The sequence below is a fragment of the Patagioenas fasciata genome, chromosome 1, assembly GCF_037038585.1.
Source record: "Patagioenas fasciata isolate bPatFas1 chromosome 1, bPatFas1.hap1, whole genome shotgun sequence".
In the NCBI taxonomy this organism is placed as follows: domain Eukaryota; kingdom Metazoa; phylum Chordata; class Aves; order Columbiformes; family Columbidae; genus Patagioenas; species Patagioenas fasciata.
This window is the reverse complement of record NC_092520.1, coordinates 61,724,227-62,300,942: the sequence shown is the minus strand read 5'-3', so window position 1 is coordinate 62,300,942 and position 576,716 is coordinate 61,724,227. Positions and strand designations below refer to the sequence as shown.

Here is a 576,716-nt window from a genome sequence, read left to right as displayed (position 1 = left end):
TTGTTTAATCTGAATTGACAAGAACAGAACACTGTGTTCTAAGTGGAACCCTACCAGGGAAATGTATTATTCTCATCATTATCACTGTCTTAGACACAGAGAAAACCTGCCGCGAATGCTATTCTAGGGGCTTATTTAACTTCTTAGAGTCGGGAACAGAGAGGCACTCCCTTCCCTGACTGTCGAACCAAATTCTGTCTCACGGTTTCATCCAAAACCACATCTAGGTGCACGACTTTCTAATCCTTTATTTTCAAATGAATGATAGTTCAATTGTCTGCTGGTTTGAGTCAGTCTTATTAGCTCAAATGAACAGTTTTGCTGTGCTATAGGTCAATTTCTTCCAGGATTTCTCAATTTCTTAAGCAAACCTGTGTCTGTTTTGACTAAAAGGTGATCTAACTCCTAATTATTCATCAAATAATTTATGTGGACCCTGAAACTTACTACCATTTACTGACCAGTACAGATATTTATTACTTCAAATAGCACCCAATTTATTAATAATCATCTATGGCAAATAATTCCATTAACTTTCCTTATTTTACTGTGTTAACATCATACCATATTAAATGTGTTCTGACTGCTGAAAGACCCCCAAACACAGGGGACTCTATGGAAAACAGTAAAAAGGCTATTTATAACAGTGAGTTAAGAATAACTAAGAAGTTCTGAGACTCTGTACTAATGATTTCAGGTATTTAGCTAGGTATCTTGGACTAAAACCTTTACTTTTTTGTGCTTTGTTTTGGCACCAGTGCAATAAGATAATGAAATGCTGCCATTTCAATCCAGTTGCATTTTATCCTCCTTTCGCTGAGTTGTACATGATTCAGCAAAATGCAGATAATCTGGCCTCTGTACTTTTGCCATTGACCCTGATTTGCAGGTACTGCGGCAGGAGGACAGATACGTGTTTCTTCCTCCATGTGCAGTTAAAAACAAGTCTTTCTTTGAATACCGAAACCGACTCACTTCCAGACTTCTGAGACCTACTGTGAACTTAGCGTCTGTGGTGGGGAACTGAGCTGTCACAACACAAGAGGATAAGCCCCATCTGTGCTCCCTGAAGCCATCAGTTTCGAGTTGCTCTAAGTTAGTACATTTCTGCTTCCCTACTCTGGGAGTTGTCCAAGATATTGGATAAATGAGAATTGTGAGGTTGCATGTTTCTAGGGTTTTCTCGTTGGTCCACAACTACATTTATTATGTTTTCATTTCACTGAGGCTCTGTGACAATGCTTCCTGTTCTGTCCTGCATGAACCTCATCTCCCTTTGCCCTTTCGTGTGGATTTTCTGTATCTCACAAAGGAAGCCTAAGAAACATTGATTATTTGAAGATCTGTTCCCTACTCGCTCAGACTGTCATTCATTTTGGCCATCTCAGTGGTAAAACTTCCATTTCAGGATCATTTTCTCTCTTGATTTATGCTGCCTACTCACTTGGGTCTCTTGTTCTCTGTCTGCAAGGAAAAGGTGACAACAATATTTTTTTTCAATTTAGTTTCAGATGGGATCTGCAAAACCTACTTTAGCTACTACTTGATTCCCTGAAGGCAAAATTCTCATAACTCAAGAAAATGGATGAAATACCATTGAAATGCACAGCAGGTGACAAAATCCTGGGTGCAGGCCGTGCAGTAGCTTCAGGCTGGGTGCTGCAGTTAAAAAGATGTTTACTTATGTGTTATACAGAAGATCAGAAGGAGGAAAATGCATGTAAGCACACAAGAATTTTTATTAATGTTTAGCTGAAACACACTTACTCTCCAAGATATCACAACACTTTCTAGAAACAGAATAATATTCCCTTCAGTGTTGAGCACTGATATGAATGTGTGATAAGGTGTCATGACTTTCTGGAATCACTGCAGTGAGTTGTGAATTATTCATTAAATTAAAAATCCCAGCTAATTCACAGCATCAAACAGTTCTGGCAAGTGTCATATAACACTGGAAGAAAAATCATACACTACATATTAATCCAGAAAAACCTTTCTTATCCTTTAAATCACTGGACCCATACTGTTTTCCTCATGCTCAGACATGCTGGTACTTAAATCCTTTAGAAGTTATTTTTTTCACATATCAGGATTTAGATATTGTGATTCTGTGCTGTGAGTAGTTTACACTATAAATGTCTCAGAAACAAGCAACCAAAAATTCTTGGAGAAAAAAAAAATTAAAAAAAAGTGGTCCATAAAGATTCACACCTGTTTTTTTTTATATATATATATATTTTTTTAATGTAAATAAAGCACGGATACTTTTTTTTTCTTACTTTTGTAGTGAAAAAAGTGATAGTAGATTCAATGAAGGAGTAGGAAAATCCTGTAAACAGTTTGATCAGTAATCATGCATATTTTTCAGGAAAGTCCTTACTAAGATTCAGTTTCAAATCCCTCAAGCATAGAGAATACTGGCATTTGCTGCAAATTGCAAATGATTTCCACTTTTACATAGTTTTCATCTTCAAAGTGGATCATTTCCAGTAGAGGTGTGTCAGCTCTCAAGTTAAATCACTATAACTGATGTTTTTGACTTTGCAGGGATTTGCCGGCAGTTTACTGTTTTGTGAATGTGTGCTGAAATATGAAAATCCTGAAAGGTGAGAAACTAAGCTGGCAAAATGTTATGAAAACTATTCAAATCTCTACACAGCCCCTCTCTCTTAAAGGATGTATATGCTGCCATGTATAGTCCCTTGTGGATAATAAATAATAGATATTCTGGATCTGTTCCACAACCGTTTTACTCAAGGGTGTTAGCAAACGCTTGAAAATTCAACGGAGGTATGCTGTTGTAAAACCAGAGCTCTGCAGTGGGTAGTCAGGTTCGTTTTCTATATAACACATGAAAATCAGATATACAGATGTGTGCTTCCATTATATCAGATCTTTTTGTTCTTTATGAAAAAAAAGAACCACCATTATTCCAAATAAAATAACTGTTACATTTACTCAGTTACTCCTTTCCTCAGTTTTCTGAGCTCCCCAGGAACAAAAGCATCCTGAACACATCCTGAAATCTCCCTTTTGCAGCTCAGCACACTCTCTTTCATGTTATTTTTTCTTCTCTCAGTCTTTTCCTCCAGAAACAGGCACTTCTCTGGAGTAGCTCTTGTCTTTTCAACATTAGGACACTGGGCAAATGATGAGTGATACCTGATTTGCGGACAATGTCCTTACCAAAAGTCACACCTCTGAGAAGAGTTTCAGAAGGCTAATGCCAATTCTTGAACCTTCAAGGTTTGCTCTTTCAAGTGTCTTCATACTTGAGGGCGCTAAGTTTTGAGTAGAGATGGGGAAAAACTGCACCATGTACCAACTGGCAAAAAAAGTAAAGAACTCAGAAGGACTCACAGATAACAGGGTACAACTGCCAACTACTTTGCAGAAACCCCCTTTTTTTTTTTATTTTGGTATAATGCATTAATGAGTTCTCCTGTGCTTTGACCTAGGCTATTTTGGAAGCCCTAGGCTTCTGAGAACTTTTCATTCAGTCTTACCTGAGTCAGCGGGATCTGGATGCTGTTATATCAAAGCAAATCTAGATGCGGAAGCACCCCTGAGGCTAAACACTGCTTGAAAGGAAAGCAAGGGAAGGCTGGAAGAGTATTAGGAAAGAAGAGGCCAGAAAGGAAGCTCTGATAAGATGCTTGTTATAAGGAAATGGAGACCTTTATTTGGCAAAGGCTGACATCTGCACAGCAGAGTGCTGTGACAGGGACAGAGAGACTGGCCAGCACGCTATGCAAAATTCCTGCTTTCAACAAGGTGCCCAGAGCTTTCTCAAGGTTGTTTATTCAATATAGGGATCTAACAGGAGAGAATTTGCTGGGACAATAAAAAACTACATCTCCAGCAACTCTGGATGCTACACAAATATTGCATACAAGCAATCACACTCAACCCAGAATAGAGTTCTCCTTCTCCTTGCAGCTCAGTTTCCATGGCTTCATATTGGTCTTGCTTCTTTCATTCTCTTCTTCTAGAAGACTTCCATAACACAGCAGCTCTCACCCACCCCTTCAACAGTAGGCCACTGGACAAATGCTACCTGGCCCTGGTTTTCATGTAATGTGAACATGAATATTCAAATTTCTGTAGAAACTGTTGCAAAGGAAATCTTTGTACATTATTTATGTGCTATTTCACAGTATAACTGCAAGATAAACTATTTCTGTTAAGCAATCAGACTATTTTGGGGAGAGTTGAAATCTTGTTTGAATCTTTTAATGTTTCCTGGGTAATAAATATCTCCCTGCAGAAATACAACGTACGTGTTTATGTATGAAATTACTAACTTGTTGCTTCCCAACTATCTAATCTATCTAATATCAACAGAATTTCCCAAATGTTTAATCTGTCCTGGGAGAATTATTATGCAAACAATCACATCTGGAGTAGTAGGAAATGACATCCCAAACCTACAGAAATGAAAATGTCATCACAGCGAAAAGATGAGGGAGGTTCCTGCACCGGAGCAGCTCAAGTAACCAAATGCAGTCATGGCTGAGGGTGCGCGGTGCAGCAGGACAGAGCTCAGCTAAAAATCTCATCTGCACCCTGGCTAAAAGTCAGTCTCCTTCCTTCAGTGACTGCTGGCATGAAAAGTTTTGGTGAAATTGGTACCTGTGTTAGCTGCTTTCATGTGTATCTGTAAATGCATCTTCAAACTGTAATGCAAATGTTCTCTGGGAATTAGAACGGGTACTTCTTTTTCCAGTTTCCTTGCTATTTTACTTGTCATTCCTCAGCCAACGCAAGCGGAGAGTCATCACACCTCATACAATGGTCCTACAGGGTATCTATTTTACTATTTAGTACTTTTTTTTCCTCGTAGTCCTCCTATGCTTTAAACCTTGAATCCTGTTCTTGTTTAATTGTTCAGGATGGAACTGAGAAAGTGATATTTTAACTCTGCTTTTTGTTTGCAAAAAAAATCTGTTCTCAGCTGCCCTAAGTGCTCTATCCAGTTCTTAACAATGATTATGCTGATGATGACATTCAGCAGAGTGCTGTTTTCCACTGTGCTTTAGTAGTTCAGAAAATACATTGACAAAAATAATAGCAATTGGATAGTTTGTTAGCCTAACTTTCTACCTCAGATTTTGCATAATTTAGGTATCCATGCTACAGCTAATGGCAAGAAAAATCAGAGCAATTAGTTTTGGCAGAACCAAAAGCAAAGGCCTTGCAATTAAGCATCATCACAAAGCTTCACTGACACTGTGATTACCAAGGAAACTAGATTAAGTTAGTTAGCAAAGTGTAATGAGCATTTTATTAAATTTGAGCTGCCACACCTAGGTTGAAATAAATAGATCAGCATGATACTTCTGTGCAGATATCGCCTAAAATGTCAGAGGTACAAGGCAAAAGAAGACAGGAAAGATGCAGTGTTGGCAGCTTGAAAGAACACACAGTACTCCCCCTCCCCAGCGAATGTAGGCCTCCGTAGTAGTTAATGGCAACTTCTTGTCATCCTGGCACTCAACATCTTCTCTGATCCACAAATTTGATTTGACTTTAAAATAAATTCCAAAAATAATTTCATTTTCAAGTGCTGGAAGAAGAACATGCAAACTTTCTTACTATTTCATTTCCCAAACAACATCAACTTTTACCTTCACATTTGGTTTTTAGCAATCTCTTTATCTTCTGAAAATAAATGTTAACCCTGATCCAACTGAAACTACTCAATACGTTCTTTTCCTTTCAAGGCTTCACTTCTACTATAGATCAGTATAAGAAATTAACAGATGTAGGCTATGTAAATTAGAATTACTCTTTTTACACTCGTATTTTACTTTTCCCAGTGCAAAGATTGTTGTCTGTGATAGATGCAGTTAACCTTCTTGGCATGAACATGATATTATTCACCAGTGTGCACCAGTTTGAATTGACATGGTGTGTGACATACCCTGAACAGGACTGGGCTGTGTTTAACAGAAAGCAGATGTGGGCTACCATGATGTGCAATCTGCAGGTCTAATTTCTGCCATCAGCCAGACTGTTCACCAGGAAATCAAGCCATGCCATGGAAGCTATTTTCATTTAATTGGAGATATTTCAAGTACTTGTTGTTTGGGGAGATGTTAAAGGTGAGTATTTCATTAATTACTTCTCTTCTATCCTTGATTTATTAGAGCCAAAGTTACACCTGGAGGTTTTTAACTTTCTCCACCCCCCAGCCCCCCTTTAAAAACATGATTTTGGAAGGTAATCCGGTTCTGAGCAGGAATAGTCAGCATATTCCCTGAACCATAGGCTCAGACATTCTGCATTGACTGCTGTTTTGACTTGGATGGAAATCCATCGCTCAGAACTCAGACGTGATGCACATACTGGTTCTCTGGCATGCCTTTGCCTATGACCATCTGTTGGGGTGGCACTGTGCCCACTCAGAAAACTCTCTGCCAGTTTTAAGAGGGCATAGGTATCAACCAAATATAGATTTAGAAAGATTGCTAACAAAATGATGGAGATGTCATTTTAGCTGCACGACTATTCCTCTTGCTATTAGGCAATCCCAGACTGGGTCCATACATTTCAGAACAAACTTTGCAGGAACATTGTAAGCTTATTGCAGGCATTTCTGTTTATACACATGTATACAAAGGCAGACAAATATTATTAACTAGAACATGTCTGCATATTCATTTTTCTCTGAGAGACTGACACAGACTTGGCGAAAACTCCTTTTCAAAACCCAGTCATTGTAAACAAGGAAATAACTGTCTTTTTAAATAGATGTAGCTGTTTCTCATACCTATCTCACATATAAATTTAATGCATTGACATCAGACAGATACAGTAAAACAGGATTTGGGAATTATTACTTGTACAGCAATTAGGGATCCCTTGAAAGATATCTGTTGCTCTGTGCTCCGAGAAGCCACATTCTTTGGATGAATTTAGAACATAAAATGTTCATGACTAGTGAAACTTGAGTCAGACTGTTTATGAATCCAATTGTGGTTGGAACTTTGCAGAGCTATTATCAAATGGTAAGGTGCAATTTTAGGATGAAAACAGAAATTAAGATTTTCAAGGCTTGTAGAGCAAAAATTTTGATCATGAGCTAGTTTTATTTGAAGCTACAGGAGCTACTGGTGTTGCTAATGCAGAGACTTTGGTTCATGCAGGTGATGAATAAGTAACAGCTAGTGTTAATAAATATTTACACTGCTTACATCTCCATCTGTAAAGAGCAGTTTAAAACCAGAGGAAGATAACATTTCTGTCCACCTGAATGTAAAAAAAGTTATAGCACATGAGAAAATGATATGGATAAGCTGAAAAGCAGACTGGAAGGAAGCTAAGGAAAGGAAATAATGGCAAATGGAGAGAAAAAAGTAAAATCAGGTTTACCACAGGACAGAATGATGAATTCGTTTCTCTACCACTGGACAGAAGATGTGGTCTATAAAGCTCATGAAAGAGTAGAAGAATGCCAAATAGACTATCACAAAGAGAAAAATTATTTAAAATACTAGACACAACCCAACATGAGGGTCTGAAAGTTTCTTGCCTAACCAGGAAGTTCCCAAGAGAGTGAGAGTTTGCTCTTGTAAATCCAAATATTCAACAAAGAGGTGAGAACACTTCCAGTCAGCTACTGCAAACATGAAATTTAAAGATTACCTGAGGATTCCTTGAAGCAGCAGGCATCACACAGTCTGTGAGCTCTTCTCTGGAAACATTTACATGTGTTCCACCCTTTTATAACACTCTGCTAATTCTGTTGTCATCAATACCTGCTCTTACCTGTAGAATAGGCTTGTAAAAACCAAGGCCAGTTATGACCTGCTCTTTTAATTGGACTGTGCACCTCATTTTATGTACCTCTTTTTCCTCATGGACTAGTTTTGGACTTCCTTTCTTCAGTGCTGACTGCCCTTGACGCCATCCCTTCCGAAAGACTAGAGCAGCATATTGTCTGCATATTTGCTCTGAGGAAGGTCAATGGGACAATTAGTGCACTTGTCATTGAGACAATAAGTACTTTTCTATCACAACAGACTGTGCATATACAGGGTCCTATTATGGGCCAGGAATGTGTGGTGCTGAGATCCATACGAACACAGAACAAAGAGATGGCCCTTGTAGCACATCAATTAGAATCTAAATGCCTCTTAAAAGCATGTATGTATTCCAGCATTTCACTGATTTCTAAACTGGCATCTAATTCTGAGTTCTTGTGTTTTGCTTTTCTTGACAAGAGACTGAAAGCTGTCTTTGTCCATTGGGACGTTGCTTCCCTCTGATAGAGGCTTGGAAAAGAGGGTGAGTACTTGCTGCAACCTGTGAAGCACCTCATGTCTTTGAGTCAAGATTGTACACCCAAACCCAACACTTCTGGCTGATCTGAGCGCGGCAGGGTGTGGGAAAGGGTGCAATACCTTGGAAGGAGAAGATCATCTGGCTACAGAGGGGGATGACAGACAGAAGCCCCAGAAGGGCACTGTGTCTGTTGTCTGTGAGTTCAAGAATAAAGGTAATAAAGAGCTTTGGTAAAGCAGCAGGTGCAAGTGCTTATTGCTGTACTTACAGTTGTCCTACGGCACAGTCTTCACCGAGGGAAATATCAAGCAACAATGAAACAGTTCAATATTGACAAATGCTGACTCTTGTCTTCCCTTGAAAAGAATAACTAGGAATGTCTAGAATGTATAAGAGGTGATTAGTTTATCTTGATCCCTGAGAGGCAAACATAGAATTCATCTATGAAAATAGGTGCCATTAATCCAATATGATTTCTTTTTATAATCTATTTATCTTGACCTATCACATCTTCATAAACCCGTATTGAAATAAGTGTCTTTTTAAAAATCTCATTGGATATGTTTGACAAAAAGGTTTATCAAAAGGGAGAATTAAAAGCTGCAGTTGATCTGGAAAAAAAGGAGTGTATCAAAGTAAGAATGCATAACTTTTTCCTTTGATCATGTTTGAAAATGTTTATGAATAGATTTTCAGATTTTGGAAAGATTATTTCTTTGTAAAGAGTGTAGAGTCAATATGAATCCAGTAACATCCGCTTTAGAATGAGTATAAAGACAAAATGATTTATTAAAAAATATGTATATGTATTGATGCCCTTATCTATCTCTGGCATAGCTCTCCATAAAGGTACCTCTGATTTGCATAAATACATTTGATTGGCACGTGTTTCTAATTTATAATTTAAAGCAAAAAAAAGTTATATTTTATTAAATCTTGCATGGAAAAACACCCTTAAGGTGAAATTCTCTCTTTTTGAAAGATGAAACCGTTTTCCAGATAAAAAGGAAAGAAAAAGGAGAGTCAGTTTTGTCTCTAAATTACAGCTCTGTGTCTTCTAACAGCTGCAAAAATTCAATTCCAGTTTGTAACTTACAATTGTTTATTCTATCTTGAAAATAAAGTACTAGCTACAGCTCTAGAAACATGCTCTGACAAGGTTAGCAAGCTATAATTAATTCAATTCATTATGGTATTCCAATTTATAACAATGTATGTAGTTCAGTGTTTCATAGTGTTAGAACACTCAGTAGAGATTTTCAAGCCATGTGAGAGGGCCATAACCTTTTGCAATCTCGGTCCATTGAAGGCTGGGAAAAAACAGGATATAAAGTTCTCTCTAAATGAGAACTCTTATGTGTTACACAATCGTTCCTCAATGTTTAAAAACAACTCAGAAAGGCAGATCAAGAAAAAGTGGTTGCACTGCAAAGCAAGTGCAATTATAAAGCTCCGAAGTATTTCACGTGGGTATTTATGGTGGGCTCAGCACAATGGTGAGCTATACCTTAGGTCATGGGAACATGAAGAAGGATATATATTCCTATAATCATTATAAAATTTAAGAGCACTTGGACTCCTGCAGGAATGTTGTCAGGGAATGGTATGTTTCTTTACTAGAAGGTGGCTGCCAAGCAGGATCACTGAGTGCTTAATCACCCTTATATTAAAGCTGAGACACATGAACTGAAACAGTTATTATAGAGAATAATTAGAGATCAAATTAAAAGCATTAGAACTGGCAATAAGATCAAAGCAAAGTGTTCCCTGTGAGAAACGGACACGATGTTGCTCTGAACAGGTAGAAGTGAAGATTTGCAGTGAAGATTGTATTATTTAAAGTGAAAGTTCTTAAGAACAGTTAAGATTCAGCTAATGAAAATTGCTCACAGAGAGAGCTGGATAGCAAGTGCAAATACCTGTTTGCAGCAAATGTGAGGGCAGGTGCACAACACCGTCAGGGGAAGTGATTCCCTTTTCAATAAAATCTGAAATTTTGTAAAGCAAAAACCAGCAAAACCCAAGCAAACCTTGCAGACTCTTAATTTAAAAAAAGGAAAAGACATAGTAAATTACCAAAGAGCTATACACAGAATATCACGAAGATCATCAGTTTGAAGGCTTGTTGTCTGAAAGGAGAGACTCCCCACCCTCTGAGGAAAGTGGCTGCAAAAGTTAGTGGTGTGTGGACATCGGAATATCTGGACAAGTTAGTTGTCCTCTGTGCTAGAACTAATAGTTGTAGATCATCCAGACACAGTACTGGTTTTCAAAGACAGAGTAACTGGCAATCTATTAAGATAATACCTCTCTCAGCTGTAGCAAAAATAGGTGTTTAACTCCTGTGTATTCTCCTTTCATAGACATGATAATAAGAAGACAATGAAAAGATACCAAAGTTGAGAGTTTGTTTGTTGGTACTGTCCAGAATGCTATGAAAGCTCCTATGAAAGTCACACTTGCCTCCCCAGTTCCTGAGAAGGCAAAAGGACCTGAATAAATAACAAATGCAAGTCCAGTGGATGAATCCCCTGGCAGTAGTCAGACTGGGAAGGGGGGCATTTTCTGACAAAGACCAGAGGGGATCTGGGATTTTGAAACACTAGTTACCTGATGTGCCCTAGAAGAGGGAGAGAACACTTTTTGAGACTGTCAAGTTGTCTTCCCTGCATTATCAGGTTGCATTAACTGGCTGTATCAGGTGGTGATGAATATGTGATTTCCATTTGATTTTCAAAAATTCAGAGTCGTCAGTGTAGCAGTGGATGCTGACTGCTGACTGCCATGATACAGAACAAAGAAAAGCACAGGATTTGGTACCTCTGACCTATGTCATATGACTAGCTCAGGAATTAAAGACCAGTACATTGTGCTTGCATGTATCATGCCAACACCATAATGAGTGGCACCATTTAAATAGTAAAAATTTAATCAATGTATATATATTAGAGCAAATTATTTCAGGGAAACAATAACTGCAGTGGCACATATCATGCTCAATACCTAAATCAATGTTATTGAACTGAGCTAACAATAAATCAAACCTGCAGAACAAATTCCTGTACTGGAAATGAAATCATTAATGTTCAAATACAAAAGCATGTGCTATTTATAATATTTCTTTTGGTAATTTCTGTTTGGTTTTTTTTATTTTTCTTTTTTTTTTTTTTTTTTTTTGTGTGTGTGGGGGGGGGGGGTGGGGTTTTTTTTGTTTACTATAGGACATTCACTACCTTGTATTCACTGTCCCCTTATTTATGCTTAATGTGGTATGTGAACCAAAGTATTGTGAATGAGATGCATTCCATAACACTTCTGGAACAGATCATGTTGCTATTGTGTGGAACTGGGTTTAAGAACGATTAATAATGCTTTAGTATGTTTAGGACTTCTGGGGTCAGAACACATGACGGTGGAGTAGGCAAGAATAGTCCAAGAATTAACACTGAACTGAATGTAAATAAATAGGAAGGTTTTTGGGTGTTGAATTTTTTCCTGAAGTGTCATTTGTCATCTCTGCTTCACAGTTCTCTGCACAATGAAAGATGCGGTGCAGACAGCTCAGAGATGGGGAAGGTTTAGAAGGTGGCACAGAGGGATCTTCTCAGGATCCAGGCACAAAATCTATACGGTCAGGTACCCAATATTTATGGCAATACTGGAGAGAGAGAGGTATGAAGGAAGGTAGGGTCAAAACCAGATGGACAGCAAGAAAATAAGAACAGTAAACAACCCCTTGCACTTGCTGCACAGCCTTTTAGTCTGTGAAAAGTCTCTCTCCATCTGATTGCACTGCTCATGAGGGTAATGAACTGCCCTGGCTGCTCTCAAATATTTCTGGTAGGGACACACACAGAAAACTGATCATCTGTCATCACCTTCAAATCCCAGCATAACTTGGATGAAACATCCCATGTCAATCTTGTCATCTTCCAAACTGCCGTGATCCCCTTTTGGACTGCTGTTTTGTGCTGTGAGAGGATACGGAACACCAGGGTCAGATTTCGGGAGAAACTACTGTGTGTGGAACAGGTTGCCCAGGGAGGTTGTGGAGTCTCTCTCCCTGGAGACATTCAAAGCCCGCCTGGACACATTCCTGTGCGACCTCACCTAGGCGTTCCTGCTCCAGCAGGGGGATTGGACTAGATGATCTTTTGAGGTCCCTTCCAATCCCAAACATACTGTGATACTGTGTGTGATACTGTGTGTAGTCAAATATCTCTCGAATACAGGAGAACTTCATGGGACTTTTGCACATATATCTTCCCTGAAACTCTTTCTACAAAATCACTTATTTCTAATGAAATATATATATACATGAGTGGAAATATTGCAGTCAGATCCTGTGCAACCATCTTAAGTCAAAACCTTTCTTCAGAAAACAGCCTCCTCTTTCCTAAACTTGATTTGCAAAATGGCTATAGTGCCTCATTTTTATGAAGCGAGGGATCTCTTTTGGCCAACTAAAATTTTGGTTTGTAGTCTAGTAGAGACTCTTCTACTATTTTTGTAATCGATAGAGATGTAAATTGTCTCTTGGACATGCTTATTTTTCTTCATTGACAGTAAAGGGAGTTGATTCAACAAACTTAGATTAAATCTCTAGCTCTTAGATGGCTAAAATTAAGCTTTTTAAGCCACTTGACTATGAAGGTAGCAGAATTCACTGAAGAGTCCTGTGCTTCAGAGTTCCTAAAATAAATCACTAGCAGACATGGTCATACTTCTAAAACTGAACCAGTAAACATTGTCAGGTAAAAATAAATAGCTTGATTACAAAAATTAGTGTTAAAAAAAGTTAAAGAGATACTTAAGCTTAAAATTTACCTAACAGGAAAAAAAATAAAAAAAGAAAACTGTTCACCTCTTAGTTTTCTTTGCAACAAACAAGCTAAGGGGAGTTTTTCACTGTCAGCAGAAATAAAGCAATAAAATGAAAACATAAAATTGAGCAAAGAAAGAAAGGCTTAGTATGTTTTGTCTCATATACAACTGAAGACAAATTCAACACAAGCAAGAATTCAGAGGACTGTACGAAACCTAGCTGTATTAAGCCTAGCCTAAAATGATATACAAGAGCAACCTGCGGTAGGCAGCTCTGGATAACAGGCTGTAGGAGCTGCACGCTGCTGTCTTGAATTTATACACTGCAGCAGTCTTGACGCATAAGGTAGATAGATGGTCTGAGTGTGACTCCTGCAGCTTTTCCGGATGACACCCATATCTGCAATGCTGTTTGCTCCCAACTGTGCTTGACCTACTACACTTACTGCTTTTGGTCTTCACTCTAGAAAAGAACAAAAAGAAAACTAATTATTAAGACAGAGTTGCAATACAAGCCAAGACACAGGTATCAGGAAAAGTGCATTACCATTTCTGTTGTCTTTTTGCTAAGGGACAAGAGAAATGAAGGGCAGATGTGTAACTACCTGAGCAGGTGAATGAAGCTGGAAAAGCCTGCTATTGGGATACAAAATTAACTCTGTAGAGAACAAAGCAAGACATGCAGAGATACACATGCAGATTCTTTTCCTCTCTCCTTCTCCCCATGTCCCCCACCTGACTGTGTGTTGCTTTGGCCTCTCTCCAGCTGCAGTAGAAGGGAGCAGGAACAGGGGACTCCCAAACCAGCCTGGTAAGTCCACATCTGCTGAAACTGGTTGGACAAATTTTCTTGATTTTCAAGTGCCCTTTGAGCTCTAAAGCTGTAGACGCATGCAGGAAAAGTCAAACTGATGTGGGGATTGATGCTGCTGTTGCCTATTGTATGGTTTCTCCCCTGTAAGTGTCCCTGTCACAGCCGAGTCATCCTGTTCTTTGTCAGACAGTTGTCTCTGCAGAATGCTCTTGTCTCAGAAGTGATCCAGCTTGGATAACCGAAGAGTTTGAGCTTAAGAAAAAAAACTGACGTAGGAAGAGTAGAAAAACTTAAATAGAAACCCTCAAAATATTTCTGTTTCCATGCAAGTAACCTCTGGTAACAAAATAAAATAGGGGAGAAAATATGGAAAATATATACAAAAATGAATTACAGAAGAATGTATTAACATAAGTATTTCCAGAGACAGAATAAATCCCCGGTGAGCAAGCAGCAGAAAAAAAGGCTGCATAATTTAGCTATAACTTTCTGCCTGCATTCTTGGGATGTGGATGCCAAACACTTCCACCTGCCTGCCACAGAAGAGTCCTTCTGTCCTCCTCATTTAACACTATAGTCATTAAATGATGTTTGGTATCTATAGCTCTTTGCTGAATAAATTTAATGAATAAAAGTAGGCTAAGGCTTGTGTTGGAGCACAGGCCTTTTGAGCATCCAGATGGCTTCATTGTTAGCTCAACCCATGGCTCTGGTTTGGACCCCTCCAGCTCGCTCTCCCAACACAATAGTCACTATGCACTTCAAGGGTTGCTCAAAAAGTGCATTGTGGATCAGCTTGTCCCTCAACACCACCGCAGAAGTCTCAAATGACCCTATGTACCCTCCTGTTGCACCGTGGGTCATGCAACAACTATCCTGAACTTCATGCACCCTGGCAGGCTGCAACACAGCCCTCCCACCATTTTAGAAACCTTAGAATCAATAGGCACATCTAGAGTAATATTCATGCCTTAGGGTCTCAGGGACACCACTTAAGAGGTAGAAGGGATGCTGGACCAGTTACTGTGCATGTGGAGAAGGTCAGCCTGATAGGCGGAGAGCCTGACACAGCAAGGGCACAGCTCAACCCATGACATTTGGTGCTCATACTGTGGATTTCTCCCTTTCTTGGCAGCATGGACATAACCACAGAAGACAACTACCATTTCCTTTTTTTCCGGCCTGAAGCCTATTATTGACTCTTCTGTGCCCACATGATTTGAAAGAGTGATTTATCTGAGTCTTGTCATTAGAAGGGAGAAACAATCAGCAGGTTATATTAAGAGAAACCAGCACTGCAAACACGTAGCACAACCCTAATTCATGAAAGTGGTTGAGTACTTGCTTAAATTCATTCTTTCAAGGTGAATCCCTTAGGCTCTGTTGGAATGCTGAGGTGTTCCCTCAGTTCAGGTCCAAGGACACAAAAAGATGCAGGGTATTGTAGGTTATTGAAATACTTCACTTCCATCTCTACTGAAATCAGTAGATACTGGGAGTGGTCAACTTGACTGAAAAATCAAGGCTGCTTGCTGGTGAGCATACCTGCAGTTCTCCCAAACACACCAACCTCCTACGTAATATCCTCCTCCATCTCAAATTGCAGAAAGTACTGAAGAATTGGTGTTTATAATTTTTTTTTTTCCCCTAGATCAGAAACAAGAGCACATGAAAAATATACTCTTCCCAGGAAAGTTTTCGCCAATTTTCTAGCTTTTTTTTTTTTTTCGTTATTTTTAATGGTAGTAGAATGATTTATAGCTTGACATAGAATATTGTTTTGTCCTCTAGTATCACTGGTTGTATGGTTAATTCCTACATAATTCACCATGGTAAAATGAGGAATTCATCTCTTGCATTCATGTTACCCTGCTGCAGTAGCAGATGTCCAGTTACAGCTGTGTATCCTCTCTGCGTTCCCTCTTCAAAAACATCCCAAACCTTTCTGTTTCTGTTACACTTCTTTCCAAACAGAGCACCATCAAGAAACATGCATCAGTAGAAGCTTTGACAAAGATTTCTCTATAGTCAGCTGTGAAGGCTGTTACTGTGAGACAAGTTAGTGACAGCTCTCTAGTGAGTGTACCTTCAGGTTTATTGGTGTCAAAAGTGCTGGAAAATGAGAAAAGCAGTTAAATGCACTCATCTATTCTGGCTGTGCCAGCCTTTACATTCTGTCATACTTTAATAATCAGCAGTTTCCTGTAATATTTGAAATATTGCTCATTTTGAGTATTTGAAAATGATTTTGCAACTTTGTAGGCAAATTGATATGTTTCTGGAAGAAATATTGAAATGGGAATGTTAATTTATTTTGGTAGTTCAAGCAACTCCTGGTACCCAAGTTCCACCAAGGTGATCTCTTTGTATCTTCTTGAAATATATTTTTTACGTGTCAGTGAAACACAAGAAAATAATTTTTGATCTCTCTATCCATTGAAATCAACAAAAATGTTAATAGCTTTTAGAAGTGGGGTTTGAATATATTTAATCTATTGGCACTGATATGAAAAAACATTCATATCTAGGTGCAAACACTGTATTTCTTGTACAAAAAAAAGCTAAAGCAAAAATTCTGCAATCTAAATATCCATACATGCACATATTCTGTTACTTGTTCTGCTCATGTAAAACTAGAGTAATTCAATACGAGAGGCCAGAATTTGCTCTGTGCTGTGTTAATTCTTTGTCTACATGTGTTTGAAGCCTCACATAAAAGGCTCAACATTACTTGTAGCACGCACAGACCCCACTGAAATCAATAATTTGTGTTGGTCCACATCAGGTCTGAATCTGGATATCACAATCAACTTTTATTAGCCTCTTGACAGTGCATTTAGGTGATCCCATTGGTTAGTATGAAGACTAATGCATACAGTAGACACATTCCAAGCCACATGTGCTCTATTTACTGTACAGCACAAAATATGCAGTCTGGGATTGTACAATATAGATAATTTGAGCCACATGTAGCTCAGTGAATGTAAAGCTTAGAGTATTTGATCTCAAAACCCAATTAGAGCAGTTTGTTTGCTTTGATCTGTGTGGAATGCTGCAGTTTACACATTATAAAACTGACTTCCAAAAGTTATCGGGGTAATAAACACTAATAATATGAATATTTTGTATCCTTGAGTTGCAAAAAGAAATTGCACATAGGAGTTGCAATAGGTTATATAGACTGTGACTTTGAAAATTAACCTAATTCTCACAGAACCCCCTAAAGAGGGAAAGTGATCAGAGGGAGGGAGACATGAGCACCCACAACAGCGATGCCTTTGGAGACCAGCCTGCTACCCTTGGAATTCCTCTGTGACTGTCGGGATGTGCAGTCTGCAGTTTTGCTCCTTATTAATACACTTTATAAGAAGCTGGGTTCTGAGTCTATACGGACATAGAGCAATAAGGAGCTTGACCTTGAGGGTGTTAAAAAAGGGGAAACAGAGGTAGGCAGGTGGCTTAGTCAGGCTGACCTAGGAATCTACATCACTCATAAGTCTGGTTTGGGGGGTTGGACTGTAAGCCTACCTCTCCCTAAAAAGGAAGAAAGCTTCTTTTGCCTCTCAAAGAACAAGTTTGAATCACCAAAATACCTCCCAGAAACCACTGAAAAAGGTAAACCTCAGCTCCTTCCGGATTAAGCCATCTTTCAAGGCTGCTGCTGGTACTGCTCTAGCACAGAAAGATGACAACCTCCTGTCTCCTCACTTGGCCCAGGGACATAGCATGTTGTCTGGGTGGACTGAAAAAGATTCAGTGAAGCTGCTGTTTATGGTCTAATAGGCACCACCAGTCTCTCAAAATACGTAGATTCTTTCCTCAATTCTACTTTTATTAAAAAAAAAAAAATAAAGACGTCTCAAAACAACAACAACAAAAAACAAACAAACAAACAAAAAACCCAAAAGCTAACATACACATTTCTAGATGAAGCAGCAGCAGCTTGGGGAGCACAGATATAAGTGAGATGCAGATCTACTTAAAGTACTGTCATAAAAATGATGACAGTTAAACGTGACAACCTCCACAATTTTTGGAGGGTTGTCTCATGCAGAAGAAGATTTACAAATCCGTGTGGTACCAAGCACTCTTTGTATTTTTTTTTATAGCTGATTCATATACTACTTACACACCTGTGATATCTATATTATAAAAATGGTTCTGTGTATATGCTTGGCACTTACAAATCGTAATGGAAAAAAGATGATTAATTGCACAGCAGAACTCTTTGACAATTTGCTGAACCTGTGTATCACTGACATAAATCTTTCTCCCAAGTGTCCTGACTACCATTAACTTGAAAAATCAGTCAAGCAAAAACGTTTATGAGTGGGTTCATGGAAATAGAGACACATATTTTATAGCTATGATATGCAGCAGTCATCTGGGAACAGGAAGATACCTGCAGCAGGATACTATGCCTTGCATATTTTTCAGTAATTCTCCATTTCTTAGGACCGGTGTTTATCTGGACCCTTGTACTATACTTAGTGCATCTTGCTTAGTTGGGCTGTAGTGGTCTGTAATGCCGAATTTTTCTCTCTCATTTGAAAGTACCCTCAAATAAAGCAAATGAATTAATTTCCTTCTGTGGCCTCAAAGAGTCCTGTGCTCTCTCTGCTGCTCCTCAGGAATCCAGCATCCAAATGCTGCATTCACTTAACTACGATTCCATCTGAATAGCAAATGCTAATTGCATTTGTTTCTGGCCTTTTCCTCACTTGAGATCCTCTGTTACACAAGGGGTTGGGAACCTTCAGCTGGAGAGCTGAAATACACATTGAAGAATCTTGAAGGAGTGATTCTTCTTTTATGTTTCAAACCTCTGTAAGTGCCGTAATAGAACTTGTTCTCTAAAAAATGGCCAATTCAATAATGGATGGCTTAGTATTGAAAACCTGGGTTTATATTGGGCAGACTTGCCCGGGCCAAATCTGACTGAAATGAAAAGGACATTTGACATTGATAATCTTTGCATGAAAATTGACTAATTCAAATGAGCTAAATTATATTAATAATTCAGGTGAAAAAATCTACCTGCAATTGCAGTGTGTGCACCATTTAGAGACTCATAATATGGTTTATTCACTGTATTTTTCAGTTTTTTATATTCATTTGCAAGGACACTGGAATCCACTAGAATCATCTAAATCTTGATTCATTCGTGTTTTCATGTGTCCTCCTCCTGAACTACCTTACTTGAGAACAGAAAATAACTTTTGTAATAAAAGAAGTGGTTTGCTGAGATGTACAAGAGAAATCATAGCATGATTGAGATGTTCCAAGCATTTGAAGAAAATACTGACTTTTTTTTTTTTTGAAAGGCCTAAAATGAACTTTCATCCATGCTACTTGAGTTGAAAACTCAAAATTAGTAGCCAAATCTTCTTTTGGCATTGATCGATTGCTTGTTTACTTTTGATACAGCTCCATTAGTGCTCCTCTGTAACACCATATTTCCCTTTATTATGCTCAGATCAGTTTCTTGAGCAAAGATTACTCAGTCTACAGCTGCTTGTGGAAAGCAAACATGTGCACAAAGATCAATGAAAGTCCATTAAAATGGATACATATTTAGATGGAAGCCTAAAAACTCACAGGTTTTCCTTTTTCCATAAAAATCTCCTGGATTTGAGACCGCTTGCTTCCAGGGTAAGAGGAGACTGTCATTTAAAACAACCAGCATATGTGGCTAGTACAGAATGTCAAGATGATGTTACCAAGGCTTAAGAATGTCATTGTTTTCAGACAGCATCCTTCCATCAAGTACACAGCTCATTAAAAGGTGAGTGACTTCCAAGTCTGGGTATTGCAGAGTTTACTCCTCATATACGCTGAACAGTTGAGGTTTAGTTATTTTTATATTTATTGGTGTATCACAAGCAGAAACCTGGTAAAAGGGTTGAGTTTCATTTTTGTAATATGGAGCATTAAGTTATAAGGGGTATCTGATGGAAAAAAATAGAATTACTTCAATGAATTTCACTTTATAACAAGTGAGAGTTTAATTGCATGCTTTTATCTTTTATTAGGCATATTTCCTGCCACTATGAATTAGATTCAGAATTAAAATCAAATATAGTGGAACAGTATTATGAACATGAATACACTTTCATTATTTCCACTGAAATAATCTGTAAAACTAAAAAGTTCAGGCAACCGTACCCGTTTATCATCAGAGACAGTCATGTACCACAACTATCTCGGTGTAGACGCTATTTGACTTTTTAATCAAGATTCAGGTGGCAATTTTCTACTCTTTTTTCATCTGATCACAAACTGCGAACAAAAACTTACTTCGGTGTTCAGCCAGTTCCACTTACAAGTCCCTAGTTTGTAATCAGTAATAGACTTATTTTATAGTGAGAGGGGCCCTTTGTGTGGCTGTGTAGGCACGCAAGGATTGAAAACCTCCCATGGGAACCACCCTCCGAACCTTCTTTCTACTAGCCAGGGCCTATCATTTCCTGATCTGCAGTGTGAGCTTTACTTGCATTTGAGGTTGGTCTACTCTGAGCTTCAGAATCTCACTGCAGGTTAAAACATGCTCAGAGGTTGTAGTCACAAACTCACTATTTACTCTGTGGGATAAAATATTGAGACCTGTCAGACAAGTACTACTGCTGAGAGGCCATTACTAAAGGTTAGGTACAAACTCATGTGCATCTTCAAGGTCATAGCTAAGATATTTTAGAGCCAAGAAGATCTTGGCTTTTCTTCCCACCCGTTTTCTTACACCACAGACTAGAACCTCTTTCCAGTATGCAGTAGAGGACTTCTAGGTGACTTCATGCCCATGCACACAGAACATGGTGTCTAACAGAAGGGTGGGATGCGACACCAGCATTACCTTTTGATTTGGTTCCCTCTCCAGTGAGGCACCCTTTTCACCCCACCTGTCGTGTCTTGAGCTTTTGTGCCTATAAATTGCCTCTCAGCTTTGAGTCACCTTGTCTAAAGAAGTACTACACAGTAAAAGAGCATCTTGAGTGCAACTCATCTGACCAGAGGTAGATGCCAGTATCTGGTGAGAGGAATTGTGGCCTAGGGATGCCCACACAATTCACGGCATTTCATTGCATTGTCTAGCTCAGGTACAGCTGTTGGCAATGCAGAGTCTAAAGTTCCCCACCCGATGCAAGCACTAACAGAGGTGTTAAATGACAAGCCATATTTACTGAGGAAATCCAATAAGCTGAGATGCCTTTCTTTCCTCTAACCCCTTTAGTATCAACATCAATGTGTCACATACTCCTCTATCCATGTCTTAGACGGTGACACCTGGGCTGTGCCTGTATACAGTAACAGATAAAAAAAAAAATCCTCATTCCCCATCTGTGCTCCTGCCAGAGGCATATGCTTGTTCAGGAAAGCAAATTCCAAGCATATTCAAGCCTGCCTACTCTGATGGAGACAAGAAACATTTGGTTTACCCTTTGCTACTCATTCCCCTCCTCTGCCCATCTGAGAGTCTTATTTTGCTGCTGCTGAAACCAAGAACAGCATGTACAGCACAGTAGTTGCTACTGCACAGGGTGGCTGTAAGCAGCATCACCAGCACTCACTGCTTCCTTCCCTTTTCCCAACATGATTAGTGGAAAAAAAACCTTGCTTTTCAACAGTTTCCTCTGTCTCTTCATCCCTGTGACAGAAAGAAAACCCAAGCCTTCCCTCCAGTACACAAGCACATTGGAGCTGGCTGTCTATATGTGAAAAGTAGACATAGAAGGGAAAATGAAATTATTTCCCTGAGGACAGCCAGACTGCACTGCAACTGCTCATTCCCAAGTACAGCTTGCCATGTACAGATGTGTGTAGAAATCTAAACCTAAAAAATATTAAAGTATATACTTCAGGCACAGCAGTAGTTTCACTACTGTATATCCAGCCCTCAACAGGCCATAGTCTTAAGTTGGGTCTCTAAACATGTGACTGACTCGTGCACTGGGTGACCAAGAAAGTGTTCTGGTTTAATCCCAGGTGGCAACTAAGCCCCATACAGCTGTTTGTTCATTCCCCCAAAGTGGGATGGGAGAGAGAATCGGAAGAGTAAAAGGAAGGACACTCGTGGGTTGAGTTAATGACAGTTTAATAGGTAAAGCAAAAACCGCGCACTCAAGCAAAGCAAAATAAGGAATTCATTCACCATTTCCCATGGGCAGGCAGGTGTTCAGCCATCTCCAGGAAACAGGGCTTCATCACGCATCATGGTTACTTGGGAAGACAAACACCATCACTCAGAATATCACCCCATTCCTTCTTATTCCCCCAGCTCTATACACTGAGCATGATGTCATGTGGTATAGAATATCCCTTTGGTCAGTTGGGGTCAGCTGTCCCAGCTGTGTCCCCTCCCAAATTCTTGTGCACCCCCAGTCTACTCGCGGGTGTTAAGGGCAGAAAAGGCTTTGACTCTGTGTGAGCACCACTTATAAGTAACTGAAACATCACTGTGTTATCAACACTGTTTTCAGCACAAATCCAAAACATAAACCCATGGATCTACTGTGAAGAAAATTGACTCTATCCCAGCCAAAACATGCACAAAAAGGAAATAAACTCAAAGATGCTATTTGTTTTTGTGTTGTATTGGTTTAGGTATTCTAGAGCAATAGGAAATATTTTGGTTATGACATCTGCCTTTCCAACTTTGTGTCAGAAATGAAAGCTGAAATGCCTGTGTAGTCATTTGATTCCAGGAACTGAGACTTTGAGAAGAACATATGCTGTAAAGAAGCTTTTCTGTGTATTTGTGTGTATAAATACATGTGTGTGTTTGTGTGTGTACATCTGTATACAAAACATGAGATGGTGGTCAAGATGCCACGATTCATGTGGGGTTCCTCCTTCTTTACAGATAAAGCATAGTGTTATTTTCAGAAATTTCATTTCCTTAGTTATACATCTAAAGCTATGGTTTATGACCGTAAGAAAGGCTCTTGGAATTGCATTTTGTGGTGCATAAATAATTATGTGAATGATTATTTTTGATAAAATATCACCATCATACTATTGGACTCATCACAAAATAGATCCAGCAACCTGTCAGTGCTGGTTTACTAACAGCTGAAATAGAGGAGGTCAGCATTCATCTCTGTGTTTCTAACTCTTAGAAAAAAACAGAGAGAGAGAGACAAAAAGTACATAAAGAATAGAGAAAGAGTGAGCCTGATGGTTCTTTTGTTTTTAGGGATCAAGGAACATAGCCTAGAATATGCAAGAAGGTCTATTAAAAGCTATTGATTTTGGAAAGCACCTAGGACTTCAAGTGACTTCAAGCAGACAGATTTGGAGCAGCTGAGTTCAGGCGAGGAGGCAAATTTCAGGTTGCAGGAAACTGGAATTTCTTAAAAGAAGCAGCTGAATGTCTAGAGAAATTAGGCTTTTAATATGATGAAAAAAGTATATGATGAAGAAAATGCTTGAGTTTTTCTTTCCATAATAAAAATGTTCTCTTTAGAATGTTACACAGTTACCAAAGTAATGTTATTTGGAACTTATATACACAAACCCACACAAATATATATATATATATGCACACATATGAAATCCCTGTTTGACTAGAATACATTGGCATCTTGAAGAGTAAGTAATATACAAACCATTTACCCTTTGAAGTCCTTTATGACTTCAGAAAAGCAAATGTCTGAACAAGGTAGATGAATTAGAAAACAGAAAGCAATCTCGTTCTTTGATCTAAGCTACAATTTATTGACGGAAAAGCCTGTGGTAACCAAATAAAGCGGTTTGTTTCAATATACTTGATGCACAATACAAGTCCACTTTTAACACAGATAACTAGAAATAGATATTGTTATTGGCATCTGCACGTGTTCCAGCAAAAACATGGAAGAAGAAAGCATAAGGATGCTGCATGTTTAAGCTTGTGCTCCTCTTTACCCACGAAACAGGCTCGGCTAAACCTCACACAGTAGAGATCACATGCAATCACCATTGCTACACAGGGCAGAAAACACACTTTAAACAAAGATTTCCCTCTGTCTTTAGCATCCCCCTGCAAGTACCCTCAACACGTATGTGCATTTACCAGCTGGAGGTCATGCATGGCTCCGGAGTGGCCTGAGGCATCGTGTGCCAATTTAAGCTTTGTCAGTTCTCTGTAAAAAGTTCAAACACTTCCAACGCATGCTACTGTGTATCAGGTACAAAGGGCCTAATGTCCCAGGTAAATTATTAATCCTCATCTTTCATAAACAAAATTGTTCCGTATTTTTAGTAAACAGATCTGTAAAACACAGAGGTAGTAGGGTCAAAAGGCTTATGAACCCTTTGAACTTTGTCATCTTGGGTGTGGTATTTCCTCTCTCTGCCCAATGTCCTCTCGTGCAAAACAAAGGTAGTAATACTTAACATAATTAGTTAATGCTTCCACAATGTTTTGAGTATGGTAATCTCTGTGTAGGTGCTTATCTGCTACTGATATGTTGCAATTAAATAGTTCTTACTATGCAAAAGGTTTTTCTGTTTACTACAAATTTGTTATCTGGAGAATAAAAACTAGCCCTCTAACAGATCAGCATGCAGTTCCAGTGAGCAATCTGTGAAGCATAGCAAGAAACCTAGAATTATTTGAGTCACCTAAATCTGAAAGTAGATTTATAATAATTCCTTGAAATTTGGCCAGTAACTTTTTACTTTTTTTTTTTTTTTTTAATACTCTCTCTGAGTATTAATTACTTAAATAGAAGCAGTCCCCCTTTCTCCCAGCTCCCACTCTCTCATGGCTAGCTCATCTCCATAGTCCCCTGATCTTTCTGCTTTTCTCTGTTGCACATTTTATCCCCCCATTCTATTTTGTTTCCTTCCTTTCTCTCTCCACGCTAGTCCCTTCAAAGGAAAGGTGCCTCAAGTTTCTAGGGCACCAGTGGGTTTTATTTGGGACACTCACTATGGCAACAGTCATACAGCCTGTCTGTGTCCACCATCTTCTGTCTCTCAGTGTTGTCTGCTCCTGCTACCACAGGCACCCTGGGCCTGGACATCCCCCTGATATATAATGTGGTATATATAACCATTTCAGTGAAAGAGATTCTCCAACTCAGCTGTGTGTTTGCTTTTTTTTTGACTGATATGTTGAAGAGGTTTCCAGTGACCTTTTCATAGGCATACCTAGGTCTCTTCCTAGAGCAGTTCCCATTAAGTTCAGGTGCAAACACCTGAAGTTTGGGATTTTGCACATTCAGAACTTCCATTTGTTTCTCTCCTGAGGAGCAGCTCACAGATGGAACCATGAAGTTAGTTTCTGCTGAATTACAACTTCTCAGAAGTATTTTCTTTAACCTGTTTGGTTTTCCATTTGTAAAGGACTTGCAAAGCTAGGCCAAATAAAACCATTAATTAAGAGATGACAGGAAGAGAGTAAAAACATGGAAAAAGAATAAAAGCTGAGATCATTAGAATTGTTTCCTTGAAATAGTGCAAAATATGTCAGAGTTTAGAATCTCGTTTTCTCTTAACCGTGTTTAAAAGAAAATAAATTTAGTGCCAATTAAAACTGCTTCTTTGGCAATGTGGTGTATCATTCAGTGACTAACCAACTCAGCTAGGTATAAACCAGCAACCCAGCTGTCAAAGGATACATCTACCTCTCCTTGGTGATCATCTCTTCCAAACCTGTTTATTGTAAAGGCATAGGCTGTTTGCCTGGGAACTAGCGAATAGGTATTCCTTGCCAGTATAATATCTGCAAACAGAGGGCTTTCAGTTTCATAATTAAACGAGAAAGCTGAAAATACTCCACTGAAAGATAAATTACTTCACTTTTTGTGAAGGAGAGATTTCTAGAATGAATTATTCAATACTAAGAAAGTAGACTTTGAAAACAGGGTAATTTCCTAAAATGTCATGTGTATCTAAATCTGTCTCTACACACACACAGAAATATACACATACAGATGCAGATGCATAATGGCATATGCACACACACATCTACATGTTTCTGTAAATACATCTCATATATTACCTATTTTGGTTCTTTAAAAAATAAAGTGACCATTCTTAAGTGTATAACAAAAGGGAAAAATCTCTAAAACATTCAGCAAAATTCTGTTTAATCTTAACATGGCTTTTGACCTTTGCTTGGTATTTTCTTACGCTTCTTATGTTTTAAAATTTGTCAGCACGAGTGTGCAGGTAAATAGTAAATTTAAATGAATCTGCTTTGGCATTAAATATATAAACAAACTTGCACAAAGTAGTTATAAAGGACAAAATGATCTCCTCTGTTTCTAAAATGGAACAACATGCGTATGCAAAGTCATGCTGCAGAGAAAGATATTATCAGTTTTAATTAAAAATGGGTTAAGATGGCCAAGTTTTTCTTTGGTCGACTTCACTTGCCCTTTTCTTGCCAGAATCAAAGCCACCCCAGTTTTTCCTAGGATGCAGTATGGTTCGCTTTGCATTTTCCAACTCATTCTCATGTATTTGCTACAATTTCACATGAAAATAATGGTATCTTTCCCCTTTTTTCACCAGACAATCTGACCCTATTGTAAGATTTCAAGTAGAAAGACTTGCCAGCGAGCAGGCAGACAAATGACCAGAAGGACCACCCAGACCCTGGGGTCAGCAGAGGGTGTCTCTGTACTGTGGGGTGCTTGCAGAGTGAGCAGCAAGGGTGGGAGAGTCTGTGATGGCTCACCCAGAGAAGAAGCTGAGTGTTTCCCAAGTGGTGTGGGAGTGAGAGGAGGCAATAGGCACCTCCAAGGTCAGTTAAACCTGGCTTAAAGGAGGCAGATGACATCAAGAAAGAGTTTCTTGGGGAAGGGAAAGGGTAGGTAGTTGAGGGGGATTTTAGGGATGGAAGTGAAAAACAGAGAAGGGGGATATAGGAGACCTGGGGAAAGAAGTGAAGGATGATGATGGTGAATGGGTGGGAACCAGTATGAAAACTTCTGCAAGGGCAGCAAGAAAAAATTGTAAACTGTTCATGCTGTTTCCTTATATCAGGTCCTTGCTCTATTTTATCAGTATCTTACCATAAAATCAGAGCAAGACATAAAGTAGAGCCGTACCATCCTTTATGCTCTGGACCCAATCATCCTCTAACGTGAGGGCGGGCATTGCTCTTGAATTTGGAGCTTCAATTGCACCCACAGCCTGTACTGCTCCCGCTGTTTTAACCATCCTGCTTGTTTTTAAGCAGGTAACTGAGAAAGGACTTAAGACGCAGTTTGTCTAGTCTATTACCAATTTATCTGGCATAAGATACTTCTTCTGGATTCAGATCCTGACTTACCTTCAGGACCTGGGCAAATGACTTATCCTTTTATGTCATGGCTTTCACATCTTTTGAAATAGGGTTAATTATCCTTGCCTCCCTCATGGGAATATTGCAAGGATTAACTTGTACAGAGCTTTGAGAATGCGAAGCATGGTAGTTATATTCTTTTCATGAAATAAAAGCAAAGCAGAAACAAAGCCGTTTCCTTGCTACAATCCCATACTTGAAAGCACCACCCATCAACAAAGAGTGACTCACTAGCACCATGGACCAAGGATACGGTGTTTACTCCTACAGGTTTGTTTGCACAGAAAGAACAATCTATGCTTCCGAGTACGCCTGGTTAACCACCCTCTCAGTACAGCTGAGTGAGAAACGGCAGAGTCCAGAGGTGTGGCCCATGGCTGATAGGTGACCTATAGCGCATGAGTCCTTTCACTAGAGAGCAGAGCCCAGCAGGAAACTGAATCATAGCAAATCATAGCAGGCAATTGCAGCAATGCCATTTGGCAACCACCTTCAGTGAGCTGTGCTGAGGTTCAAGAGTCACAAAGAATACGATTTTTTAAGTCTTGAAAGTGAAATAATTATAGCTGACAGATGATGTACTTCAACTATTATACACACATGTATTGGTGGACTAGAGTAGAATCATAGAATGATTTGGGTTGGAAGAGAGCTTAATTATAATCTAGTTCCATCTCCCCTGCCATGGACAGGGACACCTTCCAGTAGATCAGGCTGCTCAGAGCCCCATCCAGCCTGGCCTTGGACACTTCCAGGGATGGGGCATCCATAACTTCCCTGGGCAACCTGTTCCAGTGCCCCACCACCCTCATGGTGAAGAATTTCTTCCTTATATCTAATCTACATCTACTCTCTTCCAGTTTAAAACCATTACTCATCATCCTGTCACTATGTGCAGTTATAAAAAGTGCCTCTCCAGCTTTCTTATAGGCCCCCTTAAGGTACTGGAAGGCTGCTCTAAAGTCTCCCCGGAGCCTTCTTTTGTCCAGGTTGAACAACCCCAACTCTCTCAGCCTATCTTCATAGGAGAAGTGCTTCAGCCTCCTGATCATTTTTGTGAGTGTGATCTGGACCCACTCTAACAGATCCATGTCCTCCTTATGTTGGAGGCCCCAGAGCTGGATACAGGACTCCAGATGGGGTCTCACCAGAGCGGAGTAGAGGGGCAGAATCACCTCTGTCTACCTACTGGTCACGCTTCTTTTGATGCAGCCCAGGATACAGTCAGGTTTCTGAACTGCAAGTGCACATTGCTGGCTCATGTTGAGCTTCTCATAAACCAACACCCTCAGGGTTGCTTTCAATCCATTCTCTGCCCAGCCTGTATTTGTGCTGTAGACATCAGAGAACCCAGATTACTGTTTGTAAACTAGACGAGAAGTTTCCAAACATCGTATGATGCAATCCTAGCAACCATGGTCTGGGCAAGCCTCATGACTGGCATGTCAGCGGGGTCAGCTACCACCAAGAGCGGTGGCAGTAGGGCAGGCCCTGTTTCTGCAATGATTGCTGGAGAAAGTGCTGCTGTCAGGGGCAGTGGCTGGGGAAAGGTGTTTGATTGCTGTAGCACCCTCATCTCTTTGCACAGGCTGTGTGCATATCCAGGCTTCCACCAAGTCTCTGACCGTGATCATAGACTCTCACACATAACCGGATCTTTGGCCTTGGGTCATCTGCCTCCTCTGTACCTGCCTACCTCTACAACTACAACTCCTAGTAATGAACTCCATACTGCTCATAAGAACTAGCAGCTCCACACCATTTATTCAACTACATAATAAGCTCCCTTAGCCCTCAGTACTCCATTCCTTTCCCTCATTTGCCCCATTTCTGAATACTGAGATGGTGCCAGAGCCTGTGTAGCTTTGGCTCAAGCATGCACTGGGAAGCAAGCACAAGAGCTAAGACCCCTATTATATTCAGCAAGACATTGCTATTGCATCTTTTCCAAATTCATGCCATCCAGATACAGAGGTACATATCTGCATATCTAGCACCAAAAAGCTTCCAGAAAGACTCCAAGCAGCTCCCCCTACATGCAGAAATGACAGCTGACACTGCTTGGTTCAGTGGTATGCATGCAGCCAGATGTGTTTGAACTAGAGGTTTGCTCTAATGTCCTTGGTCAAAATATTCCTACTGCATTCACATCCACATTAGTTTAGGCTTAAAGAAGTCAGCAAAATCATATGTTCTGGCGTCCTGCTTAATGCAGGTCATAGACACAGGCTGTTTTTTGTTGTTGTTGTTTGCTGATCCCTCAAAGAAATGGTGCCTACATGAGACGGGTCTGTTTTAGTAGCTAAATTCAAGCTGCTCAGTGGTTCTCACATGTCCTTGAGGAGCACAATGAGCTCTGATCTTGAGAGTCTGTCAAAGGTATAAGTCTCTACAAGAATGACATACTTTCTTTTCGTATTATAACCCAGACATACCAATACTATGCACAAAAAATTGCTACCACCAAAATATAGCGGCTAATCAAGTGGGGTTTGTTTGGTTGGTTTTTTGTTTGTTTATTTGGTTTTTGTTTGTTTGGTTTGGTTTTGTTGGTTTTTGTTTGTTTGTTTGTTTTTCCCCCAGCATAATACTACCCATTATGATAAAAGTTATATTCTTCTTCTGGAATATTATACACATATTTATGAATGTATCTTTTAGTAAACTTGTAGATTAAGATAACAAATACAAAAGATCAATAGTAATTTTTAATAAATACTCTCTGTTCTTAAATATCATTCAGTCAGGACACCAGAGGCAAGAGTCAGTGCCCTCACCCTGCTCTGCTACTAACAACCCTCTTCAACACATTGCTCATGCTTTCTAAACTGCTTACTCTTTAGTTTCTTCAGGCCCACAGATAGAAATACTTACGAAGATTCACATTATTTTTTTGAACTCATTAGTGTATGAGGACAACTTGATCATGCCTTTCACAGTAAAGGTGGTCATTGCAACTTCATCAACATATAGTAACAATAATGTTTTGCTTTGTTTGTTCTTAATTTATGACAAAAGAAAGTTTTTGTCTCCAGATGGAGAATTATTTAATTATCTATGGATATGCCCACTTTTCCCATTTGAAACCACATTTTCCACACTATTTCTACAGTTTTCCAACAAAACACAGGTAAGTTACAAAGCCTGGTCACTCTTGGACTGGTCTTTATTAGTTCTAAACCAATCTGATTGCCTTGAAAAGCAAAGCTGTGTTTGCTAGCAGGAGCCTTAATGCAGAGGTTGCACATCAGAAAGTTTCCTACAGTCTTCTTGTGTGCACATTTGCAGTACATGCGTGTGTGAATAGAAAACTCTGCATGCAGGTGTTTGATCTTAATACCTTTCTTTTGGTCCAAATCTCCTCTTATTTTAAATGAAAAACTAGTAAGAATGCCATATTTAATTTTAAGTGTCAAAATGTGATTTGTTAGTTAACCAAAACAGAGCATTTTGAAGACTTCTTCTATGTATACTATTGTATTTAACTTCTGTTTATATTGTGGGGTTGTTGTTGTTGTTTGTTTGTTTTGTAATTGAGCTGCAGCAGCAAAATCAGTCTATAATTATTTTATCTTATTCAGAAGTATAACATACAAAATACAAACTCCGCAGCTGACAGTACAGTTAGTGAAGTGATAAAAAGACCATTTAATGTAGACCAAGAAATGCACTGTGTCATAAGAGGACACATTGTTTTACTAGCAAAACAAAGTTAGTATAAGAGTTGGAATGGGTGTTTCTGCAACCTTAAATCTTACAGAAGTTCTATTTGGATGTTCTGTCCACATGTAAACATAAAAATATGCTCTCAAGGTCTGTTGTAATGTTATACTAGTTAATAGTATGACTCTAATGTGAGTTAAGCGTCAGTCTTGTCCTGTACAAACTGGCTATTTATAAATATGATTTGACTTTCAAATTAATGAAAAGAGGTGCTAATTATAGTTATTAAAGATCTGGGCTGTATAACATGTAATACAGTTATCCTTAGGAGAAAAAAGTAGCTGTAGGGAAACTGGCAAATCCTGGAGTTCTAGGAAAATAAGTTATTTTTCTGAGTACTCTTTCCTTGCTCCCTTCTGAGAATGAGAAGTAAAATGGGAGAACATGTACATGCTGCTCAATGGACTGTCCAGTGTCACTAGATAAACACTCAGTCTTCTAAAAAGGGGTGAGCTGGTGCACTGAAAATGGGTTATTTTTCACCCTTGCTATTTAAAAAGAGGGAAGTGCTTTCTAATTAAGGTTTGCACTGTGAAATGCACAAGGTCATAAATGGTGACAACAAAGTCAGAGGAGTGTGCTGCTTTGTAGCCTATGTTCAATAAAAGGAAGAAGAAAGACAATCCAGGCAGTCAAAACAATAGAAAAATTAAGAGAATGGCAAAAGGGGAAATAATAATAATAATGCTCTCCTAGCCGAGGGAAATATGAATGCAGAGGAAAGGGGGAAATAATAGGATCTTTCTTATGCATAAGAAAAGAGGATTTTATGTAGGTTACACAACCTGAGGACATTTGGTTGTGGTTAGCTGCTGCTCACAGTCAGCACATAGAACCATAGAATCATTTTGGTTGGAAAAGACCTTTAAGATCAAAGAGTCCAACCATAAACAAAATGTTGCCAAGTCCTACTAAACCATGTCCATAAGCACCACATCTACATGTCTTTTAAACACCTCTAGAAATGGTGACTCAACCACTTCCCTGGTCAGCCTGTTCCAGTGCTTGATAACCCTTTAAGTGAAGAAATTTTTCATGTCATCCAATATCCAATCTAAAATCAAGTTTCATATGATAGAATTTCAGCTTTACTTCTTTTTCCATTGAGGTTGTTCATTGCAGTCTGCGTATGCAACTCATCCTAAACTAAAACGTGTAGGCCACCTGTCATGAGGAGAGGACATTCACTGGAAATCATCAGACTCTTTATTTTTCAGGCCAGCCTCACATTCCTTTTCAGCAATATCTTTACCATTTTCCCCCTTGTCACTATCGCTAGTGACAAATACCACATGGGGAAAGGGTAATTTGCATTAATTCATTTGCAAAAAGGAAATTTTATCTTATCAGGTGTGGTAAAAAAAGACCACTGAAGAAAACAAAACAAAACAAAACAAAATGATTCTCCAAACTATACTGGTTATGCAGAGAACTGTTACTGAAGAATATCCTTTTAATTCTACCTATGCTGTGCTAAGGCTAGTCACTAGTTGAATAAGATGTTTTCCAATTTAAAAGTACATTTTCATTCAATAGGTGGCTATCAATCTTCAACAAAGCATAAAAAGTGACATCTCTGGTCTTCCAAAGACTAGTTGTTATCCATAAAGAATATATCATTTGCCAGGTGGTACTTTTTAGTGTTCTCTATCTGGACACAGCTGTTCTATGTCTAGTCAGTGATGTGTAACACATTTTTTAAAAAGGCTAGTAACACAGTTGTCAGTTGGGTGTAGATGGCTGTGTACTATTGTCTGCCAAGTCTCCCCACTCCCGCCCAATTAACTTCCTCATTAAGAAGATAAATACAGAAGCATTACGCAAAACATATTTTAGTATTTACCTGGAAGTATAGGGGCAGGTTGTTCTCAAAGATGGACGCAGTCCTAGAAACTAATAAAAATAATTAATTATGCAATGTCTCATGCAAACATGACACAGAGTAAGACCAGTGTTACAGCAATATCGTACACCCTCAAACAAAGAAGTTTTTTTGAAAACAGGTGGGAAGCAGGGTGTTTTTTAGAGGTAGTGTTTGCCAGTTCTTAGGAACCCTGTGTAAACAATATTAGCAACCTTCATTTGGAGTAGTGTCAAATACAACAGGAAGAAGGAAGACAAAATGGTTTTACATATTTAATGTTTATTGACTTTTTTTGTCGGATTGACTTTTAAGATGAATTGTTTCGAGAAGAACCTACAGACTTGAAAGAATTACGTGAGAACCCCACTTATGTCACTTTAGGCCCTACTTTTATCCATTGGGCTGTGTACCCCCTAATGTTAAACAAACGTCTGCAGAGCAACTTCATCTGAAACTAAAATGCCATAGATGTAGCTGATGCAGTAATGGGCAGATTTTTCATAAACAAACCTGGTTATCCACAAGTCTTTCTGGAAGAGATCTGAGGATCCAAGTGAATATAAAACCAAACAGCTTAGCTGTTGCTTTCTTTGGGCAAGTCTTTGTTTTTATTTAACATGAAAATACAAGGAACTACATTTTATTGATTTAGAATGGCAATCACCCCCTTTAGTTCAACATTACTATTTTTTCACAGAATGTGCTGTCTTTGATTATTTATTTGTTACTGGAAAATGACTGCAGATTTACCAAATGTAATCACTGCCTGGCTTCTTGGAATAGCATAATTTTTCCATGTACATTTAACACCTTCTTACATAACTGGGTTGGCTTTTGTCTGAATGGGAAGTTTCTCACAGACAGAGATTTTTTAAATCTCACAGAGCCTTCTTGTAACACGAGCAGACCATGTTCTGAACACTGGGGTCTGCTTCTGCCCACGCCGGTGCCCCGAGATGTCCCGCTGACCATCCCAGTTAACCTGAAATGCACCTTGGTGCCAAATGCAAAGTGATTTCTCTTTTATCATGAAGGAACCTGTGAGACAGTCAAGCCTGGTGGGTTTAAAAAGGGGCAATGAGACTCTATGATGAACTCGTAAAAAGAAGACGTGGATGTGAGAGGAGACAGGCCTTGCTAGCTCTTCCCTCAGGAAGGGGGCCAGGCCCATTGCACAAAGGGATGTTGTCTGAAGAAGATCACTCTTGATCGTCTTTGGATAAACATCCAGACATTTGAATACATATCTAAATTGAAAACAATGGCCAGAGAAGATGGGTTTGTGGTTAAATTCCAGACTGTGACTTAACAGATTTGCATCCCATCCCTGGCTCTTTGCCATAGACTTTCTTCATGGCCAGGTGTTAGTTATTTTCCATTTATGTAGCTTGATTTCCCATCTAGCAAATGTGAATAACAAAGCTTTTCAGTCATACCCTTTATTTTTCCTAGTGTATTTACTCTGTCAAAAGAGTACAGTAGTCAATATGTTCTCAACAAGTCTTTTAGCCTTTTCCTTTGGAGCAGCAAATACCCAAACACTCCCTGAAAGATGTTTGCCTAACTAGTCATTAAAATCAGAATAAGAGCTGTCTTTTCTGCAAGAGTCATAAATTTGATTTATGAATCACTTTCTTTTTCTTCATTTTGCAGCACGGCAATTAAACATATTACTTATTTTGGGTTTGTAAAATGGTGTTGTTTCCTCAGAGTAATTGGTACACTTGTATTTATTTAATTTCACCTAGCGATTTGAAGTAATTTCTGTAATTAATTTAGATCATTCAACTTCTGTTCCTCCAACTGCTTTGTAACTCTCACTTTTGAAAATATCTAAGAAAACTAGAAATGTAATAAATTTCATTATCAAAGGATTGAATCCAGCTTTCCTGGTTTAAACATCTGCAATTTTGGTGCTTAGTAAAGTTGTCCTCATAAAATAAGTGCCTATATTTCCACTAGCTAATCATGAAAAACAGCTGCCTTTGAAAGTATCTGATAGAAGGTCCTCAGTGCCTAACTGGCCAGTGTCTTGTTCTTGAGACTTTTCAAGAAGCTCACATATACTTTAGCACTAGTTTACTAGACAGTAAAAATGATGACATAAGAAACTCAGGCACCTGCCCAAAGCAGTACATTAAAATACTGAATGTTACTAGGCTCAGAACATGTAGAGGGAGGCATTATTTCCATTTCCTCCAGACAATTGTTAGACTAGATAGCAATTTGTAACTACTTGAAAGTCTGTTTTCTCCCTAAGCAGTGTACAGCAATCTTATGACATGGATTTAATCAAAGACATATATCCCAGTGTTTTTCACGTAGAGTAATTTGAAATTAAAGACAGGATAAATCACATATAGTGCCTTATCTAATTAATTCGGAATTATTTCCTTATCAAATAGGCCTGTTGTCCTGGTAAAGAAGAAAATTAGACTACTGTGTTACAGTTTGCACTGACAAATCAGTATTGGATTATCACTTGATTATTTTTCAGTCCCCATAAATAAACTGACCAATCACGTGTTCTGATATTTCAGAAGTATTAAAGCAATTTGACCCATTTTCCTCTAAATTCCTTTCTCTTTTCCTCAGGAGTTCATTGCCTTTCTTTAGTTCTTCAGAGTGTCTTTGCTCCCTGTGAATTCTTAAAGGACTTCTTAAAGAGATCACTTTGCTGGTTTCCTCGGCATTCTTAGGTAATTTCATCAGGCTCTGTCAACATGAATACGTCCAGTGTTTTTGTTAACTTGTTATTTCTCTCTTCCAGCCCCTGCTCCTATCCCTTCATTAAAATTGAATATTTTTGTTACTTGTTTACTATTTCACCTTTTTTTGTGTTAAAGGACGAAATCAGCTGCTATTTGCTCCATTAATGAAGTGGTGTGTTTCTCTGGCTACTCATGATTCAAATGGAAGTCTTTTTCCTTGTCACTTATATTTCCTGCTGCTTGCAGTTCCCTTGGGTTTAGTAAAGTCTTCTGTATATTTTACTTCTGTAGAAGTCCTCAAGGAGCTCAGTGCATCCCTAACAACATGTTATGTGACTTCATCTCAGATTTTCCTTCTTTAGGACAAGAAGCAATTCCCTTTGTGGGCTGCAATTTCTAGATGCTACCATAATCTAAACAACAATCGTGCGAAGTTTACTCATCTCTACCTGAGTCTTTGCCAAGAGAAACCAATTATTTTTTTCTTTTCAATCAAGATTCCTTCTACTTCACTGGAAGTATCATAAGGAATTTGCAATTTGGCAGGGTTCAACCCCTTTAATTTCCTAGTCTGGATTTCAGTCTTCTGTACATCCTCACGTTTTCCTGTACCCAGTCTGTTTGAGTGGATATTGCTCTTTAAAATGCTATGTGGCAGGGAAGAGAGCATAGACCCAAAGACATGGCAGAGAGAGAATGAATACAACAAAAGACCAATCTGGATTAAAGAAGGGTATACAGGTTTTCAGGATAATTTGATGCAAACCTGAGGCTTTCTTTACATAGTAGGTAGGAAACTGAAGGGAAACATGTTTAAACTTCTTTTGAAACTTTGGTAAGCTGTACAATCTCCTTAAACAAGAAGTCTTCAAGAAAAAAAAATTGAATTTCTGGCTTTTCTTATTCTTTTCCCTGAACCAACTCAAAGTTGTAGTCATGCTTTCAGTTCAGATCAGGTTTCAGGGTTTGAAAATAAAAACAAAACCCAAACAAACCCACAACACTTTCCCTCTGTTGCACAGTTTAATATTAAATTCAGATTCTAAACCTTCATTTATAGCAGACTGTGCTTCAGCATAGAGGACAGTTAACCTGAAAAGCCCCACTGAAAGATTGCCCAACCCTTCACTTACATATTTATGTGTGCATTTATTATATAGTTAAAAGGTGTAAACAAGGACATGCTGTGTGTGCAAGTTTCTGGAATCTCTTGTTTTCCTTCCATAGTGCACAAACAAGTCATTTAGATGAACAAAGTCTGAAAGTGAATCATAAACTTGTGGTGGTGTTGTTGTTTTTCTAAGAAAACTTTCTCTGGTGGCTGCAAGAACAGAGATTGCCTGTGTCAGGCCAAAGCACTGGCTTAGCCTCTAGAATTCAATGGTGTTTCAGACCTAGTTTTTGTGGACAGACTGAGAAAATTTTCTAGTAGCTCCATGCCAAGGATAATGATATTATGGCTTGGAGTATAGCAGAAAGCAACATTAGACTCTGTTTTCAGGGGCATAAGTAAACAGCTTTGTTTATCACTACATTAAGTAATTTGATATAAGCAAACACCTACACACTACATAAGAGCCATACCAGTGAAACCTCAGATAAACTGGTGGTTTGCCTTAACACAATCGAACTATTATGTTTCTAAAAATGTTTTTTTTCTTTAAAAATAAAAAAAGTGTGCTCATATTTCAATGATTAGATTGACACAGGCCAACTCCTTGAGAACTTTGTACTCTTCAGAGACAGTTCTTGGAGAACTTGAGTTTAGACACTCACCGCTACATTATTAGATCTGTATTACACCCCTCAGCTTGTGGGCCTAGTTGTGTGCCTCAGCCATGTTGTAAATGAGACTGAAGGAAAGAAAAGTCAGGCCAATGAGTCAGACTAGGCACTGCAGCATGCCCCACCTGGGGAGTCTAGACACAGCCCGTATGCCTAATGCCGCTAAGATGAAACTAGAAGATAAAAGGAGCCCTGTAATTGGAGCTGTTTTCATTCGGACTCAAACTTTGATTTGATGTTTAAAATATAATCTTCAAATAAGACTTCTTTTATGAGTCTGTGGAGTCATAGAGACCTGAAATCAATTCACCTTTCTGCCACAGAATTTCTGCATGGCCTTGGGCAAATCACTTACTCTCTCTGTCCCTATCTACAATTATTGAATGTTAGGCTGTCATCTTGCTCAGCATTTTTTTTCAACGAGAATAAAGAGAGGCAGAAAAAAGATGACAGCTTAGAACAGATACAGAAGAAAGGAAGATGAAGAAGGGAAGCAAATGGAAGAGACACAGGCATGTGCGGGCTATAGGAAGCTGACAGGGATGAAAGCAAACAGTAGGAAGAAGTGGACAGGCAGAGAACCTCAGAGGTGGCTAGTTCATTCTAAGCAGACATGGTTCTGCGAGTGATTTGAGAAGGCAAGTGGCAGATGCACTAGTTAACATTTGCTTGGAATAAACCTCGTGTGTGGGGGGCGGAATGTGGGAGAGTGGGAGGATGACCAGAGCCTCCTGAGAAAAACAACTCTCAAGTGATCAAAAGGTGTTGATTTTCTGGGAGTACAATGACCCTTTGAACTGTGACTCTTCCCATAGGTAACTGCTTGAATGGAGGATTGAGCAGCTAAAAGTGAATAAAGCGATAGAATGGCACAGCAGTGTCCTAAGGCTTGAGTCTGGAAAATCTAGATACAAATCTCCCATGTAAATTAATAGCAAAAGGAGGAATTTTGCCAAGGTAACCCAGAGACAAAAAAACAGTTGAGACCAAATGTGTATAAATGCAGTGCCTAAGTAACTTGTGATATTCAAAACTCTGGTTTTGAAAATAAGTGTTACTAATTATGTAAGTTAAAAATCATGAGTCACTCTTGCAAAAGTAATAGGGAGGATTAAATATCTTGAAATTTAAACAAATGAATGCCTTATTCTTTGCATTTCCTTCTGGTTTTGTAAGTCCTGAGAAGTAACATGGTTCCAATTTCACAATTTTTCTGTAATCATGATTTCTAGGAAGTCCCTTATTTAAAATGAAAGGAGAGATTCTTATGCATTCATATAATTCCCCATTCCAGCAGCTGGGACTTTGGAAAAAAAATGTCATTTACTGTGAACCTTGCAATAAAATATCCTGGGAGCCTCCGTGGAAAATTCCACCCAAAATCCATCAGTCTTCTCTAATTGCCACAGTCTAGATTTCTTACATATTGTGAAAACTGTGATGAAACCATGTCCCTAAAAAAGCAAGAAAAAGTTATTTCCATGTGGATTTCTAAGTTCAGTTGTTTGTGGTCATAAAAATTCTATAAGAGTCAATAAGAGCAGAAAGTAAGCTAGACTACTCGGTCATGTAAGAATCTTATTCAAATGATTCAAACATTGATCCTCACCCATATTTAAGCACAAGAATCACTTTAGCCTTGCAAATGGTCTGAAAGTTGAAATATCAAACTTTTTAATGAGATTTCCAGAACTTTGCTACATCTCCAGAGCACCATTGGTTGGACTGTAACTCCGTTGTACAAATTAACTGATAACAGCAATAAAACGTGGAACTGTTGAGAAGAAACAAGTGTGTATTAGCTTGTCAGGGCTTGACTTAAGGTAATAGAAATAAACATACAGCTAAACAAAAGTCAATGTCGTAAGACGTTGTCTAGGTATGGGAAGCACTGATAAACACCCTTTTCTGGAGTGTCATAGTCACTCTTCTGAGGATGATGACAATTCAGAAAGCCAGCTTCCACTTTCAAACAAGCAGTTCCTTGCCTCAGACCTTGTTGCTTTCCATTGCCTTTGAGTGTGTGAACATTAGCGTTCTTGGGACAAAGAATTACGCTAGTGCCTCATCCCTGAGATTGTCTCTTGCCATTGAGAGCATAACCTTTTATAAGTCTTCTGCTGCTTGGCAGTCCTCTGAATACCTCATGTTGTAAAAAGGTGCATTTGAGTTAGAACTCAGGAAAGTGGCATTGACTTATGTGCAAAATCCCACAAACATGAATTCTTTGGACTTCCATAAATCAGGTGCTAACCCTCTGTCTCTGGGGTCATGAAGCTTCTGGTGAATTCACAAAGGGCATGCTTTTTGAGGGAATATACAGAAAAGGCTAATAGAACTGCAAGAGCAGCAGATTTTGTTTTCTTTTGTTTTTTTTCATCTCAAAATCTTAGCTGATTGTCCTCCCACAAAAAAAAAAAAAAAAAAAAAAGAAATGACAAACAGAAGGGCTCAGAAAAACAGTTAATCAATCATATTCAAACTTAAGTGGATTCAGGAAACATTCAGTTATTTTATTGGTAGAATTTACCAACTTGACAGCTCTTTTGAATTTAATTTCCTATTTATCTGAAGACAAACTAATACTGTGGAGAAGTAAGTCAAATTTTCAGTGCTTCTATCTTATTATGTGTCAAGCTTGACTTGCAAATATCATCACTAGAAGATGGGAGAAAGGATGTAAGTTACCATATTCAAGAAGTCTTTAATCTAAAAAGTCCAGACATTTCCAAAAACAAACAGAAGCCATCTTTACTGATTTAAGTGCTGGCTTTTTTTCTTTGCTTATTCCTGGTTGTGTACACCAGGGATGCCTACAACAACAGAAAAACAACTGATGCCATTTGTTCTGAAAGTCAATGAGAGGCTAAGGGTAGACACAGCTTTGGTCCCAAGGCAATCTGAAGCTGTTCTGAAGGGGAGAAACCTGACTAGGAAACAAATCAAGTGATTTTAGAATGTAAGTGTAACATGAGACAGTGTTCATGGGGGATCACAGGCCCCTTACTTCCCTTCTCCTGGGAAATGCACGTTTGGGATCGTACAGATAAAATAGATTGAGATTGTGGGGAACTTGGTTGGACCGTCTGGTAGGTTACATCTGGTATTGTGTCCCAAACCACCATATGCAGAAGCTAATGAATATCTATAATACAAACAATTTTTTAAAAGATGTTTCTTATTCAGATCCAAGGCATTGATCAAGTTCTAATAGATTCTAATGATAGAATGGAAATGCCATTAACTGCAATAATGTTGTTTTACTGTCATCAGCTTTTCCAAAGCTTAGGGGGTGGTATGTGTATAAAGGATTCTAGTAGCATCAGAGAGGTGTATGATGCTTGCAAGTGCTTCTGGAGAATGGACCACTTTTTACATCTCATAACTGAAACAAGTGGAGCAATTTTAATCGCTCAGTGTGTGCCGTGGTTTCAAATATTATCTGCTTTTCATATGCGTGGAAATAATAGGAAACAGAACATCAACAAATTGGTGCATCTGTCATGTTGTCATGTTTGAACTCAGTTTTTTTTGAGAAAAATATAGAGGATTCATTTTTTAATTGAAATTTTCTATCTGAAATAAAAATGAATGTTCTGGGAAGATATACTCAGTGGTTTCTGTGTGTATGAATGAAGCTCTACAAGAGTTTATAAACCTGTGTGACATTTGAGCCACAGATGGATCACCAAATGAAGCATTCTTCCTCCTCTGTTGCCTCTAGGACATGAGGCAGATCATGTTTGTATGATATACTTCCCAAATGAACTTCATTCAAAGAAGCAGTACCATCATTGGATTCCCCATCTTACATGTTCTTTAGACTGCTAGCTTCATTCTCCAAACTGGGAGAGGAGTTTAAAATCTGTGGTGAAACTCTCAGAAGCAAAGTGTTGTCCCAGGTAGACACCTGTGACAGCCAGAAACACATTACAAATACTGTCGCTCTCGAAGAGTTTTAGGCACATGTGTTCTCACCACTCAGCTCTTGACATGAGTTAAGATATTTACCATAAAAATATGGCCATAGTTTCTTATCCTCCCTTGGTTCTGTCTGTTCACTTGTGACTTCCTTGTGGACCAGCTTGACCCCGTGAGCTTAACTGGTACCTCAATTAAAACCAGTTGGTCTTATTACAAAAAACTGCCCATTACTTTTTCTTTCCTGTTCAGTTTTGAACTTTGCTTTAGTTTTTGTCTCCCTCAGTGGATCTCTTAAATATCCTCATTTCAATAAGGAAAGAACTTCATTTTCCAAAGTTATTTCTCTCTCAGTAGGCCATCACTGAAGATTTAACATCCATCTTTCATTTCCAGTCTGTACTGTATGTGCTGGATCTCCATCAAAAATGTGGAAAGTGTGTAAAAGGAGGCAAAATTTCAGATCTACAACTCCACAACTCTCATTATCAGATCAAATTCTGAAATCACACTCACAGGTCCCTCAGTTGTCATACTTGATTCTTTTGCACGCTCTGTAAATGTAACACCCCTGCCATGATGTCTTGAAATACTGAGGCTAAGTCCTTTTTGTGGCTGTTGACTCTGTAAACTGTGTATTTGTTACCATATCATTAAAAAAAAAACAAACCAACAAACTACTTCTTACTGGCAAACTATGGCATACATAGTATAAACTGATCTGGAAACAGGGAATCAATCTAAATTGACTTGTCTATAAACTGAAAAGAAATTTGTCTTATAAAAGGGTACATTGATTTAAAATACTCAATTTATTTCCCTAATGTTTCTGTACACTCAGGTAATAAATTAAAAAGAAATATTTGAACAGGACTTTAAGAAAATAAGTTACCCTACAAAAATGCTTAACTGAAGCACCACACATATAGTGGTTTGTACTACTTGGTAATAAGTGTAAAATTGAGTCTTTTTGTTTTCTACAAATACAAGTTAAGGAGAATTCCTGATTACCAGTGAGTGATTTCTTAAAGTTTAAAACTTCAGAAAAGTAAATGATGTAAGGTCAGAGCCATTTCTGACTAACAGCAGTGCATTACCATGGGAATAACTTTATTGAAGTAAAGGGGGTTTGACTGTCAGCTCTTCTTATTATTCAATTTATTCCTTACATCACTAGCAATAGTGGGACCAAGATCTCCACCACAGCAAGGATGATGAGCTTTTCAGATTGCTACTCAAAAAAGAACGAAAATTTAAGGCATGAAGGTGGACACAGTGGGAAATTAAGAGAGGATCAACAGTCTAAGTGGGTGGCAGCATCATTACAGAAAAAAAAAACTACTTCAAGACCTAGTGCAGGTGGTGACTAAGTGTATGGCCTGCTACCTTGGGCAAGGGTGAAGAAACACATTTCAGACTATCTTCTTCCTTTGTGACTGGTCATTTACTGCACATATGATTTTGTGTTGTGGTTTGGTTTTGTTCTGGCTTTTTTTTTTTTTTTTTAATAGCACAGCGTGCTGGGTCTGGCTGGGATGAAGTTAGTTTTCCTCATAACTGCCTGTATGATGTTGTGTTTTGAATTTGTGACTAAAACGTCTGGATAACGCACCAGCATTTTACCTGTTGCACAGCATCGAGACTTCTTATTTTTCTCGCTCTGTCCCCTGCATCGAGTTGGCTGGGGATGAGCACAAATTGTGAGGGAACTCAGCCAGGGCAGCTGATCTGAACTGACCAAAATGATGCTCCATGATACATTACCTCATGCTTAGCAATAAAACCTGGGGAGAGGAGAGCTCCAGGTGTGGGACGCAGAGGTTGCTCAGAGACAGGCTGAGTGTCGATCTGCTTGGGGAAGGCAATGAGTGATTCCCTTTGCATCACATAATTTTTTTCCCCTCTTTCCTTCACTTACTTCTTCATCTCAATCCACAAGCTTTTTTTGCTTTTGTTCTTCCTGTTCTCTCTCTCATCGCACTGAGGAAGAGGAGGAGTGAACAAGCAGCTGTGTGTGGCTTAGCTGCCAGCTGTGGTCAACTCACCACAGAGTTTAAAAGTAGTCTTCATCTTGCACAGAGAGAAATCTCCTACCTATTTCTGTGACAGGTTTGCATTTACAAACATGTAGGGTACTAGATTTGTTACAAACTCTGTGCATATACAAGGAGTGATTCTCCATTGTAAGTCTCCATGGAGTCTGGTCATACCATGCAAGTGTTGTACCATCAGTCACCGTGGGTGGGCTCGGGTGTTGTTTGGCACCTTGAGATGGCTCTGAGCAGAAGGCCAGGCCAATAGTTGTGCTACAGCAATGACACAAGCTGAACTGACTTGTCACTCCTTCCCTTGCTGAAGCAGTAGATTTTTATGACATGGTAAATCTATTAATTTACAAAGGAAAGAGCTGTGAAGAAAATAGTGTCACATTTTCAAAAGCTGCTGGCTTTGACATGTGCACCAGGCCAGCTGAAATCATTGTGCTTAAGGGGAACCCAGGGATTGTGCTCACAGCTGACAGATGATGTTTCCATAACGTGTTAGTGCAAGCTTTGGTCCTGCACTTCTGTCACTGTCCATTTAATACAGATGTGCTACCAAGCTTAATGTCTTAGTGGAAAACCAGTACATAATCCATAGGAGAGCATGGTTAGAAAATTACTTTATCTTCTTGTCTTCAGGCTGACAAGGACTGTGATTTTTACGTGAATGATGTTGTTGGTAACCAGTGAGAGGTCAGAGCCTTGTGCTGCTGTTAAGCCTTCTTCAGATAATGTGAGAGGTAACAGAAAAATAAGGGAAGAATGCAGATGTCATGGATAGGGATGGTGGAGGGTAGACCTTAAAAACAATTCCTAGACTGTATTCCTTTGGGGTTGCTTCTCATCTGTTCATACGCGGTATTCTCCTGTGCATAGTAAGAGAGTATGTCACCGATGTTTGTTGTTTAAATGTAGAAAAGAGAAACATGAAAATACAGAATGCCTGTTTAGTGCTCCTTTAACCACATCTACTAGCAACAAAGACACCTATTCCGTCTCTGAGCTCAACAGAGAAAGCAATATATCACATCAATCAATGAACCCAAATCTGCTGTAAACTTCAATAGATGACAAATAACAGTAGCAGTAATCCTTACTCGATACACTTGTTGTGAAGTATCATCCATTAGTCTTCATAATGTTCACCGAGATCCTCAAATTTAAATGTCCTACATGCTGTGTGTGCAAAACATGATCAGCTTGGGCATGGCAGAAAAATGACAAATACAGCTGAAGTCCCACATATGTGCAAGCACTGTTCATTTGTTGGTCTGATTTTCATTTAATTTGTATTGCTTTTAATAAAAAATTACTTACATGGAGTCACAGAAGCTACAGTGCTGTGATATATGTGAAATTACAATTAAATGTGATACATTTTTTAATGTTTTAGATTTATAGTACCTATTTCAAGATGCTATAAATCTACAGCTAGTTCTTCTACAGGACATTTACGAATCTAATATAGACATAAGTCTGATCTTTCAACAGAATTATACCAACCAGCATAAGCTGAGGATCTGTCATGAAAGGAAATTGGGTACAGACTATAATGAGATTATTCATTGTGATATGGATAGAGACTGTGATGAGATATCATTACTATGTTTCATTCTGCTGAGAAAAGACTCAATCTATAAGAAAATTAATCTAGTGGAGTAATTACAATCAGCTTACCTATTCCCCTCCCCCATCAAAGCACTTTCAGCCTGGTTAGGAAACAAAAGAAGAAACCTGACGAGGGTGTGTCAAAAACTATTTCAAGAGCTTTAATTTTTTTAGAAAGAGATATGTATATTCTACCAGTTGCTTATTTACTTGACAACAATAAGTCAAAGTACAAGTAGCCAAATGAAAATCACACATTAAGTTCATGGTATTTTCTTTTTTGTTTCTCTAACTCTCTTTGCTTTTCTTTTTGTCTTCCTTCATTCTACTGATACCTCTTCTCTTTCATGCACAACTGCTGCTCTTGCTCATTTTTTCCCCTTCACAACATCGGCAGAAAGAGCAAGAGAATATCCTGGGAAGAGCGTGAGCAGGTTAGGGATTTTCTGGATAGAATGACCCCGCGCTTGAATCTATGCTGTTTAAGCCTGCAAAATGTTCCCATTGACCAAGAGAGCAGAAGCAACCATCCTAGAAAAAGCAGACAGGGTCTCTGTTTCCATAAGTCTGTGTATTACTCTGTTTTCTGTTTTGAAAAAAGGATTTAATGAACACAAGTGGCTGGCATATCTAATTCATTGAAGACCACAGGGAAGTCACCCTGAAGATTTAATCACCAAAACATGTCCTGTCTGGAGAGTGAGTCCAGCAGATGATGCTCCCTTAGAAATCTGAGCATCGTTTACTGAGATCAGACTAAACATTCTATTTTCAAAGTTAACTACCAAATACTTGGCAAAATACACTGGTTTCATTGACTAGATGTTCCTCTCCAAAACAATTTGTACAGGTCTGGGAAATCATTAAGTCTGTTTTCTGCAAGTACAAACAGTGAATGTGTTGTAAGAACACCTAGAAATGAACGTGTGACAGAAATTTAATGAACAGACATCTAAATCCTGGTGGTTTGAAATACAAAATAGGTGTTGGTAACACATTTTATTTCTATCTTTTTCTTCAGATATGAGCTTCAACCTTACATGATTTTTTTTGTCCCCAGTGTATAATTGAAAAGACTTTTGTCTGAACTTTTGGATTTAAATGACTTTATAAGTAACTGAACAATGCTATTGTTTGGCTCATGCTTCATGCTTGACCTTTACTGTATAGGTGTTGGTGTTCAAAGCAGAAAGCTTTTTTTCCACGTAAGAGAGACAAAATAGATTCCACTTAATTTGCTTTCTGTTCCATAGGCCAAAACATTTGATTTCTTTCCTATCTAATTGTCTTACTAATCATAAGAAGACAGTGATTCCATGAGCGAATACCTAATCAGCCTGAGAAAATATGACTATGTTGATATTTACTGATGTTTTCGGGTAATCTTGCACAAAACACTGGAAAAATATATTGAATATTTACCTTCAAAACATATCAAAACATTGATCTGTAAGTTAGAAAGAAAATGCATGTAACTTCTGGCCTTACGTGTTCATCTTTGAATACTGTTTTGTTTTCCAACAGAATCAGCAGACAGAGTTTACATATCACACTAAATATCTAATTACATGCAGATATGTATAATAACTAATTACCTCCCCTTTAATTTCTTTTCCCTAGGGCAACTGAGATAATAATAGCAATTTTTTGGTATACTTTTTCAAGCTTTGTTGAGAGTTGAAAGGCCCTTGGGGTACATGAAAATTAGAGAATTACATTAATTTATTTCTGTCAAATTAGGAGCGTTTGAAGAGACCTAATCATGACACTTAAGATCACCCTCACTATATCTTTATTTTAATAAATGAGAGCTTAGCTTGTCCTCCCTCATGAAATACATTAAAAAGTTTATAATAGTGTCATATATCTCCTGGGATACAGCTGTGAAAGCTTATGATTCTCAACTGATTTTTTTTTGTAAGAGGGACAAGACCTTCCTCACCAGTGGGTGAAGACAGACAGCAACCACTTTCAGTTTCTTTATGGAGGGAAATGGTTGGTCCATTGTCTTTGTTTCCAGAAGGAAAAGAGAAATTGCTGCTTTGGAAAAACCTTTGGAAGTAAACCAACATGGCAAATCAGGAGGTCTGTGAAAGTGCTTCTGCCGTCTAAGTATGATCTGTGTGGTTTCCTATACAGTGATTGGCATGTGCAGAGATGAAAGAAACAAAAATATTCCTTTCTCTCTGCAGTCTAAATCATTCTATCACATGCTAGATGAAAGATGAGTCTAAAACCAAGCAGGTCTTTCACCAAGGCCTCAGCATATTGTCACGAATTACAATTCTCAGGCATCAATATAGGTGTCTAGTTCAAACTGCACATCTCCTATGTGTTCTTTCTCATGGGAAAATCAGTTCTTTCTGGTGTCCTAAGTAAGTTTATATTCCTTAGAAACTGATGAATAATACCTCAAAATGTTAATGGACTTTTCCAGATCAAAGTGAAAACAACAAATTCATTTTGCCCATCACTTCTGTTTCCTGAGCAGCTGTAGTGGATGGTGCCATTGTTTTGGAGCTGGGGGAAAGGAGCGTGGTTGGGGTAGTGTGATCCTGACTGTGTGCTCTCTTCCTTCAGTCAGAGAACTGTGGTCTGAACTTGTTCCTGCTCTATTAAGTCACTGGTTTACTAGCTGGGAATGGAGAACACCACCACATTGCAGCTCTGAAAAACAGAAGTCCAAGGCTTTCACCTTCATTACATCTGAGTTTATGGAGAGAGAAGAATAAGCCATACATGAAAAATAGTTTCCTCTGTTAATAGCTTATCAGTACTGAAAAGTCCTGTTCCACTCATGAGAATGCTGATGTTGAGAAACATGTGCAATATTGTCTGGACAAGCACATATTTGTAGGTAAGACTAATAAAGTCAGGATCAATTCTGTCTTCTAGGAAAGTGGGTAGCAATACTTCCATTAACATAGGCTTGTGCCCCATGTGCTTTTTTTATCAACTGAGTTCAGCATGTTCAAACACATATTACAATAATCTAATTGCAGTGTAACTCCTTCCAACCACCAAGTGTTACTTTAATTGCATAGCTCATATTTACCGTATGCTACAAGGCCTTAATTTACTTTAGATCTGTGACTTTCAGAGTGACAAGGCTATTGTTTTGGTGTGCCGGTACATCTACCAGGAGAGAAACGGTCCTTTTAATTTCCAGCAAAATGGCAATGCTTTTCCAAACCAACTATTTGAAAGAAAAATTGTAAGATGGCACAAGAGCTGTTGGCATGTATTCTTGTTTAAGGAAAATTAATATCTCTATTCTGATTTGGGAGACGTTGGCTTAACAAACAGCTTGAAATAGCAAAACTCCATTCGCTGCTGATCCTAGCAGATGAAAGCAATAAAACTACTGAAAATAAACCAAGCACTCAATCTCTAGAAATAACCTTTTGTGTTCAAAGATAAAAGCTTAAGGAACTGGCTAGTTACCAAACAAAAAACCAGAACTGCAGCTGAAAATGTATATACTCCTTTCAAGCTCTGTAGTCAGGGTCATACCATTAATTATAGATGACAGCATGAGGTTTAAGAACAAATGGCTTCAACCTCACCTTTAGGCTGAAAAGAAGCAAATGTTTTATTCTCAGGGAGCACTACTCTGGCATGCTCTAGAAGGATTAAAACAACAAAAAAACTGAAAGCAGGTGGCCTTTCAGGGCAAAGGTAGTTCTTGATGCTTACTTTAGTAGTGGCAGAAATAGCCTTTAGACTTAATGATACTATCTTGGCACCATCATTTCTGTTGTTATTGGCTCTTTATTTAATGGTACACAGGATGGATAGTAGTGGTTTTTTAAAAAAAATTAAATACAATACAGATTTTGAATATGTTTATTCCCTACCTTATTACCTTATGTAGCTACTCACATTTAAATTACAAATAGCAGACTATATAAAAAGATCTGACATTTTTGTGTTATATACCTTCTTTTTCTAAATCTAGGAATCTGACTCAGTTGTTTAAACATAGGGTATAGTTCTCTTTGATCTCAGATATCTGCATAGGGCTGGAATATACAAGACCTATGGAAATCCCATCTCAATCTGATCTGGCAGACTATGCAAAGGCCAAGCAGGATCACTTTGAATATCTCAAGTGCCACTAGATGCTTGTGTTTAGGCCACTGAGTCAAGCTCTGGTAGTCTACACAAAGAACAAAGAAGTGCAAAAGCAGGTCCAGTGTGGGGAGTCTCTGAAAACTATATAGATTTACTTGCAAATGTAACTCAGACTCCATTCTCAAAATTGACAGCACAGAGATTTATGCCTTCAAGAGAATCCTCGAAGTAGCAATTTTCAACAAATTGTCATGAAACACTTGTTCTAGAGAAGTACTTGGCTCTCATTCACTGTAGACTGTTGCTTCCTCATGGCATTAGTTCTTTCAAAGTATGAACTGAGCACTAGAAATTGATATATTCTATACTTCTCACGCTCAGTCCTGTGCAGTTGTTCCCAAGGCATACGGTGTAATAGCTAGAGGACACAAGCCAAAAAGAAGATACTAAAACCCTTTAGAAAGTTCCACAGTTCTTCTCTCATGTGCTAATGATCCACTTATTTCTGGAACTTTTTAAAAAATTATTTATTATTATTATTTTCCCTAAACAATCAACATTTGCTGGTAAACTGTCATTTTCAACTTTGTCATCAGGTAACTGCAGCATCTCCATTCACTACTGAGAGATGAATTCTCAGTGTGGAAGCTGGCAGCCCTAGATGCTGATCAAGGGCCTGTTCAGATGAGCATGCACAGCATTATTAAAAAGGCTGTAAAGTTTACAGGTCTTCAAGGAATTCTTGATGCCTTTGCATGACTAATGTTCCTCATTGGAGGTTCCACGTCAATATGACAAGAAACTTCATCACAGTGAGGGTGACAGAACACTGGAACAGGCTGCCCAGGGGGGTTGTGGAGTCTCCTTCTCTGGAGACGTTCAAACCCCGCCTGGACACGTTCCTGTGTAGCCTCATCTGGGTGTTCCTGCTTCAGTGGGGGGATTGGACTAGATGATCTTTCAAGGTCCCTTACAATCCCTAGCATTCTGTGATTGTGCGAAAAGAAATGCAAGGACTTAACTTTTGATTCCCACAGGCAGTGGAAAAAAGTATTTGTTCCCTGTTGTTCTGTAAGACCAGATAACTTAGTAGATTCATCAACATGAAGACAGGACACACAGGAAAACTTGCTAATAGTAGGATAGTGAACTTTCTATGAATGTAAAGAGAACAAGAAGATTTGCCTTGTGTGGTTGAAGTTGTGAACATAATTTACATCATTGTTCTTTTCTTTCTTTATATGGGAAACACTATCATCTATGACCGTAGGTGAAGAACTCCTTACTGAGGATGTTTTTCTTAGGAAATAATTGCTTTCATCTTCAGTCTAGGCAGAGGTAGTATGAGACTGGAGTGCATCTTTGAGAAATTCAAAAGTAGATGGCAGCCTTTGGCCTTGGGATAACCGAATAACACTGACTTCAAATGATTACTGTTTGTTTTCTACACGACAGCTGTGAGAATAAGGGAAGGAAAGGCTGCCAAAGATTTGGAAGCAGGGAAACAGAAACTATCAAGACAACCTGAGCACTGTTTTAGTTGCCAGGATGCAGCATGAACAACTTCTTTTTCACCTGTTTTGAGGAAGGGTGGGAATTTTTTTGTTTTTTACTGTGCTCTGAGGATATGTTTGGCTGTAGAAGAGGGTATCAGTCTATAGGAGGCATTGTACATAGTGTGAGTGCTCTCATAAATTCTAGCTGTTGTGGATCTTTAGGCTGAAAGGCACAGACAATGTCAGCACCTGGTGCTGTAGGAGTGAATGGTTTCTCTGCCATCGGGTGGGTACTTTCTGTGTGTGGTTTGTGGGTATCACAGCAGGGCTTTAGATGATAGGCAAAAATTAAAGTGCTCTGTAATTTCACAAAACATTACTTTATTGTCCTAAAAGTGCAATCAGTACAAACAGTGCCAAAACTGCAAACACTGAGAACATTTGGAACACTGAGAACTGCAAACAATAGGAGTTTAAATTAAAGGATGAGGGAGATTTAACTCAGTAGCTTGTAGCCAAGAAATGGTTCAGTGCTGCAGTGAACAAACATATTTCCTCCTGTTAGGCCACTTGAAAACCAGGATGGTAAAACACAGTGTCAGCACGGAGGTCTGGTGGGTCCTAAATGCTGTCCCAAGGGTCTTATTGGAAAACATTTTGCTCTAGCCAAGCAATTTCTGCACCATGTATAAGATGGACCTGGTGAATCTTGCATTTGCTGAAGCAAATGTAAAATGCTGTTGGAGGTAGCAGGAAAGGAGCGACAAAGCGAAGACAGCACTTGCTGTCTACCTTTTTTCTTCATTTAGTAGCAGTTTATTTTCATATCTCTTTTTATTTGTCTTCTCTTTCATTGAAAACTTCTTTCTGTCACTGAGCGACCCAGTCATGTTTTGCAGAAGTCTTTTGAAATTCCACAAATGTTTCCTCTTTTTTTTTTTTTTTTTTTAATTTAAACTCTGATGTTACAGGTATTAGACAAAAGCTGAATTTAGCATTTTGAATGGACTTAAAATTTTAGGTACAGAACCTGTAAGACAGGAAAATCAACAGAAATTTATTCTTATTTGGAGTGTTTTCATGTTAGCAAACATAATATCTCCTTTTAACAGGTCAGGCCTATCTTCAGAGTCTCCTAGTCTTGGAAGACCCTGGACATGGTAGGGGCTTACCCACTGGTCATTCATCTTGTATTCCTTACGTCTTCACATTGTAATCTGTGTTTGCTGTTAGAATATCAGAGTTACAAGTGGTTTGCTGCTGCATCTCATTTCTTTCAGTGGGGTCTGAGACCTTGTGACCACATGTCTATAAATACTGTCTTCCTTAAAGAGGTGAAGCTGTCAAGGGAATTCTGATGAAACCAGGCAACAGCCTTCCTCAGAAAGTCCTGATGTCTGAGAGTAATCTCTGTGACCATATAGCAAGCTAATGCCTAAGAGCAATCCAGCAAGGTATGTGCTGTTGATATTCCTTAAAACAATCTGGAAGACTGTAGCCACCTTTCTGGGAATCAGAGAGGAAACAGCGGTAGCTCTGTTTGCAGTCCTGGAGTCCTACCAGAGAACTCTTTATGCCTCTTTCCCTCCTGTGTCAACTGTTCTCAGCAGAGAGTTCACGGAGGCAATAATACTGCTTTTTAATCAGTTTTAGGCAGTGTGCCTCTATGTATGTGTATGTCTGTATGGGGGTGTGTATAATTGCAATGTTTGTGCCTTGCAAATTGTGCTGGACAAATTGTGTTGTTGTCTACTTCTACTTTGCATATTCCTGCAATGGATTTTTTTGGAGAATGCAAAAATCACATTGACATTGGTTTTACTGATAATAAAAAAGAACCTAAGATGTATGGTAAACATCAGCTCAGATTTTACTGCAATATGCATTGATGAGATTTCTGCTGAGATTTCTACTGTTCTAAGATCCATCTTGGTAGCAAGCTCACACTGACTTTCTGAATTAAATCCCTCGGTGAACAAATGGTAGTGTGTATTTTGTACACGGTATAGAGTGAGACATTCTCAGCTCACGAATGTCCTCCTCTGATAAGGGTTTAGAAAATTCTGTAATGTGAAAGAAAAAAATTGTGTGACTCCAGGAGAGGACACTTGGAGTTAGAGAAAGAAGAGTAAGGAACTGAATGACAGGACTGAAAACTCAGCAACATGCAACATGCACATTTTGCAATCACACTGAAATACTCCAAATAGTTATGAACATTATGCACAGAGTGGGATTTACTCTTGAAAAAGCAGAGCAAGTCTCAGAGGAATCCACATGAAAGCACAGCTATTAGGCTCACAAACACAGGAGAAAAAAAAAACATCTATATCCTCTCTTGTATCAAATGGCAACATGCAGTCAAGTCTGAACTGTTGAAAAAAAAAAAGATTAGAGCAGATTACCACAAGGGACAATGAATATGCCAAAAACAATTTGGGGAAATGTCTTAATGAAGCAGCAAAACATGTGGAAGAGTGAGGAATATAAGATGAAACCAAAGAATCTAAGTTAGAGCTAACACGGACTGTGCCCGTTCTGAAGAACCTGGCAATGTATCCCAGCTCCAAGGTCACTTTGGCTGCATCCCAAATTCCTGCCAGGGTGAGATTTGAGTGCACGTCAGTCCCCTCCAGCACTCTGGCTTCCATGTGAGGGAAGCCCTGGTCTGTAGGCCGTGAAGGAGACAGAAAGCATGGTCAGAAGGAAAAGAAAAACGGAAGTGTGGGGCTCACCTGCTCTGCAGTCTCGGTGCAATTCAATGACATTTGAGATAAATGCTGCTAACTTTCTGCAAATGGATTCACTTTATGAAAACCTCATTCTCTTTGTCAGCAGGAGTTGTTAACAGAGGTATTAATAGCAAGTTATCAATAAAGGAGTAATCTAATGCCGGCTGGCTTGACTGAAACACTTGCACTGTATACTAATTATATTTATTACAGATATGTGATTATTATGTATTGATTAAGCTTTTAAGTTAAACACATTGAAAGTGGTCTTGACAATTAGAAGTATATACCTTATAGCTTTGAGATAATCGTTAAATTATGACAAGCCAAGGTAACAGACTCTAAAAGTGGCCAAAATGCTGTCAACATAGAACATGCGACATATAATCCCACAGAAGTCTGGAAATTTAATTAACAGAATAGGGTGTTCAAACATCTCTTGCATTCACTCCTACCATTTTTTGGCTCCAAGTGTTTTCTTTGTCTTTCTGAATATTTCAAAATAATTGTGCAAAATTGGCCTGTCCAGAAATATTTGGCCTGATTCTTCATTACATCATAGTTTTGGTGCTGGATGGTTCCTGTCAAATTACCTGTGACATGTTCCTATTCTAAGTAACATTTCACATAGCAAACTCAAGTAGAGGACATGTGAACCCTGTACAAAGAGAAGCATCCAGCTTCCTTCCTGATTCCAGCCAGGACTGTAGCATTACACCAGTTCTGTTAAAGATCAGAGTGCCAGGTTTTAAACAGGTGATTTAAGAATAATGGTTGCACACTTGAGTAAAGTTATCTGGTATGGAGGCACAGTTCTCTCTATTTGCTGGTGAAAACAAATAGTACACTGGGTTTTTTGTTCTACATATTTTAACAAATACAATTCCTGTTGAGATATTTATTACTGAAGTTCTGATTTTGAATAGTGAATTGAGAGCCAGTGAAAACTGTACATTTCTGTAGAGAGATCATTTGTGCTGGAGCAATTTTTTTTTTTTACAGCAAGAAGAACATCATGAAGTAAAATCCACTGCAGTTCCTGGCAACTAAGATTAACAGCTCAGGTGTCAATTGCACTGCTGACATATTTTCACTTGGAGCTTGGCTGAATGCCCCAGCTCATTTCACAAAACCCTCTTGAACAGTAACATTCAGATTGTAACAGCTTTCACCTTCTATCCATCTGGACAAGATGATGAATAAGTAACCAGGAAGGTAAAAGCCCCCAAAACTTTAAAACCTGCTTTTGATCCTCTGAGCTCTTGATCCTCTGAGCTCTTCTTGATGGGTGAGTGAGGATGTACGCAGCAGGCACAGCTCAATCACCATTTTACGAAGAGAGATGCATTTTCTCGTGTGATCACTTTGCCATTCAAACCGCTGCATCTCTGCTGTAAGCGAGCCTGTTTCCAGACACGCCAGATGGGAAAAATGCCGGAGAACACTCAAAAGGAGCTGTGCATTGAATAGAATGGGAAAATGCTTCCACAAGCATGCTCTAGACAGCCCTATGTGAATATCATGCAGCTGTGCAAGTTGCTGGCAGATTAAGATACAGGGTGTTGAAACTCATGACAAAAAATAAAATGCTCAGGCTGAAGCACGGCACACTGTATTTGGCAAATCTTAAAACACTTGTAGTTTAGTCATTCAGCTTCTTTCTCCCACCTCCTCCCTGTGAATATTCATGTGTAGACTTAGGCTTGCTTTGTGCCTTTTCACGTTCCTCGTGGTGGGTGCTGTGACTCACGTTGCCTGCCTCAGACTCCTTTCTCCTTGTTCCCCCACAGCTCCTCACATAACCTCCCACGTGCCAAACGCGCCTCCCTCCATTCATTTCCTACAGGTTCCTGTGAGGAGTTGCTAGGCTTTTTCTTTCGCAGAAGATGCAACACCCCACAGAACTGTCAAAACTTGCTTTCCTCATTCCCTGCTGAGCCATCTGCATTGGGGAGCTCCTCCCCTGCTCACCTTAGTCATCCTCTGCTGTGACACAGCTCTCTCTGACCTCACTTCTCTCTCTGTAATGACACCTACCCACAGAAGCTGACGCAGCACTCCTGACTCTCCTTCCTGTGACACCATCATCTGCTGCTTCATCCCTTCCGAGCTAATTTTGTCATTCAGCCTTCCTGGTGCTGCTTATCTACAGAAGCAAAACCTCTTTCTCAAGCAGTGCTTTTGCTCCTTGTTCAATCTCCAAATTTACAGAGGGTTCGTTACCGGCTGGGGTGTAAGAGGTGCTCACAGAGATGCTAAACTCCTGACTGTGACCAGAATTCAGAAGCGCTGTCAGAGCATCTGCTACCAATCCCTTTTCAGGTAGCATCGCCAAGTGCCAATAGCAATCTGGTCAGTGACCAGACTATAAAATGGCCCTAAACGTGTGATCTGTGTTGAAGTTTAGTATAGGAGAGCAAAGGCTAAAAAGAAAAAAAAAAAAACTGAAAAAAACAAATGTGGCTATAAAAACATTCAGTCAGCTCAGTTTTGTGAGTGCTTTCTGGAACATATAAAAGATTGAGCTCAAAATTCTGTGAATCAAAAGTAACTTGCTGAAGAAAACTGAGATATTACAATGTCAGTGAGGTCAGAAATAACCACCGGTCACTGCCTTAAAACGAAATGTTTCAAGCTCATACAAAAAGAGACAAGCAGTTAAAAGTGAAGACTGTGAGAAAGCAATAAAAGGTGGGGCTGATTCAGTGGATTTAGCCCAAAAGGTCATGCCTATTACTTCTTTGAAAGTATTTAAGATTAGAGGTTGTAGGGTTTGTTTGTTTGTTTGGGGTTTTTGTTGTTGTTGTTGTTTGGTTGTTTGTGGGTTTTTTGGTTATACTGATTTCAAGAACTTCGGATAACTCTAATTTAATTAGTAGTTTGTGTATGGAACAGAGTCAATAGCTGAGCACTGCAATGGTCCTTGTGTATATCAAATGCTTCCTTAGTGCTTCCTTTATGTTTGATTGTGCTAGGTAAAATCACTCTTGTTTCCAAAGGAAAAAAAAAGTAACTATTTTTTTCGCAGAAATATTAAGTGAAAATAATCACAATTCTTTGAGGTCTAGTTTGTTGCACCAGTGCAAAAGAGACCATTTGGCAAAATGGTAAACTTGGACCCTTGTTTTTTATGCTACACTTACATGTGCATGTATCTAATTGTATTTATACTATGAGTCAATGCATAAGCATTTTGGAAAGAGTAATGACATAAATATTTTTTAAAGCATGACTTATTGAAGCAATTTTATTCTGGTTAATTCCAAGCTCTATTGTACAGTGCTTCTTCCTGGGAACAAGCTACTAAAAACACACATATTCCATAACTCCTACACTTCATGCTATAAAAAGCTACAGAACAGCATCCATGTGATGCTATCCATAGGGATACTACAAGTGCTTGCTGAAACCTTACATCCTATTTTTAATTTGAAACCTCCTGTAGGAAAGTTTTCTACATTTTATTTTCTACATTTTGGTACAACTTCAGTTGACCTTGTACAAACAAAAAAAGCACCTCTTGTCCACAAGATAGAAAACAGAAAGGGGCAGTTACATAATAAGGCCATATTTCTTCTGATTAAGTCAGTAGAATTTTATAGTCTGTTTCATCCGTGACAGGTGCCTCTTTCTGCTGCATGATGAGAGTGCTATGCTTTGAATCAGGGGCTTCTGCTAGATGCCTATAGTTACATGGGAGTTTTGAGCATTTCAGAGTAGAAATTAAAAAAAAAAAAAGTGCTTTGAACAGAAAGCTGCTTAAAGTGAACACTTCACTTCTATCAGAAGTTAAAGAGCAAGTTAATGTGAAAAGGCATGTAAAATAGATAAATCCTTTAGCTGATAGGACATTGTGGTAGAATTTAGGATCAGATAAAGCAGGAAAAACCTTAAGTTCCAGTATAAGTTGGGGAATGACCTATTAGAGAGCAGTGTAGGGGAAATGGACCTGGGGGTCCTGGTGGACAACAGGATGACCATGAGCCAGCACTGTGCCCTTGTGGCCAGGAAGGCCAATGGCATCCTGGGGTGTATTAGAAGGGGGGTGGTTAGTAGGTCAAGAGAGGTTCTCCTTCCCCTCTACTCTGCCCTGGTGAGACCACATCTGGAATATTGTGTCCAGTTCTGGGCCCCTCAGTTCAAGAAGGACAGGGAACTGCTGGAGAGAGTCCAGCGCAGGGCAACAAAGACGATTAAGGTAGTGGAGCATCTCCCTTATGGGGAAAGGCTGAAGGAGCTGGGTATCTTTAGCTTGGAGAAGAGGAGACTGAGGGGTGACCTCATTAATGTTTATAAATATATAAAGGGTCAGCATCGCGAAAATGGAGCCAGGCTCTTCTCGGTGACAACCAATCATAGGACAAGGGGCAATGGGTATAAACTGGAACACAGGAGGTTCCATTTAAATATGAGAAGAAACTTCTTCATGGTGAGGTTGCCAGAGAACTGGAACAGGCTGTCCAGGGAGGTTGTGGAGTCTCCTTCTCTGAAGACATCCAAAACCCACCTGGACACATTCCTGTGTGACCTCATCTGGGTGTTCCTGCTCTGGCAGGGGGATTGGACTGGATGATCTTTCGAGGTCCCTTCTAGTCCCTGACATTCTGTGAGTCTGTGATTGTGTGAGTCTGTGACTCAGAAAAATTCATCCCATGAACAAAATATAAATTGCTGAAGCAGTCCAATCACTGGAAAAATGTTTGCAAAGCTACTAACTTCTATAAGAGTTGCAAAAGGAGCTATTCCAGTCCTCTGAGTCCATTTACACTCAAAACCAATTACTTAACTATGTATTCCCTTAAAAGACTGGCTATCTTCCATGTTCCAGGTAGATTAGTGCTTTATTATAGCTGTGTGACCAGGTCTACGAACACCAAATCAGCTTATATGTATCTCCTCAAGTAGTAAATGTTTTTTCCTCCCCAATAACTTCATTTTAAACACCTAGGAAAATATTTATGTGTGAAAAAGAAAAGTTTAAGCAGTGCCTCTCCCATGGACTGCATAAGCGTAGTCAACTCAAAATGTTCTCATATGATAGTGTTCTGTGGTTTTTCATTGTAAGCTGTCACAATCAAGAGCATGTATGGTGACTGAACTGTTTGTTAAGTTCACCCAATGTTCATCTCTTTAGGGATGGTTGATGCAATTGGCTTGCCAGTAAGCTATTATATGCATATATCTGAAGGTCATTTATGGGAAGGTGAATAGCATAAAATATGAATTGTGTTTTATACAGAAAATATTTAGTTACTCCTATTCAAATGCAGCCATTCCCCAGAACAAAAGTCCTCTCTCTAGCTCCTGTCACTACCATCCTACAGACTCAGCTAATGCAGCCAGGAGAGTAAAGCAGACCTCATGTACCAATTAGCTTGTGCTTTAAAAGCAAAATGATTCACTTCAATTTGTCACACAAATGAATGCATCAAGGGTCCAAAAAGATTTCTATAAAGTCAATAGTTTTTCAGGCTAGAAAAAGAATTTTAGTGAAAGATCCAATAAAGGTTTAAAAACCTTCCAGTTTTGGCATAAAAGAAGTGTTGTTTAAGCCCTGGAGAGCATTTCAGGGAGAATTTGTTGCGAACTGAGGAGCTAAGGGCAGCCTATGCTTAGAAAGCTCTGTAAACACCTCCCAGTAGGTCAGAAATGAGTTCTAAATCTTGCTTCTTCAATGCTCTCTACTTGTGTACCTGAGATCAGAGGACTCTAGCTCAAATCTGCCTGTTCTCTCAGAACACCCCTGATGAGGCAACAGAAAGACAGGAAAAATGGGTACCTTGATAACTGTGGGGTCAGGCAGAAAGTGCAAGAGAAAGTAGTAGTAGCCAGGGCCAACTAGGGAGAAGGTCTGACATGCATATGGTTGTAGCAGGCCTGCTCCAAGGCATCTGCCGTGTCTCTGCACCCAAGGGAGCTGAGTGAAGTTGTAGCACTGCAGCTCCCAGCTCCACCCTGGGTTACCAAGGTCTTGACAGTACGTATAAATTCCAGTTAGTCTCATTTGTGAAGCCTAAGCTACTGTCTTTGCTGTTGAAAAGCAGAGTAAATTAGCTTGTTCAAAGCTCAGTGGTACTGCAAGAAGATGGGTACAGATAAGCACACTAGTTTACTGAAACTAGCTGAGACAGTGCTTCAGCCACTGCAGTGGCTGCAGTGTAAGTGTGTTTTGGGGTATCACTTTAAATTAGAGTTGATAAGTTCCTAGAATAAACAAGGAGTGTTTTCATATGTGTGTGTGTAAAGGATTGTTGAAATAAGACATCCTTTGCTATATGATACATTCATATCAGAGCAAAAAGGTGAAATTTTCACGGACTAGTTGTTTTTTCTTGTTTCTTGATTTTTTGAATCTTTGCCATACGATTGAAATATTTCTTTAATTCGGCTTTTGATGGATTAGCACATGGTTTATTATCCTACTGGCATACACTTAGGTCAGCAGCAGTAAGCAACATTTAAGAATATTGATCTGACTTTATCTAACCTTTGGCTTCTATTTGTATTACCTTTGGGCTTCAAAAAGAAAGTATTTCTGTATGTATTAATCACAGGAAAAGCAGAACCTCTGTACTCCTATCTGGACATCACATGACCACATGAAAGAAATGATAACATTCTCCACTCCCAGAATTAACTAGAAATGGCTCTGAGTCACACATTTGGCATAAACACAATTGTTCCCTAAATTAGGAAATATTCAAACTCTGAGTTTTTGTTCAGCTTGTTATAAAGCTGTGAGCTGGCTGTGAATCTCAGATGTGGATCCAAATTTTGCCAAGATCCAGGAACGTTCAACCCCAAGATATGGGGGTTCTGTTCAGGTTAACATCTAGAATTAATAAATATCCAATCTGGTTTTCTAAGGAAATGGAGCTTATGTGATCACACTACCTATCAGTCCCTACTGAATAAATTCTGAATGAATCGGTCAATTACAATCAACCTGGAAAGAGTGGTAGATATCTCAGAAACAAGTATGTAGACACAAACGTGTGAATGCTGGATGCTTCATAGAACCCTTTCTACACTCTTTGCATGAAATAGGCATTCTCTCTTGCTTAAAGTACCAAAAGACCTAGATGCCTAGCTACATACACTAAGCAATTTAGGGCATTCAGGTGCCTAGAGAATTTTTCTGCTAAAAACCTACATGATTATTAATGTGAGCACAACCAGAGTGAGGTCATAGCATAGGAGAAGCTAAAAGTGAGTCTTGAACTCAAGTTGCTCTTAGGTGGAAATCTAAAGCACATTCAGTCCAAAGTTTTGTGGCTAAAAATTAAAAAAAAACCCAATAAACATTTCAAGCAACTGCTTCTTACAGAAGATGAAACAGTTCCTGCCTCACCACTGGTTGGCTTGTGCAAAGCTACATACGTTAAGAGCTGAATATAGGTCTTTGAAGAGATACAGGTATGAGTTTATATCATACTGGATTACCAGAAAGCTGTGAGGCTGGACAAGAACTCAGGAATTTGATGAGATCATAATTTCTGCCTCTGAACAGCCTGTACCCTCAGCATGTAAATATTGTAACTCATATGTTCCGTGTAGAGACAGACTTTATTCTGTTACACAGTTATCATTACTACACTTCAGAGCACAGAAACTTGTTCCAGTGAAATAAACCCCACAAAGATATATTATTCTTGGACAAATATGAGATAACTAGTTAAAGGGAAAGTCCCATCAGTAACAAGGTTTCCAAAAGAAGCTCCAGGAAGTTAAGAGTAAGCAAGGGATGTTGGAGGACAAACATCTACTTATGAAAACAACAAATTACCACATTTTGAAACAATGGGTGATATAGGAACATTTTAGCACACCAGTGAATTTACCAAGGGTCCATCTTAATTTTCACGGTTTATAGCACAGGTGACTAACCTGTTGACTGCAGACTGGTTCCTTCCTGCCCAAACAACTTATCCAGCCTCTAAGTACCTATGCAGTTATTGGGAGGGATAGTTTAAGAATAGGCCTAGTAGATGGTTTCTAGCCATTCTTTCTCAGAAGCCTTTTATCCATATTCCTTTTCCGTATCTAGGTATGTTCTCATGAAAGAAAAAATTATCTTGGCATGTGACAATGGTCATCTGTGATTTAATCTTAAGTAATACAGGCTCTGGGATCATACTCTGGGAGAAATTGTCTATCTGGCAAGAACAGACCCCTTATATGCTCAAAATCTTTCCATCAAGCTAATGATTCTTTGAAGGATTTCTATATTAATCCTTTCAGCTCGATCTGATTTCGGAAGCAGTACTAGCAGCAATATTGGGTTTCTAGAATTGTCTCCTCTGGAGCTGTCAGTAATATCAGTGTTACAGTAGACCGGTGAATTAGACAGTTGAGTAATCATCTCTGAGGAGCCTCCACTGCAGGAAATAAACAGCAGCATGAGGGTTATCCAAAACATGTCAGAACCATTCCCACTCATGATTTACCCAAACCTTTGGCCCAACCTTTCCAAAGCCTAGCAAAACATCAACATTGTTTTCTTTTTCGCTTTCTAAGGAGGCAAAGGAGTGACACAAAAAGCTGTTACCTCACACAGATGTGTTTCTAATAGGGTACACTTGCCACCTGACAGAAAAGCATTCAGGCAGGCAAACATTACGAGCTGACTAATACATCTGATATACAGAAGGTAGGATTTAGTTGCCAAAACACAAGTACATAGTGCCATTTTTGACATCTTAGGACATCCAACACAGTTGCATGAAGCTGGATGGTACAGGATATGAGAAACACTCACACCCTTCAGAAGTAGCATACTAAGACAACTTTAGTCACCTACGTTTGGGCAATTAAGTCTCACTCTAGATGTTCCTTTAGTACTATAGGAAGGCTCTGGATTGTATATAGATAGCCATATATAAGTAAATGTGTAGAGACAAACACAGGAGTTTGAATTTAGTTCTTTATCTTAATTCTGTAGCTCTGTTGTTGATATCCTCAGTGTAGCTATTTAGGGACCCTTCATTTTAGCCTAAACATCTGCTTTCTGGAATCCTGTCTGGATTCCAATGGCCTCTTCAGAAAGGCACAAGAGTCATCTGGATCTTTTGTCATACTTGGAGCCCCATAGGGGTGTTTTGCAACCCATAGTGTATTTCTGATGACACAGCCTCAATGTTTAGCTGACTAAATTGACAGGTGTCACCTTGTCAGGGTTTAACCCCAGCCCACAACTAGCACCATGGTAGCTGCTCACTCACTCCCCTCTCACCTCCAGGTGGGACAGGGGAGAGAACTGAAAGGGAAAGAACAAACTCATTGGTTGAGATAAAGACAGTTTAATAAGGCAACAACAACAATAATAATAATATACTCCTCCTACTACCACAACCACAAATATAAAGTAAGAGATAATCAATGCAATTTCTTACTAACTCCACCTGCACCGAACAGCCAGTCCAGGAAAAGGAGATAGCTCTGGTCCCAAACATCTGATCCTGGAGAAAGCAAAAAGGCAAAAGGAAGAAAGGCCAAAAGCCAACTTCAAAACAGCAGAACAGAAGAAGGTTGACCTAACACCAAACTCCAAATAGAACTCCTGAATAGAATGCAACTAATGAGCCAGAAAACTCAAATGGAACTAACCAAACTATCTGGAAAACTGGCTCCAGCTCAATACCAAGCATGACAGTAATAATAGGGAATATTTCATTGACCAGCCTGGATGTCAATCTGTCCCATTTATTCTCCCTCTCAGATGATATTTTCCACTCGCAGCTGGACAATTGAAAAAGTCCTTGGTCTCTCCAACAACAGCCAAGATATCTGTGAGTTCTTACATTCTTTTTGTACCAACTCCAAAACATGGTTTAGCTACTGAAAGAAGAGCATGGGAAGCTCAATTGTTATCACATTATTCTCATACTAAATCCAAACCAAAAAACTGTGCTAGTTCCCTCTCCCCCCCGCCCCGAAAAAAAAATAATAAATCTAACTGCATGTAAAATGAACTGGATTTCAGTCAAACCAGCACACACCTAAATATGAGCAGACTGCTACTTATCTTCATGCTGCCCTTCTCCTTTTGTGGCATCTGTATGTCTTTTTCAATGGTAGCATATGAAATAAAAATCCAGAAACATTTACTTATTAGGGTTTAAGCAATGCTATTAACACTTCTACCTTTTTTTATGCCCTAGGCTGCAATGCAACCCATCTTACACACATGTCTTGTATTTCCATTTTTCCTCCTAAAGAATAATTTGAGAGGCATTCTCCATCAGATCAATTGAAAAATCTAAGTGATGTAAAAATGGAAATATATACATGACAATTCAATGTCTCTGATGAAACCATTCATGATCAAATATTCAGATCTCCAGCTAACGAAATCTGTATGAGAATAGGTTAAATCAGTTCAATTTACCAGTAGAGGATCCAGCCATGATTTTAAAACAAGAACAACTTTGTTTTCTCATGTGTTGGACTTGAAATGTAGTGAGGTACAGCTGGAGCTGTTCAGCCAGACTGTAGCAATGAGCAGTGGACTCAATTTTGCAATACTGGTGTTCTACCCACCAGGATTTCTGCCTCTCCATCCAATTTTATGGTGCTCTGAGCATTGCCAAGAGAAGCCTTCTGCTCATGGTGGCTTGAAAAGCCATCATCAGGTTCTCCAGAACCATTCAGTTGAAGTCCACATAGCTTATTTAATGGACAATATTGTCAGTGATTAGGTTATTTTGGAAATGTAAACTTGCAGAAATTTCAACACTTTATTTGACTAAGTGATAAATAACTGGTGATTTTTAGTACAATTGTGGTACTTGACTAGTAGATGCCATAGAGGGCTGGGCCATAGCTTCCTATTGAATGCACTTTCAAAGCTGAAAGTGTCTAATTATACTTCCCAATTGGTTAGTGTTTCATGAGGATTTATCAAGATTAATTATCATGATTGTAAACAATTTGTCTTTGAATAATGTGAATGTAAAGTGACTTCTTGAAATTCACACACTCTAATAAATACAAGGGGTCAGTGCCAGTTTTTGTTTGTATATTTGGAGCATTCATCAGTCACGTTACTGACATGTAGTCAGTCCTCTGAAACACAACACAGCAAGTTCAGTTAAATTCAGATTGACAGCGTGAAAAGAAAGTTGGCAGAACACAGGGTCCCGTTGCTAAGCAATGCTTGGCAATACAACACACACACATTATGGTGCTTGTGATGACACCATGAGGAGAGGAGGTGTTTTCAATTTGATGAAAATCCATCATTTCAGAGGAGATGGGGAGGAGCAGTAGCAAACAGGGTGAATGGATGGGAGACATGTCCACAGGGAACAAAATTTTGCTGTTAGTTACATCAGCATGAATACATTAACTTCATCAAAGATACTCTGGATTAACTGTGGAGTCACTGTAAAATATTCCAGGTATTGTGCTGAAACTCTTTGTAAGGATTTGTTCAAAAATATTCCACATCTTTCACGTGCTTCCATCATGTGTCTCTGTCACTTCAAGTCAGTGTGAAAATTACAGATAGTTCCACCTGGGTGGGGACTTCACAGTTGGAGTCGTGTTCCTTCAGGTGACTGCCACCCTCAGAGTGCCCCATGCTTGAGCTGGACCCCAAGTGGAGACTCTACACTTCCCCCTCTCTCTCCCATTTGCAAGTGTGCATCACCCCTTGAGCCTGAGGGTGAACTGCCCACAGAGGTGAGGAAGTCCTGGGGCTCATGACGTGGGGCAGGAGGAGGTGGAGGAGACCCTTCTACCCACTGGGGAGTCCTCACCACAGCCTGAGTCTGACAAAGCTCTTCTGCCTGTCCTTTATTCCACATTTTTTTTATGCTTCCTCCTTGGCTAGGCATCTTCCCTCTGCTTCCAAGACCAGGCCTACCACCATGCTTCCTGCTATAGCCCTAAATAGCTTTTTAGCATTTTGAGACTTTGCCTGCTTCTTCCATCTTATCTATTTTACTAGTCTAATGAAGAGTTTTAATTCAGGGTGGGTTTTTTTTGTGTTATTTTGTTTTGTTTTTAATGTATCATTACCACTCTGAGACTACTATTTCAGATTTCATAACAGGACAAAACAAATTTACTTCAGCTGTGCAATACAGTTAACTGTAATAATTCCCTGTCCAGTCACATATAAATGAAACAGAGTGAAAACTCGGCTTTTATTAAGTCAATGACAAAAATTATCTTGACTTTATGTCTATTGCTAAAAAATAGAAATCAAGAGTCCTTCATAGTTCTGGAATCTTGGACATCTTCTGGGTATATCCTGAAAAAAATTCCTAGTACATTATTCTCATAACTTCTTTGCCCTTGTTTTCACTGGGAGTAAAGCTAGACAAAAGAACAGGAAAGAGTCAGTGATCTGGATGGCAGGGAACTGTTCTACTATTATGAGATGATGATGAAGGTCAAGTTTTCATCTACATCTCCCACATGGTAGGGTCTCAAAATGAACAGGGAGGATAGCCAGGAGGGAAAGATCTGCTAAACATCAAATATGTGTTTCCAAATGGGAGATGTCATGTCTATTGTGAAGCCGCTACTTGAAATACGGACAAATTAGTGTTAAGATTTCAAAATCAGCTATTGTTCTGTGCTCTAATGTACTCTGTGCTCTGTGCTGTAGGAGGATCCATTTTAAATTCACCCAAGGTTTTATCTTGTAGGTGCTGAAAGCTCTGGGACGAATCAAACAAGTGTTGAAGAGTGTAACTGAAGTACAAAAGAAAAGCCAGTGAAGCCCAGGAATGCATGTGAGTGCTTTGCTGGATCAGATCAGCATGCCTAGTGTGTCACAAGAGACAGTCAGATGTCTATATTTTAAAATATTCCTAAATCTATGTTTCTGTAAAAGAGATGTCACCAACTGCAGGACAAGTTAATTGGTATTGGAGAGACAGAATTTTATTATAGTCAGTATTATTTGTTGTCTTTGCTTCATACTAGTTTTCTTTACAGATATTTTTCAAGCAACCTATTACCTCTCTGTATATATACTATAACATCTCTATCAGGAAAGAATGTCCTTTCTGATACAGTATTCAAATATGTTTTTAATATGCAATGAGAAACCATGGATTTTCAGGCTATGTGGATCGGCTTTGCACAACGTGAAGTTTCTTGTGGAGTGAGTGTGCTCTCACAGGAGAGAGGACACATGTGAATAGATGCAGCATCACAATTCCCTGTCTGCCTTAAATTCACTCCCTTTCAATACATGGCTCTTCCTTGACTGCAGCAGGTCAATCAAGAGAATTTGAGGGTTTATAGGCCATCATATTGCATATTTAGAGAGTTAACAAAAGTAAGGGTGGATCAGGGAGCAAGTATTCCTACCAGGGAACAAACATTTTTAAAAAATGATAGTGGCATGTGGCTTTTAGCTAATTAATTGGAAGAGCAACTACATCTGAAATCTTACTTTTAATATCAGATTTGTTATATCATTAAGAGTCAGAGTAGTGATTTTAAAATGAAGCTAAGAAAGTACTTTATTTTCTATGTGGGATTGCATTTCAACTAATCATTTAATAACACTTTTTTCCTGCATTTCTGTGGAGGAAGAACATACCTTAGAAATATAACTTATATTCAAAGTCATATTTAAATAAATCAGTAGTGAATTTTTCCTGTTATTTTGAGAGCTAAATAAAGAATACAGTAAAATTCATAGACTCATAGAATAGTCTGAGTTAGAAGGGATCTTCAAAGGTCATCAAGTCCAACCCCCTGCAATGAGCAGGGACATCTGCGAGTAGATCAGATTGCTCAGAGCCCCGTCCAGCCTGGCCTGGAATGTCTCCAGAAATGGGGAATCTGTTTCTTCACTTCCAGTCACTCTTCCCCTGTCTCTTTCAGTCTACTAACACCTTTCTGTTTCTTTTCTTTCATTAGAATCTTTTTGTGTGTTCTACCATAGACTTTTTTTTTTTTCCTCCCCCAAAATGAAACACTTCCCTTAACATACTGTACTGGTATTTTCTATTCGTTCTTTTAAAATATGTTACAGCCTGTACTCATGAATTAGCATATCATTGTTAAAATGAAACAGTTAAAAAAAAAAAAAAAAGAGATAAAAGAACAAGAGATTCATCCCCAAATAAAACCTGGAAAAAACTTAGAAGTTGTTTGCTTGCCTGCCTTAATTGTAAGAAAACTGAGATGTTGTTACCATTGTTGGTTTTCGTTTGTTTTTTTGATCCTGGACAGTACCTTTCTACACCGTTAGTGATGACCGAACAAATAACTGTTATGTTTTCAAATAAATAAATGGTTTTTATTTTTTCAAGAAGCCTTTTCACAAAATTTAAACCAAATGTAAAAAAACCCTAGTTTCATAAGTATCCTTCTGGAGAGGACCAAAGCTGGATGTGCTTAGCTTAGTTGTGTGGTCAAACTGCTTGAAGACAAAGATGGGAGCTAGAGAAAGGTATGTGCTTATGGTTAGAAACACAATTTCATTAGGTGAAGAGAACGTCCCTCTGGATGCAGTTGAAGATATTTCCATTGAAGAAAACTGATGCTTTATGAGGAATGTATCATGAGGTACTTAAAAGGGAGGTGAGAGTAAAGCATCTCAGTCAGGGGAACTGGATGCCATTCTCTTTGCAAGACACAGTTATCCTCACTTTCATAAAGAGGTGATACTAGAATGATGATATTGTTTCATGTATGTGTCCTTTATTCCAGGTTTATGAGAGACAGTCAGAAATGGCCAAAAAAAAAAGAGAAAGAAATTTTCTGAACTGCTGCTCACAGTGTGACTATCTCATCTCTGGAAAGATATTGTTTTCACTAGAGACATCTTGTATCCTTCTTTACAGATGGAAAATGCATCTGCGTTGTAAGCAGATTACAAAAACCAGCACAACTAGAGCAATAGTCAGATATTCAGCAAGTTTCAGGGTTGCCTGAAAAAATAATGCCACTATATAGCTATAATAAATTAAACTATTGCTCAAAAAAATACATAGATATTTGACAACAGTAGCAAGCAGACTTACAAATTCAACAAATCTAGGGCTAATTCCTTTAAAAAAAAAAGAAAAAAACAAATCTCTTAATTGAGCAACAAACTAAATAGACAAAAATTGCATGCAAAAGGTGAAATAGTTCAGGGTCATGGTTACCCATTCCACAACTCTAAACCAAATAATTGTTATGAGCCAAAAGACAAGCCCAATAAGCTGTGAGAAACAAAAGTAAACACACTCTGAAAAACAAAGAGCACTCAATCTCAGAACCCAATTGCATCTTTTAATCTTTACATATAATTTATGAAATTCCACATCAGTTTTAGGAAGAATATGATTTTTAGTAAGGTTTCAAGCTTCTTTAAGACTGTCATTGCAAGGAATCCTGCTTATCATCCGTTGAGTAGTAAGGGTGCAAGTTCTCCAGGCAATTGATTTTAATAGTTACCAAGTCTGACCTGAGGTGTGTAGATGGTGAACCAAGATAATGTCTGAATAAAAAAAAACGCTACCCCCCATATTCTGAATTTTTAGTCAGAATCACTGAGAGGTTATTTAAATTCCCTGGCATTTGTAAGGCTCTTCAACACTAAAGTAAAAGTGAAAATAACAAGAAGTGATTCGATAAACAGCTACTGTAAAGAGAAGTACTACTTCTCACATTGTATACAAAATGACGAAACAGCTAAACTCAGTTTCTTTATTTTGTTCCACTTAGTCAAAGAAAATGCTAATATTATCTAGGTCCATTTTCTAGAAGACTAAGAATATTAAGCATAATCCAGATACTTAAAAGGAGTGATTTTACTTAATCCATTGAAGTTTCCAGGAGTACAAGCTGTGCTTGTTGATGGAAAAATAGAAGCCCTTGTTTTAAAAGGCAAACATTTCTACCCAATGTGAGTAAAGGTGGCAGTAATCATGTTCACTGAACGTTTCTGATGGTGAGGAATGCGTGCTTCCTGGAAACATTAGGAGAAGAGCCAGAATTCAATATCTCTGGTGAGAAAGTGCCTACACATCTCTTTGGATCAATAACACACAAAGAAGCAGGTGTAAGTCCATCTTAGAGACACAAGGTAAGACTGACAATGATAAAAACATCCAATAAATATCTGTAAACAGAAAGATCATCACCAAGTATCACCATCACCTTAGTTAAATTAGCAAATCAAAACTATATGTACGGCAAACTGTAACATCTAGACCCCTTCTGCACCTTTCTGGATACTGAAAGGGACCTTCCTTGCTACCACTTAGACCAGCAGATAGGCAGCACTGCCAAAGAACTGTATAGAAGTCTAATACATTTACTTGTGCAGTACATCATGAAGAGCTTGATTTTAGCAATAAGGACCAGACTTTTCATCTGATTAACGTGGTGCCTTGTACTTATACCATTCTTTGGGATGGGAGAGGGGGATACATCTATGAAGTGTGATAGTAATGCAGTGAAGTATCTGAGTAACAGATGTTTCATCATCAAAAAAGGGTATATGCAAGAAAGGTGCAGGTGCAACAGGTAAGGCCAGGTGAAGAATAAAACCCCAATACAATGGACTTTTATGGGAGATTAAGTGGAAAGGCACGTGAAAGCAGCAACTGGTTCAGCCTGCAGCAACTTGCCTCCTAAAAGGATTAGATGGTAGACAGAACATCACACCAGAGCTCTGCTCCTTTCCCTGGCTCCTGCTGGTAGCTCAAAATTGCTTCAAGATGTTGGTTCTAAAACTTTAACAAATCCTCTCCTGTGCCCCTCGAGGCAGCTGGGATGAATGGGGATGCTGCAGCCGAGGGAGCCCCCAGGGGAAGCTCTCTGCCACACATGGCACAGCACCCTCAGCTATGGCACGGCTTAATCCCAGAGCTCAAGGCACATTTGCAGTTTGCCACCATTCAGAACAAAAAGTCAGGTTTGCTTTTTTGTGCAAGCGCCTTGTAATAGCTGTGTTTGTTTACAGAAGGGCTTGGCAGTGTTCTGCCCAGAGGTAACCTAAGGCATAAAATGGTGTAAACAAGTGAGTGGGTGGAAGGCACAGGCTCTCTGAGTTCTTGTATGTGGTGCTGAGAACCCACCTTGAAGAAACTGTTACGGACGCCACCCTGAATTAGATTAGCTAAACAACCAAGCTTTCATTGCAAAGAGTTTGAAACACCCCAGCCATGTGTGCATGTTAAGAAAATAGCGGATGCTGTAACAGATCAAGTCCTCCTTGAGCTTTGGAGCTGGCCTGTGTCAAGGGAGGGGGACATCTACACTGTTTCACTGTCTCTGGACTTGAGCTTCAAGGGAGGCAGAGTGACATCTGTCTTGGTCAACTTGGAAGGAGTGGTGAAGACAGTGTCCCTTCAAACTACTGGCACAGATCAAGAATTTGGAAGGTGGGATGAAAATAATGGTTTCTTTAACATATTTCTCCAGTATTGTAACAAACCCCTTTGCCGCCAGCAGGAAAGGATTAAAATTCTGTGTTAGTGCGGGTGGAATGGAATTTGGAAGGAATAAACAAAAATAATCCTGGGCACATTTCCAAGGGAGTTCATAAAAAGAATGCCACAGGAATAATGTCTGTCAAAAGACAAGAGTCTAAAAATGAATTGATTCAGCTTCTCGTGCCAAGAAGATTTGACTATAGAGAAGGATCTTCATCTTCTTGAGTGAAGTTATGACCATACATTGTAAATAGAGAACAAGACTTTCAATGAGCTTCTCTCTGGTGGTGACAGAAGTGAGAATACCTCTGCAGCTAGCAGACATGATCTATTTTAGGCTAGATAAAAAGAAAAAAGGTATTGAACTCCCTTCGCCATGATTTTGAAGCCCCCCCCAAAAGCAAAAACCTCAGGCTAATCCTACTAAGTAAATTTAATACAAAAACTAAAGCTTTAAAAAAAGGAAATAGTATCACGCAGAGACAAGGGCAACACACACTGTCAAACCTGCCAAAAGCTGGAGAAGGTCATTATGGATTGAGATTTTAATATTTAAGATGTATAAGTGGCTGCAAAGATTTAAACAACTCAGTGCTAGGATGACTTTTCATGTGCCTTTCCAGAGAGATGGGCTTCCTGTAGAAACATGAAATAAAACCAAATCAACAAAATTTGCAAAAGAAAACAAAAAATAATATTGTCAATATGTAAGTGATTAGAGCTGAATAAAAAAAAAAGAAACAAATACAATATGTGCTTTATTTTATTAGGGACTCAACAACTATTATAATAAATTTTAAAGAGAGACAGATGTGGCAGCAATTAACAGATAAAAGCTTTCCACGAGAATAAACAAAAGTGTGGATTGGGGTGTGATCCAATGGACTTGGATGAGGCCCCAAATATCTACATGAAAAAACATGAGAATTTTCCTCTGGTCCTCAAGGGCTTGAAATGCCTCAAACAGCCTCCAGCAAAATGGGGTTACTATGCTAATACCAGTAGTGATATAACATTGAATACAAGGAGGATCAGCTCTCCAGAAAATATTTCCTTTAACGGACCTAAGATACCAAGGACACTTTATGTGGCCTACAGGCCTAGTTGTCACACTGCGATGAAATTATAATCAAGATGCAGCTCAGATCACTGCTAAATTTTGCTTATGATGCTTTTCATTGAAGTGTTCTTGCATGGTTAAGTTAACCAGTTTTGCACTTCAAAGTTAAAGCAGGATAAAAATAATTGTTTATTTCAATATGTGTGCATCCTGAAAAGGAGAATTCTAGAGAACTGCATAATTAGCAGGGTGTCCTAGAGACTTAGCCAAAGAGATGGATTTAATTGTCACCTTTCTGTATGGTATTATGTTATGTTTAATCTTGTTGTATCTCCATTCTCTATATGTAAATGAGAAATTTTTATACTACCATGACAGAGATTTTGTGAAGATGAAAATCAGAAATGATTATGAACCACTTCAATTCTGTGTAGTGGAGAATATGCAAGGTTCAAAAGATCTTGTCAAAAATAGGTCAGATTGTTTGCCGATCCCTAAAATACAAAGAATTAATAAATAATGACTTTAGATTAATCATTGGGACAGTTCTAAACAATTATGACAGTGGTGGATAAAACAGTGCACTCACAAGTTGCCCTTCTGCCACCTCAAAAATAACGCTGCAGGATAAAAAAAAAATATCTAGTTCTTTATAACACTGATTCTTAGAAGACAGAAAGGGGATAAGATGCAGAATATGAGTAATTATACAACCTTAAAGAAGCAGAAAAGCCTAGATTGTGTTTTAAGTGAAATCTTGGAACATGTCAGGATCTTGGCCATCAGTCTAAATCTTAATGCAAGGGCTCAAGGGCCACTGATTGAAGCATCGTTTCCTTCTACTTGTTCTTTTATCTTACTCCACTCAAAAATAAACATTCATAGATTAAAACCCAGAGATCCTATTATGGTTCCTCAGTTCCTGTACCTCATGCTGATATGTTGGGTTTTTTTTAAAGTACAAATTTCATGGCAAAGGACGGTAGAATCACAGAGTGCTTCTGCATCATCCACAGTATACAAAGCAAAGGTGAAGAATGTCTTGTTATTAGAGATACCATTCACCATGCAATGTTTGGTTAAATCCATGGAAATTCTTTTTATCACTGGTGTATTAAGCCACAGAACCTCTTTTCATGGGATGAATTCAGGATTAAATAATATGTTCAGGTTCAGTCTATACTTTTCACCTATTCCAAAAAACCCTCTCAGCTTCCACCACTTCTTGCCAGTGCACAGAGCCTGGGGGAGATATCTCATCCTTCAGTATTTGCAGCCACCCCCACTGGCAGCACCCACGTTTCTGCTTTGCCACTGGTGTTGTGTGGGCAGGAAATTAGTATGTGGCTTGCGATCTCCATCTACGGAGTGGGTTTCTAAAGCTTCATGTGTCTCATCTACTTCATTCTGCAATCCACCCCAAACCTCCCACCAGCCAAAAATCAAACAGCTTTACCTAATTCTTTCCACAGACCTCCCTCAGGCAGACTAATGATCTGGCGCTGCTTGTTTCTTGGTAGGAGGGTGCAGCTCCTCCAGCACAGCAACCATTTTATTACATTGTGTGGTGCCTTTCAGATCCCAAACCTTTCACTTCCCTTTCTGCACCTCCCCGTGAATTACTCTTCATTGTCGGTAAGCAAACTTGTCAACGTAAAAAACAACAAAAAAACCCCCACATGTTCATTTTCTCTATGCCTGTTTGTCAGATCTCCCTTCTCCTTAGTAAGAAGAGTATTTTGCTTTACAAAGGGTCTTGGAGTCAAGAAAGTTTTGAGTGTAAGCAGATAAAATATATTAAAAGTACCTCGCTGAGATTATAGGTGCCTTGTATATCAAGTCTGACCAAACTATGTTTTGAAATGTCCAGGACACTGCATTCTGTAAAAAGTGATTATGAGTGGAAACTTTGAGCAACTTGTAATAACGGTAATAATAGCACTGCTGAGCACCATTATGTACCGGTATATTTTTTAAAACAATCCTTTATATGTCTTTTGTTTTTATCAAGATTTCTTTGTTTTCCACTTCTTCAAGACCTTACAATTTCTGAAATGATAGTATGAAAACAATGCAAACATCAGTTTATAAAGAATTGTTTTCAGGGACAACCATAAACATTTTTGACCATGTTGGGATTACTCCCTGGGTAAAACTGGAGCGTTACCAAACCCAGCACATCTGTGTGGAAAAAGACCACTCCTTTGGAGAGGTCTAGCACAGATCCTGAACACCAGCTAAGTTACCTCTTGGTGTGTGCAGCTCGAAGTCTGTTTCATATGCACACACAGACACACACATTTGTGACAATGCTCACCTGGGATCATGCAAGAATGTGGGAAGGGACCATGGTATCAAAATAAGTAGTAAATAGCAGAGGAGCAGCTGAAATGAGTCCAGCAGAAGTGAAACCTGTACTGAGAGCAGAGGAGGAAAGCATCTGAGCCAGCCATATTGGGAACAGGGCAGTGGGCACAGACCCAAGACAATAACATCTCCTTACGGCTCTGCATATAAGCAAACACAAACACATGTGTAAAACAGAACCATGTAGGAGAAGGTTTCATAAATGAAAGAATAACTGTAATATTTATAGTTGGAAAGCATTTCCAGGTGTAGATGATACATACAAAACTATCTCAGATTTGCTCCCCACTCCATCCTTGGTCATTACTCTATGCAAAGAAACCTCGTTCCAGCAACACATATTAGCAATGCCTGTAGGTCTGAACAGGATCAGTCAATTTCATTTCTGGCTATTTAGATATATATTCAGTGATATACTCTGTCCTGTTTCTGACAGTCATCCATAAATCTAAAAATGTATACAGTAGGAAATACTGAGGGTTTCTACTGTACTGTAGCATTTTAAACTAAATATTGTTCTTATGATCCATAAGAATGATAATTGCATAAAATAGATTATGACTGTACTTTAATGGCAGTTGCAATTGACTCACCTATGGGCTTTACATGCTTGGGCACTGATATGATATTTGTGTGGGCTGCTTAACAGGGATGATTCCTTCTCCATACATTGAATATAGATGCCAAAGCACCAGAGCATGAAAATCGTGCTCAAACCCATGAACAATTTTTTGCCTAAGAAGACCACTGCTGTAGTCCAGCTGTGGGTGGACTAAGTAATTATTTAGTAATAGGATTACTAAGGTGAACAATTGCTCAATTATTACAGTAAAGAATTCACTACTGGCCTAGAGGGACTGATTGGCACACTCCTCCTCTGGCTAAACAAAAGCTGACATCTTCTTTTGGGGGCAAATTTGAATACAGTCATTTACGTAATTTGTTCCATGACACAGACATGTCATTGGAAATTAACATGTCTGTCTTCATTAAGAAGTATCTTTGCTTACATTAACAAGTTTTTCTCAGCTAAAGAAGTCTACTCTGCTGATTGCCTTATTAAAGATTCAGAAAAGAATGGCAGAGGGTTTGTATGCATTGAATCAAAATGTGATAAAAAGCACTATTAACAATATTTGATAGTTGATGTAAACCTGAGGGCTTGGCTGCATTTTCCACGCATACTTTTGCAGAAGTAGGACCTGTTACTGATGTCCAAATTATGGTTTGGAGTTATTAAGATGGATTATTATAAATTGATACCTCAAATGCCCTCTGCAGTTTTAACTTGATATAATTTTCTCTACTTCCTGGACTGAACTGTTGGAGTGAGTTGCTGGGTATGTCTCTGCAGCTACTACTTTTCATCTCTACAAGAGATGAATTTGAGTTCAGGCCAAAAATTGTCTGGATGAACATATGGCCAAATTCCAAGGCTGTTCTGCAGATTTCCATAGTACTTCCTTCTCAGACATAAATATAGATAGTTTCATAGTGACATGCCATCTTCTCCTGTATGGATAAATTAAAGTGTCTTCCTTCCTCCAATAGTCTGTATAAAGCTCTAGCTGTTCAAAAGAGCCATTGCAGCATGAAGGCCTGAGGGAGGAGAGAGCAAGCCAGTTCTTGAAGGCTCTGGTAGCATCTGAGGAAGGAAGGAATGAAATTCAGAGCTCTCAGCAGCAGTATGTCCTACAAAGGCAGCTGGAGAGCGGCACCTGTTTGAGCCCAGCCCAGGGGAAGGAGCATCTGGGAAGCTGTTGCTGTATTGTTGGTGTAGTGGTCCCCTGGGGCATCAGAGGTCATATCTTTTTGGTCTTTCGGGCACTCACCCTCCCTGTGGTCTTTTGCCAGTGATCTCACTGTTTCCCTGTTTTCCTTACAGGAAGAGTGAGCAGACAGGAAGGGTTAAAGGGACAAGGAGGCAGCAGGCTGGGTGAGAACTGTACCCCAGTTTTGATTCACATACTGAACACACAATGAAAATTGGAATAAAAGTATCCCGGAAGTCGAGTAAATTTTAGGTGTGGATGGGGTGAAACTACTAAGAACAGCATATTCTGAGTTAGTTTTGAGTGGATGCCTACCTGCAGAATTTGATCAAGTAATGGAAATGAAAATATCTGTATCTTAATTCCGAGTAGCCTTCTAATCAAGTTCTGAAGTCTACAGTTAACATTATTCTCCTCCTTCAAAAATACATTTCTTTCAGTCTAAGTGCAGGACCAGAAGCCGAGAATGCCCAAATTCTAGTGCTATATTTGCCACCTATGGTAATGAATGTCTTAGATCATCTTGGTTTTGCCACAAGGTAATGAGTGTCAGAAATGGTCATTAAATGTACTCAGTAAAAATACATAGGTGCTTTGCAACTGGACAGCTTCTTGTAGTTGCCAGGCATTGTGTTCACATTTTTGCAAGCAGGTGGTTAATGCACCTTGATACTCTCAAGCAAATGTAGCTTGATATTTCCAGAGGTGGCAAGAACTCCCAGGTTGTGTTTTCTCCAGCAGGAGATTTGGTTGTTGAAGACCACTGGAAATCAGTCAAGCGTATAGGGAAATAGCTACTTAAAATAAATCATGGGAATATTGATATCTAATTATAAGCCAAGTAAATAATAAAAACGATAATTTAGTCTATACTGGATTAAGATAGCATGTATTATATTTTTTTTTGCTCTTCTTCGTATTTGAAAACAGTCCAATACCAGTAATAGTGGACAACAGTCATGACTGTATTAAAGGGAAAGATGATTGTTCATTAATCTTCTGAAGAAAAGCCTAAAGAATTGCTATGTCTGCATTCTTCCTGGCATAAGAACAGGAACCTTAGGTTGATTACACAGATCACTCTCATGTCCCTATTGTATATTTTACCCTAGACACAGACTAAGTTAATATTTTATTAGGTACTCATCAAATTGAAGAAAAGTAATGGTGGAGGCAAAGTGATAGAACAGTCATTTGCATTCCTATGAGAATCTTACAAGTAAATAAAGCTGCTTCAAAAGAAAAAAAAGGTAAGAGTGAAGCTCTGCATTCCTGGAGTTATTCCCAGGATACTCTATCTAGCAAAGCACATGCCATTATTAGTTAAATTCAATAGACATGTAGGTTTTGGCCAGCAACTGGGTGCTCATTTTGTAGAACAGAAAAACATACCTTTCATCTGGTAATTAGAAAAAAAAAAAGGAAATTAGTGGAATGCTGTTAAAATCGTAGCCTGCAAATGTGGATAAAAGAAATATGTGCAGTTAGCAAACTGAAGTGCATGTTTTCATTGAAAAAAAATCTGTTCATGTAAAATCTTTAAGACACTTTAAACACCTATTTTCCTAGTGTAATGTTATTTTTTTGCAGGTATTCTATGGAGTGTTCTGTGGTAGACTTCCACCCAGTTGCAATTTTAGGTGACTTTCTTTGGCAAATAAAACTAGACAGCCAGCAACCCGATTATAGGCTTTCAGAGTTGGAAATCAGCCTTTTATTTTCAGTCTAAGAGTTAGATACATTCTGATTTAATTTTGCATAGTATGTGTTCATGCTGAAAAGAGTAGGGCTTTGAGCAACCTGATTAGGTGAAAGATGTCCCTACCTATGGCAGAACAGCTAGACTAGATAGTCTTTGAAGGTCTTTTCCAACCCAAACCATTTTGTGATTCTACGAAATTAGGTATGAAATACAGTATTGGTTATCATTGTGCCCGTCTCAACTTCTCACCCATCACATGCATTTCACTAATTTGCAGCTGCACAATCTCATGTACAGGTGGTGTGAGTTTGATGGGAAACCTATTTGTCAGAAAAAAGAAATCCATGCTGTCACAGTCATTATGCAGCCTTTTAAACAGCTGCAAATTTATGATACAAATTTTAGCCCAAGTGGCTTTTTATCCACAAAGTCTGAACAACCATAATAATTTCAAAATCAGATGCAGCAACAGAATGTCAGAGTGCTCTGACAAAAGTATAGGTGAATAATAGCAAGGAAATTTGTATTTGATGACACAGAAAGAGTATGAGATTAAACCAAGCTGTAACAGCCTAACTGCAAAAGTTAACAAATGTATTCTATTGTAACATTTGTTGTGAAGATTATATACAATTTATAGGCTTTTTAAAGTGCTTTGAAGTTCCTGGTCAGCTTAACAGAGAGGTGATAATTTTACCCTAGGGTATCAATTATTTAACCACTATGCTTGTCTAGCTTGAGATATGAAAGTTAGCAGACGAGGAAAATAATTTACTCTGTGACTTTACAAGTCAATTCATTTTTGAAGTTTCAGTAACAGACAACCTTAACTTTATGAATTTCCAACTGGAATTTGGCTCCATACAAGTAACTAGTCAACCTATTTACCTCTTGGCCTCTTATTTCTACAAGAACAGGTCTCCTTCACATTTGACAGTTGGGTTTTAGCACCTAACATGACAAGAGAAGCCTGCTGTTTGATGACTCAGTTTCTACTTATTTACCTCTGCGTCTTGTGATGACAGTGACATCAATTATTTTGATATCCTTCTTGGTCACAACCTGGATTTCATAGAGAAGCTGAGCTGCTGAAGGAATGGCTTGGTAACTACGATTCATTCATGACCAAAACTGCCACAGTTTTACACTTCCTTCACAGTCTCTGTATGCTTTAGAGGATGGTAGGAACCCTTTGATACTAGTTTTTGCAATGATATGCCTTCCCACCTACAAAATCCCAGTAAGCATTTCTGAACATTCAAAGGCAAAGGGGTGATTCATGCATCATGCAAACAATCATGGGCCTCAAACATATGTCAGATTCTCATTATTAGTTTATGGATGACCTGTTATAGGGTGAGAAGGGGAAAGAATTAAGTAAAACACCTTCCCATTTATTTGAATCCTTGTTAGTCTCAGCTCTGAATTTATCTCTCCAAGACTGCCTTCCATCTCATTTGTATGCCTGGTTCAGCTTCCACTGAACTCAATGGAGAGACTCCCACTGAGTTTGATGGAATGTAGATCAAGCTCTTATGCTCCCATAAATCAAAAGTGCAAGGCTTATTTATTGCTGTTGTGAGCACCATAGCAAAAGGCTGTGTCAGCAGACCTGCTAAAACCTAACATATTACATGGCTTATACATTTGCCATAAAGTTTGGCTGGAGACTAAAGTTTGGCAACAAAGCATATGGCCTTAGTGAGCATTCAGTCTTCCGTTGTTTTTTTCCAAAATAGAAAATAATTAAGTGTGACTATTTGTTAAGCTGAAGGGTGAAACAAAATAAACAGTGGGTTTTGTTGAGTTCTTTTATTTTTTTCCATTTTCTCTTTTGTTAGTGTCTGAACTAAGACGTTTTCTTAAATTTTAACCCTGTGGACCTGTAGTACCATTTTGCCTTCAAATATCTTAAGAGAAACAAAATGAATGTTTGCAAGAAAATTTCCCTTCCTGAAGAATCCCTTTTGGTTCCTCATCAAAGTGCTTGTGAGATTAGTTGACATGCAGTTATGGAAATAATTTTCATGTGTTCTCAACACTCTCATGTACTTGTGTACACAAATATATTCACTGCATTGTCTTAGATTCAGGTTTACCTTGTTGTCCACAAAAATGTGACCATGAGTTAACAGACCATACCAAAGATGTTTCATCTGTGGAAGAGACTGTATAGTTATGCCATGAGCATGTGCTCTGCTCAGACACTCCAGAACACTAATAGCAATCTGTTGGTGTATTGGTTTAATATTCCTTTTCATTTTTGAGGAGAATATGCTTAATTCCTTTGTCTCCTAACATTTGCTTTATCTCTGTCTGAGCTAACATATTGACAAGGTATATTTATTTTTATTTTTGAGGTTATCTGTGAAGATTTTGTCATTTTTTGCTTCTTGCGCAGAGGCTTGTGTCTCTTCTAGTAAATTAATAGATAACATGCACAAAGAATGGCAAATAAAGTCTTCTGCACAGGTTTATATAAAATTACCTTGGGTTTATGTGTTTTTTTATGTACTGTTTTATGTATTTAGCACCTCACAACAAACTCAGCTGCCTCTCAGGCGCTTGCCACCTGGTCAGGAGATGCAGAATGGGCACTGTCCTTGAAGGATCATCAGGAGATGTTGCTCATGAGGGAAGCACAATATCTCTTCAGATTTCCCGTATGTGCTGGACATTTCTTTCCTTCAGTCTCTCAACGAATGTGGCATACTCTTCCCTCCTCAGCAAAGCAGGCACAGTGCCTGCCAAAAAGCAGAAGCAAAAGATCAATCGCTTTTCCTATTGCATTCTCTTCCCACACCATTTTTTTGGTGAGGCACTCCACAGGGGAAACCATCTTTTTTCTCTCAAAGGCAAGTACTGTTCTCATCATCCCCTTTTACACTGACCGTGTAATAGGATGAAGAAGGGACTGTTTAGTTCTTCTTTCTCTGCATGGCCAGGAGGCTGGCCCTCAACCTATTTCTGCATAAAGCTATTTTCACTTAAATTGAAATGTAGTTGATCATCCATCTAAACACAAGCCAGACTTGCTGAAGGCTGTAAGAGGTCAGTTTTTTCCTGGCAGCCAAAACCAAAACAATAGTAAAAGCTCAGCTTGCACTAAAACTCTCTTCTGGTCACTATAAATACTATGGGAAAGAACACTATCCCCAGTGAAAATGAATGTTAAAAAAATCACTCTGCTATGTAACAGTTGAGACCTGCTTTCACTTTTCACCATGCAGCCACCTGAGAACCCAGTGACACCAGGTGGATGTAACAGGGGTCTTGCACCATTACCAAATGTGTAGCGTATTGCAGAGGATGTCAGACTTTCACTCCGAATGTTCCTAAGAACACTTACTTTTCATAGCAATGCATTCTTATTCTCTGACTTGCCTCTTTCCAAAGGTCTTTGTCCCCTTCCCTTTTTCCCCTCCACTTTTTAAGGGCCTCAAATGAAACTCAGTCCATTTCTTTTACTTTTTTTTTTTTTTTTCCCCTGAAGATGGTTGTGTGAACTTGTTTCATTCTGACATTTAAAATCAAATGATGAATGCTCTCATTATTATTATCAAGAACAACTGAATAAGGACTTCTCCACTAGCTATCCATCCTTTGTGTTCCTGGGCCTTTTGTGCTATTTGATTAAAATTTACCATTATGAATATGAATGCCATCATTCCTTTCTAAAAAGATTATTGTTGTGTCTATTTTTCATCTGTATTGACCTCCTCCTTTCTATGTGACAGGGACTTCATTCATATATAATCACACTGAGATATAAAAGTGGCCCATGAAATTAGGTCCTGAAAAAAAAAAAAAGACTGTGACCCAAATGTTAAAAAAAAACAAAAAAACCCCCAAAAAATCACACAACAGTTTTGTTTAAAGGTTTTCTTGGCTTTTTGTTTGTTTATTTTTAATTACTGTAGCAGAATGATCAGGCTGACAAATCTACCACTCCCTCCTAAAAATTTGGAAAAATAATACTAGTGGGAAAGTTGTTATTTGTAGCAATAGTTCTGTCTACCTTACTGTTCCAGTTTGTTTCTGGTCTGCAGACAGCAGGGATTTATTTGCCACTTATAGGGGCAGTTAATTTTGGTGCTAAATCAATCTTCACGTCAACAGAAAACCCACCTGTAAGAACAGATACTTTTTCTTTTATGGTTTCTCCAGTAAGCTCCTTTCTTTTATCTCCTGCATCTCCAACTTATTTTCAAACAACGCAAAGAGGCAGCAGAATAAAAATGATATAGTAAAGGCAGAATCACACTTGCTAAAACTTTTTAATAGCTTGATGACCAGAATAACTGAGAGAACTGCTGGGGCATTTAATTTCTACATTCATTCATAGATTCACAGTGAGAGAGTTTATCAGCTGTTCTCATTATCATTGAACAGTGCATACACACATCCTCCTACAAATTCATAGCCTGTGTTTGCCAGGTAGTCAAAGCATGAACTAAGTTTATTGCAATTTTAGCAAACCTGAAAACAGGGTAAGATTTTCTCCAAGCTATTTTTATTTTGTAATAGATTTGCCTCACTGGATGTAGGATACTTTAAGTAGTAATCCAATATCAACCCATCTTTCAAAACAGACAAAAAAAGAGCTTTTGTTAGTGGAGATGGTTATTAACATGTAATCCACTTAAAAACAGCCCAGTTTTATTTTATGTTCGCACAGGCTTACATGGCTAGCTTAGAAGCTATACCTGGAAGAAAATTAAATATGTGTTTTCTACACTGATGATTCATTAGCCCTCTGCTATTGGTTATTTTAAGTGTCATCTTTACAGCTTTCAAGTAAAAACTGGAAAGAATTAAAGAAAGAAAGAAAAAAGAAAGTGAAAACTATAAATCCCTTGAGAAATATTTAGTCCTTTTGCTTAGGTGTTTTTCATTTCACAAGCCACTCAGCACTATTTTATACAAGAAACGACACCAGTGCCACCATTCTGCTTTGAAATGGGTCATGTGTTGAACAATTCCCATTTAACAAATGAGGTAGTTGTAAGTTATGAATATACTTTATATTCTGAATGTATGTCTGTATTCATATCAGGGCACATAATGAACACACTGAAGATGCTGATCAGTTCTGCAAGCCATTACATGTTTCTGGAATCTCAGGAAGGCTCTGTTATGTGGATGGGAGAACTACATTTTTGTGTGGTCAGAAGTTAGGAAATACCAAAGAAAAGGCTCCTGGTACAACTGTAACTCAATGAGACAAAATGGAGAGCCTGTTGTGCATGCCAGGTATGTGATTTTCAGAATCTACTTCATCAATTTCTTATAACATTCAAAAGACCTATTCATCAAATGTCTTCAGTATGAAAAATGTGAACTCACTATGTTACACAGCTGTTTACTGTGGAGATCCAATTGATTTTATTTATTTAATTAGCATAGCCTACAGTTCTTTACCTGCGCTATATGCAAGCTCTTTTTCTTTCTTGAAAGATAAAGTGGGATGATCTGCAAGGAGACAACAGGCCTGAAAGATATGGGTTGCAAAAGACATAACTTCTAGAGTGATGTGAATGGTTCATAATGGGGGATTAAAATAGAAATAATTATGAAAACCTAAATACAACAAGCATGGATGTTTCTTTTTCATTATGGAAGATAAGCTAGCGAGGTACCGGACAGCTCCTTTGCATCAATTATATGCATGAACTAATAGGGGACCAAGAGACACTCTATACAATCAGGTATTCAGAGATAGCATTGTTCATCCACTATGTGTATAATACAGAAGTTTTATGAATTTTAAGTATTTTTTACACTTGTAATTCTAACTTTTTTTTTTTAATGTGTAAATGCAATATAACTGCATTTCACTCATCCATTTTCACATCTATACTGAGAAATTAAACAATATCAGCAAATTTCGCTGGCCACTGAAATGCAATTGTCTATACTGTTAAATTGCTTGAACAGCCACCAGCATTGTTTTTGTGTAAGCCAACTAATATTCTTCAAAAAAAACCAAAAAGTTTCTGAGAGCAACTGAGTGTTCGCATGGACCTGGAACAGTTACCAGGAGGCAGTCTGGTTATTTTTAGATGTGCTAAATGTACTAGTAGAGATGTAAGCCATGGGGATGCTCTGCTGTGTAGTATTAAGAACTCAGAGGTGGGATCTTAGAAAACATTTCCTAAAAGGAAAAAACATAAATAAGTCACTGCAACTGACTAGTGAACTTCAGCTATTGGTTACAGTTGAGCATCTAAAGCTTCATGAAGAACAATTGGGTTTATCCATCTAATGCAGTACATAGAAAGGGCTTTTTAAAATTAATTTTGGGTACAGAGCAGACGGTCATTTGACTACTATTACCATTAAAATAATACATAAAATTTTAGAGTAACTCTGATGACTGAAACTTCTATGTCTTAATCTGTTTTATGTGAATTTAAAAGAAGAGTGCCTCATTTGAAGCTAATGAAGTTACACAACTGTGAAAGCAGGATGTGAGGATTTAGGTTGCTTGGGTACATTTCTGTTGCTAAACAAAAGAGGGTCTGAGGGTGAATGCAAGTATTGGACACACTGGGGGCCAAAAAAACCTGACTGTTTGGTTTAACCAGAGCTAGAAATCACAACCACAATAGCTGCTCGCTCACTCCCTTCCCACCCCCACAAACAGGGGACAGAATCAACAGGGAAGGGAGAAAATTGTTCATTGAGAGAAACACGGTTTAATAAAATAAGAGAATAACACTAATATACCACTACTAATAACAATATATATAGAATGGAAAATAGAATATAAAAGATAGTGCAATTCCTCACAAACTCCATCTGCAGTGAGCAGCCAGTCCTAGGAAGAGAGAGCACCCTGGTCCCAAAAAGTCGATCCCAAGGTAACAGAGAAAAAGGGCAGAAAGGCCCAAAACACACTGTAAAACAGCAGAATGGCAAAAGGCTGAACACGGTTTATTTGTTGTCTTTTTCCCTAGTTCTGTACTGGTCCCAATGCCTCCAACCAGCTGCTCACAATAGCGGTTGGATATGGTCTGCAGCTCGGTTGACTTCCAATACTGCTCCTGAAAATGAGCGTGGACAAGACTGCCACAGGATGGTCTTCTTTGCTTTACATCATCTTCCAACACTGTTGAGCTTTGTGTTGTCTCATATGGTCTCATGTATCCAAAGCTGGAACACATACTCGGGTTTCATGCTATAAAAACACTGTTCCAGTGGTCAACAGCATAACCCTCACATTATATTAGTGAATTTAAACAGAAACTCCTCCTCTCTAATAGCAAAATATAATAATTGTATCACAGGAGGGAGAAGCAAAAGAAGACTAAGGAATAAGACCTACACTGAAGATGTGGTCATTATCTCTGGATGAGACAACCCTAACCAGTAGAGAAGTGAGCCTGTCCACTTCAGTCAGCCTTGGGTCTATGGACTAGAGCTCTGTAACTTAGTGACATGTTCAGCGAGAACAACAAACATTCAAGATGCTGACACTGGAACACACAAAATATGGCACATGACAGACTGAGAGCAAGAGAGAACAAGAGTAGACAAGAAGACATTCATAAAAATTGAAGTGATATGTTTATAGCAAAAGGAAACTTTTTACATTAGCTAAGGAGGGAAGAAACAGTTTGTAAAGTGGAGGCAGGTACACACCATAATTAAGGAGTCACAGGAACGAAGAGGGATTATAAATTCGCGACTGAGTACAGAATTTGTGTACATTATTTTTAAGAATACTGATGAAACTGGGGTAAGCAAATGCATGTAAGCATTTTACCACATTGTGCAGATTGACATATTTCTTGTACTAGCTTAAGACTTAGCTAAAGGTAGATTTTGGGACCCTTGCATGTTCAGTGACTGTCTGCATCTGCCTCCACATGATCCTTGGCCTTACAACTATGGGAATGGGTAGGCTTAAGCTACTTGTAAATCAACCACTTAATACTATCGTTATGATCTAAGGCAACAGTACTGCGGCATCCCATTTATGTGAAAGGCTAAAAAAAAGAAAGAGTACCATAACACGTGCCAGAGAGACCAATAGATTGGAGAGATGTACAACCAAAGGGGGCATTAGAGGACATAATTCAAAGGCAGAGAAGGACAGAGAATTAGCACGTATGTATCCAATGGATTGTACTTTTATTAGAATTTTTAAAAAGAGTATTAATCATTAGCTCTTGAAAGCTAAGTGTTTATGATGAAGTTCTATTATTTGTTGCAATAACCATTAAATATTTCCAATATTTGCAATGTGCAAAGAAAGTATCAGTAATCTATTTTTTTTTAATGAGGAAATGAAGATAGAAAAGATAATTTCAGATAAAGAGCTTTGTAGAATCAAATTCTGAAGATCCACACAGAAAGAGATTATTTTCAGTTTCTGTATAGATCAGATTCCACAGATTGAGTAGAAATGAAGTGTCTATTGAAAAACTTGTAAGGCATCTTTCTACATCCTTAAAAGTATAAGTACTTTGAAAATGTGATGCCTAGTAAACATATATGCAACAAAGAAGTGCAACAGCATTAAGAGGCTCTAAAACTCACTGTCTCTCATCTTAATCAGAAGGACGTCAATAAATTAAGACTTTGGATTCTCAGGCTTGTGAGCAATACAAAGAGCTTTTTGTGTCTGCACAACTGCCTCTGAGTAAAAACGCTAATGCAAGCCACACACACTCCTCGGTGTCAACACATCTTACAAGAGTTACCTTTGCATAGGTGGAATCAGAATTTATCAGAAGACACCGGAATATCCCCCACTGATTATTGTCAGCAATATTAATGCAATTACAATGACTTGAACACTTTGGTACTTTCCAAGGACATATTTATATAGCAGTCTATTACTAAACTCTGACAACAGCAGCTCAAATTATGATGCACTTACTCACTCTGGAGAGTACTTTGTACCACGAGCAGTCTCACTTTGAATAAGGCATTCACGATCTGGCCCATCACCCCTTAATTATAGATGTTTCAGAGAAGAGTGAGCATCAGGGTTTACTGCACTATTTATAAAACAAGCTAACAGCCAAACATTGTAGGGCTTCTACTGTTCAAAAAAAACCAACTTTCCTTCCTTTTACAAGCTCTTTCCCTGTGCACTGTAAGCTCATTTGAATATATCAAGAACATCATTGTAGTGAAAGAGGCATTCACAGATGAGAAATAATCCCACTCTTGGAAAAATCCAGCAGTTAATTCAAACAGCTGATTTACAGTGTCTGTTTTGGAAATTAAATACAATGTGTTTATTAATACTAGAAAGAAAGCATTCTGCAATCATAGCGTGTCATCCTACTGTAAAGCATTTTAGATTACACTACAATAGCTATCATTGTATGAGTTGAATACCCTCTGAAACACAAAGAAATCTGTCTGCATCGTCCCTTATACAAATAGCAAAACACTAATATACAGCAACTAGCCTCTAGGACAAAATGCTTTATCCCTGTCTTTCCATTAATGGAGCATCAGAGCTTTCTTTTGAAGTCTCTACCACTGAACATTGTCTGAAGTAGGACACAAGCCTGGAAGAAGCAGTGCCTGGATTCAGTAGCAGGGGTGGGATTTTCTCATTGTGTCAGGGGAAACGTGCAGGGTATTCCTGGGCACCATTGGGAGGATATGCGAGCAGTTTCCATATCCCACATGCAGGTGGAAGCAATGCAAAGGTGGCAGAGAGGCTCTCCAACTTTCACTCAAGGGAGGTTTGAACCCTACCTCTTTCCTATACTTTTCTTCTACTCTGTTCTGACCTTACTTAGCGGCTCTAGATTCTCTGCCACTATATCCTAATGTAAATTTTGCTAGTTTCCCCAGCTGTGCACAATTCACAATTCACAGGGGATGTGCCTTCCCTGTTGAACTTATTCTTTGTGCTTCAGAACTAGTACTGTTTTTGCTGGATTATCAGTGTTTTTGTGTGTTATACATAGGCTGCAGATTATATGCAGTTACTAAGATACGTATATACCCCATGTGGTTTTGTCTTCATAAAACCTATTTTCAGCTTTTACCCACTAAACATTCCTCTCTATTATAGTTCCTGCTCTCCAGATACTTATGTGGCCCTTTTCACTGTGGTTTATAAGTGTCTCATTACCTAAAATGTTCCCCTTTTCTTTATTTAGCCTCACAAAACCCTATCAGGCTGAAAATGATTGCCTTCCATCCAGCAGGGAAAACATGGTGGGCTTGTCAGTACCTCCTAAGGTTTATGTGGCATAACTCTCCTAAGCATTACCTTCCTCCTCTGCTCCCAGAGGAAGCTGTTCACAGAGGCAAAAGGATTCTTCTACAGAAGTAGCTTTAACTGCCCCCTCCAAATGGAATAACCTATCTTTGCTACAGATAAGTTTTGCTATACTTGCTGGTGTAAGTACTTCTATATAAGAGTATTTCACCCTGTAGCCATTTGAGTAAAGGACTGTTTTTTTCACCCCATGCTTCTAACCAGTAAAGTGGCAAAACTTCTAAGTGTACAGAGAGGTTTGTCCATGGATGTAAAGAAAGGGCACGACAAAACAGAGGACTTTTTCTCTGTGTATAAAAGGTATGTGCTTTGTATTCTAAAGCAAAGCATTGGGGATCAGCTCAGTTGTTGCTGTCAGCCTTTATCAGATGCTACTGACAGGATCTTGGGAGCTGTGAGAATTTCTTGAAGAAATAGCTGGAGAACTCCACTGTGAAGGGAAAGGGGAGAATCACACTCGTATTCAGTATGTTCCCACTGCCTATAAGGACAGGTGCACAGAATGAACCCTTCTCACTTGTGCCAAGGTTTCATTGTAAATGGAAGCATTTTTTTTGCTCCAGGTATTCTTTGTGGAGCAGAGCACACTGCTCTACAAGGTCACAATATAGGGATCAGAGACCCTGCAATAAATGGCAAGCATCTCTTTACGTCAAAGAGGAGAGTCCCAGACCCAGTGCTATGCTTTCTGGCCTCTATGTGAGGACAAATTGCACAGCAATATGAAGCGGAGTTCAGAAAGCCTAAGTAAGGTGCTGAATGAGTATCAGCCTAGTGTCATCTAAGACAAAATATTAGGCACAGGGGCTTAGAGGAATTTAGGTCGTCTGACTCAGACACTCAGTTCACTGAGTCCGTCATTAATGCTGCCTTTTAAACACACTGTTTTGAAGAAGAGCTTAGAGTGTGTAATAGAAATGACTTGATTTCTAATAATAGTCAATTAGAAGTCCTCCTCTGTAATTGTATTTGGAAATGCAATGTAAGTGCTTCTGCTGGAAAAAGTTAATTTGTCTTCATTTTCCTATGATTTCTAAAAATACATTAGAATTAAATGTCATGTACCTTTGGAATGTGTATGTTTGGTAACTAACAAACTCACTTTGTCACTGTTTATGATCTCAGGATTCTTTCCACGGAAACTATTATAAGGTCACTATTATCATCAAGCAGCAATGAATGCTGGTCATATTTTGAAGAGTCATTAGGCAAAGGACAACCCTGAGGCCTTAAAACCCATTTGTGTGTTCAGCAGGAAAGGAATGTATAGTACTTATTTTGTTTATATACGGTTTTATGTGTTTATAGATAGACATTTTTGGTTTGAAGATTAAAAGTCATGCATACTACCTCTTGCAGAAAGCTTCTCGTCAATCAGGCAAAATTTGCTGGGCTCCTAAACTATATCTTCATAAATCGCATGTGTTTATATGAAGATAAAAGCTATAAAGTACTATGCAGCCTCTATTTCCACTAGCACCTTTTAAGGGCATACATCACCTAGCAGAACTGAGGTGTCTGTTCACTGAAAGACACATTCTGAACAGTCCCCTCTAGGAGTGCAAAGACATCCTCAAGTGAATGTAGTTGTACTTTATTTCCACTGGAATATTTCATTGCACTGCCATGCTGATGTAAAGGAGTCCTCAAAAAAAAAACCATACATTTCATTTATTAATGTAAGCCGTATTTGTGGAAAGCTCCGATATTTACTGAAAACCAAATAAAAAAGAAAAAAATAAATAATATTGCACTCTGAAAGGGACTCTTGCTTATTTCAATGTGTTTCAATGTGTTTCATGGCATTTATACTACTGTAACTGCAAACTTCATAGCATAAGGCTTCACCATTGTACTGGAAATGTAAGCTTATAAGAATGATTTTAAAACTTTACTGCATATGCATGATTATATGCATAATTCAGCTAATGAGTCTAACTTAGACTCTCTCCGAAGAACTGCCATTGATTGATAGGAGGAGCACTGGAAGCAAAGGACAAAAAAACCATTGTCAGCAGAGAACACTACTTACACATATGAACACAGATACATATCATAGCAGAATAAAGCTACTTTCATCAGTCAAGGCATTTGTTCACACTTTCCTACTATTAATCTGCTAGCAGTTTTTCATGTTCAAAATCTTCTATAGCATTTGAGAAGACTTAATTAGAATACAGAAGCAAACTGTGAATTTCAAGATCTGTACTAAAGCAAAAAACTATAAACACACGGATGGATTTGTGATGGCAAGTTGAACACAGAAGTTTAAAATGGTTTTACTGAGAGCTGAAACTGAAAAATAATGGATCAACAAAGGTGTGTAAAACCTTGATTTGTTAATCTAATAGATAGAAATATGGATGTAAATACTTGCAGCTGTTTACTAATACAGACTGTAGGTAATATTAGATGGCAAAGATAATGGTTTTATGAATAGGTACGATATAACATTCACTTTAGTGTGCCGGAATACCTCAGTTAGTTATGGCAAAATGTGTGCATAATTTCTTTCTTTTTTTTCCCCTTGCCTTTCTCTTCTTATTTCAGCCAAGCAGATTTCTCTGCTCTTAACAAACTTACCTAATGATAGTGAATTTTCTGATGGCTCTGTTCTAAATAAGACTACCTTTCAACTTTTTTTTTTTTTCTGTAAAGCTTCAGAGGGATACGAATTTTATTTATGTAGCACTTCATATTACAAATCTCAGTGTCTCTGAGGTATGACTAGATGAACTTCTTTCAGAAATTTAACCTCTTTAATGTTTCTTATGCATGTCATCTTTTGATTGATTTCTATATCTTTTTGGAAAAACATTTTTCCCATTTTTTAAAGTAAGTAATCGTAAAAAAAAGTGTACTTATGTGTCCCATTTTACACACACATGAATATGCAAGAAAGCTTAAAGGGCAACATTTTAAATGTCTTAAATGATAGCTGAGAAGTTTAACCTACTCTGATGCAGAAGTGAGTGATGCTGTTTGTGAAGAAAACTGACTATATGTGGACTACCTTCTTTGCTACACATGAAACAACCTGCCCAACAGAACTAGAAGAAGGAGCTCCTTGTTTACAGAACCTTCAGTTTTCCTATAGCTCCACAAATTACTATGGTTCCCTGTGGTATCTGATTATTGGATGACATCATTTTATTCCCAATATATTGTCAAGCTCATGAAAATATTTTTTCCTTTTCTTGGTGCTAACAATGAATTTACAGTTATTTTTATTATTTATCCTTCTATTTTCTTCCAGGCTTCCAAACATCTTTGTGGCAGCAGTAGCTGTGTTCCTGAGAAAGTAATTTATACCCACTGCATTGCTCAGACAGAGATGATCAAAAGTTACATGGGTTTCCAGACTTCTTGAACAGCCTGACACAGTCAGAAATGGGCAGGACATCTTGGACTTTGTAGAATGATTGAAAACTAGGTGGGAACTCTCTGTGCTTGTTCTCTGTTGGGAGTTATTGTAATACCTAGGAAATACCCTGTTCACACTTTGTTGACTTTAACTTCCATTGGCTGACTTTATCAGATTTGACACAGAGATGAAGATCTCAAATATAAACTTTTTTTTTTTTTTTCTAGAAGTGTCACTAAAAACCAAGAAGAAGCAATTTGAAGAGAGACGCTCTAACTGTGAGTTTAGCTTAATTGCAGACACCTTCATTCAGGAGCTTGCAATGTTTGTCATGTGTTTGTTCACCGGGCACCATCTCAGACTACAGTCAATGGCTATCTGAAGTGGAAGTCACCTGTCTAAATATAGCCAGCTAGTGCCACATGAGATGCTCTAATGTATTTCTCCTAGCCTCCAGCTGCCACTTCAGAAGATCATGCAGTAGGCCCTTTATCATACCATGAGGATGGTTCAAATACCTTATGAATTACAAAGAGCAACTAAATCAAGCTTTGGATCTCCACTGATTATAGCAGGCACTTGGATGGCTAAGTCTGACTGTCTGAATTCGTACTAAATCTCAGTCCAAGTGGGGGATGTGGTTGCCTCATGTCAGTGCCATTGTAGACACTGTCTCCTTACTGCTGCTCTAGAAGGGCTGGGACCTAAAAACACTGTCTCCTCATCGTGTTCACTTTCCTTTGGCTTCTTGAGTAAAGAAAAGCTGCAATATAATTTCATAGGCTTTGAAATCCATGTCTGAAAGGAGAATTTATAAAAATCCCAACTCGGAAGAAAGTGACCATAAAAGTTTTCAATCACCAGCGAGGCCCCCATGCAAAGCGTGCTGCGATTTGCTGATCCCAGAGCTCACCGAGCAGCTTCTCCTGTGACAGCTGAGATTCTGGAGAAAGAGCAATGCCACTGCAGAAAGCCACAGCATTCCCCAAGTGACCCCTTTTAAAATAAAACAGGTGTAAGATATGAAACCAAAGAGTACCTTGGTGGTAAGCCAGCAAGAGCAGAATTTTCTTTATAGTCTTGGCCATCACCTTGTCTTCAGGCTTTATTTATCTGAGCCTTAATTTTGGATTTTTCCCCCAATCTCATTGGATAAATTGCACATTCAGAATATTCAGCAAGAACAATTGACGTGAAGAGCAATGACATTCTTCTGGGCTAGGACTTTCCATTTGAATTTACCTTTCAGAGTCTCTCTCCCACCCCTAGCAAAGAGCTAAGAGTGGTTTCTCTTCTAGCAACTATTGAAAAGTCACTTCAGCAAGCGCCAGAGCTGTGCAGGAGGCAGTCTGCCTTGGTTAAGTTGAACTGGCCTTTAGCAAGAACCATCTTCTGCACTGCATTTTGCAAGAGGTTCATGAAGCTTTGCCTCTAGCAGCTACCAGCACCCTCCTGCCTGCCTTTGATTCCTTTTCTTCCCCTCCCTCCTCTCCAGGCCTGAGTTTCCCCTCATGCTTTGAGATGAGAGCCCTGCTCTGCATCTGTCTTCCCACAGCCACTCCCTCAGACATGGATGTTATTTCTTAGTAGTAGAGCCATGGCAAGTGGAGGCGGTTTGGTGATTAATTTGCCTAACTGGCAATCAGACAGATTGCCTTACTGGCAGTTACATTTTCATTTTGTAGCAATGGTCAATATGGTTCTTGCTGAAATCTCTGTTACGCCTCTCCAGAGCTGCCAGAGCTGTTGACTGAACTTTGTGTGATGCTGGCATTTCCCTTCAAGCCAATTTTCATCTGTAGTTCAGTGAAAGAAAATTGTTTCAACTGTTTTGTGGGAAAAGTAAGTACTGGCATACGACCCTTCTGCTTCCAAACTGATTTCCCTTCATTAGCGTGTCCTAAGTGACAGGCACAGTGGCAATTATGTGGACATTTATGCTTTTGAGACAGACTGTAATTCCAAGGTGTGTGCTCTGCTGTGACCAGAACAGTTTGCATATGGGGGACATGGGACAAATAAGAGAACATCTAATTTGCGAATCCTACCAAATAGTAGAGAAAATTAGGTTGCTTGTCTGGCAATATTTGAACATCCCTGATTGTTCACATGTCCCTATGACCTTGCCAGTGTACATATGGTCTTGAATGAACATCAGACAGTGCTCCCATACAGATGTCTACAGCTGCAAGAAGGCAGCTTAGACTTCCCTGAAAGTCAGTGGAGCTAATTGGCATTTCACAGCTGTGATTCATTTGACTTATTTCAGATGTCTTTTTAAAAATCTGATGAATGACTCCCTAGCAATACCTATTTTTCTCTATTAACTGTGGAAGATACTGACAAACTCAAATACTGATGTCTCCATCACAGATGTCTTTGACCAGATGAATGCTCCCTCCATTGGTTTTATACATGAGGTGAATGAGTTTTTTGTGAGTGTCCTGGTGGGCACTGAAATATGAGACAGGACCAGAAGCAACGGGCACCACCTGAAGTTCAGGAGGTTTACTCTGAATGTCAGGAAACACTTTTTCACTGTGAGGGTGACCAAGCACTGGCACAAGTTGTCCAAAGAGGTTGTGGATTCTCCATCTTTGGAAATATCCAAAAGCCATCTAGACATGGTCCTAGGCAATGGGCTCCAGGTGGCCTTTCTTGAGCAGGACAGTTGGACAAGATGACCTTCAGAGGTCCCTTCCAACCTCAACCACTCTGTGATTCTGTCAACTGACTGTTTAGACATCACAGTCCACTTTTTATATCTAGTATCAACTCTTGTCAGTTCTACCAGTGAGAAACTGTCCAAGAAAAAACTAGTGTAAAACCATCAATATCATTTCAAATAAATTAGTAGCAAAAATTTGTGTTATCGTGTGGCCAACTTTTCATTATTTCTCTTTAAAAAAAATGCAGACCAGCTGAAAAGGTCGTATTTTAGTGAATTAGCACCCCTGAGTGACCCTGATTGGCACTTTATGAACATTATCAGCCTTGATAGTCTTTACTAATTGCCATGCTCCTCAACTCTGGGAATACTGGAAACCCATTTCTGCCTTTATTAATTTATATATTTATTTTAGTGTTTAGTGATGTTGAGAGGACATTCATGCAGCTGTCCTGTGGGATCATCTTTTGAGAACAGTTTTTCTCACTGAGGAAAGACTGTTCTGTGTTACATGTTGGATTTTCTGGCTTCACTGAGAAAATGCTGCAGGGGAAGTGGGCGTGGGGAGACAAGGGGTACCTTGCATTCATCTAAGGAAAAGAAAACCCCAAACTAACAAGCTTTGACGATGTTTTGTTTTAATTGTTTTATGTGAGTAAGGTTAGTTCAGTATGTAATAACAGGCTGTCTTGACAACAAAAGGCTGAACCAACACAAAACATGATTGGAATTATGCATGTCAATTATAATGAATCTCATTATGCAACATGAAAATCTAATTCTATTGTAAAGGCCTGCAGTCTGCAGTCTTAAGGCTGATGTCAATGTTGAACAATAACTGCCCTCTCTCCCACGTGATAGCCATAAAGACTAAATATAAATCTCATTTCTGTAGCTTTTTAATATGTAAATTTCCTCGGGGTAGGAAAAAAGAGAGATTTTATTTTAATTAAAAATAGAAATGTGCCCTGGTCTTAAAGCAGTCCATCATGTCCATGGCTTCTTTAGCTTTAACATTTTGCTTCCCACAGGAAAAACTGAAGTGGTGTTACTAAGTTCTCTCCTTGTATCAAAATAAATACCAAGAACAATAATTTCCCATATTATACCAGCACAGTCATGTGTTTATCAAAATAAAATCAAAATTTACATAGCTGTAGTGATTAGGCTTTAATTTCTAGCAAGGTTACAGTAATAAATGTGATTAGCAAAACCTCTCTGGAATTACAGGGTAGTAGGGGTGTTGCTCTGTGTTTTGTTACAATTTGTTATTTTCCCCCATTATTTATTGCAAGTATTTTGACACTTGTGGTTAAAATGTCTAGATCTGGGAGTTTATTTCACAGCAATAAATACAAAGGTGGATTCTCCTTTGTGAACACATGATTGGAATGCCTCTTGAGCTCTCAAATACTGTTCCATAATTCATTGTTAAATAGTTGATAACTTGAGCTGGAAGCAGACATGTAAGAGGCATTTTTATTTTCTGAAAGGAAACACTGTTGTGACACTGTGTGAATCCAGTGGATGTGGGTATGTCAGCAAATGGTAGTCAAAAATCAAGACTTGGAGTCTTCCAGCTGCCATGTAGCAGGATTAGGTGAGCACATAACAGTTGGGAAGCAACAGCTGCATGCCTTGTGCTGAACCTGACCTGTGGCCATCAAAGAATACTTTGCAGAATGCAGTAGGACTGGGCAGTAACCTCTTGTGTTACTGGTTGTTTTCATCCAACATTATGAAGAGGTGCTGCATCTGACGGCAAAGCCATAGGCATGAATGCCTCTGCTCCAGAAGATAGGACTTTTGAATGCAAAGCAGTTACTGGATCTGCATTGCAGTTCTGTATGAGAATTCATGGCTCAAGGCTAGTTTATAAACCAACTTGTACTAAAATATCCATTTGTAGCTGGTATAAACTGAGTTTTTAAACTCAGCATCCAAGCAAAATTGAAACAAGACACATTGATTTTTAAAGAGTTGACCCAGAATTGCTTTGAACTCACACCTTCCTCACAGATCATGGTTATTTACTTTTCCTTTTAAAAGGCAGATGATAAACAAATTTTCAGGATCCTGAAAGAAACTTGCAGTAATTAGACCTAGGACAGTTATTCAATATGCAATTAGGATAACATTATGAACTTTCCTTGTTCAGATTTTCCAGCAGCTTTAATGGGAAAAGTATAATTCAGACAGGATTATCAGTCCGAGAAAGAGTTGTTCCTAAAGGTGGCCATGAAATTCATTGTCCTTCTGGTTATTTCTGAAAATCAACTGTACATTTGTACCAGCAGAATGTTCCTGTAACCATGAACAGCACAAGAAATAGCAGACCTGACTGGAGAAAGGATTAAATATAGTGATTTGACAAATACACAAAGAATACTCTCTCGTAGGCAAAAGGCAGGTTATTGTTGTTGTTATTATTATTATTGCTTTTATTGCTACTATCATACCCATTGGTACATTTCCCATGAAGCCATAGAGAAAAAAAAAAGAGGACCAACTAGCATGCAGGCCATTTCCTTGAAGAGTGTGACTCCCTTTCAACTAGTTGCGAAGTTCTACCGGATCTTTGCTTACCATCAAGCTTTTTGAATTAGTTTGTGCTCATTTCTCCAGCAAGAAGAGGATAGTCCAGGAAATGGCAGGGAAAAAAAAAAAAGAGACTAGCTGCTTTTCAGGGTTAGGTGAAAGACCTCCTATTAGAAAAAGAAAGGGAAGGGGGAGGCTTTCCAGTGCCAGAGGCACAAAAGGAAAGCTGGCAGCTAGACTGCAGGCTGGAGAAATGGGCTGATAGGTACTTCATGAAGTTCAATGAGGGGAAGTGCAAAGTCCTTTGGGGAGGAACAGGCCCATGCACCAGCACACACTAGGGGCCACCCAGCTGGAAGGCAGCTTGGCAGGAAAGGCCCTGGTTGTCCCAGTGGACATCAAGCTGAACTTGAGCCATGAATGTGCCCTTGCTGCAAAGAAGACAAATGGTATCCTTGTTTGCATTAGATGAAGTATTGCCAGCAGGTGGAGGGCAGTGATCCTTCCCCTCTGCTCAGTGCTGGTGAGGCCACACCTGGAATACTGTGTCCAGTTCTGGGCTCCACAGTACAACAGAGGCATGAACATATTGGAGAAAGTCCAATGGAGAGCTACAAAGATGATTACAGGATTGAGAGGACTGTGGTCCTCTCCTATGAGGAAAGGCTGAGAGATCTGGGATTGTTCAGCCTGGAGAAGAGAAGGCTCAAGGGAAGCTTATCAATGTATACCAATACCTGAAGGGACGTTGCAAAGAAGATGGAGCCAGGCATTCTTTAGTGGTGCCCAGAGACAAGACTAGAGGCAACAGGCACCACCTGAAACTCAGGAAGTTGCCTCTGAACATCAGGAAGCACTTTTTCACTATGCAGATGAGCAAGCACTGGCACAGATTGCCCTAAGATTTTGTGGAGTCTCCATCCTTGGAGATAATCAAAACCTGTCTGGATGTGGTCCTGGGCAACAGGGTCTAGGTGGCCCTGCACAGGCAGGGAAGTTGCACAAGATAAGCTCCAGAGGTGCCATCCAAGATGAACCATTCTGTGAGTCTGTGATCTTGTTACTGAATCACCCAATCAGCTTCCTAACTCAGCTGCTTCAGCTGGTTTTCTTTGTGCCTATGGGGATCATGGTAAGCATCCCACCACTGACTGTCTTAATGAAACACAGAAGTTGCAAGAATCATGCAAAGTCTGGACTTACTCAGGAAAGAGGGGGTGGAGGTGTGTAACAGTACACTTTTTCTGATGCTACTGCCAGCTTTGTATTTCTGAGGTATCATTTGTGCATGTAGTAGTACACATGCCTTCTTTTCTAAACTCTGCCTTATTTTTCCACTCTCTTCCCTTGGCGAGCTGCTGGACTGTGTGCTGTCTCTTTGTCCTAAACTTCACTCTGCACACCACATCACTCTCTTTGAATGCAGACATGGAAAAAATGAGCCACTCTGTTTACTGATAAACTCATTAATGGATTTGTGGCACAGTGTCAGCAAGGACTTCACCTCCCAGCTGGCACCAGTGTGTGATGCAGTCTATTGCAAACCATGGAGAATGTGCATGGAGTCAGCAGCTGGTGGGGAGAGGTGGTCAAGAACAGCAGCAATCACTTTCCTTTTTCTCCTGTTTTGTCTTTCTCATATGGAAAATAGAAATATCAGAGGCAGTTACTGTGTCACTTCCACTTACAGATAATAGGCTGCGGGGCTAGAAAACCAATTGGAGTTCAGCATGCTCCCAGATGCAGCGCCAGAGACCTGCATTGTCCAACAGACTGCAATCATGACAGCTCCCAAAAGCAGAAGGAAGAGTGTAGAGGAATACTAATAGGAAAGCACTGAAGGTCTTGCTGGTCCATGCACCAAGTAGGTTCATGCTTAAAGGCAGCAAAGTCCTGAGATTCCTTAGATGGGAAGACCTGAATGTTGTCTCAAGACCTGGTTGGGTTTGCCACCAAACAGCATCACTGCATGAGAAGTTTGGGTCCATACCAATGTTTGAAGTGCAAATAATGGTCTAGCCAGAGTATGAGAAGTGGATTGGAGTGCAAGAGGGGTATGCTTGGATTCATTTATTTTTTTTAGCATTTCCGTATATTGAAAAATAGCTAAATTAATGATGTCTGCAGTTCTCTGGGATTACTATACTGTAATGTCTTGCTCTGAAATCTTAAAGCTAATTTTAGCACACGAGTCTTTAAGGAACTGTAATTGGCACCTGGAGACATAAGAGCTCTCCTGGAAAAGGCAGCTACTACCTGAAAAAGCCATTATAATTTTCTGTCAAATGGAAAAGTAAATAGCTATGTCAACTAATATTATCAACCAGTGAATGCTTGCATTCTCAGCAGCAGCTGTCAGGTACTGTACACCCAGATCTTTGGTTGCTTTCCCAATTCTGCTTTCTCCTAGGAAGTATTTTATTTTTACACAGACATTGTTATACTAGAAATAAAACTTGGCTGCAGGTTTCTCTGGTCTGTGAAGCTCTGCTGCTGCATAGACAAAGCAATGCATAATCTGGGCAAGTGACCATAGACTATGCAGAGGATTCCCCAGGGAATACCTTACACGTGGGGACTATATCCCAAGGTCAGGCTCTCAACATGCATGGTTTTCGCTACACAAACTGTAAAAACAAGTCAAAGGCATGATGATACCTGCAGTGATAAAAAATGAAGAAAGGGTAGACTCTAGTAAGGCGTCAGTACAAACAATTCTCCTTGGTGTAAAGAGCCATCAGACTTTTGCATAAAATAAACTTGCCATCCCTGTGGGAAGAAGGATGCTCCAATAATTAGAGAGACCCATACTTTGGAGATCTGTGTGCCTGTACTTGTTCTACCACAGACCGTCTCTGTGACCTCTGGTTTGTTTTTCTTACACTTTACCTTCGCTGAACTCCAGTTCTGGCTGGCCCATCAGGTAAACAGAGCTGATATTCTGGAAGCCTGGCAGCTTGCATGTGTAGTCTAAGCTCTAATAAAAGATCTTGGCCAGTCAATAGGGAAGCAGAGGGTGTCTGTCACTGTCTAAAGAGGCAGCACTTTAATACAGAGCTGGGCGCAGCCTCGAACAGGAGGGATGGGTGGGGATGGACTGTGGGACAGCTTGGCTGCTTCCCTCCCCTGGGAGTGCAGACCCCAAGGTTGGCAGTGGCAAAAGGGAGAGGGGGAGTGGGGAAAGGGAAAGAGTACAACCACTTCCTTCTCCAAGAATGCCTAGCTCAGTTTAATAGGCTTTAAAATACTGTCCATATGAGGATGACAAATATATTTGCCTCCCCGAGTGTGTTTTTAGTTTATAGTGAGCTAACTAGTTTTATCAGTGACATTTGTCTATCAGACATGTGGTGCATCGCACTGCTATCCAGAAAAACCTATTATTTCTATTACTATATATACCTACACGCCACTGGACTCTTCAATGTGCAGTGATCTTTCTCAGTTTAATAAATAGCAACACAAGAATTATCTGCTCTTTGAGTTTTAATCTGTGAAATGCAGTTGGCAGAAGTGCTTAGCACAGGATTTTATTTTTAGTTTTATGGATACTTGATTATAGGCAAATGAAGACCATGCAATACATCAAGGATATATGTGTGATAATTAGGGAGATGAAAGATTTTAATTCAAGAAAATAATCTTTGGTTACAAAAAATTGGAACTTTAACATTCTGATTAGGCAAAACATCCGCATGATGATGCTCTTGGTGTCCATTTTATACAGATGGAAAAATGCGTAGGTACTTAAGAAGCAGTAATAGAGCTCACACATATGGATCCAGCCCTGCAACAAAACGGAGAGTTTAGGGCATGTTCTGTGTTAACCTCTTCTTGGGCAAACAAACAAATTCTAGCCTACACTTTGGTCTTTACTTTTCAGAAATTAGGGGACATATTTTGACAATTATTTTTAAGAAATAAACTTCTTGTAAAATATAATTGTCCTCATGGAAATGGTCGGAACATAGCTGTACAACTGCAGATGGGAATGTCCCTAGAGAAGGGAAACAGTGCATAAGTATAAGGGCCTTCCATGTAGGTAAAACACAAATGCATTAATTCAATATATGAATAATTGCTATTACTGACAACTGTGCTGTTCACAATTTCTCAGAGGTGCTCCTCAAATCAGCAATTATTTGTGAACAAAGTATTTACCAGTTTTGATCTTCCCTCACAAATGCTGTGCTAGATTATTATTTGGAAGCAAATAGTACAGTACAATATATGAAAGTAAAAAAAAAAAAAAGAAAAAAGAAATCCCCACAGAACTGGTGTGTGAACAGGAAGCTATTGAATGATGATTTATGCCTGGAATAATCACTGCCATGAGCCTCCTTGGAGCGTGCAGCTGGAATTAGAATTCCTGAGGAGGAATCCTAAGCGAAGGGCTGCAGCAAGGTCTGTATTTTTATTTTTATTTTTTTTCCTAAAGAACAAACAAAAAAAACCCTTCTCTCCCTGTCTGGATGGAATGGTACTGTCCCAGACGGAAAGGTCCCCATAGGCCAAGCTATTCATGTAGCACCAGGCTGTCAGGAGTACCCAGCTATGGCAGGGACAGGGAGCAAAACCAGGGAAACCACTGCAGTGCCTGCATGACAATTAGCACCATACAGATTGGCTTTGCTTGCCGGTCCTGAAGGAAGAGACAGAGAAAGGGAGGGAGAGAGAAAAGAAAGAGAAAGAAGAGAAAGAGAGAAAGAAAAGAGATAAAGGAAGAAGGAAAGAAAAAAGCTAGAACTACATAAGGCAGTATTTTGAGAGTTCAAAATGAATCATGAGTAAATAAGGAGAGGCAGCAAATCAGCCTTTTTCCCCAAGTCATTTTGTAAAGTGATAAAAATGTTGTTTATTATTTTGCTTTAGAGAATATTCAAAATTGTTTGCTAAATAAATATGTGAATAAATTCACTAAACATATGCAAAGTTCCCTGACTGACTGTGTCTCTGAGTGCCTTTCTCTTTTTTTTCAGGCCTTTTTAAACTGCTTGTCCATACTGTTTATGAAGACCACAATTGACCAAAGGATTAATTTTAATGGAGTTAAAAATCCCCTATAAATGAGGACACCACCAAACAGCAGGTGTAGGTGAATTCACTGAATATTCTCCAATGTGTCAGTAATAAAATCATTTTTCAGGATACTACTGCAGGGTGATGTATGGGGTTTTATGCACACCACTGCTAGTAAAACCAGCCGGAATAATAGATGTATATATCTGCATGCTGAAGAGGAATAGGAATGGTTTGTAACTACCCTCATATCATGTCCCCTGAAAAAAGCACATCGTTTTTTTCAATGAGGGAAAGAGATTTTTTATCATAATGAAAAATCATTTGGATAAGAAGTGAGTCCTTAATTCTAATTTGGATTATTTTAGTGGTATTACAGGCTGGAAAACAGTCATGATTGCCTTGTTTCTCCCCACCCCCTCACACTCTGCTATTCATGATTTTCTTGTCATGCAGGCATCCCAACTCTGTTCCCTCCTTTATTATTTTATTCTACATTTTATAGAGCACTGTATTTTCATTTTTAGTTAATGTAAACAAATATTTCTTCTTAAATTTCCTGTGATAAACAATAGTTTAAAACATCATTATGACAGGTTTGTTAGTTTTTAAAAGCTTTCACCTTTTGTAATCTTTAAGACTCACTAATTGTTATTACCTGTGTATACAACCACAATTAAAACTTTGCGGAAAGAAAAGTACCAAAATGCTAGGCCAACCAAACCAAACTAAGAAAATAATCCTGCTGAATAATATACACACTAAATACTTCCATGCAGATTTGTATGCATTCATATAGAGAGGCATCTATATATGCACATGTAGAAGTTTATATAGATATTTATATTATATACAAAGGCTTTTTATTTTTTGTGATTAATACCTTAAGCCACTGTTGGCTTCCTTGGATATCCAATGACACTCGTCAGGTCTCTGAATTTGGCCCTTCATGACATTTCAAATTGCATCCCTTGCTTCCTTTGGTTTCTTTGCCCCATGTGGACTGAGTTGCTCCAACTGATCTGATTAAATTAATATCAACATTTACCCTGGCTAAGGCTTGGCCTCCATGATCTCATTGAGGAGGCAAAATGGGAAGTCTTTTTGAAAAATCAGACTAATAATCAAAAGCCAAATGTCTCAGTCAGTGTAACACAGTGCTATGCTGCATAAGGGCAAGTCCATGAGGTCAAGCTGACAGGACTGGCTGGCTCACTGGCCCTGGGCTCCCCTTCTCCTCCATCCCAGGTACATGCTGACATCCCCTCGCTCAGGCTGGATCTGCAGCTTGTCTGACCCTGCACTGAGATCCCTGCTTACAGGAAAACCCCAAAAGTAATGATCTTTCTCAAAGGGTCATGGCTGATGGGTTGTACTCTCCCTAAAGAACACAACAAGGTAGGCACCTCTGAGGTCTGTCCTTGGACCTGAGCTACTTAATATCTTTATCAATGACATGAAGGAAGTGACAAAGGGCACTCTCATCAACTCTGCAGATTCTGTGAAATCAAGAGGACCAGTCAATATGCCCAATGGTAGAGCTGCCACCCAGAGAGACCTTGACAGACTAGAGGGATGGGCTGACAGAAACCTTGTGCAATTCAGCAAAGGCAGGCTGTCCACCTGAGCAGGAATTCTCTTGAAACAATAAAGGTTTGGTAAACGACTACCTGACAAGCAACTGCAGCGAAAGGGCACTGGGGGCACCGAGCTGGGCAGAACCTGGCAGCAATCTCCAGCAGCAGAGATGGCCAGCAGCATTCTGGGCTGCATCAGCAGGAGCATCACCAGGAGCTTGAGGGAAGTGGTTGTTCCCTCTGTGCAGCACTCACTGTTAGATCACAACTAGATACTGTGAACAATTTTTTCACACATACCTCCTCCCCTTCTCCCCTCCAGGAGAGGCATCTACAAACTATAACCATTTCAGAGCAGGGTGCCCACAATGGCTGGGATTGGAGCAGTTGTCCCATGAGGAGAGGCTTGGGGTGCAAAGTCTGTGCAGCTTGGGGCAGGGGTGACTTGGGGAAGAACTATTAGCAGTCTGCCTGTATCTTCAAGATCTGAAAGGTTGGAGCCAGACTCTTTGTAGTGCTGTATGGTAGGAGAACAAGAATCAGCAGGCATAAACTGAAAGAGGAGAGTTTCAAGAAGGATATTCTTGCCATGAGGACAGAAAGACACTGGAACAGGCTGCCCACAGAAGTTGTCCAGGCTCCAGCCTTGAAAGTGTTCAAGACTCCACTGAGAAATCATCCTGAAGTGATCTCAGAGTTGACCATACTTTGAGGAGGTTGTTTGACTAGAAACCTCCTTAGATACTTCAACATCTGGATTATCCTGTGATCCTACAAAAAGTGAACAGTTTTCTACTGGTTTAATGAGCTGAGAAACACTCAGATCCAATAAGCATTAAACTTAAGACACGGGGATGGTAATTTTGTAGCCGGCAGTTGAATCAGTTTAGACTGCTGTGGGACCACAGCCCAGGAAATTGAAAGGGTCTTGAGCCAGCTGCCTTGTATTGGTCTCGGGTAACCTTTGGGGGGGCACGGAGTATTTTTTCTTCCCTAACTTACCTGGTCGGTGTGAGTTCAAATACAACTTTGGGAAGAGACGCAGGAAAGAGAAAAACTGAGGATGTCCACACACTGAATGTTGTACCTTATTATTTTGATTTTAGAATGGGTGAACTTGCAACAGCAGATGATACAAGAAGTGTTTATGCTGGTTTTGAGAAAATCATACATGTGAATGCTTGCTGTGAAGGAAGACGTATAGGGGAGTAGGTAGGTAATGGAACTGGGCTGGAAGAGGGATGAAGATTGTTGAGAGTGGTTGAGACATTAGGAATGTGAAGAAATGCGCAAATGATATAAGAATGAATAGACTGGGTAAAAACGTGTCAGCCCCACTTCCTCCTTTCTCTTGCAAATGTCAAAACTGAAGTAGCCCTCTGCCTCCAAGGGAACCTAAATGCCCTTCACTGTTGCCCCTCATTTGAGATAAGGCACAGAGTCTGGGCTTCCCTGGGAAAGACTGAGTTTCCTTTCCCTGTTTCCTGCGATACTGGAGGCTTTGTCTGAGCCAAAAAAATGGAGAATCTCTAGCCATCTTGAGGCTAAGCATCTCTATATGGTTCTTCTATGTAAGACTGTACCTGCTAAGGAAGAAGAAGGTATAGAAAAAAGTTGGTATGTATTTTCAGAGGCATGAGCCCCTGGCTCTAAAAGAACAAAAAGGCGGAGCAGAAAGCTGCGAATATGTACCCTGAATACAGAAAAGGACACCTGTAAATATAGTGCTGCAATCTACATCCATAAATCTCTATAAATATCCTAACAATATGATCATAAAAGATGAGTACACTTTGTCTAGGAAGAGTCCATTACTCCACTACCCCTGTCTGGTATCACTTATATCATTTTTTCTGCCTGTCACAGGACCAGGAATAACAACCAGGTGTTTTCCTAGATTTGGGACTGGAAACAACAACTGGATGTTTCCCTGGGGTTCTTTTTATCTTTATGAATGCAAGTGCAAAGAAGAAGAAGATCTTAGCCCCTCTGTTGTTCTGTAGTCTTTGAAGAGTGTTGAAATCTTCACCATTAGTTTGTCTCCACCTCATAAGCAAGCCAGGTTGTTCTGTAACTGTAACCTGTTGTAAATTAGTACTTAACCTTTACTCCACCAATACTGTTTTTTTCTCAGGTTGCAATTTAATGTTTGATTCCAAATAATTCATTAAAAAAAAAAAAAAAAGAGAAACTAGGCTGAAAATTGACCAGCAAGAGATAAGCTGTTCTGCTCATTAATATTTTCTCCCTATGTTCTGTGATGTCTCAGCTGGTTTTTAATTCATTTCATACATACATATTTTATGAAGTGCTAATTTTTAATCAGAATATTGTGTAATACTAAGCTGAACTAAGTTGAACTCCCAAGAAACCAGAAAAATATTCAGTTATGTACACCAGCTAAACTAGAAATTCTGTCAATGAATAAGATCTTGTCAATATCAGGCATATCATGTAGTGACGAATACCACATATACTATCTTTGACTTTTAATTTTAGACTACACTTTTTCCCCAAACATCCACACACACAAAGAATAGATGTTTTTTTCTTCTTCAAAACATCTCTTGATGTTTTACTTGAAGCCAAATCCTTCTCTGCAAGGCTGATGGATGGATAACTCAACTCAGGGTCTAAACGGAGTTTTTTGAGCTACAGGATTGCCACCCCAGCCTCAGGCCACTTTTACTTCCAGTAAGTATTTCTGCATAAGAACATTTTCTTCTATCTTAACATATTGTAAGAAATTAAGTCAGTTAGAGTAGCACAAAGAGATGGGTTATATGTTAAGCTTGTGGAGGAAATATTTTGATAGGGTTCCTCTCTACCAAATTACCTCTCATCTTCTTTTTTTCTTTTCATCCTCCTCCAAGCAATATGATACACAATAGATGAAATAGATGAGTAGGGGTTTTTTTTGTGACTCAGAACCTTCCTAAAAGAAAAAGGAAAATGTCTGTTTTAATTTACTGTGGGAATATACTGACTCAGCACAACCTCATGCCTCTTCTCACTTCTTGCCTGGCCTATGATCCTCATCTAACCGCTCCTCAACTCCTTCCTCCTCGACTGAGTTAGAAGCTGTTAGCACTGCATTTCCTAATTAGAGGTTTTGTGGTACAGCCTACAGTGACAGAAACTGGCTCGTATTTACTCATGCTATATGTAACATGCCTGCAAAAAAATCTGAGAGAGAATTTGTCATAGCCAGACCAATTAAACATGGGCACTTTCAGCCTCATCCATCTTCCATGGAGATTTGATAGTCATAAAACATGTTGACAACTATGGTATACAATATATATTAAGAAAACTTCCCGTTGTAACCAAATCACATCCTTTTAGCTGAAAGCAAAGATTTTTGTATTTACATCTTATAACAGTCAAAAGTCCACAGGTGTGTTTTTCCATGTAACATCTGGAAATAACTCCATTGGAAAATGGCAAAGTGTGGGTTATATTCAGTAGCTGACATGCCATTTTCACTGATGGTGAAGTTAAAGGTAAATAAAAATATCTTTTTTAAAGTTTTGACAAAATATTATTCATGCAGTTTCCACTGCCCACCTTGGGACTTCAGGGATTCACTCATTATTTTATTTACCACCATACCACGGATTGCCAGAGGCACCATTTCCTTGTGAGACAACTTCTGGAAGCTAATTATGGGTGATGTGATGAAGACTAACCTCCTAGTGACTTGGACACCTCCCCTAGGAAATAATAATTTAGTACTATAGCAGACTATTCTGTGCCAATTGTCTTGGATCCAATGACAGTTAGAGACAATATGATGTCTGTGATTTCTTCTTTCAGATTCTCCTGTCCTGTGGCTGTTTAATGAAATTGTTTGCTGTTGTGGGCTCTGTCCATTCATCATTTAAAAATTACTGCAGAATTTGCATCCCAAATGCTTTTAAAGTCAATCAACACCAACCACTTGAAAGATTGCTGCTCTGACTTCCCTTGAAGACTCCTACCAGCACAGCTTAGCTTAGCTTAACCATAGCTTAATCACAGTTTTATTTGAAAAAGAACACACATTTACTCTGATTACATCTTTGAGTTCCTGAAGGCCAAATCCTGTTCGCACTGGCGTCTGTGGCAAAATTCCCATTAACTTCAATGGCAACAAAAGCAGCCACTTAATTTGCATAATCAGCAGAAAGTAAATATTTTAGCACTTGTTATCTGTGATATTTAAGGAGGTAATAAAAATGTGCATGTAAAAGTGGTTCATATTTAAGCTGGTAAAAAAGTGACTTTCAAATAGGAAAAAATATAGGGCAAAACATTCTGTAAATGAAGACTCAATAAATAAGGCAGATTTTTTTCCTCTTTTCCTCCCCCACAGCAGAGCTTATGCTTTTTAATAATGTCACAGAAATATAGCTGTGAACACTGAAAACAAATAAAATGTACTTATTATGGATATAAAATGACACCTAAAGACTTCAAGTCCTGAATTCTTCTACTACAACACATGCATATATATTTATATAAGGAGAAGGTAAATTGACAAACTATTCTACTTGAGCTTATTTCTGCAACAGCCATCTCAGCCCAGCTGCTAATATGCTATGTATCCATGAAAGAATGTTGCTATAGTTACAATATCTATTGCAAAAATAGTCTGGTACTATGAGAGAGTAGATGAAGAATGCAGAACAAACAAGCTTTCATATTTCTAGTGCTTGCATTTTTTTACTTATACATGAAAGTTAAAAAACTCTTTACTGTTGGCTCTGTTTTGAATTAAAGCCTTAGAATAGTACCTTTGTACTCAGTGGATCTATTTTCTTGTGCATCTGGTGTTACAGAAGCTAACTTCTAAGACTCAAATAAAGACTCCAGTACCAGCGTTTAACTAAAATTTTCACTACAGGAGTTTTATGAGTGATTACATAGAAAGATCAAAACATCAAGATTTCACTTAGTCATCCCAGACTTTGTTTGGAAAATCTGAAGATGGAAACAACATTTCTTACTGACAAACCAAGCAAAATAGGTAATTGCACAATGTCAATTTTCCATTACTGTCTTTCAGCCCAGAGCGACACTTTGGCTGTGTTACTAGATCTGTTTGATCTCCACACCCTAAATAACCATTGGTAAAATCCTTTAACTGCGTAGGAGAGTACCTACACTACAAACCAACTGCTTTCTCTTGTGGTAGTTTTGCACCAGAATTATAATGCAGAGTATAACTATGTCTAAGCAATGTGTAGATAGATGCAGTGGTTTGCCAAACTCCTGCTAACCTTAAAAAAGCCCTCCTGTCTAAAGAGAATTTTCTTAAAAAGCAAATTATCTGAAAGCAATAAATCCTATATAAAAAAATGTGTAATTGGACTAAGTGTCTTTTGCAGCTTCTGGAGTAGAATCTGCACAGTCAACATCAATTTAAATAAAATTAGGATTAAACTCTTCTTCCAAATAAAGAACTCATGAGAGTCACTAGGTTTATTTCAGACAAGGATGAAGCCCCAGACAAATTAAAAAAAAATCAGTGTACTTACATCAGTCTTAAAACCAATTTGATATTGAAGGCATTTTTCCCCTGAGAAGTTTTTGTAGTAATTCTGTTTATCAGTTAAAAAAACAGTGGTTGAGACAATGTTGCTCTCAAAGTACGCTTGAGCACTTTGCCCCTTCACAGCTGAAGAGAGAAACTAGAAGGCATCTAGGCAACATCCCACTTTTGGATAACCTCAATAAAATTTAACCCAGGAACAGCTACTGTTATGTTATGTCACCCACGTAAGTAATCATTGAGGATATCTGGCTTATAAATACTAAAGCTTATGGCCCTGACATGACAAAGAAAAAAAAGTCCTAAAGTGAGGTTGTGTTTATAAGATCATTTACCTGCTCAGTTCATCCCCTGCTGCTTGACTGTCATTCTGGGAAGGTTTAGACTGGATATTAGGAAAAAATTCTTCACTGAAAGGGTTGTCAGGCATTGGAACAGTCTGCCCAGGGAAATGGTTGTGTCACCATCACTGGAGGTATTTAAAAGACATGTAGATGAGGTTCTTAGGAACCTGGTTGAGAGGTAGACTTGACAGTGTTAGGGGAACGGTTGACCTCCATGATCTTCAAAGACTTTTCGAACCAAAATGATTCTGCGATTCTGTAAATGTCAGTCCTACTGTGGTCTCTGTCTTAGTTCCAACTTACTTCCCTCACAAGTAAAGTCCAGGCTGGGTTTATGTTTTCCTCTGAGTGTTGGGGACAAGAGTGCACAGGAGGCAATCCAGGCCAAATGCTAGGCAGCAAGAATGCAGCAATCTGCTCTACAAAAGAACACACTTACATGAGTGGGAATACATGCCACTTTGCAGAGTGTGCTTTGGGGTATGATCATTTTCTGGGACAGATGCATTTAAAGGTATAGATGTGAGCTGTTGATTAGTCAGAATTCACTCTGTCAGGGCTAAGAAACTTATGCAGACCACTACCTTAGCACCTGCTCTTGTGTCCATCATACCCCTGAGAAAGGGACAGAGCAAACCAGAAGAAGTGTGGTTAGATCTCAGAACATTCACTGGATAGTGCTTGTGACATAATATATACATTTTAGCAGCAGGCTGTATAATGCAAAATGTATAAACATTCTTGAGCACAAGGTTTAAAGCAAGAATAAACAGCTTTGGAGGCATTTTGTGTAGGAGAAAACTTGTCTGAAGAAGGGGACACACAGTTGTTTCATCACTAGTAAAGACATTGAAAGAACAGTATTTTGTAGGATGGTGAACCATTAGCCAAAGATGTTCAGTTATTAAGTCTAAGTTTGTATTTGGCTCTAGGGACTAGAAACATTTGTTTATATTTTATCTGAGGAAGTCAACATGGCCTATAAAACCCCAATTAACCAGATAGTGTGATCCTGTATTACCCTACTGTATTCACAGTTTGGTTCATGCAATGGAGTGCTGTATGGAGATCCTTCACCCATCACCAGTGGAACTGAAGAACAGTCTGCTTATCTTAAACGTAGTACTCTACCAATACATCCGGACAGCTTTTGGAAACTATGCAGATGTCTCTGGATGGTACCATATGTCTCTCCTTCACTGGTCAGTTTCTCCACTATGTGTCCTCTGTGGTATTTTGAAGTTGTTGGATGGGAGGAGGAAATTGTGAGACAAAGTGAAACCAGCTATGAATGTTTTTAAACATCTGCTATTGGTTCCTGCTGGTGGACTGGTGGTATGTTAGGTAAATCTGTCCTCAGGTATGGACAGGTTTTGTGTTCTCTCCTTGAAGTCTGAATTCACCAAAGTCAAATCAACAACAAACCTGAATGACAGCACATCTCCATTGTCAAGCTTTGCAGGCTAAACTTCAAAGCTTCTGTCAGGTTTTGTCCCAAGTGTTATATAAACTAAATATATATGAATGTTCCCTCACCACCCACCTGTTGACTGCCTCACCTCCTACTAATCCAGAAACTACCCAAAGGACAATTCATTCTATCTTGATATACTAGTCATTTATTATTAGTTTAACCTGCACTTACAACATTTCAACATATCTAAAATCCATATGCTGGAACTTCTAAGCCATTTCAAATAATAGCCAATGTCAGATAAAGTACTAAAGAATTCTGTTAGCTTCACATGCCATGCGTTCCTGCATTTATTACTTAATGTGAATAAAGCAATTAATGCCAATAAAATAATTCTTCTCTAATCTTTAATTTATAATTTATTTGCCTTAGTCAGATTTACAAGATTTTTCTTGTAGTATTTACTAATCTTATCAGGGAAGCCTGTAGACCTAATGAGTGAGGAATACAAAAAGCTCCTACCTTAACACAAAATTCTTTTATAAAATTATTGATACTCTTTTAAATTATTCTGAATCACCTAATTGATTGTCTGCAAATTTGAAAACATATTTCATATGAACTGAATACAGTCACATTAGCATTCATACACTGTTTGAATGTTCTTGGTAGCTACTTATCTGCTTTATATAAACCATTACCTTTTAGCCTCAGATTTTCCCAAAAAATGGTTTCATTATTGTCACATTCTACTATTTAAATACTGATTTATTAACATTGCCAGGCCTCACCAGCTGGATTTTCTGGTTTGGTTAATTTTCTTGATCTCTAGTTTCAGCACCACCTGAGGTTGGAACCAACTACCAAGAAGCACCACTCTACAAGTGGTTATTAAGTCTGATTTCTGGACAGCTCTGAGCCATCTTCCAACGCTCAGTACCCCTGACAGCTGCTTCTCATAGAAATGCCACCCTGTTGTCACCAGACAACTGAATGTCTACAAACCCACCCAGGAGTGATGTGGGTTAAACCTCCTCCTCCACCTGAAAGGATCAGTTTGGGAGAAGGGAATGGGTTACTGTTTACTGAAGCAGATTGGTAGACAGCAATATTTCACCACTGGTGACTAAAGATCATATTCTGATGACAATCAGGGCTGGATAAACACAGGCAGTGGCCCACTCAGAGATACTTAGTCGAGGTACAGGAAATCAAGGTAGCTGATGGTAAAAGGATGAATACAGACTAAGCTAAATCTACATTAGACACCTTTTGTGTAGCAGTATAGACACAGACAAAGAGCCACTGGCTCAAAGGTAGTGAACAGAAACTCACTGGAAACACAATGGGAATCTACCTGCCTGACGGGAGTTGGCAATTCTGGCTTTCACTCAAAGGAATGTATCATACTAAAATGCACGCTGCAGAAAGGATTGCAACCCAGTCTCTTACTGGGATGAACTTCCTTCCCAGAGAGTCAGGGACAAACAAACATTGTCTACAGGGCCATGCATAAATTCTTGTTCCTTTGGTGACACTGTTTATTGTAATTAACAGTGGGGCTGCTGTGCCCAGTTGCTCATTCCCTGATCGCAGAAGGAACACTGGCAGCAGTGGCAGCCAGCACTATCTCCTACACTCAACTATTTCCAGAACTCCAGTACTGGAGCACATGTTTTTTGGCTCTTAGCACTACAATGATTCTGGTGCACTGCTAATAGAATTAGAGAGTAGTCTCACATGCTGCTCTTCCCTTCAGCTCAGGAAGCATTTAATTATACTGTTCAAGAAGCTTGAACAAAAGGATTTAAAAGCAGTCAGAGAAATGAAGTTTATATTATAGAAAACAGGGAGAAATAAAAATTAAAATCTAAAGTTTGAAAACTTCCTTAGAACAGGATATCTACGCTCTTTACTTCAATTTACCTAAAAGAGATAAAAGAATAGAAAAAAGTTTTCCAAAAAAGTAGTTTTCCATTCAACTGTTGCTATTAGTTTCCTGTAGACCAATAAAGTCCTTTGTTTGTTTATGTGAGCTAAGTAAAAAGATCATTTAACATTGGCATATGGATAGAGTAGGGTTTGACATCATCCTTTCAGACAAGTGATCATACTAACACCTTCCCTGCTAACCCTCTACTACCAAAAATGTTTTCAAATACATGAATTATTTAATATAAAGATATGAATCCTTTAATGGTTTGATCCTTGATGAACCTACCTAGTGATTTTCATCAGACATTCTCCTCTCTTTCCCATGTAACCGAGCACCCTCACAGGCATTAATTTTGCATCAGCTCCCTGATTCTAGCTGTCCCCTCCAAGATTCAGAGACTGCTACAGAGATATAAGGGTTTACTCCTATCCAGCAATGGCCAGTGACAGGGTTGTTCTCATTCCTTTCAGAAATTGTGACTGACTCATAGGAATCTATTTCTACCTTGACCTCACTGTGAATTATTTTTCAGTTGTATCTAAACCAGTTCACTACATAGCATTATTTCTAAGCTTTACCTGTGGGTGTAGTGATCAAACTTCTACACTGCACTGCAGTTCTGTTTGTGAGGATATTGAAAGGTGGAGAAAGCAGGTGATAGTGGGCTTCTGCTTCTCAGTCAGCCGAACGGTTAAAGAAGGACTGGGAAGATGCCATATCAGAGAACTGGGTTTGTTCAGCCTTGAGAAAAGAAGGCTTAGAAGACACTTCATCACCATGTTCCAGTATTTAAAGGGTAGCTACAAAGAAGATGGAGGCTCCCTTTCAACAAGGAGTCACATGACAAAGATGAGGAGTAATGGGTACAAGTTACTGCTGGGCAGATTCCAATTGGATGCAAGAAGGAAATTTTTCACAATGAGAATAATCAGCCATTGGAATAATTTCCCCAGGGAAGTAGTGGATTCCACGACACTGGACACTTTTAATATTCAGCTGGACAGGGTGCTGGGCCATCTTGTCTACACTGCTCCTTTGCCAAGAAAGGTTGGACCAGATGACCCTTATTGGCATTCTACGATTCTATGATTTCCCTCTCCATTCCCTCTTGGTTGTGTGGGCTACAAGTCTCCCTGGTATTTCTGGCAAAAGTTTTTTATGAGATTAAAATGGCCATTGGTTTTTGAGTCATTGTTTTACAACAGTACTGCAGTTTAGCAGGACTTTGCTATTGCCATGAAAGTGTGGGAACATCAGGAAGATCAGAACAAAGGCGGATTTAGAATAGACTGAGGATATAAAAATCTAAAGACCTTCTATTTCTTTTTTCCTCCAAGTGAAAAATCAATAAAGTGGTATAAGCCAGATAGCACAAAATGTACAACTCCTAGACCTCTAATTTATGCACAAGGTGACCTTGACCTATTCTGCTATTTCCTATCATTAATTTATTATGTACCTCTCCTAACCATATCACTACAAACCACAATGAAAAACAAAACTTTAGAGCTGGATGTGTTTCCTTTCTTTTAAAGAAGGAGACTTAGCATGGAGTAAAAGAATGTAAGTTAGTATTTACAAAGGGGGATTTTATTCTTCACTATTCATAGTCTGACTAGATAATGATTTACTATCTAGAAGCTAGCTGCAGAATAGGTTTAGGAATCATATGACTCTGAACTTTCTGAAAATGTTATTTCTGTCTGTACTTTTCTACCATTAGCCTCAAACTGTTTTCTGTGATATTTTCACAAGTATATTATCATAATTAAAACAGGAAAAAGACAATGTGAAAACAGTTTGCCAAACACATTTAGTTCTTCTAAAAGAACCAAATACATCACATCGGCAGTTGTGGATCACTCTATTATATAAACTGCAACCAGAGGAAGACAATAACTTCCTTGTATGTGGGCCAGGTAAGACAGACAGTGGAGAATCAGATGAGTTTGAAGTAGACCTCAATGTTTTAGTGTCAGTTACAATGAGCAGGCTTTGAATGAATGTATAAAAAAACAGTGGGAAATTCTACTTCATAGAATCAGAGAGTCGCAGAGTGGTTTGGGTTGGAATAGTCCTTAAAGATCATCTAGTTCCAAACCCTTGTCATGAGCGGGGACATCTTCAACTAGATCAGGTTGCACAAAGTCCCATCTGACCTGGCCTTGAACACTTCCAGGGAGAATGCATCTACAGCTTCTCTGGACAACCTGCTCCAGTGCCTCGCCATCCTCATAAAAAATATTTCCTCTTTATATCCAACCTAAATCTACCCTCTTTCAGTTTAAAACTGTTACCCCTTGTTCTATTACTACATTCCCTGACAAAGAGTCCCTCCCCATGTTTCTTGTAGGCTCCCTTTAAGTACCAGGAACCTGCTCTAAGGTCTCTGGAGCCTTCTCTTCTCCAGGCTGAACAACACCAACTATCTCAGCCTGTCCTCACAGGAGAGCTGCTTGAGCCCTTTGATCATCTTCATGGCCCTCCTCTGGACCCTCTCCATGGGTCCATGTCCTTCCTATGTTGAAGGCCCCAGAGCTGAACACAGTACTCCATGTGGGGTTTCAGAAGAGTGGAATAGAGGGGCAGTATCACCTCCCTCAACCTGCTGGTCCCACTTCTTTTAATGCAGCCCACGGTATGGTTGGCTTTCTAGGCTGCAAGTGCACATTGCCAGCTCATATTCAGCTTTTCATCCACCAGTACCCTCAAGTTCTTCTCCCCAGAGCTACTCTCAATTAAGCTATCACCCAGCTTGTATACATGTTTGGGATTGCTTCAACCCAGGTGCAGGACATTGCACTTGGCCTTGTTGAACTTCATGAGGTTCACACAGTTTCTCATCTTCTAGTCAAACCTTTTCTGTGTTGTCTAAAACTCACCTAATGCCCAGGCTAGTCCAGTCCATTCCTTTCCAGGGCTGATCTAGCCCTGTGAGTGCATCTTTTCACTAGGATCTATCATAATTTCCTTGTTTTGGGCAGGTGAGTCCTGTCCTGTCAGTGACATGTCTGTTGTGGACCTGATTAAGTCAGCTCTGTACCTGTTTTTCTCTGAGGAGCCCTCCAGGTGACTGAAATCATCAGGAGGAACCACCTTTTGCACACAATCCTTAAATATGTTACAAAAAACAAGTGGAGATGACGATTTAAATCTATTCTCATTCACAGCCAAGTTCCCCAGACACTGGGAAATGGCCCTCAATATTTTTCCTTTTCAGTCAAATTCCTGCCAAAACAGTGGCTGAGCTTCAAGAGAAGAGGCAAAAAATAATATTAATCCAGCACAATTTCTGGACCACCCTCTTGAGGTCCCCAAGTTGCCCACACAGGTAGTACTAGGGAAGTGTCAAGGGGAGGGACACCAGCACTCTCTCTGCCAGTTTCCACCTCTCCCTTCTGACAGACTGGAGAACCTGGGTGGTTCTGTTCAGGCAGATTAGATGCTTTCTCACCCTCCCCTCCAACACCCATCCTCTCCCAGGGGCATCTGCCTGAGATGAGGCAATGCCTAAATGAAGTTGCCTGGATTATCGCTCTGTTCAGGTTATTCTGCTAAACACACTGTCACGATTTCACAACAACTCCCATTCAATTTGAATATCAAAAACTCTTGACACTATTGTGCCTGAGGGTGACAGAAGCTAGTATTTATCAAAACCAAGTTTCTATTTTCAAGCATGAGCAGTAAAAGAACTGCTTGGGTTTTATCCTATAGCATTCCAAGTTTTTCATGAAACTGCACAAGCATGTCATGTAAAACACAAGGAAAGGTATTCTTATATTACGAGCAATTACTTCCCAGGACAAGTTTGCAAAAGTAACTCAAAATCACTAATAAAGAGCATCTTCAAAAACAGTTGCCTGTTATTTATCCTCTGTGCTCTGCAGATGGGAGGCTGACAAGGAACACATCCTCCTGCATGGATACTGCGGTGTCTCAGACGCCTGAGCACAAAGGGCTGTGAACTACAGCCAGCTTCCAATCTGTGCTGCACAGATACCCGTCACTTCTTCAAATCCCCATATCTGCTCGGAGGTTTGCCCTCTGTTTCAACAGGAGCAGGATCATGCTCTCTGAGGGCACTTGAGAGCTGCTCTGCACCTTGGGTACAAAGTCAGTGCATTCAGAAGGGCAGCCCTGTCACTCCTATTCACTGCCCAATGCACTTAACCCCAGGGAACTTGTTTCTGGGTCAGTGTCTTGTGCAGTTGTGCCAAAGTCCTGGTCAGGAGTATGGAGAGGGCAGACTCAAGAATTTCCCAATGTTTTCCAGTTCCCGGCTTTTGCATGCTGGTTAAAATCTGAAGGATTTTACCCCTCGACCCAGCCTTCTGCCACAGTATTGACTGTCATTCCCCTGGCATTTGAGGATCTATAAGTCATGCACATCTTGCACTTTCTCTATTCAAATGTAAACAGTATGTGAAAAAGACAGTGTCGCTTTTTGCCTGACCCAAATGCAGCTTTTCAGGAAGAGCAGCATCAGACCCACACTGCTTACATGTTCATGCCAGCAGAACAGACGTCAAAAAGTAGTTTTCTTCAAAGCTAACCACATGCAAAAGCAGGGCTGTTTTGGCTGACTGGAAACAACAGGTATAAATAACCTCCCATGCCCTAGAAAGCAAGAGCCTGGAAAGGCTCCTTGGGTTGTTTTCCACACATCAGCCTATGAGCTCAGGGTGTTTTAATGCTCTGTTGATGCCACAGGAGCCGATAGAGGCAGGGACAGATTACACGGAGAAGGAGGTAAACAAGTTGTTTACAACTCAGCAGGGCTGCAGCGTATCCTCCTTACATCAGCTGAAAGGCAATGAGAGCATCGGACACTGGGCTGCTGATGGGAAAGGATCCCTGGAGCTGCCAAGCTCTGGCTCCAGAAACGTCTGTGGGGCTTCAATAACAGGAAATCACGTGTGCTGTCATTATCAGCTGCTGAGCGAGACAGATGCACCCAGATCAATATCAGTCTCCAATATCAAAGAGCTATTGTGATGGTACCCAGCGTTTTGAACTAAGGAGAACAACAAAACTATTTTAAATTATTAGGGCTGGCAAAAATCCCTGACTTTCTCTTTTCTGTTTTGTTTTTGTTTTTCTTTTCTGAGGCAGTGGATTCATCACCATTAAAGGAACTGCAAGTCGTCTCTGCCCAAAGTAACTTTGATCATCATTGATCTAATTAAACTCTGTTTGCTTAAGGTTGCAGTGGAGAAAGGGGTGCAAATCAGCAATCTTCCTGATCTCTTGTAATAGTAAAAGGGTATCTGTTCACTCAGCTGCGGAATCGGCCTGTCCTTCAACACAGCTGAAACAGGAGTAAGCTTTCCTTATTCTTCCATGTTTTACGCTGTCTAAAAATACAGTTTAGGAACAAAGCACATCTCCAGGCGTCTTGTTCCGAGCAGGACTTGAGGAGTGGGGAGGTTCTGCATGTAGACAAGTGTGCTCCTTGAGCTAAGGTTTGAGCTGGGGGAGGGTCTTGAGCACACTACCATTACACAACATTGCTGCTTTCTGCAATGGCCTGTTTCTTGTCATTTGTGTTGTCAAATAAAAACTGTTTGTAAACAACCAAGCCAATTTAGCTTTGTTCAAATTATACACTAAGAGATGAACTCTGCTTCATGGGGAAACATCTCTCTCCCTAAATTTTAGCCTTTTTTAAAAACAAACAAACAAAAAAAAAACCAAACCAAACCAAACCAAACCAAAAAACAACAACAACAACAACAAAAAACCCAGTTGGTAGGTTAGAATATTTTTGGAGAATCTTGTGCCTTTAAAAGCATTGCAAGCTGTCACAGAGAATTCAGTACTTTTCAGGCCTGGGTTGCTCAAAGGAAATCCACAGGTAAATGCAGGGAGCTTATTTCATAGTCCAAACAGAGGTACTTTTGTTATGCAAGGACAGCCCCTGCAGAAGGATTTCTGGGATACTTTGGACCCTCTGATTTCAGATAGGGAAGAATCTATGACACATGAGAAATGCACTGAGGTGAATCACGCATTTCTTTCCATTGCTTCAGCTGGGTGACTCCTGTGCTATTGGTACTTCAGAAAAGAGCCAACAGCTAAAACAGATATTTGCCTTCTGCCAGTTCTGCTGGTGGCTCATCTGTTTGCATTACACACTCTAGCTTGTAATTGCATTGCTGTATGTTTGCGTCTGTGTGTAAATTGCTCACGTAATCTCGCATACCCTAATAAAAGCAGTGTATAAGGATGAGATGGTGCAGTCTGTGTGCTAGCCCGCGTACATGTTTCTCTTAAGTGCAAGTGCTTGAAGGGAGGTAAGTAGATTTATAACTGGAAAAGGTCCAGCCTTGATTTTATTCTGTGCTGGTGAATGGCACTGGACCCAGAGACGTTTGCAGGTTTCACTTCCTTTAGGTTTATCCCAGCAATCAGTGCATGAAGGACCATTTCCATTCAAAGCTGGGAGGAGACTCAGGGCGATAGCAGGGTCTGAAGCACGGGCTTCTCTCACCCGCAGCTGAACCCCTCCCTCCACCACTACGTTTTTAGCATTACGCCTTTGGCAATCACCGCGATTCACCCGCCTTTAATGCAGCCCTGCTTAGTTTTCCAATCCTCCTTCAGTCGGTGTTTGGATCGGAGGGAGGGAGAGCTGCTATTTGTTCTCTGCCCGAGAAGTTTTCCGCAAGGAAAGGGTTAAAGTGAACTGTTTTCAGCGCTGCCTGCCATTGTGCGGGGCCTCTCCCACAGCCTCCCCCCGGCTCCGCTCGGGGGCCTGGCGGGGGGGAAGCCTCTGGAGTATAAAGCTTGTCTCCCCGGATAAGATAGACGAGTGCTTAATGCGATTCCTCAGATCTCTCGAGGGATATCCAGAAATGCTGCAGAATAAACAAACAGGGGAAATAATGAATGAGAGCAAAGCAGCAAAGGCAAGAAAACAGGGCAGCAGGCTGCGAGCTGTAGTAAACAAGCGCACATGCGGTTCTAGAACCGCCCCTGGCTCGGCGGGCTGGGAGTAGCATCCCCATCCCTAGCTCCATTCCAGCCTTCCCCCCATCCCTCCCTCCTCTCTATCCCTCCCTTGCCTTTATTCCTCCCTCCCATCTATCCCTCCCTCCCTCCCTCCCTCCCTCCCTCCCTTCGCTCCGGGCCGGGGCTGCGAGGTGCTGCCTCCCGTGCTCTGGATGCATCAGTCTATTTTTACAACTGTCTGAGAGCCCTGGTTTCCTCCGGCAGATCCAACCGCTTAATACTATTACCCAGCCGAGGAGAAGAGAAACGAAGCTGCTGAAATAACTGTGCATCACCGAAATACATGGAAAAGGCATTTTAGGTCACACAATCCTTGCCCCCTGCCAGCAAGGGTTGCTCCCTACAGAGTAAATCTAAGTGTTCTGTAGATCAGCTTTATATTGATGTATTAGACTCCCTGTTATTTATGGTTCTTTTTTTCAGCCCAAGTTCTGGTGCTGTTTTTTTTGATCATGAGAATCCTTGACCAAAGTCATAGTACAAACTGGCATGACTTCACTAGTAACAGTTTACCCCAGGCAAAACTTAGTCCCTTTTATTTTTTTTTCTTTTCTGATTGTTTTTATGACATAATATCTTACTCTCCACAATATAGACATGTTCTACAAGGTCACTCGCATGAAATGTAATAAAGTAAGCTTATTGTTTCCCAGAAGAGATTATGCTTGAATTACTCTTTTCTCCTTTTTTTATTTAAACTGCTGTCTGGTTCACTTTGGTGGGGTTCAGTTCTGAAAGCCACAGAAATCCTGACGGCCCTCTCGTAATGTTGGGTTTCAGACTATTAACATGTGTTTCAGTCAGTGAAGCAGATATTACAGGGCTTCTCTGACCTTCTTTAAATATTGTAATAATTGATGATCATCAAGTGACCCTGTCATTCCCTGGGTGCTTAGATAATCAAGTATATCCAGGATGACCTTCAGTGTGTATTCTGGCCTGCTGGCCGTTTATTATCTTAACTCTTCATCTAGGAGGTCAGCGATTAGAAGGGAGCGAGCCAACCTGACCAAAGGGAAACCCACTCCGTACTGCAGCCTAGCTGGAACCCCTTGAACCAGTGAAAGAAAATTGAAGGGAGACACATAAAATAACATATGAAATCATGGGGTTGCCAGGAGGATACCTCAGCTGAAACAATTTAATGGCTGCAGTTATACCTGCATTCCCAGATCTGAGCGCATTTCTATGTTTCTGAGCTGGGTTGCGCGCTCTGGCCATATCCTAACTCCTGACTTCACACCAAAGCCAGACTTGCACAGCAGCCTTCTCCAGCCTGCTCCTGCGTGCCCATGGAAAGGAAACGTCATGGGTGAGGCCTGGCCAGGAGTGGTGGCACGTTCCTGATGACACTTGGCTATCCCCATGGAGCATGGGAGTAGCTAAGTCTAGACGTGAGCCTTTCCTTCTCTCCCTTCTGATCCAGTAGAAAGGCAAACAGATTAGCTTAAATAATTGGCTCTTTAGAGCTGTTAGACTTCAAAATGAAACAGAGGAATAGTGCTTACAGACTCAGGAGCAGGTAGGAGGTAGTTTTAAGAAGCTGCTTCTTATCAGCTCTCAGCTATTGGTTTCTGCCACCCAGCTGAGACAGTGCCTAACTGTGTCCTAATTTCGATGTGATAAGATTGTGCCAAACATGCAATCCAAATGTGCGAAAGCCATCAAGAGAAAAGTCTGCAAAACATTTTCATACAAACGTTTAGAACCTGTATCATCAGCAGAGGAGAGAGTTTTGAGGAGAGAAGAAACAGATTACAAGTAGCACACCTCTGCAGTTTGAGATAAGGCAAATACCCTTTGTTGTTTGCTCTTTAATGTTATAGTACCCATGACAGGGAGCAGAACATTTCTGATTTATTCTAAAAGAAAAATGGTAAACATACTATATGGGTGTTATGTTAGAGTGTTTACCTGTGTGATAAGTTTTGCAGTTCTGAAGCAATTTTTTTTAATCTAATCAGGTTTGCAAATGAGATAACCATACTGGGGAAAGAAGCCAGGTGTTCAAATATGCAGATGATTCCTTCAGCTGGAGACTTCTTAAGGGTAAGAACAGCTGGAAAGCAGGTAGAAGACAAGAGCCAGAGTGGCCTGAAACTTGATAGGAGACAAAGAGAAGAAAACTGAGGCAAGAGCTCTGGACAGCAAGGAGGAGTTGGTACAATGGCATGCAGAATAACAAGAGAGCTAGAAAAGGAGTTGAAGAGCAGAAAAGCAGAGACAGGAGGCCTGTGCTGAACTTCCCAATGAGAAGTTACCACGGTCCAACAGGAGAGAGAGACAAAAATAAGAAGGCTGAAGAAAGCAAAGAAATTATAGAGGGCAGAACAATGCAATGAGGGTTTGCTACTGCTCTTGAAGGTTGAATGATGAAATAGTATTAATATGTCAGGAAAGGAAATGCAAAGACACTTCTAGTGGAGGAAGCTATCTGGTATTGAACTCTTCTCAGATGCACTGGCTCAGCACTTGGAAGGAAAGGAAATTGAATATTGCTGATATGTATTATAATTCTTGTTCTAGATTTCACTTTCACGTAAAAAAAAAAAAAAGAAAGGATGGTATGGAGAAATGTATTTATGTCTTTTACAGCCATTTTGTCTGTTAAGAGTGTGACTTTAGCCCTTTAAATTTCTCTTCGTAGTGGCACTCCGATACCTCACAGGGTCCTTCTAAGTAGCTACTGCGTAATGGCTCTTACAGGCATCTGCTCAAATTTTATCCAATTAAAAAAATAAATCTGGGAACAAACTGCTACCAGTTGCAGCTGGCTGGCAGGTATGAATTCTGCTTTCATAAAAAGCTTATTCCTGTTCTTGATTCTGTTTGTGGCTATCAGGCCAGGAAGACTCTGTCATGTAACTTTTAAGTCCTATAGCCCTGAAATTTATCTAATGTTGTCATCTGAAAATAGCATTAGAACAACATCAAGTCAGTAAAGAAAACAAGACAAAACAGCTCAGAAACCTAAAATGTGGTGACATACCTCATCATAAAATTCTGCGAAGAGTTTTTGGGAGTTAAGTGTGTGCCACGTTTCATTGGTTTTGGGAATAAATCTTATTGATTTCTGCCAAGGTTAACAGACTTCTTATTTTCAGTAAACACAAAGCAAATACAAAATGTCTGTCAGTGGTGATACTTTCCACCTCATGAGATCTAGAAAAAAGCTTATGAGCCTCCCCTTGCTTAAGACCTATTTAGCATGAGCACTATTAGTGTCAGTGTAGAACGGCGCGAGGCATGGAGCTCTGACAATGGCATTACGGCAGAATTTTTGGCACTGGGTTGAGCATTTAGTCATAAATGTTCTACAGCAAATTTTTACACTCGAACCTCCCTGCTGGAAGTGCGGCAGCAGGGCACACAAGGGCTAGAATTTGCTCTTGTAAAATTTATAGGGACCAACTGGTTTTGCAGGTGTACTGGTGAACATGTGTGTGCACCCAGTTGCTGGAGCACATAACATGTGAGCCAGGGGCTGGAATGCTGGTGGGGGACCAGGGACCCCGTGCCCACCCCAGAGCTGTGACGAGGGGCCTGCCTGGAGAGGGAGAGCTCTTGGCTCCATCCATAAAACAGACCCTTATATGGTATCAAGTTTGGCACTTTGAAATGTGGGTATCTCTAAACACTACACTTTCTTAAAAGGTTACTCAGGGAAAAATGTTCACACTTACTTAGAAAATGTAGGCATTTAAAATAGAAGCCTGATATGAGGTCTTTAGATAATGTTACTCATAATGTCGAGTCAGACACTTCTAATTGTCAGACATAATCTCCAGCTCTGTATTTACTACCCATCTGCTTAAAGCGTTGTACTTGCTACCAGATTTACTGGGGGAGAGGAGCAAGGAAGAACAGGAGTGGGAGACGTGTTGGAAGGAAACAGCAGACCCACCTGTGGCTGCCAGGACGGAAGCGACCCTTGTTACTGTGCTGAGCTCTTGTCACCCTTCTCGCCATGGATGCATGGGAGCGTGGCTTCTTGTGAAAATCACAAGATGAAACTTAAAAAATTACATACTAGGTGGTCCCTAATTAATTATCCTTTTTTTTTTTTTTTATTGTTCTCAGAAGCACGGGTGAGTAAATGGATGTATATGATGACTGCTATTAAGCATAACGCAAATTGATCTTTGAGAAACAGTATTTCATCAGAGTTGACCCACTGTTGATTTTGTTTCCATATCTAATGTGCTTTCCTAGTAATTTTTACCCGTCATAAAATGGGTAAAACACTCACTAATTCCCCCTTTCAAAGGGGGCTTCCTGTCATAAATATATAATTATAAAATTATTTGCTGTTGATTCTTAGAGCTGACCACGTAATTCTCCTCCATCTATCAGTGCCAAACAGCTGCATAGCACTGATAGGCAGATAGACAGGTAGATAGGTAGGTAGGTAGAATAGATAGACAGATGAGAGTTTTTGGTTAGGTACACCTTGTTTGATGAGTTATAGCTGACTGTTTCTGATAAGCCAAGTATCAGAAACCATATGGCATAAGAATGACAAAGAAGGCAGAGGTGCCATCATTTTAGACGCCTCTCTGCAGGACTGAACAACTGAGAACACCAGTTATAATATATTATCTCTAATAGTTCTGCATGAGAAAGAGCTACTTTAAGTAGATCAGTTGCAGCCAAGCCTCCATGCGGAATATAGCTGTGAATACAAGGATCCAAATCCAGGATATACAAACCCTGCTGTGTGGAATGCTTTGTCACTTGAACCTCCGTATGCTATAGATCCAATTTGGGGGTGAGGAGGGGAATATGTTTTCTATTTATATTCTAAATAGATACCAAGCCACTTAGAAGCTGAGCATCATGACTCCTTTCGTAATCAGGCAAACAATTTTGAAGCAAAACTGCTCCAGACCACCCTGAGCCACCCCTCTCACTGCTGGTAGTGCCATGGAGGCAGAGGGGGGCACGGCTGTGCCCTGGCCCCCAGCCCTCCCTCCCTGTAAACACCACGGGGTCGGAATGCGGCAGGAATTTGTGGTCGGGAACCAGCCTCTGAGGAAAGCGGCAAGGAGCAGCTGCTTTGTGTGACAGGCTGTCATCCAGAGCTTACTTAGCTTGTTTGAAGCCAGGACACCTTCTAAGGCTACGGAGAGGCTCCCCAGGGAGCTCGCAAGGCTCAGGAGCCAGGCTGGAGGGGACCTGCGGGGCAGCTCCTCCTCGGTGCTGAGACCAGCCACAGACACCGAATGCTCGCAAGCAAGAGGATGCCGACACATCTCACCTTTGCCATCATGGGGGGAAAAGCAGACTCAAAACACAGATGGTCTCTTTTCTTCCTTCGGAACACAGCAATTCACCATGTGCTGCTAAATTCATGGTAATTTAAGGTTTTAAAATTAATCTTAAAGCTGTTGTAAGTCTGTGGTGGGTGAAGTCCTGCTCCTTGAGTTACCGCTTAGTTCGACACGTGATTCCGACCTAGACTTTCATTTACACACTCATGGCCAAGTCAGCTGCCAGGATTGAATCAGTTTCTGGTGACCATGTTTTGTTCAGAACACGTTAATATACCCACAGTCCCCAGCTGTGATCCATGGATATCTCTATACTGATATTCACCCATAGATGAGAACTGAAAATAACTTTCTAGCTGGGTGCCCATGAGGACAAGTAAGAAAGCTGGTCCATAAATCATGTTAATACTTGCACCTTCTTTGCAGATTTATCTCATTTTGAGATATCCTGTACTGCAGAAAGACTTCCTTAAATTGATCCATGAGAACATAATATTCCTTTGGGACAGGAGCAAGTGCCTCGTTGTTCTTCCACTACCAGTCTGTGTCATTTTGTGAAAATGCAGTCTTAATTCTGAGTTTCCTGGAGCTCTGTCACGTGTTTGTCACACATTCAAGCTAAAGCTATGCACCTGCAAATTCTACTTAAAAGCAAGAGCTTTCTTTGCTGATGGAAAATGCATGGAAGCCTATAGGACATGCACATTAACCCGTGAGAAACAAATTTGGCTAAATTGAACTGACCTGTCATCCTTTTGTTACCAAATATATTTTGTGCTTGAAAACAGACCTAATTGTCAGGTCTCCTAAGCACAGCGAATAACTCTTTAAATAACCACTGATCTTCATATCATTAGTTGCCTGTTCTGAAAACTGAAATGCCCTTTAATTATCCAGCTGTAGGAGCATATAAGATGGTACTAAATTTTGCTTAAGTACAGCCTATTGCCAAAAAGGAAGCCAAAATACATAATTATGTTGGCATTAGCATTCTATAGCTGTGTGATATCAAACTGCACAATGGCTGGAACATTCTGTGAAGGGCAATGCTGTCTGGGTAATGTAGCAGAAACACTTATCTAATAGCATGCCCTCCTGTGCCCTCTGTCAGGGCGCCAGCACATTAGTCCTATTATCAGCCTGCAAATACTGGAGGCTTCCACATTGTGGCTGCTGCCAAAAGAAACAGTCTTCCCTGTTACAGGAGCAAATGTCTGTGCACATAAATGAAACTGAAGAGTAATTAGATTACAGCGCTTCCAACTGACCCCCCCGTGCAACAAAATATTTGGGCCTGCTAATTTACATTAATAAATACCCTACTATTTTTACAGCATGTTTGGTTTAGTTCACAGGTCAGGAGTTTCCATAATACATTCTAAACAGAGTATTTCAATCAAGTAAAGAAGAAATGTCGAGGCGACCTACCGTAAAATTATCTTTAAAAGCTCTGTTTGTTTTTTTTTCTTTCACCTACATTATGTAGTTTGTTTCAGATGGGGTTGTTATTTCTTAGATTCAGGGTTTGTTTGTTTTTGTTTTACTTGACAATTTGAACTGAATAGATAAATGAGAAACAATAACAAATAGCTGTCCAACCAACCCCCCAAAATATCAGGCAGAAAGCTATTTAATGCATTTAACTCCTTTGCTAGAAATATATTGTAATAGACTGTTATCATGTGACAGCCACATTTTAAACAATTTTATTTAGTACAAGAAAAAGGGAACCAGAATTTTATATGCGATCTAAGCCACACAAACACCCAATTTAAAAGAAATGTCTCGCCTTAATTATTTTTAACTAAACAAATGCCATAATGCACTTTTCATTAATAAATCTATGCATTTATTGATGAGCATTCTCACCAACATTACAGAGTAAAAAACATTTGTTCATTGGAGACCATGTAGCTGAATCCATATTAGGTTGTATAAATATCTATGCATTATTAAGCTCATCATGTTAAAAATAAATCAATCCGTGATCAAAGAAGATAAGAGCTAAGGGAGGCAAGTTTTGTATATCATTTCGATTTTGCATTTATAAAATTCCAAAATATTTTCCCGAAACCTGAAATAATACTGATCCCTTCATCCCTTTGGCTCAATTTAAGCAACTTGTTATAATCTGAAGAATTCATAGGTAACAACAAAAACAAAAACCAAACCCAAATCCTGCTGTTTTACTCTTTTGGATTAAGCACCGCCATTAGTGCAAGATGTTTCCGTCCTGCAAACGATTCCTGTAACTCCTCTCTGGAACTGTTCATGGGAAAAATGGATTGTGCTGCGAATAAAAGCTGTCAGGCATCAATCTGTAAATTCCTGTCACTTGTCAGAGGTCCTAAGGAGCACTCCTTTTGAGGCAACAAAGTTTCTTGGGAAATTTGATAGATTTATTATAAAAGAATGAGGGATTCAGTGACTTATTTACAATGGTGAATTCAGTTTCTGCAATTTTATGAAAAAATGCATTCTAAATTAGTATAATATGACATTGCAACTTTTTACACACATAGTTATGTTGTGCCTTTAAAACAGTTATTTTATATGGTTCTGAGTGTGTCATTATTGACAATACAGGTCACCACTATTGCCTTGCATATGTGTGGCTACAAACCTGCCCTTAAAGTAAGTGAGAAACGTATTTCTGACTTTTTGCCCCAATCTGCTTCTATAGTATCAACAAGCTGTGAATATTGGAGACAATCCTCTCCTTCCTTTAAAATAAATTTCCTTTTCTCAGTCACAGGGAAGACTAGTAAGATGTCAGAAACAAGTTAGCAATAGCTGTAAGACCTTGCTATAACCCAGTGGTCTGGAAAAAATGCAGTGAATTACAGTTTAAGGACAAATTCTTCCTTACCTGAGCAGCAGTGACACTGAAGAAGGAAAAGAAGAAAGGGAAAGAAGGAAGGGGAGGAAGGGGAGGAAGGGAGGAGGGAAGGGAGGAAGGAAGGGGGGAAGGCAGGGAGGAAGGGAAGGCAGGAAGGAAGGAAGGCAGGAAGGAAGGCAGGAAGGCGGGAAAGGAAGGGAAAGGAAGGAAGGAAGGAAGGAAGGAAGGAAGGAAGGAAGGAAGGAAGGAAGGAAGGAAGGAAGGAAGGAAGGAAGGAAGGAAGGAAGGAAGGAAGGAAGGAAGGGCAAGGGAAGGAAGGAAGGAAGGAAGGAAGGAAGGAAGGAAGGAAGGAAGGAAGGAAGGAAGGAAGGAAGGAAGGAAGGGAAAGGAAGGAAGAGCAAGGGAAGGAAGGAAGGAAGGAAGGAAGGAAGGAAGGAAGGAAGGAAGGAAGGAAGGAAGGGGAAGGAAGGAAGGAAGGAAGGAAGGAAGGAAGGAAGGAAGGAAGGAAGGAAGGAAGGAAGGAAGGAAGGAAGGAAGGAAGGAAGAGGAAGGAAGGAAGGAAGGAAGGAAGGAAGGAAGGAAGGAAGGAAGGAAGGAAGGAAGGAAGGAAGGAAGGAAGGAAGGAAGGAAGGAAGGAAGGAAGGAAGGAAGGAAGGGAAAGGAAGGAAGGAAGGAAGGGAAAGGAAGGAAGGAAGGAAGGAAGGAAGGAAGGAAGGAAGGAAGGAAGGAAGGAAGGAAGGAAGGAAGGAAGGAAGGGAAAGGAAGGAAGGATGGAAGGGAAAGGAAGGAAGGAAGGAAGGAAGGAAGGAAGGGAAAGGAAGGAAGAGCAAGGGAAGGAAGGAAGGAAGGAAGGAAGGAAGGAAGGAAGGAAGGAAGAAAGAAAGAAAGAGAAAGAAAGAAAAAGAAAGAAAGAAAAGAAAGAAAGAAAGAAAGAAAGAAAGAAAGAAAGAAAGAAAGAAAGAAAGAAAGAAAGAAAGAAAGAAAGAAAGAAAGAAAGAAAGAAAGAAAGAAAGAAAGAAAGAAAGAAAAGAAAGAGAAAGAGAAAGAGTGGGCCAACACATTTATTTGCATTTAGAATATGTACCATTAGCTTTCTTCCCTCTTCATAGCAGTAATGCATCAGCACTAGGTCAGCACCCCCAGTTAATCAGTGTCTCAGAAGAGCATGCAAGCTCCTCACTTTCTAACAAATAATTCCGTGTACACCACAAGGCATGAAGCGATTCCTGCTCCTGGTCAACTGATGTCTCGGTTTCTTCTACAAAGGCTGCACTGTCAGCAGAGACCTACATCCCCTTCTCTCTCAGTTTAATCACCTCTGGCTGGTTCTTTACCACCTCCTGCACTTAAATCTCAGTGCCTCTTGCCTCCCTTGCAATACATACAATATCTTCTGATATTTGCTGTGCACACCACAGTGTCTGCACACTTGTTCCTTGTACTGCCCAGTACAATAAATCTGGATTGCTGGCTCTGGAAAAAGGCTGCTCAGGAGAAAACTGTAGAGTTTGGTAACTTTGGTTTTGGTGGAATAGCAGGCTACAAATGCCCTTTATTTATTTTTCTTTGGCAGAATAAAGTGACGGGGAGAAAGCTGAGGTCTTCTCAAAGATGATAGATACAATAAAAGAATTGGTGGAGATGTCGCTGACAGGGAAAGTGGGAGATGTGAGTTTAATTCCTTTTTCTGCTCCAGATGTTCAGAATGTCCTTGGACAAGTCATTTAACATCACTTTCCTGTATGAAACAGGAGCATAAGAACAATTTTATGCCTACCATACTACCAATATGGTAGGGCATAATGCAGTGATGACTGTGGTGAAGGGTAACACATCAGTGGAAATACACAGAGGGAATGTCAGGTAAACAGATTGATATTATAGAAGAGAGAAAAAAGAATGATGGTTTTATCTTCTCAAGAGGAACTGGGTTAGTACTTAGGAAAATCTATTTGCAAACGAGTATGTACTATGTGTAGACTTATGTTTTTCTTTCCCTATGAATATTAATGCAATCAGTTTTAATTCACCTGGAGAAGTGCTTTTATTGGAACAGAGGTGGAAATTTGTGCTTGAAGGTGGTAATTCTGAGCAAACAATGGAAAGCTGCACTCAGGCTGTTCTCACTTGGACACTGTGTACCCCTTAGATGCATGACTGCAGGATCTGGATATTCTGAGATGAGAAGCAAAAAGAGCAAGTGTGAACACCAGTGGCTTTCAAAGAACCTCAGATACATCACCCAGCACAGGCAGGAGCCTCAAAGAAAGGTGGCGTAACATAAGGACAATGCTGACATAGCAGCAAACTCCCTGTCCCAGTGACATATTTAGCTTGTTTCAGCCTCAAAAGGCAGCACAGTCTGCCCATAGTGTAGGAAAAATCCTGGGAGGAGGGATCAGCCTCCAAGCACAGCCGAAGGGGACATGGTGTGCCCAGGTCTTAACTGATCTTCACACTTTTGTGTCTCTGTGCCTGCAGGGTGAAATTGTGGCTAGCCCTGCATTATTAAAAGGCACAATGTTTTGAATTCATCTTGTGTAATTATGGGATTATCGAAGATGCCTAAATTAGGACTGTAGCCACTTCACACTCCCTCTGTGGGCCTCTCTAACTATGAGATATAGATGCTGTCAGTAGGCAATCTGTATACGTAGCTTTCTTTGCTGTGTGGTGCTTTTTATGGACAGCCTCTTTTCATCTCACTCTTGCACAGTTCACGCTGAAGATATGTCAGCTTTCATACTGTCTCTTTTTGGCTGGTTTGAAAATTACTTTTAGGCTTTTTTCCACACTCCTCCAATCATACTGTTTTCTCTCTGCTAACCAAAAGACTTAGTTTTTATTCTTGCAAAACCTACCTATCAATATGTAAAATTCTGAAACACCCTTGTGTTCTGCATATTAATTTTAATTTACCTGCGGAAATAACCCATTCTGTTGTGTCCGTATCTTACTGAAATTTCCTCTGATCTATTGTTTTGTCAAGCCCCACAGTTACATTCCCATCAGACTCATTCATAAGCTCATTGGGCAGGAATTACAGCATTTATGTGTGTCACATCTTTGTGAAAATAGCTAATGATGTGACCAGTCACACAGCAAGACCTGAGGATGCTGCAATTGAACGGTGAAGTGAGGAAAAACACTCCGAGACCTTCATTTGCACAAATAACATCCAGCTCAACTAAGTCCAAGGTTCTCATTTGTTAAGCAATTACTGCAAATCCATAAAAATCACGATCAATAAAGAGTGAAATAGGTGTACTTGATGACTGTTCAGGATGAATATTCTGGTCAGCTGCAGTCTGAAGTGTCTGGGTGGGAAATCAAAGGTAATATTTTGACCGTGTATGATGTCTTGGAATTTGTATTTAGAAGCCGAAATTATGCAGGTTACTATGCAGGTTGTAACAGTGTGGATAATCAATCATGAGAACAGCTTGCCTGTGGATACAGTGGTTTGTCCATCTCTCCTTCTCAAATTGGCCACAGGCATCTCTTTTTGAACAAAATATCCTTAGAGTACAGTAGAAGTTATGATTAAGATAATTACGGATCATCCAATCTGTTTTCTGTGAATGGTCAGACTAAATTACCATAATGTATTTTTGCAGCCTGAGTATCCATTTTTGGACTTCTTTTTTTTTTTTTTTTTTTTTTTTGGCAAAAGGCAGTTGTTTCTTGTCAAACAGGTGAGCCTACCAGAAATTAGATGTGAAGGGCCCACTAAAAAGTCTCACATTCTCACTACTGAGCTGCGCTCCTTTATAAAAATCTATCCCCTATGTACTTCATGAATTAAAAGATGTTTTCAGTGAGTGGTTACACTGGTCAAACACTTAAAAGACACTAAATAAAGACTTTGAAAGATTTTTTTGGTGGCTCTCAAATACTGCTGTCTGCTGGTCTATGACTAAAGGTAATTCTCATTACTTTGTTGCACTGTGCTGATTGAGTCTTCTAAATGTACAGTATTCCTTTTCCAGTCTTTATCCTGGTTAACTGTCTTTGAGGTCATAACATGATGATTGATAATGCTTTGATTTATATTCAAAATAAAGATTAATTCTACTGCATGCAAAAAGGACAGCGAAAAGAATGGAAAAAAAACTATGTCTAAAATATCCATCACTAGTTTCCATTGTCTAACATTATTTTTATTAAATTCATAGTGTTTGAACTAGCAGAACCTTACACTTGGCAAGAAGTAATAACAGAAGTAACGAATTTCTATTCAAGGTCTTGAAACATATCAGCAAAATAGTGAGAAGAGAAAAATTGTAACAAGAGACATACATTTCAATGCCTCTAACACCAGAACAGGAAGGTTTTTCCTGTAAATTGTCAGCATTTTTTTTTTCAGGTAACTGACATTATAATGTGTACCAATCACTGTTTCTAACACATTTTAAATAGTCCTTAAATTGCTAGAGTTCATTTTATAAACTTGACATATGGAAGACAGTTTCTAATCTACATAGGTTATTAGATATATTATTCAAGTTTACAGTTGTTTCCTTTTTACAGGAAAGACAACACTGACTTCTTATCTGGAGCTGGTATTGGACCTCTCAAGTACTTCCTAATCTAAAATAATTCACACAAAATATTCTGCACTTTGTGAATCTTGAAAGTCTCTAAATTATAGCACTACCCAAAATTCTATTGTGTTATGAGCTAATCAAGGCTAGTCAGTGGTGCTCAAATTGAAAAATGCAGCAACCTGAGTTGTAATTAATTTCATTAGAGATTGCTAAAGTTGACAGAACAGTCTGGCATTCAATTTAAGAGTAGTTACTTCTATGTTCTTTTAAAATAATTCTGTTCTTACCACCATCTAACCTAAAACTCAAAATGACCTTTTTTTTTTTTTTGGTAGGGAAAAGCTGAGAAATATATATGACTTCTAGCTGTAATCAAATCAATCTTCATTTTAATTCAAACACTTAAAAATTTTTGTTTTCTATAATTCACTCATTCATTCAAAATCCATCAGAAAATCCAGCTGAAACCAGCTGTACATAAGTGAGGAGAATATCTCTTCATCCACTTAAAGCAGAGAAACATTGCAGAAATACTAAAATATGGCAAGAAGAATATTTCTTGGATAGCAACTAGGCCTTTCTGTCAAGACATTTTTCATTGGAGTTTGTTTCCCTTTTGCCTTACAAGACATTTCAGGCCTTTTGACACAATAGCCACTTTCCTTCTGAAAAAAAAAAAAGAAAACTATGCCTTTATATTAGTTAACATTTTCAAAAATAAGGCTGATTTTAAGATAAAAACAGCAACGTTTGCAGCTAGAATGATGCAAGATGCTTTTGAAGAAGTGGATTGCTCTTGTCACTGGAGTTATCCAAAGCTGTAAACTGTAGGTCTGGTGACAAATGCCTACAGAATCCTGACCTGATGTTGTATATTTCCTTCCCTTATTCTGATGAATAGTACTTATTAGTTACACCAAAAATAGTGGACTAAACCCTGAAGCTTGTACTCTTTGCTTAATCAGTTGTCAGTCAGGCAGTCCTCCTGGGATGAGAGTTTGCCTGGGAAATGACAGCGTAGGAACTTATTAAAGCCCTTGAAATTGAAACGTGTTCATAAGATTTGCAGGATCAGGCCTCTAATGTAGCATGGACTAAAAAATGTTGATGGAAAGTTGGTCATTCAAAAAGCTGTGTAAAGGCTGAGCTGGGGCAGGCAGAATTCCAGGCAGTGCTGGCCATGTCTTGGGATGTTGTGAGAGTGGGGCAGTAAGAAGTGACTGATGTAGCTTGGCAGAACACTTTAAAGTGATATGTTGAGCTAGGTTCAGTGACAGTGTAATGGACAGGTGGGTTTCATATTCAGAAATTTAATGGCTATTTGACATTCTTTGTCATTAGTGATCCTGCTTAAAACTTTCTTGAATGGTGATAATTTTTGTTTCCTGTTTCAACAGAACAAGAGCTCTGTTATCACTACAGCCAGCAAAGCACACTTATTAAAACACACTACTTCTCAGCTGAATGGCTGCAAGAATGATTCATTGCATACAAAATATTCATACTTATTTTCAACAAAGAAGTTGTATGAGGGGAGAATTGGTCTTTTTTCACTTCCTAGGTATAAAAATTGTAAAATGCATCTTGAAATCCATATCTGATTATATGTATACTTACCATTCTACAATGATTGAATTTCAGTAGCTCTTTAAATTCCTGCTTTAAGTTTATTTTTGAAAGCAAGAAGCAAATAAACATATTTTCTCCTAAGGCCTTCTATTACAATATTTAACATATGAAAAGAAACTCTGTTTTCAAAGAGACCTCTGAAAATCAAATAAAATGTTATAAAATCCTTCCTCTTTCTTCCAAAATGACCTCACTCTGGATACAAACCTAGCCATTCCTTTTAAACCAAGATTCACATCGAAATTTATCCAATTTTCTGTCTCAAATTTCAACTTTACAAAAAAATTTTGAACTACTAGGTAGTGGAAATATAAATTTGTGGATTTTATTTCAGCTGCTAAGTAATCACATACTCCCAAAGTGCTCCTCGTTTATATTTTTGGTCTCTATATTTCATCTGCAGATCTCTGCTGTCCTTAGAAAGTGTCAGAATTGCACACAGTGCAATCGGATTCAGAAGATGACAGCTAGTGACGTGTCTCTTTCATGAAGACACAAAACCCCACTGCTTCTTTCATGAATCAGATTCATAATGGGCATATATACACGGCTTGAAGCACAAAATTACAGTTTCAGTGTGTAACCTGGAGTTCTGTTTCAAAACAAGAGAAGCCATTTTATTTCTAAATTTATAGTAAAAATCTGGATGTGTTTTCTTAAAAAAATCATTTGCTCATTTATGTCTTATTCATTATTCTTCAGGAAAACTCATAATTGCAGAAATACTAATAGTGACTTATCTTTTTTTTTTTTTTCCCCTTTGCAAAACTAATGCTGCTTTATTTGCTACAGAAAGATAAGGTTGATCCAAACATGTAAATTGATATTAGGAGGTCTACATGCTCTTGCAAACAGAGGCAAGAATAAGAGTTCAAATTTGTGGCCTATTGACTCTGACAGTGTCCTTTTAAAGCATTGTTGTTTACTGATAGGTTCACGTTATCAGGCACATTCCATTTGCATTACTTATAAATGGTACAAGGCTTAGTTCATAATTTATTTATTAAGATCTCATGTTGTTTTTTCAAATTAGTGAGTAGCCAGGTAACTTCTGGAGTGTCATGCAAAAGGGCAGATTATCAGCTCCACTTAGCTCCCTCATTTTCACTGAAATGCATCAAAACCCCTCTTGGGTATTTGGTTGCTGGCAGGAAACCTTTGATGCTGTAAAACTTGCTTCTGCCCCTCTGTATTGAGCACCCCCCCACACACAGCTTGCTGTGTTAGTGAGGGGAAGTGGAACATGCCTTCCCTGCAGCACAGCAGATCCAGCCTATGGGGGTATTTTTGGGTGCCCCTGAGGCTGCTTCAGAGGAGAGAGCTGTGGAAGGGGGTGACGACCTGCAAGGAAACCTCTGTCCTTTCCCACCCCCCAGCACAACCACAGCTCCCAGGTCTCCAACAGGCCGCACCTTGCTGCACTGCAGACCGTGGCAGCCAGGCAGAGTATTTTTGGGGAAGGAAACGCTTCCTCCGGACCCAGACACCGTGCTCACATCCAGGCTGGTGCCACTAGGCCCCTTGGATGGCTCTTAGCGGGGTGCGATCCAAAGCGGTGTGGCAGCCTGAGCACATGGTGCTGGCAGCTGTGGGAACCAGGTGCAGGGCTGGTCCCAGCTCAGCAGAGGCTTAGCACCTTGCCGAAAGGATATCCACTCTCCCAGGGGGGACGAAGGGTGGGTGGCAAGTGCCAGCTGTCCCTTTGCCCCACGCTGTTTCAGTCATTGCCTGACATTGGCCTCACCTTTAGGAAACTTGAGCAACTTTCTGTTCCTGCTACCAGGTGTCACGATGGCAAAAACTATGCACCCCGGTGGGAAGTTAAAATATGCACTGGAAATACATGTGTTAAAAAAAAAGTCCCTAGGTTTAATTTGAGGCTTTAATCTGGCAAAAAGGGCTTCCTGCTGCCTAGGCAAGTGCTCTGAAGATTAAAATTTCTTCTAAAAGACCTCTCCAGGTTAGAAACCGTCACACAATAATGCTTGTCAGCATTTTCTAGCCTGAGCACCTGCGTGACAGAAATCAGTCAGATCTTGCTTTTTAATGCAATGAAGAAAAAAAAATCAAAAGAGAGAGAGTAATTGCTAATGTTAAAGATTTTTAAGTACTTCTTTTTAATTTCCAGTAATTCTTATTTTCTTTAATGAATTGTCATGGCTGACAAGTGACCATTTTGCTTCTAAAATGTAATTTTAAAATAGATTGCATCTGTAAGCAAATAATAATTTTGAGTTATTATTAGTATGTAGATTAACTCTTCCACTTTTGCAGTGAAAGGCATATTTATTTTCTGTCCACAGTGCTTTTATAAAGGCATCACAATTCTCAGTCCTGAGTTAGAGGGATCGTCCTGTACACCTCTTCAGTATGTTTCCAGTGAGGCCGGTAGAAAGGATGCCAAAGGAGTTGCTATTGTTTCGCTGTAACATGACAACCTCTTCAAGAGGAGTAATCAGCTTGGGCCAAGAACTTTGGGCCAAGAACTTGTTTCATGCGTATGGCAGAATTACTGACCTGAGCTGGATTTGAACCCAGAGCCATATGATTTAAATAGGAGATGAAAATTGATCTCAAAATAACCTCAGCAATCTAAGCCAAGGAAGTGACAAAAGGGTGAATGCTTAGCACTGCAGAAAAATAAATATCCTGTTTTAGAAAACAGACTTCGTCAAAAGAACCGAATGCTTGTGTATCGCCGGGTATCTTAAGTTGAAGGATATGTCTCTGCTGGTAAATATAAGGAAGACAAAAAAAGAAAACCTTTAAGGAACCTTTTCTATAGTACTATGACTAAAACTACTGGAGTGAGAGGCATATCCCTTGTATTGTTAGACTGATGAATACTGATTATGACAATCTCAACAATATCAGCTTACATATTATGTTACAGAGAAAGCCTAGCTGAGAAGTAGAACAGGCTAGTACAAATGAGGTCCTTAGCAAAGTCCCATGTCTAGTTTATATGTGTGCGTACATATATATATACACACATATACATTTGTTTACGTAGAAGATCGATCTATCTACACAAATGTACACTTGGTAGATGTGGCTCACTGTGTGTGCATATATTTACAATATTGTGTATGATGTATCACGTGAGATACATCACAGATGTAATGCATTGTATCTCCCAAGTTTAGCAAGTATTCATTGTGATCTTTAGCGAAATAATAGCATACTGAATTCCTGAATTACATTCTTCATGGGAAGTTCAGATGTCCAACAAAATTTACTTACCAGATGGATAAAATTCAGGCTGTAGAAATGGCCCACATTCCAGCTAGGAAAAAAGACAGAGTGGGTGAAAACCACAGCAGCTTTTTGCCTGCCTGCTTGCTTGCACTGTCTGGACAAGCTACACTGGCAACAGGTATTCGAATAGCGTGTTGCTTAAAATTCAGAGATTTTTTTCTCACAGAAAGGGTTCAAAAAGGACTTTGAGAAGAGGAGTAGGTTCTTTCTAGAGCATATGCCTGTGTGACAAGCATTTTACCTGTACAAGAGGGTATGTTCTGTTCCTGGAATCCAGTATATAAATTACAAATAAAATAATAGCTTCAGCCCAAAGCACTGTCCACTAATCTACCTGATTATATCACAGGTAATATGTAAGCGCTTTTCAGAGCTTATCCTGTCAGCCATAGCATAAATGTGAAAGCCAATAAGCTTACTTGGATATGAAGCATTTTAATAGCATCATAGAGTCAGGAAGTAAACAGATTATGAAAGGCAGCAACTGGCATTGATTTTATTTTGCAGCTTGGCCCGAATGTCCTAAACTTGATGAGCCTTGTAATCAATATTGTTTGAATTTCGCAGAAGATTTTATCTCATCCAGAGGATAAGGAAACGTGCAATTTCAAAAATCAGACAATCAAAATACAAGTGATGAGAGGGAAGAAAACCACAGTGTAAAACCCAATAGTGAAATCCTCTTTGCTGGGCCTCAAAGATACCTGACAGGGTTCAAAGGATGAATCCGTGAGACAACTGTGCAGGAGATAACTGTGACAGTGCCCACCTGGAAGCGTGGGCTCTCCAGAGAAAAGTCAGATTCTGTAGGTGTGTTGCTAGATAGTCTCCAGGCTTCTACATCTGCGGGTTTATTTTTCTCCCCTATCACTCTGGACCATTCCCAGGGAGCACTGCATTGATCTGTTGTGGTTTTGGCATGAAGATGCGCATCTAGAACAGAGATTCAAGCTTTAAATCTTCTGAAAGGAATCTCACTTGTGCAACAAAACTGCTTTGCAAATCAAACTGGTACAAAGGAACAGTCAAAGATACGGTCCTTCAAAACTGCACTGTTTCTTCAAATCAAAACAACAATGTAGAGAAGGGAATTTGGCCTAAATTGACCATTCAGTGAAATTAATTCCCTGATTGTGATCTATGAGGTCTTTCTGAAAAACATCATACTGTAAAAACTGTAAAAATATTTATCTGCAAGTGTGACTTTTTTGGAGGGCATAGGGGAAGTCTGGATCAACAGACTGCATATCAGCTCTGATTTGGTGCCACACAAGCCTCTGATATGGTGGAAGAAAGCACTATTTTTCATGAAGCTGGCTAACAAGTCTAAATTAACAAGAAATTGCTTTTTTTTCACAGAACAGGAGCATTTGACATATCTTTAACCACAACCTTTTTTCTCCTTAAAGTGTTGAATCATGTTCAACATTTTATGACAAAACACTAAAAGTCCGGATCTGAGATAAACCCATGCCTTTCTTCCTGTGTAAGTACAGCCCTACATTTCCACTGGTGTTTGCAAATCCAGTAGATTTTAATACATTTTGAGTCTATTCAATTTGAAATTCAACCCTTCCACTCCATCCCTGCAGCTCGATAATTTGTTTCTGTGATAATCATCTTTTACCTAGAACTCATACCAAATCTGCCACTGCACTCATTTTGTGTGGTTATATTTCCACTTCATACTTCCAGACAAATGAGAGGGCAATTACATTCCCCTTAGGTTAAGAATAGCTGAAACAAAAGAAGCTACTGCATAAGAGTGAGCAGGGACTAGCTAATACAATTCAACAAATACCCTTTAGACCTGTGAAGTAAGAGAGATCGGTTGGATGTGAATGGGAAAGATAAACAGCAGAAACATGTTGAGTGCAGACAGAGAAATAACAGCAAGCTAAGAGAAAAGCAAGGAGGGTTGGATGCTGGTGAGACAGCACAAACAGTGCATGAACAGTGCAAAAGCAGTCCAACACACTCCTGGAAAACAAAACAAAACACGAAACAAACAAACAACAAACACACACACACAAACCCGACAAAACAAAACCAAAACCAGCACAAACATAAAAGCCTTGTTGGAGAAGTGGAGAAAGACTTGCAACAGATGACAGAGCAACTGTATTCTACTGACTTTGTTACAGAGTTTAGGGGGATTGGGCCATATGAAGTCTTTCTGCCTATACAAACGATTGCATAAAGCAAGTATCTGACTCTAGTGTCAGTTTCTCCTAACACAGAAAGCCCTGAAACACTGGCCGACTGCTGGGGACAGACAGACATTTCTGTGTGCCAGTGTTCTCGGATCACCCTGTGAGTCACCACCATTTGTACACCTTCACCTCTGTCTCAGGCCACTCTCTGCTGTGAAGAGGTGGGTCAGATTTGACATAATCCAGATTCATAAAGCATTTCAAGGTATAGCTTCCACTGAAGCCTTAGCTCTTCCTTTCAGAAATTACTTTGGGATTTTCAGCTTCCTCAAGTTTTTGAATCGGAGCATCTGCATTTTTTACTGCGTACCTTGAAAACTCTCCCAGAACTGGTGTATCAGTAATCATGTACAACTCCTGCAAATTATTCTCAAACTTTTACTTTTCCAATAGATCTGTAATGAACAAATGAATTATTTGTTAGTTTTGTGGGGAAGAAGGGTGGAGGAACAAGGTAAAGCTGCTAGGGAAAAAGTGGAAATCCAGGGCTGCATGAACAAATATTTTTTTCCATGGATTTGAAGTAAATATATACTGACAGTCTGATTTTGTGAAAAGAGAAGCAATAAAAGAAGAGTCTTCTCTATCTGTAGATTTTTGGAATAGTATTTCTCTTTAAAATATTCAGCAGACAATTAATGGTATGTTTCTAGTACGATTCTGTTCTAAAGATCACCTCATTCTTAGTAGAATCATCAGGTGGGGAATACGTGGCATAATAATATATGAAAAAATGTACTTTGACTAATGATTATTTAATAAAAAGTTGTTTTCAACTGACCTTCCACTGGTTGTTAATTTAGCATATGATTTAGCAGAGAGACTTTCTGATTGTCTGGTTGCCTTTTTTTCCCTTCCCTGCATTGTCATCTATTGCACAAATTTTCTGCCAAGTGTGTCAGGTTTTTTATTCATTCCTGTGACCCTGTGACCCAAGTCATCGACCAAGAACTGCATTTCATGCAAATTGCAGTTGAACACTCAAGGATAAGCCAAGGGTTTTCTCTCCTACTACATCAGCTGCTCCACAGACCAGTGGCCATGCCTGAGTGACCCAGTACTTCTGCTGTAAACATTGCTGGGGAAAACTGGAACAGATTCCTGGTCAGTGTAACTGTGATTGCCACCTTGACTGTGGTGTTTTATCATTTCTCTACAAGGGCCGTGAGTTTGTTCCCTGAAGCAGATCAATGCCGTAATCTTAGCTCCATGATTTTATGGAAACTTTATGGTGTCACTGCTTGTTTTACAAAGCTAGCTTTGAAAAATGAATAGGAAAAGGAAAATAGCCCAGAAAAAATAACCTCAACATTCACTTTTTGTGTCTCCCTTCTTCCAGTTCCGAGGAATCATGACATCACTCATCTTAGGCTTATTTTAAGGAAGGCATCCTCCTTTTGAACCTTTTAGAGATTCTTCTCTCTGAAGTCCCTTTTACTTCCTCTCAGCAGCTTGTTTCTCATGCCATCTCTCTTCATCTTTTTGAAAAGATTGTGGAAAAGCCTTTCCAGCTGACGCAGACTCACATTAGCATCTGTGTGCTCTAACAGTACAGGGTGCCAGCTACTGTCCCTTCCCAAGATCCTAGGCTGGTGTCCTGGTACCCAAAAACATGTGGGTCGGAGATTTTATGCATATATTGACCTGCTTGGCAATGTCAAATGATCCCTCAGTGCTACCACAGAAAACTCTTCCCCCTGTTTCTTTTTCCCTGATGTAAAGCAGGGGCAAGGTAGAAAACCTCCCCTGTAGTCTGCTGTGGCTGACCAGAGGTTTGTTACTGGACACAGCACTATCCAGTGGCATCTGCTGCCTGATTTATTCCAGTTTATTCTGCTAAGGCCCCGTTTGGGTCAGTCAACTCACCCCTCCTTCCCTCTGCGCTGAAGAACAATTCTTCTCTTGTCATCTCTCAACTCGAAACCTGCTTGCTTGAGCAGCACACAGAGAGATGTTTGAGAGTCATTCTAGTACATTCATAATGAATTAAACGGAGACCAATGAGCAAATGCATACTGTAATTTCTTCCAATCCATGATATTAATGGAATAAAGATTTAAGTCTACAAAATTAAAAACGGGCAGGTAGCTACTGTACTATTAGTCACAGCTTTGCAACACTTGTCTTATAGTCTAAAATGGTATCAGTGTTTCAATATTTACGTTATCTGTGTTAACGTAAAACAACAATAAAGCTATTGAAACAGTGAATCACCTCTTGAAAACCTTCATAATGGCTAGTCCATGCTCTGGACTATACAAATCATAGCATAAGAAAATGTCAAAATGAATTATATTTGCTGGGAATAGGTTTGGTCCTTAAGAAATTACATGCCTTGCAAAGAAAAGCAATAATTTGCAGCACATGCTCTTCTAAACTGTGAGTCTACCTGGGAAATGCATATCTCACATTGCAATTGTGGGCCAAGAGAATCAAGTAGCTGAGCCTCTGTGTAAAGTGATTGGCTGTCATTGTGATAGGTAAAAGCGCTATTCTAAGAATGATGTAAATTGGCTCCTTTCTATCTAGTAAACTTTAAGTACTGTACAGTTGCTGATGGAACTGCAAATTTACAACAGGGTAACAAGCTGTCTCTATCATCATTTATAACACCAGTGATGCTCTGCAAAAATCTAAGTATATTGTTTTAATCCTCCCGTAGTCCTGTCAAGTATACAACTAATTATCCTGGCTTATGCTCTTGGAAAAAAGGCTCATACATTCTCTTGTCAGATTGCTGAAACAGTGAGTTTTACAATAAATGAAACCATTCATTGTTTCCTTTCATTTATGGAAGTGTATATAAGGCATTTCACTGTAGCTACAACAAGAAAATAGGCAAGCTGTTTTAAATATGGTGGTATAAAAACTATGCCATGGTCACATACCTTACTTTCAGCTGAACTGAGAAAACTTTTTCAAAAAGCCCTTTATGCTTCATCAAGTATTTCTGTGCCTACCTCCATCTTCTTGCAAGACAATGCTCTGTGTATTATGTAGAAAAGAACAAAATTACACAGAACACAGGTCGCGGGTCTGCAATATTTTCTTTGTTTGGGTTTATAATTGTTTCTGAGTGTTTAGTTTTTTAATTGTTAGATTTATTTTAGGATAATGATGCTGCTACAGACTTTAGTGTAAGCTCTGATAACAAACAAACAAACAAAACCAACCTATTATGTAGTTAATTTCTGAGATTGGACTTAAGCCAAAACCAATAATCTTTATGTATATATTAAAATAAAAGTAACCATTTTGAGAAAAATGGAAACCTACATACAACATTTGATACATATTTTCCCTCTTCCCTCTTTATTTTGCACATCCATGAAAATATGAGTTTAAATGATATTACGCACCGTGTAGGAAATATTTGCATTGAACTGAAAAGCACTGGAAATGATATAATTGTATTAGCATTTGTATGACATCTGTATACTCAAAGTATTTGCTTGAAAATAGTTAGCACATGCAGAGTAATACTGGAAGCCCTATGAGTTTAAAAAACTCATGGGACATACCAGGAAAACACAAAACAGATGGGCTGTGAGTCTAAAGAATGTCAACTCTCCTCATTTTTAAATGTACATGGAACAAGCTTTCCCAGTAAAATTGGTATTAATTTCTGAAGTTGAAAGTCAACCTGAAATGGAGTCAAAATGCAACTACAAGCATAAATGAAATTTAGTATCACTGAAGAGAAAAAGTAAATGTGATTTCCATTGCATTAGAATTTCAGGTAAGTAATGTATACAGTTCATTTACATATTTAGTAGTAATTTGCCCTGAATGACAAAATCAATATTTACTGTTTAAGATACATGAATTTTATATTGTAAAAACACTACTAAATATCCTAATCAACAAATTCTTTTGGGACTCTACAGGGTAGCAAACTAGAATAAACTTTTCTGTGTAGAACTATTTCTGAATAAATGCTCTTATTATGAGCATATTAAGAGTAATATCTTTCTTTTACTCTCTCTATTTCTTGGTCGATGTGCAAGGGCCAGTTGGTGCAAATCAGGGAGGCTAGTTGCAATACTATAAATTCTTCTTACAGATCAAATAAAAACTGAAAACAAATGTCTGCAAAATAAATTAGAAGTTTTGATTTTGAGATATTTTAATTGCGCTGATTTTTAAGGTATTTTCATTTATGAAATCTAAAAAAAGTATCAAAACTCTTCATAAATATATTTATTCTAGAGAAACATCATTAAAAAATGTAGTTCAGTTGTGATCACTGTTCCTCTATAAATTCTTCTCTCTGTCTGTCTCTGGATTTGCAAGGAGAAGCTGGGACTGTTCAGCCTGGAGAACAAAGGGGTCAGGAGGATCTAATTGAAGTGTATAAATATCTAATGAAGCAAATTAAGATGAGAGATCCAGGCTTTTTTCAGTGGTGCCCAGTGACAGGACAAGATGCAATGGGTGCAAACCAAATCCCACGAAATTCAGTATGAACACAAGGAAAAATCTTTTTCGTCTGAGGGTAGTCAAACACAGGAACAGGTTGCCCAGAGAGGCTGAAGCCTCCATCTGTGCAGATATTTAAAACCTGACTGGACACAGTCTGAGGCAACTGTCTCTCTCTGATGCTGTTTGAACAGTGGGGGTGGACTAGATGATCTGGAGAGGCCCCTTCCAACCAAAACGTTTCTGTGAATTGCACCACCCCAGCCATGGGAAGTATCTCATTGTCTCTCTGTGATGCCAGTGAGACTGTAGCTCTGCAGCTGCATGCAGATGTCTAATTTATCCTTTAATTTTATAGCACTGCATGCTTCTGGATTTTTGGTTTACTTTTGGACTGCCAGTCTGAACTCATTGTAGGGAAGCAGGGTCACTTCTGTCTAATGAATGTTTGGTGATTACTGTAAGGTGGATTTTGAGTCTTGCATTTCCTTCTGTAAGGCACCTCTAATAATTAAAATGAAAAAAAAGAATCCATGAGATTTTTTTACAGCTGTGTATGTGATTTAATTACATTAGTCATACAGAAAGGATTTGTATTGTCATAGTAACTAAACCAAGACTCTTTTTTTCCCTTTTATGCTGCCATAGCATATTATATAAATATAATACTTCTTCTTGTTCTTGGAGAGGCATGTCTGAGCACTCCTCAGGGTGTTTTTTTGTTAGGACATAACATTCTACAGTTTGGTCTTCCAATGTAGATCGTCAACTCAAAATGCTGTTGCTTGAGCTTAGCTTTAAACAAAGGAATATGCTGTAGGAGCGCAAGAATCTATTCATCTATGCAGAACTAAGTATGGGTGTAAAAATTCAGATCACTGGAACACTGAAACTCATACTTTAAGTTGGAATTCAGGCATGCGCTGATGTTAATGAAATGATGGACTGCTTCACCTGATTTAGGGCCTAAGTCTTTGCACAACTGAGGCTCTGGGACTGAAGTTGCAAACAAATCAATGGACCACCTTCGATGTCTTGGGGTTATTTCTTATCACCAGTTCTGTGGGGAAACACCTTTGCTACAGAACAATCCATTGATCACAGTATCACAGTATCACAGTATGTTTGGGATTGGAAGGGACCTCAAAAGATCATCTAGTCCAATCCCCCTGCTGGAGCAGGAACGCCTAGGTGAGGTCGCACAGGAATGTGTCCAGGCGGGTACTGATACTGCAGTGTACTTCAATGTACTTTTTACTCAAATAATTAATCTTTGTTCATCCTTAAGCTTATAAGTAGCTACTCTGAAGTAATTAATTTTGCCAAGTGTTCCTTTATATTTACACTGTACCATGTTCAGAAAAAAAAAATATGTAAAAACTGATTATAAAGCTAGCAGACCATGTCTTGGATTTTGATTGGGTAGAAAATCAGTCATTAACCCAGGAAAAACAGTAATTTTCCTGCACAGCTGCTCAAACATGCTGGGGCATTTACTATGGGAAAAAAAAACAGGAGGGGGGGAAGACATCAGCCTTGTAAAGCATTGATTAGAGTTTATTATACAAAATAATTACATTTAATCAATTTTCACAGTTAACAAGGGATTTCTTGGGGATTATTATTACCTAATTGTTATTAAAGATATGACTATAGATAGCATATGCAATTCATTGCTTATTATTACTTTTACAAGCACAGATGGCATCGTACAACCAGTAAGACTAGCAGACAGCGATCTTTTTGCTAATAACAAATGAATGTACCGAGTGACTTTTTTTTTTAGTTTTGCTAAATGGACTCTTCAGATCATTTTGTCTCAATGGCAGTTCCTACAGATTGCATGTAGAAGCCTGTTCAAGAGATTCCCGAATTAATGTTACAGACTCAAAATATTTGCGTTATGATGCTCATTCCAACTTGCCTGAAACTACGTTTTGCATAAGAATCAGTTTGACTTGAACTCTGTGACCTCTGCTGGCAAGACTTCTAAGGCATCAAAATACCAATAACAGTCATACAAAGCAAGAAGTTAGTTCGAGAGCAGTTAAGGCTATTTATTTAAAAACAGAGTCACATTTCTTAAAAACAAAGTAGAAGAAATAAAAAATATACTTATGTAAGAGCCAAAAATATCCTTTTAAACTAGAAGGAAAGAACTATTTCAGCAAAAGATCAAAAGTTTGTTCAGGAACAAAAACACAGCATGCATGCGATACTTTCGTACCTTCCTTTCCGTCTTTGGGTCCCAAGTGAGAGGATGGGAGGAGAAGTGTGTGAATTTACTGAGTATTTAGTTAGATTAAATGGATTCTTAAAAGCAAGACAAGTGTGCTGTGATAAGTACAGCTTAATTATTTTCTCCAATTCTATCCAGCAATTATGTCTTGGAGTTATATTTCCTCTCCAAGTCCCCATCTCCAGTAAGCAAGCCAATCATGTCATTCACAGTTCAATGGATTATCAAAATATCTAAAAACTGTTACTCTCCTAAGATGTAATTATAGTCCTCCTGCATGAGAGCTTTTATAGTCAGCAGTTGCACAAAGCTGGAACATGTTTTCACTATTCATCTTAGGTCATATTAAAAATGCATTATTTGCTCTCCTTTAAAATATCCAAATCACATCTCAGAAAAGGCAAAAAACAACACTAGGTGTTATTATTAGAGAAATGTTATTGGAATGCTTCAGTTTTGAAACTGAATGGAAAATAAACCTCATTAAAAAGACAGCAAACATTACATCATGTTAAGTATAGATACTACAAAAATAGAAAAGAAAATGTAGAGCCATATACTAAAATTAAAAATAAAGATCACCTGAGAAATAGGTCACACATGGGAATAGATAGATAACTGACTTTTTGCAGAAGACGTATGCCACAGTAGCTATACCCCTAAGTATGTAGCAAACAAAAGGAAAGTAACACTACTCGTTTTTAAAATACTTGTGTGCAAGTTCTGCCATTACACTAATTCTACCATGCACTGATTATGTCTCTAATTTAAATCTGTAGAATGGCACCTCTAACATTTAAGCTTCTTATTAAAACCCTCCAAAGACAACATTCTCTACTTTCAGGCCCTTCTAAGCGCAATTCAGCATGCCAAAGCATCAACAAAAACAATTCAATCTGATCTTCCAAATACAGTTTTTAATAATGAGGTCAAAATCTATCCCTACGCATGGTGTACTTACAAGGTCAAAAAATATTTAATTACGTTGTCTTATTGAATTAGTACTCAACAGCTGAGCTGTGGTAACTGGCAAAGCACACACCCTAGTAGAATCCATTTGGTAGGTAAAATCCATTAGCTTAAACCACTATGAAACTCTACATAAGAAAATCACCATCAAGAAGTTGTGGTTTAACTGGTGGTTTGATCTAACGTGTTCCACTTATCACAGCTTGGCAGAGAAACAGTTGCTTGTTTAGCCACAATAACATGATTGCTTCCATTTTACAGCCATTTCCTTACACATTTTCCATTAACTTCAACAAAGAGGGGCCTGGTTCTACCTGCCTTATGTTAAAGTGTGCTATTCAGAGCAAGCATGGTAGAAGAGCATGCACATGTTATTTCTTTTCCCATCAGCTTACTTTAATTGAGAGTAAAATAAACTTGGTTTTAAGGCTTTAAAGAATACAGGAAATAATATAGACTGTCAGGTGAGTTGAAAAGCGCAGATATGTCCAGATCAGAGGGTTATAATCAATGGTTCAGTGCTTGGTTGGTGGTCAGCAGAGTACCTCTGAGCTTGATACTGGGGTGTTTATTTTTTAGCGTATTCATTAATGACCTGGATGATTTTGGAGAGTACCCTCAGCAATTTTAAATTAGAAGTTATGATTATCATAACAAAGAGCAGGCCCTGATAAACTGAGGGACTGGACCAGCAAAACCTTATGAAATTCAATCAGGAGAAGCAACAGGTTTTGTGTGGCAGATGCAACAGCCCTGTGCAGTGTTGCAGCCTGGCAGGAAAGTGATGGAGAAGCAGTCGTGCCAAAAGGGAACCTGAAGTGGGTGAGAACCAACAGTTCACTCTTGTCATGAGTAAGGCAAATTGTGCGCTTAGCTGGTGCATGGTCAAGGAACATCGACTTAATCTGTAAGTCTTGTACACTTGTACTCTGCTTGCTACCATTGATGTTGAATCTGGAATATTTTATCTAGTTTTGGCCCTCCCTATTGAGGTGAGGTGAAAATGAAGAGGGTCTAACTGAAGGCTGATAGGACATAATGTAGGAGAGGATGAGGGAGCTTGGCTTCTTGAACCTGGCTAAAATGAACTAAAGATGATCTAAAGGAACCAGTTATAAAGAACATAAGAATAACTACAAAGATAAGAGATGAGTTACTCTGTGGTATCAGGTGATACAAGGGACAGCAGAATGACGCAGGAGATTCAGACATGACATTAGGAAAGACTTTTCCACTAAGAGAGTATTACAGCACTGGAAGAGGTTACCCAAACAGTTGGTGCAATACTCATTATTAGAAAGTTTCATAACTTGGCTGAACAAAGCCATGGCTGACCTGACCCGGTGGAGATCCTCTTTGATTGTGACTTCAGAGTAGAGTCTACATAAGTCATATCCACCCAACATTTTTGAGGTATTAGAATGCTATGGCTTTATGATGTGTCCAGCATAGGAACTGTATACAATTCAGGTAGAAATTTTGGAGATCAATATCAGTGACAGCATCATAACTAACGCAACTATTTTCAATACACAAAACACACAGCAGCCAAACATCCAACACCAACTGGTGGAAACACAACCAGAAGGGATTGGAATGGAAAAAAAATATATGTATAATTGTACACAAAATAATTAAAAAATTTCTGTTGTCTTCAAGTAGGATGTGAACATAGAAATATATTTAAATGTCTTTTGTTTCTTGGCTGGAATTGTCTCAGTACAATATGCTTTTCCATCCTAGTTCCTGTTTATTATGTTTAAATAATTGTGTATTGTAGAGGAAATAATTATGAGCTTTTATCACAGAATCATAGAAATAGGTGGTTTGGAAGGGACGCTTAAAAATTACCTGGTTCAACCCAGATGACGTAGTCCAACTCTCACGTCTCTTTTAATATGTTTTGTGAAGTGCTTTATTTGTAACTTTTTGTGGTCTCTGCCATTTAATCACTTCCTCACTTGAAGATTGCTCTGCCTGCCCTTCTCTGCACCTTGCTCAGAGAAGTGTTGCACTCATTGAACCATCAAAACCTAGATATAATCGTTGATAATGACCACTATTATACCAACCTGTGGGAAGCACTGATGGAGAGGGCAGAAAGTGGATCCTCATGCTTTCCTTGAACATGCTTCCCTGGTGTGTCGTGTTACATTATTCTCCACTGTTGATGCAAGGAGGATTTATTATACAGCTACCATGGATCTCTGTGACATGGATCACTTTCCTGCCTCTCTTTTTTGCTAACCAGTTCATTGTCAGCTACAGTCATCCATCCCCCATAGCCTCTCTGTATCCTTCCACACAGGCGATTTGAAACCTGCATACAAACGTATGGTGCAACATTGTCCTGAAACCATCAACCATCTGGGCAATGGAATGCAACCAATAAGTTTCAATAAAAGTTCAGATAGTGCTGCTCTTAATCAAAACATCTGTCAGAGAGAGTAACTGCTGAGTTTAAATTAGAGCCAAATTTTCATTGCCTTGATCTGCAAGTGAATACTTCATTGGTCCTTCTGAGGAAAGTATTTTCATCTTTGGTGAAACCCTGCAAAATATATTTTTATTTTTACAGATGTTGTGGCTCAGAGACAAAACTAACCTTCATAAAAGTAATAAAGAAAATGCTGGCTTTTCAAAAAGATGTTTGAAATTGTGAAGGATTTGAGACAAAATGGTGTTTATTGGAAAGCACACATTCCTTACCAGAGCTAAGATGTAAAGATTTCAATATTCAGATGTGATTAGAAAGTAAGCCCATCTTTGTTTATGGTTCAAATTTTTCTGGAGCGAATGTTCTCTCCCTGTGCAATAGAAGCTTTCAGCACATCAGAGAGAAGTGGCCAGAATCCCGCTGTAAGGTTTTGAGTCTCAAAACCTGGCATAGAGTTATAATCATTAATATTCAAAAAAATAACAAAAAGAAAAAAAAATCAACAAACCACGTAAAGCAAACACAAAAGATCCCTTTGAAATAACTTTTTCAAGAGCAAAAATAATGACCTGGATTCTGAGCACATGCACATGTTTAACAAGAAGCAAAAGAATGTGCATGTGTGTAGCTCCACAGGCAAGCATGGTAAGCAGTTTTATGTGACTGTTTGCTCAGGGCTTAGTTTGTTTTTATTTTGTTGTTGTTTTTGTTTGGTTGGGTTTTTTGGTGGGTTTTTGTTTGTTGTTGTTGTTTTGTTTTGTTTTCAGCTGTGGTTTTTCTCCTTTTGTATTCATTTTCAAAAAAGTATGGGTTGTTACTATGCATCTTGGGCTTGAAGCTGCCAAAGTACTAGGAAAACTACTTGACACATGAGAGAGTATTTGTGTGCTCTTCTAATCTGAGAACAGAAACAACACCATATGACTTGTCTGACCAGTCACAACTAATCAACACAACTAGAAAAACAAATATTAGACGTTGCATAAATACAGAAAACTGTTCACAAGCCGTCTCAGCATTACTGTTGCATAACAAACACTAATGATCTGCTCATAGGTTGATCATAAGCATTAGAAAGAAGGAGGCTTAGGCTGATGAGAAACAGTATTACTTTCTTTCTATTTTATTTGATTTTGGCAGCATGTGCACTTAAAGGAGTACTGCCTCCTTCTTGAAGCTTTCTCCATGGTCAAAATAAGAATTCTAAAATAACCTTCACACTAAGCTTTCCTTTTAATTTTGCTTAAACCCAAACTTCTTTGCAAAAAAGATCACCTAGACATAACTCTAGTCCTTGCTTTCCTCAAGTTCTGTTTTCATATGTATAACTGTATATACAGTACGCATGAGTCAGTATACCAGTCTTGATGTGATGGCCAAAAATATAGTAGAGCAGCAGCTTTGTTACAGTCAACTCAGGGAATTCCCTTTTGGAAAAAGTGGATTCTCCTAAATACTCTAAAAACCTCATGCTTCCTTGAGTCTTCCTCCTGGAAAGAGTGCAAGGTGTGGATAGAAAACCAAAAATGAGAACATCTGAAAAAGAGCAACAAGGTAGGGAAACACAGCTTTTTTAATGCTTTGCAGATTTTCTTCTCTTGGCTTTGCTTTTCCTTGCTTTGATTTTCTGTATGGAGAGTACATTACTATACTGGTTGAATATTTACCTCATACTTGGCATCGGTTGCTCTGTTGGGGAAATCTATTAGGAAATGGTATTCAGACACGTGTTTTTCTACTAAAGGAAGTCTAAGCATATATCTTATGAACCAGATATTCACTTTAGAATAAAACTGTCCTCTTCTTGAGGTTTCCTCCCTTTTGAACGAGATGTATCACCTGCATCTTGGGAACTGAGGACCACATATGAAATGAGGTAGATTACTCATCTGTGTTAACCTAGAAACTGAAGAACAATTTACTGTTCTCAGCAGACTTAAATATTTGAAAGGAACAGGGGCATATACTTGGAAGGTCTAGGGACAATCTCCCTCTGAGGGCTTTGCAGCGTTAGAGCTCACTCTTCAGCAAAGGGAGGCAATTTATTTCCACCTTTGCTCAAGGTTTGAGTCAAGTATCTTTATAGGGGTCCTGACTATCTTCCAAGACAGGAAGAAAATACCAAGACAAGAAGTCAAGTGGCTTTTGCTTTTAACACATACAAGAGAGGCATAATTGCTGATTCAGAGCAGTTTGCAGTCCAGGGGGCTGTCAGTAGCCTATTATCATTAGACACATTTAACATGACTTGTCAGTAACAGGATGCTGAATTTCCCTTTCCGCAGTACATCTCTCAGATTCTACTTCTTTGTACTCTTAAATCTAGTTGGACCATTTGCATTTTCCTGTCTTTCAGGAGAAGAGAATTGCACCTTTCCCAAAGCTAGTAACTCAGGTTTCTGAGTGTCTCCAACAGATGAAGAAAGCTGACAACCAACTCTTGAGGACTGAGAAGTCAGTAAGCAGGAACCAATATGAATGACCTTGGCTACCAACACTTGTGTCCATCACCTGGTGTCTGTGATGGCATAAACCTAGACACCTAAGTTTTCAGCACGGACCTCACCTAACTGGCATTTACAAGGCTACTACAAATGTCACCATCTTGACTAACTCTCCCTATACGGTCACTTGGAACCGTATTCAAAAGCTATAAATCCCTGTAATGGGTTTCTTCATCTGCCTAGTTCAACAGACGAGCTTAGATTGTGCCTAACAACTCTAACGCAACTAATAAAAAGAAGACACTTTGATTTGGAACCAAGAGTGTTTACTGCCTACATTTTTAATAAAATGCTAGTTAGAGCACTCATTGTTACAAAATTTTGGACAGAGAAAACTAATATCTGTGCTTCCTGTTTACGATAATCACCAAATTATGGACCATTGACCTTTATAACCTTTATAACCTTCAGTTAGGTGTGAACTTAAAGGCCTGCTGTTTTATTCACATTCACATATCTGGATCTACTGACTGATGTAACTTAGAAAATATCACAAATGCAGATGAATTTATCATGAATATTGCTATGTTATCTGCTTTCTTCTTAAAATATCTTCTTGTGACTTACCTATAATGTTTAAACTGCATTTTAATTAAGTCAGTACAAAATATATTTATTTTTGTTTAAATGAAGTCTGTAAACCAAAATATTTTTTGTTCACATCTGATCCTGAAGTGCTATATTCTAAAAAAAGATATCAAAACCCCATTTAAAATAAGTAAAACATTTCATTTGGAGATAACCATTTAAACTTTCTCAAACCTAAAAAAGAGATCTGTTGCTAATATGAGTCAGTACACAAATAATAATCCACCTTTTTCTGAGTTTTGTACATTGATCCACATTTTCCTTGTCAGAGCGGGTTCAAGTTGCTTTCGGTTTCACTTGTCTCTGGTGTCAGGGGACTATTCTTTGAACAATTCACATAGAAAAGACTAAGCTTATGTATTCCTGCTGACACTTTCACTCATTCCCTTGATTTGAATCATTTTGCACAACTGGAATTAGTTTCAATTTGCTAAACCATTTTGCTGGTAATATGTTTGGTGAAGATATCAAAGAGTGAATTAAAATAACCTTATTCTTCCTGTCTGACCTGGATTTGCAGTCTAAAAATGATAGAAATCAGAAAAAGCATGTTCAATATCAACGTTATACCCCCAATGACCTGGGGTAAAAATAGTGAGAAGATCAGACATACAAGGAGGTGCTATTTTTGCACACTTACTGTTCAAAGCAGAACCACACTTCAGCAGCTTTAAAGAAAGCATTCACAACATCTTTGAAATGCAAGCTTGAATCACAGAACATACTGTGCATTGAAAGACATCCATCTAGAGAACAATGAGTAGGCATTCTATTTTTGAAAAATGTGAGCAAATAAATGGCACCATAATACATTTATTTGTAATGTATAACAACTAGTTCCAGGGATAATTGCTAAGTGCCTGTTTACAAAAAACCAGTTTACTGAATACATTCTGAAAAGGGCTATTAACATCACTACATATGTGTCACCTATAGAAAGTTGTTGATTCTGACTATGTTCACTTATTGTCTTCAGAAAACAAGTAAAAAATACTTATCCATTTCAATTCAAATGTAAAAAATATCTGCTGATTGTTCCTGCAATGAATTTAGTCCATTATTTCAGATAACTTAGTTGTGCACACAAAAACATCTTGGATAAAAAATAACAAGTGTTGCACAAAGCACCAGGAAAGAGAAGCTTCCAATGCCTGTCAACTTCTTCAACACTAATACACATTTCTGCGTCAGTAACTGGTTTTCCTTCATACACCAGGAGGCAGTTTTGCACTTCATGGTGAAAAAAGGCATTGTTATCACCAAAAGCCAACATCCATTTCTAAAACACACCTAAACCTACAAAAACACAAGGTATAGCTTTTAACATTAGTTAGCCTCTTCCCTGCCTTACAATGCAGACAGTACTCTAAGCCAAAGACTGGGATCTCTAATAGCCAGAGATCAGCAAAAGCATGTAAATCCTCGCAGGAGTGCCCAAAACCAATTTTCCTGACAACCCTGGGGAGTGTGTATTTAGGTTTTAAAATAGAAAAAAATACTTTAAACCCCATTTTGGGTAAAAGCAAGAGATGTTACTAATCTCTTGGTCAAACAGTCATTTGATAAAGTACGGTGTTGGCAATAAAGCAAGGGAGAAAGACAATTCCCTGTTTTCTGTCAATTTCCTTTCTCTCTCTCATTTCTATGGCTTCTTTCCATCTTTCTGCATGATTGGTGTGTTCAGCTCTCCTCATTCCCTCCATACCTTTGTTGTTCAGTCATCCGCATTCCTAACCATCTAGATAGTGCTGACATTTATGTAGGCCTAATCACCATTGCCTGCGAGACAATGCCCAGAAAGCTCATAGCTACCCTCTGATGTTACAATCTAATTAAGTTCAAAATGAAGATTTTGAAAACAACTGGTTAGTTGCCATCATAACTATGGATGTGTCTATTTTGTTAGGCACCCAGCTGTGGGCTTTACACCTCCCTACAGGTTCAAATCACTACGTTTTCCTATAGCCATGAATGTCTAGTTTACACCCGGAGTGAGGTATAACACCTGCTTTGTGGGTGCTGCTCTGACCCGCTTCCTCTTTCAACCACCATAAAGTCTCTGGCAACAGGCAGGATCCTGTCCGCTCAGCCAGAAAGCAGCTTCTGTCCATGGGTGGTTCGTAGGCTGCAGTAGCTGCCTACACATTTTTTCTTCTTCTGAACAAAGATTTTGTCCTGTAACTGTCTAAATATGGTAAAACTGGCTTACTATATGTACACAATTTGCCATACTGTTACATCTTGATATATTTTTTTTTTCCTTAATCCTTTTTAGGATAATTATATGTCTTTATCTTGATATTCTCACTGAGTATATTCTTACTACTTGTTAGTGCCAATAGCCCAATATGTAGTTAACTTAATTTGACGATTAGAACTGTAGCAAACCTAAGGCAATATTAATATGCTGCGTGTATCAACATATAGAACGTGACTGTGGAAAAAATAATTTTTAGTTAGATTAGGTCTTAGCTGAGATAACACCACTCCATGAAAAATATTATCTTTTTATTTTGAATATTTTTGAATGCCTTTTTTCTTTTCCATTCTAGAATGGAACAACAAAAATAGAAATTATTATAGAATCAATCACTGAAAATGGTTGAAATAATAACATGGAGATGAATTCAAGTTCCATAGTGGGATAAACAAACAAAATCCCCAGGAAGCTAAACTCAACAAACACTGATATCTTTATAGTACTTGCTATTAATATTAAAGCTTTCTCTGTGTGTTATTACCTGAGCTATGTGATTCACAGTTTAATTAGATAGGAAAAACTTGAAGAACAGCAAAGCAAATTGTCTCTCCCATTAAATCTTTGAAATTTCAAAATATTTTCCATTTCACATCAGGATAAAAGCTATGACCTTTTGACAATCCTCATTTAGGGAACAACATACCACCTCAGAGAGCACTCACACTGAGATGCAGGCATAAATCACTTCCCTTATTTTGGCTGACTTATCTGCTTTCAATTTAAAGACCCACAAAATTGCTCTAGGCATCAGGCTGTGCAATATTCTTGTGTGGGAAGGCAACAGACATGTTTTTTTCTTTCTACTGCCACCCCTAGTTTGGACTTTCTCATCAAAATGTTTGTGTACATGTAAACACACCCCTATATATATATATCTGTATTTAAATTTTGACCAGCTGTAAGGACAAGCTTTGTAAAAGTTTTCTTTAGGCCTTGTGAGCTGTTCTTTTGCTAGGCTGTGTGAGGCAATGTTTGCTTTGGGGTGTTTTGGCCAGTGGCTGTTGAAGATGGCATTCTTTTTGCAACAATATTGATTTTATTTGCTGTTGTTGTTGTTGCATTCATCTTTCTTACACAGTCATCCTGAATTTTTTTCTAGCTCAGGCTCTTGTGTATAAACATTTAGATTCAACAAGCCAAAAGAATAAATTATTTCTAAAGGGTAATGATGAGGAGTGTCAGTTCCCTACTGGAAAGTGGATTCATCTCTAACAGAATAAATGTATTCAATTATGTGCAATTCTGAAAGAGATTACATTAGGCCATTGTGCTCATGTTATGCATCTGAACTACTGTGTAGTTACTGTTTTCCAAAATCTTTATTCCAATCTTAATGCAAGCACTTAAACAAAAGTAAGCCTCAGTTACTCTTATCCCATGCAAATCCATTTGAGATTCGCAACGATGAGGAAAAGACACGTGAGACCTATTTTGCTCTAGTACCTGTTTCTTTCCCACTGCTTTATGACATTAAAATGAGTGTTAACACTGCAGGTGTGCATGCAATGCACAGTCACTAAGGAGACTAAAAAGGATGTTGGTTACCCAGTGCAGGGTCTGATCCAGCACTCCAGGGAATCCTTGAGAAATCAGTGGGTGTAATGCTGGATGCTGAAAGAGCCTTGCAAGTCTTTCAGACTCAGGAATGCTAAAGGTAAAATGTTAGTGAAGCATTTCAGCTTGTGATTTAAACATGAATAAATAGAGAAGATTGTGACTTCTCAGCTTGGTGCAATACCCCTTTCCACCACTCTACCTAGACCTATTTTTTTTCCTCATGTGAAAACCCATTGCTTTCCCACCACCCTGCTTTTCTGTTTATTAATACCATATTTATAATATTTTTATATTCTGTGATGTCTGGGGATGGATTCTTACTAAAGCAAATGTCCAAACATAGCTGTGTAATGTGTTTAAAAATTCAGCACGACATCTATTATTGGAACAGTGGTTGGGCAAATAAATCTTCCACGAACTGAAATTAGAAAATTATACCTAAAAGTGTTCACCCACCAAAACAGACCACAAGGAGAAAAGAGTTATAGATTATTGTCTTGCTTTTATTTAATATTTTAATCAAGCTGGCTTGAGTCCCACAATTAAACAAACAGCTCTCTCTTCCAAGGGATTTCTTAGAATGAACAAACTGCTGATATTACAGCAATATCTCATAACATCAGGTTTCGGGGTATTGAAATGGCCACAGCCTTTGCTTTCAGGAAAAAATTAAAAAAAGAAAAGAAAAAAAAAAAAAGAAGGGAAGGGAAGGGAAGGGAAGGGAAGGGAAGGGAAGGGAAGGGAAGGGAAGGGAAGGGAAGGGAAGGGAAGGGAAGGGAAGGGAAGGGAAGGGAAGGGAAGGGAAGGGAAGGGAAGGGAAGGGAAGGGAAGGGAAGGGAAGGGAAGGGAAGGGAAGGGAAAAGGCCTTGGTTTCATAGTACAAAAACATTTCCACCTTTAAATATAAGCTGATAATAGAGATTGAGTCAGTAAGGAAATTTCATTTCAAACTGCTGCTTTAAAATGGTTTGTGTTCCTATTACTTCCCACATGTATAAGTAACTTTGCAATCATTTGAATTCCTAAAAATCCTTCAAAACCACTATTTTCCATTTGTTGGATGTCTAAATGTCTATGAAAGTTCTCTGAGACACTCATTGAGAATAGCATAAAATTGCAACACAGTTTTTTTTGGGTTTTTTTTTGGTGTGTGTGCTAGGGGTTGGTTTGCAGTGACTTCATGCAAACTCTCAGTTTTTTAAAAACATATAAAGTAGAAATGACACTTCACTGATTGCTTTCTAGGTTACAGTTAACATCTGACCTGAGGCAAAACTCAACTGTTTGCTGGATGGAAGATGTGATTGAGAATATGTATGTGTTATGTCGGACAACACTACAGCTAACTTGTCTTCAGTGGTAATGTAGATTATGAGAAGGGGACCATTAGTTATAAGCTAAATCTTCTCTAGGTAGAGTAATAGTTATACAACTGGTATGCAAAATGTCCCACAAACCTGGTATATTAGTGAGCTGACTTAGTCCAATCCATTTAAAAGACACAAAACATTTATTACAATGTCAGGATTTCTACAGATGTGTCACATTTGTACAAGCTGGATTCTGGATAATTTTTCTTTCCTTATTCATAAATCTTCACCTTTTTCTTTTTTTTTTCACTCAGGAGTTTGATTTAGCAAGGTTATTTGTTTGCTTTTGCTGGTTGTTTAAAATTTATTTTCTGGTGCTTTATTCTATCTTTATACTACCTTTAGATTAACTACACAGAATTCTCATTTATGTCTACAGTAAAAGTATGCTTATTTTTCTACACTCACCTACATTTGAAATTTCTTTTGATAGGGTCTTAATGAATTGCAGGAATATGACTTAGGCAAGCATCTTAAGGTGAATATATTGAGATTTCTGGAAGGGAACTCGTGAATTTGGGATTTTTTTCTATTTAGCAGCTCTTCTAGCCATGTGTCTTTTTAAGAGTCACACCAGAAAGTCTGCATGCAGAGGGAAGCAAACTACAGATATTATTCCTGCAAAAGGCATCACCCATGACCATCTTGCATTCTCCAGTTGCCACACAGTGGCAGTGAAGCAGCTGAGTACTGCTTAAAGTTGTACTTCTCACTTGTCACAGGATACATTTGTATTTGTATTAATTGCAAACACTGAACAACAGTCTCCCCTCATGTCTCCTATTTCAGTCCTTTTGGTTTAGTGCTGTTTTCCAACATAAGAAAAAATACTTGAGGAGAACTGGTCAAGAGGAAAGCTGAGAAATCTACACAGAAATGTCATATGTTCTTGAGTTTATGCAAAGCTCATAAAGTATCTGAGAGTGGAAAGTCAGAGTAGTTTGCCACATACGAGCCTGTCTGCAGCTTCTATTGATGTGTTAACTACTGCTGAGATGGTTAAAATAGCAAATAAAACCAAAGTCACTCTTATAAAAATAAAAACTGCTTTGTCATCTATCAGGATGACCTTTATCATTATCAGTCACAAGAACTGAGAAAAAACAAAAAAAGGCTAAAACACCTATTATATTAGCAAAGTACAAGATCTACTGGACCTGTTTTCCCAAAACAACCCTTTGCTTTATGCAATCCAAGCAGTTGCTTGCAAAGCCAGCTTAGTAATCATGACAAAATAGAATTGCAGGTTTCTGGAAATATCAGTAACATTAAGAGTAAGATAACAAAAAACCTTCAAAATAAACACACACACACACACACAAAACAAAACAAAACAAAACAAATCAAAACAAAAAACAACCAACCAACCAACCAAAAAACAAACAAAAAACCAACCACCAACCACCACAAAGAAAAGTGAACCAACCAAACAACAATAGTAACAAAAAGCAGCAAAAGCAAAAAACAAACAAACAAACAAACAAAAAACAGCTAATGAAAGTACTCAAAATCAATGTGAAATTCATCATATGGATGAAATCAGATGATTTTACAGTATCAAGAGTACACACATGCTGGAAATGCTCTAGGACACTAGTTTCTGTTATCTACATAAACTTTATTTCTGGATAAAGTGATACGGACTTTATCAGTTGTATGGGTCTGGCTGGGATGAAATTAACTTTCTTCATAGCCGCTCATATAGTACTGTGCTTTGCATTTGGAGCTAAACAGGTGTTGGTAACACCCCAAGGTTTGGGCTACTGCTGAACATTGCTTGCACAGCATCAAGGTTTCCTCTCTTCCCCTAGACTCCCAAAACCAAGTAGGCTTGTGAGGTGGGCAAGATTCTGACAGGGGACACCACCTGGGCAGCAGACCCAAACTGACCAAAGGGTATTCCATCGCATGCCAAGTCATACTCAGCAAGAAAAGCTCAGGGCAAGGAGGAAGAAGAGGGGATGATCATGGGGATGATGTTTGTCTTTGCAAGCAAGTGCTGCACATGCCGAGGCCCTGTTTGCCAGGAAGCGCCTGGACATCTGTGGGCAGATGGGATGTAGCAAATGAGTTCCTTATTTTACTTGGCTTATGTGCACAACTTTTGCTTTCCCTATTAAAGTGTTATTATCTTGATCCATGAGTCTTCTTCCTTCTTTTTTTCTCTCTGTGCTGTGGGAGGGGGAGTGAGCAAGCGGCTGGGTGGGTGTTTGGCTGTTGGTTGTGGTCAATCTACCACAACAGTATTGCCAGTTCTTTATACAGAGTCTGAGGGGGTAGAAGTATAGAACATAAACATCTGATTCATCCTCTGCTTTAGCGGCAAAACATGGGTATCCTTTAAGACCTATTTTGATCTTAGAAAAATAAAATGTATTTTCTCAAGTCAGTTTTCTATGGAATTTTATTATATGAAATGACAAGAGTCTTACTGTAAGATCTCTTTTCTAAAATGCCTTTCATTAAAAATGTTTGGTTATATTGGTCTTATGAAAATTATTTTTTGTAGCTGATCCAAAACTGAGTCAGGATTTATGACTGCTGTGACTGTGGCATATCAAAGCTGGCTTTAAAGCTGGCATTATGTACACACAGTTGCAGTCCAAGTTAGAAGTAGGTGAGGGCAGGCTAACCTCCCATCTGGATCACTGACACCCCTGGGTTCATAGGCAGAGTTGACATCTTGCCCTGAATTTCTCAACAGCATAGTTTGGCTGTTCCTGTACCTCGGGTACTTAACTCAAAGCTGGTTTGGGAATACCTATGCATAGGCATTCCTTACAGAGCACCAAGTATACCAGTGATAAAATAAAAATTAAAAAATAATAACAATATTGACTCAAAGTAGACGTGTTTAAAGTGCTTCTCACCAGGACAAAATGGTGAATTTAGATTTCAGAAGAGATAATGGAATTTTTCCTTTGTTCTACACAGTAATGGCATATTGACTGATTTAGTGTTAACGGTATCATTGTTAATCATTGACTACAGAGATGCAACAAAGAAAGTGGAAGCTGCTATATAAACAAGAGTGAATTTTGCTGTATAATAACGCACTTTCCTTATAGAAGAAGGTAAAAAGGGTTTGGAGCAGCCCTGAACTTGAGCTCAGTCAGAGCTCAGCACCCTGGAGTCCTTTCATCTTCAACCACTGGTTGTTTCGTTCCTGACAAAGAATGTTATTACATATTGTCTGTGCATGCTGTACTTGTTTTCTTTGTGTGAGTGAATTAGTGTCAGGAGAGGGGAATTAGATATGTGCAAATTACCTTTTCAGGTATAAGTGTGGGGATTCCTTTCTTCAGATTCCCAAACTCATAGCTAAATTTTGTTTCTTGAGTGACAAGCAGATGTGATTCCCTCTTCATAATCTTTTCATAAGGCTCTTTGGCTCTGATAATCAAATCCATACTTAACTAACTTGACAGTTTGCCTGGTATTCCTCAGTCTGCCAAAAAAATGTCAAGTAGCATTGAGTGGTGAGGGGCTCTGAGATGCATCATCTTGTTCCTCCTCTCAACCTGAGAGAATTTACTCTTCGTTTGTTGTTGTTTGCTAAGTAATGGGATACACGAGGCTATGAAAAATAAAGTTAATTTTACCTTCTATAGGTACAAAGAGAGCCATAAGTCTATTTTTATAAGTTATTATGCAGATCCAGAATTCAGATGGTTTAGAAAACACAGATTGTTCTTTACCTTTTAGTGCAGTATTTGAATTGGTTTTCATATGTATGTTTATTTGAATTGTATTTCATCTGGCACAGTAACTGCTATTCATCTGGAGGTTCTTTTCATCTTTTGTGAAACAAATGGACATTTAGGACTAGTATCAAAGATAAGATCAGATACACAACTGACATAAATCACCCTAACTCTACTGAGCTGCTTGATTACTACTGTCAAAGTTCAAATCTTAAACTCATTGACTGCTTCCTTCTGTGCAATGTTAATATATACATAAAATAGCATATTTCCTGCTGATGCCCCATAGAGGAGTGTATAACCAACTACAATCCACTTTGAAGCAACCAACCATGAAAGCTTCACGATGCCATGGAGTCATCAGTTGTCGGCGTCTAGATATCAACACAGTATGTGGATTTTGACTGATGATCTCTGTTGTATGAATGAACAGTTATCAGTGAGGAATAGTTTTGAAAAGCTTATTTGATACATTTAAATAGGAATTTCTGATAAATGACCCCCAAACTTCTGGAAGTAGATCTCGAATCACTGCAAAACATCCATTTTTGTGGATAAGTGGAAGCTTGTGGTCAGTTTCTGTGAGCTGCTTTGAGGCAAAGCATATCCTTTTTTTTTTTTTTTTTTTTTTTTCCACAATGGGTGGTTTAATTTATGTCAGTGTTAACTAATAGGGGTGCCCATGTCTAGCTTTGAACCCTTCTGGTGCATAAATAGATATGTGCATACAGTGCGATGGGTAGAAGCAGAGTTCCAATTTGTCCTACAAATTCTCACAGTCCATGCCTGAGGAAGAACAAAGACCCCTCAAAGAGACTCCTTCTCCCAGCTGCTTCCAAATTAGGTAAATCAACCATAAATGCTTTCATTATTTCTTTTCAGTTAATAAGGTTTTGCTTCCTCCAGATTGTTCAGAGTATTCCAAGCAAAACTTAATAGATACGCAGATTTTTATTATAATTTAGTGTTTGCAATTAGAAACAAGGATTTCGTATCAAATTCCTCTATCTTGCCTTTAAATGGCACAAGGTAAGCTTCATATTCACACCTCGTTTGTGCAACTTGCAGGCACACTGCAGTGATAGTGTCAGCATCTTCAAAAGCTGTCAGTGACATGTATATAGAGATGTGTCTAAACCAGAAAAAAAATCAGAGATACTTGGTTGTTATAAGTAGTTATGGATGCTACAGCTGCAGCACTCAGACCCTGATTATGTACCCTTCTTCTTTGCAGCCACAGGTGAACCTTGCATTGCTCTGACTGGAACAATTCTATCACAAGTAGATATCTTGAATGTAACTCCAACTTCTTGATGTGTTTCATTGACAGCAGTGGCTGTACCACAGATGTGCATTAAATTTTATTCAATGGATCCACAGTGACCCATTCACAAAAATGAGAAGAAAAATGAGCAGCTCATGATAGGTATATCTCCTCTTCTGAAGGGGATGTTTCTGTGATATATCTTCACTCGAGCTCCTCTGTACAGTGATCCTAGCTGCCTTGTATTAGAGGTTTGGTCTTCTCACGGAGACCTCTAGGACACTGTAAAAAGTGCTGCTCATATTTCTTTCTCTTTCCGGTGATAAGTTCAGCCACTTTGAATCACAGAGCTGAAAGGGGCTCATCTTAGGTCAAATTATAATCTGCTTGACTGTGTGGCTAATGCAGTGACTGCACTTGATACAGAGCACTTCCCTTGCCCATGTCTACCTACATTCACCCTGGCTGGAGTTCTGCCTTACTGTGTTTGGTTCAGCTTGCTGAGCTCATTGTGTACAAAGCCCTAGCAACAGCAAGCAACGTAAAACCTTCTTATCTTCTGCCCAGACAGATTGAAAACTGGGTAAGCAGAATGATAGATCTATGCTCTTCACTAACAACCATTGACTTGCTCTGAGTGTGCATTTCTAGTGTGTGGGCAAAAAATATAGCCTACAGGCTTTCAACAGCAACAACAGATGGTCCTAAGTGCACTAGTCACTTCAGGGTATCTGCAACAATTGTGTGTTGAATGAGGCACAAGTATTTGCTGCTTTCATTTAATTGCTTATGTCTCTTCTTTATTCACCTCCAAACATGGCAGTGTGTCAAAACAGGCACAAATCCTTGAGGTTTTGTGCAAAGAGTGCTTTAATGATTTTTTTTTTTCCTTCATCAAACCAACCTGGGAGAGATCACCATTTCACTCTCTTCTGTTCTGCCTTTGGGAGTGTCCTGAGCTCTCTTTTGCTCTTGGTAGAGGGGAGGCTGTTGAAGTGGGGTATTATTTAAGAATAAGGCTATGTTCTTCTCCCTTTGTTTATGTTTGTGCCTATGGCCTAGCAGATTTAAGCACGTTTCCTATGAATCTGACATGTGCTTACGAAATAAAAGTACAATTTTTCATAGCTCAGACTGTGCTTTTCAGGCTTAATTACACGTATTTATTTGGCATGTCTGTTATTGTTAGAATTAAGAGTCCACATAATTCTTTCACAGACTGTCACCTCTGTGTGATCTGCATAAGTCCTGTCAGGAATGCTGACCTTGTGCTGCCCTCATGCATCTGTGTCTGGCCAGGTCCATGGTGACCCTTTACCTTCACATGAAAAGAAATAGAGTGATAACAGAATCCATGACATTTTCATCCTGCTTACAAATGTCCACAAATAAGAAGATTAATTTATTTAAATAGGACAACTTTTTTTCCTAAGATGGAGCAAGACATTTTTTCATATTGAGTCCAGGAAACTGCATGGAGAGTTTCATGGCCAAATTCTTTGAGTGGCATTGCTTTCAGATTCCTTCCTAATTATTGTGATGTCAGGAATGGCAAATCCAAAAGGTCACATTACACAGTCCTGGAAGCGATGCTTTCTCCCTGTCTTTTTCTCCCTGAGAAATTACAGTGAACTGATCATGGATCTATTTGTGCCTTTGCATTTTGTTTGAACGTGTTGAACGACTGTCACTTGCTGCATGGTCCAATCACTGTAAATTAAAGTAGGCCGGAAAGATATGAACTAACACGCCAATCTAGAAAACAAAGCCACAAACCAAAATCAACATCCCAAACAATGACCTTGACAAATGGCAGAATATTCAGAGGTTTAATTCAGCTTCCTACTACCTGCATGTGGTAGGTACCAGGAATGCAGTACTTCCTCTTTCATGGACTCTCCTCCAGCAACAACGATGCTTTTCTGCTTCAGACAAAACCATTTTTAAGCATCTTGTCAGCCTATTAATGCTTAAGGCAGTCTGCATGGGACTGTAGTATGAAGTTTCTAAAAATTGTCTGGAAATGATTTTATGAAAAATTTAGCTCAAAGTGTCAAAATGGTTAATATTTTGTAGCTAGAGATCTCAGAGAAAACTCATATCTGAACATCAAAGTCTCCTTTGTGTTTTCAGGTATTTTGATACGACAATAATATTAGGGGAAAAAAAGATTTTGCTATATCCTTTTCATACATTTCTACAATTTATGAAAAAAGAGGCTGTACCTTTGGGGTTATCCAGTTGAATGAGTGGAGGCTATTCTGAATGGTGTGTCTGCACTACTGCAGAAATACCTAAGGAAGCTTCAAAGCAGCTTGCTCAGTTAGTGGAGCTGGAGGTTCACAGGCACCTTGTCTCTGGGGATGAGTTCAGATTCATCAGGGCAATGGTTTGGCGCTGGTCTACCTGCACTGCAGTTCCCACTGCTCCAGGTCTTCAGAGAGCTCAGAGAGTGCTGCCACATGACACGACCCGATGGCCCCATACCAGTGTCATATGGCTGTGGATGCAAGTGCAGGAGGCACTGCGCTGCCTCCTCCCAGCACAGCTTTGGCAGAGATAAAGACCTCATGTACTACACACACACGGCTATGCCGCTTCAGGACACAAAAACAATACTTGTGTGAAGCTGTATCTGAGACAACCACTAGTGCTGGAGCAGAACTGGCCCCATCAGTGACACAGGTGACATACAGCCAGGCCGAGCAGGTAGAATGCTTGTGCAGGTGCTCAGCTGCATTCAATTATACTTTGACAGTTAGCCATCCTTGGATCCAAAGTTCTGTGTGGGAATGTAAGAGTAAATGTGAGTCTGAATAATTTCAAGCAGAGGAAATGATGGAGAAAGTCTTCACCATGTTCTGGATCACTCAGTCCTATAAACCATTGTATAGGACAGAGAGTGCGTGACCACTTTTTATAGCTTTAAAAGAAAAGTTGTGTGACCCGTATATCTTACACTAACAGTGATGCTTGCCAAACGATTTGAAGACTTCCTCCTACCCTTGGCAATTCTTTGTCTCTGTCTTGGCAGCTGTACATGGAGAAAGCTGGCAATTTTGGACCACTGTCGTGAAGGGCACATGATGTTTCAGTCTCTGTACAACATGCTCAAGTACCCTGGCTAGTGGCCTGGGTGCCAGCTGGGAACTGGAGGCAGCACTTTGTGCCCCCTGGCTTCCTCTTACTTTTTCCATCAGGTTTCAGTTTCAAACTAGTGCAAGAGGAAAATTTCAAACAGGGTAGGTAAAGCAGCGCCTCCTAACTATAGCCTGTGCTTGGAAGTCACTTTTCACCTCTGCCATGAAGAAGTGAGCCTTTCCCCTTGTCCTTCTGTGGCCCAGCTGTACCAAATGATGGACAAGTGCAACCTAGAGTGAAGGTCCCTGGCTGGCCATTAAGGCATTCACCACACAGGCTACACACAGAAGTTCACCATACAAAACCTTTAAGGAGAGAATTTCAGAGACACCAAAAGGATGTGTAGTTGTGTATGGAGAAGAACTTGTTAAGGTAATCTTAAAGTCCTAAATCATTAAGGCATTTCCTAGGGTAATTGCATGTGATCCTTGGAAGCATTCCAGGCCAAGCTGGACAGGGCTTTGAGCACCATGATCTAGTTGAAGATGTCCTTGCTCATTGCAGGGGGGTTGGACAAGATGACCTTTGAAGGTCCCTTCCAACCCTCACTATTCTACAATTCTATTCTGCTAAACATTAGGAAGAGTTGTTTTCACTATGTCCCAGTTTTCTGTTTTTCTTTTCCTTTCCTACCCCTCTATTTTAGTGCACTAAAATAGCTAAAATAGCTCATACATTGTTTTGGAACTTGTAGTACTTCTGTTATGCTGAAACATGACTTTAAAAAGGGAAGGTTGATCGGCCCAGCCTTCGAGGAGCTGGAAAATAAGGACCTATGCAGTGCAGCATCCGAAAGAGATCCAGGCTCAGCCTCGTAAAGAAAAACATCTAAACATTTATGTGATTACTAGGAACAGCATATTCTCTTGCACCCATGTGCTTCTGGATGCATTCCAAGATATTAATAGCAGTAGTGGCAGGGCTGTACGTTATATTGTTATTTCCTCCTTGGAGAGAACAGAATGTTAGACTGTGAGAATATGACATGGAAACTATGTGAGTTGGCTGCCCTCTTCTACTTTATTTACTCCTTCTTAGATCTTTCTGACTTAGGGGCTTTTGCAATCACTTTAGAAGAGATTCACTTTTTGCCCAGGAAGAGGAACTCTGGAATTTCCACTCTGGATCAGATTATGGACATTAATCCAGGCTTCTGTCTCTATCTGTCAGAAACAGAACAGACCTGAGTAGTCAATAACATGTTGGGGAACTTGAGAACTTAAATTTACTTTACTCTTGAGTTACAACGGTGATCAATAGATGTCAATAGGTATAAACATTGTTAAGTTTCATTACTTTTCATCTTATTTGTACAGAAATAGACATTACACATTCAGATAAATATCCCTTCATTTCATTGTCTGTCTCACTAAACCAGTTTACGACAGTGTGTCTTCCACCAGTTGAATCTAGGACTCAGCTAAGATAGCAGGCCAAATACAGCAAAGAGAAAGGCCTAAGAAGCCAGGGAGAAAACAGTGATTCAGTTTTTGTTCTTAGAGCAAGGGCTGGTCACTTTCTGAAAAGCTGCCATTCTATCACTAAATGGGAACCTAATTGCCTCTTGAACTGCCTTGGTCTTGACTAGGTCTAGCTATGTTTTCCAAGACTGGGTTTTTAAGTCAGTGGATTCCCCAGCACTCTGATGAGGAGGAAGCCAGTAGCACTGCTGAAAGCAGCAGCTCCCCCTTTCCAACCCCTCCTTCCCTCTCCCACGTGTTTGTGGCCTTTGCACGGCACTGGCTCTTGTGCCAAAAGAATTGTCCACGTGGTGGCACAGAAAAGCAGATCAGGGAATTGATGCAGTTTGAAACTAGCTGTTTTAAGAGCAGAAGCTGTTTCCTGCTGCTGTTCAGCATTCAGCCATACCAGTTGATGCTGATGCAGAGCCAGGATAGTGGGCAGTGCAGGGTGGGGGTGAGGAGGGTGAGGGACAGGAGAGAGATGGGCAGAACTGGCTCCACCTGCAGCACTGCTGGTTTATGCTGTTTAAAGGGTTTTTGTAATTATGGGCTAAGACACTGTCAATTTTGCATTTCTAAGCAAAAAAAAGTCCCTGTTCCTGAAGACAGTGAAGCTTGACATATGTATGCTCTCTGTGTACAGCAGCCAGCGTAATCTTGGAGGGCACGGTAAAGCTGAAGTAAAACTACTTCAAATAAGAGACAATGGGCATGGGTTAAAGGACACTGACAAATCACAGATATACAGTAACAGTTGATAAATCTGTTTTTCTACCCCAAACTTGAGGATTGCTTCTCTTGCTCTCCAGATGAAAGGTAGAATCTGCAGATTAAGACAATGATGCTTGTTAAATGTTGAAATAAAGTTGCATTTCAGGGGACATGGATTCAATAATCTTCATAGTACCTTTCAGTTTTCCACGCGGTGTTATCTGTTAGTTACATACTGTAACTTGTTGAAGGGCAGATGTTCTCTCACCGCAAATTGGCAATGAGGGGGTCAGGGAAAGGGAGGATGCAAAATTTTGTAGTGTTTCATTTCTCCCTGACGTAGAAAGGGAACGACCAGCAGCTCCCGTTCTCCGAAGACTGTGTGGACTGTTCCCCATAGGACACGTGGTACAAGATAAGGCTTCCCACACTATTCGACAGAAGCTGTTTCCCATGGAGGGATTCAAACTGTATAGCCCACCTAACAGAAAGTCTAAGGCATCAAACCTGATGCAGTTGTGTTCACGTTGCTTATTGGAGGTGGTGCTTTTCATAACCTAAGCCCTGAGCAGCAGCTGGGGTTCATTTCAGAGAGAATGAGATAGTTTGCTCCAGAGTAGTGAACAGCATTTATTCAGAGTGGATAATAAGGATTAGTGAACCATGAAATTTGAATAACCTGATAGTACAGATGCCGGTTACAGGGACTTCATTTTTTGGGGGGCTTTTTAAGACAAGTGGTGAGCTTAAGTGTTTGAAAACACTTTATTTCCCAGTTTTTTGAAAGTGACCTCTAGATGTACATAAAGTTGCCAATGTAAAGAAGTAAGCTTGTAACACAGGTAGTCATCTGTGAAGATTTCCTTTACCAATCTTCAGAGGTTCTGACCTGTCAACTGCTGCTGTGTAGGGACTGCAGGTGCTTATTTGTGGATAGTGAATCACCTCTGGTCCTTTTTTCTTCTCAACTTTCCTCATCATCCTAGATTTAATGGCCTAGTACCAATTGCCTATGTTACTCATACTGGGTATATTTTTATATTTTGACTTAGAGAAGATACTCATTTTAGTGCACAACGGAAAGTACTACAAATGCTAAATTTCTGCTTTCTAAAAGCAATCAAATTTTTTGTATTATTGTTATTACATTTGATCCCAGTGCGAATCACCCTGAGAGTCCTACCCATGATTTATTTGATAAAGCTGTGCTCCTGTGCTCCCTGTAAGATTGTTGCACTACAAACACATTATTTTTCTGCTTGACTGAGAGTCAGACCCAGCTATGCAATTGGATCTGAAGTCTCTGATAAAGCTTCTGTTTGGGATCCTGCTTCCAACTTCTTTGCAGACGCAGGTCAGAGACCAAAAATTGAATTTTGCATTGCTGCTGAAGTAATTCAGATGCCTGGTACCACAGGGCAGTTTTGAAAATAGCAACTGATGTGCAGTTTAACACCATATTAGGTCTATCTCACGAGGGCAGGAGGGACCTCCCTGGCTCTGAAACGTTCCAAAACATGCCGGCAAAGGTGCCCATTGAAAACCTTAACCTGAGAAGACCGTATTTTCTCGGTAGATGTGAAATGAACTTCATTTCTTCATAAACCAAGTATTTTTGAAATGATGCTTCAGGTTTTAGTTTTGTGCATGGTACTGTGAAATAAGGCTTTTTTTTTTTTCTTTCTTCGACTTTACACACAGTCTGAAGACAATGAGAAAAATAAGGAAGCATGTAAACAGGACTGTAAAACCACTTAATGACATGTATGGATTCACAGTTAGTTTGTTTTGGAAGCTTTTTGGTTTTGTTTTAAATGAAGTGATGAGCTCCAAATATGTTTTTATTACAATATCTAACTGCTTTGTGCTGAAGGTTTTGCCATGGTACCTTCCAGCAAATAAACACACAATGTCACAACTTTGCTCAGTGAGCTCATCAGGAAGCTACTTGTGGAACAGCAGCTGCAGCTAGTGATTTTCTAGAGAATTGGTAAGGAAATAGAAGGGACTAACCGATTTTCCTGGAGTGCTTATCTGTCATTTAGGCTTATGTAAAATATTTTAATAATGTACAGACCCTGGTAGCCAGAAGCTATCACTGGGGTATCAGCGGAATCAGGGTTTGCATAACAACAGGAGGAGGTATCCTTGCTATGTTTCCTCCTCTTCTCTTATTTCCATCCCCCTCTGTGCCTGGAATGTAAATTCTAAACCACCGATTAAGGCATCAAGCAAACCCATATGAGGCAGCTGGCAGGTGGGCAGCAAGTGGTCAGGACAGAAGGAGAGCACCAATAACCTACATGTCTTAACACTTAGTGTAGCTTTTAAGAGATTTGAGAGCGTGCACAATCTGTACAGAAGCGCATGGCTCAGATGTTCGGCTGCATCATGTACATCCAGCACGTAATCTGGTACCTGCTCATCAATCACTCAGGTTTCATGGAGACTCTGGTCCTGGGTACTTACAAACACTGTTTAGTCAAGAGAGACCTTGGCTTACAAGGTGTTTCTTTTTTTTTTCATGTAAGCTAAGTGTCCGTTAAAGGCTCTTATGTGATGGTGTTGATAGCTGAAGTGACCTTCATCTGTACAATTCATGCATACAAATTCATCACATAGCCCTGCTTGACCCTAGAGGGTACTTTAAAGGGAGAGGGCATAATGCAGACCAAGTGACTGCTCTGGTGCTCCACAGATTTAAATGTGTTTGTAGAACCACATAAAACATGTTGCTGTGATTACTTTTATATTAAAAAGAATTCAAAGGCAGTTAAATGGGAGGAAGCCAAAAAAACATATGGAGAAAATAATATCCAAAAAGCCTGGAACATGCTAGGAAACCAGCAGTCAAACAGGAACAATAACAAAAAAATCAATAGGAAAAAAAAGCATATACTGAATCCAATTAAGTTTGCATTGATTATAGAGAGCAAAACAAAACCAATTTTGACTTCTCTCTCCAATATTTGATCCTGAGAATGGTGTCCTTATTTAAAACATTATCAGAATCAGTTTCCATGATATTCAGCTTTCTCCTCTGAGAATGTGCCATGCACCACATTTGTAATTTATGTCAGAATGAATTAAAATAAAAGCAGAGAAGCCACTAAAGCCAGTTTCAGTTTTGAGAACTAAAAGTATCAAAAGCACAATCAAAGAACTGAAAGAATAATTGGTAACAGTGAATACAAAAATAACAGTTTCAAGCCTGTTTCAGATTTGGTGATATATCAGAGCAGGGCTAAGGAAGCATAGCAAATGGGAAGTTTTTTCTCAGCAGAGTGGATCATAAATTCGGACCACACCTAAGACTCTATCCAATATTTGCGTTAAAATTCTTTAGGCTAGAAACTACTAGATATGAAAAGGCACTTTTATTTATTTACTTAACTTCTACCTTGCTACCTAACATTTCCAGGTGATCAAATTATTCTGACTGCTGTAACACATTCTACATGAAGAACAAGGTCCATAGGCAAACCTGGATCAGACAAATGGGTAAGAAGTGGAGAATAAGGTAGTGTCTAGATCTTTTTGGATTTGTGGCTCTAAGTTTCATAAGCAAGACAATTAAAAAAAGTAATGAGATAAAAATAATCCAGTGGCATAATGAAAACATTTGTTCTACCTTTGACTTGTTACTGGTTTTGAAGTTTCATTGACTTTCTAGTCAAAGTGAAGATGATTTCAGTATTAGAAGTAAAAATTCTGGAAAAATTGGTATATTTATTATAATAGAATGTGTGGAGGTACAAATCCCTGTGATTTTCGGAAGAAAACTCTCTGAGAATGATACTCTTTTGTTCCTAGTTACTCTGAAATATCTGTTTGCAAAACAGTTTTATTAACTTGAGCTGAGCTTAATCTCTCCTCACATCTAACATCTAAAACTTTAGAGTGTGGTCTAAGCTTGCCCAATCTGATGCTGCAGTGAACAGAAAACATTGGATGTCGAGGGCAGGTATCTAAGCAGGTGAAACCAATTGCTTTTTAAATGTGCTTGCCTCTCATGCAATGTAAAAAGCTTGAAGTGCTCCTCTCACTTTTCGGCTGTTAAAGTTAAGAGGAATCACAACCTGATATCCAGATCCATGAAATCTGTTGATTTCAGTGGTAATATATGGAGAGATCTGGCTTCAAAATGCTACAGCTCATACACTTGGTAGTTTTGGATGCTGTAATGAAACACACAAGTCCATGAGTATTTCTTGGAAGACACGGTCCTGAAATAGCCTTTCTGATTTTTTTTTTTCTTTCTCTCTCTGGAGTAAGATTTCAGTGTGACAAAATGCTGTATAAAATGCATTATAATGGGGAAAATAAGCAAACAAGCAGGGGAAGGAAGGAGGAAATAATCTTCATTTTCAATAGTAAATCATTATTATTTTGGGCACCAGGAAAACAGCTTAACTTCTTAGAAAGGGTGGAACAATGGAAAATGTCTCTGACCTCACACAGGATACATATGCCAAGGTCTAGCCACGGTTTATAATTCCCCATCAGCGCTGCAGAATAGAAACTGTCTTGTTCCCATCTGCAAAGACTTGAGCAGGGCTGTGCATGAACTGAGGTGTTACTCAATGTATTTAGAAAACTTTAAAGTGAAATATTGAAATGAAATTAGCAAAATTTGAGCAGCTGAGCAGGATCACAGCTTTGGACTTGGGTGTCTATGTGTTCTGTGCAAGTCCCAATTTTGGTAAGTCCCTTTGGCTCTGCCGATGTTGTGGGATGTGAAAGTGCTTGCCAGCTTCTGCATCTCTGAAACTGAATCTAGGCACGTACCATCTGCCTTTCCTCCCCAGGCTATGGTCTTCAGCCAAAGAATATTCAGGCATACAAGCGAGAAGACAGTGACATCAAGTTTCAACAAGTCCCCTAAATGAGTGGGGGATCAGGATTGCATGAAGTAGGGTATTATTGAGGACATGCAGCGTAGCATAAGTGATCCTTCAGACTGTACGAGTAAGGACAATATATTCATTTTTCCTGCACAAGCCAGGAGCGGATGTCGAGGGAGGGGTATTCTGCCCTTCAGTATAGATGTGATCTCTCTGAATCTGCCAAGGCAGCTGCCTAAAATTAAACATGTAAATAAGTAAAGCTTCTGAGGAGCATAAATGTTTTCTAATCCATTTCCATTAGATAGAAAGGTGTTATGGATAAGTAGGTGGTGAGTTTTGCTGCCAATGAATTAGTACACCTATTTCGTGCCCATCAACTGTAGTCAGAAATGTGTGCTAGTCTGGAAGCTTTTCTTACAAATTGACAGTGACTGGCCAGGCTGAAAGCAAGTGTATCCATTTGAATCTATTCTGACCTTTGGTTCATGGCATACGCTCATGTCATGTCACATTACCTCATCATATCACAAAAGCTAAATGTCACACAGTGTCACATCTTACCCTGGGATGGCTCATCAGCCCCACTGTTCTCAGGTAGGTATCACATAACAAGAGCACAGTAAAAACGTCGTCTCTTAGGTTATTTTAGCAGTTGTCAGTCACTAAGAAGCTGAAAGCAATATTCATGCAAATGAACAGATATAGCATAATTTATTTGTAACCTCTTTGGGGCTTAGTTAGTGAGTACTATTTCCATAAATAATTTTGCTGTGTGTTAACAAATCTTTTAAATACTCATGACCACAAGCCCTTGGAAATCTGCTGCTTAAGACTCTCTGAATTATTACCATGTTTGAGGTGAAAGAGCACAGCACCTGAGGGCAACTGCTCAATAAAATTGTCTTTGCCTTCTGTGTGGTGGTGGGATTGCCCTGCTTACCATACTCCTAGCTTTCTATCAGCCTATGAGTCAAAGCCTAGTAATTTAATCAAGCATGTGCCTGTTTATAAAGCTTATGTCATCCGAGTGGGAAATTGGAGCAATCCCTTGTGACTTAGGGGACGAGTCACACACAGCCAAAAATGACTGACCATGGAGCTTGACTGCCACAGGACACAATTTGTTTAGACAAATGGCTAACAAACAACTGTGAGTGATATTGAGGTTTGGATAAATAACTCTCAGTTCATGGCAAGCTCAAAGACTGGAAAAGAGGGTAGGCAAAGGATATACTCGTCCTGTAAACTGGTTAAGTGATCTCTGCAGGCCTGCTCAGCCCACACAATGCTAGTCTTTGATAAGACTTGCATGCAATCAAAAAAGTAAAGGTTTCATATTTGAAGGACAGGTAGGTACATGCAGCTGCAAAATGACACCTGGAGGCCCTTTGGGAGAGTTGCCTATCATGCTTTCTTGAGGCAAGGGCGGAGGGGTGGGCAGGTGCAGTTACTTTCAGAAGATCTTTGCTTCTGGGCATGTAGAAGTTGTGTCGACCTGGAAGTAAGAGGTTTCAAAGCAAATGCTTCTGATTGTTCATCTGGCTACATTTTTTTTCCTGTCTTGTGAGTACAAGCAGGTGCCATTCCAGTGAGCATGGTTTTGTCAGGCCACTTGACAGAAACATCCTAATTTGCTTCCCTTCTCCTCTTCCCACTCCGTTCTGGGCATAGAGGGAGGAAAGGAACATGGAGGGATGTGCCCTTCCTACCAGGCTGCATGCTGGGATATACTGGGTCGGACTAGATGATCTCCAGAGGTCCCTTCCAACTCCAACCATTCTGTGATATTCCCTTTCCTTGTCCATGCTGCACTCACATCTTGCCTACTGTCTCATACGTGATGGGGTGATAGGGGTTTATGACACAGTGGGGAGCATTAGACTTCTTGTGTGTAGCTCACCCGCTTTGAAAGTCTGGGTGCCACGTGGCATGTGGCAGCAACGTGCCAAAGAGGAGGGAGGTGGGATTCAACAAGGGAATGAGGCTTCTGAGGTAGCAGCCATAAGGACCAGCTCCATCATATGTTAGAGCCTTCTGTGTGAAAGGCTGATCATCTGCAAGCTCCTCAGAGGCCTGTGAAATAAAAAGGTTTTGAGGGTTCCCAAAGATTTCTTGGAGATACTCAGCTTCTTTCAAGACTAGAGTCCCCCACATCACTCTCTCCTTTTGCCTTCCTGTTCCTCCTGCAGTCGAAATGTCTAATACTTACTAACTAAATCATTAACTGAGCTAAGCATTTTAATAGGCTAAGTAATTATTGCCCATGGTCACAATATATGATATGGAGAGGGTTTTTTTTTTTGATTAAGAAATGTTTTCCCACCCCTGTATGGCATATGACCTTCAATGTATAGGCTATATTTCTTGCTCACTCTGCAACCCTGAGGGCACCACTTCCCTTTATATAAATAAAAAAAATGTTAATGATGCACTTGTAATCACATGGCTGCATTTGAATGAATCCCATTCCAGACTTTCCCTGAAGGGTTTAATTATACAGATTTGTAGAGAATTACACTCAGTTGTGATCCTGGGGTCTGTTAGTGTAGCTGGTGGTTCCTTTGAGCATCTGTACTCCTGACCAAGTGTGCACAAAGAAATGCAATGCAACATTCAAAAGCCAAGCTTAATGAATGTAACTGCAAACTGAACCTCTTTAAAAACAATTATTTAGAACAGAATCATAGAACGTACCTTTCTGGAGAATAGCAGAACATAATTCTGAGCTATCCCTTCATTGTGGGAAGGAAACATGGTCTCAACTATTTTTCTTATGCAATTTAATATAAATACATTTTTTTAGTCACAGATATTTCAAAAAAATAACCAATTCAAAAGGATCTCCTTCCCAGATATCTTTCTATTAAAGGTCTGAGTCAAAGTCTGACATCTGCTACCCCAATATAAATCTAGAGATGATACCTGGATTCCAGTGGAGTAGCTCTGGATTTATAACAACTCAAATGAGAGCTCATTTGGCCTTCTAAATATGTAATTGTTCTCAGTGCAAAAAAATCTATTAATCCCTCACAGCAGTCACTGATTGTGGCATTTTAACAATAACAGCCAGCGTGATTGAGTGTTTTCAGTGCTTACTGACAGATGGTCATTGTGTTACAAAACAGCCTCCAGTAAATAATGACCATATCCACATGAGAGATGGAAAATAGTTCTCTATTGTACGATCCTTTTTTGCTGCACATAATGAAGTAGAAATGTGTCTTCGACTCCATTTTATACTGATACTGAAAGGCCAAAACTTCCATTTGAATGAAAAGTGATAAGAATATGAAAGCAGAAAGGTTCCATGTTGCTTTTATTTGTTTGCTTGTCTATTTGTTTTCATCTAATAAACCTTTAGGACTTTGTGGTTAATGTTCTTCTATCCTTATTTCATAGTATATAGTTCCCTTAGGGCACTAATGGAGCTTCTTTTTAAAGATTACAAGTAAACTAAAGGCAAAGAAATGTTTTAATAGTTACAAGATGGTAGGGCTAAAGCTCTGCTTCATCTTAACATGATGAGTGTGAGTGCACAGTGGTCTGTGTGGTTTGGAAAGAGATTTCATTCTAACCACAATGCTTAGGACCATAATGCGTACTAACAGCTTATTACATTAACATTCGCAGAGATGTGAATTGACTAATGTTACTAAAGTTGCTACAGAAATTATGTCTGTTATACTGAAAAACAATCCGAAGCACCAAGCATCTTTGATAGACACCTCCAAAATGTTGTTAGTAGATACCTTATTGTACACTAGAAGCAGCACAGTAGAAGTAGGAGAGGAGATCAGAATCAAATGAGGGAAACAAGTTGTCTTGCATCAGATTATTGATAAATAAAAAAGTATGTTTCACAAGCATAGAGACAACTAAGCCTATCTTACTGAACACATTCAGGCCTTTTTTTGAAGAATAAATTGTTGAGTAGTAACTGTCTTCATTCCCACTGCAAAAAGACTCAGTGATACAACCGAGCTGAAGTGAAATGGTGGATCAAAACTGGAAAAATGAAGACATAGCTATTTGTTTATCAGAGAATCATAGAATACTTTAAGTCAGAAGGGACCTTTAAAGGTCACCTAGACCAACCCCCTGCAATGAGCAGGGACATCTGCAACCCGATGAGGTTGCTCAGAGCCCCGTCCAGCCTGGCCTGGAATGTCTCCAGGGATGGACCATCTACGACGTCTCTGGGTGTAAAAAATTCCTTCCTCATGTCTAGCCTGAATCTCCCCTCCTTTAGTTTAAAGCCATTAGCCCTTGTCCTATTGTAACAGGCCCTGCTAAATAGCTGTCCCCACCTCTCTTATGAAAGGCCACAATAAGGTCTCCCCAGAGCCTTCTCCAGGCTGATCAACCCCAGCTCTCTCAGCCTGTCCTCACAGCAGAGCTGTTCAAGCCCTCTGGTCATTTTTGTGGCCTCCTCTGGCCCCTCTCCAACAGGTCCATGTCTTTCCTGTACTGAGCACTCCAGAGCTGTATGTGGTACTCCAGGTGGGGTATCACCAGAGCAGAGCATGGGGCAGATTATGTGTTGACTGGTCGAGAGTACAAAAAAGTCTAGCTTCACAAGACCATGACATGCCAAAAGGACATAAGGGTCCACCGGGCTAAGAAGTAAATATATTTCAGCAGAATAATAAATTGTCGATCACTGACTGGCAGAAACTTGTTCAAAAACAAAGTTAAGTCTTATAACCTCAGTGGAAAACCCCCGTGCAACAGTACAGGCTGAGGGCTGATTGGGTAGGAAGCAGCTTTGCTGAAAGGACACAAAGGTCCATGGGGGCGAGAAGTTGAATATGTTTCAACAGCATGCCTTTGTGGCAAAGCAGGCCAACCCCACACTGGCCTCTGCTAACAGAAGTGCAGCCACATCAAAACTTAGACAACTGGTCCTCCAGTCATCCTTTCCAACCTGAATTGCTCTGTGACAACCCTTATGTCCTCAGCTTGTTTAAAGAATGTGACATGACGCAGAAAAAGCCCAACCGGTAGCTGAGTTCTCCTTTAACATTTATAAGGCTTTTGATGCTCTCTGCTCGTTCAGTTAACCTGTTAAAGAAGAAAATGTGGTGGAATGATGCTTGCTGCTTCTGGGAACCCCATATAAGGTATTAATCTCCTCATCTTCCAGTTACTTGTTACATACTTTCTCCTTGTACTAGAACGGGATAAAACAAAACAAATAAAGCTCGCCAGATTACTACAAGTGTGGTTTCTCTTCTCCTCTCCCCTCCAATGTTTTTTATCTTGATCCTTCATAATCTTCCACATACTTCACCAATTCTGGATAACAATTGCTACCTGTCAGAATAATCCTGAGCAGCTGTTTGTTCACTTCAAGGATTTGTTTTGTCTTTGGCTAGGCCTTTACTTTTACCTGGGTGTATTTTCAAGAACACTTGATATGTGATTGTACTCTCATTCTTAAAGGTCAGCCATCATTTCTCTTAAAGACAGTGTCCCAGTGCTTTTAGCAGGTAAGGAACACAGAGGTTTGGGAACATTGGGAAAATCTACTGTGCTGGCTTAGAAATTCTCAGAGTATCTGGGAAGACGGAGTCTCCATTCCCTCTACCTCCTCCTGTATGCAGAGACATGCCCGTTGTAATGCACAGGGGATCCAGGCTGCTGAGGTCTCTCCATTTTCTCCCTGAACTACAGCACTTCATCTACTATGACAAATGAGTCAGATGGAGTCACAAATGGAAGCCAAGAACAGGCAGTATGGAGACACAGCTCAGTTTCATGTGCCTTTCCAGGGACAAGGCACCTAAAAGGCTGGTCTAGTGTTAGTGTCCTTACGAGATCCAAACCCTCATCAGGATCTGGCCTTTTATTCCTGTGCAGGGATCAAATAAAATAGTAGGTCTATAGATATGCTATGATTTTTTTTCTTTTTTTTTTTTTTGTCTTGGCAGAGCTTATTTAAATGTTCAGGCAGGACTTCCCTACGCATACAGAAATAAGTAAATAATCCGTGGGCCTTAAAAATCAGCTGTGACCAAATCCTCAACTTAACTGAAGATCTTTGTAAAATCATGGACCTAAACTAGACCCATGTTCCCCACCTATAAATCAATGTATCTGTTGAACAAACAAGCCTTCTGTAGAAAGTTTAAGGGAATGATACCTGGTATAGAAAAGCAAACACATCTACATGAGATTTCTGATATAAGGCATCTACCATTGTGCTTTTGATTGGGTAAACAGAATGTCCTTTCCACTTCAGAGAAGCTGAGGTCTGGATTTGTTGTTTGCCTCCCTCAGGAGACAAAAGCTGCATGCTTTTCAAGCTGCATGATGTCTGACCTTGGTAGCTGCTCATGCCTGATGAGGACTTGGGAATCATATAAGAAAGAAAAATCAAGGTAGAAGAAAGTCTTTAAACTTTGAGAGCTACTTCTGGGTTGCTGTCTTGATCTTTGATGATATGGCATTTAGCACGTTACTTATGATAACTCTGAGGCTAAGGGAGCCCAGATCTCATAATGAACCCAGAAGATGTGTTTCAAATGCACTTATTTGCATATTGTCCTTTTAAAAATTATTTTTTTAATGTTGAAATGCTGATTTCTTATTATAGACATGGAAGCTGTATCTGTAAATGCTAGACTTGAATAAATCCTTTTAGTAATCAGGTTACTAAAATATAATAAATGAAGGTTATTTGAAGAGTAATTTCTGTCCAGGAGACTCTTAACTGCACAAACTGATTGGGATGAGATTCATAAAACAAGGATTTATACAAAATCTACCTTCAGGCTGCTGTTCAGAACCCTGAGGAAGGTGGCAATGTCTGGAGATTTCCAAAGCACTTACCCAAACTTATCCATCCACAGACAACTGTTCTACCCTAGTCCTGTCACATGTGAACACTAGGCATTCCCTTGCCTATCTGATTTGTGAGACTAAGACCATTCTGTTAGGGAGGGTCTGCACAAAACCAGGCAGAGATGGTTTTAATTCAAATGACGTACATGGAGTTGTCTTCCTGAAATGGTGTAAAATCAGCTTCTCTAGTTTTTGGAATATTTTACTGACCACAAAGTTATACTACATTATGAAACACAGGTGTTATACCTCCATAACTCTCCATTTAATAACTGTGGCAATTTCATTGACACAGCTTTCTAGCCTGGTGGTTTGTTCACATCCGGACAGTGAGAAAGTTGCATTCCAATTCCCATTTTCAGAAATATTTAAGTAATTGATATTGGAGGCCAGTATCTAGTGGAGTGCCTTAGGGGTCAGTACTGGGGCCAATATTATTCAATATATTCATTAACGATTTGGACGAGGGAATTGAGTGTACTATCAGCAAGTTTGCTGATGACACTAAGCTGGGAGGAGTGGCTGATATCCAGCGGGACCTGGACAGGCTGGAGAGTTGGGCGGGGAATAACCTGATGAAATTTAACAAGGGAAAGTGTAGAGTCCTGCATCTGGGCAGGAACAACCCCAGGTTCCAGTATAGGTTGGGAAATTACATATTAGAGAGCAGTGTAGGGGAAAGGGACCTGGGGGTCCTGGTGGACAACAGGATGACCATGAGCCAGCACTGTGCCCTTGTGGCCAGGAAGGCCAATGGCATCCTTGGGTGTATTACAAGGGGGGTGGTCAGTAGATCGAGAGAGGTCCTCCTTCCCCTCTACTGTGCCCTAGTGAGACCCCATCTAGAATATTGTGTCCAGTTCTGGGCCCCTCAGTTCAAGAAGGACAGGGAACTGCTGGAGAGGGTCCAGCGTAGGGCAACAAAGAGGACTAAGGGAGTGGAGCACCTCCCTTATGAAGAAAGGCTGAGGGAGCTGGGGCTCTTTAGTTTGGAGAAGAGGAGACTGAGGGGTGACCTTATTAATGTTTATAAATATATAAAGGGTGAGTGCCATGAGAATGGAGCCAGGCTCTTCTCAGTGGCAAACAATGATAGGACAAGGAGTAATGGGATCAAGCTGGAACACAAGAGGTTCCACTTAAATTTGAGAAAAAAACTTCTTCTCAGTGAGGGTGACAGAGCACTGGAACAGGCTGCCCAGGGAGGTTGTGGAGTCTCCTACTCTGGAGACATTCAAAGCCCGGCCTGGACATGTTCCTGTGTGACCTCACCTAGGTGTTCCTGCTCCAGCAGGGGGATTGGACCAGATGATCTTTCGAGGTCCCTTCCAATCCCAAACATACTGTGATACTGCGATAATCAGTAATTAATAAGAGCCCAGAGCACATTTCTCCCCTTTCTTTGGGAGCTTATGACAGGTTCAGTACTTTTCTTTCGGTAGTCTAATGAGTATCAGGAGACAGGTGACTACATATCCATGTAGACTGAGAAGGGGCTAAAGCACACATACAAACAGTGAGGGCACAAGCATTAGCTGATGGCTGTCACAGGAACCTTGCGTCGATGGCAATATACCTGTGCTTGTCAAATTTTCCCTGTTGATGCTTCTAAGGACCTCAGCAGTTCTCCCGCACCTCGAAACAAATATTCATTAGTATGGTCTTTCCAGAGAAGACCGGATTTCTGAAAAGATACATGTATGAAAAATTGAAATTATGTGTAAATTCAGACTGCATCCAACAATTTCAGATGGAAAAGGTGAAAAACAGGTCAAATATTGAAATATTCTATTTCATTACTTTTAAAGGAAAATGCTGCATTTCAAAAATTAAACCTAAAAGTTATGCTGTAATTTCATTTAGCCACTTTTTTTTTTAATCATAAAAGTCTGTTTGAAAATTAATCCAAGTTGACAGGAAAGGAAATAATGAAGGGTTAAGGTGGGATTTTATTCACATATATGAGAACCAAAACAAGGTAGTTAAGGTTGAAGCAAATACTTCTAACTAATTCAATTTGTGTGTGTGCGTGTTTGGTTTTCTGCTTCCTTTTGTTTACTGTACTAAATAAAAAATCCTCAAAAAGTCAAATAATGACTTGACAAAATTTTTGCCTAAGACACCTCACAGCAAAATCCATGATTTGGCCAGATCCAGCTGGTGTACATGTGGTCAGGGAAAGGGCCAAACCACAGGTGGGAGGACAGACAGTCTCTACTAATGATCTAGTTCTCACAGCCACAGTATAAGCCAGTATTTGGATTTATTTATTTCTTCTCAAAATGAAAATCCTGAGTATACAGAGAACAGCGAAACTGGAAAAAAAGTATTTCCTTACACGCCCTTCTGTTTTGTTCAGATACTGTAAATAGTTATGCTCAGGTGGTGTTTTCTTTTCTAAAACTATAGATTCTGAACACAAAACATTAAATGTTTAATACCACTCTGGAAAACTGACTTGTACAGAGTTTAATTACATTTATTATTTAACAAGTGAATGGCAAAACTTATTTTAGGTTCCTCAGAGCATTTCAGATATTAGCAGGCTTTATAGAGATAAGATTAACAGGATTACTAGGGATGTCGATACTATAGAGCAGAATTAAAAACTACAATGAACGTGGCTATTACTATCACTTTAAAACTATGCTACAATCTATTACGCTTTCTTAGCAAGTTAATGAAATTCTTTGTGGCACACACAAAGGATCTGCAGTATAATAAAGTTATTAGTGAAAATAAGTCAACCTTTTAGAAGGAATAAAAAAGGATCACTGGCAAAAGGGAAATGTAGTTCACTTATTCAACAATCATACTATTGTTTTGTAAACAATACACATTTTGAAAAGGCTTATCACTTCATGCTCTACACAGTTCTTTCGTAAAATATTGGTGCATGTATTTCTCTGGATGTCTGAATCAGTTTTTAAATGCAAAGTTTTCTTATAATCTGCAATAGGAATGTAACTACAACAACTAAAAAACACCAAGTGCTATTTCAGGACTAACAAGTAAAGTTTACAAGCTTTAAAAATTTCTCATGCCAACAGCTGTTGTTTTTCTTTTATTGTAGTTTAATATGGTTTCAGAATTCCCTTGGCTTTAAGACCAATGACTTTTTAAAGTGTAAAACATATCTGACTCTTCTTACCTTATACTGAAGGACAGGCCGATTTGTTAGAAGTTTTGTTTGTTTCACATATTAAAAATTAAGCAATAAGGCACAATGTGGAGGAGTGATTATCTGATGATAACCCTAGCTTCCTGAAATTGCGTTATTGCAAATATAAATATAGTTTAGACTGTTCATTGGATATTAAGGGCATTAGCATGCTCATAGAGTTTAATCTTTCCCTTTAGAATATTAAATTCATAAGGCTTTTTTTTTTGTCTAAGCTATTTTTTAATGTGCAAGAGAGGACTTCACACACTCAAGAAATACTGTAATTGCCCGGTGCATACTCCACTGGGGAGATTAATTTACAAGCACTGTACAGTTCTGCTAAAACTACTTCTCAACATTTCAAAATGTCAATAGTATATTTTCCCAGCCCTGTAAACACATTTTGATACACAATATAAACTTTAATGGTAGTTTTAAGACACCTCTGGGGGTATGGTTATTTAAGCAATAAGACACAGTAGGGTGTGAATTATGGTATAATAATTCCCTACCAACTGCATTGTTAGGCACAAGGCCAAAGGCCAAGGGACCAATGAAGACACTAGGTGTGAATTATGACATCATAAGTCACACTCTGGAGTGTCTTACTGCCATTAGAGAAATATTTAAAACATGTTTTAACACAAATACTTTATTCCTATAGTACTATATTTTAATGGAACATCCTGAAAAATCTTCCAAAGTAAAAAAGTCAGCCATTACATAACCTGGGATTAATAACAAAATTGAAAATAAAACCAAGAAAGGTCTCATATCTTCTGTTTTTTAGTTTGTCGTATCACGCTGTGGTAACATGTTTTAAGGAAGAGGTCAAGAAAATAGGTGTCTCACCCAAGTTTGCAAAAGATAGAACAAAAGCCTTCTGCACAGAGGGGAATTATCTGCTTTGTTCACTGTCCTGAAAATCAGATTACCGGAATCATGTTTGTACCGGCTTCTCTGTCACTGTGTTGATGAAGCTGCTAGAAAATCTACAGACCTTTCTTCCACACTTGGTTTGCAGGGCACAATACAGACTTTGAGAGTAGAGAAAAGGTTCCTTAGACCCCACTTGAGCTCCTGCAGCTGAGGTTGATCATGGCTCTAACACAAATGTTAGTAAGGGCTGCAAATAGTACAGTGTGCATTTATTTTATTTCCCATTTTAAACTGTATTTGAGAAATGTATTCCCTCTGGGTTCTCCCACGTTACATGAGCAGTGACCATAAGAGTCCTCTGGAGATAACACACAAGCTCACCTTACGCATAACCAGCTCAGTGACTGGTAGCAAGCCCACTGCCATAGCAGAGATATTGGCATGGTCTAAACTGGCTTCTCAGTCCTACTTGCCCTAAACCACCAGGCTGCTGTGGATTGATTGCTACCAGTTGCCAAGCCAGCTAGTGGGCATTAGAGTCAGCAGTCTGATAGACCTGATGAGAGGGCTAATTGCCAGGCCTGTTTGAGGAGCGACAAGCCTGAGGGCCTGTCTGCACTGTCTGGGCACAGTGAGGTGTTCAGGGTGGCTAAGCCAGCTGGGGTAGATGCTGTTAGATCTCTGTACAGCGACGCTGTGCCATGTAGGGATAACAATGTGCATCCTGCAAGCAATGTACTTGCAAGGTTGGATTAATTAGCCCTCTTGCATCCAGTTCTGGAACCATTTCATTTTGCTTTCACACAGGGACGTCTGTGTGTCCCTGGTTATCTGAGTAGAAAAGCCAGAAAGCTCAATTCTTTCAGGCAAAGCCTCGTTCTGATATAATTGTTTAGCAGGTGAGAGTTGTTTCCTGCATAACTTCACAGTGGTTAGCTACCCCTCCTGGATAAAGTCACGATCTATGGCCATTTACATCAGCTGAAGGTAAGATTCAGAGTCTGGAGTCCTTGCTTCTCCACAGAAAAGAAATGGGTATTCTTGAAATAAACAGAAATACAAAGAACTTCTGTGAAGCTGACAGTGTTAACAAGGTAAAATTCTGAGCTAACCTGGTGTCTCCCCTTCCTTGTCCACTCAAAATGTCTGTTTTAATATCTAGTGAGAGAAGGTGCTAATCCTGCCTGCAAATTGATGATATTAATGAGAACAATTTGAGTTTTGCTGCTTCCCTGTAAAAACAAACAAACAAGCATGCGATTGCTTTTTGCCATTTGGCCTGCTGGAAGATTCTGTCAAACATGATGGAAAAACCTACATTTCTAAGCATTTTTTTTTCTTTCGCATTAACTTCCAACCAATCCTGAGCTCACTTTTTAAACCTAGCTTACATTTGAAAATATTAGTTTTATATCCACTTGCAAAATTACAAGCACTTTTTCCTGGATCTCAATAGGAACAGGGCAAACAGCCAAGAAAAGTGTTTTGCACTGGCTCTACACACTCCAAGAACTCAAAATAAGTGGCCCCTGACAAAATACCTGTGTATTTATATAAATTACACCTCTTAGTGGCAAAGCAGTATTTCAAAGACTGCTGAGCAGTAGCTAACAAGTTTCCAGCAGCATGTTTTTAATAAATTAACGTTACTGCTCAGAACTCATGTTCGCCAATTAGAATGCTCCAATTTCTGAAAGCATTTCATTACATGAAATTTGAGGTGTAAATGCATCATTGTACCTCCATAAGGGCATAATCCTTTGATACACCCATCTCCATAAAGCCTTCTGGCTTGTAGCAGTAAATCACAGCCCTATTTTCATACCTCATTACCGTTATGTATCTTTCTGCTGACACCTGACCTTACGCATAATCAGGTATGAATTTCAAACCATACTTATAATCTAAATGAGTGGCTCATTATTTTACATAACCCAGAATGAAATAAGATTTCAGATGTAACTGCAGAATTCACAGTTCACACATTCAGAAACACAGGCCCACCGAAAAGAAGTCATGACTGAGCAGCATTGAACCACACTGGCATGTAGCAGCTTTGCAAGAATTTCAGGATTGGATTTAAGAAAGGATATTGCCAGTTCTGAAAAAAAAACAACACAGTGTTGAAATTGTTTGGTATGTTGTTAAAGATAAACTATGAAAGAAAAATGAGAGCTCTGAATTTATTACCTGTATTTTGAAGAAAGAACGACAGCACCAATTGCATAAAGTTATAAAACACCAGTTATAAACATGTAAATAATGTTCAGGTTTGCAATGCCAATAGAACACAGACATCTACAAAGAAATATATATATGTATACATGTAATATAATAAAACCATTCATTAGAGAACAAGAAACATCATATTTTTGTACTATATAAAACAGCTGTACAGTGTGCACACAGACTTTCCTGATCTCTCTAAAATGTCTGTCAGTCACTTCTCCCCATCATTTGCTTAACATATTTTCTTTATTGTCCATGGGAGAACTCTAAGTGACCGTCTTGTACTTTTAAACTAAGCACTTATAGTGCAGTTTGTCTCCATTTATATATACACACACATACATATATATACTCACAGGTGCACACATATATATGTATATGTGTATATATATGAAAAGAACAAACACACACGTACACACACACACACAACAGATCTAAATAGCTCCTCCATCCTGTGCTCTTGAATGAGCGCTTATAAAAAATCCCTGCACGCTTTGTGAAGGGAGAAAGCTTGCTGATTGTGCAGATTGAAGTCATTAGATGGTTTCATTCCTAACAGTCTGCAGACACATGCATCTGAATCACATCGTGGTGTCCCATATGCCTGAAGAGAGTCTGTTGCAGGAGGTATCTTCTACCTTCTTCAGCAGTGTTGGCTTTTTACAAGGGGGTGGAGGTGGGGCTGTGATTCTTTGCTCAGTGTTGTGCAAGATTTGCTGCCAGTCTTCTCTCTCTTCACACAGCTTTCTCCTCCAATCTAGAAGCTCTTGCAGAGCCACACTCTCATTCTCTGAAAGTCTAAGCTGATGAATAACCTGTTAATGAGAAGGAAATAATAATAATAAAGGTGGATACATTTAATTATCCTGGCAGTGTAAAACTGCATTATCCATGTTGAATGATACTTCATACAGGACTCTCTGCCTCTTTTGTCATGGATGTAAACCTGTGAGAAGGGCAGGTTCAGGTCGTGTTTTCTTATCTTCTTTATAAAGAGCTCAGTGACACTTATGATGATGTATAAACAGTAATGACTTTCAGCAAAATAACCTTCCCTTGAACTCATGAGAGGTGTTTCATACTGTCAAGCCCCTTGTGAGAAGGGAACCACTTTCTGCTCTTCATACATTATTTGCAAAGGGCATCGTGGAGCATTATGAGCTTATCCACACATTCTAGTATGAGCCATGTTAGATGGTGAGTGGCTGTGAGCGCTCCCATTCTAATATTTACAATTAAAGAAATAAATAAATGCATGTGGGCAAGCACTGAAGTTCCACACTATTGCTGAGGGAAAGCTGCTCTCATTTGTATTACAGCTGAAAGAAAAAAGATTAAACAACCCTGGTAATAATTTGAAGCAACCTTGTCCTCCAAAAGGGTTTAAAACTTTGTGCTTAACTTGCTGGTCGACTCCCCATTTATCATTCTTTACACTGAAAATAAAAAAAAAAAATAAATAATGATTTAGAATTGCCCTATTTCAATCTCATGTCTGCAAGTCACAGAACTGAAGTTGTATGAAGCAGGTGCCAAAAATGAAACTAATGGAAAAAATTCCCCTATGTCAGCAAAGGGTGCATGAACACAATCCTCTAAACCACACAAACAATACTGCCTACAGTGATGAGTAGTTCATATTTCTAACAACTTGGTCTTAAAACTGATGTCATAATACTGTTATACTAACAAAATACTTCTTTACATGGAGCAAATAGCAGCAGCAGGTATAGCAAGGTTTTGCCCCTATCTTGGTTTAACCCCATTATTCTAATTCTAAATGCAAAACACAGCACTATGCCAGTTACTAGGAAGAAAATTAACTCTATCCCAGCCAAAACCAGGACAGTTACTAAATGTAGATACACAAGTACCTATAACCTGTTTTGCTGCTTGCAGTTAGTAGTGCTACTTGTCACAGATAGATATTATCCTTAAAACCAGGGACTGGCCCTTGTCTTCCTCTAGAGAATGCATTAATAACTTAAAATGTAGCTTCAGTTGCCCTGAAACTATTTATAAAATCATCCTGAAATAGCCAAAGAATTCTGTACTGGAATCATAATCCATCTAGAAGAAACTGTTCCCTCACATTTAAACTTTCTGTTGCAATGGTTATTTATTTTGTTCAAGTCAGATTGAAGCACTCATGATAGTACAGGTTCACAAAGCTACGAAGTCCACCTCTCCACCCTTTAAAAGCTGTTTGGCACCTATGCAGTAGAGCAGCACCTAGAGCAGGTCCTAAGAGTCATTGGTGTGAGGGTATTCTGTAGCAGAAGGGGCCAGTCTAGGGAATATGAACCAAACCCACCACAACAGCTAATGGCCCATGGCCCTTACCCTGTTACCTTCCTTCTGAAGGACCCCACAGAGGCACCTATGATGTGACTAAAATGCCCATGCTTCACCTCACACAACAGTCTCACGTTGAGAAGTATGGCTGTCTTGTCAAGGTTGCTTTTATACACCTTGTCATAATGAGAGCTGGCTCCATGTTAGTCACCCTGATAAAGGATGTACAGTGCCCCCAAATGCTCACAAGACACTACCCATGTGGTCAGTTCTGGTTGCAAGGAGGGCTGAGTGACATGAATGGCATTTTTGTCACTGATGGGTAATAAGGTTCCCAGGGTAGATGACTTTGCTAAGGCCTGTGGCTCCTGCTGTTCCTCCATGGAGCAAATGTCTCCTGTGCAAGTCAGACCTTTCACATGTGCTGTCAGAAAAGGAATGCAACTGTACATGGAGATGCCTGAAGATCTATGGGGAATCCGCTTAATTTCTGGTTGGTTGATGCTTCAAAGAGAAACGCATTAACCTACATAATGACATTTTTAAGAAAAAAGAAGAAAAATAGAAAGTGTTTGAAAGACTTCATTAAAGCATATTTTGATGCCATCCCAATTACATACCACTAGGAAATCAAAAACCTCTTTGCTTTCATGTTTGCAGAAAAAGCAACTCAAAGGAAAAGGAAATGTTCCACGGATATTGTTAGAGGGATATCAGATAACTTTTGTGTACCAAAACACATTACCTTTTTTTTTCTTTTTTTTTTTCTTTTTTTTTTTTTTCAGTGTGGGTAGGAAAGGTTAGAAGACAAATTAAAAGTTTGTAATTGGAAACAATTTACTAAGACAGGTTGGGTAGTTTTAACCTATAGAACAGATGTATGCCTTGGGAGATGCTGCAGCTTACTGTGGCAAATTGGCCAATTTCTATAGGTTTTTGTGGGTTTAAATTATGGGCATAACCCAGTTTAGAAAACAGGTAGTATGGAATTCATGCTTCCCAATTTAGTCACCTTATTTGCATCTAAATTTTAGGCATTTCATGAACCTGTATTAGGAATGCTTCTCAGAGAGGTGCTGGAACATACTAAAAGCAAGCTGTGTTAGACTGCAAGAGTTTCATACAAAACAGTTTCAGAGAGAAATAATCAAAGATGTATCTGAAAACTGATAGATAAGTATCCTTATAAGAAAACAGATGCTTTGAAACTCTGTGTTATTGGGTGTGCTCAGGTGAAAAAAGTTTGATAGCATGACTCTAATGAAGTATGGACAAAGTATTTGGATAGAGACAGCTCCACTGCTATTCTAAGAAACATAAAGGCACACAGGTGCAGGGTGAAAAGCCAGTACAATTTGCCTGGGCAGGGCAATGGACAAATGCATCCTATCTATAGCTGATAGGCACTGAAGAAGGTTTCTTATCTCGACCCTGCTTATAGAAGCTGCAAATTAATCTTGGGTCAGCAGTTTCACTATACAGCTCATTTTCCAGTGTATAGTGGACAAATGTAGGTCCAATCCACAAATAAGTGTCCATCCTTTATTGCATTTTTAAAACAGGGAAGAAAAATATTTTAAAACTTCATTCACTACAGGACTGAGCTGTTAAATAACCTGGAAAAAGTTTATATTTCAACCTGGATGAAGGATGGACAATGGAAATCCAGTGGAAATGAAATAAGGGAAAATGCACAAGAAATGGCAGAGATTTAAATGAATCAATTAATTTAATTAGTTCTATTTGAACAAGATGGTATCTTTTCTCTTTTCCATTTGTGATTAGACCTGTGACAAGTTAAAGATTTATTTTACATATTCATTATGGAAAAGATTTGCTGAGTGATTTTACATGAAGCACAATGTATAACAGAAAACCGTGTTTCTTTATTATTATTCTGTATCCTGAACATGTATTTTGTGAAGAGTAAATGAGGTGTGTAGGAAGCAATTCCTTTAAGACTACTGATCTTCTCAATGAGCACTGAAAAAACAACTTCAGCCATTTAAGAGAGAGAAATCGTACCAACTGTAGACCAGGATCTTCCTACTCAGTGTCAATGGTCAATCAGACCATTATGGACAACAAAACTTTTGGGCTAGACCAACAAAAACATATAGTATTTGAATACCTAGCATCTAACAGCCCTGCTATCTGGTGGAAACACCACACCTGTGTTTGGTATCAAGAATCCTTACGAAGCAAAAAAAGAAAAGCGGAAGTGTCAAAGGCAGTGACACACAAGAGAAGAGCATCTGGAGTTACCAAAGCTGCAACAGATTGAAGCAGTTAATCAAGATCCACACTTTCCACTGCAAAATGTGGCAAGATGAACAAAATAAATGTTATGAGCAGTGCAGGGAAGAGACCCTAGGATTTGTTCCTCCCACCTCACAGCCCAAACTATCAGACTGTAGAAGCAAATGCTCTCCTCCTGGCACTAGGGATTTTGGTTAGTGACAAAGCATCAATGGCTCGGTCCCATCAGGAAATGCATGGAAGGACTTTCATCATTATTGAGTGGTTTGAGCACGTTGGGAAATCAGAAGACGTGGCTTTGACTTCTCTCATGTTAAGGAAGAGACCAAGTTCCCACATGCAGAGAGGACATTTTGACTAGAAGAGATGGACTCTGAGGGCAAGGAAAGAGGACTTTGGCTCCTGGGCTTTGTGCTGTCCATGTGTGGTAAGTATGCTAAAGCAAATCCTTCAGAGTGAGCCCCTTGTTTTAGCACACAAGAGACAGAGCATTTTGGTTGCATGGCGGCAACCATAAAAGTCATGGACCATGATTTTGCCTACTGAGTTATACACATTTAAGTATCTCACAGTCACTGGAAAATGAGACCCTGAGTTGTCTTCTGGGTTTAGGCTTCTAAATTCTGCCTAAATTTCACTTTATGGCCTAAAGCAGAAATATGGGATTTCAACTTTGTATTAGAAATAAGATGAGTTGATGTAAGATAAGTCAATAAATTATTTTAATTTTAGTATTATTTCTTAGGCTAGTTAAAAAAAATAGTGAGCTTTTAGCTACAGAAAGTTGAAGGTTTCACATTTTTAAATCATTTGTGAAAAAAGGTATGCCAACTAACGAGATTAACAGGTCCGTTTAAAATTAACTTAGAGTTATTTAGGGATTTGGCTCTAGCACCTCAGGAAATTAATTCTGCATTAAGAGATCAAATGCTGTAACTTTACAGAGGATATTTTGTAACATTTAAAAGTAATAAAGAGCTTATATTGTCTATTTGTGTGTCAAATGCAATGGTCTTTATCGTCAACCTCTGGCTAAAGGTCTCATTAAAGTGTCTGCCAAACAGAGATTTATTGATTTGCATTAGAAGATTATTTTGAGTATTTCACCTCATTTTGCTCTCTCCCTGACCAAATGTAGTGTTTACTTTTTCAAAAATATGTGTATTGTGCTCTAGTAACTTTTTTTGTTATTTGTGATTACGTTTAATTTTTCTACTATTCACCAGAAAATGAAAATAAGTATTAAATTACATTTTGGATGTTAAAACATAGAAATAATTTTCTTTCCATAAAATGTAGCTCTTCATGCTTGATTACACTTCTGATTTAGTTGCTTCTGTAAGTTTTAGTAAAATTTCTGAATATAGACATATAAGCACAACAGAAAAGAGATTTTCAAATCACAACACAATTTAAGGACATGTATAGCATATAAACCTGTAGTCGTAAGACATTTGCAGAAGGTAGCTAGTCTGTATTTTCCCTTCAGAGAAATACTACCAATTACTTTCTTTAATAGATTTGTTAACGGTGCTCTAAAGTTACTGTCAGTAGATGCTCACAATTAATTATTACAGCATTATTATGGTTCTGTTCCATTACTGTTTGAAATTGTTAGTGAAGTTGATGTCCCATCATGGAATCTATGGGGAGACTGAGTCTTGAAGAGCAATGATGTTAGTTTTCTGAAGCCTGATCAGGATCTAAAGTGAATTATTCAATAAGTAGAAATGGAACTTCCCTGAAAAAAACCCACATTTTAAAAAATCTTTTCCAGTTTGTAGGCTGCCTAAAAATGTAAGCAGAACAAATTTCAGCCAATAAGTAACTCACAGTTATCTTTATTAGAGCCCTCAAAATCAGTTCACAAACCCTGGCGGATCATAGTTTTAAAGACAGAAGTGACCAGGATGTTCTCACCTCTAATTTCAAAATTCAAGACACAATTTCATTCAGTGATTCTGAAAATAAGTCATACTGTATGCGATTATTAGCAAGACCAACAATTTTCATTCAACCTCTGACATACATGCATCTCACAAAAATGTTTAACTCATTTTAATGGCTTCATCTTTCCTTGTTTTCTTTTTGCATCTGAAAAGCTCCTACACTGATGGCTTCCAAACACACATCACATCTTTTTTCCAAACTGCAGGAGAGGCACACTGCAACCTCTCAAAAAATCCTTACCCTTCAAGTTTAAACAGATATGTTTGGTTTTTTTCTATGTGACAAAAAAGCATGAATCAGGAAAAGATTCCTTTTCCATCGGTTCTTGAATCAAGAAAAGAAAATCTGTCAGTTGACAAGTTATTTGCCAATCCAATACTTATTTAAAGATACAAGGGGGAAGCACACAGTTAAACAAGGGTGTATTACAAAGTCTAGGCAAGCATTCATCATGAATCAAATCAATATGTAAATTTGTGTTTGATTGGGAAACCTGTACTGGCCATGTAAGACCCCAGCAGGGAGCAGAGAACAGCTATGATAAATGAGTTTACATGCTTCTAAATTCCAATTAAAAATCTTCAAATACAAATGTACCACTGGGATCCAAGCTGATTCATGTGACTGTCTTGTGCATGCATATTTTTGCAAATGCAGACCCACTGGATATAATGACTTTATGTGACATGCAACAATAAAGTGATTTTTAGTTAATAGTTCTTTTAAACTACTGATTATTTTTCTTTGTGTTGAAGCAACCTTAGTTTCTCCAAAAGTAACACTTCAAATGGATGGCAAATGGGTTTATTGGAAAAGAGAAAATGGCAAAGATGACAGTTGCTCTGTCTGGTGCAAATCTGGAATTGCTCTGCAGGAGGTATGCCATCTTAAATAGAGTTGATTATGAGACCCATAACTGATATATATGTTACATTTGCTTTGTTCTAAACAAGAAAACATTTTTTTTTCTCTTGGTTAAGATTTTGTATTACATTGAAAGAATAAGCTACTTTTAGAACAGGTGTTGTATAGATGACATATCAAAGGAAGAAATAGCTTTGGCAATATTTTAAAATTGGGGGAAATCTTGAGAGTAACCTTGTATTTAAAATAAAACTAGAAAGTGGCTATATTTCTGAAAAAAAATAGATCACCACAAGTGTCAGGAAGAAATTCTTTCCTTTCTGGAAAGCATTTTTCAGGTACCTGGATTTTTTGAGAGACAGATTTAATTTTATTCCAAACACCAATCATGGGGTGATGCTAGAAGTAGGATATTCTGGTGTCAAGAGACCACGGAGGAACAGGCATCTTTGATTGCCCAGTCCAGCCTTCTGCTATAACACATGGCATTTGGAGACCTCTCAAGCTTCATCCTAAAAAAGAACTAATTCCACTGTTTGCCTCGGTTTGGCCTTCTGAAAGGATTTTCCAGAAAAATTCATAAAAGTAAAGTCCACTAAGGATTACTAGATACAAAATGAACTCTGTCTCCAGAAGGACCTTCTTCACAGACCACTGGAAAACAAGAGATCACACCAACAGAAGAGGTACTTCACACCTCTCTGTTTTCCCTAAGCGGTAGCTCCTTCTCGTTTTGGTCAGAAAGAGACTCCTGGGCTACACACACTTTTGGTGTTTTTTTGAAGCCTTCCCAATCAGAAGATTTCATATTCTTCATCTGACTGCAGTTCTATTTTATATTTTTCATCTGACTGAAATCCTGTTTCTGGTGTAAGTTGTCTGATTTTCTTTCATGACTTTTTTGTTTGTTTGTTTGCGCATTTGTTGTTTTGGTTTTGTTTTGTTTTGCTTTGCAGGGTGGGGGTTGGTGGTGGGTGGGGATGTGGTTTTCTTTTGTTCTTTTTTTCAGGAATACATTTTAGTTGTAAAAGCAGGACTTCGTCTTCCGTACTTTTCTGCCTATCCATCAGTGAAGTTGCAACATGCCTGGGACCACAATATTCTCAATTAATTAGGTTAATCATCTTCCACACAGCTTGGAGGTATTTCAACAATTGAAGTTATAATGTATTTGCAAAATAATATCAGTCACAAATCCTGAGTACAGATATAATGTGTAATCTGGCAGAAACTATTAGAATAAGGTGAGCAATGTTCAATAATATATGACAGTATACATCAGGCACTATGATTACTTGAGCTGGGAATAGAGTTGTACAAGCCTGTACATTCAAAACAACGGTGTATTTTATTTACTTCTTTGGATTTTTAGGGTTTCAATCATTTATTTTTTATTATTTGTTTTGGCTGAGTTTCTTTCAACTCTAGATTTCTGATATCAGCAACTAAATGACACCTTCTGAGAGTGACGAAAACATCAACAAATATTGAATTATACTGTTGTTCGTTTTGTTTTGTTTTTCTCTAAGGTAATATTTCTCTTTCCAGACAAATGGACTACACAATGCTCTTTAAAACCTTCAGAACATTCTCCTAATTTACCTCTGATGCCTGAGAAAAAGATGATGCTCAGGGCAGCAACTGTGCCTTTCTCAAGATGAGTTCTGAAGACAAATCATTTATTGTAGAGGTCTTCAGAACAGCTGACCTAACAATGCTGATACCATTTTGTACATAATGTAACAAAAACTATCTGAAAAAATGAATCATGTTGCTACTTAATTGATCACTGCTGCTTTGTGGTATTAATGGAGATATTTTACTTGATCAGTTACAGATGAGGTTTTGCCACAATGCTTTCGAAGCAATCATCAACTTGTATTTGCTAATGTTGTGTATCATCCTTTCTTCTGCAGAAACACTACACTTATGGTCAAAGAACACTAGAGGCAAACAATTTATGTCCTGTTAGCAATGTGAATCTCTGCTGATCAACATGTTTGCGGCAGTGTGTGACAGCAAGAGAACGAAGGGCAGAGGGACTGATTTATTCTCTCTCCCACCAGGCACTTGTGACTAAGTCAGAAGTGAAGTCACTCTTCACAGATGCTGTCCATGGGGTAGTGGACCACATTCCCATCAAACTCAGATTGGAAGCAGCCTTTTTGGGTGACGTGCTGGCCACTGGGGCAGCCCAAGGGGAATAAATATGTATTTCAGCCAAGCACCTGAGCTTCTGGAGGGGAAAGAGATGCTCGGGAGGTTTTGTTCCTCAACAGTCACAGCCTTCTACCATGGGAAAATGCAATGAGGATGAAGCAGTAGAGACACAAAAGAGACCTTATGTGTAGGAAGTTCTTTGTGGCATCTATGGTTTCAAAGAGGAGAATCTGTGCTTTCCCTTTTGATGGTCACAGAATTCAGATCTAGGAAATGCTTTCTGAGCAGAGGGGTGTCAAACCTCCAGAAGCCCTTGACAGAGAGCCACAAGATACTGTACCTACTGATGAATTTATACTATGCATTACCTCATACCATTTAATCTGTAAGGTACCTGGTTTTGACTGTAGTCTTCTAAAAATAAAGCTGCACTGTGTTATAAGACCTGATTTTTATTTGTATGTGACATTACAAAGGGAATTCTTTGATGTTACTGTCAAAACAATAAACAAAACACAATTCAGGAGGATATACTGATTCAGATCAATGATAAACATATATCATTTTGTGTCATCTCTTGGGTATTATGTGTTTACAAAGGTGTTAGTGGTTTGTTGCTATTTTTTTTTTTTGGGGGGGGGGTGGGTTGTTGATTTTGTTTGTTTGTTTGTTTGTTTTATTATACCAGACTTGTTTGATTGCCATGTTTTACTTCAAAGATGATCAAAGATTACTTCCAGCTAATAGGTAAACATGACAGACATTAATAACAAATGTTAAAGCCCAGTGTTTAGAACTGTGACAATGGGTGGGGGGTAGCAACACATTGCATTTTTGACTACTCATTATTTTATACTTTTGAATAGTCAACAAAAAAATGATTTGCAACAAATATTAAATCAAGCAGGAACAAAGACAACCCTTGAAACTATAATGAACACGCAGTTCTTTCAGAGGGAAGAGACTGCTGAAAGCAATGAGATTTCATGAAATAAGAGCTATGGCTTAAGCTATAATGAAACAATAAATACATTCTTCACGAATATGAAAAGACATCTCCAATTTTTCATTGTCAAATGTTGGCTCCTATATTACCACAATCTGCCAACCTGCACTATGGGGTTTAAACAAAATAGAAGAGATAAGACTGCAGATTTTTTAATATAACAATATGTGAAAAAATAACCATGATTTTTTATGTGGATGTGACAGATAGAAAATATTTTAGAAGTGGGTAACCAAAACTTTATGCCAGTGTGTACTTTATGTTTGATATTACTTAACCTACTAGGATAGCAAGCTGCTTGCTTATTTGTATCTTGTTCTGGGAGTATCTTCATAGGATGCTGAAACATGTGAAATCATCTGATTTCAAATAAGCTGACATTCAGTCATTAGAAAACTAAACTGCACAAGGAGGCTTTGCACCTTTTAAGGGGAGATTTTCTACCTTTCTTCTTGGATGGCTGAATCTTCAGGAGACTATGGTTGCGAACCAACTTGCATAGATTATTACAATTATTTTATTTTATGGAACATGAAATATCACATTGATATGTATATAAAGATGGGTATCATATCTGGAACATCACATAGGCTTTCTACTTTTTTACTCCTTAGTCCCTCTCTCTTTTTACTCCACCAACCTGTGATCTGTCCTTGGTTCTTTCCCTCCTTTTATTCTTATTTTCCTTTTAGTTGTTTTTCTAATTTCTCTGGATCTCTTTTCTTCTTTTCTCTTTTCTTTTCTTTTCTTTTCTTTTCTTTTCTTTTCTTTTCTTTTCTTTTCTTTTCTTTTCTTTTCTTTTCTTTTCTTTTCTTTTCTTTTTTTCTTTTCTTTCTTCTTTTTCCTTTCCTTTCCTTTCCTTTCCTTTCCTTTCCTTTCCTTTCCTTTCCTTTCCTTTCCTTTCCTTTCCTTTCCTTTCCTTTCCTTTCCTTTCCTTTCCTTTCCTTTCCTTTCCTTTCCTTTCCTTTCCTTCCCTTCCCTTCCCTTCCCTTCCCTTCCCTTCCCTTCCCTTCCCTTCCCTTCCCTTCCCTTCCCTTCCCTTCCCTTCCCTTCCCTTCCCTTCCCTTCCCTTCCCTTCCTTCTTTTCTTTATTATTTTTTTTCTCTGACTTTTTCTTCTTTCCTCTTTCTAAATCCCCTATACCATTTTATTATTTACGTTCTCCCTCAATCATTTTATTCTTCCTCCAACCTTACTTCTCTGAATCATCCTCTATCTGGTGCCTGTTTTACTCCCCACTCCCACCTCCCCACACACACGCTTATTATCACTCCAGTCTTTAAGCTGCCCCTCACTTCCCATCTGTTCATTATCTCCAGGTTGTCCACCTCATCCCATTACAGATAGACCATGTTGCTTCTTGCTGCCCACGTAAGAAACAAGGAGTCTTTTTGCTGGCCTGCTTTTCTTCATTCCACTATATCTTTCTCTCACCGCATCCCACTTTGTAGAGAATGTTAATAACAACTTTAAAATATTTTTACCAAAAATAATAAAAAAACATAGTCCTGGATCTGTAAAAAAGAAGGCGGAAGGGGCGCTTAGCTTTTGTATGAGGTGCAGTCTTGCTTTTGTTGATGCTATTTCATCTAGTTGCTGTTGCTGACATTCCAAAGAACTTATGTATTTCAACAGTCTTTATGCTCTGTCTTTTAAACATACCCACACATACGAGTTATTGAGAACAGAGGAAGCAATAAATATAGTGTGGAGGAAGGAACCCATTGGACTGGCTAAGGAAGTGAGAAATGCTTCGTGTAAAAGAAAAGGAGCACAGAGGTAATATTTTATAAACCTGCTTTATTTTAGGGGGTAGTTGGCTTTTGGACTCTGCTAAACAATTTCAACATTTGTGGAGTCTCCAGTATGCTTTGGGATCATTTCCTGGAGCATGACTAAACAGAAACAACTCTTATAACAAAATTTTCTATCTAAGCAAGATTATGGCACAAATGGTCAGAAGATGTATCTCTTCCATTTTGGTGGTTCCTTTGTCTCTGGAAGGAAATTATGGTATAAGAATTCAAGACTATAGATCAAGGCACATTTGAAAGTCCCAAATTGTTTAAACAAATCACTGAAGCAATTTGCAACAATAAGCATTTCAGTAATGTTAAATCAGTAATTTTAAATCAAGTCTGGAAAAGGAAATTTCCTAATTTTCAGCTGTTCAGGGAGTAAGAGGTGCGGCACAGTTACCAAAAGGCTTTCTGCAGAAGCTCAGGTAGATGCAGTTCTTGCAGCTGATATATTTGGGCTTAGTTGCTAAGAGCAAAGTAGGTTTTCTTGTCAGGACAGATCTGGATATTGTTTCTTGCAGAACCATTTTGCTGTAGGTTACATTTTGAAGATTTCCTTGACTAGAATTTTTTGTTTTTCAAGGAAAGCATAAAATACAGGGAAGATGGCATCCTAGGTTGGTAAAAAGAATACATGTGGCTCTTTGCTAACAAATAATTTCTGAAACACCTACTAACCCAACAAACTATAGAACATGAAAGTTCTGGCTAACTGGTTTTGGCAGTTTTGACCCCCAAATCTACCATTCAGTATTCATTGAGGATGAAGATGATGCTATGGTGTTACATCAGATGTTGTGTTCTTTATGTTTTTATGTGGTACTTACTTGCAATCTATAGATATAATCACTTGGAAATCAGTAGCTGTACAGCCACAGAATAATAGGAAGGAAAAGGTGTTAGTTTTTAAAAAAGCTCCATACTATGTTATCCTTTCAAAATGCAAGCCTCATTTCTTTTGATGTAAGCTCTTTCATTTTTGATAAGATAAAAGTATTTTTTCACACCCTTCCCCTCTTTCTAGCAGAAGAAAGTATAATTTTATTTTATAACTTTCAAACGAGAAATATTTTATTCCACAATTTTTAAAATTTTTTTCATTTTCCATTCCGATAAAAATCAGCCTTAAGGGAATCATTGCCCTAGAAAAGTGGCATTTGTGCCAACAGCGAACATTTGTTTTGTTTTGTTTCACTTTAGAGATGATCAGCTAAGCTGCTGAATTCACATCTGCATGATATTTTATACTTTGGTAATTGCTTCCAAAAGTGTTTGTTAAAAGACTGATCCTTATGATGCATGTCAACAGATATTGAGCTGAAGAATTTGCTCTCTGAAGTGTGTAGGTTTGCCATGTGCAGGAAGTAGCAAGCAGTGATGCAGGTAATTATCACCTGATGTGACGACATGATGGTACCATAAGCCACAATGCCTCAGCTTTAGTTGGATGTGTAAGAGCCTTGAGATCCTGTGGCAAAAATGAAATTAACTCCTGTCACTTCAGTAAGGAACTAGCAGGGAGATATTAAAAAAACCCATAAATATTAGAAGTCCCTGAAAGCTAATGAACCAGTTTCCCTTAGCTGAAATGACAGGGTGTCTGCCAAGAAATCCAAGGACCTAGTCTATGTTTCTCTCTCTAAAGCAATTAGTCAATCAGTACCTTCATAGATCTGTGAAACAATCTGTCCTATTTCATATGTCTGTGCAAGAATTACTTTAAAGTGATAAGGTTACTGCAGTGAAGCCTGGCAAAGGCTTTTACAATACAGTCGTACGCTGCTAGAGTCACCAGCAGCATACTAAGAAATGTCAACTGTAATTAAAACCAATCATTTTCAAATATATGCCATACTTTAGAAATGGTGAGGAATGATTTTTACAGTAAGACTTCTCAGTCCTGTGAACAAAGACTTTTTAATTTTTTTTTTTTTTTTTTTTCTTTTTCTTTTTTGTGGGAGGAAGATTTTTTCTTTTGGCAACATCACTTTGGAAGATGTTTATTCATTAAGGCAATTGCAATTGTATCAAAAATCACAGAACTGCAGGTTCTCTAAACTTGTCACAGTTCTTATTGAGCTTGCCTTTAAGGATTGTCCCTGAATGTAATTCTGAGTACATGGCACAGAATCTATTTTAAAGATTTGTGAAACACTGGCAAAACATCTATTTACTGAAGTGTGATATTTCAAAGTACTGAATTGAAATTGTGTTCAGCTTTTGGCAAGCAGTTTTGAAAAAATCAAAAATAGATGTTTGTAAATGGTTAAAGACTTGCTTCTAAAATAAAGCATTTAAATGTTGCAGACTTATTTCACAGAAGGGAACAGTTTCCATTTTGCAAAGATAAGAAGATAATGGCTCCCTTATACCCAGTTCATTTAACTCTCCATGTACTGCACTGATGTCGTAATTTACATATGATCCTCCTTGATCCCAGAGCAGCAGAGCAACAGAGGTGTAAAGTGCTCTAGGGTGAAAGTGTCTCACTGTGTGAGGTTTATAACTGGAGCAGTGCCTGGGACTTGGATTTTTCATTCATTAGAAAGGTCTCTTTGGCCACTCTCATGCCTAGTAAGTATTTGGTTGACCATTAAAAAAGAGACAACTGAAAACATTGCCTCTAGTCATCTTTATAATCCCATATCCTCATCCAATATACTGATCTGAAGACAGCAGACCTGTAAGCACTTTGTGAAAAATGTGGCCAAAGTATATTTTGAGAGTTTGAGAGGTATGGTGATGGTAAAGATTTGTTACTGTGTGCAAGACAGCTACATGAGTACATCTACCGGGGCAGCTCTGGCCGGCCTCATTGATTCATCTGAAGAGATCAGCCTAGTGCTGTGTGCCGTCCAGGCACAATTTTTCAACTCAGGTTAGGTGCTGTAGTTATCCCTGTGCTTTGGACAGTAGGGCAGAAAAATAAAAAGTAAAGACTTTTGTACTAGTTTGCTTACGTATTTACTCAGTTAAAAGCTATTGTGTTTTAAAGTTACATTAAGACTGAATATGATGTTGCAGGTTGAATCCCACTCCTGTTGGAGTCAATGCCCAAACATTCATGCTCTTGGTTAGGGCCAGTATTTTGTTGCAATTAAACGTCAGCTGTCCACCACAGACAAGTAGCTTTTAAATGTGACAAAGCACTTCCCTTACCTTCTGGTAAAATTGTTTGAAAACTGTACCACTTCTTAATGAGAGGTTTCTGTTGAGGAAATTCCTCTCAGCTCCAATATTTTTTCTCTGTGGACAACATCTGGTTTTACTGTAAGATACTTACAGTCTTCTCAAATGAAAAAAATGACTTGGGACAGCCCTTTTAGAAAAGTGGACTGAAGACAAAAGACAACAGGAGAATTAATGCCATTTAAGTAAAATAGAATAAAATAGCTTGAATGCCTTCATGCCTGAATTGGTTATTTACAAAGGAAGACAAGAATGAAGAAAACATATTATGACGAAGTTTATTCCTTTTTGTTCACTTAACATGTAAGTTAATTTGATGTTGTTATTTTAAACCGACATTGACTAAATGGCAATTTTAAAATAGCTTAAGTGGAAGCTTCACACTACCTCAGTACCTATTGCTGTTTCAATTTATAGATATTATTTTGATTTTAATCTCATTTATACTTTTATAAAAAACAGTGAAGATTGCTATAATTATGCATTTATTCCTATGAGGTTCATTATCACGCAGCTCTTTCTGGTATGAATGAATATCTTGAGAGAGACAACATCTTGCATCTTCTTGGTCCTCAGAGGGTGAAGAGACATATTTCCTGCCTGAAAACAGCATCCTAACAACCAGCAACCATTAGTTTCTTAAACTTTGTACACTAGTGTGAGAACCTTTCAGGATGATTATACTCCCAGAAAACAAACAAACAAACAAACAAAAAGAGTAAATTCATTATTGTACTTAGCTTAGCTCAATACAAACCTGTAAAAGAAGTCTACATTTTTTAATACCGACACACAAATTTGAATCAAGGCAGTTTTCAACATGCAGCTACTATGTTGTTTTTTGGTCTTTTTTTTTTTCTCTTTTACTGGTTCTAGTAGACTATCAGTAAAATATTTACCTGACTAGTGTGGCTCTCTCTATGTCTTTGAAGCGATGAGCCTGCCGTAGTGCTGGCCGACAGTCTTGAATATTCATTTTCCTCTGACAAACCTAAAGCAAAACAATACTAATTTATAATCTGAGATTTATGCATGGGCTTATTTCAGCATAAGATTCAAAAGACCTTGTTTTACTAAAAAAGAACAAAAAAAATCACACATTTGCCTGAATATTTACTATTTCCATGCTTACTGAAACTAGAATAATTCTTGTTTACCAAGTATGAATAGCATCACAGGTATGCATGCTGGTTTACAGAAGGAGCAATTGTACTGAAAGAGCCTACAAATATCACATTTCCTATACACTGGCCAGGGATTCCTCCTGCAATGAAGAAATCCCTGGTTCCTCTTCTCCGCAGAAGCAATGCAAAGGGAATGGAAAACAGGCCTGCAGTCTGCTCTCAAATTAACATCTCTAGGTCACATGGGAAGTCAACAAGTAGGTCCAGGACTTCATCTCTGCAGTACAGAGGCTTTTTGTGATTCTTGTACTTATTGTGCAGTCTCCACGTAGGAATCAGCTGCTCAAAGTTTAGTTGTATAAAAACCAGTCAACCAGCATAAAAGAGCAAGGTGGTTTCCCTCTGTAGTCAAGAGAAACCAGCACCTCTGCTCCCGTGATCCTAAAGCAAAGCCCACTGCCGGCCATCCCCATCGCTTCTGCTGGAGACGGAAGACCATTCACATCCTGCTACAGAGGATCTGAAAGGCAGGATGAGGGGAAGAAAGGCAGAAGCAGAAACACAGTGAGTCCATGAGAGGTGTTATTAAGCCCCTCACAAATGAAAATCACAGCCACCATGGTAGGTCTGGTATCCAGCAATTTTGGTATTGCTTCCTATAGCGTATATTACAGATTTTCACGAATCATCATGTAGAATCATCAGCATAGAATAGTTTGGGTTGGAATGGACCTTCAAAGGTCATCTAGTCCAACCCCCTGCAATGAGCAGGGACATCTGCAACTAGATCAGGTTGCTCAGAGCCCTGTCCAGCCTGGCCTGGAATGTCTCCAGGGATGGGGCATCTACCACCTTTGGCAACCTGTGCCAGTGTTTCACCACATGCTACTGTGGCATGTATAAAGAGCTTATCACTATTCCTTCTTTAGTCAACCTAACAGAGCTAGTCACCATGAGAAGAGGATTCATCCTGGTAAGAGATATATAAGTTGAATTGTTCTCAGTAGATCACTTGAGAAATTACTAACATCTAATCTAAAGTATTCGATTAGATGAGGCATTTGGATTTTGTGTGGCTAAAGGTGTGGTAAAGTGATTCTGCGATTTGTAACTCTTAGATAAGAAAAAATGAGGACAGCCCCACTTTTTGCATATTATACATAACATACACAGAATCATAATGGAAACAATGAAAAGTTCAAATGCAATGAATCATAACTGTTTATGGGATTATGTACTGCACTAGACATAGTTCTGTTTCATGTTTATGTTCAGTTTCTTGTTCAATCATGAAACTGGCATAGAAACACAATATGAAACATGCTTGTCTTCCAACCTGCTATTTTCAGTATTAAAAAATGCTTTCTTTCTTTCTTTCTTTCTCTCTCTCTTTCTCTCTCCCTTCCTTCCTTCCTTCCTTCCTTCCTTCCTTCCTTCCTTCCTTCCTTCCTTCCTTCCTTCCTTCCTTCCTTCCTTCCTTCCTTCCTTCCTTCCTTCCTTCCTTCCTTCCTTCCTTCCTTCCTTCCTTCCTTCCTTCCTTCCTTCCTTCCTTCCTCCCTCCCTCCCTCCCTCCCTCCCTCCCTCCCTCCCTTCCTCCCTTCCTTCCTCTCTCCCTTCCTTCCTCTCTCCCTTCCTTTTTTATTTATTTTAATTTGATCAATGAGCACTAACTCCTATATGGTTCGTGACATATTATTTAACTCATTAAAATATAAATTGCATGAATAATCTCAAAAAATAACTTGCTTTGCAAAAGAAATAAAACAAGAATTTTTAAGAGAAGCAATGATCCTTATTCCTTTTTGGTCCCTCTACCCTTCTCCTATTTTCCCCCTTATAATGGTGTATTACTGTGTAAGTAGGGAGAGCTGGTTTTCTTCGATTTGTTCTTCTGAATGAAACTTGTGTAAAGTACTAATAAATATGGATTTCTTTTCTACAGATTCAGTTCATCTGAACTTCATCTGGACACATGGAAACAGCAAAGAAGGTGAAACCTCTGTTTGCAGCTCAGGAGCCAGGTCAAATCTTGTGATAATTCAGCATTTTAGTCCTTTTCTGCCTGGTCCAGAGAGGGAATCTGACCCTGTTCTCTCACTGATTTGAACTATGTGTTGTTTTGAGGGGGAGTTACCACTTTTTGAAGGTGTTCCATGACATATTAGGTATGTACTGGGGCAAGGTATGATATTCAAGGCCTCAGGTATACTAGGCTTGTAAAATACACGTAAGTTACCACTATTCCTTTCTTACCTATATTAAATTCCCTGTCCCCCAACTTAAAATTTTTCCTCACCAAAATCACATATTTTTGGTCAAATGAAATGCATAAAGTATATATTGCTCCAAAAATCATGGTTTTGTCAATACAAAACAAATGGCCTTTTTTTTTTTTCCAGATAATTTTCTGAACTAATAATTTATTCATACCGATTCATTTTGGACACATCTCAAATAACGCCATGAAAATTCATCCACATTTTAATACAAAATTACTTTTTAAATTAGGTGTTATTCATTTAATTCAAATAACAGCTATAATGTAAAATATTTGCATGAGTCTAGACCATGATAAATGAATGAAAATACTTTCCTAGACCAGCAGCATGTTTCGAAAAAGATATTGCTTTTGCACTATATTCATACACTTCAGGATCTACTGCCCATGACAGCCTTGGGCTAAGAATAAGGTTATAAATGATTTTTGGTTTATTTCTATGAAAAGCACTTTGATAAGAGGTCTTATCACGTAAGTAAAGTTTCCATGTACAGCCACAGCACGTCATCAGAGACATAGCAAGCAAAGGCTTGGTAGAGTTGGAAAGATAAATGGAGCAAGCGATTACATTCCAAGAGTTTTCCTTTACGCACACCTAAGTAAATATTAGGACACCACACCTGCGTATTGAATAAAGCTTTGCTTAACTCAGCACAAGGTTGGAAGCATCAGTTTAGCAGGGGCAGAGGCAGAACTACAAGAACATAAATTAATCAGGGGTTCAGGCTGGAGTACAAATTATACCATCTGGACTGGGCTTTCTTTCAAGTTACCAAAAGTAATTCTAATTTGTCATTTTTTTGGCAAAATTATCCTTGATAATAGTATTACTACAATCATATGTGGTGGTGATAATGATAACAAGGACTATGATTCAATCAATAATCTCTAACTGGAGAAGTTAAATGAAATAAATGCTTTTTTTTTTTTTTTCCACAGAATCAAGGATACAGCCTTATCTCAAGCAATACGTGTATTCAAACTAGAAACCAAATCCTCTACCCACCCCCTGTAATGAATTGTCTATATTCCTTCACGAGGAAGATCCCACGCTCAGTCCCTGACCTTCTTCCTATACTTCCTATTTTGCATTTCTGACCTCTTCTCAGATACTCCTCTTAGGATCCTTTAGATAAACAGCTTGCATCTCAAATACTGAGCTCTAGATTACTGGACATCTAGAGGTGGTTTCAGAGACTCTCCAGTCTCATAGGGTCTGCTACACCCAAACTGGAGACCCTGCGCCTCCCTGTGGCTTCCAACATCCATATTTGCAAAGCAACAGCAACACCACAGAGTATGTGGTTTTTTGCTACTGTGGTCACATATAATTCCCCAAAACTTCTACCTTCCACCCTGATTTTGTATTCACATGTAGTCTGGATCTACTGGTCAGCTCCAGTTGATACACTGGGTGCTCTAGTGTGAAAAAGGCATCACCAGGAAAACCAAAATGCAAGGCTCTGTGCTGATCAGCGTGTAGCCCTTGTCATTGTGACATGTCCCCTTTTCATCAAGTTATCTGCTGTGACACCTCTCCCATTCTGTGACTTGTTGCCTGATGTGCTTAGATCTGGTGGTATGTTCCAAGAGACTATATAGAAGATTGCAGCCCACAGGTGACCTGCTTAGACAGAATGGGCTGCCTTCTCCATGGCTAAGGTTAGAGAAGATTAATCCCCTTCACCTGAATAACGCATGGGGTTTTTGGTGAAACAGACAGGTTCTTGGCAGCTACTCTTATGCTAATCTGCATAAACTATACAGTGAGTCCATTCACCTGGATCTCCACCAGATCCAGGAACCAGGAACGCTGGTTCCCACCAGGAACCAGAGAAGAACTCGGAGAGGTTCTTTGAGGGACAGCATCTGGCCAACAGCTGGATGAACAGTGCAGTGCAACGTGTGTGCTGGTATAACCATTAAGCACAATCCAGCACAATGCTCCCTCAGTCCAAGAGGGCTGTCTCATCTTTACAATATCTACTCTAATTTTCACTTGGGTTACACAGAGTAAGTATGTCTACAACACACTCCATGGGGGGTAAGGAACTGTCAGATTTCTGGGGAATTTCTCCCTTTCAGTAACCAAAGGTCAGGTCACCTCAATCACTTATTATAGTTGTTATATTTAAACACTTCACTTAATGATTAAACATTCCTCTATATCCTATTAGGTACTAGCTGGAAATAACAAATTTCAGTAAACGTTTACCTGCGGTGTTTGAGTGTCTCCCAGCAGAGGATCTGCTGTTTTGGGTGATTTAGGATTACAACTTTCAGCATTGTAACACGAAAGGGTATTATAAGCTTTCGGATTACTCTCTCTGTGTTTAGACAAGAAAGAGCAAAAGAGCTCTTTCTTTCAGATTAAGAACTCTGGTGAGTGTGGAAGATTTGTGGCAGAAAAGTTACAGTCTGACAGCACAGAGCTGTAGAAAGCTATTACTCTTGATATTAAAGATAAACTAAAGAAGAAGAGGATTACATTATATAAAATGAAGGAGCAACTTCTATTAAAATTGTCAACTAGCAGCGGTGCCAGAAATTAAACTCAGCTTCTGAAAGTAACGCAGCATTAATCTGTCTGGAAGCTGAGCCAGCAAGCTTTTTAGCTGATTAGTGATGGCTTTCTAAAGAATTCATCAGGTTATAAGTAAGACAAACATCTTCATCAAAATTATTATTCTTATGACCATAGTGACTTTAAGTCTCACAACGCTTCAGAGGAGTGGTGCTGACACCTCATTCACGACAGTAAAAGACGAGTCTTATTTAAGATATTGCTTCTGTATTAACTTACATGAGTAACATATGAATCTAGACTTTAGTTCCACCAGTGGAAAGCAGATTATATAGTTGCACTGTGTAACAGTGGGAAGAAAGATTACATTCAAGAGTTCTGTAATCTCGTTATCAACTATTCAATAATGCATTGTGGGTTTTCTTTTCCACAAAGCTAGAGGAGCTTGGTGTCCAATAACAAAGAAATGAAAAAGTATTTTACATGGAAACATCTCATGGCACATTGTCAAATATCAGTATTGCCCAGATATATCCAACCAGGCATGGATTTAAAAATCATCATGATGTTAAGGTTGAATCCTGGAAATATTTTTTTCCTAAGCAAACTGGCAAATTGGTTTTGAATTAATGTAATCAAAGTACACCAAAGTTTTCCATATTGTCAACTCTTTCAATTATTATTAAGTGTTGCTGGAAAACTAACATTCTGTATCACAAAATCTTCAATCTTATTTTGCTCTGCATCAGGGTAAAATGACAACTTCTATCATTTTTGGGCTACAAAGATGATCAGCGACCTAGAACACCTTTCCTATGAAGAGAAACTGAGAGAGCTGGGTTTGTTCAGCCTGGAGAAGAGAAGGCTGAGAGGGGATCTCACCAATGTTTATAAATATCTCAAGGGTGGATGTCAAGAGGGTGGAACCAGACTCCTTGCAGTGGTGCCCAATGATAGGATGAGGGACAATGGGCATAGGTTGAAGCACAGGAGGTTCCATCTAAATATAAGGAGAAACTTCTTTACTTCGAAGGTGCCAGAGCACTGGAACAGGCTGCCCAGAGAGACATTCTGGAGATGTTCAAAACCCGCCTGGACACATTTCTGTGTGATCTGCTCTGGGTGAACCTGCTTTAGCAGGTGGGTTGGACTGGATGATCCCCAGCGGTCCCTTCCAACCCCAACTATTCTGTGATTCTGTTGATCACTTCTACAGCAGTCTGACAGTTGAAACATAGATTTAAACCTTGAAATACCACAAATAATGCTAATTCTTTACCCAGTGGGATACTGCCAGACCTAAAGGGAGTTTTTTTCTACTCACAGCATACACTGACAATCAAAACCATCCTTTATCAAAGCTACATCACAATTGGGAACCTTCCATGGAAAGTTTGGGTTTGATGAATCAGTGGTTTTTAATGGGAAAAATATCCTGGAAAATTCCATTGCACAACATTGCACATTTATGATTAAACTTGCTATTCACAAATAGTTTGAAAATAATTAGTTTATGCACAGTAGGTGTTGTATATTATCATTACAGACAGCCCTAGCTACAAGTGGTTACAAATGTACTGATGAAAACTTCACACAAACAGTTACAAGCACCCCTCTCACCTGTTAGTTGGCCTATTAATCAAGCAATGACTATTTATTTCAGTAACTGAGATTGTTTATTAACAACTAGAATCATCACAAATGATGAAGTTAAAGCACCATTTCATTTCTAAGAAGCACAGCTCTTATGGTTAAACTCCTAGTTAAGGGCTCTGGGGATAAAACGGTTGATCTCATAAAAAGCTGTTCTCCCACAGGTCCCATTAGGACATCAGAATACATGCTTAAAATCCTACATAGAAAGGAATCAAAGGCTTGGTCTACTTACAGTTTTTGTGTTAACTTAACAGCCTGACTGTTATATGTACTGAAAATATTCTCCCCTACTGCCCAAATTATTATATTGATATAAATGGGGAGATGGTTGTAATGGTCAAAGATGCCTTTTTCTTCTGTCACAGTGTGTAGCAGAGCACACAGAGATGAATGCACCTTTACACTCGCATAGCTTTTCAGGCTGGATGAGTTTTCTGCTTTGATTATCAGAGAGAGCGAGAAGAATTGTTTTGGCACAGCACTGTAGAATTTGGAGAATAGGTCTTATTGAAAGAAAGGAATTATTTGATTTTGAAATGTCTCATTTTTGTAAGAAAACTTAAATTTTCATTTAAAAACATTGTGTATTAAGCAGCCCTGGCCTTAAAACAAAAACAAAAACAAAAACAAACAAAAAAAAAGAGCATATTTGGAAAACAAAATGTAATATTTCACTTGACCCAATATTTTTTCCCTCAAAATAAATATCAACTACATTATGTGTAGTTCTACCCTTAACACTAAAGGCTATACAACTGATCTGCTTACACAAACCATATTTAGATGTAAGTTTTCAGCATGAAGATAACTGTACCTAATGCCACGCAAGTATTTAGACATCTGCTTTTCCACATTCCATCAGAACAAATACTTTCTATTTGTCTTGTGTCTATTCATACTTGTGTATTTGCATTGTGTGATTTTATGTAATACAGGTGTTATATCATTAGGATTCATGCTTTGAGGATCTCAAAAGATTTCATTCTTTCTGTCATTGCTTTTGCACCATTTTGATCATCTTGTTGCAATGATTAACAAGCTGACATTCACTACTAAGGCACCTGTAGCAAAGGCAGATCCCGATTTTATATTTACTGTCCCATTTGTATTGATTATAGGATCAGAAATCACCCCCCTCAGTCCTCTGTGCCTCAGGCTGTTTATAGACTTGGAGCTGAGCTAATAACAAGTTCTTCAAGAGAGGCTGTTTTATTTTCTTCACATTCAGCTTTTACTGGAGAGGGGCTTATCAGCTCACACATACAAAGTTAAGCCAGTTCCAGAAACACAGATATTTCACAACTCAGAAGATTCCAGCTTGACTATATCTTAAAAAGCTAATTCCAGGCAACACTTCAGCAACTTTATGTTAAAAGAGCTTTAGGATTAAAAACTGCTTACCATTTGAGACTGAATTTCCATTTTCAGCAGTCACAGAACTGGACAGTAGATTAGATGACTGAATACCATGGTTATTTGCATTTTTATCCTGGGTTTCTGATCCAATATCTGATGTATTTGGATCTTCCTTGCTCCTCAAGTTCAGATTAGTTTCAGCACCTGACACAAACAGAGAAAGAGCTTGTCAGCTTCCTATTAACTAGTGGTTTCCACAAAAGTAGAAAAAAATAACACATAAAAACCAAGTTACTTTATAAAACGAATGTAAACAATCACTAAATTAATGAGTGCAGTGATAACTACGGAAGGTTTAAGTCAGCGACTTTTAGTGACTTTTGCAGGGTTTTTCTTTTCACCTGTAGCCATTTAAAGATTATGGAAGTGAAAGACATTAACAAAATTTCGTCTCTACTGTTTCTTTTCACACAAATATCACCTGATAAAACTCAATGAATTTTTGTATTGCCTCTGTTTAAGATTCTCTTCACTTCACATGAGTTCATATGCTACTCTTGACACTGCAATACGATTCACCATTGCATTAGGTGATACTAGCAACAACTTTGTTTGTGTTTGGGGTTTTTTTGTTTGTTTGTTAGTTTTCTCCTATGGCTTTTGATATGAAAACATAGGTCACAAGATTCTTCCCAGCACAGCCTCCCCATGGACATTATTTACCCTGCCTCAGGGCTCTCCAGCTACCAGCTGTCATAAAATTCCAGGTTTTCACATCATAGCTTTTTAGTCAAATTTCTTCAAGACATCAAGAGGAGGCCTGATCCTGCAGGCCTTCCTAAACTGTGTACAATGCACAGGCACTTCTTCAAAGAGGAGGGCAAAACCCTTCCCTTCTCCCCCTTCTGGCTAATGGCACATCCATGCAAAGCAGAGCAAGTTCACAAGAAAAGTGCCTGGAGTGGCTCAGAGCTCGCCCGGCCTCGTCAACCTGGAGCACAAGAAGTGGGGCTCAGCCACCAGCCGTGACCAGGTAGAGCTAGGAGGCTAGGAGGCAGGATAGGGGCTGGGAGACAAGATCATGAATGGATGTGGAATGGTAGGAGGGACCCCCCCCCAATTCTGGCATCCTGGGCTACCCCCACTCCACCCTCGTGTGGAAGGGCTGATGAAACTGTGTGAAACGCTGTGCTGGCAAGGCTATGCAGTTTTGGGTGGATTCTTCATTTCCAAGTTTCTCTTCATTTTGTGGTGAACATACTCATAGTTTTTCCTTGCCATAATCAAGTTTGTTTCACAGATTACAAAGCTGAATTCAGTTCTCTCTCCATTTGACTCCATTTCATTTTTCCTAACTCCTTCCCCTCTGAGATCTGGCCTTCACTTCAGGGCTGATGCATTGTGGCTGACCTGGGTTTTAGCGCTCTAAAACAAGAAATTTTTCTTCTATGTCAGCTCTCAAAGAGCTACTCCTTGATTTTGGCTGCGCCTATTTAAGTTTTGTCATAATAACAACAACAACGAGTGGAGGATAAAACACTAGCTGTTAAAAAAAACATTACAACATTCATCCATACTTCCAATGACATCCTCAGCTCTCCCGAAGATTCAGTATATTCTTGTGAGTCTCGAGCACATGAGCATTTTTCAAGGCAACAGGAAAAACACGTTTTCACCAAATAACAGATAATGTGCCTTCAGGTTTTCAAAATTAGTGTTGACTGCATGGCCTGAACTGAAAAAAACCCCACCTGGTTTACAAAGTACCAAAATTTAAAAAATGAGTTAGTGAAACAAAAAACTTGTTTACTTGAAATGTTTCATTTAATTGAAAAGGGATTTCTTAGTTTTGTTTAGCTTTCAGTTATCTAACTCTGAATCTTTCTTAACATTTTCTCTTCTAACAAAAAAGCTGTATTGAAAAGTCAAAGATTTCATTTCCAAGCTGTCAGAATAAGACATTTCAATATTTTCCTTGCTCCCTCCCCTGCCCTCATTCCCTGATCATTACTTTTTGCCAAATCTGATTGGAATGTTTCAGGGGCACTGTTTCATAACCTGTGTATTTAGGCAAATGTGCTATGCATTGAATAAATTAGGCCAGCTCTACCCACAGTAACTGACTTGGAAAAGGCGGTAGAACCAGAGTCTGAGATGGAAAATGCATGCACTACAATTATAAAAGCATGCCTGATTTAGCTTTTGTACAAGCAAGTTGACGGCAAAATGCATCTTTGCAGCTCATATTAAATTTGTCTGAAAAGGAAACGTCACTTCTAGATGTTAATAGTCAGCGCACTTGCCTATAGATCATAATCCACCTACATAATTATTGTGCCACCTTTTACATAGAGAGTCTCAAGGGAAGTGGCTGGGATCCTTATTTGTCTTGATATCCAAAAGATTTATTGATTTGCCTGACATATGCAATTCATTTAAGAATGCACAAGTAGAAAGACTTTTTCTTGCATTGCTATTTGCAGAAGCCTTTTGTTTCATAGGTACATTGATATCTTTTCATGGCATACATGAAGAGCTCTTGGGAAAAAAAAAAAGTTATCTTTTCTCCTTTATATCTGTAAGATGAAATGCTACAAAGAATTGTGGATAGCTACTATTGAGCTAAAATATCATCTTAAAATGGCAGAAGCAAGTAGTGGACAGTTATGCAACATATCTTTTGGGACACCTTTCTAGATAAAAGATCTGTTATTCTACTTACTCTGTTCAATCATTGTAAGAAAAACACAGCTTTAGTGAAGACTACACAGAGAAAATACACTTCATAGTGCCGTATTTACTTAATCCTGGGGGTGGGAAAGAAAACTACATTTTGTTTCAGAATAATCTGGATTATATAAAGGTACTCATACTAATTTTCTATATATAGGCATCTTCATCTCCTTGTGTGATGGATACACTCAACCCACCCCCGCCAGCCAAACCAGCAGCAGTTTGGTCCAGGCCCCAGAGGAGGTAAGCAGCAGTCAGCTTGGCGTTATTTCTTCCATGCAGTAAATAATAGGGTGAACCTGCCATCGAATTCTTTTAAGTTGCAATTTTCTTTGAGAAATCTAAAGATTGTTCTTCAGTAAATAGAATCCTAAATTACTCCCCTGCAACACCCTGTTGGAGCAGAGTCATGTGAGTCTGTGGAAAAAGTGCAACCACATATGTTGGCTAACTTCTAAAAGACTCCTGGAGAAGCCAGAGTGCATCCCTAGCAAACAAGTACTGTCTACTTATTTTGGACTTTGTGTGCAGAAAATCTTTTCCACAAACAGGGTAACAAGAGGAAGCTTTAGCCAGGTGTAACCAGTGTACTGTCCCAGTGCTGCAAAACTTAACAGAGATCACTGTGTAATTCATGTTGGAAGGGGCCTCAGTAGGTCCCTCATGCACCCCAGCTCCAAGCAGGCACAGCGGTGGGATTGGACCAGGCTGTTCAGGGCTTTGCTGAGCTGGGTCCAGAAATCCCCCAAGGCTGGACCCTGCCCAACCTCCCTGGGCAGCCTGTCCCCCTGCCTGTCCCCAGCTGGCCTGTCCTCATGGGGAGAGGTTCCAGCACCAGCCTGAACCCCTCTGGTTCAGTTCCTGCTGCCGTACCTTGTTCCCCAGCCATGCACAGCTGTGACGGGCCCGCCTGACCCTCTGCATCCCCTCCGCAGGCACTGGGCTGGCTGTGAGTGTCCCCAAAGCCGTCTCTGCCCCAGGCTGGACAAGCCCCACTGCCCCGGCCTCTGCTCAGGGACACCCTCCAGCCCTGGGTGTCACGGGGCTGAACTCACTCCAGGTTATCGGTGTCCTTCCTGCATTTGGGGCACCAAACTGGCCACGCTACCCAGTTGTGGTCTGACAAGGAGTGCTGAGCAGAGGGGACAACCCCTGCCCCGAGCTCCTGGCTGTGCTCCTGCTGATGCAGCCCCAGACACTGCTGGGCATCTCTGCTGTCAGGGCTCACTGCCCCAGAAGCCCTTCCCCAGAGCTGCTCCCTGGACAGTGTCCCCAGCTTGTGTCATTGCAAGAAGTACTTCCTTCCCAAGTGCAGGACTTTGCATTTGTTTTTTTATTTTTCAATAAGATTTAACATGCCAAAAGGCCCTGATGTTATCTTCTGAGCTGGGGTATCGCTCTCTGTCTTCCCTCCCCACTACCCAAAATATCCTTGAGGATAAGAAATCTGTCTCTTGACTTTTTATCATAATATTTCTATTTCACACAGTGTATCATTGCACAGGAATACCGTGGACAGTTATAAAAGATATAGGGAAGCTCTCTGTTAACACAAAAAACTTAGAAAATTCATGCTGATTCCAATATTATCCATCAAATATTGGTCTGAAATTCACTTCACCTTCATGTTTTCTCATTCACCTCATATAGAGTGTTGGGCTTTTCTGAACATTACTGTTGGCTTCCCTCTGCTGCCATGAATCCCTGAAGACAGAAGCATGCTCTGCTCTCTCACCCCTTATTAACTTTCTGAAATAATCAGAAACACTTTAGGAGAGAGGAAGAAACTATGATTCCTACAGTTGAACATCTTCACCAATACACAGAATGTTAATTTTTTGTTCAGGCTTCACTCTGCTGTTCTCACCAGATGGGTGGATGATTCTTTTTAATTTTTTTTTTTTTTTAAATAACAGCATTTTAACAGTTCCCAGCTAGTAATAAATGTTATTTGAAGAGTCATCCATGTCTACTTGTGAGAGACTAGCTGCAGAGAGGTACCAGCTGTAAGAGCATGGTGGGAGTTCATGATTATGAAAGGAACACAAGCTTAAGTGAAAACCTACAGACCCTTTGCAACAGTGAACAGCATTTAGATTATTATTTCAGTAAACTGACTTTGCCAAAAAGATATCTCTGACTCAGTCAAATTCCGCTCTGACTAATCTTGCAGTTAATGAGGATGTATGGACTACAAGGATGTACAGATGTTTGGACTGGGGCATAATCTGCCCCTCAACTGCAGCATAGTTAATAGCTGGAAGCAATCACATGTACAGTACTTTTAATCAGAGCATGGCAAATCAAAGTGTAACAATTATTTCCTTACAAGCAAGTTCTGTGTTTCAATAAACCCATAATTAATTACATCAACATTATTTGAAAAGCGTAAGAGGAAAGGCATACAAAAGAGGCAGCTCATGAAACCCACATTTGCTTGTTATTCTAAGTGTTCCTGGAAAAGACTGAGATTAAAAATTATGACAAAGTCATAAGGCACAGGATGGACTGAAATTTCACTTATTTTGGAAAGAAAAGTCAAAGTATGGCAATCATAGGAATGACTTCTATATCTGCTTTTTATTGTCCTTTTTGAGTCATTTTCTCACTCTTAAAAGAAACTCAATGCACTGAAAATCTACACAATAGAATTTTTTGTCAAAAGAATACTTAAACTCTTTTAATTGAGCTACGACTTCCAAATATCTCGTTATTAAGCTCATTTTTCTCAAACATAAAATGTAGCATCCCAAACATCCTACTTATTTCATAAGGAGTACTTAGGGAGAATCAATACTGTTATCACCAAATTAGTTAACGGGTTAGTATAGGCTCTGTTTGGATGACAAATTAAAGTGCAATAATGAAACATTTTGAGAAACTATTAATTTTGTAAGGAAATTACATATTTAGCCCATTCTAAAGCAAAGTATAAATCAATGACTGATTTCAGCATTTAGATGGAGTCAACATAGACTCTTTGTGCAGCAAGACATGAAAAAAGGTAGTATGTTATTAAAAGCCCAGCAGCAACTCACCTGGTTGGGTTGTATTTTTCTTTTCTGTCAAAGCCCTTTTTTTGTTCTTTCTTTAAAAGTAGGCATATCCATAATGTATATCCGTTCCCCTATGTGGTTTTTTTTTTTTTTCAAATACTTCTTTTAACATTTAGTGCTCATTTACAGTCTGACTCAAAACTCATTAATAACAACAGAAGGCCTCCACTCCTTTCAGTGGGTTTTGGATCAGATTCATGCTTACCTTGGATGCTCTGTGCAGCGCTGCCAAAGCACCAAGGGATTCGTAATACAGGGTAAATACAGAGGGGCCTCTTGCTTTGTCTATTCTGGTAACTCAAATGTGCTCAGAACGGTTGTCTGGCCCTGAGGCAAATGGTAAGAGACCCATGTCTATGCTGTTACACTTTCTTGCCCTCCACAGCAGAGAGGCTGCATCCAAGTTGTCTACTGGGAGCAGGCCCTGGCCTGGGCCATTTCCTGAACCATGCCCAAATCTGTCCGGAAGCCAGCCTGCCAAGTCCCAAACCATGCCACGACTGCTCTAGAACTTCGACTGCACCGAGGATTGAGCTGCCATATCCAGGATCTTCCCTGGCACTTGTCTACTAAAACAGACATAGCCCTTCACCTTGACAGAACTAGTTATCACAATCAGAAATGAGTGGTCAATCTCTGGGGAAAAAAAAATAAATAAAAATATGGAAGAAAAGCAACCTCAGACTGAACTGTGGTACAATTTCTGCTGAAGACACACGTAAAAGTTTCATTCTGACTGTATGGGGAGAGCAGGTTCTCCCTAGATTTGCTCTAGTGTAAATAGAAGCCATCTACCCCTCTTGATCAGATTTGACTCGTATCTGGAGCATCCTTTCAAGGCACATGTTCTTTTTCATTAATTAAGCGAGAGCTAAGGCTGAGTTCCCAGCTGAGGAATTTCAGTGCCACAAGCTAAGCAGGGTGTATCTAGGTCCTAAAGTAGAAACACTCTCTGTCCTGGCCAACAAAAACATCAGCCCCATAAAACAGAAACCAGAAATGTTATAGAAAAAGCTTAAAAGTTTTTCCACAAAGGAACAAAACCTACAAAAGTATGTAACACATATAATTCTGGAAACAAATAAGTGAAAAAAGGGAAAAATAGTTTCCCTTCTTATCATTTAATGTCTTTAATAAATCCCAGGATAATGTCAAACATTATTTCTTCATTCATGGCAAACATGACTTCCTGTAATCAACAGTCAATATATGGTTTTAGTTATCAAGATCCACAGCCATTCACACTTTATTAGCAACTATGAAATCTGGAAAATACATACATTCTGGTAGATAAATTAATGTAATACAGGAGTCAAAGCTTTTTGGTACCTGCTCTACCATGGAATCTAAAAGCTAAATAGCTTGATTCCCCTGAAACCTGTGGCTGGCATCCAGCAAAATGGAAATTTCAAATCAAGCAGCTTGCCATTATACATGTGAATAAGTGAGAACTGATGGATCCTATTAACCAGCATATGAAAGGCAAGATGTTGCAGACAGAAGGGATTCCTGATTTGTGCTCTCGCTCTTTCTTGGGAGTGGCCAATCCTGAATATTGGTTACATTTACTGTGGTAAGTGGACACCAAAGTGAGGGGAGAAAAAAAATAGAAACTATGCAGGCTTTTAGTTTGTCTGTTTGTTTGTTTGTTTTATGAAGGAAATGGAGAGGAAGCTTAAATGAGTGTTTACCACTGTGTTTTGTTGCACGTTGACAATTGCACTTGGTGTTCCCTGTTTTGATCTCACTTACTGTTGAGATATTCCTTGCCTGTGGCATTTGCTCACTATCCTCAGCACATGTTGTCTTGGGTGTCCTTTAGCTGGATGAATGCATATTGCTTCAGAGTAGTTCAGTTTACCCACGTGAAGTCGCACTGTGACCTGCTGTAGCACGAGTATTTACTTTGTCTGCTGAGAGCTGGAGGCAAACAGATGCATCTTATTTGCTGAAAGAAATGGAGCAGGAGTCCCCCAGCCTGTGAGTATATGCTGCCTGTCTCACCCTCATAGCTATGCTGCCAGCTGCCACTGCCAAGAGAGGCAATAATTATTCACTGATTTATTTCACCTCACAAGGCTGCCCTTACAGCAATTGTCTAGGATTTCCCCCTGCAATGATGCTCCTAGGACAGGCAGCAATGAATTTGTACTGTCACTTCAGCACCCTTTCTTTCCCTCTGAGCTGTGTAAGTGGAGCTATCTGGTGGTGTTACAAGGCACTCCAGAAGCCGTGTTCTTCAATTGTACATCTTCAAAGTGCATTTCCAGAGCACTTCTTTGCTCTGGGAAGCTGCGTTCACAGAAGCTCTGTATGAACACTGGAAGGCAAAGAGGGGCGATGCAGCTCATGAAGAACGTCAAGTAACAAAACTCACTCTGCTGGTGGTAAAAAGCTGCTCTGAAGAACATTGTGTTAGTGTGACACCCATCAGCCAGAGTGCAGAAGATAAGGCTGGTAGTGAGAAAGAAGTCGCTGAAGTGACTGCAGGAACTCCTGGATCTGGTGCAGCCCTTAAGAACCACCAGCTCAATCAATTTGACATAAATCACTTCACGGCTATGGGAAGGATACACCTAAAAGAGATTAGTTTCTAGTGCTTTCTTCAGTAATGGACTGGTGCTGGTAGGAAGACAGTGCTCTCATTTTACATGCATTTCAGTGACGGTCATTACTAGCTGCAAACCTTCTCCTCCTTCCTGGAAGTAATGTTAGAGAAATCTCTGAGTCAGGTAAACTTTCAGGGTTGGTGATAACACAAGCATCTTCTTTCCCTGTCTGGAGGACTCTGGATTGTTTGAATTATGCTTGCTCCCAGCATGAGACACAGAATCCTGTTGATGACGTGGAGAAAACAGCCTTCTTAAATTCCAGTAATGGATTAAGAATATCTGCACAGGCTGCCATATCTCCTACTTGGTAGTATCTGAGCGAGAACGTGGAAGATCTTTTCAATGCAGTGAGTGTGCTAGAGTCCAGCCAGTGCACATGTTTCAGAGACTGGGGACTTCATTCACCCCATCTTCCCTAGGAACTGATCTCTGCAGGAGTTTCTGGTGTCCATCACTAACCACAGAGGGCAAGAAGGAGGGCAGCACTGCTTGGGACACTTTTCTGCCTTAGGAGAAAACATTTCTTCCTTCCATGTTCCCATGTTCCCCACCTTTTCAAGTCTAATTTGGAAAAAAGTAGCCGATTTTACTCTGTAATAGTTTTGTTTACTGTTAGGTGTGTTGCTTGGCTGACCAAAGAGTCTATTTCTTGTGTTTGTGTGGTTAATAAACTGCTAGTGTGCCGGAAAAGGAGGAGGCAATTTAGTAAGAAACACAGCTTCCCTTTTTTAAACTGTTTTCTTCTAACTAATATGGATGCAGCAGTTCTGTTTGAAGGCAAACATTTAAGTTTGTTTATGTTTGTGTGTGGTATCTCAGTAACAGAACAGCTATTACTGCTGGGCCATAGCTGCTGTTGGAAGGAATTATGTGATGAGACACTGTCTCAACCTTCCTCCCCCTCAAACACAGTTGCAAATATTGTAAAAATAAACAAACAAAAAACCCAAACAAACAAACAGACAGGGATTTGCTACTGCCAACAGCATCACATCAATTCTATTTAGTTTTCCTACAGAATTCTTCTACAGAGATTTTTCAGGATCTCTCTCATACCAGCTCTGGCATCAACTGCAATGCAGAAGTCTCAGTGTGACTGCCTTGGGCAGATAAATTGTGTGAGCAGATCCTGGGGGAAAATCCAAGGAATATTTTTGGATCACCTGTACTGTAATCCTGCCCACCAAGCAAGGAAAGCTCTTCTGGAAAACCTTTCAGACAACACTCCCTATTTACTTCCAGAGTGAACTTCAAAACTAAAAGTCAGATTTAGATATTTCTTTACCTTGTTTTTAAGTTCATTTTGAAGGGATACAGTGATGGTCAATGACACATCCGTGAACCTCAAAGCAAGAACAGAGGGCTATCACAATGCAATGTGATAAACATCCATATTGTGCACAAATATAGCTAACTGGTGGCTAAAACTGTCACTACATACTGCTAGTACATCAGCATCACACTGCAACCAGCCCTTAAGGAAAGAGCTAAAACAAATAATGAAATGTGGAACTTCAGGTTTAATTATTTAATGTGTTTTTTTTTTTCTTTTAAAAATTGCACCACACAAAGGATAAAATTCAATTTCATTTTTTATCATTTTAAAATTGAGTGACAACTCAAGTCAAAAGAGCGCTGAACTTGAAGGTTTCTTTGTTTTTCCACTCATTAGTAGGCCCAGGGAGAAGACAGATGCTCCAAACTGCTAGTCTTATTTCCAGTGCTCCGCTTCCAAACACTCTCCTACCATCTCAATGGCAGAGTGCAGCAGTGTGGAGAGAACATGGGGGTCAGGGCACCTCATGTTTATCGCAGAATCACAGAATGTTAGGGATTGGAAGGGACCTCGAAAGATCACCTAGTCCAATCCCCCTGCCGGAGCAGGAACGCCTAGATGAGGTTACACAGGAAGGCGTCCAGGCGGGTTTTGAATGTCTCCAGAGAAAGAGACATTATGACCAAATCTATGACCAGTCTCTTTCCCACTGTCTTTTCTTGCTTCTCCATCCAGCCCCACAAAATGCCAAGAGCAGAACTGGAACACAATCCACACACATGGGTGTGTAGAGTTTCATGGTGAGCTGCACAAGTCCTGTCAAGAACTTCGGGTCATCACCAAGGGGCTGCAGCTTCCGCAGCCACAACTGTGTTGCTCTTGGATACCTGACCCTGTGAGTTCAGAAGTAGCTTGGTTTGTTTATAATACTTCTTTGGTTGCTGTGCTGACGTATCCCTAAACAACAACCTGACCAGTGCTGAAATGGTCACTCTTGATCTTATCTAGGTCCAAAAATAAAAGTCAACACATTTAATAGTTATCATTTCCAGTAAGAAAAACTTTAGTATTTTTGAGGTAAACCATTTCAATACTTACCAAAGATTTTTGAAAGACTGGACATGAAAGAATATTTATTTCTGTACATGCTTGTTTTTCACTTCAAGGCAAAACAAAAATAAATGTCACAATCTTTACATTTTGTGTGAAATGGAATTATTGTTCTCTACCGAGGCTCTATGCAAAAGATGATTTAATGCTGAGCTAGATGTAAATAAGTTAAAAGCTTCTGAACAGATTTCTCACTCAGGCTGAGAATGTAATTAGAGACTTACACTAAAATGTGTTCAAATTTCATTCTCCACTATGTCCCAAATGCCTGTAGTCCTGTAAAATCAAGTGGTACGACGTTTACTGCCAAATAGCCGTATTCTTGGTTGGTATCAGGAAGAGACATGTGCTACAATTCAATTTTCTTGTTCCCTTAGATATGACTAATTTCTCACATTAATTTATCTTTGTTTTACAATTAGTGATGTAGTGGTTCCTTAACAAAGCCCTTTGTGGTTCTGCATCTTGGATCACAAAAAAAATACTGAAGACTTTAAAAAAAGCTCAGAACACTGTTACTGATGAGACAACTTCCAAAACCATTACTGAATTTGGATCAATTGTGTTGCATCAGAAGGCAAAGAAAATACATTGTTATGAAAATAATAATCTTGTAAAAGTTTACATCAATGATCAAAGTCATGATTAAAGGTGGGCTGCTATTCCAAACTATGGGCTTGAAATGCACTAAGCTTAAACCAGTATGGTGTGGTTATTGTTCTTCAGTATCAGACAAGATGAAGGGGACACAAAGTAAAACCAACTCTATGGAAAGAAAGCAAAAAAAAAAATAATCAGTAATTTAAAAGGAATGCCTGCGGTTCTCAGAGATGGACCATGTAAAAGGAACAGAAAAGTTGTTGCAATGACTTCTCCTAAGCTTCCTTCCTGCCACGCAGTGACTAGGTATGAACACAAGAGAGCCTCTACTTGGTCAAACCAAGGGTTTGTCCACTCCAGGATCCTTTTCTGACAGCTGTAGATACTTACAGCATAAGATCATGTCAAAGATGCAGTGAGATTTCCTGGGGCTGCACAGTCTTCTCCAATCTCAATTTGACTGGATATAGCTTTGTGAAATGTGTGGAGGAGTGCTAAAGATTTTTTTTTTTTCAATACAAGCATTTAAAATGCAGAATAAATATAATAAAGGCTTATGACAATATGCATTCTTTTTTTCACTTGAAATACAAACAAGACTTGCTTTGTTCTTCTAATAATCTTCTGGTTAAAATTGTTTATGGTAATCACACAAAGCCTCATTTCCATGTCAGAACAGAAAAACAAAGCAGATAACACATTATATGATTTTAGGCTGTAAGAGCAAACAGTGAAATCAGCCAGGAAGAGAAATACTAAAGTGAAAAAAAAAAAAGCAGCCATAATAGAAACCCAAGCAACTCCCCAACATATACTAGTTTTCAGAGAACATGAAATGGAAAATTATTCTTGGTATATTGTGTTTATCCTAAAACAACAGGGGTTTTGTTTTGTTTTTTAAATGAAAAATAATCCAGATAATGGCAGACTTATAAATGAGAAGACTGCAGATTGAGGTGGTATCTGTCAGGCTGTAAAAGAGTTCATAGACATTCTCCAAACCGGAATTAAGGCTACTTTCTCTAGAGTCTTCTGACCCCTTTTTCTGCTGCAGTAATGCAAACCACAATTATTTCCTCAGAAAAAAAACACCCAGAATGGACTGGATGGCAACTGTACTGTCACCAGTTCTGTCCTTCCTTTGTAATTTTCTGCATAGGGCACCTCCAGCTGGCCAAGTATGGCCTTTCTTTAATGACTCGCATTAAACTCTTACTAGCAGCGCTTCAACTTTCTCCAGCTTTTCTGTATCTACTGCAAGAGCTTCAGATTGAGAGCTGCAAGTAGTCCACAGTGAATCAGAGAGTGATGACTCTCCTGTGTTTGGATATCTAATCTGAAAATTAGTCACAGAAAGTCACCCTCACTCCCTGGTAATTAAGGCAATTACATAAACAGATATTAACCTCTTTCTGAGAAGTGCTGTGAAACTTAATTCGTTAAAGTTTTAATGCTTTGTGAATTTTACTTTGAAGGTGTTACAGAAGTCCAATGCCTCATGTAATCATTCTTTCAGCATTCACGGGTAAAAGAAAATAAAAGGTGACCACACAGCTTTCTGTACTACTCATGTTTTGTAAATTCTTAGCTTTTGCCACAAAGAAAGTAAAACTATTACATTGTATCCATATAATGTAGGAATAAGGACATGCAGATATGAATATTATCTTTATTAAGTTGTTTAAGAGGAAAAGCTGAGTGGCTTAGGGGATAAGGGACTGGGATTTCGTCTCAGAAACCCCAGTGGGGATTTAATTTGCAAACCACTGTTGAGACTTTAGCTGCACAATAGCTTACTCTAATCTGTTGATTGATAGAAGGAAATTATTTACTAGCTATCAAAAGGATACCTGCCTTTGACAGGACAGTACTCCCATACATTCACATAAATCCTGTTATTTTCCAAGTCTGAGCCAATTTCAATAAAGAGTGTTGGGCAAGCTTTAGTCCCAGCTAGGTATGTCTAAATATGTGTATTATTAATCAATTGTAACTATCTTCCTGTGACTTCCAGTGCTTAAACTGGAGAATGTGGAGTAATTCACAGATACGTGAGGCCACCTGCCTTTGAAGTACCTCACTTCGGAAGTAGTCAAAGAAGGGATTCATATAGGTAACGGATGCCAAACATATTGGGCAAACCTTTAAAGCACATTGATATTTTGTTAGCAATCTAACGTTTGCATGCCTTTTCTGTTGCTACTATGTGAGTTACTAAACTGTTCTGGAAGGTAATAAGTCACTGAAGTCTGTATAGATTTGCATTTACAGATCTACTTGTACTGAAATAGTAACAATAATTCACAAAACTTGGAAGCCTATACATTGATGACCTACATAAAGGGAAGGTCTTCCCCATTTTATTTCTTAGGCGCCTAAATCTGGCATTGCAAGGTTGCACATTTTGTTTTGCTCAGACACAAAGTTAAGCATCCATCTTTTCTCAACAAGCAGGAAGGAGAGAAAGTATTGTCTTTATTTCAGTATCCCAATGGTAAGAAAATTCATCCAGGTTAAGGGAAAATCATATTTCCTTTGTTTCTTTCCCTTTCAAATAGACATGAATTCCCACTCCTCCAATCTGAGCATTGATGATGGGCTAGGAATTATTGTCTTTTGTTCTGAAGCTGAAACAATTCCTGTTTGTAAGGAATAATATATTATCAACTGTACCAACCAAGGGAGATAATACTATTGCCTAGCAATCTGAGTATCATTGATCCATGCCGAGGAAATGTCCTTGCTCCACAAATATTTAATATGAAATGCTTAAACATGTAATTGGTTCTTCCTTGTATAAGGAATGTCCCATATGTCGAATAGTTAAAAATATTTGTACTTTCTGCTAGAGAGTGTGGTTTAGCGATTAAAGCATTGAATCGGGTTTCATGAAGTCTAGTTTTAAATCTAAGGTCCTGTCCAGAAATATCTGAGTAGGGCCTCTGCTCACAACCATTCACTTTCTAGTTGTCTCGCAAACTAAAGTTTGTACTTCTAGAAATCAGGGAGAACAGAAGTGTGTGTGTGTATTATCGCTTATCGGCATTCAAATCTTGTTTTATGTGGAGTAAAAGGAAATCCCTGTCTAACAGTAAAGCTGCAGCTCCAATGACAACTCTTTTCAACCTTGGATAAATCACTTTATCTCAGTTCTCACCTGTTACAGTTTTGCTTATTTAAACTATAAGCTTTGCAGAGCAGAAAACTTACCCTATTACATGTAAAGTATTTTGCAAGAAATTGCATACTATACGATCTTGATCATTGCTTGAACCAGTAGATGCTACCGTTATCTAAAAAAATATGGCCAGGCTAGGCCACCAGCCAATAAAAATTATTGCACATTGATTATTTTTTTCTGTTGCCCGTGTGAAAGAAGAGTGCTCTCAGTTCAGTTCACAGTAAGTCTGCAGTCCATCAGAAAACCACAAATCTGTTCCGTTGTAATTCTGGATGATCATTTCCCACAGAGAGGTCAGAAGCCAAAAGGACATCAGTGTTTTCAGGCCTTGAAATTACTCCTCTAGGCAAGAGGGAGGCATGTTGGCGGATCTGTCTGTATTACACTTTTATTGGCAAGGAAGCTTTTATCTCCAAGGCTGATGATTCCACACAGAAACTTATTGATTCCCACAGCTAACTCTCCTTGACTTCAAAATAGCCCACAATTTTACTTTCTGTTTTTAGATAAGGTTGTTGGTAGGTTATGACTTATGGAAATAAAGGAAATTGCACATTATGGAGTGCTGCTCTAGGCCGTGTCTTTAATTTTAATGAATTAACTTAATTTTTTTTTTACCGCATCATCTACTGTAAATAAAATACTACAAATGACAAAAAGACTATAAAGAGGAGTCTTTCAGGAACTTAATACACATTGGGCAATAAGTGATAAAAAATCAGAAGGTAAGACATGGACAGCTTCTAGTTTTACATAACAGAGACGACTCTGATGATTGACATCTTATTACTTTTCATAAGAGGTTAAATGAAATATTTTTTTTCCACCTTTTACACTAGAAATGAACTGAACACATGAAGTGCGTGAAAAAAGGCAAATCATAAAAACTCGCACACACATTCACCTGTATCTCTTTGTTACTTTCAGTCCATCTGTTCATCATTGAGCTATTCATATGTAACCACACTTAGTAGTATATAGCAGCTTCCTAGCTCATAAAATATTGATTCAGGTTTTTTATCTTATATCTTTCTTGAACTTTGATCTTTCATACTTAGCACTACCTTGATGAAATATTTAGAAGTACAACATTTTCCATGCGAAAGGTAAATTTAGAGTTTTCATATAGTAGCCTCTGCTAATGCATCAGCTTCGACCCACAGGGGACCCAAGCTGAACTCTATCTTGGTCAAATTTAGTTGAAAATTGAGTTTGCAAAAATCCTCCATCCCAAAGAAACTTTTTTTTTTAAGGTAAAGGTCAGTTTTATGACTTGGTTGGAGTAGGCTTAACACACTTCCTCAGCAGATGCATTGAGAGAGCCTTGAGAAGATACATCCAAAGAGCTGACTTTAATAGTTATTTCCCATCAGATAAAAATGTATTATATATATAATAAAACAAGACTCCCAACTTAAAAAACAAACAAAATGCAAAAGTAAACCAAGAAAACATTCTTCATAAATTTATAGGCATTGAATGTTATCAAGTAATTTTACCAAATCAAGCAAAACTACTGCAACCTGTCCTTTACAAATTTCATTAATTCATATACTCAGAATAACAAACAAGGCATTCTGTTGAGGCTGAGAACTGATGAAGTCTCAATTCATAGCTCAAGGCTGACTGAATTCAGCATGTAGGAACATGTAAGGTCCAGCTAAAGCTTTTTCAAGATCTGGAGAACTCACAAGTGTTCTGTCCACTATGGTTTCTCTGGTACGAGCCTCTCTCCCAGTTTAAGTCTCTTGCTTCCACCTACTTCCACTAACTTTCATGGAACCTGTAGGAAGTCCATTAGTTTTGAGACGTTGATCTCCCCGCTGTATTTGGATAAAAGGGTTTTGGCTGAAGGATGCCAAGGTTCATAGGAATGGAGAGATAAGGTGGAACACAGGCAGACATACACATATCCAGAGGAAGCACAAACACCAGCTTCTTTTTTGTTATAGCTGCATAAATCAGGATATGATACTGAAATCAATGAAGCGGTATGTATTTAAGAAAATGGGCAATGAATAAGAAGATCATCTATCCCATTCTGTACTGTTTTATATTTCAAAAATAGAACTTCATATTGCCCATTTTGAATATGCCACACTCAGCTCTTGATTAAGACAAGTTGTTTGGACAGACAGAAATGAAGATGTAGAAGAAGCAGAGAAAACAGTCTGGAGGGTATTTCACTCTGAATTTTAAATTCACAAAATGTTTTGTTTGGGAGATGCTACCAGGGAGAGAATTTTCTGTATACAGTGCAGTGACTATTTTCAATAGGATACTTTTTTTTTTTTTTTTAAGTCAGAAAAGTTATGTCAAGACTGGAGTCAGTGTTGTAGTCGATATGCAGAACCAGGATTTACTTTCACTTTAATCAATTAGAAGTTACCACTCTACTAGTTTAAACATCTAGACTTTCCCCATACCCAATGGAGAAAGATAGGAAGAATTAAATGCCCCAAATGTCTCTTCATAGCCTAAGGATTTGATGCTTATATATCGAGGTTTTAGATGGACAAAGCCAGGTCAGAAGCACCTCACCCTCAAAGAGCAGCTAATTGAATCTCTTAACATCAGGATGAATTTACAGTATTCGTAAGTTCCATAGACTTGTTCCAGTAACAACATTAAACCCTTTATTACCTGGACAAAGCAAATAAAGTGACGATGTCTGAGGACTGCGATCTCAAAAACCTTTAGCAAAATGGCAAGCTTTGCTTCTTTTTACAGTTGCCTTTTACACTAGATTCAAAAGATGTTCTTCAGACGCCAGAAAGCCAGGATACCAGGTAATCTCTGGATATGTACATAGGTGTATGTAAATAATAGGAAAGGTGAGAATAAAGGATAGAGAAGGGAAATAAATATATTTTGTGGCACATCTCTCTGTCTCAGCTTTATTTGAGAGAATGGCTGTATATCACAGAAATGTAATAACGAAACCTTAAAAGAAAGTCTTCAAATTAAAGTACATGCTATCTATCAGACACTTAGCCATGTATTTCAGTCAAAGTATTTCTATAGATTGATATAATAAATTCATCTTCATATGTCATAACATCTGTGTTTATTTTACTGAGACTGCTGGAATGTTAAAAATAATCCATCTAAATTTGCATCATACAAACATTTTGGTAAAAGAACAGTTGACTTCTCAGAGAAAACCTGAAGACCTATAATTTTTATATGAAATCTATTTTCTATACATGTTTCTTATTACTACAATAGACCTTTATTTTTAAAAACAAACAAACAAACGTTTTGGTTTGTATCTTTACCTAGTCTATCAGCTTCCAATGTAAGAGCGTTTTGGTGCAGAAAAAATACAGTATACAGAAGCACAGAGGTCTGTCTTACCTTCCGGCTCCCTGATCTTACGTCCTGCTGCAGATTTTCGTAGCACACTCCGTCCTGAGTTGAACAAGCTAGTTAACTCATCAAGGGGACTGGTCAATGACCTTGAGTTTGTAGGGCTGTATGAAAATGAAGATGAGGAATTTGAGTTCATTTTCCTGTGATCTGCTCTTGCCACCTTTGGGGAATAAGGCAGTTTGGAGAATGGAGAAGAAGAGCATCCAAGCTGAGCAGGATTTGGTCTCTGAGGTACTTTTGACAGATCTGAGTTTGTACCTGTTTTCCCTGCATTAATCAGAAAACTAGCACAAGTCTCTGGAGGAAAGGCAAAATGTGTGGAAGCCCGGTAGGAAATAGGAGGTGGTACAGGAGGAGGGGGTGGTGGGAGAGGAGGAGGTGGTGTGGAAGGAGGAGTCACTTTGCTGGAAACACTGAACACAACCAAGCCCGGAGATGCTGGTCTTTCATTCTCCCCTTTCTGGCTTTTGGAGTACTGTGGTGATAATGGACTTGAGCCTTCTGATTGCACAGGATATTTTAGGTTGGTTTCCAAGACAGGAAGCTTTTTGACTTCTAGTGGTGTTAGAGGTGATTCATCAGAAGCAGGTGAACATGTGACAGGGGTTGGAGGAAATACAAGGAGTGGTGGTCTGTGGGGGAGCAAGTTAGGGAAAGGGGCTGGAATGTCACAAGAGTCTTTACAGATCAAAGCTGCCTGACTGTTTCCATCCAATGTTCCATCCTCAATGTTAACACTTCTTTTGCTTTCAAAAAACAGAGGAGGAGACCCAGTTACTACTGGAATTATTCCATTACCATTACTTCCTTCTTCTGGTAGAAAATACTTCATTTCTTCATATACAGACTCTCCTTGTTCTGGGCTTTCTGCTTCAGCAGAACTGCTTTTCATTGCATTCCCTACCATTTCAATATAGACAGGCTCATTTTCCTCCTCTTCTTGTGACATATAGAGACTCAACATGCCATGTTGTGGCCCATCAGCACAAGTTGCTCTCTGTACTGTCACAGTGTCATAGCCACCTGGTTTAGCTATTGTGCTTGCCTGTTTTACATCCCCAGGCTTTTGGCCAGGTATTTCTTCATAAGAGCCACTAAGTTTCGTATTAGGACTTCGTTTTGGTTTTCTGGGAGGTATTTTTTTCATGGTACTATAGTCATCACTGTGTGGTCTTGGGCGGGTCAGCACTAGGGAAGTGAAAAAGGTCTGAGTTATTAACAGATCAAAGACAGATTTTCTTTCACAGGTCTCGTACTTTAAGCCTTCAAATGTTGCTCATACACTTTTGCAATGAGCAGCAGTCACAAACACAGGGATTCAGTCAAAAGTTTAAATATTTCAAGGAATGAAAAGTAGAACTTTCAGCTTCCAAACCACAAGCCTCTGCTACTTGGGCATGTAATCTGCTTTGGTAATGTCTACTGCCACTGAAAGATTAGAACACCTGAGAAGATAGCTTTTGAATCCAAATGTTCACTGCAAGGTCTGTAATGCATAGAAATATGTGCCTGTTACTCCTTCTACCCCAAGGGAGAGGGGCATGCTTTTAACTAGGAGGTTCAGCATGGTGCAGCTTTGACACCCTGTCATTGCCAGTAACTGAAGTATCCCCCTTTTATGCAGTATCTATAAAACTCTAATTATAGGCATATATTATGCCTGTCTCTTCTTCTTTTGTGCTGCGGGTGTGGAAATAATTTATAAAGTTAGGGAATCCCACAGCCTAAGGGCAATTCCGCAACTGAATACACAGTTAACTATGCTAAACGTCTTTTTATAGCCTCCAGGCACTTGCGGAGTGAAGACACAAGACACCTATGTGATTGGTCTTTTAAGATCAAAATTAGATGGTGTAAATCAGAGCTGGTTTTGGACAAAGACTCAGGAAACTGACGTAATTCTTGGAAAATGAGTATACAGCAGGGAAACTGGCCCTATTGTTTCATACATATGAGAAGAATTCCAAAGTTGTTTGTGAGTGTATACAAGCATTAGTCTTAAGACCAGATATATACATATATATCAATTGTAATTCTTTCAAAAACCTCTGCTAGAGCTTTTTGGTTAAAACAATAGTCTCTTGCAGATCTGGGCACAGGAAGCCAAAGTGACTACAGAGCTCCTTAAGCCATACTAGTTTAAAAATATATTGGATACAGTTCATCTCTCCTTACACAGAGCTTGAATGAGCAAGGAAGAGGTTAAGAAAAACGGACTTGCATCTAATGAACTGGACATGAGAACAGTAATTATTTTGCAAGAGGGAGTTGTAAAGGTTTCCATCCATTGTATGCAGGATTAGAAAATAGTTATACACGGCTTTAAAGCCAACCTGAAGGATCTTCCCTGAGAAGTCTAGTGGATCCTTTACACAAAGACACAAGTCACGCTTATCAAGGAAAAGCAGAATGCATTCCTCCCCTTCATCTTGCACTCATTCATTTCAAGGGTGAAGGAAAATAGAACAACTGAACTCAAAACCTTTCTATTTGCACTATAATGCATCGAGACACTTTGGGACTTCCATAGCACTCTCCTTCCAAACAAAAATTCTCTGTAAGCAAGTTATGACACAAATGTAAACCACTGGCACATAAGTTATTTGTGTGAATGCAGGGAAGAAATACGAGAGAGTTTAATGTTTACCTTGGTGAAATTCAAGAATCGAGCATCCTGTTTCAGTGATGCAAGGTATTCTAACACACAGTTTAAAAGCTGAAACAAAATGGTCAGTGGGGTAGAAAAGCTGACAAAGATCATTTGTCTCTAGAGGGAGTTCTGCAAATAGGTTTTTGGTTGTTGACAAGCTAGGCAATTAGAACACACGAGTATTATTTGCTGATTTGGAAACAAATCACAAATCGACTAATTTTATTTACTGCCACTGAAATATTCCAGGGAAGCAGGACTTCTCAAAGGCGCTTGCCTGTGTTCAAAAGGATCAAAGTGAAGAGAATAAATCAATAACCTAGAGCAACATTTGTGACTGTTTCTCCCTTTATGCCTAACCTTCATTAGCGGTTTCCTTAGAAGCCGCCGACAAGCAAGCGCTAACAGCCTCGTAGGAAGCACTCAGTCGTGTGTTGGGGTCCCTCTTTGGTTTGGGAGGAGGCTGTTTCCTTGGTGACGGCAGGCTAGTGCTGTCGTCCATGCTGAACACAGAGTGCAGGGAGGGGGATCTGATGGATGACCCAGCCACAGAATGTACCAAGCCGTCCACTGCCATGGGGACAGGGACGGAGCTGGAATGAAAGTGCTTCGGCGTTCGGCAGCCGGCAAAGCTGTCCTCAGAGACCTTCCCACCCTTGTCTTCAGCTCTGCAAACACAGAAGAAGAGGCCCAGATGCATTATTCAAGCGCTAACAATGAACCTGTTCATGCAAACATAACAACAGCTTTTTGGTAAACAATCTCACAACTCCCCTGCTGGGGCGAGGGGATGTGTGTAGTAATCTTCTGACAAACAAATCCAGATCAAGCTGCTCGCTTTCTTCCATTTCCTGTTCCATGATAAATCAGGACAGTGGCCCTTTTTCACACAAATGCAGCCTTCCCTTAAGCAGTTTGGTATTCTTGATCAGACATTCACAGAATGAATTGTTCACACTTTGATTGCTACACACAATCGAAAGCTGGGTTTTCAATCTGAATGATAATTTCTGGGAAATCCATTTTAATAGAAAGTTACTGAGGCAGCAAATGCTGAGCCTTTGTCATTATTTTCTAAAAAGACAACTATAAATTCTATTTAGATAAATTCTATTTAGATAATGCAAATCTTTAAAATATTAGATGACCTTTTCAACAACCTACATTGGCTGCTTGAACAATTCCACCTAGATATCTATATATCTTCCTGTTTAAGCTTAATTATTAGTTATCATTTTAATAATATTAATTACAACCTTATGTTTAGCTATTTCAGTCACAATTTTGGAGTTTTACTTATTCAAATTTTTTTCCTTCTTTTTTTTGCTATTTCAACATGTATGGAGAAATTATGTTTATCTGCAGCTTCCAACACGTTGATTTTGAACAAAAATTCCGCTAGTATTTTATTTCTCCAAAAATCAAAACTATGAAAACCTTTTAATTTAGTGTGGTAATGTATTAGATGGAAGATGTCTATGCCAACATTATACAAACGCATCCCCATGTTTTTGTGTTTTTTTTTTAAATGTATTTCTGCATGGTAAATCACCAGCAGAGCTGGAATTCATGCACAGGATATAGCCAGCTGCCCATGTAGTAAATGAAATAGCTAAAGATGAAAGCACGGTGCTCAGTGGATAATTTGTTTTCACTGTAATGTTTAATTACAGTCTTTCCTACAAAAGCATTTCCTCCAATATGTAATCACTGGGATATTTGAAGCTAATTAAGCAGATGTACTGCCATTTTCGCTTTAATAAAAGTCACTGACGAAAGCAATGAAAGCAAAGGGAGTTGTTCTGAAGGAAAATTAGGGTTCTATGGAAAAATAAACATTTATATGTCCAGCAAGTTATAGACACATTCCTGCTATAGACACATACCTATTAATGGCAAATGCTACCTCTACCCATTCAGTTGTCTGAGAGAAAAGAGATCAGGGACTCAGTTCCTAGAAAAAGACTCGCCAGCATTTGTTGGAATTGTAAAATAGGTACTCCTGAAAACTCTGATGGGAGTTAAACTAGAAAACATTTGTCTATTTTTAAATAAGAGGAAAGAATCCTCCTTACAATCAACCCACTTAGTTCAATGAATAATCAGGATTTCTTAGGCTGGGCTTTATTGTATTTTAATGCTTTCCCAGCTGTTTTGCAATATCTTGTCAGTTTCCTAATAGTTGGATTTTAAGTTAGAAGAATTTTTCTTTGGTTTGTTTAGTTTGATGAAAGTTCAACTATAATCTATTTATCATATAATTAAAAAGTATTTCTGTAAAAAATACATGCCTCAGGTACTTGAATAAGTTCCTATAAAGCTCAGTCTCTCCTGAATAGGATAGTAGGGTTGTTCTTAAGTTTCTAGACTTAACTACCTGATACAAAGAAAAAAATAGGCCCTAACATTGATCCGGGCGGAGTATATGCTTGAGAAACCTCTTGTAATTTCTCAGTCATTTCTATGATGTTCTAAGCAGGGAAGGAAATCAGTAAAACTGAAGAAACACTTTGATTCACAGTAGATGTCTTCTCATCTTACCTTTTGTGGCCTTCTTCTGGTCTGTTTCGAGCCTCTAACTTCTCCCTGTGGTAAGCAGTGTTCATCTCATTGCGAAGTCGGTCGTTTTCCCGAGCAATGTCAGAAGCATTTTGAATGACCAAGGCATCATATGTTTTCAATCCCATATCCTCAGCATTCTGCAAGAAGCTTTTGATTGAGGTGACCTCTTGCTGTTTGATGCTCATCTTCTGTAGCAAGCGCTGGCGAGCTAGAAATCCTCTAACAACTACCATAACAGAAGGAGAAAATACGGATCAATGAAAGACAACAAAATTAGTGAATAACTTAATATTACTGTGTGTTCTGCTTTAAACATGAGGAAATAAGATCAGTCAATGTCTTACACAAAGAACAAAGCAAATGTGACAGCACAGAAACAACATACTAAAATGGAAATCTTTATGTTTCCTACTGGAAGTGCCCAAAACAATGCAGTGATAGTAAATCCATTCATAAATTTGAGTTATCACAACTCAAAATGTCTACTTACATTGAACCTTATTTTTTATTACATTACAACTGGAAACTTGGATGTATGCCACAGACTGTGAAAGCACACATTTACACTGCAAAGGTCAAAAGATCTTTTCTTTCAAAATAAAACCCTGAATAAATGATTCTTGCATTGAATGCAGTAGGAATTAAATGATCGTTTGTTTTGGTCAGCTTAAGAAAAAGCTTTAAATATTTCAATGTACCTAAAAGAAAACCAAAACAGATACAATTTTTTGAACGCAAGTTAAAGACCTCCTATTGCTCATTTCCTTTCAGCAAAAACAATTAGATTAATTCAATGCAAATTTCTCAAATGTATCTGTCACATCATGTCTGCATTCTTTCAGTTTAAAATTTTCATCTGCATTGCATCAGATTTATGTATCTATTAGGCCTATTTTTCACACTCTTTGTCAGTCTTACGTTGGGAGATTTTGGTATATCTCCTGTGATAGCTTTCTGTATTACTTTCCGAAGTATGTACATTGATTACAACAAATTCCACTCAACGTAAGCAACACCTAGTCCCCCAAATTTACAGAAGTGCCCAGCTGAGCAGAAACACAGGGCACAGCGATGTCCATGACCACGATGAACTGGGCACTAAACTAATCACTCCACCTCCAACAGCATGGTATTAATATTCTCTGAGCATGCATGTTGTCTTAGAAGGAAGAGATACCCTAACTAAATGTGTATTTTTAATTTAATTTAATTTTTTTATTTATTTTATTTATTTATTTTATTTAATTTAATTTTATTTATTTTATTTTATTTTATTTTAAAGTTCCACAATGTCCTGATTCTTTCCTGACCTGGAATAACTACTGTGAATCTGACAGGAAAGAGCCTTCTTTTAGAATTATTTGCCTGCTGCCTGAAATATTGTTGATTTTCACAACAACAACTTATACGTATCAAAAATAGGTTGAACTTCATCATTGATTACTACAGTTACTCTCATTCTGGTTATCGAAATCTTTTCATAAGTGAAGCCAGCAGGCAATAGCCTGTATAAGATACTGGTTTGAGTTTGGGGGAAAATACTGAAAATGTTAATGTTTAGACTGGAAGGTAATAAAGTGCTAAAATGCATTAGGGCTTTTTAACAACATAATTAAATTTCAGTCTTAGGAGTAGTGCAGAAAAACATCAAAGGACAAAGAGTCAAGCTGAATTAATCTAAAGGAAAAATGTAAACACAGAAAGATACAGTTAGTTTTTTCATGAATGTAAAATGTTATTAAATAAAATAAACAGCTAAAACAGAGGGCAACATGGAGTATTATCTACCTCCTTCTATGTTCTTGTATAGATACTTAAAATAAGGTTTTTCTAGAGATGCTCAGCGCTTAGCTGATGAAATAGAAAGGTTAATGTTAAGATACTAATACTGCTACTATCCAAAATTCACTGGGTTTGGAAACATTCAAGTTCAGGTACTTCAAGATTATTTATAATGGATAGCTTTGAAGGTTTACATTTTTATAATCACAGCCAGCCATGCCATTTCCAATCCCTTTTGCTACGTTCTATAAAATCTGACTTCTTTAAACTCTGAAACATTAATGCACTTACCCAATTTATTTGAAAAGGAAATTATGGTACAGTTATTTGTTGACAATTTAATGAGAGTATTCACATTGGATATACATGTTACTGAGTGTGAATTCACAATGTTGCTGTTGCAAAGGTAATGAATATATGCACAGAACATTATCAGAGTTCACTGTTCAGAAGTATGAAAAATTCAAAAGAGCTTAATAATCAAAAATTGTTCCATCACTTCCAGTATTTTCTTTAGACTTATCTGCAACAGAGCAGATAGGGTATTTGACGAATGGTTAAGCACCAAATCTTGGAAAAAAGCCTGTATTTTAAAGCAACGTTTTTACAAGTGTGTGTTTATGTGTACTTTTACCTTGACAAAAAAAAAAGGGGGGGGGGGGTCAGGGGTGGGGATGGGAATACCACTAAGGTTGGTTAGGAAAAAGAAACAGAGAGGCTAATCCTTTGGTAGTTTTGTTAGCAGGCACGGACGATGCAGAGTAGCGTGCTAGTAGGATGGTCCAGTAAAATGACATCCAGTACAGCTCACTGTGGCATTTAGAGACTGTACAGCTATTCTCAACCATGCACTTTCATCAAAGTTGAAATGTTCTGAAAAAATATTCAACAAAGTTTTGTCAGGAACAGTCGGCAGACAGACACCTCTCTTTTCTTTTGCACACATTTTCATGAACTGAGTATCTCAGGTTTTCATTAGGAGAGGGACATTTCACCACATTTCCTTCTTTATGAGAACATTTGAAAGATTTTGTCTTCAGTTCCACACAGAACAAAAACTAATTTTATAACCTCAAAAACTGCTGGGAAATGAAATTGTCATCTCCTAGACCTCTACTGTGCAGTGTCATCTACTACTGTATGGTTACTAAGATTTTCTTCTGAACTTGCTCCTCATTTATGTATATCTAAAATAAGTCTCACTTACGCAAATTAAAATAATTGGGGTTAGTACCCATAAGGCAGAAGAATATCTACTTTTTTACAGTTCATCTAAGGATAAAAGTCAGAATAATCGAAATTCAAGTAGACCAGGGATCTGGTTTATGTGAGAACTGTATTAGCTATTGTCTTTACAACATATTAAATTTAATTTCTAATCTACATGAACCCTAATGGAAGAACTTCAGCATAATGGACTTTCCAACAGGTACAAACAATTTTCTCAGTGATTCAATAAGGTCAAAATCTTTCACATAGCTGCGAAAAAAATATGACACAGTCTCTAAACTCACAGATCTGTTTTTAAATAAAAAGTGTTTTTACACATGCCTTCACTTTAGTTTGACCCCTTTCTTTGCCCATGTAATTTAACTTTCAGGAAAATAGAAAAAGACTTATCTGGTTTGTTTTGTTTTGTTTCTTTTTCCCCTAGATTTAAGGGAATGCCAAAGGGATTGCTAGTAAGAATGAGATAAAAACAATGCATACACTATCCCTATTCCCAACCTGCCACAGCTCTTTGGCATGCTAATTCTGCAAGTTTACCATTGTACCTGTTTGCAAATGGCAGTTTATTTCATGAGCTAACACAGTCAAATGGATGTCTGGCTGCTTTTTATTCTTGATTTTCTCAGGTTTCCCAGACCATAAAAAACATGCATATGAGTGATAGCTTTGATAAAAGCTTTGAATGCATAGTTTCGGTGAAAATGACTTTTCCACTTAGCCTAATTATGGAGGCCTATAAGCAAAACCAAAATAAATATTCCTGTAAGGATCCAAGAAGACCTATTATCTTCATTCTTCAGGCAGGGTTTGGCAGATGTCTATTCTCTTACCTCTACCAAACATGGACATATTTGAGGATGTTTTACATTTTGGTGTATTAAAGCACTCTGCAAATGGGACTCTGAAATGTAAATATTTCCATTCTTTGATAAGTCAGCATGAGAAGGGAAAGAGGATAAATCATTGCTTTTCTATATGTGTTAATACAACAGGGTGATTTCTATAAGGTATCAGGCACAAGTTATACATCCAGCTGAACTATGATCTGTTTTAACTGTCACTCTCCACATTCATTACTGAACTGCTAAGATTTTGATTCCACTTGCTTCAAGTTTTCTCTTGATTTCCTCATTTTCACTTCATGCTCACAGTGAAGAACAGATAGTTAAAACAAAAGGGGTTTGTGTATTCTTAAGTCTGCAATATTATGTATCTGACTAAAAAAACCCACACAAGTCTTTGTCTTTTTAATTTCCTTTAAAAAAGTGATAATAGGAATTGTTGCAGACATCAGCCAATTAGATAAATAATGCATTGTGTGAAGGAAGCTTCTTCAAACAAAGCAATATTCACATTTTCAGCAGTTGAGATTTTGATAGGAAATGTAAAAGAAGCAACAGGAAATCAAGAGGCAATGGATAATACCTCCTTTTAAAAACGTGCCAAAACATGTCAGTGAGACCTTAGTAAAAATGCAGGCATCAAAGGGGGAAAAAAGCCTAAACATAAAAAATCAAGCACTGCCAAATATGAAAGCTGTAAGAAAATGGGAAAATAAAGACAACTAAAAATATTAAATTATTATCTTTGCATTCACTGTTGATATATTGGAACACATTGCAATTTTGTATCGTTATGCTATTTGATTTGCAACAAGAAGTTAGAGGTGATATTAATGCCTTGAAAAAATCACTGAACATACTTTAAAAAGGAAATATTCAAGATCCTGTAAGTTTTAATTACAGTCAACAGCTTGCCATATAATTATGTTTGACAGACAGAAAGTGCAAGCATCCCCAATGCTAGTATCATCTGAAAAATCTTTGTAAGTTGTTAGCTGGAAATATGTCTGTAGGGATATATATAAAATAAATCAGCTACTCAAGGAGGAGAAAATTTTTTTGTTATGCAATATTCTGCTCAGTGTACAAAGCAACAGCTCAGGAACACTTGCTTTGTAATTGTTACCTTTTTGGCAGGTTATAATTTTCTTCTGAAGCTGAAGGCACAAGTCGTTGAGATGGTCAGCCTGCCAGTACTTAAGAAACACTTTTCGGACTCCTATCTAGAATATAAACAGCAGGGAAACCTTTACCATCAACAAAAAAAGGTCAAAACGATGACAAATGAATAACAATAGTACGTATACAATCCAGCTCTGGGTTGAGATCTACAGTTTAAGAATGGTACAATGCAAATACTTGTACCGAAAGGCAGTATCACTGGGTTGAATAGAAGATGTATTTGGAAAGGACAAGCAAGCTGTCAGACATACGGTCCCCCTTCAGTTCCAAAAACATCCAGAACAAATACTACAATCTTCAAGTCAAATGCAGGTTGGGAAAAAACAAACAAACAAACAAACAAACCAACCAACCAACCAAAAAACAAAACAAAAACATTCTGAATGTAATTACGCTAATGTGTTAGACAATGTAATAGAAAATAAGGGATGCAGGCAAGGAGAAAGGTGGCAAGCCATAAACCCACGTGCAGCAGAAAATGGTGACAACTGCCATCTGTGCAACAGGAAGGATTTAGCTCAAGTCTGAGGCTGGGAGAAACTCTCTGCTGTTAGTGAGAATGATTCCCATTGTCCAGGAAAATTATGAATCCTAGTTCCCAGCCTTGCCTGCGGAAGTTGTTCTGCAAGTCTCCTTTTAGAATCAAGCTTAAGAAGTCAGAGACAGAGGGACTCAGGACTCATTTGTGAAAAAATAATCTCCTAAGTATTGATTGAGCTTATTCTGGTGCTGCTAGTTGCTTAGTTTAACTCATATACCTCTTCAGGGTCTTAATAACCACCATTAGATGATCTTCCCCCTTTATGGAAAAATGTAGCTAGTTAGACCAAAAGAAAACACCTTCCTTTTGATACTTTCTGAACATGCTGAAACAATCCTTAAAAATTCTTTTCTGTATCATCTTCAAAAGCATTCCTTTCTAATAGCCTTAAAAAAACCCACCACACATAAGCAAGCTACTCTACAAAGAGTAAGTAACTAAAAGATTGGTTAAATAATGGGTTTTCTTGCACCATTTTCTTCTCAGGAATTCTGCAGAAGAAACTTTCCTTCACTCTTTAGAAATAAAAGGACCAGTACCAGAGAACTGTGCTATCCTGCAAAGATTCTAGCTTCTGTCTAGCTTTTAATTTTGTATGGTTAATAGACATACTGATCAATTAATTCAAGTCTGGCTGAAATTGCAGAAATTCATTCCAGCTCTTGTTTGTCTGCAGCTCATAAGCTCATTCTCTTCTCGTTGCACCATCCTGCTGCACTGTTGTTATTTTTCAGTATAGATCTGGGAGACAGATACCAGCAGGGAGACTGTCATACCTTTTCAACAAACTGTTTTTAACCCAAACACTACTGTCAGATGTACATCACTAGTAATGATGAACTGCAGAAAGCCAGTACTTAGATACCATGTCTGAACTCCATTAACAAAATTCAGAAATGTCTGCGGCACATTTTTGTCCCTTAGCTTCCCTTCTCCCTACTCTACACTATTTTGCATCAAATGTTTTAAAAAGTCTTGAATTCTGAAATTTGAGCTGACAGACGATGGTGCAACTGTTAGTCTTTTAGTTAAAATTAGATGCACTCAAATGGCAAAATTAGAATGCTTTCTAACTTCCTTTTTTTTCCTACTGTATGTCTTTTCCCAATAAAATAGGCCTTTTCATGTTATTGCAAAGTGTGTGAAGGCAAGGTGACAAAAAACACATTTTACTTGTCTTGCCATTGTAGAAACTCTTAAATAGGGAATAGTCTTTCTTCGCATGGTGGAAAATGCCTGGAACAGCTATTTTAGAAAACAATGCAGCTACAGAAATACTAGTATAACTTAGCTAGTCCAGAGCAGCTCCTCTATTCAGACCATCTATTCTGGAATAATCCTTCTGCTTATAAATTGGAGTTATTATTCCAGAACAATATTGCTTTTTCCTAGATCCTGTTTCTACAATGGTAGCTACCCTGGTAAAATGTTGTCTTTATATTTCCTTAATAGATTATCCTGAGTGATGCCTTCCAATTTTTAACTTCATAATCATCTGAGCAATCTCACTGAGATTTCATGGTGTTCTCAGACTCTGCTCCCAGGGAAATACTCTCATCCTCATTTTTGTGACCAGTGACTTCCAACAAATATTATCACTTTTCTTCCCATGCTTTCAAAATTCTGTCTTTGCCTAGTCGTCTTATTACTCTGACTTCCTTCTTCATCCATCATCAGTTCTGGAATCTGTTTTTTTTTCCTAGGTGTTGCTCAATTTTCTCAGGAAACTTTCATTTTGTTCCCACTTCTTTTCCTTCTTATTTCATCAAAAAATTCTGAGAAAAAGAGGTCCACCGCTTTCTTCTTTAGTTTAAATTTGCTTCTCGTTTAGACATCTAATCCTGTATCATGGACAAGCAATCTTTTCATGTTTTCCCAGCAAATCCTATCAGTTTTCTCTTATCTTCCCAGCAAGTATTCTATTTTCACACCTTCAGCTTTCTTCCAGGATACCAGAACTCAACCTTGACTGCTCCCACCACATCCACTCTGTCACTAAGCCCTGCAAATTTTGTAAAAATTGCTCATCAAACAACACATATTGAACTTTTCCTATTACTAGCTTGGCTACTAAGCCCTCTGTTTTCTTGCTTATTTTACCTTAAATTCAGAATTATTCTAAAAGAACAATCAAATTATTATTCATATGGTTAACTGTAATTAAATTATCATGTAGTTATTAGAATAATCATTTGTATCTGAGTAGCTCCCAGACAACCAAATCCTGGATACAAATACTTAATAAAATCATATTCTTCTACTCTGATTACATTTTCTCTTTATACTCCACTTTTCCTTTCCATAAGCCCTCTACATCACATTGGAGCCTTTTATTCCCCTTGTCTCAGGCCTATGCCAAATCATCCACTTTTCCCTCATTTCTGCCTCTTTCCCTCCATTCCTCAAAATGCTTGTTTCTCCCTTTACTTCCTCACTGGAAGTCTCTATTCATCTCTATTAGGGCAACATTATGGTACTTTGACAGAAGAAAAGGGGATGAAAAGTTACATTCTGGAGCCTTAAAGAAGCCCAATTACCTGCAATGCCCCTGGCAAAATTAATAACCCCATTCCCAGTTAGTCTCACAACTAACACACTGGTCACATCGAGGCTATATATCGAATATGTAACTTAAGTGAATGTTAAGTCACAATTTATTTTGCAGTGTGCAGTTGCAAAAACACAGTCAGGACAATTGCTTAAGCTTATGGTCAGTTTAGCTACAAGTGTCTGGCATTGTAGAGTCACAGATCTAGTGAGGGGACATGCAAAGCATTAGCACTCTTTTCTCTAACCCTACACCCTAGGAAAAATAGAAAAGGAGTTCTTGTGACATCACTTATGCTATGAACTTCATTAGTAGAAGCCTGCTACAATTTTTAAGTGAACGGAGAAATACAAAATGTCAATAAAAAATCATTTTTACATTCAGATAAAAGGTATTTATAGATTTTTACATCGTATGCCAGGTCTATAGAGAGCAGAGCTCTAGACAGAAGCAGGTATAGAAGAAAGTGCTGTGACACATTTGAGTGTGTTAGTATGGCTGGAGAGCTGTGTTGCTCAGTCTTTGAACTAAATGTGATACCCTCTAAAGCTGACCGAGAACAAGCTGGTCCCACTGCCCTCTGTACAGTTCTGGCATTCACTGGAAGCAATAACGTTGAAAAACGTTGGGAATTTCACATGTCAGATATCAAAACAGGTTTTGAGGCTGCCACTTGTCTTCATTCTGGTCTTTTCTCTAATCACAAAATGTTTCCTGCTTGCCTAGGGGAAAAAAAGGTGAAAATGTTCTTCCACTAAAGCACTCACTTTTCAATACTTTCTGGACTACAAAGTGCTCTCATTCGAGTCTGAAATTTTAATGTCATTCAGACTCCTGTAAAAGTAAACCATCTGTGAATTACAGTCATAGTTATTTTAATTAGAAAAGCATTAGGGTTTTAAATGTTATTTTTCAAAATGACACATTTTTTAAAGATTAAGTAGAATTGTCACTGATGACTACCAAAGCTTCAATTACTGCTACAGTCCTCCTCTTTTTTTTCCTGGGAGGAAGGAGAAAGTATGTGAGGGAGCTGTTCTTTCTCTCTTTTTTCCTTTTTTTTTCTTTTCAAAAAAGGTGTAGGATGTAGAAGTACAGACATTCAAAACTATGGAATGGATGCTGAGATGGTGTGTAGGTGGCACGGAGGCAGTATTAGCTCATACTTAATAGGTGTCAAGGGAATCTGTAAAGCTGTTCTTTAGTTTAAAGAAGGCAATTTGTGGGAGTGCTGTGTGTTTCTGGCAGCACTTTCAAAATAGCTACCTACAAAAGACAGAGAACTATAATCTAATGATATTTTACACAATGACACACATTTTCACAGTGCATTAATGAAATGTAGAAAAAAGCCTTAAAACTATTGTAAAATGTGTCTTTTTGCAGTGCATATGTCTGCAAAAATATAATGACAAACACATTTACAGGGTACTGATCTTTTACAAGGACTGAAATGTATTTTGAAGCCTTACTCTCTTTGCTTTCTTCGTACATTTTAAGGGTCCTCTTTTGTCTCTGGCAAACTAGTGACCTTTCACCATGTTACATACTGAATAAACCCACAGTTTAGCACAGCTTATGTGTGGCCTTAATATAAAGTATGTGAGTAGTCCAGTATTCACGCAAGTGACATTCAGAATTTATGTAAGGGTTTGTCAGGAGTTGGACTTCAGGGAGAAAACCTGTCATTCAGTTCTCTGGGAAAGGGCAGAAAAATCATCGTTCCTTTTCCAAAAGCTGTACAAACCTTACAGCTCTGGACGTGTGAGGTGACAGAAAAGGTCTTACAGGAAAGGAAGTGACCAGGAAATACAAGATGTATGTGAGAAATACCCAGTGGAGGAAACCCTACCCCAGTTTTCTCTCGTGGGATCGCTGTATTTACTGGACCTATCACTCAAGTCTTTCAAAATTCCAGAAATAGACGAAGCAGCAAAAGCAACAATATGAAAGAGTTTCTCTGTGTGAACTGAGAAATACAGGTAACAAGCAACAGGGACAGCAGTAGCAGAAAAAGTAAGGTGGAAGACTGGAAAACTAATCCAGATAAATGAGGGATGAACACTGGGACCAAATACGAAGTATCTAAAGAAGAAAAAAAGAGAATAAAATGAGAAAAGTATCAAGACAGATACAAGGATCAGGATGTGGGGAAGAAAGAGAGGGATGGAATCCAGATTTGAGAGATCTAGATGCAAAAGATTTAACAGAAAGAAAAGAATGAGTTTGCAAGACTAGTAGTCATAAACAAGCCCTGCAAGGTGGACAGAGGGAGGAAAAAGAATGATAGAAATATGAACCAAAAAGAGAGCTCTATGTTGAGAGACAGAGAGCTTGTGAGTGTTCTGAGGTCAAAGTGAACCATCCTTCCTATTCTCTAGCCAAGGGGATAGCATGAATTCATATTGTGTGGCGCAAAACAGCTGTTGAGGAAGCTTGCTGGTGGTGGCTGACCAAGGCCAGACTTTTGGTAGTACTTGTGAGGTCCAAACTCACTGTGTGGTGATTTCTGCTAATAGCAAATTATCTCCAAGAATATAATGGGATGATATAATGTAACACAGGTATAATGGGACAATGTAATATGACTGACATAATTCAAAATATGAGAGAAATATAGACACTTGTGTTTTAATAATTTACCTCCTGGGACTTTTTTTTTTTAATAATATCTTCATAATTTACTTAATTTTAAATCTGCCTTAATGAAAATTGACTCTTAGAATAAGAAATTAAAGACAAAAAGGAACATTGACTTCCAGCACAGTTTAAATTACTAAATGACAAATGAATAAACTGGCATACAATTTATGAGTACTCAAAGTTTTCACACTCCAGGGGAAAAAAAGAGTTAAGAAACCTTTCTATATTACATTGCTCACAAAGTGCTCTAGTACTTTATTGTATCATGTACAAAGCGATTTATAAATTTATTAATGGCATAACCATCTCATTTTAAGCCAAAATAAACAGTTCTGTTTAACAAATAACTTCAAAGTCTCTCTGAACTAAGCATACAATTTACATATGTATGAGTTCATATAGTTCCGCTCATTTCTCTGATTTAATCATATGCCACTTATGTTCTATACTTTTCTATTTAATCACAAATACACTTTTCCCAAAAAGGACTCTGGTATGCTACTACTGTATATTAATATATTGAAATTTAAAAAATACTTAAATACATCTGTATCTAATCCAATAAATGAAACACCTCCAGGTCAGTAATGAAATATGGTTCTGGTGACTGGCAAGAACTGTGGATCAGACTCTTCATCTTCCATCTGCAGTTCTAGAAGTGTCAGAAGAATTTAAAATCTCTAGGTGGAGTTCTGGTATTTCCCTTTATCGAGGGCTTGTTCTGTGTTTTAACATTCTTTTTGAGTGGAAGAAGTTTAATAATACAGTTCCCCACTGGCATGGATCATTTCTCCAGAAGCACTGGAGGCTCCTGAAAGAACTCTAGCAGTGTCAGCAGCTATAAAAACACGAACTGGCACTAACACAATATCTGTCTCATGCAACTACCTGATGCTGATTTGGAGCTTCATAAAAACATTCTGACTGACTTTCCTGTACTGCTTATTTCATACCTGATGAGTCTTTCGATCATCCCATTCAAACTTAAGACTTGTCTTACTTTTTCCAAAATGAGTGATCTCTTGTGTTCAGAATTCAAGGTTACTGATAAGGAAGTATAATTGTGGATTAGAAGAAGCAGACTAAAAATTAGAAAGATAAATGAAGACAAAGATTTTATTAGACATATTTAAGGATTCCTATCTTTTAACCAGATGAGCATTTCTATCAGTCAAATTCTGAAAGATTCACGTTCAGTGAAGTCTGGCCTGTGCAGCACTTCTTTTTAACAGCTGCACTGTAGAGCAAGACCAAATTAAACTGATGTTTTATCTTCTGGTATAATACAAGTTTGCACTCTGGCAAGCTCTGTCTAAAGTAACTGAGAAGGGTTAATATCAGACCACTGACCTTAGCTAAACAAAATCTAAAGCTCCAAGTTTAAATGAAAAAGCGCAGTAAGCTATGAGTTAATTCTCCTTTATTGAATTTATATTTGCAAGCTTAACAGTGTGTGGAATGATAATCCAAACAAATGAAAGTTTCCTTATGTCAGTAGAAAAAGCCAAGGACTGTTTGTGTCCCATACTTCTCTCAAAGCATGAAAATGTTTGCAAGCTAGTCATGCTATTTGGATTGTAGTCTTTGCTTAACTAATACATCACTGTGTGACAATAAATGCAGACAGCACTGAAAATATGGGGTTCCTACTGTAAAGGCCTTCATATGTTCTGGAAAGCAGGAGATTCTTCTGCTTTACATGGAGCAGCCAGTATTTCCACTCAACCTGACACTTAAGTTACTACATATCATCTTGCTCCTTCTAACATTAATAGCAAAACTCTCACTGACTTCTCCAGGGGTTAAACAAGTCTATTACTTTCACTCTGTCTGGAGTAAGAATGGTTTGTTTTGATTTAGAAATCTGATCGCTTAAAACTCACAGTAAGTAGCTAAACTTGTCATGATCAAGTGTATATTTAAGCTGAAAGAACACCTTACCTAGGCTGCGCACACAATCGGGATGCAAAAACTGCCTTTCATTAGTAGCTCTGCACTTTTATAATTTCAGCAGTTAAGCTAAACTGAAACTGCATGGTATGGTAGCTTCAATGAAACAGCTATTTTATTGTCCTAGTTTAGTTATCTCCAGCTCAGCTTAACCAAGTAACAGCAACATTTCATAAACCTATCAACACTTCCCTAATGTATGCTTTCTTCTAATACAGAAGCTGCTGAATCAAGCACCAGCCACTGGCTAGCTGATAGTGCTTGCTCTTTTGCTCTACTAAGCAGTAGAAAATAAACCAAAATTTGATTCTGGTATTGGATCTTCTTCACTTCTGCTCCATTTTCAAACAGACTGCAGAAGAAAGAACTTGTTCTGTGACCAGGCTCTGGGTTTTGCTGTTTTTTTGGTTAATAAAACACTTTTCAATCACAACTTACGTGAGAAAGAGAAGATAAACTGGCAAGCAGGAAATAAACCATTTTCTTTACTCATTTTTGGTCTTTCACTTCAGAACACAGATTTACTTTCCCCTCCCCCAGGTTAACATCACCTTTCACAAAACAAGATGGTAAGGTACATTATCAGAAGGAAGTTAAATAAAGTATCATCCAGAATCACTCAGCTATCAAGTCCAGATTTTTCTTCCTCCCCCTCTGCTGGGGAGTTTATTGGCAACCTCATCCTCTGATGATGCCATATAAGCAGGAGGTTGATTTCAGATGCGTGTTGCTTTCTCCTGAACTTCATCATCTTTGATGTGGATGTTTTAGCTATCTATTTTTTTTGGTCAATATCTCTATCTGAATCCGCAACAGCTCTTCAGGGAAGTGCAGGTAGCAGTGTCAGGGAAGGCATTTTTGACTTATTCATGAACCTCTGCATCAAATAGATTTTTCAGTTCCAGCAGTGATTCATTTGAAGTAGTTACTGCTGGCAACAGCGACTGAATAAACTGGTTATATGTGTAACCCCCTACTTCTTGGATGATTTTAACGATGCACTACAGATGACACCCTTCTTCTGGCTTTGCTAGCTGACATCATCCTGGGTTCCTCTTTTCATTCTTTTTCTTCCCCTTCTTCCCTTGTAATTTTTTTTTTTTTTTTCAGAGACCTCTGCTGTAAAAGCATAGAGGAGTAGAGGAGAGCACCCATGACAACTGCAGATTGTATAAGCTTCCTCATTTAGATTGTTATTTAAAGTTCAACTTTCATGATTAGTCAAATGGATCAAAAAGATAACTGAGAGAGAGAGATTATGTGACACAGACATTAGTCACTACTGCTGATAGTTGGGTATATGGTCTTGTATCACCTATACAAAACGTGTTGGTATCAAACCTGTATTCACTGGTCATTTGTCTGTAAGAAATGGTCTGGACTTAGTGTGAATTTTCTCCTAGATGCTTCCTTCCATGATTATCGTCTTTCTATCCCTTTGTCATACCTCTCTGAGGCTTGGGAAAAAAGTGTAAGGAGAAGGTCACTCATTTTTTCAGACCTTGCTCGTTTCAGCTTAGTCTGTTCCCATGTGCTTCTTAGTCACTGAGTGACAATGGTATGACTCTCACCCCCAAAACCTCCTATTTCATTTAACTCATCAGCATCTCTTAAGAGTTTTATTCCTTTCTGGTTTGAAAGACAATGTATTATGCACTACTGTAGTTTTGCACACTTCTTCTGGTGTTAATGAGATTCTGGAGTCAGAACTTCTAAACTCTGTTTGAGAACACAAGCTTCAGTGCCCTGCACGATGGAGAGATTCTGTTTTGCATTTCCTTTTTACATTTTTGTCTTTCAAGGTTTCAGGCTTGTTTTGAAATGCCAATCACTACAGAATCAGTAGTCTTGAGCTGCAGGCTTTCGCTGACGGCCAATTGCTTGTTTTTGTGCTGGAATGCTGTTACTGGCTCCTGGAAAATAAACTCCATAGGCATCCTACTGCGTGTTTCGTGAGTGGAGCACAATATGAAGTTACTGTTACACAGCTTTTGCCCATGTCAAACTTGTAGCTCCTCATGAGTTCTGAAGGTCAGTGATGCTCTCAGCTCCAGGTACTTGTAAGTGAAGTTACAGCCTCTACATATTACTGACTTCTTTTATAAGGAACCTTGTGGAAAGGATGCAAGATATACCCCAGAGCTGACTTAAGAAATCTGAATAGGGAAAACAAGGCTATTTTAATATTATTATCTTTTCAGAGTCCATCCTTTTGCTCTTTGCTATTGAGAGTGTGAGGCTATATATGCCCACTACCTATTTTAGTGACTAAAAGGGGACTTAAACAGTATTTTGACCAAAGAAAAATCTTCTTATGTGTCCAAGTGCAGGTGATCATGCATGTGTGCTCCCAACCTAGTGGAGGGCTTACTGTTTTTCCTGTTACAACTAAGGAGTCTGAGCCACTGAGAAGCATCCATAGCACAAAGTCCAACATAGTCTTTGCCCTTCACAAACAGTTGCAGAAACATTTTCTAGGCATCTTCATGCTTAGAGGTCACACATGAATTACATGACCTATGCTAACCCTTTCCTTTAAACTAATATTCCCAAAGCCTCTAGGAGTCTTCAGTCCCTAAACTTCATACCTGTCCCTGAAGCTGGTCTGGATGCTCTCTTGTGGAATAGATTTCAGTCCTCCTGGGCTGGGAAAAGGCCTGAATCTGAAGCTCACACGACCTGGGACAATGAACTACACATTAAGTAACAGAAAGCCTCTGTTCTGTAGAATAGCTTATATAGTGTGCAAGGAAACACCATTTTCTTTAGAAATTACACATGTTAAAGAAATCAGTCCTGCTCAATTACAAAGCTACCCCAAGGAGAAGACTGAGTACTCTGGCTAAATGGAGAGATTCACCTTGCAATCCTCATGCTGATGAGGATTAACTAAGATATAAATAGGGTAAGGAGATGGGATAGGATGTTGAGAGCTTCCTGTTCACTGTTTGGCTTTTTCCTTTTTTTTACTTTACTTGATGTACAGCAACCCTAGATACTTTGGTCTCTCTCTGAATCAGCATGTTGGTGCCTACAAAGGCTCTGACTAGATGGTAAGTCCTAACTAGTTGTTTTTGTTCTCTCCCGTGGTCACAGTACAGCATTCAGTATAGGATTTTACATAAAGAAAATGTGCAGCATTTTTTTTTGTAATTCAGAAACCACTCAACCACTAAAATGTGTACACCAGATACCTTTAAAAATTTACACAATGTATATGCTTAGTTGGAATATTTTCCTTCCAACAAGAATACACTGATTTTTTAACACAATGATCACAGTTACTCATATGCTAGAAAACCCAGAAAATCTGTTCGATTCTACCTCAAAGCATATATTAAATACCGAAAGAATATAGTGCTGCAAAGGATCTGGTGGCTTGCCACAGTGGGAATGACTCAGCTAGCTTGTTTAAAGAATGATATTTTAATTGCTTTGTAGATCACAAACCTGCCAGCCTTGTAATTTACACTGTTGAAGAACAAGACGACATCTTTCCTTGGCAGACAACTTCTTCTTCTCTCCTGCTGCTGTATCAGCCAAATCTTTATACCTAGAAAAATCAGCAGAAGTAGAGTTACTCTAATGTTGTCCTGGTTGACATCTTTGCAGACATTGTCCGTTTTCCTTTGACTCTTAAATCTTTGATATCCAAACCACAAGCTTAGGATTCTCCTAAGGGTGAAGAAAACAAGGTGTACAATCACTTTAAATCTTTTATATTATTAGACATGACCTTGGTTAATAACAATGTGGGACAAGTGATGTCTAAAACCCAGATGTGCTTCCTCTCAGTTCTTTGGATGCCTCACTGAAAATCAGTGCAGAAAGAATGCAAAGCCTCACCAACCAATTTAATTGATACTGAATCAGGTCACTGAATGGTGGAAAACATTTTTTCAGTATCTGTCATATGACATATGCCTATTAAGGAGTAATTCTTCAGAAAGTGACATTGATAAAAATGTTTTCCATCAGTCTGAAGTAATTATTTCTTCATTATGAACCAAAAGTCTTATAGGAAAGAGAGTTGAAGGAATCTGATCAGTTTATACTATTGGAAGATCAACAGGAGACTTGATTACAGCATCAAGTACCTTCAAAGGCAGAAAATGCTAGATATTAAAGGGCTCTTTGATGTAATAGATGAAAGAACTCATGCAGGAAACTTCAGTCAGATGAAGTCAAATAAAGTATAAAATTCAAATTTTAACTGTGGACATACTACAACATATTACTAAATTGATGAATTTTATACATCTTCATGCTTCATATTATTACTATACTTTCTTAAAGGTATTCCTCAGTCAACATCTGACTGGATGTAATGAGCTGGAATGCTTTTTCATCATAAAATGTCAATTTTTGAAAAGGAAAGATTTTGCAACTGTGTCAGTTTTGATTAAACTCCAAATGAAACAGGGATAAGTATTGAAGTTTGTGTGCTTACTGCATTTCCTGACATTTCATTTATTTGGTTTTTTCACCTATAGCTCTGGTGCAACTCAAAATTTTTCTGTCCTGTGTCCACTCACACAAACCATGGCAGGCAATGCTGCAAGGCTAGAATGACTCCAGGGACATCAGTGGTCCGAGGAGCTATAGCAACTCTGAAGTAACACCTGTGGGCAAACTGCTCGAAGGGCAAATTTCACCTAGACTTCTAGTTTTCTGGAGCTGCACAGATCCTTGAGTTTCTTAGCTCCCACAGACTGGCAGCGTTCTCTGGCTTGGTAGCAGTCCTGCTGAGGACTCCATGGCTAAGATTATTTCTCTGGCATAGAAACCATCTGGGAAAAGCAAAAACAATGAACGGACAAACAAACAAAACCCAACCAACCAACCAAAAAACCAAACGGAGCCTTTCTATTTATTAAGTTTTCTGCTATGTTCTACTAAACTCTGTCACCTTCCAACAGAGTGCAGTCACATCTAAGCTGTCTTCTGGGACTGGTCACTAGACTGTCTTAATTCCCCAGTTGTGCCCAGGAATTGTTTGGAGGAATGCTGGCTGGAAAGGCCTAAGCTTCACCAGAGATCCTTTTAGTTAGTCTAACACTCCACATTAGCTATCAAAAAACGGGAATCCTACTTTCCCAATAGCTCAACTAGCTGTATGATCACAAAGACATTTGCCTTATGGACTGCTATTAAGGCTGGGGCTACCCTGTTCCCATACTTGAATCAACTGGATTTTCTTAGAAATCATAGTGAACCAGAGGTGTTGGAGACACAACTTCTGGAAAGCTTAGCAAATGCTGACTGCTACGAAGATGATTTGGTGCTGACTCAATGCATGAAGAAGTAACTGTGAAAGCTGTCAGTCTGAAACTCACTCACAGCAGAAACCCAAAGAAATAGATCTCATTCCTAAAACAGAGCCAAATTAAAATTTAAAAGGTTGAAATTGTAAGTTTGGATCAGATTTACTTTAGATCCATGAAAACCATGAGACTCAAAGACAAAATAACCAAACATTCTTTACAATTTATATTACGCAGGGAGCCAGACAAAAATTATCCGCTGTTTTCCCCCACCTTTAAAAGTCCCTGAAATTCCACTACATTATCCTGGAAGTCTAATCAGAGTTCACAATGTCCTTCTATCCACTAAATCAAGCCTTATCTTAGAAAAAAGGATGGGCTGATGGTTGTAGTAGGAGACGCAGAGCTAACTATGGAAATTTATTTCTGTCACAAACTTCCTCTGTGAACACAGCAAGTCATCTGGGAGATGATCTACTCTTCCCTATGTTAGACACTGAAATGCTACACCCCTAGCCTGACTTAGTCATCTTTTTCTCAAAAGAGTCTGTGAAGACAGGAATTTCCACTTGTTCTATGCCTCCTAGATATTTTTGTTAAAATGAGAAGAGATTGCCCTCTGGAGGTGCCTTTCCCTACTGACCATAGGTGGACTCAAGAGCAGTCCAGGCAGGACGTTCGCACTCTGGGTGGCTGAGAGGAATCTCACAAGTCTCCTTGTCTGACTCACTTATCTGCAGAGTGACTAACAGAGGGACTAAGAGAACTTCCTTGCTTCTCCAGTCTCTCTTGTTAAAATATACTGGCAGCTGGGATGAAAAAGTACCTTTAGGCTCAGTGTCATCATCTGCTGTCTCAGATCAACCATTTTTATCTTGTATAAGAACGCTTAAACAAAAACAACACAAGAAAATGTAGCTATTTCTCAGCCAGAATGGTTCCCCAGTTTGATTCTCAGCCCAGTTGTGCAAATAGCAGTGTTAACACTAGGAGAGTAATGGGAACGGGTAAGTGGGATTGAACAGACCATACCTACTGGTGGCAGCTCAAACTTGTACTGGACAAAAGTGGTTATGTAATCATAAGCTTATTTTTTTTGTACTTAATTTTAAATGAATTAAAATATTTAAACTATCTTTTTTTTTTCTTCCCCTTTTGTTGGGAAGATAACCAAACACTTTGGATTTAGCTTGGTGTTTGTTTTTTGTTGTTGTTTGCTTATTTTGTATTCTAAACTTGCTATTATCCTCAGTAAAAATGTGTTAAAAAGAAAGAAAAACAAAACTGACAATAATATATAAAAATAAATTTAAGCGAGAAATTATTGAAACATGAAATGACATTTCTTCAGTTTATCAGATACCTTCTGCTGTGAACTGAGCTTGTGTTACCATGTAGACACAATAATTTAATATCTTCTTAAATTTAACCCTTTTGTGGTCTCAAGAATAGCAAAAGAACTTATTATTATTCAAATTTATTGTGTCACAGAAAGTAGTAATAAAAAATACTGAATTTATGGTGCACGCCTGTATAAACTAGAGTTACTTGCAAACAACAGGTCTTGCTTCTGGGGAAATGTAATCTGAAGAGTCTTTGAAACCTTACATTTTCGGAGAATTCTTCCCCGACCAATGCAGCCTTAGCTCACTCTGAAATAGATGAAGACACTCAGTGAAATACCAGGATTCTTCTCACTGACAGGTCATGTACTTTGCCTCAGGAAATAAGGCAGAGTGTATTTATAGGGCTTTAGAGAGGATCCTGAGGAATCCAGTGAGCACACTCAGTGCTACCTTGCTAAGAAAAATCTTTAGTCAGGCGAAATACGCTTCAGCTTAACTTGTATAAGTTAGTTGCCCAGAGTTTCTTAAGAGTCAGTGGAAGACACTATGCAGGTGTCATATACCCTACTCTAACACTGATGCTGAAAACAGATCAGATGAATTATGCCCCCATTTCTTTCCACTGGTCTACGCTCTTGACTCCAACATAAGCATCTAACATTAGACAAAGTGAATCTCTCCCCTAACCAAGCCAAGCAGCTGATAAAAAGCAATATTTCATGGTCTACCCAGCACAACTCATTCACTAATGCAGGCAAAACAAAATACAAAATGTGGAGATCTAAAGGATTTAAATGAATCAACACCTTTCCACCACCATGACAAGACTAATGTAGTATCGATTAAGAAATAAATGCAAGACCTTAACACGTGTGTCCCCTTTCCAATCAGAAGTTGAGACAGGGAAAGCCACTGTCAGGGGGCTCTCCCCAGCGCCCCTCTATAGGAAATCAGTGTGAGAGAAGCTCCATTTTCCCCACTTTTGTCCTTAACACCCTCCTTGTCCTAACTTGTCATTTTTACACACCTATGCAGAAGAACGAGCTTTGGGCTAGACAGGCTAGCACTGTGAGCATGCACAGACTGGCCGGGACCCTCTGGTGTTACTGGAGCTGTGCTCTGACCTCTCTTCCTTTACTTCTGAATGATTTGTTTGTTTGTTTGTTTGGACTAGATACTGCTGCCAACACCTTCAGGTAGCTTGTGAATATGGAAAACTCAGTTCTCTTGTGTTTTCACAGATAAGGATGTTATCTGATAATTTTCTCCCTCACCTCCCTAAGTGCATAGCTGACAAGATCCAGCAAGCAGTTTTTCCCTGAGACAGAATATTCCCGAGTTCAGGTTATGGCACAGTAACCCACAGGACTATTCTCAGGCTCAGCACGTTATTTGATTTACACGGTGTGTGCACAAACAGGCTGGAGGGCTGCACTTGCAGTTTTGTATGCGCAGCAAATCTTTGAGCATTGGAATAAACACCACACACACAATTTCAATAGCACATCAACATGATAGAAGATGCTAATGGAAAGAACAGGGTAAGTACAAAAGGCACAAAAACACGCAGCTCCAAATCAACAGCTTAAACAAAGCACATAGATGTCCTTGAACTGAAGCTTCAGAATAACGTTTTTTGTTTGTTTCTTTCTTTTTTTTGCTGTTCTTTTTTCTTGGTCCTCTCTCTAGTTTAGCCAAGAAAGAAAGACCAAAAATGACAAAGTCAGGGGTAGCTGCTGGCTGCAATCCAATGTCCTCAGTAAGAAGACAACTTCTAACACCAAAACTCAAATCTTTCCTGAAAGCAACTCCTTCTCTCCGCATCTTTGCCATTTAAAAAAAATTAAAATAATGTATGTCTAGCATTAAACTGATTTAATAGAATGCTAAGTAATGTACTTTTAAGTTTTAAATATCCAAACACAGTTTAGGCGAGGAAAAATAAGCAGTCCTACCAGTGTAATTCATTATGTCTCAGTTTCATTTTCTCTTTCTTTTGTTTACTGCAATGTAATTGTTTGCCAGGGTAAAATGGCATGATTTACTAAAATCTATTCAAAAAGCAGTGAATAAAAGAAGGCAATCAAAATTAATTTGCATCCTGTATTTCTGCTAGAAGAAATATAAAAATTGTCATCACAAATAAGTAAAACCAGGTTGTGCTGTCTTGCTAAATTCTCTTTTTTTCCATTATAAACTTCCTCTTTTCTTCCTTTGACAACTGGTAACAGATTGATGTATTATTATGTCTGTGAAGTATGTGAAAGAGAAGGACTTTGTTTGCTAAACTTGTCACTATGTGCTCATAACTCAGGATTTTTAGTTTTGTTTGTTTGGATTTGGGGAGGATGGGGAGAGTGGGTTAGGCATGGTTTGTATTTGAAAAGTCTATCAAGCGAGAGCTGAAATAATCTAGAGGACCTATCTATTGAAGAGAGAAACCTACTTTTTTAAGAAAAAAAAGAAGGATGTCTGGAAAATGTTCAAGTAATAGAAACCTTATAAAAGCAGTCAGCAGCAAAGAATAGGATGGAATTTTGATTAATGTTATGTGTATATAAAGGATAAATACTCAATCCACTTCCCTGTGTTATATTCTTTTTTTTCTTGAAGGAATAACCTAATTAGTTTTAATATATGAGGAACATGGGAAATTCCACATAGTGAGAAAACGGGAAATAGATTATTATAGTTTCCAAGAAAAGAAGAGCAATTCTGCCTATCTCTGTACAATATATATGACAGAAATATCTCATTATACAGCATAAATATTAATGACCAAAGCAGGTATTCAAAATTTTGGAAAGAATAAATCCTTGGGTGCAGAGAAGAAAATATGTCTATAAATAACAGATTACAGCAGACAAACACTGCATTTCGGGCTTCTTTTATGAGTATAAAAATACAGTCTAAGAGGACTATAAGGTTCACCTTTATATGAAACACACTTTGCACTGAGGCTGCTTCATACAAATGTACAGAAATAATTCAGATTTGTGTAGAGGTGAGCATGAAGTGCAACTTGCCTGATGGATTTGAAACAAATAATAAGTATATATGGCAATGAAGCAAAACTTTAGAGCACCGGTCTACTGTACTAGTGTTAGTTTTTAAAATATCCTAATCGATATCAAGCAAGACAGGATTAAATGGCTAGACCTGCAGACCAATAAGATTTAAGGGAGAAAATAAAATTAGAGCCATTTTGAAAAAACTGCAAACAGTTTTATTCTCTCTGGGTTAATCTGGCACACAGACATTTGCTGACAGAAGAAAACCTGGAAAGAGATAATGCTAAATGTGACCATACAGCAAACTGACCACGTATCATAGTTTGACCACAATGTTTTTATATATGCTGCTGGAAGCCAGAAACTTCTCAACTGATGAAACGTTCTGATTTTCTATTTCAACAATTAAAAATTCATTTCCTATATAAACAAGTGTAAGGGCATACATAGCATGCTTTAACATGCCTATGGAAAAAGGAAAATATACTTAGAGTGACATAAGTGGTATGCAACTGAGATAAAAGAACATAATTAAAGTCTAAGAAATAAAAGAGGAAAACACTCAGAAAACTCCCAGAATAAAATTTTACAGTGACCTGCATGTGGGTCAGCCACTGTGCCTGTGTGAAGCTCAGTACAGACTTTTGAGGGAGGATCAGGGCTATGAAATCCACTGGATCTGGATACCCTTGCATAAGAAGTGGCCATCTCGGATATTTTAATTTAGACTGAATAAAAAATAAAAAAAAATAATTCTCAGATAGAGACACTACTTTGTGATGGGTGATAGACAGATGAGTTGGAAGGATTTATTTTTTTTCTTTCCTAAATTTTATGTTTTTCATCAGGTTTTGCCACCCTTTATCTTTTCTAGACATCTGAATTTCTGTTTCTGGAGAGATGAAATAATGAATATATGTGTGTCTTAATCCTAGAATATTTATTCATATATTTCATGTAATTAAGCAGGGTCTTCCTCATCTCAACGTGGCAGCAGAATAATAAATAGAATATAAATTATAGTTCAGCTCTTGGGATTAGTGGATTCAGCTAAACAAATAAAAAATGAATTCACAGCATCTGTTCAAGTTTTGCATTACAATACATTTGCATCATCTTACTTACAGCTGACATTCCCATCCCACCTTGATAAAACAACGTAAAAATATATTTATTTAAGAAATTGGTAAAACCGACACATTAAATCAGAAATATGCTAGCATCAAACAGACAAGCAGCCCTATTAAATGAACACTTGCCTCTAACTACGTACATGTTTTAATTTACTTCTAGATATACAGGCCTTCCGCGTAGCTAACTTCCTCTTCGTGCTTGGGCACTCCACAAACAGGCACAATGAGCAGTAAAATGCTTCACTGTACGCAGAATATATGGACAATAGAACAAAAAAACCCCTTTCTTTATCAACCTGCTAATTTGATTCTGTATAACACAGAGGTGATATAGTACCAGTGTTTAATGAAGCTAATTTCCCTTCTCCACAGACGTAGCCATGTGGAAACAGGGCATCAAAATTACAGGTCCTCCTGCAAAATTAAAAGGTCTGAAATCACAAAAAATCAAAAGGTATCCCCTTTGTTTTTTTATTAAAGACCAGAATAAAGAAATTTCTGGAAGTAAGAGTCAAAAGGTAATGGAACAGGTGGGTAAATTTTTGCCCTTTCCTACTACAGAGAAAAAACATGCGCTGTGAGTCTAAGCCACATCTCACTACTCAGGCCTTAAGGAATTAGAAGATGTCATGCATTCCTTTATTTAAAATCACACTACAAGGCAAGAGTTTTGGTGATTATCATAGTGTTGTGCACTTGGCCTCCAGGAAACTTTTTGCTGGGCCTCCCCTGCAGGCCAACTTTGAGTAGGTCAAGATAGAAATTCATCCTTCAAGGAGCACAAGACAATGTCATGACTGCTGGTCTACGGATCTGCAGGCACAGTGGTGGGCATAACATTACAAAGGAGTGAAATAATGAGAAGGTTTTGAAATGGTATTCAGACAAGGACATGCTTGGGTCCAGCTCCTGTGCCAGTGTTTGGAAGCATGGAATCAGACGCCTGGAATAACTGCAAGCAGGCTGTGTAAAGCAAAGTGACTTATGACTGTTTCTGAAAAGGTTTCTTCAGAAATGTGATGTGATACTGAGTTGAAACATCAAAGTGGGCTTATGCACTTTCCCACATGGTCTCTGGGAGAGGTTCCTACTTCATTTCCCAGCTCATTTGGAAATATACCAAGATAGACACATATTGCAGAAGCAGAAAGCAAAACCAGAGTAAAATGGAAAATTTGATACTAAAGGAAAATAGGATTGAATTTCATGTTACACCTAGATGATTCTTTGTTTCTTCCTTGCTTTGTGTGTTTTTTTTTTTGTTGTGTTTCTTTTTTTTGTTGTTGTTGTTGTTGTTTTTTGTTTTTTGTTTTCTTTCTTTTCTGTGCAACTTTCACTCAGTCAAAGAGGAATGAAAATACCTAATATCCTTCCCACAATGCTCAGTAGTAGCTCAGACAAGCTGTATTAGGAATATAGGGAAGTTTTCTAGAACCTTCTTAAACCATACAGGCCAAAGAGCTTCCCTGGGGAGATCATCTCTACTCTCTGCTGTGGGAGCTTCCCTTGTGCCCTCTGAACTGTGAGCAGCATCAGCCTGAGTAACAGGGATTCTCCTGGCTCTGAATTGTATAATGCTTAGACAAACTCTACAGAAGCAACATTTTTCAAGCTAGGCTAAGGCTGTCCCCTTGGCATACTGTATCAATACGCGACCAGATTCGGCTGTCATTTACTGTGGAGCACAGCAGGAATAATTCTGCTAAAACTGATGACCTTAAATCAACGCCACATTGGTCTAAAACACAAAGCAAAGTAAGATCCAGTGATTAAGATACATACTAGGATTTTACATGCATGCTTGCAGAGGATTTTGTGTTTGCTCTCAGATGTCACCAGTATTAACTGCCTACGATTATTCAGACTAGGAAATCAAGCTTTTGGAAGTCTCATTCCAAGTTCTTCTGCTGAAGATTAAATGGTTGCAAAGAATATCAAGATGTGGATAAGAAGAAAAGGGTGCCATGAATGTCTGAGTTGAGTGGAAAGAATTTAACAGCTGCAGAACCACAGAAAGAAAAAACAGCAGGAGGGTCACAGTCGCTTTTGAGTGTGGGGCAGCTGGACTGCATTTATACAAGTCCTATGAGCAGGGAAAAGAGCAGTCAAGAGCAACTAATTATATTTTCCTAGGCACTGCAAGCACACAGTTCTATTTAATTAATCAATGAATACAAAGGAATTATTTTAAAATTATACAGTAAAATTAATTTATCCATGTGACAATTTATACCTTAATTAGATAATCCAAAGTTCCTGCATAGTGCCATTAGCATAAACTAAAGTGTTGCATAGTTACTTCTTTAAAATGTTTATTTTAAAGATGGACTGTTTGTATTAATTTAAGAGGTCTATTGTTTTAATAGGCATTTCCTTAAAAGGTTCTCAATGTATAAGGATTACTGAAGATATTAGGGGTTGATAATATTTCATTTTAACAGGTTTATTTCTATGTTAGGCATTTAACTGAACTTCTTACTACCATATATAAATCTATGTCTATTATCATTGTCATTATGTGATGTCAGCAAATTATGAAGTACTCAATAATTATTTTTGTTGAAACATCAAGGTTCTGAAATCATTTAATGTTACTAGCTGCTTGTTATGGGCACATCGAACTCAGTCAGCTTGTGAGATAAGAGTCAAGAGCTTTCAATATGTGCATTTGTATACAAACATAATTTTATCTATTTTTATAACCCAGACTTTTAAATGGAACCCATTACTGTGGTAGGTATTTTAGTACTTGTGGGAACATTTCTCCATGTTTAGAAAGAGCACAAGTTTTTAAATTCACAGATGTAACACATGAATAGATATTATAAGGTTATCATAGAGCAACCAGGTTATTTAATGATTTAATGAATGTTCAGTTAGCTCTGAGGGATGAGAAATGTCAAATGCTAGTGGAAAGTGAATGTGAGTCCAGAGGTTCCAAGGTTGGCATTAGCTCTGGAAATAACATAAACATTTTAAAATTTCACAGATCCTTCCTTAAGTTAAAAGAAGGAAAATCACTGAAACTGTTGCAACAGTTCAGACACAATTATGTTTGTATGTGTCAAATAGACTTATCATTGCCTAAGAAAATGAACCTCGCTAACCCCCCCAAAAAAAAACAAGGCAGTAGAAAAAAGGGCAGAAAAATACCTTGCATAACTATTGTAAGCGAAGGGAGAACAAAACTTTGAGATTTTCTTTGAAACAGCTTAAAAGCCAGTCATTCTCTATTATACAAAACAAGAAACTCCCTGTAAGAAGCTCTGCTAATTTTTATACATTCTATACTCAATGTAACATAAATAATGCTGGAAAATTATTCAGATTGCACACTAAATATTTGGAAGTTAGGAACTGCCAGACTTAAAACCGACCATGCCATGCTGCCTTTATTTCCCTGTATCTGTCTATTTTATTACCTAATAACACCCCACACTCAAGGGACCCCTTTTCATGTCGATCCTGCAGAACCATAAGTACATGACAGACATGAATAATTCAACTGACTTCCGTGCAATGTCACAAGAGTTTATAACCATTTATAATCAGTTTAGCCAATGAAAGTTGCACTATAAAACTCAGAAGATGCCCAGCAAACAATGCTGATATTTATTTTTGCTTTCTGAATACAGAGTAGAGCTGGATAAGGGCTGTAAAAGCTAGAAGAGTGCTTTAAAATTGCTGGGGAAGGGGAACCTCTATCCATTCCACTCCTGTCAGTTTTATGCCAGTGCCAGTAATAGATGCTCAGGGCCTGGAGAAGGGTCACAGGTCAGCAGGAGCACACCTCAAGAGCAGCACAAAGGAATTCCAACCAGTATGCCAGCTTTATCAGGGGCTCAACTTAAATGTAAACACACATAACATGGCAAATAAACATGAGGAGACATGCACATGGCTGCAGGGTTATGATCTTATTGGTATCATAGAGACATGGTGGGATGGGTCCTATGACTGGAGTGTTGGAGTGGAAGGATACAGGCTATTCGGAAGGACAGGCAGTGGCGTCACCCTCTATGAAAATGTGGGCCCTCTCTGGAAGGAAATGAGAGACCTGGTAACCTGGGATATGGAGAAGGCTGAGGTACTCAACAACTTTTTTGCCTTGGTCTTCACCAGCAAGTGCTCTAGCCACACTGCCCAAGTCACAAAAGGCAAGGGCAAAGACTGTGAGAATGAAGAACCACACACTGTAAAAGATCAGGTTTGAGACCATCTAAGGAACCTGAAGGTGCACAGGTCTATGGGACCTGATGAGGTGCATCCGTGGGTCCTGAGGGGACTGGCGGATGAAGTTGCTAAGCCACTATCCATCATACTTAAGAAGCTGTGGCAGTGTGGTGAAATTACTGGCATAGTCATTTTAAAAATCATGGGTTTAAATTTTGTGGATGACCTTCATTCTTCACAAGACATTAGTTATTACCGTGTTTATGAATTTGGGTTTAAGGTGCCCTCAAAATTGATGACTTCAAAATACTTCATTTACTCACCTATTCTTGCATTCTAGAAGACAAATAAAAATTATTACCTTCAATCAGAAATACCTCTTCCAGCTCTAGGTCTGAGACAACAAACTACACAATGGTAAGATTGCCATTTGGTATAAATTGATATCATTACATCTCCTTTAATGGAATATTGCTTTTTAACATGTCAGATTATGTCTTGCTCTCCTTGCAAGGATTTAAGGTATCGTGGCGCATATCAGTGCATTGCTCTATGAGAAAACTGGTGATGTTATTGTATGGCAGACAATAAAGCTAAAAGGGCCAGTGTGATGACCTACCACTTTGCAATCTACTCAGTACATCATTCCCACTAATGCCCTGCCTAGCTTGCTCAGGAGACTCTGAAATGTTTTGCTGCACTTTTAAAATTCACAAGTAATATATCACAAAATACTATAACTTCCCTGCTTTCAAGAGGCAAGAAAAAGAGAGAATAGGCAGAGAAAAAAAAAAAACACCAAAAAGCTTCTGGACAAAGGAAGTTCAGATATGCAATGCTGAGTCCTGTAGAAGATCCACAAATGTTAAGCAACATATCTGTGCAATACAGCATCAGCTAATTGTACAAATTTGACCAAAAGCTTACAATAGTTTATTAATAATGGCTTTATGCCAGTTGCAGAAGGACACATATTATTTGACAAAGCCATGATATTAGCATGAACATAAACTTCCTTGCCTGGAAAAAAAAAAAGGTATCTCTTCAGAATGACCTTCAAGCAAAGTCAATTGTCTGGATGATTTAGTAATAATTAAGTACTCTAAAGCCATTTTGACCTAAAGTCCACAATGAGAGTATTTCATTCTCAATGAATGCTGCCCTGAGTAGAACTACAGAGTTCAAGATCTGCAGTTAAGTGTAACTTCTAATAAGAATTCCTCTAAGAAGAACTTTATACTGGAATCAGAGGAAAATCTATAATTAGAATAGGCTTTGAACATACTTTTCCACCGTCATTGCTACGATTATCATAAGAATTCATTATCATTGTGTTCCATATCTTCCTTCCTAATATTTCCTATTCAAATTGATGTTTTGCCATCTTTTTAAAGTTACTTTAAAACAAAAAAACAATCAGAATGTTAGCTCTTTTTAACACCCTACTTTCAAAAAACTGAAAACTTAGAGATTCTTTATTTTCTATTGAGTCTATATAGCTTAGATGTTGTAATTTGTCTATTTTAACACATTCGGTCCATAAAAGAGAATAAAGTTAGTCAATGAAAAGGAAGAGGGAGAAGAAAGACAAGAGAAGAGGGTGATCTAATACTGTACCTGCACATGACACTGTCTAACCAGTTACTTAAAATCTAAGCTGCATGTCTACATAGGCATAGTGAAAACTCAAGATTGATGCCATTTAAGCCATTTTAAAGAGAATTTGAAATGGTATATCGTAGCATTCTAGTGACTTATCTCTTCTAGCAACACAGTAAGAGATGTCTCTGCATACAGCCTACATGTTCTCCTTCAGAGTATGATTTTTTTTCTCTGCTGTTCCTTGAGCAGCGACAGAAGACAGGATGGGAACCCCATGATGGAAAAGACAAGTCTGAGCTGAAAGAGTTAAACCCAGAAAACACAGTCTTGAATCCTGAGTGATGAAATACCAAGAAACACTCAAAAAGTGCAAAAATAAAGACAAGGTATAGCACACTAGAAGATAATTATTTGGGCTTTCTGAACAACATGGTTTTTGTCATAGAAATCCTGAAATTCTCATCAGCTCAGTGAAAGGTTCAATTTACTTATCAGTTCACATAATCCACTGAGGTTATCCTGAGGTGCAACAGTTCCGAAGGTTTGCTGCAAACTGGCAGAGGAAGCCTAACACAGACATCTTATTTCAGGACCTGAGCAACTGGACCTCGCAGCCTCCATTGCTAAGCAGTGTCCCAGACACAAGAAATATGTGTGACATGTGAACCTCTGTCTCTAAAGCAGTAATTCATAAATCGACCAAGGGAACTAAAATGCAAGCAGAGCAAAGCACTGGGTACAGTTCAGCAACTTGTTGAACTACATGAAAGAAGAAAGAGAGAGGAAAAAATAATTTTAACTTCCAATCCAATTTACAAAACACTAGCAGTAGAGTCAGTAAAGGAGGGTGCTACCAAAATAAAATTGTTCAGAATGAGTGAAATAGAGTATCTTACTACCTCATTTTTACCTGAACATGCCTGAACAGCTGTAATCTTGTACTTCACTGAGCAAGAAATATAGGCTCACCTCATTACTCAAGATGGATCCTTGATCACTATCATTATTTTAAAAAAATTATATTCCAAATGGCTTTTATATGTCTTCCTTGAGCACCGAGTGAGGTGAATGATGTGAAAGTCAGCCAGGATGCATTTTATTAATTGATGGAAAGAGATTAGTTTCTAGGTATTGAGCTTGTACAACCAGGCTCTCTGTGCTCCAGAGAGTTTCTGAGCCCTATTGTTCTACACTGGTAACAGAGCACACACTGATACTTACTTTTTTTGTTATTCCACTGAATACCAAAAACATAACAAATTACTATGTTCCTGCCAAACTGCTTTTTGTATATCTTGGGTGGAATTGTCCTCATTTTAAATAAGATATCAAAATGCTAAATGCTGGAAAGAAAGAGCCATCTGCAGACAGTTTCTGCTTTCATGGTTATTTTACTGTTTTCTTTCTTCCAGGAAAAGGATATTTGAGGATACTTTACCTCTGTGTACAATTTGGGCTGCAAATTGGAAACTTGGAACTCTTCCACAACATAGTTTGTGCCACTGTCTTGACTTAAAATTAAAGCTAGAATTTCAAAATCTAGCCTACTGAGAATGATTCTGAACATATTAATGCAAAATATATGGGTAAACTTTTTCAGGAGTCTAAAATGCATGTTATGCAAGGCTTTCTCTTTTAAAGATAAGGTAAAACTGATTTCTGTCTCTCTACTCAAAGAGCTTTAGAAATTGAGCCAACACTGCAGGCAAATTCAGCAGGAACACTGCAACTGGAGTTGGCAAATCCACTGAAATCACATATATCATTTCATAATTATATTGGTGGTGCCTGTTTTTCCAGCATTTAATAGCATCTGACCTTATTAATTTCAATTTTTATTATATATTCATTGACAGTAGCTGTCACAGCTTCCACTTAAGAACCAAAACTTCCACAAGATTTGTCTTCTGATCAACAACCTTTGGTGATTGAGGGGTTCACCTAGCAGCTGTCAACTTTTACTTTGATTACACAGAAGCAGAACCAGTAAATCCAAAAAGGACATCAATAGAAATAATGATTAAGCTTTGTATCCCAGCAAAAAGTGTTCTTGCCAAATATGACCTTTCCTTAGCTACTGACTTTCTTTAGCCATCATAAGAGCTCAAATGTGACTCAGAAATATATGGTAAAGAACAGTCATAGTAATCCCTAATTAGATATTAATAGAAATTTATTCAAATTCATCCAATTAAGAAAGCAATGTTTCTGCCTGTATTACTGATAGAACATCCAAGTTTTCCAATATTCTATCGCTTCACCACAAAAACCCCTAATTCAAACATTCTGTCTTTTTATTAGCCAGTGAAGAAAAGGTTTTTAATTTTTTCATTAATTATTTTTTTAAGGAAGATCATAAAATTGAACGCATGAAAACTTCAGGGAGGGTGGCAGAGGGTAGCAATTCACTCCCTTTTGGGAATTTAATTTGGGATCTGGGCCACGAATTCTCTTTGATTTTGCACAGTGCTTTCAGATCTACCATTAATATCCTTTACTTAAGCCAGGTAAGCCCAGGAGAACTGCATAGTACATTCAGCTCTAGAAAAACAAGATTTCCTTGCCTCACTACTGTAAACCACTTTGCATCCCAGCTAAGCCAAGTCTTGAACCACAGAGCTGTGTCCATGGAAACTCAGTCCATCAGAAGGACTCCAAGACACAAACTGAAGGTGAAAATCTTACACTTATGGGTAAACCTCTCACAGGCACCTGTCTGGCGATATATCTCTGAGTCTTGTTATTCTTAGATTGACAGATCTTAGGGTCACACTTACCAACTGTATTAGGATAGCAGGATATCTTGTGTTCTGCATCTATAGGCCTATTTTTCCCTCTTTGGGGCTGCACAGTCAAATTGCTAGTTAGCATGACTGAAATGGGGAGGAAATCCTCTCCTTCAAAAGAGAAAACCTGTGTGCAAATCAAGAGTCCTTACTAGTATTTAATATTTACAAACAAGGACACAGTAGAGCAGGACAGAATAAAGCAAAAATTACTTATATTTTCATTTCTTACAAAGCGTTCAAGAAAAAATTAAGGTGTAGGCAAATTTCATTTTTCTCAGGTGCATCTTTCATTGAGTTAAGAGATGCAAACTGTCTTTTTTTTTTCTTTCTCCATCTGGGTTTTTCTGTTGTCAGCTGTCAAGAGTAATGGGAAGATCTTTGATGTTTGGGGCAAGCCGTGGGGAAGCTAAACTTTTTCAGCCCAGTGAATAAGGAACAAGTCCTTCATCTTTCCCTGTGTTTTGTTTCCTGATTTTTCTGCCCTCCCCACCTCAATATAATCAGTATAGTATTAAACAAATGCACTAATTCCATACTTAAAAAAAAAAAAAAACCACAAAAATACAAGCCCCAAAATAAAAAACCATCATCCTCATTCACTGCGATAGAAGCTGCATTTTATCCCTGAGCTTCAGAGCACGGTGGCTCATTCCAGATGTGGAAGTGGAAGCCCTATGAATTGATATGCATTTCCATACTCAAAGGCAATCAGCAAAACTTCTTTGTATTTCAGATCCTACTCCCGCTCATGATCGTTCCTTAATTATGAGGTTTTAACTAAGCCTCTAACTATGCATCTCTTTACACTCGGTGTGTGTTTTTTTGTTTGTTTGTTTCTTTTTCCTTCTTGGTTCCAGGACAACTTAGAACAGAGTCTGTTCACATACACACCAGTATTACTGTAGTCTGTTGTTATCACTACTTTTAATAACTGACATTTTATATTTCACCTGTTTACATGATATTTGTATTTGTTTGGGATTGAGGGATCCTAAGTAAAAATTAATTTGATGGCATTTTTCCTCTCTCTTGCAAATTGAAGAATAACCACTACCTCAAACAGAAAGGTTTAGTCTCTTGTGCAGCTTCCTGATTGATGTATAAGAAGCAGCTCTTCAAAAGTCATCGCACTCAGTGCCTGTGCTCAACGTCTGGCCCAACTATCAGTGCAACTCTCGCTGCACACCTAGGGCCTGGAAACCACATTCTGAACCACACAGAAGAAGTAGAAGAGACATGATGAAGGAAAACTGATTGCAGAAATAGAGAAGATACTATTTTCCCAAGTATTAAAACACTAGAAATACCACTTTGACACCAAAGGTAATACAAAGTTGAAAAGTGGGAAACTGTCAACTTCAGGTTTACAAGCATATATGGAAATCAGACAAATAATTCTCATTCCCCTCAATGAATAGCAGGACAAGATGAGAGTTAGGCTGAGCAGACAACAAAACACATCCAGTTCACAAGAACATCACCAAAAGTAATTATCTGGTTTCCAAAACCATCCTGTCAGTCACTGAGGCAATACAGAGATGTAGTACAAGAGTCAGTTTTTTACAAGTGTTCTTGAAAAGGTAACTCATAATCTCTGAATTCAGAGATTCTTCACTTATTGTTACTTGTAGTCCATTGGTTAAAAAAATACAGCCTTAAGAACTGATGGTACTTTTGAACTACAATCTAATATATCATTTCTGCTTAAAAAAAAGTGTACTTTTCCACCAATAACAGAATAAATAGCTACACGCGTGTACTATCTGAAATGAATTATCCAAATCCACTGAGTATGAATATGAGGGTTAACTGGTCATCATGAGTAAAGGGAAGAATTCACATGTTCTGCTGTTCAAAGTAGGACAAGCTTTGGCTTGTGTAACAGGAATGGCTACTATGAAAAGCCTTACGGTGTCGATAATTTCTTCCAGTAATGCTGGGACAAGAGCTCTGTGTTCCTCTTTGCACACAAATCTAAAAATCAGTAGTGTCAAGAAACATATTCAAAGTGATTGTTTCTAACTTCTGAGTAGGTTCAACATATATTCACAGGGATCATTATAAAATGGACTTTATTTTCAGTGACACTGTGCTAGCCGCACCACTGCTGAATTCATTTTACATATAATAATGCAATTATTAGGAGCCAGTGCAAATAGGTAAAAAGACCAGTGCTCAGCTGCAAAGAAGCTATACAATAATTTATTGGAGAGGAAAAAGGATAAAGATGGACAATAACAAAACTAGAGCACTTTAAAATGCTAGCATAAATGTTGATGGCATAATATTGTCGGGTTTTGTTGCTATTCTTGTTTTACTATCATTACTGCAAATAAATAGATTATTGTGAGACATCAGATGCCTTCTGTTTTTACTTTGAAGTAAAAGTTTAGGGTTTTTTACTTCTAAGTAAAAATTTGTCTTTGGGAGGTACTTGAAGGAGTAGTGGAAAAAGATTGACATTATATTTGAATCTTCAAATATTTTAAATAAAGCATATTTTAAATAAATATTTTAAATAAAGCTTCTCCAAAAAAGACGAACACTGGACTCATACCTACACTGTTAAAGTGAACACGCATGGTACCTACCATTCTCTGGCACTGAAGCCAGCTGAATAAAATGATCTTTGTTACTCTCTTTTATCCTCCGAAAGAGAGGAGCCACCTCCACACTGTCCGACAGGCCTGTGCTGATCTCCAACCTGTATCTGGGAACTGCAGTGCAAAAAGCTAGGTGGCAAGGACAAAATTCCTGCCAGGAACCACTGTAAGGATTTAACAGTAGAAAATATTTTGTTTTTGTGCTCAGGTAATAGTCCTTCGAAGTGTTCAATTCAGCAGTTCAGCATTGGCTGTACAGAGGTTGCCCCTAGTACGTCAGAATATGAAAGCAGCCTGAACTTCTGGATTTGCACTGTGCAATTAATATTGTGGTAGGACAGAGACAGCTTGCTTTTGAAACACATGGAATTAGAAACTCCTATACACCTGAACTTTTTGAATATTTATAAAATTGCCAGAGAAAATATGATCCTGTCCAAGCAGTAATTTAACATTCACAGCTTCTTCCAAAGAGCCAATTGAAAGGTTAATACATAGGCCAGATCATAACTTATCGATATATCAGTCAAGGAATAGAACGTGCAGAGAGGAGGAACATGTGTTGAATGCATGAGGATGCTCGCTGAACATCTCTAGGACAAGATGGTGCTCTTTCTTTGCTGAAACATTTGAGAATGTGAGCCAAAATCCCAAAACTGAATTGAGGATGGGGGAAAAGAGCTTGCCTTCAGCCAGAAGCAGTGACATATATTTTTTTGTCTTTTCACAGTAATTCAAAATTCAGTTCTAACAACAACAAAAAAAATGGACTTGTAGTATGAGCATTAATAACTCATCACCATGCAGAAACACATCCAAGTATATGAAATACAAATACTGAACCCATGATACCTACACTGATAAACCTGAAAAATAAACTATTTCTTCTTCTGCTTTTTAATTAACTGGAAACAACATGCAATATTTTGTATTTCATAAATTGTATTAATAGCATACATTATAAAAAGATAATTATTAAGTTATATTTTTTTAAAAATTGAATACATTTCACTGATTATATTTATAAATATTTCCACAAAGTTCATTATTCCTTCCCTTGCTGGCAGATATGATTTTTCCTCTGAAGAAAGTCTGAAAGGTTCATCAGCAAAACAAAACTGCAAGTGCTACCAGAACATGACAGAAGGCTTTGTACTGTAGGTAGGAAAAACTTTCTATGAAACTTAAAAAGAATTTACCTTGACAAGAAATCTGTAAAAGAGAGACGTACTGGATACCCATGTCGTATGATTTTGACCATGTCTAGGACACCAATATACTGCAGTTGAGCAGACACATAAAAATTGTCAAAAGTATCTGGCAACTTCGAGTTATTCGGCTTTATACAGTGAACAGAATGTGGCGTGCAGTTCTGCAGCTTCCCAATAATATCTGTGAGGGATTTCTGTGGGAAAAAAAAAATCAATTATCAACCATTATTTTGCATCAAAGGCAATTGCTCAACACATATGTTCTTCTTAACTTTTCAACATCATTTTCTGAAAAGGCTTCACCTGGCCATGCAAAGGGATTTCTCAAGTATATGATTTTTCTTTCTTCCATTGCAATCTTTAGTGAGAAATCCTGCCTCTGAAATGTTTGAGGGTTTCTGTTGTTTTTTTTTTTTTTTTTTTCTGTAAATTTATGTCTAGAAGGTGTTTACTAACCCTGAGCTGTATTGCCACAGTGGTTGGACCCCCTCGTTCCAGTCTCTGAAGAAATGAGGATGTTCCCTTCTTTTTCAACAGCTGCAGGGTAGAAAAGCACACACACAATACCTTTAGCTCAAGATGGTGGCAAACCTTTATTTTCAATGTTACACAATTTACTAACAAAAGCACACATTTATGCAAATACTGTGTCATAGACAACGATTTGAGTTTCAGAAATAATTGGGAAAGTGGATAAATAGCCTCAAGGATCTGCAGAGCCATGACTACCAAGAAAGTTTTGATTTCAAATGCAGCTGGAAAGATACAATACCATTCCCAAATAACTGGGCAAAGCAATATGACCTGGAACTCTATTGCATAAGCAGGACTTCTGCAGTTAGTATTCCATAAGTCTGCCCATACGTAGCATAATTCTGTAACTCTCTGAAAAGGTTCCTTATGTGTTTGACATATGCTTAAGTGAATAAATGTAAGCATAGATGATTAAAAAATCTTGAAAGTAAGAATATTAATAGCAAAACCTCCTCCCTTTTCCTTTCTGCACAAGTGAACGCACTTAACCTTTTTATTTTATGTTCTTAACCTATTTTCACCATTATAGATACAAATTATCAATAGCTTCATATCTCCTTTAGAACCAATGTTATCCTATTCATCAGAATTGGGAGTGGGGAACAATTTTATATTTTTCTGTTCTACTTCCTATCTTGAAATTAAATGTCAATAATCATTATAAACGTGGTTGCAGAGATTAGGGTTTTTTTGTTAAACTTTCTACAGGTAAACTGGCAAACTTATTGCAATCCAGGATTTGGCCAAGGCTCTGTATCAATAACAGCCTTTTCACCTCTGTCTTTTTTCATTGCATTTCTGCAGTCCACTTACCCCATAAAACTCCCTTTCTATCAAGTCAGCATGTCCTGGCCTACTCCTGTCTTTTTCTAGTTGCATCGAGAAAGTGATCATTGCCTCTTCTTGACCCACTCAAGCCAAACTCCATTAAAAATATTGCAGTGCAAGCAATTCTCTACCCACTAAGCTAAACTTTGGAGCTCTTTTTTATTTCAAATCTCACTTGCTAGGATGTAATAAGATTTTAAAGGCAAATTCATACCTAACTTGAAAAAAGAAAAGTAAAAGAGATCTGTCTGTTCCAGGTGTTCTCATAAAAAGAACCACTAGCATGCCAATGACGTTTCTCAGTTAAAGTTTACAAAATGATTGAAGAATATAGCTAAAATAGAGTTTTCTCCTCTTGACAGATAATACACTCATCCCTACCACCCAACAGATTAAGTGACTAGATCAAAATAATTTCTTGAGTTAGTGGAAGAGCCAGGAACAATGCTTTTGATGCTAAAGTTCCTGCCTGATGTCCTAGTTTTCATAATTCTTCCCATGGAAAATAACTGTTTGGTTCAGAATAAGGCAAAGAAAAGTAAGAAAACAAGGCAAAGACAAAAAATTAATTCAGTCTCCAAACCTGGACATCTTCAGCTATGGGCTAAGGAACAAGACTACATCACCTAAGCTGTACTTCTCTCTTACCCTCTAATACACAGTTTTACATCACAAAATCTTGTACTTCTAATCTACAGGGGGAAAAAAAAAGCAACTTTATAATCTCTGTTGAGAAACTAAAACCTCCTCCTGAAAACTTTCTCTTTACCAGAAGAGCATTTTAAAGCTTTAACCATAAGACATACCAAATCTTTGCAATAGATGAGTTTTTCAACTAACAATGAAGCAAAGTGTTCATAAAGAGAAAAAACATTAAGCAAGTCAGTGGAAAGAAAAGCCTTTTGTTAGTGATATGCATTCATGTGACTAGAGTTCTGTTGTATGAACTCTGAAACCCACTGATTCTTCCAAAGGAAGCAAGGGGAATGCAGCAGGCCCGAAGCATGCATAAGAAAAGGTTACATGAAAACAGGGGAACAAGAGCTGATGTGAGCAAAAGAGTTGTGAGAGCATCAATGAAGATATACTTTATTTTATTTGAAAAGGGGACAGTCTTCATATGTCACAGAGACTTGAGCTTCCTATGACCCCTTATGTACTCCAAAATTCTGGCCAACTATTAGATCTTTTCATGTCTATCTTAGGATGGATGCACTTTTCTCTTAGACCCTACTACAAGAAGTAGTGAGCTCAAAAAGGTGAGCCATCCTTAGCTGTCACGGCATGCTCAAGATCAAGGAAAGAGTCATTTATAGAAAGGTAAACAGGTAGATACATGGCCATACAAAGAGAAATCTATAACTATATAGCCTAGAAAGTAGCTAGGTCTGCAGATGACAAGCTGAAAAGTGAGGGTAATCACAACAACCCCCTGTCTGACCTCTGAAAGTGTCTACTTCTTTTCCCTGGGTATGGTGGTGTCTAGATGACTACCCATACATGGTAACATGAGTACCTTCCGTTTTGCATTTCTCACTACCTACACTACTGTAACAGTATGTTACAACTCACATATCAGATCTAAAAGGAAGGCCAATCTGTGATGGATAATTCTTGCCTTAATGTCCCTCTTTGTCCTCCCCTCTTTATTTTTTTTTTCTTTATTGCCTTTACTTTCAGGATAAACTCCAATAAAAATGCAGTGGTTATGACTTTTCACCATATAGTAATTTTAATTCTGAGCTGATAAGAAAATGCCCCTCATACTGCATTTCCAATTACAATAACAAAACAACAAAACCAACATTATTCCAGCCCATCACAGTGGATTTTCAAAGCTATGCTGGGAAAGAGAAGAAATTATTTGGGACAGCACAGTTATAGATGTGGGATTGATCCACAAAAGAGTTTAAGCACTTACCTGCTTCCAGCTGCTGCATCAGGTGCCTATTCCAAACTAAAAAGTGTCTCTTTTTTTGCCACTGTAACAGCTTAGATACCTAAAGCTCTGCTTTTGTCCTGCAGGGCAGCACAGTACCTTGCTCAAACTAGCTCAGCTCACTATCCAGAAATGAAGTGGTGTTAATTCTCACCTGCACAGCTTTTCTCAAAGTCTACCTTGGAGAAGCCAAGCCATCATTGTCTCTGTGGGCAGAAGGATGAAGTTCTTCACACCTTACACCTAATACCTAAAAGTTTAGAGCATTCTCACTGAATCTGAGATTTCTGATTTCATTTATCACGCTTCCTAAATGAACGTGAATATGTCTTCTGTCTCTGAAGAGAGTAACTCCAGATTAAAAGCTATTCTGGACTGGTGAAAAACCTCATAGGTTCAGAGATCCCAGTTGTGTGGTGTCTCCCCCTGGCTTGATTAGGCTTCTAACTTAGACATGCTTTTCATACTTCCTTCCATATATGGTACGAGGATCTTTTCCACAGTCTTAGGAAGCTTCCTCTAGGAAGCTCTTTCTGTCATGGAAAGGCATCTAAAGGTACCTTGTGATGCCTCAGCTGCTTACTAAATACAGCCTTAAACCAACAACATTCACTTCAGCTTAAATTTTTCCACTGAGATTACTGACAAGAACAGTAGACTGGAATTAGGCTGCTATCAGCAGGGGGGCTATAAGGAAAGTCCCATTGCTATTCTATGGATGCATTTGCATAAAGCCTTCCACAATGACACATGAGAGCAGGCACCTTAATCCCATGACAGAATCAATTTTATGCAGCTGTAAGCCAAAAATAGAGTCATAAGATTCAAGAAGCCTAGTGAGGCAGCTGATGTGTTATGAGAACAGCTTGCTTCTTTTATAGAAGAAGGAATTCCAGAGCTCTGTCAAGAATGGACTCAGCAAATCATGTTATTTCTCCTCAAAAGACAGATGTTCCATGTGACATTAACACTTAATTTTCTGATAACCTCCCAAGTTTCCTCCCCGCTGCCTTTTTTTTTCTTTTTTTTTCTTTTTTTTTTTTTTTAAGATTTTTGGCTGACTTAGCTATCAGAAAAAGAGACAAGTTCAGAAATGGGGAGAGTTTGATTGTCTACAACCACCTGAAAGGAGGTTGTAGCATGGAGGGGGTTGGTCTCTTCTCCCAAGTAGCAAGTGACAGGACAAGAAGAAATGGCCTCAAGTTGCACCAGGAGAGGTTTGGACTGAATATTAGGAAAAACTTCTTAATGGAAAGGGTTGTCAGGCATTGGAACAGTCTGCCCAGGGAAGTGGTGGAGTCACCATCCCTGGAGGTGTTTAAAAGGCATTTAGACATGGTTTAGTGCTAGAGTTGGGTTAGGTTACGGTTGGACTTGATGATCCTGAGTGTCTCTTCCAACTGAAATGATTCTATGATTCTATGATTTCAAATCAACAGGGAAAATTTACTTCCAAGTGATCATTTAAAACAACATTTGCCCAAAGGTATAGTGTTGATCTTCATACAAAACCACACAAACTATCTTTTGCAAACCAGAAGTCTTCTCAGGTTAACACAATAGAGACACTGAGGCCTTAGTTTTGCACCTCTGTGTCTTTATTTACTTAATTATCCAGCATAAAGTCAGCCAAGGAGACTAAAGGAAGAATGTTCCCATACAGCCAAAACCCATTAATATTGCATGCACTGCTAAGCCCTGGAACGACAAAATCATGGAATAATCCAGGCTTGAAGGGACCTCCTCATCTTGCCCAACCTTCTGCTCAGAGAGTCTAAGAAAGAGGTTCTCAAACCAGCATTATTAGTGTTAGTAAATTATAACCTGTTAGCTCTCACTATTGCATTAGTGTAGATACTAAGTACTACATTGTTTCAATAGTTTGATGGCTACAGAGAATGATGCAGAGAGTAAGGAACTTTCAGAAATGATAAAGTAACTGAGAAAAATCTTCAAGGAATGAAGAGCAAAAAGAGCCCTAAATTCTTACCTTGCTAAGCTCAATATATCTCTTTGCTTCTCCACTTGCACAGGCTACTGATGGCTTTTTACTCAGCAAGGCTGCTTTACAGCCTTTGATTTTAAGGGAATGATATGGAGGAACAAGTGATCCAGTTTGTGTCAGCTTGGACTGAAACAATTGATTGATGACTATATTTTCACTGGCTGGGGAAAAAAGAAGAAATTAATGTATGAAGATAAAATACAAGTTAGAAAATTATATAGATTGTATTTGGAAGTAAAAAGTTGTACAGTAGGAGATAGAATTAAATAAGTAATCTTAATACAAGTACACAAACTAATAAACTATCATATTATGTTAGTTATCAGGGAGTATTCAATATCTAAGTATGTCAGCTATCAGTAACATTATTTTTAAACATACTCAGGTCCTGTGCTGAACAAAACAGGGCAGAAAACAAAACCTTTCAGACTGCAATCTGTCTAAACTTTACTTACATGACAGTCACCTCCAAATATTGTTCCATTACAGATTCTCAATTCATCCATCTATTAAAGCAATATAAGAGATGCATTCTGCAGAAGATTTATCTAACATGCAGCATTTAGAAATGACCGAGACACTTGATAGAAATAAATTATAGACAGTCAGTGCACCAAATAAAAATAATTATATAAAAAACAACATGGGAAGGGATGAAAGAAAAAAAAAAGCAAGGTGAAGGACAGAACTGGAGCAAACTATGTTCACATTTCTCTACATCAAGACCTCACTTACAAATATTTACAGGAAAAAGACAATGTCATACATATGTTTGATGCAGTGGTGATAATTAGTGCAAAACTAATACGCTTCCAAGTGGTGTTTTTCAAAATAAAAATCTGAGTTTTAAGACAGATAAGATACTTTATAGTAATTTCAGTCAAATTATCCTTTATGAGATTACGGTCACAGGTCTTTTAAGATGAACATGATAATTATCTGCTGGTTGTACTGCCACAGAACCAATAAGCATTAAAAACCTATTGTGTGACACATCCTTAACCATTTTTAATTTTTATTACTTTTATTTAAAGTAACTAACAAACTGGCATTATGATCACACCCATCTTGTACATAAAACAAAAAAACCAGAATGATGAATGAATCATGAATAATGTCATTAAGTTTAGCATAACAGGTAGAAATCCTCCATTTGCTCTTTATTAGCTATCTAAAAGTATATTACCAGATGCTTAAAAGCTACAGAATTGTTTCTCTTTTTCTGTGGAGATTACTATTCCTTACCTAACAGGAATAATAAAATTATGAGGAAGCTAGTAAAGCAGATACTTGAAACAATTTCAGCACAATCGGTGAACCACCATAAATGTAATCAATAGCATTAGGAAAGGCATTAAAATTATGTCCTTCAAATTAAAACAGATAAAGCTATGTCAATGATCAATCCTGATTTGTTTGTCGGATAGGTATGTTCCACATTCTTACACATATATACAGATTACTTTAATGTTGTTAGTATATTTAAAACTTTTGATTAAGGAAACTAAATTCAATGAAAATCAAAGGAAGCATGCACTTAAGGTATATGTCTACATACCTTATGAAACTGACCCTAAAGGAAAGATGTCACTGACAATCAATAGGTTTTAAGCCTAAGTCACTTAAAGAAGAAGGAATGTAGCCCTTAAATGACTCACATGCTTGCAAATATTTTGCCTCCAAAATTTTTCCATTAATTATAATTGTTATTATTATGACTTCTTAATTATATAACCACTCTCAGGATATCAACTACTTTGTATCCGATCCAGTCCTTCATTCTTCCCTTTTAACAGCTGCATAACTGATTACACAAAATAGCAATTAAATTGCAAAAGAAGACCATGTGAACACACTGGAAGTTGCCAGATCTTCTTATACTCTTTGGCAGATTAACATGTAAATTCCAAGTAGTGAGAAATGGAATGTCTCTAAAACTATAATCATTAGGGTTATATTAATGATCAATTCTTCCGTTTCTTTCTTCATCTTTAAAGCACACTCTTTGCCTTTAAAATGCATCAATTATTTTACAAGGGAGTTTAGCTAATTTCATAGTAAAATTGCGAAAAAATAATACATTGTAGCAATTGGGCTGGTTGGGAAGAAAAATATAACCTCCAGAAGACCTCTATTTCTATGGAAAGAAATAAAAGTATATAATATATTAAGTGAAAGAGTCTGCAGTGGTTGGAGGAAAGACAAATAACGTCTCAGGATCCACTGACACTTCCCTGAGGAACAGGTTTTTGTTTCCTTCACAGAAAAGGGAAATTATAGAGGTTTTTAATTATCTAATTATGAATCATTAATTAATAAAACTAGACGCATTATTATTAGGCATAATAATACAATATGCACAGGGAAAGGTATTTAATTTTGTATTTCAATGGACATTTGTATCTATTCACTGAAAACCATAAGAACGCCTACAAGTTCCTGCTTTTAGAAAGGTACTCAGGCAGTAAAGTGCATCCCATTGCAATCTCTATGATTTTGGGAGCCTTATTTTCCCTTTTCTGGGGCTTATTTTTGTTTTAATTCATACTCTGTTATTTCTTCAAGTCATACTCACCAATCACACTATACCTTCTTGTGCTTTACATCATATCACATGATTAAGATGCTTTATGTTCATAAATTCTAAATGCTTTTTAAATTAGAGCAAAGTTCAAACAATGCATACATACTTCAAAAAGATAAGGTTGACTTTTTATTTCAAAAACTGGGAATAAAATATATATAAATTTCTTCTAAAACTAAATGAAAATTAAAGTCATTATATCTTGATTTCTAACAACAACAGCAACCAGAAAACCATTTACTTACTTTTCATTACAAAGATGAGATTTTGTGAAAGGGAATCTTTATTTTTTTCTATTGCACCAGCAATTTCATAAGTAACCTATAATAAAATATTGTGACATCATTAGTAATGACCAATGCACCTTCTAAAAATCTTACAGCAGTAGAAATGAAGCTAAAGTTTTCTTTCCGCTCAACATTAAAAGCTGGCACCACATACTGTCTTTTGCTCCCTTCATAGCCCCAAAAATATCAACCAGGAGAACTGGTTGGTGAACATTGTGTGTCTCTGCAATACAGAAATTTCAGCAGACTGATTCTAAAACATTTCCACAATGCAAGACTTTGAATACAAAGTGTATTGTAGAGCAGAAGGCAGTGACCTTTCCCTGTAGGTTGAGAGAGTTGCTCCCAGATCACAGATCTTCTTGTCAACAGGAAACTGTCACATTGACCATGACAAAACACTCATGAAGCAACCTGAGTCCCAGCTCACACTCAAGACAAGTTCCAGCCATTTATATGTCCTTTGGAGGCAGGTTCAGCCTACAGGTTATGTACAAATCCCATTTACCTTCCTAACAACTATGCACATAAGGATCGTGGATCACAGTAGTTGCCTAATGTCATAATTTCAAGAACAGACAGTTGGATTGTCACTCCATCTGTCATCTGACTGCAGAGAAACCTTCAAGCATGTATTGGGCACTCTGAGAAGCAAGCAAAACACAAGGCTCTAGCCAGAGCTCCCGAGGGTATATCCAGAATGAAGAAATATGGTCAAGTGGCTGTTTTAACTTTGAGACCATCCCAGGAGACAGTACATGGAAAAGCAACACTAAGACCAAAAAACCAGTCACTGAGCCCAGGGTTGGTTGTTGTTGTAGTTGTTGTGTTTTGTTTGGTTGGTTTTTTGTTTGTTTTGTTTTTGTGGTTTTGTGTGTGTTTGGTTGGTTTTTGATAAATGGGAATGAAAAACAAACAACTAGTTAATTCACAGGCTTTAGATATAAACAGTTCTGATTTGCACAGTAGTAGAACCCAATGGGAATTTTTAAGTTAAAAGAGAAGAAAATTACGGATCGGAGTACCTCCAGGATTAGGCAGACACTTAATGGGAATTTCTTGGAATACAGTTTGTTTTTACTTACCTTGGGACCCTGTTTCTATCTAAAGCCTTTTTGAAATTTTGTATTGGCTTTATATCCTAAGCCCCTTAGATATTTGGTGAAAATTTACCTCTGTATATTTAATAAAGCTTTACATATATAATTAAGATTAGTAATACTAATCAGTGCATTACTTTTGTTTTCCATTGGGTCATTTGACAATTATGTAATGCTATCTTACTCAAAAAAGAGATTATATGACTTGGATGTGTATAATCTGTTACAGTTAGTAATTGTCAAATGATGTAATTAGTATGGCGTATGACATTCAAAAGGTATAACAATGGAATTACGTTCCTTTCCATGACAGATGCAATGTTATACAATTTTCTAATTGCATCTCCTAAGGACATACAACATAGTTAGCAAACTATTAGAATAATTTAAGTGTACTATTAAATGCTTTTAGTGTACTTAAAGTAAATGTTCTACCGTACTGGTCCATAAAAGATAATTAACAGAACTTATTTGACAAATCCATAATGCCAGTTCCTAATTGAGTGTCTTAGGCTTCGACTAAATTAGAAGAAGAGAGTTAGTATTGGTGGGAAGAGTAGATAAGCATAGCATTGGGAGATACTATATTATGATTAAGTGCCTAGATTGAAACAAGGAGAAGTTTCAGTACTGGTATAATACATCATCGACTTCTAGAACTATATTCATAAGACATTTCTCATATCACATAAAATACATAAAAGTTTTCAGGATCCTTTCTTGTGAAGAAATTGCTAACTTTAACGGTTTTCTCATTGAATTGGTAAATTAATTCACTGCCTAAAGACATGAAAACTGATTCAATGAAATGGCACTCTAGGGTTCCATATTCATTGCCAGTCCCACAAAAGAGGAAAATAAAGAAGCCCTATTCTAGCTGCCTATTTTGTTAATTTAATCCTGCCCTCTTCAGAGATGCCAACCTACACAGCACTTTGCCTAAAACACATGTATTTCCCTCCATTTTCTTCTATTGGGTTTTTAAAGTAAATCCGGTCAAAATTGTGCATTCACTGGCACTCAACCACAGTGGATAGTTATTCTGAGGAGACAAAAACCAAACAAATATTATATGATTTGGAGAGGAAATGTGCACTTGCTTAGATTGTGGTTCTGGTATTATAAAATATGCTTCTTTTTCTCACTTTTATTTTTTGCAGCTGCTTGTTCTATATTGCTTTACATGAATTCTTTGGGGTAGAGAGTGTGTAAACCTATGTGTTAACCAAAGGAAACCAGATCTTCAGATACTATCTGAACTAGTTGAACTATTTTTGTTAAAAAAGAAAATAGTATGCAGTTCCACACTGCATTTTATTTCATTAAAACAGATTAAAACAAGAAAGGGACTTGATTTGCTTTCCTTCTTGATTTAAGTTCAAAGGAACAGAGCTTAACGTAAACACAGTGGTAGTGGGGCAAGCCAAACATTCATCTAGCCCTGGATATTTAAGGAAAAATATTGAGGAATACTTCCACTCTGCCTCCCACCAGTCCTCCCCTCAGCTTCCAAGGTTTTGCCCATTAGGGAGCTCGTGACCTGTGGGCTGTATCTCATCTTCATGTTTAATATCTCTGGAATGATGTTTCCTCCTCAAGTTTCTGTTTCCAGAACTCATTAACATTTTGAGCATCTATAACACTTTTTGGCAACAAGTTTCACTAGTTACTAGCTATGTGAAAAAATACTTAATTTCATTTGTTTTGAACCTGTTTTCTGGTCATTTAAGTTTGCACAGCTAGTTTTAATATCATGACAAGTAGGAGATAGATAGATAGATAAATAGATAGATAAAAATGAGGTAAAAAAACAACACCCAGAAAACAGGAAGCTCACACAGCAAATGTGCACAGATCTGACTTTTGGAACTGGACGTTCCTCTTCTCTTCTTACATACTCTTGCCCCTTTGGTTCATTGATCATCCTCCTGCTACTCCACTGTACATCTTTTCTCAGAAATTTCTATTCTGAACTGAAGTATCCTCTCTCATAACATCTGACTTTGTAAGGAATTTTATCTAAGTTCAATTGATTTCCCAATATACTTTATTAACAGTGCCACATTTAAACATAATTTTCATCAATTCCTCCAAATATTCCATTTTATAAATAGTTTTCATATTTTATGATTGGCCAAAAGCACTCACAGTTAATGGCGAAACCAGCAGGAACCCTAAAACAAGCTAGGGAAATTCCACCTGGAATGTTAAGGTAGATTTGGCTGCAAGCACAGTTAAAAGGGAAAATTTTGCTATTTTAATAATAATTGCAAGTTTTGCACGTGTTGTTAAATTCAGTTAATATGAAAATAATCAGTTCATAGAGATAAAAGAGAAAGTTTTCAGAACATGTGCAAGGACAGTTTCAAGGCACAGTGTCACTTGTAGTTGTTAATTTTCTGCCAGTACTTAAATGTTAGTGATAAAATCTAAAACCTTGAATGTGCTATTTTTTTTAGGATCACTGGGCTTCTTAGACTCCTAAAACAGGCCTTGCTAAGCAATGAGCAAAGTAAATAATTTTATATAGTCTGTGAAGTCTTATTCTAACACTGTGATAGAAATAATAGCATATTGAAACCAGCAAGACAAAATAAGAGGGAGGTGGAGGAAATGTTCTATTTTTTTTTCTCCTGTAAGTGGAAGTCCAAAACCAAGTCTATTTGAAGAAAGAAAGACAGAAAAGGAGAAAAAAAACACAACTATCTCATCTGCATAGAAAAGTGAATATTTATCAAGTAACCTTTATAGGCTTTGGTATAGCTAAGACTAGACTGATTTGATTGTTATGTCTGGGGATTCAGCCTCGGGGAAAAAATAGAGAAAATGGAAGCATCCTTATTGATTAATCCATCTCCTTTTGTCTTTTGATTTAGAGGTTCAGTTTCAGAGTCTGCCTAGGATATAGAAGGCATTTCAGAGAAGACCGCCTTGCTGAAGGTGAGCTGACAGCTGAGAGGCATTTTTTAAATGCCCATAGCTGAGAAATGGAACAGACATTGATCTGCACTTAAAGGACATTATGTGCACTGGTTTATAGAGCAAAGAAGTTGGTCTTTAGGTCTGATCAGTGTATTACAGAACTGCAAGTTACAGTATCACAGTATCACAGTATGTTCAGGATTGGAAGGGACCTCAGAAGATCATCTAGTCCAATCCCCCTGCCGGAGCAGGAACACCTAGATGAGGTCACACAGGAACATGTCCAGGTGGGTTTTGAATGTCTCCAGGGAAGGAGACTGCACAGCCTCCCTGGGCAGCCTGTTCCAGTGCTCTGTCACCCTCACTGAGAAGAAGTTTCTTCTCAAATTTAAGTGGAACCTCTTGTGTTCCAGCTTGATCCCATTACCCTTTGTCCTATCATTGTTTGCCACCGAGAAGAGCCTGGCTCCATCCTCATGGCACTCACCTTTTATATACTTATAGACATTAATAAGGTCCCCCTTAGTCTCCTCTTCTCCAAACCAAGTTAAAACAGTGGCAAGAGAAAGTGACAAGGGGCTCACCTGATTTGTAAATTCAAGTATAAATTTAAACTGCAGAAAACTTAAATTATGACAACACATTGTTCAGATTACACGAACAATGGGTAAACAGTTCATTATCTTGAACACCAGTGTGTTAAATACCACTATTAGGTAAAACTGTGTCTCTTGGCATTGTGCTAGGACAATATACTTCTGATTTACTTATTGACATGTTAATTCTTCCATAAATTTAAAAAGAAGAACTTTGAGTACTCAAGAAAGTTTGGTGATGGAATATTATTCTTCAAAAGTCATGACTATCAGTAAGGCTGCAGTTCAGAGATATAATTCACGTGAAGCTCTTTGTTATGTGAGAGCCTGCAATGTAAATATTAATGTTATCAATAAAAGTACTTAGAAATTCAGTATTACACATTCTTAGTATAGTTTCAGCTGATGGTAGGATGCATTGATCAACCGCGCCCATAAAAACGTTTGTTTCCTCAAGGCGAGCACTCAGCACAAGAGTCAGCGTGCCTCTCCTCTCCTCTCCTCTCCTCTCCTCTCCTCTCCTCTCCTCTCCTCTCCTCTCCTCTCCTCTCCTCTCCTCTCCTCTCCTCTCCTCTCCTCTCCTCTCCTCTCCTCTCCTCTCCTCTCCTCTCCTCTCCTCTCCTCTCCTCTCCTCTCCTCTCCTCTCCTCTCCCAGTGCTGCCAGGCACAGTCTCGGTGAGAAGCAGCTGATAACACCCACGTGCATGTCAAGCATCAGAAACAAAGCAACATCCCGGATGAGCAGAATTTTTCAAGAAGAGATCAGACTGCCGGTGTTCAGGGAAATGTGTTAAACAACCTTCAGATAAGGCCTTCCGCTAGGAATTTTTTTTTCTTTTTAGTAATACAAAACCTAAATAATTTTTTTTTCTACCTTCTGCCTGAACAGAACAGATAAGCTTTTTGTCTTACAGCACTCAGACACCAGGACATTAAAGAGCTCTTAGAAGAGACTCATAATGTGTCAAGGCATTGTAGAATTCCGTTCAGCTGCAAAATTAAAACTGGGAGATAAAGTAAAATACTCGATATGATCAAGTACTAATGTTCACAGTGGTCTTTGCGGAGCATGTGTTCATATAGTTAACAACTGTATCATATTGCCCATGCACAAAAAGACAGATTTAATGTCATGCAGGCATAATAGTAAAATTCAAGATAAGTCAATAAAAAGGTTTATTTAATTATTATTTTTTTAAAATTTATTTCACAGGATCATTCTGTCACTTTTGTGTAATACAGTGTTCTCTCTCAGTTTCCACTGAAAAATCTCACTCCATGTTGATTTCTTCTATGTGCAGAAGATTACTTATGCATATTGTTTTACTCTTTTATTCTGTTCTCCTCATTTCAAAACAGTAAAGAAAGTGTAAAAAAAAAAAAAAGTTTCTCAAAATGGTATCATAGATTTTCTTAAAGCATTTTTTTCACCAGAAATTCAAGTATAAATTCCAAATTCTTTAGTATTTTTTCCCTTACATATTACTCTGACCCACATGCCTTCTCAGGCTCAGTTTGAGCTCATGATTCGTTTTTTCACTTCCAACGCATTATCTCTTCTCTTTTCTCTCAGTACTGACTTTTCTGAAATCGTCTAAGGCTCCTTAGGATTCGAACAACAATATGGTTTGTGTAGTCCTAAGGAAAGCTACTGGGCAAAAAAACATAATGGAATGGGCAATACCTAACAATGAATGAGTACAATCAATCAAACACACTTGATATTGAAAGAAACAATTTTTCTGTTACTATCCTGACACAAAACGTTAAGAGTCTTTAAAACCGCATGGACAGATTTGCATCAGCCATAACTCATTCATTGCATAAAGCTAGAGATATCAGTTTTGTTCATAAAAGGCTGTTTGTCGACTTCAAATACATAGAAGAGGTCTCTTCAGTGAGGCAGTATTTTTAATAGCTGCATTTTCAGTATAACTGCACTTACGAGTTGCTAAAATAGCTACTGTATCTGAGTAAAGATATGAACCCAATTCTTTCTGGGCATTGAGCTACACACATAAACTACTGGGGAAAAGGAGCCCAAATTACAAGGATCCAAATGAGATTCATACCAGGGCCAACATATAATATTAGGGTGTTTTTATTCTAGATGACTTGGAGTAGCAGCTGTTTCCCATTGGTTGTGACCTGCATTGCACTTACAACGTTTTGTAACCTAGAGAAATCAGGTTGTCTGTCTGTTGCCTGCCTTTGCCTTCTGTTTGGCGCACACCAGCATTCCGTGTGACTTCCTCCACAAACACCAGCATAGACACATCACTGGAATATAAATGATTAAGCCTAGAAGTAAAAAATTTCATGTTCAATTACCTGTCATATTTTCCTGGTAATGCTTTTTCTACCCTCCAGTTATACTCATGTAAATAAGGAGAAGATTTACCAAGTTAAAGGAGTTACAATCAGGGAAAAAATGTGGTAAGTGACAGTAAAATCAAGCCTCCTTATTTTAAATTTGGGGATCTCTGAAGGTAATGACACAGAGGAAGATTGCTTTATACTTCACTTACTTTAGACTCATGTAATTGATACCAGACTATAAAAGCAGGTCTCAAAATCTGCCAAACTATACTGTTACTTTATATATGAAATTCTTATTTTTGAGTGCCAATAAAACCTGGTATATTTAAAAGCCTGATCCTTTGACAATTTCCATAAAGTGTAAATCACAAATGACTTCTATAAAAAGCTACTAAATGTAGTAAGTACTAGCACAATATAAAGAACAGCATCAGCAGTTTTAAAATCCCAGATTTTATTATTTAACTTATTCATGTATTAAGACATCCTAGTTGGAGAATGAACTCAATGTATATAATTTTTAGTACAGTAAACGTAAATACCTATCATGAATCACTGGAAATTTATAGCTATGATAGTGAGATAACAATTCCATGCGATATCAAAAATGCAAGTGTCTTTAAGGATTTTGCTCAGTCACAACTAATGGGAGAGGAGAATTAAGCACTTGTACAGGAACTTTTCTGTTTTGGCAGGAATGAGCATTTTACTGCCATAAGGATGCAAAGAACAACCTGACTGTCTGGAATATTTCCTTGGCCAATGTAAAACAACAGATCTCCATTGACTTCAAAAGAACGTATGAATTTGCATTTCTTGGAGAGCTGTCTATTTGTTACTACTTTTAGATTAAATGTCATTACTATTACTAGGAGAAGATCAAATCAAGGGTCTGTGTTACCAAAAAAATAAAAAACTAAACAACCATGCAAGGATAAAACACACATTAATGAAAAGTGTACTCCTTACTACTCGCAGTTTAACTTTCAGAAATGGGCACCTGAAACTTTGTTCTTAACAAATGTTCCTACTGAGTGTTTCTTCAGACAATGAGACACATTTTTTTTTCATTTTGAAGAATTTTTCTTATTGTTCTGGTTGTGATTTTAATGCAGCTGCCTTGCTGCTGCTGTCATGTCAGTTTTTTAATATGTGGAACCTTTTAAAGCTATTGTGATAGATTTGTATAACCACAGTAGAACTCCATGAAAAAAATATTTGCCTAACAAGTATAGAACAGATTTATAAACTAATTTATACATCTGCAGTCCATGGCTAGTTTTAACTCTATCACTTTAAGTGCTAATAATTTTCACAAAATCTTTGTGGTGCTGTTATCTAACCCCTTCATGCTCACATTCCTACTGAAAAGTCCCAATAGTGGAGGTATTCAAACCACTTAACTTTGGCAAATAATTTGAGTTTGGATAGAAGGCCTTATGATGAAAGAAGAGCCTCCAGGGAGTTATTCAGAGTATTTAGGTTAGGAATTTAAGCACTGCCCAAATAGTCTTAATCCTTTCCATAATGATCACATTTCTGTCATCGGGCAAGAACAAATTTGCCTGCATCAGAACACTACTCATCACTTCCATCGACTTCATTTTGAAATGAGGAGCCACAAAATAGGCCTTTCCCGTTTTATATTGCTGCAAAGGACCCTTATCTGGTTAAAGAAGCCTAAGTGTGCACATTCCAACCTCTCATCTGTCCTGGAGAGCTCAGGGCGTATAATGTTACCTTGAGATATGACAGAGCCAGCAAGTCTTTTTTTGGTGACTTGGAGACAAGCCTTGAACATTCCTCATAACAGTACCCACTACTAGTAAGCGGACTGACTGGGTGTTGAACAATCTAAATCTGTTCCACGTAAAACATTCATCATAGCAGAAGTTGTGTCATTCAGCACCTCTAGCAGCATGGATTAGAATTATTTTTCTGGTGTTCTTACCCTGGAAAGCACATAAAGCTCCCTTCTGAACCTAAACTGATTTTTTTTAGCAGCATACCACATAAACCCTCCGCATTTGGCACTCAGAAAATCATGTGAGAGAAGGTTGCTCTAGTTATCTCTCACAATTGGCAGCAGCAAAGATATTACATCTGTTTTAGAACTGTTATATGATTTCTAATTAAAAGACTTTATCATAGTTGCCCAATTTCTTGTTCGTTGAAATTATCTCTTCTGTCTGTTGCTTAGGTAAAGAGAGTCCAGGTGTCAGTCATCTGGTTATACTGAAGCACCTGCTCTTTATGTGTGTCTTCCATGGAGGACTGGGAATTGATTAGACAAGTATCACGTGCTGCCACTAAGTTCTGAAAAAATCCAGGTTCTGCCTGACAAAAGGTTTTACTAAGATCTCAGGTTTAAAGTGACCTATTACCTAAAATCATCAACTAATAACACAGTTATGTTCATATACAACACAGTGTATATGATCCTGATGTGGTGGTTCTGAGGCAGAGTAGCTAAACAGTTTCTAAATGTTCTATGCACAAAGCTGTTACTGGACTCCATCAGTGGATGGATGGCTCATGGGATCATCTGCATAAGACTTGGAAAATGTGAAAGGACACTGAACAAGTTGTTCAGATGTAAAGACAGATTCCTGTAGCTTTCAGTCTATGTACTCACCTGATTTCAGTGGAAATTTTGGAAAAGTGGTAACTAAGAGCCCCCATTGTATTGTGCCTGTACAATCTGTGTTCATTAGCTCATTTCAAATACCATGCTTTGGACAGACAAAAGTGGGAGCATGTTAGATAATCACAGAGGGGCTATTCTGTCAGATTATCTAAAAAAAAAAAATATTATCTCTTTAGACAACTACCTATTTTGCTTGCTTTGGGCTGCGTGTGGTTATGGAGACAACATGAAAATGAGAGAGTATTGGAAAGAAAAGGGTAAGAGGTCTGTTTTACTGAATTGATTACACTTTTCCCATGGACACTGCAGAAGGGCAAATGCAAAACATTCATCCTGTTTTACAGCCATATTTAGAGACATTTACCACGTTCTGGGTTTTTGAAGGAAAAAAAAAAATGCTGGTATGTAAGGTACCTACATGTATGTCACAGGATCTACAGGCAACCTATACTGTTCTGGAATAACATTTGAAAGCAAAGTGACAGTCAACTAAAATGACATTAAACATTTATGCTGAGGTATCTGAATCACCCCCTTCTTCAATGAAGATACAATTTAGGAGACAGAATTAGGTAGCCTGAATCCTGTACAATATAATACAAATTATTTTGTATACTATTTTATATACTATATATTGCACTGTGATTCTAAGTTGTCCTCTGAAAATTCACCACTAGAAAGTGAATTGTTATTTATAGCCAGGAGCTGGAGAAGCCATGCTCTTTTTCATTAACTGTGAGTAACCGATCATTCAGACAACTTACCCTCCCAGCATAATGCATAACAGTGAAGGTGGAGCCCTGATCCTTTGGGGCAAGGTTACCATTTCCATCCTTTGTGGAGGAATATACTGTATTTGTGTCCAATGTATCCAGGTAAGACTGAATGCGTTTTGACAGACTATGTTCCACAGACCAAATAGACTGGCTTTCTTCATCCAGCATTGACAAAAAGCCTGATGGTTTCTGAAATGAAAAATAGATTTTTCTCATTTTATACAGGAGCAATAGAATTTCAGTTTTTGCTTGTAGATTAACACAGCTTGTGGTTTAGTAAACAGAAACATATATCATCTAAGAGGAAAGGAAAAGTTGGTTAAAATATTCTGTTAAGTCCCCCAGGCTATGCACATCAGATAGTTCTGCAAGAAACATAGGGAATCATAGTTCAGTTGCCAAAAATGGTAACTGTTGATGATCTTTTAGGAAATGGATTGGGCTACTTCCTTCACAGAAGTTATACTCCAGAAACCAGCTTCAGGCATGAAAGGAATTGTCAGGCCAGAGACTCATCAGTCCTACAGCTGCATTAAGGACATGGCATGACGCACAGATGCTACACGTGGATCAGTACGGGCAAGGAGTTTCTGTGATACCTTGTTCAACCTTGGACTTTTACAAATCTCTGTTACCCCTCGAGCTATGGGGGCAGTTATGACAGCTCTCTCTGTGGTCTCTTTGCAACCATAACTTTCTCTATAGACTCATAAATCAGGCAAAAGTTTGTATTAGTCTAACATGCAGAGGCTGTGTATAAATATACATGGTGTAAAATGGATATGAAAACTACCTGAAAGAAAAAATCCAAGGCTGCAGTATGGTTAGCAGGAGAATACACTGTTTCCATGGTAACTCCTTCTTGTAGACATTCTGCTTGCTCTTGTAGGAAAAGCACTTCATTGATGTACTGGTGTATCTTCTCGTTGGTCATGTTGACACACAGCTATTGTAAAATGAAAAAAAAATGAGTGTTAGAAGTTTACTGGAAAATTCATCGATGTGGATTTTACTGCATGTTTGATATTGAATTTTATGAAATGTCAATCCACAATATCTTATCTCTCAGCAGACCATAGATTTGCAAGACCCCAGGGAAATTTACATTTTAAGGGCTATTAGTATTAAATAGGGAATAAACAGTTTTCTGCCTGTACATTTCATTGTGAAATCCACATAAGAATTATCATGTACCAGCATTATCAAATATAGTACAAATTTACACTAATTCTATTGATTGAAGTGGGATAACTTTATGTATAAATCGGTACACTTCATATTCTTCTGCAGTTTACATTCAGGAAGACTACACAGAGGCAATGTGCTTTTAGAAAAAATAACTACATATTTGGTTAGGATCCTGACTCTGTAGTTACTTCAATGTTGACAAAGAAATTCCAGCTCTGCTTCCACATATAATGTCATGGAAGTCTAAAGAAGTCTCTGAAGAACTCATTGTGTTTTGTCCAAAAGTATGTTATATAAACAATTAGAGACATTTTACTGGATGCTTCTCTCCATTTTATCGATATTCTAAGGGAAGGTTGGCAAGAAAATGGTCTTCAATAGCAAAGTTCAAAGCTTGGAGAGATAAATAATATAAAACCCTCTCAAATATTTCCTTTGATTGCCTTATAAGAGGTGTAGTGCCACTTTTGAAAAATAAATGGTTCATCAGGAATTTGAGTTTCAATTAAAAACAGGTGGGAGTTGTACCAGCTTATTTTGAGACCTTTCATATTTTATTCAAACACACAATCTGCAAAAAAAAGTAAATATTTAATAACTTTGTGGAATAAATGTTTTAACTGTTTTATTTCTATTAAAGTGGAAATTTTAGTGTAAAATTGTAAAATCTCCTCCAATGCTAGACTAACTATCATCAAGAAATTAAGAAAACAGAAAATCCTAAAAGGGTGGAAGAACCCTTTAAATGAGGAATGATGCAAGTAATGTTTGCATGCAAGTCTCTTCTCAGACTAAAGTAGCCACATATTTGTTTTGGCCACAAACTGTATCTTCTATGAATAAAGAGTATAAAAGCAATTCTACCAGCAGGTCATATTAAAAAAATTAAATATTTAAATTTATCTTAAAAGCGCATGGCTTAACAATCAGATGAGGGAAAAGAACCCAAGAAATGTGTAATAGCTGCCTGAATTTTCCATTAACACCTCATGCTGGTACAGTCAACTTGAACTTGCTATACAATGAAATAGACCAGTGTGAGTAACAGTAGGAAGAAATAAAACAAAAACCTCATTTTATAACCAAATGTCTGCTATTAACTGTCTTTACCAATGCATGATAGTAGAGAGAAGACAGCCGTGAATAAAACCACTGGTTTTTAAAACTGGTGCTTCTAGAGATTCAGATTGTTATCTCATTTTATTAACAATGAAAGTACACAACTGACTTACACGATCTACTTATTTTATGGAAAAAGACAGGTTTTTTTGACTTCGTGGCAGGCAAAATATGCTTTATTGAGCACTTTTGAAATTCAAATTCTAATTACAAACTCCTTTCAGAATCTTCTTAACCTTATTTTAGAAGGCAGACATTACGATTTTATACTTTACAGGATATGTAAAGCCTTAAAACAACACATTATGTGTGTCATTATTTGCAAATGAGTTGTTTAAAAAAACATGTTTAACTTTACACAAGTAAATTTTACCATAAGAAAACATGACAAAATCACTATAATCTCAAGTTTACTTTTTATCATATGCCAATCTCCTAAAATATATTAAAAAAAATGCACTTGAGGACCTGTCTGTGAGCAAAATTAATGTACTAAACTGGACAGTTCAAGCTGAAGGGAAAGACTCTTAGTCGTATCTTAATAAAGTCTGATAAATAGCTTTGGTTTTAATTGCTAGAAGTAAAAGGCATAGCATTTTCTTACAATATTCATACATAACATGCTGGGCTGGTAAAGAAGTAAAAATAAATTTACTGATTGGTATATTATAGCATACACTGGTGTGCTTTTTAGTAATATAAGCAAATACTGACACTAAGAGTGGCAGACTTGCCACAATGACAATAACGTTCTGCAAACCAGAACAGAAAGCAAGCTGAAGTGCTTATCTTAATACAAAGTGCAAGCTGATCCAAAGCTGCTCTCTCTAGCAGTGGCTGTGAGTAACAGCTCTGCGGAATGAGAACCAGGAGACCAGCCAGGGACTGCTGAAAAGCAACACATTCTGATCATATCTTCCTCCATTTCAATGTTTTATACAACCTGCTGAGAAAAGTTAATAAAATGACTGTTTCAAATTAAAAGCTCGGAACAGGTTGACATAATAATTAAAAGAGCCGAAATGTAGAAATCAGATGAAAATGAACTAAACTAGCTTTGCTAACCCAGCTTCTTTTGCTCCATGTCATGTGAGGTATTGTACAAAACAATGACGTATTTTCTGTCCAAAGATATTAAAAATTCTGAAAACTGCATGTTTAAAACATGCATTTAATTGAACTCATAAAAATTAGATAGAAATATAGTAGCAATAAAATAAAATACAATGAAATTTTTACCTAAAATAAATGTTGTGGGAATACGTTTAAGCATTGTATATTTGCTTTACCTTACAGCATCACTCAACATTACGTATGGTACTTTTTGTCACTAAACATTGTTAAACTGGGTTTTGCATGCCTCTCAAAGGCTCCATTGTATGTCTCTTCTGCAAGAAATCCTCTATCTTCCTTTCTAATCCTAACTCACTATCATGTCTCAGTGAAAACACACACATCATCTTTTTGCCCAAGTCTTCATTAAAAAGTACTTATTGAACTTGCAGAATCATCCAAATTGTAGAATTAGGAAAACAATATAGTGGACTTCGGTAAAAGCAGTAAGTATTCATCACATTAGACAGGATTAGCTTGGTTTCTCTTCTGTCACTACATTTGACCAGTTAGTATTATTAAGTGTACTGTAAATTCAAATTTAGGTAAATACCAGAATTGTACTGTACTCTGAAGACAAAAAAGCACCTATGACTCCTGAAATTTTTCTGCTCTTCACTTTCTAGAAATAACTATCTGAAAATGTATAGGCAAAAAAAAAGGGAATTTATGAAAAGAAAATCTGGTGACTGTCAATCAGTGAGGAAATGGTGGATGGAAACACCCTTTAGAAAGCTCATTTACATCCTTTGGTCATGCAGAAGAATTAGCTCTCTCAAGGGATGGGTATTCAGAGCATGGTGTAGAGCTTACAGCTGTCATATCAACACATCTATCAAGCCACATGTTACAGGCCAAAATGATGAAGCTACAATGCCAAGTTTGATTTGCAAGGATGTGCTCTGGCATTTCTCACAAACGTAATTCTAAGATAGTGGAAGGTAGGATCATCTTCTATTTGCTGAGGTTGTACTCAGAAAATATTATTAAACCTAAGGCTGATAATCACTTATTTCTCAGAAGTATGTAAGTACTGTAGGATTAAGAAAGAGTGCTGCTGTGGAAAAGTAAGATATCACTTAAAAAATGTCCTTGTGCAGCATTTTAGCTATCAATCACAAACTTAATCTAGCTGGGAACCTCAATTTTAGATAAATTACTTTATTTTGGCCAAAAAGTGTCTACCATAAAAGAAAAAAATAAACACTTTCATGTCAGGTACATGATAAGCCAATTTTAAAAGCTGAATTAAGATAGTAAAGCACCATCCCTAATCCTACAGGGGATAAGGAATGCCCCAGCACTTGGGAACTACAGTGGGATGTTCTACATTCAAGTCCCTATGTAGTATCAGAGCCCAGGGTGCACCAGGAGCCACCTGTTCCACAGGCGATGACAGAAGCGAGCAGGACCATCCACCTATGCCAGAGATGTCAAACTCATTTTCACGAGGGGCCACATCAGCCTTGCAGTTGCCTTTGAAGGGCTGAAAGTACACTCCTAAAATTACATTCGGCCCTTCAAAGGCAACTGCAAGGGTGATGTGGCCCCCGGTGAAGATGAATTTGACACCCTTGACCTATGCTCTAGACAGACAAAACCAAAGGCTGATTTCTTCTGCATAAAATAAAATATTGGAATGCCCCTTCGGACTGCCTGAATGCAGACACTGGTGTGTGTGACCTCCCTGTGTGCTATCACTGAGACTGCAATGACTGTAGAAAAGTTGTCAGGTAACTTTTATCTATTCATATCCATCCATCTACTAAACAGACAACATGAGCTTACATTTGAATAGCTAGAAATGGCCTCATGGCTGAGGCAATGTAATTTTATAAAAAAAGTTTCTGTAATGGCTGTTTTGGCTAGGAAAGGTCACATGACAAAATTAAATGAAGTCGCAGCAGCATTAACTGAAGAAAACATGCTGAGGAGATAAAACCTACTGTAGCTAAGCATAAATGTAGGCGAAAATTCCTGTGAACATAGCTGGGTTGTATGAGCTTTTCTGCCTCACCATAGTGACTCCAGAGTGCTCTGTGCTCTTGGAGCCAGCTGGCTCCCATCGCGAAAGAGGCGCTGCACAGAGCTGCCACAGAAGACATCCCTCTTGCAGCGCTACAATGCATCCCACAGATAATGACATGCATACTTTATTGGGTATAGAGTTGAATGGGGGTGAAGAGACACTTGACTGCTTCTGTAATCTGTGGTTCTAGTTCCAATAAATCACTTATATTTCCTATAACGAGGAGGATATATATATATATACACACACAGGAAAAGGGGCCCAAGAGAGCTGGATTGCATTCAGAGATTGCTTCTTCCATGCTCAGGATCAGAGCATCCCCACACGTAGGAAGTCGAGGAAGGGAGCCAGAAGGCCTGCGTGGTTGAATAGGGATCTGTTGGGTATGCTCAAGCAGAAGAGGCGAGTTTACAGGTCATGGAAGCAGGGACTGGCCACTTGGGAGGAATATAAGGCTGCTGTTAGAGGATGCAGGAAGGCAGCTAGGGTAGCCAAGGCCTCCTTAGAATTACAGCTGGCGAGAGGGGTCAAGGACAGCAAGAAGAACTTTTTCAAATACATAGCAGATAAAACTAATACCAGAGGCAATGTAGGCCCACTGATGAATGAGGTGGGTGCCCTGGTGGCAGAAGACACAGAGAAGGCAGAATTGCTGAATGCCGCCTTTGTCTCTGTCTACTCCGCTGGAGGATGTCCTGGGGAACCCTGTACCCCTGAGACCCCGGATGAAGCCAGGTTAATGGAGGAGTTTGCTTTAGTCGATGAGGACTGGGTTAGGGAACAATTAAGTAGTCTGGACGTCCATAAATCCATGGGTCCAGATGGGATGCATCCGCGGGTGCTGAGGGAGCTGGCTGAAGTCATTGCTAGACCGCTATCCATCATTTTTGCCAAGTCTTGGGAAACGGGAGAGGTGCCCGAGGATTGGAGGAAAGCAAATGTCACTCCAGTCTTTAAAAAGGGCAAGAAGGAGGACCCGGGTAATTATAGACCGGTCAGCCTCACCTCTGTCCCTGGGAAAGTAATGGAACAGCTTATCCTTGGTGCCATCTCAAGGCACATCAGGGATAAGAGGGTCATTAGGGGCAGTCAGCATGGCTTTACCAAGGGTAAGTCATGCTTGACCAACCTCATAGCCTTTTATGAGAATGTAACAAGGTGGATGGATGATGGCAGAGCGGTGGATGTGGTCTACCTTGACTTCAGTAAAGCCTTTGACACAGTCCCTCACAGCATCCTCACAGCTAAATTGAGGAGGTGTGGTCTCGACAATAGAGTAGTGAGGTGGGTTGCAAACTGGCTTAAGGAGAGAAGCCAGAGAGTGGTGGTCAATGGTGCGAAGTCCAGTTGGAGGCCAGTATCTAGTGGAGTGCCTCAGGGGTCAGTACTGGGGCCAATATTATTCAATATATTCATTAATGATTTAGACGAGGGAATTGAGTGTACTATCAGCAAGTTTGCTGATGACACTAAGCTGGGAGGAGTGGCTGACACGCCAGAAGGCTGTGCCGCCATCCAGCGGGACCTGGACAGGCTGGAGAGTTGGGCGGGGGATAATCTGATGGAATTTAACAAGGGAAAGTGTAGAGTCCTGCTTCTGGGCAGGAACAATCCCAAGTTCCAGTATAGGTTGGGGCATGACCTATTAGAGAGCAGTGTAGGGGAAAGGGACCTGGGGGTCCTGGTGGACAACAGGATGACCATGAGCCAGCACTGTGCCCTTGTGGCCAGGAAGGCTAATGGCATCCTTGGGTGTATTACAAGGGGGGTGGTCAGTAGATCGAGAGAGGTCCTCCTTCCCCTCTACTCCGCCCTGGTGAGACCCCATCTGGAATATTGTGTTCAGTTCTGGGCCCCTCAGTTCAAGAAGGACAGGGAACTGCTGGAGAGGGTCCAGCGTAGGGCAACAAAGATGATTAAGGGAGTGGAGCATCTCCCTTATGAAGAAAGGCTGAGGGAGCTGGGGCTCTTTAGTTTGGAGAAGAGGAGACTGAGGGGTGACCTTATTAATGTTTATAAATATATAAAGGGTGAGTGCCATGAGGATGGAGTCAGGCTCTTCTCAGTGGCAAACAATGATAGGACAAGGGGCAATGGGATCAAGCTGGAACACAAGAGGTTCCACTTAAATTTGAGAAAGAACTTCTTCTCAGTGAGGGTAACAGAGCACTGGAACAGGCTACCCAGGGAGGTTGTGGAGTCTCCTTCCCTGGAGACATTCAAAGCCCGCCTGGACACATTCCTGTGCGACCTCACCTAGGCGTTCCTGCTCCAGCAGGGGGATTGGACTAGATGATCTTTTGAGGTCCCTTCCAATCCCAAACATACTGTGATACTGTGATATATATATATACTTTCTTCTGCAAAACTTAAGAGGTCTTCAGGGTAAAATGCTATTCAAGAGCTAAACACGTTATCTAGCAACAGCTATATATTTTTTCAGTTTATCACTTAAATCAGATGTCAGAGAGAAAAGACTACTAGAGTCCATTTTATTTATCTGCATTATTGCTCTTTATGATGCTTCCACAACTACAGACCTCCATTTCTGTAGAAAGACCTGACTTTCTGCAGGAGGAAGAAAAGCTACTCTTGCAACTCTAAGGTCTGGTTCTTCTGCTATAATACAGTTTTCTTAGAAACAATTAGGGGAAAATTATACAGGCAATTTTATCAGCCTGCCTCCTGCTTATTGCCTGTTATGTTCATTTGCTGTGAGCTCTTTCCATTTGTGTTGCAGACCCTTCTGGTCAAAGAAGATGCTAACATAAAGACATAAAGAAGACAGCAGCATTCCTCGACTGCATTATTTGGAGTTGTGGTGTGAAGGAACTATGAATAAGAACTGACCTAGTCTTAAACTTTACCAGAAGTAGACATTTTCTACTTTCAAAGAAGCACAGATTAAACCGTAAACAAATACCGTACCTTTCAAACAAGAGTACCTAAGAAAACATTGAAAACTAGCACTTAAAACTGCCATTTCTCTTTTTGTTAGAGCACTCATATTTCCTGAAATGAACATAAAATGAAGGCCATTTCTGTATAGAATAGGCCAAACAAATCTGTGCTTGCTTCGGCCCATGTTCCAGCATGGCTATATACAAAGCTGTTCTGGCACAGCAGGTATGCAGCTGCTCTAGGAAAATACTGTTCCCAAGCTAATGATCACTGCTAGGAAGTGATGTTAATTGTAATTGACGCGAGCTAAAAGTGTGCTGTAGTCATTTAACTACGGCTCAGCTGATGAGCAGTACCTCACTGAGTCCTGGTATTTCAGAAACTTTCAGTCTTTATTAAGCAATGACTCCCTCAGACTGTGACTTCCAAAAACACTGTCCCCTGTCTTTCAGCTTTTAAATTTCATACCAAAAATCACAACTCCACTCACTATTGCTTAATTCATACACTTATTTACTGGTATTTTAGAATTACATGTCCAATTTTTGCTATTATGAATATAATGTACCACACATGCTCTATAAAAGGAAGGCTTACCAATGCTCATTAAGTATAAGGAAAACTCATAATACTGTTTTTAACTTTTAACATTGCCTTCGTTGTGACCATCTATAAACCTTTTCTTCTTATTAACTGCCAGTCATATCATTTTGCCTGCAGAGTTACCAGATTCTTGGTGTAAGCATGATTAACCTTAGTTTTGTAGTTGACATCTATTGTCCTAATTCATTGTCCATGAACTGTTCCCAGATCAGTTCTTTGTTTGTCTTTAACATTTCAATACTCTAATGTCTTGTCATTCCAATATACTGACTGGAATGAACCAGTTATTCTAACTGGTTTATCCAGCTCTCTCTTTCCGAATCATCTTCAAATGCAGTCTATTAAAATGACATGTGATATAGTATCATATTGTTCTCTTAATTATTATATTAAACTATCAACTGACCTGATTTGAAGCCTCAGAGAGATTCACACAGCTGCTTGGAATGCCCCCAGACTTGGGCAATCAAGACGTTTTAATCTTTCTTGAAAACAGTTCTAATTTTTTTTTTCCAAGAAAGTGGGCAAACATACATCACAAATAATGCCTTGTCTTACAGTAATTTGAAACAAAAGGTTAATTTACTCCAAATTACTTCTATAACATCATTGTCTAATATGTTAATCTAAATGTGATGAAAAAGTAATTTTTATGGCTCCTCCACTATTTGGCCGTAACACTTAAGGTTCTGCAGTCTCAGGCCTTGAAACTGGGACTGTTTGCAGCCATGGTGCAATGTTTTGCATGAGGGCCCTATCTGGGCTAACAAGCCTGTTTATCAGCAGGGCTAACGAGCCCAGGCAGAACACTGAGCTGCAAGACAGCTTGAGCTTTTGCATGCAGGCTCTTTTGGGTATGGCTACATGATGACATTGTGCCATGCGGAGGTAACAAACTTTTTTTCTTCATTGATGAAGCAATGTATTCACTTCAGGAATCAGACACGTTAATCACATTAAAGAGTTCATATAAAAATGAACTCTGTAATCCCCTAACCTGTCTTCTGTCTTTTCAGGAATGGAGTTTGTTAGTTTCTGAGGTAATGACTCAGAGTATTACTCAATATTACTCAACAAAATGCATTCAGTCAAGGTGGAGGGATAGTGTCTCTTGAAATATATTTATTTAGAAAAAATAAAATAAAAATGCAAAGTTGACTTCAAAATTATCACATTTGCTATGCAGAAATCATAACATAATTACTTATTACTCATTTTTCTTTGTCTTGTATTTTATCTTCAAACATATTCTGCAGTCACTAAACAGAAAATGACTTACCCCAGAAATTGGAATTCATGGTAATTTGTTATGTCAGTTGTAGAACTTACATGAATTTAATGACAAAAAACCCAACAGAAAACAGAATTAAGGGAAAATAACCTATAAGTGTCAAGATGCACCCCTCTCTTTTGAGATGTATATAAAATCAATAGAACACTTTATTCTTATTTATCAACAGGTTTTATGTTTGGAGTTTTGTTTGGTTGTGTTTTTTTTTGTTTTGTTTTGTTTTGTTTTGTTTCTGTGTTTTTTTTTTTCCATAGATTCAATCTGTTAAAATGTTTATTATTATTATTATTTTTATTTTTATTTGACATCTTCCCCCAAAGTAGACATTCACACTGAGTAAATGACTGGGAATATTGGCACACATCAAGAGTGCTTAATCCAGGAAACATTCAAGGAAACATTCAAAAATAGTTCTGTAAGAAGGGAACTGGAATATGTTTTATTCCATTCTTATGTTCTCTTTTGAAGGTAGAGGTAAGCTCATGCTGTTTGTGCTTTCAAACATTTGGAAATTAGGTAGTGATGCTACACAAACTGAACTAATATGGTACTGTGACTTCTTTTTCACTCAAAGGAGAAAATTGAGGTATAAAACAATGGACTGACTGGGATGAAGGGGCAAATTCTGATTTTAAACAATAAAGGGACCTTTGTTGTTGCTAATGCCATGTCTATTCTTTTCTGTGCTTTGATTTTCTTCTACTGCGTTACAGAATGAATGAGCAACTGAACAATAACTTAAACATCTCTTTCAGTGTGTTATGTAGAGTTGCTAAGGCATTCTGAAATATGTAATTCACAAGAGCTTTGGTATTCAGAGACTAATATTGAAGGAGGGCAAACAGTTCCATAATTTTTAAAAAAAAAAAGTTTGATATATAAATGGATTTTTAAGCATTCGGCGAGCTAAATTTTAATTTATTTTCTATGGATGCAATTCAATTGTTTAAAAAGTCACATGATGTAAAGTCACACAAAGGTGAATCTGATTGTAACGGCACTTAACATGATGTAGCATTTTCACTCTATTTTTTCTCCAAGGCATCTGGAGACCTTTTGATCTTTCTTCCAATCCAGTGTATTGTCCTCCTATTCACTGTCCTAGTTGAAGTATCATTTCCACAAGCATGAAAACAGACAACACTAAACATTTTCCTCAGGTTGTTTTTCAGTGCTGATGCTACCCCCCTTACAAATCATTGTGGTAGATGTTCACTAGATTATGAATAACTTTACAAGGCCCAGGTTTTAATTCACATCCCTACAGGCAAAATAGGAGAAAAATATTTTAAGAGTAAATTTTTGCCTCCATGTATGTTTATATGCTGACCAAAACACTAATTTTTGCCAAAACTCAAAACATTAACAGAAGAGTTAACATTAGCAATTACAGTAAATTCAGCGAAACATAGCCACCTACCTGTTCAAAAGTATTCTTCTGAAATTCTTCAAATCCAAAAATATCCAGTACTCCAATTTCAAATACCTGGTCACTAGGGAAAAAAGATATTACAGATACTAAGAATTCAAGCAAGCGAATCATATATCTGTTGTTCCTGATGAAAGTATTTCTATTCTATGACAAAAGCAGCCTGTCTGTCATACACAGTATGAAATACACAAGCAGACCATGTATACGAAAGAATAAAAGTTCTACTCATCAACATGTTACATCAAACATAAATAAAAAAAGCATGGCTCAAGATTGTTTCAGCGGCCACTTTGAAAATTAAATTTGAAAGAGAAGGAAAACATCTTAGCTTATTTAAAGTCCAGTTTTTTAAAGGTGTAGGTACCTGTTCACTCAGATGAGGGATAGCTGTTTAAAGGAAGTTTCAAAATCACCCGGTTGCACTCAGTTACCCCTTCCAGCTTACACTTCTTTGACAGCAAGAACTGCTCCTACTAAACGTACTTCAAGGGAAACCTGCTAAGCCAAAGTCCTCTCTGTGCCAGCATCAAGTAGAGGCTGCAAGCTCAGGCTGTACAAGAGGTTACATCTCTTAGGGGAAAGAATGGTAAGGATATGGGGATGAAGAAGACGGACATTTCTTCTCTGTGTATATAACAGGAAACTTGTTGGCACGGCATCTAATTTGTCATGTGCCACTGCTCGTATTCAAGGAAGGGCTTTTATTTTGGCCCAGTGGAAGGATTAGGGCAGGACAGTCATCTGTGATTCGGAGAGGAGACATGGGAAAAGGACAGAGATGTTGTTATTCTGTACTTGGGACTAAGCCATGGTAAACTTGATCTGAAGAAGAAACTAAGTTTGCTATGGGGAGCAAAATGAATGGTTTGGGATATCCTGTTGCCTGCATTGGAAGGAAGGATTTCAGAACCATATATGAAAGTGCTGGGCTCACTGAGGCGGGGTTCTTCTTTATTTTTGTCACTGTACTATCAGACAGAGAACATAAAAAGAGGGTTACAGTAAAAACTTGGGTACAGTTTGCCTATACACTTTGCACTATAGCCAATGGCCTTCTGGAACAGGAAAAATCAGCAAAGAAAAATCATTCAGCTTCCTGAGAAAGGAGATGGACATTTTCTAAAGCAGATGAGTTTTCCCTTCTCTTTGCTAACATAATTTCTAAATGTATGTGGTTAAATGCATAGAAATAATATTGCAGACTGCTGTTTCTGAAATCTACTTTTTCTTCTACATTTTCCTTCCATGTTCCATGTTTCTTCTATATCTAAATCTGTCTATATTTCGAAATAGACGTAAAAGAGAAAATTGTGATCCACTGTTGAAGTACTTTACTATCGTTCTATTACAGTAATTGTAAACACTACCATTAAATTAGGTGAGGATCTAGCCCTGAAAATAAATTCCCATATAACAAACAAAAAAAGTAAAATAATTTTTAAAATAAGTGCTAAAAAACAAGCTAGGAAAACCAACCCTCTGGGACAGGCAGAGCCTCCTTCAGAAATCAAATCCAAGAAGTCTGCATTTCTAAGCCATACCAGTTCAATGTATTACCAGTGGTCACAAGACTGGCTATACGCATAAATGTCAGACACAGAAAGTTGTGTAATAAATCTAGTCTAGAATGACTTTGTTCAGCAGGAGAGGTTATCATGAGGTCGATTAGCCTCCAAGGGAATTTCTACAAGAAGCATAAGGATATATCATCACCTTCATGTCTAACAATGAGTGTAATTCAAGCTGTATTTTAAAATGCAAGCCTCATTCTCAAGTGTTCCTGACTAGTTATGGGTGTACATTCCTTGTCACAATGTGTTTTCCACAAAACCAGTCCATTTCTAGAAAGAAGAATTAGACATTTTGAAAACAAACTACCTCAGACTAATATTGAAAAGCCAGAACTACCATGTTATTTAAATAAGTTTTGGAAAAAAAAAGTAGTTTGGAATTTCAGAACACATGATAAGTTTTCATTTTTATTTGATTATATTGTCATCTATCTATAGCTTTCCTTACAAAGAGGCAAAACTTGAATTGCTATGTAATATTGCACAACAGCAACAGAATATTGCCTATTTCACCATTATTAACAGCTACTTAGCATGGATAGAATAGCTTATCCCTTCTCTGCCTGATTCAATGAATAGATTAGAGGCTGTATCGCTTACATCCCAGCTGAGTGCCATGACTGTTATTTTGTCAAACTAGTCTTTCTTACTTTTTCTCAAGGAATACATAAACATTTGCATAAGGAAGAGACCTAAACGAACTAACTTAATGAATTATTACAAATCAGGTAAAAGAGGAATCTGGCCCTACTTTCTAAAACTCCAGGTGAAAGCTTTAGCAATCAGCCTATTGCCTACCTCAAATAACATTCCTTATCAAAACTGTTAGATTTCCAAGAAATATCTTGATTTGCTGGAGATGCATTTGTTGACAGGAAAACATATCATTCCAGGGTTTTTTTTTGTGAACGCCACCTGATAGTCTTGGCTCTGTATTACTAGAAGATGCAGACACTACATGAAAAGAGCTGGAGGTTTTACATAATTAATATCTTGCCTACATGGCAAGTATAACAGAACAAGGCTCTGTATTAAGTGACACTTCTTAATTACTACATTGTGGCATTTATTTGTAAAATCTCACCAACCATTATAGTAATTTTCTGTATTAAATTATGGCCCAGATTTTGAAAATTAAATAGCAACACAAAGCAGAACATCAACATTAAAAGCATTGTTTTATATGTGGCTACAAATTTCCTTCCTTCCTTCCTTCCTTCCTTCCTTCCTTCCTTCCTTCCTTCCTTCCTTCCTTCCTTCCTTCCTTCCTTCCTTCCTTCCTTCCTTCCTTCCTTCCTTCCTTCCTTCCTTCCTTCCTTCCTTCCTTCCTTCCTTCCTTCCCTCCCTCCCTCCCTCCCTCCCTCCCTCTTTCCCTCCTCCCTTCCCTTCCCTTCCCTTCCCTTCCCTTCCCTTCCCTTCCCTTCCCTTCCCTTCCCTTCCCTTCCCTTCCCTTCCCTTCCCTTCCCTTCCCTGCCCTGCCCTGCCCTGCCCTGCCCTGCCCTGCCCTGCCCTGCCCTGCCCTGCCCTGCCCTGCCCTTCCTCCTTGTCTTTCTCTGTTTTATACCACTTGTCTTCTCAAACAGAGGGTCTATACATGTTTTTCTTGACTAGCTGTTATATTAATTCCAGCAAAAATCCTTTGCTTAGATTAAGCATAGCAGAGATTCCCAAGGCAAAATAAAGCATGAATGAGCCCATGTTTACAAATGAAATGGCATGTCACCAGTGTCTAAAAGAACAAATAGCAGAGAAGAGCAATTTTTGTTCTGAAAAATCCCCTTACTTTACTTTATTCTTTTACAGTTAATAAACATCACTGACATTTTTCCTCACTATGTTTCATTCATCCAGTATTTTCTATGTATAAATAAAAAAGCTATAGTTTTAGTTGGGACTGAGAATTTGATTTCAAGTCTGACAATATTTCCTAGCATAGACATTAGAAAAATAGCAATTTGCCAATATTTGAAGAATATTTTTATATCCTGGACAAGTACATACTTGTGAATAGTGAAAAAAAACAGGCATGGATATTAAATGTAACTCATCTGATTTTTATGATTTGCAGCATTCTGACTGATAATATTTTAAGTCTCCAGTTTTGCCTTTTTCCTCATAATGACATCTCTGTGAAGATGTCCTTATGGACTAGAAATACCTTTTGATCTTGTACACTTAACAATTGCATTATAAAGAAACTACACAAAAATTCTTGGCAACTCCTAAAAACAATACACATACACCAGACATCTTGTCTGATGATCTACTGTCTTGGCAGACATCTTGCCGTTCATCAAGAGATGCTCTTGACCCATTTGCCATTCCTGGCAAGGTGAAAAGAATTCTATTTACAATACTTTTGACCCAATGCTTCAGACTAACCTACAGGATGCTATTTGACCCAGATGGTTTTCAGCTCTGAAATCCATCAGGTTCATTCCCACTGTAATTGTTCATAATCTGCCTATGTAAAGCAGTGAGGTGAATCTGCTGAGGTAGGATGATCTAATGTGCCTTTCCATTTATCCCAGATACAGCATTTATTGTTCTTCCTCCAACTTCTACCAGTAACCAGGAAGGAAGGCAGTCGGCTTATGTCTGATCTGAAAAAACTAGAAGTGATGCTGATTAATGAGGAAATATTTCTAGCGTCAGATAAAGTATATCACCCAGCCTTCAAATGAGGACCCTCAGAATACTGCTTAAGACTCTCTCAGTTGTACTAGGGGGACAGATTACACCCGTTGTCATAAATACGGTTCTTGAAAGGAACAGGCTGAATACTCCCATTTGGATATGATCATCGTCTCAAACAATTACCAAAACAAACTAGTTTCTGAGACTTTTGAGAGAGACTTTTCTGAGGTGGTTTTTTTGTTTTGTTTTGTTTTGTTTTTTTTAAGATTCTGAGATTTTTGCTGAGATTTGGTGTTGTTGCCAAATCTCTTAGTCATCTTGTGCAACAACTGTAATTTTTCTTTTAACATGACCTTACCCAGGTGCACATGGTACAGGTAGAGACAGTGGCTGGACACAGCGGAAAGAAAAACTGGTTCCATATCTGAGAAACATTTATTTGAGTGACTTGACAGGTATGGCAGGAAGGGAGAAATATTTTTTCTCATAGACTCAAGATCTATAGCCCTCTGATCAGTGGCACACACTCTTCCCCAGCTCTTTAAAGCAAAATTTGTTTGATGCTTTCAAAAATGGCATCGTCTTGTTTAATGAAATACTGGAAATGATCCAGACTGAAGCAGATCTCAAAATAAGATATTATGCACCATATTTTATTAGATGCTTTGTACTGCTTGTCTGTTTTAAAGATTTTCCTACCTCCACATATAGAGACAATTCTCACTATGCTGCAGGTTCCTGTTTTGAACAGGAACTCTCTTTCTGTTCTTCTTGCATTCCCAGCACCCCTCTACTGGGTTAAATAATAGATAAATAAACATTTTTATGCTCTGATTTTTTTCTTAAGCTGGGAAGATTTCTATTTCAGAACATCCCATTCTATAAATTAGATAATGTGTATTAAGAAGGCTATAAATGAGAATCTTGAGACTTTTCACTTCGCCCAATTAAGTGTTGCCACTGCTACTCTCTGACAACATTTAAATTTTGATGGGGATAGGATTACACAGTCAGAAGACACAAGCTTTCAGGAAATACCTATTTATAGATATTCTAGATGCTCTATTTGAAACAGAAATCTCCTGTGGCTGACCTGGTGATAAAGACAGAGGGTATAACTGAACGTAGATCCATTTGCTTGTCTGTAACACAGCCAGGCACACTGGCATTACCCCCATCTTCACAGAATCACAGAATGTTATGGATTGGAAGGGACTTCAAAAGATCACCTAGTCCAATCCCCCTGCTGGAGCAGGAACACCCAGATGAGGTTACACAGGAAGGTGTCCAGGTGGGTTTTGAATATCTGCAGAGTAGGAGATTCCACAACCTCCCTGGGCAGCCTGTCCCAGTGTTCTGTTACCCTCACTGTGAAAAAGTTTCTTCTCATATTTAAGTGGAACCTCTTGTGTTCCGGTTTGAACCCATTACCCTTTGTCCTATCACCGGTTGTCACCGTCAAGAGCCTGGCTCCATCCTCGTGACACTCACCCTTTATATATCTATAAAGATTAATAAGGTCATCCCTCAGTCCCCTCTTCTCCAAGCTAAAGAGACCCAGCTCCCTCAGCCTTTCCCCATAAGGGAGATGCTCCACTACCTTAATCATCCTCGTTGCCCTGTGCTGAACTCTCTCAAGCAGTTCCCTGTCCTTCTTGAACTGAGGGGCCCAGAACTGGACACAATATTCCAGATGTGGTCTCATCAAGGCAGAGTAGAGGGGAAGGAGGACCTCTCTCGACCTACTAACCACCCCCCTTCTAAGACACCCCAGGATGCCATTTGCCTTCCTGGCCACAAGGGCACAGTGCTGGCTCATGGTCATCCTGCTGTCCACCAGGACCCCCAGGTCCCTTTCCCCTACGCTGCTCTCTAATAGGTCATTCCCCAAATTATACAGGAACCTGGGGTTGTTCCTGCCCAGATGCAAGACTCTACACTTTTCCTTGTTATATTTCATTAAATTTTTCCCCACCCAACTCTCCAGCCTGTCCAGCTCTTGCTCAATGGCAGCACAGCCTTCTGACATGTCAGCCACTCCTCCCAGCTTGGTGTCATCAGCAAACTTGCTGATAGTACACTCTATTCCCTCATTCAAATCATTGATGATTGAAAAATACAGGCCCCAGTACTGACATTTGAGGCACTCCATTAGATACAGGCCTCCAACTGGACTCCGCCACATTGACCACAACTCTCTGGCTTCTTTCCTTCAGCCAGTTCGCAGTCCATCTCACTACTCGATCGTCCAGACTGAACTCCCTCAGTTTAGCTGTAAGGATGCTGTGGGAGACTGTGTCAAATGCTTTACTGAAGTCTAAGGTAGACCACATCCACTGTTCTGCCATCATCTATCCACCTCGTTATGTCCTCATAAAAGCCGATGAGGTTGGTCAAGCACAAGTTCCCCTTGATGAAGCCATGTTGACTACCCCTAATGAGACTCTTATCCTAGATATGCCTTGAGATGGCACCAAGGATGTCGTTCCATCAGTTTCCCAGGAATCGAGGTGAGGCTGACTGGTCTATAGTTAGCCGTGCCCTCCTTCTTGCCCTTTTTGAAGACTGGAGTGACATTTGCTTTCCTCCAATTCTCGTGCACCTCTCCCATTTCCCAAGACTTGGCAAAGATGATGGAGAGTGGTCCAGCAATGACCTCAGCCAGCTCCCTCAGCACCCGCAGGGTGCATCCCATCCAGACTCACGGATGTCCAGATTGCCTAATTGCTCCCTAACCCACTCCCCATCAACTAAGGCAGACTCCTCCATTGTCCTGACTTCCTCTGGGGCCTCAGGGATACGGAGCTCCTCAGGACACCTTCCGGCAGAGTAGACAGAGACAAAGAAGGCATTTAGTAACACTGCCTTCTCTGTATCTTCTGTCACCAGGGCACGCACCTCATTCATCGGTGGGCCTACATTGCCTCTGATGTTAGTTTTATCTGCCATGTATTTGAAAAAGCTCTTTCTGTTGTCCTTATCCCCTCTCACCAGGTTTAATTCTAAGGAGGCCTTAGCTTTCCCAGTTGCCTCCCTACACCCACTGACAACAGCCTTACATTCTTCCCAAGTGGCCAGCCTCTCCTTCCATGATCTATAAATTCTCCTTTTCCACTTTAGCTTACCCAGCAGTTCCCTGTTTAACCACTCAGGTCTTCTGGCTCCCTTCCTTGACTTCCTACGTGTCGGGATGCTCTGATCTTGAGCCTTCAGGCCATATAAGACAGAAACTCTTTGCTAACTAGATAATAAAATATCATGCCTTCTACTTACTAGCAGGCAGGCAAGACAACATTAAGATGTTCTCAGTCTTTTATACCTAATTAGCTTGGTTTTCATCAGAAAAGTAAAGCAGTGTTTCACAAGAGTTCACAGACATTCTTAAATCCCCATAGATGTAAAGTCCTCTTGCAGAATGAGTCAGGGGTTATTAAAAATCATCTTAAGATATTTTATTACTAATATTTGGATCACTAGATCCAACTTTGCCAATGTGTAATCAAGTACCTTGAAATGCCACATTTAGGCAGCTGTGAATGCTGTAGTCTATTTTATCTACAAAACTGAAAAATCAGTAGACTTATTTGAATGGAGGTAAAACAGTAGTCAACTTTGAAGATTTGAGAGACTTGGGAATAAGTTCACCGAGAATATTCTCACAAGAATAAAATCAGCAGAATAGGAAATAATTGTATGAATTAGTGAATATAAATAACGAACATTAAAAAAAATGATAAACACCTGTGAGAAATTTTAATAGCTTTCTCTAATCTCATTCTAGAGGGCAATTACAAAAAACCAGTTTCTCCCCAGTGAGTTTCTTCAAAACAATATCAGGATGAACAAAGTAATAAACCTCAAAGGTACCTTTCAACCAGTCCAAACTAGCATCCATGGTCATAATGTAGATCTAACTAGACAAAATTGTAAGTAACTTTTTATGAAGGGGAACAACATTTCTGAAGGTATATTATCTCACTTAATACTGTCACCAAAACTATTGCTTTATATTTGTTGGATAGTATATAAAGTAATGAATTTGCTGGATTCTGGCAACACTTTTATCCTCTATACTTAACACCTCTAGAGTTTGGTCTTTGCAGTTTTTCATAGAATTGTCTCCTTTTCCTTTAAATCTAATGGCAATCATCACTTTACCTTGCCTAAAACCAGCCACAAGCTATTTCATGGTAAATATAAACCAATATTAATGACCTAGCAGCTTTACCATGAAAGTTAAATCCAGGTAACTTGTTTCCTCAAAAATGGCAAGATCGAATATTTCTCTTAGGGTTACTAGGCCAATAAATCTAATCTTATTGCTTCATAAATTCTCACTGAAGTGGGATGGAAGGACGGTTAAGCTACCTCACAACACAAGAACTGAGTTAGAAACCTTATTCCAGGTTTCTGATAAACGTTTCATTCCATTTGGTCTTATCTAACACATTAGTTAGTGTTTTTGGTGGGTCTTTAAGCAGAGGTTTACTAAAACTACGCCAAACAAGGTAAAATGCTGCTAATTGATAGAATTGCTCAGAAGAATATGAACTAAATCTGAACCACATATCACACAGCTTCACACAATGACTTGCATTAATCCAACTTGCATCTTAAACTGCTATGCCTTGATTTACTACTACAAATTATGCAATATGATTAGGCTGGACTAAAAAAACCCTGGGGTTGGGGTATTATTTTCTTATCTTAAGCCAGCTAACTCAAGTAAGGCTGAAATATCAATGGAGGATGATCAACTTTATTTTCGCTTAAAAAAAAAAAAAAGCTATTTAGCTTCATGTTTGGAAAAGGACCTGAGGCCGAATTTGGCCTGCTGAAATTCAGTATGTCTTATCAGCACTGTCAGTGTATCATGAGCTAGTTAGCTTCCTTTAGCCAGCCTAAATGAAGAACTCCCCTTTTTCAAGCATAGATACAGTATAAATCTACTGTAAATTCCTCATTCCTGACAACACAAAACAGCTGTCCTTTTTTAGCTAGGACAACGTCGCATAGTCTTCAAGTTACCACACAGGTAGAAATATTGTCACCGAGAAGTATTTCCACAAGGTAGAAGTCACCTCAGGCACATATGATTACACTAAAAGTAGACTACAGAGTACACAATTTACAAACAGGTTTAACTTTCATTATTTGAAGATCCTATCATACCTAGAAATTGTAGGTTGACATTACTGAACAACAGAGATACACATCACACTACTCTTAAAGACTGTGAACTATCAAATTGTGAAATTAGACATCAAAAAATTATTTCAAATAATTTTAATAGATTTTTAATATACTGATTCTAGTTTCCTTCCTCAATGGCCACTACAAATGACCTCACTGTGATTAGGAATACCTGAGATGGATTGTTTGTCACAGACATGCACCAAGCTAAGCCCATGTTCTATATATCCCAGGAATGAATGGGGAAGAACTGAATGTGACATGTCACTGTCTTTCCTACTACAAATTAGGACATGGACAGGAAAGTTGCTTTAGCTTGGTTATCCAGGTGCCTGTAATCATAACGTACTGTGCAATCAGAAGCAGACAAGTAAAACAATTCTGTATTACTGGCAAACCTTCCTTTTGCCTCCAGCAGGAAGCCAGGCACTCTGGTGGTATATACATAATGATGGAAAGCTTTTATGTGCAGAAAGTTCTGAGTTCCTCAGGCATGGTAGCTTTTTCTGTTAGCTACGTCTATGGAAGAGAGATGTAATTTATTACTAATTGGTCCTCAAATGGGATAGAAATAAAAAATAAAAATAACACAAAACAAAATAAACAAAAAAACCCCACAACAAGATTGTGAAGCCTTCAAACTCTTCAACAAGTCTAAAAAAGGGTTCTTGATATTTGTCCTAAGAAGCCAAGACAGATATCATATAAGAAAAATATACTTACTCTTTTTTGGAAGTTCCACATCTGTCTTTTGTGGATTTCCACCTACCAATAATGCCAAGACATCTTAGCATTCATTAGAAAGCTTGTTTGAGCATCTAGTTAGGTCTGCTGCAGGGATGTCAAACCCATTTTCAATGGGGCCCACATTGTCCTCACAGTTACCTTCAAAGGGCTGAATGTACTTTTAGGACTGTATAAACGTAACTTCTCCTACAAATGCAAGGCTGATGTGGCCTCCAGTGAAAATGAGTTTGCAACCCTTCATCTACTGTTTAGTTTGCTACTTTGATTCTGCAGACGCTTCTTTTTTGTTGTTGTTTTTTGTTTGTTTGTTTCTTGACTGCTCCACTGACACACATTAATTAGCATTCATTTTATCTAAGAAGCCACACTAGACAGCAACAACATTGATTTTAGCAGCTGATAACCTAGAGACATCCAGAAAGTACTTAGAACATTTAATTCAATGAAATGTAAACATTTGAAGGCCTGGAACAAAGTTTTCTAATACCCTGTGGTAAGTTCATAGTTTTGAGGAGAAAGAACAAGAATATTCTGCACTAAAAAAACAATGAGCAGCTTATTGCTTGTTGAAAGACTTTATGCATTCTGTACTATCAACTCTTAAAAGGCTAGTAATTCTAACCACCAATCCAGATTACTGCATAATGTACCATGTCCCCCTACCCAAGCAAATTAATAAACAAATATGTTACAGAGGAAACAATTTGAAGGAATGGCCAGTGATTTGGAGATCCAAGCGTCACTGCCATGGTATCATAAAATGGTCTAAATGCTGGAATTATGTTTCTTTTATGGATCTGGATATGAACAGATAATGACACACATAATAGTTTGTAATGACATTCCTACCTGCCAGTCTCATCTTGATTTTGAAGGTAGCTGTTGATTGTGTTGACTAAAAAACTAAATAAGCGACCATACAGAGATTTTGCCAAGAGATCCCGGTAAAATTCTGCAATCTCTATAGTATGTCTCCGTACAATCATGTCTCCTAAGAGAGAAAGCAGAAAATGGAGATGAAAGCATGCTGTAAAGCTCACCTTAAGTAATTTTAGTTACAGATCCCCCTTTTCACTTCTCCTTTGCCAAACATATGCATGGTGCTGGTTTTTGTTTTTGTTTTCTGAAGCCTTCAGTGAAAGATGAGAAGACCCTCAACAATTGCAAGATCTTCAGTTTGGAAGCTTGTACCTTTGCCTTTTTTTTTTCTATAGGAAAGGGTATGCATACCACACAGAACTAGCATTTTACCAAGAGAGGCTTTTTCAAAACTTTTTTTTTCCTTTTATTTCAGGACACTCTTGTTGACTTTAGTTCTTGGTATTAATATTTAATCTGTTATCTTGACACACTTTTGGAAGATTCATCAAGTTAGGAGTCTGTCAGTGTCAGACTGTGAAACTGCTTTACTCCATATTACAAAGACCTTTCTAATTCAGTGTCCCAGCCTGACTTATTGCATGGCAGATAATCCTACATATTCCTCAAAGAAAATTTACAAGACCATACAAGGAATAAGAAACAAAAATGGTCTGCTTTCAAATTTTTCAAATCAGAAGGATCAAAAGGCCACCATGGTCTGATCTATGAGAACGTAAGCTTGGAAAAGATTACCTTTAAAATACTGAACATCAGTTGTTAAGGCTGAAGCGAGCTCATCTGTTGAAACCTGCAGCATCCCTGCCACTGAAATGAAAAGACAATTTAAAGAATGCCTGGCTTGTGCTCTACTGCATTTTTATTTTTATAACAGATTTTCTTATGTAGATGCTATGTTTTAATAGTGAAAGAACCCACACACAAAAAAGAAAAGTGCTGTCACAGGAATAATCAAAATTAATGAACATACAAAATCAGATTACTATAATCAGCACTTTGTGAAGTTTGAATGTCTCTGTATATTACATTACAGCTTTCTTTCCTCTTTAAAGGTTACTTAGGACTTTCCCCAGGGCTTGGCAGACTTTCTCTTGTATGAGAGTGAGAGTATGCTACTTATTGACATTTTGTATCCATAAGCCACTTTGAGGAGATTTGTTAGTGACCAAGAGGGCAAACTTCAAGGCACAAAAACAAGACATAGATTTTTTTTTAAGACATAGATTTTGAATGTAAGGAATTCAGTTCAATGCAAATTGTTCAGCTGTTGACAAGCAGCACAAGAGCATTTTAAAAGAAGACTGACCAAAGTGCACTGTCCGATTTATTTTGGCAAATGGTAGCATTAAATATGACATCAAATGAGATAATTTGCAATACCAGTATCTTATTTCATCCCATAAAAATCCATAGTTTATAGAACATCCAAGTCAACTGGATAGTGTCTTCCTACAGTAAATTATGAATTTTCAGTAGTCTTTTTTTTTTGTCTCCTTGGAACTTTGTTTCCACCTGTCGGTGGATCACCGCAAGTGCCCTGATCGCGATGCTCCATGGTCACATCCTACTGACCTTGTTCCAGTAGCTGCAGGTCTGACACAAATGCTGCCTCAGCGTCTGTCAGAGCCGTAAAGCGAACATCTCCAAGATGCAGAATTGCTGAGAGAATTACGAACAGGTTCTCCACCTCCTGTACGTATTTTATGCAGAATTAAAGACAAAGAAGAGATCTGTTGGGCACATCAGTGAAAGGCAATGCTTTATAAAAATACAAATTCCATTAGTTTGCATCATTGGCATTTGCTAAGTTAAAAAGTACTCACATGTGAACTATTAACAGGAAATTTGGATTTAGAAATCACACTGGAACTTATCTAGGACATATACCAACAAAATTACCTTTCTTTCCTTTTGTTTTAATGTAAATCATATTAACTACTGAGTTAAGAAATTTTACAGAATATGATAAAAAATACTGAAGTCTCTTTAATGGATGCATTATTTCTGCAAGAAATAAACATATCTTCTCCATAGACAATTTCCATCAAGACAAATTCTTTATCTGGGAATAACAAGGTTTGTTTTTTGCTCAGCCACTTGCACTCACGAACAAAGTGTCCAGCTCTAAATTATAACAGGGTCCTGGTAGTAAAAGATGTACTTAGGGTCTAAAAAAACCAAAAGCAACCTCCCTTACTCACACACTTTCCTCCCATGATTGCATGATATGTTCTGATGCCTTTAAGGCTGTGAAGCAGTTATCTTTAGGGCTAGATTCTTCCTGGCTTCTTTTTTACCACAACAAGAGAACTAATTTTGTTAATCAGGTTGATTTTGTTTTGTTTTTAATGTTCTTAAATTCAAGCAAAAAAAAAAAATCATGAAATATGAACCAAAAAATGCTAAGACATGGAAAATATTGTGGTTTTGGATTTTCTTTTTTTTTTTTTTAAGGTCAGTTATATAACAATAGTGTTCCTTTAAAATTATAAAACAGGAAACTTAATATCCACTATAGCATTACAAGGCATTATGCATGGCAAAGTTAATTGATAATTCTTTGAATATTTTTGAAAAACCATATTTGGAACCTGATTCTACTGAAACATCAGAAGTGACAGTGAGAGGTCTCACTTACTGAAATCTGTAGAATAAGATTAAAAATACACTACAAATTAAATACTTAGCCACTACATCTCCTTTATTCTCAGGTGACTGTAATGAATTCAGAACACACTGAAATCAAGCATGTATGACTTTTTCTTCTTCTTGTTCCCATCATCAGAGGACATTGAAAAAAGCTTACAGTCTTCATAGGATACAGACTACAGCACTTCCAATACTTTTTAAGCAAGTTTGATTCTCTAAACTACATTTTAAGACAGGAATTTAAATCTCTTACTGTATGAGATAGATGCAAATAGGGAAACAGTATATTTTTTTATTAATATGGTACCAAATATTAATATGGTACCAAAGCTGAAGATTTAGATGAGCTGTATACAGGCAAAGTCTGAAGAAGACAGCTCTTACAATAGAAGAACTGTCGTGCTAATATGGTAGTCAAGCTAGGGTGCTGTTCCCTATTTCTTGGGAAGGCCTCTTAGGCAAGATGCAAAGGCATCCTAGTACTGTGCCTTTCTTGCTTGTTATCTTCAGAACAGATTTGGGGATCACTGTACAGCACTGAATGGCAGCAGGCTGGGATAGCTGCTTATTCTAGTGATTTTGATAGGGTCTTGGGTTTAGTTCATGTTTCAGATTCTCAAACACTTTTTCATTGTGCTCTAAGATACGTTTCCTCAACTTTAAAACCATTTTTTAATAAACATCAACATACTTTGCAAGATACCATTAAAGACTGGTAAGGAATGTTTATGTGGTTCTTCAGAAAGATATTCTACTTTAAATGTGGCTAGGTAGTCAAGGAATAATACAGACAGACCTTTCAATGTACCTCAGAAGTAATGGGTAGAAATTTTAGGAGATGTGTTTTATTTACATATTCCCCTCTAACCTTCAGAATAGAAGATCAGCCTGCAATACTCTGGCACTCCACAGATTTCTAGCCTCCTAAATTATTATTCTAATGCTGCTTGGATATGGAGGAGCCTTAAAGATGGTTTATGTTTTTCTGAGAGGCAACTTACTTGCTTTCAAGAACTCTGAGCAAACTGAACTTGAAGTGCCGGATCCAAAATACTGTCTTTTTCTGTGTAGAGTGTTCTCAAACAGTTTATGTAGGCTTCTAAAATATGGTTCATCATGCATTCAGCTATTTATTTATGGGCTGAACCCCTTCCTCAACAGAACAAAAGAGTTGATAGAGATCTCCAGCCACCCATGGACACTAGGCTAAATGCAGAACTGCCTGGAACTTTTGCTAGTGAAGTCTACAGGTGCAGAGTTTGAGTCTTTAAAAGGAATAATTCCGTTAAATATAGCCACGTGTCCAATTTTGTATGTGGTCATGTGAATATTCATGAAAAAAATGACACTTCTTATATTGAAAGTTGGCATAGGTTACCAAACATTTGTTATACCTTATCTAGGGAATGCCAAACTGCTGCATAAAGTACCACCACTACAGAAGTCTACCTCACACCTAAATAACAGCTTCAACAGACTCACTTTTTTTTTTTTTCTGATAGCCCTTCATCCCTTTTTATTACAACTGTTGCCCATCTGCCATCTCTTATGATAACCAAGCATACTGTCACATTAAGTTTTCCTCTGCTTTTTTCTTATGATGCTAAATATCATGTAGGGGTGAACAAGTTTTTAGCTCATTCTAGAACTACTACTGCTTATGCATTTGTTTTTGGAGAAGTGCCCCAGCTACAGTGTGCTAGGTAGCATATACGTAGTAAGAAATTTGCAGTTTGCTAAATATTCTAGTATCCTGAAGGAAATTACACAGCTTTTATGAGCTCTTATACTCAGCCCTCCATTTCTCCTGATTCCCCTCAAACTTCCGTCCTCCAGAATTGCTTCTTGAATAATTTTCCAAATTATATTCTTCATTAGCTTTATAAGATTAGACAAACACCAGATCTATCATCTTGATGCTTTCTGGGGGTTAAGTCAGCACTTTCAAGTTACCCAGCTCTAATTTTACTTGACTAAATATGTATTTACTTTTTTTCAGGTGGTGCTAGCAAAGGCATTTGGAATGTGTGTTTCACAAAATTAAAAGGGACAGGGAGATAATCAGGAAAAGAAAAAAATTCCTGTGGGTTTTATGAGGTTTCTGTATTATGGGATTTGATTGTTCCTTTTTATCTGTGTAATTTAATTGTTCAGAGTATTATACCTTGAAGCTGTTTTGTGAATCTTTAAGAATGGAAAAGATTTACATTGTTGGCACTGTGTCTAATTAAAAGTGATTACAGTAATTTCCCTGGAGTGAACTAGTACTGTGCATTGTTTCAAGGTCTTAACCAACAGAAAAAAAAAAAAAGACAGAAAGGCACTTGTGTTCCCCACAGAAGGTTATCAGAGACAGTTCCCTATGGCCTGCTCTTAACTAAGTAATATGGTGATTTTAGCCACAAATAACATGAGCTCATGTAACTTACCAGGCTATTGAATCCCATAGAACCTAGAGCTTGTTTTAGTACAGCTAATTTCTCCCTGTTTTGAGGGTCGGCTGTTAACATCGTCTCTTCCAGTACGGTCTGGCTTAGATACCTGCACAAAGGAAAAAGAAGCATATGCAGTATTTGTAAGGCCGGTGTACAATCACAGAATCATTTTGGTTGGAAGAGACCCTCAGGATCATCAAGTCCAATCATAACCTAACTCTAGCACTAAACCATGTCTCTAAGAACCTTGTCTAAATGCCTTTAAACAGCTCCAGGGATGGTGACTCCACCACTTCCCTGGGCAGCCTGTGTCAATGCCTGACAACCCTCTCCATGAAGAAGTTTTTCCTAATATTCAATTTAAACCTCCCCTGGTGCAACGCGAGGCCATTTCCTCTTGTCCTATCACTTGCTACTTGGGAGAAGAAACCAACCCCCTCCATGCTACAACCTCCTTTCAGGTGGTTGCAGAGATCGATAAGGTCTCCCCTCAGCCTCTTTTTCTCCAGGCTAAACAGCCCCAGTTTCCTCAGCCGCTCCTCATCAGACTTGTGCTCCAGACCCCTCACCAGCTTCGTTGCCCTTCTCTGAACTCTCTTCAGCACCTCAGTGTCTTTCTTGTAGTGACGGGCCCAAAACTGAACACAGACTTCAAGGTGGGGCCTCACCAGTGTCAAGTCCAGGGGCACGATCACTTCCCTAGTCCTGCTGGCCACACTATTCTTGATACAAGCCAGGATGCTGTTGGCCTTTTGGCCACCTGGGCACACTGCTGGCTCGTGTTCAGCCAGCTGTCAATCAACACCCCAATCAGGCTTTTGAGGTTAAAAGCCAGCTACGCCCTTCTAACCAGAGGTGTATCACAGATTTTTCTCAGCCTTTGGAGGGAACAATACCAGTGACAGATGGGCCATATTTCTTTTCTTGAGCTTCTGCTCAAGGTTCCCCTCCACCATCTTTAGCCCTACATGTAAGATAAAACTTCAGATTTAATTTATACCACTGGGAGTTTGCCATTCTTGCACTACCAGAGATTTCCCTTTAGAAGGACGATTTGAGGAGATCCTCTGATAACTCTGACTGCCTTAAATTCCCCTCCTGCTGGCTGAAGAATAGATAGCTGTTATTTGCCCTATCCCATGATGAACATTTGCTCCCTTAGCAGCTGAATGGGCAACAGGTATACTCAGTGTCTCTTAGAACAAAGAAGTAAATAAGCACATAGAGTAGTAAGTGTACAGCCCTTGAGCTGTACTGCTTTGCACACTGTGAAGCAAAACGAAATTTTACAAACCTTCCCAAAAATAATGATTAGAAGAAAGACAGACCATAATATAGCAGCTAATTTGAGAAAGAAAAAACAGAATCAACACAAAGAGTAGTAACATAAAACAGAATAATGAGAAACTATAGTACAACAGACTATTGAAAAGAACACCAATCTAACCTTTACAACAATGTATTTTGACCTTGACCATCTTGATATATGTCTATGGGCCAGATTTTAAAAAGTATTCAGTTGTCTTCTTATAGCTGTAATCACTAAGATTGAGGTGTCTGAATATCTTATGGAATCTGATTTTTAATTACAGCATGCTGAGCATGTAAAAAGATGTTTTCTTTTATCATTATCATTAAATTATCATAATCATTAAAATACACATTCATCACAGAATTGACAATCTTCACAAACATCACTTATGTCAACAAAAGAACTTTCCACACCTAAATCAAAGTAACATCATCACAACACAAATAAAGGTGGACAGTTCAACCACCACCTCTCATCCCTTTACCACAATTACAACAACAAAAAATCCCCACAATTATTCTACTCTCTAATAAAGTTTAGTCCATGATCTGTCATATAAAGATGGGAAATGATACTGGTTTAATTTCTGACAGTTCTTGTTCACATCCCTACACTAATTGCACTATAGAGGAGACACGGTTTCAAAATAAAGCTCTTATTACCACAGAAAGCCTTGCAACGCTCTAGTAAGGATGGTAGCTCTTGTAAAGGTGGTCTTCTATCTGAATGTGAGTAGCTTTTAGAAACATGTGGAAGAATGATTTAGCATTTGCACTTTTCTAACTGATATTGGGGTTTATGAGTCATATGTGATGAAACGCAGACCATATTTTCAGTAGATGGATACCAGGTTTACAAGCGTAGACTTCCCTTGGAGTGATAGTGACATACATCACCCAAGCAGGTGGGCAGAGGAAAAATGATGGGGAAAAAAATCATGTGCCTGGGTGCATAAGCATTTTTTGCACCCACAGGAGAACTCAGTCAGCAGATATCTCAAGTACAAACAAGCCTCAAATCACAGTGGCTAAAGGTGGTGAGTTAACACAGCCTCTGAGAACATGGGTCTATGAATATCACTGCCAGCGTTCTGCACCATTTCCTTGAGGTTACTCAAAACATTAATTTTGTCCAAATCAGGTAGATACAAGTGATAGCACAGCTGTCAAATTAGCTAGAGCAGATGATGCAAAGTATATGCCAGACTTATGCTGGTTTTTTTGTGTATTTTTTTTTTTTTTACATTGCCTGCATGTTTCAAAAGGAGACTAGAATACATCTGATAATGAACCTGGCATAGAACCTACTGGTATAAAGGTTAATCCAGCAGAAAATTTTCCACTGTTCCGAATTGCTGTGTGAGCTTATACCAGTTCAGTGCTGTGCAGCATGTGCATAATTTTGATCCACAATTAGGAAATATACAGCAGCATCCACTCTGCTGTCAAAATATCCTATTCTAGAATGGCTGGAGGAGTTGGAAGCTTATGGACATTTCTGTAAAAAAGCCTCCTCACTGGTATTCTCCCTGAATAATTATTTGTGTCTCTCTGTGTACCGAGCAAGGAATATTCTTTCATGTCCTGTGAAGAGAATATTGTATACTACTTTTATTTATACAATTAATTAGTTTTGGTTATTTTTAGCATAGTTAAAGTACTAGTGGGTATCATTGCAGCAAAAAAGATACGTGAACACTACCAACACAGGTAGTGGCACAGCAGAGTGACCCAGAACACTCATTCCCGTGGAGGAAAGAGTTGAACTGAGCTATGAACAAACACACAGCAGCTCTTGCCTTCAGCACAAGCACTTCTTGCTGATACAGCAGGGGGCAAACTGGGTACCCGCCAAACCAGATGCCTGTGGCTCCAACAACCCGTCCGTAAACTGCAGCATCTGCCGGGACGTGCCTGTTGGAAGAGAATCTAACTTTCCCAGTATAAATCTCCTGAAGATTTAATCAGCAGATGTGCTGGTGCCCTTGGAAAGAGCTGTAGTTGGACATTTTCTAAGGTGCACTGCAACTAAGAATCAGTTTCTCCAGTCTAAAAGCAATTAAATTCTTTTGTAATACATCAGGAAGCCCGCTTGTTTTCCATACTATTTAAGGACTAATGAAATATGAAAATTGCTTTGAAGATATGCATGTTCAACTGCTATATGTTTATAATATAAAGCACATGTACATTAAGGATGGATTAATTGTATAGAGTGCTTGGAACTGTTGATGGATATCATACAACTCCCCCAAAATGCAGAAAATATACACTGCCGCAGAATGGGGATATAATATATACTAGCTGTACAAGGAATCACATTTTTCTAATTATTGTTAAGTCCATTCTACCTTGAAACATATGGACATTTAAATTGAAATATAAATATTTTTTTTTTGTTATAAAAAGGTTCCCTGGCATCTTCTTCTTTCCACTTTAAGGAAGAAAGGGGCTTGAGACACCCTTTGTATTAATGTTACTATTATCACCCATTTATACTTAAGAACCAGAGTTCAGAAACAATTTTAAATCATTGCCTGCCCTACAATAATAAGGAAAGGGGAAAGAGATGTGTCACAGCACAAATGTGATAATAATAAATAAACATTCTTTCACTGCAGATAGATCACCATTTCAGAAAATGTAACCTTTTTTTTTCAATATGTGTACATTTGCTTATATTTATAGTCAATGTTTGTCTTTTGACATTCAAGTGGCCTGAATAGAATAGCTTTGTTTGTGATGAAGAGGGATTAAACTGCTTAAAATTTCCATAGTGAATCTACCATGGAGCTTTTAGTTATTATTTTTACTTAATTTTTATTATTGCAAACTATAGTGTTATAGCCATCATATTTATGAAAACTTATACTGTTACTAGACTCGGAATAACACTCTTACAAGTTTCCAACAAGATAGCCTGTGTTCAAATGCAAACCAGACCTGGTGAGTCCTGAATTCTTTGATGCTGAAAATTTTAGTAGAAGAGGTACTGCTGCTGTACAAGCCAGAGGTGATGTTCCATAATATCTCCTCCACGCAGGCTGTGCACCAATTGTGGACTGACTTAGCATGGTGTTATTAGCCTTACTTGCTTATCTCTGCATGGAAATCCATTCTGCAAATGCACATTCACATCAGCTTACCGAAGCTTTAGAAAAAGGTTCTCAGATTTTGGCTGAAGTTGTACCTTTCAGTTGAAAGTAGCTGCTCAGACAAATGATATTTATATCTCTGGTAAAAGTGATGAACCGAACAGTGTACGCAATTCTAATAATTAACTCTTTTCTACTGCGTCTCTAACCATTCATTTAAATGCTAGCATGTTGACATTTGACTAGTACTCTCAATAGACAGTTTATCAGCATACAAAAACATTTTAAGGACATGTGATCAGTAACCATTTATTTCAAAAAAGAAGAAACTTACTGATCCACAGTTTTTTTCTTTTTTAAGAAGATAAACTGTTCAATAATTGCAGTAGGGTACAGTCACTTTCAGTAAAACACAATGCTGCACTAGACAGACAATTTTTTGAGAAACAAAAAAGAGACTAGATAGGGTTTTTTCCTGATTTTTCTTCTAACAGTTCTAATTTGCAGCACTGTAGCAATCTCATCTATTCTAGCCTCTCAAAAAAAAAAAAAAAAAACTATTTAGAAGAAAAAATCAATGTTAGTAATTTTTCAGGATATTGCTTATCATAATATGCAGTTTTTCAACCATCATTTGAATGACATCATAGAACAAATTTTCAGGTAAAAGTGTGCCTACTGTGCACATGAATATAAAAAAAGTATTTACTATGACATTAAATTATTTATGTATTAACTGCTCATCTAAGTCAATAATTACCTTACCTGTTTACCTTATTTTTCTCATTATAATTGTTACACATCATAATAATTCACATTTTTCAGCTTATACCTGCAGTAAAGTTCATAGCTTTGTACATAAATCTCAAATATGAAGAAGAAATACATGAGAACAAACGTCAGCTTACTTGTATACTGAGTTTCTGTGACATATGCATATTTCAAAATTTCTTACATAATCTTACTGGTTATTTTTTTTTTTTTTAAAGTAATATCGTCTGCTTAGATGATTGAGCAAATAGCAAGGAGCTGAGACTAAAAAGAAATATTTTGACTATCAGTTTGCTGCTCTGCCAAAAACCAGCAAAACAATATTTGATTTAGATTGAACTGAAGTTAATTTATTTTCTTTTGAACTGCAACCCAATAGCATTTAGTATAAAATGAAATAATCTGCCTCATTCAACATAAACAAAACATGTCATTTCATTTCCTTGCAAGAAAAGCAAAGGAAATAAAAAGGTGGGACTCGCAAAATTATTACAAAATGTGGAAGAGTCTTTTTATCTGATCGTTCCTATTAAAACTGTGACTTTTAATAAAACCTGTGAAAAGAGAAAAGCAAACTAGTTCCAGATTTTATAATTAAGGGGATTTAATTGGCAAGAGGGTACCACTTTTCTAGTTACATTCTCACAACCAGCATGACTCACAGTAAAGATCTGGAGCTTCCCCACCTGGTGTGTCAGGCAGCCATTGCGAAGTGAGTCTAAAGCACCTGGAGCATGAGGGGATATTGAACCTCCATGTTTCATGTCCCACATAAGTGCTGGAACTTCTCAGTCAGCTCATGCTGAGGTAGAAAAGCTGAGCAGAGTCCACTCAGGAATTTTCACCTTCTATTGGTGTCAAGTTCAAGAATACCATAGGCTTTCAAAATAAGTTTTCTTGATATTTTGAAGCACAGTCAAAGCAAAGCCAGAAAACAACCACCTTTTGGCCCTGGATTTACTCACCAATCCTGAAAGGCTGTCTCACGCTCAGATCAGAATTCAATAAATTTCCTGTCCATAGTCATCAAAGTTTACAGATTGTGGTTATCAGTGCCTTGAAGGAGATCTGAACTGTTGATGTATGTCACATAGAGAACTCTTCCGATTCCAGCAAATAAAGGTTAACAAATAAATGATACTTTGCACTTGTCACAGGGATCCTGGAGCAGCAAGCCTTCCTAAGCATTGTTATAAACTTCAGTATTTCACTAACAGAGTAAATAAGGCATTACAAAAACACTGTCCCAATACCTAAGCACTTCACATTTGTGAAATCTGACACTCGAAATTCTATAAGAACAGCCACTTTATGCCATGTATCTATATATGTTTTTATTGTTTATCATACAGAAATATCTGGGTCATTACAGTGGTTCAACCCATCTCTGACATTGAAACTCCCTGAAAGAGGTGGGTAGGTTGTGTCCACTTCATCAGAAATTCCCTTTTGTCAGGACAGTTAAAGTTGGGTTCCAATTAGAGGAGAAGAGCAAGCGTGCTTTTGCCAGATGGACACTTCTTTTCAGAGGGTTTTCCTGGAGTAAATACATTCTCTCATGAATAATTAAGAGAATTCTTGGCAAGATTATATCATTAAGAGGTTCTAAGTCACTATAAAAGTTTAGGATAAAGCCTTTTGATGACAGAAAAGGGTTTTGTTGTTTGGTTTTTTTTGTTTGTTTGTTTTTTTAAGTTAGCATCTAGCTGTTTGCTACTCGACTCCTTTCCTGATGGAGGATGAGTGCTGACACATCTACATTTTGTTGTAAAGCTTTCTGGGTTATCGCAGGGTTGATATAAGGGAAACATAATACAAAATTAGTTGTTAGTCTTCAAGTTTATGATCGCTGATAACAGTGCAATAAATATTGCTTGTGGTAATAAAGAATTCACTGATCACAGTTAACCTCTTCATTAGAAAAGCTCCGGTTATAGGCAAAACACTTTATTTTCTAATTGCTTATACTCAGAACAATTTACCTACTGGAGGTCTCAAGAGTATTCTAAAGCTTCTGGGCTGTGCTCAGACTAGAAACAGAGTATATATCTCTAATACAAAAAGAAAAACGCAGAAGCAAGGAGCTGAATAAGGTCATTTATGCTTGTTTTTGGTCAGATAAAGTATCAGAGACCAGATGAAAGCATATTTTGTCAAATAATTAAGCCAAACACAAATGAGAGCTATAAATATACAATTTAACTCAGAACAATTATAAAATTAGACAAGGGGATAACTCAATGTACAGATTCAGGACAAGTAAAGCTGATTAGGTGGTGGATCATCAGAAAAGTATTCAATCATAAACGGAGAGTCAAGTATGCATTGATACTGCAAAAAATAAACCATCATAGGTAACACTTATTTACACATGCCAGTATAAGAGGCCTGAAATACTTCAGGTGATAAAGCTTCAACTGGAGTATTCCATGTGATTTTGGGCATCCTATTTCAGAGAAATCAGGATCAGTTAGAGAAAATCCACAGGAAAGCAATAGAAAAATCTATCAGAAAAACAACTTCGAGGAAAAGTGTTCATTAAATGTAGCCTACAGAATACTGAGGAATATATTGCAAAGAGGAAAAGTCCTACAGTCCTTTGGGCCCAAAGCATGGACACGGAAATACCAGCCTTACACAGCTGATCTGAGGGACACAGGAGAACGGCGGGGTAGAGCATGAAACAGATCTTAGAGAAATGAATTACTCTCAAGGAGATGCAAAATGTGAAAGTGCCATACTAGAACTAAGATGTGAAGATTATTTACAAAACTCACTTATTCTGGATTTTGATACTGCATTCCTATCAAGTTTGTGGAGGACATCATATTGAGGGGACTAGCCAATACGCTGGAGGGTAGGGCTGCCCTTTATAGGCTAAAAAAAATGGCCAACAGGAACTTCATGAAATTCAGCAAAGAAAAATTCAAAGTCCTGCAGTTGGGAAGGAATAAATCCTTGCAGTGCTTCAGGCAGGAGAGCTGGGGCACAGCTCTGGGGAAAATAACCTGAGGGTCCTGAGGGCAGCAAGGTGGCAGAAGCTGGCAATGAGTCCAGGCGGCAGAAATGACCAGAAGCATCCAGAGCTGCATCATCAGGAGCATGGCCAGGAGACTGGGGGTTGTTTGCCCCTGCCCAGCACTCGTTGCCAGACCACAGCTACCTATCGCAGCCAGCTCTGTGCGCACACACACACACACAATACACAGATGACATTGCTGAAGCGGGGTGAGATCAGTGGAGGGCCTCCTCAGTGCTCAAGGCTGGAGACACAATGTAGGATGTTTGTGGAGAGAGCAAAGCTTGTTCGGCACAGGGAAGGAAAGGCCCCAGAGACACAAATGTCCCTGGAAGTTTTCAAGACTTGGTTGGACAAAGCTCTGAAGAACTTGTTCTGCTCTCACAGCTGGCATTGCTTAGAGCAGGTGGTGCACTAGGGACCTCCTGATGTCCCTCCTGATGTCCTGAATTATCCTATGATCCTATGAAACACATTAATTCCTCAGATATGTTGGAGTTTTTTGAACCTCATATAAAAACAGTAATTTGGGCCCCAGAAGAGTGGGAAACCAAGACAAGATAAGTCACAAATTGTTTGGGACATCAATTTGACCTTTGAGCAGTCCCTAAAACACAAAAATCGAACATGGCTCTTAGAACCATAAAATATCTGAGGATAAATAAGTTATATTCAGAAATGTACATTGTTTACAATCTGAAGAGATGACAGTATTCTAAAACCAGAACAATCTTAAAAATCAGAGCCCTACAAAAGGATGAGTAACTTCTAAATAGTTGTTCATTTTTAAAATTTTAGAAAACTTAAATTTTAAAGACATTCAGGTTAAATTTTAAGAAAAACTGATATGAACAATTTACTGTCATGAAATTTCCAGACATTCTGAACACCTTCTATGAACTACAAACCAAATAAAATTTCTTTTAGGATTTTTTAATATCTTTCAGAGAAATAGGATGGTTGCTTTTTAGGAGGATATCCCATGCAAGCTGTATCAAAATAATCGTCAGCATACATGCTGTGCCCAATACCACTATCTCCAAGCTAATTCAACTTAGCTTGATTTTTTATCTAGAGGATAAATGGTTTGTACCTTCTGCATTAAATTATTCATTCATAAGTCTAGCAGGATGACTGAAAAATAATCCTTTCTTGTACAAAGACATTCGGGGAGGATAAGATTTTCAATCTACTGGGCTTCCAGGTAAAGGCATGCACTGAACGAGTTCTATCTTACTTTCTTTAGATCTTAGTTCTTATGTTCCATGAAGTGGGGGAAAAAAGGGCTGAAAATCACTACAGAAACTTTGCTTATTCCAAATAGCATCCTGAGGCAGAAAACCACAAGTTTAAAGATTCAGGAAAGATAGAATCATCTTCCTGGTAAGAACTGGGAACATTAATGCAAACACAGCTAAAACAGTCCTGGCATTAGCTTACGAATCAGTGAAGTTTTCTCTTTTGTGCGGCTGTTGCAATAGATTTTCAAAGAACTTGTCTGTTTTCACAGCAGATCCTGTCTTGATACAAAGAGTTGGACCAGATCTATGGAGGCCCCTTTCAAACCAAGGGTAAAGGAAAACAATTTTTTCTCTGTTTATATTCCTTTAGTCATTGGGAAAGAAAAAAAAAAAAAGCATGGGAAGAGCTGAATGTCATAATCTGATCTTTCCTGAGATACTGGTGTATCTGGTTCCTGTGAGGAATTGAAACTTTCATGGTGTTCTTTCTTTTTCTGACCCACTTGCTCACATGCCATTTCTTTGCTACTAGTAGGATGTCTCTTAGCTAACCCCTAGAGAAAAAGAGTAGTATCAACTCCTATTCTAGCACAACTGACCACACTATCTAGTACATTTATTTTGCTAAAAGGAGTTCAAGATCAGTGGGTAAAGAAGAAATATTTAGCATAAACAAATAACTAAATACAGGACGATATCTATATTTAATGATGCAATACTGTAGGTCATGTTATGTATCAGGAATTCTGGATTTTGTCTATAAATCCCTTATTTCTTTTATAAAAATGGTGTATAAGTAAAACTCTTCACTCACTAATTCAAATTAGCTATTAAAACTGAGATCCTGATACTTCATATTTATTTATACAAGTCAGTACTTTTTTGTTCCCACTTAAAAAGCAAAACAAAACACACACTTGATATATATATATACACACATATATATATACACACACACATATATACACACACACACACATATATATATATATATATATAAAATATGCTGTAATCATGTGGAAACCTGTCATGCAGCAATTCTCCAAAGCCATCACGTGCTGTCCAGTTAAAGAATTTCAGAACAGAGAAATGGAATCAAGCTGTTTCGAAATATCATCTTCATCTTGGATATGATTTTCTGCATACCTCTCCCTTCGCACAGAGGTAGCCAAATTCTTTGTAATTGTGGTGACAGGCAGGAAATAGAACTGACTTGTCACTTGCTTTGCATGAGCTGGTTGACAAGTCAGCTTTATACGTAATGGTAGGAAATACTGTGTTTATATCCTAGAGGAGAGCACGTCACTTAGATTGAATAGATTCAGATATGCCTGTTGGAAGCATTCATACATTTCTGGTGTTTTAAAAGCTTTAATTAAAGCTCAACCTTAATTAAAATACAGCCTGACCTTATTGAAAGACTCACACAAGTATCCTCTCAGTGCTAGCTTCTATAAAATGTTGCATCAATTATTCTAAAAACAAATACAGACCATGCATATCATGAGATCATATTCAGTGATTTCAGGCCACTGGAACAACAAGAAAGATGATTTTCTTTTTCCTTCCAGGTTTACATGGACTATGAAGTAAAATAATTATTTATTCTGCCACTGTATATTTTCCCCATTCAACAAAACATTTACATGTAACTAACTTCAAACCCATGCTTCATCCTATTGGTTTCAGTTGAATCTTAATATCATAATAAGCGCTAATAAGAAGCACAACTGGAAGGTATGTTTTTACACCTTATGTTGCGCTTTGATTCACTATGAAAGACAGAAAGGGAGATGGGGTGTTTAAGTGAGACAGCAGGACATAAGTAGTACTGGAGACCTAGACTTCAAGCTACCCCAAGAATGCATACATAATGGCTAGGTTATCACCTTACCATACATTTACTTCTACACAATGCAATGTAGTGTTAGACAAAGATTCCTGAACTGTACCTGTATGACCTAAATGCAGTACAGAAGGCACAGGAAGTGGGGTTGATTACCTCTAATGGACCACTGTCCCAACACAGCTCTGGTACTTTTTGCACAGCACCATCTGATGAGGTGTCTCTGCTGCGCTCCACAGTGAGCCACACAGACTTATCTTTTGCCTCTATTTGTCTTTACATGATGTCTAAAACAAAGGCAGTTTAAATTTGACTTTTCTTATTACAAAACCTTCATTAGTTGATGCTTTGTTGCTAGAAAATTCTCAAGAGAGTCAATGTCACAGAAGGATGAAGCAGTATTTCATAATCAGGTTCCAACTTTAACACAATCAATATGCATATTGTGGGTGTCATTTCATGTGACATTGTATTAAGCAGCATGGATTAACAAGCTAAATCCCTTCCTTCCCCTTATTAGTGCTGCCCAATGAACCGTGTATCTGCACAATCATGTGAAAAGCGTGTGGCTTTTCCCTTTGCAGTCGCAATCCCTCCTTCCCATCCAGCTCAAGGTGGTAACCCCGATTAAGCACAATGGTCATGACTCAAAATTCAACATTACCAGATCAGTTAATTTCTACTTTAAGCCAAGGTGAAATTATAACATCTCAGATATGTGTAAGTTCCAGACAAAATATAACCACTTATAAACCTGTTTTCTTACTACTATGTCTGTTTACTGTTCTCACATTAAATAGTTGTGAAGTCTTTATCTGAAATGAACCAAATTTTTCTGAAGGGTTAGCTATTTCTGTGACTGCTTGCTAAATCCCAAGACTTAATTTAGGTATAACTAAACATTGAACTTAAGGATCATTTCCCCAGACTGAGCTTTACATGTTTTTTTAAAATGTTTGCAAAACTGATGGGGTGAAGGGTATTGAGTGTATAAACTCAAGACATTACCTTTCAAAAACAAATTCCACTAATCTCTACTATATTTACAAAGTCACTCAATAAGAAATGACAACAAACATTTTTATTTCTTTAGATCTCTCATGTGAGTATGTGAGGACAATGCATTCTGCTTAGTGAGAAAAAGCTGCCTTGCACTTAGCACTGTTTGATATGTAAACAGGAACCAGATAAAGACAAAGCAAAACAGTTGACATCAATGAAGTAAATGACATTTACGGAACATGATAATGAATAGCTTCTGGCTTTTTACTCTGAGGGAAAAGTGGCATATTTTACCGCCTTTTTTCCTTTGTCTCCAGCTTTTAAACCTACTCCAACCTGAACAAATTTTACATCCTTTGAACTGTTGTACACAGTAGCACTGAGCTGGAATTACTGCTTACCATTTAGGTGCACAGATTTCTGCTCATGACTAGTAGAATAAAGCACCAAAACCAGACTTAAAAAATACTAATAACTTCTTAATGTCAAGAGGTTAAAGTATTGGCACAATATTAATATATTAAGCACCGCACAGAGATTTGGTTATAGCCAGAATATAGCTCTTATTTTTATTTTTCTAAACTAAGAAAATTGTTAAGATACATCTTTTGAAAACTGGTTTCAACACAGAAAGCTTATACTAGCCTCTGTGTTGCTCTGCAAATATTTTTCCCTTGATATTTTCATAAGAGAAAATTTCAGATAATTCTGTAAATGTACCTGTACTATGAATTATATAGGTTTTTACATACAGTGGTTATACTCCAATGGAAAGTGAAGAAATACAGCTTGGTATTATTCTCAAAATGCCCAATGGTTTAAAGCAGAGACTCAAGCCTTCTGTTCCTAAAATTACATAAAAATATAAATCTAGGATAATTCCATTTAAGAAAAAATGCACAAGAGGAGTGACTCAGAATTTTTCACACTTCTAGTGATATTAAAAGAAATATTAACAGCAGTATACCTTGTACTGCTGTTTCTCTGACTCATATCATTCAATACTTTACAGAACAGAATCACCCAGATCATAGTTCTGTGAACTATCACTTTACAAACATGATTTTGAAGTTGAATATCCATTAAATGTGAAACATGATGATGATGATGATAAAAAAGTGGCCGATACTGAGCATTGTTGAATGGCTTTAAGAAAATAAGTCTGCATGCAAGTGCAAACTGGTCCAATCCATGTCCTGAAACACTTCAGAAATTGTGTTCGAACTTTGCTCCTACAACCAAGAGTAATTTTGTATTCCTGTGTTCAGACTTACTTCAGGACTAGTTGCCAGGTAGATGTCATTCTGTTTATGAGCCTCAAGGCATTTCTCCACCAGTGTTTGCTACTTTTTAAATGCTGATTCATTAAATAAAACTTACTGGGTTAAGAGCCACAGTATCAGATCTAAAACTCAAAAGGTGCTTTGGGTACCTGCTTACAACTTTCACCAGTATCCAGTTAAAATGTTGATAATATTCTTCAAAATTATTTTGTATAATTGCTGATTATAGTTCATGGATCACTTTCAGATCAGCTGATTTACAAGAAGCCCTCTTTTTCCCATATAAGTAGGTATGGCCATGTGTGTTCAGGTATGTATAATAAAAATTAATTCCTTTAACTTGACCAAAAAAAAGTTAAGGCCCTCCAAGTCACTCTACTTTTGAAATACTGGGAAATGCACACTATTTACACAAGAATGAGACATTTTTAAGAAGGATTAATATAACTAATTAACTGATAACAATTATTTATGTGTCACGGGTAAGTTTCACACCATACGTGAATATGAGTTGGTGCAGTACCTAACTTTACCCACTTGCTCTACAAAGCAAGAACATTATTTCTACTTTAAATGAAGCAAATACGTATGCATTTATGTATGTTATCTATTTAGCAATCAGCCATCCACAATCATTTGTGACTACCCCTGTAATGTAAGCAGAGGGTCCTGCTTTTTGCAGAGCTGGCAAGTTACAGGACACTAAACAGTGGGTTCAGTGCTGGAGAATTCAGGGCTGCTCTCCCATGCTCAGCATGGCTGCTCTCCCATGCCTAACCCCCCTTGTCCTGAATCCCATTTCTGATCTGGTGCACTCCAGAATGTCAAAAATGTGAAGAAGACGGATGCAACTGGATGTGTGCTTCTCTCACATCTCAGTCCTCCCAGTGAAACTGGTGATAGGAAATAAAGCCCATGTGAACAATGATTTCAATAGAAAAATATAGCAAAGAAGATACATGTAGATTTTCTCTGTGTTTTATTCGTTACTGGAAGATTTTAATTACATAGGACAGTCTCCAATTGTTTTCCAACAAATTATTTCACTAAATAAATGATTTGCCTATTTAATGGTATCGTTTTCATCAATTCACTTTTACTGTGAAAGGCCACAGATATTTTTTTACAAGTGATTAGCACTGTTTTTAGTCTTTGTAATCCTAATCTTGGGTAAACAGAACAGATCACGGAACTGGTGTCAGTGTACCGGTGTCAAAATAAAGACTGTAATTACTGTGTAATTTTAGTACGAAGCTGCAACACCAGCTTGGTAAACTGATTTCTGCCCATTTAACGATTCAGTAATGATAAAATTTCATAAAGGTGAAAGCAGAAATTAGAAGGTGTCAGCATTTGTCATAAGTCATAAATTACATTTCCCTGTAATCACGATTACAAATGTAATTTCTTTGTCAAATAGTATTTCTACATTGTTTCAGTGCCCTTTTCCATCGTTTTAATCAGGAGAAAATTTCCTACTGAGTTTTTTTTTTTATTTCACAGGACGTTCTTGATTTGCATAGTTCTTCGTTCAAAATGGATTTGTTCTAACAGTTTTTCTCACCTATATTCCTACTATTCAAGCAAATCAGATAAGCAGAGATCTTAGCAGCGCACACAGGTCACAGGCCAAACTGGTGTGCTGGGAAGTCCAGAACCCTTCAGCTCCCCCCAGTGTGTCTCCTTGTTCAATTCAGACTGCTGTTTGCACAGATCTGATAAAAATATGGTGTTCCCTGGTTAGATAGGCTAATAAATGTCTGAAAATCATTAAACATTCCAAAACAACCTGTTCTATTTTACATCTATTGGCTGCCAATCAAGGGTGACTTGGAACTATTGGAACTATATTGGAACTACTTTTGTTTACTTTTGATATCAACCACTGAGTACACCAAGTTTCATACAATGTTGTACTGTACTAAGCTGCAGCAATAACAATTTGTGCCGTGACTCCAAGAGATGTGTCATAAACTAACTGCAGATAAACAAGACCTATATGTAGAATGAAGAAGTTCCAAAGATCATCTGCGTAATAGGTGATTCAGTACAAGATATTCCCGCATCATTCTATCCAGCATTATATTGCATAAAATAATTTTAGAAGCCAAGACTGATGAAACTGCCATTTTTAGGAGCTGTATAAAACTGAGATCGTAACATCTTCTAGTCATTAGCACTTAACATATACAGAAGACTTTAATTAGTTACTTGTAGGCTTTAGACAAAACTCAGTTTGAGTAGTTATATTTTAACTACAAAACATCCATGTGCAAATCCAGCAGGAATCAAAGGAAACCGTGAGTGGGACTAACCTGACACAACCAGGTTTCACCTCAGTGTAGAGGTCATTTGGAGTTATGATTAATGAAAGAACTACAGCAAGAAAACTACCTTACACTTTGGGGTGACCTTGCCTGACTTTTCCAGGGACAGCTGGCTAGAATAACTCTAAAGTTACTCCAGTGCAGTGAAAAATTCAAGCTAGCTCAGAGAGTTGAGTGAAGGTAGTAAGTTCAAAAAACGGTGAGAGGTACCTTCTCTCTTATATCTAACATAAAGTTGAGATGAGCTGAGTTCAATGACTGGGCCTTCCATATGCCAATAATTATCTCTTAAATGACCCACTCCTGACTGGAAATTCATCTACTGTAATTGTATCAGGATGATTCTAAGAGTGACTTTTGAAATATAAATTGCCAAACTATTATTATTGCTCTAGATTTACGCAATCTAATAGCAAAGTGGTTTCAGGAACTGAATCCACTGAATCTTCCCCCACATATGAGACGATTACCATCCTAGTAAAGTGCAGAGACGTATTTTGTACTTAAACTAAAAGCCAAATGAGCTCCTCTACCATTTTTATAAGTGAATAATCACATCTACTTTTAAGTTAGGGTTTCTACAGCAATTTCATGCCTTGGAGCTACATCCATTTTCAGTTTGATGTGAAATACTGGTGGGCTGCCTAAACAGTCAGCACTTAATTTTTTCAACAGAGGACCAAATTTAACCTCAATAACTTCCACGTATCTTTAGAGATTTCTTTTTTCTAAGAAAATGCTGAACTTGACCTAGAAACTTTAAGGCATAAGATATTCATCAACAGAATTCACAACATATTGGAAAGTCATCTGTTTCATGTTATATTGTTTTTGCATTTTATTTCTCCACTTCAAGCATTTTTTCCAAATAATGTTTTATTGCACTTTTAGCTTTTTGTCTTCAGTAGATTCTACAGATCCCAGTGCTCTTAATTACCAAGTTTGTCTCTTTCTCCTGGACTAAACAGATTTCATTTTTTCCTGCCTCCTATTCTTTATCTTTCATGCTACAGACAGATTATTCTTCTTTTATTTTCTGCATGTGTTTCTATATCATGTTTACTCCAAAGGAGACAAGGAAGACAAAGGGTCTCTTAATCAAAGAAACAGCAAATGGTATCATGCCAAGTGAAACAAAGTAAATGCAAGTTTCTAGATTAAAATTAAACATGCAGAATAAAACTGACTGGAGTTATAAAAAGGTAAAAGTCAACATGATTTTATACAGTCTGATGTTAACTTTCCTGTTATGAACTGTTCACTGTCACCGAAAGAATGTAAAATACCAAAGATGACCAGATATCTGAGTTCCTTTAGGACAATACAGAAATACCAGGAGGAGTCCCTTGGCACCCTACCTTACTTACACTACCATACCTCTCTAAACATAGAATTTATTCCTGAAAAAATCTCATCTGTTCATTTACACACAGTTAGTTCTATACCTTTAGCTTTTTAGAATTACGATGGAGAGAAAAAAACGTAATGACTATGAACGATTTCTTTAACTCCGAGACTCTGCCAATGGACTGCTGTACATCCTCTGCCACTGTTCAGTCAATATGTATGAAGAATAATACAATGAGAAGGGGATTGTTAACATCAAATGAAAGAAAATACCCAGAGGAGTATGAGTTTCAGATTTACCCTCTCAAACAAAGCAGAATTTCTATAGCATTTATTCTGAAAGCCAGACAAAAAACAAGTCCACTTGGGACCTAAGACAAAGACACTGAGCTAAGTCTCAAACTTATTTTACTATCTTTGTTAAATAAAAAATATTATTGAATTTCATTTAAAGTAATGATTATTAAACATCATTGCAGCTGCATTTTCTTAAAAGATCATTTGAGAATAAAACATTAATGTCAAAAGCAGCTAATGTTGACACTAGAAAAAATAAATTAAACATCAAAATCCAAAGCTAAGGTGCCTCTGCTTTCAAGTAGAAAAATATTGTTTTGGATATCCTGACATGTAATTAGAATGCAAGTGAGCAGGTGTGTATGTAACTAACCCTGAATTTAGGATGAACCACTTAAAACAACTGCACAGCCAGATACTCAAGACAAATACTGTGAAATAGCATTAATAATACAGAGGTACACTTTATGCATGAGGTGTCGGTATCTGTAAATAGAAAAATAACCACTTAATTTGCAAAATAAAGCAGATGACATAAATGAATATTTGTTTTGTTTTGAAAACCTGTGCTGTGATCCTGATTATACCTTCTGTAATTGCAATGCTAACCTCCTAGTCATCTATCTTGTAGGACACAACTCTCCGCAAATATCTCACAGAATGAGAGGGTTTAATATAATGTAGTCAGTTTTCAGAAAGATACTGTATAATATTAACTTTAACGCTGACACTATTGTTATTTCATTAATATTAAGGTGCACAGTGATGATCTCAGGGAGGAAGTTTTAGTCTACATGGTCCAGCAATAATCACCGAAACATTTCTTAGCTTCTCTTACCCTAGTAGGCTGCTTATGGTTCCATCTAATTTTCATTAAAATATGAGAGTCTAAGCATAAAATGTGAGAGACTAAGCCTAAAATATGAGACACTAAGCCTAAAGTTTAGCTGAACAGAAGTGCATGAATAAGGAAAATGAAATTAAATTAATTAGAGCACAGAGTAACACTTTAAAAAGATCAATATAGAAACAAACAACCAAACAAATAACCAAAACCAACCAAACAAACCAATCTTACTCTTTATTGTATTTTTCTATCTCAGATATATCTGAAATCATGTATTGTAAAATGTTACATTAGAATTAGATAAAATTAGTTCTGGTTAATGAATATAATTTTAAAACATGCAGATGTATACAACATATATTTTCTGGTGTCCATCTTCAAGAAAACTGAGTTAGTCGAGATTATTACTACGCAGCATAACAAATCATAACATCAGCCATTTACTGGCATTTACTGGCCTCTCAACTCTTCGTTCTTTGAAGTGCAAAGAAAAACACCAATGCTTGAAAATCATGCACTAAGAGATTCATGGAGCCTGGATTTAAAAGAAATAATAGGACAAGAAAAAGAGAGCTAAGGGAGAAAAAAAAATATTCCTTTTGGTTCAATTCCTGCTCATTTCTGGGGCAGAAAAAGAGTAAAGCAAGTTGAATAATCTCATGAATGCTATTTCCTTAGAAAACCTGCTTAAATGAGGAAGTTAATGTACTTGGGTAAAGACTGTTACCAGTTGAAATAAAAGTGGAAGCTGAAGTTATGAGGGGGCAGGAAAAATATGTTAAAGAGAATAATGTGAAATCACATTTTGCTGGAATATGCATATGCTATTCACAGTAAAGGTTCAACCTCAGAAAAAAATCAGTGAAAAGTTTCAGACATCAGAAAATACAAGGTAAACAGGAAATCAATAAATTAAATGCAGCAAAAGTGAACAAAAGGAAAAAAAAGGCAAAAGACAACAGAGAAAATTGAGACAATTCTTTTGATGTTGAGATTATTTCAGGTTACATAGATATAAAAGTCACTGAAGCAAGTTTAAACCTGCTCCAGAATCTCAGACAAATACATCTGCTTCTCCTCTCTAATAACTAGCTGGTGTAGCTTAGCTGTCCAGACCTCACTGGAATCTAAGTAAATAGAATTGCTTCATTGCATTCGGAATCTACAGATCTTGTCCTTAAAATAGTACTACTGGTTGCAAATGAGATTGTTGCAGTAGTATCGTATGAGAAGACCACAGTTAGAGCTTTTCACTAGACAGATGAAATATTAGTAAATGTTATTAGGAAGATGCAAACCGATTGAAGTATATAATTTCTTAATTTCTACATTATTTGCTACCACATAGTTAAAAAAAAAAAAACAATAAAAAACAATACCAAAACAAAACATTTCACTTTTACTCAGGACTTTACCTATTCATATTCACTTATTGCACTCGAATTCCAGCAGAATTAACCGAGAGTTAACTCCCTCAGTTTTTGAAATGTGTTTGAAACTGCATCTTCACATTACTCTATTATTTAGAAAACTTGTGAAGCATGCTTGATAAGTCTTTATACCACAACGGTTCTTTGCTGTCTAGGCATGCTAATATACATACCTTGTGCTATGTGTACCACTGCATTGTCTTGTAAGTGTTAGTGTATCTAAAATACAAGCTTTTTTGGAGGAAAGGAATGTGCTGCATGTAATCAAGTTAGGACAGGAAAACTTGCACAGTACAAAAAAAGAATACAGATTTACTTGTTCAACCAGAACTTGATGTTTTGTTTTTTTTTTTTTTTTCCAATTTAAGAGTCCTTTGGAAAAGAAGAGAGAACAGGGAAGAAGCAGGGAAAGGGAAAACGCTGAGTATAAATACATTTGGTACATCTATATATATGCATGTACACATAAATTCAAGACATTTTACTTTGAGACGCGAAATATAAGACAGTAAAGAAAATATATGTTGCTTTTAAAATATTTTTTAAAATTCTATGCTTCACCTCTAAATGCCTCAAAATGTTATGCAAAATGTTTACAAGTGGGAAAAATATGAAAAACATAAATTTGATTGTATTAAATGTGAAACTGAATTTAGCTTGGATACCCAAAGACAAATAACTTCTCTTCAATGTGCTCCAGAGCTACTTTTGGCAAGGTAAAACTTTTCTGCATAATTCCAGTATAATAATTTGAAAATTAACTTTCCACTCAGCATTGATTACAAAAGAAGCATGTTGGAGTAGGATAATAGCAAGATGATGAATTTTAGACACTGCCTTTGAGAATCACCTATACAAAGTCATCCAGTCTTTAAAATTCCTTATCCTCTGTAAAATATCATGTGCACTCCTGGTTCCTTTGTTAGTAGGGTGGTCAATGCTAAGTACAGGAAAATGAACATAAAGAAAGTAGAAATGAATGATAACTTATCTGTATGACTTAATTCAAGATTAAAAAAAAAAAGAAGTTGAGAAAGGAAAAGGAAGTAGGAGACTGATGCAGGTTTCTCCTCTTCTTTACTCACATATTTATTAAGAACTTAAATGCAGAATGATCCATAGCAAAAAAAAATCTTAGGGCTGACAGATCATAGAATCATAAAATCATAAAATTATTTTAGTTGAAAGAGACCGTCATGATCATTGAGTCCAACCATAACCTAATTCTACCTCTAAACCATGTTCCAAAGAACCTCATTCAAATGCCTTTTAAACACTTCCAGGGATGGTGACTCTACTATCAATTGCAAATCATGAGCTTAATAGTTGTCACAAGAGCTGCCATCTATTGAAAGTGTTAATTAAGTACAGGTTTACAGGCAATATGCTAAATAAAATAGATATATTGAAGAAAACATACCTATGCAATCGAGAGCAATCAATAGAGAATTTTGAAGACTCAGTTGCTTTTTGATAATGTGGGAAAAAAAATCAGAAATTCATTAACTCTCATGAAAAATTGATGAAGGATCTTTGAGGATTTTGCAGGAGTCTTGAATGGCCTCTGTCCCCTCAAGGGTTCAGCTGCCTGGGCTGAGAGAGAAGTCTTTTGGGGACCCTCCTTGTCTCACAAGTAGGTTTTGAGCTCAAGTGTTGAGTCTCAGTACTGGCCTGATATGGGGTCAGCCATGCCCGTGTCCAGCCATAGGCCTCCCTGACCCCCAGGGGGCTCATGTCCCAGCTTGGTCCCAGCCTGTGCCCATCCCCATGGCCCTTCCCAGCTCTCTGGGTAGCATCTGGCCCTACCGATCAGCCCTGGACCTGTTGGGTGCCACAGGGATGTGCCAGGAGTGTGAGGGGTCCTGCCCCACTGGCACATTTGTCTCCTTCCTCCTCTGCCCACATGGGGCAGCACCTGCCCCGGCTCCTCTGAGGCCATTGCACAGAGTTGTCCACATCCTGGAAAAGGCACTGAAAACTCACAACTCAAAGGATGCCAAGCAAACTGTCACTAGCATTTGAGAATGATTTTAAGGTCTGAAAGCCTCAACCAGTATGATTTCCCTGTATGTGTTAGCAAAGAGATAACATTTAAAGAAAAGTAGAAACAATAGGCTGCTACTGTTTGCCCAGAAGAATTAGGAAGGGGTTTTGGTCAAGTAGATTTAGAAGGACTTGACCCTCATGGCCATTCAGCTGCAGGGATGGTAAGCCTAACATCTCCTGTCACAGCTTTTCTCCCCTCCTGCGACCATACCTCCCACGATGGAAAAGCTGAGGAAGCTGAGTCTGATCTTTACCTTCCTCCTAAATTTAAATACAATGAATCCCACTTTCTTGATTGCCTGAGGCTTTATTCTGTCAGCAGGGTTTTAAAACAAAGTGGATCCTCAAGAGGGAAGCTCATAGAGCCTCAACACTAGACTTTATTGGGGTGAGACTGAAAATTTTGATATAACTTACACTGAGTTTCAGCACACAAAGTCTAATGGTAGTTTGGCAAAGTGATGTAACTTGGCACTTCATATAGAAATTATTACTCCAGCAGGACTACTACCTGTGGGAAAATCTGATGTAATCTTTCCAGCTCTAGTTGTTTCATTCACAGTATTTAGATCCAACCAATTTTGTAAGATAGGTCTAACACTTGTTTGCATTTCCTTCTAGTCATCAGACACAGATATCAGCAACAGGTAATTAGTAAAGCAAAGGGATCAAAATGGTATTGTGTAATCACCTCTGTGAATTTTTATGGACACAGCCGGGCTTTACAGGGGTGCTGAAAGTTTAAATAAAAGTGATTATCTATGAGGAAAAAAGTGATCTGTCATGCTTAAATATAAGGAAAGAGCATGGAACATCACCGGACTGGGACATTCATTAAAAAGTCTATTTTTCCAGTGCTGTGGGACTAATTAGGAAAATAAGTTTTCTCTATGAATTAATCTGGTATCATTAGACTGCCACAGCTGCATTTGTAGACAGCTGACACAGGTATGGAAAACTTTTAAATTACATTTTTCTGTTGCATTTTAAGTGAGAAAATAATGAAGCGATTGGAAAGAAAAATGGCATCCAATGATAAAAGGAAAGAGAAGGAAGAAAGAAGGCAAGAAAACATGCAGCATATTCCTGGCTTAATACCTATAGCAGTTAGAAAACACAGAGGTTGCCTCTAAGTATGTTGGATTGGGGAAATCTGGGGTAAGTGGCCACTCACAGTCTTGAAAATTGTCATCTTGAACTCTTGTGTGTGAGGGAAAGGAAGAGTGAGAATAAATAAGGATGATGCTAGAATAACCACCATTTGCACACATTGTATTAGTGCTTGTTATAAAAGATGAGGACTGGAAACACAAAAAATCAGACATAAGGCTTTGCACTTAATGCCACTGAAAAATGCCTACTGGGATCTTTTCTATATAATTCATTTTTACATCACTGTAATCTGTAAGCCCTTTTTGAAGACCAACCTTATAACTTGGAGTGGGGAAATGATTTCCTCAGTGATCAAGTAAAGAGGTTGCGATCAGTGTAGATTTTAATAAGAAATTCTATCACTTCATCAAAATTACTAGTTTATAGAGGAAATGAATGGAAATTTTTCTTAGTGACAGTGAAGAGGATATCTGTATTCAAAAACTGTAAAAGAAGATACACCAGTTCTGTGAACTGATCTACAGCTATTGTTGCAGAAGAATTTCATTGGTTTTTAAGAACTGGGGGAAACAGCACAGCCAGAGAGAGCACACACTGCCATGAATATCGTTCTATGGGAAGAAGGGAAGTTTTGCATGTCTGGGAACAGCAGTCTGAAAGTACTAATACAAATGCACACCCTGACCATACCTCAGCTTCTGCATGAACATGTATATTAGCATTTTCCCCAGCCTGAAGTTGTTTAGTTTTACATAGACAGCTCATTTACAAGCAATGTATTTCAAACTATAAATGTTGGGTATCAAAGATCTGACGTTACAAGGACTAAAAAACATCTCTGGGAATCGCCTTTCAATACTGAGAGTGTTGTATCAGCTTGCCTACACTATCAAAACCCATAACAGTACAATCAATTAGGAGAACTAGCAACCTTGTTTACACTGAAAATGGCGACATCAAGTTGAACTGCTGTCAAATCCACCATCATTTCTGAAATAATTTTCTATAGTTAAGTAGCCTTCAGCTATTTTTCTAATATACATATACAAATGTAATGACATGACTTTTAATGACAGTGTGTTTGAGTATCTTACACATACCTATTACAGAAAGACATTCTTATACTGTTATATACACTACAGCTTTGGAATATCAATGCTAATATGAAGCAATTGGCCCATAAAAATAAATGCAGGTCTTTCCACATTTTTCTGTAAGATTTTTCCCACGTTTGTTCTTTCATGTCTTTCTGATCTCGCCTTTTAGTACCCTTTCTTCATCAGAATTGAAGAGCACTTAAAAGCTGATCTGTCACCATTGGCACCTCTCTTCTTTGCTCTCTGTTTCACTTTGGTTGAACGATTCATCCCTAATGTAGTACGTACTGTAACTGTGAGGCTAAACTTAATGTGCTAGAAAAGTTAGTACATACTCTTACGAGACTAAACTGCACAGACCAGAAAAGCAACGCTTACAGGAGTGGACTATACATGGACCTAGCAAAAAAAAAAAAAAGATAAAAATCAAGAGTAAATCAAGAGCAAATTGAGAACTTCAAATCTCTAATATCTCTATATTATGCATCATCATGAAGATAAACAAAGTTCTTCAGTTTTTTTGAAACAGGCCAAATTAACAGGAATTTCAGAAATTTCAATCAATAATCTGCTGATAAAAATCAGCTTCTGAATGTAATGAACACATGGGAGTAGTTGTTGTCAATCAAAAAGCCTTGATTTGCCCTTTCAAGACTCTGCGTTTCTGATACACTTCCCCTGCTAAATGTTGAAAAATCATCTTACCTTTCAGGAACTATTTCTGTCCAAATGCAGATACAGTGGGAGGTGTATTAATTCAGATCCCTCCCTACATAGATTTAGATGGCTCGTTGCTTTAAGATTCTAGTTGTATATAGGTTCAATAGAAAGTGGCCAGCTATTTGTCTTCATATGCTGCCTTAGTAATCAAAATACTTGCAAGAACACACATTTGAGTTTCGAAGCTCAAGCTCCCTCTCAGGATGGCATCAAACACCACAGAATTACAACCTAACAACTTCCCCGACATACCAGGGTGAAAGCCCAGCCTTACTGAAACTCTCAGGGACTCCAAAGGGGAGGGATTTCTCCTTTTAGTTATTTACGTTAACTCTTAATCCACGATTACATACTGCTTAATGTGTTAACTACCTCTCACCTTTTACAGCATCAAGTCTAAAAATAACCACTATTTCACTTTTTAAGGTACTTTTATCTAAAAACAAAATAAAACCTCAGTGCTATGTCTCATTTCTCATATCGCAACGGCTGAAGAAAACAATGAAAAGACAGGGATACCCTGTGATCTTAACACCCGTTATTTACCAAGATTGTTCAATCTTCTGCATAAACATACTATATTAAACAACGGAAAGAGGAACACAAAAATTATCAAAAAACAGTTGGACATGAACCACCTATAGTTTCAAAAGGGCTGTTATCTAATTAAATTTGCTATTAGAGTCAAGATTACACTTGCTTAAGGCAAACATGACAAATTCACTTATTAATGTTACCAGAATGATATGATCTCATCAAAATCTGACAATGCCAGAAATAATGAATTTATAGCAGAGGCCAAGTCCTGCTTTCTGATTCATGTATGAGTTTGATGCCATAGAAATTCACCCCTAGTTTATCAACCAGGAAAGATCTGTCCCATTGAACTATTACACTCAGGAGTTTAAGGCAGGAAAAAATTGGCCCAAACTCTCTCTCAATAATGCAAGATACAATCTACTCTATGCAGCCAAAGCAAAGCTTTATTGATAAAAGTAGTTTTATGCAAATGCTTAGCTATAAATTACTTCTACAGAACTGGCACTGCAATGTTCAGACATCTATTTAAAAATGCTATTATATTCTTTTTGGATGCTTATCAGATATCTTATCAGATAAAGCTTTGTTCATGTGAATTTAATTATTCAGGTTTTTGCTAAGTTCTTTCCTGTTGGAGCTTCTTACAAAGTGATTTCAAACTGTTTCATTTTCTGAATAAACTCAGTAATTCCAAGCAACCTTTGCTAGAAGAGGAATAAAACAATGATCAGGAGCTCAGAATCATTTGGTCTTCCAAGCATTCAAAGGATTTTAAACATAGAATTTAACTCTTCCCCTTCTCCCCTTTGAAGGGTGTCATTTTTAGTGAACATTTTAGTAACATGGCCTCAGGCTTCTTCAGACCTAGTGCATTGCAATATTCCGTATAATATCAGAAGTGCAAACAGCTTAAAACAGAACCAAACATCGGTAGACTTGTGCTTAAGAAAAAATCAGAATCAAGTATTTTCTGAAAAAAAAAAATAATGGCATATCTTTCTATTTACATGTCCCAAACCTAGGAATACTATTTTATTCAAGTACTAGTTAAAGTGGAAGATAGAAAAGTTCAGAATAAATCCATAAGAAAAAGTCTTAGAAATTAAAAACTCAAACCACTCATTTCACATTATTTTAATTACTATTAGTCTTTTTACAGTTAGTGACTATACTCATTATAAACCTTGCAATTTAACAGAAGATGATTAATGCCAAACAGGTTTCTCTCATTTCAGTGATTTTTCTTAGGAGTCATCTAGGAAAGTCTGAAGAAAAAGGCAAATTATCTAAATTGGGAATATGTTTTCATTCCAAAAGAATTCGAATTAATAATTTTTGAGACAACCAAACTTTCCTGAAAACTTAAAAACTTTCATTTATATTAAACATTTGGAGTGTATGCAGCCTCAGACACACTACATTTGGGTGTCTTTATACAGATCTTCATATTTAAGCTCTTACTCTTAAAGGGGATCATCACAGTTTATGAAGCCAGAAAGGCAACCAGCTCATGCGGAGACACAAAGACTTAATTTTAAGTATTGGGTGTTGAATGCTATCCTTGGTTCCAAACCAGTGAAAACTTTGTTTCTGTTTCTCTTCATAAATATGAGGTAAAGTAAATCTCAACAGGAAATCGGAAATATCAGTTACATATGGTGAAATTTCATCAAAATCAACATATTGTATAAGAAAAGTCTAATTTTAACAAGTCTTTCCTGAAGACAAAAAGATCATCAGGGGAAACAAGCAAACAAACACACAAAAACCAACAGCAGACAAAAAAACTCAGACCTACTCTAGTCCACAGAAGATGGAGAAATATCTAGGAAGTTTCCTTTCTCTTTCTTCTTTAAGACAATAATCCTAATGGATATAAGACTCCAACCTTGTTAAGACGGTGTACATGTACTCCAGAAACAAATCCTCATGACCAAGTACTCAATAATAAATCATTTCAGAGCTCATTGAAAATTTACAACACAAATGTTAATTATTGGAGGAAGGACCTTGACAGCAAAGAGGCACTAAAATAAGAAAAATATTAATACTAAATATAAAGCTGTTTTCCTACCTGTGTGCAGACAAATTACTGAGGTACAAGGTGTATTTTTCTTCAGCAGACAGTCCATCCATCATCAAGTAAAAAACATGAAAATTACTTTGCTTGAGAGGTTGCATAATGACACGAGACTTCTCCAACATGTATGTATAAATCCTAGCTGATTGAGAAACAAACAAGCAAATTCATCATTATACTGATTGCTCTAAACTTATGTATGTTAAACCATTCACCATTGCAACACTGAAGAATAAACAATGTTTCTTATAAAACAGTCTGAAGTGAGCATGATATCAAAAGTATTACCATTCATTATACCATGGTTTTCTACACCAATCACATATAAACCCCTACTTCCATTAAAATTACTGGAACAAATGTCTTAGTCTCTTACATCATCTTTAAAATTACTCAGTTTTAAAGATAATAATGTACTCTGTTTTACTTATTTGAGGAACCAGTCATCATACTTGGGAAGACTTTCTAAGAGACGAGCTGTTAGTCACCTTATTGATGTATGGCCATCTGAGCACTGGCATCTATTCTAAGCTCCTTCTTAATGAAGAGAGATAGATGCAAGAGAGATTCAAGACATCTTGGAAAAACTGCACTTGGGACCATTTCTTCTTCCTCTGTTGGCAATCAAGAATGCTCAGATGAATAGTTTAGATTAACCACCTAACTTCTAGATGGCTACCTCTAGATCGCTACAAAGAGCCAAATCCTCTGCAAACTGGTCATCAACAAGCTCACTAACTTGTGCCTGGGGAAACATGGGTATCTCAGAGGGGTTATGATACCAAATGAGAACCCATGGCAATCAGCATATCTGGGAAGAAGGTAAAGGAAGATGAACCTGACCACAATTTGCCTACAGAAATGCTGGTAACAGGATTGCGCATAACCTGAAGCTCACTAAGGTTCTGAAAAAGGCAAAACACAGAAGTAGAGGAAATATTGAACCCTCAGATCCATTCACCTGCTTCACCAGATTACAGGCATTTTAGAGGTATTTGTGAAGAGACAGAAGGAGATTCACTGGTTTGGGCAGTCTATTCTTCAGCCGTCCACTGAGTGAGGGCCAAAATTTAATGAAATTTAATTAAATACAACAAGGGCAAGTGTAGAGTCTTGCATCTGGGCACGAACAACCCCAGGTTCCAGCATAAGTTGGGGAATGACCTGTTGGAGAGCAGCATAGGGGAAAGGGACCTGGGGGTCCTGGTGGACAGCAGGATAACCATGAACCAGCACTGTGCCCTTGTGGCCAGGAAGGCAAATGGCATCCTGGAGTGTATTAGAAGGGAAGTGGTAAGTAGGTCGAGAGAGGTTCTCCTTCCCCTCTACTGTGCCCTGGTGAGACCACATCTGGAATATTGTGTCCAGTTCTGGGCCCTCAGTTCAAGAAGGACATGGAACTGCTTGAGAGAATCCAATGTAGAGCAACAAAGATGACTAAGGGAGTGGAGCATCTCCCTTATGAGGAAAGGCTGAGGGAGCTGGGTCTCTTTAGCTTGGAGGAGACTGAGGGGTGACCTCATTAATATTCAAAAATATGCAGAGGGTGAGTGTCACGAGGATGGAGCCAGGCTCTTGTCGGTGACAACCAATGATAGGACAAGGGGCAATGGGTGCAAACTGGAACACAAGAGGTTCCACTTAAATATGAGAAGAAACTTTTTCACAGTGAGGGTGACAGAACACTGGAACAGGCTGCCCAGGGAGGCTGTGCAGTCTCCTGCTCTGGAGACATTCAAAACCCGCCTGGACACATTCCTGTGCAGCCTCATCTAGGTGTTCCTGCTCCAGCAGGGGGATTGGACTAGATGATCTTTCGAAGTCCCTTCCAATCCCCAACATTCTGTGATTCTGTAAACACCACCCTGCAGTTCCAGATGTGGCAGACTAAAGAGAACGAGAGAACACCAGACTCTAGCTAGAGGTCAGGGCCCTCCCTGTGACCGAGGACCTGATTCCAGTTCCCACTTACCCCACTGTTCATACACTTTATCTCATCATTGCTTAAATACTAGCTGTGATGCAAAGACCAGAAGCATCTCCCTTCACACAAAACTGAGCATCCCCACCACTAGGATGCAGCACATTCTGTGGTAGATTGATGCTTTTAAATCTCTGTAATATGACAGAGCTTTAAGAGGCTCTTGGGAAGCATCCTTGCCCTAGAACAGACTGTTGAGTTTAGAGGATAAACTGCACTTCTCAGCAATGGAGGAGCAATACTTCTGAAACCCTCTAAGTAGAGGAGGATATTAAACCATACCTTCCCATAGTCAGGATGACAATCAACTCATCTAAGACTCCTTCCTTTATGAATTGGAAGTAGTTCTTGAATATTCAGTGATAGGAAATACTGGTGCATGCATCCTGCAGCACAGTAAGTATGTTCTCTAAACACATACAATTTTTGAGCCATTCATGTTTTCTTAGGAATTTTTTTTTTTTTCTTTTTTTTTAAGCAAGACAGGATTAAGCATAAAACAGCATCGAGCTATTCGGTGCAGCCAAAACTGTTGCATTTCCAGGCATAAACAGAAGCACCACTTCAGATGCCTTAGAGGCCTGAAGTTCGAAGGCAGGGTGGAAGTTTAAAGACTGCTTCAGGTGGGCATAGTTGGAATGGTATTTTCAATGTACATTTTGAATGTACATTTATACAGTCCAAAAATTACATTTAGCCCTTTGAAGTCAACTTCAAGGCCGATGTGGCCATCGGTGAAAATGATTTTGACACCCCTGATCCATACTGTTAAATTAAACACAGCAAACTTGAAGTTTCTTGAAGTTGTGTGTATAAGGGAATGTGCCCTGTGAGAATATTGTTGAAAGACAGTGTAGAGTGGAGGGAAACAAAAGTGGTGAATCTGAAACATGTTGTTTTAAGAAAGGTCTCAGCAGTTAAGTGCTGTCCCCAAAATTAATAAAACTATGCACACAGTGCTGCTCTGCACAGGCCAAACCATGCCAGACACATCCCAGTTAAGCAGTATGGAACGTCAGTGGTGCATTTTACACCCCTTCTTCTACTGAGCTGCACAGGCATGGCCTGACATGTGCTGGCAACCAAAACCATGCCCAGAGTTCTACCTACAGAAGAGATAGTAGGACTGACAGAGAAGGGTTGTACAGCTGATTTGCAGAACCAAGGGGACATGATCTGGCCCATTTAATCATCCAACAAAACGTAGAAATTAACTCCTACTATTACAGAACCTATATTATGAGAAGCTGGGTATTGGCCATCTTGCCCCGTGTTGCTCCACCACAGAAGAACTGTGCTGGAAGTAAAAGGGCACACTTAGGTAATTATTTAACTGGTAGCAGGATATTTTTCTGGTTTCAGTAACTTTGCAGCACACTGCAAATTGAAGCAATGCAATCTTAACCTATCATGGCAGGATTGGTCCAGCCACACACTTTCATCAGAATCACTCATTACCTGGCTGCCATTCCTACAAGGCAGAATGGAACAGAAGAACGTGAAGGATAATTTCCATCTTTTATTGTGCTTGAAACTTATTTCTCAGTAAAACTAACCCTACCGTTGATTAATTTGAAAAGAGGTCATTATGAATCTTTGATCACTTTTTTTTGTGTGTAATGATCTTCACTAAGGCTTTCATAACTATCACTCAGGTGTTTTTAACATTCATTACTGGAGGTTATCTATCTGGTTACATTTAACTTTGATGACAGGCAACACCACTTATTTAGATGCCACAAATTAATTTAGCCCTTTTTAGGTCACCTACTTTAAAAAGGCTAAATACAGTTCACCTCAGCACCTCCAGTAATGGGAAGAACTGTTAAGAAAAGTCGAGCTTCTGATCAGCAAGAATCACACGCAGCACTATCTTAATGGTGTTAAAGTAACTCATAAAGAAAGCTATCACAGTAAGATGCTTCTCTACAAAGTGAAATTACATGTTCTTTAATCTATGTGTGAAATAAAAGGTAAAAATACTAGAGTTCCAGAGCAAAGTCTGCCATTTTTGTGCAATGTTAACTGTGCGTACAGGCACAAGGAAATCAGAACTTCCTTTAATAGATCACTTATCTACTGAGCAGCTACAAAGTCAGCAAAGTGCACTCTACTGAAAGTCTGGTCAGTGAAATCTTTCTTTCACCTACACCTTCTTTGAAACTACATTGGTCCTTCTTGAAAACCATGCTGTCCTAAACACAGATATTGCTAAAGACAAAATAATGTATGAAAGTTCAGAGCTGAAACACAGTACAAAAAGACATCAGAGAGCTTAGCTGGCTACAGTCTTTCTTATAACAAAAATGGGAATTCATATCTGAACCTTTTAATAAATAAAAAATGTTTGTAAGACACACAGGTGAGTATGCATTCTGCTGCTTTTTGCAAATCAAATTAGATCATTCAATTTCAGTGCAATTTGAAAATAAAAATAAAATAAAAATCAGGCCTTGCTTTTCACAAAGTGAAGACTGAGAAAAGCAAGACCTGAGAAGCAAGGCCAGAAAAGCTGGATAATATGTTTGTCAGGTTTGATTTTCTCTTCCTAACCTTCTTTTTTAGCAATTTGAGGAAACTGACAGAAGCCTTACCTTTCACCTTAGGAATTATGTTAACATACCTGCAAGACTATTTACTCTCTCCCTTTCCAAATAACAATAAAATGCAGTAATATTGCTTCTGGAAACAAATAAATGAATAATACTGGCTTGGAGTAGAATCACACATAACAGCTCCATCCTTGTTTTCAAGACTTTGTGGCAAAGATCTGGTTTATGAGACAGACTGAACCAAGCCCGTAGATGAAAACTATGGTCAACGTTTGTTATTTAGGCATATTGGACTTTCTGCTATAAACCTTATGTGACAAAAGTCAACATTTCCAGGGTCTAGGCATAAAAGAACTTCAGCATGAACAAAAAGCTGTCACAAATGTCACTGATGTCCACTCAATATCAAGGAATGCTACCTTGAGCTTGCCCTCTGTAGTAAAAATTTACACATTGCATACCCCTTCTTTAGCAAATTGTTCCGGATCTCCACCTTTAAGATCTGTCTGTTAAGCAGTTTAAACAACCTAAATCCTTTGACGACACCAGTCTAGTGTCACCTGGATTTTTGTTTACAAACCAAACATATTTGGCCTAGTTTGCCTCAATGAGTTATAAAGTCATGGATCAGCAGAATCAGGTGCTCTGCATATTTACATTTTTCATTCATGTTTAAACAGTGCAAGACAGTAAATAGTGCTGCAAATGATCTTGCAAATAGATACAGAGAAACACTGGGTGGGATTTAAAACAGCCACAGGCAACATGCCTGATTCTTTTCTCACTTATAGTAGTGTAAATCTGGGACAATTTCACTCAGAAGTGATTCTTTGGAATGGCCTAGAAAAGGAAACATCTACAATGCAAATCAAACAGCATGAAAAGGTTCAACTTACAAAAATATAAAAACCACTTTTACTTCTGTACTGAGGCTTCTCACTCTTGACTGTAAATTAAGGAACTTTTGACTAACCTTAGATTTGGTAAAAGTAATTTATTCAATTCCTAAATATTTGGGGAACAGCAAGGCAGAGACTTTTTTTTTTTTTTTTTTTTAATTTTTGGTAATGGTCTTGACTACCCTAGATTTTCTCATTTAATACTTCTGGTTTGAAAGTGGTAAAAACATAGCATTAGTGTATCAGAAACCTGACAGGAGAGCCTGGTTAACTGATCCCACATTTATATCATTCACAGACAAGGGCTGTGAATTAAACTGGCAAATCTGTGTAAAGCTGCTTGAAAACTCCCTGCAAACTCAAGCAAGGCACTCAAAACTGTGGGAATACTTGGCCTTGAGGCCTTAAGGCTTCTGTTCCTCATCTGACACAACGTCAGGTCAGAAGTACTGTGAAAATGAAGCCATTTCTGTTTCTGAAATGCTCATACAGTAAAAAATGTTGATGAGCAACACAAAATGCACAAAAAAAATAGCACAGAATAGAATAAAATGGCACAAGCCATACATGGATCACTTAAGGGAAAACAAACTATCTAGTAGAAATACAGTCCATTCTCTGCAACGAATGAAGCTGGGATGGGCAAAACAACAGCATTAAATTTGTATGCACAAGGCAATCCAAGAGTATCTCAGACAACTTCAATTCTGGCATTTCCTAAAGTTCATATGGTTAACGTTTCAAAATTAGTATCATTTTCATCTGTTTGCATTTGTGCTCTGTATGTGTAACAAAAAGAGAAAAAGTGTGCATACAGTGTAATTATGATAACTAAATATATGCAAATTGGATTTATATTACATAAAGGGTTTATAAAAAGTTAGTTTTAGGGATCGAATTTAGGGATTTTTTGTATAAGCTCAATTCAGATGCTATTTAGTCCATTCAAATGTTTACATCACTTAATATTACTTCCACAACAGCTCATAAATGAAAAAAAAAAAAGATGCTTTTTAGTTTTACACTTGCTTTACAAATATCCTATGTTTGTAAAACAATACAGGAGAAAAAAAAGTGACAACAATTTCCCAAGCAGTGACATTTTCATTGAACAAACCTATTTGCTAAGGTACAGTGAACCCTCTCAAGAAAACAAATTATAATTCCCACTCTGAAATATTTCCAAATAATATTTTTAGGAAACTCTTCCAAAAGCATAAAAACATTCAGAATTATAAAAAAAATATGTTGTTTTGGAAATGGTCATCCAACGAAGTCTCATTTACTTGGATCAAAAGTGCACCTCACCACACAGCTTTTGCATTCAGGAAGATCAGCGCAGATAGGAAAATCTGTGTGCAGTTACTTCTGCACACACCTGTCACTTTAGCACAGAGTAACTTTATGATGACCTCTGCAGACCAGAAATGAAACCCCTCCCTGACTGCCTGCAAAGATCAGAATCTTCAGAAACAAACTGAAGTTTTGCCCAATATTTTCTTTTCTCCTTTCCTTTCCTTTCCTTTCCTTTCCTTTCCTTTCCTTTCCTTTCCTTTCCTTTCCTTTCCTTTCCTTTCCTTTCCTTTCCTTTCCTTTCCTTTCCTTTCCTTTCCTTTCCTTTCCTTTCCTTTCCTTTCCTTTCCTTTCCCTTCCCCTCCCTTCCCTTCCCTTTTCCTTTCCCCACTAATGAATGCTTACTGGGGGTTATGCCTTACTTATTATTATCCCACTTACTCTGAAAGGAGATAGAAATTCCACACTAATTTACCTCTAACAAGAATAAACATCAAGACGATTCCTAGTTCCTTTAGAAAAAGCTCAAAGCTGTAACAAATTACTTCTAATTTCAGTATTACAAGGCATAACTGTATTTTTTTTCCCTAAACAAAGGAGTTTGTCACTTATTATTAAGGGATATTTAAAATATTCAGTATTAGATGGAATTGTAAAAGATCTCTTTGTTACTTTTATTCCACAGTAAAGTGATAACAGCTGTCACATTTTGCTCATCTCAGGCATAAAGGGAAATATGATTTCCTAGGAAATGTAAGAGGAACCAGTGGTGATAATTTTTTTTCTTGTCTTTCTCTGCCACCTTGTGGTTGCACAGAACAGGTCTCTGCTCCTTAATACTGCACACTTCTCTTGACAAGCTATGAATTCAAATGCTGTGAGACATGTTCCTCTGATACTCCATAAAACCCCTTGCCTTTTTCACATACTTTAAGGCCATTGATGTCTAGCTCTGGGATTCCTCATCTACTTGTCTGTGGGTGGTATCAAAATAAAACCATTGGACAGATTAAATGATACTTACCTGCAATTAATGTTTTTTTCTTCTCACAAAACTGTAGCTCAAAATATTTTATGAAACAGCTGGCAAAATCATTCAAGGGTGTCTTGGCATGTCCAAAGGCTTCCAAGATACAGTTTACCTGCAAGACAATGGTAAAGAAGTAATAAGAGAAGAAATAAAAGCGAAGATATTTCTATAAATATCAGTGAGGCTGGTTTGTGATCAATAACTGAGAAAAAAAAAGTAAAAAAATAATTTTTTGGCTTCAAATTTAACGAATTCATTGAACCTGGTTTTTTTTCTTTCCTTTTTCTTGTGTGTTTGTGGTTTTGGGGTTTGTTGTTGTTGTGTGTTTTGTTTGTTTGTTTTTTCCTAAATTGAAGTAAGGTGGCTGCAAAGAAAAAAATAGTGGAAGCTGTAAATGGAAGGGGAAGACAATGGCTCACACTTGAGTCATGTCCTTACAGGTACTTTGGATACATGTGACTGGAGTCGTATGCCCAGAGCTGTCATGCTTAGCAAAAAGATTAGAAGCTTTGAAGGCGGTTGCGCTTGTAAAGTTACAATCAGTCAATACTGATAACCAACTAAAGGAATTTAAAAGCTTTATACAATACCAGAAATGGCACAAATTATTGATTTAAAATAGAATTACTTTGACATTACACTAGTGAAAAGTGAGAAAAAAAGAGTTTATATTATATCTTCATGGTCAAAGCAACTATTTTTAAAATATTAAAAATTTTAAAAATAATAAAAAGTATAAAATATGCCATCTTTATTCCACGTATTCCTCTGTATTTACATTTTTGTACATAATTGGTTTCTTACACCAAACGGATTCCCTTCAGCACTTTCCTCTTTTGCATCCTGAGAATTTGATTGCCATGTGGCCGCAATAGAATATTGTTCTGACATTGAGTGGTTTGCTGAAGCTGGATGACATTGATGGGCAGAGGCAGGGGGGAAGAGGGCTGTGGAGTAGCACCGATAACGTGTGGTTCCAGTCACAGAGAGAAAACTCTAAAAATCAGGCCCTTCAGAATAATTAATTAAAACAGCTATTTGTGCAGTAGGTGGCAGCAGAAAACTAGTCAGCCTAGTTTTGTTTCTACTCCAACAGTGTTATTTAGGATGTATTTTTTCATTAGGCTAATTCAGCACTTTGTTTAACCTGTGCAGCTTTATTAACTTTAATAATGTGATGCATAACTGCAGCAGGAATAAATTCAGGCTACTGTATTCATTAAAGCACCTTAAAAGGTAACTAAACTAAAATCTGTACTTGATTCCCCCTGGGAGGGATTTGCTCCATCTACCTTTGCTCTCTGAAGTCAAGTGTCCCATCTAAGCTAATTACAAAGGATCTTTCTATAACCAAACAGCAACTCATTTGTTTTAACATGTGATGATTCTCCTCTGCCCACATGGACTACAACACATTAACACACATGGGTACATCTAAATCATTAAACTAAACAGGACCAGGAGCAGGGCTCTCTATCCTCTACAGTAAGTGGCAAGGTAAGGTTCACATTCAGATATCTACCTCATTTTTGCAGAATAGGGTGGACATTGGACATGGTCCCTGGCACATGGTGACCTTTGAATCGTGTGGCCAGAAGACCTGTTGGGGACTTAAACTGTGTCAGGGAGCAGAGTAATAACTGCACGTTAGGGATGATTGTTCAGTTTACTATATAGATGTAGAGTAGGTTAAAGTAGTCTACAAAAGTTAACCAATTTTTAGATGGAGAAAATTAGGCCTGGTCAGCCCCCTTCCACACTGATTCCTGTTCTTAGATGAGGAGATCATCTTATCTTATTTGCACTGGATCATGATGGTCGTTCCTCGGAACTTTCCTGTGGTCAAGAGACAAGCTGAAGTGGAGACAAGACTACTCCTCACAGCTCCTGTTTCCCACTGCTGTACTTGGAAGATCTGACTTGAATTTTGCAGCTCTACTTGAATAACATCTAGTTCAAAACTATAAGTAATCCTGTGTAAATGAAAAAGTACACAGTAGAAATAGATCTCACTTGTAGATCTGGCTCTTGGGTTTAAATTAAAGTGTCCTGTCCCTGTATAATGGTATTACTGCACCACTAGGCTTTAAAATTTCAATTCTAAAAAGTGAAAAATAATAAAAGTATTCTTAATATTGCCACATGAAACCTGGATTTAATGTGTCAGTTTAGGAACATAAACAATTAATCAGATAACACTGTGAAAAATGCTTTAACACAGCAATTGTATGACTGCACAAAGTAAAGCCACAGCTTATTCAGTTGTAGCATTTTCAGTGTCATCAGGTTTTTTTAACATCTTCAAAAAACACAAATGTAACACTGTTTTCAAAATCCACTCAAAATTCATAGGACTTTTACTGCCTTATCAGCTAGAATGTACAAAATGTGAACCAGTAGCCTTTCGCACATCCCAATAATCCTGATTTGTAGACTGTCTTTTACTGCCAGTTGTACTTCTGACACTATTTTATCATCTTTCTGGACAAGATTATGCATAATTCAGGAAGAAAGCATGATGTTTTGAACAATGCATATGATGCTATTAAAAAAACACACAACAAATTATTCTAGAGCTCTCTTGAATACCATGTATGTGGCCAGTGAAAGCTAAAAATAATACATATATAGTTGAATATAAATGCTGTCGAGGAAGGTCACCAGAGTGAGTGAAAGAATCTACACATATATTAAGTATGAAACTCAAAACTCAGTTGCGATAACGCAGACTGTGCTAAAACATTCTCTGTAAATCTGTTTCTGAGCTGGGATCATCAGGAAAGGCAATTTTTTGAATGAATATGAATTGGCAATCTAGGGGTAGTGTTACAGCTGCAATAACTAAAAATGAGATGCAATGTTCAGTCAAAAGAAAACTGAAAGTTTATAATGTACTGCAAAGGAGATAAATTCATCTGATATATGAAGCAGGTTCTCATGATTTCATGTTATGCACTGGGCAGAATTCTGCTCTGCTGTGGGAATAAAATATGACAGAAATACGCAGAACTCTTGCCTATTTCATAAATATATTTAGCACTTAAATACTAGGCCATATGCCTTTGTTTAGTCCCTGCAGTTTTCCTGCAAATTTCCAGTTTCTGTCTTACATATCGTTACTTCAGGTGTCTCAGCACTTCTTATACTGTCCAGAGAAGCAACACCACAACCACAGAGATAAATTTATTTACTACAATTAGTACATATTTAGGAGACAGTAACTTGTTACATAAATGCTTCCTATTCGCTGAAACATTGTTTTCCAAAGCCACCAAAACATATATTACAGAAAGAAAACTGACCTCCACTTTTCGGTTTCCTCACATCACATCAGTGTGAACTTGACCTTGTTCTCATTCAGGGAAATTCAGGGAAAGAAACCTGCTTTGATTTCAATGGTGAAAATAAACCCTTCACAAACTTCTGCACAGCAGATGCCTTTTTCCTTACAGTTCAAATGTCTTTGTCTGTCCAAGATACAGAATTTTGTTTTGTTGTACTCAGTGATCAGAATGCTACTTACATGTTTGATCTTTGTATCAAAGGCATTTCTGCTGGAGCTGGCTCTGCAAGTGAGGTGCTTCACTATGTGTTTGCAGGCTTCAGTCTTCCCAGAACCACTCTCTCCACTGCAAGATGACGGGCAAGCAAGAGAAGGGAGAATAATTGTTATTTTCACATTTGATATGTTATTTATATTCTCTCCTAGCTCTGTTTGAATGGTTTTAAGATATCTCAGCCAAACTTTCATTTCAAATAACAGAAGGTTTATGGATGGCAAATAATAAAGAACAAAATAACAGAGATGACAGACTGGCTGTCTATGCTCATGAAGGCTGTCACAGCTGTCAAACTGTATTGTCTTGTACCACAAGAAAAGCCAATCAAACCTAAAGGTTTCAAGCCATTTTGAAGGTATTATTTATGGCAAAGATTTTATCTCCTCCTTTATCTCTGTCCAGCAAAGGAGCCTGCTAATGCTGCCTGGTTCTCTTGGCAGATGGGGAACTATTGTGGTAAAGATGGGAGTCAGAGGGAAAGTAAACTGTAGAATACAAGAGGAAGAGGGAAAGAAAATAGCAAAGGAACAGGAAGAAAAATATTATTGATTTTACAAACTGCCCAGTTTCTGCAATGCAATACATGGACTTCAGTGATCCTGTTTCACTTAATTTCTTGCTCACGGTATGGAATAAATATTTCAGAGAATGAGAATCTCTGAGGGCGAAAATGAGCAAACAAGACAAGGTAAAAGCCAATATGAACAACAAAGGTAGGGAGAAACAACAGAAAAGTGGACGGATGGAGGACAGAAGCAAACTCAATGGTGTGCTTTAAGCGTGGAAAAGGAAGGAAAAGAAACAAAAGAGATGCAAAGAATAAAGTTAGTGAAGCTTGGTTAAGAAATTAATGTAATAATTTCTTACTTGAATTATAAGAAGTTGTTTTCTTTTAGAAAACTCAACCAAACAAAATGTAACCTGATGCTTCTCCTTTGGTTATCTGCTTGATCAAATTTAAAAGGCTGTTTCTACAACAACCAGTTAGATTTTTCACAAGTACAATGGCCATGCTGGCTAGTCAGTCTGTTATCTGTATAGTTCAGTTTCTGAAAATGAGAGGGGACCAAAATATAGAACCAGTCTGGTCATTGCTCTATCTTTTCAAATCTCACTTGTAAGGAGAAATAAATTAAATAAAAGAAGAAACAAAAGAAGGAAGGACAAAAAGGTCTTCATACTCAGACAGGGATGGGATCTTTGCACCATTTAATGTCATTCAACTCTTACAGGATGTATATGCAGCTCTGGTGAATATCTTGGTTTTTTGCCTGGTAAACTGTAGTCTTAGGTGACAAGACAGATGTCTCATTACTATATGTGATGTGTCAAACTATTTTTACCTATGTCATCATGTTTCTATGATGAGCTGGAGTCTTACCCTGGACTTCAAACTCCTATTGGCATCAGTAGGAGGTTTGTGGTCCAAGACTGCAAAGGTTTGCAACCTGGATATTTTCTATGCAAAGACCTCAAATAATAGGACACAAATCTGTACTTAAACAAGGTCTTAGAGCGAAAGAAATAATTTCCAGTCAAGAATGTCACTGTCATGGCTAAAATGAAAATAGTATCTCTACAGAATCGAGAAGTTGCTCTGTAAGTGCACTATCCCTTGCTCAGATCTTCAGCTTCTGACTTTCTGATGACTTCACTCTCCAAATGCTAATTGTACCATTCTGCCTCTGTTCTTAAGAAGTAACATTACCCTTCTGTCTTTATAATGGTTGTGTCCAAGTTCCATGTTTCTTTGCCTGATAACACTAGCAGGAACAGAAAGAAAAATAGTGAAACAGAGCATTAGTTCTGTGACACTCCTCCCATAGAGACATTTCATACTCTTGCAAATCGCAGATCCTATGCCTGTGTTATCCAGAAAGTCAGTGAGCTTAGAGATAGATATAAATCTGTGTTGCACCATCACTCCTACCACCCACTAACACTGGTCAGTCCTTTGGCACCTGTGTGTCATGATGATGAAATAATTTTGTCCCTCCACAACATACTTAATCCAAAATCACAGCTGCAACCTGCTATCACTATACCACAGCTTACCAACAAGGTTAGAAACCGTGGCTCTTTGGTTATTTCAGCTGTTAAGGAACTTCTCTGAAATAAAACCTCTCTGAAATTTAGTACAGTCACAGTTACAGAAGATGCCACTGAGCAGAATTGTTCATATATATGCTTGAAAATCAGATCTGAATTAATTCATAGTTTGTAAGAACTCACAGCTTGTCTAATGTGTACTGCCCTTTATATCCAGCAGATAAATATTTGTATTTGTATCATTCTGAGGGCTGAACCAGACATGAAATTTAACAAATTTTTGTAATCTTTTATTATTTTGCTTGCTTAGGCCCATCTTCATCTACCAAAAGTAGCTTCTTTAACAGACGACTTTTCCAGGATTAGTAGGATGGGGTTATTTTTCAAAAAATCTTTCTCACAACTGGAGAAACTGGGAGGGAAAGTGGGGGGAGGAGAAGAACGAATGCTAGAGTAACATTTGATGTGCCTCTGATTGATTTAGAATGTTACAAAGCAGGCATGCAAATTATAATTACAAACAGAAAACAGAATCAAGCAACTAGAGTGTTCACCATTAGTTTCCACACTTAACAATTAATTTGTTTCCTTTTTTAAATAAAGCTCTGTCCTGGTTTTCACTGCAAGCTAACTGTGGCCTGGATAGCACAGGACCATGTAAGAGTGCACAAAGTGGACAGTTGCTGCCCCTTCTTGAGTATTTCTTCCCAATATTACTGTTTCCTAAACCTTGCAGTGACACAAAGATTGCAGTGACTACAAAGATTTGACACTCTCAGCCCAACTGTTGATTTTACAGTGACCGACATTTTGTCCGGCAGTGTCACAGGAGCTTATTGACTCAAGCAGTTGCCAGAGGGGCTCAGGATTCACTAGAATCTGCTTGCTGAAAGGGAGACACAGTGTCACTTAGTTGTTCTGTGGATTTCAAAGGATTATGTTCACCAGCACCGAAATACAGACTGATACACCGAGAAAGAAATGCTATGTTAGGTAAAGTTTTAATTGTCGATATCATTGTTTGGAACATTTGGGGCAATAAATAATTTAACAATGAAAAATTAATTTGGCACCTTGAGTCAGATCTTATTTACTCCATTTACTTTGAGGTGGAGTAAAATTTTTTGTAATGTCCCCCTTGTCCACAATATCTTTGCTTTAACAATTTAATTATGCTTAGAGAACACTTCCTTTTCTCTATTTTAAATAACTGCTTCAACACTGTATTTTTTTCAAAACGTAATTTGCAATATGAACATTGGTTTCTTATGACTTTTGGGTGGACTGCCTTATCAAGGTGGAGGAGAAGTTAACATTGCAGCAGAAAAGCGTTCTTCCCCAGCAAAACGTCATTACAAAGCATTATGAAACAGACAGAGCAAAGCAGGCTTATTTCACAGATAAAGAAGGTTAAATTAGGAAATTAGCAGAGATAGTGTACTCCAAGGGAAAGGAAAATGAACAGAGAATTTGAAATCCTATGCTCACCAAGGGCTTTAGGGAAGTTCCAGTAAACCTTCTTATTTTATTCTCCTTTGGCCTTGTAACTTTCCTATATAACTACCTGAGAGAGGTCCTGATTCCTATTATATTTCATTAATTTTTTAGTAGGACCTTAAATACACCTCTAGTCTCCGTATCTTAAAATAATATTAATAATAAGAAAAACAAACTCTGTTTTTAAATAAAACATTAAAAACTAAAATTGTTAGGAAAAAAGTCCAATTAAAAGTGCAAAACTATGAAGTCATGAGAGGCAAACAACTCAAGGTGTTCTACAACTGGGGGAACCAAAGAAGCTACACCCTGCAAAGCCTCTGCACTTGCATTAGCACCCAGCTCTTCTGCTGTCTTGGGTCAGGCTAGCTGGGCCGCTGGCACCACTCACACCAGTGAGCTCAGTGCTAAAGCACGTGGCTGCTTTAGCCACGTCACACAAAGTGCCTGGATGTCACCTTTCAGAACAGCTGTGGTTGGAGATACAACCCGCCCTCATGATGGCTCCCCAGAAACTACAAAGCCTGTGTGAACACCCCAGCTCTGAGACCTCTGTGGCTGCTGGTGGCCAACAGGTTCAAAAGTTATTGGGTGGGGCGGGACTTAGATGTGGACAGACAGAACCGTCATGTAGAATAAGTTAACCTAGGAAGCCCACCTAAAATAGTCAGAAAACAGCAAGTGCCAGGCAAAACCTTAAGAATTAATTCCTGTGACTACTGAGAAGTACATCTTACATATCCTCAGTTTCTGTATTTTAGTCAGGTTCATCTATATACTTATGAATCCAGATAACAGCATCATTATGGTTTGGTGTCAATTCCAGTACAAATAAATGCTATAAATATCTATTTGTGGAAAAAAATGACAAAACATAAAGCATGTAAGGAGGAATGTACCTGCCATTTCAGAACATATAAGTGACAGGGTTTTATTGTTTGCATTTCATTTTCAGTTCTGATCAAAAGTGCCACACTCAGAAGTGCAGGAATACTTAACAAAAAAACAACCCTACTCCTGCATTACTTGAATTACAGTCAGAAATGTTGAAAAACTTCCAACAGATTTCACTCACGTAAGATTTCCACCAGTTTTAAAGGAAGATGTAAAATTTAGTACTCCAAGTTCCCATCCTGATAGTAAAATATAGCCAGGGAAGAGAGAGAGAAAGCTTGTACACTTTTGGAGGGTCACGGTTATTTCTTTATTCTCAGTTTGCAGAGAATGTAAATGAGACACTGGTTCTTGCTTGATGACTGAGGTTTCGAGATTTGAAATAGATACGTGTAAGCAATATCGCTAAATATTAAATAATATGTTTTATATCATCAGTAGTGCTATCTGTAACTGAACAACCCTGTGTGTTAGCTGGAAACTATATTTCTCTAGTAAACTAAACTGGAAAGCACATTTCTAAATGTTGGTTTGTTGTTTTCTTTTTTTTTAATAAGATGTCCAAATATATAACTGTACTGCAGTAGACCATTGCACTTATAATACATTGAATTATAATTTGAAAATTAAAGATTATTAACTTGAACAGAATGTCTGTGTGATGCCAAACTGAGGAAATCAAAAGCTTTCAAGGCTTTCTGCTTTAAAAGACAAGGATTTGTCTCTGTTCCAGATTATTTGGCTTAAAAATGTGATTTATATCACAACAAAACCATTGGATATTGACATTCCTGCCTGCTAACACATAAAAAATTATAGCATTTCATTTGATATATTCATTATGGACTGGTTTGTGGGGTTTTTTTGATTCAGCAAATTAAGCCATCAGTATCCCATAAACCACTGGCTTCATCGACTAAGGATCCTTAGCTTCTAACAAACCAATAAACTATACTTAGCCTTCCTAGACAGCTCCTCACTTATCTTACCAGTGCTTGATGCATTCTCATATCATGAAGAGCAGGAGCAAAATGCAGTTAGAAGGAAGTTTTTATGAGAAATCCACCTATTGCCTATTTAAGAATGTAACATCATCTTATTTTATTCTGTAACTTTCATACAAAGATCATACGAAGTCAGGTCTTGGTGTTAAGGATACATAAATGATGGTGGCTTTCTATAAAATAGAAGTAATTGTGAATAACTGGTAGAAAACCCTTCAAGAATTTATCCAAACTCTTTTGTGTTGAAAAACACTGAATTTCAGTGAGTGAACACTTGATCAGATGTGAAGTGACTGGCGGGGGTGGGGAGGGGGAAGAAAAATTTAAACTCTTGCAACATGGTAACCCTGTGGAGGAAATTAAGAGTATAGCTTCAAAAGACAAGAAACTAAGTAAAGTGTGAAAAGACAGAGAAGGTGGAAAGACTGATCCAGACTATCCTGAGAGTTCTATTTTTGTTTTGTTTTTCCTTTTTTAATCAATTCAGTAGCTTAATAGGATGTTTAGGGGAATAGATAGCAGCAGAAGACCAAAGTCATAAAGAAAACTGAAAGAGGTAACGTTAAAATGAAATAGTAGTAACTATTTTATTAATTTTGGAGATGAAAACACAGCTTCACATAGTTTAAATGGGACATTATGAAAGTTCTGCAAAATAAAGTGCTTTAACATTGCTGGAAATTGTAGGACCTAAAATGCAATTCTAAAGCTTCTTTAAAACATAACCTTTTTACCATGGAAACACAAAGTTTTGGCACAGAAGAGTTGTCATTGGGTTTTCAGAGGGTTGTCTTTCACTAGCAGTATGTAATAATGTTAGACTAAGAATCTCTGCTAAATCTTCATTCTGCAAGGGTAAGGTTTTTAACATAATGCAGGTGTGGCAGAATGCAACCCCCCCACGTGGATCACCTGTTGTATTAGTTGCTGCCCCTTAATAATTTTCCTCAACTGATATCTGAACCTATATTTAAGTCACTTTTGGAGTGCTAAAACCCTGTTTCTCACCAGTTTAATAAAAGCTGTTTTGGACCCTGTTGTCCCTTAAACTAATCTCGGGGTGCCTCCGTGACAGCAGGTCAAACCAGAAATGATAAATTTGTTTAATTTATAAATTAGGGGCTAGTAAGTATTTTTACAAGATATATTCTTAATTACAAGCAATTTATAAAGACTATAGCAATGATAGAATTAGTGGAGCTTTGAGCTAACACATTTCAGGGCACTGTTTGCTCCTTTGTTCTTGCAGAAGATGTTTCAGTGTCCACTGCCCATTCTATCTTCTGTACATTCATACCACATACACAGCCTCTGCAAAGTGAACTACCTACTTGCAATTGTACCATTGTTGGAATACTTTGCCATTGATATTTATGTATAGTATTTTATGTAATGGGTGATTCATTTTACAAGACCATTCATTTTATGCCATCTACTTTGTTGCCTGGGGAGAGCCAGTCAACCTGCATGAATAGTGCTGTAAGACTCTGCCCTGCCAGAAATTATGAACATCTCCTGAACAAACAAATGGAATGAAAATTGAAGCAGTCCTTCAAGATCAGAAAGTAGTCTGGTGGTTTAAGCAAGGCTTTCAAGACCATAGCTTTGGACTTTTAGGCTGCTAAGTTCCAACTCAGGCAAGTTCAGATGCCTTAATCTCTTTTCATGATCATCTCTTGAGAAAATGTAGGAGGCAAAAATGGCTAGATTAAGAAAAACAGTATCATTAAGGGTTACGCTGCATGCAGAATTCATTAGCAACAGTATGTGTTCAATAAAAGCATAATTCACAAATCATTAGTAATGGCCACTAAACTCATGGAAAGTATCTTTCTGTAATTACATTTTGGCAAAAAACAAGACAAAACAAAACAAAACAAAACAGCAAAAAAACAAACGAAACAAAAAACCAAACCAAACAAAAAAAAAAAAATAAAACAAAACAAAAAAAAACTTTGCTAATAGAAAATAAACTTCATCTCCACAAAATAAACAAGCTACAGCATGTGATGAGTATGAAAGGATTAACATTAATAAGAGGACAGTTTCAGATATTCTTCCCAGTCCTTTTGAAAATCTTGTGTGTAGCTCGATGTACTGAAAATAAAAGACACCTATAAATAAATTACTATTTTTAAAAATAATAAACTCAAACTTTTCAGGAAAAATTCAGATGAGAGTTTTACACACTGCCATCACTTGATCCTTTCTTTGGCACCTAATAGTTAAGCTTGACTAATTTTGAGAATTGCAGACAAAAAGTAAAATACTAGTATGGTACTAATTCACACTGCTGCATATCATATCACAACACGCACATCAAAACAGTAGCTTCCTCTCATGGTAAAATCTTTACAATAAAAGTAAAGCATAATTATGTTCATAAATTATAGTAACTAATTACTTATACTATAAGATATCATTATAAGCAAAAGCAAAGTAGTATAGATTGAAGAGTTTTACTGTATAATTGTATCGTGTTTCACTCGCTAATGATGACAACAGAAGGCAAAAGTGTATTCTCAGTGTGTGATTCCAGGAGTGCTCATATGCCAGAATGGCATGTCTTGCAGATATCAAGGGAATTTAATCTTGAGACCAGTGCATGCCCACAAAGACAATCTACTGTCGCTGAACTTGCATGCTACTAATAAAACCAAACAAAAGTAGCGTCCTTCTGCTTTGGTGGGACTATTTTCCTACGTGGCATCCCAATACTCCTCCCTGTAAGAGCTCTGACTTGGACAGTGTCTCAGGTCAATCATTCCAATATTACAGCAGCAGCAAACACGGTACAAGGATTCTAGGAACTATTTAGTCTAAGCCAAAGCCATCACCAAAAACAGTGGGTCCTACTAGTCCTGCTTTGGGAACTCATTTCACTTGTAGAAGAATTTGGATTTAGAATGGATTCATGTTAAAATAGCTCCTCAGCATCACCACTACCCTCCCAGGTGTAACTTTGATCTGAGAGTATTTCTTCAGCCCAAATCACCAGGCCACCACCTGAATGTTTGCATTGGCACAAAGGTTGGTGTGGAAATGTGGAAATGAGCACGCAAAGGTAGATGGGCAGAAGCTCTTGTAGACATCTTATTCCAATATAACATTCTCATGGATCTATGAATCCTTTTCACTTCTTCATCCACTGTCTCCTTCCTTCTAGGCACTTACATGAAATGGCTTGTCTAGGTACAGAGAGCTTCTCTGAGCTCCCTCATCTTCATTCAGCCTGTCACTGCACATTTAAAATCTGTTACTAGGTGCACTTATCGCGCTATATGTGGATGCCTGGAAATGTACCCACAACTCAGCTTTATTAATGGAGGTATTTTAAAATCACAGAGTTTCTTACTTAGGAATGAAGAATATGCTTGATACAAGAGGTGGAAGAAGAAAAAGTAAAACACAAAAACTTGGAGTATTTCAGAACTGCAGAACTGGAGTTACTTGGTTTGATAGAAAATGAAACTAATATCTTGAAAACTTCTCCACAAACTCCTCTTCAAGTGAAAAATCAAAGAAAAACTGACTGGATACTATGCCACATGCCCTCAGGGCCACAAAGTCCGCCCTGCTCCATGGTATTTATTAGCACAGAAGTAATCAATGAATCAGCCCTCACAGTGGTGGAAGAACCTTCTCTTGCTGATAGCTAATGTTGTTTTACAGCTGAATTAGCAAGAAAGTAGAAATCCATTTTGACCACAAATGCACACATGCACACACGTGACCAGGTGACAGAAAGAAGGTAAACTAATAACTTAAGTTACATCATGAATATTTTTCAGAAAATAACAACAATAACAATAACAATTACTATTATGATTATGATTATTATTGTTGTTGTTGTTGGAAAACACACGGAAATGTCCTATATCACCTTTACTTTCCAAAAATTATTTAGATTCTACCAAAGGACTGATATAATATGAATATCTCAATTTTAATACCTCTTTATGAATTTCTAAAAGATCTCAGTTCCCTTCTGTTTTCTCATTTAGTGCTAGTAGAAGAAAGGTATTTCAAAGAACTGTTTCTGTCAAGTTACAGCTATACTTATCTCCTGTTCCAAATTACCAGATGCTTTCCTTTCAGTTTCCATTTTCACAAGTGACCTTTAGGTTCAATTAATTATCCACATAAAGCATACTTTAGGATGGTATATATGTAGGTTGTCTTGATGTGATATGGAGATGTCTTGCCAAGTGCTAATGTGAACAGAGCACTCTCTTGTCACATTCTCCACCAGGTCTCTGATTTACATTAAGCTACAGTGGGCTGGTCAGGGATCGAGACGGTGAGGCTTAATAAATGCCTTGACATACTGAAATGAAACCACCAGTAGCAACTGTTCCCTGATATCAAAGCCAATTATCAATAAGTACAATATTCTTTGTGTACTACTACATAACACTTAGCTTGGCAGTTGGCTTTTTTCTTGAAGCATGACCAAGTAATATTTTCTACTTCTTCTCTGTTTACGCTTATAGGCAACTTCACAAAGATACGAATCAATTAGCAGTGTCTCAAGTTCATACTTTGAAGAAAATGCTGAAAACAGTGCCTTAGGATATTTCTTATTTTTATCAATATTGTTATGCCTAAAAAAGAGTTAATATTTACAAGATGATAATATGAACATACAGTAATGATTTCCTAATATTGCTTTTACCTCTGTTTAAATGTCACTGCACACTGGATAAATAAGTATCTATTCCATTCTGATTAGGTTATAAAAAGCTTACCTTTTGTTTCAGTCAATCAACAGTCAGTTCCACACATAAATGATTTATACATTTGTAATTTGGAAACTTCTGAAGTATTTTTTAAAATAAACTATGCTTTTAAAAGAAACATTTAACTGCAATATTCAGATGTATTTGAAGACTTTATATACAGAACATCAAATAATCACAGGAGTCTGTATCCACATAAACAGAATGCAATAGAAAAGGGATGCACATGATTGTATTTATGTGTTAATTTTAATTCTTGCAACTCTAAACCAGCATCATTAGCTGCTTTTGAGTATCATATCCTCTCCATTTCATAGTATTAAATTATCTTATAATAAGAGGTAGTTCAGGAGCGTTTTTTTTCTTTCCCATAGCCCATGAAGTTCTGCAAACCCTTGCTGTTTCAGCCAACAGCAATTGTCAAAGGGACAAGATTGACCAACAAATTTGTGCAACTAAATCAAATTCAGCACTCATTGCTTTCAACTAGGATGAAGGAAGAAAAGGGATTAACAGATTTGGGGATCAGAAGTTTCAAGTGAATACAAACTTTCACCATCATAAAACTCATATATTCAGATGAGGTTCTGTTTCGCTGGAAATTTCTAATACATTTAATTAACAATCTTGAAGTTATTTATCATTAAAACAACACTGTGAATAAAGGAACTGGTTGAAGTCCATTCTGAAGTTGAAGAGGTAAATTACAAGCTCAGGGCCACACAAGTATGTGAGGCAGAGTAGAAGTTCCAATACGGTTGCACCAACTCAGAGTTTTATAATTTAGACAAGGACTTCTCATTTTTATTGTCATTAGATTCTATTTCTAATCCTGATTCATGTTGTATTAGCAAACACACACAACAGTTTTGAATTCTTTACCATTAACTCTTTGTTCTTAATTAGATGCAGCTAGATGGAGTGGGAATTCCCCACGATAATTTATGAACTTGAGATGTAATTAAACCTTTTCCAGTTCTATTTTGCTCTAATGTATGATACAGAGATCAGTACACAGAAAGAAATCAGTTGGAGGAAAAAAAAATAGAAATCTCAATTGCTGAGTCCTGGGGGAAAAGCTGAAAGGCAGGAGTTACAAATTAGTTAATAGAAAGATAAATTTTCACCTGAGGATAAAGCACTGGGGACGTTGCTCCTGGAATAGCATGTGGTAAGCTCTTTCAGCACAGGCAAATATATGTGGAGGAAGTGAAGAACATAATTTTCCAGAGTTACTTAAATAAAGCTGGGTGACCTGAAAAAATACAGAAAATTAACATGATCAATACATTTCAAACTAATTATGTTTCACCTCCCTAATCCTGGGTCTTTTGTAAAGCTCTCTAAGCATTATGAACAGAATCTCTGTATGTGTACATATGTGGTACCATTACAGTATCTATGAAGATTTTAATTAAAGCAAATAGAGCTGTAAGCATAGAGATCTAATTAAGATACAAAAATAAACATATACTAGAGGACTCAACAATACCAGTTTGTGCATTGGGTAAAACAAAACCTAGTAAGTTACTTTTTTATGCCTCATGTTTATACTTCTTCAATGTCTTGGCTTAAAAATATTACAAAATGAAATATAATAATCTCATGAAAAGTTAAAATTGAAATCAAAGGCTTAAGTTATAAACTAATTAATTTATTGCAAGACAGAGAAGTCTCCCATGAATGCCCTCTCTTCAATATTGAATAACTTCTGTGATACACATAGCTAGAACATGTACTATCCTTAAAGCTTAAGTATGAGTAGAACCAATTATCTGCTGCTGAAACCTCAGGTTTTTTCTGAGGATATCCTAATGTCCTTTCAGCTAATATCAAACAGATTTTAGAAAAAAAATAGATAGTCTGCTAATATCTACAATTCTTTTACTTCAGAATAAATAAATATAATAAAGAAAATACTGATTGTGATTTAGATAAGATCGTGAGCAGAAACACCATACCATTTTACAAATATCCTTAAATAACTAATTTTAGCTACCTTTTTATATAACTTTTATCAGACCTGCTCATGGGTTTCGAAAGTTAACACAGGCTCTACAGAAACCCATGGCAGCTGGGGGACAATTGGAATACTATGAAGCATCTAGAATGACACTGGATGCTACCACTTAAATCCCTTCCTTTCCATCATGTCCTGTTTCCCCAACTATTCTCTCTAACAGCCTTTCCACCACAGTGCCATTTTGTATTTGCTCCTTTCTACAAACTAATCAGGTGCTTATCACCCTGTCCTGTCCTATGCCTGTCTTATTTATTTAGATATTAAACTATTGAGTCTGGGGGCATCTACAATGGTGTGGCTGAATGAATCCTCCAAAATATGGCCCTATTCTCATCCAGGCCTTTAAAGCTACCAGACTAAAGAAGATTAAATCCACACTGATTCTCAAGGAATCATTTCAGCATGTCACAAAGCAGAAAGAAAAATCTTCACAGACTTATTGCATAATGTGGCAAGTGCTTTGCAAGTTTACATATTTTTCTAACACACAAACTTCAATGATACATTTGCCCTAATTGTACACAAATAAATGCTCCACAAACGTAACAAAGCAGGATGACCATAGCACAAGCTGCTTCTTCAAACAGTTACTATGATACGTTTGAAGTGGTGTCTGCACATCCCTAGTAGAATAGTGATACCTTAATGTATAGTGTAGTAGTACAGTATATTTCCATGTAAAAATGCATTAGTACTGTCATCTAGCAATTGCATTGAATTGCATAAGAAGCAACGTATATCAACGTCCATTAACATATGATTCTTTATGTCATTTCAGAGTGAATAATTGCTTATAAAAATATTTATTTTAGTAGTATTCTATTGGAGCTAAGTGTGGGGGGTCAGTGCAGCATAACAAAATAAAGATTGCCCAGAAGTTATGAAAAGTATTTTTAAAAGAGAAAAGAAAACCTGGAGTGGTGCTGCTAATGAAAAATGTACATTATAACCTTTTCATTGCTTCATCCTACTTTTAAAGATAGTGTCATGCCCATTCTTTTTCTGACAGCTAACCACATGCCTGAAACAAAAATGCTAACTAATAAGCCACATCATATGGCATGTCAGTGTCTACTGAGGAATAGATATTGTCAATTTTTATTACTTCAAAATACAGACCAGTAACACAGAGCTCAAAATAATACCAGCTAAGCTGCTGCAGTATCTTTGAGCATTTCAAAAACAGAGAACACAAAGCTATTTCACAACCATGTCTTTTTGATCATCTGGGAAATAGCTGCCTAATGAACACTACCATGCAGATAATAATGACGGGGTAAAAGCAATGATGATCCAAGGTGATCCAAACAATTACAGGACAAAGTGTCTCATGCTAAACTTGCTAAAATAGATTTATCACAGAGGGGTCAAGAGAAGAAGCAGCAAACATTCAGGAAACAGTTTAATACGTAAGCCTACCATCTGAATTATTTTTTCTTTACAGTTCTCTCTTGGTGCACAAAATCATGTATATAATGTAAAATACACAGTGACAGGAAAAAATATCATAATCTTAAATCTTGGGGATGATGGATGATTTTCATTTCTAGAAACCAAATTTAGTCTCCCAACTTGGAATCTGCTACTACTGCCATTGAATGTCACAGCATTTCTTTCTCTCAAATTTACTACTGATAAACACAAAGCCACATGACACAGCAAACAGAGGCTAGTTTGCTTACCAAATTTTGAACCCTTTATAATTCTTGTAAGATAAATAAACATATCCGAACACTCCCTAACACAACAGTGAGCCTGACCTCTGTGCAGCAATGCGATCTCAGTGAACAACGAGAAAAATACTGGGAGTGGGGAAGAAATCAACAGTTATGCTAGTGCTCTGTCTCTAAAACAGCTGAGTGATGATGAGGCAGAGATCAAATAAATTGAATTTATGTTACTTTCATTGACCTATAAAGTCCACTTAAGTTAGTATCAATGTCTACGCACTGCTACAACAACGCCTTTGTAAATAACTACTCTTTTTTATAAGAGGAAGATTAGAAAGATAAGGGAACTACTTTTCAAGAGAAAAGCATCTGTAGCACTTCCTAAGTGGCCCCGTGCATATGGCAGTGCACACATGGACCCAAGTGTCCTTTGCCCATGGGTTGCCTGTGCCCAACACAAGCAACCTCCGTGAGACAGCCCCGTATAGTGGCCTGGTGCGGAGCACAGACAGTCATTTTGAGCCTTCCTGCACCATTCAAGGCTGTTATTTCTATAATTGTGCTTTGAGCAAGTGTGGTGAACTCAAACAACCACTTCATGAAGTATGTGTATACTGGTGCAAGTCTGGCAGTGGCAGAAACCATTAAGGTCGTGTTATGTAGCAGGAATTATTTTTAAATAATTGAAAGTGTTACTGCTCATGCAAAGCATTAGCAAGATTGCTGTTTTACAAATAAGACACAGAAAAAATAGTGGTATCTTGGAAGAATTTTTTTTTTTTTTTTTGGTAAAATATTTAAAACTAGGATGCTCCCAACATGAAAAAGCAGATATATGTTCACTAATCTTAGAGGTTTGGCCTGCCAAATGAACTATATGAATACACTGGAAAAGTTCCACACTGTAACATTTTAAAGAGAGAATGCTTACCATGGTAGAATAAATAGGAAGTTCTTTAAAAGGGTTAACAAGCAACAGTATATCACCAATGTAGGTCTGAAAAAAAGAATAAGATAAATTGCTTTATTAAATAATAAATTAAAATTTTAAGGAGGCTAATTCTTTCCTTTCAGAAAATAATTTTTGCAAAGTTGCTTAAATCTAGCTATCAACGTATTAAATAAAATGTGTGAATTCAGAGCTTTGAACTTCATCATTTTAAATCAAGACCTAAATTTACAATTCAGATAGCATTAATTATTCTTTTTGTAGCAAAACTAAGTTCTTCATAATGGAAAATTATGCATAGAAAAACTGCACTGCATATATTATTGGTAGATTACTTGAAAGTTAATTTGTAATTTACTATTTGTTAAACTACAAAAATTTGACACGCCTACCCCATAAACAAGTTCTTCAAGCAATTTATTTACAGGATCGATGACAGAATTTAGAAACGCTATATTGATTATGCAGAATTGATACATTAAAATATGTTGCTTGTGGGATAAGACAGAGCAATTGTTACATATGTAAGTATTTTTACATGTGCATGTGTATGTGAACATCTGCACACACATGTAGAAAAAAAAATTCCTGGCTATATTATTAATATAAATAGCAAACCATCCACTGATTGCGAAGGTGCCAAGATTTTCTGTTTCCTATTTAAACACTCATACGTGAAAAGTGTACTTAAGTAAAAGATTGTAGGTCCCCCTTGCTGCTCTACTTCTCACTTGTCATAAGTAGCTGTTGCCATATAATGCTCTTAGAATGCAAAAAAGCCAGACCTCTGTCTCAGAAGATGCTGACGCTCTATCAAAGCATGATGGCTGCTATTGAGCAGAATATTAATGATCACTGCCTATGAATTTCCATTAACCTAAGGAAAATGCCAGAGCAGGGTATGAGATCCTCTTAGGTAAAATCTTCACTATTTTAAAATAAAAGAAGACTTCCTTTTCATAAATACTGAGTATCTGTGGATCCTCCTGAATTCAGTTAAAATTATCTGGTTTTGACACCTTTGAAAGTGAGACCAAGCAAAGTAAATACTCAAAATAGGATTTGACCCTAAAACCCAGAATTTTTATAATCTTTGAATGCCATAACAGCTAGAATTGAAGTCCCTAAAATTCCAAAGGTATTCACAGCAACATCCCGATTCCCCATATTCCTATAGTCTAAACAGTGAAATACACTTATACATTTAAAAACCATTTGCATTTTTCACATTAACATGCTACTCAGCTGTTCAGTAATTTAGAAATAAGTTATGAATAAGCTATGAACAGGGACACCATGATTGTCAAGTGTAGATTTTTCTCCAGAAGTAATGTATGCCTAACCAGATGCACCCCGAGGTTAATATGGCAAAACCAGGAAAACCCGCTTTAGAAAAACCTGGCTGTAAGTATTTTATTTGGTATCTAGATGATGAACATTACAATACAGAGGATGATTTTCATTATATAGGAAGAGATCATGAGTAATGAATTCTAAGTTTTTTAAATCTAAATTCCTTTCAAATTTCCAGTAATCATGTGCTCTACTAAAATTAATATAATGTTAAAGATTGAAGGATCTTTTGGTAGTTTTAGAGGGAAAAATACATGTGCCCGTCAGTTTTTAACAATACACCTGCTCTGTGAAATAAACACACATAAATTTTATCCAGACCTATCTGAAGTGTTATTACATTTTTTATTTCTGCTTTTCCCATATAAACTTGAGAAATTGTCAACATATATACTAATCCATTTAAATATTAGTCATGAGTCTGAGGCAGGTTACAGTCTAGTACTTATGATACTAATTCTATTTTTCCTATTCTCTCTTTTGTTCTTTTTTGAAAGCTTACTGTTGATAGGTGAGTAGCAACTCACATATATCTGATTATTATTGAAACGCTTCTGAATCTCATAAAGCAGGCTGCTGTCTGTTAGCTCACTCAGAGAAGCCAGGTCATCATTTGGAGCTGGAGGCATTAGCTTGATCTGGAAAACACAAAGTAGAGAAATAAAGTAACTTCACAACCAATCATGCTGTACCATAACATTTTAACCTAAAGTATAAACCTGGATCACTAGAAATTACAGAAATAAATGCATTAGGAAACTGGAAAGTTGTCTCTCCTTGCAAACAATTACACATCATTAAGCCTAAGCAAGAAAAGAACATCAAAAATTACTATCAGTGTTAAGGTGTATAACTGCATGAGTCTGGTGGGCTCTTAAGAACACAGACCGCTACTGGAGTGTCATTTTGCTGCCTCTGAACCCATAAAGATTCCCAGCTCAAATGCAGTTCCACTGCTCTCTTCATTAAATGTTTATGGCAGAAGAAATCAAGACTATAAAAGTTAGTGCACTTGTAAGCTATTTAATGCATAGTATTTAACAAAGCTCTCATACTACTCTTCATCTTATGGGATTTAAAATTCTAATAGATTTTTTTCTGCAGAATAGAATGAAGTTAGTAAGAAATGGGAATCATGTTGTCAAGGAAACCAGAAGAGATTCAGAAGCAGCTACTTTAGCCAAAAGTGGTGAATGAAATGAGCTTAATATTTTTGAGATTTAAGAGGAATAATATAAGCTCTGCAAGGTAAAGTAAATGCTAAGGAAACAAAAACAAAATCCAAAAGATGGAAGACAGAAGAAAAAATAGTCACTGATAAGGGAAGTTTGATTAAAGACAAAATTAACATTGACAAATTAACGTGTGCTTATAAATTTTGATCTACACTTAAAATGTAGGTTGATTCCTTTTTTATGTCAACCCAAAGAAACACATTTTTACATCTCAGCAGAATACCGAGAAAGAGAACATTCTCACATGAATGATAGCAGAATGATTTGAATTGTTTTTTCAGAGTTTACTAAAATACTTCCTTGGTTTCTGTTTTAAGGATGGACAATGAAGATGAAACAACTTTCTTCTGTCACTCTGCTTAAGATGAAGGTTCAGGAGAAAAGCAGACACTGCCTTTTCTCAAAGAACAACTCAGCATCCTCAGCTTCTGGCAGTGGCATGTGACAGAAGCAGCAGACCAGGAGATTTTGGAGGGAACATGGAGTGTGCTTCTGGCAAGAAGATGACCCCAGAGACTATGGATACTGGTGTTTAATACTGGGGATCTGATCCCAAACTACTGAACTTCTATTGTTTCCATAGGTTCAAGGTCAACTTCAGAAATCATGATGATCAGGATTCTATTCCTACACCTGTCAGAGCTGCACAGTGTGATATTGCTGAAGAGTTTCATCTTAATGAAATAAGACTAACAATTTATCTGCATCTTAGTGTTTCCAGATTCTTGAAACATACATACAAGCAGTCATTCACATGCAATTTTTGGGCAACCATGAGCAAACACTGGGAAATTTGTAGTCATAAACAAGCAGGCTAAATTAGATGTGATTCGGTATCTTCTCTAAATCATAGATCTTTGGCTCTATCAAGTTTTTTCTTCTAAAAATAGCATGGAATTCCAGTATCAAAATATTCAGTGAATAGTCATAAAACAGATGACATTGCTTACTCTATTATTTCACCAAGAAGAAATAAATGATGACACCAGACATCACAACCACAGAACCACTAACTCTTATGACATAAACCAAAATCTTGTTATATTTTCGGTTTCAATATCTCACCAGCTTTACTCATTAATATGTTGGTATGGTACAAATGAAGTCACAAAGCCTTGAAACCTTATCTAACCTACCAAAAGAGAAATAAAAATGCAAATTGTAGAACAGGAACCTCACGCTTCATTTTATATAAAATATTCTCATTGTTTAAGGTTTGTCAAAAAAATGACTCCCACATGAGCACAAAAAAAATTCCAAGACATGACTTGTTATGTGTACTTATTGCATGTTTTACTCCATGCCCGTATGAACATTTTTTCCTAGTTTCCAAGCGTTTCTATGGTCTTAGTTATTCTAATACTTTGCAGCCCCTTACAGCTCAAACAAACCATCAGTTACTATATTTGGTTTCCAGTCACTTACCTAACTCAGTCTACTCTTGCCTTCGTCTAAGTCTAGTATTGAATAACAAGACACAAGCTTAATCACTAAAGAAACTACAAAATACAGCAAAATTAATTCTAAAAAGTATTACGTAGCATGCATGAAGCCATAGCTCCTCACAGAGGAAACGTATATGTCAGCAGAGATTGCAAAGTCCCAGATTGAGTCCCGAAGCCCAGCAGTACCTTTGATCTACGGAGGGCACACTTCTACTCTTTACTTCAAATGCTATCATTATTATTTCTGTTTTGTTTTTTGTAATAGCTCTGTCCTGGAGATTTTCACAAAAATATTGAGGTCTACAAAAGCTCCCATTTTGGGACTGACACAGTGATTGGAAGGATTTGAGGACTTCTGCTTTAGTCTTTAATAATTTCCTTACTATTCCTCTACAGACAAATACATTCAGTAGAAAACAATGCTTAAAAGAAGTATATGAGGAAACAGGCAAACTTCTCACAGAAAGTTGTCTGCTTTTTTTTATCAGCTCTACCAACAGGCAATAAATGTTGATGACTAAAATGGTATATGTGAACCTCACATGCATGTAAGAACATTTTTCAATGTTTCTCCAGTCATCCACCAAAACAGGAAAGGCAGGTATCTGATCTGCATCCCATCTGCAACAACTCAGATGTTGAACTAGAGAGATAATGTAGTAACCCATAAAAACATAAGGAAAACATGCAACAGTAGCTCTAGATGTACTAGCTGCATAGATGGATGAGCACAAGACACAGTAGCACGCAATCACACTTTTATTATGTTTTCTATTTCCTTCTTTCCCCATAAAAATTGTGATAAAACACCTTTTATTCCGTTAAGTCCAATAAGCAATTAATGGACAAATGCAAGAGTAAGTATCTATCTCAAGGAGATCATTCAGTAGACTTAGCTAATGTAATGATTGTTTTTTACATGTACATGTAAAATGTACTTAACTCCAACATGGAAACTGTGCAAATAGGCCAGCTGAAAATTTCATGATGTAGCTGCCCATAGTCCTCATCTCACAGATTCATTTTTTTTAGAAAAGATGTACTCTAAAATGGTGGAGTCTGTCAAAATGTTACTGTTACTAGTCTCCTTTTTTCCTGTCTATTTAAAACACTTGTAAAATATTTGTATTTTCAGACTCAGAAAACAGAGTATGAGTTTTGAACAAGACAAACATAGACAAGTTGCCTGCTGTGTCTTTCTGTCTACCTATTCTGGAGGTGCATTCTTCACCCTATTAAAGTGAATGAGAAATTTCTGTCACACAGAAGATGTCATTTTTTACTCTTTTTGTGTTTAATTATGACAGTTGGATGTAAGGCTGGCTAGAAAACAAGAATTTCACTTGGGAAATCAACAAGTAAATTTCATTTTGATGATTTTTTTTTATGATGCACATTGGAACAGAATAATATATATAAAAAAAAAGAAGAATTCCAAGATTTCCAAGTTTCTTGCAGAGGGAAAGCGAATGAAAGACAGAAGCCTATGGCCTCCTTCCCTTACAGGTGTGCCCACCTTGCTTGCAGGAACAAAGCTGGCACAGGCCTTCACTATACTCTCTTGTGTGCTGGCAAAACTTAGATCACCTGTGCTAAAGACTGCTCTACTCTTAATCTATCTCTATAAAGACTAAACCTACACTAAGCTAGAGATAAACGTTTTTATTTGTAAGTTTGGATTTGAACACTGCCCTGGTGTTCTCCATATGTTGGGGTGCATCAGTGTTGGTCGTTTTTTAAGTACCACCTACTAAGAGCACAGGACCAGGCCATTCCAAAATGCAGAAAATCTAGCAGGTGAGGTAAAAAGCCAGCTTGATTGACCAGGGATTGACCAGCGAAAAAAGAAATTACATGATCAGTGGAAGCAAGGGCAGGCAACAGGGGAGGACTACAGAGATGCTGCTTTCCATTTCAGGGAGGAAATTCACACTGCCAAAGCTCAGTTAGAACTGAAGCTGGCCAGTACTGTGAAGGACAATAAAAAAGGCTTTTTTAAATATATTAATGGCAAAAGGAAAACTAGAAATAACATTGGCCCATTAACTGATGAGCGTGGTCACCTTACTAACAGGGGCATAAACCAAGCTGAAATGTATAATGCTTTCTTTGCCTCAGCCTTCAACACCAATTATGGACTTGCAGGCCCCCATAACCCTGGCTGGAAAACCATGGTTACGAGAATGATAAACTCCCAATCAATCCAGAACTCGCACAGGATCTGATACTCCAGCTAGATCCCTGCAAGTCGATGGGGCCTGATGGAATTATTCCAAGGGTGCTTGAAGAGCTGAATGACGTCACAGTGAGACCTCTCTCTGTGATTTTTCAACACTCTTGGGAATCTGGAGAGGTCCTGGAAGACTGGAAGCTGGCAAATGTTGTTCCAGTCTACAAGAAGGGCAAAAGGGATGACCCTGGCAACTACAGGCTTGTCAGCCTCTGTTCCTAGCAAAATCATGGAGAAGATTGTTCTGGAAGTTATTGAAAACCATCTGAACGACAACACAGTCATTGGTCCCAGCCAGAATGGGTTCATGAGGGTAAAGTCTTGCCTGACCAACTTAATTTCATTCTATGACAAGGTTACCCACCTAGTTGACCAAAGGAAGCCTGTTGATGTGATCTTTCTGGATTTCAGTAAAGCCTTTGATACTGTGTCTTACAGTGCTCTCCTGGACAAGATGTCCAGCATCCAGCTGGGTAAACACACAATGCAGTGGGTGAGCAATTGGCTGACAGGTTGAGCTTGAAGGGTTCTAGTAAATGGGGTTATGTTGGGCTGGTGACCAGTCGCTAGCGGGTTCCACAGGGATCCATCTTAGGGCCAGTACTCTTCAATGTCTTTATAAATTACTTAGACCCAGGACTTCAGGGATTGCTTAGTAAGTTTGTTGATGACACAAAACTGGGGGAGCTCTTGACATTGTTGAGGGCAGAGAGGCCCTGCAGAGGGATCTGGACAAATTGGAGAACTGGGCAATCACCAACTGCATGAAGTTCAACAAGAGCAAGTGCTGGATTTTGCACCTGGGGCACGGCAACCCTGGCCGTACATACAGACTGGGGGACAAGATGCTGGAGAGCAGCTCTGCAGAGAAGGATCTGGGGGTTCTGGTCGACAGCAAGTTGAACATGAGCCAACAGTGTGCCTTGGCAGCCAACAGGGCCACCCTTGTCCTGGGGTGCATCAAGCACAGCATTGCCAGCTGGGTGAGGGAGGTGATTGTCCCGTTCTGCTCTGCACTGGTGCGGCCTCTCCTGGAGCACTGTGCGCAGTTCTGGGCAACACAGGATAAAAAAGATACTAAGCTACTGGAGAGTGTCCAGAAGAGGGCTATGAAGTTGGTGAAGCGTTTGGAGGGGAAGCCGTATGAGGAGCAACTAAAGTCACTTGGTTTATTCAGCGTGGAGGAGACTAAGAGGAGACTTCATCACGGTCTACAGCTTCCTCATAATGGGAGGAGGAGGGGCAGGTGCCAAACTTTTATCTTTAGTGACCAATGACAGAACCCAAGGGAATGGCAGGAAGATGTGCCAGGGGAGGTTTAGGTTGGACATTAGTGAAAGGTTCTTCACCCAGAGGGCGGTGGAGCACTGAAACAGGCTCCCCAGGGAGGTGTCACGGCCCCAAGCCTGACAGTGTTCAAGAAGAGACTGGACAACGCCCTCAGACACATGGTGTGAACTGTGGGGTTGTCCTGTGCAGGGACAGGAGTTGGACTCGATGATCCTTGTGGGTCCCTTCCAACTCACAACATTCTATGATTCTATGATATTTTCTGAATAGTTAGCAGACTTCCTTGTACATTCTTGGCTCATGCCAGCTAGCACTCATGCAGGTAATACCTGAGTATCATCCAGGTCCCATGTCAATGGTCATTGCCCATAGGCTGTTTGGGCAGGGCTCCACCTTTTGAAGGAGAAAACAGTTTTGTCTTATGGATGTGAGCTGACCCATCCCACATATCCATAGGCCAGTAAATAGGCCCCAGCTTGGTTTTATTTCATAATCTAGGTGTAACCAAAGATGCTGACTCTATAGATCAATGGTTAGAAATATGAAGTACTCAGCTGAACTCCAAGTATGTAAATATTTTTTCTTTTTTTTCCTACAAAGTTCAGGATTTGGTGATTCAGCATTTTGTATCACTCTTTGCATCAAATTTCACAGCTCAATGAGCAAATAAATCACACAGAAATTAGAAACATTAAGCTCATTAGAGTGACAACCAGTTTGACCTGGTAGTAAACATTATTTACATTAGTATAACTTATATGTGGGATCCTTCAAATTCTGTTCTTCTCATTTACTTTTCTGAGCATATAGATGATTTTTCTTATTTTTTTCTTCTCCATGAAGGTGTGTGGATATCATACCATGATTGCATGATACATATTTTATGAGACAAGAAAGAAAAGCAGCCAAAAATGCAGCATAATTTCTAATATAAATATGCCTCTGGAAGTATTAGCTTTTAAGCTTTTTGTAATGCTAACAAAGAAGATTCCTATTTACTTATTTAAATTACATATCCTTAACAGCATTCACAATCTGATAATAATCTCTAATGATTTTTAGTTTATGTACTTGTGTCACTGAAATAAGGATGCATTCTAGCTCTTATGATACACACAGTTGTCCCTTGTGTATGCAGTAAGTGAAAAGGGTATCAGGGGATATTCTGTCACACAGTTCATATGGCCAACAATATGTAAACAACAATTATAAGCCAAAAAAAACCCCTATTTTTTAATAAAAAAGACTCAATTAAGAAAAAGAAAATATTTTATGCATATTTTTTTTGTAGCATGATATGTAGCACATAATTCAATTCCAGGACACTAATTTCAATCTGCTATCAGAAAAATATCCTTCCTAGCTGAGAGGAAGAGCAACTGCCAGCCGTGATAAAATTCTGGAACTTATTCATACTGCTGTCTTTGTTCGGCAGCACAGACCTTGACATTACAGGTGATCAAAGAACATCTTTTACCTAGGAATAAGCAAAAGCTAATACAAGCCAAGAGAGACCCAAAATGCTTTATCAATGTAGTCATTTGATCCCCATCTCCCATGCTTCATGTAACAAAAATTTTACTTTATGAGAAACAATATTTTGTTAAGACTCTTTTGCATTATTTTTGCAATTAAAAAAAAATGAGGCTACATTAAAAAAGCCAAAGAAGTTATGAGCTTTCTCTATTAAAAATGCATGTTTCAGATGTAATAAGATGAAATTTTTGTCTCTGATCCTCCAACAAAGGCCTAATCTGCATGTCATATTGCCTAAGAATGTATGCAATTTCTGACACAAAGCATAGGAAATATCATGCTGATCTATTTCAATAATGTATGAACATAAAATCCAAGTAATGACTCCACATATCCTATTGAAAAATTAAACAGTACATGATTACTCTGAATGTCGTTTGGAATGCAACTGGTAAGAATACAAGATTGTGAAACTCATTAGAATGAATATACTCAAGAGGTAGAGATGGGGGGAAGGGGTTGTTCTAGGCTTTCCTTTGGTATGAGCACTAAATAAAATTGTTAATTTCCAAATTGTGATGTGAAAAAAAAAATAAATTACTTGGAAATAACATCTCTGAAAACTAAGATCTACATATTATATACACAAATATAGATATGATATACATATGCCTACAGTTGCATGGCAAGTAGTATAGAACACAATCCTCATCCTCACATTAACAAGAATATTCAAGGTACAGAGAAATTTTGGTCTTGATTGCTTTTTCTTCAACTACGGCAGGTTTTGCTGCCTCTTGATTCTTTTGTCATAGGTATCTCCTCATTCCACAAGAGAATGGAAGAAATAAAGCACTGCTCACAATAAGCAATATGTTTAAGTTACTACAGCTTAATGTTCCCAAGAAAAGCTGAGACTGCCACTAAATACAATCAAAAAACATCATCAAGAAAATGATGAAACAAGAAACACCTATGACAGAAAATACAGTTTCCAAGATCACAATTATATCACTTCAGAAAAGAAAAAAACTCGTATTTTCATTTCACAAAATATGGGAATTCTTTGGCTTACTAAAATTAAAATATCTTCTGAAGAGATTAAAGTGTTTTGCCCACTTTTCTCCATAAGAGCCAAAGCTTATTAAGCCCTTGCCAATGGAAAAGTTCTGTTAATATACGATTGGTTTTTTTTAATGCAACCAGTCATTTAAAAACATAACAGGTGAAATAGCACAGTTTCTAACCTATACCATGTTAGTGCTGATTTCCTAGATAGGACTGTTCCTGCTCATTAATTTCCAAAGGAGCATCATTCCTTATTCAGCAACTGCATATATTGGGCAAGCTTTGCAGTTTCTACTTCTTCTAAAAGACAAAAAGACACTCATTCCTTCTAGCTTGTGTCAATCAGGATTTCACAGAGGGTTTTCTCCAGAAATTTCTCAGCTAATGGAGCTAAAAGAGATCCACCATTAAGTCTGCTGCCTTGTCTTCGAATTGTAACTGTTGTGGGAAGTTGCATTGACGTATGATGAAACAGCAGGAATGAAGTTTTGAAAATCTGCCCCGTGACCCTAAAGTGACTCTAGATCATGTTGCAGGAGAAAAGTACCAGCATGGAAATCTATGGTTTCACTTTCTCGCCTGGGAGATTAGCTGCTCCTCTAGTCAGTTTCTGTGTATGTTTTACTTCACAAACTATAAAGCAAAAGCCTAGAGGTAATGAAAACTTGAACAATTTTAGCTAGGTCTGCACCAAAACAGAATCAAACAGGAGAAAGTATATATTTTCTTGTCCACACTCCTGTTGAACATCTAGAAGCAAGTGACAGTCTCAGTGAGACCCTAGGCTAAACACCTCTCTGTCTTTCTCTATAATTACAGAATCATAGAAACGTTTTGGTTGGAAGACACCCTCAGGATTATCAAGTCCAAACGCAACCTAACTCTAGCACTAAACCATGTCCCTAAGAACCTCATCTAAATCCCTTTTAAACACCTCCACGGATGGTGACTCTACCACTTCCCTGGGCAGCCTGACAACCCCTTCCATGAAGAATTTTTTCCTAATATCCAATCTAAAGCTCCCCTGGTGCAACTTGAGGCCATTTCCTAAAGTCCTACCACTTGCTACTTGGAAGAAGAGACCAACCCCCTCCATGCTACGACCTCCTTTTAGGTAGCTGTAGAGAGTGATAAGGTCTCCCCTTGGCCTCCTTTTCTCCAGACTAGACAACCCCAGTTCCCTCAGCCGCTCCTCATCAGACTTGTGCTCCAGGTCCAGATCCCTCTGCATGGCCATCCTATCCTCCAGCAGGTCAACATTCCCATCCAATTTGGTGTCATCTGCAAACTTACTAAGGGTGCACTCAATCCCTTCATTTAGATCATCAATAAAGAGATTAAACAGAACTGGCCCCAATACTGAGCCCTGGAGAATACCACTTGTCACCGGCCATCAACTGAATTTGGCTCCGTTCACCACAACTCTTTGGGTCCGGCCCTTCGGCCAGTTCTTTATCCATCACAGAGTGCATCCATCCAGGACATGAGCTGCAGCTTCCCCAGGAGAATGCTGTGGGATATGGTGTCAAAGGCATTACTGAAGTCTAAGTACACAACACTCACAGCCTTTCCCTCATCTACTAAGCGGATTACGTTGCTGTAGAAGGTTGGTTAAACAGTACCTGCCTTTCATAAAGGGAAGGCTCCTTCTAAGAGGATTGCAAGCATTTACTTTTCTGACCAGTAGTGTGTCTCTTTTAGGTTGACTGTGTTTTCATCACATCCCTGCAGAGTCAGCAAGGCCAGAAATTGTATGACATGAAAATAAGATGTCAGCCAAGTGCAAAACATGTTGTGATATCTCCTGTACTGAATGGGGAAATGAGTGCTCTATGGGATTCCAAAGCTGAGGACTTTCAGAGATGGACTTGTATGACTGACACATGAACTCACTGATCTCATATGATTAACACATTCTTTTGAAATGCGCTCAAACAAAAAGCAATGGAGTGCATGATTCTGCCAAGGCAGCTTTGCAGTTTCTTTAAACTGAACGTGGTTTAAATGGAAACAGTATCTTGCTTTTTTGTTAAGCTTCAAACTCACAGTAAATTCTTTTAAATGGAAATTTTCCCCTCCACTCCCCAATTCTAAAATAGCTTTTTTCTTAAGTGGCTAAATACTTCTGGAATATGTATCTCCTAAATGCATATACCATAAAATAAAACCCCTTGTAGCAAAAAAAACAACCAACCACAGAATCACAGAATCGACTGGGTTGGAAAAGACCTCAGAGATCATCGAGTCCAACCCTTGGTCCAACTTAGAGTTTACTAGATCATGGCACTAAGTGTCATGTCCAATCTCAGTTTAAAAAACAAAACCAACCTGAATAACACTTATGTCCTAAACACTCAAAGTTTGGACATGCCAGATTTATAAGTAACAGATAATTGCCTCCTTTTGCATTCACCCTAATGCTGAATGAGATTGTGATCCTGTGGAGAAAATTTTAAAGGGTATCCAAATAATCAGTGCCTGTATCCTAATGCAGTAGCACAAGAAAGGGAGTTAACACTGCAGCTGTAAATCAAGCAAGTCCTATCTTTAAATTGCAGTCTCCCAGGTTGTGCTTCTTTCCTTCGTAAACCAAAGTTGGAGACAAGAGCACCCTTTGGGCTGTGCTAACAGTTATCCCTGCCCTGCTGTTAGCCATGAATAGAGTTTGAGGGGCTCTGAGCCCCTCAGCTCCTGACTTGCCATCAGGAGCTGGCAGGAGGCAGCTCTTCAATTTGCAGAGCAGGAACTCGTTGCATGACCAGACTGAGCGCAGGGAGAGATGATGGAGACAAGGCTCCACAGTGCGAATGATATTTCTGTGAGGTGAGGGGGAAAAAAATACTACAGTCTTCGGCTTCATTAAGCTTACAATTTCCAGACCTAAGGCCCAATAGGCATTTCAAGAAACTGCATGCCATTACCTGTTCGAGTTTGGTTGTGGTGCTCACAGCGACATTTTCAGGTGCACCATCTTGAGATTGCTGCTTACATAAGCCTTTAGCTGCATCTTTAAACATGGTGTCTTTCTCCAGCAAGCTGTCTTGCTTGGCAATCGGTAAAGCCAGGGAATTGCTGCAAAGAGAATCAATAAAGCGATTAGACTCCTCCTGACGATGTCAGCCAAACAAAAGGTTGCCAAATGGGGGTGGCACAAACACAGAACTAAGATACAATTCAGGGCTCAGACACTAGTTCCCAGTCCAAGTACAAAAAAAAACACAACACATTGGTGAGAAATAAACTGTTCACACAGAGTAATCTGTTCCCAAAGACACAGAACAAAATGCTTTGATTTAAAATTCACCTTTATGCATATCTTTTCTGAAGCAGAACCAAACAAGCCAAAGAGAATATGTATGAGTCTGCTTTCGACAGCACTACCCTAGCAAATCAATAGCCAATTTGGAAACTGAATTTAAAATATACAACTAATCTACACAATACTGTTTTGAAAAATAATATATTCTAAAATAATTCAATACAGATATTGCCATTGCCGTTAACAAAATTAAATTCCACCACTTTTTAGCTTACTTTTAATGAGATAATATCCAAGATATATTTTATGACCAAAAGCTGCTTTGAATTTGTGATATGCTAGAAAGAAACAAGCAAACTGCAGACTCCTGAAATCACTGCAACAATACACTACACTCTTCATTCACATAGAAGTCAAACCTACACATGGAGATTTTTCTCTTACTGACACTTCAGACCACATCATACTTCTGAAAAACAATGCCAAAATCTTGGATGATTTTGGCAGTGTCTTATATGTAGAGGAATTAGCGAGGAATCAGCCCCAGGAGCTGAGAACACAAACATCTTAAAAAGCAATCGTCTGGACTCTGACAGCGCAACTGAGACAATCTCATGGAGTGAGCAGCAGCTCTTTGCCAAAATGCGTGCATAATTTCTTTGAAAGGAAATGTTGCCTCAATGTGGGAATGTGGGAATAACACATTCCACTATGGGATCATGTCCAGATGTCAAATTTAGTTTAAAGAGTCTTATTTTTACCCTAAGTTACTTGTGTTTGATCACTGATTATAATAAAGCCAGGTTTAAACACAAAGCTAAATCAAAGGAAATGAAGGAGGACCCATTGCTAGCATTGATTTCCATTGCTGTTGAAAACAAAACCGAACCACAGACATAGTTTTAGAAAGGTACATTCCTAAGCAAACGCAAAGCTCGTTCCAAGCAGAATTCATCAGAAAACAAGTCCAAGTAGTAGTTTCCAATTGGGAAAAAATACATGAACAAACCCTTCCTTTTTATGAAACCCTCAGTCTGCAAACATTGGAAGAATTAGATTCAGCATTTTTTAATAAAATATATACAATTTCCTTTCTCATTATGTTGTGCTTCAGATATATATATAGAGATTTCTTTTTTTTTTTTATTCCTGTGATTGACCTAAGATAGATTTGCCATAAATTTGTTTACCAAATGTCACATGGCCAAAAGATCCAAAACTCAACTTGTTTCACCTTTTTTCTTGATTTGGATTGCAGAATAGAAAAGCCATTGGCCAACTCTTTTCACAAACTTGACAATTAGGTGTCACAGAAGAAATTAAATAGCTGTGACACTCACAAGCAGAAATGTCTAATACTAATTCACATTTTACCCAGACTCAGAACTCAATGAAATATAATTAAATATAAATCTTTATTTCTGAGTAGTCTTTTGCTGTTGTCCTAATCTCTCAAATTGCTTTAGACTGAATTATTTTTAATATTTAATTGCAAAGACAAGAAAGATATAAAGAAAAGCACAGGCTTAATTAATTCAAATACTAAAAACCAAAGGACTACCATTTATAACTTTTTATTATTCATGTGATGTTTCTTTTAAATTGTGAAGATCCAGGATTTTTTTTTTTTTGTGAAGCTGAACCTTGTCCATTTAATCTTACCACTATTGTGTCAACCCTGCAACACACATGAGAAACACTTCTTTAAAATTCAGCTGTAAACTCCTCAAACAAAATAAACTTTTCAGGTGTTGCAAAAGAGAAGTAGGTTGTAAATCACAGCAAAGTGTGAGTTAAAAAAAGGTGTCTACTGTTTCCACAGATGCATTTGGAACTTAAGAGGACAACAACGACTTAACCGGTGTTTTTCAATGTATTGACGCACAGGACAATGGTCTATAAATTATGTGCATTTGTGAGATATTAATAGGACTTTACATGATAGAAATGCTGACATAAAATTCACATTAGAACAAAAATGTGAATTATTACAAGAAAGAAAAAATATATTAAAATCACTCCGACAGTTTATTATGACTCAGGTTCAAGAAGACTCAGAAAAATAAAACAAACTGAAAAAAGTGTTTTCAGAAAATAATACCTCTTAAAAAACATTTCTATCAACATTCATATGTATTTCTATTAGTCACAAGATGAAGTTAAGCAACGCCATTGAAAACTGAACTATAGGACAGAGCAAGACAAGATTTTGTGTTAATGTAGGCAAGGAGATTAGCATGAACTGTCTTCTTTCATGAAAATTAATGGATAATTAATAGATAATTAACCACAAAGGGAGACTTAAGTCAAAATAATGTTGCATAATAGACAGGAACAAGAGTTATCCAGGGTAATCTTACGTGAACAAGGTAAGACTGTTGCTACTGGCATACCTAACTAGAAAAAAATCTTGCATGTTACATGGCAGAATAGTCATTTTAATTTTTAGATGTAAAAGACATCATATATGCAATTAATTTGAAATTTTGTGTAGTTTTTTTTTCTAGATAAACTGAGATAGTTTTCTGTAAGTTCCCATCCTCTAGCATGTCCTTGCTTTCTAAGAAAAAAGAAGTAATATAAAAAACTGGAAGCTGACAATCAAATAATTGCCAGTTTTTTCATCAATATTTGAACCACTACTGCAGCTTTTAACTTGGTAGAAAGATGTTATAGAAAGCATTATATCAAGGTGGATTCTGCAATGACATTTTCCTCGAATTTCTAAGCCAATTTACACCTCTAAACTGCATATCTCTGAAATTTCAGTCTAAATAACTTTTTAAAGTTATGTGACAGAAACTTCAGAATTGATTAAACATTAGGAGAGTGTCTGAAACAGTAGAATAAATCAAATGCAAGTTGCTACATAAATGGTTAAATGGAAATGCTCTGTAAGAAGAAAAATGTAATCTATTTATTTTCTGCTTTGTTGTCATGAACACTTCTATGTATGTTTTACTTCACACTCTGCTGCCCATTTTGAAACACATCCATTACCATAATTAATATTTACTTAAATATGTATAAGAAAAGATATAGTGTGATTAAGTTAGCATTTATTCTGGTACGGATACATTTGCCAGTAGAATAACAGAATTTCTTCTGATTGTACCATTAGAAATAAAATTGGCAAAATGTTCCAACATAGACCTTAGGTTTTCTGCATTGGTCAACCTTCAAAAAACCTCATAACTTTAGTACAATTCTGTCCTTTAGCTAAATTACTTGGTCAACCTTCAAACAAACTCATACTGGTAACAGAAAGGAAAGACAAATGCTGATTATATGACAGCGTGGTCTTCAGTACAAAACCAGCTCTCTACTCATCGGTCTCCACTGCCACTCACTTTCACGTGCCAAGTTCCAGCATTTTATTCACAAATGATAATACTTAGCAAAACAGTAAGAAACAGATAAGGTGGCAATGCATTAATTAATGGTACATCACAAACACATTTGTAAATACTTATAATGAGATGCTGCCAAAATTTATATATTGATATTTTCCAGTGAGCGAAGTGCATTGCCTGCAAATTACTGTACTGGGCATATGCTGCAAGGTTTTGGCAGTAAAAGGGGTATGCGGGGGTTTCTGCAGGGAGAGGCCAAATGTTGCCCCATGCAGGACACAGGTGGCTTCAGCCAGATCCACAATGGTCCTACCATAGGACAAAGCTGAGCCCATTGGCTAAGCTTGATGGCACTTCTATGGAAATATGTTTAAGAAAGGGCAGAAAATGCCACAGGGAGAGAAGAAGGAGGAACAAAAAGACTGAGAAACAAAAGAGGGCCACCAAGTCAGAGGTGGTGGTCCACAGCAGAGCAGACACTACCAACCCCTGAAGGGACTTCAGTTACTTCTCTCTGCTTCTGCTTCCTTTTTACTCTTGTCCTGTGTGGCACATGGACGAGTCACACTGGTGCAGGTCCACCCCTGGAAGGACTGCAGCACGTGGGTAAATACACAGCAGAGCAGATATTTCCCTGAAGGCACTGTGGCCCTGGGAGGAGCTATGCTGGAGCAGGTACCCCACTGAAGGTACTGCAGCTTGTGGAGGACCCATGCCAAAGCAAAGGAAAACAGTAAGGAGGAAGGAGCAGCAGAGAGAAATAACGACAACCCTGCCCTGATGAACCCTGACTCCCTCACTGAAGGGATTAAGTGTAACCTGCAGCAATATCAAGTGGGAAGAAGTGCTTGGAGTGAAGCTGAGCTTCAGAAGGGGGGAGAAAAGGTGTTTTCCCTAAGTGTATAAATGTTTGCTTCTTTTTTTTGCTTTCCCTTTTAAGCAGTATAAATCAAACTACAAAGTTGTAACTGCTGGAAGCTATATAATTTTATCTCTGATTGTGCATATTTTTACTTTCAGGACTTGTCCCTGCTTCTCTCACAAGCAATGGTAGTTTTGCTACTCAATCCCATCTACCTAAATAAAAGGATCTTTGGGTCTACAGTATTAACCTCTAATAATTCTGCTAAGGCAACCCCAGATCATTTTACTGGTAATTATAACAATGTATTTTATTATTCATAGTTTATGTTAATATCATTAAGGTTAAAAAAAATATATATATAAGAGATACAAATACAAAAGATGATTCAGTGGACTACCAAAATGAAAGAGTTACTTGACCCATCAAATTGCACAGAATCACAGAATGGCTGAGGTTGGAAGGGGCCTTTAGAGAGCATCTTGTCCAGCCCCCTGCTCAGGCAGGGACACATAGAGCCAGGTGCCAAGGACCATACCTAGATGGGTTTTTAATAACTCCGAGATCACACAAACAGGATTCAAAGACTGGCAAATATAGTTCAAATTATAATCTGGCCTCAGTGCATCACTCTTAACAAAAGCAACACTTACAGTTTATTGGAAATTGTGGGCAGATCATGGATGATCTCTTCATATGGCTCCTCTTGAGATAAAGCAGAAACAGCTAAAGGGTCTTTCATTTTTTCCTCCCAAACAGTTTCAGCCTTCAGAAGCATTTCCTCAATAAACTCAGAAGCTGCAACATCTAAGACATTGGAACATCAAGATATCAGACAAAGAAAACAGTGCAGAAAAGCTCCTTTCAGTTCATATCTCCAGATCAGATTAAGCTTCCAGCTAGATAAAATGAAAATAATTGCTCAGATATTGATCATAAAACAATACTTGAAATTACTCAGAAATGAAAGCAAAGTAAATTCAGTATGGAATTGTTATTTGCAAAACCTCAAAAACCATTCTCACAGTGTAGTGAACTGAAGTATTATTCAGTAATTCATTTGACTTCAGGAAAAGTAACACAACTTTAAAACTATTTCAACAAAAGCATATACTGAAATCCTTTTCAAACTTTACATTTCTATAAGCTATATTTATATGTCTTGCACATACAGAAGTGCTGAAATCAGTTGTGTTTGCAGACCAGAAATATAATTAACTCAGCTATGTTGAATAGATACTAAATATGGTTAGCTAGCTGTATTATTACATTATCTTAGTTAGGTCCACAGCCTTTTATATAAATACAAACTGGCAAGTATCTAACCACAAGCAACTTCCCTGAGTTTGAGTGTCATGAGGTTCCCTGTGAGGGTATATGTAGGTGGCACATTATTCGAAGCATAACATATCTAGGCTTATTATGCAAATGAAGTTTCTCCTCCTAATCTGACAGAAAGATTCTATTTTCTACATTATTAGGTTCCTTCTTCATTTTATTCTAGGCACGAAAAGTTGAACAATCATGTTCAACACTGCTATCTAGCATTACAGCTTTAGCCCTGCTTTGATCACTGGGTTAGACCAGTTGATCTGAAGTCCCTTCTAACCTAATATACTCTATAACTCTGTTATCTTTCGAGTCAGTGCCTCAGCTCCCTGTTGCTATCTAGTCCAAGAAAGTGCCTTCTTCTGTGGGAAACAGTAGGTGTTACACTTGAAAACTGTATGGTGAATTCATTTTCAGCCAACAGCTATGGAGATTCCAGTTCACAAGGCTATGTGCTATCATCAGTTGAGATAGAGAAAGGAACTCAGTAGGAAGCCATCAAGAAAATGTAAATGCAGCTACTACCAAAACACTGAAGAACTTACAAGGGAGAAACAAAACTAAAAATAAACAGGGAATTCAACAAGAGGAAAAACATGTTAACTTTTGACATGACATCCTGCATGATCACGACTAGCAGTTCTCAGCAATACATGAAAAAACATATATACACACATGCACATGTGTATGTAACCCTACACACTATGTAATTTTAATGTATACACACATATATGTGTGCCTGTGTGTGTATAACTAAGAAATCAAGAAGGAAAGAAAACAGTGTCACAGTAACTAGCACATACATAATATACATGGATTTTCACCTACCTGAAGGCTTTTCATTATTGCAGTTAAGAAGATTGGGATTTGCCCAGTGCATCAAAAGCAGCTTCACAAGGTTGGTCTAAAATGGCCAAACACAGAGATGTTTGAAATGGCAGAAGTAGGAAAGGAACAGAACACATGTTATTCAGTTTGTTCATTCGTTCCTGCACTAGCTGAAATCATATGATAAAACACAGGCAACACATGCAAAATACCACCTTCTGCAGTTAGTACACACATCACAAAAGGCAGAATAAAATACAGTTCTCATACTATTTCAGTGTACCCTCATATCTCCACCCTCAAAGTGTCTCTCCATCCTTAGATGTGTAAAGAAATCTGCATCAGTAAGGAAAAAAACCTAACCCTCCATCACCACCTGTCATGACTTGGACCACAAATATTTATTTATGCCTTACCAATTCAACAGCTGTGTACTATCGCTGCCTAAGGTGTCTGACTCATAGCCATCACAAAAGTAAATTTATTATCTCTCAGTAGTAGAAATAGGCACATATTTCTTATGTTTACCAAATCTATTTAACATACTAGTAATGATAGCAATTATACTATAATAGAGTAGGGTACAGTATCACATAATGAAAAAGTCTAAAACATATTTTTCAATTCCTGCAAGAACGCTGCAAGCAATTGTTTTTAGCGAGCTTTTCTATTGCTGCACTGAAGCCTCTAGAGATATTCCTCCATCAAAAGCTGTAGTAATGTCTACCCTGACAAACTGGTTGGTCAGAAAGGGCTAAAAAACTGCACAAGAAGCAAAAAATACATTTAGAACGTGAATATAGAGCCCAACTAACTGAGAGAACTGTCTGAACTTTTGGATATATGCAAAAGCAAATGCAATTTATAATGTAAATGCAATCAAAAGGGAAGCCCAGATGAGCACAGGGGAAAACAAGCTGTAGAGAAACAAAAGGATTCTTCAGAGCAGAAGAAGAGAGCTACAGATAAATGAGACCTGAATTGGAAGGCAGCTAAGAGAAAGGATAGTAATTTTACATTGAAACAAGCAATAAATTAATAAATTAATAAAGGTTAAAAAGCAAGGAAATAATTCCAATAAAAACAAGAAAATTCAATATGGATTCACTATACAGACAGCAACTTACTACAAAAGACCATGATAAAGAATAATCAGTTAAGTGCAAAAATAAACCCCAAACTTCTAATCACAGGAACACAATAAATTATTGTTGCAAATTCCTATATAATAAAAAGATCTTGCTCTCCTCAGCTTTCTAATGCTGGCTTTCCAGTAACAGTAACAACAGGAAATTTAGCAAAGTGTGGAAACAAGGAGGAAGCCAAAACAGGTTCACTTCCAAATCCAATTAGCCCTGCTTACAACTGAGTACCCTCAACACATATATCTCTGTGTTTTTTCATTATGAAAAAATGGTGCATGCTTAGTCACTGACCTGACTAAACCAGCAGCAGTTGCATAATCTCATTAACAGCCATTCTGAAAAGTAGCAGTGGTTTTAACAAAGGAGAGGGGTTTTAAACGCACTCTCAGTTCAGTAACAATAGACAGATTTTTGGGTTATCAAAGTTCAGGATTTACATCACAAGAAGTCTGTTCCATGCTGCAATGTCAATGTTTTCTGTTGCCAAAGAAATAACTCCTGCTGGAAATCTTTGATGCACATCACCAAGATTAACGTATTCAGGTCACTGTTGATTTCAGTTTCCTGCTTTTGGATATGCAGAACTGTCTGTATTAGTTTTAACCTCATTCACATATGTTTTAGAAAGAGTGAACATATACATATAATTGAATATATATATAATTGGATATATATAGAGAGAATTGAATTGCCAGATCTTCAGAACTGTGCCAACGACTAGAACTATTTGTAATTACAGCAAATTGTCACTATTCAGATATTTCAATTTCAGAGTTACAAATACAGTAGATATGACTACATTAAGAGAAACTGTAATACTTAAGGAAATATTGCAGACACTAAGGGTAAAATGACAATATACATTTTTCTTATTTTACAGTTATCTGTGTCAGTTCATACAAATAATAAAAAGAAGCTTTTTTACCAAGCCAGAACCTGCTTGCCTTCATTTTCAAAAGCCTTCATAGACTATTCATGCTTTTCCTGTTTACCTATTTACTCATTCACTCCACTCCCACTCCAGTTCCCACTTCAAATCAGCCATACATTTTCAAATACATATTTCAGTCCTTTTTCTAGGCTGTACCTTATACTAGTAAGGGAGTCTTCAAAACATCTGTAAAATTACGTTGTAAACCTCCATTCACAATCTGTTCTGATGTGATGCTTGCCAAACAGAAAAATGAGCAAGGTGCTGCCATTCCACCATTCAGGTGGATTGAGAAATGGCTCAATGGCTGGGCCCAGAAGGTGGTGATGAGTGGTAAGAAGTCTGGATGGAGGCCAGTAACTAGCAGCGTACCCTGGGGATCGGTACTGGGTCCAGTCCCTTTCAACATTTTCATTAATGACCTGGACGATGGGTAGAGTGTGCCCTCAGCAAATTAGCAGATGACACAAAGCTGGGAGGAGTGGTTGGAAGGCCAGAGGGTTGTGCTACCATCCAGGGAGACCATGACAGGCTGGAGAAATGGGCTGACAGGCATATCATGAAGTTCAGCAAGGAGACGTGAAGACCTGCGTATGGGGAGGAACAACCCCAGGCACCAGTATATGCTGGAGGCCACCTAGCTGGAAAGCAGCTTTGCAGAAAAGGACCTGGGGGTTCTGGTAAACACCAAGTTGAAAATTAGACAGCAATGTGCTTTGGCCACAAAGAACGCTAATGGTATCCTGAGACGCATTTGGAGAACTGTTGCCACCACATTGAATGAGGAGATCCTTCCCTTCAGTGCTGCTAAGGCCATACCTGGTGTACTTTGTACAGGCTCCTCAGTACAAAAGAAGGGGATACACTGGAGAGAGTCCAGTAAAAGGCTACTAAGATATGAGATAGGAACACCTCACATAAGAGGAAAGGCGGAGAGATCTCAGATTCTTCAATCTGGAGAAGGCTCAGGGGGGATTTCATTAATGTATATAAATACGTGAAGGGAGGGGGCAAAGAGGACAGAGTCAGGTTCTTTTCAGTGCTGCCCAGTGACAGGACCAGAGGCAATGGGCACAACCTGAAACACAGAGTGATCCATCTGAACATCAGACTTTTACACTGTGAGGGTGACCAAGCACTGGCACAGGTTGCCCAGTGAGGTTTGGAGTCTCTATCCTTGGAGACATTCACCAGTTGTCTGGACATGATCCTGGGCAGCCTGCTTTAGGTGGCACTGCTTGATCAGGGGAGCTGGACCAGATGACCTCCAACCTCAAACATTCTGTGACTCTGTGTAACATGGAAAAAGTCCATCTATGGCTTTTCCAAAAAAAAAAAGTGCATTTTTTCTCCATCAGAACTAATTTGTTAGCAAATTTTAACAGTTTGTATATTTATGGATAGGGGAAATTCTTAATGAAAATGTATGAAGAAAGATTATATTAATTACAGCTTTACACACACAAGATTAAAATAAAGAGGTTTTTTGTGCATATAAGAACTCTGAGTTTGGCAAGCAAGACAGAATGCATGATCAGATGTGCAGGCAGACCACCACAGTTAAACCAAAAGAGCTACGGGTTTTTTCCAAAATAGCAAGTGGTAAAAAAAGCATCCTGTCTACAGTGAACCTGAGCTTTAGTCCTCAAAGGAAATATTACAAGGAAATGAAGTGTAATTCACATTAATGGAAGCAACACTTACAATCTAAGGAGCTAGAAAAACACGCACAGATGAAAAGAGGAAACCTTGACTGGACATAGAAGCACTGGAGTTGAACAGTTCTTTAAACCTAAAGAAACATGGACTGCAATACTGAAAATAAAAAGCTATAAGGGAAAAAAAAAAAAAATAAGCAGGATAAATAAATTTACTGCAATAGGCACATTATAAAGCCTTCAAATACTATTTCCCCCTTGCCAAAAAAAGGGCTAAATTTTACCATACATTAAATGCTAGCTAAGAAAACCCAATGCTCAGTTTCATATATCACAGGCTTAAGAACACCACTGTTGGCCAGCTGACAGACTGTGAGGCCTTTTGCCACAGATAAGTGACTGCAGTGACCAGGTAGGAAATACAGAGCATAAAGTACAGAGATTCCTCAAGAATCTCCCTACGCACTTGAGGCTGCAAAGGTAGCTCCAGACTGCCCTCGAGCCCTGTTAGTTTTACTGCTAGTGAATTAGCTGGGGAGCAGAATCAGTGCTCCTGAAAAGTGTCTCTCTTTTCTGTATGGTCAGATATTTTCCTCTGAAGCAACGCAAAGGACACCAGATCTGTGCCAGCAACTATAAAAGATAAACTGCTGGCTCTGGCTGAGCTTTCAACTCCTGAGTTATTATCCAAGTCCCAGTGCCTCTACCTCAGATCATGTATTCCCTTTTCCTTACCATTGGAGAGATACATGCTTAAGTTGTAAATTCAGAAAGCTGGAGATTTTATGCAAATGTCCTGATGTGCTACTTTGCACAGCAATGAATATGCATTATCCAATTTGCATGCACCCCCAACAGTAAATTCCTTCTGTTCTTCACTTTTCTTTCCTGTCAAAACCAACATTTCTCTCCACTCCTCTCCTTCTGTTTCAAAGGTACATATTTCCTACCATGCTTAGTGACCTGGTTTACCATCCATCTTTTGTTCACTTACCCACTCCCCCCCATCATTTCTTATTCCTCAGGCCTCTTTTCCTCTGTTTCCTGTATCTGAGACTCATAGCTCCTTAGATGTATCTCTCCAACTTATTTTCTTCCACCCTTTTATTAGTGTTCTTATCACTTTTTTTGGGACAATGCTATTTTTCTTTTCTTTCTCAATATTAATTCCTCAATTCCATTTGACTAAGGCCTTCCCACACCCTTCTTGCAATTTCTTTCCACCTGCTGTGACTTCTTAAGTGTCCACTCAATTTTCTCTGGATACGGTTCCCCAGCATGCTTTCATCCACAGTGAGACAAAGCCATCTAATAGGAAACTAGTGGATCAACAGCCTTTACTCAAAATCAGTATTATTTTGGACCATCAATCTCACAGTAGTGTGCAAAACACACTGAAATCCTCAAGTATTATTTTAATATCTACGGTGCTTATTCACTAAATACAGTGAAACCCAACACATAAAATATCACTGGTTACACCATTATTACGTGAAATCTTCACCACTGGATACGATGGCCTACATCTGCACTCATAAGAACCAGTTTTCAATTGCTTATAAGGCTCAACTTCACTGGGTTGGAAAAGTGCATGTTTATCTCACTGTGTGATTTTTGTAAGGTAGTTTTCTAGGATTGGTGCTTATTAGGAAGAAAAATAAATCAACCAAACATTAAGCACCTTCTGGGAGCAGGGTGTGAGAAAATATATTGATTGACCCTTGTGAGCTCCAATGTGCATATGATTTGAAGACTTTGTATTAGGCAGAAGATTAATTCTTTGGGGTGAGAATGTTCCTATTGTTGTCTGTTTGGAAAATTGTCAAAACTTAGCCAGATTTCAAACCTTGAAAATATCATAGCCACCAGATATTTAGAAAACAGTTTTTAGATTATAAGGGATAAATCAAAGGGCTCATTTTTACTAGTATGTTCCACTGTAGGCCTAAACGTTAGTATAACCAGTATCAGTGGCTCTGTTTAAACATCCAGTTGGATATTTAAAAGACTCATAGTAAGAAAATATAAATCAAGGAAGTAGTTTCAATGCTTATTATTACTATTATTACCATTACTAAGATTCTGTGATAGAAGTGCTGTAAATTCAAGTTAGTCAAATATTCAGCAGATGGAATAAACAAGACCAGAAACTGCTTAGAATAACACTGGAGAAATATATTTAACTGGTGGAATGGGTTGATAATCAGGACTTGGCTAACAATCAAGGACAATGAGAAGAAAAGTGGAGGTTAGGGACCAGTGTTCACTTAAGCTACTGGGACTGAAACAAATAAAAGCAAATCCCAAGACAGGGACTCCCAAGTTTTGGGACTAACTTTAACTATTACAGTTACTGTGAACTGAGTATTGAAGGTCATATATTTCTCCATTACATAATGGTACGCTTTAGAAGACTGAGTCCCCCTTAAAGCCAAAGTCTAACATGCAAATCTCTAAATAAGAGCAATATCATTCAGAAGCTAAATAGCATTTTGTCTGCAATTGCAAATCTGATCCACAGTACTGCTCTAGACACAGGAAATTATGTCTAAAACTCATTACAGATCTCCCTTCTTAGTACAGTATGGATGAGGAAGGTATCTTATCTACTTGAGTGCAGAAAAAAAACACCATAACCACCTGAGGTCAGCAAAGTGGAACAGATTAGGAAAAATAGGTTGTGGGAATGAGACTAGCAGCAAGGTAGAAGGAGTGGAGGGGAAAAAAATAGAACAGAGCATGGATAAAATGCTGGACTTTGGAACCAACAGCATGAAATAAATGAAGTGAAAGAGAAGAAGAGAGATGTGGCAAGGAGCCAGGATGTAGGTAGAGACGGACTAAGCAGAAAAAGAAAATGAAAGAAGAAAGTGACACAATGAGGAAAAAGCACTGAGATTGAAAAAGGGAGATTGGGACTGTGAGCAAGTGGGAAAAAGGATAAGTACAACAGAAGAGCAGAAAGGTTGGCATGAAGCCAAGGCAGAAGAAAGAAAGCTTGGATGAGAACTAGGGAGAGGAGGAGGGGCAGAAGCTGGCAGTGCAAGGAAATTAGGATTGGGATAAGAGGCGTATGAAAGGACATGAAGCCAGGCAAATGAATGGGACAATAAGGCAACAGAATAAAGACACGAACGGAACAGCCTGGAGGCAATGGGACAAATAAGGTTATGTGTAAGAGGAATGAACCACAAAGACTGTGTGTGTTCATACACAGAGCTTGGAAAGGAACCCAGGTTCCCCAAGTGTCACCTCTACCTTTCTGCAGTCAGCATGTTTAACCTACATGGCGTAAGATTATGCGTTTTACGTCTCTGGAATGGTTCCAATAAATAGTGTAACTTAATGCTGTTTACAGCTACCTAAGCAAGTGACAAAGGTTACTTAAAAGTTTTTCTACAGCTGAAGTGAAGACTTCAGCAGTCTTTACTTCAAGACTGATAATGTACATTTCTATTTTTCAGTTCACCATGACATTAGACAGAGGAAAAAATCAAATGAATCAGGGAAAATTATTATGTGATCTTGTGATTAAAAATGTTTATAAGTTATGTTCCTATAAATTATATATTATTACTACAGAGAGGATCATAATTCTGGCACTTCTCAAAGTTTGTGCCTGAACAGACTTAGTCTTCTTTTTCATATATGCCTCTCGTGGTTTTATATACATGTATATATATTTATATGTACATATATGAGAGGAAGCTATTATAGCTGGTATTTCAAGGAAAATGAAATTTATCTTGATCGCTCACGTCCTGCAATAATCAAATACATACATAGTGTACTCCACGCACATCTCACCTTTAAAAGCATACATGTATACACTGAGAGTTTTATAGTAATTTTGTAAACTGAGGTTGCCCCTAATCTGTGTATGAAACTTAAACTTGTAAATCTATTTTCTTATTATCATTTGGTATTGTGTGAATCTAGCTTTTCCTGCCTCAGTGTTCTGTACCCACAAATAGCATTTGAATCATTTCTAGAAACCTGCTGAACATATTGAGAATAAAAGAAAGATATCACAGGCTGAAATCCCAAAGTGGTCTCTCTGCTTGAGGAAAACGAGTGTAATTTGATCTGAAGGGAAATGCTGCTCTTCTACCCGAGTACAATCACGCGTGCCAAAGACGAACAAAAAGACTAAAGAAAAGAGGGTGAGATATGTCTGGATTAAACATTCTCTGGAGGATTTTCTGACCATAAATGAAGGATTCCAACTGCTTGACAGTGAAAATACGTATTCTGACTGACTATACCCTATTCTTTTTGAAATACTGAACCAGCACCCCCTTCTCCAGGCTCTTCCCATTGAAAATATTTGTGGAATATGCAGAAGGCCAGAAATTGCAAAGGAACTGCTATGGCAATGGCCAAACTTGAATGAGACTAAATATTATGTCCTACTTCAGTTAATCCCTTCTCATCAAAGCATATTCTAATGATCTATGTTGATTTTTTTTTTCTTTCTATTTTGGGGTCAACATGCACTTAAAACAAAATGAAACTACAGTTCATAGCTGACTCAAATTATTAATACATTTTGGTAACGATGAGCAAATTAGACCACATAATAAGAAATTGTGTTCTCTTAGACTTCAACAAGAAACACAGAGTCCCTTCTATGACCTGAAAGAAATGCTGTGTTTGGATGAACTAACAAGACAGAGGGGTATGATTCAGTCCAAGCAAACAAGCCAAACGAATATCTATTAAGGGAGAATATGTTTACAAAATGGGAATTTCACACACAGACTTTGAAAATGGCATAGGATATACATAATGTTAATAATAATGAGCTAAGCATCTGAGCTCACTAAACTTTTTTTTTTTTTTTTAATATTTCCAATCTGTTAATGGGATATCCCTGCTGGTGCAGGATTTATTCTTGGAGTTGTATAGTCAGCAGTTCCACAGTTCTGTTTTTACTTTTTTTTTTCCTTTTTGACATAATGAAACTGTTGAACCTTAAAGCCAGAGGCTAAATCTGTCTCGCTAAGAGCATGCAATGGAGCAAACTTAAGAATCCCTTATAATCCACACTGCTTAACTCTTAGCTCTGTCCCTGGCTCTGCTTTGGACCACTCCAACCAGCCCTCTACAAACAAGACTAATCTCCTGTGGAGGAAACTAGATCTAAACCATATGAATGTGAGCCAGACTGTTGCCTGGCTTAATCTTTAGCCTTCTTTTATTTAGCAATTTAACACTTTAGACATAGGCAGCATCCCCCAAGGACAAAATTTTGAGAGAGGTAGTGTTTAAGCTATTGGGGAGTCAGCTCTGACCTGCATGCCTGCGATAGCTGGTTTTAAAGGTGACATTTCTGTGATAAACAACAAAGAAACAGCTTGTGCCTGGGAATTGTGCCAAAGTACCCAAGGCAAACGTCAGAGCTGCAGTCTATTCCCACCGCAGGGAGGGCAAGTGTGGGCTTTCCTGATCACAGCAGCCTGGAAGATGTCCAGGGAGAACAGCACTACCAGTTCCAAATTACTTGCTGTTCAGAAAGCGATTGCTGTGCTAAATTCAAATTAAGGGGCCAGCCTGAGAAATACAAGTTGCCCTTCCTCGATTGGTATTGGTGCCAGGGTGGATGGCGTGGTCCCCAAGTGAGGACGTGTGCCCCACTCAGCTATGCAGAGGCAGCAGCCACGTCCACACCAGCACCCGCTGGGCTGCACGTGAATGAGACAACGGAGTTCAAAACTGTCAGCAATATCAGCATTAAGAATGCATATGTCCAAAATGCCCCATTAAACCTTTGTAGGAAACACTGGCATATTCTCATTTCTTGGGGCTTGTTTTGCTCCCCTCATAATCTGATTTTGAAGAGGTTTTTGTGTGTCATTGATGCAGATTTGCATGTATGCCAAAGAGGTTACTATATTCCATCCTTTTATTAAGGTAAAATTATTAAGACAAGCAACTCTGACATTAATACCTCAATAATACCTATTTTTGTATAATGTTAGAATCTCAATGTACATTAAAAGAAAGAACTTGGGTTCAGCTCCAATAGTTGCAGGGAGAAAAACAACAACTGCCCTAGAAGCTCAGAATAACCTTGCTTAAAAACATGCCTATTTTTAATACTATTGCTATTCTTTTTTAATGTTTGCAGCTAGTGGTATTTCATTTAATAGTCTGTTGCACTCATTGGTAACCTAATCTGTTCCTGAAAAGGAGAGCCTCATCTTATGAAACAGAGACACTGACCTTCAGGCAGTAGCCTCAGTAATAACATCCTAGCAAATTTTAGATGGTAAATCTATCCATGAGACTTCTTTTCTTTACAAATACATGTAAAGACAGGTACAGATTTTTTTTTTTTTAATTTTTTTAACACTGGATAATACATGCTGTCATTTTAAACTCTTATTTATTCCCTTTTTGGAAACAATGCAACAACCTACTGCTATGTTTTGCTTTTGATAACACAGGTATTGTTTTAAGTATTTAACTCTGCTCTCTCTGTAGAATTCACTCTGTGCAGTTTTACATTGACTAAGAGTAAGACATCAACTCCATGCCGCCTTTATGATCACTGGGGAGATCCAGCACATCCAGTGGGCAGTTGACCCATCGTTTGGCCCTTTGCCCTGCACTTTGGTCTGGATTCTTCCTGTAAGATTTTACAATGTTTAAGTTAGACCTCTAATATATGCTAGTTGTCCATGACCTCTATAATCAGGGAGGGTCAGACCTCTAAGTATTAATTCATCCCACTGATTTTAAATGCACTTCCTAGATTTGTCTGAATTGCACTCTGGAGGTGATTGTTCACATTAGACAAAACAAACCTTTGTACTTCAGTTGCAGTTGGCTAAATTTATTCGAGAAGGATCTCATCATAAAAATTACTGGTTTTGCCATTGTAGAGGTGTCTCTATAAGCCAGGTTTTGATTATGAGGTGTGGGTGTGATGTCTTTCACATGCTTAGCTCACTAAGGATAATGTATCTTTTCTCCAATTATTTCTCATATAATTTACTGTGGACGTTGGAGCAATAACACTTAGCTTGTATATTAATTTACAACTTGAGATTTGTAACAAGAAGGTTGTGGTGCCGTTATTTTTTAGAAGCTTCCTCCTGTACAGATGCAAATTAAATTTAAATTTTGTCTTTATAAATTTTAAACTTCAGTAGATTCTTTTTTTTTTTATTTTATGTGTCTTGTGTTTATTTTCTTTTCTTTTTTTTTTTTTTGTATTTTGTGTATTTGCAAACATAAAACTGTATATGTATAGAGCTCAGGTCCTTCAAATGACGCTGGATGTCACTCTAAAGCAGTTTCTTCATAAGAATATAACTACTCAAATTTTTTCATAAGTTAATATGCGATATGTATGCACATAAGGTCTACAACATAAAATAGTTCAAAAATTAAATGTGTAATTTGTATAGCTGTGAGATCTCCTGAAATGGTCAGACTATAGCAAAGGTGCACTGAGCATGTCTTGGTAGAGTGAGGATGAAGAAATGTGAAAAGATGTTAAGAGGGACAAGTCACATTTAGACATGGCCTCTAAATCCCAAACTCAGGGCACCTTTCCACAACTCAGTGACTAGAAAACTGAAAGTGACTACTGTGTTAAGTGGATCCTGGACATTCATTCACAGAAATGTACACAGAAAAAAGATAGCTGAACATAAGAGTGTGACATCCGGGTATAAGAAAATAAAAGAGAGAAGTACTTATTTTGGCAGTGAAAATTTAATTTTTGCTGGAGACAAACTGCTGTTGATGGTAGATTGATTGTAATGAGCTGTATTGGGCTGATAGTTTTACAATGTCTATTCTCAGACGATCTCTGCCATTTAAGATGCCACCTATAGTACAGAAATATGTAAACTTTTCACATTAAAACCAGAACAGTCTCCCTAACTTGCAATTATTTGCTATTTCTACAGAAAGCTGCCTACCACAAAGAAAAGAGAAGCAGTTGAAAACATCATGCTTTACCTGTCCATACTTTGCAGCTAAGTGTAGGGGTGTCCAGTACTGATTATCCACTACATTGAGATCAGCCCCATGATCCAGTATCAGAGACGCAACATTCTTGTATCCATTAGCGCAAGCCACGTGCAGCTGGAATATAAAAATACCTTAATAGTTTTAAGAACTCAGAAAAGCCCGTGACACCCCACCATGTATCCTGGCTGCCCCACAGACCTAACTAGCTAAATCATGGTTACAGCAAATACAAAATACACATGTGATAACAACAGAATAGAAAACCAGTGTGGAATATTTTTCAACATTTATAAATAAAACCCACCAAAAAATAAGAATGTTAGCTTATTGAGAACTATTTAAACAATTGGGTCTCACTAGATACTCTTCATACTATTTCAAGCAAACATCCTTTGAAACACATTCACAAACTTCATGAGCCCAGGTAGATTCTTGTATTTCAGTAAAGCGTGGTCGATACCTAATTTTCTTCTGTGGCAGTTCAAATATTCCAGATGTAACCTGACACTACTTTCCTCCAACATGAATTCATTAACACATAATCACTGAGCTTGCAGCACAAAATAGGTCACGAAAAATACTTTCTCAATTTTGAATCACAGAGATTTTCTTCCTTTCACTTGCATTGCTTCCTTAGATAATTAACTGTATGTTGAGGCACATACCTCACATAACCAAACTGATCCAGGATGGTTTAGTGGTTTTCATGGTTCTCTGCTAGGATTTCAAATGTTCCATCCACTTCTGAGAGCAAAGGGGACAAAATTTGCCTTCGGTAATTGGCAGAATATGATTGCTCATCCCCAGTCAGGAGGACACAGTTCTCATGATGATCAGTAAAAACAGGGCTCAGGAAGATTGCAGAATGGAGAACTGAGAATGCAGGTGCTAACCTGTATCCCAAATCATGTAGCCCAACTACATGACTGTTTTCCTATGAAGCAATGTTAGCTGAAGCGACTAGATTTCTTAGGGTCGAAAGGAATGGCCAATGGTAGAAAAAAGGTCTTCCAATAAACCTGTTACTAGAACCACATAATTTCAAAGTCACTATAAGCACAGGAAACACCAAAACCAGAGTCCAGGATACTATTTGCCTTATTTGCTATTTCCGTTCAGCTGCACCTGCGGAGTATGCACAAAGTTTTGTCTATGAACATCCTTGAGGCAGCAGGATGAAACACACCACAGCTCATCAAAAATCTTCCCCTGTAAAGGGGGCAGAACACCGATTCTGTATGCTATAAATGTTCTAATTACAAAAACCTCAAAATTTTCCCGTAATTTGACATCACTTTGGCTTTTCTTCTCTTTTTACAGAGGAAATTATATTTTCTAGTCAAACATCAATTTCACAAGTGCTATTTTAAAGTAGTTTAAAAACTCACAGGATAAAGAAAATATTTTATGACTGAAATATTTCAAAGAAAAAAGAAATATTGCAGGAGAATTTAGCAAGAAAAAATAATTTTGCCATATATCATTCTGTGTCTGTATTGCGTGTACGCACGTATGTGTTCTCAATTTATGAGAATGTTTGCATTTATACGTTTATGCCATCATTTTTTTTTTATTGCCTGATTCATCTTAAGTTACACATGGACTTAGATATATTCTATCAAAAGAAAATAAATCTCATTTGCTACTGAGATATTTATTGTTTGTAGAATAACAAAAAAGACTGTTCTCAGAACCCTTTGATACACATATAGCTATCACAGACTGGCTGTCTCCATACTCATGAAGAGAGACAGAGCAGTTTAACAAATTCTGGATTTCCCATCAGTTTGTCAGACAAAAGTTTCATGTAATAGAAATTTCAAACAAATGCAAAATGATCCACTCTATAGCTACTTGTTGGCAGACTATTAAATAAGTTTAAAAAAATTCAAGTTCAACATAAAAATGTTCATGTAAAAAATGTCCCTTTTGTCCACATCGCACCAAGCAAAAAACCAAACTATCCACAATGCTTTTCTCCTAGTATCTGCAGTACTGTTAAACACATTTCAGACATACATTTCAATAATTCTAGCTAATTACAGAAAAGGTTTTATGCAATGATAGTTAGGTAAGCCCATAACTCAATTTAACTCAGCCAATTCAGATTACAGTAGTAATAAGAGTAAAGTCAAGAGAAACAACTTTGTGTTTTACTGTGATTTAGCAGTTTAGCTTAAATGTATCAGAAAACTGGAAGTTAAATTAACGTTTCTATAAATTAAATTAGAAGTTGTGTTAGTTCTTCCTACCCCACCCTTGCTTCCCTCGTGTTTTTAACTACAGTTAACTGCTTGGGGTGTCCATCCCAAAAGTCACAGCTTTCTGTACAGACAGAGCCAATAGCTGGATTCAACAACGCCAGTTATGAGGCTGCTCACTTTTTCAGTTGCAGTTTAAATACTTCACAGGTTTTAAAATACAGAATCAAATACTAATGATTCATTGTATTAATTCAGTATCATGCAATGTAATTCAGCATAAGTGCTAAAATAAAGCTCAATAATACATGCCTTTCCAATGATTTTAGAAGAGTATTTGCAGAAAAAACACAAAAATAATTTTTACAAGTTTTTTAATATCTCAATGCTGCTGATGACCATTTACTGATTGATAATGATGTTGAAGATTTTATATGCAAAGAAAACATATCACAGACAAGCTATGTAGGGAAAAATACTTAAAAAATACTTTATTACATTAATTTTAAAATTATTTTGATGGCTGAAGAACTAGTGATCCTGAAAATAACAAAGGGATAGCAGATCTATTAGCACAAATAGGTAAATGACACGAGTAACTACAGAAACATGCCAATTTGGTAGAAGGAACACTTATCCACTGATATGGTAGATTATTCATTACACTGAATCAAGATGGAATGGCTTCATGAAACGGTGTCTTAGCCTGGTTCAGCCAGAAGATATGAGCCTAAAACAGGAATCACCAATTGAAGTTTCAGGTCAACTCTTACACAGAATGTCAGAGACCATAAGTACCTGCTGTAGTTCTAAACTGCCAATACTTTTTTTTGCTATTAATTTCTGTGTTGCATATTCAGTGGCTAACAACAGGCAAGTGCACGGCATTGACATATATCTATTTTCAAAAGACCAGATGAGAACCAAAATCTCGCATTCCCTCATTTCTCCTCCTAGAGAATTGCCTTGCAAAGACTTTTAGCAGTACACAGCTGCAGCACATGCATATTCACAGGGCGACGATGACATATTCCCACTCACCAGGGTAACTCCTTCATCGTTCTTTTGATTCACGCTTCCTCCACTCGATATGAGCTGTCGGACATCTGTAAGCATTGTCATAGGTCTCTGGATCTTCATTTGGCGCAGTGAATTCAGCTCTACACCTGGAACAAAGTAAAGGCTAAAAAACCTTTCACTATTTCATTCATCAATAAAGAAGAGCCATACAATTTTGCCTTCTGGGTTTGTAAAATTTTAATCAAAATTGAATTAGGCTTCAGTGTATATTTATAGAATATGTTTACTTAAATTTACCAACAAGTTTACTCATATCTGTAGTTATCAGTCACTACTTGGATGATTTAATGTCAGTCAGCAATATCCAATCCATAGGCTTGATCCCCTACTGACTGGCAAGAGCAGTTGTAGGCAAAGCAGTTGTAATATCATTAAATCCACTGGGATTTTGAAAATACCTGTGAATGGGAAAAGAATTAAACAAACCACTCAAGTGTTTGAGTGTTATCTAATGAAAATTATTTTTTTGCTGCATTCTTTCAACCCTGTGTATGCAACACAGCGCCCAGACCAGTCTCTCAAATCTGTTGGCTCCACTACTTCAGAGACTGTGAAATCTCTCAAGCAAATGATATTAAAACTCAACACTTTTTTTTATCTGCCTGGGTTATTTTTAACCAGCATCAGATCTCCAGCTGAGACCATTGCAAGGCCCCATAAACCAAGCAAAAATGTGGTGTGGAGGCAGAAACAAATGGGAGGGGATGAAAGGAATGAAGGGTGCGGGATTGCTTGTGTCAGCATTGCTACTGAAAGAAACAGTTGTCAAAGCACAGTTTTAAAAGGAAGATCAGGAAGGGAGTCGACTACCAAAAGAAAGCATGGCCTCCAGCCTGAAGAGATTTAATATTAGAAACAGAGAGTATAACAAAATTGCTAAGTGGTCAAATTAACAAATGGCTGTGGCTTGATTGAAATATTTAACCAAAATTCAGGGCTTGATTCTTCCACTCCTGTCTGCACTTGGACACACTCATAGAAAACGTTATTTGAGTATAAAAATCCTTCCTCTCTATGCCCTGGCCAGGACATAACAAAAAACATGTGAATAAATGATTTCTTGGCTCTCTTCCACATTTGTCAGTGAGCTGAAAAGTGACAAATTAGAAATTAATTTAATTAATATATATTTAACTTAACATTTCATCTCCAAAAACTCCTGCAGTTTTTTACATTACTGAAACAACTGAAGCATGTTCCAGGATAAAAGCACATTTTAAGTTTCTTAGTATTAATCTAACCCTGGAACTCTTACAAATGGCTGTACCATATATAGTTCAGCAAAGAATCCCAATCATTTTCTTTCTTTAACATGCTACTATACACACTGCTTTCTGTTCTGAATTTTATTTGCCTGCAGCATTTCTAAAAGTTTCAGCTCTGAAGTGAAATGTTCAGTGTGAACGATGTCTTGATGGCCACACTTAGTTATTCTCATATTTTCACACCTGTCACCTAAATGATACTAAGTGACATCATAAATAAAACACAAATATAAACCTAAGCTGAAGAAAAGGAGGTGTTTTCTGTATCTGGACTAAAACCTGTGGTCTTTCACATAAATGCAATTCAGAAAAACATATCTATACATATGCATATGGTACTGATAGCTTAACTTAGATAACCAATCAAAAGCAGAATGTGCTAACATCCTATTGTCTGACAGTTGCTAGACTGGAACACAATGCAAATTTCATAGGATTTTCTGAGCATCTCCTAACAAAAATGTATTAATTTTGTCAGAATTGAAGATTTTATGCCTTCATCACATGTTGCAGTAATGATATAAAACTACCCGATGACATTTAGAGATTGTTGATGCCACATGGCATCAATTAAATCTCTTTTTTTTTTTCTTTCTGCCTATTTGCTGCTTTTTGCAACAGTAAACTGATAGTTTAACATTCTTGTCCCAGTGACAGAACTATCTCAAATGCATAAGTGTAGATTTCCAAACACTATGTGATGTGAAGGACTACATACACCGCAAATCAGTTATCATTTGCAGCACTAGCTTCACTTTTTTAAACAGGCTGCAGACAGACTGAGCAGCTGAAATGAAACTTGACTGATCATGATAAAGCTCTTTCTAATATTGTCAGGCAAGGAAGATTAAAGCTGAAAAATATATTTATAATTTTATACCTGATGAAGAAGGCTATTTTAAGTACTACTGGCAGAACTTACATCAACTTTTTCTTTCTCTTGATGTCTACAGGAAACAATAAGTTTTGTTTTTCAAGGAGACAGGCAACAGATGGAAATTAATGTACTACATCTTTTGTGTGTGAATAGTATCTCAAACACACAAAATCAAAAACTAAGTTCACAATCTAGAAATTAGAAACATGAGTTTCTGACTTTCCCTGGTAAGAGAAGAAAAAAAAATTACTGAGAGTAAAACACAGTTATTATCACGCTGTTTGGTTTGTCATGTTTCATGTAAATTATAGTAATGGCTACAGGTTGTGGCTACAGGTTGAGGGCAGAGGCCAGCTAAGTCCACTCAGCCTTTTCTAGCAATTCACTACTAAGTGATGCTCAGCATGATCAGATAATTAACTTATCAGTATTTTCTTATACTAACAGTGAAATTTTGTTCCTTACATCCTGTAAACAGCATCTTATAGAACCTTGGTGCATCCTGTATGGGGCCCCAAAAAAACTGCCTGTTAAAGATTAACTTTATTCATGCTGAGGTAGGAATCAAGAATAGAGTTCAGCTGCAGCAATTGCTATATATGTTCTATTACAAACATAATTATAATCTCAGAGAAAAGGCACAAACATTCTACATAACAACAAAAGACACAGTCTATGTGAATTTCAAGATGGCTTTACTGTTTTCAAACTAGTATTTGTATAAAGGAATTACACACATTTCATTAAACAAATAGCAGTAGACGGCCTGGCAAGTAAGTAACCACAGTGATATGTTCTATGGGGTTAATTTTTTTATATGTCCAAATGAGTTTTGAAACAGAAGCAACTGAGATTCCCTTCCTCTGCCTTTATAGAAAATAGAATGAAAACATGAAAAAAAACTAATCAAAATTGCAAAATTAGAATTGCAGAGTTTTTAGTTCCAAGAACTTAGGCTTCAGCATGAAGGTTTCTCTGGCAGGGAACTGGGAAGCAGCTTTACCAAGCAGGCGCATGTATCATTCTCTGAGGCTCAAACAAGATGGCCTGGTCAGTAACTGCCTTCCCTTAATCAAGTTTGTAATTCCAGATAGTCTGCTCTTCCCCCCCAGGGAGTGACACTTTTCATGAGTTTAGATGGAATAACAAAACGTTACTCATACGGTAAGTAACTCTTGCTGCCTGAATCAAAGAATGACCTTCACGTTGGTTTTCCAAGGGGAAATGTGGTTTAGATATTCAGCTGAAATGGGACGATAGCCAGCATGAATAAATAAAGGAAGAAAAGTAAATTGGCATGTACTATGGGAACCGATTCACATTTTTAAAAAAATGCAAAGTCAAAAAGAAAGGCATAGGATGGAAAATATGCTTAAAATACCCTGCAAAATCAGAACAAGAACTACATGCCCACAAATTCTGCAGGACATGAGATGGAGAAGCAACAGTAGCGACCCTGCAGGACACAGCATTTGGCCATGAGTATCAGCGCTGATGACAGGCAGGAGCATAACCTAAAAGCTCACTGTTTAAAAAAAAAAAACACAAGGCCACTTAATGTGCTCTGGCTGTCTCACCCTCTCTGGCACATGCTTGTAGAACTGATAGCTCAAAGGATTGTAAAAATCTCAGATAAAAAGAGCGAAATGAACTTTCAAGAAGTCGCAGTCATAAGGAAATACATAACAAACAGAACCGAGATTGCTATAAAAATGTTTTTCCTCAGGGAAGTCCAGTACTAAGAAGTCTCTCCATCTGCAAGGGGAACACCTGCTTCTGTGACCAGTACAAAGCAAAACACTCAAATACTCTTCTGGAAATACCCACTAAGCACACCCAGCAGCCGCTCCTTCTGTAACTTGCACGTCTCATTCTCAAACTAACTTAACAGTCTTCAGGAGAGGTCAATATCATCTGGTCTTACAAACAAAAATATACATTAAAAACTTGCAATAGCTTTGAGAATCCAACCTCTCCTCTTATTTAAGTCTTCTCTCACCCAGTCTATATCTGCCCTTCCTGCACAGAGCTGTAAATGCAGCAAGGCTGTTTACACCCCAAGTGTGATGAGCCTGTCTGTACTCTTCCGTAATTCTGGGGACACCATGGTTTTAAATGTCTATTTTTCTTCTGTGCAGCATACTATGGGGTAGACACATTCATAAACAATCAACGAGAAAAAAAGAAAAGTCATGGTACCATTCTGAAAGTATTAATTTTCATTCATGAAAATATTTAAGTATAGTTTATCCAGCTTTATTTGCTCTTTTAGAAGGACTTTTCTAGCTGCTTACTAGGTAGCTTTATAAAGAGTATTATTTTTGTTAAATCACATTGTTCAGTAGCTCTTGTGCATATCACACGTCATTATGTGCACCTGATTTTCAAAGGTCAGCATACGAATAGATACATTTCAGCAACATTTATTACGTGAGAAGGGAAGTCAATATTTTCCGTATATCTGCAAAAGAATGTATACTTGCAAAACTGCTGAGGCCTACAGCTCTAACTCACTGAAGAACTACTGACTGATGGTTGCTAGGTTTTAACTCTGCCTTTAAAGATATCATTACATATGCTTAGTGAAGGATGTTTAATTTATTTCATTCTACTCTGAAAAAGCTATCAGAAATGAAATTCCCATCTCCTCCTCAGACTGACAATACTCCCACTCTAGCAAAACGGTTTTTTTCCCCTCTCTCTTCTATAATAGGATGTTGATGACCCTTGCAGATAAAATTAGTTAGATGAACTCTATCTCTTCTTGTCTGAAAACAAAAATATTTTTTGTAACTTATTTTAAAAGAGTGGTACGATCTCGAGGTTTAATACTAAAGCATTTATCTGTGGATATATCTTGCATGTTTATGATTTCCTTCTGTAATATCAATATTAGAACACAGAAGTGCAACTTGTGTCATTGTCTCTGGTTACTTCCAATAAGTATGTGTGAAATGAGGTCATCACATACATTATTTCTATACTCAGGATTTTTCTGAAAGTTCTTAATATGTTATGCTTGGATGTTTTTGTGCGAGAGCAGCAGAAGCAGGCTACTCAACAAATGCCAGAGAGACAGGAGATGAGGGTGAACCCAGACGAGGTAGAACAGTGTCAGCAAGAGTTGACCAGGGCTCAGCCCCACGGTACCCAAACAGGAAGACGGAGCAGGTCTGGTAATAGGAATCAGGGCCAACTGACAGTCCCATGATTGCCAGAAAAGCCTGTAGCAACACATCCAGATAACTCAGGTGAAACCAGGAAATTGAGTCAGTGGTTCAGGGTCAGGATCAGCAAGGTTCATGGCTGGGCACAGGTCCATCTCAAGTGAGCACCAAGGGCAAAGACCTGAGCCTAAATGTGTCTCCTGAGCCAAAGGATGGGTGAAAGATCACAACAAGGCTTCTCCCAGATCTGCCTCACTCACCACTTAGTTCTTTTCTCAGCCGACTGCTCCCAGATTACAGGGCTGCACCGTATCAGGGTTGGCTTTGAACAGCCAAGCCCCTGGAGTGGAGGAACACGACACCAGGCATCTGGGTGCACCCCGGGCACTGACAATTATTTTCCTAACTTGCTAAAGGTTATAGTTTTAGGAATTCTGTAAAAAAAAATTATAACTTATTTCTGATGGTAACAGAATTAGAATATTCATCAGTAAGTTTTTTGAAAGAATACTAAAAGGGCACCCCCAGTTTATTATGTTCTTCACAGTCTTTTTTCAAATCTTTGCAAAGCCTATTAGTCAAGAAGATGTGTGTTTTCCTTCTAGTATCAAAGTAGATCGCAAACTGGCTTTAACTTAAAATGTTAATTCAAGTGCCAAAAGTCTGTGCAGTGAGTTTAAAGGTTTTCCCTTTGATAGAAACATATGGGTAAAAAAATGTTTCCATATGATGGACTTTTTTCTTTAGTTCACTTTTAAACACCCACAGATTTGTATGCTGAAAACACACAAATATTAAGAGAAGTCTAAGACTTCCAAGTCAGTTCCCCAAGAGTTAGAAAATGTGAAAATTAAGGTAGCTTGTTCAAGCTTATATTAGAAAACACAGAGCCTAAAGGAAGATAGATGAGCATTCTCAACTACAACATTTTCAGTGTGTCATGTATTCCATGTACTTAATTTTTAGGACTTGAAGAAACCTACTGAAATATGTTATTTGGTTCCCTGTTCTCACTGACAACACCATCACCCAACCTGTATCATCAATTAAACAAGCTCTTTGCAGAAAATAGATTTTTGTGTGTGTGTTATAATCTTATGGTTATGTGGTTCCAAATCAGCAAGAACCAGAGTGAAAAATCTCTGAACCATCCTGAGGCTGTTTGGCTTTGGTTGTCTGTTCTTCCATCAGCCTACCGCATCAATATTATTAATAGAAAATTTGTAAGCAGAAATCAAGATCACATTGCATATAGTTCTAAAATAGAAAATATATCAGGAGATTTAGTTTTAGCTTAAGTTCACTCATCTTGTTAACAATCTGTACATATTGACATTTTATTTAGTTCTTACTGTAGTATGTTAGCAATAATTCCTTAAGGTCTACGAAAAGCCTTTCGCAGTTTTAAATATGAAAGTCTAGAGCAGTACTCTTCTGAAATGATATTGATCTACATCAGTTGCTTTTCTTGAATGCACTGAAGAAATAGTCTGTCCCTGGGAAAATATACTCTGAGGCTATATATAACTCATACGTGAAATGAAACCGAATGAGAAACCTGGTCCTCACACTATTAAATTAGTTGTTTTGAAAGCTTCTGTATTACTGTAGTTTTTCTGCTTTGAACTGACATAATAGTATCTCCATATGAAGTGACAAAAGCAGACCTGACCATGACCACTGTCACTAAACTTTGTTAGTGGTTCAAATCTAAACACACTGAAAACTTTTGTGACTCCCAGTCATTGTCCTCTGCTTCATCTCCAAACTAACATAGTTCCACTGGCTTCAGTGCTGACTTACATCAAATCAATATCCATCCTTTTCTTTTTTATGTCATGTTCAATTAAAACATTCCAGAAGCTGAGAGCTGACTTACCATTTTCTTCCAAATACACCAGAAGGATGCTGCTAGATTCAGTCCCTTCTATGGCATAATCAAGTGCAATGTTTCCATTAACATCTTGCAGCAGCACATTTGCTCCAGCCTACAGACAAGAATTAAAAACATTTTAGGATTTTGTAGCGAAATCTCAAAACACTATTGGGGCTCTTACACATTCCCATTCAAAAACATTTCAAAGCTGGGGGGCTTAGACAGCAGGCTGATTATAACCTGAAACAAAACAAGTCAAACCAAAACACACACAAAAAAGCAAAAACAAAATAGAATGTCAAAAAGGGCTGGCTTTGCTTGGGGCAGCTGCCACTGCTGCCACCCTCGCTGCCCAGCCTGTCTTTACTGCACAGATGTCTCAGCTGCTCATCAGCGAGTTTTGGAACCACCACCATTTGCAGCATAGCATTTTAAAGCAAAGGAAGCTGTCACCCATTACAATCTGTCTTAGACCACTTCACAGTAAACAGCAGTGGCTCAAAAGCTGACTGACAAGCAGCACAGACACTCATGCAGTAGGGACGGGTAGACAGCTGGTAGGGGTAACCTTGTCAGCCGGCCTAACCTCTTATGGCCTCATCCATCAATCCAACCTCAAAGAGAACCATCCCTTGCTAAATAAAATTGTCATTTGTCACCAACTGGAGACAATGAAAGTGAGCTTGATGATTTCAGCTCTAGTCCCTAAAGGAGACAACCTAACATTTCTATAAGTTTCATTCAAAATTCAATATAAAGGACAGATGACTAAAAGGAGCCATTAGGAGGGGGAGGCTGTGAATAGATTCATGAGAAGCTTGAAAATAAACTATTAGCACGATAAGAAAATTTGCATTTTTTTATATTATGTATTTTCTGTATTCTACATTAAATACGTTAGTATAAAAACTTGCGCTATTGAGTACCTTTATTTTTAAATAAGAAATCTCTCATTCTTAAAAATATTATAAATGTCTGGGGGACATAAAAGTTTACATTACAGTGAAACATCATGCATCTTCTTTAAGAGGCCACTACTTTAATTCATTTCAATTGTTCTCTCTATGGCTTTTAACTGCAAGTAATTATGAAATATGAGTAACCTTTGGTAAATTTAATTACTTTTCTTACCAGCTTGTATGATAAAAAGCTCATCTAATAAAAATAAGGGATACCAAGGACAGACTTTCTTAAAATTACAGCAGCAGAGGTCAACAGCAGGATTTATTAATAGAAAATATGACTGCTTCTTTCAGGAGCCTACTCTGCAAGTACTGTATCAAAGGAAAACTCATAACGGGCTCAGCTCTCAGCTCAGAGTGAAATATGACATGAAAAAACAGCAAATTCATGTGAGTTTCATGCCATAAGACTTCAGGTGTTGAAGCTGGACTGACAGTCTGAGATGATTTCCTGGGTTCCCCTTGTAGTGATGAGGGGACATACAGGCATCAAAGAATGGCTCACCTCACGTATCTTAAATACCTCAGATATCCTACTAGACCATATCCTCAAACCTGCTAAAAAGTATACCACTTTCTTTTAGCACCTGTCTTGCTGCAATGGCTGTAAGAGGAACCTAGACAGCAAATTTAGATTAGATGTGTATCTTTTAAATTGGTAAATAAGATGAGAAGGGTTGACTCTCATACTTATTGAAAAGGAATGGAAGGAGACTTACAAGGAAGGAGACTTACAAGATATAAACTGTTATATTCATTGGAGTGTTAGAAAAATAAATTTCTGCTTGCCTGTCCTGCCAGACAAAATTAAAAACATGATCAAAAATCAAAGGATGGATTTGAAGATCATAACATCTTTGAAGGATGGCTTACCAACTATTTATTGAACTTGTTTCACTACTAGGAAGCACATTTTTGTTTGTATGCTTTCTACTCAGTGACCCATGAGAGTTTGCTGGTGATAGTAGAATCAGGGAAGTAACACATTTTTATATTTAGTTGACTCACATACTATAAAAAAGCACAAAGTCTTGAGGGTATCCGTTCTTCCCTGCATGCAAATATTCACCAGGTAATGTCAGAAGAAGGTCAGGAGGATAAAAACAAACCTACATACATTTTCCTCCTTGCTAAGAAACCAAAAGACCTTTGACTTATTCAATTGAAGAAAAGTAGGATAATTAACTTGGCTAGCAGCACACTTTTCATTCCTTCTCTAAGATGTAATGTAAAAAAGATATAACATGGAATTACTCAGCTCCAAGTAATTTTTATTGGGTAGTTATATATTAATTCATTTGTAAGAAATGCTCACAATGAAGGTCAAGTTTGGTGACAGCTGTGGCAGTGGAGCTAAGGGAAGCTTTCAGAATTCAGGTAAAGAAGCAATTCTGTACAATTATGTACATTTAAAAGTAGTATCTTGCTTCAAAAAGAAATATTTTGTGGTTTTTAATAATCAGGAATTTTAATACATCCCTGCCTCGCAGTTTTGTATCATCTGTGAATTTACTGAGGGTGTGCTTTGTCTCACTGTCCAGGTGACCTTGTTCATGAAACCTTGAACAGGACTGGACCCACTATTAACCCATGGGGTGAATTACCTCCAGCTGGACTTCGTGTTGCTGATCACAACCCTCTGGGCCTGGCCACTTGGCCAGTTTTCAGTTCATCTCACTGCCTCCGTATCTAACACAAACTTTGTCTATGAGGATGCCATGGGAGATCATGTCAAAAGCCTTACTAAAATAGACATAAGTTACATCCACTGCTAATCCCCCACCCACCAAGCTAGCCACCACATTGGAGAAGTCTATTTGACTAGCCTGACTTCAGCAAATCTGATTTTAAGAAATGTATTGAATGTTTTAAGAATAGCCACAAACACTGTGATTTGTGAAGTCTGTCCCTGGCTATAAAACAAGTTTCACGTTGAGGAATTTTACTTAATTTATTGGCCAACTAACAACCTTTTAATTACTGATTCTGCTACCAAAAATTAGAAACAGGAAAACAAAGTAACATCTAGAGAACTATACTTGGAGTCCTCTCCAGACACCGCTCTTCACCTTTCCCATTTCCCATGGGCTATACCTGCAGTGGGCACTGCGGGAGACTGAGGTCAGCACACGGTGGTTCCTCTTCTTTGGTGCCTCCTTGTTTCTTCCTCCACTGCTCTTACATGGGCTCCTTCACTGGCCACAGTCCTGCCAGAGGCGAAACTCTCCCCAGGCCCTCTGCCCATTCCCCGCTTAGGCAGCTCTTCCTCTCCAGGCCCTCTGCCCATTCCCCGCTTAGGCAGCTCTTTCTCTCCAGGCCTGCTTGCAGCCCCCGGCTGCCAGCATCATGCAGGTTATGCCCAGTTCCCAGTTCCAGTGTGCTTAAGAAAGAAAGTCATTCTAGCTACAGAAAGCCAGCAAATTCTACTGTATTTCCCTTAGTGTATTGCATGATATCTTACCAAAAAGCTGTTTGGCAGGTTGTCAGTATGATTCAAACTGTACACACCAATATTTTGAAGGGTTCATAGTATGGACATTTCTTCCTGTTCAGTCTGACTACACATTTGCTTGCGATACATTGGAAATTACTCACTATTAAATGTGACACAGACTTTTCAGTTGCTCCAGATTTCATTTATTCCCAGACACCTCTCAGTTAGTTATGACCAGTCATAACAGCTGATTTGAGATCTTATTTTCTAATTATAATGCAAACTTTCTGCTTAGCTACTTGTATAAGTAAAGACAAGACAGCAATCCCACAGAGGGTGGAAGACATGGTAGAATCTCACACAGATAACTTGTAGAAATTAGAGCAGAGTGAATGAAAGAGACAGGCAAACCAAGCAGCAGAAAAGCAGGAGTCTCAAGTAGAAGTACAGAAGGAGCATGACAAAGGTTTGGAACATGGTGCAAGTAGCAAATGTCATAAATACCATACCTTTGGTTCAAATTCAGATATAGCCAAAACTGTGCCAAAGAATGTGACCACCACTGTTACATATATGAGCTTGCAGGTTAGACAATAAGAAAACCAGATATGATAAGAGATGCAGATGGAATTCAGATTATCTCACTATAGTCCTACTTTGTTCTTAGGTTTCTGTTCATAGCTCTTGAAGAAAATATGAGGAATACTGTCCCCAGGCTGCTGATATTAGAGTTTCCAAATTTATGTGCATACCTTGTTTATATTCAAAATGCAATTCCATACTTACTCCAATTCAGTTCAAATGTTTAATCCACCCTCTTGAATTCTCTATGCAGTGCTTAGTGTACATGAAAAGCCACTGGCTCATCCATTCTCAATACATCCTTATTCTCCAGTCATTTCTCCATAAAAAGATAAATGTATTGCAAAACTTTATCCAATATATCCCATAAATACAAAAAATATTTTCGAGAAAAACATTTGTCTGCAATGATAAATTGCTTCTACTTTGGAAAGACTGCAGAAGGAATATATTTAAATATATTATTAAGGAATGTTCCCAAAGACACTAAGTTCAATATGCAGAATCCAAAATGCAACTGAAGTACATGCTCTGCTACGCAGAACAATATCCATATGTAAAGAGTGCATATGAGAGTGAACTCTGGTGATCAATAATAACCAAGTAGACAGTGCCAGATTTGCACACTTCTTCATATTAATTCCATTGAACGGTTTTGCACATTGAAGGATGTCCAAAGTTTACATGCAGACATATGTACAATCTCATGTATACTATGGTTACTGTGCAAATGGTACATCCTTCCAAAAGCCCTTAGTATACTATCAGTTATAAAGAAAGCAACAATAATCGGGACATAACACTATTTGCTTGCAAACAAGGAAACATACAGAAAATCACACATGTTCATGGGATGCGTGGTGCCACGTAATCTTGCTCTCCAACCTCAAAGGCTTGCAGAAATTTCCATTTAAGATAACAGATCCCAGAAATCTAGCTAGCTTCTTTTTTCACGGCTCCTATTGAACCTGTTTTGACTCTCATTCGTTAACATAGTAAAAGAGATAAAGTTGCTCTACACAGTACCACGTTTTAGGTCATTGGCACTGGATCTCAGTTTTCACAAATGCATCATGCTAAGCAGAACAGGAACAGATCTCAACGCAGGTGTCAAAAAAAGTCAAAGACTTCTCCACATTAGCAAACCACAAACAATGAAATAAAAGATTAAATGAGACTGAGCAGCTGCTCTCAGTTCAAAAGCATGTTTTCCTTCCAACTTATTTCAACAACAGATTTTTGGTAGGCAGGAAATTATTTCACAGAAATAACAGTTTAGCTACTAGAAGAGCTGGGGGGGGAGGGCAGGAAGAGTTTTTAGTGATTATAATTATAGAAATTTGGTTGACAGTTCTCCTATGTGTTCCAATCATAATCCAGGCTTACCTGCTTACAAAGAAGCAAACTGACACACACGTGCTGAGTTACTACTTATGTTTTATCTTGTTGGCTGTAGAACAATATAGAAACTATTTTACTAAATCTAGATATTGTCTCTGAGAATGCTGATTGCAGTGTTGATAGTTTCATTTTAATTTTTTTATACATAAGTCTTTAAGGAAGCCCCTTCCCATTGACATCACAGATTCTTAAGATATTTGGGATATAGTTTATTGATCTCTATCAGCTCCAGAGTAAAGCAAGGATTCCTGTTCCAGAACACAAGGTCAAAAGAAGCTCATGAAAAAGCCAACTCTCTTCCCCTGAGCAGATTCAGGACTAGGAGTCTACCAGGCAGTTTACCTTTTTCTAAATTTTTAGCTTTATTCCTCCTCCCTCTGAGCTTGACAGGAAAGGGAAGTGGGATCACAAATGTTTATAAGCCATCTATAGAGATATGTAAGTTCCATTATAGCCCACAGTACATAGTGCCATCACATCAAAACCGCTGCAGCGTCTGTTTAGGCTTTAATTATCCTTAATGTAGCCTGCCAAAAGAAAAGAAAAGACAACATACTCCCTTTACGGAACACAGAAGTAGGACTGATAGAAAATCATTCCCCAAACAGGGATAGCTGCTATACAGCTAATCCTAGCAGTCTCTTTTCTTTTATATATCTCAAAGGAAAACAGATAAATTAAAATTTCAGCTGTTCCAAAGCAACATTTCACAAGCCTGTTCTTCATCCTTTTTAGGGCAGTTTCTGTCACTGCAGCCTGAGGGCTCACACCTGATCTTTGATTAAATGGGAATTTCAGTAAGTCAAGACTGACGGCTTGAGCTTCAAAGTACTATGTTTTACAAATAATAAACTATAACTTCTCTCAGGCACTTAAGTTACTTGCAGGTAGTTATGTTCCACATCCAAACACCACCCCCCAATCATAATGGATACCAGACCTAGGCAAAATGTTTCCAAAATAGTAGGTTTTCCTCAGTGAATTCTTATTCATTGAAACCTGACCTTTTAAATGTATTGAAGAAATGCAAACAGCAGTTTCATCGTGTAGGAATTTACAAATTGAGAATATTTTTTTCCTTTCTTTCCAGAATGTCTCTTAGCAAATAATCTGAGTGAGATCCCAAACTCCATACAGCACTCCAGAAATAAAATCTGTGGATCACGTATCACAATAACCACTGAAAAAGTCTAACTGCATCTTTCACGCTTGCAATTTGATACACTAACAAATGTTCTGTACGTGCCTTACTTGGGCTTGTAGCTACAGAGAAAGCAAAGGAAACAAATCCTCCTGCTCAGCTGATTTCCTTCATAGCAGAGCATCATGTTAAGGCATGTTCATGAAAACAAATTCTACCTTAATACAAATAGAGAAACCTCTTGCTTTCTTTAGAACGGACTTGCAGAGAACGCAGCTCTGTGAAGTGGGCTGGCCCAAAGCACCAGCTAGAGAACTTCCTCCATCACCTCGGGTCAGTGGTTATCTGCAGCTCACTTGAAGCAGAAGTTCCCACCTCTCAGAGAGGAAAGATGTTGATCAGCTGTCTACAGCCTGTGTTCTATTTTCAGGGTTTTAATGTAAGAGTTGCTACTGTCTATAAATCTATGCCTGCCATATTACCAAAATTATTTTCACAAGAAGCAGGAACTGTCTGCCATCTGGATGAGCTTAACTTGTGATATAAGTAAAGGCTTGAATTCATTTTCGACATGCCTGATCCCACATCATAAAAACACAAACACAAAGCTTAATCCCTTATGTCCGTGACAATGCAGCCAACAGAACCACAGCTGAATTCAGAGCCTTGTAAGTGCCCTCTGGGCAGATAAAATAAACTGAAGAAGAGAGACCACATATCTCCAAAGCGACACTTTAAAGGAAAACAGGAGACAACTCAGTACTTAAAATTTTCTGCCAATATGCTTATAAAATTGCTAAAACATATGAGTTTGCATTAAAATAAATATATGCTATGCCTTTACTACTTATTTTTTTCCCTCATAGCTCCGTCAGAAAAGTTGGAAATTCACTTATCCTTGTGTAAGTAAAGTATTACAGCTGCTTTGTGGATACAAGTTCTTTAATTCACAGCACTATTGGATTCTATGTTGCAGAAATGGGCACCAAAATCTGAATATGCAACTTCTGGTCAAAGCAGACTTTTCTATTATAATCTAGAAATTAGGATTTACAGATGCACGCCAATGTGCATAAAAAACATCACAGCATTCCAAAAATCCCAGTCATCTTAACTTCTGACATGCTGGTTAAGAAAGGATAAATAAATGTGCCAATACAATGAGTATTTATAAAAAACATCATGTAGATCTACACATATAAGATCACCAATGCCTAAAGAACCAACCAATTTTATTTGAAAATGTACTTTAAAATCATCAAAGTTCTGCAATGATTTTGATAAAAATTTCATAAAATTTCAATAAGGCATTTTTTTCCTTAGACTAACAGAATGCAGGCAATATCAGTTCACAGAAAGGGTTTTCAGTAGAGTTAAAAAGAAATACTGTCATGGCACATATTACAGATTGCTTGACAGGCATAGTCTGTTCAACTAATGCATTCAGAAGATAAAAGAATTAGCACTGATGACTGAAAACTAAAGACCAACATTCTCCCATCTGTTTGTGCACCATGGGGACCTAAATTCCGCCCATCAGCTGGAAGGCATGTAAAAGGCAAATAAAATCCCACTCAGTTCCAGTACTGAACACTTCTGATAACACTGCAAAAATATAGTATGTTTTCAATAACATCTTATGAAGTAAAAATACATGTAAGCATACAGTTAGGTGATGAAAAATTAAAATCTACTAACCCAGAACTATCAAACAAAAAAATACAGTGCATTTCTCAAGTTATCACTATTTCCATGCCCTAGCACTACCGTATTTATGAGGATTTGTGAACATTCTATTCATTCTAAATGCATACAGATACTTACTCAGATCTTAATTAGCTGGCAAGTAATCTTTTATGGTTGTTCCTCACATTCTGACTCCTAGCATATACCACCAAATTTTCTTAGAATTTAAGGTCTTAATTTCTAAACTAAATAGAGTCTGGTTTCCTTGACTTAGCTTTATCTCAAGGGATTATTTATATTTCCTCTCTTCTCCAACCTAAATCTCTGAAAACAGAACCATCAAGTTGGTTTGAATAGAAATTGGAAGGACAGAATTATTTTTGTTATATCCATTTGTTTCTTTACTTCCATACTTCATTCTGCATTTTTCCAACAACTTCCATCAAATCATTCTCAATGTACTCAAAATCTGTAGCTTGAATGCATGACAAAATTTTGCCATACAATTTAAACACTAATTCAATCAGCCTCGGTATGTCTTCTTGATGTGTAATCACTGCTGGTTTTAAATTTATGAGGAAAGAGGCCATAACTACATCTTTTTTCTTGCTCTTGTTGGCTAGATGTCAGGTCAGGGATGGAACACTTCAGCTTAGGCACAGTGTAGGGCAAACAAAGCTACAGGGCTTTAGGTGTGACACTCATTTCCATCAACAAGCTTGGACCACGGACAGAACACGTTCAAGTCCAGTATTAGGGCTCCCACATAGTCATGAACATAAACATCCAATTCTTCAGTCTCTGCACATAAGCTTTATTCAAACAGAAATTACAGGAACCGATCTTGCTCTCAAGATATGCTCCTGTGTTAAAGTAATCAACATTTCTATATTCTACTAGCCAAAAAATTGCCATGTATTAAAAAAAAAAAAAAAAAAAAGTGTATTAAAGAGTGGCCAGTGAACAACTTTATATCCATGATTCTCATCTCTAAAGATAAGCATGACATACAAAAGAACAATATATGTATTTCTTTCTTTCTTTCTTTCTTCATGGGAGTACCTCTTGGGTCAAAATACTTGTTGCGCAGTTTTAGCGAGGGCTTTTCAGAAAAAAAAAGGCAAAAAGATGAGGCACTAAAAATATCAGGAGGGTGCTAAAAGCATGAAGAAGCTCCTTCTTTTTGTTTAGCATGTGAAAAAAAAGAGAGTTTAATTAGGATAATTATATGAATTAGATGGACACATTTGAATGTTGCAATAGTAAGCTAAGACATATTTTAACTCTTTTAATGAAATAATTTTCTTTGAAGGTAAGCAAAAGTTGAGAATAAATCTCAGAATATATTTTCTCACTGTAATTTAGTATTTATACTGAAAGCTGAGGAAAACTAAAGAAGTGACAATAAAAAAAAAAAAAGCAAAATCTATTTGCTTGATATTATACCACAAGGAAAAGTTCTCTTTGTTGAGAACAGCATTCAGTTCTATTTTTAAGCCACTGCAGCAAAAATGTAAAAGATGAGAACGAGGTCAACAAAAAGGGTGGTTGAAGTACAGGAGGATGGGTATTTGACTTGATATTGCCAACTCTCAAATTATTTGGCAAGAAAAGGGAATTAGAAGGGAGCCTTCAAAGAGCATTGATGACTAAAGACTAAAATTTCCCCATCTGCTTGTGCACATGGGACTTGCACACTCCCCAGCAGTCTCAGAGCTTATAGAAAAAATGAAATTATTCAAGCACTGAATGCCTCTGATAAGAGTATAGGAGCATACTTTCTTCTCATTTTTATTTTAATTGTAATCATTAAAAATTATGACAGGCCTGCAGAAAAAATGATCAGTCCCTGTCTCATAATACTGCAACAAAAGGTCACTTTATGAAATCATTGCCTTTTATTTTAAGAACAAATAGAATTAAATTCTCCTTCACACAGCAAGGAATTAGCCTTTGGAATTCTCTGTCAAAAAGTCTTTAAATCTGACACTACACTTAGTATTAAAAGTTACTTTGTAACTATTAATAAAGCTTGTAATTACATACGGTCAACCCAATCTCATATTTTAGGAGATGAAAAGATCACTCCCTGGGGTTAGTAAGAATTGTCATTTGTGTACAACACTGGACAGCCAGTAAGGCCCAATTTTATTGTAGGCAAAATGGCGACAGGACTCCTCTGACTATCAACAATGGTACTGCTAACTACAAGGTGCAAGGAGGAAAATAAGTCAGCAAGTATTACTTTTACTAATATGTTTCCTACTGAGTTCCATGTGTGTGTGTGTATAGATATATATGCATATCTAGATATCTGCATATATACATACACTCCAAACAAAACAGCTGCACAGAGTTCTGCCTCGTAGCTTCACTCAAAGGGTTTCCGCTCCTGACCCACCACTGCTGAAGGCAGAACAAACAAAACCAGCACATGAAGGAAGCTGATTGTGATGGCTCAGTAAAGACTGGAAGCTGATTTTGAGGAGCTGGTAGCTTCCAGGCTCAATTTAAATAACATAAATGGTGGAAAATTTAAATAGGGGCAAACGTGAAGACCCTGTTAAACATGATGGTCTTCTCCTTACTTGTTGTATGGGAAGCCAATCTTCCCATCTATGCGCACTGTCATATCCATTAATGTATTTATGCAGCTTGGAAAATACAGATGCTTAATGTTCTGATTTTCAATATCCATTCCATCTTGAGATTATGTACACACAGACAAATAGAGATACATGTGTATATATATATCAACTAAGTAAGCTTCAAATGGCACATGGAAATAAACAGCACTACTTCAGGCATGACATTAAATATTATCATTTTACTAAAGCAGAGAAAAAGTGGAAGTCTACATTAATGCATATACATGTACAGTGAAAATAAAGAAAATTCTGTACTACATGTATTTGGTATAAAAAGCATGAGATTAAACGGTACATAATAAATTATAGCTGTGCACAGCATATAGTTTCTGCAAAGATAAATCCATTCATTTCACACAAGCAACTAAGAGTACAAACCTGCTAATTTAACTCAGTTAATTTCCATTTTTGTTATGAGACAGATTCATTGTTTTGATTGATAACATCAACATATTCCCAGTGTACAGGGAAGGGACTGCATAGCAGCTTAATCTGCACTCAGGGTGACGCTGTCCTGCTGATTAGTAATTAAATCTATACACTCTACAAACAAGGCATCGTGTGAAATACCAAATGTATTTAGGAAATTTAGTATGCCAGTCATCTCAATACAGAAGACCTGGCTTCTCAGAACACCAGCGTGTAATTAGAGAACTTGCCAGACAAGCAGATTAACCTGTTATTTTCCTTTGCTTGGATAATGGATAACGTGCAGCAGATATCAAAAACTACCAGCTGTAAAAAGTAGCAACTTCCTGTGTGGGACTGAAGTACCCTGAAACAACCATGAGGGAAAAACACACCGCATGACAAACTTCCTCATCGTTTATAGGAAAAGGAAAACATACACTTATAACTCCTCGCAATACAAGCATAGCCACAGCCCACATTTATAAATTAATCAAACATGAGATTCCAGGTTTATTTGCAAAAAAATCCTCTCAATCAATTAATGCATTTATTGGAAAAGTGTTAGAATTTTACAGAAAGTTGAAACAAATCAAGGATTTATCTACATGTTTTATTAGACAGACTTTTTTTTATCAGTGTTCACACAGCGTAATCTCAGCAATAAATGATGAGCTGACAGGCACCTATCATCTTCCTATCAATCACCTTGCACAACATTTGTCCATAATCACTCTCTGGTCTTCATCCCAACAAATACATTTTCCCAACCTCCAATATTCTCATAATTTTTATGAATATCCTTTTTCCCAAGAAATGCAATATCAGTAATCTGCAGTATTTATTTTAATTCAACAAATACTTTCCATCTTTTAACATTTTGGAAAAATGTTATTTACTCTGTTTTAAAAGTTTGCAATATATCATAGTTTCTAATGAGAGTCATTTGAAATGAATGCAAGTCTGATTTGATAAACTTTGATTTTTACATAGCTGAAGATACAGCTGTTATTCAGAAATCATATAAGAAGCCACTTTTTCCTGTGCTTTCATATTCCAGCTTTGAAACACATTTTCCAGCATCCTTTTAGCTTTTTGGCCCTGCAGACAGAAACCACATCTTGCTCAATCTCATTATCAAAAACAAAAAATAAACTACATCCAACTTCTTACTATTTTGCAGTTCATGTCCTTAACTCCTGCACTTCATTATACATCCCAGTCTCATTATCTTACTTTGTTCTGCGCTGAACTGAATTACCTACTTTTTTTGCACACAGTCCACACCGATTATTCTACACTTGGGAAGTCAATGTTTTTCTCCACCTTTCCTATTCTAATTGAAAAGTCTTCAGAAACCATGTGCAAACATGAACTTTTTACTGACCCTCATGTCACCTCATTTATTACCTCTACTAACCCTGCACTGTTATAATTTACCTAAACCATCTGTTTTCAATATGTGAGCCAGTTTTTCCTGCAGCAGTTTTTTTTTTTCAATTACACATCAATCTTTCTGGTGGCATATCAAGACAAGTTGCCCTTGAATTTTTGATAAATTCTAGTCATGCTGCATTTTCCCCTACTAGCTCACTCAGAACTTTGAGAATTCATGAAGATTTATTTGATGGGGTTTTTTTTATAGGTTCATGCCCCCAAGACCTTCTAAATTATGCATTACAAACTATGTCATTGTGATATTTCATTCCAATGTTTCCCAAATGAAAACACACAAAAAGCCGTATAAGACTAAGGAGGGAGGGTGTTTGTGTGAGGGTTTTTTGAGCATTGCAGGACAGTTCTATCCAAAAAAATAACATGGTATCAACTTGCCTCAAAGAATACTTTTTTTAATTATTATTTTATTTTCCAGAAGACAGCAGCTGACAAGATCCCCCTGAAGTCTGGGAATCACATCTACCGTCCTTGTCATAGCTGTGTTTAACTAAAAATTTGAAGATGCTGCAAGGTTCAGTCATTTGCTGTGAGATACTAATTTTTCTTAGCCTCAAGAAAAGGCTGATGGAGAGAAGCCTCAAAAGATCAGATGTATGTTTGCAGCTTATTACGGCTAATTACGGAAATAAGGTAATTAATTATAGAAAGAAGGTAAGAGAAAAAATAACTGAAGGAGTTTCATCTGTGTTGAACATTCCACAGTTTCCAGGAGCGCCTAAACAAAAAAGCAAATGCAATCTTTCCTTACAACTGGGGGGCAGTGACATGGATCTGGGTAGGCAAATGTCCCCGTCACAGGAAATACAGTATATACATATGTCCTGCATCATTAGATCTAACACCAATGGCACACTGAAAATCATTGCAAACACATTGTTCAACCCACTAAGCTGCTAAAACCACGTTTTTTCCCTGCTGACTCCCCTTTCTAGACTTCAAAAGAGAAACTAACATACAATTTTTAGTAGATTTACAGCTGGCTGATCTCCAGATATATGTATATTTGTTTATAAATTCTAAACATGTACCACTGTACTAACTTATTATGTACATTATAAAACATATACAAAAATATAAAACAAAAATTACTGAGATAAAGATAAAATAAAGAATATTCGAAATAATTTCTATTTATTAATAGTATAAAAACATTTTTGCTCTATTAATACTAATATCTTGAGATGAGAACAATGTGATTGAATATGCTTCATTTAAAGAAAATTGATTTAACACTTTATGATACTGTGATTCAAAGGTCTGGTTCTATGTTCAGTTTACTTCAACACTTGGTTTTAATGTCTGTCATAGATGGAAAAGATAGCTCACAGAGATATACAGATCCAAATGGAAAACACACATTGTTGGTGGTGCTTATTAAATTATGATACTCATTTTTTAACCCCATCTACCAATCAAACCAAGTTTTTTATTGAAATTTGGCTAGGAAATTCCCATCTCGCCTATGAGTGATGCAGTGAGTGAACTTCAGGTGGGGTGCCAGCTCTGTAACCCCAGAATTCTTTCTTAACTCAGTCTGAGCAGCTGCTCCATCAATGGAGGAACTCATAAGGAACTGTTAAATAATTTCAAGTAAATGTCACCAGAAGATTGTTTTATAGTGCTTTTCTTTTCTCTTTGCAGTTCTTTTAATTATTTCCCTGATTAATCAAGTTCCTTCACTGGTGTATTTCTCATATGTTGGCATTTTCATACCTCTTATTTCAAGAGTATTCATGTTTATGAAGCAGTTTGCAGTTTCTCTTACGTATGCTGCTGAGGCACACAATTAATTACAGATCTAAATACCATTCTCAAGTCAGTACCATTGACTATACATATGATCTTTGACGGCCCTGGGGTTTCTTTTCTTCAGGAAAAAAAAAAAAAAAAGTCTTTTATTACTTTTTTGCCTTGATTTCATACTGCTTGCCTGGCGTGCATTTTCTTTTCAAATACCTGAAAACAGTAAATTAAAAAAACAAATTCAAACTCTTGCAAAACACTAGCATTTTTCTGGTCGTTAATATGTCTAACTTCTCCTTCTGAATTTATATTCTTCCATAAACTTTTCTCCTGCCTGTTTTCAGGCCATAGAAATTTAGCCACAATCTGACAGGCATCAAATATCCACCACATAACTTCATTTGCTGTTGTTCACAAAAGTATATTTTTTAATATCCTCCATACGTTTCTTTGTTATTTTAAGCAAACAACAGAAATAATTAGATCTACACGGGCTTCTGAACAGATGTAATGTAGGGATGTAATATTAGAATGGATCTCCTGAGGCATTACTTTGGTAAAACAAGTAAACATGTAACGTATAATCTCATTCACAACTTTAAGTTCAATTTTAAAGCCAATTCGGTTTGGGGGCTTTTTTTGTCCCCTATTATTCCGCATAGAATGCTCTTTTCCAACCTATGTCTCCTAACACTCAGAAAAGTTCTTTTAATTTCTGTTAAGTTTTTTCCTGGACATTTCATAATCATTTGTTTAATGCCAGCAGTAACTTCAAACTTCAGTAGCTCTTTTTACCTCCTCCTCTACCTGATTTATTTGCATAATTTTTACCACCTCTCTGTTTTTGGGTTTGTGTTTGTTTGTTTTAAGTTAAACATATTATTTTTAGGCTTTCTATTCCCCTGTTTATCTTTGCAGTTTTCCTTGGTACAATTTACCATTCTTGAATGTGGCTGTATATAGCTACCTGCAGGCTGTCACTCCTTGTACAGTGACAACAACACTTCTCCCTTTCTGCTGGTAACATCTTCATTCTGACAAATCCAACAATTTCTTTTCCCTATTGGCAGCTAGGTATTTGTAGCATATAATCATCTTACACTTGACTAAAGCTCCCAGGTCTTTTTCCTTATTTTTGGTTATTCCCAAGCATATAACAGAAATGCCTGCTACTCATAACTCAGAACACAACCTTGGAATTCATACACTTAAATTTCAACCCATTTTTATTACTGAAATCTTCAAAAATACCCTGTCCTTTCTGCATGACATTCTAATCCTCGCATAAACTGCTAAAGTATCACAGCTTTGTCATCAGCATATTTCATTACCATACTCTTATTTTTCCTCCCAAGCTTATAATTGAAAACTCTAAATAAAATCACATTGCGAGACCAATCCTAAAGAAAACCCAGTACTCCCATACTTTCTCTCTTCACAGCTAGACTGTTGTCTTTTTGCTACAAAGTGCTTAACTACAAGGCAGCTCTTCACATCTCTAATTTATCTAACAGTTCTCCTCATATTCCCTAGATAGTCTGCAAGAGGGACTCACAAGGTAATTGTGTCACTGATGCAAGCAGAGGCCACCTGGCATAAACAATGAATCTCACCTTCTACAAATATCCCCCCGTGGTGGAACACTTCCAGACCATCTTCTTCATAGCACAAAACTATGTTTACTGAAGATCAAAAGCAAGATGTTGATTTTCATTATCTTGTCATTCCTTCATCCTCTTTCGCTGGGGATCAAGAGAATTACAGTGAAGCTGATCCAGAATTTTCCATCTTTGTTCATGTAGCCCACCTCTTGGCATAGCTGTCCTGATGCGCTCCAGCCAAAAATGAGTGTGTTATTTTTCCCAACAGGTCTAACTCTCCTTTACTTCTTGGAATTTTTATTTTCTGGAAACAATCTAATGCTAAGGACATCAAATACGCAGCGATGTTGACTGCTAGCACTGGTGTATAAGTCTCCTCCCAGCCCCAAATGTTTTCCAAAATCAAAATCCAGGTACTTTCCACCATCACTTGGATGTGGGGTGTGTGTGCATGTAGGTGTTTTGGTTTTGTTGTTTAAAATCACATCTCCTCTTATTCCCATCTGTGAAATGTATTAAAGAACAGCCAGGCACCCAACTCACAGTCCAGGCTAACAACCCCTAATTTTTACTGGCAACTAAATCTCTTGCTTAGTGTTCACATCCTCTTTCCCCTTCTTTAATAAGATTAATCTTCTAAGTTCTGTCCTCTTCTTGTAAATATGCTATATGCTCTACCATCTAAAATTAGTATTGAGTAGTGCTACTGTTAGCCAGTTTCTACACTTCACGATGATGTTTCTACTAGAAAGCAGTCCTTTTCTTTGTGAGGTCTTGGCCAGAAAGATTCAGTTCTCCCACTATTGTCCACAGAGTTCTCAGTGATTTCTAGGCATCCAATAAGCATGTACAGACCCTTCAGCAAAATCACTTTCCTATGTATGAAGATAGGTTTTATTTTCTGTGGCTACTTCATGTGTAAAAAGGCTCTGATTCATACCATGATTTAGCATTCTTTGTACCGTGAACTGCAAATTCTGTTTCACTGGTTATCTCTTCTGTCAATTGAAGCTTTTGATGGTTTTCCTTTTCTCTTTATATTATCCTCATTTCTTTACTAGGCTATCTCATTACCCTCATGATAGCACTCAAAGGCAAAATGCGTTCCAAAGCTGCTGTATCCAGTTAGGTTCCTGTTCCTATATCTGCTTGGACCACCTTTAGTGCTGCACCACTAGGCTAGCTTCATCCTTTTTTTCCCAGTCTTGAAGTAGAAAGACTAATATTTCTACAGTTTCCCCCTGAGTGTTGCCATCTGGTGTTCAGCAACTCATTAAGAATCTTCACCTAGATTAGTTCTATCCTAGCTCAGTCAGCAATGATGAAAGGCTATAAAGCAGTAGGACACACTCTCTGGAAGGTCCCTCCTGCACTGACTGCACATTCAGCCGCCTCTGCAAACTGCAAGTGAAGACATATTCAAATAGAAACCCACTGCTTCCATATAAAAGACTTCTATTTAAAATTTCTTAAAACTACTAGATATTGATAACTTTCTCTATAAAGTGAGAAGAATCATTTTACTTTTAGGCCACATGTCCCTTTATACTTTACACTGTTATCCACTGTCCCCTCCTGACCTCTAGCTGCCCTTTACTGCTTCCTCTCATACAGTCTCAAAGGAGGAAATCATATTGAGCAAGACTGAGTGGGACCACAGAATTACTTTCTTTGAGGAAGAAATTGTTTATTCTGCTTTAATTTCTTCCAAAACCATGAAAGATAAAGATCTTTTATTAAATTCTAAAGCTAATGACATCTTGATCTTTCATCTTCACTTGCTGAAACAGTCTGATGCAGCTGCAAAGAACAAGGGCAAAATAACTACACAACTGCTCTCTGATTTACATGACTTCAGATATGTGCCATACCAAGTGTATGGGGAAGGGAAAAAGAGAGTTACAGCTCCATAAGACTTCCTTTCTACTCCCACCAGTAAATCTGTTCATGTACAGTATTTTTTTTTTCCAGTAAAACTTTATCTGATTTTGGAAAAGGGATTTTACATTAAAATATAAAGTAGGTATTTTATAGAAAATATAGAAGAGACTATCAGAAGAAGCTGGGGGTAAACCAGGAAACGTTGAAATAACTAATAAGTTCCATAAGCAAAGAAGCAGTCAAATTTAAAATATTCAACTAATACTGGATTCAAATCTGACTAACTGAATGCATTCAGGTTTTATCCTGTCAGCCAAAACGCAGCACTGCTTGTGGAAGGCTTTTAAATAAGTGTTTTCAAAAGCCCTGTGCAAAAATATAATCCCATCGGGCTTCACAAGCTGAACAGTGTCAGGGAAGTTCATGGCACTTGGCTAGATGACATTCAAGCATACTCAGTAAAAAAAAAAATCAGAGGATGATGTCCTGCCACCACCAGAAGCCCAGCACTACACTTAAGGTGTTGGACTTCTGGATGAGAGCTATGAAAGGCTACATGGCATTTACTTGACCCTGTGTTTTGTGAGAGAGTGGAATTGTTCAGATGGCTGAGTATGAACTTCCATAATCATATATTTAATGGCATATTCTCTGCAGTTTCTTCTGTATTCTTTCCATTATGCAGCATGTAATGACCTTTTTGTAGAATCATTGTTTCAATATGGAGAAAGTTAAATTTCCATAATAGCTTAATTCTACTGATTGCTTGATTTGCACTAAAAATCCAAATAGCTCTTCAGTACTCTGATGAGTGAGAGGATTTAGAAATAAAATCAACAATTTACAACTTACAAATTTAAATTATTTCTTATCACACTAAGACAAGGACAAACAGGCAAGTATAGAGAATTTCTGCCCTTTCAAGACAACCTCATATACTTTTGGAGTCAACAAGAATACAGCCACAGCTGTACGTCTCCCACATAAATTAGATTTTTGTTTAGCACCCAGTTTGCAGTGTGATAAAAACTGCCTTCATCCACATGTCTAATATACAACTTCACCAGATTCTCCAACACATGGCCTGTGAGGCATGGGATGTCTCAAGCACAAGCTGAGGAAGCAGAAACCACTATCTACCCTTACAGGGCCTTAAACATTAGTTTTCTAGTATCTTGGCTCCTTGTAATGAGATGGAGAACGTGAAATTCACCTTTCATCCCACCTCTTCTCTAGTAAGCTCTACAGTCCACATACTCTGTTATTTCACACAGAATCACAGAATGTGAGGGATTGGAAGGGACCTCAAAAGATCATCCAGTCCAATCCCCCTGCCGGAGCAGGAACACCCAGATGAGGTTACACAGGAAGGTGTCCAGGCAGGTTTTGAATGTCTCCAGAGTAGGAGACTCCACAACCCTCCTGGGCAGCCTATTCCAGTGTTCTGTTACCCTTACTGAGAAGAAGTTTCGTCTCAAATTTAAGAGGAACCTCTTGTGTTCCAGTTTGAACCCATTACCCCTTGTCCTACTGTTGGTTGTCTTGTGGTAGCCTAGAAGACTCAACACCTCCTGGGAACACTGTCTTTGCACAAAAATTCTTCTCAATATCTCTGGCAACAATCTGAGAGCCCAAGAAAATAAGGACAAAGGAAGACAGAAGTTTCTAGATACCACAGATATCCTAACGATCACAAGGACTTCACGAGTATGTCACAGACCTTCACTTCGAGCAACTGCCAGGCTACAAGAAGACAGAGCAGGAACAGACACAGATGATAGAGATAAGAGAAAGCTATGTGGTTTATAAGCAAAAAATAAAATTCAAGCCCCAAGCTGGAGCCGCAGCACCAGGCTTGATCACTCTTTTCACGTTTTACCAGCATTTCATTTTGGCTAAAATGTTTATGCAGCATTTCTTGATACTTTTTCACTTTCTTCTACCAAATATTGTTCTAAGTACCGTCTAGTTCTCAGTGAGAAAGTGGCCCTAAAGCTACTTGATACTCTCTGAAATTACATCCTGTCAACTTAGCTAAAAAATACAGCATGAATGTAATATTTTTGAATTTCAGTCCAACAAAGTTGACATCCATTAATTTAAATGAATTAGTTGTGTCCAACAGTTTTAAAAGTAACTCCAAAATCACAAAAAACTTTAGAGATGGCCTGTCAATGTTACACAAAACCAAATCCTATACTAAACTTTTTTTTCCCCAAATCTCTCTATATGAAATAGAGGTCTATACTGTGTCATTATCATTTCTGTAAAAATTATGCCAGAACTGATGAACTACTAAATAATAATATATTAAAGTCTTCTCTTCAAAAGACAAATAATATTTCAGTCTTACTGAAAGGCTCTGTTACTTTCTGTATTCCTCCTACTTGATTTTTAATGTACCATTAATGTCAGATCATATGGTTTATTCTCATGGCATAAAGAGTTATGGAGAGATGGATTAGCAAATTTGGATTACACATACAATGGACAGTACTATACTGTTCAAACACTCTGACACTGCTCAGCTACTGTAAAGCCAAAAAATTCTTGGAGTAGAACTCCTTTTTGCACACTGCTGAGCACAGATTTTCCTAAGTTCTTTTTAAGAGATAGAGAAAAAAAATATTCAGTGTATTTTTTTTTTTAGCACTTGTACTTGGTATTCTATGCCAGAATTGCATTTTGTGCTTCAGTTCTAAGTTCCAAAAAGCACATGATGAAATACATTTAATTGGTTGGCAGACAATAGTTACATTTGCTTTTCCTAGTAAGGTCAATAAAAAAGTATACATTAACGAAGTCTTTCTACTCCCCAGTTTTTTAATCTATGTGTAAAAATTCCTAGGGATGTAGTACTGCTCTCTGTCATTGCAGTAAATTTACTGCTATGTTTATTACAGTAATGCCTTTGGGTCAATGAAAGAATAAATCTCCACTGTGCAAACTGCTGTACAAACAATAGAATAGTCTACCTCCCAAGTTTCATTTGACAAGACCTGCCTTACAGTTGATGAAAACATTACATTCACATTGCCTACTGAAAGGTGCCTCCTGATGATGGTGAAATAAAGTGGATTACGCTATAAAAATGCATTTTCACCTGCTTGCTTTTTCTCTGCTGCTCTCAGCCTTAGGTCAGTCAAAATACAATGCTGCAATGTGTCCAGAGATGATAGAACAGGAACAAACCCCAACTGGACAGAACTGCTGCCAGCATGTCTCGATGTCTCATCCTGAGCCTTCAAGAGGCAGTGAGGCAAGACAGAGCAGATACTTCCAATAAATCTGGTTGCTTTTCATACTCCTTTGGAGATTTCATGTGGGCACAAATGTGTATAAGCCTATGCATCTTTGTTCTTAAACGAAAGGCATTTCAGCACCCTCCTCAACCTGCTACAGGAATCTCCGTCATACAATGTCCACAGAAAGAGTCTCTTGTCTCAGGGGGAAAACACCCAACACTGATGCAGTCAAGACACAATTGATGAATCTGACCTTTACTACCTGATTTACATGTACAGCAACCAGAACTCCACTGATTACCTTTGATCTCTACTCTTTCTCATATGTTAGCAGCTGCCTTGGGGGCAAATTCACCATTGTCTGACTATTTAGCAGACATGGGATATATTTCTTGGCTGTATTGGCAAATGCTACTCCTCCTGCCCCACCTCGTGACAGCTACAAAATGGAGAAGATATAAATATGTTCCCTGAAAAGCTATACCACTTCAGGTAAAATGTTGGGATAGAACGAAATAGCTTCAATAATTTCTTTCTACGTGTATTCCAAAAACAGTGCCTACAATTGCAACAGTATTCCAACAGGACACCATAGCAAATTGTCATATTTCAAACAGCTACAGACACTCCTGTCTCTCTGTGAAAGACATTTCATCTAACAAGCTTCACTCTTGTCTTCGCTACCTACCAGAGCACAGAAAGAGTGAGTTACCACAGCCAAGTTGATGAATGACAAGTCACTATCTCGTCTGAGCCAGCGAAACATGAAAACCACCGAAAGTGGGATAAGTGATAAAAGTGGGCATGCTTAATTAAGCCTTCATTAATAGACTTCCAGGATCTACATATATCCTACATTCCTTTTTGTCTGTTTTTCCTTCAGGAAACATTTTTAAGTCCCCACTTGAGGAAATTTTCATTGGCCTCTATGACAGTTTTCCAGGAATCAGAATTTGCAGAGGTCTAAAGTAAAGGACGTTACTGCTACCTCTTAGCTCATGTCTTTAAAACAGATAATATGGTCTTGTCTACGTTGTAAAGTCAATCCAGAAGAAATACATATCTAAAAGTAATTCATGATGGTATATAAGTGTTATTTTCTCTTCCAGCTAAAAATTGTGGCATAATAGAAGCTGTCTGTAGCTCATATTAGCATTATGCAGGCTCATGCTACACATTAGACATGGCCCATGAAACAGTATAACCTCAAGGCAAAGTAATTGCTAATATCAAATGCTCACACAAAACCAGTTCAGAGCTGTGAAAAATACTTCCCTCCAACCTCAGTTTCTATCTTCACTTTGTCAAATGTCATTAAAGACAGCATTAATGTCATGGTTCAAAAACTATTGCTTACCTAAGAAAATTTTCCTTTCTCTGCCACAATTTATTATTGCCACTCCAGAAGGGAGAGCATAAAGTTATAATTGACATACTGAGGGAAATTCTGCCTTAAGAAGTGCTGACTGTCTAGAATGTGGGCATTGCAAATAATATAAACAATTCAAACACTACCTGCAAAAATCTATATGGATTACTGAAACTTTAATATATCAGATGATCTAGTTAGCACAATTTATCAGAAGTTAATCAGAACCTTCAGAAGAAGACAGCTCGTAATAAACAGGGACTAAATCAAACAATATTCAAATGCTGGGGGCTAAAAAATAATTTTGACTATAACTCTGGGTAGAAATATTTGGTGAGTTTTTACTAGATTTGGTTTCTTACAAGAACAGGCAAGGGAAATTTTAGAAGTGCCCTCTATAACCTAAGCTGTTCTTATTAATGTGAACAGCACTATGGTATTCAGTATTTGTGAAAATTCCCCACATTACAAGACTTTCCCACAATACAGGAGTTTTTATAGATGACCTTCTCTGTTCTAATTGTTTATCAGTTTAGAAGTACACACAGAATCCAAAGGATACACAGGCTTCAAAAGTATATACATTGAACAGATCAAGCTGAAACAAGAGATAAAATACCACCTTTTGAAAACCTTATTCTTTATTTGCCAAGAGTACTGGCAATGTTTAGAATGGGATAGTCCTACCAAACTTATCTGATAATTGTGTTTAGGTAAGTAATACTATTTTAAGCACTGAGAAAACCAGATTTATTACACATTGCATTGTACATTTACTGAACAATTGCGGTTGTGATAGAAAAGCTGAGAAAACAACATTCCAAGCATGACAAAAGCTATATTTCTACTTTTAAATCAAATGGACCCAGGAAATCTCTAGGCATTGAAGCCAGCTAGCATGGAAGAGACCTTGTCTAATCCAGTTTAATCCTAGCCTCTTTGGTGTGGTAGCTGGATATAAACTGTTTCGAGCTTTAAAACCCTGTTGGAGAATTGTCTGGAAGGAATCTAGATGGCACATGCTAAAGTCACACCGAAGGACATCTATCTAACATTCAAGCGAAATATTCTTCTGGGAGAAGACAGACGTTGATCTGACTTTCCTCTAGAAGAGGAGACATTTGGACTCAAGTCCTCAAAATCCCAAGAGGGCTCTAATCAGTATCATTCCTACAGCAGTTTCAGACCCTATGGTGTTACATTCTATTTCCTTTTCAAGCACACATGCATTGAATTGCTTTACTTACTAATAGTAGTAGCAGGACAATATCAGGATTATCACAGGCACAGGCTACATGCATTGATGTCCAAAAATCCTCATCTTGATGATTTACGTTTACTCCTCTGTCAATTAGAATTTCTGCGGCAAATGCATTATCGTAGCGGGCACACTAGAAGAAAGAAGAGCAGATGAGCAATGGTGTTTTACTCAGTGTACAACTGAATTTATTACATACAATTTTTGCTCCATTTAAATTGAGCAGATGACACACTGTAGTTAAACTATGGTGTTTGTAGGGGACAACAGCTGATGAATCTATAAAAATAGTTTTGTGGAGACTACAAGTTTCATGTACGTGATTCACAGAATCCCTTATTCCTTGTGAAAAAGCGTTGTATGAAATCTGCTGAAATCTACAGTAAAGATGAGGTTTTCTTTCTGTTCATTATTGTAATTTCAAATCAGTGCACAGGCATCGGTGCATGATGATGACACTACAACTAGCAGCATCCACACACCCAAACGTACACATATCTGCAGTTAAAAAGCGGGCACCAGCTAAACTAGACAGAGCAGCCTAAAGTCCCTAAAGATGAATCTTCTTTCTTCTGTTTTAAAATGGCAGGGAGACAGATGTCACATCAGTCAATCTGAAGATACAGATTGTCTCCTAGGGCTTTCAGCGCAAGATAAGATTTGGGAAGCCTCAGTTTGGAAAATCCCAAAGATAACATCTCAGATGAGTTGTATTTTTAAAGAGTGAGTGAGCACCTTTGCAGCAGGCAAATATTTGGAGGAGAGAAAAGAGAACTCAAATTTTGTCTGTTCCAGATCATTACTGCATCCTCCCCTTACTTAGGTCTCTATTTCCCAAAGTCCTTGGTAAGCAGCATGGCCATAGAAGATTAAAAACAGATTAATTCCACAAGGTAAATGCTATACCTTGCAAGAGCCTGGTTGTGCAATAGCCTAGTAGGCGTGCTGAAATCCAGTAATATTAAAGGATCCTTTTCTTGGTCAAGAAATTCCTCTATTTTGTGTACATATCATGCAAAACTCAATCCAACTATTCTAAAATGAAACACTCTGCCAGACGACTTTTCACTGGATCTGTTACGTCCTTTCATTTGTTAAGTCACATTTAATTTAACAGCAACAAAATTGGATCCAAATATCTTAAAATAGTTTCATATCAAATAGAAAGCATGTCTGCAATTGAAGCATCACAGACCAAAATAAAGGATCATAAGACTTAGGAATTTACGATGAGTTTTGCTGTTGGCTTCAGCAAAGCCAAAATTTTACCCCTGCAGCATTTCCTTCCTGTCTGCTTGTCAGTCTTTCCTCCAAATGTTCTTAGACCTTGCTTCTCTTTTGGTCATAGTGTACAAACTCTTTTCCTTCTGTCTTTTAGATACTTAATCTAAATTTCTATGCAAATAATGATAAACTAAATGTGGATAATGTGTTAAATATCCACAGGTACGAAATTGGTGCACGAAAATATGCACAAAGCCAAAAGAAAAATGTTACATCATGGTGTTTGTCATACAGGGTCTGTGGATCTCTAAACCATATAATTCTATCTTTGGAATCAAGCGATATTTCCTTTGTTCTTTCCTACTGCACAGATAATTTATAATTAAAACATTTAGTTCTACTTTGTTAGTTACCAGTTCTTTGACATGATCCATTTTTTCGTAAGCAATTTGAAAATGACCATTTATTTCACACACATAGCTGGATGCAATCATAATCACCGTGGAGGGCAGTGTAGATAAAAAAATTATGGCTAAACCTTTCTTTTTGTTATTACGCCCAATCTGCTACTCAGTATCCCACCATATTTATCCACAGTCACTAACACTAATCTTCAATCACTCTTACCAGATGGAGCAAGGAGCCTCCTGAGGAAACAAGCGTGTGAGGGTCAGCACCATCCTTCAATAGCCGTAGCACTGAAATATCAAAGAAAAGATGAACAAGAATTAATGTAGCAATATACCTAATTCTGAGCTGTTAATAGGCTGATTCTTCATCATCTTCATTAAGAGATTCAATAATATACGCGAACCTCACAGATAACATTTGCAAAACTATCATGTCAGCATTTCCCATCTCATCTATTTTAATGGCTAAGCCTGGAAGCAAAGAACCTTTGATAACAATGTTAAATATGAACAGTATCAGAGACTTCTCAAGCGGACAGATGAGCACGTCTGTTCTGTTCATAGGAGAGGAGAGGGGAGAGCTGGAGGAGAGACCCTGTCTCAAGGTCACAATCACCTGATCAGCTCATTTGCAGAGTTCCCATGAGATTTGTTGTTTTTTTCAGTAAATAATTGAAACAGTGATCATAACCTATATCACTTGAAATTAATCATTATACCAAAGCTGAACAGTCTGCACTCAATTTAAACTTTCCAGTGCATTGTCAGGTCACTGATGCAGCATAATTCTTAAAATGATATTTGGAGTCAAACTCCACTCCCAGTTACATGTATCAAACCCCTTTGAAATGAAAACAGGCTTATAAATGCAAGCAAAACCACAACCCTTCATAATGATGCTCACTCAGGTGTGGAAATTCAGCACATTTTCCCCATGGTTTTTATTGCCTTTATAACCTTTTCACTTGGAATCAAAGCATCGACTAACTCATGCTACCAGTGTTCATTCCTGGAACAGAACTGCACAGTAACAACCCCAGATATTATCAGGGGACTCCACTCTGGCATCGTAACCCTCTCTTCACTAAACTGGTATGAAGAACCCTTTTAAAAGGCCTCCTTCCAGGGGAATAACTGCCAATAATGTTTCCTGTGTGGGAATACAGCTGGTTCTTCCTCCATCATCTGGAAATCCTCGTTTTAATTCCCAGTTAAGATTCCTGGATGGAGCTGTGCAAAGGTCTGTAAAGAAATGTTAAGTTCTGAGTAACCCAAAATCTGTTCCAGTGCAGTGTCTGTCCTACAGGAAGGCCATAAATTTGTCTCAAGGCTCTTCCAACTTCTGTGGATTTGTCAAGAGACTCATGTATATCATCTCCTTACCCATGCATTTTTTGTGTTTTCTTTCTCCCTAGAATATCTTGCAACTCCAATTTCACTGTACATTTTAACTTCCTACAGCATTCAAGAATTCAGTTAACCTATTTGAAAGGAGTCAGTTTTCTTTTCATATATTGTCAATATATACAGGCAATGTTTTCTGAGTGTGTTGAATTATTTTTGGCAAGATGCTCTAGAAATATTCAGCCTAAGAATGAAAATTTGGCTAACTGGTTGCAAGCCTGCAAAATTAAACTGAAAGAATTGGTGTTATCATTACTAAATACTTCACACATAGTAAACACACTGATATACTGGACAAATATTTGTAATAGTTATACAAATCCATTTAATATTTTGCTCTTTTTTAAACTTTGAAAATCAAACAACAATCCAAACCATTGTATAAATTCATATTCTATTAATAGGCTAATGGTATCTATTTCACCTCACCAAAGGTTATTATTCATTTAATTTATATAACTGTAAAAGACTTTTATGTTCTAGCAAATGACACTTTGAAAGTTAAGAGTTACTGTCATCCCCAGCATGTCCACCAAAGTAGAAGTGGAGCATTAAGTAACATGGAATAAATGAACTGTACACCAACTGCCAAGTAAGATGAAAAGCACTGAAGCAGAGTGGGAGGGAAGAGAAATATTTACAAATTTTCATAATCTTGGGAAAAATGGATTAATGACAAAAACCAAAGTATTTCTTTTTACTCTCAGATCCACAAATCCAATACTCAAAAGTACACAATTGTCCTCATCCAGATAGCGAGCGTTCAAACTAAAGGTTCAAAGTTCCTTTCTTCTCTCAATTCATAAATTGTTGACCAGATATGGAGATACTTCCTACACCTCAGGTTTTAGTGAGTAAATACCTTATTGTAAATCCTCCATGCTTAAATAGGTGGGCAACTACATCCTTCTCAAGAGTTAATATTTTCAATGTTTTTACGTTACACCATTTCTTTAGCAGACCAGGAAATACGAATACCAGATCACAGAAGATTTCTTAAGGCTCCGGAAGTAATTGAATTCTCCCAATCCCATCAGGATTTCACCTGAAAAAATTTATACCACAAGTTGTTCCACATCCTCCATCCCTGATGTTTTTGTTTTGTTTTGTTTTGTTCTTTTGGGGGTGAATTCCACCCATTTCAGTTTCTCAGCCATTTAATACAGTGTTTTTATGTAGCATTCTTTCTTATGGGATCCGTGTGTAGGTAAAAAATGCAGACTATGGCTTGGTTCCACCTGCACTGATGGCCTCATTTGCAAATATGGGAATTAAGGCAGATACTCCTTTAAAGTGTGATTTGTAGAAATCATTAAACTGCCATAATTCTGTTCTCAAGGAGGCTTTAGCTGACATTGATGAGAGTATATAACCCTTCAAAAGCGCTGTCTTAATGGTGCATTCTGACAGACCACACTGCTGTCAAAAGAGGGATGGCATGTTGTCCACTGCATGGCCCTTTCTTCCCTTGTGCCAGCTCTCCCCACCTACCCAGCTGCACATTCAACTGGACCAGTAAGCTGTTGGTTTTGTTGTTTCTTTTCTCTTTTTCCTGGCACGGTTAGTTTTTGGGCCCATGAATGTAGCTGACTTCACAGCTCCATAAGGACCAGCACAGAGGACACCAATGCACGCATCATGTGGACACAAAACAGTAACGCTGCGTTTTGGTGTCAGAAGTCTTACATATTGACTAAGGCTGAAAATGAAATAACATCCTCAGTCTGTGTTTCTGCGAGATGGGATAAGCTAATTAAGGAGTCAATCAGAAGGGTCTGTTCCATTCCCCCATTCACAAAACGACTTACAGAACATTCACCTGTGGCTACTTCTGCATCTGGAAATGCACTCCAATGGCACAAAATAACCCCAGCAAAAATAAAATGCAGAGTTTCTTGTTGGGTCATCAAGATTAACTCTATCATTAAGTGTTTTGAGATCACTAGAACTGGCTTTTAGGTAGATCCTTCTATTCAAAGACAGAGGATAAAGACCCCTTGATTTGGCAGGAGCAGGACAGAGAGGAAGGTCAGAGGGCTGGGAAATTGCATTTCTAAAAATATTCCACAAGAATTTCATCTGGAGCCTAAAATGGCCAAGCGACAGAAAGAGCCTGTGGCTACTTGGGAGCAGAACATACGGAACAATTTACTGAATCTCTTCCTTCCATCAAACCCCAAAAGTCTTGGTTCTCAAAGAGAAGTTACGCAAAAGGAAGCAATGCCTCTCCAGATCAATTTAGCAACACCTTGCTGATGAAACCAATAAGTGACAGACAACTTCTTGATCTACTGAAATTCATAAGAATGAATGTGTTTGCTTTGCTTTCCAACACCGTCCCCACCCCCAGCAGAAATGGAGACCAAGATTACAGCACAGTGGCTTAATCAGTTCTTCTGGAAATTCATGTCACAAAGACTGGGCAAGAGTATTTGATCTGAATCAGGATTATATGCTGCATTCCTCTGCATATAAAAACAAGTAAAAAACATTTCTCTTTCCTTGAATTCACACCCCCCCCCCCCCCCACGCTAAATAAATAAACAAACAAACAAACAAATAAATAAATAGATAAATTTCCTGTCCCTACTACGCAATTCACTTAGGTCATTCAAGTAAGACTTTACTAGTCAGTAGGAAAATCTTCACCTCATGTTCCTGTTTTCCTTTTAACAGAACTACTCTAGTTACTACTAGTAATTTGGGATCAATCATCCTAATGAGGCCAGAAAGTCATAGAAAACTATATTCTAGAAATGGTGTATATCTCTTAATTAATGCAATTTTTAAGAAAGTGTTTACAAGACTTTCTTTTAAAACTTGTTTTATTTGTAATCTTTCATAGAAGAGAAGTCTTCAGATAAGATGAGGAGCCTGAAAACAGGATTTAAGACAGGAAACTGATACCTGCTTGAAAAAAAACTGAGAGTAAAATTTTCACTAAACTCTCAAGCACATCCTTTGTGTGTATGAACAGGTTCATCCATTTTCTGATGTCTTGTAGATCTGACACACAAAATTATCAACTACCTAGAGCAGAATTTCACACTTAATTTCATATCTAATAAACGTGTTTAGGAAAGCACTGAAGTTATAAAGTCTCAGCAGCAAAGAAAGATAAAAATCAAGGTAGTTTTTTACATATGCCTGATGTTATGATTTTAACTAAATTATTCCAGTGAGCTGAATAGCTTTCCACACTCCATTGACTGTATTGACTAGATTACGAGTTATTATGCAGCCTTATAACCCAGTTACCAGCCACAGGTCTTGTAATAATTTCACACATGGGACTAGGACTGTAAGGCTTACTTTATCTCGGCTTGGCTTGGCTTGCTTGAAGATTTGTTTTAGATTTTTAAGTGTTATAGTAACTGGCTAATGACAGGGTGACAATTAACTAACAATTCTGAGTTTTGTTTAGCATTGCAAAACTGTGCTTGATATATACAGCAATAACTAGTACTTACACTGTGCTATGTTGAATAGCATCTAGGTACTCTGGCACGTAGAACTATCTATGAGCTTATATGCTGCAGACAAAAGGAGGACAGATCCAAAGTAACAGCAGAGCCTTGAAGACGAATTCAGAGAGCGCAGGTCTAACAGTTAACTCACCACTGATCAGCTGCCAATGGTAATGTCAACCTTAGGAGCTGGGCAATGTTGCATTCACAGCAAACCCAGTTGTAGTAGTAACGGAAGAGACAAAAAGTGCCTAACATATGTAAAACTTGAATGCTGGCCATCTGCTGTGCTGGATATAGAATACCCTATATGTTGCTATCAATCATTCCTCTGGGGAGTAGCAGCCAGCTAGCATAAACTTTGTTCTCATTAACATCTATTTTTGTTCTCTTTATTTTAGCAGGAATAACTCTAGCTGGAAGGCTTTGCTTGTTCATTATGTGCAAAAACATGACTTACTGCAGAAGCCTAGCTAAAACCGTGCTGTTGCTGGAATGGATTCTCCCATTCTCCTCCTGCCTCAGGCTACATGTTTCTGCCACTTGCCTCTCGCTGGCACAAGGCAAAGATTAGTTTTCGACTAGATCAACAATCTGGGAATGTGGCACTGGGTAATGGGTATGAATACAAAGAATGGGGTAGCTACCAGTTTCACCAACAGCTGAAAGCAGTTTGGGCACAAACAGATCGAAAAATTGAACTATTGGACAACAGAAGTGATACTGTTAAGGAAGTGTCATATTTCAGGCTTGACATGAGGAAGACATTTTTTATAGTAAGGGTGGTGAAACACTGTCTCAGGTTGCTCAGAGAGGTGGTAGATGCCCCATCCCTGGAGACATTCCAAGCCAGGCTGGACAGGGCTCTGAGCAACCTGGTCTAGTTGCAGATGTCCCTGCTCATTGCAGGGGAGGTGGACTAGATGACTTTTGAAGGTCCCTTCCAACCCAAACTATTCTATGATTCTGTGGTTCTATGATATTTTCCCCTTTACTCCCTCCATAGTCAGACCTTTGGTCCAATGCTGGCATCTTAAACTTTGTATAGATCCACCACTTAAAACTCCTGCCACCTTCATGCCTCTTCTGCACTCACTTCTTATTCTTCAGTAGTCACTCTGTACTTTCAGTTTGTACCAAAGGTACTTGTGAGGAACCTGCTTTACAACTCAGCTGCATCTGAGAACTGATGAATGCCAGTCTCTGGTAAGTTATTCTTAATCAGAATGGCAAATGAAATCAAGTAAGATTTTTAGGTAATGCAGTCTTAGAAAAATATTTACCTCACACCTTTGCTATGACTGGTTTAAAATTAAATTTTAAAATCCAAGTACTACTGTTGATAATTTAAACATTCTTTACATTGTCTTGTTTACCTAACAAACACATTTACAATAGCAATATTGTTACCACATCATTACAAGTGCAACAGCTGATGTTTTCTTTCAAAACAAGCTCTACACGGTTGACAGCGCTTATTCAAAGCAGTCATGCCTTTAATGGGATTTTCAAACAACTGATTTGTAATCCTACTGCTTTTTCCATCTTTAAAATATTTCCAGCAATTACTAGCAACATCTGCCAAACTTGTTCAAATCTCAACTTCTCATTTTCTGAGGAAGTCTTGGAAAGAAATTCCCACTTTTGTTGCATGAAGATTAAAGACAACAAACCATAAAGGAAACATGCACAACATTTGGACATCTAAGTGTTATGTCACTTACAGAAGGCAGAAGAGAGGAAAATTACTTTTTCTACACTAGCTGAATTTGCAAACATTAGCCTTGCATTTTCAAGCTGTACTGTTCGCTGTTTGAACAGAACATTGATGAGGATAGGGCTGATGCTTCCATCCTCCCTGGCAGAGGTCACATAGTTTATAATTTTTTCAGGCAGCCAATTCAGGAATCAGATTATCATGACCTCAAAGCAACTGGGCCATTGATTCTCTGCTGCATTTAAAAGTGCGATGTGAGTTGTCAGGGTGATTCCCAAGCTCCATTCAACACCGTGTTGCCTTTAAAAGAAACAAACCAAGCCAACAATGAAACAGACTGACAAAGGTAGTCCTACAATCCCAGACAACACCTCTCCCAGCTTTAATCATAGAACAGTTTGAGTTGGAAGTGACCTTCAAAGGCCATCTAGTCCATCCCCCCTGCAATGAGCAGGGACATCTTCAACCAGACCAGGTTGATCAGAGCCCCGTCCAGCCTGTCCTGGAATGTCTCCAGGAATGGGGCATCTAACACCTCTCTGGATAACCTGTGCCAGTGTTTCAGCACCTTCATTGTAAAAAATTAATGTTAGGCCCAGATCAAAATACATGTTAGTTCTATCCCATGCTCTCTTTGGGGAGAAATCAGTCAGACCCCAGGCTTGGAAGCAGGTGAGGCGCTTGATCCCTCCTCTGTGGGAGCAAACTTCAAGCAGCACGAGTAGACAGAAGGCAATAGAGGTCTGTTCCTTGCTGCTCAGTCCTCTGCTACTTTCCCACCAGACCCTGCACCCTCAACTAGGATAGGTCCATGCCCAGGTATTCAGCAACTCTTACAACTTCCTGCCAACGCACTGTCACTCTGGAGGTCGAGAGCACATCCCTCCTGTTACCTGATGCACCTGGAACTGGAAAGCCACATAAAAAATTAATGGTTATGTCTCTGGGCCACACAGACACTAAGTCAAACTCCAAGGAGATCTGTGAAGAGGGTCACAGTTCCCTCAGTGGGGCAGATATTTCTGTCACTGTAGACATAGTCAGAATAATTTATAAGCTTAGGGACAACCATTATTTAATAACTGCCAAATTTAAAACAACTTCTTCAGGCACATTTGCCTTCTTTCATTTCATTTTTATACACAAGAAATTTAATGCAGTCTGTGCCTCCACTGGAAAATATTAAGGCCACAAATCTAATGGGCTAAAAAACCCTGGTGTGTGTCCTTACAGTGCCTGAGCACAGCGATACAAATTAACTTATCTCCTTACACAAAAGTGACAACAGGCAGCAGTTAAACCAGACACGCCTGAGTTAAGTTGTGATATGGCAGGCAAAGCATCTCTGTTTTTAAGGATCTGAGAAGACACATATTGAAAAGCAGTCTAGACTCTGAAATCATTTCAGAGGAACAAGATTAAGAAATAAGTGGGTCACATTGCCTAATAGCTACATCTGATTTCTCTCTTTTTATTTTTTATAGGATATTTATTCTTAAGGTCTTCTTTCTTTTTCAGTTCACAGTTTCCAAATCCTTTCTGCTTTATAGTTACTCTTTCAAATAGATGGGCCCTAATTTACATCATTTACTTGCAAATACATGCACTGATGATATCTGAAGTCATGTGGAAAAATAGTGGTGTAAATCACAGTAATTTAGAGAAGATTGGAAGTAGCCATTCAGTTCTATGGCCCAAAGATATTGCTGCAATGAGGTGACTAGGCAATGGTGGTGATCCGTTGTTCTGCCTGTGTTTTGAGTTAACTCTTCCAGAGCTAGAGCTTTGGCCAAGTCACAGGGAGAGAAGTGCTGTGGTAAGGTCTGCCTTACCTGTCTATAAAGCTGTGATTTTACCTCACTAAGACCTGCACATATTACAGAGCTATTGCAAAAATGATTCAACACCTCTTCCCAAAATAACACATGCTTAGCTAAAAAGTATTGCTTCTATCATCATAGCTGATAGCACAGCAGGGGTTTTGCCAGCATAGCTATTTCCCAGGCCAAACCAGCTGTGTCATCAAAAAATGGTAGCACAGATTTGACTGAATTCTGAATTTCTGTTAGTGAGACAAAAATTACAATAAAAACAAAGCTTTTTAAAACTTACCATAAGATGAAAACTGTAAAATTAGCCTTAGGGGAAAGCAGTTGATCATGCAGTAACCTTAAATATGGCTTTTCTCAAAGCCTTCACTCCCAACTAGCTTATGTGAGTTATTTACTTCAAAGTTAAAAAGACCCAAAAAAGGAGTCTAATATCTTAGCATTTAGGTCACCTATTGCATCCTGCATACATGTTTCATCTGTCTCCCATGTGTGGGTTCTCCTGGAGGTCCTGACAAGAGTAACTAAAAATAGCAAGAACCTCATCAGCAGGCTACAGTTGGTTATTACAAAAGCTCACAATCTACTGGGTTCACCTGAGGTTCACATGTTAATTTGAAAGCTCTTAAAACTACTGGTGTAATTTTTAAGCTAACTTTCTGCTAGCAACACACCCAATTGTACATAAAAGATTTGGATCTTTACAATTTTTTATTAAATATGTTAAATTTATTTTAGACTTTGCAACTTTCCAATCCTATAGTCATTAAATGATAAATACTAAAACACACATCAGCAAAATAACTCATTCTGTGGTCAGTAGCTTAATTTGGAAACCATTGTCATCCCATGCTTTTCCCTAATGTAACAGTAAAAGTTAAAGAATTTGCATACAACACATTTTTTTTTTGCTGAATAGACCATATACCCCTGCTGTTTTACCCATAGTTTATGTTGATCCTATGCCAATGTTACTTAATTGGCATAAATCAAATTACTGCTGACTTAAATTCCATATGAAGCAAGACACAGTCCCTCTTTTAACTCTCTCACTATACAGAGCGAGTTTATGCAAGCTGGTTTAGAAGCCATGTAAGCAAGTAATTAGGATATGTATTAGAGATCTTCAAGGATAACAGGCTATTAGCCTGCTTAGCAGCTGCTAAATGGGACTAATTACCAGCTGTAGACCACTGGCTGTTACATTCTGCTTATATAGTGGAATTCCCAGGATGTTCACATGGAAGCAAACTTAAACCAGGCAGTACAGAACAAACTAGGGACATTAGCTACTCATACATTAGTCCAAAATAGTCCTGCATGTGGCATATGAGTGACCAAAGCTTTGAAGGAAGTGTCTGGTTCCAGGAATATCTCACCACTTGATAGATGCGGCTCAGGCAGCCACTCTCACAGGGTGCAGTCTGTGACAGTTTACATTGCCATGAGCTGGTATGGGGAGATAAACCAGCTGATGGCTAACCTTATGAAAGCTGGTTTAGCTCCCTGGTGCGTTTCAAGATGAGCATAAAGATAGGAGGACAAAAGGATAGGACAGAAGCAGAGCAGGACTAAAAGGTGAGCAACCAACGGCAACCTTAATTTTGGCTTAGTTTGAAACTATGTTAGAAACGTGCTTTACAAGTGTCATTTAGCACTGTATGTATCCTTAGGCTCCTGTCAAAATGATGTAGGTGGCTCCAGGATGCCTGGGTATTCCCTTTCTTTGCATGAGCCCCATCGCTGTGCAACAGGCAGGTGAATGGGTTCAGAGAGCTGCCACTGAATTTAACTGATGATTTTGGGCGGTGGTTCATTCTCTCTTGGATCAGTTTGCTGAAGTGACTTCCTCTGCAGCAACACAATGGCTAAATCTGATACAAAGAGCATGCAACGAGAGCAGTGGTAGGAACGGGCCAAGAAAAATATGAATGAAATTTTCTGATTTAGAAAGTATAGCTTTGACCTAACATCAAATGAGCACAGAGGTATACCAGTGTAAGCAAACATTTTATTCATATAACCTGATTCTCTAGTGAAAAATGCACTGAACTCGCAGAATTACCTCTCCTACTGGTGTAACTACACCCACGTGAGAGTGCAAAGTACTATTTTCATTAAAACAACGTGACTGGAGTGATGCAATTCTTTTTTAGGTGAATCAGGACACATACAGGGCCACTACAGGGTGTAATCAATATAATATCCCCAAACTTTTAATAAACAGACAGTTATAACTACATAAACAAAAAAATACAGAACTGATAAATTAAAAAAACAACATTTTAAATGTTCCAAATAAAAATTATTGTGTGCTTCATCTGGCCAATTTCACTATCTGAATGAGTTTTATTCATCAACTAAATAGAACCTACATATTTCTTTAATTTTGTTTACACCTATCTTGCTGTATCTACTAAATCCAAGCTAATTCCTTCCTATGTTTTGTATTTATGTGTTGCTGATACTCTGTAGATTAAAATGACTACTATCTGATTCCCCTTAAAATAATTTGTGTTCTAATTTGACCATTAAGTAGGAAGTCCACCAGGTCACGATATACTGTCATTAATTAATAATACTTGTCCTTAACATACAGGGTAGGTCTGAAATTTTCACTCACAAATAGTATCAGTCAGCCTGCTAATTTTCATTGTTCTTTTCCTCATCCAGAGTTCACACTCTCTTTCAGATGATTCAGCATTAGCACATCAGTTCATTAAGACGTTCTAGGAGGGCACGCCTGAAGCCAACTCCTGGACTCCAAAACCAGTACCATGCTCTTTATTGCTACCTTTCACTTAAAGAACTTATATTCAGTTTGGGTAACAACATTGGATGCTGTGCTTCTGGCCTTAGTTCCACTGGCTGGGCCTGATCCTGACCCTACCCACAGGTTGTTGTCCTGGCCCAACCTTGGCCTGTCCCCACATCGATGCCTTGATGCCCAGCGCTGGGGCTGCCCCGGTGCTCCCCAGCTGCGGGAATCTTGGCTGGTGCAGCGGGACAGGCCGGGAGCAGTTGGCCCTCATGGTGCCCTTACAGCATTTATCTGCATCTAGTTAAATTCAAAAAATCACCTCCAGAAAGATTTCCGATCTCGTCCACACTTCCACAGATTTCATGAGGGCAGAATCACATCTCTGCTCTTTCATCCCAGCACTTTGAAAGTCCATATAATCAAGTTTTTCTGACTAAAATCCTTTTTATCTATATACATAATTTTTACATTAAAATTTGTGTGCTGTGAAATATTTTCTGGTTGAGGTATATTCTGCTGTACAGGAAATTTCAATCTATCAACACACTTCAGTCTACTGATACCAGTAATCTTTTTCAGATATCTCAGAGATGGTAAAGAGATGTGGAGAACACTGTACACACATGTAGCCATTCGCCTCTTCACATTTGCAGTTTAAAAATGAGAGAAGTTGAAGTTGTGTGTATACATGTCACACTCTTGATTTTTTTCAACAATATCAGCATTTAGTCACAGACCTTTACAATTTGCCAAAACTAACTGGCAATAATATACTGAACTTTTTAGTGGTTCTTTCCTACTTCACAATGCTTACCTACACCTCTCAATTTCATTTTTTTCATAATATAATGCATAAGGTTTGCAAAGCCTAATGGCTCCTTGCACATACGAACAGCATGAGATGTGTTCCTTCTGAAGATGATAGAACAGGATCTGCTTTTCTTGTCAGCTCAAGGACAGACTGACCACACAGAGATCCATGCAGAAAACTGATCTTCTAGAAAGAAAAGTGTGGAGCTTCTACTCTTCACCCATCTGCTAAGCATAGCTGACTGAGAGACTGATCATTGAGGTCTGGGGAAATGACCCTGTGCTGCACAGTCAGGACCACTGCAGGAAAGCAGGATATGGGATCCTGTTACATCAATCTCCCATATAAACATGAAGATAAAAAACAAGCACACTGCATGGATACTTTAGTTTGGGTAACCTCTTCCCAGTATTTCCTTATACCACGGTACAGCGCTTACTGCATTGCAACATGCTGGTTGCCAAGTCCTTCTATCAGCCTGTGTACTACAAACACTAAATACAAACACTGTGACAACTTGACTAGGTGTCACATATCTTTATAGAAAACAACTAGGTCTATTTTCTGTATGGTTCTATTTCCTTCCTGTGCATCTAGCTCAAAGAAGTTTTCATGGCTCACTCCTTGTTTTCCAAAAATTGGATTTGGCTGAATTGCAGCATTTTTGAAATGAATTATACTTTTCCTAGTAGTAGTCCAAGCGGCTTATATCCACTAGTCTCCAAATCTTCTTTATTCTTCTCTAATTTTGAGTTAGCTCTTTCCATCCAAAGCACAGGGACATTAAGGATTTGACAGTTATAGCTAAAGCTTCTCACATCTTGGCTCCCAAACTCCCAGCCTTCAAACAATTCTTTTTCACACTTGGCAAAGGGCAGGCTTGTCACATTTCACAATATAACATAACAACTTGGGTAACCTTTGTCCACTTTTGACAGCATGGCTCAAATATTACCTTCCACACTTGCCTATTGTGTATTCTTTGCACAGATGAAATGTTTTCTATCAAATGGTAAGGCAACTATTAAATGTCCTAATAACACTGATAAGGGTCTTTTCTCAAGTAAGTTTGTTTTGGTACACACTGGAATCTTTATTGGTCTCCCAACTGAGTTAATTCCCCTGATAGCTGATGGATGACCTGGATGTCCAGCCAGGAGAACAAATTGCCCACAGACAAGTCTGTGTAATCTCTTCTAGTCAGTGCTGCTCTGACTGCACAAGCTCAGCCTCCTAGAAATTATCCCATTTCCACTTGCTCTTATCCGAGAGCTATTTCTGTATGCTTGCAAGTTCAGTGCATTTTGCTTAACACCTTTGTTTCCCCACATCAGCGACGGCAACTACTACGACTACCAATATGTCAACAACAGAAAAACACCTGAAAAATCAGCAGTGACCACATAATCACCCTGAGAACAAGAGATCACATGTATAAAGCCAGCAAAGAAGGAAAGAACTATCATAAACTTGAAGCCTGTGAATACCACTCTCTTAAACCACCTCAGAATAAGCATAGGAAAATATCTCTATGTATCTGCTTTGATGTAAGGCTATCACACTTGTGCAGCTGAAGATTGCAGCAATGTAGACTTCACCTGATTTCAAAGTTTAACATTTGAAATACAAAAAAAAACCACAAGGACACAGGGGACTGAAATAACAGATTTATAACAGTTTATCTACATCCAGTTTCCAACCAAAGAGACAAACTTAAAGTACAAACAGTTCTACATTCAGCATTGCCAAGCTCACAGATGGCTAAGGTGCACACCTATCTTACGTAGGGTGAACCTACAGTGGGTTATCAGCGAAGCATTTGAGTATCTGGGGAGTCCAGGATAAGAAACAGATCTTCCATCTTATATTTAATACTTAATTGCCTCTTCTTTGCACCAGTAAGCCTCTGGAAGGGCCAAACTAACATGCCAAAGCTGAGGTAATTGGTAAACTACAAAGTAAATTTTGCTTTACATATGCTTTAAGGTTTTACACATATGGATTGTCACAATATGTCTAGAATGGAGAGGATAAAATTATACTCACACAGCACCTGGTACAATCATGTTGTTTTCAAAGCTTATGGAATGTTAAACTGTGGCACAAATTGGGCTTTGAAGCAGAATTACCAATTATTCCCCATAGGAATCTCTCTGCTTAGTCTATTCTTGCACTATTAGAGCTGCCTTAGTTCTACAGCCTAGTTAACTGAAAATCAAACATGATGTTGGACTACAGACATCCCAAGGTCCTTTCTAGCCTGACAGATTTTACAAGTCTATGAATTCAGCTATCTTTAAGTATACAAGAGAAGGAGCAACCAACACCACATTGCCTGACAGAAGAGTGCCTCTTAATTCTGAGTCATACCACTGAGTCCATGTCCATATGGAGCCACAGGGTAGGTTTGGGCTTCAGTGACAAGCTAAAAGTACAGAGGCTCAAGTTTCCTGAGTGATACACAACACTGTACTTTCTCATTTGCTTATTCTATGCATCTGACCTATACCTGGCACATAAAGCTGATTAACCAGGGAGAACTCTGCACTAGAAGTGCTTAAATTACTCATAAAGAAATGTACCTAAATTACCAATAAAGTGATGAGGACTAATCCGGGGAAACCCACATGTACATAAACAAAACCACATATACAGAGAAAGAAAGGGCTAATACACTAATGCCCACGTGAGCATCAGTATAACTATATATAATTGGACTTTACATCTGTCCTCTTCTGTCCAACTTGTATCATTCTAAATATTTGTACCATGGGATTTTTAGAGAGAGGTTTAGAAGCAAAAGAAGTCCAATTTTCATCCCATATAGCAACAGAGGAAACCGGTAAAGTACAGCTGGAGATTATTAAAAGGTTTGATAGCTGGTGCCCCCTTATAGGATGCCAGCTTAGTAGATTAAGAAACAAAGCAGCAGTTAAAATTTCACACAGATGCTTCCAGCTTTAAACACCCTTCAAGTCATATTTTCTGTACTGTCAATAGGTAAATGTGGAAGTCTAGAAAAAAACTACCACTCTATGCCAACAATAGTTGTGCTTGCTAAAATCTGGAGCACAGACCCTAGATCAATGATTTAGTGCAGCTGTCATGTGTGCCTTTTGAGTCTGAATGTAATCAAAACCCTAAACAGCGCACGGTGTGAGAAATTACCTCCTGCAACCATCTTGTTGTTTGCCCTGTAAAATGACAGCATGTACTGCTTCAAGGTCACAGATACACTACACTCTAATAGAGAGTCATCACAAAAAACCATGGTAAAAAAGCAGCATGCAGCCCCAGGCTGACTGTCTGAGTTCTGCCATAAACCTTTTACATATGCATAAAATCCTTGTTTAAGCTGGACATTTACAAATATTGCCACTTACACCATAACTACCTACCTTCCCACCTCCATTCTTGAATGCAATTCACATAGAAACTCAAGCTAAATTATCCATTCCCTAGATTCAATGATTGTATTCTTGCAAGCTTCAGTTCCTCCACTGTAATAACCTGATACTGTGATGGCTGCAAATAAAAATAATCAAGAAAAATCAGTAGTCTATTCATTATGTCACATAACCTTTGTACTCATTTCTCTCTCACAGCTATAGAGCTTGTTCACTGTCAACTTGAAGTGCAAAAGGTTTTAACAGCTAAAAAGCCTTGCAGACTGAGTTAAGGCATTACCTCAGTGTACTGAGAAAAAAGAATCCTGCAATTTGTGCATCAGAAAGATGACTGAAATAATTAGCAGTATACCTACTTTGTGTTCAGAATTTTTACTGACGAAGAAAAAACACTAAACCATACAAATAAACTTAGCTCTACCTCTGATTTATTTGTGTTCTTACTACGAAAGATACCACAATTCAGGCAGAAGGAAAGAGCAGAGTAACAGAAAAAGCCTAAAGAGACAGGACTCAGCAATTTTTAAAAATTATTTATTCCATTTAGTGGCGCTGACTATATTCATTTAGTTCTACCCTCAGAGCTTCTAGAGGAAGTTACAAACTCCACTTTCCAAAAATTCTAAACATATGTTCTTCTCAATCTGACAATTAATACGACAGTGATAAACTAAAGTCCATATGTTGCAAGATCCTAAAGGTCTTTTCCCAGTCTTATGTTTAAATACTCCCTTTTATCAACATTCCTCCAGTCTAACAATGTAAGTGTATACTCTGCTGGAAAAAGACTTCTAAAACTGAACAGAAAAATAAGAAACATCTTTAAGAAATTACTAAAAGTGTAGTTCATTTTTCATAAAGAACTGTATTATTGTTCAAAAGATTTTGGTTTTTAAAATAAAAGGAGATAGAAAAAGTTATTCACTATTGATTTCTGTAGTTTTCCAGCTTAATTTCTATAATCGAGCAATCCGTGATTTAATGAAAACACTTGAGCGATATTGAAAGATGAGTACAGAAAAGTTTCCCCTTTGTACTGTTATATTATTGGAAATCAATCTGAAGCACAATAAATACGTTGAAGAAGACATCGACTGCAACTTGCATGGAAAAGATTCTATTCTTGCTCTTCTTTTTTATTTTATACGTCTAGAGCAGGGTACTCTGCCATCACCGCGATATTTCTTTTTAAGCAGTGTGACTTATAACAATATCCAGGGAATGTCAGCAGTACCTGTCACTCAGTAGATGCCATCTTTCATTGACTGAATTGGCTTCTGACTGCTGCCAGTTTTTAGCCTTGCATCCCACTGCATGATGCTGGAAAATCCACTGTGGATCACCTTTGAAATGAATAGGAAGAATGCCAGGTGCCAATTTGTTGATTGTTAATGGCTTAACAACGCTTTATTGGCATGACAGTGAATTTGTGAGTGATTAGTCTTCATGTTTTTTGCTGCTTTTGGGTGCCAGAGCACATTGGAGTTAAAACTTTTTATTAATACATGGAAGGAAAGATCGTGTGGGGAAAAACACCAACAGAGAAACATAAACGAGCAAGGACAGATATATGTCTATAAGGGTTATCTTCAGAACAGATAATACTTTTAAAAAGCTGGATTCTTGTGCAGGAGTAATGTTCTTCTGCACGTTTTAGTTTGTGAAAGCCTTTTGAATTAAGACTCTAATCACGCACAGTCATTAATAATTTACACACTGACTTGTCCCACTGAAGGAAAGCTTTACCTCATAGTCCACCAAAATAAATAGCCAAGAATTTTGAAAATGTGTTCAAAAGGAAATAAATAACATTCTCTTGAAAAAATGCATATTTTTACAAAGGTTTCCTCATATATATTATGTTTTACAGTTGTAATTGAGGTAACATGCAAAACTATGCCTTCTAGTTAACCAAATGTATTCCTGTTTGGATTTATAGGGTTAAGGTTCAAGAATAGACTTATCTATCTACAAAGTAAAAAATTCAATGCCTACATTTTAGAAACCTGTTATTCAAAGAAAAGCCGAAATTTGATTTTCTAGAAACTCTGTATATTAGTAAGAAACAAGCATACTTTTCAAAGAGGTGATCAACAAATCCTTCAGGGTGCACTTAGAGACAGCCAAAACCATCAGATGGGAATTGCTAAGTTCAACAACATATCTCTGTCTTGATTTATTTAGAGCTTCAACATGTGAAACGAAGCTGCAAATAGTCTAGTATACAGTCCTGTAGTAGAGGCCAGGCTGGACAGGGCTCTGAGCAACCTGACCTGGATGAAGATGTCCCTACTCCTTGCAGGGGGTTTGGACTAAATGACCTTTGAAGGTCTTCTTCCAACCAAAACTATTCTATGATTCTCTGATGACAACATCAGGGTTTTTGTACAGTAGCTTACTATGCAGTCAACTTCCTACAATTTATTATACTATAAACCAGACCACCCAGATTCAATTTGCCTCTCAGGACGTTTCCCCAGTAGAAATCCATGCCAGGTGGACATTGCTGGACAGACTTGAGGTGTGGAGCCAGGGAGAGCAGAGGAGAGAACGGGCAGTGGGAAAGAGGAATGTGCAAACCTGAAACGGCTCTTGAAGCAAGCCCCAGGAGCCCCAACCTCTGTTCTGTGGAGAAAAGGAGGAAGGTCTAACTCCATTTGATGATAAGACAGATGAATTACATTTGGTGTGAATCCCCCTATTAGTGGGGAAACCAAAAACGGAGGGATGCATTGTCTTTAGTTCTCTAGTTGGTATGGGTAGAAGATAGCTGCTTAAATCAAAGTAGTTCTGGGCATGTGCAGAAACAAAACAAGGAGACTTCAGGGCTAAGATAAAACTAACCAGGGAAGAAAGACACTCCTGTGGTTAGGTTGTCCACAGAGAGAACAAAATCGCTAGATAAAATCTACGCTATTGAGCCTATCCTTCACTTTTTTGATATGTTATAAATTTTTTTGTGAGTTTTACTTTTTCCAATTAAATAAATGTTGTTTATTAGGAATAATATGTATTTTTACTGACAAAAAATGGTTTAACATTCAGTTCTCATCTCAGCTTTACCAAATTACTAAAAATGTAAACACATGGACAAAAAAACCAAAAAGCACATATGGAATCCTGTAAGAATTCAAATGTATTCAAATTTCATCTCCCTGTGATTTTATGATTGCTTTTGAAATGGGCTGCTTTAATTACTTAACATCTGTTACCCAATAACTAAAGGCATTATGTTTCCCTGTGTCATAACAAAAAGGACGCCTTGTGTTGCTGAATTCAGCACACATGGAGCTAAACAAGGTTAACAGCCATGCGGAACCTATAGGATTGAAGGCTTGCTCTGGTTTGAAATGCGCCTCTACGTTCTGGGCCTGCAAAACAGCTTCTTCCTCAGTGGGTGGACTGAAATGGTTGATTGATGCTTAATTTTTCTATATACAGAGCTGATTAAATCAACGGCAGCATGTCTGACAGTCAGCCGTGTTAGTGTGTTCAAAAGTTACAGACATATGAGTTCCCAATACAGAATACTTCTATTTATCTGCCTTGTAGATATATTCATTTACAGTATAAATGTTTATTTCCAAGAGCCTCTTTCACACAAAATTGTGTGCACTTTACTAATTTCATGTGCTCTGGATAGTCTATCGACTTTCCTACTCAGTGTCTGGTATTCATGTATCTTACAGATTGGACAATAGCTATTAAATTATATAAATTATCATACATATTTATTGTGATTTCTTCTACAATAGTTTCTAGTAAATCAACATTCTAGTAAATCTAGTAAATCAGAATTTGCCAATAGGCACGTTTAGTTTATCATTCTACGATTCTATGATCATCTAATGTATAGATTTCTAATCTGATTCAAAGGAAACTAACTGTAGAATCCAGAATAGCTCTGTATTGGCAAACCTCCCTGCTATTACACATATACTGAATTTCATATGCTTTCCCAGTAGAGGGAAAAAAGAAAGTTTAGATGAAGTTTAGAGTGAGAGTAAATAGTAATGTAAAACTAAAATATATTAAATAATTCTAGCACAATCCTGAAACAAAGCATTTGTGGTTTGCATTTTAAAAAGACTGAGCATGCCAAAGCAAGGAAATACAGAGTACGTAATCCCTCAAATACATTTTAGCTGCCCTGCAGTTCTGTTTCTATTGCCCTTAACAATCCTGTGGTTTAAACTCCCCAAACTGAGATTAGATTAAATTATTAATTGTTTTTGTCTCTCTTCACAATATCACTATGAAGCAAATTACTAATCAGTGTAATTCATCTCATTTCCTATTATTATATGTTTTGACACAATTTTTTTTTTTCTTTTAATTTTATTTTGAAGGCTTTCCTTTGTCATGAAGGTTTACATTTGCATATCAAGCACACCGCAACTGTTTGCCATTTTATCCTCTCAGGGTTGGAAGGACTGGTGAAAGTGAGAAGCTTTCCCAAAAGAGAATTTAAAATCAACAGTACACAGAAAACTGGAAAAAACTACTCATCTGACACAACCTAATGCCAATTCACCAACCGTGTTTTTATTTCTGGTTTTAATCCTCTTGGTGTAATACATGTATAACAAGGTTATATATGTACTAAAATATTTCTCATAATACCACTTTTAAACTTTTACCCCTGCCTCTTCAAAAGGCTGTAGCTGAGACAAACAGAATACAAAAGAAATGCTAATTAAAGTACCTTTGGGAGAAGGAAATTGAAGAAGCTGACATTAAATATTAAGCATAAGAAACAAGGCAGAAGATTTTTGAAGGTGGAAGTAAACAAGAGTGGATTATTTTAATTTGGGATGGAGCAGAAGACTGATCTGGACTTTCACACTGAGGTCCTTATCTTTTCAAGAGACTTTTTTTTTTACTGAAGATGGGGGGTTTTCTGTATAATTTAAGGAAACTCTGGCTTAATGATAAACACTCCATTTGGCAGATTTAATGCTACAACTATTTTTCACCTCTTTCCTAAATATTTAGTACAACAACATATTTTATTACCTTGTCTTTCTGTAAATCGACTGCAATTCTCTGTCTCCAGTAAACATATTCTCTTATCTTCCAGTCTTGTCTAGTAGCAAAGATGCCTCTGAACTACTGACACACAAAAGAGCAATCCTCACCCAAGGCTTTGGTGAATTTTAAAAATAAGATATTGCTATGCTCAGAGCCTCACTTCATAACCACTCATCCAAGCACATGCAACAGGCAAAAATCATAAAAGCTGCCTGCAGTCAGTTTGAGATGAAGAGATGTCATCAAACATCTAAAAAGGTAAACTGAAAGTCAGAATCTCAAGGGCAGACAGGTTAACTGAGTATATTCCCACTCTTCTTAATTATAAAAATGTTTGCAATTAACAGTCCACTTTACATACTCTCAGTAGTCATTGTTCCCCAGCCTCCTTCTCCAGTTTCTTCCTACCTGACAACAGCTTGAGATAATGGAGTCCTACATTCAGAAACCTGTCACTGCTGCCCACGTCCTGCCTCTGCCAGCTTTTTACAAAGCTTGCTGGCAACTCTTAAGCCTGGTTTCTGAGGATCTGCAAGTTTGGCCCAGTATGTTTCCCAGACAACAAGCAGTGCAACCCAATGTTTTCCAGAACAACTTGTCTGTAACCAGCCAAGCTGTCTGTACTGAGAAAAGAGACAACAGTAAAGCATAAGCAAGCCTATTGTAAGAAGATGAAAAAATAAGAGGTCAGAAGATTCGGAAACAATGCAAGGAAATACGAAAAAATGTGGTGTACTTCATCTCAGTTTCAGCCACGGTTTTCTGTTTCAAATCGCTTTTATACTTTTTTTCTGTGAATAGGGATGGTCACTATAACATCTTTGACACACTCTCTTAACTACCAGAAGCTAATAGCCAGCTCATCTGCCACCTCAAACTAAAGACACGTTCTTCTTTTGAACAGATTTTGCTCTCTTTTCCCCTGGGCCCTTTTTATGACCCAAAGTTGTTAGAATGCAAATTACACCCTAGCACCAGCTCCACCTGTACCCCCTTTCTGCTTCCTTACATACCCTTTTAATTCATGTAACTAAAATTTATCATAATATTGTACCTCATACAGTGTTCACAAAAAAACAAAACAAAACAAAACAAAACAAAACCAAAAAAAAAAAAAAAAAAAAAAACAACACACCACACCAGCAGCCACCTGCAACTTTCCATTATATTGATTATTCCAATCCTTTTGGATATCATGATGCTACTACCTCTCCCAATAGCATTAAATAATTCAAATACCTAGAGGTACTGTTATCATGAGCATGGAGAAGTGAGATGGGATCCCTTTTTTTCCCCTGCAGAGGAAGAGGGGAGATCCAGGCTAGACATGAAGAAGTTTTTATAATTTTTTTCAGTACTGCCCCAGGCTGCCCAGAGAGGTGGTAGATGCCCCATCCCTGGAGACATTCCAGGCCAGGCTGGATGGGGCTCTGAGCAACCTGATCTAGTTGCAGATGTCCCTGCTCATTGCAGGGGGTTGGACTAGATGATCTTTGAAGGTCCCTTCCAACCCAAACTATTCTATGATTCTATGATCTTCTGCTTTTAAATGAACTTTTGCATGCATCCCCTGGTGAGAGAAGGGAGGGTAATGTTGTCCCCAGACACCACATCCTACCGCTAAAGGCAAAGGGTCACTGCAGGGTTAGTAAGAAGCCCAAGCAGAGTTGAGGAGGGCTGAATAAAACGCAGTCAGGCTCAACCTCAGCAGAAAGGACCAAGAATCACTATTACAGATGCAGCACTGGTACTAATACTCACTCACTTTGGTATTGTGGCTATTTAGACTCACAGTGCTGCCACAGAATCAGCATATTGCCCATCAAAATGATGCAAAGGGCTTTAATTAAATTAAGAGAGTCTGCATTTCCTTTTTGAAATGCTGATTTTCACAGGATTACCTCTTTTGCTTCAGGATTGAGTTGGTGGCTCTCCGGACTTCCTACCCTGACCTTCCACACCCTGCTAGTGTGGCAGACCTTATGCCATGCATCTCCACTACCTTACAACTTAAAGAGTTTTCATAACAAAAGATACTGCATGTACATAATTTCTGACAGTTCTACAATTTCAGTAATATTGCAGGATTTCTGAAAGGCTGGGTTACAAAAAATACCAAATGATGACTCAAACTAAACCCAGTGCTTTATTTTCCTCCCCTTCTTAGATTTCAGGTACAGGACTGTCACATTCACTTTGAGCTACTGTTTTCATTATGGCAAGTTTATGTATCAGTTCATGCTCAAAAAACCACCTCTTTCAAAGCTGTCACTGTTTCCCAGTGTTGTCAGTGGCAGTAACTCCACCATGGCTTCAGGAAGGATGCATATCCCTCATTCTCAAGCATCCAAAGTACCAAGATCTGTTTGGCGTGACTATCTTGTATTTGAAGCAGAAACTCATGCTCAGATTCTCTCGGCTTATTTCCTGATTGCTCAGTTCATTTCCTAACTACTTGTACATGAGTCCAAGCTGATATGCAGGCTCAGCAAATGCTGGAGTATATGTATTAGAGAAGAAAATGTGAGCCCAGGCTAATGCCAAGCCTAGGTGCAAACATGCCTCTTGCACAGTGGGAAGTAATGGGATGAGGAGCTAGCTTGACTACATCTTCCTATTTGCAGTGAAATTATATGACTGATTCTAGCAGGACAAATGTCCTGCTGTCCATTATTAATAGGGATTTAACTTCCCACAGAAAAAAGCTATATAGGATTTAAAGGCAAACGAACTACAGATATTCCCTTGCCAGCAGTACAGATGTATGAAACTAGTGTCAGAAAATACAGTGCACTCACTTATTCACCAGCCTCTGCTTCTATGCATGTCATCACTGTGAATTACAGTTGCAAAATCTCTCAAAATGCTCACTGCTAGTAGTAAGGGTGAAAGTGGCCCACCAGCAGCACTAGACAGGATATTACTTTAAAAAAAGAAGAATTGCAGATAGCTGTAGGGAGAAAGAGGAGGACTTCCCTTCAGTCTCCCCGGGTCAGATAGAAGATAAAATTTCAGTTCGGAACAACTAGAGATATACTTTAAAAAAAAAAAAAAGCCTCCAAACAAACAAAAAAAAATATAAGATTCGACTTTGTGAGAAATATAGTGTGCATATATTTCATTTCTAAACTTCAGACAAAGCAGGTCACTGGTAAAAATTTCTAGAAGACCATTCTAAAATGAATTTTAATGCCAACAAATGATTATACCTATTAGTATGCAGTGTCAGAGATGCATTTTTTTGCCCAGTAGCAGCTGCTATAGTAATCTTGGAGAATATATATTGCATTCTTCATGAGTAACAAAGACAATGAATTCTTAAGAGTGAAATTCCAATCAGACTCACATGTGAAGTGTCTCTGCACTAGCCACATCATAAATTCATCTATACATATATGCATGTTATCCAATTTATCTCACCTACTACACCAGACTACTCCTCACTATTTCCAAATGTGCTGTCCAGTCTATATAGTTTACAATATTCTGTAAGAAATGAGCTCCTGGACTCACTTGGAAAGCTACTTCTAGCCTCTTCTACTGTTGCATCCTCTTTCCAGTTTTTATACTACACTTTTTCTATTCCCTTCACAGAACTGTAAAGCATTCCTCTCTAGCTGTCATCTACACCTATGGAACGGGTATTGTTTTTTGCTGAATTATTACCAGCTGCATTCAAACTTGTTCAGATGTGAGCATTGCTTTATCACTCTCATAGGTCTTCCATTTCCTCTGTTTTAATCACTCTATAATTTCTCCCAGTTTTGTTCTCATCTTGATTACTTTCAGCATTTATTCCAAAATATACAATGCGGAGCTTTTCCAAAGAGAAGCATTTTTAAAATATTTATTACTAAATTTGCTTCCCTATATTCAGGCTGAGTTTATTTGGGAATGCTTTTGGCTACTGAGCGCACCGTGCAGTAAAAGCCAGATTCTGAAGACCAGACATGGTTTTACTGGAAGAAAGGAAGGCTGACAGGCAGTTAAAACCTGTCTCCCACCTTTGTTTGCTCAAGCCAGTATTACAACCTATTTAGCAATCCCCCAGGCCATTTTTACCAAAGACAGGGAGCTGAAGAGATGATGTGACATTTGAAGAGTCAGGAAATGTGTGCTTATTCCCATCTGCAGCCTTACATTGCAGTTATTTCTGCCTTAGGACCCAGTGAAGAAGAAGGTTCAATAGTTTTTCACACCAGAGCTGTATTTACTCCAGCTGTACAGATAACACTGATGTGAACCTGCAGTGAGGTGGAGGATACTCAGGCTTCATCACAATTAGCTTATTGGTTCTATATATCCATGAGTACATAGTGAAGTGTAATATGAATGATGAATGCTGACACAACTGAAATATTAATAAATAGACAAGAGAAACAGGTGGTGCCAAAAGCCTAACTTCCCCACCTATACCTGTTTCAGTGGGATTACTTCAACTTATGTCTAGCCTGGCTTTACAGTCTGAAAACACGTTAATGTATGGTGGCCCTAGGTGTGCTTCCAGAGCTCATCTTCCAGTTCAGTTTTGTCTGAAAGGAATCTAGTTTGCCTGCTCCATAAAGCAAGAGCAAACCCAATAAGTGGATATGATATATACTACAAAAGCATATGTTTAATTTGAACTGAAATCCTAACATAGATATATTCACGCAAGAGTTATGGTTGGATGTTCTACTCCGCATCAAGAGTAGGAGAGCAGCTTTTATGTCATGAGTTTCAATTTTTTAATTTGTTTGTTTGTTTGGGGTTTTTTTGTTTGTTTTTATTGGCTCACATAAAAACATTTCTTAGTATACCATTATTCAGCTCAAAGCGAACAAGTTCTGGGAACACCTGGTAACAGACAGACATTTGCAGGTTCCCGCGCTGCTTAAAGACAACAATCACATTTTTTCATGGTCCTGTGAAAGGATCACAGGCATCAAATTCAGGATAGTGTCGTTAGTCCTACCAGGATTGTCTGTAGGCTGTTTGAGCTCCTTGCTTTTGGGGTCCTATTTTATCTGTACTGAGTGCGGGACACCATCCCTGTTTTTCCCCCACCTTACTTTCTTCTGCCTGAGGTACCTTCCCTTTTTACTTATGCTATTCAGTCACAGCAGTTGCTAAACTTTATGTCTGATCCAGGTGCAGCTCAAGGCCAAGTATGGACACCACAAAAGACTGCTGATGCCCCAGCACCACTCCAGTGAGCAACCTACATTTCTTCAGCATGTCAAAAATAGCCTTATGTATCTGACTTTTGCAGAATGCTAAAAGTCATATGTAGCATTCTGCTTGGTTTTTAGAGAAGGTTGGGAACTATAGGAGTATGGAAGAAGAAGTTCTTCACTTACAATCCCTGTACTTTTACACACTAGTGGAGTGGAATGAAAGGTTGTGAATCTTATTTTTAACTTACTTATTAATATAAATGATGCCCTGGGCACTCATTTGAAGAGAAGAGCTCTTTGATTCATTTCCTGTATAGATATAAATATGTAGGACTACACCTCAATGATAGTTATGATAGTTAGAGCAAATGCCCATTAAAATGAAGATTCAAGAGTAAAAATCCCATACCTAATCAAAACAATAAAAATTAGGAGAAACTTCCCAATTCATTCATGCAATGTTTTTTTTATTTCAGAGCCTCCCTTATTCAGGTAGTTTTGTGCTAATGAGATTACAAAGAGCTGCCATAAAATCTGTTTGCAAAGGGGTTGCTAAAAGCATTGAATCAGCTCTTTTCTTATATCCCTCCCACACAACAGTATGGGGATTCCTGGGGACTTCCAAAACTAGAGAGATCCTTAGTGCAAGGTTTGGACTCATTTTGAGGAGTAAATTACAAAATTCCTCAGATTGCTATTGGTTGCACCAGAGAGACAAACAATGCCAGGAAACTAGAAACAGAACCCCTAAAATGTGGTTATATATTTCAAAAGGATATAAACATCATTTCACAACCAGAAAGATGACCCAATATATGGTGTGACTATGGGTCAAACACCATCTTGTTGCTCTAGTCAGGCCAATGTCACTAATAGCAGCACTCATTACTTCAGATTTTGGCTACAATTGAGAATTAATTTTCAAAGTAACTTTTGTTAAATTCTGTAGCTTGTGTAGGTATATAAGAGGTCACACATAATGATGATTGTGGTCCTTACTGGGTTTGACATATTTTTGTTTATACATATATTAGCCTCAGACTAAATCCATTAGGTTTCTGAAGGTTTGTCTATACCTTGTTGATTTCAGTAACAAGCTATGATACGTTGTGTGCAATGCATACCTATATATTCTATCACGAGAGTCACTTTATGATTACCATAATGTGAATTGTATTTTTCCTAAATATGCATAAGCAGAACAGGGAAGCTTTTCCCCTAAAACTTCGAGCTATACAAAACAAAAAAGTAGTTCAACATTACTGAGTACCTTCTTTATCATCATGACGTATAATTGCATCCTGTATCATATCAGCAAGATTAAAACGAACTTGATGATTCTTTCCATGTTTCAGTTTTTTCACGTAGCCCTCCCGTTTCTGGAAAGCTTTTTCTCGTTCGTAATACGCCTTTATTTGGTCGCAGCGCATCCGCTTCACCAGCCGCTGCCGCTGGCCAAGAGGGAGGGACTCCAGCAAGCACTGCTCAATTTCCATCTCATGGGACCGAAAAACATTACATAGCTGGAAACAGCCTGTAAGAAATTAAAGACAAACATGTTTAGCTCATGCAACGGCGTGTTTTCAAATGTGCCATGAAACCTCCACCACTTTTCTTATTGTCCTTTCTAACTGTGTGTAAGTCTATCATGTGAGTTCCTCTTACTCAACCAATGCTGACTACAGAGAGTATATATCATTATCAATTACTTTTTGGAAACAACACATAACTAATTCCATTAAATCACTGATGCATTTTTTAAAAGCTAACTCAGTTCATGTAAACAAATGTGAACAGAAAGAGGTCTAAAAGTTCAAATGTGAGACGGGCAAAATATCTAAATAATTCAATATAATACAAGTGGCTTGCATTTCCTTACAAACAACAGACTATTATGCAGAGAAATGCTAGTCTGATGCCCATGCTTCCTTTTTATTAATTTTCATCTTGCTTTAGGTTAGCAAATTCCTGTTATTCAGTGAGAAGAAAAATAACCATATCATAATTATAGTGAGTCTATTAGCATGCAATAGATACTCAGGCAACTACCTATAAAAAACATCAAAGTCATTTCAGACTCCTAACTATGTGTATGATTTTTTTGTTTTGGTTTGGGTTTTTTGCATTGTACAGAGCCATCCAAATGGAATCTTCTAATGAAACCATCAGATACTGAAACCTTTGTGTAGAAAGCCGATCACAAATTTGTCTTTGATTCAGTTAATCCTATCGTTCATAACATTAAGTCAGATTCCTCTTTTGTTGTTGCCATTAAATCTGGTGTTTTTACTGTCATCGCAAGAACAGTGATGTTCTTTTCCAGTATGTTCTCTTTTCCTGTGAGAGTGAAGACCATAAGAGACTTCTTGCTGCTGACTGCTTTTCAGGGGACAGTTCTGTTACAAAAGAAGACATGGGGATTTTCCAATAATTTTATTATCTGAGTCCTTGGATGTGAATCCACATCTTCCACATCAACAATGTACCCACTAGACTATCCTAAGACCCTTTGATGTGGTGGTTGGAGAGCACCCAACCACTTTGATTCTCATGTTCTACTTTACGTACAATAATTTTCTTCATATTGGAGCGAAGTGCCCAAATTTGTAATTTCAAGGACTGCCAGAAGCCCAGATGAGAGAGGTTTTCTCTCCTTAGTTTGATGGAAGAGCTCTTGAAGGCAATGTAGACTTAAGTCACCCTGGGCAGTTAAGAAATACCAAAATTAAGCACAACTGTGGACCTTTAATTAGGTCTGCTTTTAACTACCCATTTTGCTAAATCTGTAATTACATCAAAGGACTCCTACCTCATTCAGGGCACTAGCTGAGAAGGTGCTGACTAAATGACCACTTTCTTTTCTCCATGTTGCTTGACATATGTCTAATCTACTGAATACCATTCAAACCCTGCTCTGAAAACATAATTAATAATTTCCTGACAGGCTTTTGTTAAGCTCACATCATAATAGCACATAAATGCTTCACAAATATTTATTTATTTTCATTTAAAATAGCGGGATAAAGGGGCATTCTTATCTACATTCTCTACTGAAGAACAGAAAGCCAATTGTTTTCTTTTTAAATCACTAATTTTGGGTGTCCTGATTCAAGAATTCTACATTATTTTCTTGAAATTTTTTGTTTTGCTTTGAAGGCATAGTATTATATAAACTGTTATATACCATACTACCATAGTAAAATACTATCAAAGTGATAATCCTAGCTCTGCATGCCAATCACTCTATAAATTAAATCTATTACTTTATTATTTATTTGTTATAATATGTTATATTATAAATGATATATTCTATTCTATTATATATTATATGTACTCACTATGAATTAGAACTCAAGGTCTCACACCAGACTTCCCAAAACTGAGGAGCACAGATTCGTGCAAAAAAGTGCCCACAGTGTCTTGCTGAGAAACTCCACGACAGAAGCAGACACAGAATACAATTCTCCAGGTCAAGTTCAGTCAACTTATTTTAACAAAGACTACCCTCTCCCTCCCTATAATTTCTGTTCCTTTCTTAGCTTGCCCTTCTAGTTAGAAGAAAACAAGTTATCAAATTTAAAAACTGGAAGCAAGTATTGGCTTGCATTAAGCCAAAACACAAACCCTTTCTTTCTTTTTGCACATCAAGAGCCAACAACTCCTTCTGTATAAAACAAAATTTTCCATTTGACCTTAAATGCTATGTTTCATTTCTGAGAACGTCAGAAAAGACAAGGAAATGAAAGGGTAGTTCCGTAGAGCTGCAGAAGATGTAACTTTATTCCCCACTTCAGTCCCAGCATTCGAAGCATCTAACCAAACAACAGATCTGTGCTCATACCACCCTCAGCTCCAGACAGTTTGCAACTGCATCTCCTTTCTGTCATGACTGGACTGGGGAATGAGCAAACTTCGTATCTTTTGCTTTGTATAAAATATTTCAGTACTCATACCTTAAGCCTACACAGTATTTCTGGCTTGTAAAACTCTAAGCTTATACCCTAACACTTCTAAATCTGGGTATAGTGCCTGCCAGCCAGGCTCACAGCCTCAGAAGGAAAACCAGCTTGCTGTGTTGAACTGTGTTCGGCAATGCAGCTAAGAGTACAGCAGTACAAGAGTTTTACCTCTGTTCTGTTCCTTCCTCGTCTTTCATGAAGATGAAGGAGCCATGTGCTTGAGCTCCATCTGATAGGCTACAGCAGAAGTTGCTGTCTATAGCTAGAAAACTCAACCAAGGGTGAGAACTGTTGCTGTTGTTCTACTCTTAGCTGTAAATCAGTGTTGTTTGCTGACAACTGTAACTGTATCTTTGCTTTTACTCAGCTTAGCTCATGTGCAAGCTCTGCTCTTGGGAGGAACTGGTAGTGTTTGCTGCCACATCACAACTGAGACTGGTGCAAGCTGTAGGACACCTTTGTTGTCACAGTGCTCTGCTCCTTTGGGGTGAGAAATCAAACAAGTTAGCTTTACCATGGAATTACAGAATCACAGAATAGTTTGGGTTGGAAGGGACATTCAGAGGTCCTCCAGTCCAACCTCCCTTCAACTGGGCTAGGTTGCTTAGAGCCCTGTTCAGCCTGGCTTTGAATGTCTCCAGGGATGGGGCATCTACCACCTCTCAGGGCAACCTGTTCCAACGTTGTACCACTCTCATTGTAAAAAATTCTTCCTCATGTCGAGCCTGAATCTCCCCTCTTCTAGTTTAAAACCATTACCCCTTGTAGTGTCATAATATGCCCTTTTATGTTTTTGTCAAATAGAATACAGCAAAGATGAGCTCATACCACCAGATTCCAGTTTCAAGAAGGATGTGGCTGTCTCAGTGTCCTCTGTCTCTCCACTAGGATGGCTTTCAACCTGCACAAGTGCCCATCTATTTGTTTCATGAAGAACAGTGCTTTACTGCTAGAATTGGCCTCACATAGAGATTTCCAGCATATGGTCAGAGCCAAACAAATCAGGCAGATTGAGGACTCTTAACCCACTTGGGAACTGGTCTCAGCTGAGAAGTAATGAGTTGCAGATGGGTTTTTTTCTCTCAGCACATCTGGAACCTGATACACAAGATCAGTATCTGACTGCAGATATAATAGCCACAAGTTGGCAGTCTCATTAGGCTAAGCCTGGATTATAACAATATAGTAGAGACGCAGACAAGGCAAACTCTCTGAATTAATCTCTCAGATGCTCATCTTCAAGGCAGGAAACATTCAGTCCCCGTTTTAGAACCAGGCAGACCCCTCCTCTGACCATGGCAGAGGGTCTAATGAGCACAGGAAACCACCAAGAGCACAAGAGGCAGAGCTTCCTGTCTAACACCCTGAGAGAGATGGACGCAAACAGAAGAGGATTATAGACATGCTTCTGGAGGAAATTCTGAGGACCACCTAGTACCACTTTGAGCAGGGGGTTAATCACCTCAGGCATGAAAATATGCACTTTCCTTGTCGAACTGCCTGAAGTTTCTGTTGGCCCGATCCTCAGGATTAAGCTCTACCATTTAAAGTACGCCAACCACTCTGTCCTCATTTAGCATTGCCAACAGCAGAAACAGCTTCAGCTGCAAATAAATAAATAAATAAAAACTAACAAACAAAAAATGTCCAAGAAAAAATAGCTGCTAAATTTCACGATCTTATTAGGCAGATGTAAACAGTTACTGTTTAGAGACTGACAGCTAAAGCCATGCTCAAAAGAGAAGCCATTAGAGCCTCCTAAAGAGTAACGTACAGCAGGTTTGCTCGTCCTTTTGTTTTCCACATAGGAGGAAAATGGCCCAAACCATTACACTGTACAAGAACCTTGTACAAGATCCATTCAAACAGCAGAAGATATATATAAAACATGATCCCAACCAGAGCTGTGGGTGAGTATGCCAGTCAAGAGGCAGTGTGGTAGCATGAGGAAAAGCTTTTGGGTAGGGAGAAAAGTTGCCTTCTGAACCAATCTGCAAAAGAGATTATGTCTCATTACGTAAGATACAAGACTATTCTATGTGGTTCTTGACTCTGTATGACAAGTTACAGTTATGTACAGTGATTTGATAAGCTGACTGTGACTGTAATGGTATATTGCACTGGATCATTAGCAGTGTCCCCATCAAAATGCTGAAAAAGCTTACAGGGTATTATTTATTTGATGAGATGCCCTGGACCAAAACAACTAGAGTAAACATGATTGTTGGTATGTATCTGGTTTTAACGTCTGCATTTCTATATAAGCACAGCTTATTAAAACCTTTATGAAACACTGAAATATCAAAACCAGAGATCCTCTTTATTATATCACATTGGTTATTAATTAGCACAGGACAAAAGAACTCACTACGACTGCAATTAATAGAAAAAAAACCAAGCCAAACCAAAAATGTTTCAAGGATGCTTGCTAGCGTAGAGCTGCTTCACTGGCAGGGTCCAGCCTGAACTACTAGAAAGAGAAGAATCATTGCTACAAAACCACCTGTTCATAAAACTGTAGCAATTTACAACTGAACAGAATGCCAATTGCATTACAACACCAATTACGAGCTTGATCCTGCCTGCATGAGAAAGAGATTTCTGAGTAAAGAGGAGCTCCTTCCTTTGAATTGTCACCAGTTCTCACTGTAAAGGTGAGAGAAGGACTATTTTGTGGCACTACAAGCACCAGCCACTGAACAACATTAAGAGGTTGGGGAGAGTGATGGGATATAAATAGAAAGGAAGAATGTGATTGCCACAGTCATTTTCTTCCACCTCTTGCAGGTGATTTGTGCCCAAGTAACTTTACTGTATGTAGGAATATTTTTTCCATACCACTTTTTAGAAGCCATTTTGATACAGCTTTCCTTTGTATTTCCATTTTTTATGGCTTTATGTCACTTAACTTTAGTCACTTGCTCAGGCATTTAAATTTTGAGTCTAGTCATCCTAAAAAAGTGCACCTCAGATAGTAATTCACATTGCCTGGGGGTGATTATGTTAATTTCTAATCTGGATCACGCATCAGGACACATTTCCAGAATGTGAAGCTGAATGCCTATATACAAGTTCATATAGGCACTACAAAAAACTTCGTCTCTGTGCTCATACATATTGTATTTTGACTTTTCACATGATATAAATATTTGCTGTTGTGATTCAGAAAGGTAAGTACTCCTGGACCCTGGGAATTGTGTATTTTGCAAAGTATGGCAAATTTGAAACTTGTCTCCTCATTAAAGACACACACACAACTAAACTGCTGACATTGCTAAATGCAGCAAGCATCTCAAACAAGATGATACAGAATTATGCTGCATAATGTTTAAAACTACAAATTTGCAAATACTAAGATATATGCTCACCTTTATTTATGTAAACATTCAGGTTGACTTTGATGATACTTCAAACAATGAAGGAGTACACGTCTGAGTGTTGAGTGACTACAGTCTTCACAGCATGGAAACAAAATGTGGAAGGCTAAACAAATGGCAACCTGGGATTCTGAGAATGCATCTACTTGAGACTGCCACCCAAGCAATATTCTTTAAGCATCTTGATGTCATTAAAAGGATTAAAAAAAAAACCTGAAACACACACTGTTTAGCTTGGGTCCTGTGACACTTTAGCTCCAATCTTGGTCTGTTCTTGCTAAAGATATGGTATCAGTCCCTCTTTGTAACTAAAATTAAACACCTGCGTTCTAACTTAGATAACTAAAATTGTTCTGAATTTTAGAAAGATAAAATATTTGAAAATTTCAACAGCTCTCATGAACTGTTAAACAGCTTAGCATTCATTAAATAACAACAAAAACAACAACAAAAAAAAAAAAAAAAAAAAAAAAACCACAACCTGGCATTTCTTTATAAAAACTGTAATGTTACATGGCACTTTTAAATCTGGCTACCTAACATATTCACAGTACTAACAAAGATATTCCCACATTCTGAGTGGGAAAAGCATGTAAAAAGCAGCACCTGCTTTGGCACTTACAGAACGAGATACCTGGTTGGTGTAAAACAGTGCAGCTTCATCCAGTTCAAAAAGCTGCATTAATTTACACGCTATGTTGGATAACAGAAATCAGACCAGAAACTAGACCACCATCCCTTTCAGTAATGCCCTTTGCTGTTATACATAATGACTTTACTATACATGATGTTTTTCTGCTACCAACAATGCATATTATAATATTTTAATTTATTATATTAAATTAGAAATATCAATTTATTAGTATTTATGCTGAATTCCATATGAAATCACTGATATAAATACAATAACCTAACTGAAGTTATGGTGTCTGGACAACAGATAAATGCATTTTTAGAGGTGCTCTCTTCAGAAATCAGAAGTTATTATGTATCATCTACTGATCTTCCAGTTCCAAAGAGAAATACTTCTTAGCCACAGAAGGGGCTAGAATCCTATAAATCCATCTCAAATTGCAATGTCAAGGTCAATATCAAAATACTTGGAATTGAAAATCCTTTGTTCGGCGCAGGGAAATTGCATACCATTTGAGCAGCCTCTCCATTACGTTTATTAAGCTGTAACTGAAGCACAGTGCTCATTGCCACTCAGCCTGATTTTAATGGCTAAAGCATTTTTTCACCAGGTCAGCAGTGCTCTGCTCACTGTAGTGATGGGCTTATTCCTTTCGTTTTTTCCTGGTTCCCCTCCTCACCCCACAGGCACATAATCATGAGGGAACAGTGTAAATGCAAACGATTTACCTGGTAAAGAATGTAAAGAATTCAATCCATGCCAAGTCTTCTAAGAAAAAATAACATTGCAGTAAGGGAGCTGATGTGCTTCTCCTCTTCTTGGCTCCACAGAGCTTCTTTTGAGTGTAATTACGAAGTCGGGGCTCTTAAATGACACGATATACAAAGGTTCCTCATTTTCTGCCTAATACCAAACTCTGTCTTTGCTGAAGAGCAATTGTGAGCACATTCAAGCAACCATCCTCCTATAAAACCCTACTCCTGCATGCTGTTCTTCAAGAGCCTTTCGATGTGACTAGACTGGTAAGCAGGAACTGCAATCAATTTCCAGCTTGATACCAAGGAAAAGTTACTTATCAGGCACTATTAATCAACTCTGTAGGCCTTCTAATAGACTCTATTATCTATCAGCAATTCAGTGAAGCTACAGCAGCATTCTCTAAAAAATTATTGTATTTAAATCGAAGAATCAACCAGTTTGGGATCTTGCCTTCGTAGTGAGAGAAAAGAGACTGAATAATAACAAATCAAATATAACAGAGGGCTCTGTATTGTCATTTATGATATATGTCATGTAGCAGTCTGTAACATATGGATATTTTGTGTTCTAGCCAAAAGTCATTAACTCTGTGCCAGCCTATTCAACAAACACAGCCAAACTACCTGCCTGTGTAGAAGAGAAACTCAACTGGCTGTTTGAGCTAAACCTTATAAACTTTTGTCCACTTTTGGATCAATTAATTTATGTCACTAATTATTTGGGATTTCCAGAAGCAAGCAATGTATATTTATTAGATTAATAGAAAGCACTTAATAAGGCTTGTTATTTGCTCAAAGGCTTTCTGACTTGGCATCAGCATATTTGGTCATATTTTAATAACCTAAATTGCTATAAACCACACCAGCAAAAAGTAAAACTCAAGAAGCTCCAAATCAGAAGGCACAATGAGAGCAAAGAACATCTGGGCTTGCCAAATGACAATAAAGAAGACAAGAAGGAAGACATAAGTCCTTAAGAAAAAAAAAATCTCCTTTTAGCCCTTTCACAGACCTGGCTGTCTTTATTTGACTGCAATGCAAAACTTACAAAGTTGCAAATAAGTTATGAAGAGTTATTTCCTTACAGTGCAGTAAATGCAGATGTAATAATAAATTTCTCTCTAGTCCGCACTTTCAGATAGAACAGAGAAGAGGGGAGGACACACATCTGGGAATAGATGCACTGGAAAATTCTCCCTGCCATCAAAGTATAATATAAAGGGCTTGTTATGCAGCCACTCAGATCACAATAAGCAGTGAAAAACACTAAGACTGTTGCTGATACCTGTAAATCTGCAACTTTGGAGGGTGAATTTACACATAGGTACACAGTGAGAGGAAGCCAAAACTTACAGTTGCTATGCCTCAAAGGTACTGAGAAAGTTGAACAGCAGCAGAAATAACTCTTTTACTGTAAATTAATATCTGAACAAAGAAACAAAAAATCAAAACCAAAGGCAGTTCTTTCATCACAGACATCCTCATATATTACTATTTAGGCTGCAGATATATGCCAGGGATCAAGAGGCAGATAGCATACGAGACTTACAGAAACCACATGAATAGAAATTTGCAAAAGCCTGCATGTTAAAAAAAAAAAAAAAAAAAAAATAGAGAGAGAAAAGAAAAAAGGTACATGTGGTTAAGACAAAGAGGGAGTTCAGCATCTTGTGTGGCAGGAACAGAACAGCAAGTAGAATTGCAACCCTGGACTTCGGCAGGGCTAACTTCGGCCTTTTCAAGCAATTACTAGGGGAAATCCCATGGACAAGACTGCTTGAAGGAAAAGGGGCCCAAGAGAGTTGGGTTGCATTCAGAGATTGCTTCTTCCACGCTCAGGATCAGAGCATCCCCACACGTAGGAAGTCGAGGAAGGGAGCCAGGAGGCCTGTGTCGTTGAATAGGGATCTGTTGGGTATGCTCAAGCAGAAGAGGAGAGTTTACAGGTCATGGAAGCAGGGACTGGCCACTTGGGAGGAATATAAGGCTGCTGTTAGAGGATGTAGGAAGGCAGCTAGGATAGCCAAGGCCTCCTTAGAATTACAGCTGGCGAGAGGGGTCAAGGACAGCAAAAAGAACTTTTTCAAATACATAGCAGATGAAACTAATACCAGAGGCAAAGTAGGCCGGCTGATGAATGGGGTGGGTGCCCTGGTGGCAGAAGATACAGAGAAGACAGAATCACTGAATGCCTTCTTTGTCTCTGGCTACTCTGCTGGAGGCTGTCCTGGGGAACCCTGTACCCCTGAGACCACAGATGAAGCCAGGTCAATGGAGGAGTTTGCTTTAGTCGATGAGGACTGGGTTAGGGAGCAATTAAATAGTCTGGACATCCATAAATACATGGGTCCAGATGGGATACATCCACGAGTGCTGAGGGAGTTGGCTAAAGTCATTGCTGGACCGCTCTCCATCATCTTTGCCAAGTCTTGGGAAACGGGAGAGGTGCCCGAGGATTGGAGGAAAGCAAATGTCACTCCAGTCTTCAAAAAGGGCAAGAAGGAGGACCCAGGTAATTATAGACCGGTCAGCCTCACCTCTGTCCCTGGGAAAGTAATGGAACAGCTTATCCTTGGTGCCATCTCAAGGCATATCAAGGATAAGAGGGTTATTAGGGGCAGTCAGCATGGCTTTACCAAGGGTAAGTCATGCTTGACCAACCTCATAGCCTTTTATGAGAATGTAACAAGGTGGATGGATGATGGCAGAGTGGCGGATGTGGTCCACCTTGACTTCAGTAAAGCCTTTGACACAGTCTCCCACAGCATCCTCACAGCTAAGTTGAGGAGGTGTGGTCTAGACAATAGAGTAGTGAGGTGGGTTGCAAACTGGCTTAAGGAGAGAAGCCAGAGAGTGGTAGTCAATGGTGCGGAGTCTAGTTGGAGGCCAGTATCTAGTGGAGTGCCTCAGGGGTCAGTACTGGGGCGGGTATTATTCAATATATTCATTAACGATTTGGAGGAGGGAATTGAGTGTACTATCAGCAAGTTTACTGATGACACTAAGCTGGGAGGAGTGGCTGACACGCCAGAAGGCTGTTCTGCCATCCAGCGGGACCTGGACAGGATGGAGAGTTGGGTGGGGAATAACCTGATGAAATTTAACGAGGGAAAGTGTAGAGTCCTGCATCTGGGCAGGAACAAACCCAGGTTCCAGTATAGGTTGGGAAATTACATATTAGAGAGCAGTGTAGGGGAAAGGGACCTGGGGGTCCTGGTGGACAGCAGGATGACCATGAGCCAGCACTGTGCCCTTGTGGCCAGGAAGGCCAATGGCATCCTGGGGTGTATTACAAGGGAGGTGGTTAGTAGATCGAGAGAGGTCCTCCTTCCCCTCTACTCCGCCCTGGTGAGACCCCATCTGGAATATTGTGTCCACTTCTGGGCCCCTCAGTTCAAGAAGGACAGGGAACTGCTGGAGAGGGTCCAGTATAGGGCAACAAAGATGATTAAGGGAGTGGAGCACCTCCCTTATGAAGAAAGGCTGAGGGAGCTGGGTCTCTTTAGTTTGGAAAAGAGGAGACTGAGGGATGACCTTATTAATGTTTATAAATATATAAAGGGTGAGTGCCACGAGGATGGAGCAAGGCTCTTTTCGGTGGCAAACAATGATACAGCAAGGGGTAATGGGATCAAGCTGGAACACAAGAGGTTCTGCTTAAATTTGAGAAAGAACTTCTTCTCAGTGAGGGTGACAGAGCACTGGAACAGGCTGCCCAGGGAGGTTGTGGAGTCTTCTTCTCTGGAGACATTCAAAACCCGCCTGGACATGTTCCTGTGCGACCTCACCTAGGCGTTCCTGCTCCAGCAGGGCAATTGGACTAGATGATCTTTTGAGGTCCCTTCCAATCCCAAACATACTGTGTTACTGTGATAAGGATATTCAGTATCATACATCACAGATAGGTAAAAGCCAAAAAGGAAACAGTGGTTCTTAGACCTAACCATAAGGCCTGGTGAGCACACAGGAAAGGAAATCCTGGGCCAAGCTGACTGCGGTTCTACACGCAATCTAATCACTTACAGAGAGTACTGTAAAGTAAAAGCAGATGGAAAACTAGTTTAGAGTACAGTGGAGCTAATAAAAATTCTGCAGCAGAGCGAATATGTAGGCCCTTGGTCACTCTTCAGTGTATATCAAGGGACTGCCATCTCAGTTTTCAAAGAGCAAAAGGATTGGAAATGGGCTCTTCTCCTTTCTGCAGAAAGGCAACTTCTCTGGAATATTGCATTTAATTCTAGACAGTTAAATTGGAGCAGTTCAAAAGAAACTACCACAAGTGGTTCTGGGGCCTGAGGGACTGATTTATGAGGAAAGATGAAAAGAATTAAATATGCATAGCTTAGCCAAGCAGTGACTAAGGAGAGATAAGTTAACAGAAATTTGAAGGGTGAAAGGAAAAAAGAAAGGTTATACAGCATAAAAAGGAAGGGAATTTGGAACAATAAAATTCATTTAATACAGTGCAAATTTAGGCAGATTATCAAGATAAAAATAACACACATGGATAAGATTAGGAGGTGAGACTGCAAGATTCCTTCTTTGGTTTAACAAGCGGACAGCCAAATGAAAGCACCAACCAATGCTTCTGGCACTCAGGGCAGGTCTCTCAGCTCGGGTACCTCTGGAGCATGGCCCTGCAGCACAGTTCTGTCAAGACAACTCACCAGTAAAGCAGAGAAGAAACCCAACAGAATTTCTGGTACATAAAGCTACACCATTGACATCCGAAAGACTTTGATCTCCCTCTTGCTGGGGTGATACTTATTGGGTGCATCCTAGGTAAACCTGGCTAGAATAGCAATGATGGTCACTAGTCACAGCTGGGTCTTCAGGGATAAGCGAAAATGAAAGCAGGCTGAGCAGCTGTCTTGACAACAGAGTTTACAACAGTCTGTCAAGGTCACCTTTCACGTCTACCATCTAGTAGTATACTCGTGGTTAGATACCACCATAGCACAGGCATATGGGCACACAGAACGTAAGAAGAAAAGTGTAGGGAATTGCTATCACACTTGCCTGTGAGCATGCATGGCAATATCAGTTCCGGGTTGAGTTAAAATGGGGAAATCCTGTTGACCATTTGTCAAGGAGAAGAAGAAGGAGAAGAAGTAGAAGAAGAAGGAGAAGAAGTAGAAGAAGAAGGAGAAGAAGTAGAAGAAGAAGGACAAGAACAAGAACAAGAACAAGAACAAGAACTGAATGGCTTCATCTCATCTGAAAAAAATGATAAAAGGATAGTGTCAACAAATGGACTCTCAGTCTACCTGAAACTTAAAATTCCTTCACTGAGAAAATAACTAGGCAAACATAAAAACGCTTCAAAGCCACTGAAGAAACTGAAGTAGAAATCAAACATATTATTGCAGCTCCAACATTACTGCTCACAAGACAGAAAAAGTGTCTCTCAAAGACACAATAAATCTATATATTCATTGGTGATTAGTTGGAACTAAGAGCCATTTAAGCTCCTTAAAGAGCCTTACTTTTCGCAATTGTCTGCATGATTTACACATACTACTTCTGTAACCAACATTAGTACTGCAGAAAACAAAATCAAATAATTGCATACAAAGCAAAACATCTGAAGAGCAAGGTACTAATTTAATCTGCAATCTAAATATAAAATTTCTTCTGTTTCACATAAACTGGGTGCTGAGTAAGGATACACTGTGTTCACATATTTCCTTGGAACCTCCTGTAATAAGCTACCTAAAGACAATGCTACCCACCCCATAAAGACTGAAAAAAGGAAAATTTCTACACGCCTCCCTCCTTTTCCTCAGCTTAGATGTCAACATTTACAAAACTTTTACAAGAGGAAGCTTTTATTCCTTATATAGTAAAAAGATCACATTTGAAAGCCATCATTTAGTTTTCAAAATATGACCTTAACAAATCACTCTAATTTTCTGTATGTCTTTATAAGGTCTCATATATATTTTATATGTCATACTTCATAACAGGATTTGCATCAAATGTTACCACAGCGGGACTCCACCAGCCTGAGGTGGTATGGCCCAGATCTACTGCCTGTCTGCATGCTCTGAATATCACTTAAATCTCTCCTGAGAAGTCATGCTGCATAGAGAGACATTCAGGATTTATGGCCAAATATATCAGACCCCACATTTTACTCCTTCTCAAATATAACATTTTCTGGTTAAAAATAAACTATGAGGTAAAAGAGAGTAAAGCAGGGTTCCAAGTGGAAACCCTACAGAAACGTTTGTATTTTGGTTGGGTAAAAACCTGTTATTATAATAAATGACCAAATTCTCTTCCACTTCTGCTCTGGGCCCTCCTGTCCACACTCCTTCTCAGTTTACTTCTTACTGGCCAAAACCAGATTAAAATGGACTTCATCCCAGCTCTCCAAATCACCTTACGGACGGGGGGAACTTGTCATGGGCAGCTGTCTTTCAGTGTACAAGAATGGCACTGGCAAGGAAAACAGATTTGGCATTTTTTGGCATATTTGCATTTGTGTTTCTGCAGGTTACAACAAACTGACCCATGTCATCAGTTACCTGAGGGTATGTCCAGTAGTCAATATACTAGAACTTGTAGATTTCTTTTAGGAGGTGTTATTTTGTTCTTGTTTGCAGTGAACGCTTGAAAGCACACAAATGAAAAATACACCTTTTAAGAAACAATCTAATAAAAAAAAAAATGCACAGGACAACTCTTTATTTGTTTCCAGTCAAACCAAACCATTTTCTCTTTGCTTTTACAGCTTACCAACTGCATAAAATTTACTATGATGCAGCATACTAATTTGTCTAAAATTAGAAAGAAAGGAACTGTGATTATATGGAGCAAGAAGTTACTTCAGGAATGAAAATATGTTCCTTGAGAAAAGTGGCTTTATGGCTACAATTTCATATGCAGAAATAGAGATGTTTGGGCTTTTTCTTCTGTTCTCTGTTCTTACAGCAATATTCCCAAAAACGTAATATCAGAATTCTGAAGCTTCATGCATGCTGTGTCAATATGGTGAGAAAATATGATACTTTGACCTTTACAGTCTTCTTTCATCTGATTTTCCAGATGGCTAGATTTCTTTGCTGTCTGCAGAATTACTGTATCAGAAGAAAAAAAAAAGCAGACCAAATAATACCCAAAATATGAGATTTCTTTTTCCTTACAAGTTCACAGCTAAGTTTTCCACAGAAAATGCTGATGCTTCTCTCTCATGGCAGATTTTTTACAGTGGGAAACAAAATGATGACATAGAAATTAGTTTTCAGATGACTGCCATTTCCATGAAAAATATTATAAATAGAACCTATTTTTAGTTGAATACAAAGTTGGAATTTGTGTAGCCTTCACTTGCCAAACTTAATATTGCTTCCCTTGCTGTTAATTCAAAATGTATTTTTCCAAATACCAATTTAATATAAACATTCATCTTAATGTAATTTCCAAATGATATCTAAGCAGTTGTTGCTGTTAGGAAAGTTGTTATCAGTTGTTAAAGTTAGGAAAGTTTTATTTGCTTGGAGGCACAGTTGACAAATGAGATGACCAGAATTACAGAAGTGCAAAGACAAATGGGCTACTGCAAATCTAAAGTATATTTTTTAAAATATCGCTTCCTGTGTCTAAATACAGATATTAAATTAAAGGTTCTTTTTACTTCTTTCCTGGTATCCAATGCCATGATTTCTATATTTAAGTAAGGTAGAAAATGAGTTCAAATTAAAAAATAATGCTGAGTTGCTATCATTGTCATATGAACCCAAGAAATGGAGAATAAAAATATATAAATAAACATAGTATCATAAGCTGGTACTTATGATACAGAAGCACAAATATTCATAGGTGGCAAATAATTTCCTTTTCTCCCTGTTGGCCTGCACCTATCCTGTGATTACAGTGAGAGAGACAGAGGTACAGAGAGATTAACAGAAGTAGAAATGTTCTAACTGTGGCTCCACTTGTATCAAGGTTTATGAGAAAAAAAAAAAACAAACACATTTGCTCTTGACTGCTAAATTAAAAAGGACTTTTACTACATTTTTAATATATGTTTTGTGCAATCTGAATTAGCATACTGACTAAACTTAAGAAAAAAATCTGCACCGTGTATCAGTAGTACATCAAACTCAGATTCAGTCTCTCAAAACGCCATAAGAAATGCTGTGTGTTATGTTAGCATTCCTTTTTCTGTGTTTTACAGTATAAGCTTCTTTAACAAATACCTTTCTTCAAAATTTCTTTATTCCCTCAGCATTGCTTTGTGCATCTTTACGAGATCTAAAAACTCGCAAGCGGTGGCACATCTCACACAGCTGCTCCTCTTGCTCTTTCTGGCCTCCCAGGGAAGGTGACCCCTGCCTCTTCCTCCTGGTCTCATGTTCAGCAGGCAGGTCCTCTCGGTCACACTAGGCATCTCATTTCAGTAACAGTCTTAACCTTATGCCACAGGTCACAGTGTCATAAGCATGTAGAAGGAAAAGGAAGTTTTCCCTGCAGCCATATTGTACTTAGCTCTCTTATTGCAGAAATAAACCGTGACATGAGATTTAGCTGACACAATCATGAAATATCAACCTAAACTAAAGGGATGGCTGTTAAATGGAGACTGGTGTGAACATTCTGCTTATATTTACAGCCCTCCTTCCTATCATGTGTGTAACTTTTAGTTGAGCTCCTCATCAGTGACAGAGGGTGTCCAAGAAGACATGAGACTTCTCTGGGACACCATAAAATGGACTAAATCAACGAATATCACCTCCTGCCCAACCTGGAATAGAAGAAATCCTGGTCACAGGAAGCAGAAAAGACTTTGAAGACTTTGGTAGCTCTCTCACCTCACTAATCATCCAGTGTGACAGAACATCTATGTGTCACCTTCACTTCGGTCATTACACATCCTGCACAACTGCCGCCATAGAAGCAATGGGTTCCTGTATCGCTGACCAACTAGAGATCTCCAATTTTTCTTTTTGAGCTCCTCTTTTCTTCTTACTCAGTTTAAGCTACTGCAACTCACTCTATTGAAACCAGCTCAAATTTCCACAGGCTGTCTCATAGCAAGAAAGCTGACATGAAGGTATCATGTGTTTCACCCACAGCATTGTCTCTTCATCCATGCAAGAATCAAGTTCAAGTCCCCATCCTCTGTAAACTAAAACTAATGTATAACATCACATCTTCCCCCAGCCCTTTCCAGGCTGCATAAGGTTCAGGTAGAGCTATCGCTGTGGCACATCTGAAGCCTCAGAAGACTCTGGGTGATGTGAGAACAGCTGAATCCCTTGGCAAACACAGGCTGAATTTAAAGTGTTAAACGAGAGTTTGGGATGATATGCCTCTTTCCTCTGAAGTATCCTGGAACATGCTAATGCAGTCTGTCACACAACCCTGGTGAAAAGGGACTGACATCACCATGGGTGAAATGCTCATCCAACTATTCTGAGAATTCTAGTGGCTGATAATTTTACTAAAACAGAAAATATGTTGAAACAGTAAGCTCTGGAAAAGTGAGCTAAAATTAAATAAAATGGAAATCATAAAAAGAATCCACAGAATTTACTCTTCTTACATTCATTAGTAGGATGGTAATTCTCTTACCATATACTTCATGCGTTAGTGTGAAAAATGCTCAAGATGATATCTGAAACTACATTAGTGCTGGCTTTAGCCTTTCAGCACAAATTATATGACAAAGGTCTCTAGCATTGCAGACTAAAGTCAAGCCAGTCAAGCCAGTCAAGCCAGATTTTTTTTTTTTTTTCAATGTAAGGAAAGATCTCTATAGTATATGGATTTTTTAAATACTACGACTTGGAGGCAGCAAAAAGAAGGAATAAATCAGTATGGACTACGAGATATCTGAAGAGGATATAGCAAAATTTAAAAGCCAAATCTTTCAGTGCATCTTCTAGTCTAGTTAATTTTCTTCATGGACAATCCTTGCCATGTATTCAGAGGTTGAAGGTAGTACAGGCTAGATGTTGGAGAGAATTATTACATTTCCTCTGAATCTTGTTTCAAATCCTGAATTAATTCACCAATAAATGTCTAGTATTTACATCCTTGATCTCTGTAACTATTGGTTTGTAACAAAGCACAATTCAGTGTTTCATAATTCATATAAAGGAAATAAAGGAACCAGAAAGAGAGATAATCCAGAAAGAATGGTAGTAGATGCTGATGTTTAGATTTGATGATCCTAATATTTGGATAAATTCACTTGGCTTGAGTTTTCAGCTGGCGCAACTGTAATTTCTTAGCAAGGTTTTAATTCTGTTTGCATTTTTGCACCTCTACAGCATTTGCAGTCGAAATCTGACTCTTGAGTAATGACTTGAAGCCTACTGACTAAAACACTATTTTTCTTAGTTACCTTTGCAGATCCCTCAAGGAAGTCAAGAGCACAGGTGGAAAACCACAGCTATAACATTTAAATGATGTTTATGTCGTAACTGGATGTGCAAGGGAGAGAAGATAGCAGCAAGGTGCTGCCTAATTCGCAAAATTATGTTCATTTGTACAGTCTGTCACACAAATCATTGAGATAAAATGGTACGCAGCAGCTGGCAGATAACATGTGGTACTCTCCTATGTACCACTGTTCTCGCTTCTAAACGGCTTACGCCAGCTGATTGCCAAGGAAAAGCACAGACAGGGCCAGCTCTCAGCAACAATGATACTTGGCTGCAAAAAGGAGATGGGCACTAGTAGCGACAACACGAACTGCTCAAACAGGCAGACACGCACGCAGACTGTGTTTTAAATGCTGCAGGTGCCAGCTGAAGACAACAGGACAGCTCACTCCAGAGTATTACTGGGATGAAAGACCTCACTGGGCATGACCCCAGACAATCTGGTCTGACCACACAGCTGTTCCTGCTTACAGTAGGAGGGTGGACTAGAGACCGCCCAAGGTTGGGTCTCAAAAGATCCTGTCACAGAGTCATAGAATCATAGAATAGTTTGGGTTGGAAAGGACCTTCAAAAGTCCAACCCCCTGCAATGAGCAGGGACATCTGCAACTAGATCAGGTTGCTCAGAGCCCCATCCAGCCTGGTCTGGAATGTCTCCAGGGATGGGGCATCTACCACCTCTCTGGGAAACCTGGGCCAGTGTTTAAGCACCCTCCTGGTAAAAAATTTCTTCCTCATGTACAGCCTGCATTGCTCTTCCTTTAGTTTGAGACCATTATTCCTTGTCCTATGACAAGATGGTGACAGTATGTCTGATTTTCACAGCCTTCTACTGGGAGCAGTGCACTGAAAAAAAGGCAAGATTAGTAAAATTGTGCTAATGCCGTAGGAGAATGGCTATAGCCTTTCTCAGTTCAGATCTTTACACTTAATCTCTGCAGAGATTAAAAAAACAAAGTGTTAACACATGCAAAAGCCAGGTACACAGTGCTACAGTACATAAAATTCTGTCTTTAAAGTGCCATTAATTTATATCTTTTTGATGCTTCCCCTCTCCACAAAGTAGACCAAGAGACAGTGTTCTGTAAACACACTTCCTCTGGTGCAATGTCATTTCCTTCTGATGCAGAAACCATTGGTGAAATGGATTAAAGTCAAAGCAGGGTGTGAAGAGCCATATCTAAACCCCTGTGAGGTTCAGCTGCTTTCAGAATATCGCTGGTGCTGCCACCCTGCACACAGCCCTGGTCCATATTTGATCCCAGCTGTGTGCCAAGCACAAACATCAGCGAGACTACTGGCATGCTAAGTCAAACGGTAACTCTCAGGGGAGGATCGCAGAGGAAGTGTTCCTCCTTCTCTAATTACAGGTAGAGATGGAAACATATCTGCCAGTTCTGTATGGAAAAACACAAGCAGATGAAAGCCCTTCTGGAAGGCTCCAGCCAGTACCCCTTGTCTTCTAAAGAATACTATTTGGAAAGAAAAGTGGTATGTGGTAAAATAAACTGACTTAGTGGGAGATCACTCATTAAAAAAAATCCAAATTTGGAAAAAAGGAAACAAATAATATTGTCAAAACTAATGCTGTATATTCACCTTTCCCTCTGCTGTGTTTTAGTCCTTCATCCCTGCCCTCTAACCAGTGCCATGAACATCACAAGTAGAATTTTCTTCCTTTAAATGAGAGAACCTCACAGTCATCCCAATCTCTTTCCAGTTAAGGAACCTATAGTTTCTTACATATCTAATATGCTACTGAACATAAACACACGCCCATATATATTTGCTACAGTTTCACTTTAAGAAAGTAATTCCAAGGTGAATAAAAACTGAACAATACTTTTCTGACACCTTCCAGATAGTTACTATGCTGCAAATTCCTCATTTGCATTTATCAAATCTCATGGCAAGCTCAAAGTCTTATTCTTAGAATGCACCTTTAAAACGATGCAGTAAAACTGATCTGTGCTTCTCCGCATGAACAGGGAATTTAGCCTTGTAACTCCCACCAGTTTTAAAAGCAGTTCCATACACAAGCCTCATTAAATCCAGACAAGAGAAAACCCTCACAAATAATTTTTCCTTAAATTACTAAAATATTTCCAGGGCACCTTAATTTCAGATTAAAACATCAAAGAACCACAATATTCGTCTCTTAAGTGTAACACAGTACTTCAGAAATAGTTTTGGAAACGTCCTTGGTACACTTAAGTCATCAATGACCACAATCTGGGGCAAAAACCTTCACAGCAATCTGCTATTTGTCGTGCAAAACCAGTGTCATAATCACTAGAAGGCTGAAGTTTTCCAAGTCCTGCAGCAAAAAATACCCATGGCTAACAAACTACTACTGGCTGTCCAAAACAAGTATCTAAACAACAATTCATTTATATGAGGTAAAACCAGCAATTTCCACTCAAACCCTGGATGCTTTAAATGGCAACACCAAAAAGCTCAAAAACCGTACAGCAAGACAGGCAGCCTTGATAGGCAGACAAAAAAAAAAAAAAAAAATGCTGCTAGGAATTTGCTCTGCATTGAATCAATGCGTTTAGCATAGATCCTAATTTCAGTCTTTACTGAGGCAGCTTGCATGATTCAAGGTTAAAAGTTCATTCTTTTTTTTTTTTTTAAGTCTGTCACACCAAACCGCTAAATATTCTGATAAGGAGGAGATACAAGTGTTTGACCTTCAATAAATGATGAGATGTGTTCATAATTATGAATCTATTCTCATTTGTATTATCCTAGTAAAGTGTAAGAGCCACGTCCAAGGTTGTCCTTACAGTCGTCTTTAATATAATGCTATGAATGACATGTTTCTTCTTTCTGGATATTATTGTCTTTGGTGATTAATTTAACAAAAGTTTTAAAAGCCCATCAGTATGAACTTCAGAATGACAGCATTATCACACACACAATGAAGTTGCCTCTGAACAGAGGAGAAAAAGAAACACTGTGCTCTGCCTGCATATTCACATGCAAAGTAACAGCTCCCCTTCCCCACTACCACGCTGGCATCATGCAGCATCTGCCTTCGACCTTTGCATGCGCATTGAAAAGACACACCTCAGAAAATGAAAAATATGGTTTTGAAATCAAAATAACCATTTTGTTACTTACAGCATTTGATAAAATGGTAATGAGACATTCTTTCATCTCAGGCTGTAGTCTCGCTACAGGTTTCAGCATTCTCTTCTGCTACAACTGTCATGCCCAGAAAATGCATTATTTAGAGCCCTTCCTCAGGTATCCAGTATACCTCAGAATACATTATTTAATGCAGTTTCTGTTCCAGGATCTTGCAGAGGCTTCCAAGTCATCCTCACCCGACCGCTGGAGTTATAGTAAACCCCTGTGCGTCTTGAACCATGACTACTGCACGTGCTATTGTAGCATAATTGATTGACACTGCTCCTAATCCCACATCTCCAGAAATAGAAAGATTTAATTGGTGTGCACTTGCAGCCACATTCTTCCAGCACTGAGGTGTGCTGCTGCACTGCGGCTCTCACAGTCCTGCCAGTTAATGGCTTTTCAATAGCTTTCAAATGGCAGCAAACTAAGCTTGATGAGTGAGCTCGAATGAAATAGCAGAGCAAGGGATCTTAAATTTTATTTGTGCACGTTGTTCGTGTGCCAAATGTGAGCAGATTCTTAGCTGGTACTGAAACAGGATTATTTTTACTTGCCACCAGTTGCTGTGTGAATAGGAAATTGATATAGGCTGCCAAAAATAACCACCTTTACCATCACAGATAATTTTTTCAGTATGTTGTAAGGTAAAAATCAGGATCAAGCTCACAGCCATCTTCAGACTGGTTTGTGCAGGAACTCATTTAAATTGAGCTAGGAAATAATGCCTGTGTGCACATTCCTTGATTTGTTATTTTGTCCTTTCTTCGTATTACATTGCATATTTTTCACACAATATTTATGTCAGAAGGGAGAAACTGCAGTCTCTGCATGCTTTATATCATAACTATCTTCATGTTATCTAATGATATTTTAATCACTGACTGTAAGACAAAATGCCTAAGAAAATGCATCACTAAGAACAAGTCCATACAATTATTTAACAGACTGCAATATAACAAGTCAATGTATACTGACGCATTACCCAGTTTCAGATTAAGGGCACACAAAAGGCAGACCTGCATTGTATTTTAAACACCCAGTCTGCATCATCCTCTGAGCACAATTCCTGCATTACTTTTCCAAAAACAATCACCTAGGAATTTGGTTACTACTTCTTCAAAAAACCTACAGCAGAACTACAGTAAATTTTTTATAAAATCTAACTATAATTTAAGAAAACTACACTCAGAGAAGATTTACGTTTGCTTACCACGTGTCACTCTTAACACATTCATCACTTCACTCAGTGAGAGCTCTTGTAAAGGGAAACTGATAGCCCAGTCATATTTAAATATTTATTGGTCTGAAAGCTTCTATCCACTATTTTGTATACCCATCATTTTTAACAGGTACAAAGTGTTAAGGGGACTACAAAGGGAAAAGGGTCTAACTCATTAGTGAGGATTACCAATTCAGATTCTCTTAACTATTCTGCAAAGTTCCCACAAGAGCAGAAAGATATATATTCACAGGCTTCCACCAATCCACTAGCACAACCCTTAGGTAAAATCTTTCAGCTCCTAACAGGCACATATTTCAAATCTGGTTTCAGGTATAATATGCACAATAGTTTTACAGGAATAATGATTTAAGGGGTTTTTGTTTTGTTTTCTGAAAACACCACTTTTCAAAAGAAAGATTAAAAAAAAATCTAGACCAACCAGGGGAAATGGAGATGAATTATATTAAACACAATACAGTAATTATATTACCATGGAAACGTCTTACTGTAAAGCTCAGAAGTCCAAAGTAATTAAATTCTTCCACACTTTCTTTCACACCTATATAACACTAGGCCAGTTTGGGCCATATGGCTTATAAAATAAACATACAGAGTGTTTTAAGAGGCAATGTTACTTATAGTTCATGGGCAAGTGTCAAGTAATCTGACAGAAAGCTCTTTGAGCAATACTTTTTGGTGGAGACTTTCCTGACAGGTTCATCTCTGGTGGTACTGTCAGGCCGACAGACTGCCATGTCTAATAACATCACACTTCCACCAACTCACACTGGCCAAAACCAGGAGGACTCTTGGTAAACTCTGGAGAATGGGAGCAGTGGACAAAGGATGCTTTTCTGAAGACAGAGATGAAAGGAAGAAGAAACATTTCTGATTTGGCTTGAACAAAATGTGGAGATAGAGTATTGGAAATGTCTCATTTCAGATCTTTACATATATATATGTATTGATAGAATTGTCACAATGAAAATTTAGTATGGTGCAACTTGGTAGCATTTAGGTGACAGGTTAAACTGCATACTCCATCCTGCAATGAACAAGAAAGAATTCAAGAAGGCCAACTGCAAGGTCCTGCACATGAGTCTGGGGCAACCCCCAGCACCAACACAGGTTAGGGGAAGAAGAGAGTGAGAACAGCCCAGCAGAGAAGGACTTGGAGGTACTAGTAGATGAAAGATTGGACATGAGCCAGCAATGTGCACTTGCAGCCCAGAAAGGCAACTTTATCCTGGGCTGCATCAAAAGGAGTGTGGCCAGCAGGTCGAAGGAGGTGATTCTGCCCCTCTGCTCTGCTCCGGTGAGAGCCCACCTGGAGTCCTGTGTCCAGCTCTGGAGCCCTCAGTACAGGAAAGACATGGACCTGTTGGAGAGGGGCCAGAGGAGGCCACAACAAATGATCAGAGGGTTGGAACTGCTCTGCTGTGAGGACAGGCTGAAGGAGTTGAGGTTGTTCATCCTGGAGAAGAGAAGGCTCTGAGGAGACCTTATTGCAGCCTTTCAATACATAAAGGGGGCCTATAACAAAGATGGGGACAGACTTTTTAGCAGGGCCTGTTGTGACAGGACAAGGGGTTTTGGTTTTAAACAAAAAGATGGTAGACTTCAACTCAATATAAGGAAAAAGTTTCTTACAATGAGGGTAGTGAAACACTGGCACAGGTTGCTCAGAGTGGTGGTAGATGCCCCATCCCTGGAGACATTCAAGGCTGGGCTGGACGGAGCTCTGAGCAACTTGATCTAGTTGCAGATGTCCCTGCTCATTGCAGGGGGTTGGACTAGATGGACTTTGAAGATCCCTTCCAACCCAAACTATTCTATGATTCTACAGTCCATTAAAGAGACTATCAAGGTGCAGGACAGACTCTTGAATGGTGCAAGCTGTTGACTGCATGTTTACATGAGGATAACCGGGAAAAGAGCTGCTGTCCATACAGCCAAAACATCTCTGATATCTTCTCTCCTGACACACGCTAGTCCATGTAAGCAGAGGAGCATGTGGGGCTGTTTGGCAAGAGAAGGTCTGCAATGCTACACCATAGCTGGGGATTGCTCCCTTCAGATCTTTAGACTGTGTAAGTCCATGGGGTGGCACGTATGCACCTGCAGTAGGGCACTGTGTGCTCTTCCCTTCTCCAGGGGTCCGTGTGCCAAAAATGTCTGGTCAGCTGTTCAAGTATGAATAATAGCCTGCAGGGGAATGAAAAAAAGGCACCAACTTTTCAACAGGTGACACCTGGCAGGTGGGTACCTCAAAAGGCCTTTCATTTTAGAATATCACGTGCTTTTGAAAAAACTACATAAAAAATTTAGTTTTATTACATGGGTAATTATAATCAGTGGGCTTTGCAAAATAAGTGAAAGTTTAAACAGAAAGAAAACAGCATTGTATGCATATTGCTGTCAGCAGGAAGTTCTGACACATGTTGAAGGGTAGCACTAAAGCAGCACACAAATGAGAAGGGGGAAAGGTCTCAGAGAAATGGTAGAGTGAAAACACTGGGCAGAGTAAGTGGAATGAAATGGAGAAGGAAGAGAAATGAGAACAAGGCATAACTCTAAGTGCAGAAACAGCATGAACCTTGAAGAAAAGTGGTAGCTAAACTTGAGCTAAAAGGAAACCAGAATAGGGATGCTGAAGACAACAAAACGTGGTCCACCTGGAGGAAAGACACATGATTTCCACTTCAACCTTTTGCTAGGTTGTAAAGTAGAGTGAGGACAGAGAAGAAATTGCAGTGCTCATGGTGGTGGATGTCCATGTCATAAACAAAGATTTCAAGTGTGAGAACAAAAAAAAAAAAAATATTTAGGTTTCTGAGATGAGCATAACAGAGGGAGTATTTTGTTGTCAGTGATTTTACAAAGTAAATTGCACAATTGGCTTATGCACAAGAAAAGGGATATTAGTCATGCTAGGTATTTTCTCCTGACTAAACTCCAGCAATAAAAAAGGAATTATGAAAGAAAAACCAAGAGATATGAATAACACTTAGAATCCAACTGTGTAAACTGTGCAAACTGTGCAACTATATCTGGAGTATATCTAAGTGCACTGTAAACTGCTTTCTCTGAACATTAGGGAATATAGGCATGTTTTCACCCACAGCCCCTCCAGTTTCAAGAGGACTGCAGTGCTGAAGTCTACAGAGATGTACAAGTGTACTTGGACTGGGGGACAAAGATCGAGCCGGTTTTAAACCTGGTGTTAAGACACTGAGTTTGATGTACTTGATTTCATCTAGTTTACAAAATATAGTGACAAAAGAGAATCAAGGTCAGAAAAAAAATCTTTGCCACCTCTGCATACAGAAAGAAAACATCCACTTTCATGCTACGTACAAATCCAGCATTCAATGAAAGTACCGATTTTTTAAATAGAATCTTGAAAATGGTCAGTCATCACTAGGATAGCTATTTGGCTTAAGCTAAACACGTGTATGGATTATCATCTCAGAGTAGACAATGCTTCCACATTTCAATTTCCAAGGCTCAAAGCTTGTCTTAGAACAAGCACCTGTGAAATGTTTCCTACAATAACTTAGCAAACAAAAACACTGCTTAAAATAAGGTTTTGCTGCCAAGAACTGACATCCAATATTGTATTCATGTCATATAACTATTTTGTTAGCCTTCCAGTGTCTTCTGGTGTTGCAAACAACTGAACATCTAATACTTTTCACATCTTAGCATTTTATACTTTACATATGACTTCAAGATTTGATAGAGAAATGCAGAACTATCTGAAAGCAATTTGAATAATGAGAAAAAAAACATAACTATCAGTTTTAAAAACATGACAGATGCTCCCTGTTTATGCCATTTTCATTCAATGCAACAAAGCTTGCTGTATTTCTGCAGATGTTACAATTTCATTGCACTACTTACAGGTTTAAGACGGCAGACAAAAAAAACGGAATGCAGAGTAACATTAACATTGCTCATATATTTTGACAAGCAATACTGCTTAGCAATCAATCCTTGGCCATGCTATCCAGCTGCCAACAAGCCACTCTTCAGATAACATCTGGTAGTCGTATGCTCATCAGGAAGCTAGGGACAAGCTATAGCAGATGTAGATATTTGGCAAGCAGGACGCTATACTAATTTTCTCTACATGCGTCACAGCAGAACAAAACTCGACAGTTTTTCTGAATAAATTTTCAAATGAACTGGCCTGTAAGATGGATATGAGGTTTGCTCTATAGATATCTGCAACAAACCAAATCTAATCAATCAATCAACCGCTCAGAGTGTAGTTGACTCCAAGAGAACTAGACAGCTTTTCTTCTTCTCTTCGTCCAGCCTCTGCATATTTCCCTCCTTTCCCATTTCACTGGAAACACCTTGATTTTTCAGGAAGTAATCAGTCTTCCTCCTGTTCTTCTATCACTGGATCAAACCCTTACAGCATAAGAAAAGTTAAAAAATCCTTCTTCTCCATTTACTGTTATAACTCAATGTATAATATATGGGTATACTAATTCATAGTTATTTTTTAATGGATTGGAAAGAGTAGATTAAAATCACAGTACTGGTGAAGTCTGCAAAATTATCAGTAGAAGTTACGTGCCATTTGAGAGAACAACTTGCTTCCTCCCATGCCCAAAGTGACCATTTTTAGGTTATATGTAGACCTATCTAACAGTTCCTTAACTGGATGAGATGAAGAAGCTATTATTCACGGTGGGAGAGCCCAGAAGAAAGTAATAACAAGGCCAAATACAAGAAAGAAATCACAGTAGTCATATCTTTGGCACCAGTAGTGACTCGATAATTAATTTCTTCATTACAATCTGTGTATACATTTTTAAAAATTAGATTTCTTACTAAAGTTGATGTAAAAATGTTACGGAGAGAAGCTGCAGACTATTTAGATGAAAAGCCCCTTATGACACTGAAAAGATACTTTCAAGACACATGTTAAAATAACAAGCACAAAAACATGACAGCGATCACAACCACAAGATACAAGAAAAAAATGAAGAAACAACCATGAATTGCCATCTAAAGAGTTTTTATATGATCAGATAGAATTTTTTTTTAAGTTTATAGTACTGAGGAATTAAATAGACAAAGATAACAATTCAGTTCAACATGAAAAGTGTGTTGTTATCCTCCTGATAATTAGCAAATGCCAAGACTCATTGCATTGTATTGCCTTTTTTTTTTTCCTTTCTTTTCTAATTGGTTTCATAGTTTGTAAACCAGGAGCAAAATAATGCCGACACTGGAGGATGGATAAAAAGCCAAGAATAGAACAGAGGAATTTTTATATCCTTTATTGGGGCAAATGCTACTACATCAAAGTAAATCTTGAAGTACAAGTAGAGAAAACTTGGAAGGACTGCAGAAGTTAAGAAAGAAAGTGTTTCTAATTTAGGAAAAAATAACTTGGCCAGCAGAAAAAGCTGAAGAAGTGACATAATCAGACTTTTATGTGACTGGAAGTCTGGAGGTCTGAAGGATGGTGTGGAAATTTGTAATCTCAGTGGTAACTCTAATATTAGGTGTTCCAAAGGGAAAGAAAAAAAAAAAAACCACAACTGATATTGAAGATTCATAAGGGGTGGTAAAGTGACAGTATTTTAAATTAACCAGTCATGACATCCAAAAAAATAATCAAGACCAAAACACTTGCACCACAGAGAAGTGCTATAGTGCTATAGCCCAAGAATAGAATAAATTTTAGATGTAAGTTTTAATCAAAATTACAAGATACTGAGTAGAGTTCTGTACATACAATATAAACACTTCAATATAAACAGTATAATCAAAATAGGATATTATCAAACTATATCAAGGACAATCTGGAAAGCAAAGACTAAAATTAGGCAAAAATGGCTACCCAAGACCTATTTTATTTTCTCATCTCTCTCTTGTCCTTTTTATCTCTTAATAAATACAATATTGTTACTTTTTCAGAGCCTTTCTGCACGCCATTCTTCATGCAACTCAGCACAACTAGTTGATGCATGCTTGGCTCCCAAGTTTTTCTTATGAATGAAGCACAGAGCAGAAATGGGTCACTTGTAATAAACTGACAATGCTGTCAGATATGCACAGTGTAGCTACATGTAGCTGGGATGCTCACTGATTCTGTACCTTCTCCAGTCTCTGATGGCCATACTTATGTATTTCCTCTTTTTACTTTGTTTTTATCAACGTTTAAGGAATTCATCATTCTGAACACAGAAACCAGGTGAGAGTCTGAACTGATGAAAATGGTAATAGAATCAAAGGGTATAAGGATAAAAACTTCTGATATGATCTAAGATACCATGATATAGCTTGAAGATGACATGGACAAGAAGGTAAACTCAGTGAACAAGAGAGAAATGCAGAATTTACTGTACTCAGCATAAACATAGTAGAGTTAAATCTCATTCTTAAATTAGTAGAGTATAAATAAGGAGCTGATGAGAATTAGGCAGCTGCTAGGTGAAGAAGAGGAGGGATAAAAGAGGTATATAAAAAAACCTAAGAAACAGAGGCACACAGCTGCTTGCTCGCTCCCCTGCATCAAGTGGGATGGAGGAGAGCGTAAGAAAGGAGAAAAAAAGCCTTAATGGGCTGAGATAAGAATAGTTTAATAGCACAGCAAAGGAAGAGAAAAAAAATAGTAATAAAAACAGATTATACAAAACAAGTGGTGCACAAAGCAATTGCTCACTACTCATGACATCAATAGCCCGTCCATTCCTGAGCAGCAGTTATTTGTCCACCAGCCAACTCCAGTTTATATAATGAGCACAAAGTCATATGGTAAGGAACACCCCTTTGGCCAGCCTGGGTCGGCTGTCCTGACTTTGCTTCCTCCTTGCTTCTTGCGCACCTGGCAGAGCCGGGGAAGCTGAAAAGTCCTTGACTACCCAGGAACAACCAAAATGTATTATCAATATCCGTCTCATACTAAATCGAAAGCAGTGCTCTATACCAGCCACGAGAAAGAAGATTAACTCTATCCCAACGAAAACCAGGACACATGGTAAGATGACTGTTAAAGGCCCACGATTTATAGGGATGTCCAAGCAACACTGAGAAAGCAGCAAACAAAATAATTTTAATAAAATTATTTGAGGTCAGAGTAAGAGCAGTCAGTGAGGTGATAAACAGAGGCAATCAGAAAGATGGTGGAATAGAACTTCTCCCATGTGGGCAGTGGACTGGTCACAGCTGAGATGAGTAAGAGCACAAAAAGGGAGGATTCCCCAAATATCGACTGGGAATGGTGTGGAGAGCACCAAAGATTAATCAACAAATGCAAGATGTCTCGACAACCAGTTCCTCCAAACAGAAATAAATAGAATATTCAGGTCAGATTTCTGTATTTTGTACAATCGTGAAAAACAAAGATAAAATTCCTCAACTCAGTGAGCAGCTGATTTACACAGGAACAAGCAAAGAGTAAGGCAGCTTTGTACAGTTACTGCACATACCACTAGAGCAGCAATAAATGTCAGCACAATATCTAAATTTAGGGAAAATTCAGATTGCTGGAACCCAGTTTTTCTAGTTTATAATCATGTACTTCATCTTACATTTCATTCCCCAATGATTTGAAAACCTGTGAAACGTATTCTTACAGAATAATGCATTTATTTTCTTACCGGAATGGGTGGCTGCTCATAACAAACAGCAGATTCATTTCTTTACTCTCAAATGAACACTTCTTTCAATCAAGTACTTACTATTCCAATATTCTTTTCTTGGAAATATAATAGTAATTACCTTTTATTTCAAATAGCAAAGGACACCGGAGAAGGTAACAAAAGAGAAATGCACACACATAATGGAGTAAAACTTGTCTATAAAGAAGAATTATTCAGTGGGCTCAATCACGTCATTCCAACCAATTTATAAGGTGCTTTTTTTGTTTTGTTTATTTATAGTGGAGTTTTCCTTGAGAAAGAAAAAGAAAGTATTCAGCACCTTGCCATCCTGGCAGAGGGCAAACCACATGGAAAGTTATTTCACCCTTCACCCTTTAGACAAAATACATTACGCTGAAATCTCCAAGGATTGCCACTCAACGCCATAAATTCTTAGGAGAAAGCCACAGAAGCTGGTGCTGACTATAAACCATTCTTTCAGAATTCTTAGACTTTAACCTCAAAATCAGTAGGGGTTCTCTCATTGCCTTCAAAGGGAGCAAAGCTAAACCTTTTAAAGTGAATGACCTATGATTATTGGAAAATGACATAAATGAGCTATCTTGGAAAAAAGAATAAGTGATTATGCATAGCACACCAAGACTAATTTGCATAATATCTTTCAAAAATGCTCCTGTTGAACTTGGTATTAACTGGAGAATATGCATTTTTCCATTTCTTAATACCATTGTCATTACAAAACTATTTTTTCTTATTATTACCAAGATACTTTTTTCAAATTCAAGGGCAACATAGTAGCAGATAATGCTAATTTGATTAGAGAAATCAGTGTGATCTTTTTCACCAACTCTAGGTCTAATCTTATGTCCTTGGCTGAAGTTAAGAGCGGATAGGGCTCAGCACCTTTTACTATCAGTACTTCTGGGTCCTCCATCTTTGTAAATCAAATATTGCATTAACATAGGTTTACTGAATTCAGTTCCCTATGTTTTAAGGAGAAAAATAACCGCATTTGCTAAAAAACATTGGCATTTGCTGAACCTAATTATAGTGTCTGAAACTAGCATGTATTTGGAGTGTTTGCTAAAGACAATTTCATATTAGGATGCATTTAATCATCAGAAGCAAATTTCAAAAATGGACTTTAAACATATAAAAAAAGCTCTAAGTGTTTAGCACACAAACATATCAATAATATTATGGAAAGGTCTAAAGCTCTGTGATATTAATAATTTTTTTGTGTGTGCCTCTAAATTTTGTCTGCTTTTGATTAAGATGCCATACATAATGCAGAAGACAAGATATAGCTGGTTTTCTGTGGTTCAGCCTAAAATGCATAAACATAGTTAGAATACCTCAAAATTGGCACAGTAAGTGAGTAAAACGGGTCCTTCAAACACTAACTTAGGAGATCAGTTAACCTATAGGTTAGGTTAAACATCTTTGTACCTGGTCTCAGTCAACACCTGGTAATGAGCTGTGTGCAAAAATCCACTTAAATGTTGGCATGATATATGTTCATCAGGGTAAAAAGGTGATATAAAAATATGACACAGTAGATACAGAGGTTTCACAGTGAGACTTGGGGTGACAAGGCTGACGAGAAGATTTTCCTCACTGAGTTAAGCTGCTGATAATAGATCTATGCAGTAGAGTGGGTAGCTCCTGATATGCCAAAGGGATACGTATCTCAGGAGGGTTCAAGACCTACATCCTGGATAAGCGGCATATTGATATACTCTAAAGAGGTATAAATGTGACTGAGATCCCCGCAGACCTAACAAAAAAAAGAAAAAAAAGATGGGCAGTAAAAGATGGCATTCATCACCAGGAATGGTGTAATGTGCAGAATGCCACTTGAGATGTAATGCATAAAAAAGCAGTGCCCTTGACCAAACAACTCAGAAAATCTGGCAAGTCAGTCAGATAGAAGGATGGAGGTTTTTCAGATTTCAACTTTTTATCAACTGATTAATAGCTATTTTTGCTTTTGCTGTTGTTTCTTGTTGTTTCTTTATTTTGTGTGAATATTTGAAATGATAATCTATTTTGTATGTTGCAAATAAATATTTTTATTTAAATTATCTTAAACTACAAATTATTTCAAGGTAGTTAGCCAACACTAAAGCACTTTGCATTAGTAAAAAGGATGATGATCTCAATACAGGAGGTAAAAGGACTCTGTAGTGAGCAACTATGGTACCAGTGCAAACGAACATGCCAATACAAGCCGTAGCTGTCTGATAGCTATTTCTCAGTGTTATTTCTCAGATGAACTGGCAGCCCCTGGCTTCCCGGCGATCCTCCACCTGTAAGCTGGGAGCCCTGCAGCTCACCAAGATGCTCTCTGGAAATGTCGCAAACAATGGCAATGGTTGGAAAACAGATTGAATAGTTCAAAAATGCTCTCCTTGAAACAGACACATGAAGGGAGTAAGGTACACTCAGGTTATCTCAGCTTTAAAAGCTGAGTTACTAGCTACTCTTCTGCAACAAATAATCCTTAGCTCAGTGCCAGAAATAGAGGGTTGGAAGCTGCCACCCTATTAACAGACTTTCTTATTTCCCTTGATTCTTAGCCATGTTCATAGAGGTACACAGTGCACAAAAAAATGCTTTCCTCGTCAAAAGCAGATTTTTAAAGTCCAGGGTTTAAACAAGAAGTGGGTTTTTTTTAGTTACTCTCTGACTCGAGGCAGTTTGTATTGTACTCCTCTGGCTCTTCGTCGTAAGATCACATCCTAGAGACTTAACAGTCCTATCTTTCCTGCCAAAAAATGATGCTGGAGAACATTGTCAGCTGTGAGGATGACAGTATCAGAAAACTGAAGGCAAGAGAGAGGGAGCTCTTGAGATGTATTCCTTCCAGTCCTGCTCTGATTAATATGCCCTGAGTTGGTCACGATGGAAGAGAAAGGCAAACCTGCAGCTGTTCGCTCTGTGCCCTCACCAGCTGTTCCAAACATACCAAAGGCAGAGAAACACGAGAGAAGGGTGAACGGCTGGATGACAGCTGTAGGGCTCACACCAGCACATCCATCAGTCTGGCTCCAGTTGGCCAACTCCCTGCAACTCACAGGCTGGGGCAGCTGCCCTGGGGATAGCAGAGCTGGGGACAGCAGCCTTCAGGTATGGGCTCAGCCCACCCACCAGCTCTCCCAGCACAGCCGCAGCCTAGCAAGGGCAGGCAGGGAGGGAAAGCAGAGACCTGCAGGCCCTTGGCTCACAGCCCTGCTCTGTGTAGAGCAGGCAGGTGATAGCTTATCGGTCCCCAATGGATGATGTTTCATGGGAATCTCTATAAGACATAGGAGTAATCAGTACAGGAAAGATGTGGTCCAGCGGAGGGCCAGGAAAATGCTCAGAGGGATGGAAACCTTTCCTACAAGAAAAAGCTGAGAGAGGTGTGGTTGTTCAGCATCGTCCTGGTTTTGTTAAAAAACAAGTTTCTCTTTTAGTGAATTTTGCCTGTCAGCTAAAGCCTTCATATTAGCTGCATTTTCCTGGAGAACCAGACACGTGTTTTGGTAAATCTAACAATGGAATGCAAAGTTATTGATAAGTACAGATGGACATCTCGCGAGAGGGGCAACGAAAAACCAGTGATTGAGAGACTGACCAACGGTGTATAACATGCCATTCATGTGAATACTTCATATAAAAGTGGGAGATCACGAGGATCTCATCCCTTTTTCCTTCCCTTCTGCTTATGGCCGACATTAGGAGAGGACCTTGCTGGTCGTCCCTGAGAACTGAGGCCTAGTGACAGACTGAATCCAGCTCCAGTTGGCTGCAGAGTCCAATCCAGGACTTTGGGTGCTGGCTCTGCAGTTGCTGAGACTGACAAGATTGGTTTTGTATATTTTGTATTATTTTCTCTATTCTTATTAGTAGCATTAGTAAAACATCTTTAATTTTTCCAACTCTCTTCTCTCTGTCCTTCTTTCCCTCCCGATCGCCTGTCCTGAGTGGGAAGGGGGGAGAGGGAGGGGCAAAAGGGGGAAGTGGGTGGGAGAGGAGGTGAACAATACATCTGCCAGGGTTTGATTGTCACCCCGCAATCTTAACCCTCGACAAGCATGGGGAAGAGAAGGCCCTGGGGAGACCTTATTGTGGCATTTCAGTACTTAAAAGGGGCCTCTAAGAAAGATGGGGACAGACTTTTAAGCAAGGACTGGGAGAAGGGGTAATGGTTTTAAACTAACGGAGGGGAGATTCCAGCTAGACATGAGGAAGAAATTTTTTACAGTTAGGGTGGTGAAACACTAGAATGGGTTGCCCAGAGAGGTGGTAGATGCCCCATCCTTGGAGACATTCCAGGCCAGGCTGGACGGGGCTCTGAGCAACCTGATCCAGTTGCAGATCTCCCTGCTCATTGCAGCGGGTTGGACTAGATGACTTTGAAGTCCCTTCCAACCCTAGCTATTCTATGATTCTATGGTTTTTCCTCAGAGCAGCAAACCTCCTCCTCATTATCAGATGCTTCCTAGGGCAGGGAGGATACCAGAGGTGCAACAGCAGTGAGGTGAACATAACTCTGTTTTGACATACATTAGCCTAAGTGTCTACTTTGATTATTTGCATGATATTCCCTTACCCATGGTAATAGACATTTTCTTGCCCAAGGTGCCTTTTCCAAAACGTCTCCCAAAAGTCTTTCAGAATCCCTGACCATGTCTTTTTTTTGTTTGGTGCCTTTGAGTTATGTTTTTATTCACATCCAACTATACCTCTTAGCCAAAAGAAGGAGGCAGCTCCTCCCTGGTAAGAAACATTGCCCTTCTGCTTAGCTGTTTTGGCCACTCACTGTGTGGTTGTGTACCAAGAAAGGCACTTGTGGAATATTCCTGCTGATTAGTACATTAAGTTAATAAAATATTGTTCTTCTAAAATTGAGCATCTCTACAGTTTATTTCCTATATCTCTTTCAGCCTTTTTATAAATATTAATAAAAATAAATTAATGTTCTCAAGGAATCTGTTAAACAAAATCTGAGGACAAAATCTCTTGTATAACTTGCTAAAACAGTAGGTTTGTTGTGCACAGAGAGGATTTGCTGCCAAACACACACAGTCTACTGTTTGAATAGGTAATGTCATGGTCCATCTACTGCTCTTGGATGACCCAATTGTACTTATCCTCTTGGATGAACACTACAAAGAACATCAGTGTTCGTTTTTGTAGAGTATGAAGTATTCAAGAAGAAAATCAGTGTGAGAGCTAGACCATATTCCTTCCAATTTCTGTTCAGATCTACCTCTGAAAGGAATAATAACCCATCAAAGACGACAATTTAACTATGTTAATACTGAAGTTTTGAAAGGCAGCACAAAGCCTGTTTAACTCTCTACAGCACTGCAGCTCTTTGTTGATCAACTAGGTGAGGAAGGCTTAGTTATTTCAGATGATCCATGGTATTTAACTCCAGCTGCGAGACAAAGGACAGATGTTTCACAAATAAGATTTACATATCAAGGGTTGGCAGTAAACTAGGCAAATAACTGACACCAAAGTCTCACATGAAAATAGTATAAAGGTAAATGTTCACATGGAGATGTCAAGAATAGTACTGAAGAACTAACGTCACATTATACAGAAATCACATATTATTAACACGAACTTGTTTTCAAGAAGCTGAATGCAAAAAAAAAATAATAGGGAGTAGACATAGTATGCATAATCACAGAAATTAATATAAAAATTATAATCTATGGAAAAATGTACAAATATTGTGATGCTGCTGATCTTCTGAAAACATCCTTCCTGAACCAGCCACATGACCAGAAAAACAAAAAAACAAACAAACAAACTTTATAAACTTATTCAGAATTGAAGTGGATTTGTAAATTATTTGCCTCCTTTAACATGATGGGTACTTCCGATTTCATGGATATGATCTGATGCACAGGAAAAACATACTGAACTTGAAACACTTGATACTATCATCTTTCTAGCCCCTGCTCTGAAGCATACACCTCTCTGTATTAGTGAAAATCATCTGTGAAATTTATTATGAAATTTGTGTTTTTCTGTCCTTCCTTCCCTGAAAGAACACAATGCAAATGGTTAGGGAATTTTACTGAGCACCTCTGGGGACTGTAGTGGGTGCTGTTTCACCACAGCCCTTCTGCCCTGCCCTGTCACCAATACTGTTGCACGTGTGCAGTAAAGTACCTGCAACGTCTGAAGAGCAAAAGTGAGTTACGCTGGCATGCTGCTGGAGCTTTAGCAGAGCTCTCTAGCTGCTGGTTTTTAAAACATGACATACTGCTTCAATCTGTTCCAACCTGGTGCCCCAAGAGCCTGATGAATTCAGAGCCACATCAGGCAGTACAACTCTGCCCTAAAGCACAGCACCACAACCTCCCTGCTTTGATTCTGCACACGAGTGCTATGGCTACAATTGCACAACAGTGCAGCCACCCCACTGACCAGTCCATCCTGCCTCTCATGTTTCAGGCTGGAAAAGGCCATATATAAAGCTACTTGAGACATACATACAGAAAAGTTGTGGATTCCCCATCCCTGGAAGTGTTCATGGCCAAGCTGGATGGAGCTTTGAGCAACCTGGTCTAGTGGAAGGCTGGAACTAGTTGGTCTTTAAGGTCCCTTCCAACCCAGACCATTCTATGATACTATGAATGAATACAAGGTACCAGATGCATGAATCTTCCAGTACTTTCATGTCTTTGCCCATGAAGGAAGGGTACAAACCTAAAAAAACTAATTTATTACAAGTTTCTGCATACTGTGAACGGGGTATGGCTTCTGTTGCAGCCATGAACACACACTGTAAAAAGAGAAGTGTCATCAGTGGGACTACACTTCTCCTATTCCACAGTAAACTTAGGAGAAAACCTCAAAATCATAAGCACAAAGACATTACCTGTACATTTGCAGAAAAATGGGGTGTCAATCAGCTTCAATATTATCTTTGAATCTTTGAACAACTTGAAAATGTTTGAAGAAGCTGTAATTTCCTGAAAACATACAGCCTCTTTAAACATCCAAGTGTTCTCAAGCAAAACCCCGTACATGTAAAATGAAAGAAAACACCTGTAAAATGTGTAATTTAAGTTTCTGGCTTTATTTTTTCTTCCTTGTGCAAATGAAGAAAAATACCATTACCTGTTTCCAAAGTCATTCTATGAGTCCAACATATGTTCTGTTCCTACAAAATACATTAACAGTTCTGAGAGTGGCTTACTATAGTTGCTTATTTGCTGTTCATCTATAATACTAGCTATGTTTTCTCTGTTACTGGAAAAAAATTAAACCATTTTTTTAAACACAGAACATAGATTCTTTGGCGTGTTCTATTTTATAGAGGAAGCACTGGGTTTGACTCCTGTTGATAACAGAAGAAATTTTACTTTCAGTTGATTCGACACTTTCAGCTCTGCCCTCCACGTGCCCTCTTAACCCTAAGAGCTGAAGCCACCTATTTCAAGAAACACCGCTCCTTCATTCAGCATCCTCTGTTACTGTCTGGCATGCTTATGTCTCTTCACAAAGACTGGGAGAAAAATACAAATCACTGTATAAACCAATAGATTTGCATTTCATTTCTTTTTACCTCGTGGCTGCCACCGCTGATATCTTTAAGCCTGCATAATTTAATTGGAATTAATGAATTACTGTTGTTTACAGTGGTAAGGAAGAATTTTTTATCTGATGGGACAGAAGTCACTACTACATGAACAAAGGAAAGTTTCATAACCAAAGGCACAGGGCAAAGATGTCAGAGAAAGAAAATCATTAACAGTCTTTGATAAGAGTCACGAATGATGCCCAGATAACATGCTGTATCAGAACTACAGGATCAGACCATTAAAGAGAAAGAGATGTGGCTGCAAAGAAAGAGACCTTCAAAAAAAGGAAAGGCTTTTGAGTAATTTTGTCTATGGTTGGTATGAGTGCGGTGAAAAGATTTTGTACCTTCAGATCATTAAACTCAAACTTTCTAGGATGCCATTTTGTAAAATGAAAGAAGTTACTTTTAGCTTATCCTGTGTAAGACAATCTTGTTATTAGATTATTTTGCTAGAATATATTATCTTGGAAAGCATGCTTGGAAGTATTATGTACAGTAGGGTGCAGTTAGGATAATACTAAATCCAATAAGTCATAGCAGCAAACATAAGGCAAGAATGTTAACATGTACTGCGGAGGGGATTAGGTAGACCTTGTATTAGAGAGATCTTTGTTCAGTTTCTTTACAGATGAAATTAATCCTCGCTGTTTGCTCCTATAAAATCAGATTGGGCTGGTTTTGAAATCCAAGTCTTTTTATAACCAACGCATTACAGTGGAATGTATATTCAAGAATGATCTTATTTTATGAGGTCTCTTGTGTGAAATTCCCACTGATACACTGGGAGATCTGGATACATGGGGACACCAAGGTCAGGCTGTGCAATCAAAGCGGCAGAAATCTCACCAGGACACCAGCTGTGCTCTGTATGAATTATATTAGATACTTGGTCCTAAAGTGAAAAAAATATTTAACTTTTCAGTAAAACAAACAGCAACTCCTACAATATGATCTTGTGGCTTTTTAAATTTTCACATAGACATTTAATTTTAAAATGTAATTCCTAAAAGCCTGTTCCGATGTCAACTGAAGTGCCATGGAAGTGCTTCCAATGACTGTAGCAGGATTTAGATACAGTGCAAGGTTTCTCAAATGGCTTATTGAAGATACTTCCATTCATAATGTGCTATTCAAACCTAGCAACTACAGACAATGCCATTAGGAATATGTAAAATTAAAATTTATGTTAAGACCAACGTGCTGAGAAGTAGAATAGAATAGGAGGACTAGAGGTTATGGGGAAAGACATCCCTTGAATTGGGAAACTGGGATCAAAGTAGGCAGATAAAAGGTTTCTGAGATGGAGAACCTACTAACTTTGGTCTGATAATATGGAAACTTTTGGTGTCAGAGAACCAGCATAGTCTCCACATCTGTACGGGGCACAACCTTGACACTTCATGGCACAGACTATGCGTATCCATAGGAGTCGCAATCTTCCACTTGCTATGCTTGGTACAGTTGACAGCCACCTGGAGCACAGTCTGAAATCACCTTTCCAGACCATGTGAGTTTCTGGAAATGACACCTAAAATTATTTCACATTCAGCATGCAAGATAGTTTTTTTTTTCCTCCTCTAGTCCTTTACAATCACCTATCTTGATCAGTAACATTGGCTCAGTGAGGGATATAGAAACGGTAATGTTAAATGACAGAAAATGTGTTGTTAAAGGTGGTGTGACCTGTGAGGGAAGACTAAACTCTTCATTTTTCCAAGTAAATGAAGATGTGTGTCCTGGGATGCCATGCAGATAAGCGATGGAAGGGTTAAGGTAGCAGTGACGCAATGTATTTTACCTTGTGGCACTTGTCCTAAACCATAACCTCTCCTCAAGTCCTAGATCCCTTGCACCAGGTAAATGTGGCAAATTGAGCAGCACCAGCAAAGTCTGATAGGGGAAACACATTCCTAGGACAGCAGTGAGACTATGATGTTGCTAAAATCTGAAATACAGGCACCACAGGAAGGAAGATGGGGCAGGGACTAGAATAATAGAATCACAGAATAGTTTGGGTTGGAAGTGATTTTCAAAGGTCAAGTAGTCCAACCCCTCCAATGAGCAGGGATATCTGCAATCAGATCAGGTTGCTCAGAGCCTGGTCTTGAATGTTGCCAGGGATGGGGCATCTATCACCACTCTGGGCAACCTGTTCCCCTGTTTCACCACCCTCATTGTAAAAAATTTCTTCCTCATGTCCAGCCTGAATCTCCCCTCTTCTAGTTTAAACCCATTTTTCCTTGTCCCATCGTAACATGCCCTTCTAAAAAGTCTATCCCCTGTGAGTCTTTTCTTCAAAGCAGGAGACTAGTCAAATCAGTAAAAAGCTGCTGCAGTAGCCTGAAGCATTTCTGGGCACGTTGCAGCGTGCTCTGAAGGTTACTTCAGCATTTCTGAGGCAGCCAAAGACTGTCTTAGTAGACTGAAGCTGCTGGCAGGTAGGCTTACACAGGGATGTTCTCCTGACTCCAGGGGCACCAAGGGTATTAATAAAAACTGTGTCAGAGGGAACTTACTGCATTTGCTGATCTTTCCAAGGAGCATGACAGTTGTGTTTCTTTAAGTCTGACAGGAGAAGCTGCGGCACATGCTTTTTTATCTTACTGCTGCCCAGAAAATGTACAAAACAAAAAAGAAGACTCCAAGGGGAGCACGTTACAGTTAAAGACGTGTTGAAGTGCTGCAGATATTTTAGAACACATTCAAACAATCCACTGAAAAATTACTATATATATGTATACATATATACATATTAGAGTAGAACAATAAGGCACATCTGCTCAATTGCAAAGCAATTTATAAACTAGTTTATGAAACTTCACATTCGAATTTTTGCAGTCCACATTATAAGAAAGTGATTCTTGATCCTGGTAAGATTTGTATGTGGTTTAAAGGATAGCAAGCAATGTTTTCAAGGGACTAAAAAAGTCAAGACAGAAACAAGACTTATGTTTATAGTAAAAAAAAAAAAAAAGTAGCAAAAAGAAGCACCCAAAATCCTGATACCTCATTACAAAGAATAAATGAGGTGAAGATTAAGAAGTAAGTAAGAATGGATTTTAAATATAGCTGCCACAACAAATTATAATTAAAATATCTTACCATTAATCTCTCTGGCACAACAAAGACTAAAGAATCAAATACTTGTTCACTGAAACAATAATTTTCTTTGTCAAATATTAATCACTGATGTCATCTTTCTGAAGTTTGTTAAAAAAATGTTGCCAATCACCTTTTTGTTGTAATGTCAAATGTTGGGTATTTTCCCACCCCTTGTCAAACAACAAAATCCATTTTCAACATCCATTCCAGCAAACTATCCCAGCACCACTAAGCATCATAAATAGTTTGCTTTCGGGCTAGAAGCCACCTCTACAAAGACTATTTCATAAAAGAGAACTACCGGTCTCTGGCATCCTCATATATCTTTGGGCAAAAATCAAAGTTGTTAGACTACCATACCACCTTTAAAATTCCATTAGCATTCATGAAAATAAAAAAATCAACAAAAAAATCTAGGAATTTCCTGAAATCTGTGTCTTGGAGGCTGCTTATACAGGTAGAGGACTGACCTCTAACTTCAAGTGGAAGTAGTTTCAAATCTTAAAAAGAAAAAAAAAAAAAAGGAGTGGGATTAACACCATAAATACAGAGAAAAGGGGGAAAAGTAGATACAAAAGTCAAATGAGGAAAAGTGAGGGTTAGCTTTTGTATGAAAACTTAAGGTAGAATAAGAAATAAGCCATACCTCAGCCTTACCATGACAGGCCAGTATTCTGATGTCAGACAGACTTAAGTCTGTACAGAGAGCATAAGACCCAGCTTCTATCTTCTGCTTAATTTTCAAAGATCAAAAGGGATTTTTTTTTTAACTGGCACTTCCCTATGGAGAACTGTAGGTGATGGTCATGCAGCAGCTCATGCTAGGAATAGGACAAAAAGAAATTGGATAGGATTTTGAACACAATATCAATTCGTTGAAACTGGAAAATTTTGTGGAAACTTCCATATTTAAGCCAACCTCTTTTTGGAAAGGTTTCCAGGTCTCAAAATAGAATTTCTGGTCAAAATAAAACTCCATAACAGACAATAGCATGGTGACCAATATATGACTTGGCTGCAAGAGGAGCAGGTCCTATCAAAAGCCTGCCAGGTTTCCTGTCAGCTTGGCTGGTGACCCAAAAGGGGACAAAGCTTGCAGTGTCTCTAGGCAGTCCTGCCATCTGGACTGCCTCCATCCACATCATGAATCCTGAGGTCTCTAGGGACAGCAGTTCCAGGAAAGCCTGGCCACAGAGGCGTCTTGCAGGTCACTGTCTCAAGAAGTTCCCTGTGCTGGAGGTCCCGGCACCTAAGACTGCCTGACTCCTGCTAGAGATGACAGTGAGCAAGTGGTCTGAGAGAATCAGGAGAAAAGGGCTGAGCCAAGGTCATTAGTCCTGGGCTTGCAGTTTCCTATAGAAATTGAGCAAATGTTTTTATTCCTAAATAATTTTACCCCTTCTGTGGAGTGTTTGGGTTTTTTTGTTTGGTTGGGTTTTGTTTGTTGTTTGGATTTTTGTTTGGTTGGGGTTCTTTGGTTTGGTTTTGGTTTTGTTTGTTTTTTTGGGGGGTTTTGTTGTTTGTTTGTTTTTGCTTGTTTGTTTGTTTTATAAGGCCTGGATTCTTTAGAAGAATTTCCTGCAAAATATAAATTCCAATAGATTTCCTGAATCAAATCTAATACAATCTACATATTATACCAGGCATCTGTATCATGTCCCTTCCAGTATCACTGCGAAAAAGATGGGGGATCATGACACACAGACAGGGAAATTGTATTTGCATGGATAATTCTTCTGCTCCTCATGCAATGCAACAACAGGAAATTATGCCAAGATCAGTACAGAAATACAATTTAGAAAACTGTTTGGCAATCAAGTGTTTATTTTTCACTACAGTTCACTGCAGCCAACCATTCTTCCCATTTAGGGTACAAGCATTACAGTCAAAGGCTCTTTTCCTGGGATGGATGCAGAATGGACAGGATTCTGCAGCAGCAGCATAATTTGGGTTTCTCTTTTTACAAGCCAGGCATAGGTTTTCCTAAAGCATCCCAAGCCAAACTTTTTACCTCTCTTGTTTATTCATGAAATTAAAAGCTGCAGTAGTCACTTTGTGCTCTTACAAATTCTCTCCAGCCTGCTGATTTTTCCTACTCTTCCTTACCTCCTAAACAGGATTATCAGGGTGTGAAAGCCTGCAGCATTCTCTTGTAGAATATAAAAGTCTGCTCAAATGGGAAGACGACATGCTTATTTTCTGATTTATATCACTTTCAGACTCAAGTGAAATCACACATTCAAATAAAAATCACTGCAAAATTTGAGATAGGGTTTAACTGAAACTTGGGACTGCACATGTCGGTTTTGCAAGCTGCCTGAAGCCTTTTTTTTCCCACTGTATCCCATCAGGCGCTTAGGTCTTTTTGCACATCCATTAAGTTTTATTTTGCCTGGTAATGATTTCCCCACACCCATGAGCCTCCAAAAGTATGTCCTAAGTTATAAAAAGATCTTACTGCTTTCAGTGAAAGAATAGTCATGAAAGACAAAAAGAAAGTGGCAGAAGAATGAGGAAAATATAATTCAGCACTACAGAAGCTGGTTATTATTAAACATTGTTAATTATAACCAGTTTAAATGGGGCCTCAAGAGATGATCAAAGCCTCAGTCTACCAGGGACTGTATGCACTGAGAAAGGTCTTTGCCCTGAGATGCTGTAGGTCTAAGTGTTGAAAGACAGACAGCAGGACAGATATCATCATGAAGTCAAAAGAAAAAGGAATCAGTGAAACAAAACTCAACACAGTAAGTTTAAACCACAGCAGACCAGCTGCTTACAGTTGTTAATATGTCCAAATCAAATCAACTTTGGGTCTCTGCCTGTTTCTAAAATTTAACCTGCACTTTCCACATTCTTCAGTGAGCAGACAATGCAGCACCAAGCGTTAACTACCACACAGCCATGAGGGTTTATTTAGCGTGTGGGATCCTCTGAGGTGACATGGTCATTCCCCTTCAATAGCTCATTTTCCTTGCCAGGACCTGCTGCCAACCTGCCAAAAGCCGGCTGTTTCATCCCTACCACAGAGTCAGTTTCCAAACAGCTGTCACGGCAAACAGAGTTTGAAGCGAGTTCGAAGCTGCCAGCGAGTTCACTACTCAAGTATTTTTAAAATGTGGGAGGGGTGATTTTAAACTATGCATAATGTAGACACACACACACTTGTGTTTGCACTGGAATTATCGTGCTTCTCAGATGCTTGAAGGAACATTAGGTCAGCAGCTATATCGAGTCATGTAATTTGCTTTGTTGGTTTTAATTCTCATGCAGTGGTAGATCTTCATTGTCAGATGGCTCGCTAGCTATTTTCCATTTTGTATTTTGGTAAATTGCAATGAAATTCTCAATCTACATTAATTCTATACCACAGCTAATGACAAATTAGTTAATCATGATGAAATCTTTACAACAGTTCCTTTGGGTTACCTACTTAAGCTGCTGTCAGTATTACACAGTCATTACATTGAAATTAAAGGATCATTATGGCATATATTGAATACTTGGCTTCACAGCAGGTAAGTTCTGTTCAGCACATCTAGGATGCTGAGAAACAGTCTCCTCTGGTCCCCGTCTCCAAAATATTACCAGCAGGAAAAAACCCATTGGGATTGCATTATGAAAATATTCCTAGGATGACCTGCTTCATATTTACTTCTAGAGTGCTCTGTATTTCACAGCAGAGCCCAGTAATAATAAGATCACTTAGTACCCAGTGATCATACTGCTCTTACTGTGCCACTCTTACAAATCCCTAAATCCCTGGTGCAAAAGACATTATAGCCTGTACAGTTACAACCTCAAAACAAAAGACTGCAAGTTGTTTCTTTTCACTGTCATCACCACCAAGCTTTTCCTGACACACCAGATAACTGGATGATGCAGGAAACAGCAAGTCAGTTCATTCTTCTGCCAAGTGTCCTCTGCAAGTTGCTGTAAACCAGAGGTCCACTGAAAACTTTCCCTGAGACATGGTAAGTAATCTCCTTAAGCCAAATTCCTAGAAAGCAGTTTACATATATAGGTGCCTACCCTCAAGGGCACCTGGGGGACACTCTTTAAAGAAGCACATAAATAAACGCTAAAATCCTCAATTCTTGGGGAAAAGTCCTCCAATTATCTCAACCATCAGGGGATCGTGGTATAATGTAACCTTAAGCTTCAATTCACTTCACTATATACTTCTAACTGTAGTTGCTCTAGATTTGTACAAATAAAAAGGTGAATTAGCTCTACTGTTTTTATTCATTAACAGTGTGTAAATGCCAAGAGTTGGCTTCCTGTTCAGGTGAACCAAGCAGAAAATGTAACAGTGGTACAAGCCAATGGAGGGAAGAATTGGGTTCATACCAACACCTAACCAGCTCTGAATTTGATGGCAGAAATACTCAGATGCATGTAAAAGTAACTTCAGGTCTGTCAGGGCTCATATTTTTTCATGAGACTTATCCAAATGCTTTCTGCATGACTATGTATGGGATGCAGGAAAATTGCTCAGGAAGCTTTAGCTGCCTTGGCACCTGCCCACCCCTCCCAGACAGAAGCCTCACACAACTCAAGTTCTTTGAGCCTCAGCTCCAAAAGACAGTGCCCAGAACACCTGGAGCACCAGGGCATCCCTGATCCACCTCCCTTCCTCGCCTGGTGCTGCACCATCTCCCACACAGAGAAAACAGCCCCTGGGGACTGATTGCCACTCCTAAGGGTTTGAAAGGTTATTCTGGAAATGAAGTAGAAAAATCCCACAGTTCTTCAAAGTCCAGGAATATCTTTTAACATTACTAAATTTTCCTGCATCATGGACAGCAAGTAGTAACAGTGAAGGGCAACGAGTGGAAACGGTGAGGAAAAAAAATAAAAATCAACGGTTTGTTTTTCTCTTACTTTGGGATACTCCTCAAATTAACAAAATTCTCTCCTGACAAGATCAAACATGAAAGGGAATGCCATACTGAATTAGCAGCTTATAACACAAGTGTTGCAGCAGTACTTGGTGAGGAAGTAAACACATCAGCTAAGCAACCAAGGTGAGAAACTTCTTAAATACAGTTTCAGCAGCAAGGTACGACTCTAATTAGAATGGAGCTATTTGAGAATGGCAAGCTTCAATAGTTCCCCCTTCTCTAAAAAATGCTTGTGCACCTTTTTTTTTTTTTTTAAATACAATGTTGAAGCACTGGTATGAGCCTACTATGAACTTCTCAGCACTGAAAGAAATATTTGGACCATAAGTGACCTGCTTTCTGTGTTCTGGGTGAGTAGGTTTAAACAGAACACAAATATTCCCATTGGGATCCACCCTCCTGGCTTGGTTTGAAAGAGTTTAGTGCCTGGATCTTGTTTAAAAAACATATGATGGGCTAAAGTTAGAGAGTACTCAAAAGAAAAGCGAATTCAAAACAAAATAAAACAAAGAAACCCAGCATGACCCGTGGGTTTCCCCAGTGACAGTTTCACAACAGTCGACAATCACACCGTGGCACATTTTTAACACTCTTCATTAACAAAAAGATACTCCTTTCTGTACAGTTGTGCCAAAAGAAGATGAGAAGGCAGTTTTGCCTTTGAAAACACTGCTATGAGTTCTAAACCAAGCGAGAGCAGAAAGAACACTGCTAACACAATTATACTTGCATTAAAAGACTATTTTCAAAATAAATCACATTGAGTCAGGAGATAACCTGACTCTTTTAAGGTAACTGAAATACATACAAACTCACTGTGTTGTTTTGTTGGGGTTTTTTTGTTTTGTTATGTTTTGTTTTGTTTTTGAGAAGTGCCATCACAGAAAGATAAACAATAGAACAGGTAAGAGAGTTTTGATTTGGGGAAAAAAAACAAAAACAAAAACAAAAAACAAATCCTTTCCCTCATTAAAAATACTTCTCCAGAAACAGTCTTACTCCAAAGCTCTTCTGATTATATAACTGTAAAAATCACATGTACTATATGACTGATTCACAGTTTTACAAATACCAAGAATATTCTTTTATGAGCTTAAAAATCTGGTTACATACAAATAAAATAATCTAGATGCAACTTTATTAAATAACAATAACTGAGTGAATATCATAAGCCAAAGTAACAAAACAAGCTTTTTAGCTTGCTATCTAAAAGAAAGAAAAGGGAGCAAAGTGTTTGCCAAGCGGCTGTTTTCTTTGCTATTTTTCTAGAAGTATTATTGAGACAGAAAGTAAACACAAAACCTTAAAATATGCTAAACCACATCCATGTAAGATAACTTTGCATTGTGTAGCACTTTTAAGACAGAATTCTAGCATAAGGTTGTCAAAATAATAGCTCCAAAGGGCCCATTTACATTTTTCTAGCAGCTAATGAATTGCCATGGAAAATGGCAGCAGGCAAGCTTATGGGAAGGATCTTTAAATCTATTTTTCCCCTTCCTAAAGTATGAGCCCAAGAGCTTCACTTAGGAGTGAAACACTCCCTGTTGGCTCCAAACAAAGACTGAAAGTATCCTAGTGTATCTTTGAGAAAAAAAAATCATTAAAGTTATATTCATTTGTCATTTACAAGAGGAAAATTAAAGGAAGAAGTAAGGTACTGCCCAGCTGGAAAAAAAATAAATCTATCAAATGGCGGGAAATTACACATTGACAGTTTTAACCTGCAGTTTATAATAACTACTACAGGTGCTTAAAAGAAAACGGTATGCGACAGGGAAGAGGATTTACTATCATTTTTATGTGCCAATAGTTACTCTGAGACAGCAAGCCTGACAGAACTTAACTTCACACAGTGCCTGGACTACAGCTGACCTGCACTGAAAAGACTGTACAATACAATAACATATCCTAATTAGCTCTAATGAAAGCCTCTTTACAGGCACAGCTCTTCATAGCCCTCTTCTGACCTCTGGGCAAACAGAAGAGAATACATACACTTGAAATAAATTAATTACAAGACAAATTGTTTACTGTATATCCAAATAGTATAAAACAGCTTTGTCTTAATTGGGAATATAGAGATTGAGCTTGTATAATTGGAAAATGGGGTATAAAAATATACTGCTTTTTGGATGGCGACATGTGGTCTTGGTTTCAAGTTTACTTAGTCCCAGACATTTTGATAAAACAATCGCAAAATAGTAATGGTGAAACCAAGGTATCATTAAACTAATGAAGCATATTGATTAAGTGTTTAGCTGGCCAAAAGAACATGGGGCACATGAATGCTGGTGATAAAGAAACACTTATGTAAAGTTGATGACCTGGGATAGAACCTGACCTGATTAGCAGGGAAACAGCCTCGCACTTTGATAGGGTCCCTAAAGAGAAAGTGGAAGGGAACAATTTAAAAATCGTCCTTCTGAGAGTTTCCACTTTGATTTAACACTACACTGTGTAACTCACCCCTTGTCCCCCGCATTGGTTTCTAATGTGCAATCATCCAGAACTCCCAAAAAAACCTTTTTCGAAGTGTCTTACTGTCTGTGCCTCTCTACCACAGTTAACACTGCCTATTTCTTTCTTAATCGTATGTGACAGAGAAGATTCACATATTAAGAAATTATTACATCATCAAGGAAAATAGAGAGCCTATGTCCTTACTATGGAACAGGATAGAACCTGAGTGTACAACAACCCTTCCCCTGAGGAACAAACTCAAGTATATTGCCTACAAGGGAATGACAGCATATTCTGGCCAGGTCACTAACCAACACAATTAAGAGAGCAGGACTGTGGGAATGCTACAACACAAGATTATTCAGTCAAACATAGTATCAACAGCTTGACAAGCCATGCCTCCTTCAACCTCTGTTCCCTTCCACCCAAGTTTTCATCACTGCCAAAGTGTTTATGCAGAGAACTGCATCCAAAAGCATGTATTAGGAGCACTCAGGTGAGACAAAGGTAGAGGGTACTGACAGAAGATAAATTAGCAGCATCTCACTGTTGTTTCAGCCCCAGTTTTATAATTATGCATAGCATGATTTTGATTATCTGGTGCCAACTTCTGGGATTCCAAGCCACAGCTGGCTTTTATTTTTCCCTTGTCTGCTTTTCACAAAAAACCTTCAAGTTTCTAGGGACTGTAGCTTTAGTTTCTACTGGGACAGGCACCTTTCTCTTCGGCTGTCAAAAAAGATGTAATCAGCTAAGAATTTGTGCTTCACTGCTTCCATTCTGTTATTTAACAGTGATAAATAAGGATCAACATTTGACTCCACAGTCTGAGTAAGACCCTCATTATTGTCATGCTGTTTTCCACCAAACAATTCTACTGCAAAGAACAGGAATCCAAAGTGACATGAGTACACCTGAGCTTTCAAACTGCTACATGTCTCATCCTGAGCCATATTTCAGTGAGCAGAGATTTAAGCAGTTGATGTATTAAATACAACATACTGTTTCCTCTCCACTGACAATTTTATGAAAAACTACTTTGCTTCCAGGCTGTTATTTGTCTTACACCCATCAAGCATCTATTTCTGGAGGACGGACCATACACTTAAATCTTGCACCAAAAGAGTTATCTCAAGGCTAGCATAAAAAGAAGAAAATTTGTACATTTTTGCACTCCTGTACATTAGTATGCTTTCTTTAAGATCAGCCACTCTGGACATTATCTTAGGAACTGCCATCTTGATGCTTTTAAGTGAAGTCCTATTTGTTTGAGAGATCTCCTTTAAACTAAATTCAGGATTGAGAGTATATTTTCCATGGTGCTTGCTTATTCAGGAAATGTTATCTAAAGCTCTAACTATTAATTGCAATTCCTGTTTTGCCTGAAACTAGATCAGGCATCTTTGCTTTATTCATCAGGATTCCTTTCCGGAAGTCTGCTTTGGCCAGTTACAGACTACCAGCAGTGTACAGCATTAGCATACGCATAGCAGAGTGAGTTCCAACTAGCTGATACACTCCTCAGCCTCTTCAATTCCTTCAGTCTGCTACAAACTTCCTGCATGACTTCAGACAAGTCATTTCACTGTACCTCGGTCGTCTTCCACAAAATTGAAATAATTACATAAGCCTTTTATGTATGAGTTATGCATACAGGGGAAGCTCAGAGGCAGATAATGCTGCAGAGATTATTTTGATAGTGTTTCTGAGAAAGTTCTATCTTCAGTGGATAATTTTCATCAAAAATTTGCATTTTGAACAACCCACGCAAGACAAAGTGTGCCCTAAGGAATGAGAAGCATCATCATCCCCTACACTCTCATAATTGTCCTTGCTTCTTTTGGGGATACACAAGTATGTCACTGTCACCATATTGAGCCACTTAAGCCACCTATCTAGCTCCATCTAGAAAAAGGAATAGCAGGGCAAGCATTCATTCTGTCCTTGTTACTCACCTAATCTTCAGCTATTTTCATAGCATTTCCTGAGCCTTATATGTTGCTCTATTTAGTAGCACCTAACGCATTCCCCTTCAGAGCACACGATCAGTCTCCCTTTGAACTTGTGTAAGGCGAAGATGGAAAGGATATACCCCTCTTACCTCCTCCTCCTCCAAAAGTGATACCAAATGCAGTGTGCTAGCACATCCTATCTCAGCAGACTGTTTTGAGCTTTTCCACTTCATCGCCAACATTTTTAAGCTCCTGCCCATAATGTTGTAGAGATCAAAATAAGGCCAGCTGCAAGCATCCAGTACCAGGCCCAAAACCCCAAAATCTCCCAAATATAAGACAGTAACACCATAGTTAAAACCATGGTAAGTGGTTAGAAACACACCAGTACTGCTAAGAAAGAAAACTTGGCATAATATTAAAGCACAACGAACAAGCAGTAGAAAACATGCCCACAGCATTAAATACTGGGAACTAAAACATAGAGAGAAATGATAGATTGCTCGTGATGTAGATTGCAGTATTATTTATGATCTCTGTCTCACACCATTCTTTAATGCTCTTCCCAACACTGCTTGCCGCTTCCCACTGCATTTATAACAAAGTTTCTTAAAGGTCAAATTGTACCAGAAAACTCTTGTGTTGTTAATGGAAGGTTGTGTATGTGTTAAATGTTTCACATAAATCTCTGAGGTACCAGAAGGAAGGTACCAGTTACGGGGAATCCTCCACATGAGTTTCTACTGATAATGTTGCTTTTATGATATATATTTAAATTTAATTAACCTAAGGCAAATAATGTCTGCTGGATACCGCAGGATCTGGATCCAGGCGTGTTTGTATGGTTGCCTCCTCAACCTTTTTTAAAAATCTTTGGGCAGTATAGCACACATTTATCAAAAATCATCAAGCTTTTAGTTTTTTTGTTTAAGTTCTTATTAAAATTCAAGCAGTTGAAAGAAAGGCATATCCATGGAATATTACCTCTCATATATTTTCAGTTTGATCCATGGGCTCTCTTTCTAGTTTGAGAACAACTTACAAATATGCTCTCTGAACCATCATATTGCATCTTGAGCTCTTCCTTGGAACCCAGACTCAAAAAAAACACGTAAGACTGATTCATATTTCAAGAATTACGTAGTTTAGTGGAAGTATAAAGAAAAATAAATTATTGTATTCAGTCAAACAGAAGTCAGAATCAGAACCTAGGAAGAGAAAAGTAAAAAAGTCTTACCAGGTATAACCATGCAAACTGAAAAAAAAAGCTATTAAAGCTGCCCAATCAAGAATTTTTAAACATGTCAGCTAAGGTGAAAAATCTCAAAGATCTGAAATCAGCAAAACCATCTTCTAGGACAGCTGTAATACAATGTGAAGCAGTTATGGATGATGAGCTCATGAGTTAAGTGTAGTGAAAAAAATTCTCTGATCAAAAAAATATTGTAGTTTCGCAGATATAGAAAAGTCTCTAGACCACAAGTGAATTTGAAACTAGTAATCATCTAAATTAATAAGAGCAAGAGACATAGAAATTAAATGAACAGCAGAAATATACGGAGTCTATAACACAAGATTGCGTGTAATGATAATAGGAAGAAATGAACAAAAAATGGTTGGGGTTGGAATTTATTTTTGATTTACAGTACACCACAAGTTAAAAAATGGGGAGGGGCAGGGGCGGGGGGTGTGCAAAACAAAAAACCCTGAATGTTTTCTCCTGGTATATCCCTAATGCAGCATCCTATCTGAGTTGCTGATGAGTTGCTTTATATCTGTCTGGCCTTACCAAGACACAGCTTTCCACTACTACAGTGTCATATGATCACAGCTCATCGTTGTAGTGCAACATTGAGAGAAGTATATTGGACAGGGAAATAAGATACATGATACCTGTATCACCTTGTCCAGTTTCTTTCAGGTAACAGGCTTTATAAACATTTCAAATTACATCTTCAAACTACTTTTTGCCCCCACTATTCCAGTTTGGCAGCCACTTCAAAATGATTCCATGAATATTCGCTTTTATTATTAGAAACAGAACCACTCAGAAATCCTCTAGCAAAACAAGAGTCACACTGAAAGCAGCCATCAGCTGAATCTAATCTGATTTAATGAACTACTTTGCATTTAGCTTTCAAAGAACTGAAGGGAAATCTTGCCTGACTTCCCAGTAGGCGGCTGGAAGCCTGGAGTACCAACATGCCCAAAATTTGAAGAGCTAACCATGAGCAGGGATGCAGGACATCCCTAGTGTGTAACTTCCACCAGAGCTAGAGATCATGAAGCTTTTCATTATCTTGAGTGCAGGTGTCCAGAGGCCTGACAGCTGTGGAAGCCCTGTACATGAGGAGGAACCTGTTCTGGCTGCACAGCCTGAGCCACTTGAGGCTCCATTCACCAGGTGAACAAGTTTCACTTGTGCTGGTGCAATTCTCAGGATAGACTTAAATGCTGCAACAGAACAGGCCTGCCAAAAAGGTTGATACTGAAAGGGAAATATCCTGCTTTGCCTCATTTACCCCTGCTTTTCACACTCCCTGTTCCCTGTCCCAATAACATAACATTGCCTCTTCTCTTGGACTAGCTCAGGTGACTCCCAGTCTCTCACTAAAGTGATCTAACGCATTAACCCCATATCACAGAAAACTGTTGTGTTTTTTGTTTTGAGGGTAGGGGGCTAGGACCAGTCAGCTGACCGCCAGTTTGGTGAGTTGAACTGACTTAGTAAGCAACCTCCTACAGCCAGTCAAGCAGATGTCAAGACCAGACAGTTTCCTCGTCTAGTCAATAACAACAGAAGACCTCTGCCCCCTTCACAGGCAGCAGTCCTCTTCAGAGGAGCAGCCACCTGCACTACAGGATCTGCCCTCTCCTTTTCTTCCAAAGGACTTTCATCTCCCTACTTCCCCAGCCACAACTTTATTCAGATTTTTTACAATTAACATATAAAAACTACCATTTGAGCTTCATTTTCCCACTGAACTGTTTTCCTAAAGGACCCATATACTTTATGATACATGTTCTGAGTGGAGAGTCTCTCTTCAGGGATCCACCAGGCTCCTTGGCTCAGAAGTGGGGTACAGAGTAGCACCTCTCCAGGGATGCTCTTATCTTTAGCTCTGGGAAGAAAGACTGCAACCATGCAGAATCTCAGTAGGGTAAGTGTTCTCAAAATAAACCGGATCTTTACACAACAGCATTTCCAATTTGGATGTGGAGTGACAAAAATGTATATTTATTTTGCATGGTCTGTCTAGAATGCAATCAGTTTTTGCAAAATTGGTCTTTTTTCATTGACTGACAATACCCGCTTTTGATCAACTCAGTCTGGAAATCTCTAATTTCAAGCCCTTGTATATTAATAGATAATTCATATCTATTTGTTTTCATCTCAACTCTATGCTTGATTTTGAAGACCTCTTCTGCTTTCTCCATTGGATTTACACGGTAAGTGGCAGCAGGGTGGGCTGCTGGGGTGGCATCATGGTCTGTTTTGCCCATGATGATAATTGGAAAGGGATCTCCCTGTCCTTATCTGGACCCACAAGATTATTTTCTCATTTTCTCCCCATTCTGTTGAAGAAGGTGAGAGAGCAGCTGGGTGGGCATCCAGCAACCAGACAAGGTCAACTCACCACACTTTCATTGAGTTCTTTCCCAGAAATCTATTTTTAAGAAGTGAAGGAGATATTAAAGAACCGTAATATCAAGGCAGACCTACAGCATGACTGAAATATTCTTTCCTCCCCCTTCCCAGCAAAACGTTACCAATTTCAGGAATCTTTTGATGGAAAAATGGTAACCTTATCACAGAAAGCAGATATTTCACAGTTTTAGTAGTAGAAGTACTACTACATCTACTAACAAGAATACATTTCTAACAAAAAAAGAAGTGTTGACTGTAAGTTATTAATCAGGACAAATAAAACAATGACAATAGTTTTTATCTAAACTGTTCTAGCTACTTTCTTATAACATAAAATATAATATTCTTTTGCAGAATCCACAAGGTGGCCACAGTTGCTTGGGAAACCCAGTTTGTAATTCATACATTTAAAAAAATCTAATGTATGAGGAACCTAACATGTATTTACACCTAACACAATACCCTCATTCTTTTTGAAATGGACCCACATGACACTATCAAATCCAAGACTAGTAAACGTTCGCATAAGTCTAGTCTTAGATCTGGCCAGACTCAGACATCCAAATAGATTCAAAAGCCATAACTCACTTTGGCCTCTAGAGCAATCGAGTCCAGCTTCTGCCATCCACTGATTGAGAACCTAAAAGACCTTGTTGGGGAGACCATGTGGACATAATCACAGGACTGGTGTTTCACTTACACCTGTTTATGCTCTCGTACCCAGGTCATTATTTTATACTAATATTTCAATTTAATATTCTGTACTTACATTTAAGTCACTCTGTTAATATTGTCGTTTTTATTAGTACACACTCCATAAATCCAGAACGTCTACACCTTGAATATCCTATGCAGTTCAAATCACTCCAACCACACAAATATAGCATAACCACAGAAAGTCAAGATACATGTAGTCCAAGCACAACACAACTTCAATACTGAGATAGATGCTTATTTAGAGAAAGACACTGAATATGGAAATACTACTAAACAGGACAATATTTTTTATTGTTTATCATAATATTAAAAAAAGCAGTGCCCTTAAGTATCAGGCAGGAAGCCTACAATAAAACTGTGGGTTTTTTCATGGCACATCAATACATTTTGGACCTTTTTGACACATGATTTTGTGCATTTTAAAAGTAAATCGGATTAAAAACATCTGTGAGGGTTTAAAGAAATACATATACGAAGAACTTATAGGTATCCAGGTACTCTGACCTGGACTGACCCCTAGAAAAGAAAAATAATCACTGTACAAATGTCCTGGTTTTATATTCCCTTCTAAAGTATCCGCTTCATACTATTACTGGAAATAGGAGCAGTAGCTAGCAGGTCTTAAGCTGTATTCCAGATGTCAGTATGTATTTTCAAATGTCCTGATAGAAAATAAAGCATCTTCAAAACTGGTGCTTTTTTTTCGCAAAACTTACATGGATGTGTAAAATGAGTAAGCACAGCAAAAAGCTAGGAAACATACAGTGTATCTGAAAAAAATTAACAATATTGAAGTATCCAGCTATTCAATCTAATCTAATAACCTTTCTGATTCCAAAATAACTTGATATAGTAAACTCTGTATCAAAAAGATGTAATGATTTGCAATTTAAGTGCCGTGCTGAGTACCTATCAGAATGGAAAGATTTTTCTAGGGTGAGGTACTCTGGATCCTTTGAGTCATGGTGATAATTTTTTGAAGTAAATCTTCATCACATTTAACCATGTTTGCCTCCAAATATCAGTTATTTCCACAAGAGAGAAACTAGAAATTTAGATGACCAAAATAAAACGTAAAAGAAAAAAAATAAATAATAAGAGAAACCTAATTTAAGAAATTTCTGTGTTGATGCAACTGAGGAAAGTTCAGAGGTTTAAAACAAAGAAAAAAAGGCAAGTCAGAGTACTTGACCTATGTGGAACTTTATACTGTAATTCTATGAATTTAAAGTTCCCACTTGATTAAGAAATTAGATTCATCTATTTATGGCAAAGCTAATGCTATGCTAAATTATAGTGGAAGAAACTGACCACCGTGTAAGCACCGAAAGCTATGATCAGCAAGCTTCATATCAACTTCTGAAAGTGCAGGAAGAGGCCTAAAACAAACAACAACAACAAATCACAAACTCTTCACTGTCCATCCCCAATAACAGTGATGCAGTAGCACAATGTTTTTAATTTAAAGTCACTAAGTTGATAAGAGATAAACAATCAACACACAGATTTTGAAAAATTAATTTTCTTCTGAGCCAACATAATTTACACTAAATATGTTTACGGCTCCTCCTTCAGAAAAATAGACACTAGATAAAGGAAGGATATCTCTTTGTCTATAATTAATATTTACAAGAGGATATTGACTTCTTTTAAGAGTTTATGTTTTGCACAAAACTGAGCTAATAAAGATATAAAATCCATTTCTAACACACACTGAGTATTCTACCAAAGTTTATACAAAATCACACAGCTCAGCTACCACCTCTAGAGTAAGGTAGTTAGGACTTTCACTACTTGCCTAACACCAGATATGTACACAGCTGTCTAAGAGGATTTAACCATTCTTTATTACCTTTACAGTGTCAGAAAAAAAGATAACAAATTAATTGATGGTTGGAAAACAGCATTGGATAGTCTCTGTGTTACGACAATCTGCAGATAGAAAAGCTAGGATTTGCTTTACTGGAACCTTTGCTGGACTGTGCGGGTATTCTGCCCCAAATTTAGGGGGCTGCTGCTTTCTCAGATCTTCATCATTATACCGTCTGACAGCCTAACTGCAGAGGCTGCTATCCCTCATCCATGGCTGGAGAAGGGAGGCTGCTTTATAAAGATTTTCCAAAAGAGTCACAAAACTGGCTATCTCGACAGACCTTAGCCAACAACTGGCTACGTGCCTTTTGGCTGGCATTTTGGCAGTGACCGCTGGTTAGTGTATCTGGGAAAGCGACATCCCAAACTCTGTGAACTGCAGGATCACATGTAGCCATTTTCCTCCTCCACGGGATAAAATACATGTCCGGGACACGCAAGCGAACAGACTTCATGCAGGTGAAAGGCAAAAAGACAAATGGTGGCACAGAGCTCCAGTGAAGTGCAGGGACAGCAGGCATGTGAGGCTGGGAGCGAGATTAGTTGCCCATTGCCATCTGCTTTAACGGGTGGGAGCACACACGCAGGGGATGCCACCGGCTGTGCGCACCGGGGAAGCGCAGATTGACACCTGGAGCTGGGAGCTGACAATCTTCCAGCGCTTCCTTTGGCAATCAGCTTGACCCCAACCTTGGAAAATGTGGTTCACAGTAAAGTTCATTTAGCATGAAGGGGTAAGTTGGGAGAAAAATGCAGCCATAAGCCGCAAGTCAGTCTCGATCAACTCCTTTTCCCCACAACCTTGTAAACATTGATCTCCCCCTTTCAAGCTTCTGCACACGATGCCATAGGATCTCCTCCTTCTCCCAGCTGAGATATGTGCATAGCAATGATATCTGAATATAACTGGAAGCAGACTCTGCTGAAAACTACTTCCGCTAATACTGGAATTAGTCTTATTTTTCCCCTCAGTTACCATTATTCAGTCTTTACTGAAAACAGCAGCTTACTAGTTTTATGCATCTCTCCTTTTCCCAGTTTCCTACCAAAATTGCAGTCACAGGCCACTGCAACGACCTAACTACACCCTGTTGTTTGGCGTGGCAATTCCCATGTCCAAAAGTAGCCTTTTCTTATGTGACAATTTAGTTTAGTTCTCAGCTCATTCTTCACATGAGCATTGCATGCTGTCATTTCTGTTCTTACACAATTCATGCCTTTCCTCTTGTACATTCTTTTATCTTAAAAAAAGTTCAACAAAAAACAACACAGAGAAAGAAGCATGATTTTAAAACCGTTCTTTTCAAATCAGGAATGAGGATTCTGTTTTTTGACAGCAAGCATGTAATGATTTATCAGTGAATAAAAGACATGGGAAAGAAAACAATAATATACAAATCTCCATCAAAACAAGCAAAGAGACCTTTACATGCCATTAGTCTTTCTGTAATAAGATAGCAATGAAGTGAATAGTATCAGCATTGAAATTAGCTCTGTTTGCACATGGTTTAAAACAGGTAGATAAAGTTATAATCTCACGGTTCAGTGGATACTAGAGATTTTATTTTTTTACTATGTATGCAACCCAGGTGGATGTTTAATATCTTGAAACAGATCCCAAAAGAACAAGCAAAATTAAATTGTGAGGGATAGAATTACAGTTCTATGTCCCATAAGTAATATTGGTATTTATTTAGGTTTTTTAAAATATATTTATTGTCTTTCATAGAAACTCAGAAGTAAAAACCAGATCTCAATAGACTCAAATGATCACATTGGGAAAATATGCAGATATTGCATATAACTATAATGTCATAATTGAACTTATGCTGTGTGTGCAAGAAGAATATAGAAAGGAGGCAGTAATAAGGAAATTGCCTTAGTGATACAAAACAAGCAACAGCAGTCTCAACAGTCTGTTTAAGTGGATGAAGAGAAGGTAAGAGTTGCTTTCGACTGTACTCCACATTTTATGCTGTATGGGAGCTCGCAAACATGGATTGAAAAAGATGATCCCTAGTCCATGATGGCTCTCAGATCTCTGAGTACTTGACATCACACCATGAGTTATGTCTCACATAAAGAGCAGCTTTGTTGACACCAGATTTCAAATTTGTTGAACAAAGTCATGTTATACAGTAGAAATACACAGCTATCATCTTCATCCTAAAGGCTCAAATAGTCTCTTGGATGGCTTGAGTCCAAACCAAGAAGGAACCTTAGTATGAATATCCTAAGATGGTTGTAGAAGTCTCTGTGAAACAGAGATAGTAGGTGCTGGTCTGAGACATTTGTAACAGCTTATCTTAATGAAAGCATATACTTCAACCATTCATACTTGGTCACATACCTGGAGATATGTCTTCCACATGAAGAAATACACCATGAATGCAAATACTGCAAAACCCCTTATTTTCCTTCCACCCATAACACCTATGTACTTAGTTTTTAAAAGTTGTCCTCTATTTATGCAATGACTTTTACCAATGAGAAAATGTTCACCGATAGCACTGATTCAAGCAATCAAATTAGTGTCATATCACATGGGGCAAAGGATCCTTGTTTAGTTTTTGTGTTCCTGATGCTGAAGTCCATGCTGTCAGCTGATCACTAAAAAGCATCTATGGGACAACTGACATTTAAGTAGCTCCACAGCTGATGGACTTTGCAAAAGCCCATTCTATGTTAACTTCCAGGAAAGGATATTCATCATTAACTACAAATTTGTTTAGATCCTGATACTCTCACAGAAACATGAAAAACAGACATCTCATGATCAATGGTGTGAATTGCTATTCCATAATTCACTATAAGAAGTAGCAGCTTCCAGTACTTAGATGAAATAAACCAAAACCAAACCACACACCCCTAACAAACAAGAAAAAAAAAAAAAATCAAAACCCCCCAAACAATAAATGTATACCTTTTAAGCAGTTTTAGAGTGTTGAAAAGCCTAGCATATTCTGGCATGAGCATGTGACCAAAATTATAAAATGAAGTACTATAACCTGATGCTCATCACCTAATTAACTGTATATGCAAGGTTTTACCATTTCACACTGACTTCCACTGCATTCTACTTTCCATTTAGAAAGCCTACAAACACAAAGTTATTTTGGCTGATGGTGTCTTTTTATACTACACCAATTCAATCACTTCAGATTACCTGCCCACTTCTAGGTGATAAAAACATTTTTCTTTGTCTAACTTGCTCCCCGTGAACTAGCTTGGGAATAGAAGGTTTGATATTATGATGTAGTTATAGAGGCTACAACCTTTGTATCTAAGGTGAGTTTCTTCTGGAATAAAGCATATTTCTGAGCAAAAGGACAACATTTCACTACAAAAGGCAGTGAGTATTGTGGCCAAAAGTGATATCAGTTGCTCATTATTTGGTTTTGTGAATCAGTAAAGAGTGTGAGTCAAACTGAAAGGTTTTAGGTTGAGATTCCCTTAGGATGTCCAGAATATCAAACACTCATGATGCCTGTAAAAGCTTCCCAAATGCCTGTAACAAATGTTAGCCCTTTGCAGTAGCATTTAAGTTTGAAGTCTTTTCATCTGTTTAAAGTAAATCACCTCCTAATTTCAATGTCATGCAGTTTCAGTACTACAGGATATGGTGAATGACAGCTCTGCCGCTATCATTTTAAAACTTCACTCATCTTTTCCAGTAGTTTTCTCCTCAAAATGAGTAATCCCTGCCATGCTGGTCCTCAAGGACAGCTGCTTCCCCGTCATCATTTAATGGCCCCCTCTCTGCTCCTCTACTACTCTTCCTGTGGTGTGGAAACCTAACTTGAATGCACTGTCAAGATTCAAGCACATCAAAGTTGTACATCACAGCAAAATACAGAGTAGATATTCTCTGTCTTGTTCTCAATACCCTTCCTGATGATGCCCAACAGTTTAACAGCTTTTTTGGCTGATGCTTCTACGCACTAAGCTGAGAATATCAGGGAATTGTTGATGTGACTCCAAGACCTTTGATAGTGCAGCCCTGTCAAAACTCATGTTGGACTCTCCCAGGGTGACATGCATGAGACAGTTCTTGTTTGTAATAGTTTGTAAGTGGGACTGCAGATCCCTTGCCAGATGAACGAATTCCAATGGAAATGCGATACCTGATGCATTAACATTGTTAAGGAAGGTAGCTGCACTGCCACCTGCCCTTGTGTCCTGCCTAGAACTAGCCAGATACACCATACAAATATTGCAGGAAGATAAAACAAAGTACTTCAGAACTGGCAGCATCAGTCAGGCAGGTTTTGATGATGCAAGCTTAAGAGTCTATGACAGACCTTTTGTTAACTGGCATCAGCTTCTTGCTGATCTACTGAGCACAGCTCATATTTTAAGAAATCACATAGTATATATTTTACTAATTCTAAAGTTATAATACTCTCTCAAATTTCAGTATTGTAAATTTTTTTTCAATGTTTTATTTAGAAAATGAAATGAACACAACTAAACCAGTTACATTGGAAAGTTCTGTCTTCTGGTTGGTTATCAAGCTGACTGATTATTCACTCTGAATCATTCTAAAATGCCAACTGCATGGTATTTTTCCTTCTTCCCATACTATTTAGTGTCACCTCCTTGCTTACTGTTAATCTGTCTTCTTCATTAGAAACAGAATCCCAAGAAAGCTTAATTCCTTTCATTACAGTAAAAAAATTATTTTGAAAAGTTACTGTTTATAGCATGATGAAAACTTTTGACAATGCAATCACTTAAGAGAAAACTGAACCTGTCTAAAAAATCAGATTCTAGATATTTATATAGCATGTATTACCAAAGCATACAATCATTTAACTTCTTCCAGAATGGTGGGATTTATAATAAGGCAAGCCAGGCTGCCGTTTCAGCAATTACCACAGGATTAGCTACCCCCTACCTGAGGCTCATCGAAAAGTACTACTAGGTTGGAAAAGCCATCCAACAGCTGAGCTGAATTAAGAAAGTTGGTCTGTGTAAGAAGGTTAAGATGCTAAGATGCATTGGCTAGAGGAAGAAAGCTGACAACAAGGAGCAGGAGTGAATTCTGAGTTGAAAAGAACAGAACAGAACCCTCTAGGTAGTACAGATGGGTCTTCAGCAGGAGAAGCAAGGTTGGGAGAAAGCATTGACTGGTTTTGCACAGCCATGTGAAAGAAAGTTGAAGCCCTGAGAAAAAGATTCTGGGCATGATGCCATGCCTTCTTGAGCTCAGAGGGCAAGCTGCCAGTCTATACTTCTATGTCGCAACAGATTTCTCCTGACAGCATCTCTGTGAGAGCGGAGTATTAACTCTCTCATTTTAAGAAGGCGCAACCTTACTGTCCTCAGGGTTTCGATAAAGGCTGTAAGGAAATACGACGAAGATCTTATATTTTATTTAGTTTTGAGTAAATGTTCCTATTTAAACTAGGTCTCCCAGGATGTAAGATCTGGAGAGGTTCACAGGGAGCTTTTTTTGAGTAGAGGTAGAGGGAAGATGGAAGGAGTCTCCTGAGTGTTTTGCCAGTTTTTAAAGACAAAAACTGGCATTGCTTTTGAATTGTCTACTTGGGTGTGGAGAAAAAAAATATTTTTTTCTACATTATTTCAGCTTCAGAACTAGATTGCCCACCTTCTTTATCTATAAATAGCTACACTTTGATTTTACACAATATCTACACGCAGTCTGTGCAGAAGAAAATAAACTCTCCACCCTAACAGAAGGACAAGTGACAACGAAAAAATGCACATATATAAAGAATGCTTTACAGAACAAAACATCATTCTTCACCTTAAACAACAACAACAAAAGTATCTCACAAAGTAACTTTATCCCTCTCATACTTCCAGATCAACATAAATCACTAATGAATAACCTCAATAGGTACTTGATCTCTGCAGCTGCCCTGTTATGGTATTGCCACTTTCTCAGAGAGACATTCCCTCTCAGATGCACTGATCAACTTACATAGTAGCTGAATCAGCTGTCCCAATTTCTAAATTACACTCTGAATATTTTTCACAACAGAAGTAACTTTTTTATTTTATGCATAATCAAAACAACCAGGACCAGGGCTCACAGAATTATGGAATGGTTTGAATTGGAAGGGACCTTTAGAGATCATCTAGAGCAGGGGTGTCAAACTCATTTTCAGCAGAGGCCACGTCAGCCTCATGGTTGCCTTTGAAGGGCTGTATATTAGCACTGTATAAATATAAGTACTCCTACATTTATACTGAGGGCTCCAGAGCTGGACACAGGACTCCAGGTGAGGTCTCACCAGAGAGAGCAGAGGGGCAAAATCACCTCCCTTGACCTGCTGGCCACTATCCTTTTGATGCACCCCAGAATACGATTGGCTTTCTGGGCTGCAAGTGCACATTGCCAGCTCATGTCCAAAGTGGTGGGAAGAATATATAGGATGTGGAAAAGTTTATGCAGTTTTATAAAACAACAGCAACAATAAATTCCATAAGTACTCTTCTATGAAATGATTGTGGGTTTTGTAATCCTTTTTAGATGCACAGGGAATGGGCTGCATTGCCCAGATGCATCTGACAGAATTCCAACATACTCAGAATGAATTTAAATTCTCGAAACAACCATCAGTTTGTGTCCCAGCAATCAAGTGCATTGCTCAACAAACATCTATGGACATTTCAGTTAATGTTATTATTATTATAACTCATTATTATATAGACAGAAAGCAGCCAGAAGTTCATTTGCTAGGGGGAAATAACCCTAGCAACGCAGCTTAATACCACAAAGAAAATTACCTCATCCACTTAAAAAGAACTACCAACTTAGCAGTACATGCCTCTAAGAAGTATATAACTATTCTGTGGTGACAACTTCTCACCAATGACCTTCACTGCAGGCAATGCCTGTTCTATTTAACATAATATATTTCAGCTGACACAGCTACATTCACAGCCTGTAGAGTCTAATATTTCTAAATATTAAGGTCTATATATGACATCCTGAATCTTCTACGAAAAACTTTGTTCATATACAAAGACTGAATTTGCATGGAAGTCTTCAAGTCCTATACGATTTTCACTAGGGAGATTAAGCCAAACAATCATGTGGAATGTGGCAGGGTTTTAAGAGCAAGGGCAATACCTCATAGCACTTTAAGAACAAGTGAAGTCTGCTATAGTTAATAGAAATGATAAAGGGAAGATGTAATCAGCATGTAATTAAAGCAGTTGAAGTTCATACAGGATTAGAGTCCTGATTTGGCAAAAGCGTGTCCTGCAATTTTTCTAATGCCAAGTAATCCAGGTCACACCCTCCTCACCATTCACAGACAACACAGAATCCCTTAAAGCTCAGCTCAGTGAATAGTCAGGAAGGCTGCAAAACCAGGTAAAACACTGCCCTGCTGAAACACTCTCCAGGACCTTTCCACCTAGATCTGGGTGCACTCTTGAAAAAGGTATTGTAGCATCTGTTCTCACCAGCCATGAAAGGAAACTGTGACTTTCCCACAAATAACCAGACACTAAATGTTTATGTAGAAGTGGCAGACAATTAAAAACTGAGCTTCACTGCTAGCTATAGGCATTGCAAATGTGTAAGAAGATACCCCTAAAGGATATAAAATTTGGTTTAGTGCTCTTGATTTTTTAAATGAAACAAGCAAGTCTATTGTAGCACTGAACATGGGGACCAATTTATTTATCTTCTGCTTTTTGATCTATTGGAGTCCAGTCCCCTTCAAGTTTGCAGTATACGAAGTTCCCTACCATAGAAAAAAAAAAAAATCTGATGATTTAAAGTTAATCAGTAAGTACCAAATATACTGGTACTGAAAAGTCAGAAAATAGGTGCCCTCAAGCTATCACTAATGCAGCTCAATGCATAAAGTACCAGCAGATGAGTTGACAGTCTTCAAGTCACCTGATCCTTAAAAATCAAGGCCAGAAAGTAGGAGCAAAAAACTTCTGTGGTCCTCTGGTCTCAACAGATACAGAATCAGGACTGCAGGATGCATCATGGGCTGCAGAAAGAGTCACCAAGTAGTGTTGGAACTGTGATTCAGTCACAAGATGAGTGATTCTGTGCTTTGATTCTTTTTAAACTTCCAGGGAGGAGGCAAACTCATTGCTGTATCTGCACTCTCATTTCCACCACCTAACCTATCATATGAGCTGCTCTACTGCTTTATTCATTTTACAGCAGTACAGTACAAAAGGATAACGATTTAGCAGGTACATCCAACTAACAGGTTTAAGTGGCAGGTATTGGCACAAAAGCTTACAGAATACAGTTATATCAATTAATTAAATCAACTGCTAATGTAATCCTTCAAGAAACAGACATTAACTGCAGGCAATGCAGCTTGTCTGAAAAGCTTATGAAAATACAGCCTTAACCAAACAGATGCACAGAAGAATGATGGAGGAAAGCAGCTGTCTCAAAGAGGACTGAAGCTGGACCATAGAAACCACTGGCAGTTGTACAGGAAAGAGTGGTGGCTGGCACCTCGGGCTGCCATAAGGGATTTACCAAATGAATGGCTACATGTTCCTGAAACCTTGAGAAAAGCTGCCAAGCCAACTTTTATGCTCAAGGAGGACCAGATGTTCCAAAAGCGCTGGGAAGAGACTATCACCAACCCCAAAGAAGCTACTAAGGGTATTAGTGACCAGAGACTCACCCGGAATTGCTCAGTGGGTATCAGAAATACACATTCCCCAGGCACAGCCAAAAAGTTTCTCAGCATTCCCTATACTCTCCCTGACCTCTGCTCTGTGCTCCTTGCCCACACCAGACAGCCCTGGCAAGATCACGAGTGACTGGCAGGCTCCAAGGAAAAGAATGATGGAGACTGGGGCAGGTACAGCTCTCACGCGTGGTCCCAACGGGGTGTCCCATCTTGCACTTAGGACACTGAAAATTGCCTTCACCTGAGTATCTTCTTTAATCTCAAAGAGCTGCTCTTGAAACTTTCTACCAGCAAAAAGTTAGCTGAGATGCTCAAATAAGATAATTTGTATTAAATATTCCTAAAGGATATTCTAAGAAAGCAAGAAGTGAAACCAAAGAACAAGGATGCTGTTATAAACCTAGAAGTCAACAGGTTGAAATCAAAGGCTAAGATGGTGCTCTTTTCATGAAAAAAATCTCATGGTCAGACTCTATTTTTCCCTCCCTTCTCTATACCCCAAAAAATAAAACCCACTGAAAATTCACAGGCTAAATGGATATAATGAATGAATGAATATAAGAAACAATTACTTGTACATCAGTAAGGACTTTCAGAGAAGGTGATGTTGCCTTCTGACACTGAACAGTGTTCTTCTTCTTACACAAGGCTACACATCCAGTGAGGTTACAACCCTTTGAAAATATTTCAGCTAATACAGCTATATTATTCAGAGGAATTTGTGCTTGACAGCACTCTATTGGCACCAAACATGCTCACAAACTCTAACACCCCTGGGCTGAGGTAATCCATGGTTGCTGGGAGGGAGCTGGGCTCTCCCAGCTGCTCCCACTACCCCTTGTTGGCACACAGGTTGTGTGGAGCAAGATGAGAGCAATGTCAAATGCAGAGAGGGGATAACAGAAGAGACCAGGACGAGACAACATCAGTGCTGAGATGTGTGTAAAAGAAAGCAAACAGACATTTACCCAAAATGCCATTTCCATCCTACTGAATCTTGCAGAGTGTACAGATCGGGATTTTCTGGACTGTGTATGTAGTTAGCTACTGGGGCAAAGACAGCACTTGTCTCCATCCAGTCACTACTCCCACCCCCAGGAGTTTTATCAGAAGGACTGGCATGAAGTTACACAGTGCAGGGCATCACACACCCGAAAGCAGACCAAAGAAAGGAAAATTTCCAGTATTGTTTGGTGTCTAGCCCCACTGATTACCTAGAGTGAATGCCTGCATGCAGTTCTCCTAACCTGCATCCTTTTGTTTCAGTTTGTTTCTGTGTATCTCTGAGCATCGTGCTGCAAGGCTGAGAGCTGCCAGCAAGGGGACACTAATGCTGCTGATGAAGTACGTGGCACACATCATTTTAGGCAACACTTATGATGATAAAAGACTGGATACACCGTTCTGCCAAAATCGACCCTTGTCACCAACTTCTTCAGAGGGCAGGAAGAGGAGTTACCACTAGTTTGACTTGTTTTTCCGCTCATGGATGGGGACAGAAAGCCATCATAGCTTGCTCACTCAGGGTAGCTAACCTAAGTAATTTCATTTTACAGAAGATAAAAGCTGAAATAAACAAGCTAAAGGTGAAGTAATATACATTGCAGAGAAAAGAAACCCACTTGATCTGGGGCATAGCTTCTGGCCTTCTGAAGATATACTTCTTCCTTCCCTGCCCCAAAAGCTTTTTTCTTAGCCATGTCTGTCTTACTAAGAATCAGGGCTTTAATAATTGCTTCCAAGGATTTTGGAAGTGAACCACTGTCTACAGTGGCACAGAGGTTGTGCAGTTTTGCACACAGTGGGACCTACCCTGCTAATAGACCCTAGGAAGCTTCCAAACCGACACCTCTTGGAAGACCTTCCTTTGCTTTCAAACCAGCACTTCGCGCACCAAAAGTGAGAAAAATCAAAAGGAGATGGTGGAAAACTGAGCTTTTTTGGAAAGCACCTTCCCTCCAAGAGAACATTTCCACTATTTCAGTTGCATGCTTGATCTCACCCGGGCCAGCCTCGTGACCAGCGCAGCTCAAGGAGGTCACACCAGTGGTCTGGGCCCCCCACACAGAGGGCAGAAGCTTCAACGGAGACAACTTTGCCTCTGCAAAGCCCGTGCGGGGTACCAGTGTGTGGCCAGTCTTGTACACTGTGTACAGCTAATATGATCAGTGACAAATGAAGAAGGACACTTCATGCATATTTGCTGTACAACACAAACTAGCTCCTGGCCTATATTATTTCTTTTTGCATCTGTTTAACCTTGCTCTATCTAGGTTTTCTCAATTAATTTGAATATTCTGTTCACATCTGAAAACAAAACAAATGAACAGTCTCTTGAGAGGTGCAGCTGCTAACCATCACATGAACTGAGTTTAGGATCATTATTTAGTCAGAGCTTAACACTTGCAGGGAAATATGCAGGAAAATGTGTAACTGAAGGACTCCAAGATGTTATTGTGTCACAAAAGAGCTTTATTCCCATCTTTAAAACTCCAAATCACAAAGGCTTCAGTGTTCAGCCAACACTTGCCCTGTGTTTCTCTTCGCCTTATCATTCCAACCCAATGTAAAAAGCATCGGTCAGCAAGTTCTTTGCCAATTATTTGGCAGATGTTGTTCTCTAAAATCTAAGCCAAAAGGGTAAACACAAACTAATATTGGTTTCTGTTCTGCAAATAAACTGAGCTATTCAGTTCTGATTTGAACTAAAGAAACCAAAGCAGTAGCACAATGACTTTCATGAGACACAGTAGTACTTTAGAGAAAATACATTCTTCATTTTATTGACTGCATGTAAGACTATTTTGGCATCTTAAAAATAAAATAAAATAAAATTTAACTTAATGCTGTTTCATTTGGAATTGTTATCATAAATATTTTTCTCCATGAACAAATAAAAAGTATTTGGTCATAAAAATACACTCATGGAGGGAGATGGAAATGGAAAAGAAAAGCACATGTAACACGTCAGACTTTTCTCCAGCTATAAATAAACCGCAAGCTTATATCAAATTATTAGCAAATGAACTACAAGCACTGAGCCTCACAGAAGCATGCTTCCTGCCCAAATCTAGCAGTCAGCCTAAAATATGTTCTAAAAATAGATTTATGTCTTACACGAACAAATACAAGTTTATAACATTTGTAACTCACAACAAACTAACCTTCTAGTCCTCTGTAACAAGACCTTTCCCAGGACTAACACCTTTATCATTATTTGATCATCCGACTGAACTGAGATGAATTAGTAAAGCAGAAATCCTAATTAAAAACATGTCTGCTGTGTATTTTATTTTCCCTAGGTAACAGAAATATACTGCTGATAGCACATTTTAGTATAATTGTTCACAGAATGTTTTAAAATAATTGGGAAAAAAGAAGATTTTTTCCCTAAGACATTCCAAATACTGCTGGTCACATAAATCACAAAATAGGTCAATGAAGCATGATCAATATTTGTACAATCCGTTTCTAAGCACAGATATCTCTCTTTTCTTATATCTATGTGCTATTAAAAATGCATATTGTTTTTAGAACATTTCTGTGGATTATATCACTATACTGCACATTTAGAAATAAAGAATAAGTTTAAGCCTGATGTATTTGAAAACATGCTTTCAAATACAACTTCTACATTATTAGCTTCCAGCTGATAACAGAACTCATGTTAATTTATCTTACCTAGATTTTACGACTACCAATTATTTTTATTTCTTTAGAACACATTATGTACTTTTTTATATTTAGGTATATTCATTATGCATGGATATAGTTCTTAAACACCTTATGTTGAAACACACACATAGCACCAGATGAAAAATACATAAGGGTTTACAATGGGAAAAAAATACCTATAAGATTTCATTTATTAAAAAAAAAAAGCATTATAATAAAACATTGAAAGTGTGGAAAGAAATAGATTTTCCTACCAGGAATTTTATCTTGACCAATTTGGCTCCCACATATTCCTGTGTTCCACTGAATCAATTTCACACTTACTCACCTCCCTGTCTCTGTGATGAGGTTTATTCATCGGTTTGATATTGCCATAGCAACTCTGCAACATGGTAACATGTTAGCCAAGCAATGCTGCTCACCTCCCAGTATATGGTGAATAGATGTCTGGTATATATAACATAATGTTTTAATGCATATTGATTTCTGCTTCCTCCTACTAAGCTACAGGTTTAACATCACCATTTCTAACTGTATTTAACAGTCTTTCATCGTAACCTTCACAGTATTTAGTTTGTAGTAGCCTTAGTTTAATTACAAAAATTAGCTACTACCTCAGATTTAAAACCAGGATCTGCTTTGACTGTAAATTACAACTAAAGCATCTGGACATCTTTGAACAACCAGAAAAACAAACATCACTACTCCCACCCCGAAAATTCAGGGCTTTTCCAGTGTTCTTGCATTTTTGCCCCATGCAACCAAACATATGCAAATCAAAGATTGGACTGTGACTAGCACAGAAATGCACACACGCTCAATTTCAGAAGCTTTCCCATCAGAGCATATAGCCTGGAGGGAGCAAAAACCCTCTCTCCCTCCAGTATGCCTCCCCAGGAATCTGCCAGCAAACTGGCTGGTGGCTGGTATGGGAGAGGGATGGTGCTTTGTCCCTGAAAGGGATGCAGCGTGGCTGAGCCCGTAGGATGCCAGGGAGGGATTCTCTGGCAGCTTCTGCTTCCACAACCTCTCCACAAACAGTAGGGGCTCACAATGTGCTCTGAATTACTAACCAGAGGCAGCATGTCTCCTCTGTTTGTATAAAACAAAACAAAACAAAACAACAAAACGACATGTCAGAACTAAAGCAGTATCTCTGTTGCAGCAAGCAATAGAGGCTTTAAAGCTACAAAGACTATCACATCAATACTATGCAAATCAGGGCATCCCCAAACACAGATTTGGATCATAGCAAGGAGACTAGGCAACCATCCAGGGCAATAGTATGAGTGGGAGCTGAAACCGTCTCATTGACTGAGTCTTTATCTTCACAAGTTGGCAACTGTTTCACAACTGTGCTTACTCACAGTGGAAACATCCTTATGTTTCAACTAGGTTGCACCACGGCTTGACCTAAATGCATTTTAAAAAAAGCAGTTTATTTACTCTCAGACATGCTTGGACAAGTCTTATAAAACACAGAGGATCTGATCACATGTAACACAGGAAAGCAGAATGGAGACAAGTGACACCTTAGCATTGAACGCATCTCTGAATGTGGTAATGTCGCTGGACATCTCCTTCTACGTACCTAATAACATCAGCACTGTTTCAGACCACACTACGCTTAAGCTCAAAAGTTAAATGCTGTTGTTTGCCTTAGGCAAAGTGTAAAACATACTTGTGAGACAGTATGAGCTTCACAGTTGAAATTCAAACTACTGCCACTTCATTATAACACGCTAAGTTTTGTGATCTGAGATGTACCATGAAAACATCTGTACATGGACCAAGGGCTTTAATTTCTTTCTGTAGCAGACCTGAAACCAGCATTTTGGCCTGGGATTTCTTTAGATTATATCAAGGAAAAGATGTGGAGCAGAGGGGAGATGGAAAAAATATTTTCAAATAAAAGTTGTTTCAGTTCCTGACTATGCTCTCAAACAAGAGAACACAAGAGCTATCAAAATGTTTTAAAGTGTATTCCATCGTGCTCCAGCACAGCAACAGCAGCACCAATTGTGCAGAACAGGCAAAGGCATTTCTATTACCATTTCCTATAACTTGGCTTTGGTTTGTTCTCAATCAAAAAAGCTATCCCAAATCCCAGGAGATACAAGTACTTTACACTACAATAGTTGTTTCCACTGAGAGGACCAAGAGGGCAGCTTTTGAGGGCTGGGGGAATAGAGGAGTTGGGGGTATGGGGAGTACTAAAGATGAAAACGTTTAATTCGTATGATCTACACATACTACTAGGAAATCATACCTTTTTTGCTTACGTACAACTCTTACAGCAGTGCAAATAGCTAGGTGATTGTTCTTTTCTTCTAGCAAAATTTGTGACGGTTCTATGCTTCTAGGCATTTTGTAATATTAATTCTCTTAAAATATTTAGTTTTCTCTTTGACAAAGAAGGAGCTCTAAAAAGGATTTAAAAGAAACATTACATTATGCCTAATGTGAGAGCTTATTTCATCTGAGTACACACTCAATTTATTGTGACCTTTGCTGGAACTCTTACAGTTAGTACACTGCAAAGGCATTTAAGCAAAACTAAACATTAGCAACTGGTCTGGTGTCTGTCATACCCTTCATCCTCCCAGTAAAGAATTTCAGTCTTAAGATCCCAACACAGTTATCTGTTTCATCTAAAGAACTTCAAGTAGGGCCCAGGTGGGAGCTATTTGTGCATACATAGACTGTGAACTCATGGCCAAAACTGGGGCATAAATATATGAAGATACTCTCATAGGCATATGTCCATTGGACACATTTTGGAAAACAAGGAATAGTACAGTTTCCAGATGAATACTTAACCTTTAAATAATGCCAAAACTATTAATCTGCAAACAAAACAAAATCTAACTCAACAATAACCAAATATAAACATCACTAGCAGCCTAACCTGAATCTACATGAAAGTTCAGAAAGGACAGAAATACCACCTTCACTTTCCTTTTGCTTCCCTGGTCTCAGCTACTGCACAAATTGCATTCCCAACCAAAACAAATGTTAAGAACTACTTCACTCCTAAGTATTATTATGAAGGGTTAACAAGGAAAACGCAACTGAACATGATACAGTAATTTCCTTACAGGTCCAAAGCAGTCCTCCATTTGAGCAGTATGGCAATCAATTATTGGTAAACATTACTGTTGCAGTCACATGAACTAAGGTCTAATTTCAGTTTGCATAAAGTCTCACTAGCTTTGACACTCTGTAGCTCTTTCATCCTTAAATTTGCAGCCTTCACATTGTCTTTCATAAACACTTACTTGTCATTCTTTCTCTGCTATCACCTTGATTTTTTATGCAGGTCTTAAAAAAATCCTGTAAGACTGCTAGAATAAAAGCCACATTTTAGTTACCTATAGGATTGTAAATTCTTTCAAGTCACAGGGCCAACACACACAGCCACTAAACTGCAACAACAGAGCTTTGCTTTTGCTAAGGGTCAGATGTCAACTTGGGGAACTATCATGGGCTCCTCTCCAGACTTGGCATTTCCCAGAGCCAAAAGCCCACAGATACAGTGGGTACTTCACAGGCCTTAGTGCCAAAGCCTACACAGTCACACTAGGATGGTTTGACAGCTTTTGGGCTCCATGCAATGCCAGGAATCATTTTTCTTTATGTCCATCTTCTGAGCTTGGCCACATCTCAAAAAGCATTTTATATCCAGTCATATCGGCCACATGGGCTGCCAATCAGGCTGTTCTGAATTAAAACAAAAGGTCACACAACATGACTTTGGCTTCAGTTTCAGTTATTTGTTAATTTAGACCAAAAGAGAGGAATGACGGCTCTGATTTTACATAAAGAATCCAATCCCTAGATATAATTCCTTTAAAATGCACCCATGGCTACATTTATGTTCTCCCAGCAGAGGTGCAGCCCTCTGCAAATGGAATTTTGCCTTGCTGAGACTCCCAGCAGTTTAGTCTGTAAAAACCAGCAAATAGACCTTGAGACTTGCAAAACATCCTGGATGAAAAACATTCATATTTTGAGCAGCCCTTTTTTTTTTTTTTTAAATCAGAAGACTGCATTGTAACAACAGAAAATTAGCTTGATAAAATGGGTGATTCAAACAGACAAAATGGGATGTCAACAAATAAATTGATGCCAATATAAGCAATCATCAGGTCACATCAGGCAAGCTGTGCAAGCAGAAAATGAAGGCACTGCAAGTCAGTCCCTACCCAGTAAAACTATTGGTGATATCTTTATTTGTATTTAGAGATTTTTATTAGAGATGCTGTTTTAGTCTTAACATGTACTGCTATGACATGGTATTATTTTTGATTGATTGCACTTTTCTCTCTTCATTCAGATGAACCAACACCAATATACAACAGACTGTCTTTAAAGGCAAACAGGTATTTATGATATCATCAAAGATTGCCATCACTGCATGATGTTGCCTTTTTTATATATCCAATAACTTTTTTTTTTTTAAATACAGTCTGTTAAGGCAAACTTAAACCAGAGGGAAGACAGGCTTCATTACAGAAGATTCATTCTGATTTCCATTACGCCACAAGGAGTAGGTAAAGCCTTACACTGGTTTCTAAGGCTCAATTCAGCAAAAAGCTCACAATGCTTACAAGGGTTTTAGCACCTTTAGCTTCTTCAGATTAGGAAGGTCCTATAGCCATCATATTGTTAATGTCTACATTACACACATTTAACCAGTTACAGAATAATAATAATATTAACTAATAGTTTGTGTGGGACGCAGTCAAAATAGTTATGTATCTGTGTATTCATATGAACAGGTTAACAAATCTGAATTTAAGTGCACAATGCTTACTTTCATATGTCACATTACAATCATATCAGTTTTAAAAATCACTGTCTAAAGCCATGTTCATCCTTCCTTGCCAGTTCAGGTGCTTCAAAAGTTTGCTTTCATTTATTTATTCCCTTATCTGTGCTTGCTGACAGTAGAATAGTACAATTAACAAAACACCTGAGGAAAACAGAGAACTGTTTCACATTTATGTCTGGCAATTCACAACGTTACATAGGTCTTTAAAATGAAAGAGCACTTTTTCCTAAAATAAATTAAAACAGTAAAATTTATTTATATGCCAAAATTATGTAAAACGATTATGCGAAAATATACCTCTTCATGTGTTTGAACTTGACAGCAATCATTCAATGAGTACATTTTGGCATCTAGTGCTGACCAAACACAGAAAAGTTATCAGTTGCTGTTATAATTATGGAAACATCTATGAAAACCAGGAGCTGGCACAACCAACCCAATTTTCTTCAGGAACCTCAATACATTATATTCAACAAGATAATGAAACAGATAAAGTAATAGGATCCTGTTTGTATTCCTAGTGGTTTTGCCTACAGCTTTATTCCTTGTGTTTCTGTCAACAGCTCTATTTAGTAGTGTCGTTTACCCAATATATATATTTATTTTTGCTTTGATATAGCAAAGTTGTTACCTTGATTCCAATACATTGATATGATCACATCCAGCTTTGCTATAGTAGAATTAATATGATTTGATTCACTTTGCTAAATCTGCAGGATTTTGATTGCCCCTTGTAATATGCCAAGTATGGCCAGCATCTCTTTAACCCACCCAGGACTTAACCTATATCCACAGATGAAATATGTTAAGAGTATTACTCATATCAATTTGCAAAAATCACCACATCTCACATCCTCCCTGATTTCAAGTAACAAAGCTGTTCTGAGCAGTACCATATAAATATATATATATATACGTATATATATAAAAAAAGAGGAGTTTACTTGTGGAGTACCTACCCAATATGGGCAAGAGTAGAATTCAACTTTGCTCCACAAACAAATTTAGCCCATAAAGAAGATTCTACTAATACACACTCACTGTTTGGAAATAGCAGTACCAGCACTGAAAACAGATATTCTTTGCAATTGCTCTGGGGAGATGTGCAAATTGTTAATTGTATTTCATAATAGGCCTATGTAGCCCTTGTAGCGGCAGCCAGTTGAAAGACAGGTCAACCAAAGCCAGGCAGAAAAACCACAAGGTGAATAGTGGGCATCAGCTAGGAAGCAACTGTTAAATACAAAGTAGCAGCTGAGCAATTGGAGGTACTGATAAGAGACCTGAGCCATGAAACTATATCAGATTAATTCCTGACTCAGAAGTCATTATTATCCTCTCTGCAGAAGTGAAGCTACAGATCCATTAACAAAAGGAGAGGCATTGTAAAATACGAGCAGTTATATCAGTTCTCTGTTTTGCTAGCTGTTTGAGCAAGATGTCCATAAATAAGAGATCATTATTATTGGCTTCTACTATTGTATGAATTCTTTTCTAAAAAAGGAAAAGAACAAAAGCAATAGGACACTTGTGTATGTATTGTTTTCATTAGAGTTTGATTTTGACAGAGGGGTTATTTGACACTAGGGTCCTTCAGTAGCTTTGTGACTGCCGTGCAACACACATGAGCAACTTAAATCCTATGTAGTTCTTTATTGAATGTATGAAGGTGTTTTTGTTTGTTTTCTACACAGCAGAAATCCCCCAACACTAGAATACAGAAGACTTACCAAGCCTGATTTCTTGCACTCATACAGCTTTTTGCATCTCACTGATACCAGCCTTCCATAACTGATACCTGTAAATATCTAAAATTGATTACATAGATTGTTCCAAGTTCCTCCTGAAGAGCAGCAAAAGAATCAGACTATTTTTACTGAAATGTCAGGCTCTGCATAGAAATATTAAACAGTGTATCAAATTCACAATGTAGTGAATTGTTTGCAACTTGTCCAGTCACTAAGATGGGGCTGTCAACTGGTGCATCTTATTTCCACGGCATTAACTGAGGAAAACATTTTCTTCTATTGTCTTATCTCTGTGTTCAATTTAAGTGAAGAGTTATATTTTTTCCATTGTTTCCTTATCTTCTAAAACTAAGACAGGAATGCTGAGAAGAGAAAGCAAATTCACACTCCCACAATTGCACAAATCTAACTTAAAGAACAAACTTAGATTTCATTAAATTCTTTCACTCTTGCATATAGTTTAATTTATTCAGAAATCCTAGCCTGCTGTTGGCTCCTGCCAACTCGTTGTATTCCAACTTTATGACAGGAATAAACCTTTTTAAAAAGTTTTTAAGGCCACACTCCACAACCTAACACAAAGGCAGATCCTTTCAAGAAAGATAGTGGAGAAATACCTGTTTTGACACCAGCCTCCAACGTTTTTTAATTGCTGGTCTTCTCTAAAGACAGAGAAAGCTCCACAAAAACTTTGTGCTTCTATCTGTCTTCCTAACAACTCACCACCAACGAAAAGAAAAGCTTGTTGGGAAACCACACACACAAGCTCTCCCAGGGCAAGTGGCCCTGAACTGCTGCTAAATCAGAGCTAACAGCTGGTCATCACAAAGCGATTTAATGGTCTACAAAACCCATATTTTTTTGCTATTGATAAACCACTGATTCCTGTGCTTTTAACACACAAGACTCTTCATAAAAGAAAGGAAATACTCCTCATCTACAGAAAAGAAATACTAGATCTCGATTCTTGATCTGGGCTTTATATGGTTACCAAAAGAGATCACATTTTTGCTGTACTTTTTGTTCTAATTAGGGACAGATTTTGTTGCTGTCTGAAAGATAAAAAAAAAGCATCTCATCTCATGTGAGCTGGATCCAGAATAACCATAGTTTTTATCGCCCACTTTAGTAAAAAAAAAAAAAAAAAAATCTCCTGGAATTTGATGAGACAAAAAGTTCTCTGCAAGTTCTGTCCTTTTGACAAAATGGACATTCTCCGCATACTGGATATTTTTCCATTTCTTTCTCCCCATCCCCAAGTCTTAAAGCTATGCATGAGACTTCTAAGGCAGTTGCTTAGCAAGGCACCTCATGCAGCTTGTCATTATCTAGATCTCAATATTAAAACTTTGATTTTGGATGAATAAACTACCTTGCCCTTTGAAGGAATCTTGTTACAGGGTGTGCTGAAGAATCATCTTCTGTTAACTTGTTAAAGACCAAGATAGCCCAAGCATTTGATTCCATTGCAGGTAGAACAAACTGAAGAAACAACTCCATAAGTGTTTTCCGGGTTTCCCTTGCCCCCATTCTACCTATATATCACAGTTTCTGTTAACCAGCTCCTATCTTCTTGAAGATAGGATCAAGACAGTAATTTCACTCATGCAAAAGAGAAAGGGAAAAATCAAGAGCTTACAGACACTGTCAACAGACACCCTGAGATACAGCCAAAGTTGAACTGAGATCTCTGAAGACTATAGCAAAGCAACTCCTGGTTTTACAGTCCAAAGATGGAGTCAACAGCATAATGACTACATTGCACAAATCACTAGGCTGCCATAACCTTATCCTGACATATCAAATTCAGTTTAGTTATGCGGTGTGTAAGTTCATGATAATTCAAGAGACAACTGGCCACATCAGATTTTTACTGAACCTTATACTGCTGGTTCCCAAGCTCTTCTGCTGGTCTCTTTATATCACGCTTCCTGGTTTTCATTAACTTACCTAAAGTGGAGGCTTTGATCCCAGTGTTTGTACCTTTTCTTTAAGCACTATGCAGGTGAAACTTCCTCCTGTCATAGCATCCAGTACCTGGGATGACAATCTGGCCCAGCAAGAGCCTGGAAATCCTCAGGCCACGCAAAAAACTCCCAAGTTTGCTCAGTTTGTTCCTAACTATAACAGCACAAGATTCAGGCAGAGACTCTGCACCCAGGCACCACACAATAGACTCCTGCTAGTAATGTGTATAGTGCTGTAGCATACTACAGCCACACATTGATGATTCATAGTAAGGGGAGTAGCTGTTCCAGATTACTAAAAAGTCTGAAAAGAGAAAGAAGAATATGATGGACCTGTCTACTGGAAGTAGGATAAGCAAAGTGCTCTGCTAGGTGCTTGACTTCACAGAATCATAGAATGATTGGGGTTGGAAGGGACCTCTGGAGATCATCTAGTCCAACCCACCTGCTAAAGCAGGTTTATCTAGAGCAGATCACACAGGAATGTGTCCAGGCAGGTCTTGAATGTCTTCAGAGAGTGAAACTCCACAACCTCTCTGGACAGCCTGTTCCAGTGCTCTGGCACCCTCAGAGTAAAGAAGTTTCTCCTCATATTCAGATGGAACCTTTTATGCTTCAGCCTGTGCCTGTTGCCCCACATCCTATCACTGGGCACCACTGCAAGGAGTCTGGTCCCATCCTCTTGACATCCACTGTTGAGATACTTATAAACATTGATCCCCTCTCAGCTGTCTCTTCTCCACACCGAACAGACCCAGCTCCCTCAGTCTCTCTTCATAAGAAAGCCTGCTGCTGGAGTCCCTCCAGTAATTCCTTATCCTTCTTAAACTGGGGAGCAGCTGACTGAAAGGCTTCAAAATCGAGCTAGGAAACAAGTAACTACCAGCTCAGGTAGAACACCTGCTCTGTAAGCCTTCCTCATCTCCATTCACCTGTCCTTTCCAGATGCATGAACCAAGTTCAAGGCACTTTGATAACAAGGGTGTCTTGATCAAGGGATGTAAATACAGAGAAAAACTATGATTACATGTAAACACATTGTTCTTGGTTATAAAAAAATAGCAGCACAGACAAGTACTGCTAATAGATTTGGCATGGAAAAGACAAATGTATTTGTCAAGAAGCTGTTTTAGAAGTCACGCCAATATGACAACATTATTGTAAAAGCTGCATAGCAGTTGGAGAAAAGGCCAATTCCAAATTCGTCTAGGATTATCACAATTTTTAATCTGCATGAAGGCTGACTTGTTTAATTGAAGATACTTGGAAGAGTGGAACAAAACTGCTTTCAAGAAAAACACAGACAACAGTGATATTTTTATAAGCATTTATCACCCTAAGTGTGAATTAACTATGATATATGACCTTTTGGAGTAAGACATGTCTGCAACCCATTCATCAGTAGGTTATTAGGCTGATCAAACAGAAACACTGTGGATGTTTCTGCATTTTCAGTCACAACTCTTCAGCACATCAGTTTATGACAGTAGTGCTGAAATCAGTAGGACATTCAACATTGACCTTATAGGATTTCCTCAGGCTAAGAGTATATGAACTCAGACCTGGCATGAGGACCTATATAACTCTGAAAGCACAGTAACACCTTCACTGAAAGATGTGTTTTAATTCAGTTAGATGATAATGCAATGCTGCTCTGCTTCTGGCAACAAAAGTATCATTACAATGCATTAAAATAAAAGAAGCTGGCTGACAGCACGGTGTCTTGAGATCTGAGGATGATGGACAAAAGAGTTATTATTCCAAAAAATAACAGAATAAAATCAGATCAAGATTATGCAAGAGATCAGACAGATACTTCAAAACAGAGTTCAAGTGTAAACCTAGAGCAGTCATTAAGCAAAGAAGAATGGGTAAGTTGGTCATTTTTGGGGGGCAAGGAGGGTTTCCCATATGGTAAATATGGTTGCAGGTAGATTCTAGAAGCACTGTGTCAGGGAACTGTCCTACCTTGCCATGTGCACAGCATTTAAAAAGTGTTGTAAGGAACGATACTGAAAGGAGCTGAACATCATCACTTCCTAAAAAGGTTACCTAGCACTAAGGCCAGTTCATCACCCCATAGGATTTAGAGCCCTATGACACAAAGCTTTTGGACAAAAGACACTACAGTTTAGAGAAACACACCTATATATTACAATTCTTGTAAGGGTTTGTCCTGCCTACTCCTGCCCCTATTTCTGGCTTTGTACAACTTTGCACACCCCTGGAGTGACCAAAAAATATGTAGGAGTTCTTTTTGCTCTTTTGCTTTTCAAGATTTCTTTATGGAAGTCCTACTTCAAATGCATTACCCCACTTTTCCTTCTCATCTTTAAGACAAGAGCAGCACATTGAAAGTCCAGGAGGTAAATTTTTGAGTGTTAAAAACAAGCATCTTGGAATGGAAAACAAGAAGACAAATGTAACCATAACATCAGTGTCACCTGCTTCAGTACTAATATGCACAAGTTCACTTATGTGAACATATTCTGGAAACAACAAAAGGATTTGATATTGAAACTAAAACTAATAAAATTCTTGGTAATGCAAGAGAGCACAAATTTAAAAATGCAAATGGCACGGGACACCATAGTCAAATACTGTCTACCATAAGAGACTGGAAAAGCAAAAGAAATTCCCAAATTAATATAATTCCTCATATTCTAAGACTCACAGAACTGACAGAAAATGAATTTACTCAACAACCAGCATGCACCTGCAGTAACTCTTCTACTCTGAATACATGGAGGTGCTTAACTAAGCAGCAGAAGAGACTTCTCTCCAGAGCTACTGCTGCTGAGCCAATGTGCTGATTTTCCAGTGGATTTCCAAAACTTGCAGGTTCAAATTCTCCAGGTTTATCCCACATGTTGAACCTGAAGCATGACCCCAACCGAGGCAGAACTCACACTTCAGGCATGAGGCGGGGCAAGGCAAGGCAGCTGTATGGACTCAGCTTCCCTACGTGAGGGAGGAAGGGGGTGAGAATAAGAGGCAAGAGAGGGATGGGACCACTTATCCTGTGGAAGAGTTCTACCTAAGAATGGGGACAGTCACAGATGCACAGCCAGTCTGACACAGAGCTGATGGCAACTGCTGTTGATGCTAACTCTAAGCCCACTGCTGGTGACACCTGAACAGCTTGACACACAGGAACCTCCAACACAACAAATGCTAATAGAGTCAGCATCAGTTTGAAAACTAATCCACAGCATCATCTATCACATTTCTGCACTACTCCTGGTGCTTACCTTACATCCTTCTTGCTGCTGTCAACAGGTGTGAACAAGAAGTGAACAGCTTCAGATCTACATCCTTTGTAACCTTTTCACACCAGCTTGCTGGCATATGTATTACCCAGCAAGACAACCAAGTCTACTATTTTTTTTTTCCCCTTAAACTACAAGTAAGAAGATTCAGGTTAGCTATTAGAAGATCACTAGCATAAACAGGCGAAGCTGTCATCAAATTAAGACTTCAAAAACACACTAACATCTGATTAAAGCTTTACCTAGCACAAATACTTTCAGCTGGATCTACATCTTGGATAGGCTCTAACCATGCTGACAGGGAGCAAGGGAAGGACATAAATTCAGTCCTTGAGCTCCCTTCAAGGGACTCTTAGTGACTCCATTGGTTTCCCTTGGCCCCTTTTTTCAAAGCACCACATGCAGTCACATCCATCCACACTCGCAGTTCGGTTCAGTGAGCCTTCGCACAATTAGACAAATATTGGCTGAGGAAAAATAGGAAGAGATTACTTTTTCTTTGAAGCAGGGAGATAAGCTACATTAGTCCTCCACGTTTTCCAGCCCTATTTCTCCATTACTCCATATTTGAGAGACCAGGAAAGTGTAGGACTCAGATTCCTTGCACTTCTCCCCAGTCACTGGAAGGAAACAACCAGTCAGCCAACAAAAAAACATCACCTTTCACAAGGCAAGCCTAACCTAAGTAACAGATTGATATTTAAAGCTGGGGTCAGCGATGGTCAGCCCATAGATATTTAACTTGTGCAAAATGACTTTTAAAACTGTTAGTCAAATCATCTTCCAGCACAAAGAACTGCTATGTTTTCACTGAAGTTTAATACACACACATGTTATTACTCTATGTAGCACCTTGCTGTGGGACAGCTTTGTTTTTGATTGAATCTGCAAACTAGCACTTCACAGCCATAAGAATACATGCTGCTGCAGCTGCACCCATTTCTATTTTTCTGACAGTTGGCCAGGAGGCACAGACAAGGCAGCATGTTGTGCTTTGAAGCAACTTCTTACCCCTTACCAGCCTAGGCACCATAAAATACTCATACACTATTTTGGGTGGCATTTCATTGCAAATTCCATATGCTTAGCTGAACTATTCAATGATCAGAATGACAATGAAGAGATTGCATTTGAATGCACCATGTAGCAAGTATTTTCCCCTATGGCTGCTATAGCCCATTATCTCCTAAAATAAACAACGCACAGTCTGCTTGCTCCATCAGCTGAGTTCCACAGTATTAGACACCTCTCTGCAGCAGAAGGATGTATGTGGCTCAAACATCTACTCCGGGGTACAGTCTCATCTCCATTCAAAGATATTTGCACACACACACATTTCCCTGTGCACCGAGATAATAGAGCCCAAAGGGTGCAAGTTCTTTAACACGGTATATAATAGAAAATAAAGAGAAGCAAGGCTGCTCCAGATTCTTTCCCCAAGCAAACTGTATGGTTTTGCTCTTAGCTATAGGCGTAACCATGTGATAATGCAGCATTTAAAGTAAAAAAGTTAATTCCTAGTAATTTCTGAGGGAATGAAATATGAAGAAAATCTGTTCTCCAGAACCACTTAATGCATACTAAAGGGAAACAGCCACCATTACAGAAAACCCCTTTAAATAATTTGTACTCATATGCCATCACAAATTAACAAGGAAATTGAAGATATATAACTTCAGGACATGCAGCAACTCATCTCTGCAGCACCATCATACATTTGTTCTTGCATATATGGTCTAGCAAAGAGAGACACAAAGTCATACATAAGGATAGTTTTGCAGGGAAAGACAGACAATACAGATTGAGAGGCAGGAAAACAGAAGAAGAAAGTTCCAGCTAAATGAATGCGTTTAAAAATCTCTCTTACCTTCCTTGCAGAAGGAACTGTGCCTACCATGTTAAGCTACTACTATGTGTAAACAATCTAGTGGAAAGGATGATCTTTTAGAGGCTACTACAATATTTAAGATCCTAAAGCAGCTCATTGGATCAGCTACCTAGTGATAAAGTAGTTCAGATAATCTCAGCTACATCCAACAACAAACTCTGGCCCAATGTTAGAGCTTTTAGTCTGCTTTGACTAAAGCTGGCCAGGCAATAGCCTTGCACAACAGCTCCAGCACAGACAGGGCTTCACACAGTCTTCCAAACATTTCTTCCTATTTTCCCTTTTTGACACTTGACTGGAAATTTTGCAATCTATGCAAGTTTAAAGTTTTATTTTTGCCTAGGCTTTAGACATTAAATGGATTTCCCCTGCACAACCTGAGGCCATTTCCTCTCATCCTGTCACTTGTTACTTGGGAGAAGAGACCAACCCCCTCCGTGCTACAACCTCCTTTCAGGTGGTTGCAGAGAGCGATAAGGTCTCCCCTCAGCCTCCTTTTCTCCAGGCTAAACAGCCCCAGTTCCCTCAGCTGCCCCTCATCAGACTTGTGCTCCAGACCCCTCACCAGCTTCGTTGCCCTTCCCTGAACTCTCTCCAGTCACCTAAACGGGAGCCACACAGCCAAACCCTCAGCACTTGCAGACACCCTTCTCCTCAGGAAAACTGGCCACCCATCGCCTGGTTCATACTGTCATTTATGAATCACAGACTGCAAGACTTGAGAGGCAACATGTTGTCTTTTGAATGTCCTGTTTACTCCCAAGAAATTATCCCTGATTATCAGATTAAACTGTCTTTTTGGCAAAGAATAATATTTTCAAATAAATAAATAAGCAAGAAGCTTGAATCATAAACAAGGCTAGGAACATGTGAACATTTCTTTCTACTAAATTAACACTGGCAAAAGACAGAATGAAATATTGATCTATATTTTTGAATTAGCTCTCTGAGGTTTGCAATCACCTTTTCATAGCTGTGAACATACCACAGCAAAAAAAAAAAAAAGATGATTACTCACTTCGCAAGCTGAACTGCATGGATCGTTAATGGTTGACTCGTTAATTAAATATGGTAGCAGAATCCTAGATTAGTCCTGTCTTTATATGAACATCATTAATATACCTGTTTTTCAATTTAGGAAACATCATCTCTGCATACAGTAGCCATTGTAATATTCCTGCCTAAGTATAACACTTCATTCATTACATTGACAGGTCACATCATTTAGGCCTTTCACAGGAATATATTTCATCAGCTTGCAAATGCTGTCTCTGTTCCCATGTATAAGCCCCACATGCACAATATCGCCTTAAATCTCACATCAACATTTTCAGAAACCAACAAAACAAACCCACAAACAAGAGAATTGCAATAGGTTTTCTAATTGATTATTTGGCACCACACAAAATTCCCATTTAACTGAAGAATTCTCTTCTTCACATTTTCCATTTTTTTTCCAGCCTATTGCAGTGTATGCAAAATGGAAAAATTACTTGCTACAAATGTTCAACAAGGAGCCCAAACAAGTTCAGTACAGCTCTGTCCTTGATCCTTTTAAATTGCATATTACAATATGAGCGTGAGCATTTACAACATATTACAACAGCTATTGGTGTCTTATTTTTTATTTAGCATGTGATACATCAGTAACATTGATACAATCTAGCCCTATCCTCCCTCACCTATGGAATCCAAGGTTGACACTCCTTGTTTCAGAAGACAGACAGCAAGCACCCCTGGGAAAAATACTCCAGAAGCCCTTAGAAAAATTGCAACTAAAAAGGGATTATTTTCTAAAAGTTTCTGCAAAACACCTCATGCAATCAAATTGACTAACAATCACACGATATATATACATATACATTTTTTATATATACATACACACATAGAAGCATCCTTCAAAATTTAAAAATATTAATTTAGGCACTGCAAGACTGAACACATGACAATTAAATGACTAGCACGTTGAAATGCTGAGGTAGCAATATCGCTAAAATACATGCTGAGATTCAACCCTGCCTTCATTAGGCAGATAAAGTCATCACTGTGGAAGTGTAAGATTGTCTTTTTGGCTAGTACATAATCAGGCTTCAAGTATGTATTGCTAATAACTGTGAATAATAAATTAATTCAGAGACTGGAGCACACATGCATATAGAAGACTGATGAGTGGTTGTTAAGAGGTCTGTTCCAGAGAGAGGAAATCTCTTACACACTTTTGCAAAGTGTATTTATTCATTCTCACGAATACTTACTGAGAACTTCACTGTTTGCTATTTCAGTTAGACACAAAAGGAAATTCTAGGAAACAGTGACTTATGAAACAAAATGGAGACCAAATGAAGAACAGACACGGTTCTTCATTCATGTGCTCTGTTTTTGAGGAGGTGTAATTGATCCACTTTCAGTGGACATTTTCTGATGGACGCTTCTCAAATAAACAAGGCAGTTACTTTGCAGCAAACCCTCGGTATTTTAGGAGATTTACTTTGCCTACATTTCTGAGGCCAGAAGTTCTCCCCCACAAAAAGAGTATGACCAAATTTTGTCTTTGAGGACTTCTGGAATGACAGCTTTCGTGGTGATTAGATATCTGTGAATCCAGCTCCTGCTGCTTCAGTACTAGGAGTACTTTTCTACCTCCCCCAAAATTATCTTACTATGTTAAGGTGTCTATCTTCTTTAACCCCCGAAATACATCACAAAAGAAGACAGGTCTCTAAGTATTAATCAATAAATTCAGCATTCAATGCTCTAAATGTGAATTATGTAGAAGTATGGTGAGCTACTTGGGAGGCAGAGGAAGGAACCTGTCTTAATGCTGCAAGCATAATACACACCTTTTTTTGTTTATGAATGGATCTCTATACTTTTACACCAAACAAAAGCTTTGAAAGTCTACCGAAAGAAAATATTTACTCAAATTCAGTGCACTCCTACAATATTTCTGATTATAGAGTATCACCATATCCTATATTTATTACTAATAAATATTACTATCTGTTACATAAATAGTATGACAGTAAATGCACTCCTGAGATCATGCTTTTGCTTCTATAAATTGCTACAACAGCATAGATTTACACTGGAGCTAAATCAAATGGCACGAGGAACAGTGGAATTCACTCAAGATTCACAGAGCTGATACTAATAGCATTTACCTTGCACCCAAACTGAGAATGAATGGCTTGAGAATGAATGGCTTAATCCCATCACTGGCATGAAAAGAAAGTCATAAAAGTACCTGTACATCTTACTGTTCCGGTCACAAAATCTGGTCAAAATGGAGAGAACTGTCACTAGGGGCCAAAGCCACAATATTGTGAAAGCTGTTTGTGACTTTGTTGTTTGCGACTGTTCACAGAAACTTTTATGAATTCTGCTAGTTTTAGTAGTCACACCACAGTACAGGGGAATGTTTTGCATGGAGGAAAGACAGAAAGGGAGGCAGATTCAGTGACTAAGACATTAATATCTGTATTCTAGAGTATTAATACTTACATAAAAAGCGATAGACTTTCCCCTCAAATTAAGGGGTTTTACCACAGAATTTAACTCTGCAGTTCATCCTATTTTTAATAGATTTTGCTTGCTACATTCTATCATATAGTAGGTGATAAAACAATCATATAGTCCATTTGCAAAAATTAAGACCATTTACTGCGTTACAGTGGTTGCAATTTAAAAGGCATTTTTTCCATGCTGCTGGAAATTGAAGTATTAAATGATAAACTACAGACTTCAGTGTGCCTAGAGAAAAACCAGAATACTGCAGATATCTAATTTAATGAGGGGGAAGTCTTTGCTTTTTTTGAATTACTTTAAATAAATTGAATTTTCTTTGTTAAGGAGATACTGAATAAATTATACTAGTTAATGTGCTTTTTAGATGGACTCAATTAATATCCAATATTCACAGACAACATAATAGAGTAAATCAAGATCAGTATGACGTCCCTCAAAGGATGAATAATTAAGTCTTAGCCACAATATGTACAAAAACGCAGGGTTGCAGAAAATTTCTCTCTGGTCACATAGCTAAGGTTCCCATTTATTTTGAAACTGTTAGAGATAATGCCTCGAACCCCTGACTACATCAAGAAAAACATCCTTTTTTTCCAGAACAATGTTTTAATACTGCACATCCATTTGTGTATGTTGTAACACACTCCTTCCAGTGACAAAGATGCATGAAACACATATGTCCATGGAGATGCAAGAGCATTTCACTTATATTATCTTTAGTGCCAGAGACTACAGTTACTACTTTGCCTACAGAGGGTGCAATTTGGAGGGAAGATTCAGGATTATCTCAATTGCAAAAAACAGACATTAACCAGTTTATGTTGCCAATCAGTATGTTTTTCCCCTCAAACGCTAAAATTGTTATTTTTGTCACATGATCATATACCCAATGCATTTAGTTTTACTGTATCCTACATTCTTAAAATAACTTTATTCCTTTTCTGAATTAAGCGTGTGCAGTGGATCCACTGCAGTCCCACCACTACCAACAACCAGATACCTACAACCAATACAATTATTTACTGATAAACACATTGTTTCCATATATCATACCAGACTACTCAGTTCCCCAACTTCCCAAAGCCAGAACTTAATGCCAAACAGCTACAATTTACTAGGAAAAAAAAAAATAAACTAAGTTCCCAGTGTAGCAATGGACAGCTTTGGTACAACACACTCCCAAATACTTCAAAAAGGACAAAGAGCTTCACAAGCTTTGATGCTGGCAGCATCCATTCCAAGAAAACTCAACTCTACACCATGCTTAAAGCAGGTGGTATTCTTACAGACAATCCACAGACTGGAATAAAACCTTGAAGAATCTTTTTTTTTATTTATTTAAAGAATAAAATGTACAGAAAGTATAAAACCAGATTAACATATTCATTGAGGAACTCTAAATTTAATACATAAATTCATTAGGGAAGCAATAAACATACTGTATAAATTAATTACTTTGTGGTTATCCTCATTAAATTCTATTTAGTGAGTTAATAAGCTTAAAAAGCAATGACAAATTGCTAAAGTGCATGTACAGGTCTGGGCTTTTGTTTGTTTTGTTTTGTTTGTTTGGGTTTTTTGGGTTTGTTTGAAAGCAGCATGTCTAATTGAATGCTGCAACTCTGAATGCAAGCTAGTAACATTATGCAAGGTGTTCACTTTACCTTCTAGACTGCATTATCAAGTGCCTTTTGCTACAGGATTTTGATTTGCCAGAAAAGTGCAGACTTTACAATGTTCATCTGGGGAGGGTACTCTTGCTAAGGTTTAAGAACCACCTGCTCCTTAAAAGTAAGAAGAAAACTTATTTGTATTACAGGATGGGTTCCAGCTTCTTGGGAAATATTAATCAGAAACATACATACACACATATGTATCTATACACATATATATTTATACACACAAAAAAATATATTGCTACATTTGAGAATTATACTCAGGCTCCTATGGCCTCTCACTGTTTGAGGCTGATAAACACGTAACCACATTGACAGAATTACGAATTGGGAAGAGGTTGGACAGCACTGGTGGACACCATATCCAGCACCAGTAAATACTTTAACTTCTGTGATGGTGTATGAGTGCTCCAGCATTGACTGATCTGTTATTTGCATGCTATATAAGATTGAAATGGTGGCCCCATTTGTCATGTCATGGGTAGAGTCTGTTTATGCTCTCATTATCTGGAGCACAAGGGCTCAAAGTGCTGTTGGCCTACACTATGATTTAAACAAAACAAAAAAAGCCACATATACATGTTTTTCACTTGATCTCTTCCCATGCCATAATGTATAATTGAGAGAAAATGGCAAACTGCATCCCAGAGTACATTAGTCATATTGATATTATAAATACATTTATTTTAAAGTAAAATATAGCCTGAACACATCTCTGGCTCTGATGCATCATCAATGCATTAACTAAGCATGGTTCAGTGCCTGTATCAATACACAGTCCTCACCTTCCCAGGACATATACAATTCACAGTCAAACTACCAGTGCTACCTTGATAAAATACTTACAGCAATCTTTAACTATTACACGTTCAAACAATTCCTTAGATAACCTTGGGATATTAATCCAAATTTTCACCCCTTAAATTGATTTTATTAACTCCCTAAAACTTACAGCAACAAACTCTACTTCCCTTTGTAGGAACAACAAACAAAGAAGGCAGAATTTCAAACAATGACTGTCAGTCCTTTTAAGGGATTCTCATTCCTTGGATTACCTTCCTTTTTCCCCAAGAACACCTAGTCCAAGAAAACTGGTGTGCTTAATTCCTGATTCTTTAACAATCAGGAGAAATATCTGGCAAATTTCAATGACCATGCTCATGCAAAGAAAAGATAAATAAATAAATAAATAAATAAATAAATACAGTTTTCAGCATCGTCCAGAAAGAACAGTCCAAACAAAAAAGATCTCAGTTACAGTTGTCTGAACGGACACTTTCGAAACAAAATTCAGACGAAATCAGCTATCAAAGCAGCATCAGAGAATGCTGCAGTATTAATCTTCCATCATATAAGCTGCTCTGCAGCCCTGTGATGGTAGCACTAAGTCCACAAATGAAAAAATAAAAGCAATGTAGACTTCATAAGAAGGCACATGGTGATACAGAACAGCTACCACAAATTCTTTCCTTAAAAGTAAATAACCCTGTAGCCTGCTGTTTAAGCAAAACTTGAACTCTTTTAAAACCTAGTCCTTCTGTAAACAGAACCATGTCCATCAATCACACCAAGTCTTTAGACATTTTCTATTGATTTTGGTCACTTAAGACTAATTCACAAAGGATTTGAAAGCCAGAGCACAGTTAAATGCCATCTCCGTGATTGGTTAAAAATGTATATTAAACAAATCAAGACATACTCATGTTGCAAAGGAGGTCCTCAAGAGTTTTGTGCTGACACTTGGGCAATAAGACAGCTAATGAGAACAGATGTATTCTGCTCAGCACTGTTTAGGACACTTCAACAAATTGACTTCAAATGATTTGTTACCAAGTTCCTCCAGGAAAAAGCCACACCATTTAATGGGGTAGGGGGTAGAAGAAAGACAGGTCACAACCTATTCATCTAAGGAAATCTTTGATCCCAGGCTGAATACTGGGATAATAGTTAAAATTATGCTAGAAAGAACATTTAATGTGGAGTAAGTTTAACCATTTATCTCTGTTACGATTATAGATTTTTGAGGTATTGACAGACACTTTAGTCTTTATTCACATCTTTGCTTTCAGTAGTCATGATAGTACTTTAAAAGAACCATTTGGAAAATAAATTTAAATGTAGTTTGAAACAGAAGAACCACAATGAGTCACTCCCAGCATTTTCATGAAAACAACCAATGAAGTGGCAAAATAAAAGATGGGTGGTGCTGGCTGGGATAGGTTTTCTTGCTGTTTTCCTTTAATGTATCTTACTGTTTCACTCCTGAACCATTATGTCTGTGGAAGAGAAGAGGAAAGGTCATCAGTAGCCAGTGGCAGCACCAGCTGGGAGTTCGAAATGACACTTGCAGTTTTCAGCTGTCAGATGTTGGCTGAAATTGTAACAAGGGCCAATATGAAATGAACTGTAAATCTGTAGCCTTTTTTTTCAACTGGCAAGAATAAATGAAGGGGTTTGAGAGCAATTTGAAGTCTATTATATTATTATACTTATACATGAAGTATTGCGAGTTGTTCAGTTTCACTGGTTCCTGGTTTAGCAGAACTACCGCCCATGTCCTGCACTTAAACACCCAAGCAAAAGCGCATTATGAATTACACTTGATCCACTCCCTGTTAAAATTTGCCAATCTCTTTTCTCTCTGGTTGTTACATTTTTGTGAAAGTAGACATCATAAATAAAATGAGATCAAATAATAGTCATCACTTATTTACTCTTACAAGTGCTATCCATGAATTGCCAATGTCTTACCATCAATAAATAGAGCTGAAAATGCTGAAATAATACAAGGAAGGTGTAGAAAGCAACACAACTACACAAATATTCTCTAGTCCCATCAACATGGCACTCTGGGTCCAATCTCCTGTTTTACGTCCAAAACCATATGTTTCGTGAACTAGGCTTGCCTCTCCCAAGCAGCGGGCTCTGTGCGAGAACTGTGTGTGTTTGAACTGAGAAGGAATTCACATATGTGCACTCAACCCATGAGCAGGACCAAAAAAAAAAAAACAACAAAAAACAAAAAAACAAACAAAAAAGGAAATAGCTTCCTCCATAGCTGCATGTTCAGCAAATATGCTGCAACAGCAGCCACAACATTGCTGTCCTTCCTTCAAGAGATCAGCTGACATTTCAGTATGGATACAGGAAGACACCCAGGCCCACCCTTCGTCATTCCAAAATGCCAGCCTGTTTATCAGCACAAATAACCCTTTTGGAATGTGCATAGCCACCCTACCAACACCACAGTGCTCCACCACCTCACACTGGCCTCCCAAGTATTCTCATCTCCAGTGCAAAAGAGGACACTGCATTGAAAGAAGGGGAGGTGACACAAGGGTCCGTGATGCCTGTCTTTGGCTGCATGCATGTTTCTTTGATTTCTAGACCGGACAAACTGGTGCAAACAGCTGCCACATGCTGCTGTGGCCCATCACCCTCATCGTACATTACAAACCAAAGAGATCAAATTTACCTGCTATGTGAGTAATGAAAGGGTCTGGTCATGCCCGTGTTTAGTTGCATGACTTGACTGATCTGCAAACAACCTGAACAGAATAATTGGCTTTGCCCCTTAGAAGCAGAACAATATTACCCTTCCTTCCTCCCCTCCCAGGGTGCAGTATGTTCTGTGGCCCTTGCTCTTGAATGGCTGAGAAATTCCACCCTACTCACTGGCAATGAACTGACTTTTTAGAAACCATATGTATTGTATTTAAATTATGGTCTTTAAAATAATAAGATGTAGCTAGTCTAATGATGGCTTACTGTATGCAGTAGAAAAACAGAAATGGAATGTGTTCTGGGCTAATTAAACTCCTTGGACTTAAATTATATTTGCTATCACATTTGTCCCTGTGGACACCACCTAACTTTTCCTTGCTCTTCTCTCATCTGATAGACAGAAAGTTTTTTGGGAGCAGGGACTGTCATTTATGATATGTCTGTACAGGACCTAGGCCACTGAAGCCCGGAGGCTTTGAAGTGCTACTGCATTTCAATGTCCTCTTCAAATAATGAGGACATTTGACTGCTCTTTCTAGCAGAAATGACTTGCAGTAGCTATATTTAAAACTAATAATGAGGAGAAAGTTTGAAAGAGGCATTCTCCGTTCTTAGAGAACTATATAAAGAACATAGTAAAATCACCTTGCTCTGCCTTTTTTCACTGTAGGTAACTAGATAATTACCCATCAGGTATGCAGGTCTACTGGAACATGACGACTTCCATGGGGCAGAGAAACGCAGGGGTGACTGCAGGTCATGGGCTGTTGCAGCAGCCACCGCAGCCAGCGTGACTCTGCACAGTTGTTGTGGGCTCCCCCTTCACGTGCCCAGGATTACTCTTTCTGCAAGAACTGCACAGTTACTCCAACCCAGCGCCTTTTATTAAAGCTTTATAACAGAAATATAGTGTCATCCTCAAACATCCTCTGTTCAGCTAAAAGTGAAGGGAATACGACAGGGAGTGGAGGGGAGGAAGGGGGAAAACAACCACTGATGCAAATGCTGCCAGCCCCATACAAAGGAATAAAATTTCACTTTTTTGGAAGAAACAAACAAAAAAAAAAACCTCTCAGCATTCTGGAAAGGAATAGCCGCAACAAATAAGTATTAACACAAGTATAAATTCAGAAAGCCTGGATTGCACGTACACCAATAGACAATCATAGAAATAAATATTACTCAGACTGTGAAGCTACAAAGTCTCTGAGGGTGAAAGTTACCATGAACCAGCTTAGTTTCCTCAGTCTTTACTCAGTGGGATAGGATTCCCCACCCTGATCAACGCTTTTGGTCTCAAGACACTGGGTGTCTATTAGAGTACCCTGTAGCTCCTGTGTGCTGTTTGTGCCCACAATTCCTTTTACAGGAGGAGAAAAAACACATCTATAAACAGAGAAAAGATTATTAAATCCCAAAACCTCACTTGATACAGAATTGGAGTAAAAGTACTAATGTTGTTACCATCTACTTACCCCTCTGAATAGTATGCTACAGCCACGAGCAGGACTAGGGTCTCTTCAGTGGCAGCGCTTGTATTAAAACCCAGCTAGATCTGACACTCAGGAGCGCTTCCAAGCTTTTTCTACCACAGGCATGAGGGGGCAGCTAAGGGCAGAAGACCTCCTGAGAGAGTCCCAGAGAAATGTCCCAGGCAGAGGAAGCCAAACTTGGCAGGGTCCATACCCATGCTGTTCATCCAGAGCAGACCTTGAAGCAAATTAGGCAGCCAACAATGCCTTTCTCCTCCCCTCCCGCCCCTCTTCAGAAGTAACTACTTCTCCATCTCTGGTAGGGATACGGAATTAATTAGCATATATGCAATGTTAACAATCAGGAAACTTGAACCTGGGGCTAAAGCAAGAGCCAAATTACTTGATGCTAAAACACATTCAGTGTGAAACAGTGAAAGGGGTCAGGGAAGTACCGGGCCACTTGACATCAAAAACAGTATCTGCGGTAGGAAGTGGGAGCAGAGCAGAGCAGCTTGCAGTGTTTTTGTATCCTTTCCTTTATATGGCTGTGTTGGCACACTGGGATGTAGACGAGCATGTCCTGCTGGGAAAGGAAGAGATGTGACAGGACTGAGGAATCATCAGCCCAGGGCATGATCGCACAGGCTGAGGCGACTCCAACTATTTCTGCGTTAAACACACACACACCCGTGCTCAGTGGCCCCCAAGCATACAGCAGCTCTCCCTAAAACGGAAACATTTTCTTTTACAAAGACAAACAAGGAAAAGATTAGTTTAAAAGCCTACTACAACTGTTGTGCAATAAAAACAAGTGACAAGCTTTTAGGCTTAATTGCTTCATCAGTCCAATAAGAGAATAAGGTATTCTGAGCCTGAGAGCTTATTTGTTTCTTTGCCAGCTACATTTATTAAACTAATAAACAAGCTCCCTCTCTACAGACCTTATTTGTACTATATTACTTCAGACTGGCTACAAAGCTCCCCATCTTCCAAAACATTAAAAACCTAGGGTTTGAAGAGAGCAAATTATCAGGTTCTAATTCTGCAAAGCATGAGCTACCTTCCAGAACTCTGGATTAGTCAAATTTATTAATCTCTGGAAAGCAAGCCTCTTTATCGAAATTAAGAGAACACCTGAAAGACCTTCTCTGAGAAGAAAACTTCTATGATCATCTGCTTGATGGGCCAGGATATTCTCTCCCAGGTTCTCTGTCCAACTGAAACATACTACGTGGATTACCTGCAAGCAAGCTACAGAAATAGCTTTATCCTTGTAAAGCTATGCTACATTTTAAAACGGGCTTATGGCTGCTCCAAGTTGCTCCTTCACCATCTATGTTTATACAAAGCTGCCTTGGCTGCTATAAACTACAAGAGCACACAGTCACTACACCCTGGCTACACCCTGAGTTCTCTTCCTCACCCTCCAAGGGCCAAAGATAACTGTGGTGTAACATGACTCGAGGCTGCCTTCTTCACTAGGTAATATCTGAGCAGAATCTGATCCTATAGATGCATGTTCTAAAGCCAGAGTCATTTGGGTTATGATAACTTGACTATAACAGATTTTTGTAAACACTTGGCATATATCTATCTTTGCCATCATGTAAAAATAGAACAGATAGTAATATTTCCTTACAGACATTTGCTACAGAACATTGCCATAGAAATGATATTCTCTATAACCACTGGAAGTTATTGGTTCTGATTTCCTTACGGGTGTATTTTCCATAAAGTCTTGCACCAGTGCTAATTACAAAATTAGCAAGAAGCTCAGAAGTAATTAGATTGGGATGTTAAACCACTAATGTTCCTTAAATAAAACTCCTAATTAGGACACACGGAACATGTATTTACAAGCTAGATCTGACAAACTGCCCAAACTTCCCCTTTCTACCTGACATCCAGGACACTGTCAGGGAAATGTTAAGCACCCACAGTATTCTCCTCAGGAAGGAGCACTCATTTGACTTGTGCAGGTACAGGGAAGGACTCCTTCACCCATCTGCTTGGAGCCCAAAGCAGACAAGCATAGCAGAGAGAGTCATGGCCATACGTTCAGATACCCACCACCAAAAGGTCATTCATCTCCCTCTTTTGATTGCATAGGGAGCCTGGGCACTTGCTCATATTAAGCTTCCATGATGGGATTTAGCTCCTGATACCATAAAAATATAAAACTGTGGACACTGTCTGGTCTTTCCTCCTCCTACATGGTATTTCTCAGACTCCAAGATAAATGCAGTTGGATAGATGCTTTTGTTTTATTACACATAATAAAACAGCACCTGACACAGAGGCATCTCAGTTGAGAATTGATCCACAGTAAACTACTGCAATACAAGAAGCAACACTCACAATTCCTTTATAGCCTGCTTATCTCAGACATACTTAACTGCTTAAAAAAAAACCCCTCACAATTGTATTGACATTCCATGCATGCTGCAGACAGTCTTTCCAAATATTTTGTATCTTTTTCTAATCTGAAAACAAAATCATCCATGATCTCATAAGAGCAGACACACAGACCTTTAAGTATCAAAAGGAAAAAAGCTTTTTTAAAAATAAAAGCTTTCCACCAGTCCTTAAGTCCACCAAGTATTGCTTCATGTGACAAAAGAATTTCTGTTTGTATGGAACACTTCACTCCTACTTTGACATTGACCAACATAAAAATTGATGGCTTCTGAACCATAAGCAGTATCTTTCAGTCACCTGGATCTTATTATCTGATGCAGTCCTGCTGTATGCTTTTGCTGTGGCTGCAACGTACCTCAGATGCCTACAAGGAATCCTTGCATGCATGCTTCTGGGACAGAGCTAGCTTCCAGTATCTCAGTATAGGCTGAAACCACGTTGCCCAGTTACCTTTAGATAAATCTTTGAAAAGCAGCTCCTCATTGCCAGACATATTGATGTGACAATCTCAGTTGTGCTATCCTAACCATTTTCACTGGGAAAAAAAAAAAAAAAAGCTTTAAGTTATTTGTTGGGTAACTTCAACTACCTTTCGGCTGCTAAAAGGAATGTTGTATTTTGGAAGAATTTGTATCTTCTCTCCAGAGCTTGCTCTTTTTCCCATCAGCTCAGATGAGAGTGACATATGCCTAAAAGCATCAGAAAAACTAGCTTGGTTACCATAGTGCCTGTGTCTCTGAGTCAACACTGGTGTCACCCGCACATTGCCGGGGATTCATCTTTCCAAGGCCACTGAAGTTAAGATTTGATATCTTACCCCAGACAAACATTCATTCCAGAGAGGAACGAGTCATTTTTAGCATGTTTGGAAATAACCAGCTACTTCCCTTTGTATGATCTAAAAATCACAGTTATTTCATTGAATGTCCTGAGTTTGAAGGCACCCAAAAGGATCATAGAGTCCTGAAGCCTGTGAGGTCTCGTTGGGATTGTTTATTTTATTTTTAGTGTACCTTTCGTTGTCCTTTTTTCTTTAATACCACAGCAACCAGCTCAGCAAAAACATACATATTTGCTACATCCATTATAAAAAAACCTCAGTCATACTCTTCCTATAGCATAACATAGAGAATATTTTTCAATATTATGTTTCTCCTACTGAAACTTACAATAACAATTCTTTTCCAGTGGATACACTCAACCCTCTGTATAAAAATATTAATTCATACTGGAGATAGGCAGAGATGTTCTGACTAAAAACAGGTTAGGTGTTTTGTCAGAAAGAGCAAGTTTTGCTGAAACAAAAGCCTTTCTCCTGAAAATCCAGGATGTAATTTGGGGGAGAAACATGATAACCACAGATCTCAGCTAACATTACCCAGCAGCTGAGAGCTAGCATGGCCATAATCGAGATTTGAAACCTGGTCCTACACTTCAGGTTGCACAGATTGCTTTCATGATCCCAAATATTTTAGGTAAGAGAAAAATCTTTCCCTGACCAAACAGACATAATGTTTGCATTACTGGTTCCAGGAATTAGAGAGAGTAATATTTTAAAGTGAAACATTTAGAATGAAGGAACAAAAACCAAAATCCATAATCCAAACTTCCTCTTCTGCACGTCTAATAAGACAGGCCAAGAATATAAGCCATTAGAGTCATGAAACAGAACATGATATACTAACAATTACTCCACAAAAAGGCTGTGTGAATAATCATATATAAATACATATATACACACACTGATGTTTATTTGACTGCTAAGAACTAAATGACTTAACAGCTAGGCTTGGCACCACATGAAACACACACCTTAGGGAAAATTAACAAATCTAAGTGCAAAGGTTAGAGTTAGCTGCCTGCCAGGAAGGTTCTTCCATCTCACTGAGCCAAAAAAACATTCGGCATCAGAAGGATGCAACAAACTGTATTTCACATGAACTTGGCAGAGTCTTAAACCAGAAGGTCCATCCCACAAAATGGCAAGAATCTCCAGCAGCTGTTGTTGTTGACAACATGTGACAACCAGACATCATCAACTGCATCCCCAACCATTGCTAATTTTGTGCAGGGTTACAACATTTTCCTATCTTCGTTAGCTACAATTATCTTAATAACAGTTAGTAGCAGAAAGAAGATTAAGTGGAAAAAACACAGAGAATGTGCAAGTGAGGTTTCTAGGCTATGACCAGAAAGACAGTAATAAGCCAACATGCAGGCTTAACTTGAGATAGTACTGACTGACTATACAAAGTGGCTTTGGATCAGACTGCCTGTTTGGTTTTGGGTTTTTCTTCTTTGTTTGTTTGGGTTTTTTATTTGTTTGTTTTGTTGTGGGTTTAGGGGCTTTTGTTTTGGTTTGGATTTTTGTTTGGTTGGTTTTGGTTTTTAAGGCAGATGAGAAATGCACTACTTTGCCACTTTTTATAGAAATGGACAAAAAAATGGTGCTCATGAAAATCTGGATAAAAGCATTATTCAGACTGGAAGAATATTTTCTGATGTATTTCACAATTGAACAAAAACCACTGTGTGTGTGTGTGTGTACACATATGTTCAAACTGCATATTTAAGCATCCCTTTTTGTGCAACAAACACAGAGAAATCAGTCCACAATGACTTTGTGGTTAGCACAATCAGGTGAGACAAAAGAGGCTCATGTTCAAAACTGTAGTTCATCTCATTAAAGTGGTCCATTTATTACGGCTACTTACCTCATGATCACTTTGTCAGAGTTTCCATGCCTAAGCTAAGAAATCAAAATCATTCCTCTCCAAAAGAGGAAAACTGTGGCTGAAACTGCTATTCTGACTGCCATTTCATGACAAAAATACTTTAAGACAGCTTTAACCTAGATATTTATTTTTCTTCATATGATACCCTACATAAGTATGGTATTTTACAGATACCTTCAAGCAAGGATCTGAATTTAGCACTAAAATGTTGTTTTACAGGACTGTATGCCAAGTGCTTTTCATCTCATTATGCTGGTTTGAAATAATGGTCCTACTTAAAGTAAGACTATACTAACATAAAACACAAGAGTTATTTCAAAGCAGCGCAATAAACCACTGTTTCAGGATGGTCAGTTGCCTCAACCAGCACTACAATTTCCAGTCAACTCAAGCTCCATTTAATTCCTACTGTACAATTAAGTAATATACTATATACTAGGTGGAGTCAGTAAAATAATTTTGTACACTTAAAATTGGAAGTAGTTTGATCTTTTAATTCAAATATTTTCAAGATGTATCCATTTTCCACATTAAATATATGTTCTATATACTATACATCAAAAGTTAGTGCTAGGATTTACAATATTATTCCATAATCAGGAAAGACTCCGTTCACAATGAAAAAGTATTATAACAGAGACAGAACATATAAAGCCAGCTTCAGTCTGGAAACTTTCAGTTCTAGCCCAACCTTTGTAATATTAGACAAATGTCTTCCCTTCTGTTCTTTCCTCTTACAAATTGCCTGCTTTACCTGTGTCATCCCTTGAGGCCAAGGACTGGCTTTCTCTTTGTATAATGTGATTTACAGCTGGGATTTCTGAATGCTGCTACAACACAAAATCACTGCAACGCTTCAGAGCTCTGCTCTACCAATCACCCTAATCCCAGTCTTTACTGGTACTTTTAATGGCATCCCTGCTGTTCCATAACAATAGTCCAGTCAAGAGAACTTGTCCCATCACTCTGAACCTACTGTACACACACACAAATACATACATAACATGCCTTTTTTTGTTTTCTTGTAACCTTCAGGTCACATCTCAGATGCTGGCAATTAAGTCTAAATTTGTTCCATTCTCAGCCAAAGGCAAAATCATTCCAAAGTAAAACTCCACCTAAAAAACTCCCACTTCAGCACTGCCCGCTCGTTTTTTGTATAAACTACTGAAAATAGCGAGTCTATCCAGGGCTCTACAGCAGAACACATGGAGAAAAAAGGGCTCAACAGGAGAATATTATAAAGACATGGGAACAGGAGACAAGAAATCACAATCTGCTTGAGATTCTGCCCAGAAACAAACCACGGCAGGAGACTTCGATCTGCGGTCACTCTCAGCCCCCTGCACTGCTCCCAGGGCTGACACTTCGGTTTTGCAGGGCTGACGTTCTTGCTCCTCTAGTTGGAGCAATTATTTCAAGTTTAAAAGTTTCCCACAGGCAGTTCATAAACTCACCGTGCAAACACCTACATTACATCCCGCTCCCCCCCGCCCCGAAACAAACGGGATAATTCTGGCACGCTACTCGGTATCTTCCCAGAGGAAAGGAAAAGTCATTTTTCTCCAGAGCGACTTTCAGGCTTCCGAGGCCAGCAACCCTGTCCTTTTCAAGACAGGGCTTTTGGTATCCAGCCTCACACGTACCCACAAGCTCCCAATTGCCTATTGCAAAACCCGGGCCCGGGGAGCCACCCAGCCCAGCACAGCCAACACAGAGGACATGGGCTCAGGAGCCAATCCCAGAAGGTTCGGAAACCCTTCTTTCACCTATTTGGTAGGCACACGTTCACAAAACATTGGAATTTAACCGACTGACTCGACCCATGAATGAAAATGTTGATCAGAAAATTCCCATCCAGTTGCCTTGTCAGCGCTGATTTACACCAGCGGGGTGGCAGGCTTGCATCAGCCTCTCCGGCTGGAAAGCGCCACAGGCTTGTCCATAAAGGGGGTAATTTAAGGGAAAGCACAAATCCGAGAGAGCCTGGGTTAGTTTTTTTCACCTCCGCGCACAATAAGAGCGGACTGTACCGAGCACCTCAGCGACCCGCTGCATCTCCTTCGCTTCCCACCCGCAGCACGGGCTGCTCCTACCTCTCCCCGGGCAGCCCTCACCAGGGCTGGCGCCAGGCTCCGGGGCCGCTGCCCCAGGGCAGGACACGGATAGTCAAATTAAAAAAGGGGGGGAGGAGGGAAAAGAAAACAGAAAAAAGCACCCCACACATATACACACAGATACTACCAACCCCTCTGCAAAACGTGCCTCCTCATCAGCCCGCTGCCAGGACACCCGGGGGACACTCACCTCGGGGAGAACGCAGCCTCAGCCTGCGCCCGGGGGAAAGCCGCCTCTCCGCCGGTGCCGGGCAGGGGGCCGCACGGCGTGGCTGGGTGGCGGCGTGGTTCGGCGCCGCGGCACACTTCCACTTTTTCTCCGGGGGTTCTTTCTTTGCAGCACGGTGCGCCCAGCCCCGCCGTGCCGAGCTGCGCCGCCTCTGCCTGCCTCCCCCGGCACTCCTCCCTGCCCGCCTGCCTCTCGCAGACGCCTCCCCGCGATGCGATGCGCTGCCCGGCTGCCGACCGGGCCACGGCGGCCGCTCCCTGCGCCCCGCCCCGGTACCTGCCGGGTCGCCCCGAAGGAGGCGGGGTGGTCCAGGGGAGGCACCTCGGTCCCCGCGTTCCCCCGCATCGCCTCGCACCCCGCCGGACACCTCTCGTATCCCCCTGCCTCCCTCTCGAGCACCCGCCGTGCTTGGGGTTCACCCCACCCCGCAGGGCACGCCGCAAAAGGGCTGCTGCTGTTTTGTTTTTCCGACTTCATTGTCCGCCCGTCTCCTTCGGTTAACTGCGTGGAGGAAGGGGCCGGGGAGACTGTGTAGGATGTAGTTCAGCACAACAAAGGCCCACTTGATTCCCTGCTGGCACACAATGCCCAACAGAAGGGAAACGCTGGGAATGTCATAATTATCACCCTGTGTAGATGGAGGCAAAACCAACCCTTCTTACGAGGTTTGTAGTTTCGAAATAAATGGCAGCTTGGATGCATCTATTTTTGTCCCCATACTATAAGCAGCTTGCTCACACCCTGCTGCTTTAGTGCTGTGTTTGCTAGCACTTTGGGCCGAAATTTTGCAAAACACACAAAGGCAGCAAAGCCATAAGTCCTGGTGACAGAGAAGTATTTTGACATCAAGTGGTGAGACCAGTTGCTAAGATATTTTGCTCATGGGTGAGAACCCTGCTTAACTTTTAGCTAAAGTACATATTCACAGATGCACATCAGTGTGTTTGTTTTCTGGGATTAACTGAAGGGTATAAACACCTACCTATTAGATTACTCCTCACTTGGCGTTCAGTGGTCTCTGCTTACCTGATGATGGCAACTGCACTGACTCAGGTTTGGTTGTAAAGGGATATAAACAGCTGTCCCTCATTTAAAGCTCAACTGTTCTCCACATCTAAATGGTCCACTTCTGAAATTCACTCAAGCTTTCCAAAGAAGCCCAAACTGCCAATCATGGATCTGACAACAGCTACCTTCACATTAAGTTTTAGGGGCCCAGTACCAACTACCTGAACATTTAGTGTCCCTGTAGGCAGATTAAAAACAGCTGTGTGACGGGTGGAGGCATGGGGAGCAGAGCATGCTCTTCTCTGTGCCAGGAAACTCAACTGGTACACAGCAGGAGTGAAGGAGCCATGAGGACTGAAGGAAAGGAGTGCCTAGTCTCTAGCCTTGTGATTGGGGTGTTCAGTTAGGAAATGTGTTCCCGGGATAGTTATTATCCTGGTGATGCATGCTACAGGGAGCAGAATTTAGACCCTTATTCAGTCTTCTGCAGGTTGAATGCTTGGATGATGTCTTCTGGCTCCCTGACTTTGAATTCTGGCAACCCTCTGGCTTGGCAGCAATGGAGTATCCTATTGCCTTTATCCTCAAGCCTCAGCTTGCCTTAGTGCCTGGCTGAAGCACCTTCTTAGAAAGTAGATTGGAACTCTGGGGCTGAGGAAGGCCTATAGTGGCTCTTTGCTTGTTCACCAAGCAGTCTAAGTAAGCAGTCGTGATGCAAAAGACAGGTAACTTCGCCCTTGTGCTCTGTAAACAACTTTCAAGGATAAGATCTGTCATTTCCTATTGATTCCCAGTCAGTCTAGAAAGACTGATGTCTCAGATGTAAAGGATCTCCTAGAAGCTTTTTGTAGTTCCTGTTTCTTTCCTTTGACTTCTTATGTGAGTTAGACTTTTTACTCAAAAGTCACCTTCCCTGCTTAAGGAACTAGGGGCTAGGCATCTAAAATGGAAATGAAGCAACAGCTGTCTAAAGCATCCCAGTTAAGGCACAGCAGATCTGTCTCTCTTTGCAGTTCATTTTGCTTTTCAAAAGTATGAAGTATGTTAATGATATCCTATCTGACACACTAGATTATGACTTAAAAGCAACCATTTCAAGTCAAATTGAACTTATTGCCAGTACTACCAAGGGAAGCCCCATTCTTGCAAACATTGACATCCAAAAGTTTATTTACAAGGTTAAATGTGTTGTGAGTCATTGAGGTGACTCATGTGAGGCAAAAAAAAGAGGAAAATCCCTGCAAACTGAAAGATTTTCTCAAAAGTGAGAAATCTGAAGAAGTTACAACAGAATCAGATGTACGTATTGTGAAATGAACAATCCATTCATTATTTTGTTCTTGGATGTAGAGCACTAATATGAAAAAAAAAAGCCCATGTATCTTCAAGCTTGCTGGTGCTTAGATTGCTTAAAAGAGCACAGAAAGGTTTAGATGCCACAAAAGGAGACTCCAGCAGTTAATTGGGTTGCTGCTTTCCCTAAGGGTGTAGTTTTACAATGCAGCTAAGCTGGTTTTGGAGTTTTCTGTTGCCCTAAAGGTGGCAGTCCTGCTCCTAATGCTTCCTCTGTTGGAACAAAATTTAAAGAAAATTAAACATTTGTTAATAGCTAGTTTAGTTTCTTGAACAGGCTCTCTGGGTAGATGAGAAAGAAGCAGAGAGCAGTTGCAGTGCCAGTGAGAGGAGATGGGGACTCCTCCAGGACTGCAGCAGGCAACCACCAACTTGACTGTCTTAGGAAATTCACCTTCATCGGAAGAGCTCAGAAGAGAGTGTACCTTAAATCTACTCTTCCTCTGTATACTATTCTACTTTGTGTGGCATAAATAAACTGTTAGGAAGAGGAGAAAGATTCTGTTACTTTGTGACTAGGACACATCACTAGACAGAGGGAAGACCTCATTTCTAGTCCTTGCTTGAAGAATTGGTACTAGCTGCTGGAACAAGTCATTAAACCAAGGTCTCCCTATTCCCCCAGTGTCCCAAATCATTCCTCCTGCATTCAGTCCTCTAGCCCTGAACTTCAATGCCCAGTAGAAATACATACCTACCTCTCAACTCATTAGCAGTGATAGTGTGTGCAGCGCATATCTGCATTACAGGGTGGTTTGGGCAGGAGTGCTGGGTCTGTGCTGGTCCTGGTACACCAGCTAGACCTGGTCTTTTTGCAGGACACAGCACTGTGCTGTGTAGGCATAACATCTTCCAGCAGACAGTGCATATTAAAACAGGATTCTACCAGTTAATAAGATATTGAATTATTCCGCTAAACTGGCAATCTTTCATTAAAACAGCAATATTGTTTCTGGTTCTAACACTAATTCTTCCTCAATTAGAAGACCTAAAAGGTCAGTTTAACACTATATCCAATGTACATAAAGCTACTTTGTTTTTTTAGGTTTTATTAATTTGCTCACATACAAACATGTACAACTCAACTTTTTTAAAATCACAAATTAGAAGGTAACAAACAAATTCTTGACTGTAGACCTGAGAAGTTAGTAATGCTCACTATAGCAATAATTTGGTATGACTTTAAAACAAAAAATATTAATTTTGGGTAAAAACTTTGCAATCATGAGCTAAGATCACCCACTGTTGTTTAACTGCATCTATTCAAACTCCAGTATGAGCAAAATGGGACTTAAGTATCATTTCCAATCTGTGTGCAGTCTACCAAGAATGCTATTGAAACTCATTCATTCATTTTTTATTAGTAGTTATGAATCTAAATTGCTGCCAGGTTTGACACTAACCTGCAAACAAATTTTTGCTCCTTGCTTCTCCACCAGAGCATGTCATTGTATATCAGTTCAGGGAATGAGGTTTTGAATCAGAAGGAATTTGAAATAATTTGGAGTCGTTGTCAATGAGCTCCTTTCTGTAACCTACTGTTGGTGGGAAATTCTAGTGTGGGTCCCCCAACTATTTTTACAAGTAAAAGTGTAGAGAGTAGTCATAAGAAGACATGGAAATTTCCATGGCATGAGCTTTACCAAAATACCAAGCATGCCATTGGAATAGCATGAATATGAACAGCATTCCTCCTTGCAGCCCAGAAGTTTCTGTTTGATGGGGAAAGAAACTGAACCTCTGTGGTTGTTTTCAGGCTGCCCTCCTCTGTTTGAGTGGATTGACTTTCACTTTTTCACCTCTTTATAATTGAATAATATTTTCTCCAGATCAATCTAAACTAAATATCATGGCAACCTTGCACTTTCCTCGGGATATATTCAACTTGTGTATTTCTTTTAGACTTAATGTTTTTCTTCAGAAAAACAATCTCAGCTTTGTACCTTGGAGAGATAGATGCATGACATTGTCTCTTCTTGTCCCATGCAGCTACAACACATGCTATGTAGATCTGTTTTATGCTTTTTAACAGAATATTCATTTGTGGAAGAAAAACTTCTGTAGTTTGGCAGCTAAAAGCTTAGGTAGGAGGTGCGAATGATTGCCTGAAAGCTGGGAGACACTTTGTTCAAGCAAATTGCATGGGGTGAAGTGAGGACAGTAAAAGGCTTCTAGACAGCCAGAACCCTAGTGATCTCAGAAAGCAAAAGTGGGGAAGCTGGATAAGAGAAGATTGGATTCAAGGGGAAGGAGAGGGCATATTTTTAATCATGCCAAACATACCTAGTTTTCAGACTTTGAAGGCACCCTAATTTTGCTGCATAGACACAAATGGAGAGGTTATGTCAAAGAAAGTAAACTGATAGATAAGCAAATAATCTACTATGGCTACAGACATGGTATGTGGTACAAAAATACAAAGTGAAGAAAGTAACCTAGAAGATATACATCAAAGGATTCCACTTTATTCCTTGCTGTAGAATGTCCACTTTAAAGGAGAGGTCATGAATATCACAGAAATGTCAGCGAAAGAGAAAAGGGAACACAGAATGGGAAATGCAAAAGAGATGTCCTTTCAGAATGGAAAACATCTTTATTTATACATAACCAATACACAGCAGCCTGACTTGTTTCTGGTGAATAAAGGTCTTTTCTGAAGTTTTCCACCAAGGTTAATGAAACATTGTAAAAGTTAGTCAAGGAGAAAAATTTTGTATCCATTCAAGTGTGTATGAATTTCACAGTATTTTTGTGTCTGTCACTTCAAATTATAATCATCAATGTTTATTTGTTTTTCAGAGAAGACAATAGCCTGATCAGATTCCTTTCTTTCTTCAACTCTATTAGCTTAATTCATCAATAAAGACTTGTCTTCCTGTTTAAATGTCTATATCCCAGCCTGGACACTCATGTATCATTTTCTATTCTGTCAGTGAACTAATTACAGTATGGGGTATGCAATTTTAATAATACTGGTATAAGCTAGGCAAGTTAAAAATAATGTGTCAAAATTTATCTTGTGTGCCACATGCAAGATTTATTTTGAATCCATAATACAAAGCACAGCACAAAAACACATAGTACTTTTGTACGATGGATTTTCTTTGTATCTAGATCCACTCTGAGAGTGGATCAGATATTAAGCTCGGGCAAATTGACAACACCATTGATTTCTATTCATACACTTGCATTAATCAGGGTCCATAATATTTTAATATGCCACATGTCTTCTTGACAATGTTTGGGGAGGTACAAGATAGGAAATACTGAGGCAGCTACTAACCTCTGAATAGCACTACTGCCAATCTGATTTTATGACTCCATAAGGGCTTATCACAACAATAAAACCACTAATTGTTGGTGTGTTAATCAAGGATTGAGTTATCAAGAGCTTCAACTGCTTCGCTATAGTTGCATTTTAAATATTGAATTAGATGTCATTGGCTTATACTGAGGGAAATATTTTACATTGGCAGGGGCAATCATTGAGAAAACTTATATTTAGACAGTCTATAAACTTGTGCCCAAAATACTAATTTCGGACAACTACTCCATAGATTCCTACCATTTTCATTACTAAGTGAGTGATTTAAATACTAGGGTAAGATATACAATATTATTTGGTTTTAAGGTTCAAAAACTTTAGTTTCATGACTATTGTAGCAATGTAAGGCAGAAGATAACTGCACCTGGCTTTGGTTCAGTTACGGTGTGGCTCCATTTGTTTTAAATTCTTAGTGGATAATTTCAGAGACTGGTGTTTTGAGAGGAATTTTTTAATTCACTGGAATCCAAGCCAGTTCCTTAATACTACCAGTTCAAAATCCCATTTTTCCCAGGAAAAGCTTTCTCAAGAGAAGAATCAGTGAACAGTAGTAAATAATAATGTCCATGTTCTTACCTTATCAGAGCTGTGGAATGGACAGTGTTGCTGGTTAAAATGGGAAGATCTACTGCTCACTATTCCAATGAGGATTAACCCTTAGTGTGAATAAAGCAGACTCACAAGCTAAATATGTGTTTCTGACACAGCAAATCAATGTCCCATATACTTCTTGTTCTCTATGGGTCATCCAGTTAATATTTTACTTCAGTGTTCCCACTCTTTCCAAAGGTTTTGTTCACATCCCGGTAAGAAAAAGTAGTGTTTCTAGTGTCTCAAGAAGTCTATAGGATGGAATTTTGTTCTTCTGGGCCTCTCAGAAATGCTGAACCTTTAAAAGTGTGCTCATAATATACCTTTTCTTATAACCTTTCATCGATTTAATACAGGTTATAAATGCTTTCAGACAAAAAAAAATGTCACTATCCCAATTTATAGAAATTTAACTCTGAACTCTCTTGCCACTGGAGTTTCCATTTTATTACTATCAAGTGTATTATTTTGTAATGAAAATACCACACTGTATTACAAACATGACATTTTTGTCCAAATATGACAGATAAATTAATCTTAATTTCTGATTGAAAGTTTCTTTCGAAAATAAATGGTTTGCTAACCACTTTTACATTCATTAGGAAAAAAATGAAACAAGGGTGAATTGTACATTTTTCTGGCAGGCTTTAGTTCCTGAAATTCTCTGACTATTGCTAGCAAAACTTGCGTTATACCTGTCATCTTGGATAAAGGAATGCTTTTTATTTCAATTTTTACATTATAAATACAAATAGAATATATTCTTGTTTGAATTAACATTTCAGTACAGGAAAGTTTAAACACAGGGAACTGACAAATTCCTCTGATGATTTAACCTGTCAGTCAGGCATGATAAAACATGACCTTTCTGTTAGTTATACTAGATCTCTGACTTTGCAGACAGCTAAATAAAGCTTGTTCAAATGTCTTAGTAGTGGAATTAAAACAGTAGTGGCAAGGCTGTGAAATTCAACACTGATTTAGTTACACTTTTATGCATGTACAAAATTCAGTACTTGTTTTTAAAGCAATACAGATAGATAAAGATGGATACTATACCAAGTGGCAGTGTTGAAGTTTTAATCAGAAAATAATTGTTTTATTAAAATTAAATTACCTTAATTTACAAATTCAGAAGGAGTTATTGGAATCAGCAAAGAAAATATTAATGAAAAAATATCAAGACTTGTCATTTTAACTCAACAGATTAGTGACTGCTTTTACAATATCCAGGGACCAAGCAAACATTGATTTTACCACTAATATTCATTTCTGATTCCAATACCACAACTCAGGTGTTCATGATCCCTCCACCTAAAGATCTCTTTACTAGCAGGCAACAAGTACAGGGTTTAGACTGAGCCGGCTTGTCTTGCGCACCATTATCTCAGTTTCCTTTAAGTAAAAGGTAGAAAATTTTGGCACTGTGTTTCCAATCCCCTGCTTATTACGGTAGCCTTGACAAAATCACCCAGAAGCAGAGATCAATTGCACTTCCCCTTGCACCAACAGAGCAGAGGGTGTCCATCTGTGATTACACAGCACGTACACATCAATACTAATGAACCGTCCCATTAATTTCAGTGAGATGCTATCTCAAATACATGATGCCATCACTATTATTTCAATGAAAAAGTGCTGAGACATTGATTTGCTTATAGACAGTTACGCAACTTGCGGTGGTGCCTTGCTCTGGTTGTTGATGGGTTTTGCCTAAGGAAGACCAGATAAGTCTTTCCAATACCTAAGAATAACTGAGCATTAAGCAAGCAGTGAAACACATGAGTCTCATCAGATGTAAATGGATGTAGGGAGCTCAGATGTTATGTTCAAACTCTATGAATCAGACGTTAGCACAAACAGTATGGTGACATACTGAATGTCTTCACTGTTCTCTAAAAGGAGGATTTATTATGTACACAATATAATTTGTACCTTGGAGAACACTACTTCCAAGTTAGATTCTGAAGCAAACTTAATGCATTAACATGTTCTTGAGGATTTTCGTTTGAAATAACTTTAGTTCAGCTTTTTAAATTCTACAGCAAGAGATTCTTGGCATCCTTGACCTTGGCTGAAGAATCTGAGCTGGTAAGTTCTCCACTTCAGATGTAGGATAGAACCTCAGACCAGAAGTATGTGGAATAAAATCAGAGAACAGAACAGGTGAAAGAGTGATGTGCCACCAAGTGAGAAGTTACTATTTTTAAATAGCAGTCTATGCCTTTGAGAAATCCCACATCTGTTTCAGGAAGATTTTATTTGATCACCAGAAATTTGTTAGACCTGATGGCTGTTGTTCCAGGACTAACAGGTTTCTTAAATAAAGATCAGACAGTGAAACAAGGGACGTAAAATATAGAAGTTACATTGTGACATTGAAAAATCTAAGTCAGAAGTAGTCTGTGTTATCCTTTACACTCCAATATAATATTCTACTTTTTTTAATGCCAGCTTGCACAAATGGCAATAAGATTGAAACTAGTCATGATAAAATAAAAATACATTAGCTGAGTAAAAAAAAAAAAAATGTGCGGAGAACAACAAGTTCAGATGTTTACATTTGGACACCTTTGTCCGTAAATAAACTAGAAAATAAGGCGATGTCTTTAGGTAGGAATTTTAAAAGACTTCGTCAAAAGTTTGGGAGAAGTATGTCTTGGAATAAGGTCCACAGCCTTAATCTCGTTATCACTGTGATCTATTGGAACAAGTTGCGGAGCATCACAATCCCCCAGTTTAGATGTAACCTCAAGCACAAATAAAAAACAAGACTCTCAGCTTTCAAGAGGATTAAGCTGTCTAGCTGTAAGTTTACACAAAGGCCTAATTAGTACACCCTGGTTTGTAGGCTAGGTTCTTTAGTGACACCATATTATACTGTCTAGATAGACTAGACAATGGACTAAAATATCTGCTTAAGTCTGACAAAGGACTAGTATTAGCAAATTTAGTCATAAAGTTGAAGAACCAGCAAATGTTATAGAGCAAAATTTATACATCTTATGGCAAGGCTATGCTGAAGGAAATTTCAACAAATCCAGTGGAATCGATTTCCAGGAGGCTCCTTTCCACCCTCATCTCCCCTTTGTGTAGCCGTACAGCTGCACCCAGTGTGGCAAGACAAGTTTGATTTTTCTTCTCTGCCTCTTCAGGCTTTGACACTGATATTCTCTTCTTATGTTTATCTGTACATGAGTATAGAAAGGGAAAAGAAAAAGTTTCAGAATCAAGTCCTGCTGTCTCCCTGTCCTTGACCTGGAACTGATTAAGAGTCCTTTGCCACCACACACATGCCTCCCACTATTGTACATGAGACACGAAGTTCTAGGCTAAGGAACAGTAGAAGGTATCAAGGTTTCTAGGTTATATATAACTCCAGGTAAGATTTGCCACCTTCTACAGTTTGACCCTGTTCTGATCCCAGTCAAAAGCAAATGCCTAATTTTGTGCTGCCACTTTAATAAAAGAATGTCTGTAGAATATGCACAGTGAAAATCCTATTAAAACTTTAGATTTATCTAACAGCAGCTGTAAAGATACTTAGAGAACAAACATTTCATATTTTACAATACTAACTGTTGGTAATGATGAAGAATGAAGTAACTTCACGTGAATAGATAAAGAGAAAAAATGACTAAATTATTTTTCCTTAAGTCAGTTTACCTGTAATGCTGAGATATTAGAGAATAAAAAGGGAGGGACACAGGACTCATGCCTTTACTCTTTACTGCAGAATTACGCTACACAAATATTTAATTCTAAACTTTTCATTAGCAATACTAAAGAAAATAGATACCTGTATGTGAATATATCAACTATATGTACCTATATATATCCAGGGATCTGGTGAGGTGAAGGGGTTAAATCATGTTTAACCAGAATGTATACTTAGTGTTCTTTATCTCCCTGGAACTTGTTAGCACTTTGAGCACCAATTCACTAGGAATGAATAATACCATGAATGACATCAGCTTCCGCCAACATGCAAGAGGTTACTATGGTAATGGAGAAAGTTTTTCACAGTACAAAACAAGTACCATACTTGATATATTAGCCAGCCAAAGAAAGCAGTCACATATAAACTACCGCATCTTTCTAATGAATAGCCATTTATGCAGCATGCGTGTTAGCAACTCTGCTGAGTTCCTCTGAACATCAAACTGTTGGCAGTTACATTGAAAAACCTGGCAGATTTACAAAAGTGTTAACATTTTGTTTTCAGCAGCTTGTTTTTTTTTCTCTCGGAGCCCATATCTTCAGCATATTCACAGAGTCTTCAGCCAATGCCAACCAGGAAGGTCTCTGATGTGAGCTTAAATGTACTGTATACGCACACTGAGAAGGCAGGATGTCCAAGCCATGCAAGTGACTCAAAATAGACTCTTTTTTTTGATTTGTAGCAGAACAGATGGCTTCTTTGTTAGGTGACTCTTTCTGTTTTATTTGCTCACCAACTTTTCCATAGGAGTTTAATCCACAAAACAATGCACCATATTTACTACAATACAAAAGCCAGAAAATCTTGAAACCTTCAAATTGTGCATATAGTTACATATGGTTATTTCTTTACTGGATCAAAGCCAGCACCAAACCATCAGAATATCTTCTTGTAAAAAAAAATATATATATATATCAAAAACCAACCAAACAAAAAAGCCAAACAAACACACAAAACAGAGACAAGATACTATTTCCTTACTCCTTCAATTTCTCAAAAGAAAAACAATGACTTCTTATTTTGGATGTGGGCCTATCAACTGTCATTTCTTTGTTGCAGGGGACACTTAGAGGTAGGGGAAAGAGAAAATCTGAGAGAAGTTACAGACCATTGATTCTAGAGCCTGCTGGCAGATTACTCTGGGGTTTGTTACTGATGTAGACTATTGTAAACCTTGTGCCAAAGGACTAACTGAAGAGGCCTTCTTCACAGCACTTCTATGCTTCTTCATAGCGTTTCCCTTGCTAAAAATAAAGGAGTGAATAAAAAGCAAATGAATATATTTAGAGTGAATGAACTTTCATGTAAAAAAACACGCCTGCATTCCAGAAAAAAAGGAATAACTGTTCTTGGATTCTGTCTTCTGCCACCTATGTAGTACATTTTGGCTGTAGATGATGCCAAATATATATATTTAAAATTCTGCCAAAATTAAACTTCACTTCCCAAATCTTTCTGTGTATAATCATCCTATCATTCAGTCTGCCGTCATTTTTGTAGACATGATAGGTTGTTCCAATTCCACATCTGCCTTCCTCATCAACCTCTAAGTAAAATTTTTAAATGGATTTTAAATGTGAAACATCACTGCCTTTCTAATGTCAGAATCAGTAGAATATTTCCTCTTTTAAAATTTGAATGTTGTCATCTCTGTGTTTTCTGCCACAGAATTTTCTAAGGTACATTCTATACTGGATATCAGAACTACATAGTTTGAGACCATTTTTTTGGTAGTATTTTCACAATTTAGTTTCTTCTCTGTTGCCTCATCTGTTACAGTGTTAGTTGATATGTTTCAAATATTGGCAAAAGGGTAAACAAGAGTTAGAAAAAAACAGGAAAAACCTTTCCTTTCTGTGTGAAATCCTGTTGTTTTGGTTTGGTTTGGTTTTTTTGTTTGGTTTGGGTTTTTTTAAACAGCTTTATATTATCCCTTCTAAGATATTTCACACTTAATTGCCATTCCTTAAGTGCAAACCTGTGGTAGTTCCAAGAACAGATACCTAGCCTTTGGAAATGGAGGAGAGAGCAGTAGCACAGGTTATCCATGTCGGCCTGAGACCTGCAGCCTGACTGGCCTCAATGGGCCAGAACGACACTGGGAGCAGAACACAGCCCAGTTTCCAGAGCAGGAGTGCTCTGGAGTGTTGGCAGCACACTTGTGGGCTAGGGCAAGGTATTTGTAGGCACTGTCATAAAAATCAGAGATGATCATTTGAAAGGAGCTTTTGCATACAACTCATACAACTTACCTGGATTTTGAAAATTTTTTTTTTTTTTATGCCTTTTGTCTTAGGCAGGAGCAAAACCAGGTTTCTGCTTTGTAGCAAGTTGTTTAATGCTTGTGTGCTAACTCCATCTGTAAAGCAGCAGTAGCTTTCATTGAAGAAAAAAGGAGCAGTGCTCTTTAAAGTACTGCCACCAGATAATATTCCTGAGAAGACCTGATCTGCCCCTTTATGAAATGAAGCTTGTTAGGTCTGGGCTCTTAAAGATGTTTAGATATCCATCTTCTTTGAAGTGTACACTGTCCTTAATACTGATATTCAGCTGTTGCCCCAGAAGCTCCTGACTAAGAAGACTTAGACCCTTTTCAAACTACTCACCACCTACATTCATCATTGAGGTTATTTCCTTCCCATGGATGGACAGAGAAGCAGCACCTGACAGCCCTGGGAGCAGATATGGAACACTTGTTGTGTGTTGTAGATGCTCTCCCGGTTGTGATGTTAGGAAGCTGGAGCAGATGAACTGATCGTGACCTTGGATCTACAAATTCTTTGCACAGATCTCAGTTTCAGTAGGATCTCTGTTCATCCTCAAGCTGCATTTTATAGACACAACAAAATCAAGACACACAGTTTTATGCTCTGCTTCACAAGTTTCAGTAGGCTAAGTACAAAGATTTGGACAATGATGAATAGACTATCTGGCACTGAAAATAATTATTCACCAACAGTTGCCTCACTGTTTTATGAAAGATAAGTTATTTTATCAATTTCCTGTTCTTCAAAGAATGTAGACAATAATTTTAGTTTCACTCAGCAGCAATTTGATTTCCTTGTTATATTTATACAGAAAGAAACAAGACTGACTAAAATAATAACTCAAGCTTAAGGAATGTTCCAATTCCAATGAAGAATACAAAGAGTCCTTTGCACTCTATTATTCTTCCCTGCCATGCTGGTTGTTTATCACTAGCACTAGTTGCAATAGCTGGTTTTGTGGCTTTTAAAATCTAAAATATTATTTTTTCTACTTCATTTAGAATCAAAAGAGACCTGATTTTTGTTTTCAGACTCATCTGACTTTGGTCTGCTGCAAAAATGGAGGTGTTTCAGATTTTCTACATCCAATTGCTTAGGATAGTTACAGGGTTTTTTAAAAAAATGCAGATAGCTGTATTTTTTTAATAAGAATTGGAATACTGTCTGATATATAGACAGTTGTAATCGTACTACCAAGAGCTACCATAATGTTTTACAGCATTTAACAAGACAAGTTCAAAACAGCATGATTCTACCCCTGCTCTAACAGAATTCAAATAATGAGCAGGGGAGCTAATGGTATCAAATGCTACATCGTTTTTTCTTGTTCTCTCATCAGCTTTGTCAACATGAATTATTTATGTTGCTGAGCAAGTAGAATCAGTCTCATTCACAACTACACACAGATGACAAAATGTAACAGTGATAATGATGATAATCTCTTATTGCCCTCAGTTATTTTTCTACTATTTCCAGATACAAACCTGAATTTTTGAGTCTGCTCCTGCTTTATTTCATAGCATAAGACATCTGGAATGGTGGCTTAATGAACTTTTTGGGTGCTGGGAATTCTGGGGCAGTTTTGAATTCAGCCAGCTGAGGCCACCACAATTTTCCCATCTCTCACAAC

The 576,716-nt window shown here is 38.3% G+C and overlaps 1 protein-coding gene across 4 annotated transcripts; it reads right to left on the bottom strand.

The window, feature by feature from the left end:
* Positions 1-185,398: 185,398 nt before the first annotated feature.
* Positions 185,399-563,073, bottom strand: MYO16 (myosin XVI). Of its 4 annotated transcripts, none has more exons than XM_071807296.1 (35): positions 562,783-563,073; positions 463,015-463,278; positions 436,379-436,449; positions 434,517-434,660; positions 410,714-410,822; positions 403,487-403,611; positions 400,233-400,358; positions 388,525-388,600; positions 387,021-387,174; positions 381,815-381,965; positions 370,677-370,787; positions 368,779-368,844; positions 365,282-365,409; positions 353,935-354,040; positions 350,406-350,523; positions 342,651-342,798; positions 315,239-315,350; positions 311,733-311,850; positions 310,896-310,967; positions 310,131-310,272; positions 299,122-299,194; positions 288,251-288,403; positions 287,446-287,646; positions 277,056-277,131; positions 274,212-274,387; positions 269,377-269,457; positions 268,909-269,114; positions 249,239-249,341; positions 238,051-238,147; positions 233,050-233,296; positions 230,869-231,176; positions 227,844-229,046; positions 209,964-210,122; positions 201,880-201,971; positions 185,399-186,273 (listed from the first exon to the last, which is right to left on the bottom strand). In XM_071807296.1, the coding sequence occupies exons 2-35, from the start codon at positions 463,238-463,240 to the stop codon at positions 186,040-186,042; spliced, it is 5,712 nt and encodes a 1,903-aa protein (XP_071663397.1). In that variant the 5' UTR covers positions 463,241-463,278; positions 562,783-563,073; the 3' UTR covers positions 185,399-186,039. The 4 variants fall into 4 exon arrangements, with proteins under 4 accessions (XP_071663397.1, XP_071663395.1, XP_065685735.2 ...); XM_071807294.1 differs by lacking the exon at positions 562,783-563,073 and adding an exon at positions 531,691-531,752; XM_065829663.2 differs by lacking the exon at positions 562,783-563,073 and adding an exon at positions 483,993-484,408.
* Between the last annotated feature and the right edge of the window lie 13,643 nt (positions 563,074-576,716).

Coding starts and splice junctions, on each gene's coding strand:
- MYO16 (XM_065829663.2), bottom strand. CDS start 484,020: ATGTCTCATTACCATTTTATCAAATGCT. Junction 315,351..342,650: donor AGTAATTTGTCTGCACACAG/GTAGGAAAACAG, acceptor TCCTTTGTGCAG/GTATCTAAGCCAGACCGTAC. Junction 249,342..268,908: donor TTTACAGATTTCTTGTCAAG/GTAAATTCTTTT, acceptor TGATTTTTCTAG/GTATAAAGATTTGGCTGATA.